General features: G+C 38.9%; 3 protein-coding genes and 2 long non-coding RNA genes across 12 annotated transcripts; 2 read left to right on the top strand and 3 right to left on the bottom strand.

The window, feature by feature from the left end:
- Positions 1-17213: 17213 nt before the first annotated feature.
- On the bottom strand, positions 17214-29835 carry GCNT1 (glucosaminyl (N-acetyl) transferase 1). Of its 4 annotated transcripts, XM_048930517.1 has the most exons (4): positions 29248-29366; positions 24049-24180; positions 20204-20344; positions 17214-19795 (listed from the first exon to the last, which is right to left on the bottom strand). In XM_048930517.1, exon 4 carries the CDS (start codon positions 19655-19657, stop codon positions 18377-18379), a length of 1281 nt encoding a protein of 426 aa, XP_048786474.1. In that variant the 5' UTR covers positions 19658-19795; positions 20204-20344; positions 24049-24180; positions 29248-29366; the 3' UTR covers positions 17214-18376. The 4 variants fall into 4 exon arrangements, with proteins under 4 accessions (XP_048786474.1, XP_048786476.1, XP_048786473.1 ...); XM_048930519.1 differs by lacking the exons at positions 24049-24180; positions 29248-29366 and adding an exon at positions 29494-29835; XM_048930516.1 differs by lacking the exon at positions 24049-24180.
- Positions 29836-51474: 21639 nt separating this feature from the next.
- RFK (riboflavin kinase) lies at positions 51475-57421 on the top strand. The gene is made up of 4 exons (XM_048930520.1): positions 51475-52059; positions 53277-53428; positions 54495-54597; positions 55155-57421. Exons 1-4 carry the CDS (start codon positions 51954-51956, stop codon positions 55271-55273), a joined length of 480 nt encoding a protein of 159 aa, XP_048786477.1. The 5' UTR covers positions 51475-51953; the 3' UTR covers positions 55274-57421.
- A 2497-nt stretch (positions 57422-59918) lies between these two features.
- Positions 59919-65604, top strand: LOC125686492 (uncharacterized). 2 transcript variants are annotated; one of them, XR_007373810.1, is made up of 4 exons: positions 59919-62033; positions 63074-63142; positions 64308-64430; positions 64902-65604. It is a non-coding gene; the product is annotated as an uncharacterized LOC125686492 (long non-coding RNA). The 2 variants fall into 2 exon arrangements; XR_007373809.1 differs by having other exon boundaries at positions 64308-65604.
- Positions 65605-65769: 165 nt separating this feature from the next.
- Positions 65770-330723, bottom strand: PCSK5 (proprotein convertase subtilisin/kexin type 5). 4 transcript variants are annotated; one of them, XM_048930511.1, is made up of 37 exons: positions 330081-330723; positions 303206-303310; positions 283664-283777; positions 257519-257662; positions 255027-255103; positions 230131-230219; positions 224654-224826; positions 208216-208428; positions 191197-191297; positions 181013-181116; positions 167411-167528; positions 166155-166343; positions 155140-155276; positions 144696-144839; positions 142828-142930; positions 142088-142281; positions 140056-140140; positions 137337-137434; positions 136681-136810; positions 135131-135246; positions 120776-120878; positions 116879-117015; positions 114727-114924; positions 114307-114375; positions 98641-98683; positions 97156-97298; positions 95759-95959; positions 84314-84397; positions 83575-83770; positions 81119-81336; positions 79966-80202; positions 79269-79499; positions 77580-77757; positions 76171-76388; positions 74200-74315; positions 68355-68541; positions 65770-67624 (listed from the first exon to the last, which is right to left on the bottom strand). In XM_048930511.1, exons 1-37 carry the CDS (start codon positions 330276-330278, stop codon positions 67221-67223), a joined length of 5595 nt encoding a protein of 1864 aa, XP_048786468.1. In that variant the 5' UTR covers positions 330279-330723; the 3' UTR covers positions 65770-67220. The 4 variants fall into 4 exon arrangements, with proteins under 4 accessions (XP_048786468.1, XP_048786469.1, XP_048786470.1 ...); XM_048930512.1 differs by lacking the exon at positions 330081-330723 and adding an exon at positions 315175-315198 and having other exon boundaries at positions 65771-67624; XM_048930513.1 differs by lacking the exon at positions 330081-330723 and adding an exon at positions 316186-316244 and having other exon boundaries at positions 65772-67624.
- An 81471-nt stretch (positions 330724-412194) lies between these two features.
- On the bottom strand, positions 412195-416635 carry LOC125686885 (uncharacterized). The gene is made up of 3 exons (XR_007373930.1): positions 416600-416635; positions 414663-414759; positions 412195-414066 (listed from the first exon to the last, which is right to left on the bottom strand). It is a non-coding gene; the product is annotated as an uncharacterized LOC125686885 (long non-coding RNA).
- Positions 416636-503201: the final 86566 nt, after the last annotated feature.

The raw sequence follows: 503201 nt of genomic DNA, 5'->3' as shown, positions 1-503201 counted from the left end.
ACCACCCTTTGTGGAAAAACTTCCTCCTAATATCTAACCTAAACCTCCCTGTCTCAGTTTAAAACCATTCCCCTTGTCCTATCACTATCCAGCCTCATAAGCAGCCGTTCCCCTCCTGTTTATATGCTCCCTTTATACCGGTGAGTAGCAGCTGTCTGTCTGAATTCTACAGTGAGGCTCTGCTTCACAGTGTACTACACTGATCATGTTTGTAGTTCATTATTCAAATAATGAACAAATTTTAACCTGCAACCTCAATATCCATGAATATAATTTCATAAGTACTGAAATGGTCAATTTACAACATTTGAAGTTTCCTAAACAGCAGTGAATACAAGTGAAAATTTAAATCTATATGTGAATTTTAGTGTATAAATTTTGGTAAAGTTGTGCCTGTGGTTTTGTTCTTTGGTGTAAGTGGGATGTGGGTGGTACAAGTAGCGTGAAAACAAAGCCACACAAAACAGTTTAGGGATTCAGCACAGTCATGGGAGACTTTTTGCATGGGCTAAACAGTGTAAAAAGGTTCATGAAGATTAAGCGAGCATAGTATTGGCAAAGTATTAATATCCTCATGCTATGACGTACTATAAATTTCTTTTTTTAAAAAACAGCAGTACTGTGACAAGCACATGTGCTGGCATAGGATATAAGCTGTGGCAGGAGTGTGAGCCCTGGCAACCTGCTGCCCAGCACAGAGGCAGCCCAGGTGTCTGACATCTCAGAACATCCAGCCAGAAGGCCTTGGCGTGCAATTGTTTTCACTCACGTGAGCCAGTTTTCTCTGCAGAGATTTACTGTTTCTGCTTGCTGTTCTGTTAACCAAATTTGGAAAGTATTTCTTCAAATTGGCAGATGTAACATCTTCTGAACTCCTCTTCTGTTGTACTCACACCCAATCAATACACAGCACTAATCACAGACTGGCTACAGCCTCTGCCTGTATGTGAGCAGTCATAATGACTGCCTATTAGGAGTGCTCAGTTCTGGTGAGAGCACCTAATATTAATTTGGCTGAGTATCAATTTCAGCCTCTGCAGTCTCAAGCAGAGAATAAAAGCCTCATTCACTCACATGGTCTTATTTATTGGCCTCTTAGAAGTTTCCACAAGTATGCACTCAGGACTTTTCAACAGAACAGTTATTTTTATTCAGTTTTAGTCCTGTTCATATTTATTTAGAGAGGAGGAAAGTCTGTGTCATTATAGTCAGGCCTATCTAGCTGTTTTTATTTATTTCAGATATAAGTAAATAAAACTGACTTTAGGATCAAAACGTAGTCAGGTGGGACACTCTTTAAGTTTGATGAGTGCCCTTCAGGTGAATACAGATGAGACTCAGCTGGGCTAGAGATTCAAACATGGAAGTGTTGGGGAGCTCAACAGTGTTAAGCTCTGAAGCTGACTGACTCTTAAGAGGCAGACCAGAAACACTGGTGAAATTCCCAGATCTATGTGATGAGGGCTCTCTGCGGTTCTCTGCTCTTGTGCAGCTCGCTTCCTGTGGAGCAGGGTGTATTTCCAAGATAAGGTCATCTTTCTTCCTGAGGGGATGGGGTATGGAGAGCCTATATTTGTCTAAAACAAACAGAAAAGAAAGTTAACTATATGGTGTTTCCTCCGTTCAAACAGTAGCTCACATTTGTGTCACTCACACGTTTCCTTGAATTATTCACAATCACAGCATGTGGCAAGAGTCTGCAATGCTATGCCCAGAACAGCTTAGGAAACACGTGCAGCTTGATGACTCTGATGGAATGCCAAAAAGATTTAATATATCATATTAAATATATTAATATATCATATATTAAGATTTAATATATAATACAAATATATTATTAAATAAGAATAGAGTTGATGGCCGTTTTTTCCTTTGATTACTCCCTTTCAGGGGAAGTAGTCAGTAAAGCTGTATTTTCCCTCTGGGAAGTTACAGTTCATGAAAATAGACCTGACAAAATAATGGGCAGCCTAGGGCTTAAAACAAAATTAGGATAAGGTGCTCAGGAAAGTGTCTGCACAGATACAAGTTCAATTGTTCAGAAAGCAGAGAAAAAATCTTCAAGAGGCTCTGGAGACTCAGCAGGTGGTCCACAGAACTGTGGTTGTTCAAATATCTACATCCTTAAGGAGCACAGTGCTTGACTCTTGTTCAGTGTAATTGCAACAGAAACAGTTGCTAGTTGCTCTAAAACAGCTCTTTCTTGGCATGTTTGAAACCAGTACTGTAATACATTTTGTTGCGCGCAATTAATTTTAAAACCCATTTGAGACTTACTACTTGGTGCCTGTGTTATTCTGATTATAGGCAGACTCCAAGCATCATTTCACACTCAGGTTCAACTTTATGTCTTCCAGGACACCTGTGTTGCTGCTGCTGTTCCCCTCACCACTGGGAGAGCACCAGTGCTTGTCCAGCAGCACCAGCGCTGCTGATCCAGCTTGCCTGCTGTACCTGGCCTCAAGGCCTCACAGGGTCGGGCTGTGCTGACAGCAGCAGTGCCAACGGCTGGGGCAGCTGGAGGGCCTCAGGACAGAGGAGCCCGAGGGCAGACAAGGCTGTGCCCTGACACTGCTGTTTTCAGGACAGGAGGGGGAGTGCTGGGTGACCAGGGTTCACCATTAACCGTAATAAAAGGAAGGCATTGAGTGATCAGTGTGTGAGAACTCTATTTGACCTGTTCCTTAGGTGTGGTTGAAATAAAAACTGAGGAAGAGGACCATCCATTCCATTCAGATAATACACCTTCTTTGAACACGAGATTCTTGTCAGGAAGTGGACACCCATATCTAGCGCCTCTAACAGGGCTACTGTAGGATAACTTTTTGCATGTGTGTCTCTTTTGTTTTCCTTTTGTATGCCACTTTGTAATCAAGATGATGAAGTAAATTGCAGTGGCTTGCAACCGTGGCTGGCAAAACTCAGACCTGGTTGTACTTCAGCTAGCATGCTTTGCAGCATTCAGAAACATTAACTGCAGTGCTCAAGTATGGGATTAAATGATCTGTTAAAGATGGCCAGTGCTGAGATTAAGCCTATCACTAAAGCAATTGATTTTCCTTAGCAACATATATCAAGAATCACCTGAGAAAGACAGAAATTCCTGCATAAGAAGTTGCATCTACAAGATGTCTAAGAACACATGTTTTTCACACTGTTCTTCTGAAAATAAGAAATGAATGTTGATAAACGTGAAAAGTTACTATTAGTTACAATCCCATTCAAAGTCAGTGAAGTTAAAGCAAACACTGACCTTTCCTGTGTTGGTGGAACATCTGTGGAGCTGGAAGTTCCGTGTTTGGGCTTGCATTAAACTGAAACTGAAATTTACCAAATAGTTTTGCAGGGATTTTTTTTTTTTTTTCCCCTTCTCATTTTGTTTTCAAAATATTGTCTGGTACAATTACTCTAAACTTTTCATATACATAAGTATATATTTAATATTAGTAAGTTCTCAGCTTTCTTTGCCTATGTCTGTGCTAGCATGATCTTGAAAGAAGTGTGGTGACAGATTATGCTGTTGTAGCAGTTTGTCGTGCCAAGAGAAACAATTGTAACTCTCTTTCATTAATGAGGTTAAATACAGGAATTTGTTTAGACAAGTCCTTTTCTGTTTGTGGGTGAAACGGTAGTGTAACCCACGGCTTGCTGCAGAGTTACTTTCCCTTTAAAATGAAGTCAACAGTAGGGATTGATTTCAAGAGTGCTGCTATAAATCTCCTCAGGTTCTAAACGAAAATTAAATAATCAAAGAAAAAACAATATAAATGGGAAATAAGCCGTCTTTTAAAATACTGACTGTTCTTATATCAAAATGCTTTTTTTTTTTTTTTTTTTCAGCAAAGGAATTTCTACTTCAGCAAAGGAATTTCTACTTCAGCAAAGAAAGAGTCTACTAATGATAAGATTCCAGTCAAAAAGCCATGGAATAATGAAGTAAGAAGAATTTGTAAGAATTCTGGCTTTAGTTAACAAGCTTACACATCACGACTGCCCTTGATTTGTTTGTTTTAAATTAAACCAGTTGCATTGTCATTATTTTCTGCCACTGTGTTCAGTTCTGCCTCTTTTATTCTCATATGGATAATTCTCTGTTCATGAAGTGAGTAAACTCCAGAGAACGCAAAGAGATCTCTGACCTTCTGTACACTACCCAGCTGGAACCCGTGCAGGTACTGATTTCTTGTTCTCTGCAGGTGTATTTCTTCACCAAAGATTCAAAATAAGGTTGGGAATACTGAATGCTCCTGCAAAGAAGAGGAGGGGAATTCTTCACTGTTCAGCCTATTCCTGTGAGCATGAGATTTAGTGTTGAGCCCAGAAGGTCTTTGAACAAGTCATCTGTCATCATAACAAATTACAAGTGAGTAATATATTTGACTTAGGCTCCAAACGTCCCAAAGGTGTTGCAACTGCTGGTATGACTTCCCATCATTTATTACCAGATGGAGGGAGAATAGAAGCCAGCAAGAAGCAAAAAATTGAGGAAAAAGAAATAAAAAAGAAATTTAAAAAATTAAGCAACTGTGTAGTTTTCTCTGAGGCTGCCAACCAGTCCCCGTAAAGACAAGCAAGGAGTTGATACAAAGCCAAAGTACTGTGGAAACAAGTGGGGTTGAATTGTCACTACAGTAGCATCCAGACCAGGTTGGCATAAAACTGGTATGTTGCACTGTAACCAGTCACTGTGACTTTTGGAGACAAAAACAGTATCTCAGGTGTCCCCAGCCATCCTAATGAGGTGGTAGGTGAGATGCTGTCTGAGATCAGTTTGTTCCAGACAGCTTGTTCCTGCGTTCAGCACAAGGCTAATATATAAAGAACTGCAGAAATACAAAAGGAAAATGTGTTTGACTGAAGTCAATGGCAGCTGATTCAAAGTCAACTAGGAAAAAAGAAGTTGTCATGCTAGTGCTTTTAGGACAATGTTTCTCCAGAGGACCATCAATCTAATCTGGATTTAATTTCACAAATGATATGTCCAAGCAAAGCAGGGTGTAGACATGCTGTTGAATGACCCCTGAACTCCAACATGTTTCTTTTCATGACTGCGTCTCAAAAGGAAAATCCACTGCTCTGTTGCCACCTAAAACTACTCAAGCCTGAGCTGCCTAACATTTGTCTGTTTCTTGAATTCATCCGGGTTGCAAACAGGCAGACACAAATCCTAAGGATGGATGCTTTCTTTTAAGTTAATGTAAATGGACCTTATCAACATGCAAGATCTGTGAATAGAATATTCACCTACCAGCGTCCTTTTCAGGCTCTGAGTGTTCTGCTTCATGTGTGATAATATCTGGCATTTGAAGGATTGTCCTGCTTGGTGTAAAGTACAGCACAACACAGTGTTTCAGTTTTTGTGTTTGTATTTTTGAATGTTTTGTGTTTACACAGTTAGCCAGCTAAATAAACACATCCTTACAATGCATTTCTTCTCTTCCACTTCTCTGTCATGAAAACAGATTTGGTGATTGAATTTATAATGATCGAATTTATAATGATTCAAGTATATAAATGATTATGATCCTGAGATAAATTTATGATGATAGTATATCTAAAATATTTTCATCTGAGAGTGCATGTATTTTTAAATCACCTACACAAAGGCATAAAAAACATTCATTTTTTTTACATGTGAGAATAATTAATTATTGCATTTTAAAATATTAAACTTTTCATTGCTATGCGTGGGTCCTACCACAAAAAATGTACATATCCACAAGTGATGCTTAATGATTCTTCAAGGTTTGAGACAAAGATAAATGGAGGAATTTAAAAAATAAACTGTTGATGGAAGCATAGAGATGGGGCAGATGGGTGCTGTTAGCAAAAAGACTTCTGTTTAAAAGTTGCCTGGTACTGTTAGTCACACAGTATATCTGGTTCTGTACAAGTCAGTCAGCCCCCCACCTGCATTCCATCTTGTTTGACAGCTAGTGTGTTTGCTAAAGAAATAATCTGTGGTTTTAGCGTTTCCTTACCATGGTAAGAGGACTAAAGATAACGTTGTTCTATCTTCATGGCAGTGCTACTGAAAAAAGTGAGCAGCCGAAATGAAAGACAGTCATATTTTGTTATGTAAAACCAGTGGCTGACTCTACCAGTACTTGCTGCTGTTAAATTTTTCCATTTCCAATAAACACAAACCATTTAAACACATATGGTAATTCTCAAGCTATCTCGTACTCTCTGATATATAAGTCTGGCAAGTTGAGTGCCTTTTCAGAGTGGAGGGAGGGAGAAGTAGATTGTAACTGTAACACCAAGTATGGTGCAGCATTGTGGCAGGGAAAAGTGGAGGTGCCTTGTTTACTCACTCACGTACCCTCCTGCCTTGACTAATTAACAAGCATTGTACATCTCTATCTGCTTGTCCCTCCAACTGCCAACGTTTCTGTATGTTGTTCCATTGCTCACCAACCCCAGGTGGCCACCACTAATCTTGTGAAGGGCAAAGTGCTAGGGAGCAGCCCCACATCCAGAGCTGCATGAAGATGCCAGATCTGCAGAGCTGGCAAGAAGGCAAGGGTGCCCACCAGCCTGACTCAGCAATCTCTTGGCTATGGCAAAGTATTTTCTTACCTGTACTCAGAAGGAAGGGCTTCTGAGACCCGGAATCTATTGCACTGATGCAGATTTTTTTTTGATGCTGTTTTTTGTGCTCTTGTAATTCAACACTGATGGTCTGACACCTTAAGATCTCCTGGACACATAGAACAGTCATAGAATCATAAAATGGCTTATGTTAGAAGGTACCTTAAAGATCATCTGGCTCCAAACCCTACTGCCATGTGCAGGGCTGCCCTTGAACAACTCCAGGGATGGGACATGCACAGCTTCTACAGGCAGTCTGTTCCAGTGCTTCACCACACTCTGAGCAAATAATTGATTCTCAGCATCTAACCTAAATCTTCTTTCATTCAGTTTACAACCATTCCCCCTTGTCCTGTCACTACACTCCCCTCCCGTTTTGCTGTAGGCTCTATTTGGGTACTGGAAGGTTGCAAGTAAGTCCCCCCAAAGCTTCTCTTCTCCAAGCTGAACAAATCCAAGTCTTTCAGCCTCATTTTTTTCTCATTAGCTGTTTCTATCTTTCCAATTTTGGTGACCCTGAGATGATTTTCTTGAGTTGTGAGTACATAATATAATTTAAACTCTGTTTAGCATATATGAAGTGTCTGAAACGTTTTCTGATAATACTCATCCTGATGGTACTACACATGATAAAAAGCCTAGATTACAGTATCTCATAAATATCTAAAAACTAAAAACTCAATTTGTATTACATTTAAGCCTAAGGAATAGACTATGTAGACTAGATAGATCTCTGTTATATGATGGTCACTAGATGGCTTCCTGCTATGACTTTGGCAATTGCAAACGTTTGGATTTCGTGTTGAGGGACATGGTTTAGCGAGTGCTATTGGTGGTAGGTGGATGGTTGGGCTGGATGATCTTGTAGGTCTTTTTCAACCTTTGTGATTCTGTGATTCTGTCAAACCTTCTGGCAATTCCTGGCATCATTTACATCAAATGAAGTGTACTACTCTGCAGGCTGGAGATTATACAGAGGCTGCACCACAAGCAGTACCTCCTTCTTGATGTTAGCCTACAATATCAGAGATGGATTTTAGTGATATGACAGTAGGGGCTGAACCTTCTCAAGAGTATTCCATTATGTGTTGTTGCTGTGGAACAGATGGCAGCAGAGTGGCAGTCTGACAGAACAGTGTCAGACATGGAAGTATGTCTGAAGCAAAGGTGTGTCACTGAGTTCCTCCATGCAGAAAAAAATGACATCCATCAACACCTGCTGAACATTTCTGGAGATCAAAGAGTGGATGTGAGCACAGTGAGGTTGTGGGTGGTGTGTTTCAGCATTGGTGACAGAGACAGTGCAATAGCCAACAGTCTTTAGGAGCAGACTACAGCTCTTCTGATTCTGCAACCTGCTGCAGCTTGTCCTGTGGCTACGGGACAGCACAGGTCTGCACACACTTGAGTTAACTGAGTCACTGTCACCTTGATGTATGATGATCTCCCGACCAGGATCCATACAGCTCCTTGCTACCAAAAACTTGTAGTTTTCCCTGGATAATTCATCTGTAATAATGAGGCACGCCGGTGTACAGGACAGACAGAAATTGACAGAAAGAAAGGACAGCTTCTTAAAAACTCAGAACCTTATGTCGCCAGTTTCTTTCACCACATCCCACAATTTAACAGTTATACGCCCTTCTACTATTCCCCTTTTTCTGCTCTATTTTCCTGTCTCTAGTTCCAGTATATGTAATTTTACATTGTTTCCTCTTTTTACATGTCAGTGTAAAAAACAGTCTTTATCTCACTTACCTTTTAGTATTTTGTCTTATGATTTTTGTGTTGCTGGTTCTTCAGAAAAGGTGGTTGGTCATCCTATTTGCTTACACAGTACTTATTATGGTAGGGCATTTGGATAAAGTTACAATACAATCAATAAACCAGTGATACTTGCTGCCTTTCATTTCCTCTAGGCAAGTTAATCTTTAACTCTAGTAACAGCCATACTGCTAATATTCTCCCCCTCATGTGTGCACTGAGTAAAATACTGTGCCCAGACTGCAGAAAAAAATGAATGATATTTTCTTCTCTGTCCCACTGCATTCCAAAGTTTTTTGTGGGCTTCTCTAGACACTCTCTAACACCTGAAGAAGGGAAGTGCTCATGCAAGCAGGATCTCATTGATGGTTTTGCTTTTAATAGCTTGTTAAGACTTTTTTTTTTTTTTTGCTTTATTAATGTTCATGCAGAGAATTCCAATTTGCCTAGAGAAGTCTCTGTGCTTTCTAAGTTTTGCTGATGTTCTTTGACTGATAAAAAATGTACCACAGGAACATGCTTTTGCTTTGCTGTAGAGTACTGTAACTACGTCATAGAGTAAGCAGCTGGGCTCCTTATGGCAAGAGTAAACTGACTAAATGGGGCTGAGCCGCTCTGCAGCAAGAACGTGTGCATGAACTGCAGCTCTGGACTTGATTCAGAGAGAAAAGGTGCCAACAGTTTCTTGAAAATTACTTATGTAGTATTTTATTCAACAACATAAACCTTTCCAGCAGATTGCCACTGAACACTCAGACTCAGATATTTTTAATGTATCAGCCATCTTTTAAATACATTTTCCATCTGACAACAGACAAGAAGTAGAAAAGGCAGAGTAGTGTTTGGTTTTTTTTTTCCCTCAAGATGAGGATCGTTTGTCTAAGAATTCTGAGGGTGATACACTTTTTTTTCAGAAACTGCTCAGAGCTAAGAGAACCATAGTTCTTATTGCTTTGTTGTGCTTTCTCAAGGTTGCAAGAAACTTGAAATCAGGCAGATATCAGAGTGGTGTATTCTCCTTTGGTGTTTTGGAGGGCTGCTAGTCTTCAGTATCTGCACACTGTAAAAATCAGTGAAGGGGTACACATTGAGTTGCACTTACAGAAAGCACGCAATGTATTTTCTTCAAAAGGGCTTTGGAAGATCTTGCATGAGACTTGCAACATTCTGGCCTTTTGTTACTGAAACCAATCCCTTGTTCAGAGCTTGTGTGCTCCTTGGCAAGGATGAGCAAGAGGCACAGGTGATGATCAGCTTCATGGGGCAGGCCAATGCACAGCTGCCCAGAAAGGATTGTCTTCAACCAGCTTGTCCCTAGAAAGCTCTTCAGAGAAAAGAGCTGTTCATACAGAGATGTGCATTCCCCATTCTTTTTTTTTTTTTTTTTTTTTTTTTTTTTTTTTTTTTTTTAAGGAGTGTGTGGCTCTTGTAAGGCAAAGAGAGTGTAAGGGAAGGAAAGATTTTCCTACAGACATTTGTGCAGACTTAAAAATGAACAAGGCACCGAGCTTGGGCCAGTCCAGAAGGAAACATAGATTCACATCTTTGGGTGACACATGAACGATCAAAGATAAGAGCTTGGTGGAGTGGAGATCTTCTAACTTTATGTGCAGCTGGGCAAGGATGTCATGTGATCTTGGACAGAATTATTCAGGCTTCCACTTCAGGTGTTTGTTGTACTTTTTGAAAACAAAAACCAAAATACAAAATATATCATTGTAGTTTACTGCAGTTTAGACAGAATTACATACGAGAAAGAAAATTGGAGCTGGTGCTGTTAACTGAAAAAAGAAACCATTCCATGGTCACTTTTTGTTACTGTTATTTTTCCTTCCATTACTCTTGCCAACAAATGACACAGAGCACCCGGTAGAATGTGAAATCATTTTGATGGAATTATTTTCCCTTTTTTCCAGCAGTTAAACAGAGCAGCACTCAACAAACATTAACCACATACTGCCTTCTGCAAAAAAGCACTTATGCTACTATAATCACAATGCCCATATATAAAAACTAATAATTCCATTTATGTATTCTGATGTACCAATACTAAGAAAAGCATTTGCATAGGACTGTTAGATACATCTTAGCTACCAAATATCCACTAGAGGTCTACATTGGGTGGTTTCATTCTAAACTATTACAAGTTCTTCCTATAGTCCAAAGAGATGATCTCCATCTATCCACTCAGACACATACATACTTACACCAAACTTTTTTTCCAATACATTTTAAAGCATCACGCAAGCCCAGAAACATAGGCAACAGGCACATAGAATAGTTGATCCTCTGAAATACAACTATCTGTCATGGACAGGTGTCTTTACATCACATGTATTAAACAGCCTGCCCGTCTCAGCCTGCAATCTTTCTATTAATCTAAACAAACTTTTAACTTAAATTGCAGTTAGATGTAGCTGGTTCTTGTAAAGAAAGTGCTAACTTAAAAATAACACAATGGGTGAAAAAGGGGAACTACTTGGGGGTTAATTGGGGCTGGTATTTACAAAGGTTGCTAAGGGGATATGCCTAACAAGGAAGTGAGTTCAGCAATCCCCAGATACTATGTATTATTTAAAATATTTAATTCATAAGAAATTGGTTATGTGTCTCCAGAAATATTTTGTTTCATCTCTTATTCATTTGGAGTGATTTTATAAATGTACAACTTCTGGAGCAATAAAGAAAGTATTATTATCTGGTCAGGACCACAGGGGTCAGTCAGACCAAACCCCAGTGAAAGATATGCTGGCAGTAAAGACAGGCATGGCTGCTCAGGACTTTAGCTGGGGTTGAAACCTCCAAGGCAAAGATGGCACAGCCTCCCTGGGCAGCCTGTTCCAGTACTTAGTTATCTTGTCAGGGAAGATTTTCCCCTTCTCTTCATCTGGAAACTCCCCACTTTCAATTTGTGGCTACCACTGGCAAAAGTTATGGCACCAGGTAACCCCTTCAGCAGCACAGAAAACATTTCCAAAGTGCTCTTCCCCAGCCTGGCTCCCACAACTTCTCCTCACAGCATCTGTCAAAGCCTTGCTGGTACGCCTGTAGGCAGTGACATCCTTCTCATTCTCATCCAGAAATCTAGACCTTTTATCATGAAAGGCTGTATGGCCACTTAGCCATGATAAATCCATATTATTTGGTAAGTCCAAATGATTTAGCCTTGGTGAATCCTTCCTGACTATTTCTAGTCATCGTCTTTTGCCTCATAAACTTGCAGAATATGTGCTGCATCCACGGTTTTGCCAGAGGGCAAAGATGAGGACAACCAGGATGAAGTTTCCCAGATCATTCCTTTACCTTACTCTGAAGATGGGTGCAACATTTGCTATTCTCTGGTCATTGTGAACCACCTCTGATCTCCATGACCTGTCAGAGCTAATGGGCATTGATAGGAAATTGGCCAGCTCAGTACAATTGTGTGCAGCCCAGTTGCCCCCAGGGGTGTGGGTAAGTCAAGAGCACCAAAAAAAACTTCAACCTCTGTCATTAGATCATCCCTTCCACCATTCAGCAGCTGGCCCAGCTCTGCTGGCTGGAAGCATCTGATGACTAGTGCTGAACTACAGACTTCAGTCTCTCAGACAGAGCTACGTGAAATATTGTGACATGCTGAGTGTCATTCTGTTCTTCTCTGACTGTCACTTTCCACTATTTGTTGCTCATGAATATTTTCTGTTTTTTGAGGGAGTGTTTAAGCCTGCGTCATTCAACTTCAGTTTGATGAAAGACAACCTTGTGGAGGATTTTCCTTCTCATTTAAATAATGTTCATAAGTTACTGTTTTTAATGCTAGAAAGATGTTTAGTTAGTGGAAAATGGTGATAGTTTCATAAAAATGAATGAAGTACATGGACTACGCTGCAGAGCTGCCAGTCTAATGGACATCTTCTGAGCGTTATTCAGGTTACTGGTAAAAATTCAGTCTTTGGAAGATGGGAGAAAGCCTATCGTTGACAATAGATTTTGATATATTCACAATAATATGAGCTTGGAAAGAGATAAAGCCTCAGCTGTATCTTGTTCAATACCATTTTAGTTGAATTTGGTAAATACTGAGACAATGTGGACTTCAAGATTTTTGAGACCGCATGAAGATAGAACAGAGACATTTAGAAACCGCTGTTATTTCCCAGAGCATTTATTTCTGAGACTTCTAATGAAAAAGAACCTTGTAGTTGCAAAATGAGATTTTAATTTTAAAATAAAGCCACCAATTGTTTTCATTATTCTCTGCCAGATAAATGTCAGCCATGAAAAAGCTAATATTCTTAAGAGAGCTTGAGATTCTGAATTTCAAAAAATGTAAGGAACCAGCCAGCTGAAATCAATGTCACAGCTGAAATACATGATCCAATCCATTCTCTAGGTCCCATTTTCTCTTCACTAGTTTGGCTTCAATACCACATCCACCGAGAAATTAAAACCTGGATCAGGTAGAAACACAGAAATGATTCTGCCCATCCTTCCCCTAAATAAGCGATTGATTATGCCCCTCTGTTAAACAATAACGCAAAAGTGACTGTATTCAATTGAAAATATTCCTCTTTCTTTGCTTCTTATGGAAGATCCTACTGAACCTAGAAAATATGTTCAAAGTGTCATGTTAAAATAGTGAGAACTGTTTCTAAATGATAAAATATAATCTACATTCACAATTCAACTTGCTATTTTATCCTGAATGTCAGGTTATCAATATTAACATTAAGTAAATCTATCAAAAAACATGGTGTATGTAGTAGTTCTTATTTTGAATTCATAAAGGAAAGAATTGTATGTTTTCAAGTTTTGCTGATTTGGAGGAACTGAGAAAGATTTCAGCTGCTAGAAGAAAACATCTTTTATTTTCCCTGTGTGTCTGACTGCTGTAATTACTTTAATGGTTTATTTTTTTCTTGTTGTTTGTTTTGTTTTTTAATAAAAGATTCAGTGCATATTGCGAAATAAATTTTGACAGAAAATCCAGTAACAGATTCTTCTGACAGTATGTGGTTAAAAAGTACTTTGTATCTTATTTTCAATCTAGGTCCCCCTGTGACTTAAGGGATGGGAAGCTGGAGTTAAAAAAAAAACAAATCCCAATGCAGTAAGCCTCAAGTAGGCTCTGTAACCCCGTCTGAGCTTCACTTCTCCTTGTACCTTGTTCAGCTGTACCTGAGCTGTGCAGTCTGGATATTATATTTTTCTTTTTCTTTTTCTTTTTCTTTTTCTTTTTCTTTTTCTTTTTCTTTTTCTTTTTCTTTTTCTTTTTCTTTTTCTTTTTCTTTTTCTTTTTCTTTTTCTTTTTTCTGAATTCTTCCATTTTATGTGTTGTAGATTTGTTGTCCAGTTCTTGTGAAGGAGTGGCTATGGGGCCATGAGCACCAAAGAGATAATTAGTTCTGGTCTCAGCACCCCAAAGTAGGTTTGGGGTTTACTATGGTGTAGAAACAAACCTCCTCTGTAGCAATGGGAATTGAGTGTGTCAGGATGCAAGGACTATAAGAACGTGACATTATTTCTAACAAGCATCTCTTTGCTCTGCTCAAGCGCAATGCAGACATGCTGTGCAGGTAGCTTGGGCAGCACTGCCTGGTGCAGAACAGATGAGCTCACTGCCTCCTTTTGGGCTCAGAAGCCCCATGCAGGCAGGGGGGCAATTGGCCAGCAAGAGCTGGTGTATTGTCAGCAGCAGGTCTGCTGATTTTTGCAGAGGGTACAAACAGGCAAGAATAGTGGCTGGGATTTAACTCCAGGTTAAGGAGTTACACTCCTTCTTGTGGAGAAGGTATTACAACATCGTCCTGATAATCTAGTGGTTCTAACAGTTTATCAAGGTTTAAGAGCCTGGCACAGGTAGTGATCTAATTACTGTAACCCACTGTTTGAAAAGGTTAAGAGTATTACCTACACAGAGGTGGTGGGCAGTCCTATAGTGTTAGTCTTCCATGCCAAAGAAATGTCACATCAACACTGAGAAGTCTGTCTTTCCAGCACCACTAGTGCAATCCAGATAACCAGTGCCAAAATAAGAACTAACTTACAACCACTGATACTGAGCCACAGCTTTCCATTTCTATCAGACACCAGTCAGTAAAATACAGTAAAAAACTTAGAAGTCATATGGTAACCTCTGTTCCCCACCCAGACAAGCAGCAAAGTTGATTGAAAGGAAGGGAGATGAAAGGGATTGCTTCAGGCAAATTAATATCGGTGTCACTAGACAGACTGTAATAATTAAACATTTTCTTCTGCTATAATTTCTGAATTACTGCTTATCTTAACAAGAGAAAAAGCCTAAGGTCAGTACCTGATGTTATTACTAATGCATGACTGGATCTCCCAGTAGAACCTGGTTCACAGATCTAAAATAAATTACTTTAAGAAAGAATAATTAGATCAGTGTCTGTCAGAAGGAGTTCGAATATCCTGTCTCTTGGAGTATAGTACAGAGATTTTTAAGATAATATCTGCTTCTTGACATGCTGTTCCTAGCTGAATATTTTTCAGTATAATCTTTTTTTTTTTTTTTTTTTTTTTTTTTCCTTCACAACATGTGCTTGGGGAAAAAAAAAATTAGAATACCTCACCTGGACTTCAAGTGTTTGGTTGTGTTCTTAACTTCTTCATGTTAAGCTCTGTTAGCCAAATGAAAGGAATTTAATTTGAGAAGAAAATTAGCTACTAGATTTCTGAAATTTTAAGCTGAGAATGGCTGGTATTGCTAATTAGTGGAAAGCCATTCTACGTAATACAGTTTCTAATATTTCAACTGACTGAGGAGATCCTCACTACTACTTGGACTTCAGTGTATTCTATAAGTGACTAAGTAATGCACTACTAATTTTTTAAGATTAAAATAAACTATTATTAGGAAACTGTGAAATATTGCAAGGAAATCTTGAATCACGTTCATTATTTTTATTGTTGCCATTCTGAGCTTGTAGCAGCACTGCATCTAGAGGAAGGGATTATATCCTTATCAGCACAATGCAAGGGACATCCTCTTCTTTCTTTTTCATTTTCTAATGCATATGCATTGCAGTTGTACGTTATAGTCCAGGTAGCTATTGTTATTCGTCATGCCACTTAAAAATGCACCAAGTCATGGCAATCTGGTGGTTAATTTGATCATAACTGCACTGTTCAGCTCAAAGTTTTCCTGTCACCTTCTGATGTGCTAACTAGGCAGCAGTCAGGCAGCCAAACACATCCTTCCTGTCAAACCAAACATAACACAGGAAGGAGGTTTTGGATGAAAGCGTAAGTAATTATGTTTCTGGGACAAAATCAGCCTTTGAGCTTGAAAATTTTTGGCTTAGTGACTCCTAGGAATAAGGATACTTGGTTACCACAATTACTTAACTGTATGTGTAAAGCAACAAATTTGCTATTGATGAGGCCACCCAAAATGCTTAGGTAGAAATTTGGGACTGGGGCTTGTTTCATTTTTATGGCTGAACCAGAGCACTACCCCCAGTTCACTAAGCTGTTCTGGAAAAATCAGGAATGGAAAATTGAAAGACACAATAAGAGAATTTGAGAAAGGCATGTATTTCTTCAACGACTGTTCATCTGGGTACTCCTTACATCACCTAAAATCTACTAAATTGGAGCTTCCCTTCTACAGTTTAATTTGAGGGTGGTTGTTTTTGTGGTTTACGTTCCCCAGGAGAAAAAAAGAATTCTCTGTACTGGAGAATTCATGCTAAACACTGAGCAGTTCTTGCATTTTTCCTTCTGTATAGAACTGACCACCCCATGAGTATACACAGGATCTCTCTTGACTCTGTCCAAATAGTAAAACTTGGAGTACCTAATCAAGTACAATCTGCACCATCTATAGTAGCAGCATTGTTAGAAGATAGGCATTGTATTATACATGTTAGTATATGCAAAACACACTGCAACAAGTGAACAAGCTGATGTCTGGAGGATTTCAAGCAATTAAATACATCCATGCTGTGCTGGGAACTTCACTATCATCTTTTCCATCATTTTTGAACTATGAGCCACAGTGTCATAAAAGCTATTTATACAGTTTGTCTTTAGGTAGAAATTGTTAAAAAAAAATAAAATGAGTTGAAAATGAAATTTCCTGACATTTCCCATGACTGCACAGTGAAGTTCCTCCTTGCTGTAGCTTGTGCAAAGGTGGTGAAGTACTGCTGTCTGTTAAGACCATTCTTGTTTGAAAGCCAAAAGCTGGGGAAGACAATTTGGCTTACCACAGGGTATTTCCCTCCTGTGCTCATCTCCCAGGCCACAATTACATGCACCAGGTAATTATGCACCATCAGCGTCTCTGAACTCTTCCTGAACAGCTTTCAGGTGGTTTTAAAGATGGGGTTGAAAAGAAAAGGCCTCATTTAAGATTGAATCTGTAGCGCCCTTAAGAGCTTATATGATCAAAGGGTAAGTTGCTAAGCTGCTCATCGTGTTCGCACCTAAATATTTCCCAGAAGAAACTTCATGACAAACTACGTTTGTGAGAAACTTATACTGCCTTCACAGCAACCCAAGAAACACAAACAACAAAAAGATGCGGTGTCTGCTATGTCACTTGGTAGTGCTAATAATAAATTCCAGGATCAGATAGTATACCTGACAGTAATCATGCATGATGAACTAGAAGTCTATGGAAAGTAATAAGCAATAGTACCATTTCTCATGCTGTCCTGTTCACTGGTTGCCATGCCTCGGTACTGTTTGTAGTACTTGTGCCACATCTCAGTAGCTAAGCCCAGTAGGGAACTAATCTGAAGCTCTTACAGATTTCCTCCTTTCCACTCTACCAAAATAAATAAGTGAATTGGAAATAAATAAATAAGCAAGCAAACAAAAGAATATGTAACAGCTGCGCCAGATAAATTTATATAATCATGGATACATGAATGAATGGATGTGGGAAAGGTAGGAATTGCCTCCACTGCAGCTTATAGCAAAGATAACATAGCTCTTCATGATTAGAGTTTTCGGCAATGCTTTTTGCAGGAATTTACTTGTAGGAAGAGACAACATCATTCAGAAAAATAACTTTATTTTTTCACACCTAGTGTTAAAGTTGTCTGGAATGCAACTTGAAGTTAACAGAATGTAGAAATCAGCAGTTGAATCAGTAACATTTAGATATTGCTGCAATTCTTTTAAGTTTTTGAGAATGACTTTCTGAATCATTCTAGTTCCAAAAGCAAGGCTCGTGATACAGTAAGTGTAAAATTCCAACTCTTATCAGGCACAAAACTGAAGTTTCCCTGAGAAGATACAACAAGGAACTGATATATAAACTTCTTATCACATTACCAGGGAGGGCTTAAGAGTACAAAAGCAAGATCTTGTTACAAAAATAGAAATACAAGTCCTTAATTTTCTTGCTGAAGATTTCCAGAAGGACTCAAAATTACATATTGCAGAACTGCAGCATTCATATTTAAGTTAAATGATGACCTTTGGCTTTAGTATATCCCCTTTTGTTTAATTTTCAAATCAATTCATTGTTAAGTTCCTGAGATCTTCCAGCACTCAACATGAACTTCATGCAGGCCAGCTGCTGCTTTCCCCTATTTCTCCTCACTTCTCCTTTTCAGCGAGCATTACATTCTTGAGAAAACAAACAAACAAACAAACAACAGCAACAAAAAAGCAAAATACCAGCAACTCAGAAATAATCATGAACAACATTTTCCACACGTTCAACAAATAGTTTTACCCAGGAAGCCCAATAATTATACCATAACACATATTGAGATAATAAATATTCAAATTAGTTGAGCTTCCAAACACTACTGTCTGTGATTTTGTATCCAAGTTCCAAGCCCTAGCATGCAACACAAGGCATTCTCATCTTCATCTGAGGCTTCTGTCTTCTTTCCTCCTTGTCAGCACACAAAGAAGGGCCACATTATCACCATACCAATGTAGCAATAATCATCATTCCCATCATCACCACCACCACCATCACCACCAGCGTTGACTGCAAAAATTTACAGCTGTATGTTCTTTGGTCCTGCGTTTCACAACTGGAGCATGCAGCATTTCAGTTCTTTTGCAGATTCAAAGCTTTGTGTCGCAAATATTCTTCCAAACACTTCACCGCAAAAGGATCAACATCAGTATCAAACTTATTAGCAAAGAAGTGGTGGTTTCGCAGCATCCAGTTCAGGTCTCCTACACCAAACACACAGACAGAGCGAACATGAACTCCACTGCATGGTGGGTAGGGTGCACCTTTAGACACATCTCCTTCGAAGTACTGCCACTTGACAAACCTAGCCAGTGCATTCATATCAGAAACGTCATACTTCTCATTAGAAGAAACAGCGCCTGGGACGTCGGGGATTCTCTGAATCGTTGCCCATAGGTACTCATCAGGACTGTAAGTGTCTTTTGCCCACTCAATAAATTTGAGGATTTTGCTATTTTCTAATACGTATTCTACAAATCTTCTGCTAACTACAAAATAGGCACTACCAGAAAAAATTGGAGTATTGAGAGGTGGTAGTTGTTTGTCTATACCTGTGTTTTTCACTTTACCATCAACAATCTCATAGTGTTTTTTCCACCTTACTTCTTTATAAACAGGCATTTTTTCTGTTTCCAAGCTGTTTTCGCCTTTAAGGGCTTTTAATTTCTCTACTATTTCCTGGTTGGTCTTTATAGGAAAGTCCATGCCACAGAGGTTTATTAGATATTTCCAGTTTGAACTTCTTCTAAAGAGATCTTTCATGCAATTAATATCTGCCTGTACCCTGCTCCATGAAGCATATACAACACTCTCTAACTGGCTGGATATAAAGACGTTATCAAAACAGGAGACTATTCCTTTCACAGCTGTAAAAAAAGATTCTGGAGATTTTCTATCAACATGGATGCAGTAAAAATTCTGAGGAGCATAGATTGATCTCAGAAGTCTGTCAAGCATCTCTATTTTGTGATAAACCACTATTGAGTAAGCAATTGGAAATTCTGCTTCTTCATTGCTGAGAGGTTCCATAATGTATTTCCTCATCTTGATGAAAGAGGCACAGTCTGTTGTCATGTTAATATAGTCATTGGTAGTTAGTTTGGGACGTTTCTTAAATGACATTGATAAGGTCTCAAGCTTTACCTTCTGAATTTCTTCTACATCACCCTCCAGTACCTTGGTGCAGTTAATGTCGCCAATAGGGTCCTCCTTAGTCAGCTCAAGATGTCTTCGATTTAAGAAGTTTGTTTTCTGGTTAACTTTCAAAACCGAAATGATTACTAAAATCAGAGTCAGACCCAAGAGAAGTCTGAATCGTAAGTTGTGGAAAAAACGTAGTTTCCTTTTCAGCATTTCAAATACCAGGTGGCTTTGCAGAACTAAAAAAAATAGCCCTCCACTCTGCTTGTGTGAGCCTCAACAACGTCAGAAAAAACAGTTCATGGTTTTTGGGAACTTGGAGCATTTGTCAAGGAGATGGAAGGAAAAGTCCTAAAATAAAATGAAATATCATAATCACTGCCGTTGCTAAGATTTCTTTAGAAGACAAAGGGATAATAATGGCATTGCTACTAACAGACTGTAAAGAGCAAATATTTCCAATAAAAATATTTTGCTGAAAATGAGAATTTTTTTTTTTTTAATAAAAGTGGAAAAGAGGGAAAATACAGCTGGTAAGTTATTTTCTATCTTTTATCTGCTGTAGCACTAAGGATACAGACAAAAAGTTCTGATAGAGAACAGAAACATGTTTGACTTCATCTGAAAAAATTAAGGTCAGTAAGTCAGATTTGTTATTGGCATAGCAAGTACTTGATGTTAATTCATCTTCAGAATTAGACAAGAGCATTTTATATCTAGTTCAGCAGTGACACAGATTGCATCAGAACTTTAACTTACCACCAACTTCCTAGATGCTACTGAATGCTACTGATGATCCTTCTCCTCAGTGGGGAGACAGTCACAGAAGACTTTCAAGACTTTTACATGAGGTGCACTCTCTTCAACATCCTTAATCTTAGAAATGCTATTAGGAAAGAGCTGATGAAAAGAGGAGAAAGAAATTAATAAAGCAGAGCTCCTCACCTTTGTGAAAGGTGCTGTAGCTGAACTGCTGAAGCACTTTTTCAAGGTAAAAAGGCAGTAGTTACTGCTCATTCTAAAGCTGATTTGTGTTAAGCCCCTGCCTCTCTTAGTACTGCAGTACTGCATTACCATTGTCTAGACACTCTCCATTTTTACTATTCAGCTGTTGCTTTTGATGTTGAAACATACCACAAGGCTGAGTTGCATCAAGATTTATGACTTGCCAATCCTATCTTCATCTTCACTTAGAGACGATAAGTCATTTTTTTGGTCCTGCTTCTGTTCACACAGTGTTGAAATACTTTCATTCTGTCAGCATCTCTTGAAGGTTGCACTACTGCAATACTGAAGTGTTAAAGGACTAGAATTATTTGTTTTTCTAAGTATCACTTCAAAGACTGCTCAAAGCCAGGAAATTCTTAAACAATTTACACTGCTACACAAATGTCATTTCTGATTACAAATTCATTGTCTGAATAATCCAGTGCAGGTATGAATTTCAAACTAAGCTGTAGTTGCAAAAAACAGTATAACATATAGCAAACATCTTTCAACATTTTAGTCCGCAAGTCAGAGAGTTCACTACATCCCTGAATTGGAGAGACACATAGCTCCTTTCATTTTTATTACTTCCAGTACATTTTTTTGTGCTATGACTTTTTTGTCCAGCTCCAAGAGTAATCGCTTCCCAAAATAATTGATAAGAACATTTGTTTAAGAGTGAACTGTATGTCCTTCACAGCTTTACTATAGGTTCAGCATAAGATCTTTCTTTTTTTTCCTCTTTTCCTTATGGTACCTCAGTATTACTTTAGCTTTTAATTCTCAAACTATGGATCTCAATTTGATTTTAACTCAAAATGTGTAAAAATTTGAGATACGATATTATGAAGATTTTTGACAGCAATGATGCCACTGGGATGCACTATGTTTTGGGTCCACTGTTGTGCCCACTCTGCAAACTGACTGGGGGAATAAATCCAGGTGGAGAAGGTGGCTGGAGGGTGATGTCACTGCACAAATGTATAGCACAGCAGTAGGGATCAGCAAAATTTTCAGGCAGTACTATAACCAGAAAGGCAGATGTTTGTTCCAAGTCTGTCTTAGGTGCGTACTGATGTCAGGCTGGAAGAACTAAAATTTAAACTCTTAATGTAAGTAGCTAAGTAAACGTGTGTACAATTGCAGATGAAATTGTGCAATGGTACTGTCTAAGCAATTGATCTCACACTTCGAATTTTAATTAAACAAAAACAAGCAAAAAAAAAAAACAACAACAACCGGCTGTGGGGGGGAATTCCACAATTACCACATTTAAATTGTGATCTAGCATCAGGCAGTTTAGAGTAACTTTTAACGTGCCTTATAACCTCCTACATACTTGTTTCCTTGACATTCTTCCAGTTCTGACTGGTAGATCTGATCTAACAAAAGTTATATTGTAAACAAATGAAATTAATAAAGGAAGGAGACCAACTATGCTGTTGTCTTCATAATCTCTATCAAGTATGTATTTCCTTAAGGTGAAGCTTGTAATATTGGTTAGCCTTAAACTACTGTTCTACACTTACCAAGTTATAAAAATGCCTCATTTTTAACTGTGAATTTTTAGCTGTCAGAAGCTGGAATTTGTTTCTTTAGAATGAGAGTTAGTGTTGCTACTTTATTGTATTCTCGGTGTACGTAGGAACACGAGCATTATCAAGTAACATGGTCTATACGGTTTGCCCCTCCTCCCCAATTCTATACGATGCAGGGAGCCAGAGCCTTAACTGAAAGCTACCATTGTGGTCTCCACCTCCTAAGAACTTCTGAAGAATAAAGCTTACTATGAAAAGCTCCTTACACAACTGAATACAAGGTAAATAACCTGTTTCAGAATGGTCATCTATACCAAACTGGATGCAATTCCTCATTTGTTTTGAGCTCAAAATAATGGAAATCTGCATTTCTTTTACACCAGAGAGAGAGATCTGTAAATGTTTACAGACTAACTGAGCTCTTATTTTTAGGTGGAATTTTTCCCCTACAGTCAAATTTCTCTCACAGACACACTGCTGCCACAGAATAGACTTAACAATAAACTTTTTTTTTTGTTTATGCTTGCAATTCCTCACTAAATAGTACTAAACTCTGGCATATTCTTTGCAAATACTGACCTTTACAGGGTTAGGAAAGATTTGTGACCTGTCACCTAATTTATCACCTAAATCTATTTTAGAATTTTTTTGTTGTTGTTTTGCTTTTCTGTTTTAGAAAGATTCACAAGCCTAGAATACTCCCTAAACTGGTTTCAAACTACATTTGACAAATGTTTACCACCTTCTTCACTTCTCTGGACAGCTTTACTCTGCACAGTGAAGAACACATTGCCAGAGACACAACTTTGCACTGGAAAGAGCAGGAGGTTTGCAAAGCCACATATAAAAGGCTTCACACTGAAGCTTTGGGTGTGCTCTCACCCAGGATTTAGTCTCTCTTATGGACTTGACCCACTTCAATCTTCTACATTTACTCCTCATTAGAGAACACGTTTTTGATGTAGGCAGTCATTCAAAACAGAAACTTACAACAGTTGCTAGTGCTGGAGGAGTTGGTAGAAAGGTGTGGTTAGCTGCCTGCATCACTTCTTCCTGCCAAAGCTACTCTTCAGAGCCACAAAGAGAGAGTAGAATATGACTAAACAGAATGCACCAGGTATTTACAGCTTGATATTTAGTACAGACTATTGGACATCTACACAGGCATTTGGGAAGAGAGATTACTGTGCTTAGTTTTGATCTTCTGACACCTGTTCTGCGAGGGCACATACCTTGGATCAGCTGCATCTGCTCATCTGTGAAACAAGTACTCGTTCCCTGCCAGTCTGGGAGATATTTTGGGAAGAGTAAGTCTAGATCACATTTTTATATTACTGTAAAGATGCTACTGTAAAAAAAAAAATCTGGCTTTGTTAGTGATGTGTTTACCTGGTTACTATATAACTGCTAAGACAACCAGCATTACTGACTGAAACAAGTCAGAAAGAGACTGCATGGGTGTTTGTGCAAGTGAAAAGAACTGGGAATAACCCTCACTAAGGAAAGTCTGCAGCCACAGACAGGAGGGAACAGTGCTCTTTTAGCCCTACTCAGCAAGTGATTTCAGATAAGTATATCTTCACCCATCCTTAAAAGCAAACATAAAATCCAACAAGAAATGTAAGTCTTCAATAATAAAAAAAACCACCAACCCCACCCTTTCCCCTACATCTCAAGAACCAACCTAACCACCCTTAACAAGATTACAGCTCAGCTCTGAGGGACAACAGAAGCTCATTTGGACATTTTATGCAGACCGTTGGCTTGGATCTGCAGCAGGTAATGGCAGAACTGCCAGTATGACCATGGTACCCGCACTGTGCGGCAGCACTTGTGCAAGGGGCATTTTGTGGTGGTAAAGAGCACCGTGATGTTACATCAGCCCTGCCAGCAGCCCCGGAGAAGCCAAGTCTGAGTCCAGCAACAGCGATCCCAGCCCCTTGCTGCCAGCACAACAGACCCCTTTGGCTGTGGTCTCACAGTGGGAATCATCTGACATAAACTGCTTCTGGAGTAAGGAGCAGTTCCCTTCCTGCCTGTACTATACGGGCCACCCATACCCAGCAGCTCCTCACTCACCTTGATGTACAAGCAAGTTTCAGCTGCCTACTGGTGGGGCCCAACGATCTCGATAGCCCAGCCTGCCTCCACCTCAGGAGAACATCAATGCAGGGGGGAATAAAGAAGAAGAACCACACCTCAGCTGCACACCTGATGAAGTAACAAGTTTACTGTGAAACTGCATCCTTAAAAAGGAGGGAGGGAGTTAAGGAGGAGCAAAGACAACACAGTACACAAGACCTGGACAAGGATGTTTGGAAAAGCCTCCCTTAACAACAGGGTTTCAGAGATCTATATAATCACAACACCTGCAAACTCAGTCTCCTGGTTTGGCCTCGGGCTTCCATGTTTGGACTGATAATAAGACTGAGAGTAGGAGGCTTGTCTTTCCCTAAACTAGGTTAAAAGCAAGAGCTGCCTCTAATCACATTAGGCTGGTATCACCCTTGGGGAGTATTCATTTTGCCCAATTACTGTCCTTAAGCTCCTATCTTCATCATTTTTCTAACAGCAGTTACACACATTTAGTACTCTGGAAAACAAGCAAAATGCAGGTCCACACAAGGGCACCATTCTGCTTCCCCCCCCCCAAGGGAGTGTAAGAGTTTGTGTGGCTTTGTTAAGCACTGCATTGCTAAGCCTTGCTGCTGACCAACGACACAGCACACAGATTGTCAGTTCTCCTGCATCACACACAGGGCCTCCCTCTCCTCAACCAGTTTAATAAGGCTTAGAAAAGAAAGTGAAACCATATGCTAACTATATATATTTTTTATATTTAAGATATTAATACATATTTTTATGCTTATAATTATTACTGTTTTTTGCATTTTAAAAAAAGCAAGTAGGATTTGCTATGGAATGGTATACAGACCCTTCCCTTGATGACAGGGTTTGGTGGCACAGGGACAAAGAATTAAATGGCTTGTGACTTTGGCACTTCAGCCTTTGCTTACAGCAGTAGAGAAACTGTTGAAGCAAGATGCTAAACATCAACTAAGCAGTGAAACAGAAGGCTCCAAAACACACCATGAGCCAGTACCAGCACCAGAAGCTCAGGAAGGGTCTAAGGAGAGGGTAAGATTTTAGTTTGGGGTACTTGAAGTGTGACAGGAAGGACCTAAGATTTGGGTACCACAAACAGACCAAAATCAGCTACACGTAGGGCACACAAGACCTCGCTGGTGTTATGCATCCATCCATAAGGCCTTAGTGCCTGTCACTGCTTTCCCAGGCCACTGAGCTAGGATGTACCTCACTGCCCCTCTCCACTTCCCTGTTTTCCTTCCTCTAAAAACAGCCAGAGGAAGCAGACGTGAGTGCTTCCCCACCTGTAGTTGCTTCAGTGACATAGATTCAGTTGTTCCTGGCACACAGCTCTTTAGAGATCTCAGAAGCACAAACATGACACGTGCTTCTAGTTTATGTCCACAGATAGGTTAGCTTTCCATCCAAGCTTTACTTCAGGTGCTTGAAATCTTTCTGGCAGCTTCACTACAATCTTAAGTGCAGTCATAACAGTCTGGAGTTCTTATTTTTGTGGAAACCTATTGAAGTAAGCTGAGTGGAAAATGTAGTGCTGAGTACACCCATTTCTTAAGTGGTGGTTGGGATGGGCCACAAAACTAGTAATGCTTTTGATGGGTGGGGAAGTCAGGGGCAGAACTGACTAATTTTTTCCTTTTTTTTGCTTCAGTGGGAGGGGAAGGAGATACAAAGAGAAGTGAGTTGCCCATCGGAACAGTATGGAAGCAGTGTCATCCAGCCCTTCACTTCTCCCACTCAAGCTCCATCCAAGGTGGAGCACAATGATGATGGTTGGAAAAGACCTCAAAGGTCAGTCCAACAGAAACTATGCAAGTAGTCCGTGACACTTCAGCAGAAGGTTCTCCACTGGGCATGGACTTACTGAAAAGCCCTTGAGTTTTAACAGGGCATACCATCCATACCAAAGTATGCATGCCCTGCAAGCTGTTTTTCACAATTAACCTGCTTCCATTCAGACTCAGCTATGCAGAGCACTTGCTCTGAGGAGGAAGTGATTTTTAAAACGATGAACACCAACATGCACAAGCACAAAGACAGACTGTGTAGAGGTGGGGTTATTGGAAGAGATGTGCTACACACAGTGGAGATACAGTTTACTCAGCGTTTCCATTGTATCAAGCAGTGTGACCTTAAATGTACATATGCCCTTAAATTGAATGAACAGTTACATGTTTATTCCATTAGTTGTCAGTCTTATGGGCACTGGTCAGAAGCTGAGTGTTTGGGCCACTGTCAGACTGGGGGATAAGACCTGAAATCTGGAAGTCATGCCCAGACAGCAGTGGGGATGCATGTGGGTACAGAGTCTGCTCATTAACAACACTCCGCAAAACCAGGACTTTTTTTTCCAGAGATACTTGTAAGAAAAACAAAACAAAACAAAACCATTTCTTTTATTTAGAAAAAAACCTAGTGTTTTGTTAGCTTAGAAGGCAGCTTTACAGACATTGCTACGCCTACCCAGACACTGAATACTGAGAGTAAACAGAAGCAGAGAACTGCTTCCCAGGAAAATGAAATAATTTGAAAAAAAAAAAAATAGTGAAAATAAATTCAAAACCACAGTCACTTTGAGATTTTATGTTCAAATGTCAGGCACCTGGCACTGTAAAAATGTCCCCTTAAAATAAACAGAAAACAGTAAGACCCACACAAATAGACACTTAGTGTGTGAAATGGTGTAGAAAAAATGTAATTTTTGGTAAGCTTTCTATTAATCTCTCGTCATGTACATCTTGTCCAGAACTGAGTTCTAAGTCTGATTCCCATATGTGTTCACCGAGTAGAAATAAACAAAGGAAAGCCACTATCACAAAGACTTTTAGTGAGTTTAAGACTGTTAACACTGGAGACAAAAATATGTTTTGCCTCAAGGTAGCTGACATGGTACACTCACAAATCTCAACAAAAAACCATCAAAAATTTTTTAAAGTAATATTGCCCAGTTTAACACACTGTGGAACTGTGTTGTGCTCTGCACTGGCTGCCTTGAAGTGAATTGCATAGGTATATATTTTTCCATTTTTCACCTTGAAGCAGGAGCTATAATTTTACCAGCAGCTGAGCAGGTCTGCAGTCCTTGTGCCCAACTACAGTGCCTGCTAATGGCTGCCTTGTGAAAATGCTGCATTTCAGGATGGAGCAAACTGGCAGATGCAGTTACTGGGAAGGCATTACTACCTGTCAAACCTAGCCTGAATCTGAAAGGGGAGGGAAGAAGTTATCAAACTTCTGAGTACTTTCATCCTTCCTCAAAAACACCTCAAAATATAATTCAAAGGAGATTTTAGCTCTGTTCCAAAGGCATGCCTACAGTTAAATTTCACTAGCAGCACCAGAAACAACAGTGTCCCTTGATAATCTCTGATAGTTACAGCACTAACACGGACCAGCATCACGCTCTGGTACACAGGTTTGACTCTATTGTGCAAGTCAACGAAATAGCATTTCCTGGTTTTAGTCCACAACTATAAAAGTACTACATGCTTTTTCTTCTCCCACTGTTCACTTCAGGTGAGATGAGTTTAATCTGACCTGAACGAACTCTACACAAGAACACAGATAAAGAGTGCAATTCTTTTTTGTCAAAGACCAGATACTGGTCTTTGGACCAGACAGTAGACTCCATTGCAAGAACATACAAAAAGATAAAAACACAACAAACTATATTTTACAACGCTTTCTCAGGAAGTTCTGAACAAACTTAAGTGGAGAAATTACTACTTTGTGTTGGGCTTCAAAGGAAAGCCAGGAGAATATTATCAGCAAAACAGAAATAAATCTCTTCATAAAACTAGTAGCAGATTTTCCATGACAGCAAAAGACAGAGAGCAGAATTTTGCTCAGCAAATTGTTATATTTTCAGCAGAGCAGACTGTGGATCTTTACCATGTATATTCTCCTGTGCATTTCACTGAAGTTTAGAAAAAGAGTACAGACTTGGCAAAGCTATTCACATTTTTTAAGAAAGTTTTGGCTCTTATAGCTTCAGGAAAGAAGTACTGCCCCAGACAATTCAAATTCATATGGAAGAGATTAATGCAGCTTACTGATGTTTACTGTAGGCAGAGTTGTAAATCACAGGGAGGATCAAAAGAGTATTATTTTACAATGTATATACCTACAGCGTACCACTGTAACTGAGCTCCTAGCTGAGCTCCTAATACTGCATTATTTTTCTCAACAATTTTCAAGTTGAAGTCAAAAGACTGAAATGTTAGACTCCTCTTATCCTGACTCCCGAGGGCTGTCATCTGCCAGCTCTGAGGTCACCTACATCATAATCCGTGAAAAAAGAAATTTAAAAATTCAGGCTCCAAAATGGCAATTCCTTGCTGCTGCCACTCCTCCTCTTTCCCACAAAGAAGTCTACTTTTCTGAGCAGCACTGAAAGGGGCAAAATGCCAGACTCAACTGAGCCTCCTGTCAGACTTCTAAGCTCTCCCACCCAACCTGGATCACAGAAAACTATTTACAACCTTCTAAACAGATTTGCTGTTCTGAAATAAATAAATAAATCATGTTTCTTCAGAGTTTTCCTAGTTTCAGCAAATTAAGAAAAACCACATCTTAGGACTGCAACTCAAGAGCATGAGATGTGCCCTGTCCCCGGGAACAGATCTGATGCCAACCCAGCACTCCGAGGCCAGCAGCCTGGTTTGGGCTGCTCTGCATCCAATAGTGGGGCCAGCCTTGCATGCAACGCCAGGGGAAAAGGCAGAGGGGGGACGACAGAAATACCGAAAGAGGGAAGAGAAAAAAAAAAAAATGGCAGAAATGAAAGAAAATAACAGAGACGAGCAGAGGAGTCCAAAAAGAAGAGAGAAAGAAAGCAAGAAAGAGAGAGAAAGGAAGAAGTTAATGAAATAACAGAAAAAAGAAAAAAAAAAAAAAAAAAGAAAAAAGTAAAAGAAAAGAGAAAAAAAGGAAAAAGGAAAAAAAGTAGCCAGTGGAGAAGAAAAGAAACAAGAAGAGAAGAAAGAAAAATGAGGGGAAGAAAGGAGAGAGGAGCACAATGATGAGGAGTGCACACAGCAGCTGCGCCTCTCCTGCCCTCTAGAGCCGCACCTGCCCGGGTATCCCCGCACATCTCGGGGCTGCGAGCAGCGCCCTGGAACCGCCGGTTTCCTCTGCTCGCCCCGCGCCGCTGCCGCCCTCCCGCTCACCCACCTGCGCTGCTGCCGCCGCGCTCCAGGCGCGGCTCCGTGTCGTCCGTGAGCGGCGGCCCGACGGCGGTCCCGCAGCCCTGCGCTTGCCCAGCGGCCAGCAGCGGCCAGCAGCTCCGTGCCGCCCCGCACCGCCCCCTGCAACACCTCCCCTCACAACCGCTCGGCACGGCTCTCCATGACGCCCGCCCGCCCCCTGGCTGGCTCTCCCCCACGGTTGCGAGCTGCCCCCTCGCAGCCGATTTTGTACTTTTTACGCCGGGCTTCCCCTGCCCGTGTCGGCTCCACATTAGCAGTCTGTCGTCCGGTCGCGCCAGTAATGGCCTGCGGCTCCGGGGTCTGCGCTGGGTGCGGCTGCCGGCCACGTCCTGCCGTGCTGAGCGGGGCTCGGTCGGGACAGCCGGGGCGACGAGATCAGCGGGAGCGCGGTGCAGAGAGGGGAGTGGGGCTGGGATAGAAGGAGACCCGCCTGGCTGGGGTAGCCAGTTCCAAAACTGCAGCAAGCGTGTCTTGTCTAGACATGCTGTGTCTAGAGCAAGGAAAACTTGGATTAGTTTGTGCAGTCAGATGTCTGCCTGAAGATAAATGTATTTAACAGGGTTTGGAGAGCTGTGAAATATGAAGGTTGATTTCAGATTAAACTTCTTAATGCATCATAAGCCGTGCAAGGACTTCTTAATAAGAAAACAGGAAATTCAGTTACTTCTTCCCCACTAAAAAAAAAAAAAACAAACCCAAAGGCTGCATCCTGCAGCAGCTCACAGTGCAGTACTAAAGAATCCTAGGAATCTCTACAGATCAGCATTACCTGCAGAGCTCTGAGGCCTGGCAGATCGAGGCATGCCTGAAAGGTCTCTTTTGTCACATCTGCGCTGTAAGCAGGGTCAACTAACCAGAAACTGAGATTTGATTTCCAAGTTGGCAATAGGAAACAGCAACAGGTGAAGAGAAAATTGTTGCTGCAGATGGTTGGAGAGGTCAGAGGCCTGGGAACATGCTGCAAGGCCTAAAATCTGCCTCTTCGTCTTCTCAATAATTTTTTTGTTGTGTTTGTGCCACCTGGGTTGAGAAGTTGTGTGTAACTATGTGCTGATTTGGCAGTTCTTCCCTTCTCCTGACAGGTGGGGAAAAAAGGTTACCCTTCTAGTGTGTCTGTAATTGATGGACTTCTGATGGAGGGCAATGTTTACAGGTCTTATCTCAGGAAACCCAGTGGCTGGTGACAGAGATTCCCAAGGGAGTGAGAAATCTGGAGGTAAGGAGACAAGAGTCTTTTTTTTTTTCCCCAAGGACAGTAACAGTCTGTGATTACAGCTGATGACTCTCTTATCTTGTTGGTTCTGCATGCAGTTACTTAAGTTGGAGTAATGAGAGAAGCTATAGAGTAAATAAGTATTGGTCTTTTGTTCCAGCGTCTGCAAAGCAGCACTGCAGTGCTGCTGCAGTATGAGCAATTGAACTTTTAGATTCATGAGAGTGAACAGGTCTTGTTACAGGTAATCCTTGGAAGCAGAGGTTTTCATTCATCATTTTTCACTTCCTTTGCCTCATTACTCACACAAATGCAGAAGCAAAGAGGTGTGTAGGACCAAAATAAACGAGAGATTATATATATCATTGCTGTAACAGAAAGTACCTTCTGAAACAAACTTCTAATAGAAGGGAAGAAAGCATTTAAGTCGTTATTGAAAGCAGTTATTTAAGATAAATAGCTGAAGTTCAAAGCAGGTTATTCTCCAAGTTTTGCACAGATGGAGAGTAGACTGACATGTTTAGGAAAGCTAATCCTTAGCCATTCTGGCAGAGAGTCGTCATTTGTTTGTTGATGCTTTGTGAAATTGCAATGCATGTGTTTTGTTTATGGTTTCTTTCATGTACAGTTTCTGTCATCTGATCCTAAAATAAAATGGATGAAGTGTGTTTGCACCTGGTTTTTCAGGTTGGAATGCATGGTTGATGATGCACAAGACACACTCCTGCTATGGGATAGATTCCTGAGAGGTGTGATTCCATGGCAGCTGTGAAATAAAATAAAGTATAAGGAAGAAAGAGACGTAATTGGAATTTGTGGAACTATTCCTTAGGGAATTAAATGAAACAATGAAAAGGGTGACAAAATAAAAGCAAAAGTGGAAAAAAAAAAAAAAAAAAAAAAAACAACCAGGTCAAAAATGTGGGAATTAAAAATGTAACTTTTTGTTGTAGATCTTGACTTGTTTGCATTAATTCCATTTACATGTGAGTATTTGATAGCCATGGTAATATTTTGCTATTCAATGAGAACAAGGATATGAAAAATTAAGTTTCAAGAGCAGAGTTTTCTGTGCCTTGCTGAATTTTTGTAGTTATGGTTAAGGAGAGTATAGCTTAAATATGTATTTTCTAAGAGGACATCTGTCTCATAAGTATGAATACTCTAAATTGATATTAGTATCTCATCTGTCATTTGACAACTACCTCCAGGCTTATAGGTTTTTTTTTTTTTTCTTGGAATAAATTCCATAAAGAATATAAAATGTTGTCTTACAGGCTTTGTTTTTCTTCCATGCTCTGTCAAAAGTTTGAGCTGTAAAGTGTTTTTTAAAGCCTAGTGATTGCTGCTTATTCGTGTATTTTTTCCATTTCATCAGCTTTAAAGAAGTAGAACTTTCTAAAAAGTCAGACATCACTTTTAATTTTTGTAACAGTAATAGTTTCTCCTCCAGCATTTTCAAAAGACACTTGTCCAGATTTTTGTCTCTAATCAGTGTAATATCTATTTTATTTTATTTTATTTTATTTTATTTTATTTTATTTTATTTATTATTTTTTTTTTGTGTGTGGAAGTTCATATCTAACACTAGGAAGGCATCAGATCCTAGTGTCTTACCTCAGAAAGGTAGAGAATCCTAACCTCATTTTTCTAATCCTGCTTTAAAGGACATAAAAATTACTTTTACTGCGTTAATCTTCCACAAGGAAAGACTTGCTACTGTGCAGAAATTTGTGTTATCTTTTCTACTAGCATTCTACTCTGTCATAAAGTGTATGGGAGAAAACATACTTGCCTAGATTCTCTCCACTGTTTGCTGTGTGTCTGAGTGGGGGGAGGAGGAAGAACCTGATCTTCAATGTGAATAAAACCTCAAAAGCTGACCCGCTGTTAAGTCAAAGGAGTGGTGCCAGAAGTACCTGTGTGGGAATAAAAAGTCTGAAGAAGCTGACCATTCCTGCAAACAAAACAAAACAACAAACAAACAAACAAACAAACAAACAAAACCAAAAATGAATTAAAAAAAAATCCACTTTAACACAGCGTGCTGTGTGACAGAAGGAAGATCCCATTCTTACCACCCTTTAAAAAACACATCTGAAGCCCATTGTAGCAGCTCTCTATGGAACAAAGTGTCTTCTGGCATGGATGAGTGCTCATTTGCAGATACGAGTGTTGCTCGTGGCTAGAGGGTGGCTAAGAAGGGTAGGTCGTGTTCACTTCTTCTGAATTCCTGTGATACACGTTAGAAGTAATCTTTAAAATTACTTATCATGCTGTTTTCTGTTTGTTTGTTTGTTTGTTGAAAGTCATACTTTCTGAGATTCAACTTTACCAGGTGAGTGTAAAATAATTTTAATATGAGTAAACCAGGCCTGCACTGGTTGATCATTGCAGCCTAGAAAAAACTTCTCCCAAGACTGGCTAGCAGTTAGTACTAATTACAGAATCAAAAATAGGAATGGAGTGAATTGCTGCCTTGAGTTGCTGAAAATGGCTGTAGAATGGCTACGTTAGGTAATCAGGAGCCTCTTCTTGCAGCAGAGTGGTGGTACAACAAACAAGTGTCTCTCCTGTACCTCTCTCATCCTGGCAGGCTGCCAGTTTACCCAGCTACTCTCATTCTCCTCCTCAGCAGGGAGTGAAAATATGAGGGAAAGGCTTGTGGGCTGAGACACAGAGAGATCACATTCCAGTTGTCACCAAAGTGACCAAAACTCGCCCTGCTGGAAACAAGATGACTTATTCTACCCCTGTGACCAGTCAGTCTTACTGTGCACTACCTTTGTAAGAGTACCCTACATGCACATCTGAGAAACGGAATGAGACCTGAATACTGGAATTTTCCATTACTTCTCTGAGTTTTTTTCAGTAATAGACTAGATGCTCTATTCCCAAAGAAAATTGTTATGTGTTTATTTCCAAGATTGTATTTAGCTTGTATATTTAGCACACATGAACCTGTAATGAGAATTGTCCACCAGTGTGTGACCTCATTACAACCTGTGTGTGAGCTTACTGTAAGTTTAGATGTCACATATTCATATAAGCTGAATATGACCATATAAATAGCATCCAGTTTTTAAATATAACTGGATACTAGCTGTGGAATGGAAGTTGTTGGAGTCAGTATTTGTGTACTGTATTGCAAGGGTATATTTACATTCTTAATTTACTTTTACTTTTCAAATAATTTCATCTTTGTCCACTAGCTTTTGCCGATGACTTGATTTCCTGGAAATGTAGCATTTTTATCAGAAGGGTGGATACTTCTGGGATGTTTACTGCAAGTTTTGTATAGTCTTTCACAGTGTACTTTCCAAACTAATCCCATTGAATTTTGCAGGCATTTCCAAATCTGTCTTGATTGTTCTGTCCCTACGAGTTTGTGGTTTGGTCAGGTAGCCCATTATTATTCCGCCCTTGAGGGTAAATACAGGGTCCTGATTACAGGCTGGTCTATTTGCATTCTGCAGTTTACCACTCCTTTAATTTGTGTAAGTTTAAATCTGGGTTATACGTGAGTATTTTCTTCACATTTGAATGTCTCATGTCTGTCAGAGGCAGATGTTAATGAAGAATTTCCCCAAGACTTCTTTCTAGATTAAGAATACTTATTATTTTCCATAATACAGTTTGATAATGGTATAATGTCACTGCAGTTCACTTATATATCAATTACTGAAGTATCCAAAAGCAGGGAAAATAAACAATTTTTTTTTTTTCATTCATTTTCACCTGTTCCATTCATCCTTCCTGCAGAACAAAATTCCTGGCAGATTTCTGAACACTTTCGGTTCTTTATTTTCCTAAGTCCAGTCCTATTGTGTAGAGTTCACTGGCAGTAGTAGATAAGTATTTTAGAAAACAAAAGGTAGGAATTGTTTACTCTTGATAATGAGTTACAAGTATGAATCTTGTGAGAAAGAAAGCTTGGCCTGAATTCTCTGGCAAGACCTCACATAAGCACTTTTCTCTTAAAGGACTTTTAGCCCTCAGAAGAACAAAACATATGAAGAATGCCATGCCTTTTTAATGCAAGGAAGACCTTAGTACTGTAGACTACCTCTTGAAATAGTGAAAGAAATCTGCAACAGCAAGAAGTCTGTTAAAATATATGAACAAACATGAAAAGAAGCAAACAAGCCTGTTTTCCAAGGAAAATTTTGGGGTTTGCATCATGTTATAACAATTTATTAATGAGTAATATCATAAACAAATACTTTGGTATGGTTTTGTGTCCTAGCTTTCTGACACGTTCCTAAAACTCATCTCTGTAGCTCTGCTAGGAAGTAGGAGTATTGCCACCATGAAGAAAAGCAATTTGTAATGCATTCTCAGAAAGCCTACATTGTCCTGTTCAAAGGCTTTCATGCTGAAACATATTTTTATTTAATCCATATATCTGACATTCTGTTTACTCTTGGAGTATTTTGATCAGCTATTTGGCATCTGTCTATTAAGTAGGTCGGTGTTCACCAGAACACTTTAAGCCAGCACGGGAAATATGTGGACCTGGTTTTAATTTGCCAAGATTTCATCCAGTAGTCAGACATAGCATGTTCATCCCCACATTGTCTAAGTTACAGAAAATAAATATCATAATCAAGTGTGATGCTAAAAACATGTACTCAAATAAACAACAAGCCGTCATGATGCAAAGTGACACAACAAAGACATATTCACACATTTTTCATCCCGTTTCTCTTCTCTCCTAGAAACACACCGAAAAAAAAACTCAAAGCAAAGCCAAAAAAAAACAAAAAAAAAAAAAACAAAAAAAACAAAAAAAACACCTCTGTCCTGTCACAGCACAACATTGCATTGCACATCTGCTTCTGAAAAGGCATAAAATAAAGTGATAGATGTTGATCACATTAATTAATGCTGAACCTAACAAGTCTCTGATGATGAAGCTGGGTTACATCAAAGAATTTTTAATTTTTTTTTTTAAGTTAAACATGATTACTAAAAAATTCATTCAGGACTGAAAACTGATTGAATATCTGTATGTAGGCAATGCCAACTAAAATACAGGAAATTATTACCTTAGTATTTGAATTTCTGAAAATATATCAGTTAGATTTCTTTCTAATTTAGAATATAATCCACATACCTGGCAAACAAATACCTGGACATCTAGCCCACATAGGTAAGAATTCCTGGTGTTTCATTTCTCTGAGGAGAAAGGAAAAATAGAGATGTCATTCTTAGGAGAGTGAAGATGCTGTGAATGTGCTACAAAATCTGACATATTTTATGATTTTATCACAAAATGCAAATGATGAAGATGTCAGATACAAATACATCTAGCATGTGTACTTGCCGATAAAACGAAGGATGATCTTTATGTAACTGTCTAGTTTAGAAATATTCTAAGGACTGAGATGGAAGAGCCTTCAGTTCTATTGTGAAATTGACTTCATTTAATGTAGTCTTGAGATTTATTGAAAAATTACCCAACTGACATAAACAATTTGATACTACCTTCACAGAATTTTTAAGTGCTTAGGTAAACAGTTGGCTTTTGCTTGCCTTTAGTCTATTAATTCACTAATCCATGCACTTGGCACAAGCCTACAAGAAAGCTAAAACAAAAGCAGATAGAGTGGTTGATTAAATTCCTTCACAAAAAGGTCAAACTACAAGAATGTTGCACTGTTTTGAAAGAGCTACAGAGCTTTCTTGAGATTCCTATTTCAAGCTTGTGTACTTTCCATCTGGTTGAAATGAGAGTGAATGGGAGGTGCCAAATAAAATGATCTCATTTACACTGAACTAAATTAGACAAAACTCACACTACTGAGGGCTCTCACTGAATTGAGCGAGGCAATGAACTGTGAACCTCAATGTTGTGTTGTGAAGTTTTAGCGGAAATAAACAGGATGAAAGGAAACTAGATATGGTGACAGAAACAATCCCTTGAAGATACATTTGGGCTTTCTCCATAAGCACTGCCCTCAGTTTATTTGTTTGACTGATTGATTGATGGTTGATTTTTGAAGTGAAATGAAGGCTAGCAAAAGCAGAGTTACACTTCGTAGTTGGTAAGCATTATTCTCCAGCTGCTCCTCAAAAATTTGTCAAAGTATATGTAACTTCTGAGTTATTTGGTACCAAGTTCGTCCAATAGGCAGCAGATCTGGAAACTAAAATTTTAGTTGACAGATCTACTATAAACAGTAAAACTGTATTAAATATTTAGCATAAAGGCCAGAAAGATCTTCAAAACAGGCCTTTGCATAGGTTCTCTTCCATGGCTTGTTTACGCATTGCAAGAAGACAATGTGCATTTACTCATTTTGTTTATTTCTTTATGTACTTACTACGTGCTACTATACTGTAGAGTAAGACAAAACAGTTTGAATACTCTTGTGTGACTTCCTTCTACTATTTATTTCTTACCTCTAGAAATGAGTGTGCAAGTCAGTTGTCTGATATTAGAAAATGCCAATCAAAACATTAAACAGACAAGTTCTTCTCTTCTATTTAAGAAGAAAGTGAAAGATTTATATTCAAAGCATGATGCTCTTTTCCACCACCCAAAAGTAGATCACTGCATCATCTCAAAATATCTTTTCCAATTTACTGTATTCTAGTTGCCAAATACAAGTTTGCCAATTTTCTGATGGCCTTTACTGATGCCCTTCTTGCTAGTACTTTTTTTGCCAAAGCACGTTACATGAGGCCAAAATAAGCAATCCAAGGCTGCAGGTGGTGATGTTAACAATGTGGAAAAGTTGGTTAGAACATCTCCACACAATCTAGCAGGCCTGTTTCAAGCATTTGCAGGTTGGGGTGCCCTCTTGATAGTAAACAGAATACAAAATCTTCTGCAACTATACTGATTAGGATGCTGACGACAATTATTATTATTCATGAGGTGGGGAAGAAATCATTTTAACTGCCAAAGAGCAAAACAGTCACTATTTTCATTTCTAATGGATGCAGCTTAACTGGGAGATCTGAAGGAGAAGCACACAGTGCATCCATACTGTAATTAATTTATTAACAAACGTCATCAATTTCAGGATTTAAAATAAGGTATTTCTACTCAGGTGAGAAAATGATGTAGCAGCAGCTTGGAGAGCAGGTCTGTCAGATTTCACACATGGCTGTACAGGATCTGACTGGGATATTCACTTTCTCCACAGCAGCCCATGAAGTGTTGTGCTATGTTCTTGTAGCTAGAACACTATTGATATAGCGAGTGTTTTTTCTATTGCTGACCAGGGCTTCACAGCATCAAGATTCCCTGCAAGCCCTGCCAAAAATCAGTAGGCTGAGAGCGGGCAGGAAGGCTACAGGGCATGTTGTCTGGGTATCTAAACTAACTCAACCAAAGAGACATTGCATACTGTATGGTGTCACACTCAGCAGCAGAATCTGAGAAAGAGGAAGGACAAGGGGGCACACTGTTGTTAAAACACCTGACCGGAGTGATCACTATGCATATTAAATCTCCCTACACAAGCACACAAGATGTGGCTAGCTGTTGCTTATTGATGGAAGCAGAGAATAACTGTTTTTTCGCTCTTTTTTTTTTTTCTTTTTCTTGCTTGTTTTGTTTTATTTTCTTTTGTTCTTTTCTCATTTTCCATTAATTAAATTGTCCTTCTCACCACACAATTTTTTCCAACATTTTTTCTCCTCTCCATCATGCTTTCCTGAGAGGGAATGACACAGCAGTGTGATAGAGCTTAGCCATCTATTGGTGTGAAAACACCATGGTTTCATATGAATTAGCTTCTCATATTGCTTCCAACAGCCAGTTCCCATTGTCCATCAGGGAACCTGCTGGACACAAGCAGATTACATGCGGTGTGGAAGTCAAAGCAAAGGTCCATGCTGAAGGGAATCATGAAACACAAAGTGGTGATGCAAAAGGGAATCATCAACATCTTCAACAGTTCATAATCTTCATCAATGACCTTGCGGAGGGAATAGAAGCCACCCTCAGCAAGTTTGCTGATGATATGAAGCTGTGAGGATTGGCTGACACGCCTGAAGGCTGTGCTGCCGTTCAGCGAGACCTGGACAGGCTGGAGAGCTGGGCAGTGAGAAACCGGATGAGGTTCAACAAAAGCAAGTGTGGAGTCTTACACCTAGGGAGGAATAATTGCATGCACCAATGCAGGTTGGGGGATGAGCTGCTGGAGGGGAGCTGTGCAGACAGGGACCTGGGCGTCCTGGTGGATGACAGGTTGGCCATGAAGCAGCAGTGTGCCCTCGTGGCCAAAAAGGCCAGTGGCATTCCGGGGTGCATTAAAAAGAGCATGGCCAGCAGGTCGAGGGAGGTGATCCTCCCCCTCTACTCTGCCCTGGTGAGGCCTCATCTGGAGTATTGTGTCCAGTTCTGGGCTCCCCAGTACTAAAAAGACAGGGATCTCTTGGAAAGAGTCCAGCGGAGGGCCACAAAGATGGTGAAGAGCCTGGAGCATCTCTCCTATGAAGAAAGGCTGAGTGAACTGGGTCTGTTTAGCCTTGAGAAAAGAAGACTGAGAGAAGATCTAATCCAGGTTTATAAATATCTGAGATGTAGGGGCCATAGTGGTGAGGCCAGTCTCTTTTCAGTGGTATGTGGAGACAGGACAAGGGGAAACGGACACAAGCTGCAGCATAGGAAGTTCCACACAAATGTGGGCAAGAACTTCTTTACGGTGAGGGTGACGGAGCACTGGAACAGGCTGCCCAGGGGGGTTGTGGAGTCTCCTTCTCTGGAGATACTCAAGTCTCACCTGGATGCCTACCTGTGTGACCTGGTGTAGGGAACCTGCTTTGGCAGGGGGGTTGGTCTCGATGATCTCTAGAGGTCCCTTCCAACCCCTACAGTTCTGCGATTCTGTGATATTGCAGTCTATCCATGAGCGTGTGCCATCGTGACGTGATTTGTAGCTCACAAACCGCACAAAAGGCCCAGGAGAAGGATTTATGGGTGCACAGCCACAGCGGGTGCAGAGAGCACCGCCTCTCGTACAGCACGGTGTGCGTAGGGTGTGTGTGTGAAGGATGAACCTCGGAAAGGAGACACTGGGAACAGCGCGTGCTTCTGTGTTCTAATCTTTTATTGGAAACGCGTAAGCCCCGCTAGTGGCGACGGGGGTGCCGCCTCTTGCAGGGCGGAGGAGCGCGCTGGGCGCTGCCGGCCCTCCTCTTCGTGGGGCGCCGGGACCCCCCAGCCGAGCGCTTCCTGCGCCGGCCGTGAGCGGAGGGGCCGCGGCTGCGGCGCTGACCAGAGGGACCGGCTTCTTCGGGGCCCGGCTCCTCGCCGGGACCTGTGCCGAGGGCCCCGCTGGACGTGCCGGGGAGCTCCTCTGCGTCGGGACCCGCGGAGCTGCCGGAGGGCACGGCGCTGCGATCGATGGCATCTTGCGGGGAGGCGGCGGGACCGGACGGGGCCGCGGGGCCGTCCTGCTGCTCCTGGGCAGCGCTGGGATCTTCGACGCCCAGAAGCCTGCGGGCCCCCTGGCCGCACCGGCTCTCGATAGCGGTGATGAGGCCGTCGATGAGCGGTGCGGAGCTGGGTCCCAGGGCGTGCTCTGTGCACTCCACCAGGACGTCCCGGTCCGGCCCCACCTGGCACAGGAATGCCAGGATCATGCCTTTGAGCCAGTTGATTTTCCACCAACGCAGCTCCCCGTTGCGGCGCAATTCTTCCTCCAGCCAGGGCAGCACCGGGTCCAGGATGTCTCTTTGGTCCCTGAAAAGTGCCGCCCACTGCTCCGGCAGGAGGCCGCCCACTCGCTCCTGCTCCTCGGCCGTGGGCTCAGGGGACGGCGGTGGAAGGGGTGGCAGAAGTTCCTCCTCGCCGTCAGGGTCAGTGGCAGCGGTGGCGCCGAAGCCGGCGGGCACCGGCAGTGCGGGCGGGGAGACGATGCAGTCCACGAACTGATTGTCTCCCCGCACAGAGACCCGGATGGTCTGCATGGCCGAGCGGCAGAGCGGGCAGCTGTCCCTCAGCCTCGCCCACCGCTGGATGCAGCCAAGGCAGAAAGTGTGATTGCACGGAATCACACAGGCCGTGTCCCGCCGCACGTCGCGGCACACAGGACACGTCCATGCCTCTTCTGCAGCCATGGTCTTCTCGCTGCAGGGGCTGGGAGAACCGAGGATGACCAGCTGTTCTCCCTCAACGCAGCCGCAGAGGTGCTGTCTGCCCTGCAAGAGGAAGGAAGGTCACAGTCACTCGCCGTGCCAGGGTGTGCGAGTCCTCTGCACAAAGCCCTCCCAAGGCCACGACTGGGCCTTCTCGTGCTCCCCGCTGGCACAGGGCCAGGCTCCCCACGGCTGCCCTGAGGGACCCAGGTGTCCCCGCACCACTCACCTCCGCTGCTGCGGGTGCGCTCCGTAGGGGCCCGGCTGCCTGCACGAGGCAGGGCCGGGGAAACAGACGCGATGCTGCGGGGTCAGGCACTGAGATGCTGCGAGCAGCCCCAGGCACGACCCAGCACAGCACAGCCAAAACCTTGCTCGACCTCCAAGCCTCGCAGAGCTGCTCAGCACGGTCCAGGAACGAGCCAGACTGAGCCAGGCGCGGCCAGCACCCCACTATGAGCAGTGAGGGCAAGGCTGTCACAATCCGTCACCCGGCGACGTCACAGCCTGTTGCTCGGTGACATCACAGACTCATCCCGATTGGCAAAGACCTCCAAGATCATCAAGTCCAAACTCTAACCTAGCACTTCCAAATCTACCACTGAACTGTGTCCCTAAAGACCGCATCTCCACGTCCTTCAAGGTTGGGGACTCAATTTCCTACCTGTCCAGGAAGAAGAGACATAGTAAAATACCTTCTCCTGGAAGGCAAGCAAACTGTCATAGGCACGAATTGGCCAACAGCAGTCACCAGCACTGAGAGGAGAAATAAAGAATGTCATTTTAAAACAGACTTACAGGGCATGGTCTCCTACTGCATAATGCCAGCTCGATGTCAGTGTAGTCCCACTGTCCAGTCTCACAGCAGCTTTATTCCTGCACATACCAACTGTCTTACACATGCTGCACATTGCAGTTTCTCGAAGGTAGATGATGATACATATTAGTATAAGTGTTCAAGGAGCACAGTGGTGAAACGCTTTACACGATACAACATCAGATAACAATTGTCAGTTCCAGAAGGGTTATACACTGAGAGGCATTCGCTTAATTAGTTACATGTGCATGCATATGTAGCCTTCCGCATCATGCTGTGAGATGGATGCATCTGATGATCACTTATCGTGCACTTTGAGCAACGTGGTCCAAACATAAACATGTACTTTAGTGGGAAATTTAAATAGCACAGCTATCCTGTAGGCTTTGGTCATCCCACCTGTATAACTGCCCAAGCTGGGCAGTTTTATGGGGAATCAAAGCAAGCCTAGAGTTACTTAACTTTTGGAAATCTTGCCATAGCAACTTTAGGAGGAAAGAGGGAAAGGGGGAGGAATGGAGAGAGACTGCCAGTCCTGGATCCAGCATCTGACCTGCCAGTGGGGTGTCAGGCGTGGAGGGAAAGGGCCCCCCCTAGACTTGTACATGTGCTTACCTATAGGCCCCAGTACCCAGTACTTTTGGAGCCTTCTCTTGTCCCAGTTCCAGGACTGGTTGAGACATCTATCAGATCAAGAGGAACTGTCAGCTGGATTGGGCTACTAGGACTGAAGTTTCTCAGGAATGGCAACATAATGGTGAATTATCTTTGACTTGGTGGGCACATGAAATGGCTAGGAAGAGAAACAAAACAGACATGAACTCAGGACTGAAAAGTGGAGGTGAACATGAATGATATCCACCCTCAGCAACTTTGCTGATGATATGAAGCTGTGAGGATTGGCTGACACGCCTGAAGGCTGTGCTGGTAAGGCCTCATCTGGAGTACTGTGTCCTATTCTGGGCTCCCCAGTACAAAAAAGACAGGGATCTCTTGGAAAGAGTCCAGCAGAGGGCCACAAAGATGATGAAGGGCCTGGAGCATCTCCCCTACGAAGAAAGGCTGAGTGAACTGGGTCTATTTAGCCTTGAGAAAAGAAGACTGAGAGAGGATCTAATCCAGGTTCATAAATATCTGAGGTGTGGGGGCCACAGTGGTGAGGCCAGTCTCTTTTCAGTGGTATGTGGAGACAGGACAAGGGGACACGGACACAAGCTGCAGCATAGGAAGTTCCACACAAATGTGGGCAAGAACTTCTTTACGGTGAGGGTGACGGAGCACTGGAACAGGCTGCCCAGGGGGGTTGTGGAGTCTCCTTCTCTGGAGATACTCAAGTCTCACCTGGATGCCTACCTGTGTGACCTGGTGTAGGGAACCTGCTTTGGCAGGGGGGTTGGTCTCGATGATCTCTAGAGGTCCCTTCCAACCCCTACAGTTCTGCGATTCTGTGATATTGCAGTCTATCCATGAGCGTGTGCCATCGTGACGTGATTTGTAGCTCACAAACCGCACAAAAGGCCCAGGAGAAGGATTTATGGGTGCACAGCCACAGCGGGTGCAGAGAGCACCGCCTCTCGTACAGCACGGTGTGCGTAGGGTGTGTGTGTGAAGGATGAACCTCGGAAAGGACAGACACTGGGAACAGCGCGTGCTTCTGTGTTCTAATATTTATTGGAAACGCGTAAGCCCCGCTAGTGGCGACGGGGGCGCCGCCTCTTGCAGGGCGGAGGAGCGCGCTGGGCGCTGCCGGCCCTCCTCTTCGTGGGGCGCCGGGACCCCCCAGCCGAGCGCTTCCTGCGCCGGCCGTGAGCGGAGGGGCCGCGGCTGCGGCGCTGACCAGAGGGACCGGCTTCTTCGGGGCCCGGCTCCTCGCCAGGACCTGTGCCGAGGGCCCCGCTGGACGTGCCGGGGAGCTCCTCTGCGTCGGGACCCGCGGAGCTGCCGGAGGGCACGGCGCTGCGATCGATGGCATCTTGCGGGGAGGCGGCGGGACCGGACGGGGCCGCGGGGCCGTCCTGCTGCTCCTGGGCAGCGCTGGCATCTTCGACGCCCAGCAGCCTGCGGGCCCCCTGGCCGCACCGGCTCTCGATAGCGGTGATGAGGCCGTCGATGAGCGGCGCGGAGCTGGGTCCCAGGGCGTGCTCTGTGCACTCCACCAGGACGTCCCGGTCCGGCCCCACCTGGCACAGGAATGCCAGGATCATGCCTTTGAGCCAGTTGATTTTCCACCAACGCAGCTCCCCGTTGCGGCGCAATTCTTCCTCCAGCCAGGGCAGCACCGGGTCCAGGATGTCTCTTCGGTCCCTGAAAAGTGCCGCCCACTGCTCCGGCAGGAGGCCGCCCACTCGCTCCTGCTCCTCGGCCGTGGGCTCAGGGGACGGCGGTGGAAGGGGTGGCAGAAGTTCCTCCTCGCCGTCAGGGTCAGTGGCAGCGGTGGCGCCGAAGCCGGCGGGCACCGGCAGTGCGGGCGGGGAGACGATGCAGTCCACGAACTGATTGTCTCCCCGCACAGAGACCCGGATGGTCTGCATGGCCGAGCGGCAGAGCGGGCAGCTGTCCCTCAGCCTCGCCCACCGCTGGATGCAGCCAAGGCAGAAAGTGTGATTGCACGGAATCACACAGGCCGTGTCCCGCCGCACGTCGCGGCACACAGGACACGTCCATGCCTCTTCTGCAGCCATGGTCTTCTCGCTGCAGGGGCTGGGAGAACCGAGGATGACCAGCTGTTCTCCCTCAACGCAGCCGCAGAGGTGCTGTCTGCCCTGCAAGAGGAAGGAAGGTCACAGTCACTCGCCGTGCCAGGGTGTGCGAGTCCTCTGCACAAAGCCCTCCCAAGGCCACGACTGGGCCTTCTCGTGCTCCCCGCTGGCACAGGGCCAGGCTCCCCACGGCTGCCCTGAGGGACCCAGGTGTCCCCGCACCACTCACCTCCGCTGCTGCGGGTGCGCTCCGTAGGGGCCCGGCTGCCTGCACGAGGCAGGGCCGGGGAAACAGACGCGATGCTGCGGGGTCAGGCACTGAGATGCTGCGAGCAGCCCCAGGCACGACCCAGCACAGCACAGCCAAAACCTTGCTCGACCTCCAAGCCTCGCAGAGCTGCTCAGCACGGTCCAGGAACGAGCCAGACTGAGCCAGGCGCGGCCAGCACCCCACTATGAGCAGTGAGGGCAAGGCTGTCACAATCCGTCACCCGGCGACGTCACAGCCTGTTGCTCGGTGACATCACAGACTCATCCCGATTGGCAAAGACCTCCAAGATCATCAAGTCCAAACTCTAACCTAGCACTTCCAAATCTACCACTGAACTGTGTCCCTAAAGACCGCATCTCCACGTCCTTCAAGGTTGGGGACTCAATTTCCTACCTGTCCAGGAAGAAGAGACATAGTAAAATACCTTCTCCTGGAAGGCAAGCAAACTGTCATAGGCACGAATTGGCCAACAGCAGTCACCAGCACTGAGAGGAGAAATAAAGAATGTCATTTTAAAACAGACTTACAGGGCATGGTCTCCTACTGCATAATGCCAGCTCGATGTCAGTGTAGTCCCACTGTCCAGTCTCACAGCAGCTTTATTCCTGCACATACCAACTGTCTTACACATGCTGCACATTGCAGTTTCTCGAAGGTAGATGATGATACATATTAGTATAAGTGTTCAAGGAGCACAGTGGTGAAACGCTTTACACGATACAACATCAGATAACAATTGTCAGTTCCAGAAGGGTTATACACTGAGAGGCATTCGCTTAATTAGTTACATGTGCATGCATATGTAGCCTTCCGCATCATGCTGTGAGATGGATGCATCTGATGATCACTTATCGTGCACTTTGAGCAACGTGGTCCAAACATAAACATGTACTTTAGTGGGAAATTTAAATAGCACAGCTATCCTGTAGGCTTTGGTCATCCCACCTGTATAACTGCCCAAGCTGGGCAGTTTTATGGGGAATCAAAGCAAGCCTAGAGTTACTTAACTTTTGGAAATCTTGCCATAGCAACTTTAGGAGGAAAGAGGGAAAGGGGGAGGAATGGAGAGAGACTGCCAGTCCTGGATCCAGCGTCTGACCTGCCAGTGGGGTGTCAGGCGTGGAGGGAAAGGGCCCCCCCTAGACTTGTACATGTGCTTACCTATAGGCCCCAGTACCCAGTACTTTTGGAGCCTTCTCTTGTCCCAGTTCCAGGACTGGTTGAGACATCTATCAGATCAAGAGGAACTGTCAGCTGGATTGGGCTACTAGGACTGAAGTTTCTCAGGAATGGCAACATAATGGTGAATTATCTTTGACTTGGTGGGCACATGATACGGCTAGGAAGAGAAACAAAACAGACATGAACTCAGGACTGAAAAGTGGAGGTGAACATGAATGATATCCACCCTCAGCAACTTTGCTGATGATACGAAGCTGCGAGGATTGGCTGACACGCCTGAAGGCTGTGCTGGTAAGGCCTCATCTGGAGTACTGTGTCCTATTCTGGGCTCCCCAGTATAAAAAAGACAGGGATCTCTTGGAAAGAGTCCAGCAGAGGGCCACAAAGATGATGAAGGGCCTGGAGCATCTCCCCTACGAAGAAAGGCTGAGTGAACTGGGTCTATTTAGCCTTGAGAAAAGAAGACTGAGAGAGGATCTAATCCAGGTTCATAAATATCTGAGGTGTGGGGGCCATAGTGGTGAGGCCAGTCTCTTTTCAGTGGTACGTGGAGACAGGACAAGGGGAAACGGACACAAGCTGCAGCATAGGAAGTTCCACACAAATGTGGGCAAGAACTTCTTTACAGTGAGGGTGATGGAGCACTGGAACAGGCTGCCCAGGGTGTTGTGGAGTCTCCTTCTCTGGGGATACTCAAGTCTCACCTGGACGCCTACCTGTGCGACCTGGTGTAGGGAACCTGCTTTGGCAGGGGGTGGGGTGGACTTGATGATCTGTGGAGGTCCCTTCCAACCCCTACAATTCTGTGATTCTGTGATTCTGTGAATGGAATAAGGCTGATATCCCAGTTAGAATGCACAAACTTCTAGGTGTGGCTGTAACAGACTAGAATCAAAGATTGAGCCCAACTACTACATATTCTCTTCATTTGTAGCCCTGTGTTTGGCATTTCCCATGTCATCAAATCCAACATAAGCAATATTAACACACTAGGTTTTGCACCACTGAGTAAAATCTGGGACCACATGTACAATTGTTTTAATGCAGCCCTAAATGGAAAGTGGAGATTATGGCTAACTTTTCCCTCACTGTTGTGCAAATACTTCTTGTACTAAGACAACATGTGGTTGCAGACAAGTAGTGTGCACTGAGGAGGGTCTCTTTGCAGGGGCAGACACGAATGATTATTAGGGCTGCTTTTTAAAAGCAGGATGCAGACTGCTAAATGAAGAAGTGGTTGCCTTGTATAACTGACAGTACTATAACAAATGCAGGCACTGCCTTTGTAAACATGGAGCATATTATTGATGTCAGTAATATTATAAATTCTTGTTTCCATTAGAAATCAGTAATTACCACCGCAGTCTATCTTTTGTTGTTGCTGTTGTTTGTTTTGTTGTTGTTTGCTTGTTTGTTATTTGTTAGTGTGAGAATAAGCACAAGAAATGTAAGAGAATGATCTTAAAACTTGTTAATTAGCAAGAAGGAAGAAATACTTCAGGCATTTCCTTTATTTCCTCCTCCATGAAATGTATGTCACTAGAACTACTATTTTCATCATCTTCATGATACTATTGTACCTGTGGAAGGACTTTCTCCCTCGGAGCTTGAATATTAATAAGGCTTTCCAAAATAGAATAGAAAGCAGAGCCTATGCAGGATATTCTTGGACATAAAAAATGCAGATCTACCACTGGGGCAACATGACATTTTGAGAGGGGATCTGTTCTGCCCAGTGCTTCTATATAAAATCCGCAAATGACTCTAGTGGTCACTGATTCAGTTTTTTTAAACATTTGTTGTCATTGTGAAACATGTTCTTGTGGTGAAGACAATTTTGAAGATGTGCCTCTCTCTATTTTTTTTTTTGCAACGTGTTCCCAAACATCATGAAGTATTATCGTAAGCATAAAACAGTCTTTAATATCCATGCTCATTCACACTTAAGCTAATTTCCATTTAAGAAGCTCAGACCTTCTGCTTCTTGTCTCCCTTTCTTCCCCATGAAAAGAGTAAATTAAGAATCAAGTATTTTCCAAATCAGAAAAATGTATTAAAAACAAATATTTAGGAGGGTTTAGTTCTCTTTTTATTTCTTTCCTCTTCTTTTTGTTGTTGTTGTTCTAACTCATCAGACTCCCAAATGATCCAGCTTCACCAAAATTTGAGGTAGAGCTCCACTTTAGGATCAGTTTTCTTCACAGTTGTAAATGATCCTGATGCAGAACTGGAATGCATAATAAATGAGCTTGTGAATGACAATAAATTAGGGGGGACCTGTTGATTCCCTCCAGAGCAGTGAAGCTTTGCAGAGAGATTTTGACAAACTAAAGGTTGAGCAATCACCAACCGTACAAATTTAACATGACCAAGCATCAGATTCAGCGCCTGGGAAGGATCAGCCCCGGAGGGACAGTCGTACAGACTGTGGGATAAAAGCCTGGAGAGTAGTCACGTGGAAAGGGTTGATGCCAAGCTAAAGACAAGTTAAATGTGAGTCAGCAGAGTTTCCTCATGGCCAAAAAGGCCAAAGGTACATCAGGCTGCTAGCCAGTCAATGATAGGGATTGCCTGTTCTGTGCTGCACTGTGTGGCTTCACCTCCAGCACTGTGCCACAACAGAAGAAAGCAATATAAACATTAGAAAGCACCCAAAGGAGGGCTACAGAGAAGAGTGTAGAGGGCAGGATGCAAGAGAAGCAGCTGAGGTCCCTGGGTGCGTTCAGCCCACAGCAGGGCAGGCTGAGGAGAGGCCTGATGGCGGCTGCAGCTCCTCACAGGGAGCGGAGGGGCAGCGCTGAGCTCTGCTCTGTGTGACAGCGGCATGGAGCTGTGTGAGGGGAGGGCAGATGGGGATTGGGACAGGTTGTGCACCACAGCGTGCATGGAACAGCCTGCCCAGGGCAGCAGGCATGGCGTGACAGGGTTCAAGGAGTGTTCAGACAATGTTCTCAGACATAAGGTATGGGTTTGGGGTGGTACTGTGTGAAGCCATGACTTAGACTGGATGGGTGATTTTTGTGGGTCCCTTCCAACTCAGGATATTCTATGATTACGTCATTCTGTGAAGTTATTTCTGTTTTATTTTATTCTGTTTTCTTGATGGTTTTGTTGTTGTTGTTTGGTTGGTTTTATTACACTCAGTGAACTGGAAAAACCACAGCTTACGCAGCTGTATTTGTTTACCATTTTCTTAACACAGCTAACTTCTTCCTGTAACATGTTATTCCTTCTTACATTCCATTTTCACAGGAATACTGATCAGAAATAACTAACCTCCAAGTTGCCTCATATCTATTCATCCACAAAGTACTGCACAGCTCCTGACAACACAGGTCTCAAATGATTTCACAAACATGTGAATAATCTTGTTTTTCTACATTTGACTGTGGTAGCACTGTGTTGTTTGCTGAGAAATACAAAGTAATTTGGAATGCAGACCCTCAAAAATATAATAATCTTACTTCTATTTAGAACTGCAAGTTATGTAAGATACCTTGCTTTGTATGTCTATACTTCTGCTACTAAAGCCTCTGTGTGTAGGATTCCCTCTGAAGACTGCAACAAAATGTTACTCAGTCTGAATTATGTCTGAATTATTTAGAAATCTAAATAAAAGATTTAAATTGTTTTCATACATGTGTGCAAACTAGCTACAAACATGTTGATCTGGATCAGTGGTAGCTGAAAAAAAAAGTGATGTGCAAATGGCATTCACTGTGATGCAGGGCTAATTAGATCATAGTTGCTTAAATTGAGACACATATTAAACTGCTCTTGGAAGACAGACAAATAGGTCTGTGTAATTCATGTAAAGGCTGTGAATAAAACTTACGTTCTTCAGTAGCTTTAAAATGTACACAATTTTAAGTGCTAACCATGAAAAATGCTCATATGGCACAAGGCAGTGCTGTGTAGAGACCAGGGAAAGCAGGTAAGCCACTGAAAGTAGCACTGTGCATTTTTGATGCCAACTGAGGGCTCAGTGGAGAGAGCTAAGAATGAAAAAGCTGGGAGCAAATTTTGAACACGACAGACTTGTAAGCTAGATACAAAAAGCATCAGGACCTACATGTCTGCTACTTCTGGACTGCACCAGTAATGAATCAAACAAGCTTTGCCACTCACACACTGCTAGTAATACATAAGTTGTAGCTGCTGGAATTTTTTGCAATTGCCAGAAAGTGCACAGTAGATAATATCAACTATGCCTTATTTTGCTGACATTGACTGTACTTGCTCCTTCAGTGTCACGTAATACCAGCCACCACGTACATCTGCATCTTTTCTCTCTAGAAGAACGTGGTCTATTCAAACAGAATAAAAAACTTCATACTACAACAGAACAAATAAACAAAAACAATAAAACCTCCCATGTTTTGCTATTCCAGACAAAAACTCAGAAAAATAATTTTGAAGCAGGTGTGTTTATTAGACACTCTTGCAAGAGTGCTTTGTATATAACTTTGTACTCCAATTTCACCATCTGGTTTCAGCCCACTAAAAGTAAGGCATGCCAGTGTCCTTGGACTGAACTCCTGAATCAATGAGAGTTTTGTCATGCTGGGAATGGAAACTTCCAAGGAGCTGGTTAAAATGCTACTAGTTTTACTACAGTACTCTCTTTTCTCTGAGTCACCTCTTGGATATTTCAACAGAGCCCAGTGTAACCAGAATTTCCAGCTTGGCCAGAATGGTCCTGGAATATCACAGTATCCAGCAGTATTATACTGCTGTTTTCCCCAGCTTTACATAGAAGAAACAGGATATTCCTGCTTTCACCTTAAGCCATATCTAGGAAAATACCCTTTTGCAGTATTGCAGCAGGAAGCAGAGGCTCTGGCACAAGGTTGTGATGTGGTACAAGTCATGTGATCTATTATGAAATGATGAACAGAGCACATTCTGCATTGCATGAAATACTGCTTGGTACACTGAGTTCACAAAGCTTCTATTTGATCAGGTAACCTGACACAGCCCTATACAGATGACTTAACACGATTCTCTTTATTCCATTTTCTATGTTTGTATATATATACACTAGAAAAACTAGAAGAACTTTCCACAAACAACGATTGTTAAAGATAATCCAGCAAAAGCAAGGAAGTTCCTTTCTAACTGACTGGAATAGTGCCTTTCAGATCCCAGGCAGGAATGAGCTACTGAACTTGTCTTCTGGCAGTGCTAGCAGACATGATCACCACTAAAATTGTTTCACTTTTTTTTTTTTTTTTTCTTTTCTCTTTTTGGTGTGTGTGTGTGGAAAACCTCCACTAACTCTACTAAATTTCAATACAGGTAACTAAATACTAGTTACACAAGATTGCCCCCTCAAAAACTTGAACTAAATGCAATCAACAGCAAAATAAACACACATAGTGTCAGGGATGCCTTGGATTTTAGCTGGATCACAGCAGTTCACCACTAGAGAAAAGTGAACAGCAGTATCACTGTTCACAGAATGCATTTGATAAATAGGAGTCATCAGGCTTCTGCAAAAATACTAACCAAGTAGTTCTTAAATACTTTGTGGACTTGCTATTTTGCAAGGGTTTTTTTTTGTTGCTGAGAGAAAATCGTAAATGTTATGTTCAAACCTACAGATACGGAAAGAGACTGCATGCCATCTTGTGGATATCACAAGAACAGCAAAAATTGTTCTGAAAAGCAGTCGTCATTAAGGAAAAAAAAAAAAAAAAAAAAGAAAGAAAGAAAAAAAACACCACAAACAAACAAAAAACCAAGAACAGACAAACAAAAAAAACAAGCGTGAAGTACAACTCCTGGCTGGTGCACACAGCACCACCCGAAATTCAAGACTTATGTCTGTCCCAACGCCCCTGACCTCCGGCAGCTCAGGGCTGTGCCCGCTGCCCTGGGCAGTCTGTTCTGTGCCCACACCGCCCTCTCGTTCACAATGCGTTCCTCATATCACGCCTGACCCCCCAGCAGCGCTCCTTGCTGCTCCCTCGTTTCCTCTCAATACTGTGCTCAATATCCAAGATGCTTCTGCTATCAAGGAACGAACGGATGTGGCAGCAGCGCTTTTCTTCTTATATGCACTACCACCCCTCGGCGTTGAACAGCTGCGATTACAACAGTGAGAGTTTGTAAGTCAGCCAGAGCTCCTGACACTGAAGTAACGAGTGTCACAGACAAAACGCAACCAGCCACCGGCAGCGGCCGCGCTCCGGCTCTGACGGGAGAGCCAGCGCCCGGCTGTGGGCGAGCCCATCCGTGGGGGAGGCCGGCGCCTGGCAGAGCGTCCTTCGCCTCGAAAAAGGGGGCACTGCTCCTGCTCTCCCCTCCGCGTGGTAGTGCCCAGGACGAGGAAGAGGCGAGGGCCTGAGGCAACCGTCGGCGTCGAGCGGCTGGAAGGTGGACGCTGGTGGCGATGCGGGGCCGGTGTGCGGCCGCCATGAGGCACCTGCCGTACTTCTGCCGTGGGGAGGTGGTGAAGGGCTTCGGCAGGGGCTCCAGAGAGCTGGGCGTACCCACCGGTGAGCGGGACGGGGCCGGGCAGCGGGCGGCTGCGCTGGTGCGCGGCGTGAGGCGCATCGCGCTCCTTATCTGCAGCGGCTTCGGCCGCCGTCTGACAGCTTTTTTTTTTTGCTTTTTTTTTTTTTTTTTTCTTACGATGGCCGTGATGATTTGCGGGGTGCTGAACAGTGCTTACAATGCGGTGTGCGCGGAGCTGCGATGTGGCAGTTTGGTGCAAACCTGTTGGGCCAAGCTGGAGCGTGGAGATAGCTGTGAGAAACGTAAAGACGGTGATTCAGGGGTTGAAAAGCAGAGCAAACGGGTGTACCCTAAAGAGGGCCGTATGTTTCACATGGCTGCTCCCTTCTCGATCTAATTAACAGTGAAGATGTAAATGAAACGCATTTTGTTCTCTTCTAAAGAGGCGCTGAAGCAGCTGTGTGGTGCCCATCGCAGTAGACAAGAGAACCTGAAGGAGCAAGCCTGAAGTATCAGGCTTGCAACGGCATCAGTTAATAGAAACACGTTATTTTTCTTTTATTTGCATCAGTGCGAGTTAATGGAATTCTGGAGGGTGGTGTTCTGGAGTGAGGGAAGTTAGTGGCTGCTTGTGAACCAAAACAGATCACTAACTGAACGTTCTTTAGCATTGGCCTGAAACCCTGTGTGAAGAGCTCTGCGCAAAGTTCAGGAGGGCAGTGGTTTGGGGCTCATTCCCTTCACTCAGGCAGGAGTTTATTTCAGATTCGTAGTTTTCAAAGAAAATCCCGTAAATCCCCAGTTGTGGGTAACCTGAAAGGCAGTATGAAAACTCTGACAGGTGACTGAAATCACCATGTTTTCACATGTTTTATCTGCTGCAGGAAGTGTTACTAGCCCTTTGGTGCATAATTCTGCTGCCACTCAGAGATTTGATTTTTCTGTTCTTTGATCATATTGAAGCAGTGATGCTTCTAATAGTGAAATGCGGACATAATGGTTAGTTTATTATTTTTCATTGTAGAATAGGATGTGTGTTACTCTAAAATAGTATGCATAGGTGATAGGATGACTGGTATCATCACAGGACTACTTTTTACAAAGCTGTTTTCTTGTTTATACTTTGCAAATAGTATGTTGTATTGCTGTCATCATTATACATGCACAAAGAGCATGTAGGCAGAGCTTGCCTTGTAAGTATTTGAAAATTGTATTGTTATTGACTTACACAAATGTGCACTTTTTAAAATTTTTGCAGCTAACTTTTCTGAGCAAGTAGTCGAAAGCTTTCCATCCGATATCCCTACTGGTATATACTATGGATGGGCCTCTGTTGGAAATGGAGATGTTCATAAAATGGTTTTGAGCATAGGATGGAATCCTTTCTATAAGAATATTAAGAAATCAGTGGTAAGAACTTTGCTTTGTGTGGTACTTTGACTATAGTAAATGAGCAGGACATTGACTTTGAAAAAGATAAGCAGAATTTGGTCCATAAGTGATATTTAGAAATTCTGTCTGCTGTTAGAAATGTGTTCAGTGTACATGTGTTTGTAATCTGAAACTGTAACTGGACAGTGTGCAGCTGTATATAAATAAAGTTTAAGTAGAATTTTTTTCTTCCACCACCACTTAAATTCTTCTGGAGCATGTTTGTGTTTGTTGTTTTGACAGGTAGATAAACGTAACCATTAAATTCAAAACCTGTATTAAGCTTATGAGTTATGAGAGCCCTAGAATGAGGTAGAACATGCTAACCTTTTGCCCTCCATTATTCATACAGATTAAAAATAAGAAATTTGAGGACATTTTAATTACTAGTGGTTTTGCATTAATTTTACTCTTAAATGGTGTGTGGTTCTGTGACTTAATATGCAGATTCAAGATTCAAAAGTAAATAGTAACAGGATGGAGCTTAAATCCCAAACTGGCATCTTTATTTTTCTTAGTGTCATGTTTTTGTGCTTTTCTTGAGTCTTGCAGAACTTGGTTTTAATTGCTTATACCTGGAAGCAATTTTGTTTCACGATGAATCTCTGCTTTGAAGACAACTGCCTTCACTCCTTTGATAGTCTTAACATTTAGTTCCTCTGTGAACTAGCTGAGAAGGTTTTCTTAATATCATTGCAATCAAATTCATCACAGTTATTTGGAATGTAACGATCATATAAAATTTGGGATTTTATGCATCAAAAAATCTTACGTTTGAGATAAGGGGTGAAGTGTTTTTCCTGACTTTAACAGTCAGAATGTTCATAAGTGAACTTCTCTTAAATGCCTTACGAAGTGCAACTGCTGATGTTATCAAAGGCTCTATCATCTCAATCTTGTATCATACATGTTAGGCTAAGTATCTTAGTTTTTCTGATAATGCATAAGAGAGAATTTGAATTAAGTATGTTAACTGAACATCCTTGCAAGAAAGGAATTAAACTCAAAATTCACCATGACAACTGACAACTAATTTCTCTTCTAGGAAACACACATTATCAACACGTTCAAGGAAGACTTCTATGGAGAAATTCTTAGTATAGTCATTACTGGGTATATTCGATCAGAAAAAAACTTTAATTCTTTAGGTCAGTATTGCAGGTTTCTGTTAAACTAATCTTTTGTTTGTCATACTCTTTCACGTTGAAAGTTCTGAGTCATACCTTCTGTCTTCATAATTGGCTATGTTATGTTTTAACCTTTAACATTTCAGTAAAATGTTTTTATAAGTGCACCCATTAGTTGAATTAAAAAGGTAAAACCCCTCATCTTTTCAAGTATATCAGTACTTACTTAAGTCTAATAATTGTGTTTTCAGTAATTCTGTTCTGAGTGTCATAAAATCATTGGTCTAATCTTGCTACATTTTTAAAAAGAAATAGTATTGTTATAACTGAAGTTGTCCCAAAGATTCTGTAGACTTTTTTGCTAACGTGCCCGGAAGCAAGCAAAGGGTAATGCTGTAAGCACTGAAAAGTGCAATTCTGACATTAAAACCAAAGCATTTTAAAAACAAAGATAATGTCGCCTTCTCAACTTTGTAATAGAAATCGCATTCTGTGATGTGGTGGTGTGCCTTGCTTTATTCTGTATTCAGAATTCAGATGACCTTTTCAATACTGCTATTCTGCTTTTTATTTTTCAGAGACACTCATTTCGGCAATTCAGGAGGACATTGAAGAGGCAAAAAGACAACTAGATTTACCAGAGCACCTTAAACTCAAGGACAACTTCTTTCATCTACCGGAAGGGAAAAACCACTGAGCAAAAAAATTTTTTTTTTTTTTTCCCCTTGTTATAAACTATTCTTGGCCTAGTTACATATCATATATCGTTTGATACAACATAGACCTTGTGTGGTTGATCTGTGCGGAATTGAGTTAATTCTCTTCACAGCAGCTCGTATGGTGCTGTGTTTTAGATTTGTGACCGAGCATCCTAATGTTTTATCTGTACCCTAACAGTGTTTGCATAGCGTCAAAGCCTTTTCTATTTCTTGCTCTGATTCAAGTGCATCCATTTGGGCTTTGCAAGAGGTCAGGAGGGGACACAGACATGCAGATGACATGAACTAACTAAAGAGATGTTCTTTATCAGTGTCATGCTCTGCACTAAAATGGAAGGAGAGTGTGGTTCAGGTAGGTTAGCCATCTTCTCTTGGGTAGCAGCTGGGCAGTGGTCTACCCATGCAAGATGGTGAGTAACAAACATTTTTCTCTTATTACGCTTCTTTGCTTGTTAAATTATCTTGACTCATGAGTTTTCCTGCTTTTCCTTTCGTCTTTCCTTTCCCACTGGGAGTGAGCAGGACTGAGTGAGGGATGTTTATCTGCCCACCAGGGTTAACCCATAACTGCTTGTTTGTGTGTCTGTGATTGGAACTAAACGCTGAAGCCACACAATGTGATTTAAGTTTTCTTGTGTTGACTGGTCATGAAACAAGTCGTGCAGAAGGAGGAGAAAACTATTTTAGGTCCTTACAGATACAAATCTGTATCGTACTAATTGTTATAGAGATTTTAACACATGTGGAACATGACCAAAGTTAATTCTGACCTCTGCTTGCTCCGAGTGTAGACAGTTAAAACATAAATGAAGATTTTCAGTTTTTCACAGACAGAATATCATTCTAAACTGATTTCCCAGTTTTATGTCATCACATCTGACACATCAAGCAGCTTAGAATAAATGAGTCAGAAGTTGACTTGTCATGCAGGAAGCCAAAGATTGGATAACAGTATCAAGAATAATTCACTGTAGTTCTTAATTTTGATTGCAATTGTTTATTAGCCTTGATTGAAATTAAGGAAGTCTCTGTTAGTTACTGAATTACTGGAATAGGAATACTTCTGCCTAGTTGACTGCACATACTACAATGTGTAATGCAAACAGCTTCCTTCTGATGAAATGTTTCTCTAAAGTTCTGGAAATTAATGATGTGGAGAAAGCTAATGTCTGTCAAAGTTTTAGGATGAAAGGATAATGAACAAGTCTTAGCAATGTTTCTAAGGCAGAGAAGGTAACCAAAACAAATTTGCATTTCAGCTGCTGCTGCCTTAGATAAGAAGAAACTTTGGATTAACTATTATACTGACAGTGAAATGACTCAGTAAAATGTTGAATTTAGAATGTAAAGCACAAAAGTATCTTCATCTGCACAAAGTAGAAGTGTATTCCAGACTTTTCACTGTAGATCAGTGGAAGTCTTCAGAAATTTTTAGAATAATGTACCTTTAGTAAGTACTGAGTTTTTAATATAAAAGTTGCCTTTTCTGCGGCGTTCTCTACTCTGAAATGTTTACACAGGTAAGTGAAGGATGTACTGTCAAAATTCATTATATCTTGAGAAAAATCTGTTAAAATATAAATACAGGTGGTAGAGGACACTATATACTTGGAAGCCTGTGCTTATGAATCTACTCCCCCTGCTCTGTGACACAATTTTCTGACTTTCCTCCTACTTTCCTCCTATTTTATTTTTTTATTTCACTCTAGCAGTTTAGAGAGCTTGGACAAAAAAAAGCTTCATGAGAATTTCTTGAGGCAGTATCAGCATGCCAGGAGTTTAGTTCAACTCCTTTTATTTAAACTTCACACCATTACCATGGGATACTTTTGGAAAAGACATTGAACAAGGCAAGGAATCTTTATTGCTGCATAGAACTTTAGCAGAACTCACTGATAGGAATTGCTCATCATTCCTGTTGATGGCAAGAAAATGGAAGTACAGTTCTTGGGGGAGGAAAGAGTGATTTCTAAATAACAACTTACTGCACTAAAGTATGTTTTGGCCTGCATTGCTAGGGTTGTTTACAGATTTAACTCTCCAAAGACACTGACAGTTTTTCTTGTCTCTTATATGGATATTTTCAGCATGCTTTAATCTTCTTAGTAAGAAAACGTAAAAAAAAAATAAATATTTGCATGAAATAAAAAAAAACAAAAACAAAAAAACCAAAAACAAACAAACAAAAAAAAACAACAGTTTAATAGACTTTACTGGATTGCATATTGGAAATATATGGGAATTATCTTGAAAGTAGTAGCAGCTCTTTTTTTCCTCTCTAAAATAGAGAGATGATGAGGGGATATTTTCACTTTTTTTCTTCTTCTTTTTTTTTTTTTTTTCCTCCCTCCAATGGATTGCATTCTTGAGTTTGTAACAATGCCAAGTTCTTATTTCATATTTTATACTTCTGGAGGAATGACGGAAGCCATGCTTGTCAATGAAGTATGTTTTAAAAGTGTTTGAAGAATAAATCTTTATTCATTGTAGCATTATGTCTAAGCTCATTGTTTTGTTTTGGTTTTTTCTTTTGCCATGAACTTCCTGTGTCACTTGTGAAAACCATGGTGCCTTAAGCTGGTTGTCTCAGTAATGCTACTCTGTAACTGCTAGTGAATGTTACTGTACAAAAATCTGCTCATCACTGTTTTTGGAACAGCTTGATGATAGAAAGCAGTTGCAAAGGGGAAGTTTGAAAAACTTACTTTGCTCAGAGCTTTAACCTAAAGTGTGAAGAATATTAACAGTAAAACAATAGACTCTTTGTGTTTGTCTTCACATTAGAGGAAATGTAATTGCATTCACTTGGTTGAGTGTACCTATTTGTGCATTATTTAAAATCAGATATTTTATATAACTTTCTAAGTTCAATACATGATCCCTATTACAGTATAAATTTTATGATGTGTTCTATTTTTGTATTATGTGCAGATAACTTGAATTAGTTGTGGTACTGTACTATTAATAAGAGAATGTAATTAAAAAAATTGTAATGCTGCTTGCAGATTTTCTGATTGAGTTTTACTGTGTGTATAATCTGCATATTCTTTAGCACAGAATCATAGAATCACAAGGTTGGAAACGACCTACAAGATCATCCAGTCCAACCGTCCTCCCATCACCATTGCCACCACAAGCACTAAACCACATCATGCAGCACGTCATCCAGACGCCTCTTGAACACTGCCAGGGATGGCAACTCCACCACCTCCCTGGGCAGCCATTCCAGTGCCTGACCGCTCCCTGAGAGAAAAAGTTCTTCCTTATGTCCAATCTAAACGTCCTCTGACACAACTTGCGGCCATTACCCTGTGTCCTGCTCGTTGCCTGGGAGAAGAGGCCAAATCCCTCTTCACCACAACCTCCCTTCAGGAAGTTGTAGAGTGCAGTGAGGTCTCCCCTGAGCCTCCTCTTCTCCAAACTAAACAATCCCAGCTCCCTCAGCCGCTCCTCATAGGACCTGTGCTCCAGACCCCTCACCAGTTTCGTTGCCCTTCTCTGGACACACTCAAGGACCTCAACATCTTTCCTGTAGTGAGGAGCCCAAAACTGAACACAGTACTCGAGGTGCAGCCTCACCAGTGCTGAGTACAGGGGGATGATCACCTCCCTGCTCCTGCTGGCCATACTATTTCTAATGCAGGCCAGGATGCTGTTGGCCCTCTTGGCCACCTGGGCACACTGTTGGCTCATGTTCAGCCGAGCATCAACCAACACCCCCAGGTCCTTCTCTTCTTCACACTCATCCAGCCACTCATCCCCCAGCCTGTAACGCTGCATGGGGTTGTTGTGCCCAAAGTGCAGGACCCAGCACTTGGCCTTGTTGAACCTCATCCCATTCACCTCAGCCCAGCGGTCTGTCTTAATCCCTCCGAAGGGCCGCCCTACCGTCAGGCAGATCAACACTACCTCCCAGCTTGGTGTCATCTGCAAACTTACTGAGGGTGCACTCAATGCCCTCATCTAGGTCATCAGTAAAGATATTAAACAAGATGGGCCTTAGTACCGACCCCTGGGGGACACCACTTGAAACGGGTCGCCAGCTGGACTTCACTCCATTCACCACGACCCACTGGGCACGGCCCTCTAGCCAGTTCCTTACCAAAAGAAGGGTAGACCTGTTCAGACCACAGGCAGCCAGTTTCCCCAGAAGAAGCCTGTGAGGGACCGTGTCAAAGGCTTTGCTGAAGTCTAGGAAGACTACATCAACAGCCCTTCTCTCATCTGGCAGACTGGTCACCCAGTCATAGAAGGAGATGAGATTGGTCAAGCACGATCTGCCTTTCACAAACCCGTGCTGGCTGGGCCTGATCCCCTGGACACTGCGTACATGCTGTGCAATCTCATCCAAGATGATTTGCTCCATAACCTTCCCCGGTACTGAGGTCAGGCTGACAGGCCTGTAGTTCCCTGGATCCTCCTTATGGCCCTTCTTGAAGATGGGAGTCACATCAGCAAGCCTCCAATCCTCTGGGACCTCACCAGTTAACCAGGAACGCTGATAGATGGCTGAGAGGGGTTCAGCAATCACTCCTGCCAGCTCCCTCAGCACCTGAGGGTGCAGCCCATCCAGTCCCATGGAGGAGAAGCTCTCTGACTGTCTCCACCTGAATTGCTGGGGGCGATTCAGGCAATTCATATACTGAAAGGTACTGCAGAATTCTTCAGTTGTGCTGCTACTTTCAGTTTGAGGTGGCAAAACTCTTCATCTTGCTTAGAAATGTTGTAGCATAACATCTATGTTTCAGATGCTGCAGTGTTTTTTTTATAATTAAGGCACATATGAATGCCAAGTCAAGCATGAAGATCGTTCAAGTTGTTAGAGTTCAAGCAGTACAAGTATTACTGTAGTTTCAAGTACTTTTTGAAAATTAAGCTTGTGTTTTTTCATGCAATGCGCTTTTTGATTGACTGCCACCTCCCAGAGTCTATTACTCTTGTGGTAGATTAATCAGTGCGAGAAAGACAGTGTAAGAATTGTTTTGAATGCTAATGGTCTTGTTTGGATAACTGACCTTAATCTGTTTAAGTTCTGACGACCTGAAGAACTCATGCTTGGTAGCATATTAAAATGCAGCATGTTCAATATCTTCCAGCCCTGTTAAGTATTTTTATTGATGCTCTGGACGAGGGGTGAGTTTGCAGAAGGCATCAATGTGGGGGAACTATTGATCTGCCTGAGGGTAGAAAGGCTCTACAGAGGGATCTGGACAGGCTGAAATGATGGGCTGAAGCTGACCATATGAGGTTCAACAGGACCTGTGACTTTTGTTAGGGACCCTAAGCATTGCTATAGGTTTGGGGCAGAAAGTTGCACAGAGTAAAAGGACTTAAGGGTGTTGGTCAATGCTCAGCTGAAGATGAGCTAGAAATCTGTCCATCTGGCCAAAAAGGTCATCCAGACATCATCAGACATCAGAAATGACTCAGCCAGCAGGACCAGGGAAGTGATCGTTCCCCTTTAATCAGCTCTGGTGAGGCTGCACATTGAGTTCAGTTTTGTGCTCCTCAATACGAGAAAGACTTAGAGGCCTTGAAGAGTGTCCAAAGAAGGGCAATAAAACTGGTGAAGGGTTGGAGCACAAGTCTTATGATGAGCAGCTGAGGGAACTGGGGTTATTTAATTTGGAAAAGAGGTGGGTCTCTACAACTACCTGAAAGGTAGCTAGTGACAGATGAGAGGTAACAGCCTTAAGTTATGTCAGAGTAAGTTCATGTTGGGTCTTAGGAAAATATATTTCTCAGAAAGAGTGATCAGGCACTGAAACGGGCTGCCCAGGGAAGTGGTAAATTATGTATAATCACAAAACTTCTGTAGGTGAACTTAGCACTGAAAGACAAGATCTACTTTTATGTCTACAATACCAGATTTTGATAACTTTGGTTATTCTTTTAGATGGCTATTTCCTGAGCACTATATAGCAGAAAGCCTTTTGAATACTTATTCTGCTGTAGACCATCAAGAATTCTTGGAAATAGTTTATTTGACTTCTTATCTGTGAGAATGACTGCTTTGGTGTATAGTAGAAAGATTATTGCCAATACTGCTATTAAATACATTTTTATTTAAGGAGGGTTCTGACATTGATTTGGTCTAGCATGCTTAGCACAATTAGGTATCATAGTCCTCTGCAAATCTTTGTAAGGGTGATTGCCTAAAAGATTCTGGAAGGAAAAATGTTCAGAGGTTGTTTAAACTAGTTAAAATTAAACTGTTTCAAAAGTAACCCATCTGTTTATTTGCTTGTTTGTTTGTTGGCGCATGTGCAGTTTTTTATCTAGGACTTATAGGAGATATGCCCTCAGAATGTCATGACCTCCAACTGGATCTGTATTCTTTTTCAAAATCTAAAACTACTTTGTTCTCTTAGAAGTCAGATGGAAAGAGTTGCATCCTCTTCTTTCATTCTTGTTCACTTGTTTAAACATTCATCTAGGTCAGGTCAAAAGTCCATCTGCTACAACTGCAAACAAATCAAACCTGTATCTTGAAACACATTAATCTGTCCCTGGTCTCATAGGGGAAACTTTCTCTCACTCTTTCATGTTGTTTATATGTTGATCTTCATGTAACCTTTATGTGATATCCCTGAATTCCCACCATAAAAGAACGTAATAGACTGTGGTGATGTGGATATGCCATAAAGACTTCTTTTTTGTATTAGATGCAGTGGACTCTTCAGTGTACCTCAGAATTTGTCATGGATGAAGCTGTTCTACTAGCACTGACTACTGACTGTAAGTGTAGACATAAATGTTAAATCCTCAAGTACATAACGCTCAGGTTTTTTAATGGCTCATCACTGGGGCAAAGTATCAAAGTATCCAGTTGTTCTACTGTTTTTTTTTTTTTGTTTGTTTATTTGGTTTCTTTTGTTTGTTTTTTTTTCTTTTTTTTTTTTTTCCTGGAACTGATATGAGGTATTGAATACCAAATCGTACCAGAATTATTTTGTAATTAATATGGTCTATATAGGACTATATACTTTTTTCCTAATTTGCTTGTGTTTTTCTGAAATAAGAAAGACATAAAATAAACAAAAAGTTGTATTTCCTAGTACGATAGCTAGAAGAGTTACATTATCTACTGTTCCAGGGTATTATTTGGATATATGTGACCTCCTAGGATTTTTTTAATTGAGAAGAGTTTTATAAACATTGCTGACAATGGTAGTGACAGTACAACTAATTACATAGCTTAGGATACTGACTTCATGTATTGGTTATCTTGTATGGCAGAGAATTTATTTTGCTTTATTTTTTTCTGTCTCAGATACCCACATGCTGGGTGTCTTTTTCTGCAAAACTTTCGAGGTTTGTGGCCAGCTTGCTTATACATAGTATAAAATACTAAGTGATACAGTGCTTTTGAGCTGTTTGTAAACCATCCCCCTGTTCTTCATCAGGCTGTATGTCTTATTACTTGAAGTTCAGGCTTGAAATCACATGTACACATAAGATGCTGAGGGAAATTGAAAAATTCTATCATTAGTTCTAGTTTATTTTCTGGTGACCTAAGGATAATCAGATTTTTTCTATAGGTAAAATTTAAACTTGGAAATCTGATTGTAAATACATTTTTAAATGCAAAAATATGTATTTTTGGAGGATGGTTGGACTGAGTGCTCTTGTGGGAATTTTCCAACCTTGGTGATTCTATGATTCTATGATTTCTCTTGAAGCATGCATTATTTTTCATGAGAAAATCAAATGCCTCAATTTCCATTTGAAAGACTACTACATTAACTGTTTTAAACTTGTTTACCTTCCTATTTTAGTTTGAAACTCCTATCTACGTCTTCAGCCACTACTGCAGTCCTCATGCAAGACCAAGAAGCGAATACATGGTAAGCTGTGAAAGTGGTTTAAAGGTCACAGCTAGAGGGTGGTGCTCAATGGCTCTATGTCCAGATAGAGGCTGGTGATGAGAGGTGTCCCCAGGGGTCTGTCTTGGGACTGGTACTCATTAATTATCACTGACACAGACAGTGGTATCAACTGCATTCTCATAAGTTTGCTGATGATACCAAGCTGACTGGTGCAGTTGATATGGCAAAAGAAAGGGCTGCTATCTAGAGGTACATTGATAAACTCGAACAATGGGCCCCTGTGAACTTAAGGAGTCTCAACAAAGCAAAATGCAAGGTTTTGCACTTGGGTTGGGGTAATCCCAGGTATGTATACACACTGGGAGAAGAACTCCTTGAAAGTATCCCTGCTGAGAAGGACTTATGGGTCCTGGTAGATGAAAAACTTAACATGAGCCAGCAGTGTGTAGATGGCAAAGAAGGCCAACAGTATCCTGAGCTACGTCACAAGAGGGGTGGCCAGCAGGGTAGGGGAGTTGATTGTCCCCATCTACTCTGTCCTTGTGAGGCCCCTTCTGGAGTACTGCATCCAGGCCTGGGGCCCCCACTACAGGAAAGATGTGAACCTTTTGGAGAGGGTCCGGAGGAGGCTAGGAAGACGATCAGAGGGCTGGAACATCTCTTCTTTGAGGACAAGTTGAGGGAGTTGGGATTGTTTAGCTTGGAGAAGACTGTCGGGAGACCTCATTACTGCCTTCCAATATTTAAAGGAAGCTTATAAACAGGAAGGAAATCAACTTTTTGCATGGGTAGATAGTGAAAGGTCAAGGGGGAATGGTGTTAGCCTAAAGGAGAGGAGATTTAGATTAGATGTCAGAGAAGCGTTTCACTGAGAGGGTGGTGAGATGCTGGAGCAGGCTGCCCAGAGAGACCCTCTCTTGTGGAGACCCTGTCCCTGAAAGTGTTCAAGGTTGAATGGTATCCTGGGCAATCTAATCTAGTACATGATCTACTGATTGCCAACTCTGCCCACAGCAGAGGAGTTGGAATTTGATGATCCTTGAGGTCCCTTCCAACCCAAGCTGTTCTGTGATTCAACTAAAACGTAGTTTTGTCAGAAACAGCCCACAGATGAAGGAACCTTGGGTCTCAAGATACCTGAACAGTGGCTCCTTTAATCCACTTTCCTTCACTTCTTTTCTAGCAAAACTTCAGGGTGAAGTCATGGAAGACTAAAATTTTTCTATGTTCTCTGGAAAGAGGAAGGCTAAAGAACCCTGATAATCTACTCGTTCCTTTGAACAAATATACCTGAATTACATGAGAGGTAAGTGGTGGTAGACCTGCACAAAAGATGCAATTTTCACAAAATCTTTTTCAAAGAGCTTTACTACTAGTAACCAGAAATAGTTGCCTAGCAGAAAGGTGGATAAAATAAAAGTAATCTGAGAAGAATGAAGGTCTTTAGAAACTCCATGGATTAATAGGAATGGCAAGAAGATACAGAGTGAAGCCTGAGGGCAGGAGAAAACTGAGGGGCATTGATGTGAGGAAAAAAGACTCAGAAAACGAGAAAGCTGTCATGGTTTCATGGTTTTTGATTATCGGTATTCCACATCATAACATCATATAGTGCACTGGGAGTTAAAGAGTTACTGCTCCATGTCTGGATACTTGTTCCAGAAGAGAAAAAAACATTGCCCAGAAGACTATTTACTGTACTGTTATCATTTTTGCTCAGGGGGAACAGATACAAAGCCTTGGAAGTTCACCTGACATGCTCTTTTCCCTTTTTCAGCTCTCCTGCCTGCTGCTCGACCCAACTATGATGAGGCCTTTCCACCTTTTGAACATTCTCTCATTACATTTGATTTATTAACTTCAATTCTAATTATATTGTATTATAGTGTGTTATTTTGCATTCCAATACCATATTTAGAAAATTAGTTTGTTTCTCCTCAGATCATTGCCTCTGTTTTTAATTATTCAGGGTCTCCTGCTTCCCCTTTCTGGAGGCACGGATCTACAGATCCTCCACCCCACTAGTCATGGAACCAGGAATCAGCCCATAAACCATTGACAAAAGTGGGAGTTTACTGAAGATCAGAAGAATTCAGGCACATTAGAAAAAAAGAACTAGAGAACAGATAGTCAGATGCAAGAGTTTCTATAGCAGCCTTGTGTTTTTGAAATATACTAGCTCTCTTTGGAACATCTTACTATGGTGGGTGGAAGAGGAAGTAAGACAGAGAATTGGCTTTGTGGGTATACGCACACTTTGGCTTATTCAAAATACTTAACCATTGAGAGTACAGTAAAATTCAAGAAACTTCATTAAAATGATGGAAATGTTAGAGTGATTGCGTACACAAGGTACTCACTGCATTTGTCAAGTGATTTCTAAATGCTCAGGTGCAGCTAGGATTAAGCCTTTGAAATGTGATGAGGAGATTCCAGGTTTGCATAGCAAATTCTTACAATTGTTAAATACATCATTAACAGTGATGACAAAGCATGTTAATCCAAACAAGGTTAGGAGAGCAAAATAAGGCAGTCTTTCATTCAATATGACCTTTCATTCTGATTGTTCACTCTCCTTCCCCCCCCCTCCCCTTTTTTTTTTTTTTCAGAACTACTTCAGAGAAGAACTTGAAATAAAGTGCCAGGTAAGATGTATCTTTCCAGAGCACCTTCCTCTTGTGAAACTTTTGATAAATGTAGGTCTTTGCTTTGACTTTTTTGAACTCACATAATTTTGCATTCTTGTTTAAGATGTAACGATTTAAAGATTAAAATTCAAAGTGGAAACAATGGTCTTCTCCTTAGAACTTCTTTGAACATACAGATGGAAAGATCTGAAGGTATTTATAAACACTTTTTGCAAGAAATACCACTTAGGAATCGAGCTATAAAAATTAGATATTCTCACACACTTTCTTTGCAGCCATTAAATGTAGTTGATTTACAGGTCCACAGTTATTTCTAGTTACAAAGCTCCAAAGGAGCTGAAAAGTAAAGAGGAGAACTTGATAAATAATGACATTTTCAAAATGGTTTTGTGCAAAGAATTTATTCTTTCACAGTAAAGGGCCATAAGGAGCATCCTTTAGTACAATGAATTAAATTTTTTAATGTAGTAATACAAAAATCACATTACTGTGTTCCTTTAAATTACATTACTAAATAAATATTAGTTATCCCCTTTGCCATCCTCCAATAAACTTGAGGCATTTACATCAGAAATGTGAAACTTACTTGAACAAATGGTATTTAAATCATCTGTAGCTTGAGAAGCTAATTAGAAAGGAAAGGAGTGCTGTTTTGTGGCTGTATTTATAGACCATATTTCCCTTTGCAGTAAACCAAGAAGTCTGTGTGTGCAACAAAAGACTATCTAACAAGCTCTTGAATAAAGAGTAATCAGAAATTGCTACATAAAATATTTTCAATATTTTTCATACAAACCATGAGTACAGTGAAGCAATCTGGAGCAGTCACAATCTCAACTCTTAAAAATCATGTAATTAGTGCACAATTTCATTGGGAACTATGCCACAAGATTATAAGCAGAAATGCATTGGCTTTGAGGAGCATAGCTGCACCAGGTGACATCAACAAAGAAAATCTGGCTAGAATCAGAAACCTTGCCCGTGCTATTACAAAAGTCTATTTAACTATAATCACAATGTAGTAAACTACTGGAATGCTACTGCAGAGATATTTGTCACGTAGACAAATACAACAATCTTGTCTATATCTGCACCATTTTAAAAAAGAGTAGCAAAGTTTGCAGTAAGTACGTATGTACGGTTTGAATGGATGTTTGTGCTTATCACAGTGCATGTGCATACACATTGGGAAGGGATTTACTGCCCAAAGAAATGCATAGGAATGTATTCTTTTAAACAACATACATCTGGAGTGCAATTTAAAAGCCTAAGAGGGATTTATTTAAAGCTTCAGGAAGAAAATGTTTTTAGAAACCATTCTGCTCTCAAAATAAGTGTTAGTTAAAATCTTAAGTTCAGACTAAAAAGGAGCAAATAGACATACTTAACTAAATTGCTGCAATTTCATAGGAAAAGCAACAGAGCAGAAAACCCATAAGACAATAGAGTTATCTAAATGAATAACTTTCATCATCATATTCAAGCTCATCTTCTTCATCATCCTCCAAAAGTCCATACCTAAATTTACGATAGACTGTGCCATCCTGACCCATGTATACAATGTCATCTTCTTCATCATCATCTTCAATATCTCGATCTCTGTATTCAATCACTTGGTCTTCCTGATAGCTTGGGCTATCATGATAATTGCTCACATAGGAAGGAAGGGTTTTGGAGTCATTTGTCAGCTTCTCATACCTACCTTTACTGGCAGTGCGTGGTTTTGATTTTGATTTTCTCCAGATGACTACAATGGCTCCAATGACGAGGATAAGTAAAATACAGATAATGACAAAGAAAGCGCTCTTGTTTTTGCTCGCTGGTGGTAACGTGGTTCGTAACACACAGTCATCTGACAGCAACAATAAAATAAAATAAAATAAAATAAATTGTGTTTGTACATGAGAATTGCTGAGTTTGTTTTAAAAGGCTAAGAATGCTTTGAGTGTGACGGTGTAAATAAGCAACATTGTTGAGACAGCTTTGTTTCCTTATTAGACTGGCAGTAACCTGAAAGAAGCTGAGAAGCTAATAAGTAGACAAATACAGTCTTTCTAACTGAGAGTACGCAAGAAATGGACAATCTCTCCCCTTCCCAAGATGTACTTTTCACTATCAAGCACCTAGAAAGACTTGAAGACAGGTTGTGTGCCCTGAGCCTGTTTTTCGTAATTGTATCAGTTTGTCTATAAAAACATTTTTCTACCCTACAGATCATCAGTTGTATAAAACACTACAGCTGTTCTGAAGTTGACAGTATGATTTTGACTTAGGAGCTTAAAATTATGTGTTTCAAATTGCTATTTATTAAAGGAAGCACTTCCCAGTCAAGTGTTTTATGAAAAGCTTGGCAACTTGGCACAATAGATGGGAATGAGAGAGGGTGGCAACTCCTGCACTAATTGCAATTGCTGTTATTTGGGTAAAGTCCTTCCTATTCTAGTGATGGAGCAGTAAAAATACACCACATATTTGTAGCTCAGCAGTACATTTTTGCTGTTTTCTACTTTTCACCACTAAAAGTCAGCTTAGTCAGACATAACACCCACCAGCAGCATTGCTGCCCCTCAGGATGGTCATACCTTGTGTTTCATTGCAGTCACAGCACTCTGGGATGTCTGCTGGGTCAGTGTCACTGCAGCAGGGTAGGCAGCGGCCTTCTTCCAGATAGAGCTGCATGCCAGCTGGGCAGATGGTACAGTTGAGAGGTCCAGGCCCCTTGCACTCCGTGCATGTGCTGTCACATCTCTCACACTTTGTCTCATCCCCCTACAGACACAGAACAAACAATGCACCTTTCTTTTCATCTTCCTTGGCCCTAGATGTGACAGTGCTGCCCTAGATTCACTGAGTGGTCACATCTGGATGCCAAAGGTATCGATTTCAAAATACTGGAAGGAATAGGAAAACTGAAATTTTGTTAATACTTGTTAGGTTTGCACTGATCTACTTGTAGGAAGACGGATGAAGACTTGTATGAGCTTAGAGATCTGACTTAGCGAGACAGCTGGCTAGAACTCACTCCAAATATATGCTTTTTGTCCAAAAAATGTTCTTCTTTTGCTAGTCCTGTTGTAATAGATTTGGCTCTTTGGCACTAATGATGTCAAAGCAGCCTTCAAAAAGTGTATTCAAGAATATAATTGGAAGTACTGAGATGGGAGAAGCAAGTGAAAATACGTTGAGAGAAGAAAAATAAAAATAAAAAAATAATAAACAGAAAGGAAAAAAAAACTAGAGAATTCATTCCCTTTCAGATTAGGGAAGGTACAGAAATAAAGAGTAAAGCCGGCTGGAAATTTTGTAGCAATCTAAATTTTTTTTAGTTCTCATTGGTTCTATTTCACAGAAACACAGTGTCATGTGTGTCAATGGCTTGGGTTGGAAGGGAGGTTAAAGTTCACCTTGTTCCAACTCCCTGCCATGGGCAGGCCTGCCACCCACTAGATAAGGCTGCCCAGGTCTCCATCCATATTTGCCTTGAACATCTCCATAGATGAGGCATCCACATCTTCTCTGGGCAGCTTGTGCCAGAGCGTCTCTACCATCTGCATAAAAGATTTCCTCATAATGTCTAATCTAAATCTTCCATCTTTTAGTCCTGTCACTATCAGACTATGTGAAATGATGGTCTACTTCTTTAATATAAGCTTCCCTCAAATACTGAAAGTGTCCAGTGAGATTTCCTCAGAGCCTACTGAACAAGCCTAGCTCCTTCAGCCTTACTTCATAGGAGAGGTGCTCCAGCTCTCTGATGATCTTCCTAGCTGGACTTTCTCCAACAGCTCCTCACTTTTTCATGTACTGAGGGCACCAGACCTGGACACATTACTCACAATGGCAGAACAGAGAGGGACAATCACCTCCCTGTCCCTGCTGGCTACCCCTTTGTTGATGCAGCCTAAGGTACTGTTGTCCTCCTGGGCTGGAAGAAAATCTCCGTTTTTTCATCGACCAGATTATACCAGATTACCCAAGTCCTGTTCTGGATGGCTTTCAAATGCTTCCAATCTGTACACACACCTGGGATTACACCAGCCCAAATGCAGCACCTTGCACTTGGCCTTGTTGATTCTCCCTGTGTTCACACAGGCCCACTTTTCAAGTTTGTTCAGATCCCTTTTGATGGTATCCCTTCCTACTGCCATATCAGCTGCACCACTCAGCTCTGTCACTTGCAAACTTGCTGAAAGTGTACTCAATCTCACTGTCTAGACCATCAATAACGATATTGAAGAACACCGGTGCTCAGAGGACAGATTCAAAAACTTCTCAAATTCCAAATACTACTACTGGTGCTCATCACTGTCATACCTACTTTGCTGTATGTTGTGAGGCAATTCAGAGCTTCCAATGTTTGTATTTCCTGGACTAATGGGAAATATGAGCTATTTTTTCTGCCACAGGACCAAGATCAACAAACCCACTGTAACAATCTGAAATGCCAGAAATCTTTCACCACTCTTAATCTCAGACCTGCAGGGCTGCTTGTCCTGAATCTAAGAGGTTGGACAAAATATGGGGAGACAGCAGTAGATCTGGAGCTCTTAAAAAGAACTGTGCACCTCTGTGGTCCTCAGCTCCTAGGCTTTTTTTCAGGTTCACAGGTATGGAGCAGCACTTATATGGGAAATTTCAAGCCAGAGACTTCAGGTTATGCAACGCCATTTTTTTTCTTTTTTGTGAGGCACTCAGCTCTGGGGCACACATTCTGCACCAAAGCAGAGAACTGCCTCAATGGGCAAGGGACATCTCATTTCTGCTGGGTGCCATTGCCCTGCACTTAGAGGCAGATCTCTGATGTGTTGGGGGTGGTGCCAAGAACAGTGGGGCCACACATCAAGGTACAAAGGTGGCAACTAGGGAGCACAGAGAACAGGACGGGTGAACAGAGCGTGGTGTGGCAGTTTGCTCAGGACAGGCAAGCAGAGCATGTTGCTCCTTTCATTCAGGACCGCAAGAAGAGAGCTCTATTAACACCAACATGGTGTTCAACCGGCATGGCAGACAGGCTGAGGCAGAAAGGCAGATATGGGGCCCGCAGCTGCATGGGCTGGGGAGTGCTCTCAGACAGATCTCTCAGGGACCTTCTGCTGTGGGGAGTTACAGAATCTGGAATTTACTCTTTGGCCTGAGGGAGGAGGAGGGGATGGATATAATTGATATAGGTGTGCCCTGCTCGGTGAATTTCCTGAGCAGATGCCCAGGCTGGAGAAGAAATCAGCAGGCTGAGGCACCTGGGAATCAGAGAGGGGGACTTATGAGGAGGTCTGAACTGACACATGATGGCCTGCAGTCTTCTTGTAAGTCCCTGCCTGGGGAAGCAGCTAAACCAGCTTCCCAACTGGAGGCTAAAGAACAAGATAGCACCCAATACAAGGGGTATGGACCTTCATTTCTGCATGGAGCGGAAGGAGGTACCTTCCTCTTAACCTGACAGTCCCCCCCTGAGCAACAGGCACAAGACTTGGGTTGGAAACAAAAGTGTTTGAATGCCAGGCAGCCCAGGAAGCAGCAAGCATGTGGAGAGGGGCCAACCGAGGAATCTCCTTAGAACTAGGGCCACCAAAAAGAGGCAAAGAGTCTTAGTAGCTGGGGACTTCTTGCTGGGGGGCACTGAGGCCCCCATTTGCCACCCAGATAACCTCTCCAGAGACATTTGCTGTCTTGTAGGGCATGTGTCAGAGATGTTAAGAAGACTTTACCACTTCTGATAAAACAAGAAGACTATTACCCACTTGTTGTCATGCATGTCAGGTCATAGGATATTGTAACAAGGAAATTACAGAACATTAAAAGGATTTTGCATCCCTTGGAAAGGCATTAAAGGGACCGGAAGCACAAGCAGTGTTCTCCTCTGGGTTCCCATGGACTAAACTTTTAGAAGGTAGGGAGCTCTTTGAGAGTTGGTTGACACTTAAACATCACTTCTTCCAATCTCAAGATCAGTGCATCCCTAAGGGAAAAAAATTGGGGAAATTCAACAGGAGGCTTGCATGGATGAGCAAGGAACTCATAGATAAACTAAAGGGAAAGAAGGTCCATGAAATGTGAAAAAGGGGCCTGTCCACCTGGGAAGAGTATAGGAATGTTTTCAGGGCCTGTAGGGATACAACAAGGAAGACTAAGACTCTCTTTGAATTAAGCCTCGCAAAGGAGGTAAAGGAAAACAAGAAAGGTTTTTTTTTTGTTTGTTTTGTTTTGTTTTTAAATTATGTCAGCAGTAAAATGAAGATTAGAGAAAATGTGGGTCCCTTAATAAATGAGGTGAGTGCCATGGTAACAGAGGATGTGGAGAAAGCAAAGACTCTGAATGCTTTCTTTGCTCAGTCTTTAATGCTAAGGCTGGCTCTCAGGAATTCTAGACCCTGGAGGTAAGAGAGAAACTAATACTTGCTGTTGGTTGAGGAAGATCTGGTCAGAAAGTGTCTAGCTAAAATCAACACAAATACATGGGCCCTGATGAGATGCATCCACATGTGCTGAGAGTGCTGGCAGAGGTGATTGCTGAATCTCTTCCTATCATGTTCGAAGAGTCTTGGCAAATGGGAGAGGTGTGTGAAGACTGGAGGATAACCAATCTCAGTCACTCCAGTCTTCAGAAAGGGCAAGAACTACAGGCCAGTCAGCCTCAGCTCTGTCCCTGGAAAGGTGATGTAACAACTTGTTCTGGATACCCTCTCCAGGCAGTTAGAAGAGAAGAAGGTCATCAGGAGTAGTCAATATGGATTCACCAAGGGTAAAGCATGCTTGACTATCCTTCTATGCTGTAATCACTACCTGGGTAGATAGGAGGAGAACAATGGATGCTGTCTGCCTTGACTTCAGCGATGCATTTGACATCGTCTCCCACAGCATCATTGTAATGAAACTTAGAAAGTGTGGGATAGATAAGTAGATGGTGGGGTGGACTGGCTGACTGATAGAGCTCAGAGGGTTGTCATCAGTAGCACAGAGGCCAGTTAGAGGCCTGTAAATAGAGATGTTCCCCAGGGATTGGTGATGGGTCCAGTCTTGTTCAACATCTACATTAATGATCTGGATTAATGGATAGAGTCCACCCTCAGCAAGTTTGCTGATGCTGGGAGGAGTGGCTGATACATTGGAAGTCTGTGCTGCCAGTCAACAAGACCTGGACAGACTGGAGAGTTAGGCAGGGAGGAACCTGATGTGGTCTAACAAGAGCAAGTGTTAGGAGGAATAACCATGTGCAGCAGTGTAGGTTAGGGGATGAGCTGCTGGAGAGAAGCTCTGTAGAGAAGGACCTGGGTGTTCTGGTGGACGACAGGTTGACCATGAGCCAGCAGTGTGCCCTTGTGACCTGAGCTGCATTAAAAAGAGTATGGCCAGCCAGTCAAGGAAGGTGACCTGCCCCCTCTACTCTGCCCTGGTGAGGACACATTTAGAATTCTGTGTCCTGTTCTGGACTCACTCGTTCAAAGAAGACAGGGATTTCCTTGCAGAAATCCAGCAGAAGGCCATGAAGGTGGTAAAGGCCCTGGAGCATCTCCAGTGTGAGGAAGTACTGAGGAATCTGTGTCTGTTCAGCCTGGGAAAAAAGAAGACTGAGGGTGGATCTGATAAATGTTTATAAATATCTAAATGGAGGTGGGAGCAAATGGATGAGGCTAGGCTCTTGGTGGTGCATAGAAATAGAACAAGGAGTAATGAACTAAAACTTGAACATAGGAAATTTCATATTAACATGTTGAAGAACTTCTTTACAGTAAGAGTGACAGAGCACTGGAACAGGTTGTCCAGAGAAGTTATGGAGTCTCATTCCATGGAGACATCCAGACCTGTCTGGATGCCTACCTGTGTGACCAACCATACCTGCTTTGATGGGGAAGTTGGACTCGATTTCCTTTCCAACTTTTGCAGTTCTGTGATTGTGAGATTCTGTGATGTCCAGCCAGTTGTCTTACTTTGTTGCTATATTCTTGAACAAACGTCTTTGAAAGGCAGTTGGTGTAGAAACCCGGAAGCAGGCTAGCTGCACAGACCCAAACCTGATTGTGATCCTATTCTACTAAATATACAGCTTTAACTTCAGCTTCTCTTTTCACTAGACTTCTGCTAGCAGAACTGCCTATCAGGAATGTGATGTGATTTCTCAGATGCAGAAATCCCTACGGAAATCCAGTTAAACTAGGATAAACTAAATACTCTTTTACTAATATAATTGATTTTGTTCACATGAGTTTGGTATCATCTTTGACAGAGTAGTGTCTTTATATTTACTCTTAGAGAAATATTCTATAGTAGAAAAACCCAAAAGAAGAAACAATGCTTCCTTTGTCAAAAGAAGAAAAAAGTATACGTTTTTAAAGCCTTGAAAACTCAAAGAAGAACATTCTGTGTTTGTGTTGTGTTCAGAAGTTAAAATTCAGCATACTAATCACCGGACCAAATGCCTATGAATATTACCTCTTGTTCTGGTGCCTCCTGGACTTTGTAGTAACCTACAAAGCAGTCTGAGCTGCATATTCCGTTTAACAAACTGTAGCTCCATACACAAGATGTGCAGCTGAATCCTTCCTTTCCTAAAGAGGCAAATAAAACAACAATATTAAAACAACAATAAAACAACAATGTTAAAACTGTGAAAATTCTCATCTAACTTCATACTGATCACTACTACCAATGAAAAGGGATATTGTTAATTTCAAGCATCTTAAGTGGCAGCTCCAGCTTGAAGAAACTGGCATTAAAATGGTGTTAAGCAGCTTCTGCATGATGCTTGAGGTTTTGTGTGCCCCAAAACTGCATTTCTTAATTCATGAAAATATTCATGACAATGTGATTAGGGAACCCATTGTACAGGGTTGCATTCAGGAGGATCATTTAGAATGGTGAGTGTTTTGTGAGTCTTTTTAAAGGCAGATGCTGCCCACAGTGTTTCTGTGGAGCATTAAAGTGAGTGGTTTGTCCTCCAAGTTACGATATATCTGTCAGTTTCCCTGCAACTAGTTGTTTTCCTCCATCATCTAAAAGGAAAAAAACGTACTAATTAAATGTTAGCAAAAGTTAAACAGGTGAAGTTAGCAACTTTCTATGGCTCAGTTAGTTTACTCTGTCTTTTCTGGTCTTGAGAAAGAAGAGACTTCTTTTCCTGTGCATAAGCAGTGCAGATGCATTTCAAAGCAGCTACAGATTTGTTATTTAAGAGGATGAGCTTGTATTTTGTCTTAGTAGTTACTACAGCAGAAAATGTCTTCTGTAGTAATTTTATCATGAATAAAACAAAATTCATGATTAGAAATGGTCTATAAGTTAAATGACAACATCTTTGTCCCAAATCCAAAGTAAAATATTTGTTGTAATATTAATATATATACATGATAATATAATGCTGCTATGCGGTCACATTTTAATAGTTCTTGAAGGTTGCTTTACTCTTGGAAGCATTTCCACAATTTTAAATATTGTTATGTTGCAGTTAGCCATCTGTGCTATCCAGCATATCCACCATCCAACACAACTGCTGTACACTGCTTGGTGTAGTCTGAGCTGTGGAGCAGAAGCTGCCAGCTATCATCAGATGACATCCATTCCAAGTGGACTAATGCTGCCCCATTCCAAATTGCACACAGTATTATAAAGGAAAGTGAAGAAACTGAATATGTGAGGGTGTCATAGAAGAAAACATATCTCAAAATAAATGTGGTAAAAAACTTAACTGCATTATAAACAGCAGACATCACACTGGTGTTTTTTCCCCCACACTGAAGATATGCTTTATGGTCTTAAGTGCTGTTAGCAGTTGATTTTCTACTCTTTCCTTTGCTGACCACAAAGATCTGAGGTTAGATTTAAAACCCTTGGCTTTCACAGAGTAATACATAGTAAGTTAGCTCAGAGATGGAGATATTATTCAGTGTTTGTGCAAGAAGCAGAGTGTAGCTGTGAAGGCAATAGAGCTCTTTTATTTTGAAGTGGATGAGCATCTTTGTGTGAGGTCTGGCTGACTGAAAACTTAATTACCATCGTCAGTTTATTTCTTTTCTCTGGGAACTCACTCTTTGTGCTCCCCTCTATGGCTGGTCTGTGGTTAGTGCCTGCAGGCGGCCCCATGGGGAGCCTGCTGGGAATTCATATTCTTGCTTTGATCTTGGTTGATTGGTACTTTAAAGGCAAGGTGGCAACATGAAGCAGCCAGAAGAGTGAGAAACCTTGGGGTGCAGGAGAAGCTGGCAGCTGCTGGAGAGGCCTTGGCTGCCTGCTGTGGCCAGAGATCGTTGATGGCTGGCAGGGTTATGCACAGCACACCGTTTTGTTGTGTGCTTACAGATCTTGGAGCAGAGAGAGGTAAAGAAAGGAGACAGAAGTGGCTGGGTAATCTTGGCAGGTGTTTTGATAATCTCTTTTATGCCGCCAAAGCAGAGTGTATGCTTTTACCTTCACAAGTTCGGCAGAAAGGGTGGCATCTTTCACAGACATTGTCATCCTTGTTTTCATAGTAATATTCAGGACAAGAGCTAACACATTGGTTCTTGGAGTGCAGCAGGTAGAAGTATGTATCACAGAAAAGGCAGTCTGTTGGTTGAGGCCCCATGCACTCCTTACAGCCCTTGTGGCAGCGCTCGCATGACCCAGTGGAGTTTTGTGCAAAATAGCTGAAACAGATTTGATAGTTGTGGCTGTGCAACATGTCTAACAATGGCAGGAAAACCAGAACACCTTTCATCATGAGCAGTTTCTCTGATTACATGAATGTATAACAGTGATAATTATGTGATCACAGTAAATATTTGCAGTCCCAGTGGAAACAGAACAAATATTCTTGGCCATTGGAATTTAGCTATGAAACAAGTCTTTGTAAAATTGGAAGTATACAATGAAAGGCTTTCTAAAATTGTAGATGAGTTCAGGTACAAAATAAGTATGTAAATGGGCAGAAACATAAGTTCCATTTTGATTTTGCCAGAGATGTCTTGTGAGATATTGATTAAGCAATAAGAGTTTCTCACTACCCTGATGGCCCGTTGTCAGATGGAAATTCAGCAAATTCAAGAAATTCAAGAAATTCAAGAAATTCATGATTTCTTTCAATCCATAAGCAGGTTTAGTCAAAGGGTTCCAACAGAGGGACAATTGGTTCACCTAAGTTGTACAGTCAGAGGAAGAAGGGGAAGAGCTGCTTTGTGGCTGTGTTGAGACATGGCCATTACAGACTTCCAGTTTAATAGAATGATAACTGAATTTGAATGCCAGCATGACTGCATTACTGCAAAATCAAATGGACCTGAGCCACAAATAGTAAGTCCGATTTCCAGATTTAAATTTTTGTCACAAGAACTAATTGAATTCACATTTTGAAATTGAATGTACTCATATTAATGAAGTTGCTGTCCAGGAGTTTGACTACTCAGTTAAAACTTCTTTTAGTGGGTAGTTTTATTATGATTGGTTATAAATATTTGCTTAATGCAAAACAACAATCATCTCATCTAAATTTCAAGTTAGGCGGAGCCTGCAAGAGTGCTTGCTTCCTGTGCTGAAGATGATAACTTACAATATTTATTCTGCTCCACTCTTTTCTATACAAATATAACCTCAGAGCATCCTCAGAGAGTGAGAATGACCACATAATGTTAGATAGTCCCAGTTTGGGAGCAAACATTCTAGTTTTTATACAATAAGGTGAGGTTTTCCTCTGCCTCTGTATTGGAACAGCATAAGACATTTTTGCAATAAATGAAATATAATTCTGCCTGACTCTAAAATAAATAGGAGAGAAACAACCTAACATCTCAAAATGTTCTCTGTGCTGTAGCTCTCTCTTTGCTAAAGACCTTGGACCTTACCCTGTTGGACACTGGCTTACGCATCCTTTTCCTTGCCGATACAAGCCTGGTTTACAGGAAAGGCACTGCGAGCTGTGTTTTCCATTGCAGGTGGCACAGGTGATGTGGCATGGGGAACACCGTCCTTCATCACTGTCAGCGTAGTACCCAGCTGGGCATGTTTCAACACAGGTTGTATCTGCACAGAGAGCAATGAGGAATAGCATGTCATAGTATTTGCTGCTATAAGATAGCTCGCAAAATGCTCCTAGATTAGACTCTAACAGGAGATGCTATTAACACTTGTACCAGAGTAAGAAAAGGGAATGTTGGGATATTAACTTGGGATAGTAATTTCTTCTAAGCCTTTTCAGTTAAGTCGTCCTCATTTCTGTACTTCATGTACAATAGCATGATTTTCAGAGCAGATAATTTTTTTATCTTTAGAGAACATAAATGCATAGTACGTGATAATGAACAGCAGTGATTTCATTTAAAATACAAGAAAGAAGAAATAATAATGAAGAAGTTCTCTATAGGCATAAACATTTCCTATAGTTTTCACTCTTAAAAGTGTCGATCTCATTGCATTCTGTGTAAATCATGAATCTGAAATTTAGTGACTTTTATTTGCTGGTCTTTACCCCTGTACGTAGCTGATGCTTTGTGTTACGAGAATAAATGTCTACAATGCTACCAAATGTATCAGGTACATCACACTGATTGAAATATCAGGGGGTCGTTAGCAGGACAGGAATCAGAAACAAGAAACTAAGTGATTCAAATAACTGCAAGCTTGTCAAGATAAGAGAGCAGTGACCATCTAGCTAGTAGCTTAATACTTATTATCTCACTTGTTTTTCACATTTTGATGATTAAGATTGGGAAAATAAAGATACTTCCTTTTTTTTTTTTCACCAATGGTAATTGTGCAAAACAATTTAATGCGATGATATAAAACACAGATCTAATGCAAAGCATCCAAAATTTAAGAATGCAAAATCTGTATCAGATTAAACATAAACATCTTGGGGTCAGTTTCACCTTGGGCTTTCTTTATGTGTTTCTGGCATGAAAGATCATTTTAATCAGTTTCTCTCCAACTGATTTTCTAAATTTTGTCTTGAAAAAGTTACAAAGAATTGAAGTTTAAGATTTAATATTTTATACTCTTTATCAATTTGTTCCTGAGACAATAGACTTTTACACCAAGTCTCAAAAGTAAAGTAGTTTTACATCTCAGCCATCCACTTGAGAGTGGCATTGTGATCCAGGAATGATTTTTAACATTTCTACTTAAGTATTTATGGCTCATCAGATTTCTGCAGGAATTAAAAAGTCAGCCTGAAAATTGTAATTTCTTTGCGCTTACAAAAAAAAAAAAAAAAGATTGTCCCTCTCCTCTTCTTAAGGTCTTTATAGAAAGCAACAGTGACAGTAAATAGGAATTGAACTAAAAAAAAACAAACCATTTTGTTTAGCTATGGGATTTGTTGCTACTTAGAAGTCTGTGAGTGGCCAACCCCAAAGGATGATTTTGTTTCCAGGTAGCTTTGCAGAAAGTAGTTATCACTGAGCAAGTCTTCTACTTACCAGATATACATTGCAATATTTAGATAGTCTAAAGCAGTCCTAAATGTTTTATGAATGTCACATAAGCTGGTTTATTCCATGCTTTCAGTGTGGAATAAACAGGAGGAAGGCACTTACTGAAAAGATAGCGGTTATTTGCACAACTAATACACTGGTGTTCAGTTGGTCCTGAGCAGTGAAAACATTTCTTATGACAAGTTTTGCAGGTCTCAGTTTTGTCATCATAGTACTCGGTGCGAGAGCAGTGTCCAGATAGCATGCAGTGTCCATTACGATTCAGGATCAGGCCGTTTCTGCATGTAAGGCAGGCAGTGGATGAAGAACAAGTCTTGCATGTCCTATTGCATGCTGAAATGGAGAAACAGTAGGAATGTCACCATGCTACGTTTCATACGATTATTTCAATACAAATTTTGCAAGGAGCAGTTTCCATCTCAGAGTGAAAGGCTGAGAGAAACAGAGAAAAATCTCTGGTTCTGCGTAGTCAAACTATTCACTATTTTTGAGGTCATGCAGCCAGTTCCTTAGGTTTCCTTTTTCAATGACTGAGAAGTGATTTTCAACTTACTGTCTCCAGCAATGCTCAGTGTTTTACCAGAGTAGTTCAATAAACACATTCCAGTTTCGTTGCCTTCCTCTCTTGCACTTTCTCCAATTTTTGTAAACTGTGCTTGATATTTCTTCTGCCTTTGTTATCCCCTCCATTTCCAAAACATAGATGGACATAGTCAGGAAGGGCAGGTCTTTTTAGAATAGTGTTTTGCTAGTCTACTTCTATCTTACTGCCATTCTGGAGAAAACAGCAGCTACCAACCTTGACAGTCTTCAGTCTCATCTTCATAGTAAGTCCCTTCAGGGCACTCTTCAGAACACATGCCATCATATAGGACAAAGTAGCTGACTGCACACTCAGTACAGTCGTCTGAGTCTGGTCCGTTGCAGTTCTTGCAGTCTCCATGGCAGGGAAAGCAGTGATTGTCTTCAGCATAGAACTGGGTAGGGCAGTCCTCTACACATTTCCCTTCATGCAGGAAGAACCCATCCACACACTCTACAGAGAACAACAAACAGAGTAAGCAAAACTGCTTATGCTGACTTCAGTATGTGAGGGAGCAGTGCATGTCATAACAGGAGACAAGCAGATGGCTTGGAACGTATGTTCTCTTCTAACTTTTCCCCTCCAACTTGCCCATCATAGCCTAGCTCTCACTGAGCATTTCTGTTTCTTCTCAAGGGTCTGAGAAGTGAAATCAGCTATTCATTTTGTTATTGATGATAACCAAACAATTCTGCCACTGTATACTGGTGGACATAGTTGCTTATTTCTGAACTTCTGTTTGATTTGTTATTATATGAATCTGGTTGGAATATTTGGTCAGAATGTTTGGCTAGAGCTTGGATTCATCTGTTAACTTTCTTATGAGTACTTGGTTTAATAGTGTTGTTTGATTTTCTTTTTCCTCCATGTTTGTGTATAATTTGCTAAATATTAATTATCCTGAATATTCTGGTGTGCATTCAGACTCATGAGCACATTGAAGTTTTTCCCAAGTATGCATTACTAGATAATGTTTCATTACAAAGGTTTTATTCTCTGCTGTGAGTAGTATTGCAAAGAGACATAAAGTTTAATCAAACTAGGAAAGAAGCATTCTGTATTTCACAGTGGTGTGCATGTGTATTTAGGTATTTAGACATGAATACAATAAGCTGGCATCAAACCAATATAGATATCTGAAGAACAACAGGAACACACTAAGCAAGATGAAATCACTTTACAGGTGCCCAGTTTAGACTGAATCTCCTCATAAAGCACCATTTGCTTAGCCTCTGTCTTAGAGGAGTTTTTCCTTGGTTTGGTTTGGTTTGGTTTGCAGAATTTCTTTTCAGGTCTGTTATTCTGTCAGTCTGCTCCTAGACTGATCTAGACAGACTGTAGCCAAGTCACAAGCAGTTCTTTGTAATACCTTTGCACGTTTCACTGTGAATGCACTCCAGACACATAGCAGGGCAATGTTTACAGATTCCATCAAAGGCAAAATGTTTCTGTGAACAGGTAGGTTTACATTCCCACTGCTCCAGAAGCAAAGGACTTTTGCATGACTGGCATTTGGTAGCACTTCCCTCACATGTCTTACAGGAACCACTGCATTCCTTGCAAGTCCCAGAATCATTGAAGTATCCCCTATTGAGTAAAAATAAAACACAAAGCAAACTGTTGGTCAGCATATATTTACCACAGTCCAGTCCATTAAGAATTACGAGCATATGTGAGTCTATTGACTTTGCCAGTGCACTTATTTCATTGGATCTAAAGGGTTTCTCACACATTTAGTTACTTGTCCTCCACTCAATTTACACCTTCTGTGTCTGCAAGCAGAAAATGTACATGCCTAGTACCAAGAAGGGAATTTGGCCTTCTCTTATTTTTACACCTACACTAAGGCATATTGGACTTCCTTTCCCACCACTTTCTTGGTTTGCCACTTCCATAAAATAGGAGGGTCTATAGTATCTAGGAAAAGAAAGACTCTATACTCCCATGACCAACTCTCAGTGATGATGGCAGAGAAAGAATGAGACACATCACCTCATTAATCCCAGATGGAAGAAGGAAGAAGCCCACAAGCGTCAAAGCTAGGAAGAATAAGGAAAGGCTGGATTAAACGGGCAATAAACCCATAATGTTTAAGCAGCTGTGTGCAGTGACAGTAAGACAGGAAGGAGGAGCAAGTTTCACCAGCATCTATGGTGTGAAAGCTGCTGTAGGCAGCCCAGGTTGAGGCAATTAGTCATGAAGAAAACAACAAGAAAGTAGGCCTATGTTTTAGGAGAGGAGGGATGCAATCCAGTCTGCCTATACTCTCAAAATGAAAATGTTAGAAAATAGAGGGAAAAGCAACTCTCTATTTTCAGATGATTATTAATTTACATGTATGCAAACACGTATTTCACTTAAACAAATCTGGTAGCAGGATATGATTTCCTAGAGATTACATTTCCACAGAAGGTGAGGGGAGGTGTATTAGAAGCAAGGCTAGAGAAAAATTAAGAAGAGCTTTTCCTGTCATCTATTCTAATCTTCCTTCTTTATTTTTTTTTCCCCTAATCTTTATTCGTAATCCTGCATCTATTTCTGATAGTCCCTTTTTTAGTTCCAGTCTAGAGTGTTCTTCTAGCTCAGTATTTCAGTGTCCTCTGTCAGAAATTATAAAAAAATCTCTAAAAAATTCCCTTCCCTTCCCTTCCCTTCCCTTCCCTTCCCTTCCCTTCCCTTCCCTTCCCTTCCCTTCCCTTCCCTTCCCTTCCCTTCCCTTCCCTTCCCTTCCCTTCCCTTCCCTTCCCTTCCCTTCCCTTCCCTTCCCTTCCCTTCCCTTCCCTTCCCTTCCCTTCCCTTCCCTTCCCTTCCCTTCCTTTTCCTTTCACAGTTTTTGATTTCTTTTTCCTCCTGTAATGCAGCAGATACTTTGCATTTGTTCTGAACTATGCTAGTCAGAATCTGTTTCACTGCCCCTTGTCTACTTATATGACAAAGTTAGCGTGAAAATTCTGCCAAAGAATTTGTGCTAGTAATAAGAAAAGCAGAAGGTGGACATTTTTCTTAAAAGAAAGATTATTCAAGTGAGAGTTTCATATTACATAGCATAGGTTTTATACATATATATGTAGCTTTGATGAATACTAACAAAGAAAGCACAGAAAACAGGAATACCTGAGATAGTGAAGTTAATTCCATTTATTAGAGTAAAAATTAAATGTTGTAAGCCAAGAATAGAAAAACCTAACAGGCTACTTTATTTCCATATCAGATCTCTGAAACGTTCACTTTCTTGTTTCACAGAATCACAAAATCATTGGAAGGGACCTCTGGAGATCATTGACTTCAACCCTCTGCTAAAGCAGGTTCTCTAGTTTAGGTTGTACAGGAAAATGTCGAAATGCCCAGATGAGTTTTAAATACATCCAGAGATGGAAACTCTACAGCCTCTTTGAGCAGTTTGTTCTAGTGCTCGGTCATGCTCAAAGAAAAGAAGTTTTTCCACTTCCTTATAGATGGCATCCTAAATAAGTTGTTCACACCCTTACTCTCTACTACTCTGAGTAAAGGACAGGTTACGAGAAGGACTAGACACTTACTGTCATTCCCCATGAAGAACATCCTGAAACACTGTAGTCCTTTTGAAGACAATGGGAGCAGTAAAATCTGTCATAGCATTACATATCTAGTTACACTTTCGATTTTTCACTTCTTCTCTAAATCATAGAAAATTTTATTTACTCAGGCCATCTGAAAATGACTTTTACCTTGTGGTATTTTTTAATACCCAAGTTACATTTACCTTTCTTTTAAAAAGCCAAAATTAAGGATTTAGATTACAAAAAGAGAAGGAGCTCAGTGAGGAATGTAACAGGGGCTACTTACTCAGGGCATTCCTGTAAGCATCTGCCATTGTGGAGGAAGAAAGACTGTCCTTGGTCAGCCTGACACTTCTGGCAGTGCCAGGGATCGGAGCAGACCTCACAATTGTCCATGCACATTTCACACTTCCCACTTCCAACGTCGGCAAAAGTTTGTTGTGGGCACTGAGAGACACATGTACTGTGGGCAAGAAATTTTCCTAGCAAAACAGAAACCCAAGTGGCAATAAACACCAATTAGAAATATATCCAAAAGATTTGCCTTTGGTGGCTACAAAAATGCTTTCATCTTCATGGAAGTCTGACTTTCTGATGCCTGAAAGCATGAATAAAACATTCTTTAAACATTTTCTTGAAGTAGCTGGGAAATGTAGTAATTCAAAAACTTCACTAAAATTTAAGGTTAGAAAGAATCATCAGGTTTATTTAGTACATCTCTCTGAATAAAGCCCTCTTCAGTAATACCTTCATCATGTCTACAAATTTTGATTGAAGAGAAATAAAAGGAGCAAAACCCACCCTTATTTATAAGGGTATGTGATTAGATCCTAGCTGATGTCTCTCTTCAGCTGTTGATTTACCAGACTGTGCCTTAAGCTGCTAATGGACTTTCTAGTTCATTGTGCCTTAAGCTGCTAATGGACTTTCTAGTGATCATGATTGCAAATATTCCATTGAAGTATGTAACACACAGTATATTTTGTCTTTTGCAAATCTTACTCAAAGAAGCTTAAGTCTCTCACCTTCTGGACATGAAGTGCACCTGTCAGCAGATTTGTCACAGGTTCTACATGAAGGATCACATGGTTGCAACTGTTTTTTTGCAGCTGGAATTAAAAGAAAATACAAGCCTGTTTTAGACTGTTTTGCTCATTTCACCTCACTCTGGGAAGATTGTTCCCTCTGGCTTTTTCTTAAGCTGTTGTTAGAGTGTCTCCTTGGATTTTTGGAATTAGAGCTTGAAGCTGGAAAAGTTGATTACTGTGTTCAACTCCACGCTCTTAAATTAAGAACAGTAATAAAGGAAAATAGAAAAATTATCCTGAGAGTCACTAAAGCACAATTCTAGACTTCTTATCACAAATGAGGACAGTTTAGCCAAATAGTTTTAGTTTCAGAGCAGTGCTCCAAATCCAAATTCCAATCTGTACTCCTGAAAGATTACAAACAAGAGGAAGAGGAAGGTACGTCAATTTGGGGGACTTGATGCAGTGAGGTAGTTTTGTTGAGCTTTTGTACTAGCTGCCTGTCAGACCATTACCTTGTATCTAAGGGAGAAATCTCTGAGAAGGAAAGGGAAACGTCTGGAAAGATGATAGGTAAACTAATTCTCCCCAGTGTTATTGCCTGCTATTTCCCTCCAAAAAAAAGCATCTGGATGTATTTCAAATTGAATTTTTATGCCTTCAGGAAGCTAAGACCTTAGTTATGCTTTGCATAGGCTCAGTGCCAAAGATATTCAAGGATTGTACTAAAAGCAAATAAATTCTGTTGCCTCAGTGTGTGAGACTGCATGTTGAGCCAAGCAATTATAACAAAGGGATAATGAAAATGTGATGAGGAAGTAATAATGAGCAGAAGACAGTAGTCTTTTAATGACAGAAGACAGTAGTCTTTTAATTTTTCTGGAAACCTAAAATAAAGAATGAAGCAACGGACACAGACAACTTAGTACCTCAGCACATCCAACTCGTTCTACCAATTAAATGTGTTTGGCTTGTATAAGTTGAGGGACTGACTAACACTATCTACTACCATCTAAATGGTGTTCATACACTTTTTTTTTCTGCCCGTTACAGAAAAAATTATTTTGGAAGCTGATATTTTGAATGAAAAACAGAAGAAAAAGCTTTGATTAAAAGGAGGAAATAGAAGAGCTGGATTGTATATACAGCTGCTTCCCACAAGGAAAAATGGTAGGAATTTTACACAACGGAGAGACTATTAGTAGAAATATAGTATATGTGTAAATAAATTTGAACAAGAGAATGAATGCCTGTAGTGTTATAAATCTTGATGACTGGCACAATACTGAAGAACTGTGGATATGGTAGGAAATTACTAAGGCGTTATCATCATTCTGGCTGTAGCATCTCTGCTCTCTCTGAACAAAGGTCTAAGAGAATTTCAGGGTCTAGGGACAGGCCAGAGATCTGCAGTAAAATGTACATATAAGAATAAAGCAGCACGTTATCAGGGCTGGGACTCTCCGTAGTCAGATTAATGCTGTTGGAGTTAGATTCACAGTTAAAGAGAGATTTCTTGAAAAACCCTGATTTGGCTCTGTCCCTTGTGTTACCTATGCACAAGCTGTATATTTACATATGGATTAACAGCCATGTGGTTAAGAAAGTAAAGTACTAGAGCTGCAAGTTAATTTTAAAATAATGGTTTTAGTTGCCTATAAATTTCATCCTTCTTGAAAAGAATGAACATGTAAGTTTGCTTTTCTTAGCCCTTTAAATTAGGAAGGTGTGGTTGTCTTGTGAGGCTTTCTGCAGTGGCATTTCCTGTGAATGTATATCCTTGCCTTCACTTGTCAATGTATTGATGTATTTTCTATGGCTTTTTCCTCTGCTGAAGTCCTTTTTTTTTTCTTTCTTTTTCTTTTTTTTTTCTATTTCAGGTTACAGTATGCTCTTTCAGCAGATTAAAGTGTGTTTAAATGCCCTTGAGTGTTGAGGCAGTCCAAGCCTCTGCCAGATCTGCAGATGCACCTAACCTTACTAGCATGCTAATGCTTTCACTTTTCTTATCTAAATAATACTCAAAGAAACCTTCCAGTTGATCATTGCTCATTCTGTGAGATGCAAAAATTACTGACAGATTTTTTTCAAGGCATTATTTCCTAGCTATATATAGTTGTCCTTACTTAATTATTGAAAAAAATCCTTACTGAATTCTTGTCACCTCTAAGAATATAAGGAATACTGTGAGAAATCTAAATTTTCTTAATTTTACTGAATTGAACAGCACTCAGGTTTTTTATTCTCTTGTTGTGGATCATAAAATCATAAGATCATTGAATCATAGAATAGCTTGGATAAGAAGAGACCTTGAAGATCTAGAAGTTCCAGCTCCCTGCTGTGGTCAGGGTTGCTAACCCCCAGATCAGGCTGTTGAGAGACCCATCCAACCTGGACTTGAACATCTCCAGGGATGGGCATTCACAGCTTCTCTGGGCAGCCTATGCCAGTGCCTCATCACTCTCTGAGTGAAAAATTTCCCAATTACATTTAATATAAATCTCCCCTCTTCTAGTTTAAAAGCATTCCCACGTGCCCTGTAACTATCTGCCCAGGTAAAAAGTTGATCTCCTTCCTGACTATAAATTCTCTTTAAGTACTGAAATGCTGCAGTGAGGTCTCCCTCAAGCCTTCTCTTCTTCAAGCTGACCAAGCCCAACTCCCTCAGCCCTTCTTCATATGAGAGTTATTCCACCCCTCTGATCATCCTTCTGGACTCCTGTGTACTTGCTACAACAGCTCTGTATCCTTCTTGTACTAAGGGCTCGAGACCTGGATGCAGTACTCCAGATGGAGCCTCACTAGGGCAGAGTGAGGGAGAGGATGTCCTCCCTGTCCCTGCTGGCCACATCTCTTTCTGTCCCAGGATACTGTTGTCCCTCTGGGCTGCAAGCACACTCTGCACGCTCGATTCTAGCTTTTTGTTCACCAGATTTACTAAGTCCTTTTTAGCAGTTTTTTTAGATCTAAATGAGTTGTTTTTTCAGACTGTAATTGTGTCTGCCCCAGTTGAAGCACCTTGCACTTAAATTTGTTGAGCCTCATTAGGTTTACATGGGCCCACTTTTCAAGTTTGTCCAGGTCCCTTTTGATGGCATCCCTTCTTTCTGTCCTATCAGCTACACTACTGAGGTTGGTATGCAAGCCACAGTCCCCACTGGCCTGTAACATCCTCAGTTCCTTCATCAGTTATTTGATAAGCTTTCAGGATTTTTCCATTCACTGATCTTTTATAAATATGCATAAACAAAAAAAATATGAAAAACAATTTTTCATTTCCCTTCTCAACAGCTTTTCATCTAGCTACTTTTCTCTGCCTTAAAAGTTTTATTTTGTTTCTTTGAAAATCCCTACTGGGCAGTTTTAGGTACTGTAATTTAATGCCATTTGTGTGTGGGAAGAAGCAGCTCAGAAATACTGCTGAAGTATGTATTGCCAAAGAAAAAGAACCTTTATCTTGGCAAAAGAGCTGGTGCAATATAGAAAATACATAGCAGTAATATAAAGTTAAGCAGACAAGTTAACTACTGCTGAAGAATGTTTAAATGAGTTCACAGTTTCAAAATATTTCAACCCTTACAATTGAAAAATAAGGGTTTTTTTTTTTTTTTTTTTTTTTTTTTTTTTTTTTTTAAAAAAAAAAAAAGAATTATTTCCAGTTAATCTTACCCGGTTTGGCACAACTTACTGCTTTCTGCAGTGTGTGCTAGTTACCACCAGAGGGGAATGTACACAAGCAGTTGTGCTTCTGTTACTTGGCTTAGGTCTACCTTTTCAGCCAAGTATAAGCACTCAAATGTCTCAGCTGGGGACTGTTAGGAGAAATATGAAAAACTTAAAATTTATTGATCTACTTAGGAAAATAATAATCTGGAAAGTTAAAATGAGTTTTTCCTCTGATAGAACTCTTACTGACTTTAAACAGGATTTCATTCACTGAAAAACACCACAAAAATGCAAGTTCAGAATAAAGAGAACTTATTAAATGTAACTTTCCTGCAGAGAAAATGTTTCCAAAATGGGTAAATATGATGCAAAATATTTTGCTACAGAAACCTGTGCATATTACTTCAAAGAACAAAGTTTCCCAAGAACAGCCCTACAAAACCATCAAGAAAATTTGTCACGCAAATCATATTTCTTCGGCCTTTGGAATAACGATAAATGAAAACTTTAACTCGCAGTTGTTAGCTATTAAAAAGTCTTCAACTCACCAGTGAAAACTTCACTCAGCACGCTATGACAAGTGAGGCTACTAATATACTGGAAAAACTAATTAAATTACAAATAACAAAGTTGTCTGTCCTTAAGGGAAGAGTTTGGTGGCCATCAGAAAGAATTGCCAGCTCAGACATATCGTATGTCCTTACCCAAATGCAAGTCTTGTGTAAGGACAAAGCTCATGGCGCACCGTGATCTGCTTTGTTGGGTTTTGCCTTCCTCATGACCCCTAAAGGCTACCATTATGTACTTGTGAGTTCTACAAGATCTCCATTAACTTTTTTCTTATGGTTGTGAACAAAACTTTTAAATGTAGAAGCTGTAAGTCTGTGATGTAGAATGGCTAACCATCCATACTCTAAAAATGGAATGTAGAACCTGAAAAAACACTATATTCTATTATTACCCTTGTTCTGCTCTACTCTTTTTTAAGGCCAAAATGTATGACCTTTTCAGATCTACTGAGCTGTTTTTATCCTTATGCTAATATTCCTTTTTGGGTTTTCAACCCAAAACATCTTCTATTTAAAAATACTCAAGCCAGAATTTGACTAAATGTCACATTGATTCTTGTCTCTTTGTCAGAATCAGTAACAACTTTGACATATGCAGCTCAGCCTCCCCAGTTAAATAAAGGCATGCCATGCCTTTATTTGAGCTAAGCCTCACTGCAGCTCTGCAGCTACCAAGTACTCTGCCTATTCAGTCTGTTTGAGGGCTTATCAAATTCAAAGATTGAGGTTTTGTCTTGGTTTGGTTGAGGTAATTTTCTTCATAGTAGCTCCCATAATGCCATGTTTTGGATTTGTGATGAAAACTGTAGTTCATTTAGTTGCTGAAGAGCAGTGTTTTTGCAGTGCCGAGGAGTCTTCTATTTCACACAGTGCTGTGCCAGGCTGGGTAGGGCAGCTGACTCCACTCTCCAAAAGAGAAACTCTCAATTTCTCGCTATGTTCAGCAACAAAAGCCAGGGTTGAGTTGGCTGTCCGGTCTTCCATTACTCAAGGGTTGTCTGTGCATCAGTCATCTTGTGGTGAACAATTGTGTTGTTTATCAATTGCTTTTTTTCCCCCTTGTTGAGTTTTTCTTTTTCTTTTCTTTTATTCCCATTTCCTTTTCTTCTTCTGTTCTTTCTTTTTCTTATTAAAGTCCATTTATCTCTACCCATGACTCATTTTAGCTTTCTGATCTTCTCCTCTACCAACTGTGAGGGGTGAGCGAGTGGCTGTGTGGGGCTCAGCTGCTTGTGTTAAACTACAACAGTTTTCTTTCCTCATTTGAGCTTGTGAATGAGACATAAATGAGACAATGGCAGAGTTTCTTTAAACCTAATGCTGTAAGATTTTACCTCTGATCTCCAAACAGAATTAATGAAAAAAAACCTCTATCATCTCATTTAAGACAAGGAATCCATATTTCTCTTTCATTTTACTTAAGTATTTTTTTTAACTGTCTCCCCCAGTTTTTCTATTTGATTTGAGTGAAAGATTAAATGAGTTCTCAAAAGTATTCAGGGTGAAAAATTTAGGTCTTTGGGGAAACAAGTGTGATCGTCTTCACATGCTTACTGCTTGTTGTGGAAAATGAAAGTCCTACTAAAAATAAACTTCAACACAAAAAAGCCCTCCAAAATCTCAAGGCATATGAGCTGAGAAATGGCCATATCTTAAAAGATTTAGCTTTGAATGTAATGGCATTTGAAACAGCTTATGGTCCATGCTTTAATTTGTCTTAAGTCATAACTGCAGTATAACAGTTCTTGCTTGTATATACTCATGTTCTCTGCTGTCCATCTTGCTCTCTCTATCCACTCATAATGGACAATGGACTTAATAAGTAATGCAAGCAATAAGTGTTCAGGCAGATAATAGCTGGCTTATTTTCTCTAGTTTCAGATTCTTTTATTCATGATTTTCTCTAAACAAAAGGGAGGCCTAACAAAAAATTTTTACTTCAAAGTTGCTATCAAAATTGCTACTGGTACACATTTCTAGTTCTGGTTCACAATGGTTCACACTTCCTTAGCTTATAGCTTAAAAGACAGAGTTCTATGAAGAAGAGTACTTTTGCAAGTTATTTCACTGTTGGATCATGGCACAGTTCTAGAAGGGAAGAATACATAAAGAAACATGCGCACGTATTTTTGCACTGTGTAGTGGGATGTGATTTGAATATAATCCAGCTGAGATGCTACCTAGTTTGTCAGGTTTTATGCTGTACATGGAACCGGCTTAGCAAAATTGATACGATCAGGGAAAAAAGACAAAAAACAGGTTACATATCTCCTTGAGGTAATTACAATTGCATACATACATAAAACATAATGAAAACAATATATTTCTGTAATAAAATACTAGACCTATCCCATTTCAAAGACTTATATGAACTGTAAATCTAAGGGAATTTTAGGAGTGCTGAAAAGTAAATTACAGTCTGCAACAACCATTAATTCTGAGTCTGGTTATCTTTAAACAACCATACCAGTACTTTACAAATAGCTAGAATATGAAATCAACATGCCTCAGAATGTATGGGATAGTGAATCATTTTTATTTGTGTCTCTAGCACCTCAAATTTTCACATCTGGATGATGCTTAAAAAGGCCTCCTAACTCTTTCCATGATGTTCTGATTCTATACGCTAAATGTCATAACATTTTCTCATTTGGGTAACTGTGATCTCTTCTTTCCTGCTGCTGATTTCCCTACAGTCTTCTGCTCATCTCATTCCACTTTTTTTCTTTCCTTCTCTGTTCTGAGACCTCTGCATGTATATCTGCATAGCTTCACAGCTGCATTAAGGTGAGACAAAAATAATAATTCTTTTAAAGCCCAAGTTATTGTTTTCTCTCAATCAGAACTCTTCTGGTGCAATGCATTTTTACTGGTTTTGTTTTATTCTGTAATTAGGAAAAGGAAAGTACACAAGATGGATGCAGTTAGTCACTGACTGTTTGTAGGAGATTGCTCTCATTGGGACTGGTATGCAATAGAAAACAGAACCAACTGCTATTTTGCTGCATAATTTATTACAGCATGTATAATCTACACGTAAAGAAATATATATTCCATTTTGTGTTTGCATCAAGAACAGATCTCATTACACATCTTTTTTTTTCCTTTTGTAATTTTCAGAAAAATGTGGTAAATGAATGAATGAATTTTCAAGATGCTGTATTTACAGTATACAGGTAAAATGAAGACCTGATGTACAAAACTTCTAATCTAGTTGAAACAGTGTGTGTTCAGTTGGTGAATCAAGTTTACACTGGTATATCTCCTGATTTCCAAAGTCATTTTATCATCTGGTACATGAGATAAAATACAGATGTTTTATACTACAAACACAAGCTCAATTTCTTTTGCTTTTTTTTCTCCCTTCTTGGCTGACCCTGTCTTTTTGAAAGCCAGGATACCAGACAAGGTCTGTTTCACTATTTCAGACCTTTATGTGACTTCTTAAAGATTCTTAATATGAATTGGACTGTTTGCCCAGCAGAATATGCTCTCAAAATAAATATAATTTTAGAAAACTGTTTTTTATAGAATGTTTTGGGTTTTGGAGTTTGTGCTCATAAATATTCATAAGATTGACCCATTATTTATCCTTGCTTAAAAAAAATATATAAGTGAAAGCTTACAAGTTGTGGTGGAGGGAAAAGAGTATTTCATATTCACAAAGGTTTTAATCCTTTCTTAGATGGACCAGTCTCTCAGTTGACAAACTCTGTGTTGGTTTCACTGTGGCAGGCTGACATGCTGCCCTTCAGTTTATGTTCGCCTAAGAGCCAAATAAAGCAGTAGTCTTTGTTTCCAGAACCTCATTTTGTCCCATATGGTAGGTCAACACAGTCACTAAAACCACAGTGAAGCCCACTGAATCCATGTGGCTGGATGAGCCAAAGGAAAATGGATTCATTCTTTGTAAATACAGTTCAAGGTTTAATACCTCAACTTTCTCTTGTAACATTTCTGAAGAAAAAGAGTAAATAGAAGACTAACATGGTAAAAACTGACGTAAACTACTGGATTTGGAAATTTTGGCTGTCTTCCTAGTTGCGTTGTCTTCCTGTGTTGTCTGGAGCAGCGTATGTGCTGAGGATGAGCTTGGTGCAATTTCATCCGTGCTCCCATGACAGGGGCGAGGTTGTTTATTTCATACTTGTCCCCCCACACCCAGGTCAGTCCCCTACAGTGTGAGGACTAATAATCTTCTGGCCTACATTATTTAATTAGATCAGCTCATTGGGTCACTAAAGCTCAGAGGTAGCTCTGCCATGGTGCTGTGCTGGAGTAAATGTATTGAGGAGTAGGAGCATCCAGTGGAAAAAGCACATTTTGATAAACAAGCAGAGAGAGCCAAAATCCAACTTGCAGCATCAGATTTGCCCACACTGGACTGGTTAACAAACATGGAATTACTTTAATATCCTCTGAAGAACCCACACTGCATGACAAGTTCCCCTTTGAAAGTGAGTTTGACAATGGATGGGATGGAAGAACCCAATATTTTACCAAGATGAAATCACCCTGGAGACAATCAAAGTATCTGTAAAAAAATCCTGAAGAACAAAAATGTAAATTGTGATAAAGTGTTTGGTGATCTATCCTGGGGAAGCAGTGGAAAACTTTGGAAGCTGCCATGAACTGGCAACCATGTGGGGAAAAAAATAATCCTTAGTTCCCATAATCTCCTTTCAAATACACAATGGAAAAGAAGAGGCCCTACAGAAATGTTTAAGAAGATCTGTAGATGGCCTGTTACTCCTATCAGTCTAGAGAAGAGCAGGTAGATTTTAATTTTGCTCATTTTTATGCTTTATAGACTACGGAATATTGTTGAACACTGCAGTGAAAGACAGTGGCTGCTTCATCTATATTTTATTGGTTTTCAGAAATCTTATGACAATTAAAAAAGTCATTGTAACAGATATTGAAACTGTTTTTATTTTTGTATTTGTTTTGTTTTTCTATGCTTTATTTTCTTTTTAAAATTATACAGGTGATTTGAACCCTCCTTTGGGTGTGAATTGTGTTGCAATTTCTATCTAGCAACAATGTTGGTGTGTGGAGTATTCATGGAGTGTGGAGCAAGAGTTTCAAATATAAATGACACAGTTGGAAATCTAGATTCAACTGGTATCTTCTTGAATGCATCAGCAAAATAAATGAATGATATGAAAAAAATTCAACTATTTATATTTTATTGCTAATTAGCAAATGAAAATATTTTTTTTTTTCAAGAGCCAGATAATCCAACAGTATCTGAGCAAGAAAATTCATAGACTGTTGGTAATGTAATTATCCAGAGTGTAACTTCAGTAAAGATAGGGACGATATCGTTAACATTTCTACTTGAAAAGTATTACTATTTGGAAAAATGATCCAGTGGGGCTCACAGCATCACCAAGTTCATTGTCACTATCTCAGCAGCTACACACCGCTGCTGCTGCCACATACCAGCAAGTCTATTTGAGAAGGGGGAGAACCTCCAGTCAGGTTTCATGGTCCCCTGTCACACTGCACAGCGGGAATTGTTTGGCTTTAGAACAGTTGCCAATGCTTAAGCCAATACAGCTCAGGGAGAGATGTGTCTTGAAGAAAAGTCGCTAAGCAAGGAAGGAGATACAGAAGGCAATGTGGAGAAAAACAGTTTCCACAGCACAGTAAGGCTGATGCATAGAGACCTACATCAGGTGCCTGCTCAAAAGAAAAAGGCTAACATTTGACTGTAGAAGTAGGTAACTAATAGATAGACCAAACTACAGATGTCCTTGCCCAGCACAGAGTGGGAAAATTGGGAAAATACTCATCTGGATGAAATACAATGAAATGCATGGAGACCAACTTTCTGCTATTATCTCTCCTTTATAGATCTCTCTGATGTTTTTCTAATGTGAAGAATCTTTCTTTTTGATACAGCATTTCTTCCTAAATAGGTAATGACTAGAAATGGTCAATATTTTTTCTGAAAATATTTTTGCTATATTTTAATTTTTAATGCAAGAGATCCAAGGAGAGTTGTTCTTTGAAGTATTTGAGAAAATAAAGACATAGAAATCAGAAAAAAGTTGTGCTTGATAGAAAAAGAACTTGAAGGGACCATAAATAATCCAGTCTCACACTCTCCTTAATAACCACTCCTGTCAGATGTCTTTTATGCATTATCAAAGACTTCTACTGATGCAAATTACAAATGATTCTCAGAGAGTCTATTAGTCTATTATTCCATTTGAAAGTGTCTTTTTCCCATGTCAAATCTCGTATTTTTTTCTGCATTTTAAGTTCTGTTTGACTGCACGTAAAGAAACCTGATGTGCTCCATTCTTTGTGATTGTGTTTCTCTTGTGACTTTCTCATTCAGACCCAAGACCCTAATTTGTCCCAGTCTTTAACTGTTAATATTTTCTTCTCTGTCGATTTCTGAGCATCTTCACTGTTTCCTGTCTAACTGACCCACTTCTTTATACACTGCACCCCAACTGAGTCTGTTATTCCAGGTGATGCCTCTAACTCTAAGTGAAAAGATTGTATTAGTCACTCTTCTCTTTGTTTACAGTGACCAGCTATGCAGGTATTGAAACTCTAGAGGAAATCCTACTCTGTTTTGGAAGGCATGGTGTGCATACTGTTTAAAAGCACCAATTGCAAGCCTTGCTGTCTAGATTCATTGCACTCACAAGTCAGTGCAGCTTTACATTCTGTGTTCACTCCTTTGGACAACAGTGCATGTGTAATGTGGAGTGCATTTCCTCTTGATTGGGAGAGGAGGAGAAAGAAGAAATGTTGCTGTTAAGTAAACCACAAACATACATTTGGTTCTTTTTTGTTTCCTCCAACTTATATTCACCAATCTGTAGGGAATCAATAGCCAAAGTTCTGGTCTCAAATATAGCCTGAAGGGCTCCCAGGGACTCCCTGATCATCAACTGTTTTCTTTTTTATCTTTTTTAATGGGAGGGGAGAAAAAATAAAAATTTAAACCTTCATATATTTAGATAAAATAACACTCAGTATTTCAGATAAGGCATATTAAAATGTCATGCTATTTGCAAGGAGATGGATTTCTGTTTGTGATGAAAGCAATGTTTTTAGTCAGTATATTTTTTTAAATGATAGTGTGTTGAACTGTAGTTTTACTCAGATTGCATGATGCTGATGTTCTCTTTTTGAAGCTTTTAGTATTTTCAAAGAAAAGATAAAGGGGTCTGTTGCAACTTACCACTCCAGAATTGCCCACTGGGTGGATAATTTCTTGGATTCAGACACTGTCCATGAGAAAGCTGGAAATCTTTTGGGCATGCAGTGCAATTCTCATAGCTGTATCCAACACATGTTGTGCAGCTCTTGTGACAAGGTTCACATTCTCTAGACATGTCATCAGTGAAGAAGCCATCTCCACACTCAGTCACGCATGTGCCACCTGCAGCAGAAACAGAGCCCAGCACTGGGTTGTCAACTGACCCCAGCCAATCAGGACAAGAAGACACCTCATCTAGAGCACATATCTGCCTCCAACAATAAACAGATTAAGACAAACAAGCAATATATATTGAAGTAGTGAACATTTTGGTAGATATAGAAACTAAATTTGGTGAATCCTCAACTCAGTTCAGCTGCTTCTACAAAATTTGAGGAACTTTGAATCACCTGCACTGAAATCAATATGCAGGTGGGTTTTCATCCATATCTTAAATCCTGTATATACACATCTAACACAAATCTTAGTGTGAATCTAAGTTCTGTGATTAAATACAATTTTTTTTTCTATTGACTCTATAAAATCTAAATGTAGAATTCCCTAAAATTGTTTGATGTATACATATTTTGAGGATTAGATGAATCTCCAGTTTCTAGTGAATTCAAAGCTTAACTCAGATGAGTCTGATTCAGCTCAGGTGTTTGAATGCTTTTGCAAATCCTTTGAAGTTGTTGCAAGGATAATTTTTCAGTTAAAAGAAAAATAGGCCACTATGCTACTTCATGTTGTGACCACAGTGTTCTGTAAATGTGGTGCATTTTTTAGCTCACTTTTGGGCATGCACAGAAGACAACGCATGAAAACATCATAACCTCAATATTTCCTGACTTTCATATTTGGCACTATGTCTGAACTAGACCTGACTGATTCATATTTTCCTAACAAAGTCATCAGATTCAGAGTCTTGTGTGAATCTGATGTGAAACTTTGTAACTGAACAGAAGTCTTCTGACAGTGTTTAAGAATCATTACTTTAAGTGGACCTTAAAGTCCACAGTAAGGAAATGTTTCTGTGTATGTCTTTCTGTGAGTGGAAAGCCTCTCCTTTCACACAGACTGAATTAAACAGATTTGAGTTGATATGTATGTATATATACATATGCATCATATATATATATGTAATACATATATATATACACATATTAAAAAAAAGGGAAAAAATCCCCACCCCCCAGCATTGGCTATTTGTTGTCAAATATTTGGAGTTGTATCTTTTATGTATATATACATATACATCCCTGGCCTCTACTCTGTGCCATAGGAGAGATCTTTGAACTCACAAAGTTGAATACAGGCTCTTTCACTAAGGAAAACCTCTGATATGCTTTCATGTATATGCCACATATTATTTTGCTTACCTGAGAGATAAAAGCCTTCCTTACAAAAGTCACATTTGTTCTTGTCACAGCTATCACAGTTGCTAGGACACTCTTTACATTGCAGGGAAGTTTCATCACTGTAGGTATTGTCTGGACAGTGTTTATAACAACTCTGTTTATACCTATAACGTAAAGTAAAATTTGAGGTTATTTAGTTTCTTCGATTTCTATGTACAGTAATGGAAGGCTCTATTATCATTCTCATAAACAGAAAATATTCCTCTAATGAAGGATTCAGAATGTGTTTGTTGTTATCTCTTCAGCCTTAACAAGTAATTAGCATTTTTAAATACAAATAATTCAATTTTTTAGAAATGTTTACACAAAAAAATGCATGCATACTTAGACATTACATATTTCATGGCTATAAAGAATCATAGAATCTTAGAATCATGGAATGTCCTGGGTTGAAAAGGACCACAGTGATCATTGAGTTTCAACATCCCTGCTATATGCAGGATTGCCAACCAGCAGACCAGGCTGCCCAGAGCCACATCCAGCCTGGCCTTGAATGCCTTCAGGGATGGGGCATCCACAACCTCCTTGGGCAACCTGTTCCAGTGTGTCACCACCCTCTGAGTGAAAAGCTTCCTCCTAATATCTAACCTAAACCTCCCCTGTTTCAGTTTAAAACCATTCCTCCTTGTCCTATCACTGTTCAGCCTGGTAAACAGCCATTCCACCTCTTGTTTATATTTTCCCTTTAAGTAGGGAAGGGAAATGATGTTTCCTGGGAACCTTCTCTTCTCCAAGCTAAACGAGCACAGTTCTCTCAACCTTTCCTCATAGGAGAGGTGCTCCAACCCTCTGATCATCTTAGTTGCCCTCCTCTGGGCCTGCTCCAAGAGCTCCATGTCCTTCCTATACTGGGGGCCCCAGGCTTGGATGCAGTACTCCAGATGGGGCCTCACAAGAGTGGATTAGAGGGGGATTATCACCTCTTTCTCTCAAAACCACTGCTTACAGTGAGATTAGATAGCTTTTTCGTAGTAGCTTAGACACCTTTTTCATTTTTTGTCGTAGTAATGGTTGCAGAGATCTCCTGTACATCTTTTTCAAAAACTGTTACATACTTATTTCCCTTCAGTTAAAGTTTCAGTTTCACTACTTTCTCTTTCCTTGCTAAACATTTTTACATTTTTAAGTTCCTGCTTTAGTAACACACACAACACAATAAGTGCACACTAGTTCTACACCCAGAAAAAGTAATTTACTTGTCTACACTTTCTGTTCATTGCTCTTCGTCTATACAAAGATCAATCAATACCTGAGTTGTAGAGCTGTAAATGGTCTTGACTGTGTACGATTGGTTAGTTTTTCAGCATTTCTCAAGCTTTTTTCACAGTTACTGTTCTTGGATAGGCAATACTTGGTAGGAGTTGGACAAGATACATGTCATTTTTGTACTGATTTATGTGGTATATGTAGTTAAGCACATATTTTTGCATGGAAGGCTATACTCACATGTAGTAGTTCGGAACACATGTCTTGCAGATTCTTGGGTCATCTGAAATTAAAAATGTGAAATTATGTAAATAAAATCCAGAGTCAATGCCAGAATGCCAAAACTTTGCATTATTTTTATATTAAGATTCCTTATACTGAAATAACAGTCATATCTTCTTATATCTAGAACATTTTTCTCTCAGGATCCCTGCTTACACTTTTTAGAGATATTGTCTTCCATAATTAATTCCTTGACTGTGTTTTTTTCCAATGATTGGTAATGTTTTTGTCCTCAACACAAAGCACTTAGAAAGTGATGAATAATTGGGAAGTGATTTTCTGAAGTGGAGAACCGTTTCAGGAGTTCAAGCTGGGCAAAACGAATCTTAAAAGGAGAAACTGAAGTATTCAAATCTGTAGTTTCAATATATTTATTTGTTTATTGGCACTTCTAAAAGCAAGCTTTTCTGGAAAAAAAAAAATGTAAGTAATCATTTAATCTTAAAAAATCTGAACTAGAGAAACACTTTTCTTTATTCTGTGGAAACAAGAAATTTGGGTGAACATTCTCATCAGAAAATTAATTTTTGCCTTCAGAAATTTTGATGAATGAACAAAAAATACTATAAAACTCTTTAAATCTTTTACGATGAATGACATAGCTTTGTGCTTGCATGAAGGGAAGACTGTATTCTATAACCTTTCATTATCTGGTGTTAGCTTCCAATTTCTTTTACCTTACTCAAGTATCCCTAAGGGAACAGAGTGGAAGGAAATGCAACAACCTAGGCAAATGTATTTATAAACTCTTCAACCATGAAATACCTATAAATCATTTTTGATATTATTAGTACTCATAGGGCAAAACATTCACTGAATCTCTTTGAGTTGTGTCTACAATAAATCACACTTTACACATGCAAACTTATTAGGCAACATGCATTTGGTTTTGTAAGTAGTTCTAGCAATTTATTTATGAGGTGTAAACTTTTTCACAGAAATGTTTCAGATTTATGACAATATTCTTGTTACTGTTTAGGGCACAATCAGAAACAGTAATCACCGAATCTAGTGTTTCTTGAATTAGATGTTATGTTAAGGAAGGAAATGTCCTTTAAAGATTAAAATATTTTCTATGAAGTCCTCTTTTACCCTTTTACTTCCAGATAAAATACATGTTGTTTGTCCAGAGATTTTTTTTTGTGGAAAAATATTCTTTTTTTTACAATACTTACAGAGATATTTGTTTTCCTTTCTCCCCCACCTCCTTGTAGTATGTTCTACTCTTGGGAGCCATGCTTATGATTACTCAGATAACTGAGTAATTATAAGCAAGAGATCAGTGTAGAGCAAAGTGCATCAGTGTCCTAACTACCTTCTGAAAATTATTCTTGCACATGCAGTTCTTATGGTATATTCATGGAAAGAACGGAGTATGTATTAAAGAGACTTTGTTAAAATTCCTGGAATCATTTAGTTTTATTAACTAACTCCATTAACTTTCTAGCTTTCATGAAGAAATGACTCTCTCCCCTTTTGCCTATGGCAGATTCTGATGACCCTATTATTTCCTCCTTTACTGTCAGTTTTTGCCCATACTGTTGAGTACATATTGCGACAGATTTCGCCTGTGACTGCAAATTAAGGCACAATGTTCAGGTGTCCTGTGGAAAGAGTTTGGAAAATGTATTATTAAGAGATCTTTAAGCAAAGCCCCTTGTGTTTGGAATCATTGAATCATAGACTGGCTTGATTTGGAAGTGATCTTAAAGATCATCCAGTCCCAACTGCCTTCTGTGGGCAGTGCTGCCACCCATAAGATCAGACTGCCTGGGGCCCCATCCAGTCTGGTATTGAATACCTCCAGGATGGGTCATCCACAATTTCTCTGGGCATCCTTTGCCAGTGCCTCACCACTTTGACTGAAAAATTTCCTCCTAACATCTAACCTAAATCTTCCCTTTTTTAGTTTAGGGCCCTTCCCCCTTGTCCTGTCACTATCAGAATGTGTAAAAAGTCCCCCTCCCATTTACAAGCTCCCTTCAGGTATTGGAAAGCTGCAGTCAGGTCTCCTTGGAGCCTTCTCCATGCTGAATAAGCTCATCTCCCTCAACTTTTCTTCATAGGATATGTGCTCCAGCCTTCTGAACGTCTTCCTGGTCTCTGGACCTGTTCCAAAAGCTCCACATCCTTCTTGAGCTGAGGGCTCCCAGTCTGGATGCAGTACTCCAGGTGGGGTCTCATGAGGGCAGAGCAGATGGGGACAGTCTCCTCCCTCCCTTCTTGCTGGCCACCCCTCATTTGATGCAGCCCAGGAAATAATTTACTTTTTTTAGTCTCAAGTGTATACTGCAAGCTCATATCTAGCTTCTCATCCACCAGAATCCTCAAGTCCTTCTTGGCAGGGCTTCTCTCAAGTGAGTTCTTCTCCATTCTGTACATACATAGGTTATCTGAACCAAGGTGCTGTGCCTTTCTTAAAAACTAATTTTAAACTGGTTTAGAATCTAAGAGAAAATATCTATGAATGAATAAAAATAGCTTGTTAAGACTGTAGACTGGGTTCCATGTTTATGAGAGGGCAAAATAACCAAAAAAGTATCACAGATATCTTGGTGTCTAATCACTCACCACCTTCTTGTACTCCGCTGCCCACATACAAATTTAGAAAAAAGTTCTGATGGCAAATATCATATTAGATAGCCAAAGATGTCATGAGAACAGCTTGATGACTGCACTTCATCTGAGAATGAGTTTTTCTTCAAACCCTAGGCTTTGGAGAATATCCAAATTCCTTAATGATTTTGCAATGTGAAAACTTCATAAAATTGTGTGTAGTAAAACTAAAATGATGAAAATTTTATCTCATTTAAGTTTACTGTAGAAATAGAATAGATTTTCTGTTGAATTTTGTGATCACAAAATAAAGGGGACTCTGAATTTCCTAGTTTGTTTCTGGTTCAATTACCTTGTAACCCACAAACATCATGTATGGTAGGCTCTTCAGAGGGAGAAGTGGCACTCACCGAGTGCTATTGCCAGTGTAAAATGTGGCAGGTATCAGGAATTTGTTTGCTTACTGCTGCTGACAGCTCTGTATAAAGTTATACATGCATCTCTTTTCTGATTCCAACACGTAGTCAGGCTGACTGAAAAACTTTTAGTTTCTGATTTATTATTCAATAACATTTTAAAACAGAGGTTGATTGCAGGGGGCATACATCTGGCTTTCTGATTATAAACTGTGATCCTTCTGAAAATACATAGGCTTTAAGAAATATTTTTTCTCTGTCATTCATACTGCAATTGAGGTTACAGTGTCAGGGGACTCCTATTCTTGCTGTGTCTCTCTTAATGTCTCTCTTACCTATGTAAAGGCCATCCTAGAATTTAATTAGGTCTATATGATGTCATTGGGATTGGCCTAAGGCCATCTGTGAATTTGTCTACTGTATTATTTATCATCCCTTATTGTTTTTTCTCTTATAGACATATCCTTTAAATGGAAGCTTTTATGTTTGATCTTAGTTTGTTAACTGTTGGGGAATAATGAACACAGCTTAGAAGGGAATGTAAGGAAGTAAACTGCCTGATAGCAAGATAGCAATCTTGGAAACAAATTTTAAGAGCAAATATAGGGAACTTTCAGGTTATTTCCATGTGGTTCTTCAACAGTGGCTCCTTTAAAATCTGCCAGTTTAAAATCTGCTAGTCAGTTCTTGGACTAGCAGTGATAAGTGCTTGCTGGGGCTGAAGTCAGTGTGTTCATCCTATATTCACTCAGAACTCACTTGTTCATGAAATGAATAAGTTTCTGTGACAAGAAGTGGGCTGTTTAGTATGTTAGGCTCCAAAAGACTTCTTGCCATGAGAACTGCTAATATTTTATCTATGTTTAATAGTTCTCATTTGCATTGATTTTCACTGCATTAGTCTGAGCAACTTTTAGAAGAATGAAGTGATCTCAATAGCACTAGAAACAGAATTCAATCTCTTTTAAAATGAATGGCCTTCGATTCAACAAAACTGCTTGGTGACTTTCTGCTTTTATTACAGTTTTCTTAGATAAGGAAAGACCATCTGGAGTTCATACAGAAAGTAATTTGATTCCTTTTCTTTTCTGTAAGAAAGTGATAGCCCTGTTCCCTTCTCTGCATCCCACCCTTCTCCAGTGCAATACATTTGAATGTGCAAAGTTTAAATACTGGTTAAAAACAAAGATTCTTGCTTTCTGTTGAAAGGAGTTAGTACTGTGTGCTTTTTACCTTCTCTACGAGGGAGTATGGGCATTTTAACATTACAAGCCAGGCATTGTGCTAGAAGGATGTTTCACTTTGAATATATGGAGGAACACTACAGGTGATTGCTGCTGTATTACCTCAGAGGCTTAGTGAAATATTTACTACATAATCCATCCTAAAAATGAGCTCCAGAGCATTTTGAAAATCCCTGACGCTGTTTCACTGTATCTGAGTATTCACAACATTTAGACAGATGCAAATTTTGGAAACTTTACATAGCTAGCCTATTGTACTTCAGAGTAGCCCTTACCCAAAGTATCTCGTATAATTAGACCCAGATCTTTCAAGGACTGGTATGTTTGCTTAACTTTATCAAATATATGCAATAAAGCTGAGAGTTGAAGCTAAGTGCATTGGTACATTTAACAGAATCTGTATTTAGACTGTAACTTTTATTTTTCTCCCTTAATCATTTTTTAAATTTTTTTTTTTAATATTAAATTTCTTGAAGTATTTATTGGATCAATCATGAGCCTAACATACAGACAATACACTCAGCTACTTTTGCTCTCAGGAAAATTTGAGGATATTACGTGTATGGAACTTAATGTCTGGTTTAATTTTCTTTTCCAGATTAATTAAATATAATGACCGCAAATGATTTTACATTACAATGCAGTTTTCCTTTAAGGGCCAGTCTGCAGTAATTGTTTGATTTCAACAGTTACTGTTAGATTTTATTTGCCTTTTACATTCCTATGAACAATAATTTACAATAATGTAAAAAAAACCTAAGCCTACAAGTAGTAATACATCACCAAGTGTTATTATATATTTTAACTACCTTTAGACCATTCTTGTTTTAGTTTTATGGTTACTCAATTAAAATAACTGCAATGTACAGTCCAGCCACAGTGGGATTTCAACTAGACATGGGCCCAGATGAAATTTTTTTATTTCATCAAACCTTGAAAATGAAGGAGATTTCATCTGTTCTGGAGCCCAGAACTGTGGTTTGAATCTTTCAGTTTATGTGAAAAGCTATTTGTTGACCTATTTCTTTCTTTCTGTTTTTGTTTTTTTCTTTTTATCTATAGGGTTTTTGTCAGCAATTCTGCTTTGTCTTCTCAATTCTAACCTGTTTTTGACAAGTTATATCACCAAGAGGGAGGAAGAAGATAATGGGTATTTTAACCAAGGAAAAACTGAATTCTTATGTCAGTTAGATTTAAAGGGGTGAAAAGTAGTTTCTTAGGCCAGAAAACATAACTGTGATTTAATAAATTGAAAATACATTCATTCTTAAAGCAAAAAGGAAAAACTAAAAAAAACCAAACAAACACAAAAACCCAAAATACTTTCACTAGACTTTCCTCTATTTTTGGTAAATTTTTGTTTTAATTTAAAGCTACTTTTAATTGGTATCCAAATGAAGAAAAACAAAATCAGATCGTCCTGAGTAACTAGCTGTAAAGCTGACTAAATGAAATAGTCACACAGCTCTAAACTCAATTATCTTACTGTAAAAGAGAAATATTTGCTTTTACTGTATTTCACTGACAAATCAAAGGAAAAGAGGCATATCTTCCTGTCCAAAAGAAAATTTTAATATGTTGTAGTTAAAAGTAGGAATGACCTCCAGATAAAATGAAGTGAAACCAAATATCAGCATTATAACACGGATTCCACAAAACAGCTCCATGGTTCATATGACTGAGTTAAAATGTTGATAAATATGTCAACATTTGTACATATGTTTGTTGATACACGCATAATGTTTTGGAAGAAATTTCCAAGAATAGCTTAAGCAACTGAAAATATTTTTAAAAAAATTGTATGTGTGGTTGCAGTGCCCTACTTCTCCACTAAATGTTGTGGATCAATACTGTTGTGAGACTTACACCTCAAGTGAATGTCCAAATTGTGATACCAGAGATGTTATTTTTTACATAGCTTCAGGGAAGAACTAGTGTTTTATTCTCACTCTTAATAAAATAAAACATAAGTGGATTTCAACAGAAATGAAATTTGAACATCAACAATAGTACTATCTAACAGTTAAGTGAGGATGTTCAGTGTAGCTGTTTAGAGATTAGTCTGTTGTTCAGCTGATGTGTTATCTTCTGTTGTTATTCTATTGGCTGTTTTCTCCACCTGCGATGTGATGATTGCAAGCGGTATGAAAGCTTTGTGTTAAAAGCCACGAACCAAAAAAGTGGACATCCTGTGCATTGAGCAGCATTGTCAGAACCAACTGAGATGGTCACTAATCTTCAAATAGTTTCTTACTGGGGAGGTAATTCCTCTGGGTGAGTAGCATTACCCAAAGAGTGCTCTCCTACCAGTAGAAAAGCCAGACATCCTAAGTTTGCAAAATGGACATCAATACAAATTAGTTTTGGTATTGATTTGAACATCTGAATGCCACAGACCCCCTATTAACAAGAAAAATAGTACTCAGGCTATAATCATGTGGGTAACATCTCATTGTGAGGATAATCAAAGATTTGCTTTGCTCCAGTGAATAAATTGTTCCCTAAATAGAATTCCTAACTTGAAAGATCAGAACACAGAGCTTTAGCCCTGTGCAAACCCAAATAATTGAAACAAGAACATATTAAAGTGAATTTGCTTAAATTATTTGATTTTATTTATTTTAATTTCAATTTAACTCAAGGAATTGGAGGGGGGAGGGGAGAGAAATTTGCCAACAAACAAGACAATCATTCACAGAATTATGGATTCACAGAATTGTAGGGGTTGGAAAGGACCTCTAGAGATCATTAAGTCCAACTCCCAAAGCAAGCTCCCTTCAGCAGGCTGTGCGGGTAGGCATCCAGAGAAGGACCCTGCATAATGTCTCTGGGCAGACCATTCCAGTGCTCCATCACTCTTACTGTGAAGAAGTTCTTTCACATTTGGTGTGGAACCTCCTATACTTCGGTTTATGGCCATTTCCCCTTGTCCTATACCCACTGGAAAGAGGTTGTCCTCTTTTTGTCTCCTACATATAAGCTATTTATTAACGTTAGTTAGATCACCTCTCAGTCTTCTTTTCTCATGGTTGAACAGACCCATTTCACTCAGCCTTTCCTCACAGGGAAGATGCTCCAGGACCTTTATCATCTTTGTGGCTCTGCTGGACTCTTCCCAGGAGATCCCTGTCTTTTTTGTACCACAGACCCCAGACCTGAATACAGTACTCCAAGTGAGGCCTGATCAGCGCTGACTAGAAGGGGAGGATCACCTCCTGTGACCTGCTGGCCACGCTCCTTTTAATGCACTGCAGGATCCCATTGGCCTTCTTGGCAACCAGGGCACACTGATGGTTCATGGCCAACCTTTCTTCCACCAGGACCTCCAGCTCCCTCTCTGCAGAGCTCCTTTCCAGCAGATCGTCCCCCAGCCTGTATTGATACAGGCAATTATTCCTTCCCAGGTGCAAGACTCTACACTTGCTTTTGTGGAACTTCATCCGGTTTCTTACAGCCCAGAATTTGTACTACTGCCCTGACTGTACTACTCATAGGGGCATCTGTGCAATTTCAGCAGATTGTATGCTCATACTTGTAAAAGTCATAGCTCAATCTTATATATGGATTTTTTCCACTGATCCCCAAGTCTGGATTTTGCAAAAGACATTTCCTTTCTCAGATAAATAAGATTTTCAAAGACATATGTATATACATCTTATACCTTCAGGGTGCAAATGAACCTTCTGCCTGTAGATGGGAAAGACAAATTTCTAATGTGATTTTCTGCCTTTTCTGAAATGTCAATACCGATAATCAAAGAAGTGTTCAAAATATTGTTGGGCATTCTTTTTGTACAGATTGCATATTCTCACACCAGAAGTCTGTGGAAATGAGTCCTATTATCTGCAAATCTAAAACCCATCCTGCAAGATTGACCTCTTGAGGAAGATTTACTCTTGGACAAAAAAGAAATCTTTATCATAATTTTTTCTGGTATTCTGAAAGCTGGTCTCCAGTCATCATTAGGGAAGATTTGAAGAAATGAAGATTTCCTGTGTGCCACTTATGTTTCTATGGGAACCAAACTATTATTAATCATGGACACAGCTGCCAGAACCCCAGTCTGTACATGTGAACTTGAATCTATTCACAGTGCTACACTTGAGCTATCTCATATATTCTTTAAATTTTCTCCAGTTATGGTTTTTCTCTCAAATGCTACCTTAAATTTCATATTTTTTCTCCCATCTTGAAATGTATTTTTATAGATCTTGTGGAATAATTTACTCAGTTTCACTTCCTGCCTTTATGGCTGTATGTTTGTTACCTTGTACCCCAGACTAAACAAAGTAGTTTGGTTCTGGAAGACCTTTGAGAGTTGCTGAGGCTTTATCTTGCTAAAGAGAAGAGTCGCATTGGAGCCTAAATGCCTACTTTGAGGACTTTTAATCTCAGGGTTCTTGTGGTTTCACAAGCTTCAGTGTTAATATTTTTTTGTAAGATATCTTGAAAAGAGAAAAGCATGATGACTATTCTGAAAATCTTTATCTGCACCACTCTATGCCCAAACTAAGGAGCATTTTATTCTCAGTGTTAGCCTTTGAAAACAATCCTGCTGTAAATGTTGCAAGAGCCATGTTGTGCTGTTCTCTGCAAAAACCTGGACAGATCAGAAGGAATGGAATACGTGGTATTTTATTACACAGAGATGAGGTAATCTCTGGGAAACCTTGAGAAGCATTCATATTGTAACATGTCATACTTTCAAATGTCTGGTGAGTTGAGTGGAATTGAATCAGACAGAAGCTGAACAGGAATTGGATAGGGAATATGTCACCCTATGGGAGGGCACTGTCAGAAATGCAAACAAATTGAGACAAAGCTTGAATTTCAAAGTCCCCTTTGAGAGGAAGAATTATCATAGAATCACAGAATCAAAGAACCATAAAATGCTTTGGGTTGGAAGGGACCCCAAGGATCATCAAGTTCTAATTCCCCTGCCTCAGACAGAACCACCAACCTCCAGTTCTGTACAAGACCAGGCTGCCCAGGGCCCCATCCAACATGGTCTTGAGCACCTTAGGGACAGAGCATCCACAACCTGCCATGAATTTATGAGTGATATTGTTGAGCTTTGTGTGTTGAAAATATTTATCTCCACAATGAACTAGATGCTCATACTTAGCATTGTTACTTGTGTGTCTGTTTCTGCTTTTGAAGTGTACATACACAAGTCAGTAGATATTTCATATCAAGGAAGTTTGTCACTTGTCTTCATAGGTATTTGTACTGCGTGTCTGCATGCTGTGCAGATGCAAAAAGGTAAGTAGAATTCAAATGATTAGAAAGAGATCTGAAAGAAGTTGAGAAAACACTTTGCTCCATACACTGTATTTTAGGCACAGCTAATAACAACCAGGGCTTTTATGCTCTTCTACTGTGTTGTCTTTGCAATTCTCTTAAAATATTTATATTAAATGGCTTAGTAATCTGCAGTTTTAAGTTAGTGATATTCTCTTGTCCTGAATGGGCCTATTGGTGACTGTTTTTTAAAATGGTAGAGCTGACTCTGAAAAAATTCCAAACACTCATTAAGTTTTAAGAGTCTGAAGAAGGTATTGGCAACATTCTGAAGTGATCTAAAGCTTGGAGTGGGAATAACTGTGCTGAAGGGTGGAGTGCAGCTGCTGCAGCAGCACGTTGTGAGCCCTACTTAATCACATTGTCTCAGATGAACTTTCTCTTTCAAATGATGACTCTGTTGAGGAAACTGGATGTAATTTTTGAGAACTCAAGGTGGTTTCTGGTGCCCATCAGAAGACAAGTCGTTCATATTTAATCATGGCCTGATGATCCTGTCAGATGAAGACGCAGTTCCTTTGGATCTATCTGAATGAGGGGGAGCAATAACTCACTACAGGTCTAGACAGTAGGCTCAGAGTCCCCCCTGATTGGGATATAAAACTGATACCCAAGCCATAAGCATCATAATATTAAAATGTATTCAGCACACTTTCTGAGGCTCATTTTTCATGTACTCACTTGCGAAGCAGTAGGAATGTATTTGAATGCAGATTGCACAAATTTAGGTTAAAACATAATAAAGTCACCTTAAAACTTCATTTGTTGTTAGTGTCTTAGTGTCTTACTTCCAATTACAATGCATGTACAAAAGCCTGCATTTCAAATCTCATGGGATGTGGTCTGCATGTTAGTTCAGTTAGCATGGCAGAAAGTATGGTGAGATGCTTTCAGGAAAATGTGGACAGAAGAAGGGAACCCTACTGTGCACAGCCACTGCTTTGGCAGTTGCTTTGTGCATACAAAGCCATAGGTCCTTACAAAATTAGTGCAGTTTAAGGCAATTTTCTAGTAACGTACTTTTCCAGGACTTGACAGTGTCTGTAGGAAGAATGGTGTCTGCCACAGAATCAGACAGTTTCTTCCCACCCAACTCGCCAGCCTGTCCAGGTCTCACTGAATGGCAGTAGAGCTTTCTGGTGTGTCAGCCACACTTCCTGGAGTTTATCACCAGCAAACTTATTGAGGTTGCATTCTATTCCTTCATCCAAGTCAATCCAGATAATTGGTGAAAATAGATATTGAACAAGACCAGACCCAACTGTATCAGGAATGGTGTCATGAGCAGGACTAGGGAAATCATTCTGCCCCTGTACTAGGCATTGATGAGGCCCCACCTTGAGTACTGTGTTCATTTCTAGGCACCTCAGTACAGACAGGACATTGAGGTACTGGAGTCGGTCCAAAGAAGGGCAACCAGTCTTGTGAAGGGTGTGGAGAATATGCCCTACGAGGAGTGATTGAAGAAACTGGGGGGCTGTTTAGTCTGGGGAAAAGGAGGCCGAGGGGAAACCTTAGTGCTCTCTTCCAACACTTGAAAGGTGATTGCAGAAAGAGCAGGGCTGGTCTCAGAGGTGACAGGTGACTGGATAAGGTAAATGGCCTCGTGTTGCTCCAGAGGAGGTTCAGGTTGGATACCAGGAAAACTTCTTTACAGAAAGGGTTGATAAGCACTGGAATAGACTCTCCACAGAGGTGGTTGAGTCACCATCTCTGAATGTGTTTAAAAACTTTTTGGATGTGGTGTTCAGGTGGGTTGTTAGAGCTAGGGTAATATGGTTAGGTCATGGTTGGGCTTGATGATCTTTAATGTCTTTTCCAACTGAGCACTTTTATGATTCTGTGTCTCCTGAGGATCACCACTAGTTACAGGCTTCTAAAAAGTCTCTGTTGATAATCACAAAGCACTGAGCTCTGACAAACAGCCGGCCCAGTTCTCAGTTCACCTCACTGTTCATCCACCCATCCTACACTTCCTAAGCTTACCTACAAAGATGTTATGAGAGACATTGTAAAAAGCCTTGGTGAAGTCAAGGTTGGCAGAACTTACTGCTCCTCCTTGTCTATCCGTCTGGTCAAGACCTCATGTAGGCAATTAGATTGGTCAAGCATGATTTCCCCTTGGTGAATCCATGTTGACCAATCCTGATATCCCTCTTTTCATCCATTGCTTTGAGATGACATCCAGAGTAAGCTCTTTCATCACCTTTCCAGGGACAGAGGTGAGGCTGAACAGCCTGTAGTTTCCCAGATCCTCCTTCTTGCCCTATTTGAAGATTAGAGTGACACTGGCTTTCCTCCAGTCCTCAGGAATTTCTCCCATTTTCCAAGATCCTTTAAAGATTCTTTATCTCCTAAAGATTTGAGTAGCCCCCAAATTAATGGAGTGAATTAGAGAGAGAAGTATCCTCCAAAGAAAACATGAGAAAACATAATCTATGTAAAGCAACAAAGACTATACCTGTCCTAGAGTTTGTCACTCTAAATGTCCCTTAGACTTACAGTCTTAGTCTAGATACAGAAAAGATGTATAGCTCTGAAAACAAACAAACAAAAAAACAAAACAAAAACAAACAAACAAAAAAAACCAAAACCCAAAAACCACCAACAAACAAACTTGGAGGAAAATGAATAGTTTTTACATTGTTTTCTGAGGATCTGAGACAATATTATAGATACTGTTTATCTTCTCCAGCATCTTTAATGCTGGTGAGCTTGACTAGCAGTGTAACTTAAATGGTAAGTTTTGCATACTTCTGTGAAATATATGGCACAGGATATAAAGTATTAAAGTGATCTAGAAGTATAGTACCTATGTCTTTATCTATCCATAGGGTTGCTATTGATCAAGGCTTCTCATACTACACATCTCCATTGTTTGCTCTGTCTGCAAAAGTTATCAGCATGATAAAACAGAGTAGATCTTACTCAGCTGTTAGTACAAAGCTGGACAATTGCCCCAAAATGATAGGCACTGTTGAAAATGAAGGCAGTGATTCAATCTTTTTTTCTGGTGCTACATGAAAAATAAAAGAAACAAAAAGGCCAAAAATTAATTGTCATTTGGCCTACTGAAGGCAGCTCTGTTCTGAGACAGCATAGCTATCTCTTCTGGTCTGATATCCCTTTTTTAGTTCATACAGTTTCTGTAAGTGATCCTATGCTTATAAATACATAAAAGGATCTCAATTAATTAAATTGACATGCATTTGTATATGAAAAACTAATCTTCAATGTGTAAACTATATAATTTTGATTCCAAATGTGTGTGATTATTATATTTTTCCTTTCCTTCCTTCCTTCCTTCCTTCCTTCCTTCCTTCCTTCCTTCCTTCCTTCCTTCCTTCCTTCCTTCCTTCCTTCCTTCCTTCCTTCCTTCCTTCCTTCCTTCCTTCCTTCCTTCCTTCCTTCCTTCCTTCCTTCCTTCCTTCCTTCCTTCCTTCCTTCCTTCCTTCCTTCCCTCCTTCCTTCCCTCCTTCCCTCCTTCCCTCCTTCCCTCCTTCCCTCCTTCCCTCCTTCCCTCCTTCCCTCCTTCCCTCCTTCCCCCCTTCCTTATCTCCTTCCTTCCTTCCCCCCTTCCTTCCCCCCTTCCTTCCCACCTTCCTCCCTTCCTCCCTTCCTCCCTATCTCTTCCTTTCTCTTCCTTTCTCTTCCTTTCTCTTCCTTTCTCTTTCCTTCACTTCATTTCTTTTACTTTTTAGTATTATTTTTTTTTGCAATGGAATTTCTTCACAGTTTTCAAATTTAAACATTTTTTTTCCTAAGAGAAAGGCAGCTCAGATGTTTCTTTTTACAGGTGTCTCTAAATGTATCAAGTTTCTTATGAGACATGAGAAAGCTATTACTGTCCTTATCTTATCTGTGAATTGTTACTGATATGCCAGAAATCACATTAATATTAAGAGCAGAAACACAAACAACATCTCTACCTGATTTGTTTTAAGCCTGAAGTTTATAGGTCATGCTTTATTTCAGGAACACATGGTAATTTGCAAAATCTGTTTGGCATCCTGGTTTTATATCACTGCTGTGTTTCTGTTCCAAATACAGCTAACATTAAACCAACCTATATAAACTCTCAGTAATATATACATCATAACTGCCAAGAAGTTTTCTTAATAGCATGCCCTTACCAGACTCTGGCATTCTAACCCTTCTGACTTCACTTAGCAGTGGAAGCTAACTTACTAAGTCTTTATTTTACTTACATCCATTCTGTTGATCTTTTAAGTTTTTGAAAAGAACTTTTTCAAATCAGAGGTTTGAATGTAAAACCTGGAGTAAATATGTAACAAATATTATGACTGGAGATGATTTGGGATAGGCATGTTCAACCTGTGGCCTGTGGGTTAAACACATCCTGGGACAGCTACTAATTAGCTCCACCCCCTGCCCTGCACCATCATGACAGCAGGTTTTCCCCACTGAGTGGCCCAGCTTGGCCCAGGCACATACCCATTACTCAGCAACAACTGAGTGAGCAACAACTGAAGCACTGGTGCAAGACAATCCTTCTCCATTTAATGTGGGCCAGGAAAGCCAAAATAGTGGATATTCATGGTTTAGGAGATGATCTCATGAGGACAGAGATAAATTAGAACACGGAGAAGGTGAAATTACTGAATGTTTTCTTTGTTTCTGCTAAGAGCGGAAGTCAGGAATCCCAGACTCAGGTGATAAGAAAGAGAGCCTGGGAAAAAGAAGACATTCTCTTGATAAAGGAAGATCTGGTCAGATATCATCTAGGCAAACTCAACGCACACAGATCCATGGGCCACAATGGGATGCACATGTGAGTTCTGAGGGAGCTGGCAAAAGTGGCTGTCAGGTTGATCTCTATCATCTTTGAAAAGTCATGTAGAACAGGAGAGCAACAAAGAAAGTACAGGTACAGTCAGAGGAAGATGTTAGGCTGACAGAACTTTTGTGAAATGCCTGGTGACAAGGGTTGTCAAACATTTTATCGTATGAGTTACCAGACCAGAAGTCCAGTAGAAAAAGATAAGCTGTGAACTTTAACAGCTAAACTAATACAAAGTCTTATTTAAGCTGGTGATAGAATTTAGAATTGATATAAAAAAAAATAAATATACTGGAAAAATAAGCAGTTTAGTTGGTAAGAGAATGCAATGGTGTCTAGTTCTTTGTGGACTAAAGGCAACCAGGCTGGCAGCCAGTCACTATTGGGATGCATTTTGAGGCCAGTTCTCTTTAGTGCTCTTTTAAAATGACCTAGATACAGTACTTGAAGGTATTCTGGATAAGTCTGAAGAAAACATTACATGTGGAAGAGCTCCCTCAAGAGCAGAGAGGCCTTGCAGAGAGATCTTCGCAAATTAAAGGTCTGTGCAATCACCAATCAGATGAAGATTAATAAGAGCAAGTACCATATTCTGCACCTGAAACATGTCAACTCCGGATATATGTACAGAGTGGGAGAAAAGAGGCTGGATAGCAGCCCTGTGGAACGGGGATCTGGGAGCTGTGGTGACAGCAAGAGGAACATGAGCCGGCAGTGTGCCTTGGCAGCCCAAAGGGCAACCGTACCTGGGGTGCAGCAGGCCCTGCACTGCCAGCGGGCGAGGGGAGGGGCTGTCTGCTCTGCTCTGTGCTGTGCAGCCTCACCTACAGCACTGGGTGCAGCACCGGGCTTCACGATGTAAGAGGAACATAAAACCATTAGAGAGCATCCATAGGAAGGTTTCAAAAGAGGGCAAGGTGTATGAAGAGTAGCTGAGGTCCTTTGGTTTCTTGATCCCAGAGTAGAGGAGGCTGAGGCCTGATGGCGGCTGCAGCTCCTCGCAGGGAGCGGAGGGGCAGCGCTGAGCTCTGCTCTGTGTGACAGCGGCAGGGAACAGTGGAGAGTCGAGTTGAATATCAGGAAAAGGTTCTTCACCAGCGAGTGGAGGACATGGAACAAGCTCGCCAGGGCAGTGCTAATGGTCCCAAGCTGCCAGAGTTCAAGAAGTGTTTGGACAAATTTTGGGTTGTCCTGTGTGGAGCCAGGGTTGGACTCAATGATCTCTGAGGGTCCTTTCATTCTTGAGATATTCTATGATTCTGTAGCTACCTTAAGAATAAGAATTGTTTGTAATGAGACTACATACCCAATTGACAGTTCTGACATCCTTCTGAACAAGGCACACAGTCTTCAGTATCAGGATCTTCCAATTCACCTGAATTTTGAAAGAAACAAATTTTTTGTTAATACTGGTAATGAAAGGCCACTGTGTGTGAGCACTCAGCAAGGCTCTTGGAAACAGATTTTATACAAATCCAAAAATCAGAAAGATGTGCAGGAATTTATTTTCTCACTTTTTCTTTTGTAAGAAAAAAAAAAAAGTTTTCCTACTCAATTTGAAGAAAAGATTTCAATTTTTCATTTGCACAGATTTAGAAGAGATTCAGAACAGGAGTTAAGGAGCTCAGGATCAGATGTGATTGTGCATTTCAAAGCAGGAATCAAAAACTGTATTTCTGTAACAGTTTGAAATGAGTATTTTTCCCTTCTACTGGAGGATGCTTACCTTCTCTACAGCTATGCTTCTGACATATATTTTGGTTAAGATAGTATCCTCTGGTACATCTTTTGCAGTGTCTACTATTCAGGCACACTTCACAGTGACTAGAGCAGGGCACACAGGTGTGCTCTGAATGGTAGTGACCTGGGGGACAACTTTCTCTGCACTCCCCACGGTACAGAAAACGCTCCATCCCTCGTCTATCTGTGCCACAAAGAAACAGAGAAGATGTCAGCAACACAGGACATTTGACAGTAGAAGCAGTATTAAGCCACCAGTGCTTTGGGTGATGGTGAATTAGTATTGAAGACTCCATGATGTGTTCAATTTTACACGAGATGAACTAAAATTTACAAAACTTTCAGGATCTCAGATATTGCACACTCTTGGAGATCTGTGACATAAAAATGTTATTCTAGTGAATCATCGCTGTTTACATCCTCCAATCTAATCAAATAAGGATCAAGAGATTTCCAATACTTGGTTCCCAAAATTCCTCTGCAGCAAACATAGTAGAAGGATTTGTACTATATTGCACAAGTAGATGTAAAATCACCATTATGAAAGCAAATCTGCCCACTTCACCTTTCAAAAGGATCAGTCTGTTTCCATAGTAGATTAAAATGTAATCCTCATCCTAGTCACAGCTAAGCTCTGGAAATGTTTTGATTTTAATCGGAGTAGCAAGTGTGCATCTGTTTGCTATCAGAGAAACAGAAATTTCTACTGCATGGGAACTCAGCAAAGTCTGTGGAAGCACCTGTAGCTCGATGTGCCATGTACTGCAACATGCAAAGATCTACTCTAGAGTAAAAATTGCATATATAATTGTGCTAAGTGTATTTTATTACTTATGTATAAAGTCGCCTAGGTATTCACTTGTCATTATTTATTTTTGATGCTTCAGAGAAAGGAATTGCAATAGGGAATAGTTATTGTACCACACAAGAACGACACAGACTGTGTCCCTTTTACATTTCAGGTACAAATATCCACAGTAATCTTTCTAGCTTCTTCAGAGTGTGAATTTCTTTGAGATCTTCACTTCTTGACACAGAAATACAGAAATTATATTACTGTTCACCACAGGCTTAGACTTGGGGAAGAATAATAGAAACTGCTCTGTCATGCAGAAGAATTGTTTGAAAACACGGTCTATTCACTTATAGGTGCAGTTCCCCAAGCAAGAGCATCAATCTCATCAGTATGTCTAATTAGTACCAATTATGCTAGTGTTTTCTCATATCCTGGGCACTTATTACCAAACAAATCCTGGGGCATTAAGGACTCACAGTGTACTTCAAGAAGCAGCAAAAAAGGAAAAAAGGAGGTGAATTCCAAGTCATCCCGAAATTACAAATTTCTTTTTCCTAAATGAATTGGAGGTTAAATTCCCAATACTCATCTCCAGGAGTTTCTTGCTATTTGCATATAGCCTCAAGTTCTTTACCCATCAGGCATTAGAGAGGTGACAGGGAATACTCATTTTTATACTGTAGACAATATTGGATCTTCACAAGGAGAAGAGTAGCTTTTTAGAACAACTACATAGTTAATTACATTACTTTCTGCCTCAACTTAAGCTCTGTAGAACTGTCAAAAAGACAAATTACTGTGTGTGTCAGTGGCTTTTTTCTAGGCCCTATTTCTGTAGCTGTAGAGACACAGTAGTAGAATTCGCCATGATGGTTTCCTGGCCTTCTCCAAAACATGTTTTGGAAAGCACCTCATCTCTCTGCATGATTGTGCAACAGGTTTGCCCTATTTCAGTGAAGCACATGCTTTGTAGAGGCTGGGAGAGGTTTCCTCATTTTGTAGAAGCAACTTATGTAGGGCTTCTGTCCCTTTTTCAGTTGTTAATACTTTGAATTCTGTTACCACAGATCCTATTCAAAACATACAGAGGGGACTGAGTAAGGATGTAAGTACAATGCAGAGATGTGTTTTCTTACATTCTTTAAAAAGCAAACAAAGAAACAAACAACCAAAAAAGCTTTTAAGCTCCAGCACTCATCAGTGTTAATACATGATAATGATGCAGACCAGTAGAAAAGTGATGTTTATTTCACTGGCTTTAACGACTGGCTCTGACAGCAGAGGGGAAAGGAAACCTGAATGCCAAGCAAAGGGAAAAAAAAAGGCAAGATATCTTTCTCACCTGTTCCACAAGCAGTGCATTTGTTAGGTTCACTTCCACTGCAGTCCTGGCAGGTATGATGGCACAAATGACATTGCTTTTTGAATTCAAACTTTCCCCTGGGGCATTGCATAACACAACGACCGTTGTCAAAGAATCTTTTGAGGAACAGAGAGGCATAATTAAAATTCAGCTGCAACTTTTTCTTTACGTTTAAAACAAAATTACAAGAAAAACAAGATATTCTTCCTTTATTCTATTATAGGTGTCTTCACGTCACTCCTTCATTTTCCCAGTCGTATTCACGGTACTTGCTGAGGAAAAGGTCAATCAAATTTGGACTTCAGGAGTGAGTTGGAATATTTTCCTAGAAAAATTAGCCTTTGGTCTTAGACCTAAACGTCATTCTACCACAATCTCTGAAGTGGTCACTTACGTCTGTGGAAATTAAGACTAACTAGGTCTTTCTCTGTGAAGGAATGATCTATCATCTGTTGAAGTTTCCTATTAGTTTTGCTTTGAAGGCTTGTTGCGAACTGAACTGTGGCTTCAGTACATTGACTTTGCATATGAAATCAAGTGAGACCTAGCAGTTAGGAGATGTTTTTTTTTACTTGCATGTCTGCAGATATTTAGTGGTTTTGCTACTAAATGTCCTGCTGCATAACAAAATATCTGCTGCAGTATTCTTTTTTGTGATAAAAATTTCTAGTCCATTTTTAACACTATTCAGTTTCTTCTGGTTTTATTTCGAGTGAAATGAAGAAAAACATCAATGCCAACATAACTATTAAAAGACTGTAAAACAAGTAGGCTAGAATTTGAAAGTGCTTTCAGAATTGAAAAAATTAGAGAGAAGAGAACTCTCCCATTCTCAACTGCTTTTGCCCTTGATTAGTTTGCTTTTGAGGGCTTGGGACTCAATTTCCAGAGAAACTGAGAATAGTTCAGGATCTCAGAACAAATACTGAATCCATCTGTCTTTCTGTACACTTGCAGGAACTCTCCATAAGATGTTACATACTTCCTAGGAGCTAGGCAGTGTCACTGAAAATGTCTGTAATACACCTTCATGGATTTGAATTGCTACGGTCAATGTAAGACTTAATCTGGAAGAAGAGGAGAAAAACATCAATACTGTCAAATCATTTTTTAAACTGTTTTGGATTTACCATGACTGGAAATGCCCAGGCTTATGAAATGTGAATTTAGAAGAATATCTCATCCTGCATAAAACATTCCTAAAAAGCATGAGGCTTGTCAGTATCTGAGAGAACTACAGAACTGATTAAATAGACTTGTGAGGCAGAAGGCAGGCTGCTGCACAGAAACAGGGAGAAGTTCTTATGGATGTACAGAATATTCTGCAAAGATATCACTCTGCTCTGGGGTCTGATGGGCAGAAAGTCCTGTGCAGGCTGTAGTACACAGAGGTCTATTGGCGCTGTTGAAGATGGGTATTCAGATCTTGAAGTGGATTGCATTCTACATTGCTTGTTTTCTGTGCAAATGGGGTGACATGACAGAAGCACAGGAGGTAGCTGGGCTATGTCACCTTGATCATGTGTTCTAATGGTGGCACCAGAATCTTGAGTCCTGGGTGCTTGGGGGGGAGCTAAGGATTTTTGCAAACTGTACGCTGGGGCTTGTGCTGCTATATACAGGAAGGAAACCTGCTTTTTACACAAGTGATAGGACATAGTAGGAGATGGTTTTAAATTAAAGAGGGGAGATTTAGATTAGATATCTCAGGGAAGTTTCTCACTTGAGAGAGTGGTAAGGTGCTGGAAAGGGTTGACTAGAGAACTTGTGTGGTGTGAGACTTGAGTTCCTTTCCAACCCAAGTTATTCTATGGTTCTACAGTTTTTACCCCACACCAGGCTGCCTGTGCTCTGGTCAGGACTTTTCTGGAGGCAGCCCAGGTCACTGGTAATCCCAGCACCTGCAGGGTTCATGCCTGGAGTTAAATCCTTTAGTTTAGACATGCTTTGGACCTGTTAATTCCCTCCAAAGCCTTAGTTTGACCCCAGTTTGGCTGTGTTCTTGAAAAGCAAATCCATGCTCCTATGGAGAAAGTGGGGTGCTGGGGTCTGTAGCAGAGGTGGCTTGTCTTTCCAGGATGGGGCTTAGAGATGTCCCAGAGATATTTGAGATCAGGCTGGACCTGAGCACCCTGATCTAGCTGTTGATGTCCCTGTTTGCTGTAGGGAAGTTGAACCAGGTGACCTTTAAGGATCCCTTGCAACTCAGATGATTGTATGATTCTATGACATGTAAGTACTACAGTGTTTTCTCACATAGTCTGGTTTTAAGGATAACATGTTCACAAAATAAAAGAAAAGGTACATTTTTCTTGCTTTTTGCTATATTGTTTCTAGGGACAAACACCAAACGGTGAGAGCTTGTCACTAACCTTTGTAACTGAAACAAATATGCAGGAAGAGGAGGAATTTTATGAAGATACTTTTTTTGTGTGGACAAAAGATGCAATAGAACTATCGCATAATTTTTGAAAAGAGGTAATAGCATTATGAATTTTCAGACAAGAAAATGATCTAACAGTGATTTTTAATATGAAATAATATGATAACTCCAGCTGAAATTTCAGTAATTACTCCCTACCCCCTTTTTTTTTTTCAAAGAGGACAGGATTTTAGTCTGTATTATCTAATGGCCTCTCATTACTATTTTCAATAGGCACTATTGAAGGCTGTAAAGAGCTACAAGATTTACAGTGCTGTTTCAGTTCAACTGGTCTATTTCAAGTAACTAACAAATAATGTTCATTGGAAGGATCTTTTCTTTAGCTTCTGGTTCCATCCCATAATGATTTCCCATCATTGTTCTTTCTTTTAATAGTGTCTGTCCAGCACAACTTCTAACGGCTTATGGTAATGTGCAGAAGGAACGCAGGGAGCCCTTGAAAACCTTAAGTAAAAAGATTGAAATCTGCTGGAACAGCAGTATCCCTCCAAAAGGCCATAGAGACCTTTTTTTCTTTGCTTCAACATCTTTACCTAATGGCATTTCAACTAGTTTGTTCTGCACCTTCTTTGTTTTACAGATATCTCTGAGTAAAACTCACAAATGACACTGTAGGAATTGCAAGGAAACAAAGACAGTCTACTTTAATGCATTTGGAAAAATCCAATCCTGGGTCCAAAATTGTGCCCCAAATCCTATTATAATTCCATGTCTGAATTAATACAAATTAAATTCACACTGCTTCCTCAGTGATGAATTTGTTTGGACTTCACTGTTTTCTTATGGCCTTAGCATAGACAATTGTACTGCATATCGTAGCATTGTTGAGGACAATTTTCCTGTGCCTTACAGGGCCAGATTCTGATTTCCTACTAATTCAATATCAGCTGACTGTAGTGCAAGGGAGCCAGAGTCACTGATGTGAGGTCAGAGCTATTGACAGAAAATGAGTATGAAAACAGGAGGCTCCTGTTCTTCAGGAAAAGCTTTGTTCTAGATCTACTCACTCCTCATGAGAAGTTATAAAAGTAAGCACCAGGGACATATGTTCGAGTGCTACGAGCATCTCCTAGATTTATTGATTGATAGCTTCAATGCCCATGTTTCACTCCTTGTTCCAATCCAGTAGGTATGCAAAACTGCAGATCCCCCAGACTTTTGCTGGTTAGCTTGTCATTCTTATGATTACCACAGCTACAATTTTGAATGGATGGCAATTAAAAGAAGACTGTTTCATGTTAAAATATTTTTTTTTTTGTCAGTGGGAATAATCTGGTTCAACAAGGAACGCCTTGTGTAGCCAGCTGTCTTGTTTACATAATACTTGTCTTCTCAGCTTCTAGGCTTGGTTGTTTACCACGATCATCATGCTTTTTCTGCAGGCCAGTGCTGATGTGAGCTCTTTGTGTTGCACGCTGTTAGGTGACACATACCTTGTTCTAGGGCAGCTGATGCAGTCATCCACCTCAGGTCCAGTGCACTTCTGACAGGATGCTTCACACAACTGACATTCCTGAGAATCATCAAGATATTCGTCTGGTGGAAAAAGAGATTGTTTATTTCAAACCCATATCTTTCATTTTAAAAGAAAGCAAAATAACAAACTACCAATCCATGCTGGTAAACTTCATGACTAAAAGAAATTAGATCCCCTTCGAATTACTGAAATGAGCAAATTTCCCTTCAGTATCAGAAAAACAAATATTATTTGTTTTATTTGTTTTACCCTTATTTATTTGTTGGTTTGGTTTGTTGGTTTTTTGGTTTGGTTTTTTGTTTTTTGGTTTGTTTTTTTTTGGGGGGGGGAGGGTGTGAGGTTGGTTTTACTTTTATTTTTATTTTCCATATCAACCTGACAGAGAGCGATTCTTCAGGTTGACACTATTACTTTAGCACTAATAACAGTGCTACATAGGAGCATTCATTACCTAATTTTCGTTTGTGTAGCTCCAATGTGCTCCTGATTGTGAGTTGAGACATAAACAGTGTATTCTCATGCATGTGAGGTATGTTATATGTGGAGAAAGACTTGAATATACTACATTAGTCAGACATGCTGGTGCTACCCAATCTCTAGCTATAGCACCTTTGTTTCCCTCTCATACCACTGTTCCAATACTCAGCTCCGAAAGACAAGGCTCTTCTTCAAATTGAAAATTTGGTGCCCAAGTGCACACCTGGGCTCGAGGAAAACAAACAAACAAACAAACAAATAAATACAGTATGAATGGTTGCCTAAAAACTGAGATTTAGATAAAAACCACTTCAGGAACATGAATACCATGATATTACTTAGAGAGCTGAGGTGAAAAGTCTGTCTTTTATTTAGTGTATATTCTTTGAAGAATTGTTACTAACTAGTAAGCTATACTTTCCATAAATCTCACAGTAGAGATATTCATTTCTTTCAACCCAAGCCATTCTATGATTCTATGATTTGGTAATTGACACGAATACTAGATCTGCATATAACATAATGTGGGGACTGCAAATGGGTTCATCAAGAAGCTTAAAAAAACCACAAGATTGGGTGTTTTATGTCAGTCTCTTGTAGGAAAATTTATTCTAATTGAGCCTGTATGTTGGGTAGAACTGGTTGTCCCTGCATTCTTAAATAATGGAAAAGTTTGTACAGAGTCCTGTATAATACATAAATCTTGCTATTTCTGTGTCTACTTTAATATTGAGAAATTCTTCACTTGCACTGCACTTGGAAACACAGATTTGCTATAAACTATGAATTGTAGGAGTCAAAATACAAATGTGTAGTGAGTTGGCTTGAGTTGTCAAGTTGCAACGTGTTCCTTGTATTGAAAAACAACAGCACTGTCTGAGCAAATATTGCTGGATAAAACAACATAGGAAAGAAGTAATTTATAACAAACTGTTGGCTATTCTCTCTGTCCCTTGCCTTTTCTACTTCATGTTAATCTGCATTAACAAAATTTATAATAGTTGATATCCCTGATACCAGATTTAAGCTGGGATAGTAATCATCATGCTTATGAAGACAGGAATGGTATAATTATGAAAGAAAATCATGCCAAAAACTGAAACAAAATGCGCCAACGCTGACGTACCCAAACTGTAGATACAGATGTAATTTTGATTTTGTAAAGGTTTATACATCTTCCTGGAGAAATGAATAAGGCAAAAAAATGAGCCAAAAGCCAGTGATAGATAATGTACAACAAGAATATGGTGTTCCATAGAAGCTGGTCTGTGAAGTTTGGAGCTGGGAGCAAATGAACAGGCTTTTGAGATGACATAAACAAGTCTCTGTATTTTTTACATGTAAATGTGAGCATCAGACAAACATAGAACCTATATTATTTCTGCTGCTAATAGAAGCCGCCCACACTGCAAATTTGGTTACTCCTGCCAGAAGAGTAATAATACAACATGTTAGAAAGAGACTGACAGTGAGAGGGGTCTTGTGCTACCACAGCATACAGGCTGCAGCCTGCTGCCTAGTAGATCTTCAGGTCTCTGACAGCTTTCCTTGGCGAAGGTCTCTTGACGCTTAGTGATTTGTATTTAGAATCCCATGATCTCAAGCATCTTTATGAGATTTTAAAATATAATATGATGCTTATTGCAACAGAATGATAATCGACTTCTTCAGATATTTTCTTGCAAGCTTTTTGCTAGACAGTGCACAAACATGAAAAAATGTAGTATCTGCAAAATATTCCTCTTGCGTGTCTGGTGGCTCAGTGCTTGATACTACTGACTTTAGGTAGCTAGGAAATCTCTCTGTGCAATGCTTTTAAGTAATTTCTTATTCCATATTGTTTTCTGATTCATGTTAGAAAGGCATCTTGTTTCTTCAGTCTCGACTGCCTTCAGTTTATTTGCCCTTGCTGCCCTTATGTTTATCTGTGGGACCTGAGACACTAATTCACACACCTTGACTATGCCTTGTTCAGCACTGGCTATATCCCTCCCATATGGTAAAAGCACGCTGAGTTTTAAAAGGCTTCTGCTATTTATTTGTTTCTTCTTTCACTGGAAGTTCTGTAATTCATTTTATCTGCCCTGGAATAGTGCCAGGAAGATAATTTCTCTGCTGAATTAATTTGTTTTTTAATTGAAGCATTTCAAAGCATGTGATTATAAGAATGTGCATCACACGTTGCTTACACATTAGATACTCTGAACAGCAATTCACATCTAGAACAGCATGTCTGCCACTGAATGCTAAAATAATATTTTAATGAATGTGTTTTTATATAATGTATCTGTATAAATATATATTTTAATAAATATATTTTAAATAATATATTTTAAAAAATATATAATTATTCAAGGTGTTAGACAGACAGAAGGGTGTAAGACAGACAAGGTGTAAGACAGAAGGGCAACCTTGGAGAAGAATTTTAAACCACTCCACAGGGCAGTTTAACTGCCAGATTTCATTACAGATCTTGCTAGATAATACCACTTAATGAAGTCTTGTCACTTATTTTTCTTTCTTTCTTCTGTATTATTTCTTTTTTATCCCTCCAATGTATGCATTGGAGAAATACCACTGGCAAAGCATCCCATCTGTGCCTTAATTCAAGCAATAGTATTCAGCTACTTAACATCTTCCTAGATTTAGTTTTCATTTGTTTGTCAGTTCCTTGTCACATTGTTTAAAAATATTTATCACCTTTTTTAAAAGAAGGAAACTGAAAGTATTACAGGAATAAAGTTACGTTAACAGAAACAATGCCTCAAAACTGGAAGACTTCTGTGTAGAATTTCACGTATCTGTAGTTATAGTTGTCAGTTTATTGGAATGATGACAGATTTTAGGCTGTGCCTTAACAGCATACTTACATGAAATTCCTGTCAGGTGGTACAGTGCATTTTAAAATGAGGTAAAAATGATTATCTCCCATTCTGGAGGCACAAACACTGAATTGCAGCAAAGCTCATCAAGTTAGGTTAAGAATGTAGTAGCAAACCAGAGCCTGTCTCTCCTGAGTCCCAGATTAAAGCAAAGTCACTATTTCCAGGCTATTGCTACTTCTTTGCTTCAGTACACAGCTCTTGTCTAGTCATTATTTCCCTCTCACTTTCCAAAATCTACCATATGTTGGCAACACATGGAGAATAATTGGGTGAGGGTGTGAATATCCTTGTTGCATGTTAATCACCGTTCCTAAATAAAAAATTGCTGTATTGTCAGTGACCTTTCTTTATAACGAACTCATAAGCAACCCTGTTTTGTCCTTTTCTTGGTTACTTATATGGAAATCTGTACAAATATTTTGTTACTGGGCTTTTGTATGCAGTCTTAAGGGTTAAAAATGTCCCACTAAGCAAATAAAGACATACTGATTTGCATTAATTTTGACAAATTGGTAGGGAGAAGCTAGAGAATTCAGTCATTAGAAAAGTTTTGCTCTTCCTGTGTTTACCTTGACACTTTTTGTTTTGGCTGGCAGATACGACCAACTTCTTGAGTTTTGTTAAAGAAAAGTTTATGCATTAAACTTAATACCATGAGGGACTAAGACTAAACCGTTCGCATGAAGCCATTAAAATCCATCTGGATGATTCCTCTTAGAGTTATCCCTCACCTTCCAAACCCTTAACACTGGATAGGTTACTGCTACCTGAAAGAAATCCGAACTTCATCTTGAAAGTGTTATGCCACAGATCCTGTGACATTTAATTTCCTCTCCAGATTTTCGTTAGTCCTACAAAGCTTGAGCCTCATTTCCAGTTCTGATACTTTGGACTTCAGCTTTCAGCCTCCTGCTACTTAGTATTCTCCAATCATTTTTCACAATGACCACATTTCCATCTTCTTGTCTGAGTGAGCAGAAGGGACAAGAGAGAGATCTTTTAGGAACAGAACTTTTGGGTTATATGATCTGAGGCACTGAAAGGGGTTTGGAAGCCTTCAATAAGGATGCACATGGAGGTGGGGATGCTGGTTGTTCAGCCATTGCTGCCCCTTGCTGCCAAGGGATGAGGCAGGATCCTGGAAAGGGTTCAGGAATCTCTTCCCTGAACAGTGTGTGGAGCTGAGTGTGATATCATGGTTTTCATATGAAAGGCCTTTTTGTTTTCTGATTAGCTGATATCACAGAGAGCCTCAGGTTAGCTTTAATCATGATAGGCAGGAGTGAAGCAACTGGCATTATCAACTATCCTATCTCGCATAGCTCTCTCTTTTTCCCAGCTGAATAAAAATATTTAAATCAGCCAAAGCTGCCTCTTTAACTGACACAAAGGGATTTATTCCTTCTTTTTGTATGCATTAGTTTGTGCCTGTGCATGTGTGTATTTCTTACCTCATTTCTATGTATTATACAATGGTTGTTAGAAGCCCATTGAGGAGCCAAAGCTGTCAGGTATATTAAGAAGGCCTAAGTACGCACCAGAAGGATATTTTCTGTATTTTAAAAACCAGCTCTAAATGCCTGTTGGTGCTAGTAATAATGTGGATGCCTGGACATGAAAGCTGATGAGGGTTTCTCCCTTGACTTGTGTAAGCATAAACATGGGAGCCTGGCACGGTTTTCTGCTACTCACCTGCAACGTGGAATTTGACAACCCCTTGAAAAAATGGGAAGGGAATGAGTTACAAAATCATAGAAGACAGAATCACAGAATAGCTTTGTTTAGAAGGGACCTTAAAGATTATCCTGTCCCAACCCCCTGCCATGTGCAGGGCTGCCACCCACCAGCTCAGGCTGCCCATGGCCCCATCCAGCCAGGCTTTGAACACCTCCAGGGATGGGGCAGACACAGATTTTCTGGCAGCCTGTGCCAGTGCCTCACTGCCCTGAGTGAAAATTTCCCTCCTAACCCCTAACTTAAATTTCCCCTCTTTTAGTTTAAAGCCATTCCTTCCTTGTCTTATCACTATCAGAATGTGTAAACAATCGGTCCCTCCCCTGCTTGTAAGCTCCCTTCAAGTACTAGAAGAGGGGAATTTTTTTACTAAGGGAGCAGTGATGTTCTGGAATAGGTTGCCCAGAAAGGCTGTGAATGCCCCATCTCTGGAGGTGTTTAAGGCCGGGTTGGATGGTGCTCTATGCAATCTGACATAGTACTTGATCTAGCAGCTGGCAACCATACCTCTGGCAGGAGGGTTGAAATGTAATGATTCTTTTGGTCCTTTCCAGCCCAAGCCAATCTATGATTCTACAGTTCAGTGTCTGGAAGGCTGCAGTGAGGTCTCCCTAGAGCATTCTGGGAATGGAGCAATCCCAGTCTGCATTGCCAATGCTTTGCTCTGTACCTTCTCATTTCTTCAAGGAGGGGAAATGCTAGGTCTTGCTATCTAAACTAGAAAATGAAATTGGTAAAATCCTGTTTATCCTCTCCATTTCCGGACATTCCTAACTGCAGATTTCTCTGCCTGGTCTTGTCAAGTTTTCTGTGTTTTTTTTTTGTTTGTCTGTTTGGTTTTTTTTTTTTTTTTTTTTTTTTTTTGGTGAAGCTCAGTAGCTGGGAAATTCTGGAAGGGCAGTGGAATGGTGACACTTGAATGTCACTGGAATTTATTGCATATTGCTGATTGCGCTGTGTCCAGTAAACCAGATAATGTTCCATGAAATATGCAAAAGAAAGGTAGAAGCTGATTGCCTTCCTTGAATAACAATGGTGTAAGCATATCATGCTCCAGAGGCAGCAATTGCAGCATGTCTATCTCTTACGTTAGACAGTGTGCAATATGCAATTCATATAAGCAAAGCCCTTTCTGTCCATAGGATTTCTGCAGAGATACATAAGGCTGTGGTAAGACGAGCAGCATCTCTCAGAACAGTATTTCATTGGTGGCATCTGTCTTACACTTAGTGATGCCTGCTATAATTTGTATGGAAGATCCTAAATTTAATCAGTGCAGATCTCCTAAAATAACCTGGCAGATTTTAGTAGGCAAACTGCTGCCCTAAAAAGATATAACAACATAGGGTCAGATTACTGATCAAATGTAGTATGTTTGACATGTAGAGATGAATATATTAAAACTTAAAAGATATCAGTCAAAAAGATAAAGTTTATTTTCTTCAAAATAAAGAGCAGATGAAATTAAGTCATTTTAATGAAAGATATAAAGGACTGAGTTTTATTCTTGTCTCTACGACTTCAACCAGTTCAGTAACCTTACATCGGTGATCTCTCCCTGCTTACAGTCTCTCCAAACACTTCAGGAATAGCCAAGGCAACTACTTTGGATGATTTCTCAAGCAAACATGATTCAGAACATTCCCTGAGTATACTGAAATGGGCAAACAATGCATCCCCTCTGATTTGGGTACTGCTGGAGAAAGGCTTTGCAGCACTATTTGGCCATAGGAGCTCTCCGAGTCCCTGGGAACTGAATGTGTTCAGAAGGCTGAGCTGGAGGCAAGCCAGCAAGACTAGTACCTTTGTGCCTTTGGTATAGCCTTGCTCCTGGAGTAAGAAAAGGGCCTTTATTTTCTTAACGAATATTTTGAACTTGTAGCAATGCACACAATTGGCACAATCGTTGGTGCTGAGAGCAGTGTAATGCGCGGGTACTTGGAGACCCACAGGTTAGTGTGCACGCAACCACCAGGAGCAGGGCAGAGGGCATGGACAATTCTAGATGGAGGAAGTGTGAGTTACTATCTCAACTGTAACTCACACTCGTCAAGCTTCAGTGAGCATTCCGTGCTTTTACAGAGTTTGCAGGATGGTGCTGTTAATTCTTTCTTGGTTAAGAAAATATTCCCATCCTGTCAATGCTCAGGTTTCTCCACCCTGGGCTGATTGACAGAATGGGTACTTTATCAGCTTATTTCATAACACCACAAAGCAAAGATAATAGAATCACAGAATGGCCTGGGTTGAAAAGGAACCTTAAAGATCATCTATTTTCAACCCCCCTGCCATGGGCAGGGTTGCCAACCACTAGATCAGGCTGCCCAGAGCCACATCCAGCCTGGCCTTGAATGCCTCCAGGGATGGGGCATAAAGATGTCTACAGTGCTTTGTGATCAGATGGCATTTGTGCTTTGGAAAGTCATATTGCTGTCTCAGAGGACCTTCAACAAATCCATCCCTAGACACTGAGAAACAGAGATAAATAAAGCACTATATAAAGGGCATTCTTCTAAGCTGTGCCTTGCCCATCTTTGGCAACAAATACACAAGTGACTCAGAAAATAAGATGTAACAAAAAGCAGCCTTTGGTGTGGCACTGACAGGCTGCATTTGTTGCTTCCTGGAAATATCATGACTGATTGTAATGCATGATCAGATAATCAGTTTAATCAAAGCTGGAATCTCCCATAACGATTTAAGACAATAAAAAATTATGCCAAGCGAATAACTTTTTCCCTCTCTTAAACAACTTGTTCATCAAAATTCTTTCTCAACCTTCTGTTTTTAAATATTGAAACCACAGATTCTGAAAAATTTCATGCAAGTTCTTGCTGGGGTGTTTCTTTCTGATGCAAATTTGACTAGGACATTTATTTGTATGTTGGAAAACTTTTTTAATGCTCGCTTAAAATATTTTGCACAAACATTTAATAACAGAACTTTTCTTGATTTGTTCTTTACCAATGACATGACAATGGCATATGCAATATAAATATAAGGCATGGCAATGGATCAAAGACAATTTACTGTTCTGTGAATTGCACTACAGATTGAAAACACTGAGTCATACAAGCTGTCACTTAAATGTCTTTACAGGAATCTTGAATTTATAACAGGTCTTGTTACAGTCATCCAATCCATTAAAAAGAAGTCTTTAAAAGTAGCACATAGTTACCTAAAGTGGACACTGATACAGGTAATATTCAGGTTGTTTGTGGTGTGGCTGCTAAAAGGATTAACTTGTTCATCACTGGCTGCAAGATCTATTTAGTCATTACAGCTATAGCATCTCTTCATACAGATTTACTCAAAGGATCATAGTGTAATAACTCTTAAAATGTCTCAAGGTGGAACAAACAGCAGCCTTGATACTGTACTACATATTCAATATGAGATGTTGCTCAGAATTTCTCAGGACATTGGAAACTTCCAGTCCAAATAGGAACAGTGATAATTTTTCAGGTCTCATAGGGAAGATTTTAGTACAATACTATGTTTGCTGCATGGATGTAGCTGCAAAGCTTCCCAGAAAAAGACAGGATGTACCAGTGTGTGCAGGTAGGCAGAGAGTAAGCCAAGAGCCACAAGAGCTACTGGGCAGGAGTGTGTGGCTTCCACTGGTTTCCACTGACAGAATTTGGTGTGTCTCTAGTTTGCTGATCTCAGCCATACGCCACCTAGGGTTGAGGTGGATAGCAGCAGGTAGGTAGAAAAGCAGTAAGGCCTGATTACAGAAATGCATCCTCCACTTACAAAACTGTGCATTCACACAACAGGCTTCTGCAGATGGTATAATTGTCTAGGCACACTAACCTTCTTTCTGGTTACAAATAATGTTAGTTGAAGTAGGAAATTTTCTATGGTCCGCACTGTCACATTCTGAAGACTTACAGCAGGCATGTAGTCTAGCTGGCTGTTCAGTTTGCATTTAATTCAATGACTGCTTAAAGATTCTCCTGAACAGATATGAAGATAGATAGCTTACCATGGAAGTGATATGCCTTAACTAAGAAAGTGTCTGTAAAATTTTCTTTTTTTTTTTTTTTTTTTACTTACAAGCAAGGCAGTAACTGATGAACAGATTTGGACTGACATCAACCAGAGTCCTTCCATACAGGAAGAAAAGAATCATTTTCTGCAAGTTCAGTAGCTTCTGGTCTTTCTAAAGTGCTCCGTATCTGTTTTGCATGCTGACAACAAGGTATAAAATACTGAATACTTCAAACAGCTTTGATACTTTATCAGAAAGGGAGGATCACAACCATTCTGCACTGGGAAACAAACTAGCATCCTTCAATTGCAATCCCACTGCTGATAGAAGGACTAAATACAGTGCTGTCTGCTAATTCTGCTTATATCTGGCCACCACTGTCAAGGCATCAGCAAGCAACAATCTTCAGAGAATCTGACAGCAGACAGCAGGAAGTCTTGGTTTTCAATCAAAAACTCCACTGTAGGCTTGCTTCTCCATGAGACTTTACAGCCCAACATTTACAGATGCACCCTCTAGGGCAAACTAGAGCCAGAGCTGTAATGAAATTATTATCCTTCACCCAAGGAAACCATAGATGAAACCATAGAAATCAGTATAATTGACAGAATTTCTCAAGCCAGTTAAAAAATGATGGTGGGGTGGGACCTGAAAGAAGCAGTTCTTTGTAGAGTATAGGTGTAAGGATTAGGCTAACCTTTTTCCATGGTGTGGCTTAATGAAACTATTGCTGAGCATGTGCTGTCCTCTATACACTTACTTGAAGAACTGACAGGAAAACTGGGGACTGATGACCTAACTCCTCATTTTGAAACACAGTTGGTGACAATGAAACATTTGAGGCTGAAAGCCGATGACTGAAAAGCGTTCTTTTTCTTCCAGGAACTTCTTTACACAGCTTCAGTGAACAAGCTTTAAGCTTCATCTGAATATACAAGCTGTGTGAATGAGTTGCCACTTTGGCCTCCGTTCAGGCTGGGGACTAAGTGGGAAATGAATGAAAGCATCAACTAATGCCAGTGGAAGCTCTGATCCTGCAATCACCACAGCTGAGTGTATATGTGGTCTTCTCCATTTAATGGGAATGAGAAACAGCCTGCTGTTTTTAAGTGGCTGTCCAGGATTGTGACCTGAGGTGTACTGAATATGAGCACCAGCACGTGAACAGTACTGCACTGTGCAAATGGCCAGGAACGACTGAAAAACCACCAACCCCCTCTTCAACTGTCTAAGTAAAAATGTATTTATGCATGCAACTTTTTCATTAAGCTTGCAAGAGAAAAGCTGTCCTGGGTGGAAGAAAGCCAGCACCATTGCTCACCAGGGTGCAGACATAGCTGTACTGCTAGTACACAAAAGGTGTCCTCCATAGAAACCATTTCTGATTACATCAATTTCATTGTCAATTCCATCACTTAAATCCACACACACATACACACACACACACACAAAGTTAAACATCTCTACCCTTCCAGTTTGTTTCAATGACTTGCATATAGAATCTATATCATAAAGCTACCTGTGCCCTTCAACAGAGATATTTTACATATAGATTATCAACATGTTTTTCCAGACCAAAGGAACAAGAAGTTAGGTTAATTTAATAGAAAAAATAAAATATGGAATAACATTGATTTTGGCCAATATCAATTACAACAAAACTACCCTATTTTACAAATAACAACTGAACATTTTACACATGTACAGTATTTTTTCACTAAAAATGAATTTGGATTAACAACGTGTCAGGTTTTTTTTTTTTTTTTTTTTTTTTTTAAAGAAAACAAAGATATTAAGTTTTTCTCTATAATAGTGTTAGAGGCATTTGTAAGTACCCAAACAAACTCTTTACAATCTATTACATAATTAAATCTCAATTATGAATATATATTTATATAATATATATATAATATTAACTTAAACTTTGAAAGCATTATGTTCTAGTTAAAATTGTTATATTGAGAAATGAGGCAGAAACAGACTAGTAGTTAAACTAGCACAAATTAAATTCTCGTAACTTTTCATGTTTAGCAAGAAATCTGTAATGGGCACCAGAGGAGCTTCACAGGCCTCGTCTACAGAACCAGACATGGGTTGTAATATCTATCTGCTCTCTAGCAAAGTGGGCATAGGTCTATATTATTAATTCATTTGCAAAATTTCAACGATAATTTTTGTATTTAAAAAGGAGGTTCTCTTTGTTTTCTAACATTTACATGCTTAAACACCTGCAATACATTTTCTACTTGTGTGTCCTAGAGCAATAACAGAGTGACTTTGCACGTTTTAAGTATTTGTCCCACAAAACTTCTTTGTAGTTCAGTTTACTGTTTTCTGCTAAAATGAATGGTTTCCAAACAGCATGCTAGGTGAAACTGATGAATATATATCAAACAACTGTGTACCTGGGTATAGAGACAAGACAGAGACCTGCCTCTCTCACCACTCCAGGGTGGTTTTGCAGTGAGGTAACTTCATAGGCCTCAACAGCATTGTTCCTGCTGAAACTTGTATTAGGAGCAGTTAGAAGCAGATTCAGGCCCATCAAGACAAGATTGTTATATCAAGAAAACAGTTGATTTATTGCCCTATATGGTAATACTCCTGGAGATGTATTTGGCACAGTGTTACAAGCTCAATTATAAATCCAGTCCTGTAAACACATTCTGTCACATACAGTCACACTGGCATTTCTGTATGGGCACTATAAAATATCCCCACATACTTGCATGATAATATCCCCTTTTTGGTGAACGTTACAAGACAACAATAATTTATGAATACTCCTTACATGTTAGCAACTTTTCAATTTCCACGTATACATTACTCTTGCTTATGCAAACCAAGAGTAGTATCTTCTAAACTTGTTCACAACAGGAACAATGTTTTTGTGGTTTTTTTTTTTAATTTTTTTCAGTTTATTTGAAATAGCTTTTACAATTTAAAAAAATAAAATAAAAATCCTAGCGTATCTGTTAATAAGCTAGCTGTCTAAAAATGAGATCTATATGACAAAAAAAAAAAACACTTTGGGCAAAACATATATACACACTGCATGTGATACAAAAAAACAGCACACAGCAGAGGAAGTAGGAAAGAATTGTGTGCAGAAATGATCATTTTTCTTTTTTAAATACTGGTACAAAAAGGACAGAACTTGGTCCTGCAGATGACAATGTTTCTGATTCCCTTAGGGACTCATTTCCTGAAGTTCCCCATCAATTCACAAAAAAGACTAATGCAAACTTTTTTGTATTGTTTAGTTTTAATCCATGTAAACGTGTGTGTATTCTTGAAACACTCTTTGAATATCCTGAGGGGGAAACAAACAGGAAAAAAAGGGAAAGATAAAGACCTTCAAAAAACAGAAATAATCCTAAAGTTGACAGGAAATCAAATCATGAATTAAACGTTAATTTTGGCATCAAATGCTTTGGTCACACAATACTGACTCTGTGATTCTGGATGCTCAGCTCTAAACACCCAGTTATGAAAGGTAGGCGTGTTGTAGGTTTTCCATCTAAGTTCCAACAAACAGTTCACCATCTCCCCAGACAAACAGGGGGGAGAGAGAGAGAGGTGGCTTTTTTTTTTTTTTCCTTTTCAATAATACGTGTTAATCTATAAGTCTACAGGAGCAGGAGGACTCTGGGAGGTGTGAGTTCACCCCTTGTGCGTACATGTTCTGCAACACAGTTGCTGGAGCACTTTCCGCTGGCAGAGATTGTTCTTTTTCACCAGCATACAGAATCCTCCCTCGGCCCAGGACTCTTCCGTGGCTTCCGGAGGGCAGCAGCAAGAGAAGAAGGGGGAGTTGAAGGTTTGGAGAGCATGGTGTTTACCATGGAGGGAGGTTTAATTGGTCAGATAGGTAGATTTGGTTGAAGAGACCATTCAGGAGCAGGTAGCAAGTAGGAAATTTGGTCCATCAGAAGGAATTTCAGTCAACAGCATTTTATTTTTCAGGAAGAGATTTTGTGTGGTCCGACAGGGAATGATTGGTATCCATTTGTGAAAAAGAAAAAAAGATTAGAAAGAGAATAATTAGAAAACAGTGATACTTACAGCAAAGGAATTTGTTCTTGATTTTCATGAATCAAAAGAATAAAATAGACAAACCATGAAAAAGGAATAAACATTCTCAACAGATATTCAAATCCTACATAGTAACACATACCCAGTGTTTGACTGTCAGGTGGTGGAATGAGAGCCTCCACACTAGGTAACTTAACAGAGGAAAGACTTCTGTCCCTTCCTTGGCTAACCTACACTGTTGAGGGAACATGCCATGCAGTAGGATCCCATTGCATGCCACTGCAATTGCCTCATGGCCCATGTGATGCTCTGCAACTGCACTCTCAAGAACAGGGCAGATGAGACGGAGGAAAAGTGTCCTCAGTTCTGGGCAACTGCATGTATACCTAGATGAAGCTGCGTGTGGACAACTAATCAGCCCTACCATAATGAAGACCAAACTGATGTATACATATAGGCATGTAAGATTGTATTTTATAGTGGGAATCTTTCATACTGCTTAATGCAGGGCTTTATTTCAGTATGATCTTCCTCTTGGACAGCAATTCTTGAGCTGTTATCTACAAGTAATTAACATAGTAACATTTTCATAGAAGAGTAACATTATCTCAAAGTCTCTGTAATTGAGATTCGTGAAAGGAATGAATATTAGTGAATAATTAAGCCAATCATATGCAATATGAATGATATCTTTGTTTACTCAGAGTACCTGGAGGAAGTTTAAGTCTCCATAACAAATTGAGTGCCCTCTATTCTTTTCTTTCCTCATTACCTTCTCACGTAATTCAAGTAATACTGCAATTACTGAACATCCTTTTTACTTACCAGCATTTCCACGGTTTAAAGTGGTGAAACACATACACGCAATTCTACTGACAATACACTAGGGTCCTCTTATAAAAATCTTTTCAAAGCAATGATTTTTGAAAAACAGGTAAGGAAGCAAAAGTAGGCTGCTGCAGGTAGGGGGGAAACTATTTTAGGAAAATTCAGTTGTATATGTGACTAATTCCATTAATACACTACTTGTGTCGTTTTCTCCTTTTCATAAATCTGAAAAACGTACGAAATAATGTAGCCCTAAAATAGAGAATATAACAAAAGAAAAGAAACCAAACCAAACTAATACATGTAAGAAAAACTGCCAGAAGGGGTAAAAAAGATCTTTTCAGGAAACTGCACTCACCATCTTTGCAGACTGTTCCCACTACGCAGACACCAGAGTCTAGGTTATATCCACTTGGGCAGATGGTACAGTTTCTGTCTCCTTGACCACTGCAATCCAAACAGCTGGCATCACATCTGAAAGACAGTGGTTGGGTTTGGCCTTATGGCCTCACCAAATGCGAGAGCACCCAGGAGAAACCTTCTGAATTGTAAATTGTAAATTGTTTGCTGTTTCCAGAGGTATCAGCTCCTCTAGCAATTACAATAATTTAAAATGTAACCTCCCCTACAACTCAGTCCTGCTTTTTTTCCTCCAATCACTCTTTGTGAATATATTTTTTTAGTAAATAACTGCATATATATAGTTCTTTGGAACTACATAGAAGTAATAAACAGAAGTATTAAACAGACAGTGCATCCATGTGCCATTAAGGGATGGGCTCAAAGCCGTGTGATGGAAAAGATTGACCTGTGCCTGGTGATTTCATCACCTTTCTGACCTCATTAGATTTCGACTGTATATTCATCTATTTTATTTTATTTCATTTCATTTATTCATTTATTTATTTTTGAGTGGAAAACTGGAAAACTGTAACACACTGCAAGATGGGGCTGTTCAGCCTGGAGAAGGCTCTGGGATGACCTGATATTGGCCTTTCAATATCTTAAGGAGAATTGTAACAATGAAGAAGACAGACTTTTGAGTAGTGCCTGCTGTGAAAGGATGAGGGAAAATAGTTTCAAGCTAAAAGAGGGGAGATTTAGATTGGATATAAGGAAGAAGTTTCTTTATTATAAGAGTGGTGAGGCACCTGTGCAGACTGCCCAGAGAAGTAGTGGATACTCCAGCCTTGAAGACATTCCAGGTCAGGCTGGATGGGGCTCTGAGCAATCTGACTGAGCTGTAGGTGCCCCTGTTCACTGTCGGGGAGTTGGATTAGATTACCGTTAGAGGTTCCTTCCAACTCAAATGACTCTTTGATTCTGTGATTCCCTTCCTGCCCTGAATTCAGCGTGAGTCGATAATGAATTATTCCCAAGGGCAAGTGGTATTTATTTAACAAAGGAAGGAATAAAAAATTACTTCCCTCCTTTGCGAAGCACAGTCTTTTTGAGGGCTCATTCACCCACTGGTACATTCAGATGAGCTATGCTAGACAGCAAATCTTGTAATATGTCTACGCCGTGTTTCTGTCTGCAGCTGAAGAACTGAAATGGTCCTCATGAACAATAATTAACTTACTATTAAAAAGATTCCACTTTGCCTTTTTTTGATTTGTTATTGAGAAACAGATCCTCTGCCAGGTTTGTATATTCTGCATTTCTATGCTTACTTACAGGCTCTCACTACAGGCTCTTTAAAGTCAAAGACATACGTGCGGAAGAAAAACACTTTCAGAATTTCCATTTAATGTAATTCAAAATTCAAAAAAACACTTCTTACTTCATTTGTTTGGCATATTTCTTTTTTTTTTTTTTTTTTCTCTTTTCATAAATATTATCTTTCTCAACACAGTAATTCCTAACATACTGCTAATTGTTAGAAACGTATATTACCACACATCATACCTTTTGCAGCTTTTGTATCCACTTTCAGTAGAGTGATCAAGGTAGTAACCAGTACTGCAGGATTGCACACACCTTCCATCTTCCATAAAATAGCCCTGTGTGCAGTTTATACATGCATCTACTCCACCACCTTAAAACAGAGAGAATATACACTCTATTATTGGCTAGTTCCCCCCACCTACTGCCTAACAAACACCATATCTCTAGCTGTAGCAAAATCTTACTGCCATTTTAGAGACAATATTTAGCCTTACTTACCTTCTTTCAAAGAGTAACATCAAATTATAAAGGTGTACATTTATAAGAAACCATATTGCATAGTTTCACTATCTTTTTTCTGAAAGAAATAGGTGTTGGTAGTTCTGCAAGTGCCACAGAATATACAAATCGTTCTTACAATCCAGATAGAAAATGGAAGGCATTGCAGGAAATTAGAAAGAGCATTATAAAAGGAAAAAAAAAAAAAAGAGCATTCACACTTTCAATTATATTTTTATATTAGCTGACAGAGTTTGGCCATACATATAATATGTTAGATAACTATCAAAAGAATTCAGAGATTACATGTCAGCAGTCACATTATGATACAGTAAAATAATATAAGAGCTAAAAATAGAGAGTAAAGGAAATAATGCAAATAAATGTCAGTGAGATACCTGCACATGTTGCACATGAACGGTGACATGGTTCACATTCCCTGCCATTATGGTATTTTCCATCTTCACAGCGGATAGCACATTTTGTGCCATGCAAACTATTATAAAAAGGAAAAAAAGCACAGTGGTCAGGTAGATAACAGCAACAACATACAAGCTCATTCACAAATCAGTAGTTCCCTTTAAAAAAACAGCAACTCGTACATCAGGATTCACTGGCTTCCTTCGTAGGTCATATTTTATAAATGACAGCAAATGACTTCAAGAGGGAATTAAATACATTTTCATCTATAGTGAAAAACAGGAGCTGTTTACAAACTACTGTAAATACTAGCAAGTAGGAGAGGACAGAAAAAAACGAACAATGTCATTATCCTAAAAATTCAGGCATGTAAAATACAATTACCCATGAGGAATTTGGCACAGGGTCAACACCACTGCATTTAAAAAAATACACAGGACCTCATGCTTCATGTGAAAGACCAGCAGCATTTCCTGATACTGCTCTACAGCACAGGTCAAGAGCAGACTGACAAGGAAGGAAGCTGCCACCCTTTTCTGACACAGCAGTTTTCTTTGAAATCTCCAATTCTGCATGGTGTGGGAGATTTGTCTAGATTACAGCTAAAGATATTCTGCCCGCAGGCACTTTTGAGCAGGAGCGTAAGGTACTGACTAGCAGAGGAAAAAGGAATAGCATAAAGAGACACATCTCCATACCTACGCTCTAAGCAGCGTTCATGCTTTCATTTTTAAATGCTGAAGTAGGGCTTTTTTTTTTTTTTTTTTTTTAAAGTTAGGACTTCTCTGCCATGCCTACCATCTTAAATAGAATCTCAGCTTTCACCTGACTGAACTCTTTCTCAAAAAATGCTCTTCAGCTACAGGGATTATCGCATAAAGCAAGAGCTAAAGCCGTTTTGCAAACTGAAACCAAAAAAGTTTTGCATGCTCAGCACCACTGGGAATTCTGAAGAGTAGATACGGTCCCAGGTTAGCAAAAACAAAAAAAAAGAAAAATTCAACAGATGTGAGAGTACCTACTTTTGCTCAGCAACAACCTCAAAGTGCTTTGTGAGTCAGGTAGCATTATCATGTTTTTAGAAATGGGAGAATTAGTCATTTGCTTGAGTTTAGTTAATAGGCCAGTAGCAGGATCAGAACTTGGATACAGGCCTCCCGAGTCCCACCCAAACTCCTGTCTACTGATCTAACAAGACCAGAAAATGCATTTTCTTGACAAGAATATGCGCTAATCTTTGGATCATTAGGGAATGCAAAATGCATGTCCTGGAGATGATAATGATTTCTGATTTGTCATATCCATGCAGATGATGTTCCTTGAAAACATTACCAAAAACCAGTCTCAGCTGGCTAATATTATCCAAGTAAACGTTAGATATAAGTGACTTTTTAGACATTTGTTTCTCCTTCTTTTTCTCACAGATTACACTTGTCTTTCTCCAGTGGTCAGGTTCATGCTCCTGAGAAATACAGGAAATGTGGACATAGCTGTGACAGAGACTGTGTCCTATAAGGTCACAAATATGCAGTCTTGGGTATTCTGACATATATGCCAACTGTTGGAACTTCTGAACTGCTACCCTGTTAAATTGATTTCACAGATACATAGAAAGCCATGCTGAGTATGTTAAAATTCTCCAAATCTCTAACTGGGATTGAAAATTTAATTACATTTTAAAAGGAAAGCAGATACTCATATTTCACAGAAACTGTAAACAGACCACATTCAATCCTATGCTTTCCTTCCCATTAGATCACACTTCCTCTTCAAAGGGTCTCTTTTCTTGTTTTTTAATTATTATTATTTTTTTTTTTAAGAAAATATGTATTTGTAATAAAAACTGTGCAGGCACTTGAAAAATAGAAATGCAATGTATTGATATGAAAAATCCTTTACAAAACGTGAGAATCTAGTTCTTCATGTTCTGTAAACAAACACCTTTAAGCTTTTACTGTCTGAAATAAAAAATTCCACTTAGACAAAAAGTAAAAGCTCAATGTCAAAACATTTGCAGAACACTGTACTCTGAAAGAAGAACCCCTACAGTTACTGAATACCAAGTTGATATTTTTTATGGCATGAAGCCAGCATACACTCCTTCACAGACTTTTTAAGATTTTTGACCTTAGCTGCTTATATCAAAAAGGTCATTCATTCATAAAGGAGCCTGGAATACATACTGATGCTTTGTGGGCCTTACCTATCAGTTTCAGGAATGATTAAGTCCTCCTATGAAATAAAAATATCCACTGCTGCTTAAAATAATGTGCACACTGTATCATAACAGAAAGGAGCCTGAGGTACTTGAGATAAGTGAATGACTGATGTATGAAGAAACACAATAAAGATAAGAAAATAGTTCCTAACTATCACAGGAATGAATCAGAGATTAATATGACTCATCAGCTCAACCTCTAAAATAATCCTTGATTGCCACACTGGAGGTCAAAGAAGTGCAGAAGTCAGTTTTCCACATAAGTTTGGCTTGCACTATACCTGAAATGAAAGGTCTTTTAAAAACCCTTTGTTGGCCAAACTGGCACAATAAAATACTATATTAGAACCTAAACATCAATGGAAAACATGAAACGGTGGCAATTCAAGGTTGAATAGCTATCTAGTATTCTTCACTGTACATCCAGTCTCATTAGCCTCTTTGTGTACTGCTTTTAGAGACAGCTGTCTTTTCCTTACCTTAGCCCATGTTTGCATTCTGTGCAGATTTGGAATTCAATGCATGTCTTACAGTTTTCACTGCATTTTCGGCAAACAATCTTATCTACAAAGAAAAAAAGAAAACAGCCCAGAAAACCTTGGTCAGTTATATTTTATAAAACTGTCTGGAAATATTATTATGTGTCTTACAGTTTTCTAGCTTGAAACCAGAAAGACAGACGAAAATGTCTAAATTCTGTCATTAGGTTTTTCCTTCAGCAGATCTATCCATAAACACTATCTTCATCATATTATATCTGAAGCCTCTGCAGAAATATCATGTTCTGAGGTTGTTCAAAAATCTTTGTAAACGCTTTATATTTAAACTATTTACAATATGGACTTACACTGGCTTTTCATACAGCAGGTCAAGCACTAATGGCTGCCATATGTTCCAGGAATTATCCTGCAATTTACTTTTTATACCTTACATGCAAATAGTCTGTCCTATCTTACATGTATTGCTGTTCAAAGAAACAATTTCGATCTTAACAAAGATGAGACATAATTTACCTAACATCTGCCTTCTCATCTCATGAGCTCCCTACTTCAAGAGAAGTCTCTGAGATGTGGTGCCATGTAACTCTCTGAGAAGAAAAACCTTGTGGTCCCATTTTCGTAAATTTTCATTTACACATCTTGGTTGGGTGGAAGGGAAATCCCTTCACTGTAGTTCTCATACAGTGGCAAATGGAAAAATTAGAGTAGTACCTGAATTTACTAATCCTCAAAAATGAACAGACAGCTTCATGGCACAGAGAGTAAAAGGTTAGGTAGATCACTCCGAAAGTAATGCCTCCTATTTATTTCCATGGAAACTACAACAGATACAAAGAGCAAATAACACTATTTGATAGAGAAAATTCTCAGCTACAAAATAGTATTTTTCAACACAGTCTCTACCATTAGCTGATTCATACAGATGAGCTCGTCGAGATGCTCTTCATTTCATGGCATGGATGCTTGGCTATCCAGAACGTCGCCTGTCTTTCACATTGCTGTTGCCACTGCTGAAATGTACCACCCACCACCTCACTGTGCTCACATCTACTGTTCGGTTTCTATAAACATTCAGCAAGTACCGATAAATGTCAGTTGGTGTAACTTTTTCTGCATGGAGAAATTCAATTCTACCCTTTTGCTTCATTCTCAGTTCTGTGTCAGATGCCATTTTGTCAGACTGCCCCTCTATTGCCATCTGTCTCACAACAACAAAATGTAATGGAATATTGGTGGGAATGTTCAGACTACCAACATCTTCTGCCTCTGACATTGTGGGTCAACGTAACAGAAAAGGAGGCATTACTTTCGGAGCAACCCTTGCTCAGGTCTTGCAGTTGAATCAAGTGCTTTGAGCACGTTTGTATTTTAAACACGTGTCTAAAGCTAACTGAAGTCCATGTAGTTTAAGCATATGTTTTAATATATGTCCATTTTTGTTACACAAAGTTGGAAATAAAGTGGGCAATCTCAGGAGGAAATGGAAGCCCTGCATCTCATGTGGCAGAGAATTACTGCTCTTGAGTTATCTCATCATCACAGGTCAGAAACCTGCCTGAAACATTAACTGCAACCACCTTTTCCACCTGAGGAGCCTAATTTTCTCAGAGATCCAGTTCAGCAACCATGGTCAGTTTCTCAGCCCTCTTCTACAGCATTCTCACAGCATGGGAGACTGGGGAACTGGAATGCTTCGTGCTCACAATCTGGACTTTCCCTTCTGGAGTGGCAGTAACCTGCTCTGTCCTGCAGCTGACTGCGGACTACATTCATTCTGCTGGTTACTCCCATTCACAACCACAAATGAAATCCTGCCTCTAAGCATGATTTTTAAAATGAAGAAAGGTTAATTTCTGAGTAGATTCTTGATCACACTTAGCAACAATGTAATAAGAGGAGTAGGATAAGAGATAGATGCATTCAACATACTTTTCCTGCTTATCAGTATTCCATCAGCCTCCCCAGATCAAATTCTGTAGCCCAAAATAAAGAAACAGTAAGTAATACTAACTCTTATCCAGGTAAAACCCATCGGGGCAGGTGGTAATACAGCTATTGGTTACTTCATTCAGGTAGTAGCCAGATTTACAGGTCATGCACTGGTCACTATGGCCTCCAACACAGGTTTCACAATTGGGTGAGCATTTTTTACAGCGTTTCTTGTCTGCATTGTAGTGACCAGGTGGGCAGGTCGAAACACAGATCCTGCAGACAGCAGGGAAGAGAAGGCAGAGTCGTTAATGAAATAACCTGCCACCACATTCCTGGACCATGACTGCAAAGCAGAAGTATTTCTCAGCATTGCTGCTTTTGTAATGACCATGTGTTTTCTAATGATCATGTAACCCTCCACAGCATTGCATCAGGCTGTTTCTGCTTTTTTTTTTTTTTTTTCCTACAGCACATGCTATCTCACTGGCAAACACCTCGACAGACAGTCACACTGTACAATTTTTGACCATCTACATCTTTTCCTATCTTATTCAAATACAGTCACTGAAGTTGTAGTTGCTATCACAGTTACACACAAATAACCTCTCACAGAAAAAATGAGGAAATAATCAGGGAAGTGTGTTTGAGTGCTGTACTTGAAATTCTGAAACAGTTGGGTTTTTTTTAACTCCTAAGAAAATTTGTCAAAATTCGAGGAAAATAAATAATCCATGACTGCAGCAAAGAGAAGAGAAAAGGAAGTTAAGATACACACTAAGGAATCTACGAAGCAAAGATTTTTTTAAATTTTGGTCTTACCGTGTGTTGTTCTTGGATTTGTAGTAGTAGTGAAGACAGTCAGTACAATGATCTGGTCCTGGCCCATCACACCCTACTTTACTGCATTCTGCATTGCACGGACCTGTATGAAAAGCAAAATACAGGAAAGGAATTAAAACTTCTCCTTTGGTACTTAGCACCCCTCAAAATATACTATTTTAACACAGAATACAATTACTGTGTTTTTGTGTATTTGAGCTTATGTCCAAACTGTAATTTGACCACAGTGAAAGGAGAAATTTTTTAATATTTGAAGGTCTTTGCAGACTCTGGCCTCAGTATGTGTTCATATTGATACATAATTTTTAACAGCCATGGCATCTTCTGTGTAATCTATCAGAATCCAAACAGCCTACTTTCTAACGACTAACAAATCAATCTAAATTTTATCTAGAAACATGCAAAGGCTTCTGAAATTCATAATATGAAATGATCAGCAATGCTGCTTATCACAAGCAGGCCAACATAATCACCAGCTACTCTAGTCAACAAAGGGGCAGGTGGTCCGAGTGGCTACCACAGCAGAAGTGATCCAACCCCCAGTGGCCAGACTCACCTCCCTCTGTGCTGCTATATGCTGCAAAAGCCTCGACTAACTTTTGCTTATTAGCAAGTCCTTCATCTCATCCAGAGTCATGTTTACATTTTCCAAACAGTTCCAAGCAGCTAGGGAATGAGAGAGCCATCATTTCCTGCCTTTATGTAGGGTACAAGGATATGTGTGAACTCTCAACTGTGTCAGGATCATTGCTCCATAGTAAATGAAACTTCTAAGCTTTCCAGGCACCTTTACATGGCTCTTAATATCAAGTAAACTTGAACGAAAGCAAGTTCATACAACAGAAGCTTAGTGACCTTTACAGCAGAGACAGCAGTGTTTCGTCATCTATCAAAACAAGGGGTTGAACAATTCTCCAGCAAAAATAGGGACTGCGTGTCTGACACACTATGACAGGAGACTGTAATAACAAACTTCTGAATTGAACACTGTGCTGTTAGCTTGCAGGAGTTATGCTTAAGATTCATCAGCACTGAACACCTAGGTAAAGGTACTGACACTGTCAGAATACATGTAGGAATACTGCCAGCTTGACTTATTCTGCAGCACAAAAAATCTAACGCTTTTGAAGCCTAATGAAAACACTGAAAAATTTCTATGGGGATAAACAAGAAACAACGTACGTAGATGTAGAAAATAATATTCTTCACATATACGTTTGTGCACACATATATTAAATATTTATGAAAAGTAGTGCATTCTACATAGAATGTTAACCATAGCTTAAAAATAAGAAACTGTCTAAAAACTCATATGTTATGAAACAAATTGTTCTGAACTCCCACTACTTCCAAACCTAGAATATCCTTATGAAACTGTTTTTGCAAAGTCATTCTGTCAACACTGTGTTCTAGCTTCAGTACGTTGATTTTTCCACTTACAAATATCATGAATCCTGCATAATTGTTATCAATTTTGCCGCTGCACTTCTAACTAATCAGATGAAATATAAATACAACCTTACTGCTCTAGTCAGAGGAAATTCATGAAAAGCTCAGTTTATTAAACATATTTCTGTTTGGCTATTTTTGTTTTTGTTTCTGGAAACTTTCAGTACTGCCTAATTCCCAGGCACTGAAGGCCACAAATCCTACAGTGGCATCAGAATCCTAGTCTTGAACTAATGCAAAAGATCTAGGAGACACAAAACATGGAAGAAAACAGATACTAAGTAAGCAAGCCAGGAGTCTTCACAATGTATGACCATATTTTGACAATACGAAGTCCAACATTTTATATATGCAGAGTCTCAGGGCAGTAAATGCACGGACTAAATTAATGTACGCACCTGAATAATCTTCTGTTCCATAATCTTCTGTAGGATCTTCAACTGGGCTGGAGCGTACTCTTTCCACTTTTGGAAAATCATTTCTTGGTGAATATGGCTGGATGGATGTTCCATACAGTACTAAGGACCACTCTTTCAATTTGCCTAAAAGTATTAAAAATCTAGTTTTATACATCATTTCATATTTTCTCTGTCTTACAAAATATATCACTGTGAACAGGAACTCTAAGTAGGCATGAAAGACTTTGCTTAGTTTAATATTGAAAGTACAATCTGTGTTGCACTGTAAACTGAGAAAGCATAATTTTTTCAACCAGATTTTACACAGTATTTTTTGCACTCCCTCCTCTTGTAAGTCTAATTAAAGTCTGTACGGGGGAACTCAATATAAACCATAACCAAAAACCTTAGGCCATATAGTTATTTGGAAAACTTATACTGATATTCATCAAGGAGCTTTTACTATAGATTTTGCTTTTCCTCAGAAAGTGAATCGTCCAGTTATTATTATATCTCTCAACTAACTAGCTGTATTCAGAATTCTGACTTCAGAACAGGGTTATATTTTGTCAATTATTACTCATGAGTGCATTTCATAGCTTTATGGAATACATCTCAATGAAGAGGAAACAAACGCTTTTAAAGTCTCTATAGTAGAATATCAATGTGCCTTTCCTTCTTATTTTTTTTGGCCTAGTTATTTTACAGATACGTCACTTCACTGTCTGACCAATATTTTACGCTCTCAGTATCTAAGTGATAGAAGAAAATAAGTGTTTTTCAGCCTGAAGTATTTAAGTACTTTTATGTAAGTTCTGTGTTGTGTTTTTTTTCAAGTTGTGAGTCCAAGCTGTCAAAATGTAAATATTCAGACTTCGCCTCCCTGTCCACACTCACCACTAAATTAATTCCACGAAAAGTGAAAAAGACTCAGGTCTGAAATAACATTTCAAGCAGTGACGGATAAAAAATTATATCCTGGCTTGAAAACATGGTAATTAGGTTTGGTCTTAACATAGCCTCTTGATTACATTTACCTATGTTGAAGCAGCAGGTTGTGAAATGTACAGTTCTTTTTTACATCTGTTCTGTTTACAGCTCTTCTTAATAGCCAGACCAGTTATCCTCTGGGCTTTTTATGCCCTGATCTGGAAGTCTGGGACACTGCTTAGAATATGCCCCCAGCGATTCAGGTGCAGACAGTCAGAGAGCTCCTCCTCTGTCTGAACTGTCACAAGTCCATGGGACTGGATGGGCTGCACCCTCGGGTGCTGAGGGAGCTGGCGGGGGTGATTGCTGAACCCCTCTCAGCCATCTATCAGTGTTCCTGGTTAACTGGTGAGGTCCCAGAGGATTGGAGGCTTGCTGATGTGACTCCCATCTTCAAGAAGGGCCATAAGGAGGATCCGGGGAACTATAGGCCTGTTAGCCTGACCTCAGTACCAGAGAAGGTTAGGGAGCAAATCATCTTGGGTGAGATTGCACAGCATGTACGCAGTGTCCAGGGGATCAGGCCCAGCCAGCACGGGTTTGTGAAAGGCAGGTTGTGCTTGACCAACCTCATCTCCTTCTATGACTGGGTGACCCGTCTGCCAGATGAGGGAAGGGCTGTTGATGTAGTCTTCCTAGACTTCAGCAAAGCCTTTGACACGGTCCCTCACAGGCTTCTTCTGGGGAAACTGGCTGCCTGTGGTCTGAACAGGTCTACCCTTCTTTTGGTAAGGAACTGGATAGAGGGCCGTGCCCAGTAGGTCATGGTGAATGGAGTGAAGTCCAGCTGGTGACCCGTTTCAGGTGGTGTCCCCCAGGGGTCGGTACTGAGGCCCATCTTGTTTAATATCTTTACTGATGACCTAGATGAGGGGATTGACTGCACCCTCAGTAAGTCTGCAGATGACACCAAGCTGGGAGGTAGTGTTGACCACCCTGAGGGTAGGGCGGCCCTTCGGAGGCATTTAGACAGGCTGGACCACTGGGCTGAGGTGAATGGGATGAGGTTCAACAAGGCCAAGTGCCGGGTCCTGCACTTTGGGCACAACAACCCCATGCAGCGTTACAGGCTGGGGGATGAGTGACTGGATGAGTGTGAAGAAGAGAAGGACCTGGGGGTGTTGGTTGATGCTTGGCTGAACATGAGCCAACAGTGTGCCCAGGTGGCCAAGAGGGCCAACAGCATCCTGGCCTGCATTAGAAATAGTGTGGCCAGCAGGAGCAGGGAGGTGATCATCCCCCTCTACTCAGCACTGGTGAGGCCGCACCTCGAGTACTGTGTTCAGTTTTGGGCTCCTCACTACAGGAAAGATGTTGAGGTCCTGGAGCGTGTCCAGAGAAGGGCAACGAAACTGGTGAGGGGTCTGGAGCACAGGTCCTATGAGGAGCGGCTGAGGGAGCTGGGAATGTTCAGTCTGGAGAAGAGGAGGCTCAGGGGAGACCTCATTGCACTCTACAACTTCCTGAAGGGAGGTTGTGGTGAAGAGGGATTTGGTCTCTTCTCCCAGGCAATGAGCAGGACATGGGGTAATGGCCGCAAGTTGTGTCAGAGGACGTTTAGATTTGACATAAGGAAGAACTTTTTCTCTCAGGGAGCGGTCAGGCACTGGAATGGCTGCCCAGGGAGGTGGTGGACTCACCATCCCTGGCAGTGTTCAAGAGGCGTCTGGATGACGTGCTGCATGATGTGGTTTAGTGCTTGTGGTGGCAATGGTGATGAGGAGACGGTTAGACTAGATGATCTTATAGGTCGTTTCCAACCTTGTGATTCTATGATTCTCATCAGAAGATTAAAGAGAAAATGAATCTGAATTTGAAAGATTCTATTTTGGGATGCCATCATGAGGCCTCCCCTCAGCCTGCTCTTCTCTCAGCTGAGCAAATGAAGAGACCACAGCTGCTCCTCACACATTCTGCCTTCCAGACAATTCACCATCTTTGCAGCTCTCCTTTGGATGCTCCCTCATAGCTTTATGTCCTTCTGTTGTGGCACCCAGTGCTGTAGGTGAGGCTGCACAGCACAGAGCAGAGCAGACAGCCCTTCCCCTCGCCCGCTGGCAGTGCAGGGCCTGCTGCACCCCAGGTACGGTTGCTCTTTGGGCTGCCTGGGCACACTGCCGGCTCATGTTCCTCTTGCTGTCACCACAGCTCCCAGATCCCCGTTCCACAGGGCTGCTCTCCAGCCTCTTTTCCCTCACTCTGCATATATCCAGAATTGACAAATTCCAGGTGCAAAATCTGGCACCTGCTCTTGTTAAACTTCATCTGATGGGTAACTGTCCAGCTCTGTAAGTCTCGCTAAGCTGAGGAATCTCCTATTGCCAAAGAATGATCACTATCTGACAGATACTAACACAGCTCTCTTAAATGATTTGTCTTGGAGTGAATATAGCTTCACCATGTATGCTCTCTGTCCTTTCTGCATTTCAACTCACTTTCACAGCACACTGATTATAATATATTGAAAGCAGCTGAAAACTGTTTGCGTTGCTTTGTTACTCTAAATTTTTTCTCCTTGCCTTTACTGTGCTCCAATGATCACTAAAGTTTCAAAGTGTTGATTTTATATGTCTTCCAGAACACTGGTAAAAGTACTGAATACTACAAAAAAATATTTGCAAGGACCCACTAAAAATAACCACAGGCACTGATGCTTCTTGGGCACAGAATATTGTTGTGTCCAGACTTACTGGAAGGGTTTGTACTAACATACTGGCAGTAAGGTTTGGGGCTTTGACCTCATACCTAATGCAAAAGAGCAGCAAGAGTAATAATGTAGGGTCTGTCAAGAGATTAGCTGCCTTTTAAGAACTATTCAGTAAATAAAGAAGGAAAAAATTCATGTGACTTGCCAGCAAATAAATGAAGCCCGCCTCAAGGCAGGTTTAATTTGTACAATGAAAATATTTCAATAAACAATTATATGTACATATACTCTCTTTAATAATGAATAGACAAAGTGCGCATGTTTATGCCAAAATCTTTCTTTTCCCATTTTTGGCTGCTTCCATCATTTTGGTTGGCTGTAATAATCCCTTACCCTGCTTGTATTTAGTACATAGCAGAGGTCCCATGTTATATGTGCAAAAGAAAGGGTATAGCACAGTGTTTCACAGAAAGCACAAGTCCGTTTCCATAAATTCTACAGAATTAATTGCAGAAGTCTCATGCACTGCTTTATGAACTGGACCCTGCCATTCTTTACAGGCAACAGATGTGGCATTGCCTTGCCAGGGCAGGGATATGATGGCATGTTGGGTTTTTGTTCTCAATTTGATTACAGGAAAACTTCAGCTCTTAATTATAAGACCTTTCAATACTTAAACAAACACATGCACACAAAGAAACAAGCATGATGGTGATATCAGCCTGATGAACTGCAGGCTACACAGGCACCATAAATTGCATGGAAGTACCTTCTGTTCACATCCTGTTCAGTGTATAGACTAACTCTAACATGACTAAACAGCTGAATATATGGCATCCACTTTCACAACTTTCTGAACTGACGTGTTACTAGACAAATTTCATTAAGAGGTAAGAATAAGTCTAGAAAGCTGAGGGATGTATTACTAAATACTGTTCAATGAACCAGGATTAAAACTCACCACCAGACCACAGCCTGTGAAATCTAAATGCATATAAACACCTAAGATCCAAAGAAGTGATTTACATTGTGGTAAGAAGAAACTAAAGAGTATCCCGTATGATTCCTTGAGCATATGAGCTTTCTTCCTCAGCTCAGCTGAGGAGGTTTACTTTTCTCCACATCCTCTCCTCTTCCAGAGGCTGACGCAAAAAATGATCAGCTCCATATAACTAGCCACCATACAACTGAGAAAATTATATACAAAGAATAGAAATGAACAGATTATTAAGACCTATACAGTGAATCATATGAAAGAGAAGCATGTAGGAATAGTATAAAGCTGGAAATGTATGTGGTGATTTGGTGACATAAAAGGGCTATGAAAGATGTGTGGTGGATAGCCCAGATGAAGAGTTTTCAAAAGGCTCTGTTCTAGGTTTCGGTGTAGGGAGCATGCCAGGGCACAGAAAAGAGGGCAACAGCTGAAGCGTGTTGCTCTTTGGCTCTCCTTCATGCCTACTGGATGAGCCACTGGGTTCCGCAGTTGCATAAACGTCTATCCTAACTTGTCCTTTAGGCTGCAGAGATTCCAGCTGCTCTAGGATTACTAAGTGCAAGACTGAGTTGAAAAAAACTGATTTTTGTCTGTTTTCCGTTTAGTAAATTATGACAATCAAATTATGCTGTTTCTTCTATCAAATTCAAAAGCACTTAAAATTATCTGGATGTACAAAAAAATCAGTATAGTTTTGTTCTATGTAGTCTATGACTATTTTGCCAGATACCTTTTTTGAATGACACTTTGCTAAGGACATTTCATCAACGTAAAGCCATGGTGAAGAAAGAGTGACGCAGATAAAATGAAGCTAGTATTGCAGAACTGACAATGTTATTTCCTTTCAGAGCTCTGAAGGATGATAATCAGGATTTTTTAAAACTCTGTGCTTACAGTTAACCACTTGAATATATAATGCTAACCACCTTAGAGACCTCATTAACTTTAATAAGAAGTTGTTTGCTGTTGAACAATCTTGACAATAACAATGACTATGTTGGTCTTCAGAATAGGCTGCTGCTCACTACATTACATACCAGGTTTCACAAAAAAAATGAGTTGAGATTGCTAGTTTAGCATGCGGAAAAAAATCAGGATATGCAGACAACGGAGAAAAGCAACAAGAGAGCTTGATTTGGTGGCCAGACAGGCAAAAAGACTTTTTAAAAAGCAGAGATTGCCTCTCTGTCCATCTGCTGCACTAAACAGAACACAATTCAGCTAATGAAGAGCAGAACTAAAAAACTAAAATTCTCATTCAGTTCCATCTGTTTCAACTGCAGTTGTGTGAAGCTGATCTATGTTTCAGATAGAAAATCAGCACTTCCATTTTGTCATAATATTGAAATGAGAAGGTTTACTTATGTACAAAGAAAACCGTAAAAACCCAGCTGAGTTTGGCCTGTTATCCACTTGGAATAGTAAGGAGACTGGACAAAACTGTGTTCTCACATTAGAATTCCTCTTGTGCCCTAGCTTTTTCCAAGTCACAGTGGAAATAGACACACTGAGTTTGCAAGCTGCAGGAGAGCCTGGATGAGCTGCCCTCCCGGCATGACTGTCTCCTCTGAGAGAGACATGTTTACCTTGAGCAGGTGAACTGCACATAGCCTTCTGACCAATGTGAATAATTCAACAAAACAAAAGAAAATGTATTCCATCTTCCTATCTAGTTGCAGAAGTAATGATTTCTTGGACAAAGCTGAACTGACACAATATTACTTAATCTTCCATATTTTAAAGCATGGAGATTTTAAGAATTTCACATTTTAATCACTGTTTCCTTACTTATATAGACAAAGATATATTTTTATGGCTTCAAGTTAGCATCTATTTCTCGGAATTCAGAATGCATTTTCAGCAAATAAAATAAAAATAATCCTGTCTGCCTTTTGAGTCTACATAGCTGAAATGTAAAGTATCTTGTAGTTCACTGAATTATAACTTAATTCTACTGCTAATGTCATTGTTTTCCTAAATACGTTATTTTATAGCAGAATTCTAGTAATTAATTTTAAGATATCAGAAAGCAGCAATGAACTAGATTTGTCACTTCCAAAATAATATGATTACATTTTGACTTGCTGTTCAGAGTAAGCGTTAGTATGAAGTAAGAGACAAATTCCAATATATCAGTTGTATATACCTCTCTTACCTTTGTTTTATTCATATCTTTACTTGTTTAAGTGATATTTTCCCTTTGATTGTTTTTACTAAAGGCTTTCTACTTACTTGGATGTGAAGCTCTGAAGGAAAGACTACGATCAGTATACATGCAGAAACTGCTACTTTTGTCTGCAGACAAAGTATGTATTTCAAAATGGCTTTTAAGGCTGAAATTTCTGGTAGGCCCATGGGAACTATACATTCATCTCTCAAAACCAGCAAACAAAAGTAAGCATTTACTCCTGCAAGTCTCTTTGAAAACTCCTACCTCAATCTCCATGTCTTCCAAAACAGTTATACTGAAGTTGGTGAATGAAGCTGAACAGCACAAGGGACATTAAAAGCAGAAGAGTGTTTCAAAATGTCAAAAAATGTCAAATTCTTTGTAAGAGTAGTTTGTAAGCAGACAACTGTGAGATCTCAGCATTTTGCCTACACGCATGATGCATGATGCAACCTACCAGTGCAGCAAGCCATGAGGTTTTTTCTGCTGTATAGTGAGATTTTCAATTTATATAAACATTGATAAATGCTACTCTTTTTCTTATGAGTAGGATATCAAATACAAAGCAAAGAAAAGCAACATGGAAATAAATACTTGGATTCTGTCTCAGCTATGAGAGAAACCGGAAATTTCACTCTGGGCTGTTCTAGCTTATGTGGAAGAACTGTCTGAAAAAACTGTAATCAACAACCAGGAAAACAAATGCCTGCATTGGAAATACCATAACTTCTTTCCAATGTGTCACTTGCAGTTTCCATTTTTTATCTTTATTCTTGAAAATTGAATCTAGTAATATTAGCTTTTCATTAAAGCACTGACTCTCTTATCTTGTCAGAAGTAACAGTAGTCCTATCTGGTATGATCTAATTCTAAATGGCCAAAGACCATATTTACGCTTTGAGGCAACAGATCTGAAGGCTAAAAAGCAGCCATTTACCCTTTAGAAAGTGAAATTCTTCTTGGAAATCAGACTAAAGTTCAGAATAAGAGACAACCATATCTTAAATAGCAAATAACAGCAACATAAAAATGAAGAGCATATCAATAAATTAAATTAAGAATAATGCTTTTTATCAAGCAGAGGAGGCAGAAAATTGGCAAGGTTGAGCTGTTGGTTAAACTGAAAATAAGAAGGAAATGCACAGGCGATGAAAGCAGGGATGTGCAGCCTGGGAAGAATACATGCATGCCATCTGGATGTGCAGAGATGGGATAAGGAAAGCCAAGGCACAAACGGAACTGAACTTTATGGGAGATGTAAAAAACAACAAGAAGTGATTGTTCAAACACATTGGTCAAAAGAGACAAGCCAAAGCGAGTGCACTCCCTCTGAAAAATATGAAGGGAAAAAATGGCAAAAATGAACATCAACAAGGCTGAAGTACTCAGCAAGTTCTTTGTCTCAGTACTCAGTGCCTGTCAGACATCTCTCATGTCCCTGAACATCTAAGCAAGGTTTGGGGGACCAAAATTCCTCCTATTGTAAGAGAAGAGCAACCTCTTGAAACTGAACACATAGCAGACTATGGCCCTCGTAGGACATGGCATCCCGGAGTCCTGAGGGAACTAGCTGATGTTGTTGCCAAGCCACTCTCTGTTGTATTCAGAAAGTTCTCGGTGGCTGGAAAAAGGGAAACCACTCCCATTTTTAAGAAGGAAATCCAAAGGAAGATCAGGGAAGGTACAGGCCAGCAGCCTCACCTCTCTGCCTGGGAGATCACAGAACAGTTCCTTTTGGAAGACAGGTTCAGATACATGCAAGATGAAGAAGCAATATGAGTGAGGCTTCACCAAAGGCAGATCATACCTGGCCAATCTGGTGGCCTTCTATGATGGAGCGATGGTTTCAGTGGACAAAGGAAGGACAACTGATGTCATCTACCTGGACTTCTGCAAGGCCTTTGATAAGGTCCTATATCACATTCTTATTTCTAAATTGGAAAAAATATGGTTTCTATGCTTAGATTATTCAGGGGATAAGGAATTGGTTGTAATGTCACAACCAGAGGTCTGTAGTTGATGGTTTTATGCCCAGGTGGAAGCTAGTGATGAATGGTTTACTTCAGAGAGAAGAGCTCATTGAGAGCAGCACGGTGAAGAAGAATTTAGGGGTTCTGGTGGATGAAAAGCTTGATGTAAGCCATCTGTGTGAACTTGCAGCCTAGAAAGCCAAATCTAACCTGGGTGCTTCAAAAAGAAGGGTGGTCAGCCAGGCAAGGGAGAAGACTGGCTTCTTCTGTTCAGCCCTTCTGTAGCCCCACCTCCAGTACTGTGCTCAGATGGAGGGTCTCCACATCCAAGAAAGATGTGAAGCTGTTAGAGCAGGTCCACAGGAGGCCAAAAAGATGATCAGTGGGCTGGAGCATCTCTCCTGTGGTACTCCCCGCAGAGTGTACCTGTTCAAGCCATGGGCTGCCTCCTTCTCCAAGAGAATATAGTGTCAAAAGACACCATGTCAAAAGATTTGCTGAAGTCTACGTAGACTACATCAGCAGCCTTCCCTCATCCACCAGGCAGGCTACTTGATCATAGGAGATCAGGTTCATCAAGCAGGACCTGACTTTTGTGAACATGTCATCTCACATGTCATGTGATCTCCCTCAAGATTATCTGTTCCATAACCTTTCCTGGCACTGAGGTCATGCTCATGGGCCTGCAGTTCCCTGGATCTTCCTTATGACCCTTCCTGTTGATGGCAGTTACACTGGCAAACCTCCAATCTTCTGAGACCTCTCCAGCAATCACCTCCACCAGTTCCCTCAACACCCTTGGGTGGATTCCATCTGGCCCCATGCACTTGTGACAGTGGAGTAGTGGAGTAGGTGGAGTAGTAGGTCTCTGTCTCTACCTGCATCATGGGGTGTTTATTCTGCTCCCCATCTGAGACTTACAGGTCTGACTTTTAAAGACAGATGTAAAGAAGGCATTGAGAACCTCTGCCCTTTCCTTATCCTTAGTAGTCATTTCCCTGCATCTAGTAAAGGATTGATATTCTCCTTAGCTCTCCTCTTGCTGTTAATATATTTGTAAAAACATTTTTTGTTCTCTTTTACTCCAGTGGCCAAGCTGAGTTCAAATTGGGCTTTTGCCTTTCTAATTTTCTCCCTGCGTATCCTAACAATTTCTTTGTACTCTCTCCAAGTTGCTCGTTCTTTGATCCACAAAAGGTAGATTCTCTTTCTCCCGGAGCCTCAGGAGAAGCTTCCTGTTTACCTACGCTGGTCTTCTTCCCCCTGGTTCATCTTAAGGCACAGGGGGATAGCCTGCTCCTATGCCTTTAAGACTTCCTTCTTAAGGACTGGTCAGCCTTCCTGGACCCCTTTACCCTTTAAGACTGAATCCCAAGGGACCCTCCTTACCAGTGTTCAGAATAGTTCCAAGTCTGCCCTCCTGAAGACCTAGATAGTGGTTGGCAACCATTGCCATGGCAAGAGGCTGCAACTGGATGATCTTTAAGGTCCCTCTTAACCCAAGCCATTTTATGAATCTATTATTCTCTTCAAAGTCCTGCCTTCACTCTCATCTTCACACTATTAGATATTGCAGGCATATATAAATGATGGAAAACAGTCAAGGCTTTATTAACAACTGCAAACATCCTTCTAAATTCATTGAGCCCCAAAAAAGGTCAGATTCATACCTGGAGTCTTGAAATTTCTCAGCTGAGATGGCGTGTCACAGATTTCCAAGATCCAATCACCTGCTGCTTTTTCACTCCAGCAGTGAGTAGTCATAAACTCCCAGTTTTTGAATCCTTCCATGGAATGATCAAATAGCCTGCAATAAATCACGACATTATATTAAGTGAACTATAATATTCAAGGAGTCCAACTATGCAGACTACTGAATGACATGCTAGTAAGCCAGATAATTCATCTGTGCCTATACATAATGTTATTCAAGATGGTCTTCCCACATATCTTTGAAGTATATTCAAGAGTTTCCTTACTTTTTTGGTGGAGGAGGTTCTTTACATGTAATCATTTATCATGACATGAAAGAATGGAAAGAGATTTCACTACAAAAAAAATCATTACTTCAGTTTAATATGATCCTTGTCTCCTGGGAAAAGTGCATAACATACAGCACGAGGTGAAAACAAACTTGTACACTGGAAAATTTCTGTAACACTCATTTTTCACTTTGGATTGGAATACATAAAAGGGAATTAAAAAAATAAAAATGACGGAGTGAACAAGACAGTATTACAGATCAATATATGCAACTCCTTATAGAAAATCAAATGTAACAGAAACATTGGTCTCCAATCTTAAATGATCAAATTATCACTCTATACTTGACAGGCTACATGAGAGCTGCTCTGAAAGTAATACATCCTATCCTGTTATGCTGACCCAGAACACCAGTGGCTGATGTTGGTGGTATTGCAGCAGAGGTTGAACCTTCCTAACAATATTCTATTACATTTTGTTCCTATGAGACAGATGGCAGTAGAGGGGCAGTATAATAGAATGGTGTTTGACATGGAAGTGCAGGTGAAGCAAACTTGTATCACTGAATTTCTCCATGCGGAAAAGATTGCGCCCACTGACATTCATTAACACTTCCTAGTCATTTATGGACATCAAACAGTGGATGTCAGCACAGTGAGGCAGTGGATGGTGCATTATGGCAGTGATGATGGTGACAGTAGGTCGCCTTCAGTGGTGCAGATTTTTACAATAGCAATGTGCAGGCTCTTGTTCGCAAAAATGCACAGCTAACTGTGATGGCTATGTTGAAAAATAGTCTTCAGTAGCTGAGAATTTCCTCTATCAAACATTATTGTTTTCTTTGTATCTGTTGTAATTTCCAAGGAGATAAAATGGGGGCATTACTTTTGGAATGATCTAAGTAATTTGAGTAAAAATTGAAAGACTAATGTCATCTGATGGTTTTTTCTAACTAACATTACTGTAATTACTGAGATCTTGGGTGAAGAGTTTGAAACTCAGGCCTGGATTATAACAGATCCTTGTACAGTGGCCCATTTCAGAATCTGCAAAATGGTGCTAATCTGATGAGGGAAGGAGAGAGTGGATTGGCCATATTTTGTTACCTAAAACTGGAATTAATAAAAGTATGGAAAGTCACAAGAGAATTTGGACTTCTATTCAGTGCTCAAAGTGTTTTGTCTGGTATTCCAAAGATTTGGATGGAAGGTAAGATCTAATCGCAGCTCAGCACTGAAAAAAATAAATATACATATATGTGCATATATGTATTTATGTATTTTTCATTATTTTACCTTGGTTCTTACTGTGAAAGTCTTACTGTTGAAAGCAATGTTTAAACATTTCTGATAAAAAATGCTCCCTACAGTAGAAATTCCAGTCAATTGAAAACCTCCTTTCAATGGAAATGAAGAAAAATCCAGACTCATAAAATCACAGAATCACCAAGGTTGGTAAAGAGCTCCAAGATCATCTAGTCCAACTAGACACCTATCACCAATATTTCCCTACTAAAGAGTAAAGATGTAAAAGTGTACAAAAGTACACAATATATTACAATAACTTGATTCCTTACTGTTAATTTCTAAGTACATCTCAAGCTCTAGTCTCAGAAGACTGTGTAAGTGAACAAGCAAACAATGGGAAAGGAAAGTAGTTTAAAAGCACTGTATATGTCAGTTTCTTGTAAAAACACTCAATCTGGATGTCAATAAATTTTGATATCTCTTACTGAAAACCAGTCAATCAAAGGAATGGGGCCAGATTTGCTGTGGGCCTACAGACACAGTCCTCACTTGAATATCCCTTGTATGGAACTGTATGCACGGAGCACCTTATATACACACTCAGTACACATCTGATTTTCACTTTCACGTATACAACCCTTTTCCAGTTTAAATGAATGCTTACAACAGTACTCCTTAAATTGAAATAGATATATATCTTTAAAACTAGACTTCATTTTCACTGATAAATGGTTGAAATTTTCTTCTCACAATCCAGTATAAACATATATAAATATATATACATATATACATTCTGCCATCAGAAATTAGCCTGTTCCATGTCACTGTTAATTCAGTTGTTTGAATACAGCAAATTTCACAAACATATGGCACACGTCATTTACTGAAAGGGTAGAAATTATTATTCAGTCACTACCCAGTGTTTGCATGTGGCTGTGTTTAAATTAAATCATTATGTAGGTTATTTCCAACAGTCAAATTGTCATATGGCATTTCGCTGACAGCTAATATACTAATTTCTGAATATGCTAACAATCAGTCAAAGCAGCAATATTCCTCCTTGACAATATGACAGCTAAATTACGTAGTATATTATATCAATTCTGTACAATTATATTGTAGGCTCTATGAGGGCTGCTCTAAAAGTAATGCTTCCTATTTTATTATATTGACCCACAGCTCCAGAGGCAGATGTTGGTAGTATGACAGTAGAGGCTGAATTCCTCCATGCAGAAGTGACATTCATTGACACATGCTGAACATTTATGGAGATCAAACAGTGAATGTGTGCACAATAAGGCAATGAGTGGTGTTTTTCAGCAGTGGTTTATGATGTAAGATTTAAAATATCATATTTTAACGTATGAGTTTTGCTTCTGGAAATGAGTTAAAAAGCTACAGACATAAAAAAATGAGTTAAAATTAGTAGCAAGATAGGAGTCTAAGGCTATCTGCAAGTTATATCAACTCACAGGTCCAAGTATTTTTGTGTTGCTCTGTTTATGCATGAAACTCTCAGAAAAAACATAGTAAAATTTCCCCTTCAGAGAAGTTAACGAAAGGATGAAATCACTGAAGTACTTACAAAACTGTCAGGTGCATTTTTGTGGATTAAAAAAAGAAAACGTATCAGACAGCTTATTTTAAGGAGTCTGAAGTCTGGAGCCAGTCCAGATTGTTAACTGATTTTGTTATTTGTTAGACTGATGCCTAGTCAAAACTCAGCAAGGAAATACACATAGTTGATCGTGAACAAGTGAATTATTAATATGTGGCATGATTAATTATTGTTTTAGTTAACAAGATACTTGAAACAATCCAGTGACTGCAACACTTACACTTATGTATGCAACACACTTATAAGTACGAAACAGAGACAGCATTTGATTCTTCATAACTTATTGACAAAGAATCATAGAATCACTCAGGTTGGAAAAGACTTAAAGAACATTGAGTCTAACCATGACCTAACCATACCACCGTAGCTCTAATAAAGCTCTGCTAAATCACATCCCTGAGTACCACATCCAAACAGTTTTTAAACACATTCAGGGATGGTGACTCAACCACCTCCATGGGGAGCCTATTCCAGTGCTTAACAACCCTTTCAACTGGCCAACTGGCCTCACCAGTATTGAGTACAAGGGTAGGATTACTTCCTTAGTCCTGCTCACCACACCGTTCCTGAAGCCAGGCTGCCATTGGCCTTCTTGGCCACCTGGGCACGCTGCTGGCTCATATTCAACTGACTGCCCATCAGTACACCAAGGTCCCTTTCTGTCAGGCAGCTTTCCAGCCACTCCTCCCCAAGCCTGTTGGGTTGCCTGTTGTTGTTGTGACCAAAATGCAGGACCCAACACTTGGCCCTATTGAAACTCATACAGTTAACCTTGGCGCATCGATCCAGTCTATCCAGGCACCTCTGCAGTGCCCTCCTCCCCTCTGGCAGATCAACACTCCCTCCCAACTTGGTGTCACCTGCAAACTTACTGCACTCAATCCCCTCATCAAGATCATTAATAAAGATGTTAAATAGAAGCGGCTCCAGTACTGAGCCCTGGGGGACACCTCTCATGACCAGCTGCCAACTGGATTTAGCTCCACTGACCACAACTCTTTGGGCCCAGCCATCCAGCCAGTGTTTCACCCAGTGGAGTGTATGCCCATCCAAACCCATCGTCTTTTAGACAGTGTTGTAGGGGACAGTGTCAAAAGCTTTACTGAAGTCCAGGTAGACCACATCAACTGCCTTACCTTCATCCACTAAGTGGGTCACCTTGTCATAGAATGAAATCAGGTTTGTCAGACACAATCACAACAGTACACCAGAACTGCTCTGGTGACCTTTCTTGGTAAAGCAATTCAAGCTAAAGAGGATGTGCTTTTATGACCATCTATATTCAGAGAAATTAATTTTGGGCTGCTGATACGGTGAATAGCATTGCATTTAAAGATAATGACTTTTATCAGAAATAATTTAATATACTCTGTACGCACCATATGTAGGTCTGTATGAGAACATAAAGTTTACAGGGCGTAGAGTAAATTACTTGTTTCTTTAAAATAAATTAAGAGTCTTGGCTTCTTTCACTACCATCCACTCAGCCTAGAAATTACATTGCCTTTCTGCTTAAGAAAGTAACTTCAAACAGAAATATTCATTTGTAAGCCAATTTTCACACGAGTGACAATTAGTCGCTTTAAAGAGACTCCAAAATTGAGAACATGCAAGTCTCTGAGCTAAATGTACAAGAGTTAAAAAAAAAAAAGTTTAAATTATTATCAGAAAATTTCCAAGATACAAAATGCACAAAAAGTAGATTTTTTTTTAATTAGTGAAGCAAATTGGTTTTGTATGAGAAAAGGCAGTTAGGGTGGGGATCTATTTGGTGATACCACAATCCTTCATCACAACAGTAAGAGGTAAACACATAAAAGTCTGTTTTTAATATCCAGGTCTATTTCTCATCCCAGAAACTGCAGCTGCATCCGACTGATGTGACTGACAGCCGTGCTGTATATATTCAGTTGATGACACTGAGAGCCAGGAAACATACACCCTGCACAGGCTGGTGGCTGGGTCTGCAAGCAGTGCAGTAGCTGGCAAAATAAGGCTATTTTCTCCTCTGTTACAGCAGTCTGTATTTATGACGGGCTCCAGCCTACTAAATTGGCAGCCTGACAGGCAAGCTGTCCTTGCCTACTGGTCTGATTGGCCACAAGACTTAAAGTGAACTTATATCTTGAAAAGAGTACAGAGTTGTGCAATTTCAAATGCTTTGGTCAACTATTCTCTTCAAAATGGCTCTTCTACGCTGGGTTCAACCACCTGTCCCCCTGGGAGTTCTAGCCCCTAAAGAGCCACAGACAGCCCAAACTGATTTAAACAGATTAACTCTCAGTAGGGCAATACTGCCCTCCTGCATTTAAGTACTCAGAAAAAAAGAAATGATTGGAGGGCGCACAGGCATTTAAGAAACTTTCTCATATACTTATGTCAGGGAAGATCACTTAAAACCTCTGGATGTGAGATCTAAGGATTTATTTAAAGAGTACATGTTTCCCCTTATATCTATACTCCATATTTGTTATTGCAGTTAAATTTATGGAGCAATGAAGAAATCTTTTGAGCTGTCATGAAAAATTTGTTTAGAGAAGAGCAGCGTGAACAACAGGGTACAGTACCTGCCAGTCTGAGGTAGTGGAGAATACAGCAAACATCATCTTTAACTGTGGAGAACAAGTCCCCCAGGGCTATACGTATCAGCACAAAACTTTCTGTCATGACTAAAATATCTATCAGGCTGCTGAATTCCATGTGCTGCGCTGCTCAGCCAGCTGTGTGGCTGATTCTATGGATGACTTGTAAAAGAATCTGTGTGCTCTTCAAATCACACATATATCTTCAGAAACTTCACTCTAAACAGATTTTCATATCCTGATTGGTCAAGTATGTTTGAAAAGTGATAACTGACTAGGCTCAGACTGGCTGTCTGTCATACAATTCAATTCATTCAAAGTGAAACATGATGCTGATATGGTAAGATTGAGGTGAGCCAAATCTACATACGGCTAGGAAAAGATTCATTCATTCTCACCATAGTTGTTGGTGCAAATGTATGTAGGTTGCTCTGAAACTAATGCCTCCAATTTATTTCCTTGGAAACTACCACAGATCCAAAGAGAACAAAACCACTATTTCATAGAGCAAATTCTCAGCTATAAACCATTGCATTTTTCAACACACTCACTACTATTAGCTACATATCTCACCAGCACTGAAGAAGAGGCTGCATGCCACACTTCTAAAAATTGGCACCAGCAGAGGTGACCCAAGTGTTGCTGTCATCACTGCTGAAACACACCACCCACCATCTTACTGTGCTCACATTCACTGTTGAGTCTCCATAAATGTTCAGCAAGTGTCGAGAAATGTCAATGGGTACAATTTTTTTTGCATGGAGGATTTCAGTTCCACCCATACCTTTACCTCATACTCACTTCTATGTCAGGCACCATTTTGTCACAGAATCATAGAATCAAATAATCATTTTAGTTGGAAGAGACTTTAGTTGGAAGGTCATTTAGTCCAACTCTTCTGCAGTGAACAAGAACATCTGCAGGTAGATCAGATTGCTCAGAGCCCCATCCAGCCTGAACTTGAATGTGTTCAGGAAATCCACCACATCTCTGGGCTACCTGTTCTGCACCTTGCACCCTCATTGTAAAAAAACACTTCTTCTTAATATCCAGTCTAAATCTATATCCCCTCTTTTAGTTTGAAAGCATTTTCCCTTGTCTTATCACAGCAGACTCTGCTAAAGAGTCTGTCCCTTTCTTTCTTATAGCTCCTCTTTAGATACTGAAAGGCTGCTATTATGTGTCCCCAGAGCCTTCTCTTCTCCAGGCTGAACCTGGAGCCCCAGCTCTCTCAGCCTATCCTCACAGCAGACAAGTGCCATCCCTCAGATCATTTTGTGGCCCTCTTCAGGACACACTCTATCAGGTCTACGTCTCTCCTGTACTGAGGACTCCACGTCTGGACACAGTACCCTAGGTGAGGTAAGTAGAGGAAAGGGGCAGGATCACCTCCCTCACTTCTTTAGATGAAGACCAGGGTACGGTTGGCTTTCTAGGCTACAAGAGTACACTGTTGGCTCATGCCCAGCTTGCCATGCACCAGTACCCCTAAGTTCTTTTCAGCAGGCTTGTACTCTATCCTTACATCCCCTGTTTGTACTGATAGCAGCATCTGTCCTTTGGGTGTGTTGGCTACACCACATGTAAATCCTAGGCATTCTTCCTCTTGTCTGTCTTTTTTTTTTTTTTTTTTTTTTTTTCTTTTTTTGTTTTTGTTTAATACAACACTAAAACGTTTAGCTGCATTCTAAACATGTGCTTACCCATTTGTCTTCACTTCCAGTTCTACTATGGAAAATAAATTTGAAATTTTAATTATAGATTCTAATTTGTTACTGAAACTGAAATAGAAATATTGAGTACTATAATCCCACACATGCCTATGGTGCAGATCCCTCTGATTAATGATTTGCTCCTCTCACTTATGAAAGAAAGGCACGTGTCATTCTAAATCTCAGATATATTGCACTTCATTCTTCCACATCTATCTTTGAGCATGTTCCAGGATGGATTTTAAAGTTTCATGGAAGATGGTGTCACTTACATGCATTCATTTACTCTTTTGCATATAAATACCATCAGCCTTTGCTGCAGAAGTGGGCAGATCAACAGTAGTAAAAAAAACCTTTACCTTTTAAATTTATTTATTCATGTTGGGTCTCTACTGGTCTCTATTACTCTCAGAACTCTTTGCCTGATCTAATGCTAATGATGACAGAGTATAACAAAAGTAGTACTTGGATAATTTTCAGATGCATAGACATTACAATTGCAGGGTTTCAAAGAAAGGCTGTGAATGTCTAACCAAAACTAAACTAAAAGACATAGGCAATATTAATGAAATAAAATAGACCACATAAGAATTGCAACAAACAGTTTTCTTAGAACTGCTTCATCCTGTAGATACAGTATACTGTTAATGTCAGTGCCATATAAGCATAGGAAGCTAGTGGCCTGGAAACTTGCCACCACGTGGCTAAAAATTTCAGTTACGCAGTTCGAATGGCAGCAGCTGCTTTAAATTTAAAGGGCAAGAATTAAACAAACCGTGACTTCAGTAGGAGACAAATGAGCCCCAAGTTTGCTTCTTCTATCCTTTTTCTATTCAGCTTTTCCTGCATGGCTCCCTGTACTGAGTTTCTGTTCTTACAGATCTTAATGTGCCTCAAAACCACTCAGAAAATGATGCTGCCAAATCCAATGGCCAATTGTTTTCAGAAAGGGGATATTGTTCCCCTTTGGACATAACTGTAGCCTTATCCTCACTGCAGCCAGCACTTTCCAAGCCTGTATTTTGCTCTGTTGCAGTACATCCAATGTAATCATGTTTAGTACTTTCCAAACAACAAAGCAGATGTTCCCTGTAATGCAGTTTTTGAAGAATGCACAAGAGGCTCAAGCCAGTGACAGTGTAATCCACCAAATGCCTGCAGAGGAATCCACATTGCCTCTGACTAACAAGTTTTCTTACTGAAGTCATTTTAGGGGATGCCAACATTAAGGATAAAATATGCAGAAAAAAAGGCCAGATACTGCCTTGAGGGACCTGTTTGTCAATGCACCAGAAAATACTCAATGACTTCTCCCAGAATTGGTGGAGAAGAAGTGCACATGTGTAAAATATACCTTTTGCACTTTAAGACATTTTACCAGCAAACTGTTTCAAATTAAACTCAGATGAGTAATGGTAAAGCAATGAGGTTTTCCTTGGGTTCAGTAAAAACAGCTGGTATTGCTGCTATTAATCATGTATGTGTGCATTAAAAGCTCTTGTGTGTCTGAGAAAAGCGTCTCGGTCAGGTAGTAGCCATGTACAGCAGCCTTTGGGACCTCTGCCTATAGAAAAAAAAAAACACACCAGACTGTTTTCTGCCATTGTATCCCTGCATGTTACTTCTATTAGAGTACCTTTATCCTGATGGCGTCATGATTAATACTTTAACAGTTAAATGCCCCCCAAGTAAATATATTCTTATATTCGTGAATAACAGAACTTCATGATGCATAGATGTTCATCCAGCAGCACTCAGTATGCTATCTGCAAGACCAGTAAGCTATAAGAGTTCTTGCAGCAGCTCCAAATAAAGCAAACCTTAAAACATCATTCTGAAAAGTACTGTGTGCATATCCACCACTTTACGATAAGAAATGGCTTGTGAGGACTCTAGGAATTTCAGACCCAGAGTTTGCAAAATACATTTATTCCTTAATACTAATAACCCGGAGCTGTGAGTTTGTTTCAACCAGATGTGACTGACAAGTCAGCATAGCCTACATGGGAAAGTCATGAAACCTACATGGGAAAGTCATTTCTGATGTGACTGTACAAGTATTTGCTCTCTCATTAATAATTTATTTTTGCAAAAAGGAAAACATTAAAATGCCTTTCACATTTATTTTCTGCTTAGCCTTCCGATAATGTATTTTAAGAAAAAGCTGAAAATCACTGTTTTTTTAACTTCTGTATTCTCTCTCTACCATGTGTACAAAAAATCATGTTCTAAGGTATACGAGTTACAAAGAGGCTGCATGAATTAAACTTTGTACCTCTCCCACATATCAATCATCACCAGAGGTGAACTGCGAATACTAGAATTTATAGTCTTTATCTCCCACTTGCTGTGAGTCAACTGCTTGGAGCCAAACGTTAGCTGTGTTACAACCACTGGGTTTACACAACGTTGTTTTGTTTGTATAGCTAGGTGGAGGAGTTTCAGACTTTCTCATTTTGAAGCATGAAAGAATGGCTGCATGAAAATGGAATAGAAAAGTGTAATTTTTTTCACAGAGAATACAAAAGGCTGATTCACAACTGCTCAGAGTGGTTAGCCTTGCCATGGTTAGCAAAGGGCAAGTTCTTCATTCAGTGTAGCACAGTGAAGATACACAGATGTGCACACCCATGTGTTTTATCAGCAAGGAACTGATGGCACTCACGATGACACACAGGAGATATTCTAGAGGGCCTCAAAATTCCAGTACTACTTGCTCTCCATTTGATGCATGAATGTCTCTACATTGAAGAATATTTTTATTACATCTTTTCTTTTAGATTAAGCTCTAATTAATATGTGGGTTTACATCTCAATTTACATCTCAATCAGAACCAAATACTTTTGAGCTCTGTCTCCAAAACAACTCCTTCCTTGCAAGAGGAAAGATATGTCATTCTGCCTATCACTGAAGGCCAGGAAGGCATGCAATTCCTCATGTCTTAATAGCCACTGTATTAGCAAAACTGGGTGGGATTATTTAGATGTGGATCAGTCTGGAAAGCAAGCAAGTCTACATTCATTAATAATCCTGAAGAGTAGGACGCAAATTGCTAACACCATAAGTCATAATCACATTCATAAAGCTTAAAGACAATGGTAGTAGAGAATTACTATTCTGTCTGATTTTTATTGCTAGTGAAGAAAGGATAATAATATAGGAGAGAGATGAAAAATAAATGCAAATAGTATCTAGAAACACATTTTCTTTCAGCTTGTTTCCTTCTGTAACACTGAGCCTGTTACTTTTCACTTCAAATTTTCCAGCCAGCTAATAATTGCTGAACTACACAAGACTATTAAAATCAACTAACTTCTGTTTTAAAGATGATTTACAGTCTACTATTCTACAGATAAAGTCTGAGTTTGACATCTCAGAATTCATTTCCACTTAATTTTCTCCATTTCTCTCCCAAAAAAATGATTAGCTTGTGTCTGTTAGCAAAGCTACTGTAATGACTTGACTGATCTTCTCTGATGCTGCAATCTTACTGCAGTTCCTGCAGGCTGACTGGACTGTGAAATTGCATTGTCATACTATACCTGTTGGCCAAGAGCTGTGATCTGGTTCCAGAAGGAGAGGTTAGGTAAATTGCCAGGTCTCCACGTCGAGGGTGAGTAATAGTGATGCGCACAACAACGTGCTCCAAGTAGATCACGTGGTGATTAGGATTATCAGAACAGCCTGTGGCTTTGTAAATTGAACGGACGACACTGTCAGGTCTTATTGTTCTACAATGTAAGCATATAAAACAACATCAGCACTTCTTCCCTATCCTGTAAAATAAGACAACCCAATCATTTCAGCTTAGTACCGAATGTCCTTAGTTTTAGCACTTACTTCCTAGCTGAAACTGTCACTACGGGGTAATTATTTTACTGCAGCTACTGGCAACTGCCATGCTTTCTGTTGAAGGCTACATTGATACGACCACATGCTGAAAGAGAGCTGTGAATAACCTGTAATGGAATAAGTCTCTGGGACAGAGCATTTTTGCAGATTAGTGGCCAGCTGAGAATTGTTGGGATTGTCATGGGATCACAGCTGCTTCTTAAGCCCCAGGAAATGCCTGGCATAGACACAGTCCTTGCTTACGTAATAGCAAATATTACATGTTAACTGTAGCAAATATTGGGCAACCAGTATCTGAATCAGCTAGTTAAAACTGGCATGGCATCCTTGCAGACTATACCAGTTATGGGTCAAGTCTGTCAAACATACCTATTAAACAAAGTATCTTCAATGACCTTAATGCACTGGAAATGAACCACTAGACTGGATATAGCCACAGAACGCACATACTGAATTTTGCTCTTAAGCCTGGTTCTATACACACCCTATCCTAGAAAGAAAGGGCAGTTTGGTCTTATCCTCTGAGACAGACTCTCCTGAGACTGTTTGAGAGAGATACTATCAGGTAATTTATTAATGAGAAGAGTATCTTCCTGCCAGACCTTGACTGATAAGTTTGCACTCATCTTACAAAAATGAATGCAGTTGACTCAAGTGAACATTCTTCCCCTTACATATTCTTCTACTTCTGTAACAGCATTGATCACCATCAAATCTGGCTTGTTTTGTACCTTCAACCTCTGGGACATTCTTTAAATTAAGGCCTTCATCCAGTCATTAGAGGAAGCAACCTTTAGAGGCAAATGACTTGATATCTTAGAAGGTGACAGAGATCCCAAGTGTAGCTTTCAAAATGACAAATTAAACACAGTGCAAGGCAGGGTAAATTATACCCAACTTATTTCCACAAGTTTATGCCAGCAAGAGTTTTGGCAGCGGGTATTACTTGATTTGCCGATCCGTGTTCTCTACACACACATGCTGTGGAGGGACTGTTGTCCACTTTTCTGCCTCTATCACCATTGCTTCAGCATCCATCAGTCCAAATCCATAGAGGTGGCTCACTGCAAGACACAAACAGAGCAGTTGCAATTATAGCACAAAATCTTGATATTCATCATAGACTAATTCAAGAGGGTCAAATCCTAAGAGGAACTGCTTGTTTTCCATTTTCACTGCTTTGACAAAAAGCTCAAAAATCTTTTTGCCAGGAACAATAATGGCTATGTCTAATCTGTTGAATCTGTTCGTAACAAATGACCAACATGAATTATACTGCCTTACCATGACCAAAAGCCCAAACTACAGAATGCCAGTAATACAACTGGCTTAGACTACCCTTGGTCCAAGTGTCTTAATTTAGCCCAGGCCTCTTATACAATCTTATGTTAAAAGATGTAAAGAACCAGAGGAATGTTATTTCTGTTATTCAATTACCTAGCACATACGTGCACATAAATATTGAAGGTAAATAGACGACAGATTTAAGAAGGAAAAGGCTGCATTTTATTCTGTAGAATGCTCTTAGCTTCCTCAATTTTAAGCAGTATGTGGATGCTATTCTACTCCTGTATGAAGTATGAACCCTGCTGTACAGCCAATCAGATCCAGCCTCTCCCTAAAGTTGCCTGCATGAAAGGGGTAAAAAGCATGACCTAAAGTCCAGTACTTTAAAGGTAATCTGGTTCTCATGTAAAGTCTGTGTCAGGAGGATTCCTTCTTCTGCCTCTTTTTTACGTCTGCAGATAAAGGACAGTGAAGTTACTGCTGGAAAGAACTGTTAACATTGCTGCTGACCTCTGATACTAGCTACTGCATATACTGCACACGCAGTGGTGTTGAGCAGTAATGCCTGAAGGTTAGCGCTCTGTCAATGCTCATACCTGTATGCTACCTCAACTTTCGTGCTAGGGAGAGCCAACAATGATTCTACTGCAAGAAACTCAATGCCTTTTATGCCTGAATACCTTCTACTAAAAGAAGTAGAAAGTCTTTAAAGCACCAGCTTTCTAGGATATGAAGGATTGAAATTTCAAATGTCCGGCATCCAGACAAGATATTTCCTGCAGACTTGCATCAATTCCTTACTTCTTGCTAATTTTAAGAATATTTAATTTTACATGACTGTTTCAAGCATTCTATTGGCTTACAAAGTCTGAGAAGTTACATTTACTGAATCAGTTGTGTGTTTGGTTTGTTTGTATTTATTGTTGTTGCGGGTACAATCAAAACAGAAGTTCAAAAATGTATGCTGATGAATTAGAAAGAGCTGCCAAACATGTTGATTTACTGTGACAAATCAGTGGTCTTAACAAAATCCTGAGAGGAGGTGGTGAAAGAAAAAAGCTATGAGAAGGAAGAGTTTAGATCACAAGTAGCACTGTATTAACACACCAGTTTTACTTGTTACCACAGGCAGAGCTACCAGAAAACCCCTTAGAAAAACATAAGCACTATTTTAATCGGTGATGTGACAAGGCATGGTGTAAGTATTTCCAACTGCACTTTGCAGAGGGTTTGTGAAAGCAGCCTCCATTCACTGCCAAACCAGAATTCAGAGGAGTCTGTCCAAGAACACCCCAACCTTGTCAAAAAAGCAACAGTTCAAAGCATAAAAATAATCAGTGGTTAAGGATCCCATCTTCCAAATATGGCAGTATCTAATACTGTCTGGAACTGCCAGTCGAAGAGGGCTCCTCAATGGAAAATCCTGCAAAGCTGTGTAATGAACTGCTCTTTTTTTTTCACATCTTCTTTCCACTCAACCCCTCACTGAAGTGCAAACAGAAAGGAAATCTTAATTTGGAGAGAACTAAACATAGTTTTTCTGCCAAATGAGGCAGGTACCATTTTCAGAAATGAAACACAAGTACTAAAATATATGCAAATAATTAAACTCAGCCTTCATTCATTCTTCTGAATTCTCTTTAATATTTTTCACAAACAAACTGACAGGGAAGGGGATGTCCTATTTTTATTCTGGGTGGACACATCCCGAAAAAGGGCAAAGAAGGAAGGCTTAAATGGAGAAACTCTGTACTGTGAATAGGGTTTTTGAGATGCCATTCTCCTTGTTCACAGAAATCATCTTGCCAAAACAGCATCTGCTGATCAAAGCATGCTTATCTATGAAGTCATTTATCTGTTTATACACTGTATCCATTGTTCTGCTATTCAAAGTTTTAATTAATAATCACTGTCTTCTCAGAAGAGCAGCAAAAGGAATAAGAATGTTAACTCATGGCCCGTAGACAGTTACTCCATATTAGCACCACAGTGCAGGATTAAATTTTAATGAACGGAAGCATCTTTTGAACTAATGTGTGGAAAATGCATGTTTAATTTCTGAAAGAAAACAACCTGACTGGGTAAGTGCTCAGGATGTCCAACTATAAAACAAAGTGTGTTCCACCATCTGTAGGTCTGAAAAGACAGATTTCTCCTCAACTCACCACTGCTTATTCAGAAATGTGGGCAGAGGAGCAGCCTATATTGGCAGGCAGCCTGCTTCTGACTGAAATTTAAAAGTGAAACTGAAATTTCTCATTCCTTGCCCTCACATGCAAATTTAATAACAAAAAACAAAATCGTGAGAGTGAACCTTTTACCTTCTACATTTACCTTCTAGAGCATGAAATTGTTACCTGAATTACTTCCAAGATAATAGTCTTCATTTTTTTTTCATTTCTTTCCATTTCATTTCATTTAGGATTGTCATGATTCTATGATTAAAATTTACCACCCAAAGTTACAGGGTGGTACATTATTCAATGCCATTCAGTGCTTAAACTCTCTTGCATGAGACCAGAGTTGGGAGTACAAAGTTCTGCACCCGATGGCTTTTTTTTTCACAGTTGAAACAGAAGAACACTTTTTCCCTGAAAAGCTTTCCCATTCAAATCAAAACATCCTGACAGTCAGGGGTGCTTCTAAAGCCTTCCATAGAGGAAGATTCCAGACAGCTGACATTTGGCTGTCTGCGATGTTTGCACTTCAAAGCCCTTGATGCAATGGGTTGGTTAGCAGCTGCAGGTACCATGAGAGGCCCATCATTTTCAAAGACTAAATAACAGCAATTTTGAAACCATCACAGACTTAACAAAAACAGTAGATTCCTCATGTCTCAGAAAAAAATAAAAAAAGGAAAAACATTTTGTCTCCTACTGGCTTCAAATTGTATCCCTTCATCTGTGTGCGTGTGCTGGTATTGCCATGAACTCAGTATCAGGATGCTTCCTCCATTAGGACTGACCTTGATTGTCCATCCACACAGGGTCATAAATTTCTTCTGGGAAGCATCCAGAGCTCCCGTTTGTATGCAAATGGTACTGAGTTCACTTCTGTATTTGAAAAGTACTGATGACTGCAGAATGAGATAAGGTGACTGCAAAAGAAAAATGCTCCAGGACCTTAGACTTAAGCGCTCTACATTATCACTGCTGTGATTTAGTACTGGACTTGATTATTGCTTGAGTCACTGAGGTGTTAGAAAGGGCACAGGGCTGCTCTGTACAAAAACATTTTCCTTTCAGAGATTATACAGGAACATAAAACTGGTGCAGAGTAAGCTGCTGGTTAAGAAACAATTCGTTGCTCTTGCTGAGGTGGAGGGCTGAGAACTGATGTGGTGCTTGAGGTGTCAGTGGGCAGAAATGTCACTGAATCCTCTCCCAACTCATGCAGCAATGTAAACTGACCCTATGAAATTTCCATTTTTGAAAAATCACAGACATACACAGATGTGGGGCAAGTTTCAGACAAAACTTGCCTCCTGAAACACAAAGTAAATATTGAGCTTTAGCTGATCTCTTTACTCTTCTTATCACTGCAGAAAATGAAGTCCATTTATTTATCCCTGAAGCAGTTCCTCTATTAGTGCATCATGAAATCCAGGTCTGTTAGATAGGCTTCCCCAGCTTGTTCACAATCCCTTTGTTTTTGTCTGAATCTGCCATTGAAAATTCAATAACTTTCTTATTTATATACCAAGAAGATAGAAAGCTACCTCAAATCTAAAGGCAGAATTATATGTCCTGCCTGACTTGACTAAGAGAAAAAAGAATGGCTGGATCTGATAAATCCAAACTCAGCATCATGCAAGCTTCAGGAAACCTCGGCCAAGACACTGAAAATACAGTATTTCCTGTTCTTCAGTGCAGCTACACTGGATTTGTTAGGCTGCAGTTTTGTTGTCTGTCATCAATGTATCTCCTCAGCTTACATGCTAAACCTCACTTGATATTTTGTTCATCTGATGAGAAACAACACAGAATGTTTTCTCACTGCTCTATTTTTGGCCTTATAAAAAATATGAATATTTTTTACACAAATATAAAGTACTTAACCATTGTGAGAGAAATGTCAATGATTTCAGATTTTCAAATGAGGAATTTTCAAATGAGCTGCCCTAAACAAGATTTAGCTCTTTGCCATGCATATTACTGTGATTTGTTCATTTACGCTACCTTAGGATCCTGCTTTCAAAACAAGATCAGAAAAGTAAGTGTCTCAAATGCTGTTTATACTTTCCCAGCGAGAACAGAAGTTTGATAGTTCACTGCAAATGTAACACTATAAGTCTGTATTTCAGTAAGTTTCTGCCACTTGCTTAGTTTATTAGAATGCTTCAAATTGCAAGCAGAAAAGATAATGTGAAGAAAGCAAAGGGACAAAAAAGGAAAAATGCAACAATTGCACACTGCTTAAATTACTATTACTATATTACTATTAAATTACTATTTTCACAATTACACTATTTTCATTTTGTTTTGTCTTAACTAAGATAGCATTGATCGTGTATGAGAATCCATCTTGTTTCAGCCATAACCCCAGCTCAAAATTCCCTGTTTTGTGTCAATTTATGACCAGTAATGTATGATAATTGGATGTGATTTCTGAAACACGTAACAGCTTTACAAGCCAATAATGCAACTGTGCGACAATATTCTTTTTTATTCTTTGTTGTGAACAAACTCCCACGTGCTCTTTTACATTAAGCACAAGAATTAGAATTTTCTATTTTGCATGGAAAGAAACCTCACAGACAAAACAAATAACAAACTCAGTCCTCCCCTCCTATATGGTTCCCTTAAATCCAGATATCCTTAAAGACTCAGCAGGGACAGAAGAAAATTGAGTTCTTAATCTCACCATCACACTAGAGGAGGATTTAAAGGACAGAAAGCTGCCCAATAAATTTGTCTTAAAAGTGGCTTCTACAAAGATGTACAATGAGAACTTGAGGGCCTCTGTATCCAGAAAGCTGATAGGAGAATATTTTTATTAAGCTTCCAGTTGTGTTTATGTCAGTTACTGAGGTACAGTATCTGTACAAATATTTTCTCCAACAATATACTAATTGTGGAATGTCTCAACAAAGGATTTGACAAAAGTAAAAACCAAAACAAAACAGAACAAAACGCAGCCCTGTAGTTTGTACAGTTCTCCTGCCTGACTGAAGGCTCCTCGTCCTTAATGAAATAAAATACGGACTTCCCAGGAAGACCAGTGGAACAGCTAGTAGAAGCCACACCCCCAGCAGCAGTGTACCTTTGTTAATAGTTTCTGCATGCAAATCTGACACCAGCTGAGACACTACAAACACTTAATAAACGACTCTAGAACACACAACCATAAAACAATAAGGAATTAAATCCAAGATCAAATTTGCATTCACTTTCTGGCAGTATTTACCTGTTTCAGGAATTTAAAACATGTATGGTTATTAAGCCTGGCCACTGGCTGACAAACAGGATTTTTGATTTGATTTTGACAAACAGGAGCAAAAGGGATTTTTGGAGCACCACAATCAGGCCCTGTAAAGAATGACAGCAAGTACCACCCAAATGCTTTCTTCTCTCATGAGTGTTAGCAATTTCAAAGCAGAGGTCACTGCTCTTGGCATGCAGCCATCTCAAAGTCAGTGGTCAGCACTGAGCTCCCGCCTGTGCGTACTGAGCACGGCCATGCCAATTTCAGCAGAGTGAGCAGGAGGACTGATTTACTTCTTTGCCACCTAAGAAGCAGGGCTGTGACAGAAACTGAAAAACTGACTACTGCTGGATGGTGCTCTAAGACAGACAAGCTGCTGCTTCTCCAAGGCAGGATCTGGCCATAAATCATAGAGCATCTACTGGAGACATTTCTTTATATTGCTTAAAATGAGCCAGCTTATGTGAATGGAATAAATGTAAGAATTATCTGCATTTAGAAGGGGAAAAAAAGTTTGCCAAAATAAAGCTGGCTAATGAGCATCCACAGTCATTTAAGCAGTATTTTTTTTAACTCAGAGATAGACTTTTTTATGTTGTGTTTTTCTGAAAAGTGCCAAGATCCATTTGCAAAACATGGCAGCTTACGAATTTTCTTTAAAGAAAACAAGTTGGTTTGTGACTGCACCGTGGTAGAGTTTTTAAGAACATATATTCATTTCCTCTATTAGAGCAAATTTATCCTCAGAGGTACATTTAGGATTCCCCAGTAACTTAATAAAAACAGCCAGATGTCATTTCACCCCATGAAACAATAAAAACACCTTCTGGTGAGAGCCTCTGTGCTAGGCTGCCTCTCAGAACAGATGATGACAGATGAGGTAAAGGCACGGCAAGAGGAAATGCTGACAGACTGTTAGCAGCAGGCACAAAGACAGCATTTCTGTGCTGTCAGGTGCATCAAACACAAGTGCAGAACATCCTTCTCATTCCGTCTTTTGCAGAACTGTCAGTGCTCCAGAGAGATATTTACACTCAAACCAATTCCTGACTGAGCATAGAGCTGAAGCAGATTTAAGCAAAAGCTTTAATGAAGTGTTATGCAAATTATTTAATAACAGCGATGGTGACTTTTATAACTAGATCTACACCAGACCCCAAAGCAAAGAAAATGCTGATCTAGTAAGAAGACTTCACACTGTCCCAACAGAGCTATGTAGCAAATTCTGAGCAATAATCTGAAGCAAAAGGAAGTTGAACAATAAGATAAGTTTGTGCAAGCGGATGGATGAATAGCGCTGTTAACAGATCTTGTAGCTGAATTTCTGCATCCCCTCATTTAAAAGCAACACCCCAATGAGTTCATTTTTCCAGAGGGAAATAGCACAACAGTCAGGCGGTTTCAGGCACCTAACTGATCTGAATTGTCCTACGGCGGCACTTAGCTTTCCCTACTACAACTAGATGTTCTAGATACTGCTGAAATGTTCTAAATGCTTGAAAGACTGCGTAGCAGATGGCATGAACTGCTTCCTAATTGGCTGCATCCTAGGCCCACTAAAGCAGTAGACACACTGATCATAAGTAACTGCCAGTTTTATAGTTACTGCAGTGCACTATAGCAATGCAACAACAAAGAGCCTCTCAACAGCAGGTGTTTGTTGTTTTTAGTGAAAATAGTTTAAACCATTAAACTACCGCTATTAAAAGACGTTCACGATCACCATGGATGTAATACAAGGACAGCTGCATATTTGGCTAGAATATTTACAAAATATCCTGCTTCAACAATTGGCAAATGAAAGGTTCATGAAACTGCATATAATAATCTTGAGAGGTCTTCATTGTCTGCAAATAAAGAATCCTGCTTTGGAGAACTGTATCAATTTATCCCTCATTTCTTAAATTCATTGATTGTGGCTCTTCTTAATAGCACAAAATGGAAATCTACATTTCAAATTAATCAGTAGACTTAGATTCTTAGGTTATGACCTCTTGGGGAAGACTTTGTTACATCATTCTCCCCTTTCTCCCTGTTGGCCTAATCCTTTGCAGAGTTTTGCTGAAGGTTAGAGTTGGGCTTTCTGAAATGTTATGAAGTCAAAGGTTTTAGTCTGTATATTGAAGTATTGTCAGTCCACCTTGCAATGTTGAGAGTACTAGGAGTTGCAGAGTATAGTAATGGTTCACAGCTTCATTTCTGGGACAGAAAGACATCAAATCTGTCAGTTGTGCAGCAGAGGCAATACTTTCTAAAATTCTTGGTCTACTGAGCTGATAATGTCTTGGTGACAAGTCAGAGTTCTAATATAATACAAATTTAAAGTGCAAATTTGTCTTTTGTCTGCTGTTACTCTGGTTTTAGAACCATATAATTTACACTTTCAAACAGATGTAAATTGGACTCATGATATAAGATTCCAGGAAAGCAACAAACTGTGACAGAACATGTCAGTCTCTTTTTTCGTTATGTAACCCAGCACAGACCTGAAGTTTCTGCTTATACTCTATTTTAAATTCACAATTTCTTTCCTTGCTTTTCAGAGCCATAGGGATCAGAGTGCTTCAGAGTGGATGAGTAATGAGAAGCTTTAACAATGAAGAGTGTGAAGCCGGAAGAAGAAATGACATCCCTCTGGCTTCTGTGAGAGACTCCCTCTCTTGCTTTGTACATCTCCATCTCTGAAATTATACAGATGCATTCCTGTTCTTACATGCCTTTCAACTGAAAATAACATAGTAGGGATCTCAATTTTTCCTGAAAACATATATCCAACAACCTTGATCAAGGCTGCAAAATGCAATATATTTTCAAGCTACCTTCCCCAAATCCCAAAGAGATCCTTCAGGTTTCACTCAAACCCAGAATAGTTCAGATACGTAGCTATTTGTTTGGATTTAATATATAAAATACTCAAGTTCCTAATCTAATTTTAATAATATCCTTAAAAAACATTCATAGCTGCCAGCTGAGCTGTTGGATGTGGAAAGGAAACAAGAGCCATCTTTAAAGGTTGCAGTGACCATAAAATAAAAAGTCAGAATCATGTTAAACATGCTAATCAAGAAATACAGACTGCATTGCATTTGCACAAGTTCAGCAAGTAACTTTCTGGCAGCATTCTACGCTGTCTACCTGAACACATCAGTACTATCTTTCAAAAGATAAAGCTATCAAAAAATCATTAATCTAGCTTGCATTGTATAGAGCATTCTTCATGCCTGCAAACTAAAACTAATGCTGTTCTATGTGTTTGGTGTCAGATTCACAAACTACTCCAAAGTAGGATTTTAAAACAGACAAATTCAAGGCCCATGTTCCACACCCCATGCAGCACACATGTGGGCGCTAGGGCTGGGTAAAACCTGATACTGGCTGATGACGCCATATTCAAATATCAATAGAAGCTGTAAAACTGAAGGGTTTTGTTAGATTAACTGCTTCATTTGGCTGACATAATAGTTCACAAATTTCTTGCTATTTTTCAAAAGTCACATGTCTGCTTCTAACAAGGATTTCAAAACATGATTTTAGAATTAGTTAAAATAATCAGCAGGATGTTTATGAACAGCTTGTCTTCTCTGAAATGTGTATGCTGTTGTAAAGACTTTCTTGCTCAAATCTAAATTTGAGCCTGGCTACTCATGTCCCTAAAGAAATTTAAATATGGATAGTCACGTGAACACAGATAATCTTATCACTTCCTCATTTACAGAACTGGTAACACTCTGCTCATAACAAGAATGATTGAAAATTAAAATTAAATTATTAACATATTTTATAACAGTAACAGTAATAATATTATTATTATTGATAATAATAATACTAAAAGTTCATAAACTAATAAGTGACCACTTTTTTCCTGAAGCAGCAGATACTTTTTTAAAATCTAAATGGAAGAGACTTGACTCTGCTACTGGCACAGGAGATAACTCTCAGTTTCTGCAGAAGAAATAACTCTGCAGGGTGGAGAAATGGTCTGAAGTGAAAAAGAAGAGGCCTAAAGTTTTTACTTCCCTTTATCTTTCAGTTGCATTTTATTTCACTGCACTGAAGTGTTATTATATACACTGTAGAGCCAGGAAGCGTGAAGGATGTTCTCTAAAAATCTCCCCACGAGTTAATAGCATTCCTTCACTCTAAATGGCCTGTTTCCACAGAGACAATATTTAATAGTATTTGGAGCTTGACTTACATATAAAAAATTGTTCAGATGATTTGATCACTGTTCTTGAAATCTCAATGTTTTATTCTGCATTTTTTAACCTAGAGACAAGTTGACATTAACATAGCATTCCATTTTTTTGAATGCATTCTCATGCTCTCTTGTTGACCAAACAGTAGACATAACAAGGAGCCTTTGCATACCAATCTGCCATAGAAAAAGCAGACCAAATATTCTGATATCTTCACAAAAACAGATGTTCTCTAGTATTTCTCCTCATACTAAGTTAATTATCTTCTTTAGTTATATAAAAATATGTATCTGTCTAATGACGAATAATGTAAAGCTGACGGGACCAGAAAATATTCTAAAATACATATTCAAGTCTTCTTTTTTGAGACTAGATAGGTAATCAGCTCCTGCTAGGTAATAAGATGCATGTTGGCTAGCAGCAAAACAATAATAAAGAATTACCAAGAAAAAATTCTTACCCTTGCCTGGCTTAACTATTGACATGCATTTAATGAATGCTGTTTACTTGCCAGAAAATTAAACAAATAATGGGCATTGCTTTAGCAAATCACTGGCTGGCTCAAGTGCTTTTCATGAATTAATCTTTCTTTTTATGAATGTAAGATAGAAAAAAAAGGGAAATCTTTCAACCAATAATGACGTCTGTGAACTCCTTCTGTGTGTTCTGTGCAGGGTAGAAATGCAAGTGACTAAAGCGAGGGACAGTGTTGCCATGCAGCTCAGCCAAACAACCCACTAAAAAGGCATGCCGACCCACTTTCAACTACCAGCTACTGCTGACCCTTTGTTGAGTGAGAGGTTCTTCCAAGTTTTCAGTTTTTTTCACCCTTTCGCTCTTACTTTTAAAGCAGCGAGCCTGTCTCTCTTTTTATCCTAATTTTTTTCTTTCTTCCCCAGCATGCGTGGAAGAAAGGAAGATTGTTTCTTGCGACTGCCTTTGCTGTAGTTAATTTAGAAAGAAATCTTTCACCCCTTCCCTTGTTAAGAGCATGCTCTGGAAGAAATACGGATCTTGCCATCAACAAAATTATGATACAATTCCTTAAGGAACTCAGTCTGATCAGAGTAATTCATCTACGAAAGACCATACTTTAATTGTTACTCTTGGCAATAGTGAAGGATAATAGTGTAATATTATACTAAATATTGCCACGTGCAATAGTAAAAAATTGTTCCAGCCTTGCCAGCAGCGGTGTGCAAACCCCCTTTTGAGTTCAGGTTTGGATGTTGAGATTTAATCTAAATCTTTTGCTTCTCCTTCTTCCAAAACCAACAGAGGTTTAAAGAGAGCTGGATTTTTATTGGAACCATTTGCTCAGCCTAAGTTGCCAAAATAATTTAGTTAAAACTAGTGCTTTTATTTGGGTTAAAGTTGATTCCTGAGCTCTACAGAGGTTGAAGCTCATAGTTTGTCTTCCTCTGTTTCAATTCCACCAGAATCTACTGCAGAACTCTGCCAGGTCAAGTTGTACTTCCTGTGTCCAGTCACCCAGTTGAGCTTATCTGTATGTTCCTGATTTTGCAAAAGAGGAGAAGAAAACTTTCTGAGCCCTTTTCCTCACTGTTTATCCATTGCAACACATAGAAAAAAATGTGTGGCTCTGGTGGTGTAAGAGTGCAAATCCTGCTGCCCATGCTGCTACTGCTGGTGTATTAGTGTGACTTATCCTTTGCTAATGAGTGACAGCTGCTCTGAAATGCCTTACACGGTGTTTGGCTCTGTTGAGCAACAATTGGAAAAACATAAAAATACAGAATTTTGGAAGTGAGCTGGGGGAAAAAACACTTAGTTTTATGCTACTTGAAAAGCATTGTTTGAATTTCAGATAGTTCCAACAAAATGATAATACAGTCACAATCTTCTGCCAAAACTTTTTAAATCCTGAGATATGTTTCACAATAACAAAAACTGTAATGTTATTGCAATTCAAGAGGTATAAATTCTTACTGTATTTGTTTTTCTTCGTGTGGGCACATGCTTGTTGTAAATGGGACAAAAGCAGTCTCTTGAATGTTAGAGCCTTCGGATGGTGAAGGGGTAGGAGTCAACTATTTGTTTCTAAATCTATTCTCTGTATTTAGTCTGATTTGGATCCAACAGTGAAAGGCTATGATTTTACTTATTTATTTATTTATTTATTTATTTCTACATTTTGGTTGGTATCATTCAGTTGCAGAAGAAGTATCATGGGTTGGAATGATATATTAAAGATGTTCTATTGTAGCAGTGCCTTGGTCTGGAATAGATTAATACCAGGCTTCAGAAAACAGTGTAAAGATCTGATGGTTCTTGTTCATTACTTTGTTCTCCCAGGAGATCTTAGCACAAAATAGTTCCAATCTCAAGACTTAAACTCATCTTAAAAGAAGTACTTCAGTACCGAGCAGAATTCTTATGTGAAGAGAAAGAGAAATAAGCCACTCTGTTGTTTTGTTTTTGTTATTGTTTTTCTTAAAGCAATCCAGACTGAATTTAGTGAATGAAAGTCAGAAACTAGCCCTTGCTGAATATAGCATTGGATGGACTCAAGGTCCAGTTTTAATCTATCTTATTTGCCTCTTTTAGTGGTGCAAATGATTCCCTCCGCTTGCATTATAAAAGAATAAAAAATAAAACAGACAAAAAAGACATAACTATGATACAGAATTACTAGACTGTACAGAAGTTCTGAAAACTCTGGGACAACCTAGAAATCCAACTGTGTCCTGGTTGGTCCGCACCAAAAGAAGTGTGGCCAGCAGGTCAATCAGAGGTTGATTCTTCACCTCTGCCCTTTTGAGACCCCATCTGCTGTGATCATCTCTGGAACTCCCAGTATAAGAAGGATGTGCACCTGGAAGATCAGGTCCAGAGAAGGGGCATAAATATGATCGAAGGGCTGGAGTACCTTTTCTGTGAAAAGAGTCTGCAAGAGCTGTATTCGACTTAAGGAAGAAATTCTTCACTATGAGGACTGTTACATACTGGTTGCCCAGAGAAGTTGAGGATTTCTGTCATCTCTGAGATCTTCAAGATTAGGTTGGATGGGGCCTTGGGCAATGTAATCTAGTGGAAGGTTAGAACTAGATGACTGGCACTGTAAGGTGCCTTCTAGCCCAAATCATTCTATGATTCTATGACTGTACAACTGAAGACCATGATTTCTTTCCCATTAAACGTAATAATAGCTTCACATTTTATTTTATCCTCAATCAGACAGAAATTTTATATATAAATATAAAAGAAACACAAAAATACTGTTCTGTAATTTTAAATGACAATTGACAACAATCGAGAATGAGACCATGGTCAGCCTTCAGTAACTGCTGTATCTTCAGCTCCAGGTTATTTTATCAGAATACTCGCTACATGAGGGAGATTCAAAAGCACTAGGTTTACTAAGTTCTCTGCCAACAATGTGCCAAATAGGGCTGTAAAGGACTAACAGGATCCGGACAATGCATTTTGTAGCTGCCACTTTTGATTTTAGTAATTCTAAGAGCTTGTCTTTATGGAAGACAGGGCCCTTAAGTATGAGCCTGGAAAGTCTCCAAACTATGTACAGCACAGGGCCATACAAATTACCTGAGACTGTTTCTTCTTCATAAATGTGAAAATACGACATTGTCTCTAACAGAAAGAAGAAAGGAAGCTCTCACCCTTATAACCAGCTGCATTGGTTTTCCAGTCATTAGCATTCAGATGTCCAGCACGAGAAGTCCTGACAATAATGTGTTGTATGTCTCTCCATGTCAGAAATGGACTAGAAAGAAAGGAGAAACATGAAGTCATAGATTATATATATTTTATTAGAACGGAGAGATACAAGGTTATGTATGCTAAAAACATATTCAAGTTAAAAACAACACAACTCTCATTTCTATTCCCTTCTCTACTTTGCTCACCTCAAAACATCATGACCTCACCTTACAGAATTTCGACATGAAATAATTTACACAGCTAGGAGATTTGCATTAAGGAGACTTTAAAAACGTGTAGTACTCCACTGTATAAATTTTAGTGTTTGCTAAGGGGAGATGAAGAAGTGCCTTTCACCCAGACCTAATTCATATGGCCACAAACAACTATATGATGCTATCTGCTTTGACCAGTGTAAAGGAAAAAAGAAAACAAAATGTTGGCTCACTGAAAAGCTGTAATAAATCTTAATAACACTGTGCTAAAGCTGACAATCCCTTCCAACTTGCAGCTCCCACTGAAGCCATCGGTACTGGAAGTCATAGGTGTTCTGTTGTTTTTCATCTGTTTGTTATTCCTGGTCTTGGAATTCAGAGGGGCTCCATAAGTATTCTTCAAAGAAGACCAAACAAACAGCACAGTCTCTTTATAATTATAGAGCAAGTGTGTGAGGAGTGAGGAGTATTTCTTTAACAGATTTCTGATAATCTGTCCTCTGCAACAGTGAAGCAGACTGCTTCAGATTGCTTGCATCCTCACTATGAAAGTAATACTCGTCTACTTTGTAGGCATGGAAGACGACTATAGGCAGTGTTTGTCTAGATCCATCTCAAGGAAATTTGTTTTCTTAGGTGATCACATCAAACTATGGTGGTGCTATTTTTGTTTTTTTTCTTCTAATTTCTCAGTTTTTCTATCATTCATAATCATAATAAGAGTATGCAATTTAAAACTGCAGTTCAGTAGAGGAAAGGACAAAGTCACTTCACTAAATAATGAAGAGAAAAACATCAGACAAGAATCACAAGGGTCGTTGTCATAGTATCATTATTGAATGACACAAATCAATGCAGGTGTAATGATGAAGATAAACCACAACAATGTTAATGAGACCCAGCACTGCCTGTCTATAATGTCAAGTACTAGGCAATCACTGAAAACCTGGGAAACCTCAGTTCCTTAACACACCTTCTGTATTCCCTGAACCAAGATTTCCCTTGGGCTGGCAAACAGGTGACTTACTCCAAAATAAAGAACAAAAACAGGAACAAAATAATTTTAAATAATCTGAAGAAAGAAGATGATTTTAAGATCCTGCTGATTGCAGATTTTTATTTTTTTATTTTTTTTTTGGTAGTTTCTTCAAAATTGTACCATTTCATCATGATTTCATTTTTCCTCACTGTTGTTTTTTGTTTTTTTTTGTTTTCTTTTCATACAAGATACAAGGGTTTTCCAGTGACGCTAATGCATTCTGGCCATTAGCATTTATTAAAGCATTACTGTGCTCATACATGCAGTTTTTCTCTTTTAGTGGGATTTCTCACACAAGACAGTTGGACTAGAATGGCCATAGTTGTTTATTCAGCTGAACTGGTAAAAATGAATGCAAAAAAAATTGTCAGGGAATGTTACAAGCATTCAGGGTTCGTAAGATAGGGTATGCTTGGACAGTCACGTAACATGCTTCAAGAAAAAAAGTCTATATGACTTTATACTAGCTCAGGAATTTCACTAGGAGCCTGTGTAAAGTCTTAGAAAAACATACTTCAGGCCTTCAGGAAGACCTCCAGGAATCCCATGAGCTGCATTCTTTATAATCTGGAATCTAAACAATCTTCCATGAAGCAAACTGTCCATGCTACCGGTGGAAAATAAGGCACTGAAACACTTCTCTCATCTTTAAGATGAGATATTCAAGACAGAGCAGACTCAACTGATTATTTAAAGAGGAATGGTGGCACTGGTAGGCTCCATCTACCTTCAGACAAAGGATTTGAGGCTTTGCCTTGAGGATACGGGCCTCCCATAAACTGGGCTTGATTGCTGAATCAGAAAATGAGACTCTCAAAATTAGGGTTTGCTTTTAAGAACAAAAATAATAGCATATTGCAAAAACTGAGCTACTAACTGTTGTATCTACCATCTTTATCTAAATGCAATAATTAATGTAACAGTCTGTGGCAGAAAACTTCTTTTACCAAAGTTCCAATTTCCAGGATACAGGTATACCACGAAATCAGTCTGTCTTTTATATAGTTTTCTTTTAAGTTTGCTAACTGTAGCAGTCAAAATGTTTTATGTTTTCTTCTCAATCAATGACAGATCGGGCATATTTGTATCAAAGAGATTTAACAGCATCAGAACAATGTTAAAATCAATTTCTGTAGCCAACTATAGGACCTTCATGATACTAAAAATTGAGTTATTAACAGTTTGAAATTTTCTTTCTACAATAGATACCCCATTTGAAAAAAAAAGAGGTCTGCCATTGTTTGCCCATACATATTTATTTTTCAGAAACTTCAGAAAAAAGGAAGAAAGAAATTGGAATGATGTCAAAATCACAGTTCATTTGGAGAAAGAAGGACTTTTTTCCTTTTGTTTTTTAGGCAAAACAGCCTAGAAATCAATTTTAAAGCATCTGGAAAAATCACAGACTTGGTTAAATATTTGTAAAACATGTAAAAATTTGAAGTTAAGTGAGTAAACAGTTGCTTGCAAGCCACTTGGGCCTTAGATCTAGACAAGATGTCACTAATGTTAACTGATTTACCACTTGATTTATCTCACAAAAATTAAAGATTAAACATCTTGAAATGAACAAATACACGAACAAGAACAGTACTTAATCTGCTTGATAATGGATTGATTTCCAAAAACAAGCAAATTCCATCCAGAAAAAAAAAAAATCATGTCTCATCTGAAATTGCCTTGGGATTACGCATACCAGACAATACTCAAAATCAAACCAGAATAAGCAGAAGTGAGAACAATTACATACAAAGTGCTTGTCCAGCAGCCAAAAAATAAATGTTGTGACCTTAATTGACTATTTATACTCTAAGGTACGGTGCTCTTCTTTCAGGTTTCTCAAAATCTTTATGAAACAAATGAGAAAAACATGAAAGAGGACAAGTATATTAAATTGTATTACAGTAATATTCACTTGAGATTTAACTGTATCTTTAAACAAGAACAAATATCATTACTGAAGCTGCTTAGAAATAGTAGGTCATCATTTTTGGATAAATTTGATTTCTTCATTCCACAAGTAGTCTCCCTAGTGACAACTGGACTAATATTGAAAAAAAATAAAATATTCAGGCTCTATTCTTTTGCATAATAATAGTGCCAAAAATAACAATTCAGAATAAGTAAGTGGTGCAAATGGACAATTAGTAAAAAAATATAACTCAAAATAATGATTATACACATAGGGTGCAGTTTGCCTTTTTAGAAAAATGTTATGGTTACCAAGATGAATAATGACTGCTGCATTATTTTAATAAAGAGCAATTTCAGTTTGACAAAGGTGGCCTATCCAAAAAGGTATTTCTTGTCAAAAGAGCAAAGGCTTATGCAAATTGCTGGAAGAATACTTTTACTTCCCCAAAGAATCATGGAAAAAACACAGTATCATAGGGTGCATTAAGATCATATTTCATTTTATAGTATCAAACAATCTGCTTTGGAAATCTTGGCTATGATAGAACTGACACAGATAATTACTGCTATGAAATATCTAAAAACGACTCCCTGTCCTAGACATCTTGTAGAGCTGTAGGAGATCATTTTTTCATGGATATTTGCATAATGCCAGCCTTAAGGATGTTATGATGAATCTATAAACAAAACGTAATAGTTGCTTAGTTTATTCACATGTTGCTATTACTTACAAATCAGCCAAAGTGTCCCATGATACCTACAACCCTATTACCTGTCCTAATGATTCCTGCTTATACCCCATGGACAGGAATATTAGGTATAGTAATGGGAGTCATTTCTCTTTTCCAGGCCACACAAAGAGTCAGTGTGAAGACATCTCTTGCAACGCAGAACTTTAACATAGGTGAGAAATGAAGACAGCTCCTAAATGTGACATTTACCCTATGCTTACATGTCTATATGATGATTAAATAGCCATTTAATTCATAAAAACCTGGAGGTTAAAAAATGGAGCTCAGTATTTAACATCTGAGTCACGCATATATATGGACACACAAAGTATGCACTTTGGACATATCTGACACTCTTATGAGTTCTAATTATCATGAACTCTGCAAATAATTCTATCAACTCCTTGCAGGAAAAGCAAAGAATATCATCTGCTTGCTGATCAGCGAGTATCTTGTAAATACAAGTGTTTTTTTACCCTACTGATTTCTTCTTTATCTGACCTGGAGAACTATGGTTCATTTAACCAGTAGATCAAACAAAATTCTCCTTTATTTGCTTGCTGCATAGTTAGTTGTAAGTTCTCTGCTTACAGTAGTTTTCTGGTTCCCAGAAATATTAGAAATATCTATATCAGGTACTTATCCTATAATTTTACCCAATGAAAACCCTTTGAAAGAAAGACAGAACAAACTCAAGCCTGACTAAAGATGAGACTGTCATAAAAAAAAGCTAATGGCAACTGAGAATACCAGGTCGAATGTCAATTACTGGTTGCACCAATTAAGTCTCTGTAAAAAACAATGTACAATTGCTGAAGTATGGGGAAAGTGCCTTTCCAGGACCAAACTGCATCTCTTAAGACAGCCAAGAAACTGCAGTCCTGCAAATCTGCTGTTCTCGCATCTTCCACATTTTCCTTTTTCTGTAAGGACACAGGCAGAGAAAAACAGAAGGGCTCCCTGCTCTCAGGTCAAAGTCTGGATGGGCAGTGGCAACTCAAAGAGCAACTTTAGAGACTGCCTTAAGTAGCCACTAAAAGCCAAGGCTGGGGAACATTTAGTCAACTAAGAAACTTCAGGGAATAGAGCTGCCAAACTCTTAAAGCTCTCAACAGAGCACATGCCAACTGAGATTTTTCAAAAACTTATAAAAGCAAAGGCATTGCCTTGACACCAGAATAATGGCTAACCACTCATTCTATTTCTAGCTGTTGCTGCAAAGCGCAGACACAGTAAAACTCAATGAAAGGTTAAAAATGATTATAACATTTTGTTTTTAAATCTAGGTTCAGTTTAAGAAATATCTGGAAGGAATTTTCTTAAAACCTTTTTAAAGCAAGTTACATGGAAAATTTCAGACCAAATGATTATTCTTTGGCAAAATTATATATAACTGAAAACAAGACCTTAAAAATGCGAAACACGAGCAATCTGAACTCAGGAAAATACTTTCAATTCAATCTCAACATAATAATTAAAATTCCAAAAGTGACACATGTATTTAAAGCTCAAGAGAAACACATACAAGTTCTGATCTCAGCATTTATTTGTGTTTACATTTTTCAAATACTTCACTGTTAAGAGTGCTGCTTCAAGTTGACTTGAAAAAAAGTGAAAATTCACGAAAGGATTTCTTAGACACTCTAACATCCCCTTTTGTGACAGTCAGTCAATCAGTGGAGCTGAGGCTGCTGCACTTAATTGATAACTTCTCCTTCTCTTACATGGGAATGCTGCATACAGAGGTCACTCGGCAGTACTTCCACACTTTGCCTCAATTGTCTGAATCACTTATGGTCTCTGACTTATGAAAAAATAAGACCTCAGTAACTTCAGTGGTACAGAACAAGTTCTCTGTATTCAGAATTGCTCCTCATCAAACAGTACACTGTTGTTTTTTTTTCCTCTGTTAATGGAGTTTGAAATAAAATCCATCAATATGGGAAGTACCGCAAGCATCTGATCAGCTTTAAGAAATCCGAAGTCTCTTCCTCTAACACTCCCAATCACCTGCAACGTGAGCCCAGTTTTCTTTCCTTCTCAGCGATTATACTCAGTGTTACCCAACTTTTAGAATAAAGCTATGCATTGTCCATATTCTGAATAAATTAGTGGTATCAGAATTCACTGAAATTCTTTATCTTTTTCCAGCATTAACTTGTTCTAGCCCTGGGTTTGTATAACCAAAGACAAATAGAGTATACAGTGCATATGAAGAGAATCATGGGAGGAGGTACAGAATCTCCAGGTCTACAGCACTGATAAAACGTGGAAATATGATAGACTGATTCTTCAATTTCAGGTGCTATTTCTTATTCACTTAACTAAGGTTTATACATCATGGACTGGAAATGATACAAGGCTTTTAACAGTAGCACGTGCAGTTTACTTGGGGATGTATAATGTATTTTTTTGGCAGTGCTGAAGCAACACAATATTTTTTTTTTATTTGGCTTTTCCATAGGAAGGTGGCACTATGCCCACTGGAATCAATGCAGCATACTGTTTCTCCTGGCTGATTCACCCAAATATCAAATTCGAACCTTTGATCAGTGGGAGTGTTTTTCTGATATCAACAGTAGATGGTACTATGCAACACAAATAGTTTATTTTTAGGAATAAGATTACTATCGCTGTTGACTATTTGACCATTACACTTTCTCCCCTAACTGCTCATTTACAAATAGCAAAATTCAGCATTGCATACTGACTATGAAATGCAACATAGAACCAAGCATTTATTCACAGAATCTGAACAGGATACTAGATGCACTGGGAACCCATCAGATAAAACTGCTGTAAGAAAACCGTAGAGAACTACAAGAAGGTCATGGAATATAGAGACTAAAAGTTAGCTTTCTTTTTTGTGTCATGATTTCCCATGAGAATTCCAATCAAACACTCTCAAACTCAATTACCAATCTTAGGCTCCTGAAGGCAGATGTGCCAGTTGGTATTCATATACTGGGCTGAAACAACAACTCCTAAGAATGATGTGTTCACATCATTTTAAATTGGGGTAGTCAATGGGCAGCCCTCACAAAACTCTTTGTTGTCAGGATTTTGGAACCAGATTCCAGTTGGAATGCCATCTAAGTGGATCATTCAAATCAGTAAGCAGGTAAGAGCTATTTGCCAATCTTACTTACCATATGGGGCTTATCAAAGAAAGAAGTGGCAGCTGGGAACAGAAATCTGCCTTGCTCATTTTGCACTGTTTTAATGTACCTTTGCGTGTGAGCTGAAGCAACTTGGCTGTTCTATCTCATATAAAGGCCAGACTAGCACTCCAGTTGACTCCTGATGTCTCTCAAGAACAGAACTTGGCTTCTGCGAGAAAACAACTTTTTTGGCTTCAAAGTCTTCCATGGTATATTCTGTGGTGTTTTCCAGCACAAAATGGAATAAAACTATACATTATTACAGACATATTTGAGAAGCGTTCAGAACTAAGTGCTCCAATTTTTGTGCAGTTCACTGTATGAAGAATATAATTAACCTTGGAAAACCCCTTTCCAACTAATCTTTTTTTATATATCTCACATGAACACTTCTGCTTTTAACACAGGCACTAATGTGGAATTTAAGGAAGAATCTATGCGACAACTTTGTCTGAATGCAGACTGGTCCCAGTAAGTCCTTCTGCTAAGACACAACATCACGTGTAGAGGCTGAACCTGCCCACCAGTATTCCATTATATGTTGCCGCCATGTGACAGATGGCAGCAGAGGGGCAGCCTGACAGAACGGTGTCTGACATGGTAGTGTGTATGGAACAATGGTGTGGAATTGAATTCCTCCAGGTGGAAAAAATTGTACCCACTGACATTCATCAATAGGTGCTGAACAAGCTTATAAACAGAAGGTAGACCAACTTTGTACGTGGTACAATAGTGATAGGGGAAGTGGGGATGGCTTTAAACTAGAAAAGGAGAGATTTAAGTTAGGTGTTAAGTGGAAGCTCTCTTTACTCAGAGGGCGGTGAGGCATGGTGCAGGCTGCCCAGAGAAGCTGTGGATGCTCCATCCCTGAGGGCATTCAAGGCCAGGTTGGATGGGGCCCTGGGCAGCCAAGCTGGTGGGGGGCAGCCTTGCTCATGGCAGGGGGTTGGAATTGGGTGATCTTTAAGGTCCCTTTTATCCTAAGGCATCCTGTGATTCAGAAACTATTGAAAATAATCAAAGTTGATTTCATATACACACCTCTTAGACATTAAAACTGAGTATGTTATGACATGATCTTCTTGCAGTATTTAAGGTCTTCACTTACTTCACAAGATTAAATGTTCCTCCAAACCTAGATGTGGATTTTGAATATTTTATGGGAGAAAACAGCAAGGGAATGCTGGAAAAAGTTTTCCTCCTGTGTTTCACTCCCTTGGCTCCATTTCTGTTGTAAGTACTCTTAAGAGAGAAAAGTTAGTGAACGGAACACAAATGAGGAAATTACATTTATGCTGTTATTAGTGTAAATCCTTTATGTCAAGTTAAACAACCAAGATAAGAGTTAGAAATAAGTGGGAAGCCTCCATATAATGAAACTGGACAGAATCGAAAAAGATAGAAAATCAATACATTATTTTTTCCTCAAATCTTATTAGCACTATGCAACAAATTACTGCAAATACAGAAAAAGTGACTGGCACTTTCTGTTTTCACCACACATAGATACTGTACACTCTTGCCCTTCTTCCTAACATACCTGTTATCACAGAAATTATTAATTTGGGTCAAAACACACTAGTCTGAAGGCAGTAACATGGATTACCCTTCGTCATGTTATCACCAAAGTACACAGAAAAATAAAACACGAAGAGTTTTCAGTTTGTGATAGGACACCACAATAAACAATAGCTCAATTGTAGGTATTATGTGATATTAATTGCCTATGACCTTTAATTACAGTGATTTGTCAAAAAAAATGAACTCAAAAATATTATAAAAAATGCAAGCTGTGAATTACATGGTATGCTAATTCATTAAGAAGCAATTAACAATAACTTTCATCAGAAAGAAGTTTTTTGTACATGCATCTTTATCTGCATGTGCAGATTGTTTAGAAGAAAATTTAAGGGCTTTAAAACTGAGATTAAGAAGAGATTGAGAAGAATGTTCTTTTTTTCAGAAATAGTAACATTTTATTAACTTTTCAAAATAGCTTTGTTTCTAATGACTGAATTAAGAAAATGTAATTATAATGATATTAGTTCTGCACTACTTAAGATTATATCAGGTTTTCAATCACAAACTCTAATTTTCATGACCATAACTCAATAGCAGTGACATGCTCTATGTTGAGTACTGGCTCATGGTTTCTTCAAAAAAGCAACATTAAAAATAGAAACACAACCCTGCTGCTATGAGTTATACACCATTTGAAATGACTACTGTAGGCATAGCTTTTAATTCATTCAAAGGGACTGCCACTAAAGGAAACTGGTTTCCTTCATAATCTAATAGAATAAATCTCATAGCACTTAGAACCATTTGATTTCAAACAAGATTTGGGGTGGAACATTAGAGCTTATTCATGCAAATACTATACAACAGGGTGCAAACTAATGCAAGATGTTTTGAAACACAGTTCTGAATGATAAATCTCCAGTCTCCACCTTTTCATAAAGCAGATTAAAGATATATATTGAAGACAAGGAACAAATGCCTGCTATTGAGAAAAGGTCTAAAGAATTGAAAGTTTTCTGAGCTAAATGTAGAAGGACTGTGGAACTACACTATCCATGATTTTAACAGCTATAGAACTTCATCAAAAAAGACAGGCTTTTTTTTTAGCACACAGAAGTTGAGAATTTTTGTTTTTCCTACAGTGCTATTTTCTACACATGGTAGTTTAACATCTTCTCATTACTCTCCTTGACATTCAAGAACAGACACTGAAAAGAGGAATATGAGGACTACAGAAGGCCTGCAGAGTACAGTGGATCTGAGCAGCACTACGAGGCAACCAAAAGGCACTGTGATCACTTAGTGGAAGCTACCTGTGCATTTCAACACCCTGTTTAGCCTGTCATTAATTTCCATAGTGCTACTGTTCCTGCATATGAAATTGCCATGCTGATCTTCCCCGCTGCTGGAATGGTACTGTGAATTACCACATCGGAGTTTCTAAAGCACTTTGAGATCCCTGAATATAGGTGCCATGTGAGTGTAAAAGATCAGACTGCATGTTTATTATTATTATTATTATTATTATTATTATTATTTTTCAGAGTATAACTCAGATCTTACTTTGCTTCCAGTGCCAGTGCAATGATGCCTGCAGCCATTGGTGCAGAGGCTGACGTTCCAGTATGGCTGTCTGTGCAACGCTGCCTCAGGTCTGTGGTGATCTGGAAGAAATTGAATGTGTGAAATTTAGAACACAGCTTCAGGAATCAGAACAGGTTTCATTCAATCAAATGAGTTACACATGTGGAGGGTATTCACTTCTTTCATTGCAAAGGAAAAAAAAGCTTGTCTGAATACATGATGTCAACATTCTACTCTGATCTCTAAGTCCTTTGTGAACTTGAAGATTGTACTGCACTGAAAACATAAGTTAGTATCCATTTTTTTTCACAGCATGATCAACAAAAAGACTGGTAAATTAAAAAATCCATGGGGTTTTATAACAGCACAGTTAGAACTCTGCCCTATCATTTGCACTTTGCACCATCCAAGAACCTCAAAGTGCTTTACAAATAAAAATGAAGTTCACAATGTTCGCATCATAGAGTGATCAGGTGCATTTTAGATACAGTAAAACCAAGATACAGCGATGTTAACTAAGTTGCTTTTTGTTACGCTTCAAGTATGATGGTATATGTTTCTGCTCATGCAAACTTCTGTGTTTAACAAATGGGCCTTTTTTATTGTTTATGCAATAATTTACATGAAATTAAGCAGGAATAGATCTGAAAAGCCTGTTGTCATAAATTCGTCCTAGAAACCAACTGCCAATTAGTTATTTACAAGTTCTTTACAGAGAGAGTGGTGAGGTGCTGAAACAGGCTTCCCAGAGAGGTTGTGGATGCCCCATCCCTAGAGGCGTTCAAGGCCAGGTTGGATGGGGCTCTGAGCAGCCTGGTCTAGTATTAAATGCAGAGATTGGTGGCCCTGCTTGTGGCAGGGGGGTTGGAGATTCATGATTCTTGAGGGCCATTCTGTGATTCTGTGATATTTGAAGCTTTAAATTGTTGTATGTGCTGGACAATGTGCTGCTACATACTTGTAACATGGAACCCAAGTGGATGTATAAAACTATATAAATCAGGCACGTCCAACCCATAGCCCACAGTCCACATGGGGCCTGGCACAGCCCATCCTGTGGCTACCCGCTGCCCTGTGCCATCATGATTGCAACTCTGCCTGCTGAATGGCCCTAGCTATCCCCAGGCACACACCCAGTGCTCAAAGCCACCAAACACTGCTGCATGAGCATCAATGCCTGGACTGAAACCAGGGCATGGGGAAGGCACAGTGCAGTGCTAACTCAAATGATGGCAAATAATTGTATGCATTTTGACACAGCCCTGTGAACAGCAAAAAAAATAAGCATCCATGCTTCCCATTGTGATCAAGGACTTTGAGAACAGGTTTCAAGACTGAAAAAAAATAAAAAAAATAAAAAAAATCACTTTTATGGTTTATTAGCAACTCAATTTTAAGTCAACATAAGTACACTGCCTGCAAACTTTTGAATAGAATGTATAGAGTTGCAATCAGAAATTCAACTCAAAGAAAAATCTCATCATGTCTCTCTATAGGACTTTTATAAGCCCTCTCTTATCAGAGAAAAATATCCCTTACTTCACAATCACACTTTATTCACATCAGTGCTTTTTGGCAGTATGCGCATTTGTGAACAACTGTTTTCAAGGATGAAGCACAAGAAGAGTAAAATTTCTCCAAAAATCTCCAGTGAACACCCTGACAGCTCTCAAAGAATTGCTGCCACTGCCACTGAATCAGACTGATGCATTAGTGTCACGGAGTTATTTCTAGATCTGACTCTGTGACAGGGGTACAAGCCCAGAAGTAGGCAAAAGAGAGAGGGGGAAAAAAAACTACCCCACTACCACAGTGCAGCTGGCCCTGGCCTGTGACTGATGAGGCAAGGCACTTGCAGGCCTTATGCTCCAGGAGAGGGGGAGAGGTGGAAGGGTAGGGAGATAGCAGATGGGCTTAAAAAAGAACAACGGCAGCAATTTGAGGAGGAATGGTAATTTACTAAATCCAACAAAATCAAACACAATGAGAGAGAAAAGAGTGTCAAAATACGAGGTCTTACACTAGCAGACTGTAAGGGAAGCATGTGCTCTTCTCCATGGCAAACTGAGAGAGAGAGTCAGCGAGAGGGAGAGCAGCCGATGTCCTGCCAGGAGCTCCATCTTTCTATCTCTGCATGCATTCCCTCCTCCCCTCCCCTCTGAGAACCCAAAATGCCCAAAAAAAGGCAGTCCATGGAACAAGAACTTTAACTCTTCTACTCCTGCTGTTTTACATGATGTTCCGATGTGGAATACCAACAAGAAAAATCACAAAACAACAACATTCCACCCCTTATTCCACATCACTACATCATGCTTAACTTACATCTATGTACAGACAAAACAGTAATGAACATGCATTACATACACACATATCTATATACATGGAGTCACTGACTGTACTCCCCCAGCATCAAATTCCCTTGTAGTACACACTGGATGTCCCCATTTTTCTCCATCACCCACCAAGTGCACTGAGGCACTTGTGTAAAAACAGTTCCAAAGATAGGTCTGCCCTTCCCAGAAGCTGGAAGGACCCAAACTGCTTTTCCCAACATGCTTTTTATATGTACCACAGGGACCTTATCTTCTTCTACAGTATGTAGGGAGCTGGACTGCATAAGACCATCTCGACTGACTAATCCTCTAGTGTTGACCAGCCAGGTGGCTTCTGCCAAATACTTCTCCCAGTGTTCTCCCCTGTTCTGCCAGTCCAAGTCTATTTGAGCCACCTCAATTCTGTCAGCTCGATCTACCTAATGGTATTTTGCTGTGCTTCAGTAGTGCTACTCTTAGGCAAATGGCCATCTACGTGACACCCCTTTATAACTATATTTTTTGTTCAGGCAGCAATGTTTTTCCACAGTTCAGCAGCCCAAATAGGTTTACCCCTTCATTTCCAGTTGTTTTGTTCCCACTGCTGTAATCACCCACTTGAGGGCATCAGAGTGTACTGGGCACTGGTGTCCAGCAGTGTTTTATATTCCTGTGGTTCTGACATGCCAGGCCATTGAATCCACATAGTCCAGTACACCTTATTATCCCTTTCCCCCTTCTGACTGAGGGCAGGGCCCCGCTACTTTTACCTGCAGTAATGGGAGCAATTTCGGTAGCTGATCTGTCTTGTAATTCTCTCACCTAGTGCTCATAGTGCAGGAATGGGTTGGTGGTGCCACTTCTTCATGTCCTCTCCATGCTCACGTAAGTAGCTCCACAGGGCAGCACGAGACATAAATTTACTGTGGTCCTTTGCTCAAACAGGGTGGTGTTTGCCTTTGATAGCTGAGACTTTAATCAGTTCAATCAGCTCCTTCAGCAGACTATTGATCATCCTGGTCTTCCTCAGGTGTTTCTGATACAGCCATGGTTCACTGTGATTAATCACTACGGACAATTCCTCCAACAGTGGAATTCCTCCAACAGTGCCTGTTTCTTATCCATTTTATCTATTCTCTTATCCACTTTATCTAGTCTATTACTTTGGAGATGGCTGAAATGGAAGCATGGGATGGAGGTAGTTTTTGTTCAAAGTTTTGAAGTGTAAGAATCAGTTCAAAAACTGGGGGTCTTCTGCCCTTGAATCTATTGAACATTACTACCAGTGTACTGGCGTACCTTTCTGGCGCTGTTCTTGTGAACTTCCACCATATTTCAGATGTACTCCTTACCCTCCAGAACCATGGCTCTGGCGTAGATCATTAGGAACAAATGTGAGATCATACAGCATTCCCACCATGGCTGTTTCGCTCAAATATTGGATACCATACTCAACAGTATTCCACTTTCTCATCTCAGGCTCCAGATTGTCTTTGAAGGGATGTCTTTCCTTCACAGCTAATAACATTCATTCCCAGAGGGTGTTGACTCTGTCCAGACATCTATTAATCCATCTGTTAATAGCTGAGTCTCTGGCAATGCCTCCTAATTGGCAAGCTTCATTACTATATAGGGACATGCTACTGGCCTCGTTGTTCCAACACTGAAGAAATCAGGCATCAATAAAGTAGGCATCAAAAGTTCTTTTTTGTGCCTTGGATTTCAGTCATTTTGAGGGGTCGACAAACTGTGGTAATGGTGACTCCCTCCTCATCACTCTCCTCTCCATGTCTCTTACTTTTCTCAGTTGCCTTTCTTGGTGACAGTGGTTTTGGGGAGGGCCCCTCACCTGGATCTTCCTCTTCTTCTTCTTCTTTGCATGGACACCAGTTTCTATTTCTGCCCCTCCACAGGGGCAACTGACACTGATACTGGTTCTTCCTGTGATCGGTTGGGTTTGACTTGGAGGTTTTTCCCTTTGGTTTGGATCTCAATTTGGAAACGCTCTCTCTCCAGAACAGTATGATATAGAGCTTGGTAAGCCAAGCCCCAGATAAGTCGTTCCTCCTCAGATCTTTCTGAGCTGCACTATCACTTACTCAAACGCTCGCTTAGTTTCTAAGGATTCCACAGGTGTTCAAGAGTGAAATCCCATGACACTGGGGGTCTCAATGCTTCTAATCTCTTTCCTAAAACCATATTCCCTGCCACTTAACATTCTCTGGTTCAGGGAAAAGCTTCCTCCACATAATGTAAAATACTATTGTAGAGAATACATTCAGAGAGACCGATAGCACGTCCATAAGCCAGCATCCCAAACATGCATAAGGAACTGAGAAAAGCACCTGGAAACCAGTCCAAACATCATATCGTCTGTTATATTAGCTAGGATGTATAGGAGCCAGGCAGGTATCTCCATCAGTACTCTTAATTGGTTATATGTATATATGCAACTCTGACTCTGAACATGATGAACTTAAATTAATATGTTCCAAGGAACATAATGGTCGTTAGTCCTCTATACAATGCTCTTAAAATGAAGTTAGAGATTCATAGCTTCTGCCTGCATTCTCCAGCAATAACTGTCATGGAGTTATCTCTAGATCTGCATCTGTGACAGGGGCACGAGCCCAGAAGGAGACCAGAAAAGAGAGAGGGGGGGAAAAAAATCACCCCACCTTCTGCAGTGTGGCAGTCAGCCCCAGTCTGTGACTCATGAGGCAAGGCACTTGTGGACCATGCCGGAGATGGGGGGAGGGGGAAGGGTAGGGAGATAGCAGATGGGTCTAAAAAAACAGATGGCAACGATCTGAGGAAGAACGGTAATTTACTAAATCCAACAAAATCAAACAAAATGAGAGAGAAAAGAGTGTTCAAATATGAGGTCTTATGCAAGCAGACTGCAAGGGAAGCACGCACTTTTCTCCATGGCAAACCAAGAGAGAGCAAGTCAGTAAGAGGGACAGCGGCTGGTGTCCTGCCAGGAGCTCCATCTTTCTTCCTCTGTGCGCCAAGTCCTCCAGGAGTGCCACTCCTCCCCTCCCTTCTGAGAACCCAAAATGCCCAAAAAAGGCAGTCCACGGAACCATAATATTAACTCTATAACTCCTACTGTTTTACATGATGTTCTGATGTGGAATATCGACAATAAAAATAAGAAAACCACAATAATTAGTCTCACGCAAGCAAGGTCAGATGTCCCACTAGGCTTATGTTAATTCTGCTATTTTTATGTTAGAAACGATATTTAAAGCAATGTGTTACATTAACTATATTACGTATTTCATTTGAGGACCAAGACAATTTCTCTTCACATGGCCAAGCAAGCCAAAAGGTTGGATGTCCATGACATAAAGTGTAATGTGCAATACCAATTAAATACTTAGTACTGGAATGTTCTCATCTCATAATAGATTTTCTTGCAATATTTTCTGTAAGATAATAAATCATACACAAAGATTTACTATTCTAAATCTTCTTTCAGGCAATATTAATCTGAATATATAGTCTCTGATCTATTGTCTTTTTTGTTTTTTTCTTTTTTTTTTTTTTTTGAAGAAATATGTCCTAGAAAGTGTCAGGCAGTAGAAGAAATCACTACTATCTAAGAGAAGCTTAAGGAAAATGCACATGGAGTTGCGACCAGTTGCTAGTGAACAGCAGTTCACAGGACAGAAACTTTTCATGAAGGTAGAAAACCTAATGACATGTGAAGTCAAAACTTAATTCTCAAAACTTCAATTGATCCTTAAGATTCAGATCCGTCACTAATAATATATCCACCTGAGAGCCAAAGTTGCTAACACATTTTCTCACCGAAGAACAGAGAATTCTTGTGTCTCCATCTCATGTAACTCACTAGCAGTGTACTTCATCCCCAAAGTGGATGTGCACAAAGATAAGTGAATGAGAGGATCAGAGGATCAAAATATCATGAAGAAGTACAGGACATACAAGAATGTCTGTCTAGTTTTGATACTGGAAGAAATGTAAAATATAACCTGAAAAAACAGACACATTGTTCTAGGTACAGTAAAACAATTACATGTATGAGGTATAGGTTTCACACATTTACATTAGCAATATTCAGTTTTATGTGTACTGCATAAAATACATAAAGATACTAAATGTTTTCATGGGTAAACATACACAAGCAGACACAAAAGACTTATAATAGTTGAGATGAAGCTAGCAGGACCTACGAGTCACTGTTGAAATCAAGCAATCAGCAAATGAAACAAAATGGAAGATTCTAGAAATTGAAAAAGACAGATTAAATCATTTATAATGTCATATCCTTAGATCAGTGAACTCATCAAAGGTCAGAATCAAGAACAATGGAGTCAAGAAGGAATCTTTTTTGTCCTAATAATATCTTTCATAAAAGTACAGACACTTTTGAAATTCTCCTACTATCAGCTAAAAGCTGAGCCATATAAATAAGATTTCTTTGTCTCTTACCTTCTCTCATATTAACTGTGCATTAATTTATACAATGACAATCAAGAGCAGTGGAAAACCAGCATAAACAGAGATTCCATAAATGTCCTGACAGTATTAAGAAAAGAAACTGTAGCAGGAACAAACCTAACACCACACTACCTATCCTTGTAAAAAAAAGATGTGATTTTGCAGCTGAGATTAACATGACTAAGGACTATGGGTTGACTTACAAGCTTCATGTACGCTTTTCACAAGAACTACTCTCAATGTAGTGGCAGGGAGTGTAAGAGAGGCCAGGAACATTGCAGAAAAAGACTGAGTAGTACATTATTGTCTTTTCTGCATTCTCTGTGGCAGGGGCTGGGTACCCTCTTCCCCTGCAAAAACTGTGCAGCAGGCTTGTTCCTCAGGAGACAGAAGAGACAAAGCCTATAGGAGCTCAGGCAGGGAGCTATCACAACTACTTTGCCTTAAGGGACAGCCTCTCAATACAGTGAAAATTGTGCTATCTTTGTTTCTGATCCTCTGGAATAACATGCTTCCAGAGCATTTTATTGTCCTGTAGCTATAGATATCAAGCATAATAAAACCATAACATCTCTTTATTCAGCAGTGTTGTCTCTCAAGCTGCAAGCAGATGTTGTGGCAGCAGCTTGAACTACAATCCCTTATCTCTTCCTTTCACAGAGTAAATATTTCAGCAGAAAATGTGTAAAGAAAGCTCCTTAAGTGGAAATCCCATTTGAGCTATTTCAAAGGGAAGTTACTGACAGGAGCTGAGATGTTTAGGTGTAAATTACCTTCATGATCTAAGGCATATTTTTCAGCACAATGGGTTCACTGTTAGAGAAGTATTGTATCTACCTTGAGAAAAAGAGTACAGGACCGCCAGCAAGTGAGAAACCTTCAAGAAGAAAAACAGTGCTCCAAATTCCTGAACCACATGAGGGCAACATCATTAATCACAATAAAGGGATACAGTATTTGACAGCATGTGAAGCTTCCATTAGCATATATTAGCTGTTATTGTCTTCAACAGAATGGAGACAAACAGGAATTTTTGAATCTGTCATTCAGTACAACATTTATTTGCTTCAACAATCATCATAACAATTGCTGACTTACGAAAAGGCTGGTGACACTATCCAAGATAAGCCCACACAGCACTTTTTTGGGATCTTAAGGTATATCTACTTCTAGCTCTTCTTAAACAACTAGATTTAATGGAAAACAATGAATTTGATGGAAGACAATGATTGTGGTACTGACCTAGTTAAATGAACTCAAAATTAACAATCTAGAACAGACCCTACTGAAAGGCAGGCAGAACTTCTAACAATCGCAATTTAACACAGTAGTGTTAGCTGCCATATATACAAGTCCAACAGCTTTCAGAAAAGGCACAGATTCTTCAAAGAACATACTCTAGGCACACAGTAATAATTTTATAAAAGCAACTTGTCCTGAAGAGACAAGGAGATGCCATTTCTGTACAGTCATTATTAAGACTGCAACATCAATCTTCCCAAAGTTCTACCAGCTGAGAGGTTAACGCCTAAGGTCTAAAATGGGATGTTCCCAGTAAAGAAATTGCTCACTCTTCCTAAGTCTCTTTATTTCTTGTTATTTCAAATTTCAGGACACGAGCTATCTGAATTGACTGAAATGCTTTTTACCTTCTGCTACAATTCCTCAAGATGAGTTGGTTTCTATGAACCTGTGTTCCTAGAAGTAACAAGCATTTAACAAAAATCTTCAGTTCCCTTTGTACAGCTGTACCTACTCAAAGTAAATGGTGTCCTGTTGTGTCTTAATACTCTGTAAGAGTTTCTGAACAAGAGCAGGTTTTTATTTGTGTTTAAGGAATGACAGTTTTTTGTTTGTTTCAACTTCTGCTTAAGGCAAAAGCAAGTCATCAAGGCAGAAGTACGCCTTCAGAAAAGAAAATCAGGAGATGACAAGGCATTTTTTACAAAATAAAGTAGGAGAAACAGAAATACAGAATTTAATTTCAGAAGGTAAGTCATGTAATATGTTTGCAAGTAATATTAGTGTTTTAGTTTCAGTTGGGACAGAGTTGCTTTTCTTCATGCTGTGTCTGATACACTGCTATGTTTTGGTTTTAGGAGAAAAACAGTGTTGGTAACACAGTGACCTCTTACTTGTTGTTGAACAGTGCTGCACAGAGAGAAGGTTTTAGTTTTCTCAGCATCTCCTATTTTCCAGCATGGGGGATGGAGGGACACAAGGAACTGATAAGAGAGGAGAGGACAGAGTCAAGGCAGCTGACCCTAAATAGCCAAAGGGATATTTCAAATCATGTGCCATTATGTGGAAAGAAAGGTAGAAAAAAGAGGGAGTTTGCCATTGTTTAGGAACTGGCTGGGCATCGGTTGGTGGATGGTGAGCAGCTGGTTGTGCATTGCTTGTTGCAAATACATGTATGTATAATTATCATAAATATTATTGTTCTTTCCTCTTCCTTTTCTCTATCTTAGTAAATACTTTTTATTTCAACCCATGAGTTCTACTTTGTGGGTTTTTTTGGGTGTGCAAAGGACCGTGTGGTGTAAAGCTGCCTGTAGGGTTGAACCACAGCAGTGAGGAACTTCCACATATTAACAATGCTTTAAGATGTCATTTAGAAAAAAACAAACTAGCAAATGTGATTCATTTGTGCAACATGTCTGGTAAATGAAAGGCCCATACGGATAATCATACTTAAATAGTACTAGACATACTAGGTACGTGGTCCAGAGCTGAGAAGCCATCTCCCCAGTGTTGTTCCCAATGTTGTTGCATTCAAAATAGCAGAGACAAGAATAATAGAAAAAATACTTTTACAGCTGTATATTGCTGTTACTAATGCTGCACTGTCTCTGTTATGAGGAATAACTGCTACATGGAAGTAGATTTTCAGGGACTTTACCTTCTGTTCATTTGCCTTTGTCCCGGAGTGTGAACTTCTACACCTGCGGCTGTGCCTTTACTTTGCAGCTGCTCCTGAATACACCAAAAATTAATTCTAGTCCTTTTCTCTAAGAGTCTCTAAAATACATACACCAAATCTGCATCTGTGACATATTTGTAATATATGTATCTGTTTGTATGCTGTAGGAATGTTAATAAACGTTGTCCTTAATGGGCTAAAATATAATGTAATACAAATTTGGTGCACCATGAAATCAAGCACATTTTGATTCTTTCCTGAGCAACGAGGAATTCATAAAAGATGCTAATATCATTGTGTTTGACAGCATCTATTAGCTCAAATAATTTCATACCAGAATGTGCTGCCATTTACGTTAGTTCTGTCAATAAAAGTCAGAAAAAAAAACTCCACTTCTGAGTTATATGACAATAAATAAGAATGGGTTATATAAATTTTGATAGTAAATCCAATGTTGAGTGAATTCTTCTGATTAACTTCAGTATTATGTACTTTTCTCCTGTTTTAGATACAAGAGTCTCACTCTCACAAACCAACCAAATGTTCCTTGATCAAACACTGCTGTTCTTTCTGTGTAAAGGCATGAAGGTGAGCTCTGAATGGCTAATTTGTTCACTGATTTTGCATGAATGACTTTGGAGAATTATATCTAGCAATAATATTTCTATTATCCTTTTTTCTTCTATTTTTCACTTCAAGCTTTAAGCATTTTGCACTAAAGTATTAAGATAATCTCTGACAGAAAGAGCAACAGCCCAAACAAAATGTACGATGCAGTGGGAAGGAGCAAGAGAAACACACAGGTGAGAGCAAAGCTCATGTATCCATGAGGGTGCATATTGAAAAAATTGCTCAATATTCTTGATTAGAAGGGTTTCCTCCACAATTTCATGTCTTTTCTGACTTGGCAGTTATGTAACAGAAGCACACAGTCATTATCTTTATAGGTTTAGACACAACACAAGTTGTTTAAATGCATACTCCAGGCAGCCCTGCTTTGCCACTGAAAAGGTAATGAAGACAAATAGGCTTGCCTAGCTTTGAATGCCAAGCACTAGCAGTAAAATGTCCTCAGATGGGACTTTCGTGTGTTTAAGAAGTTAACAGACAATACAGTATTGGAAAAAGAGCCTTGGACGGAATACGTGCAGTCTAATATTCAAGCATTTGAGGTCAGCTAAGATTATGGCACACAACACAAGGTAGCTTTACACAACAGTAGTCAGGGTGCAAGTTAAGTTCCAGTAAACAAAGGATCAACAGACTTAGGTTAATTCTTATGGCTGCTCAGCATGCTTATGCTTTAACCTGCACTGTGCACGATGACATGCTTTGTAGTAACAGTCAAAACTTGGTATATGTAACTGAATTTATCCCAAAAGAACGGAGGATGTGATTAGAAAAAGTACCTAAAGAAGTGATGATTTCAATTAAAAGTTAATAGCAATGTAAAGTAAATGGATAGTTCATTGAATGTTCCCCTCTCAGTAAAATAATCTAAATGAAGTTTTCAGCGTATACAAGAATGATGAATTGTCTTCCTATTCATAGCTATTTCAAATAGCAAGTTTAAATCAGAAGTTTGGAAGCACTAAAGAGTTTTACGAGAGCTGGAAAGGCAACATGTAATATTGTATTGTTTGATTTTACTAAGTCTTTGAACTCTGGAGACGTTCCAGAAGATTGAAGGAAAACCAGAACTGTGTCAATATTTTGAAAGAGTGAGCAGTATTGCCCTAAAAATTCCATCTTCTTGCCAAGTTTTATCTGGTGTAAAATAACTGATGCAAGATTTAAGCTAATGGTTAATTAATTCACTCAATAATAAAATGTTTAATAGTGAATGACTTAGGCTGCTGGAAAAAAAAGGTTGCCCAATCACTGCACTTATTTTGTTCTGGTCAGCACATCTTTTGAAGGTAGAATAGTCAGGATTCTGCAAGGCATATAATGTGATACTACACATCAAAACAATTCTGAAAATGATTTAAATTTAAGAGATGATACATAGATTTAACACAAAATAATTACCAGGTCTCAAAAAATATATATGCATGCTTAAAAGCACATATTCTAAGTTGTTTCTTATCTGGCCTGCTAAGATTTAGTTCTTCTGCTTACAATGACATAAAGCTTGGTGAAAACCCCAACATCATCTGAGGGATGCTGCATCGATACAAACATCAGAGAAAGTGATGATGAGGACTAAGTCTGGAATGAGTCTAAACTAGTACCACCAGAGTCAAGTAGTGTAAGAAGGCCCTCCCACTTGTGCCCTATGCAGCAACTCTGAAAAAGAGAGGCAGCAGCTCTGAAAGTGACTTAGGTTCACACAGTGATGGACATGTAATGTTAACAATGAGGTTTATAGGTCCCAGTGAGACTTACTGTATAAATACAATGGAACTGAGGTGGCAATCACAGATGCACATTTCCAAGCGCATCTGTGCATCTAGCAAAGGCAGGGGAATGTCTGGAGGAGCTCTGTAGTGGTCCTACTGTAGACATTAGTTGTCCGGTCTGGGTACAGGGGCAAAAGACTAATTGAACCAGTGGCTGGTTTTCTCCAAAGTTTTCAGTTTCCCTGAGGATAGCTGGCATAGAAGCACAGAATCATAGAATGATTTGGGTGGGGAGGGATCTTCAAGGTCATGTAGTTCCAACTCCCAGCTACAGGCAAGGACACCTCCCACTAGACCAGGTTGCTCAAAGCCCCATCCAGCCTGGCCTTGAACGCCTTCAGGGAGGGGGCATCCACAACCTCACTGGGATACATGTTCCACTGTCTCACTACCCTCACATTAAAGAATTTCTTCCTAATATCTAAATCTACCCTCTTCCAGTTTAAAGCCATTTCCCCACATCTTGTCATTACATGCCCTTATAAACAGTCCCTCCCCAGCTTTCCTGTAGGCCCCCTACAGACATAGGCGGTGCTAGGAAGGCCATCCCAAGGTCCCCCCAAGAGCCTTTTTTTCTCCAGGCTGAAGAGTGCAGCTCTCTCAGCTTGTTTTCGCAGGGGAGGTGCTCCAACCCTCTGATCCTGTTTGGGCCCTCCTGCTCCAACAGCTTCATATTCTTCTTGTGTTGAGGGTCCCATAACTGGACACAGTACTCCAGGTGGAGTCTCATGAGTGCAGAGTAGGGGGACAGAATCACCTCCCTCGACCTGCTGGTCATGCTTCTCTTGATGCAACCCAGAATATGATTGGCCTTCTGGGCTGCAACAGCATACTGCCAGCTCATTCTGAATCTCTCATCAATCAGCACTCCCAAATCCGTCTCCTCAGGGTTGCTTTCAAGCCATTCTTTGCCCAATGGCAGGGCAGTTTTGTCCAGTAAAGTGAACGACCAGGGGTCTTGAAGCTGAAACGATCTCAACCTATTCTCAAGCTTTCAGTGGGTAAGACACTCAGCTCACTGATGTGGAGCTAGGCCATGGAATGCGAGTGCTCAGTAAGCCACTTTTGGTATGCAGGACTGATGCTATGGAATGAACTGAATGCCAGTTTAAGGTGCTCCATGCTAATGCTCATCAGAGCCCAGAAAAGGTGTTGGTTCACCTAGACAGTCACAGGACAATGACCACAGAAGTCATAACTTGCTAAGGAGTTTATATCAACTCACCTGTCCAGTCAAATAGCCCTGAAAATGGTTGGTGCCACTGCTGGTGGTGTGGAGCCATGAAGGCTACACTGTGACTAGTAGGAGGATTGTTTGGTGGCCTAGAAGTCTGGGGCATCAGCCCTGGTGAAGCCACCACTAGTGCATATCTTGGTGTCAGTAGCAACTATTCAAACAAACTATTAAAGGCCAAAGTGGAGGACAGTTCCATATGAATAGCAGTTGAAGTGGCTCCTGTGCAAAGGGCAGGAACTGGTCCAAAGGTGATGGCCTCTGTTTCCCTCAGCCAACCAAAAGGAAATCGGATTCAGATCTCCCAGACTGGAGTAGGAGAGACAGGTGGCCAGAGTTGCCCAAGCTATCCTGGAGATGCTACTGATAGCCATGGGAAGAGCTCTCTTTTCTTTTCTTTTTTTTTTTTTTTTTTTTTTTTTTTTTTTTGCAAAGGGCTGGACATCCTGGAATATGTTTGTCGCAGTGAGGCGTCCATGCCTTGGACAGCATTGCAAGAAAAAAAAAAGCCAATAAAATATTATTTTGGATGATGATACAAAGCTGGAAGGAGCAGCTGACACATCAGAAGGCTGTGCTGCCATTCAGCAAGACAGGCTGAAAAGTTGAGCACAGAGAAACTTTACGAGATTCATCGAGGGCGTACAGTCCTATACCTGGGCAGTAATAACCACACGAATATGTAAAGATAGGGGCTGACCTGACCTACCAGAAAGGACAAGGACCTGGGTGTCCCGGTGAATATCAGGCTGACCAAGAAGGCACAAGAGTATAAACAGCATGTTGAGGGAGGTTATCCTCCCCTGCTACTTTGCCCTTTGGGAGGGCTATATCTGAAGTACTGTGTCCAGTTCTGGGATCTTCAGTTCAAGAAAGACTGGGAACTACTGGGGAGATACCGGTCAAGGCCTACAGGGATGATTAGGGGCCTAGAAGAGTATCTCTTATATGAAAAAAGGCTCAGACCTGGGAGAATTCAGCCTGGAGAAGAGAAGACTGAGAGGGGATTTTGGCAATGCTTACAGGAATCTTAAAGGCAGGTGTCAGATGGATGGGATCAGGGTCTTCAGTGGTGCCCAATAACAGGACAAGGGACAACAGGCACAAACTGAAACACAGGAAGTTTTGATGAACATGAAGAAAAACTTCTTTACTGTAAAGTTGACGGAGCACTGGAATGAACTGCCCAGAGAGGTTGTGGAATCTCCTTCTTTGGGGAGAAAACCTGCTGGTGCTTTCCTGTGCAACAAATTGTAGGAACATGCTTTAACAGAGGCACTGAACTAGATGATCTCCACAGGTCCCTTCCAAGACCTACAATTCTTTGATTCTGTGATTCTGTTCCTAAGAAAACATGCTTTGCACAGAATGATGCAAGAAGCTTAACTTCATTTATAAAAACAGAACTGATTGTGCTATTCAGTCTGAAAGAAGGATGTCAAACGCCTGGAAATTGAAGCTAGCTAGAGATCAGACAGCAAAGTTTTTAAACGATTATGCATAATTAGGACTACTTACTCTAGACCTGACTGGATATTTTGTACTTTAAGGAAAGATTAAGCATATTTGTAAAAATTACTGATCAACTGACCATAACTACTGCATTTGAAGGAATCAGGGAAGTTCTACAGACTTGGCTATGCAAGAAGTCAGACTTGGAGAGTCACAATGGTTTCTGTTGACTTTACATAATATTAGTCTCACTTACAAGTACATAAGTTGGTGAAGGTCTTTTAAGGGACAGTAAAAGGAATTTAGTCACAGAAGTGAGGACTGCTAGGAAACTGAGTAATTCTTTTATTATTTATCAAGTAGAAAAAGAAACATGCCAGGAACAGAAGATAAGGTTTCTGTGGAGAGAAGTGAGTAAAGAACAGAAAAATTACTGGAACGAAGAGGTACCTCAGAATAAGTTTAAGACAAAAATTAGATCATCTGAAAATAAGGAAGAATCCAAGAAAGCATGGCCAGCATCCCAGAATCCTGAAAGACAAAGCAGACACTAATAAAAAAATAGCTGCAAGAATTTTAACTCTTCACTGACACTGAGAGGTATTTGCAAACAACCAAAAGAAGGTAATGTTAGACCAACACTTCAGACAACATCTGAGGGGAAAAAGAAAAAACAAAAAAAAGTCCACCTCATTTTATAGGTATAAAGAAATGAAAATGTACACTATTCACTGTAATTAATAAGCTAGGAAGAAGACAATACCCAAAAAACTAATTAATAGTTAGATAAGTATATTGAAGACGCTGAATTTGAAAAAGCAGGTAATATTAACAAACCTGGTTAATAGTAATACAAGGGTTTAAAAGTCTGAAAGGAGCAATATACTGATCACTGAAAAGTATATCTAATGCATTCAATATTTAAAATGCAAATTTATCATACTGTACAAATTCTGATGTTATCGATAGTACATCAAACAAAATTAAAACAACTTCTGAGTTTCCATCCAAGACTAGAACATAACTGAAAATGGATGCACAGCCCGTGCAGGAATGGGATGACAAGCAGCACAGGAAAGAAGAGCAATCTTGCTCACAATATACCAGCTACTAGGAATAGGTAGCAATTTGAACAACCTATGTGCAGTCTTCAGTTTTCATACAATAATAAGCACATAAAGCTATCAGTACTCCCTAACAGCAACCAAAGGAGGTTTATGAAGAGGGTGAAGGGTCTAGAGGACAAGATGTACAAGGCTCAAGTTCTGGGTGTGTTCAGCCCAGAGCAGGGCAGGCTGAGGGGAGGCCTGATGGCTGCTCCCTGTGAGGACAGGGAGTGGAGGGGCAGCGCTGAGCTCTGCTCTGTGTGACAGCAACAGAGCCCGAGGAAACGGCATGGAGCTGCATCAGGGCAGGAGCAGCTGTGGGTTAGGGACAGGTTCTGCACCACAGGCTGGCCAAACATTGGTACAGACTTCCGAAGGCTGTAGTCATGGCACCAAGCTGCAGGTGTTCAAGAAGTTCTTAGACAGTGCTCTCAGAAACATGGTTTGATTTTGGATGGTCCTTGTGGAAACAGGATCTGCAGTTGATATTTGTGGGTCCCTTACAACTCAGGTCATTCTACAACTCTGTGGTTCTATACTTCTAATAATTGAGTGTCCATGAAAGTAAAAGAGGAATGATGCTGTATCCAAAGAAATCTGAGAAAACAGGCAGGCAGGTAAGAATACCTACGAATAATATGTATGTTATACATATGTATGTATCCACATGAGATTGAAAAACTAATGATAAATGGATTAAAAAGAAAAAGAAAGGAGGGTGTGTTCTCAGGCCTATTGAACTTCTAGATATTAGTAATGAAACAAATTATTTTGGTGGCAATGGCAATAGGATTCTTGAAAGCACCACTGAGAGCTGGCAGCAAATAACTGAGTGGAAAAGTCTACTATGAACCAGATATACCTGCACTGCTTCAGGCTGCAACTTACTGCTTGCTTTCAAACAACCAGATATGGAACTGAAAGTATGGTGACAGTCACCACCTAAAGTACTGGATGAAGTCAGATTTTCCACATGTATTTTTTTCCTAAAGCAACCTATTATTTAGTGTAAATCAGCTACTTCTCTTTCCCTTCCTACAAAGTCACCACGCAACATATAGATCAGTATGCAACAAAACAAAAATAAAAGACGTACTATTTTCCTGTCGTAGGATTCTCCACTGCTGTATGTTGTAGCTAGTGTGGAGGCACATTCTTCCAGGTACCATGGCTTCTTCCCGCTTTCAGCTGTGCTGCTTATGGAGATAGTGTAGATGCTATTGGTGTAGCCATCACAGGAGCAGTGGTCTCGACTCCTTCCACCATTTCCAGATGCCCAAACAAAAACTGAGCCTAATCCTCTTCGTCCCTGTTTGGAAAGAACACAACAGATTCGAATAATAATTCTTCCCCCTCACGCGTTTAATAAGCAAGCATTTGTACACAAAATCTACCTGATATGAGAAAGACAATAAAACAAGCTTTCTCACTGAGACAAACCTGAAATAAGAACATGATTTAGCAGAGTTTGGAATTAGACATAAATATAATTCAGAAAATGAGTAGGATGTACACAGCTTTAGAAACATTTCTACAGTGCCTATTTGTTGCTCCACATGTATTTTGTCCTGCCTTACTAAGAAAGACATGCTGCAAACTCAGAGAAAACATTGACATATGCTGAGTTGAAACAGGAAAAGAAATAGCATACTTGTAAGTAAAACTCTTCGTAATTCACGCTACTTTTGGTCTATTAACTCTTCTACCTTTTTCTGTCTTCCTGGATTGCCAGAGGCATTAAATACTATTTGTGTAGCACTCGATACTGGCAAACCACAGTTTCATGGTTTCATAGACACTCTAAATCATGACACTCTAAATCACAGAATCACAGAACTTATGAAGTGGGAAAGGACCTCAGGTCATTTAGTCCAATTAATCTAGTCCACTGTAAATACTAAGTGCAAAACACAGTATTTGAACAAAAACTGACAAGAAGATCTGTACAAATCAAACACTAATGCATTAGCTCAGTGAGATATTTTATGCATATGAATAGTTAAACAACTACTTAGGAATATTTGTAATTTGAAATGAGGGCTTAATGTAGGTAACCTCATATTGACATTTTATTAATATGGCAAAGTTATGTAGGGTCCAAATGAATCAAAGCATATTTTCAGTGATGCTGGCAATCTTAAATAGGCATTGATGTTAAAAGTGCAAATAGTAATCTACTTTGCTGATTCATGGCAACTGAAAATTCCCATGACTGACACAGGTCATGTAAATTGAAATTTTCCTGGTTTATATTTGTACATTTTATGCTGGTGAATTAAATTCAGATTCATGCAACTTTATGATCTCCTTTAATTATCAGCAGCCACTGTCTGGAAGCATAAAATTCAGGTAGGAATGCTCAACAAAGTTTTAACTTGTCTTTGATTAGGCTACATACTGCCACCTTCTTTCATAGGACATTCTCTCAAACAAAGGAATATCCTTCTAAGTAATAATTAAAGTAACATTTTCATTTATGCTTCATTTCTCTTAACATACCACGTAATATCTACCTGCGTTCTGTAAGAGCTAGGCCCATCTCTGTGCATGATATTTATGGCATAAAACATCACTTCTTGTGCAAGAATTAATCACTTGGTCATGTAAGGAGCATTCATTTGTTTTTCTAGACAGAGTGCAATTGCTTACCACAAATAACATAAAGACAGGTGTAGGACATCTACGAGATCAACCTTAAACAATCAACAATTCAGAGATTCATTTAATCCAGATTCACAGAGGGGTTTCATTATGGCATTTTGTGTTGAGAACCTACATCAGTGTAAGACAAAACCCCCTCACAGTTCACACCATCCGAGCTTGAGTTCTCAACTGTTGATGAATTCCATTTTGTGAGTTTAATAAAAGTAAAGTACCTGGAAAGACTCTTCTCTCTAGCAAAATATGTTAAATATCAAATTCTCCTGGCTAGTGTTTACATAAAGTTATGTCTCTAAAATGCAACTTCTCATTAAAAAAACATTTCAAGCAGAGAAAAAAATTCCAGGGTGCCAAGTTAAATGTATTATGAAATCCACATTCTCTAGACAATATCAGCCTGACCAGCTGAGAAGTGTAACTATTTCAACTTCTTTCTTTTCCTTTAGTTGATCCTAGCTACTACACAAATAAAATGATGCAAAATAGCACCATTTTTATTGTTTTAATGAGAAGTTTCCTAAAGTGTTCTATTCCTATAGCTCCGTTTTCCCACATTATGAACCCTTGACAAATCAAAACCCATTTTGGTTTGGGGTTCTTGTTCTGACTCCACTTTTTAGACGGAAGATTTTGATTCAAAACTATCCAAAGTCAGTGGTATGTGCTTTGCAACTTCACAGGGCAGGAACCAGTTTACTGGTTCTTTCTCTTTCATTCTGCTGTCTAGTCATCTCCCTTTTTATATCTTTACTTCATTTAATCTGACAAAACAGAATATGACGAGGAAGTGCTTATGAAGCAAAGACATCACAGAATTCCTCACCAGTGTGGAAAAAATTGCACCCATTGCTATTCACTGCCATTTGGTGAATGTTTCTGGAGACTAAACAGTGGATGTGAGCATGATAAGGTGGTGGGTGGTGCGTTTCAGCAGTAGTGACAGTGACAGTGCATCACATCTACAGTGCAGATCTTTGCAAGTACAGAATGCAGGCTCCTGTTCATCGCTGTTAAGAATGCATGGCTAATGGTGGTGACTGTGTTGAAAACTAGTGTTTTGTAGCTGCAGATTTGCTCTATCAAACACTATTATTGTGCTCTTTGTATTTGTTGCAATTTCCATGGAAATAAAACAGGAGGCAATACTTCTGGAGCAACCTACGTATTATCACAGCAGGTCAGGGAGACAGAAATTAGGGCCCTCTGTGTATCTGTGGAGAATGGAAAGGAGGGTTTTACTACAGATACGCTGCTGTTTCTCTACACTTTTATCTGTTCCTTCTTGATTTTTACTGGTTTGCTTCAGATTGCTCCCATCGTCTCTTGCAATTAGCTAACACTTTCCAGCAGTATTTTATTATTTGCTTTCATCTTGTCACTTCAACAGTAATTCTGGCTCGTCTGTCAATTGTGACATTCATTCTGGGGGTCATATAAAGATTCTTGTCTTGACCTATGCTGCTCTTAAAAACCAACTTCTGTCTTGTACAAACCAGTGATGTAATACATGGACAAGCAGGCAGAGTAGATACTGCAAAGCATATCACACAGACACACAGGACTAGTCAAAACATTTCATCAAAATGTTCTGGTGAATTTTTTTTGTCTCCTGAAGAATTTTACATTGTCTCTTTCTTATGCTTTTCCTTTTAACACAGTATTATGCAGCTATGTTTGGCCTACTTGGTACCCCACTGGCAGCACACAGTAAACCACCAGTATGACCAGTGAAGAAATGAGAGCTGGAAGCTATTTTCTTATTTTCTCTAAAAGTCTATCTCACACATTTTGTAAAAAATAATATAAGATACAAAAATGAATACATTTATGCATAGAAGGAGAAGACAAAAAATCTACCAATAATAGTCCACCTTTTTTTTTCTTTTTCTTTTTTTTTTTTCTTTCTTTCCCCCATCAAAGTCATCTGTTCTGGCTGATAAGTCTGTAGACAAAAGTATAACATGACTTGTCCTTCTCATGCAAAGAAAACCATTTCACAGCAGGGTAGGGCTGCAGTTTGTGTGAATTTTGCAGAAGCTGAGTTATTAGCTTCTCCAAACAGAGAATGTGTCCATACTTCTTTAGACACATACTTCTGCTACTGTACTTATCATGAAAAATGAGCTGCAGAAAATGATACACAAGTACATTTTGGGGAACAAAATATAGCCTCATTGCTATATGATGTTAGAAATTCTGCAATGCAGTATTTAAAAATAATATACACTTGTTTTTTTGAACAACTGATAACATGTATTTCTTACACACAAATGTCTCCTGTGAACATATTAGGTATCAACATCTCTGTCATTGCCATAAAAAGTAAGTACCAGGTTCACTGACTAATGGAAAAGAGTATTTACTAACACACAGAAAGAAAGAATCATCATTCCCTAGCACACTGCAATACTGAACATCTTTTCACAGAAAACAGCATTACCTACAACGTAGAAAACATGCAAAATATCTTGCTCCTACAAGGCATTTGGCAAAGCGAACGGCAACCTCCTCAAATCTAAATTTGACCTGACCAAAATAATACATCAAGTAAATAAGTTCTGGTTTACATTTACTGTCTATTGTTAAGCTGCAATTGGTTTCCTCCTTCTCCATGTTTCTAAATACCCCACTTTAATTCAATAGACCCAGTCATGCTCAGGAAATTATAAACTTCCTACTAACTACACCAAACAAGTAATTAGAGCAACAACATCAGCTGTCCTACTGTATGTGAATGCATTTCCCAATTGGTCTCCTTTCGATACATGAAGTTAAATAACATTTGGACTGTGTTACAAAGTTAAGATAAACATACATGCAAGGCACTCTGCAGCTTTTACTGTTTATCTAAATCTATCATCTGTCATCTGCCAGATGCCCAAGGGTGTCAAGATGAAAAGTCAAGCCTTAAGCTGCCAAAGAAGCCATGTGTCATTTATTACTGAAAAGCAAAGGTGCATTTACAGACCATATGGGTACAACTTGGATGAAACTAATACAGTTAGAGAGTTACGGCAGAGGTATGGACGAGGGTGGAAAGGGTGCAGAGCAAAACACACTCAGTGCTTCTCCCATGTTGTTAAAAACCGCCTCTCCCCTTAAGCCATGTTGTGTCTGCTCTGTAATTTGCAGTGGTAGCTACCAACTCCCTCCTACAGACTCTGCAAGGTCTGTAACTGCACTTTTGCATTTCAGTGAACCAGACCATTATGAAATGGTCTCCTTTTGTTTTGTCTGCTCTCTTACATTGCTTAAAATGCCAGATGACTAAAAAAAATAAAAATAAAAATCACATGCTCCATTTTGAAATGAAGTGTTTCACTGACATCTAAGACTTGCTACTGACCTACTGACTCAGTCCAATTTTCTAGTACATTTCTTGGGCAATGTTAGTGTTCTCCACACGCAGCTGACTGTAAATGAAATGGACTCATGTCATTGATAAAAAGAGCCCAAGGCAAAGACTGCACCTGTAAAAGCACAGCCCAAGAACCGTGGGGCATTCCCATTTTTTTTCTGCTAGTACCTCCTTTTCCTTGGTCAGCAAGCTGCAAGGGGGGTAAAGTGATACAAAAGCTTTTTTTTTCTTTTTTTCTTTTTTTTTTTCTTTTTTTCTTTTTTTTCCAATTCAACAGCATGGAAGGGTTAGTCTGCCAAGAACCAGAGCCAGTATGAACATTTTTGTAATGACATCTGCAGAATTTCCTAACACTATTAAAAGAACATCCACCGCTCCAAGTGCATGTGTTAGTATATGTATGTGTGTATACCTATAAAACACATCTCTCTGACTGAATGCCTTACTGGTCCTGGCATGTACCACTGCAAGATAGAGGCCTTCACACTTCAGTCTAAGGACAACCAGCAGGCCACATATTTGCAAGTTGCTTCCAGCACGCTTCCATCTAATAAAAACAGTTTCCATCTACAAGCTGCAGTTTCAGCCAGTAGAGCAAGATTTATTCACACTGTTTTACAGAGTTTAGACTGGCCATTCATTCACTACTTTACAAGTCAAGCTGCCTTAATCCAGCTTTCAGAATCTGATGTTTTCCTGCCCACGATGTAGGACACGAACCCCATCAGCCCTCCCTGTTATACGGTAAGTTTTGCAGTCTTTGTGGAAGTGATCTAATTTACCAGTGCAGAAGAAGGTAAGTCAAAAGGAGCGGGAAATGCATAGGACAGAACTGCTGAACTCAGAGTAATCAGAGGCACAGGGGCTGCAGCCAGTGAGAGGTAAATTGGCAGCAGTATGCTAGAAATCCCACATTCACAAGCACAAAACACATAATGGAAATAAAAAATGAAGAGAACCTTATCCACGGCTAGCGTCTAAACATTTAATTTCCTCTGTTCTCAGTAATATTGTTCTACAATTACTTAATGCTTCCAATAACAAAAAACTACTGCTGGGAAGTGAGATTGATCCTGATGTGGGAGCACAAAGAAGTAAGCCCACAGTAAGAACTCTTCCTTAAAGATGAATTCCTTAAGTGGAAATGCTTGTAACTGAAGTTCTAGAACACAGGTCAATTCTCTGAGGACCTGAAAAATCCAAGTATGCATGCATGGTTTTGAGTGCAGTCACTATAGGGATAGGCACCACAGAACACGGCATCCTGAGAAATGCCTTGTAAGAGACAGTATTTCTTTGCTGCCAGCTTCCACGGGTTTCTGCACAGTCTGGGAGCTGGATGCCACTGCCCTGCGTAGAGTCAAAGTACTGCCAATCTGCTGAGTGGCAACATTTTTCTGTTGAGAAGCTGCATCTCCCAGCTCCCGCTGAGTTTCTACCAGCACACTTAACCTCTAATTTGGAAATGAAAAATACAGTCTGGCACACCACACTTAAAAACTATCTGGCTCTTCTGTAGTCTGCAAAGCACTCTCACTCTGAAGCAGGCATCTCTCCAATGGAGATAACAGCAAGCTGAGAGCCCTAGGCAAAAACTTTGAAGTCCTATCAAAAGACAATCAAACAGACTATTTCTTATTCCTTTTATTTGATAGCCTCTCTGGCTATCAAGAAGAAGAAAAAAAAAAAAACAGCAAACAAACCATAAACAAAAGGAGAAAAATTGGAGGCCGTGAATTCTGCTAACGTATGCATACTTTCAGGAAAATTCACATTTGGATATCAGTTCATTAAAAATGTATTCCTATAATCTCTATGACAGTATGAGTGGTAAACCTAACAGGTGTACATAAATAAAAATGCACATTTGAGGAAATGCTTAAAAGCTAAGTCCCATGTTTGTGTACTAGCATTCCTGTTTTTATTGTTTGAGAAACTAGAAAGCTGGGGAAGAATTTCCTAGTGCTGGAACAAGTGCTACATATACCATGCAAAAGTCTATCACTTAAAAAAAGAAGCAATTAACTTGTTGAAAAGGTAAGTTGTTGCTAGTGCAATTAAACCTGTTGAATACTTCTAAACCAACTTTTTTATATAGAAAAGAAAAAAAATAGTCACAACAAAATGTATTTTGTTAGCTAACATGATTTGACACTTTTACGATGCTGAAGCACAAAAATACTTCAATGTGTGCACTAAAGGAGAATGTACTGAATAACCTCAAGCATCTAAGCAATAACACAGTAATTATTGGGATATATCAGTGGTACATTGCAACATGTATCCTTGCATGTCATGGATTTTTTATTTTACTCTTCACTAGAACAACAGCTTAAACAGCTCCAAGTTATTCCCCACAGAGCTATAATTAGTGCTTAAAGTGCAACCAAAAGAAGTGTTGGCTGAAACCTGAAATCTGAACCTGTGGAATGTTGGAATGAATTTCCCATTTTCCTAAACAAAATAGAGCCAGCTACAAGGCTGCATGAATCACAGTCCTGGTTTAAGCTATCTCTCCTTATCATTATTACTATTATTGTTGCTGATACTGTTACTGAGGTAAAGCAGATTGCATACTGTAAACACCTGTGATCAAACGAGCTACGTTTTCCAGAATTTCTGTTACATGGGGAGTCTCTAGTTAATGACAGGGAGAATTGTTTCTACATGTAAAGCCAAAGAATAGGCACCATGTAAGAAAGGTACCTGTGTTAGGACTGGATAAGGGATAGATCTCACAGGCAAACACTCAATCATGGAGACAGCTCAGGCAGTTCTTGCTACCTTTACACCGCCATGTGATTACACTCTCTAGAGAGGAGGCTATGCTTATCAAATCCACATAACTGTTGTTTCAATTATTACTTCAGCTTTCCCTTATAGAAGATTTCAGGCTATCAAGACATCTACTGAACTTTCAAGGCATTTTCTGGAAATATAGTTCTTTTAAATAGGTGAACAGAAAATAAAGCTGTATCATGCCTACCTCTGTAGTCTGAGGACTGTAGGATTTGGGCAGTTTCCTTCCTAGTAGCATTTCTTTAGAAAGAAGAAAGAAACTCAGTGCATAGTTATTGCCCTTATGATTTTGTGCCTTAAACTTATGTCAAATTCTACACACACACACACAAAATATGTATGTTTTCCCACATGACTCACAGAATTGCATAGATTTTGCTGTTGTTCAAGTCTTCAGAAGTAGGTTAGGGAAAGGAATAAGCCATCTGCTCACATAAGATAACTAGTTTAACATTTCACAACGCATGAAATTTCATGTGCACTCTTTGAAATGCACATACTTCAAGTGTATGGAAAGAGATTCATTTTGCCAAAGCTGCTCTTGAGTATTGGCATTCAAACCATGATTTATCTCACACTGTGAATGGTGTGGGTTTTTATGTTCAGCTGCATCACCTGTTTCAGGTAGAGCATGCAAACCAGAGGCCACTTTGCACAACTAGTCCAAAAGCAGTAATGCTGTTCTGGCTTGCTACAACAGTTTCCATACATGTGTGAGAATGGATGAGGTAACTAAACAGTTTTGGTTTCCAGTACACTTTGTGACATTGTAAGGAAACTGGACATTTTGAGGTATATTTTCCTGTAACTTTCATTCCAAATTTTCCTGCCCTTTAGGACATGCATATTCCAGTGAATGTAATGTAAGAACATTCCTGGTACATTATTTCTTTTTTTGCATATTCTTTTTTCATACTACACACACTGACTATCTGTAAGAAACCTACTTCCTATGCAAAGCAAAGGAGAGGAATTTTAAGATTAGTTTTGTTTGTGTACTTCTAAATGAAAATAAAATGCATAATCTCATAATTCACCCAGGTATTACTGAGCACAAACTGTTTAATTTACTGGAAAGCAGTATCACTAACTCTGCATTGACTGAATGCTGGAAGTTGCCAACTAGGTGCAAAGTAGCTAGTTCAAAGAATTATAATTGGCTTAATGATGTGCTGAGCTTGTCACTTAACCTGATTTTGCTGGGTAATCTCAGTTTGGAGAAAACTAAATCACATCAAGTATGAGCACTCCTTGCAAAAGCACTGAAGTATACTAATGTATACACATGAGCCACATGTAATGAAATGAAGTCTGTAGGTAACACATAGACGATGAACAAATTCTTGGAAAGCAGTGACTCTGAAAGGGAGCTTAGGGTCATGGCAGATAACCAATTGGCTTTGAGTTTCCCTAAAACTTATTCTGATTGTTGGATCTCTAAGCAGAATGAATATGAATACGTGAAGGAAACAGGGAAACCATATATCCCTGTGCAGAAAGAGCTACAACTTCTGTTTCTCCTTTCTGGTAATCCACACTTTAAAAAGATATGCTGGGAAGTAGGAAGAGTTTCAGAAAAGAACTATACGGATGAACCGTGGTTTGGAAATCCTGAATAAAAGAAGGAAACTGAATATATGAAATATTATTGGTCAAAGATTATGAAGAACAGAGTCAATGGAAGTGAGTGAAAATGAAATGTTCTCTTAGTTTAGAAATCCAGATATATTTGTTAACCTGATTTATGCAGATAAACGAATTAGAACCAGTCTATCTGGTTTCTACAAAACATGTAATGGACCATCAAAAATACAATAATGAAATAAAAGAAAATGAAGGTTAATGTGACAGCAAGGTTGAGCTGGGAATGGCTGCACTGAATGGGCTGTGCTGCAGGGCTCATGGGGGTTGAGGAAGTTATGTGAGTAGAATATTCTAATACTGTAACAAAGATATTAGGTAATTTGGAGATTAATAAAAAATGCTAATGAATCTACTATTACTGTTGTCTGCATTCAAGAAAAGAATTCAAGTGGAAGTATGTGTGGATTATCACTATGATAATCAGGGAGATGGACATTTTAGATTTTAAAAGTAAGAGAGATTTGAGTAGCACAGCAAAATGAAGGCTGAGAGAGGATATGACTGTGGTCTATAAATATATCATATGAAAAAAAAAAGGTATGAGAAAAGCTATGTAAGCTGAAGCACAGTTTTGGCACGGCAACAAAGGGGCAAATACTGCATGTGAGTAAATCTGGATTAACTTAGACTACATAATAACTAAGAAAAAAAGTCTCTAAAAGATAGATTAGTCATGGCTGTGAAAAAGATTTCCCCCAGCAGAAATAGGGGAATCTTTTTTTCTAATTCATTTTAAGATAGAAATTGCTGAATATGTTTACAAGACAAGATGCCTGCGATAACAGAGAACTGCATTGGATGACTTACTTGGTCATTTCCTGCCTTGTGTCCCTATGCTCCAACTTAATTTATTTGCGAGGTCACTTGGCCAAAATCTATAATTATTTACAGGTGGAGATTTTTAACACCATAAGATGCACAATAAGTATAGCACAAATGCGATTGTGCACTGGAAAGGAAACTAACAAACTTAAATGAGCAAGAAGTTACTGAGTTTTAATAGTGAAGGTAGTTAGTGATTTCCACAGCTGTGGATGTACCAGGTTTCAGACAAGGCAAGCACACAAAATGCCTCAAATAAAAGATGAATCAATCAATAATTTGACGAAATTTTGCTGATCTGCCTTTACTATGAAGGCTAGGACTTGTAACTGCCTTTTCTGTAGTTAGAAATATGAATATTTCTAGCCAACAGTACCATGTTTCACGATGTCAGAAAGCAGAATTACAGTATTAAAGCTCAACTCCACTTTTCCAATTTTCCTATGCAGTCAATCCCCACCTACAATATAAAGGCACCCAAAGTTTAACTTCACTTGTTAAAGTAAACACAGTATCACATAAAGCATCACAGATACTATAGCCATACACAGCACATATATGCATAGTATATATGCAGTACACATAATTGATGAATGCCAGGACCCAACTTCAGGTTATTTAAGTACAGTGAACACATCTCCTGTGTCCCTAACCCAAGCACAGTATTAATTCTGATTTAGTCTTCAGCAAGTAGGCTTTGGCCAACTGATAAGAACTGTGCAGGAGGTCTTATGCATGCACAAGTAATCTGTGTGTGATCTGAGTTTATGTTAAAACGTGTTCATGTTACGTGTTCGTTCAGTCACAAACTACAGACATACAGGGTTACCAAACACAATTCGTTGTTTAAAAAATATGCTATTAGCCTCTGTGTAGCACAGTATTTTAGCATAGAAAATGACAACCACTTGGTAATTATTTTGGGACATTTGACTGGAATTTTCTTTGCAGAAATTACTATCTTTGATTTTTACCATTCAGTGCTCTTACAAATCTGAATGGAATAACTCCTCTTTGCATGTACAATGCGTCCTATTGAGAATGATGCAGAGATATAAAACAGGAGAAACCAATGGCATTTTCAGATAAATTTAAGAGAAAAATATACGTGGCACAGCACAGGCAGCAAACCTTGTCCTGGACACTTGCAATTGTGAGCAACCTTTTTCAATTTTGGAGTAAAAGCATTTAGTAGTCACAACAATAATATTAAAAATGTGAACTTTTTTTTTTTCTTTTTTTCTTTTGCTTCTCCTTCTGTTCCATTTTCTTCACTTGTTCTCCCTTGCATCAGGGTAGGAGGCTTGCTTACCAATTGTAAAAGAGCCTTCTGCTCTCTGAAAACACTTTGAATACAATCTGCAGCTGAAGTTGGTGAAGCGAGAGAGATAAGAAGGGGCACTGATGATGGGAGGGAAGGCACCAAGCCGAGTTCTCACAAGAGGTTCAGCCACACAGCATCTGATCATTAATGTCCATCAAACGTTTTGGCTTGTGTCCAGCTTGCTAAACAGAATAGTGTCATGGCAATAAGATGAAGGCCCCTGTGCTGACGCAGGCAGAAAGCCAAAATTTCCCATGTAGATTTCAGTGCCTGTCTGCCCTCGTAGGCTGTATTAAGGATGCCCTGCCACTGAATTGGACTACCTTGTGAGTTCTGCACAAAAAATAACACTAAACATGCAGTTGGTGAGCTGATGGGAGAACAGCTCCTCATAAACATAAGGATTGCATTTTCCGGAAACTTGACTATGAAGTCTTCATCAAACAGCAGTGAGAGAACCAGCCAGAATAGCTGAAATGTATTATTCTCTCAATGATGTTGAGACTGATTTAAATGAGAAGGCTTTTTTATATGAACACAAATGAACTAGTTCTAATTCTGTATTCCAGAGTCATGCATCAGAACATGTCCCTACAGTGCTTACAGCACTGTGCTTATAGAGTGTAATTTTCAGGCAGATGTCTTAAAAGTCACAGTTATTTTGCTTTCATCTTTTTGAATCAAGAGAGAACTTTTGTATTCTCCCTTTTGTCCCAGAACCAACAAAATCTTGTTACACGATTTGGCCACAATCATGTTTTGCCATGCTGTGCCTGTTTGTTCTTAACACAGGGTAAGATCTGACACTGTCTACCTAATTTTTTCTTGAATATGTTATTTTGGACATACTGCTCTTCATTCTGCTGCTCTGCATGTTTATCATAAAATTGTTTTTGAAATTATTACATCTACAACTTCTAATGCATAGCATCCAGAAATTTCTGCCCTTATGAGTACACCATTTCCAAGAGAAGAACCTTGTCAACTGGAAGCATAATACAAAGGAAGCTTTCATATTTGCATAAAAATTGCTTGATAGCAAAGTCTCCAAGGTGTGTCTTTGAACCAGTGTATGCAAATTTGATATAATAAAACAAAATACTCTAAAGATGACAGAAAATAATGGTACTCAAGACAGGTTTAAAAATTGGCTTCCTCTTCTTTTACCCGGATTCTAGAAAGAATTTTGAAAGTATATTCTATTTGTGGTTTAAATTTTCATTTCATAAACTCAGTTACTGCTCAGCATCCTTTCTTTAAATAGATTTGTATATTTTAATTTATGGCATGTGCTGTCCCTGTGGAACTTTACAGAAAAACTGTACAGTCATTTATCTTTGTTATTTTGTGACGTATTTGGAAGAAGTAAGCATACTAGCTCAGCAGATTTAAAAATAATAGTAGTTCTAAAACACCTTACATCAGCTATTAATTGGAATAACATGTGCTAAAGACAAATTATACATTTTTTTTAAGGATCCCAATCTGTCAACAAATAGTAAGAAGCCGTGGCAGTTTCATCCATTTTTGTTTTAATTGCTTCATACAATTAAAAAATCATTCAGTTTAATTGTATTCTGATCAAAGTTATTATCCAGCATCATCTTTAATTTTCGTAATTAAATAAATTAAAATTCTTTTTAAAAATCCTGATCTCTTTTTTATTTTTACAATAATATCCAGTCTGAGAAAAGATCCTGACAATTTCTTCTGTAACAGCGTTACTTTACAGCAGAGACACTGCATGTAAGACTGTTACCTCATTCAATATATCCAAAGGAGAAAGGTCAAAAAACAGTACACAGTGCATTTTTGTCTGCTTCTTTCTATTTGCACACTTATTGTGACTGTTTAGGGAAATGTGTGTTTGGCAGAGTATCTAGTCATTACCTTGGATAATGATCTGATTTTAGGAATATTCAGGCAAAGGGATAATTTGTCCTATCTGCCCATTTGCGTCGTTGTTTAAAATGACACATCTTAGAACTGTGTAAAGAAATATAGAAACTGAAAAGCATGCTTGTGGAAGAGAATAGGAACAGGCTAATCCTGATGTTATTTTTGATAAGCCTATTAAGGAATTGAAATTTGCAACCTTTCAGTCTGTATTACATTTTAAAGAACGAAAATTGAAGACTAATCTTAAGCATTTTATTTTCCTATCACTATGATTTTCAAAAAAATCTGAGTTTTGTTTAAGTTTTAAAGATAATATTTATTTCAATTGAAGAGATGAAAAGGATTTCACAAACAGAACTATAAAAAATTTCCATATTCATGGAAATACTTAAGTCTTTTCTGGATGACAAGTTGAGTGGTGAGTTGACACATGGGAGGAAAGGAACGCCATCCTGAGCAAACAGGACTGAAAGATGGGACCCTATGAACTTCATGAAGTTCAGCAAGGCCAAGTGCAAAGTGCTGCACCTGGGTCAGATAGACCACAGACACAAATACAGACGGAGCGCTCAGTGGGGAGACAGCAGCCTCCAGGAGCAGAACTTGGGAGTACTGGTGGATGAAACACTGAAAAGAAGCCAGCAGTATACACTTAGAACTCAGAAAGCCAATCATGTCCTGGACTGCCTCAAAAGAGGGGTGGCCAGTAGGGCAAGGGAAGTGATAACAACCCCGTGCTCTGCCTTTTCGAGGCCTCAATTGGAGTACTACATCCAACACAAAACATGGACCTGCTAGAGCTCTTCCAGAAAAAGGCCATGTGTATGAGCAGAGGGCTGGAGCATCTCTCCTGTGAAAACAGGTTGACAAGTTATTCAACTAGAAGAAGAGATGGCTCTGGGGAGACGCTATTGCAGCCTTCCAGTATCCAGAGGCCTACAGGAAAGCTGGAGAGGGACTCTTCCTCAGAGAATGTAGCGATGACAGTTTTAAACTAAAAAACAGTAGGTTTATATCAGATTATGTTGGAGGAAATTCTTCACTTAAAGGATGATGAGGCACTAGAACAGTTTGCCTAGAGAATCTGCAGATGCCCCATTCCTGGATGCGTTCAAGGCCAGGTTGGATGGGGTTTTGAACAACCTGGTCTCATGGAAGGTGTTCTTGTCCATTAGCAGTGGGAGTTGGAACTAGATGGACTTTAAGATCTCTTCCAACCCATTCAACTATTCAACGAGTCTATGCTTCTGTTCAGCTATGAATGAGCAACTCTGGGCAGAAGAAGAAGTTAATAATATGAAATAGAAGCAAAACCATAAAAAGTCCTCTGGGTACAGAAATTTTGGTTAAACTTCCCATGGTTGTGTTACCTTCATGAAATATATTTAAACTAACACATGCCTGTTTAGACATAAAACTTATTTTACTTATTGTGCTTGAGCAATTCAACAATATATTTCTTCAATTTCCCCCTGCATACTGCCACAGTTTCTTTAGTCTCCCTTCATTACTTCATTGTTTTTCTTCTCAGTGGTCATTGTCAAACAGTAATAAACTGCAATGGAGTGATAGGGAGAACTGACACTCCAGCTGAGAGGAGGATTGATGATGTGTGGGAAGTAGTAACGGAGAGGTATTCGGACTTCTCACATTCTTGTTATATTGCTCTAAAAGCATTTCAATAACTGTTCTGATAATGATATGAAATACAGCAGAGCTCTCTGGAGACAGATTTTGCCAGTGTCCTTAAATGTATTTAACTGCTAACTCCCTAAAATTTCTTACAAAGTCAATTACTTGCATGAGTATTTTGCTTTACTAAGCTTTATACAGTATAAGCAGCATACAGTACCAGTAAAAGCATGACTCTGTAGCTCCACACTGATCACCATATAACCCAGAGAAAGGAAGGAGGTAGTATGTTGTTGCATGGTTAATATTTATGGTACTGAGCTTTCTGAGAGATATTTTTAATATTATGTACCACAGGAAGTATTCTGTCTCTGTCATTAGTTTAGTGTTTCAGTAATTGCTCTTCATAGCTTATCTGCTAGGTAGCTGAGCATGTATTATTCACACTTGGAGCAGGAGAGGGCAGGGACCTAGGTCTATATACTGAAAAGTCTTGGAAATTTAAATAACAGCGAAAGTTTCCAATGTTGTTGCAAAGAGTTAGCATGTTCCATTAACCATGTTCCAGTTCTCCCTTGAGCCAACAGTTTCATGCTTTTTAAACAGATGTTCCCCAGATCCTAGATTTACTCATCTTTGAATCAGCTAATCTACTGCTGCACTCAAAATAATGCTCAGACATTCAAGTTCAAAGCTTTAGAATAATTTCCATCCAGTCCTATATAGATAGGAATTATCTGTACTTGCTTATTACAGAAATTTGAAAAGGTCTGAAATTTTAAAAAGGTGTATATATTTAGGGATAGGGATATTGAGGTGTTTGGGATTTTGAAAACTGAGAGCTGTATCACTGTAATATTACAAACTAGTAGAGAAATGTATACATAAGTTATAAAAATGAGCGTGAGTTCTCTGACACAAGACACGAGGTCTGACTCCTGACCCCCTGTTAAAGCAATCAAACTTCAATTAAGAAATCATGGAAAACAAAATAACAAAATAAAGGTAGAAGGAAAAACAAAAGCTTTTGCTTTAAAAGTTAATTGTAGTTTAGACTTGATGACTTAGCAATGCTGTTGAAAAATAGCTTTTTTCAGTTTCTCTTTTTTTTCTTGCAGAATTACATCATTACCTCTGGGTAGTTTTAAAGGACACAGAAGATGATGTATTTCAGTTGACAATGAATACAGCTATTTGATACGTCAGGAAGTAGTGACTGTCAGGTCACGACACAACGAAACTGTATTTTTAGATTTATGTAAAATAAGCTTTTCTTCTTTCCTTTAGAATCCTCCTTTCTTTTCCCCTATGCTGACCACTCGCACATACTAACATACTAACCTTCCACTTTCACATAATAACAAATCCAGGAGATAGACTTTGATATCAACCTACCATTCGGATGCCATTCTCAAAGGCCTGACGTGCTAGAGAAGCAGGTCCATCTACAGTTTTGCCGTCGTCATCAGGCCCCCAGCTAGCACTGTAGATGTGGATGTGCTGGGGATTAAGGCTCAGAGACTTTGCTTCTACCATGTCTGTGACATCTCCATCCAGCATCCTGACACCTTTGGGATGAAAAATACAATCAACATGACAACCAAACACAAAAAGATTCTTTCTTCTTTTTCTTTTTTCACAGATAATGACTGTGTGGGGCACTGGATTAAGATTTCTAATGTAGAAAACAGAATCTCTTTGGATATGTGTTTCTCCAACAACAAAATTTTCCATATGAAAATACTGTGAGGGAGTAGTATTATGGTCTTCAAGTTTTGAGAACCGTCTTCAAGTCATTTAGCCACCGTATAACCTTTGAACTTTAACAACAAGTTTCTATTCTGAAACAAATTAAAAAATAACTTGAATATTGTTATTGAAATGTTTGTTTATTTCATTTGAAGACAGTATACGCTTCTCACTCTTCTTTCATACTGCAGTGAAACTGCAGAACTTAATTGAAGACATTCACAGTCCTAAGAATGCTGACAAATATAGAAACAGGATATCCACTGTCAGGTAAACATGGGAATATTCCTTCACTGTATCAGATGGCCAGGAATAAGGCAAAGGGAAAGCTTGTATGTACAGATAATCATGTAGCAGCATGGCAACTATAGGAAGCCACTAGCAAATACTATTTACTACACACTTCTGAAGTGAATGGCATCATGGTACTTTAAGATCACTAGACTAAGTAAGGTAAGTTTAAATTTGGAAGCTGAAAAGATCCTTCAGGTTTTTCTTTTGACTAAGATTTTGATCGAAGTTAAATTCTGTCTGAGAAAACCACCAGTATCAGTTTTAACCTACACAGGAAAGAGGACCTTCATACAGTTAGTGTAATGTTTGATCAAAGGGATATTAAATATTGCATCATAATTAGTATGTAACCGTAGAGAGTAATGATCACTTCCAAAATTAAATGGTTTGAGGCTTATTTCCCTTTAAAAGTCCACTGCTATTTATAAGCCAAATTTACATATTTTAATTACAGACACATTGCACTTTGCTCATGAGTTCAGACTGCAGTAACTTGAGTGTTTACAAAGACCCTGACTTTCAATTAACAAAAAAGTATAGAGGCTGCTTTGTTGATAGAGGGTCTTTTTTTTCTTCATTCTAATTGACTCAAAAATGAAAAGTGATCATATTTCTAAGTTCACACAAAAGCTGCCTATGTTTTGTGAGATAATAAACTTATCCAAACAGTGATCTCACTATGAACTTTACTGTATAAAAAAGCCATTAAAACAACTTTGGGAATCTCAGGTTTTATTTTAATTCCTAAGCATAATCTTAGAAAACTAATGATGGTTGGAAGCTACGTTCTCATTTCTTGCAAGCATATTCAAAATAAAGAGACTGAAAGGAACAATGCATTCAAAAGAAAGAAGATAAAGCTTCTCTTTATGTTTCTGTGACTGTGTAGCAAACCTAAGTCATACAGCGTTTACCCAGTGAACAATAATACCAGACGCTGCCATGGCATCTAAGTAATTCACACCAGGTTTTTTAGTTGATGGTGAAGTGGTCAAATCTAAAACAAGATGGACAAGGCTGTGCCTTAGGTGCAGCTCTGTTCTGCCCACAACTGGCAGACATGCTTCAAGTGTAACTTTGATCAAGGATATCTCAGTGGCTTTTTACAAAGCACAAAAGAACACACTCCTTTCTTTCCCTCTCTCTCTCCCCTTCTTTTATTTATTTATTTTTTTTTCCAAATGTCTGGAAGAGTTAATTTTGCTGATCACAGAACCTCCAAACTCCATTTGGCATGTGGTGATAGCACAACAAAAGCTGTCCAGAAGGCAATTAGCAGACTGTGTTTCCAGACTGTTCCACCTAAGACTTTGGAGCTCTGTAAACTTTTTCCAATATCTACAGTAAGTGCCAAAATGTAAGTGGCATTTTAGTCAGAACAAACTTTCAGCAAATCACAGGAAACATGCAAAACTAAGCTGAAAGAAGGTTTTCTTTTAAAATGTTTGTCTTTAATCAGCATCTGACTTAAGCTTAAAGAAACAGCTGAACTAATTCCTCGTCAGCTGAAGACAATCTACATCTGTTGTGCCATAACTCAGTGTAACTGTTTTCCTGTCAGGACTCCAGCCCAGCCAAGTAACTAAGCACCCAAATCCCTGCAGAGGCTTTGCAACTTCCACAACCAGTCTGCAGCAATAACAACAGCCTAACCATCCTTTCCTATGCAAAGTCTCACAAACTCCTTAGGTGGTAACTTGCTATATATGACTTCCATGGAGGGTCACACACTAAAGAAACTACCCCTTTTTTGCAAGGCATTGTGTTTTAATAAAAGGGGCCTGTATCTGAGCTAAGCACAAACTACAGGCATATTGCTTAATTTTTTTTACAAGAAATATCCCACAAGCTATAAAAGAAATGAAGGTCCAGATTGCATTTTTTACTGATTTTTATATCTGCAGATTAAGTCTTGATTCAAAGTATTGCAGAAGGCTTGGACTTTTTGAAGAACTTGTGGTTAGAGGCTTCTGCATATGTGAAAATGATCGCAGAATATGACCATATTTAGAAGAAAAGTGGTGGATCTACTTGTTAACAATCTTCCATCACAACGATCACTAATCAGACTTGCTTAAAGAATCACAGAATGGCCCAAGTAGGAAGGGACCTTAAGGATCATGAATCTCCAACCCACTGCCACATGCAGGGCCACCAACCTCCACATTTAATACTAGACCAGGTTGCCCAGGGCTCCATCCAACCTGGCCTTGAAAACCTCCAGGGATGGGTCATCCAGAACCTCTCTGGGCAGTCTGTTCCAGCACCTCACCACTCTCACAGTAAAGAAACCTGACATCCAACCTATATCTCCCCTCTCTCAAAGCCATTTCCCCTTGTCCTGCAGTTATCCACTCTTTCAAAGAGTAGACTCCCCTCCTTTATATATGCTCCCTTTAGGTACTGAAAGGCTGCAGTGAGGTCACCCTGCAGCCTTCTTTTCTCCAGGCTGAACAATCCCAGCTCCCTCAGCCTGTCATTGTAGGAGAGGTGCTCCAGCCCCCTGATATCTCTGTGGCTCTCCCCTGGACCTTCTCCAACAGCTCTCTGTCTGCTCAGCTGATGGTATTTGATGTAATGTTGGTGGGAAGGATTTATTTTTCCTTTTGCTTTATTTCCTTGCTATCCCTAATGTGTACAGAGATATAGCAACTCCCACTTTGATTTAAAGTAAAGAATACTCATCTCATGCCATGAGATTTCTCATGGCAGAGAAAATTCAACACCACTGTTGGCAGGTGTTCCTCTTAATAAGGAAAGTGTAAGTGCTTTACCTTCACTCTACTTTTTCTCCAAAATAGCGAAAGGAGGGTCTTTAAATCTGTGGGAAATAAGTGGGCTGAATACTAGTTCAGTATAATATGATTCAACGTTTTTACATAATATCTGGCCTGTGGAGAGGGAACACAACCACTGCATACTCACATGTGTAGGTTATGGCTTTTCTGAGTGAAGGGAGGGAGCCATGCCAAATACAGGTCAGCAGCGAAATTCCTACATGAGAGCACCTAGTAGAAGGGAAAATAACAACCCCCTTTTCCACTATCTCTGAGCTCTCTTTGGTCTCTCACTTTCTGTGGATTGTCTGTTGAGGTCCTATTTTCAAATACCAGTAATGTTAAGAGGTGGTACATGGTCATGCTGCCACTCTAGTATTTTCCAGCTCTCTTTAAATAACGGTGATGCTGATGGTCCACCAGAGTTATTGTGCTGAATAGAGAGGATAATTATTTACTTAAACTAGAACAGTGAAAATTCTTGAAAGCTGTTATATTCTTAGAACAAAATAAATAAACATTATGCAAAAGGCACACATATGCTGCCTTTGCTTTTAACGAAAATTGTGTCCATACCATGTCCATCTGAATCAGTTTTCACATTATATTTAGAAAAAAACAGTGATTCTGCTAGTATGCCTGTTGTTCTGTTGTGTTTTGTTTTTGTTTTTTTTCTTCAAAAATATTGTTACTGCAGATTCCTGGTGCCAAATAAATAATAACCTATTAGGAAGCTATTGTTAATAATGAAGAGCTTCACAAGCACATGCCTAGGCTTTTACACGTCATATCAATATCCAACCGGGAAATGAAAATTTAATTCCAGAAGTCACCTTTTATTTATATCATTGCAATAACTCTTTTCAGATGCTAGTTTGAAGCAGTAAATATGTTCATAGCTGCTGGTACATGATCAAATGCCCTGCCCACATGAGACAATCTGTTCATCTGCCACAAGCTCACTTGGCCAGCTTAAATATTTTAAAGCCTTCTGACACAGGAATTTTGTGCAGGCAGGCTCTTTGCCTGAAGTAAAATTGTTTATCTGCATCACTCTAGCCTTATGATGGAACAGATACTGTCTTGAAGCTAGTAGGAAAACAGAACTATCTCTCTGCTTTGGCTAATTTGAAACATAGTTGTGTTCACATTTGATTTGGATCAAACTTGTACTGATCCAGTAGGGAAAAAATACAGTAGTGTTAATTGTGTTAACAGCCCCAGTCCTGCCTGCTCATATTTTTGAACCATCTTCTGTGATATATATGTGTAAATATATTTCTGTTTTCATAAATAGGTTTCATTTTAGAACAGAAAACTGACAGCTAATGAATTTGAGCTACAGATATTTTACTGAATGCCAACATACCAATCCCATAATTCCATCAAAAATGGAACAAGGTAAAACTTCAGTTGAAGCATTAAAATGTGGCACAGGCAGGCTACAGCTTAGAAGAAATGTATTTGACATCTTTACAGTCATTTCCAAGACCAACTGCCAAAAGTCTTGAGCTGCTATTGGCTAAGAACTGATAGAAATCACCTGGAGCCTCTTGGCTGAACAGAGCATGGACACATTACTGAATCTCATACTTTAGGCAATAGTCCAATCACATCCAGGGATTAAAAGATACTCTTCAATCATGGCCAAACAACACAACAAAGTTTTCACAGTGTTCTTCTTGAGATCGATACGCAAGGCAATATTCCTTATGTTTACATTTACTTCTGATTTCTCCAAGCTCATTACTTACAGCTCTGGATCTCTAAGAAAACGCAGATGGTGTAGTTCTGGGTTCTTTGTTTTCACTGAACATCTCACTTTCTATGTTACTGTGTTTACTGACAGGCAGTGTTCCCAGGAGCACTGGAGAAGTGTCACTGAAGGACAAACTCCTTCAGTACTGGTCTTCAACCATCACTCTACTACTGAGTTAACGCAGCAATTACCTGTATAAACCTCTTCCTCTTGTTGAGAAAGATGAGAATGTAGCATTAAGCACAAATGTCTCTTTGATTTCTTTTTTTGTGGTGGGAGACTGTTTCACATACCTCCAATCTTGGCATTAAAGGCGATTCCCACTGTGCAGTGTGAGTTGTTTGCAGTGGCTGCCACTTCTCCAGCACAACGGGTTCCATGCCTAGAGTCAGACAAACATTTTTTCAAGTAAGCACAGACCGCTGGGATTTACAGGCATCGGCTTTGCTTATCCTCAGGTGCTAAAGGCACAACTATCCACAATGTCCTGCACTATTTAAAGCCCCACAGTAATTTATACCCACATTGCAATATTCCTTTGAACATATTTTAACATCATTATCACTGTTAACTTAACCTGTTCATGGCAGGCTTCCTAGCTACTGGAAACACATGTAACAAAGGCATACAAAGATGATACATGATCCCACCAACAGAAGGAAGACTTGGGCATCAATTCTTCATTTTGAAGCAGTTCCTAGGTTATGCACAAATTGCTGTACTGCATTCTCCCATAATATCCACATGTTGCTAGCATACACATCTCCATTCAGTGAGTACCCTAGGCAGCCACAAGACCTGCCACACTTCCCATGAAGATGAGACTGTGCTCTGCTGTGCACTGCTGTTCACAGGCATGCCTACAACTGGCTGCGAGCCAGGTGTAATCAAAGCTGCCGTAAAGGCATGTCATAGTCATGTCTTGGGCTAACCCTACAAACCTGCTGTCTTTCCAGGAGCAGAAAAAACAGCTGGAGTCTAGTTTCACATCAGCATTATGGCCTGCGCCTGGGATTTGGGCTGCAAATGTATGATCTTGAGAAGCAGCTGAAAGAGAATGCAAAATCTCCAGTAGTTGCTTAAACTCTTCTGTGCAGTACAAGGCCAGAATAGGATACCTCACCTAGCCCTGATCCATGCCCTCTACAGCTGTAATCACTATGGTAGGAAAGCTGTCCCTGGTTCCTGTGATTCTTGTCCGCAATACAAACTTCCCACAGTGATTTCCATCAGTAAATTTTGCCCTCATCCTTGTGCAGCTATGCAGCTCCACTGCAGAAATGTGACATAACTAACAAGAAGCAGACAGGGAAATTCATATTGTTGCCACAGAGAAGAGCTATGGAGTTTCAATCCAGAAAGGAAAAGAGATCCAAAGTTGATGAGATGAAGATAGAAAGACAATGTGGGGCTTGGCTAGCCACAAAGAAAGAACTTAAAAATTGAAGGCTAAAAGTAGATAATGAACATGGCAAGCAGTTTAGGTGAGGTCAGTTGTGTACACAAGCACTCTTCCACTGGTGATGGCTGACAGACTGCTTACATAGACATCTGGAGAACACGGGTGTTTTTGAACTAAGGTTGACGCCCACATTACAGACAAGAATCACAGTTGCCTTCTCTTGGTACAAGTTGTTTTGGATAAAGTCACTCCTTATTTCCATATTATTAGTCCAATTTTTTCCCCTTAACCTTCTGAGACACTTTGATGAGAAATGTTACGACAACATGTAATGTAAAACATGAACAACATGACTAGGAAAAAAAGAGGAAAAAAACAAGGAATAAAGTGATTGGAGTTAACCTGTTAGAATTTTGAATGAGACAATTAAATTTATCAGGTAAGCTAGAAATATGTTCCCTGAAAAAGTGTGATCTTTACTAACAAAACCAAAGTGATGATATGGATGCTGATGAACTCTAAAACTGGATTAAAGTTTCACAGTTACATATGTAGCTTCTTGCATCACTTCCTATTATCTGTTCACAGTTCATCATTCAATTGCCAAACTTGATCAGAGATTTTTTCAAGACTTAAAGTTTACCTTTCATAGGAAGCTGAATTTTCAAGCCAAATTTTCTTAATTTGGAGAAAACTAGTCTAGTTGAAATCGATACAGCAATACCCTTCTATTGAATTACTTTCCAAAGCCTGAAGTGCATCGTTCAGAAATCACAAAGCATAGATTACTACAGCCTTTAAAACTACACATAACACCCCAGTGCATGAATTTCAGTAATAAACCATTTCCTGCATGGTGAAATACATATGGATGAGGTGCAGCTTCCCAGAGGGAGACCGTGTTGGTGAGGAACCCCTCCTAGGTACACAACTTAAAAAGAGCATCAGATGAGAGTGAACAAGGTTTTTTCAGCAGAGAAAAGAAACAGATAAAATCCACATCTGGAAGACTAAGGTTGCCTGAAGAAGAATGGAAGAAACATCTGCAGTTTTTCTGGAGTTCACAGCACCTAAGCACCAAAGGTTAGGGTTCCACCAGATCACCAACCGGACCCCAGGATCAATGTTATGTTTATACACGGCAAACAGACGATGTGTAGCGAGGGCCTGCATGGGATTCAATGCAACCTGAAACTGTACCCCAAATTCTACCTGAAATGGAAGTAGCTGCATGCCAGATGTACTTCTAGTATCAGTAAGAAACAGCCAAAAGTGACATGGAGGTACGATAACGTGTACTCACTGAATTGAAGAACAGTATGAAATTTCATGTGAATTTCAGATACAAAAAGGAAAAAAAAAAAAAGCCTATTCTAGATCTTTGGACAGTTTTGTGATATGCAGGTTAAATTAACTTTGCTGAATATTTCACTAATCTTCCTGCATTGGAAAATCCTTTTTATCATCTTTAGTGCAGTAATGTCATAAATTTATTTTGTTAGCAGATTTTTATGTTAGACTGTTGCTTCTCTGCCAAGATTATTGCTAATTGCATTCCACATTTATATGGGAAATGACAAAATTAAAAGTTGTTTTATTCATTTCAATGTCATATGTATAAAACTGCACATCTCACAATCAGCTTCTCACTGTGAGAATTAATCATATATGCAACTCAATTTGTTTTAATATGTTATCTTTTATGGGTCCTTTAAGTAATATTTCAATTATGTTGTGAAAGGAAAGACTTCATAAAATCTTGCATATAAAACATAATGTTCTTTCTACACTGCTTTTCATTTTCTCTGTCCTACATTTTTCTTGATGTCTACAGTTTCAAAGAGACTCTGAATCCTGCAAGTGAAATTAGAAATGCCTCCTCGTTAATCACTACTATGATTACTAACTATTTAAACAAATATGATGAAATTGATGCTTGAGATTGATTAGGTTTGCTTTTGAGCTATGAGAACTTCCATGGAGAATGAAATCCTCAAAATTCCAAATTACAGTTTATGGAGACATATTATAGGACTTCACTACTAATAGGAGGAAAAGCATGTAAGGTGCTTTCAAACTAACATTTTTTGTGAATGAATATATTTCAAAACACAACAATCTCCTATATTGGTAGGATGCTTGCATCACACCAACTTGTTTAAAAAAGATAGTGCAGTCCTAGAACAAAGCATGACTGCCTTTCTACAAAGGCCTATCTTGATAAACTTCAAGGGTCAATGCTTCGTTCCACTGTATCCCTTGCCAGCATATACTGGTGGGAAGTAAGTTCCCAGACTACTAAATAGCACTTTGAAGAGACACTCAGCTAAAAGGCACAGCACTTGTCCTTCATGTTCATGTCAGTGTGATACAGTACTACAGAACAGAAACACAAAAGAATGTTTGGCTATGAGATATTGAGCTTATCCACGAATGGGTCCTCTACCTGACGTCTGAAAGAAAGAAAAGGAATGGAAAGAAGAAAAGCTTTCTTTTGTTGAGATTCAGAAGGAAAGACACACAGAAAAAATTGCCGTTCAAAATGATATCCAAAGTTTTGGGCTCGAGATGCTACCAGGTAAAAGAAAGATGTCATATCCATTATCTTAAAATTGTTGTATTTAGACACTTATGAAATTGGCTAACAATTTCTACCATAAAATTTACTTCTCAAACGATTCTGATTATCTTCAACTACTGCAGCTAATTTTTTCATTCAGACAACTATGCAAACCTTTTTTAGGAATGTATTTATTTTCATTTTTGTCCATGTGATAGAAAGAACACACACACACAAAGAGAAAATGGAATTCAGATTGATTTTCATCTCTCCGTATAAAGTTCATCAGTATGTCACTAACAACAAGCCAGTAAGTTGACAAAGACCTACATTAGAAGACCTTAGTAAAGATGAATTCTCTGCCTTATGGTGCCTCTGTCATTAGAGGGATAAATTCAAACAAATTGTCAAAGAAATATGCCTCTTGTCTGAATAGATGTATGCCACCTTTTGTGTGCATGAAAAGTGCTTGAGCACCTGGACAGTAAAGGATCTTTTGATGGCTCCCTGAGAATAAGATAAGCAAGAGAAATGTAAGAGCTGCACTCTTCTGTTATACAACGTGCCTTTTTTCAGTAATAGATTTTACTAGATTTTCTCTAGAACAGGAATGGGTCAATACTTTAGGCAGGGGATGGAAAGGGATAGAAACGTGCATGTTCTGTGTTTAACTATCACTCTCCATCGCAGCAACAAATAATTTAAACATACGGCATCTATCTTTCAATGATCAGTCTTGATGTGACTTTCAGAAGAGGAGGAAGGTATAAGGAACCAGGTAAGATTAAAGTTAATTGCTTCAGAGCTTGCCTCTGAACGTTTGGAGTAAGAAAATGTTCAGTTAAGGAAGAAAGCTGCCAGTATTTTTAAAATCCCCTTCCACATAAATTGGCTCTGCTTTTCAGAGTCTCCATCTCTGACAACTATTCACTGAACCCAGCAAACACTCTGAACACACACTTCTTTGCAGTATTTTGTTCTTTGGAACTCACCAAGTATTTCTGAACACAAAAAGCTCAGGAGACCGGAGGATTTAAAGCCCTACAGCTTTTCATGACACTAACATTACAGTCCAACCCACTTCAACCTGTCACCACAGAGTCTTTTCAGACTAGGAACTTAAGGAAAAAGAGTTTCAGAGTATTTCAATGCAAGCCCATCACAAATGTCTCTGGTCATACCAGTAATTTTCTGAGGTTTTCTAAGAGATACTCAGCACAGAAATGAGCTTGTGTAAAGAACAAAGAAAACAGAAGCTTGTTTGTTTGTTTTCATCGGGGGAAATACTGACAGAAAACTTCACATCCTTTGCAAATTCTGTACTGCACACGTTGTGAGTGGATATCAAATAACTGTAAAAAGATAGAAAAGATAGTCTAAAAGTTCGCATAAAGTTACATTCATGTTAATAGGCTACGCTTGAACAGCTGCTCCTTCCTCAACAAAACCACATAATAAACACATTAAGCTATGCATAAAAACAATGCATTGATATAAGGGTAAAGAAAAAAAAAAGTGTTTACTACAAATTACAGTAGAATCCCAGTGCTGGAAAATGTAACGTGAACTAATCTGGATTTCCATGAACCACTAACCAGTCAGTTACTTTCTCTTCTACCTAACAAAATTACAAATTTTACATTGAATATATTTTACAGAAAACTAAAAATTACAGATTTAAATGAGCTTTATAGGTTCTGCTTTATCCAAATCCAAAATTTTGATCAGCAAAGTTCTGATTCTGTTGCCGCAGAGAGATACTGCTGCTATTAGTCAGGGGACAAACCTGAAAAACTAGTTTACACATGGTAACAGGGGCTGAAAATTAACTACCACTGCCTATCAGTATGAACTATATGACTGCCACCATTGTTTCATTTATCCAAGTATGGTTCACCTGTATCATTCTGAAATCCAAACATCCACAGTTACATTTGCATCACTGACAAGTGAATAACAAATGTTAAATAGTTTTTCATACCTCTGCGTGGAAGAAGAATGGAATTTTAGACAGCTATTCTTATGTGGAAGAAAATAAATCAGTTGTCATTTGTTTTTTCAAAAACTCTTCCTCACCTGAAGTTTGAAGTGTTCTCAAATATCTCTCTTATACTGGAATATATTTGTAAGTAGGTAACTGTGATATCTGAGGCACTTCAGTGTAATAACTGCTGGGGAAAATATGTACTTTAACAGCAATCATCAGAAATGCATTTTGTCAGAAATGAATTTCACTGCATTCTTGAATAATGCCTTACGTAATGCAGAAAGAATTACATCTTAGACCTGTTCACATGTAAATGGTCTTTAATCTGGAGGATGAAAAAAATTTTCTAAACTGGCCCTAGGGTGGGATGTTATTCTTGCAGTATCTGAAAAATGGCATTCAAAGGAATTCACAGAAGTTGAAAGTATAGGCGCAAGGGAAAAAATATGTTGCCTTTAAAACACAATCTGCTCCTAATGAAAAATAATAAGAATAAAGCTATTTCATGAAGGGGAGATATCTGGAAATTAACAGTGGAGAAAGAAATGACAGAGTAAATATGAAAAACAAGTTACACAAATCTTCAATGTGAGATATCAGGAGAAATGCCAAAGACTTGGGTGTTGCATAGCACAGACAGGATCCTGTTTGTGAGCATCAAGTAGTGTTGTAATGTGGTTACAGCACAGGACTGAAAGCTGGCTTGAGTCAGGTTCCCCAAGGCTAATGACTTTTTGCATGATTATGGGAAGTTACTTAAAGAATAACTTGAAAACAACTCATCTGTTCCTCACAAAAAATATCAACAATGACAGCATTAAAACAACCACATGGAACACTTCACATCCCAGACATTTTAAATTTAACAGTATGGGTAACAGTGATCCTGCCATGCCATTCCTTATAAATTCATTTTCTATTAGTAGCAGGCAGCTAATTTGTCGCAAGTATGAAGTTCTGATGCAAACACAGCAAAGGAACGTGGTCCCACAAAATAACCATTTGGCAGTTTGTTTGTGTGAGTGTGTAAATTAATTGCAATGTTTAAAACAAATTGGACTTTTCCTGTGTTTTCTACCAAAGAGAAAACAAACAATGAATAATAGGATTGAGGGAACTACTGTATCATGATATGGAATGAAAAATAGGCAAACAAAATCAGCAACTAATCTATTTAGCCATGTAAGTAGTTTTATGTATTCTATATATATTAATGCACACACACACACTTACAGATGATATTCTAGCCCAGGGTTAAAATTTTAATTCAGATAGCTTTCTGCAGGGAAAAAGGTGTTGGTGGATAGAAACAAAATAGCTTAAAAGATACCAAACAGCAAAACAGGTGAGTTGTGTTGTTTTTTGTTTTTTTTTTTTTAAACAGCCTCTCATATTCCTTCTAAAGTCAGGAAAACCAATTATTTTTCATTAAACCAAATCACAAGTATAAACACTTCAGTTACTATGCAGTGGAATTAAAGCTGTTTAATTAAAGCACAGCACTTCGGCCAACGCTATCTTAGAAGAAGCTTGCTATATCTAATCAAAAGGACAATTACGTTTGCTTTGGAAAGAGAATAATTATGAGGCAGTTTTTACTTCCAGATGTTTCCCCTGACACATAAGCAAAATAATCCTTTTTTCACCTAATTCAAGTTGTTGAAGATGCTGTATGAGAGATGGAAAGTCACAGAATGAGGAAGACATGCCCCATGCAATTTTATCTTCTTAAGCATCTGAGGTTGATTGAGCCCTCTTTGTGTGCAGCCCAAGGAACAGAGGAGCGTATACACTTAGAAGGTGCTACATATCTGTCTATACTTCTCACATCCTTAAATTGAGACATGATGTTTCATCTGTTCTCTCAAGACACACAGGGAAGAGGACAAATGAAAGCCCAAATTCAAATCTCATACATATGGAACCTGGTGAACAAAAGTGGTATAGGAACAACTGTATTATACATCTTAACAAGGAAAAAAGATGTGCAAAACCATTTTTTTTACAATAAGAATTCTTGTAATCACCTTACAAAAATGGCCAATGTAGTTATTTTTTTACACTTGGACATTGTGGTTCAATATAGTAATTAAACTGGTCCTCCCATGTCTGAAACAGTGTCAGGGAACAGAACAGATAATCAGTTAAACCACAGATCATAACTCTGCATCATCCCAATAACTTTGGCTTTTAGTAATGGTTAGATAACATTCTACTCTCGCATAAAGAAAGGAATCTTTGTGATTTTGCTAAAAATACAAAATGGAATTAAGGAATCATAGAATCACCAAGACTGGAAAAGACCTCCAAGATCACCTAGCCCAACTGTCCAACTGCCACCAGTATTTTCTCACTAAACTAAACTACGTGCTTTAGTACAACATCTAAGCATTTCCTGAACACCCCCAGGGCTGGTGACTCCACCTCCCTGGGCAGCCCATTCCTGTGTCTGACCACCTCTTGGGGGAAGAAATTTCTCCTAAGCTACTCCCAGTATCATCTCCTTCTTGGTTCAGATACAATCTTGCTCACAGATATTGTCAGCAGATGACAACAGTAAATAATTTACATAAGATCATTCAGTGTTTCAGGTATCTCTGGTGGAAGACCACTTTTTCTCCACAATGTTGAAACAGCTTGTTTCTTTCGGAAGAAGCAAGAATACATGCAGGTCTGTGGCTGCCTCTTCATGCTTCCTATGTGAGCAGGGCTGGCACACACAGGTAATCTATGAAGGAGCAGCTCACAGCAGCTTCTAGAGATACATCTCATTTTTCAGTTCCATTTCAGCATATGGATAATGCAAGCAGCATATCAAATGAAACTGAAGATAATTTTCTTTCTCAGAAAAGTGCTAATATCCAGCCACAACTAAAGTGCCTATTGTTTGCCACCAAATTACCTGCTTCAACATGACTACTCTGCTGAGAAATTGCACTTTTGAACCTTCACTATCTGAACACAAGCATGCTGGCTTTATGCATGACTATGGAGGATTATTTGTCCCTTACTTCAGTTGTTACTACAGTCTTATGATTTGGAAACTTATGAAATGTATTTGAAATGCAAAGCATTGGACACATTACGCTTTCATATCAATGTGACTCTAATTCTGAGACAGAGCAGATAGATGGTAGATAAGGAAGTGCTAGAAAGCTGAGGGCGAGGATACAGGACAAACATGGAACACACAGTCTTCATGCCTCCTCTGTCTTACATCACACTGCCTCTCACAGAAGCACCTGTAAGATGATGAATCCCTGAGTTTAATTGTAGAGAATAATACCTGGGGAGCAAACAAACTGCCTACAGAAAAATAAGATAAATCCTGAAGAAGAAAGCTGCAGAGGAATTAAAATCTCTAACAGTTTGTATTCTCATTCCACAGACAATGCACTGTCCTCTAAAATAAAGCTTTATTCAAGTTGAAGCTTGTAAAAGCTGGCTTAAGCCAAAGCAACACTGTGTATCTAAACTAAACAGATGACTAGAAAATAACCTTGGCAAGTGCCTCACAGGCACTTTCTCTCTTTCCACTTCTTATTTCTGTGCAAAAGACTGTGAGATCCATGCAAAAAAATTAACTTACAACATGATGATAATCTTGGAATTTTCAAAGCCAGCGTACTACACAGGCGTGTGATTGCAAATCCAAAAATCCCTACATAATCAAGCAAACAAGCAAAATTGAAAACATCCCTACCTCAGCATAAAAAGTGACCAGAAAGAAATGTGTATCAATAGCAAACTTCAGAAAACTACTAGATATGTTTCTAGATGTTGTTATCACTGCTTCATCAACACATATTCTACTAAAAAGCTGCACTGATTTAAGTGCAAAGATTTTAAATTAAACATGGTTAAACAAACAAGTAAAAATCTTTGCTGCTAGATTCCTTTAGGATTTTAAAAGATGTGTTAATTACAAGAATCAAAAATTCAAATTAACATAAATGTATTTAACAGATGAAATTTCTAAACAACTCCTTATTTTTATCATGCAACTACATGGCTAATGAGCATAGTGTAAAGTTCGGCTAGTGTTTTTTTAATTTAGAATCAATCCTAATTTGGGAATAAGGCCTCAGATTGCAAAGAAAGTTAGTGTAATTCCCAATATTACTTCACACAAATTAGAAACTCTTGGTATGCCTTATGAATGATTCCTATTTACCAAAACTGTGGGTTTATTTAGTAAGCTTCATTAATGAACTGCTACTAATTTTTATGGTTATATGGCTTCATAAAGTTGACAACATATTTATAATTTTCAATGGTTTTAAAATGCTGGAATACTGACACAACAACTATTTTCGGTAAATCCATTTGTATCATAGAATCATAGAATCACAGAATGGTTTGGCTTGGAGTTTGGTTTGCCAGTATGAGACTATAAGAAACACCTCTACTAGAAGAAACACAGCTTAATAATTACAATTTTCAGATTGAAATGTAAATTTGATATCATTCCCTTAGCTTTCTCTAAGTGCTGCATCTGTAAATAATGCAAAATTAAAAGCTGGGAATATCTCAGTCTTTCTGCATAACTTAGCAAACTCTGTAAAGCCAGTCAGAGGCAGGAGTGTTTTGCTTCACCTCTGTACTGAGCAGAAATCCACCCTGTTATTTAAAAGAATTTACACTGCAACCAAATGATGCATAGAGATACCTAGAACAAGGCATTTGGATCATTCTGTGGTAGTATACTGTTCTCTCATTGTTGCAGTGTTCATTTCTTTTTCCTTAAATTATCTGCATTTCAGACAATTACATGTTCATGTCTGTATGTGCAAAGAAGGGTATACGAAAGAGATACTGAGGGACATCCAAGGAAATTTTTGTGCTCATTAGGAAGATTACTTTCTATTTCTAAATGAGAATGTTCTGTTACTTTGTAGATCTCTATTTTAAAAATCCTTTCTAGACAGAACAATGCATGTAGGGGTACAGGTAAAAATATCTTCCATTAAAACATCTGCAAATTGGGTTGACCCCAACAGGCAGCTAAGCCCTTTTTCTGGTTCCTTCCTTACTCCCCCACACTGGGATGCAGAAGAGAAACAGAAGGGTCAAAGCATGAAAACTTTTGAGTTGAAATAAAGATGGCTTAATAGAGAGAGAAAAAAAAGTGATAAAAAGGAAATTGCTCACCACATCCCATGTGTAGACAGATGTCTAGTTCACAGTCTGAGCAGCAGCAAGTTTGGAAAAATACTCCCTTTCCACCCATTTTATTGCTGAGCACAATATTGCATGTCATGGACTAACCATTTGGTCATCTGGGGTCAGTGATCCTGACTCTGCCCTCTTTCAGTTCCTTGCTCAAAGAGCAGTCATAAATATGACACTGATGATACATAATGATGACACTGAACAGGCAGTGCTCAGCAACAACTGAAACACAGGTGAGTTATCAACACCATTTTGGTCACGGATTTAAAGCACAATACAATACGAGCTGCTGTGGAGAAAATTAACTCTGACCCATCCAGATCCTGTACAATCTGGTGTAACTATGAAAAACAAGACATAAATATGAGATAGCAAACACTTTCTCAGGACTACCACATTCCAAGACTGCCATGTCTAAAACAAAGTAATGCTAATGCCTATTTATCACCTTATATTTGAGCTGTGAGCGTTTTGTGTTATACATACTTAATACCCTTAGATATTTTACATTCTGTTCCATATGTTCTGCTTCACAAGATCTTGTATGATCACAGAATCATAGAATTATAGAATGGTTTGGGTTAGAAGAGACCTTTAAGATCACCTAGTTTCATCCCCCCGCTATAGCGAGAGGTACCTCCTTCTACAATAGGTTGCTCAAAGCCCCACCAGCCTGGCCTTGAACACCTCCAGTGAGGGGGCATCCACAACCTCTGTGGGCAACCTGCTCCAGTGCCTCATCACCCTTACAGTAAAGAATTTCTTCTGAATCTAGTCTGAATCTACCCTCTCCCAGTTTAAAGCCATTTCCCCTTGCTCTGTTGTTACATGCCTTTATAAACAGTCCCTCCCCAGCTTTCCTGTAGGCCCTCTTCAAGTGCTAGAAGGATGCTTTTCTAAGCTGAAGAGCCCCAATTCTCTCAGTCTGTTCTCACAGGGAGGGTGCTCCAGCTCTCTGATCATCTTTGTGGCCCTCCTCTGGACTTGCTCCAACAATTCTATGTCCTTGTGCTGGGGCTTCCGAACTGGACACAATACTCCAGGTAGGTCTCTCAGGAGCAGAGTAGAGGGGCAGAATCACCTCCCTCAACAGCTAGGCTATGAATCTGTGGATGCAACTCAGGATATGACTGGCCTTCTTGGCTGCAAGTGCATGTTGCTGGCTCATGCTGAATCTTTCATTAGCCAACACTCCTAAATCCTTCTCCTCAGAGCCACTCTCAAGCCATTCACCAGCCAGCCTGTATCTGTGTCTGGGATTACTCTGACCCAGGTGCAGGACCTTGCCTTTGGCCTTGTTGAACTTCACGACATTGGCATGGGCCCACCTCTCCAGCCTGTCCAGGTCCCTCTGGATGGCATCCCTTCCCTCTAGAGTGTCAATTGCATCACTCAGCTTGGTGTCATCTGATAACTTGCTGAGGGTGCACTTTATCCTACTGTAATCAGCCACTGTATCAGTCACTGTTTAATCTAACTCATTATTTTCATCCTTCTGAGATCCCATCTGGAGTATTTTGTTCAGCTCTGAGGCCTGCAGCATAAGGACCCAGACATATTCAAGTGAGTTCAAGACAAAGATGCTCAGAGGGCTGAGAACCTCTTCTGTGAAAACACAGCCTGGAGAAGAGAAGATTCTGAGATCTCATTGCAGCCTTCCAGTACCTAAATAATATAAAAATATAATAAATAAAAAAATAGGACCTACAGGAGTACTGGAAAGGATCTGTATTGCTGGAGTGTACAAGGGGTAATTACTTTAAACTGAAAGTGGCTATGTTTAGATTAGAAATTAGGAAGAAATCTTCTACTCGGGGGGTGGTGAGGCACTAGAACATGTTGCCCAGAGAAGCTGCATACCCCATCCCTGGAGGTGTTCAAGGCAGGGTCATATGGAACAAACTAATTTAGTGGATGGAGATCTTCTTCATGGGGGCAAGTGGGTTGGACTAAGCGGTCTTTAAGATTCCTTCCAACCTAAAATATTCCTGATTCTATTATTCTATGGCTCAATTGATAGGTAAATAGCAGCTGTATATATATCAAGTACTTGATATATCTCCTTTTACCTAAAATTCTCTACAGTAAGCCCTATAATTTCTGTGTAATCAGAAATGAAATGGAAAAATTACAAGCTTCTAAAAATATGTAGCAGCTGAAATCTTTCTACTGAAAGCACAGATAAGCAGAACTAAAGCACATCATACCGATACAAAAAAGCAGATCTATACTTTCACGTCTAGATGTGCTTCGCAGCAAAAGCAGTCCACTGTACCAAACCGAAACACGGACAATACTTGTGGTGGGAAAGGTGTATTTGTTGCTTCATACAAGGAAGACATTGACAGCTGTGAAAATCCTTGGGTTGTATTTTCACAGAGGAGTGGCAATACAGCGAAAGGCAGGCAGACCATGGATAGCTCTTTAGCCATTACCTACTCTGCATACTCCACTGGTAGCAGCGTATGACTGCTTTTGCAGTGTGGCAACGCTTTGAACAAAGAAATATTTTATAACTCCGAATCTTCACCAAGTTCTAGCTTAAAAAAATATTACCTACCTGTTTTGAATACTACAATTTCAATGAGACATTCACTGTGCTTAATCCTAAATTCCATTTAGAGTGAAATAGAAGTAGCTATTCTGTAAAGATGCCTTTATGAGAGCACAAGAGCTCTTTGCCCCCCAGCACAGGAAAACAGGCAGATGAGACAGGAAACCTGAATGGCTGCCCAAAGACCTGGTGAAACTGGCAGATAAGAGGGACATGTACAAGAAGTGGAGGCAGGGAAGAATAGAGGACTACTGTCCAGATATGCAGAGATGCAATTCAGAAAATCAAGGTGCAGGTGGAACTGCATTTGGTGGCAAATTTCCTGGGTTTTTTTTTTTTTTTTTTTAAATTAAGTACGTGCAGGAGGTGAGGCAGTTATCATTTACAGGCACTGCACTTTAAAGCTGAAACATGGCTTTACACACAGATTCACTATAAACGTGACAGTGACAATGGTGATTTTCCTTCCATTTCAATTACATCACTTTTATTTTCTATTCTTTCACATTGATAAAAAGCCCTCACAATAAGGTTGTGAGTTTCTCTGTCTTTTCCTGTTTGCTTCAGTCTTCACTGGCAGTCAGGCTTTCCATGCCTCTTTCCTGAGCCTCCAGGCAAGGGCTGAAGGAGCAAAATCCCTCCCATTGTAAGAGAAGAGCAAGTCTGAGCCTGCCCAATGAGACTGGATGTGTACAAGTCTATGGGGCCCAATGACATAAATCCCAGGGCCCTGAAGGAACTGACTGGAGCCACTCTCCACCACATTTGAAAATACATGGCTGTCAAGTAAAGTCCTCAGTGACTGGTAAAAGAGAAACACTGATCCCATTTTCAAGAAGAGGAGAAAGGAAGACCCAGGGAACTACAGGCCAGTGAGCTTCACCTCTGTACCTGGGAAGATCATGAGCAGACTGTCCTACAAGACACGCTGAGACAAGGAGGTGAGGCAAGGAGGTGATCTGAGGCAGCCAGAAAAACTTCACCAAAGGCAGATTGTGCCTAATCGGTCTGGTGGTGATCTTCTATGATGGAGTGATGGCATTGGTGGACAAAGGAAGTGCAACTGATGTTGTCCATGTGGACTTGCAGGGCCTCTGACATGATCCCAAACCACATCCTTATCTCTAGATTGGAGAAGATATGGATTTAAAAGGTGGACTGTTCAGTGGATAAAGAATTGGGTGGAAGGTCACAGCCAGAGGGCTGCAGTCAATGGCTCCCCAGGTGGAGGCCAGTGACATGTGGTGCCCCCAGAGGTCCAGTATTCTTTAACATCGTCATCAATGACACAGATGAGAGGGTTTGAGTGCACCCTCAGGGACTCTGTGGACAACACCGAGTGATGCAGTTGATAAAACACAGTAAAGGGATGATGCTGAAAGGGTTCTGAACAAGCTCAAAAGGTGGGCCCATGCCCACTAATGAGGTTCATCAAGGCCAGGTACAAAGTGTTACACTTGGGTCAAGGCAATCCTAGACATACGTATAGACTGAGGGAAAAAGAACTCCTTGATAGCAGACCTTCCAATGAGGACTTGGGATCCTGGTTGATGAAGAATTTTAAATGAGCTAGCAGTGTGCACTTGCAGCTCAGAAGGCTAAAAGTATCCTACCCACAGAATGAGGGATTTTGAGATTCTCTGATTTTTTGTTGTGCACTAAAATGACAAGCCATTTCTCTTCAGGGCTATCTCCATGTCAAAGTTCAGTGACGTAATTGTCAAAATAAGTTCAAATCATACTCTTAGTGTGAGGTTTTTTTGTGTGTGTTTTTTTTCTTTTTTTGTTAGTTTTAGTTTGCTTTTTTTTAAGGAGACATATTACTGATTGAGCATGAGCAAAGTTTCCTCATGCTTTCTGGTTAACAGGAATTAGTGTAAAATAGTTAATTCTCACACACTCATTAGGATTAGAAACAGATTAGCAGCAGTTCATTTGCTGTTTATGGAGTGTTAAGAAGCCTAATGCAGGGAAATAAGTAAGATGCAGGGAAAGAAGTATTCTTATTATTATTTACTGTCTTATTATTTACTGTTGGGTACTTTTTGGTCTCATCTATCAGACTTGCTATCCTACATGTTTGAGAAATAAATAGATCACAGCCTCTAAATAAGTTTGCTAAAATCAGGAATTTGATGATTTTTTAGGCCTCCATAGCAAAACAGTTCATTTTCAAAGCAGGTTAAAATTCTGTAGTATATAACACAGCAGCACAATATACATTTATGATGGATACTCATTTCTTCACTTCATCTGAAATTCCCTACCTTGATTGCTTTCCTTCAGGAAAAAAACAGTAACTTGCCTTCAAGAGAGAGATCTCATTTTGCTTTAAGTGTCAAATGAAGTAATTTGACTGTGTATCTTTAAGATAAATTACAAAATCAAACAAATGTAAAACAAAGCTTGAAATAAAAAACCCACCTACAGCAATAAATCTACACAGATGCACATTTTTTCATTTGCAAAAAAAAAAAAAAAAAAAAAAAGCTATACCTGAAAGTTTTATCCTGAAAATGTCTTAGAAAAACATCTATTAAATTCATTAGAACATTTGCTTACAGCATAACTGCAGAACTTGCCTGTTAAAAACATGTTTTATAGAAAAAAAAGCTAAAAAAAAAGAGGCTTTTGACACTGGATTTACAATTGCTTTTTTGAAACTTGTAATTAGAGGTTTGCTTTTACTGCCACAAGTAATAAAGGGGGAATCAATCCTACACTTCGTACACGCTGTCTGAGAAGTCTCAGTGAACCACATTTTGCACTGCATCTGACTGAGTTGACTACTGTGAACTCAGCTGGCAAAACCAATTACCACAAACAAAACACAGATTAACTCATCTACTTTCTCTAATACCTACAGTGTGAAAAAGGAATAAAATAGAAAAATGGGGTTTTGCTCTCAAATTCCGCTTGGCTGTAGACCTATATGTCTAAATGTGTGGAACCTGAAACTAGTCCACCATTGTAGCAAATCAAAACTTCTGTACAGTAGTGATAGATTCTCTCCTGCTAAGTTCAAAACCTCAAAATAAAGATTCATACTTAGAGGAAAAACCTACTTCAGGAAAAAGACATTCTGAAGAAAAAAAAAAAAAAGAAAAACAACAACATAATACACAACCAAACCACCAAAACAAACCACTTCCATTTCTAACTTCAGAAAAGTGAACATCAAAAATATAATAACTGTGCAAGCTCACATCCCTTCTGTTGTTGATTTTGAAAAGAAAGGGAAGATCTGACTCATTGTTATCAATAATTTACATAAAAGAACTAGAAGCAATTGCATAATGTTTCAGAATGTCATTTTACTTGTGAGCTCATTGTCTGATACTTCAATAATCAGAAACAGGAAAGAGTCTTTCCTGTAGCGTTGTGGTTGTACATTTGAGATTTTGAGAGCCTTATGAAATTGGAAAAGGAAAAGCACTGCACATCAAACAACAGTAACACACTGAAAAAATCGCTCAACAACTTATACCAATGTATTGAGAAAGACATTGAGAAAGTTTTCTTCTGTGAGCAACTGGAATTCCAACTCAAATTTGTTTTTCACTCTGTTTGATTCAGTTTCAATGATACTCTAAGCAATGTCTTTCCCTTGGCTCTCAGAAAATTCTAACTCAAATCATTTGAGCACTTCACAAGGGATTATGTAATGCAGTGTGGTAATGAGGAGATTAGACAACTTTACTAAAAAAAGGCAATTTTTGTCAGTTTGACAAATCTATATTAGGGTAATCTCTACTTTTTAAGTTGGAACCCAGATTAAAAAAGCTACTGAATCAACACTGTAGTCTCATGATTTAGTCATTATTTGGTTAGAATGAAATGTTCTTCAAAGTGACTAACCATGGAGACCAGCAATGAAGATACTTGTTGTGCATGAATGGATCAGACTAATAGGGGCTGCTTCCACTCCATCACAGCCAGAAGTCCTCAGCTACTAGTGATTGAGGTGTCTACCTTACTACTTCTTGGAATCCTTGATGAACATGTTTTACATTGGAGCAAGAAAGTACAAGAATGTCCACACTTTGCTTCCTTTCTGTCCTAACGTTACCTGTGGATGTTACCTCTTTTCCTAGAGTAATGTCTGTTTCAGATTAAAATGAAAACATAATCAAGCGCGTTAAGTGGCGACGATTCTTGTCCCATGTTCTTAAAATATTTTTCTTTCAAGGAATACATTTTTTCCCTTCCAGAAAGGTTACAGACATACATCTAATCCTTATCTGAATGAAACAACACATGGATGAGGATTACCACTGGGCTATGGCCATGTAAAGGACGGGTATGTTCACTGAATAACAGTGTATGTGGACTCAAAAGAACAGTTAAAATGGGAAGGAAGAAAAATAGTCTCCAAACTAATCTGTAGAGTTAGACTACTTCAGCAAAGCACAATTTTGCAAGCTGAGCTTTAAGACAATATTCACCTTCCTAATTCTCATAGTTACTATACTGGGACCATTAGCAACACAAATCTAATATTTCATAATCTCCACACTGCATCATGTCCCTAAGCACTTGGTTTGGTGATTAGATCATGACTTTGAAGCTAGCTGACGAATCACAACAACTGCCCCTTGTAAAATGTGTCAGAGCTCACTATAAGCTGACAGATCTTGAACCCTAGTTCATTATTCATATCTGCTAAAACTGCAGTGCAATAAGATATTGGTCATAAGGGCAGCAAGTTTAAATTCAGAATAGAACCAAAATATGATAAAGCAGAACTGCAGTCTCTGACTGTAGCTTCTATACCATCAGTCTCTGTGTTATTTCGTTGTTCGGTTTAGACCAGATATGTCCAGTCTGCTGCCCACAGGCTGCATGTGGCCCTAGACAGCTAGTAATTACCCCTATCCCTGCCCCACACCATCATAGTGGTGGCTCTTCCCCACCGAGGGCCCTGCCTTGGAACTAGGCATGTGCTCATCACCTCAGCAATAACCAAAACATTGGCCAAGGACAATTTCTCTTCATTCATGTGGCCCAGGGAAGCCAAAATGTTGGACAGCCATAGTTTAGAATTGGTTTTCAGAAGTGAATACTTCGTCAATTCTTGAAGAATAGAATCTAAAATCTACAGTTTCCTGATAGCCCTCACTAAAATCCTGCATACATGGAGGAATGCATTGATTTTTTCTCTGTTGACGACAACAGGACCTGAAGAAACAGCATGGAGCTGAATCAGCAGAGGGTCAGGATGGGGCTCAGGAACAGGTTTTTCACCAAGAGCACAGGCGGGCTCTTGGAACGTGGAACCCAAGTGATCATGGCACCAAACCTTCTGGAGCTCAAGAAGCCTTCGGACAAAGCTCTCAGACACATGAGCCTGTGTGGAGACAGGAGCTGGGCTCAACGATTCTTGTTGTTCCCTGACACACTCATTGTAAGCATACAATCTATTGGTCTGAACTACATATATCAATAAGTTAATTCTCTACTTTAAATCACCTCCTTATTAAAGAACATTTATCTGTTTTAAGAGAAGATTTGCTAGCACTGGATAGAAGACACTGCAAGATTGCACCATTACTGAATTCTTCAGCTTTTCAGCCTCTAGGTGCTGGAAGAATTACATTACAAACCAAGAACAGACACCAAGAATACAGACGCCCTCTGAAAAATACTTTATCTTAAAAGTTGATACCTTGCTCCAAGTTATCTCCATAGCTCTCTCGACAGCTTAAGCGTTAGCTTACCGAGGCCCTCCCTGTAGATGCAAACTTTGTGATCCACAGCTCAGTGCAGCTGGAAAATCTTGAGCAGGCATAGCAGAAAAGAAGCGACTAGTTTATAACTTCACTGAACTTTTTTTTGTGTGTTTTCATGACTAGCCATCTGACAGCAACCTTGTTTTTTCACACGTGATACAGAACTAGATGGTGTAGCAGTGCTCCTCAGTACAGCTTATCTTCCCCTAAGTTCTGTCTTCAACATATGACACAGTCAATGGCAAAACAATAGCAACAGCTGCATACTACTAATCAAGCCAGGAATGTGCTCTTGCAGTCCAGAAAGCCAACTGTATACTGGGCTGCATCAAAAATGTCCAGCAGTTCACAGAAGGTGAATCTGTCCCTCTACTCTGTGCTGCTGAGGACTCACCAGGAGTACTGTGTCCAGATGGAGAGTCTTCAGTGCAGAAGAGACACAGACCTGTTGGAGTGCATGGAGTGGGGACAGACTGTTTCACAAGGTCAGTTGTGACTAGACATGGGGAAATGGCTTCAAACCGAAAGAGGGGATATAAATTTAGACTGCATATAAAGAAAAAGTGTTTTACAATAAGGGTGAAGAGGCATTGGAACAGGTTGTCCAGAGATGTAGTGGTTGCCCCATCCCCGGACACATTCAAGGTAAGGCTGGACAGGGCTCTGAGCAATCTGATCAATTCTATGATTCTGTGAAATATATAAACTCTACAGACAGCCAACTCCACTTGTCAGCAACTCCTTCTATCGCAATGCTATAATGGAACCTTTTTTAAATGATCATTCTAGGCAGCAGTGACAGACTTCATGCTTCCTGTGTTTGACTGTGCTCAGTTTCTCAGACACCTGTACTGAATAGTGTCACAGCAGTCCATAAAGCTTTTTACTTCTAGCTTATTGACCATCAAGGAGACAACAGAAGGTGATCTCCCTCTCAAATATTTGATGTCCATTCTGATTAAATGGCTTAGGACATACTAGAGGACTCTGACGTAAGTAGCTGGTACAAACTAGCAGCATGCCACTGTTGGAAAAAAATTAAGCCTGTGGCGTTTTATTGTGCAACTACATCCATTGATGTGACTGGCAAAAGAAAAGTAACAACGAATTGGAATGGATGTATTCGTCTGCCACTGAAAAATAATGCCAAGATGCTGAATCAAGCAGGACTGAAACTTACTAAATCATTAACTTTTTTGTTATTGTATGGTAAGACGTAAGGCTGTCCAGGTTCTGCAAACTTTGAAAGTGAAGAAATCAAGGAGTAGGTACAATTTTTATGGCTTTTGAAAAGCAAAACTTATTGTCTCCCAGATGTCTCATTAAAAGATAACTGAGAAGGTTTTTTAAACAACTTCTTTATGTAAAGGGATGCATTACTGAAAAATGTTGAAGAGGCATTCAAAACAGTCAGCTGGTATATACAAAACAGGAATGATGGCTTACTTTTAATTTTTCCTACCCAAGCTTAATAAAAACAGCATCAAAATCAAGAGTTATTTAAAAGAGTTTTTTTAAAGGTTCTGTTTAAAAAAAAAAACCTGCCTGCAGAATCAGATTTAAGCTCTGAATTACCATCATGAGAAATTTCTCATGGAAAACGCATTCTAGTTTGGCCAAAATAACAAAGCAAATACATACATACATACATACCCATATATATATACATATATATATATACACACATATAGATAAATAGGTATTTAATTTATGTAGCTATATAATGAGCAGAATACATTTAAGTGAGTCCATCTGCTTTCTGATCAAGGACCTGTGATTAGCAATGCACAATTATTTACAGGTATCTGTAGAATAACAGAAAAAGAATTAAGCAGCAGTGCTCAGCAGTATATCAAAACAAGATGCTTTGCATAGCAGTAACAACTTCATCCACAGCTGACTGCTGTCTCTAGCCTCTGAGCAAAAGGAAGTTCTAGTATAGGCCTGTACTATTTACAAGCTTTGTGATTTGCTGCCAATTTGTAGAAACCAAAGTAAACCTCTGGCAGGACTCCTACATACCATAGTAGTTAAAGAAACTATCAACCCACCCTGATTTTGACTACAAGCCTTGAGAGACTAATCTAATGTTTCTTTCTAGTCTCCTATTCTCTTTAGCTAATAGAAAGATTTAATTTAAATCTTAAAGAAAATCATTCTGGAAAGCACTACTCTGTTTATCAACAGCCTCTTCACAAGGCCTCAGTTTTTTTTCTTATACTCTCTCCACCATTAATAAGCAACAGAAAGTGTTCACCACTTATTAAAAGTGAAAAGCTAACAAACAGACCTTGATATTTTACAGATGCATCCAAAGCAGTCCAGAGACACCTGTTTTTTTCTTACAGCATTTCTTTTCTAATCCTTATCATTCCATCCTTTAAAGTGTTGTTACAACATGAAACAGAGTACACTAGATCATTTCATGAAATTAGTCCATTTTTACATTCCAATATTTACTGGATGACACAATCGGCCATTACGTAATATTATCCAGTTTCTATAGCAGGATGTGCTAATCAACTGAACTGATCATGCACATTGCTAAATCTTTGCAAAATATGGTTTTCAGAATGCTCCCTGGTTGTGGTTAGCTCACCTTCCAGGCAGAACTTGAGGTGTGCCAAATGACCACATGCATTGGATAATCAGAATTCCCGTCCTGAATTCAGATATCTAAAAATATGGAGTCCTAGATGGGCTCTGATAGAGCTCTAGATATCAGTGCCTATGTCAATATGTAATTCTTGTTGAGTCCAAAGAGAATTAGGGAAGGAATTGAAGGTACTTAGGTACTGTTTTCCAGGCTAAGTGTATCTGCTAATCGGAAATACTGAGCACCTAAGCAGAGCACTCACAGCACTGAAAAGACTTAAAATTCTGACAGTGCACCTAAACTGGGAGGCCTCTGAGCATGCCATCACTGTGTCCCAGCTCCAAGGACAGAAGCATCATCATTTACAGGGTGAGTCCCCAAAGTGTGTTTTTAGGGAATGAGGGCAGCAGGACAGAGGATATGATGCAAACTGGCAGCTCAGCTGTGAGATAGGCTGACTGTCACATCTTTCCTCAGAATTCCTTGGAAATTATTGCTGACAACATTACTCTCAGTTTTGTAGACAGTAGTCATGGGTGCTTGGGGCGTTGTCACCTTATCTCAGTGAAACTGGTCATACCAGTGAGAGGTGTGGGTCATCCTTCATTCTCCCCACTCACGTCTGTCTAGCTCTCTTCTGACCTCGGGATGAGCTGAATAAAGAAACTGGCTGAAAATGAAATTAGTTGTTGATGTTCTGGTAGCACGGTTCACAGCCTGATTAATTCTTTACTCTGGTAAATTGCACAATGGCTTGAGAAAGGGAGGAGTAATGAAAAACATGGGATAAGAAGTGGAGGTCACCATTTTCACTCTTCCAAGCTCAGTATGGGTATAAAATGTAAGCATCTAGTTCAAAGCGCATCTGAAGTAGTTAGCCATACAAATTAGTTGTTGTAGCATGCTGACTGGCAATGCCTACAGGCTCCAGGCTAAAAACAATTTATGGTGGTATGTTACTATTCCATTTGAAAATGACTAACGCTTTCAGAAATCTAGACTGCAGTTCTAAGATTTATCATATGCCAAAACAAAGATTTCTTTTATTATCCACCAAAAATTTATAGCACATTTGCTGATTCTAGCCTTTTGGCACTCATGGCAAGTCACCTCCTAAGCTAAAATAATAACAGCACATGAAATTCTTCAGCTGTGCGGAAAAAAAAAAAACAACACATAAACCAAAAGAACTTGGAAAGATTAGGAATTGATATTCTTTTTTTTTTTCATTCCTCTTTTTCAATGAACGTTTGTCTTGAGGATATCTCCTAAAAACTTCAGTGTAGTATTAGCATTTTCATTACAAGCATCTGGTTCTGAAATTCTTGGCTTGCCACTAAGTGAGTCAATACAGCCACTGGGTCTTTCTACCATTTGTTCCGCATCAACATTTTCTTCCTTGTATAAACTTAAACTAGTCAGCACGTGCAGCATGTTTACATATTTGAAAGCAAAGGGTGTTACTGAATTTATCTATTTATACTCTTGTGGTACTCTTGCTCCAGGAGATGTCTAGTGAAAAAGAGATAGATATGATTCAGTAATCTGAGATTCTATGTGAAAATAGGATGAGAAAGACATGCCTAATGGGCAAAAGGGGAAGAAACAATTCTTGTATGTACTTGTTCCTAAATAAAAAAAAATTGGCAATAAACAGAATCAAATAACTGAGTGAGAACATATGCTGATTGAAGCCACCAACAAATAAACTCTTATTATGATTCAAATTAACACCATCATAATACTTTTTATGCTAAACAGGATTTCTAGTCATGCATATATGAATATTTATTTCCATGCTTTTTTTTTTTTGCTTTTTTTTTTAAGAGCTAAATTCTTATGTATTTCACATCTCAGCCAACTGGTAAGGATCATGCTGACTGAGCAAACAAATATTCATCAGGAATAACATGAAGTTTTTGTGGTTATTTCATCTTAAGAAAGTACCTACAGTAGCTCCTTGAGATTTGCTCTAAGATTAGTCTGTCTGTACGTAACAGGTAGCTACAAACATTAGGGTCCTGTTCTTCACCATATTTATGTATTTTCCCTTCTATATTGAGAAGATGGGCATTCTCCCACCCAAGTGTGATCCAAGATTGCTCTAATTGGTTCCTGCAGTCATATTAATGCTAAATGTTCTGTTGACTCTCAGTGAGTTACCTAATACCTGCTACATTCTTCTGGAGAAAGTTTATGGAATTGCAGGGGGAAAAAAAGGAAAAAAAAAAAAAGGAAAAAAAAAAAAAGTGAAAAAAACCACACACAAATTCAAAAGTATTTGTGTAAAAGACAAAGTTTCACCTTTTGCATTCAGTTTTTTGCAAGCAAGTAGCATTAACTGCTTTCCAGAACTAAGAAACACCTAAATCTCAGAAAACAATATGCTCAGACAGCATTTTGACAGCTACCAGGATTTCTCTAATACATGTGATTCCACATAAAGGTATTTTTTTTATGCCAGATACACAGTTAAAATAAAACTGCCCTCAAATACCCGTTGGGTCAGAAAGGAAGCCTGCCACCTGAGGGTGAGGTGTCCCTGCCAACTTCCCTCCTAGCCTTCAAAATCTGAAGAGCAGAGTTAGAATGACAAATACCAGGAAGCTAAGTTCTGAAGGAGAAATGCATCGCTCATGCAGATATATTCAGCCAGTCATATAACACTGATATTACAGCTAGCCAGAATTGCTATTAGTGCTATATATAGTTTCTAGCAAACTTTTACACGTAAAATCTCCATGAGGTTAAAAGACTGATTATATTAGAAAGTAAAATCTTACTAACTTACGTATTCTTTCAAAACAGAAAGTCTCTGAAGTCTAAGGAAGTCAGAAGCCAAGACAGTTATCACACACAACAACCTGCCAATAACTCAGAGAGATGGAATATAAGAATGCTAAGAGTCACTGCTTATATTTTGTATCCCAAAAGGATTGAAAATTGTTCATTTCACACACACAGAATTCTCAAACTATTTTTAATGTGTTTTTGGATTGCTCCAAATGCATTCAAAGAGCAAGTGTCATGCAGTGTGAAAGGAAGAGAAATAAATACATATTTCACAAATATTTAAATGCAAATCACGCTGCTTTATTAGGGTTCAAGTTTCCTTGGCTTCTGGAGCAAAACTGGTATTCTTTCTTTGATGAACAGAACTGAAAATGTCTAAGTGTCATAGTGCCTTACTTGTTCTCGTTGCTGGCATCGTATCGAGGCATAGGGTCAAAATCATTTCCATTGACATCAAAACTGGCTTGCGAATCCTGTAGCCAACAGGAGAAAGAAAACCATTTTCTCATTAATTAGCCATTGAGTCATGTGGCCTATAAATTCTTCAGCAGGTTTCTACAAGAGAGTAATTAGGTTAACTAACATTCCTGTGGTTCTATGACGATCACTTTTTTTTTTTTAAAGGAAAGGATTATATATTTAATAATTACACCATTTACAGACTTTATTTTTAGAAAAGGGAAGAATATGAATGCTCTGAAAACATGTAGTTCTGTTTGTAGAGAAGAAAGCGTCATTTCATTAAGCAAAAAGACTATACTCCTTCTAAGAATCTTTTGGAACTTGAGAGAGTTCATTCTAAAAGTTCAGATTTTGCTAAACATTTCACAATTCAATAAAAATTCTTTGCAAGGTAATGACCAAAATTTCAGTCATAGTTTCAGGGAACAACGTAAGTTTCTTAAGGATATTGTTATAAAAAGTACAGCTTAATATGTGACTTAGATTGCATTCCCATTTGTCTGGGACTGTAACTGTTTCAATTACAGCTACAATATCTGCACACTTTTGCTCCAAATTTTACCAAGATTATTCCAGCTGAAAATAGTTTATAGAGTACATAGCTGCTGGTTTGTATGGCTCCCATTAATCTCTGTGGAAGCATGCAGTGTGTTGACATGGTTAGCAGTTCTTTCTAATCTCTTCTTTTTTCAAAACCAGTTACCACATCCACCTCAAATATTCCTGTTTGCAGTCACACCAGCTATAACCTGACATATAGAAGGCATCTGTCATCAAACAAGCAATGTGTACTGCTTTAGGGGAATTCCTTCTTGGCAAGAGGAAAAGGAGAGAGGAGGGAATAAATAGATGCTTTAAATTCAGTGGAAGGACAGTACTAGGATGAAATGAGACATGATACAATCTAGGTCATTCAGTGAAGGGATAAAGTTATGCTTGGTTTGTTTAAACAACTTTAGAGATTAAAGGGAAAGATGTGACATGCATTAGGATCAACTATATACTGACAAATAGGGCAAAGGGCTCTCATTTTTGTTTATGCAGTCCTACCCAAGTATTTCAGATCTGAGCTCCACATGCAATGTAAGGAAGGATACACATGTAAGTACTGCTAATTTAAAATAAATGGATTTAAACTATGAACATGGTTGTAGATTGGTTGTTAAAGATGTAATTGTCATGTTTATCTCGTCAGTGTTTTTCAAGATGGTATGCTTCTTGGGAAAAAAAGGCTCGGGTTGGAAGGAACCTTAATGATCATCTTGTTCCAACCCCCTGCCATAGGCAGGTCTGCCACCTGATCAGGGCCCCATCCAACCTGACCTTGAACATCTCCAGGAATAGGACATCCATGGCTTCTCTGCACAGCCTGTGCCAGTGCCTTACCACCCTACTTGCTTTGCAATAGTCATCTTCAACAACTGTACTTAACCCAACTACATTTTCTTTTTCTTATTTCGTGTGAACATACTGTTCATGCACTTCTTTTGAGAGAAATAATAAGGTTGCTAAGGTCAAGTGCTTTCAGGTAAATGCCTATTTCTGAAGCTCAGGAAAAACCATTCCAGCAAAGCATGGCCCTGACACACTGAGCAGCTTTAAACTCTGAGGGTAACAAAAGAAGTCCACACTGAAGAACCAGCTTCTCCTAGCATTATGCAACCCTTCCGAAATATATCAAAACAATCATTAAGTATGATGAACCATAACCAAACAGAAATCTTCTGATGTGACACAAAATATCTGACATAGTTTAAAAAAAAAAAAAAGAATAAAAATAAAAGCACACAGATCTTCTCCTATAGCAAACTGGGAGAAGGCTCACTGAGATTTAGAGGGATTTACTATAAAGACTCCAAAATATTCTACACCTGTTTTTAATTGAGTGAGTCATATCCTTTTCCTTTAATATTATTTCTAGCAGTAAGATAAATAGCTTTGAAAATAAATACATGGAAGGATTCGCCTAACATTACAGCCTTTGAAAGAGCTACTGTCTTCCTAGCTAAATGAATTGGTCAAGAATGGACTTCAGCTGCTCATGTTAACTGGGGAAAGCAGTTATTCTGATCCTAAGTTCTGAGTGTATTAAGATATTTGATAAAATTATTATAGAAGAGAAAAAAACATCTGATTATTAACTCCAATCCTTCAGAAATGTAGCACTAAGTTACAAGGTGCATTCAGATACTAAAGACGTTCAGACTCAATAAACTTTCAAACTAAAGGAATACAAATTACCAAAATTCATCTTTTTTCCTCCTAATGGTGTTATCATATCAAGAGGAAACCCTCTTATGAGATGTTTTCCTTCTTTCCTCCTTCCCTCCCTCTCGCCCTCCCTTGTTCCCTCCACCTTTCTAGTAATTTAACCAAATTTACTTCAAGTTAACAATAAAGCAGCAAATCAAACTGCAGACACTCACATAATTTTGCATCAAGTCTGGATGGTTTCTTTCAATGCCGTCATCCAAGATGGTCACCACAACATTCTTTCCAGTGTAACCTCTCTTCCAAGCACCTACGATATTCATATCTGATTGGCAATGGTGAGTGTTATCACTGCAGTGCTGGAGAGAGAAGAAATAAAAATGTTGGTTGCTGCAGATTAGTGAGCAGCATGAGGTTGAGATATTATCCCACTCACATTAACATTATCATTTAAATTAGCTCAAGCATATGACTTGAATAACAAATCTACAGGATCAATACCTTTATTTATAAAGAAACAATTATGAAATAAATGCCAAATTTTATGAAAAAATAAGCCTGTTTACTTTTTTTTTCAAACTATTCTTCATGTTAAGCAACAGCAAAAGGAAGCACCTAGCCACACTGAACCACAGAGATCTGTGTGTAAAATAAAGCAACTATTCTCATCTTTTAAGCATGCTCATTTGAAATTACATTTGAATTATTCCAGTTTTTTTCAGAGAAACAAACCATATGCAGATAAAAGGAGAGAAAAGCCTGTATTGGAATGGCCATGGAAACAAAAGCTGCTTTCTGTGCTGTATAATTTCTTGACAGAATGTCTGGAAAGTAATCCAGATTCAACTCCATCTACAAAAGAAGGCTTTTGGCAGGTTTTGTGTAGTATCAGCAGGAGATGAGCAGCAGTTAAGAACCTGTAATCAAACACTCTGAAAAACTTGCAGCTGAAAGTGTCTGAAGAATTGCAGATAGCACGACTGAGAACAGCCTGGGATACAGCATTCAGTGCACTAAGTCTGGTATAGTAGACAAAGAAAGTTTATTGTAATTAAAACTAGAAGCCTCTCCCTCAAAAGAAATGCATCCTGTTCATGTGGCTTGCCATGACAGTAAGATACAACCCATGGCCATTTGCCTGTCTCACGGGTGGTTCCAACCCACAGGCAGAGCTGTCGCCAGGGACACAGGTTCAACAGCCCGTCATTGGCACTGCCTTCCTCCAGCCCCTCTAAGGTCAGTCAGAGCTTCAGGAGTGTAAGAGGAGAAAAGCAGACAGTGGGATGAAGGAGAAACAAATGAAAACAGACCAGTCTTGGAGCCTGCATTGTAACAAGTGTCCACAAGAGCATGCATTGGCACTCGCTTTCTGCCCCGTGGCCCTGTACCTCCATCTGGCATTCCTCAAGTCACAGGCAGTACAAAAATATTCAGAGTGATGCACTTCACCTTGACTTGGCCCAACTCATTCCTCCATAGCGTCAATGCACTGAATGCTAATGTGCAAGAAGACACCAGGTTGCTGTCACATTCTCCTCATTTTTCTCCCATTCATCAACATGCCTGCACTTTCAGACACAAACCAGTGGATTTAAGAGTGGACATTTGCTTTTACTAAACAAAAACTACATTATTTAGTACTAGGATACATAGCATGCAAGTCTCCCTTGATGTTTTCCCTTTGTGGCTGCAGTTATCCACCTGCCAGCCTGTCTGCCTTTCCATTCCCCTGTGAAGGCACTTGAAGTCTCTCAAGGCCCATTTCCAAGTAATCTACAGATCTGGCTTAAAGCTTCTACTCTATGTATTGCTTGGAAATGTTCACACCGCTGCATTTATGAAATTAACTACAGCCTAAACTAACCATCTGTACAGTGAATGTAATGACTGTACACAACAGACTTTCTAATATATGAACAGCGGGATTAGAAGTATGTGATGCTTCCAGGGCTTTTGCATACTTCAAAAGCATTAATGAACTAAACATTGGAAAATGCCTACAAAAGGAACAAGTATCATTGGTCACATTCTACTGGTGTGAAGACAGATAAAAAGTGGAAGCACGTGCCCCCAGCCAGAGGGCAAACCCACAAGAGTGGTAATGCACAACCAAGATTTGTAGCCACGACCCTGTATTAAAATTAATTACCCTGCTCCTCCATCCTGCTCTCTGAAACGCTGAGCAATCCTCTGGCTGTTTTGCTGCCTATCTTATTCTATCTTCATGGGAGAAGGAGGTCACTGGTTTGCTTCCCACCTTGTCAAACCACACAGGCTGAACAAAACATTGTTAATGCCTTTCAAGCTCTCTCCTCTCCTCCAAAAGATGACTGTTTCTTCCCTTAATGATGCTAGCACAATCAGCTGCCCCCACTTACCTCACCTGAAGTGCTGCTTGGTGATCATGGTAAAAAGGGACTAATTAATCAGCTGTTTTTGTATACTTATGTAGTCAAATAAAAGGGACATCGGTTGCTTTACCATGTGCTGTGTTAGTTCATGCAAGAGATGTGCCAGATCAAATTGATATTCAGATTATCTTACTCTGCTCTAAGACCGGACACAAAGCTAGTAAAAACAGAATCCTTCTGCACGAAAGAAATTCCTGGGGGTAAAGCAGGGGTAATGGCATTCCCACTTACAATGCTAGATTACAGAATATATATGTTCTGTATATATATATATATATATATACATATGGATAGAGATCACAAAAGCAGTGAAGATGCATCCAAACAGGAATAGTTGAATAGCAGATGGTGAGGTCAGTCCTTACAGTTACAACATATTACTTACCCTCAAGTCTTTTTAAAAATAGCATCTATTCCTTACTATTCTTTGTCCTCTCACCTCCTTTTTATCTGTGCCCTTTTCTCTCTGTTTATATTCTCTTCGAATACTATCTTATCAATGAAAATCCTGTTTTGTTTGATTCAACATCTGATCTCAGCTTCCTAAATTTTAATCCCTCGGGATTAGGCGCATTTCTTTCAAAGATTTGGCTTTTATCAGAAATGTTTTAAATATTAGCGGCAGATTACTCTTCAAACACTACATAATACAGTATATGTCACCATTCCATATTCAATAGCATATAACATGCCATCTATTACTTGGTTTCTGTGCATTCTTCCCTGTCACTTTAAATTCCTCTTACCTTCAGAAACATTTATTGTAAGGAATTTTCCACTGCTGGGTTTCATTCTGTTATTTTTCTTTAATCATGTGCTGCTTCTTTACTACTTATCCAAATTACATTATCAGCTGCTTAGCAGAGAAATGTTTTCAAATGAATTTGGAAGCACCATTTCAGTTTTCAGTGTTAGCCAAATGAAAAAAACAAAACAGTGTCACAATAATGAAAATTATGTGCGTCACAGTGATTGGATTTTACATCAGTGGGCAAATTTTCAATGTATTTTTCCAGTCCTTTCTTTTTAGAATCAAAAACACACTCTCTCACATTAATGTACAAAAGCTGTGGGTTTGCAAGATTTTTACTAGGCTAATCTTTGAACCATTGTTTTTGAATTTTAAGAAGAATAGTATGCACTATATTTGGAATACAGAATTATGGAATAAAATATTTTATGGAATTCTCCCCCAGTTCCAGCACATCAAGTAATTTAGAAATTTGCCATTGGTATCATATTGCAGTAAGCTAGCATCATTTCAGCATACATTGGTTTCGTCTATTGCCTAGAGGTTACCGTCAAAATGAATAAACAACCTCTTACCCAGCTACTATTAGTAATCTGATTGAGATTTTTAAAAGACACTCTGATTATGGTGCTTGTCATCAGACTTTTTAATTGGAAAATGTGAATGATACCACTCATTGTTTAATAGAAACACTTTACAGGGTTGAAAGATGGCTGAAGGACACACAGAAAGGGAAAGGGCTATATTAGGGAAAATGCGTAATACAGAACCTTTCTCATACTTGAAATTCAATTATTATGAGTGAAAAAAGACAAAAGAATAAGGCATCTTTGGATAGACAATTTGGAAGCCTGACTGCAATTAGCAAGTAGACACAACATTAGAAGTGTTTTCTGTTTTGCATGGTGCTTTCAATGTCAGCCATATGTCTGGAATCTCTTAACTATACTGTGAAATTTGCTCTGAAAACTAGCTTATAGTCATTACGACTATTTTAACGTCAGCTGTTTGCTGCTCTAATTTTGGTAGCCTTGGTGATCAACTAGGGATCAATAGCAAAACTGAATGGGAAAGTGAGTAATGAAGAATCATACCGGCCAAAACCTTTTAGAATTTCAGAACTTAAATTCAACTTAAAAGAACAGTGACTATGAAACTCTATTCTTTCTTTTGCCAAGCCTATTAGTGTAAAAAACAGAGTAGAAATAAGTATTTGATTTTGTTACATAGTTTCTCAAAGATGATCCTCCAAAAGTCTTCATAAGGAATTGCTTTCTTGCGTTTTGGAGTTTCCATGACTTCTCTGACAAGATCTTATCAATGTATGAGGAAGAACAGAGAAACAAAAAATGATAAACAGAATGAGACAATTTTAACAAACAATCTTGAGGTGGCAGATCTTGAATCTACTTTAGTGATATGTTATGCATGTTTCTGATCTTGCATACTAGTTGCCTGAAAGAGGTTAGAAGAGATGGACCATTTCAATATTTAAAACATAAAAAAGTGAAATAATAGGATAAGAATAGTAAACATTAATAGTGAAGAAATAAGTAAAATAATACAATTTTCTTTTTTGTTTCACCTTTAAACGATTTCTCAGTACAGTATTGCACACAGTATTTTAAAGATCTAGGAGGAGCAGGCAGATAATATAAGATCTGTTTCATCCCAAGCAGATTTTTTTTTTCATTAAATAATAACTCTTCTGAAGTCATGCATGCCTCACTGAATTGTTGCCTTTTTTTTCTATATCTGTCTCTGTATCAACAGAAATATTCCAAGAGTATACCATATTAAATATTTAACACCAATTTTATCACTAGTGCAACTTTAGATGGCATAGTTCATTTACTTCAGCAATGAATTTGGTTCGTAAGCTTTACCAATTCCTCAAGTAAACAAACAAAAGTACAATTAGAGACCACTATGAACAATTGCAAGCATACATTATTTTATGCCTGTTTACGCAATGAAGGAGAAAAAGAAATCAATACAGAAGAGTTTGTTGTATTCATTGGATTAACCAAAGGCTATGGTCAGACAAGAATCATTTACAAAGCTATATTGATGGGTTTTTTTCAGTGAAAGATGTAACGCTCATAACTCTTATTCTTTGTGATTACATCACTATTCTTTCCAAAAATAGAATGATTCATAATGCATTAGATTTATTTTCAAGACAACTCCATTGCTTATCCAACACAGGTACTTTCTGAAGTTAGTTGGTTTCTTCCGTAACCCATGTACTGGCTCAAACACAAGTTAATACAGGAAAGCCCTGCATGTTCATATTCCATAAGCTGCCAGATTGATGACAGGTTTTAGGAGTGGGAAAATTCTCCTATTTCTGTCTTCACAGATGGCAGAATTTCTGTCCCTACTGCAAATTCTGTAACCTGTAGAGGCACAGAAACAGCGTGCCTCTTTGTTCCACATGGGTCACAAGTTGTCATTCCACAATTCAAGATGCTTGACTAGTCCTATTTTGTTCCCGAGAGGAGACAATAGGAGCAACTCCTTCAAGGCCAACACAGAGAAGAAACTAAAACTGCCCTCAGGCCATTGTACATGTCCTGCCATCTCCACTAAACAAATATGAAAAAAGCCTTCATAGAAATGGCATAAAAGTCCACCATGTCCTCCACCAAAGACTAAAGCCACATATACATACAGAAAGAGAAGAAAGGTTAAATAAATAAATAAATAAATAAATAAATAAATCTGTGAATTCAGACAGCTGGAACATGTTCATTTTACTCTGGATACACCAATCATCTATTGAATGGCATATCAAAGATCTGGTGCACCTGATGTGTCATTGAAACAGTGCTCATATGCTGTGAGATTTGTGTCAACATACAGAGAGATTCCTGTCTGGAAAGCATTGGAAAAAATACAGGAACCTGATGCAAAACATCTTTGGAAGTCAGCAAAGGACAGATAAAAGAGGAGAGAAATAATTTCCATAGGCTGTGGGTCCTGTTTAATGCATGAAGAGAAGAAGCATTCATGGAAATATCTCTGTCTCTACAGCAGTACTGTCTCAAGATGCCTGTATGATGCCTGTTACTACTACTACTGCTCCTGTGGCCAGCACTTATAATAATACTAGTATATAAATAGCTGACTTAGCAATAAAAGATCAGAAAGTGAACCAAAAGTTAAGGCGTTTTTACCTGCCTAAAATCCTATCTGAAAAAGAAAAATAAATAAATAAAGAAACAAAGCACAAAACAAAACAAAGACAATAACAGCAAGAAAAGAGAGAATGGCAATTCTTTCATTATTTGGAGGGAACATATTAAAAGTACAGCTGCTCCCTTGCCCCAGCTGTGCAGCATCAACCCTGGGGATCCGGTTTTCATGAAGGATGAATAATTCCTCAGAGAGACAATTCTTTCCATCCTGCCATTTTTTGTGGCCTTTGCCTCATACTTTTATTTGACCTCCTCAAAGTCCCAAAAAAGAAAGGAAAATAGGGCAGTTTTACAGAGGGTCCCAACATGCTTCTTTATTTCTTTTAATGCATCATTTCATGGAGTCTATATGACTGCATGACTGAAACCCTGAGTGCTCATGCTTTTTTAAGATTATTTTTTATTCCTATTGGATGTGAACACTACAGTCTCAGATCACAAAAGACTTTTTTTTTTTTTTCCTAAGCTCTTGATTTTATATGCAAATTCAAGACTATATTCTGGACATATCTTATGAGCTTTCAGTGCTACAGACTGGTAATTTCTCCTTAACTCCCTAGCTTCCTTTACAACCTGCACGTTCTCAATCAGAGCCATAGATTTTGTTTATCACCAGAGTAATATAAACTGAAAATGTATAAACAGCGACATGAATCAGTGTATCAGCATCCAGGTTAAAGTTTTGTTTTGGATTTCTGAGTTTTCTTGCTTTTATGTTCTACAGCCAGCCTGGAACCTGTCTCATTTCCAGATTTGTGAATACAGAATGAGCTAGAAAAAAGCCTGATGGGCAACAGAATTCTTAGAGAATTCTGTTTATTCAGTGTACGTACTGCAAGACTTTGACAAGTGGTAAAACAGCAGCATTGTAACAGCGTTGAAAGAATTAAAAGAAAACTAACTACAGACAATCAAAAGGAGTTTCTAGCCATCTTCTAAAGATGTTTTTCTAGTTTTACTATTATCTGCTTTCAGTGACTAGTTTACAACTTTTCATAAAAAAATCCGTGTTCTCAATTTTTCAGTCAAAGCACAAGAGTAAAAATCAATCTAAAGATAGCTTACAGTCATCTAGTAGACCAAGCTCCCCTCTTCAGTAATTAAGGCTTGGTGTTTTGGTTATTCCTAAAACAACTATTAAACAGAGAGATGGTAAGGCTTACTTTAAAATAGCTTTTTCATAGCTTTCTAGGGATTCTCACTAAGATATGAAAGACACATTCTTCACAACTTCCTTTTATGCTATTTATAAGTCAAAGACTATTACTCCTGTATCATGTTGGTAAGAAGCATAGGAGAGGGAAAGGGTTTTTATTTAGACTTTGTGTGAACATATGTGACAGAACCAAACTCACTACACAGAGGGAAGACTCTGAACAGATGGCTCTAATTAATCATCAACCTTCCCACAGACTGATGAGAGCAGGAGGAGCCTGCAGCTTATACAAACCCACTTTGTTCCCCTTCCTCTCTCTTTTTATTCTACGGTGATACAAGGAAACAGTTTAAGAAGGCTTTGCTGCTATACAACTGTTGGAGTAAAGGAGGTCTGATTGAGAAGGACATAAAAAAATTAGTTTTTCTAATAATGCTTTGAACTTGTATGGATGAGAGGACTCATGAGGAAAAAGATGAAGAGATGTTGGTTCTGAATGCTCAGATGCAACTTTGTGAGGACTGTTGCGCTACTGCAATCCCTTTTTCTCTATTTTACATTGTGGTCAGATCTCTTTGATCCATGAGGCAATAGCCTGGTGACATCTGGTGTTAATGGTAGCAGGATGTTGTGCAGGAGAAGGAGGGAGAGAGGGACAATGACGGGGAGGGATATGAGACAACAGGACTTATTCAGGAGTCTGAGGGAAAGATGCATGTCTCCTTTTTTTTCCTTGAGGGATAAAAGAGGGAGCAGAAGCGAGGCATATGTCCTTCAGAATATAGAAACAGTCTCACATTCTGTTCTAAGTAACAGAGAAACAGTTTTTCCTCTTCCTCCTGTGGGCATATGAAGTTCTTGGGGCTCCAGCTGTATCACAGTGCCTTTGCTACTCAATACCTTACAAGCCTTTTCCCTAAGAGCCATAAAGAGCCATCAGCTTATTGTACCCTGGGTTCCATTATTTGCTTGGGTTGACATGTCAGAGGAGATTATAACTTGTCAGAGGACAAACTTTAAGCCTAGTAAACAGTTCTTCTGAGACAGAAGTATAAAAATCACTCCATACCCTCTTTAGATAGCCTTATAGAAATATTTAATTTAACACTAAAATGCATGCTGTGAAAATTCATTAACAGTAGAGGATAATACTAAGATAAATGGCTGCTATTTTAGTTTGCCTATAGGGAAGTAAGTATCCTAGGTACCAATGGGCTGTTCACCATTTGAATGTACTTTGGTTGATGAATGCAAGGCCTTCTGTGTATTATAAGAGAAATCTGGGAAGATAAGGCCAAACCACTAGAGGGAGTGGCTAGTTATATTTTGCAGATGATATCAACTGGCAGAAATCTGAGAATTAGTCCTGAGAAATCTAAGGAGGCCCAAGAAGAACTATTCAGAAAACAAAAGTTTTGCATAAATTAAAAAGCACCACAGAGTTACTCCTTCTACTGTCTCAGAAAATTTATCTCTGCTGATTAAGCATTAAAGTGCTTCTGAAATGCTGGAGGAACGCAGGACTGTGCTAAGAATAGAATACTGTGCAAAATAGAGAATGTAAAATTGCTGTGAAAATTGCAGAAAGTATTAAAAGAAATGTCAGCAGTGTCAGGATTCCACCTGTATCAGAAAATACAAAAAATATATTGGAGAATACAAAGGAGAATACAAATAATGATCTGGAGAACTGTATTATATTAGTAAACACTGATTTCATGGAGAATTGGGCACAGACCAATTGTCTAGACCAACATTACTTTCTAGTTATAAGACTGTAAGCATCTTTAAGAGTTGCTGTTAAATTAAACCCCATCTTTACTACTAAAGCCCAATAAAAATAGAATTGAGAATAGTTTTGAACTGATACTGGAGGAATCACAGAATGGCTTGAGTTGGAAGGGACCTTAAAGACTGCCTAGTTCAAACTCCCCTGCCATGGGAGGACTACAGTCCCACTACACTCCCACTACATCAGATAGCCCAGTGCCCCATCCAATCTGACACTGAACACTTCCAGGGATGGGGCATCCACAGATTCTCTGGGCAATCTGGGTCACCACCTCAGCACTCTTTATCTAAAGCATCTAACTTAAATCTCCCCTCTCTTTGCTTAAAGCCACTCTTCCTTGTCCTATCACTATTAGACCACAAAAAATGTTGGTCTCTCTCCTAAGTTCCCCTTAAGTATTAGAAGGCGACAACGGTTTCATACACAAATAGATCACTCTATCCCACTGTCTATGTCATTGATAAAGATGCTGAAGAGCACCAGTCACACAGATAACCCCAAGGGGACACCACTCATCACTGGCCTGGACATAATTCCATTGAATTATTATCACAGCTCTCTGGCTGTGACCTTCCACTCTTTATCTACTCAACAGTCCACCTTTTAAATCCACACTTCTCCAATCTAGAGATAAGGATGTGGTGTGGCATCATATTGTGGGGGGCAGAATGGCGAGGACGGACTCTTTTCAGTGGTGAGTGGAGAAGGACAAGGGGAAACGGCTGGAAACTGGAGCATAGGAAGTTCCGCACAAATGTGCGCAAGAACTTCTTTACAGTGAGGTGACGGAGCACTGGAACAGGCTGCCCAGGGAGGTGGTGGAGTCTCCTTCTCTGGAGATGTTCAAGACCTGCCTGGATGCCTACCTGTGCAACCTGCTGTAGGGAACCTGCTTTGGCAGGGGGGTTGCACTCGATGATCTCTGGAGGTCCCTTCCAACCCCTACAGTTCTGTGATTCTGTGATTCTGTGATTCTGTGATTCTGTGATATCAAAGGCCCTGCAAGTCCACGTAGACAACATCAGCTGCATTTTCCTTTGTCCACCAATGCCATCACTTTCATCACAGAAGCCACACCAGGCACAGTCTGCCTTTGGTGAAGTTGTTCTGGCTGCCTCAGATCACCTCCTTGCCTCACCTCCTTGTCTCAGCGTGTCTTGTAGGACAGTCTGCTCATGATCTTCCCAGGTACAGAGGTGAAGCTCACTGGCCTGTAGTTCCCTGGGTCTTCCTTTCTCCTCTTCTTGAAAATGGGATCAGTGTTTCTCTTTTACCAGTCACTGAGGACTTTACTTGACAGCCATGTATTTTCAAATGTGGTGGAGAGTGGCTCCAGTCAGTTCCTTCAGGGCCCTGGGATTTATGTCATTGGGCCCCATAGACTTGTACACATCCAGTCTCATTGGGCAGGCTCAGACTTGCTCTTCTCTTACAATGGGAGGGATTTTGCTCCTCCAGCCCTTGCCTAGAGGCTCAGGAAAGAGGCATGGAAAGCCTGACTGCCAGTGAAGACTGAAGCAAACAGGAAAAGACAGAGAAACTCACAACCTTATTGTGAGGGCTTTTTATCAATGTGAAAGAATAGAAAATAAAAGTGATGTAATTGAAATGGAAGGAAAATCACCATTGTCGCTGTCAGGTTTATACTGAATCTGTGTGTAAAGCCATGTTTCAGCTTTAAAGTGCAGTGCCTGTAAATGATAACTGCCTCACCTCCTGCACGTACTTAATTTAAAAAAAAAAACAAAAAAAAACCCAGGAAATTTGCAGCTGACAAATACAGAGAAAGCACTAAAGAAAGTTGTGGTAAGTGCATTGTAAGAATGAAAGATGATAAGCAACAATAACTAAAGATAAAAGTTCTTAATTTTGTGATGGTTGACAATTCTTCTGCATCCTCCACTTTTCCTAGTATTGTAGCAAAGAAACACACTTTGGGCTCCTCTTCTCTACATTTTGCATTCTTTCTTGCCATTCCTAGTATATCTGTTAAACTCTTCTGTGATTCCTGCCAGCTGAATCTTCTGAATCTCACCTGTAAATGCATCTTCCTCTCATTATTGTTTCATTTCTCCTACTGGCTCTTCTGTATAACTGAAAATACTATTTTGACATGAACAGGTGCCAAAAATACTTCAGAAGGCTTAAAGGGTCTTTAAGTAAAACAGGGAATCCTCGTGGAAATATAATATACCTCCAATCTAACAATCTACTGGGTTTTTTTTAAGCTGTCATGTTCTATCATGTAAATGCACGAGGAAGTTACAAAAATACTTTTATATACTTGAAAATGTAATGAGATCTTTGAATCCAATAGAGAAATAAAACAAATCTGTAAGTATTTAATAACACAGCCGCTCATAAGGAAGTTTGCAGAGGGCTTGATATGTCTGTCTGTACTTTGAAGCCTTTATGATGAATTAACAGATATTGCTAACTCATTCTGTTTAAGAAATCATTAGCCACCATGTGCAATTATTAAGTCTTAAATTTTGAGAGGCTAGCAGCTTTCTATTAATATGGGAAACTGAAGTTACATTCTCTTACAGCATGCTCTCAAATACGATGACACAAACAAATGGAGTGGGAAATAATTACAGCAGTAGAGACAGTGCTAGGGACTACTTGTGAATGTGAACCTATTTAAACAGTGTGCTTGCAGTATAATTTTATATATATAAAATCATAAAATTATGCAAGACTAAGACTGCAAGTCATAAAATGAAAGTGTCCAGAAACAGAGTAATAGTGAAAAGGATTTAAGGGGCAAGGTAGAAAGTCACCTGTAAATTCAAAATGTTCTATAAAACCATATTTGTCTTTCGATAGGTAAGCAGTGGGTTAAGAAGAAAAGTGGGTTAAGATACTTCTTAAAACGATAGTAAGGACACTTTCTGGATTGATGTGCATACGTCTAGTACTGAAGTTTCAAAAATGATGCTCTTGGAAAAGGAACAATGAGTCCTTGCCACTTGTTTTCAGAACCAAGAGCTGGAAAAACAATTTAAAATGATTCTTAACAAGCTCAATGTATTTATTTCATCTGAGTGTGAAGACATGACTCAAATGCAGCATGCAAGTAACTTGAAGGAATTTTTGAAGATGGAAGATTCTTTAAACTGTTAGGGAGAAGAGCCTAACAAAAGTACAAAACAAGACAAATATGCAACTACATGGTGTAAGTTAATTTACGTTAATTATTAAAACAATGTTCTTATTCCTTCCCAGACATGATCTTTTACCTAATGTTTATGTCTTACAGGAAGCTTACTGCACTTTAATTAGAAATTCTGGGCTTGAGAATGTAGATTACCAGTTGTAGTGACTGTTGATCAAACTAAATGAACATGACAATTCTCTCTCATACCTGGGAAATGAATGAACCAAAGTTCAGATCCTGATGCAGGCTGCTATGAGACACTATGAGCGGTGTGTTAGACTCCACAAAACACTCAGTACAAAGTAGAGTCTGGAAGAAATGAACCTTTTCCTGCCATAAAACTGCTCTCAAATGCCTGGAAAGACAGTCTTGGTGTCTGAAGTTAGGTGCTGCTTTATGCATATCCTGTACAATGTTAACTACTCTCAGAAATATTAACTAATGTGAATAGAATGATCTGTGAAATTCAATTAAATATACAAAACAATACTGTCAAAGGAGAATTAACGTGACACATTCTATTGAGATGATGTTTCTTTTTTTTTTCTATCTCCTTTAACCTTTATGAGTAGGTGACAAATACTTGGTAAAAAAAACTGTAATACTTCTGGAGAAAACTTTAGAAATTTTAATCCAACAGCATCTCTGTGAATAGATACTGACTGTTCTAAAAAAAAAAAAAAAATCCATGTATGCAACTGCTCTGTTATTCATAGTGAAAGACAAAGACTTTTCCAGGCAAAAAGGTTTCTAAACAGGGCAGGGCAAAACTTGGTAATCACAATAGAAGGTATATTTCAGCACAGAGTTTTGGGCAGCAGGAAGTTAATGAATGTTGTCCCAGGTGGACAACTAAAGCTGGTAACAATGGACAAGGAGAAGTCTGAAGTACTCGACAACCTTTTTGCCTCGGTCTTTTCTGATAAATGCTCATCACACAGCCCTCAAACATTTGATTTGGAATGAAGGGTCTGGGGAAGAAGTGTCCCTCTCACTGAAAGCGAGGATCGGGTTCCTGACCACCAGAGGCACCTGAACATCTACAAGTCCGTGAGTTCCAATGAGATGCATCCCAGAGTCCTGAGGGAATTAGCTGATGTAGTTGCCAAGCCATTCTCAATGATATTTGAAAAGTAGTGGCAATCAGGTGAAGGCTCTGGTGACTGGAAAAAAAGAAAAGTCACATCCATTTTTATGAAGGGTCAGAGGTGGGCCACAAAAACGATCCAACGGTAGAACCTTTATCCTACGAGGACAGGCTGAAAGAGCTGGGGCTGTTCAGCCTGGAGAAGAGAAGGCACTAGGGAGACCTGATAGTAGCCATTCAGTATCTAAAGGTGAGCTACCAGAAGGGAACAGACTCTAACAGGGTTTATGGTGACAGGACAGGGAGAAACGGTTTCAAGTAGGGAAGGTAGATTTAGGCTGGATATAAGAAAAAAGTCTTTCACAGTGAAAGTGGAGAGGCACTGGAACAGGTTGCCCAGGGATGTGGTGGGTGCCCCATCCCGGGAAACTTTCAAAGCCAGACTGGGCAGGACTCTGGGCAACTTGATCTAGCGCTGGAAACCCCTGTTTGTTGCAGAGGAGATGGTCTAGATGACATTTAAAGGACCCTTCCACTCTGAAGATTATATAATTCTGTGATTTCATCATCACTCTAGAGTGGGAGCATGTAGAAACTGCAGGAGACTACTTTAAAAGCAGGGAAACTATATGACAAATGCAAATTTATCTAATAATGAAATCAAAACCAAGCATGTCACAATCATCAGGAAGGTTGAAAGAATCTAATCTCTTACTGGTGTTAGAAATGATACTCTCTCACCCTCAGTTTCTTTCTTCTCTACTATGTTGCTTCCCCTGGGTATGTTCAGTTAGTCATATGCGATGATGGAAGAGAACGGGACAGGATTGGAGGTGAAGAGAATATACAGAGTAGGCTGTGAGATAATGAGTCTCTAGGATATCTTGGAAAACGTCCTCATTAGAAGATGTCACTGAGGAAGTTTTCTGAGGCATGGAGTACTTGGGGTACAAGAATTCAGGATGTTCTTCTAGAATCCCATTTTCTGTATGTGTACTGATTCCTTTGCAAATTCTAAGGGCTATTGGACTATTTAAGTTGGCTGTATTAATTCCTTTGTCTGTATTTCAATTCACCTAAATTAGGCTTTAGTTAATCAAGAATAGATGGATTTCACTGTTGCAGTAGCTGGGATCACTCATTCAAAGTGGGTCTGTTCATTCAGACACTGTTTCTGAACTCTTACATTGGCTTATTTGAGCCCAGACCATAAGACAGAAGGAAAAACATCTGATTCAATATAAAATGTGGAGGAGCACATGGGAGTTGAACAAAAAGGAAGTTATTCAACGTCTTCATAAATTTAGAAACTCTTTTTCTTTGCTTAATATTGTCTCTATTTTTTTGTAAGTGGGTTTTCTGGCTTCCAAATATAATCTTGTAGCCATGAACTAATATTATAAAACAGCATCTTCCAAGAATAGTTTACCATTCATTAATACTCTATCTTGTCCTAAAGACACACAAGAGGAAAACCTCAATGCATATTTAATGTGTAGTCTCTTATGTATATTTAGATTTGTCTCTCCCTAGGCCTTTACGCTTATGCTATTTGAACTTAAAGTAGTTTTGAATTGCTTTCAAAACTGAAAATAACCTTCTTGTTCTTTTAGAAATTCACATAAAAATAGATAAAGACAGGGCAATTGCATGTTCAAAATGACACGCTCGTTCATGGATTAGTGGATTCTAATAGAATAGAAAGGGCAAGACAAAAGTACTGTCAACAGTGTAAAAGACTCACATTCGAATCTCTTGGGCCTGTATGAGGGTCTTCCCTCCTGCACATTTCCTTCCTCTCTCTGACTGGCATGCATTTCTGCTGTTTGCTAGAAATAAACTTATTTTGAAACAGCCAGTGTTTAAGCTTTCACAGAATTTATAACCTCTGTAGCAAAAGAGCAAGCACAGTTATTGCCCACATTGCTCCTCCCCTCAGTATTGGTATTTCTTTCTAAAAGCAACAACCTGTTTAAGGAGGCCTTGGATTTTGTGCTGACAGACTCCTCTGTGTTCTGAGTCTCAGCTCAAAGTGATCGCCTCATTTACGTTAAATTTCACCAGATTTGTATTTAAAAGACAGCAAGGACCTTTCCGATGTGAATGTGAACACACTTAGTGGACTTCTCACCGACATGACACGGATGGAGTTTGCTGTACTTTTACTCTTCTATTCTACTCTTAAGTAGCTGGAGCAGTAGCAGCTGGAACTCATAGCACAGATTTTATGGCATTAGAAGTACCATAAATAATGTCAATGCTCTACTGAAGGTTCTCTCCTCACTAAATTTTCTTATTTTTTTAAACATGGTCTAGGGAAGCCTTAGGGTCAGCAAGGATTGTGATCTTGGCACACTTATAACCTTAGCTACAGTGCTTTCTTGTGAGATACAGGGGAAGAGAGCATAACTGCACAAATGTAGGAATCAGGAAAGCTAGAGTTTTGATACCTCAATTCTCATGATAGCCTGAGTCATACATCATTTGTCATCAGTAAAAGAAAAAGATAATTTTTAAAAATGGTCTGATACCTAACATCTTAGATCTAAATTGTGCTACTCTCATCTCTATTTTGCAAAGAACACTTTATAGATCAGGCTTGCTTGGGTACAGAGTACTCAGAAATTTGTTTCTTGTTTAAGTGCTCCCAGACAAAAAACCTAAAATACATTAAATGTATTATTGAACGTATACAGTATAGAACATTTTGTAGTTAATCTAAGCAGTTTTCTGTCTGATTATATTCCAAATCTATTGTTAGCTGTTTATTTTGAACTGAAGATAAATGGAGATATTTGTTATAGCTCATTAGAAATTCAGCATAGATTTTGTGGTACTTTAATTGCAGAAACTAGCCAGTAAAATTCAGTTGAAAAAAACTGTAACTTTATACACAGTATTTCATAGAACAAGATGGCACAGAAGAGTACCAATTTCTTAATGTGGCTTAGCTCTTACTATGAAAAAATTCACATTTTAAATATTTTTTTAAAGTTAAAAAAAGAAGAGGATACTCTCCCTCTGAAGACTGGTAGAGGAATATGAGTTAATGCTGTATGATTTATTACCAAATCTTTGACACCCAGAGAAGCTCTTCCAAATGAGTATGAAAATTATTTCACTGTTGCTGCTTTGAGGTTCAGTGAAAATGCTGGTGCGATTTGTGAACATTGCTGGCTTCCACTTTGTGTTTTCTGTAAACTTCCAGGGATGCTGACCTGTAAACCATAATGGAATGTCCCACAGGAAAACATCAAGTAGCCTATCTGGACTTTAAACCTGCTAATCCTGCTACAGTAGTTGCATTAACAGTCTCTTTTCAGTAGATAAGGTTAAAACTACTAATATTGTCTTTTTGATTACCTAAAGTACGTTGCTGTTTTCCAGTCTTGAATGAATTCAGGGCAAATTGTGCATTTCATGACTTTATGTTTCTAGTTCTACCTTGTCCACAGAGAACAACAGCTATGTTTCCCAGCTACAGTTTTGCAAAGTGATATTTTGACAGGCAGTTTGATTCTTCCTAGTGGTACTTCCACAGAAGTCATAGATTGTATCCTTTCTGAGAAACTAAGGGCTCAATCTTCATGTGCAAGAAAAACCACAAATGCAAAAAGCGTATGCAAAAAGCAATCCAAGTTTCAAAATATGCAAAACACTTAGAAATATGTCATGCCACCTCAGGAGGAACAATGATTTGGCTTTAGCTATGTAGACAGAGAGAAAGAGAGAAAAATTATTTTGAGAACAGTAAGAAGAAATTGAGCTTTTTCTTTAGCTACTAATGTCTGACACAGGTGGGCTTGAAGTAAACTGCTAAGCAGTAGTAAAGATGGTAAATATTAATTTGTGGCAGGTGAAAATCTGTTCCAGATTCTGTTTTCTCTGTGCTTGGGCTTAAAACGGGACCTCTTCTCTCCCCTCAGCCTCCCTCACCCCATTCCATCAGGCTTCTTCATTCCTTCTTTTGTACTCCTCGGTTTCCTTCCTCAGTCCCACTCACCTTAGCTGACCAGGGTCCTAAAATCCTTCAGCTCTGCCATGCACATTTGGAGTTGCAAGGGAGGCATAAGACAACTCCACACAGACATCAGCAGCAGCACAGGGGAAACAATTGGCTTGTATTACTTTTTACCTCCACCATATTTCAGGCCAACAGAAGCCTAGGAGGCTCACATTACTCACTGCTGGGAAAGTCTTATTAGCCGTACTGTGGCGGCCCTTGAGTATAAAATATACAGCACCAGAGCAGGAGTATTCTTTTCTGTGAATGCTAGTACAGCTCACCTAAGGGCTCACAAATAAACTATCGGTCTGCTGCTGTACAGCACACTAGAGAAGAAGATCCTTCACCAAAGCTCAAAGCAATGCTCACATCAGAGTTCATGTAGAAAGCGAAAAGTAAGCAACATTTCCTGAGTTTTGGTTTCATCATCAGAACTGACGACAGCCAGCCCTATATGCAACTACTCCAACTACTTCAGAGCTCCTCAGGCTGTAGAGCTTTCAGTTGTGGTGTAAATGACACTGCATATGTCTGTACCAGAAATCTAATTGGACAATTGTGAGGGTTCCAAAAGTAATACCTCCTATTTTATTGTGTTGGCTCACAATGTCGGAGACAGATGTTGGTGGTATGGCAGTAGAGGCTGAACCTTCCCAACAATATTACATTTTGTTGCCATGTGACAGATGGCAGCAGAAGGGCGTCTGACATGGAAGTGTGTATGAAGCAAAGGGGTGTGATTGAATTCCACCTCCACGAGGAAAAAATGGCACCCAGTGACATTCATCAACACTTGCTGTACATTTCTGGAAACAAAACAGCTGATGTGAGCACAGTGAGGTGGTGGGTGGTGCGTTTCAGCAGTGAAAACATGAAACACAAGCCATGTTCTGGACAGCCAAGCACAGCTGTCACATCACAAAATGAAGAGAGTCTTGCTCAGCTGATCCATGTGATGCAGCAGATTAAGATGAGGGAACTGTGTATGGGCTGAATATTGGCTTCAGTGTGTTAGAAACTATGTCAGTAGTGTTGAATATCAAAAAGTTTGCAGCACATGGGTCCCGCAGGACATGTTCTGTTCTCTGGCTCACCAGTAACAGAGTGAAAACTATACGTAAGTTTGTCAGAAACTACTGAAACAATATGAGGCTGAAATTGACAGTTTCCTGGATTGCATCATTGCTGGTGACCAGATATGTTGTCATCACTATGAGCCAGAGTCAGAACAGCAGTCCATGGAGTGGTGACATGTTAATAATCAAAGCAAATGTTCAAGATGTGGCTCTTGGCAGGTAAAGTGATGCACTGTTTTTTGAGATAAGAGGTGATCGTTATGGATTGCTGGGAACCTGGACTAGCTATGAATTCTAACTTCTACACTGTGATGCTGATTGAGCTAAAGGCTCAAACTTCCAGAGTCAGCCCAGAGAAGAAGACAGCCTTTCACTTGGAATATGATAAAACCAGGCCCCATATCAGTTTGAAGACCATGGAGCACATTGCCAATCTTTGCTGGACTGTCCTACCACACCCACCATGTAGTCCAGATTTGGTACCCTCTGACTCCCATCTGTTCAAGCCAATGGAAGATAGGCTGCTTGGGCAAAACTTTCTTAGCAACAATGTCATCATAGTCGGTGTGAAACAATGGGCCACCTCCACTAGTGCAGTTTTTTCTGCATGTGGCATTCAGGTTCTTCTGGCAAAAATTCATAGCCAATGGTGGTGACAGTGTTGAAAAACAGTGTTACTGAAAATTTCCTCTATCAAATAGTGTTATTGTGTTATTTCTATCTGTGTAGTTTCCACAGAAAGAAATAGGAGGCATTACTTTCAGAACGACCTATGCATGAGAGAAAAACTGATAAATACTGGCTGGTAAGTAAAAGTAATTCAATGTGCTGATCAACACTCAGTTCTAGCCTGATGCTTCCTTTGTAATCTTATTTTGGTGCTAGACAACCAGCCACGTGACCATATGCTGTTTCATTTTATATGCCAACTATTTCATTCACAATAAAATTTGGGCATCTGCTTTTCAATTCAGTTTTGAAAAGTAGGAATACCAGATGAGACAGTGATCTGAGATATCCAGCACAGCTTCACCAAGGGCAGATGGTACCTGAGCAGTCTGGCCTTCTATGATGGAGTGATGGCAACAGTGGACAAAGGAAGGGCAACTGATGTTGTCTACCTGGACTCATCGGACCTTTGACATGGTCCCACACCACATAATTACCTCTTATGTCTAATCTAAATCTCCCCTGGTGCAACTTGCAACCATTTCCTTGGGTCCTGTCTGTTGCCTGGGAGAAGAGGCCAAATCCCTCTTCACCACAACCTCCCTTCAGGAATTGGAGAAATATGATTTCTAAAGGTGGACTATTCTGTGGATAAAAACTTGGTTGGAAAGTTGCAGCCAGAGGGTTGTGGTCAATGGCTCTATGTCCAGGTGGAGGCCAGGGACACGTGGTGCCCCCCACAGGATTGTCTTGGGGCCAGCATTTTTTAACATCTTTATCATGACATAGATGAGGAGATCCCACAAACGCTCAGCTAGTTTGTGAACAACACCATGCTAAGTGATTCAACTGATAAGACAGAATGAAGGAATGCCATCCAAAGAGATTTGAACAAGTTCCATGTGAATCAAATGGGGTTCAACAAGGCCAAGTGCAAGGTGTTGCACTTGGGTCAGGGAAATCCCAGACATATGTACAGACTGGAAGAAGAACTCATTGTAAGCAGCCCTTCCAAGAAGGACTAGGGGATACTGTTAGATGAAAAGCTTAACATGAGTCAGCAGTGTGCACTTGTGGCCTAGAAGGCCAACAGTGTCCTGGGGTGCATATGCAAGCACATGAAAAGCATGTCATGCTTGATCTGCTTTAGGGCCCCTCACTACAAAAAAGATATTGAGGCCCTGGAACGTGTCCAGGGAAGGGCAATGAAACTGGTGAGGGGTCTGGAGCACAGGTCTTATGAGAGCGGCTGAGGAGCTGGGATTGTTCAGTCTGGAGGAGGCTCAGGGGAGACCTCATTGCACTCTACAACTTCCTGAAGGGAGGTTGTGGTGAAGAGGGATTTGGCCTCTTCTCCCAAGCAACAGACAGGACCCAAGGAAATGGTTGCAAGTTGCACCAGGGGAGATTTAGATTAGACATAAGGAAGAACTTTTTCTCTCAGAGAATGGTCAGGCACTGGAATGGCTGCCCAGGGAGGTCGTGGAGTCGCCGTCCCTGGCAGTGTTCAAGAGGCGTCTGGATGACGTGCTGCATGATGTGGTTTAGTGCTTGTGGTAGCAATGGTGATGGGAGGATGGTTGGACTAGATGATCTTGCAGTTCCTTTCAACCTTATCATTCTGTGATTCTATGAAAGGTGGTAGCAGGGAGATGGAGGTGATTGTCCCCCTTTCATGAGATCCCTTCTGGAGTGCTGTGTCCAGTTTTGGGGCCCCAGCACAAGAGAGTTGTGCAGCTGTTGTAGAGAATTCAAAGGGAGGTCACAAAGATTATCAGAACTGGAGCACCCTTCCTATGATGAAAGGTTGAGGTAGCTGGGCTTGTTCAGCTTGGACAAGAGAATACTCCAGGGAGACCTCACTGCCGCCTTCCAGCACTTAAGGGTAGCTTATAAACAGAAGGGACACTGATTTTTTTAATAATCTAATAGTGATAGGGGAACAATTTTTAACTACAAGAGGGAAGATTTAGATTAGATAAAAGGAGGACATTTTTTATGCAGAGGGCTGTGAGGCAGAGGCATGGGTTGCCCAGAGAAGTTGTAGATTCCCCGTCCCTGGAAGTGTTCGAGACCAAATCCCTGAGGAACATGATGTAATGGCTGATCTAGTGGGTGGCAGCCCTACCCATGGCAGGAGGACTGGAACTAGGAGATCTTTAACATGCTTTCTAACCCAAGCCATTCTATGATTCTGTGATTCTGTGATTCTGCAATTTCTGTTTACATATTTTTTTGAGAGTATTTTTTTCAGAGATTTTGCAATTTGATTTTTTTCTGCAACCGAAGTGCAGCATATTTACTTAATGTTTTTCTTGTATAAAAAAAGGCCAGGTAGATTATAATGTTCAGTAGTCTTTTTGCACTGTATTGTTACCTCACTGTGAGAAAACAAGATTAATGAGATGTACAATGTAGCTTTACAAAATTTTTTCTTGTGGGTTTCAAACAAATGGTTGTAAAGTGTCTGCTTTTAGTACTCCTCCAAATGCACTTTGTGTTCCACCTACTTTGTCAAAGCATGGTTTATGTCTAGAATGAAGGAACAATGAGGAATGAATGGAAAGAGCAAACAAAAGTAGAGGTAAATAAATATTCAGAAAAAAAAAATAGAGAAAGGATTTAGTTTGGAGAGAATAATAGCATAATTGGACCTTAAAAGGATTAATTAAGAAGGTGAGTTAACGCCAGTGTGGACCTAAGATACATGTAAAGCAAAATGGAAACTTTACTTCAATAATGCTTTGAATTATGCTTAATTTTAGTTTGGAATGCAAAAACAATAAAAATATGTTTTATTTGATTTATATTACCTAATAAGTAGAATTCTTCTTCCATTCCAATGAGCTTATGAACGCTTTGCTCATTTTCTATCTGAAAAGTCAAGAGGCTTGTTCGCATGTTCCACTTATTTCTGTGGCTTACAGCCTTAAGATTCACTGCTATATAAATTTTCATGATGATTCTCAAGCATGCATTTCAGAGACTGTCTAGCGTCTTCTCTGAGCAGAACACCATTTTTAAAGTTATATTATTCAATTCTGTGGGTAGCTCAGTTATTTTATGCTGTAGCTTCTCAGAGGAATACATTCTCACTCTATTGGTATACATTGCTATGGCCAAATTGCGAATGGCAGTTTCGCCATGCTTCTCTCTGACAGTGCCATGCCTTCTCCAGCTGCAGGGAGTTATCTCTGGACACCCCTTTCCTCTTTGCTCATGCAGTAGCATCCAACATAAGAAAACATTTGGCTGATACACTTTAAGTATTGTATTTATTCTTATGTGCTCTACCGAACAGTGCCTCTCCCTCCAGCCTCACAATTCAAAACACTGTACTTCCAGTAAATTCTTAGTTTTACAACAATATCTTCTTATATATTCACTTCTTGTGTAGGTAACTAGGCCATGCAGAACAGGATGAGCCTAATAAGAAATGGAAACTTTTTCTCCGAATTAGAGAGTCCTGTCAGCAATAGCGATTATTATTAACAATAGCATGGATGATAACAGTACTGAAGAGGATTAAACTCGATCCATGTTGAAAAAGACTTTTTCCCGAGCTGACTGCAAAGACAGTCTGTGTCTTTGTAGACTAATTATGGCTTGTTAAAAAATGATCAATGGTAAATTAATTTATTCTAGTTATGTTCTATTTTACAAAACTATGCAATGAGAGCCTGCATAACAGCAGAGCAAGACTGCAGTTGCAGAAGGTAGCACTTGTGTGCCTATCACTCCAGCTTTTCCTGACGGTAACGAAGGTATTCTGAAGCAGTGGGAAAGAAGAGTCAGAAAAGAGTACTGTGACTGTAATCTAGTAAATTTATTTAAAAGCGAGTCATAGTGGTCGTATTCACCACATCTTCCCATATATTTGCAATTTTTTTTCCAGTCACTTGTATTTATTATGACCATTTTTTCCAAGAGAAGAAAACTCATTAAAACAAGTGTCAGGAACAGTGAAATCAGTTAGGCACAAAGTTCCCCTTAAGTCATTCCAAACACGCTGTTTGTTGTTACTACAAGTTAAGTAAAACAGTTTCAGATAGCAGTAGGATTTTAGGGTTGACTTCGACCTCTTTCAGTTACACAAGCAGATTATATATTGTTCATCCAGTTATTGACAAACAGGTTATTTGGTCAACACCAATGGAAGAGAAGAAATTTAACAGAAGGAACATAATAATAGAAAACTAGCTGAGCTCTGGGTGTGGCATGCAGGACTTAGCTTCCTCCTGACTCAATACTTGGAAAGACATTTTAACTAGGAACCATCCTTCCTTTTGATTTTACTTGTTTGGTATCATTCTAAGCAAGTTTGACCAAGTCTGTAGGTCATTTTCAAACAGTAGCTGTACAGAGACTGTCACGTGAAGTTTTGTGTGTTTCTTGATCTATGAAAAGGTTCTATTTTACCCTTAACACAGATACCTAAATATCAAAGGTCATGATCAAGTAGATGTTTTTTCCCCAGCTTTCATTGCTCCGAGTGAGGCAAGACAAAATATGTTTCCCTTGACGTAAGTGTTAGAAAGCAATGAAAGAAGTTATTTCTCAGTACCTAACCCTGTAGCAATGAAAAAGTACCGGCATACTTCTTTAGCTGATGAGTGGCTCTGGATGTTCTATCTGCTTTGGGATCCTATGAACTGTAAGCTGCTAACTATCTACATTTCTAATTTCTCTACACTTTCTATGAATGTTTCTAGACTAAATTGAGAAAAATAGAGCTATAAAAAGAAAACCTTACAATTAGCTTATGAAAAAGTTCTTGAGAGATACTTTTAACCTTTGCAATGACTCAAAACAGGCTTGAATTCTCTTTGTAAGTTCTTGTCATTGACTTCACACAAACAAAAATGCATTATTTCTAGTCTCAACTATTGAAATTACAAGGGAGATCAATGTGAAGAAAAATTGGACAAGAAAAATATTAATTATGTTTTATTTGATGAAGTCTTTGAATAAAAGTTCTTATGTCAACAAATGTGAACTATATTTATGGCCCTGTTGGAGATTTCACCAGTTCAACGGCCAAAGGTATCAATCTTAACCACAAGGAAGTTACTTATTAATCAAAATGCAAACCTGTACATGATAATACTTTATTACTTTCTCAATAACACATCTGCAGCCAGCAACCTAAAATCCTCTTTCTGGCACAGCAATGACTGACATCATTAACTAACCTCCAATTCCTTTATTTTCTCTTTAACTAATAAAGATAACCAGATTAACAAAAGTAGCTATGGTTACGATCACAAATACAGTCATATGAGGATATCTGTAATGAACCATGTCAGTCCTGAAGACAACTCATTCGCATATTTTTAACTATTCTCTCAGTTCCAACACTGCACTTGCTAATACTTTACTGGTTGCTCTCAACAAAATGTCATCACACCACTAACATTAAAGATACTGCAAATACAAGAGTTATTCAGTGGAGGCAAATGCAATCAGTCAGGGGCAGTCCTTCCTCAGAGTGTTTTCAAGTAAGGTTCTTCTTATACAGGTACAAAAATGAAAGTACTCTGAAAGTTGTACACAACAAACACCAAACTTTCTTTGTTGCCCTAATGAGTTTATGAAACAATGTGGCCAGGCAACACAACTGACTTACAAACAGGAGACTGATGTCTTCCTGAATAAAACTATAGGTAACTGTTATAACTGCCTCTTATCGATTTGAAACAAAACAAAACAAGAAAAATATGAATCCAATTCCACCAGAAAGCCATGGTGACACACAAAAAAACTTGCATGCAAAGCTAGGAATGCAAAGGAGATATTACAAGAGCTAACATTAACCATACTAGCAGGCTTTTGACTCACTGCTATTATTTCCTTCAAATTTGTACTTCCTCTTTCATTTAAAGACAGAGCTGAAACTTCTGGTTGGTGACATACTCATATGTGTTATATAATGAAGATGAGGAGTTCTGACTATTTGTGTTTATTAACAACAATTGGTTTTCAAATTACTTCAAGCTTACATTATATTCTTGTTTCTTTTTCAGTCCATGCAACAACAAAACTACAAGCCAGAACGAAATGAATGTTAAAAAGAAACATTTTTTAAAAATGTAATGCTTTCTTAGAACAATCTTGCTCATTCACATGAAATAATACACTAGTGTTTTGAAATTAACAAAATACCTGAAAAGACATTGTCTATCTACAGCAAAATTGTTGCCAAAAAGGCATAATTTCCTCACTGTCTGAAGCAATTCCTTCTATCAAGCTGAACATTCTGAGAGTCCTGCTGCCAGTGACGAAGTTGACATAGTGAAAAAACAAGATGCAAATACTTAGAACTATGACAGCAGAATAGCAGGGAAAGTTTTCAAGTCTGTAGTATCCATCATGGAGAGGTGGATTCCATTGCCTAACTTGTTACTTCTCAGTTTCTATAACCAAAGGTATGAATTTTTTATTTGTACCTTCATAGGTGCAATGAGGATAATATGGTCACTAAGGAGTTCCACTCCAGGCTTTAACTGTGAGTACCAAGCAAAGATGAAAAAATAAGTTTGCTCAGAAAACACAGAATTCTTGTCAGACGGGAAGCAGTATAAACAATCCATTGACTTTAACAATGGAATTGTTCATTACTAAAGAGAATGTAATTACAACATTGAGCAGATAGTGTTTGGGGCTCTTTTCTCCTCTTTCAGGACACATTTGTACCACATTAATGTCTGAGACAGTGAATTAGACACATTGAAAACAAGTGGTTTCACTGCTCCCACAGATTGCAGCCAAGTTCCTTCCTTCTCACTGCTGAAAGTTTATCCTCTAATAAATAATTCCCAAGACATCTTGCAATAGGAAGCATTCATGAATGAATGCATTAATAAATGTTTCCTATTGCAGAGCTCCCTGGGATTTCTTGTAATACCTGCAAGGAGTTTACAGACCCTCATTAGTTACATTAAAAAAAGGAAATTTGCTACTTCTGAACACACTATTTTGCCCTGTTTCAAAACATCATAGCAGACAACTAAATGCTGGCATGAAACAAAGCCAATGACCCGTTATGTACTTACCATGTACCACATGCTTGGCCACTTGGGATCATTGAAATAAGTGGATTGGGTACCTCCAGGTTTATAATCCCTCTTTATCCTTCTTTTAACCACCTGCTGTTGTATCCACTCCACCTGCCAACCAGGAAAACATTTGGTAAGTGTTAGGGTTTCGTAGAGATTATCAAGAAATGTGTGAAATCTTGGGAAGTTTTCCATTACCATACTCAAAGACATATTTCATGTTAAGGAGTTCATTTTGGCAGTCGAAATGCACAGCTCACCTTGGCATATGGTTCACTAGGGAATAAGCCCAATTCTGTTAGTGCTACAAATCTCCCTGAACAACTACTTATATCTCCTGCTAGAAGAATTTCATTTGCGATCATCTTTTGAATGCTGTTATTTTTTTTTCATTATTAGAATTGAACTATTTTTCAAATTTGTAAAACTAGTTTTATAAAGTGCAACAGTAGATCACAAGCAGAAATAAATTATACTTCTGACTGTTCTTTGTTTTAAGTCTGTTTCTGAGAACAAAAGCTTTCAGTAAAATATTAAAATATTCTGCTTAACCAATATCTAAATCATCTTCACTGCTTGGAGTGAATACAACAGAATTAAAATATATATTTTAGTAGAGTAACTCTGCGTCAAGATTCTCTCTGCCAGGCGCTCCAGAACATAATTTAGTGCAAAGTACTAGTACAGGGAGAAAAAGACCGATATTGAGCAAAAGGTCAAATTATAACAACATCAAAAAGAACTTGAAACATCAAAGTTAAGGGTTAAAAGCAGAGTTCTTAAAATCAGATTATTTTCTGTCAGATACCTCTTCGTAGATTCACAACACACTCAGAAAGAGCAAGACTGAAAGTGACATCAGCCTTAGAGCAGACAGGACTGCAGGCATTTTGGCACTGGCTAGTCTAAGTGGGAGCTAGTTTCTATGAATGTGAACAGCATAACTATCCACATAGAAAGAAAGAGATTATATTTACACATCTATCTCACTTAAACTTCATATTTTTCCTGAATTGTTTCATGGGATATAACTATAAAAATTGAATTCACCTCTTCCCAAGCAAGACAGCTATTTCCTCTGAGCAGCCAACTCTTCACCTTTTATTTCTGCTGTTCATGAATATCTGTGTATGCACACACACACATATATATATAGAATAAGTTTACTTTCAGCTCACATGTTTCTCTTTGTCACTTGTCAGAGACAGTATTGACATTTTTCCATGGCAGGATAATTTCTACTGTATCTGCAATTCAGCTTCAAATCATGAGGTCCTTAGAGAGACTTGTCCACTGACATCGGTGGAAGTTCTGCTTGAGATCCATACTACCTCTACCTTTACCATTGCTACTACATGGTTTCCATGGCTTCTTTTAGAAAATGGAATTGTGTTTTTCCCTTTCTTAAGAATCAACTTCAGGGTTAAGAGTATTCTACTAGTGAAGAAATCGTCTGGTTTAAGAAGACAAGACTATGAGGTAATGTTCATGCAAAAATCCATTTCTCTGTTCTTCTATTAACCACTGTAAATCCTTTTCAGCTTCAGAGAAAATTGAGGTATTTGATAGAGCGCCTTTTCCTCATGATTACTCTGCTCCTCTTCTGGACCAAGCTGCAATCCATCGTGGTAGACACTCTCTTGATGATCTGACAGCTGGCTGCCCTTCAGATCTTATGAGATCCAGAGATCCCATCAAGTGGACACCCACTCAGCCTTCTGTATGTCATGCAGTGGACTCTGGAGGGAATGTGAGATGCAGAGTGTATCTGGCCAGAGGCAACAACAGGGAGAGCCAAAAGACTGAAGATGTCTGCAGTGTCATGCAGTGGACTCTGGAGGGAATGTGAGATGTAGAGTGTATCTGGCCAGAGGCAACAAGAGGGAGAGCCAAAAGACTGAAGAGGCTGCTCTAAAGTGTGATCAACATCCCTCTTAAATGGATCTCTCCTCCATGACAAAGACTGATTTATAATTAACATTTAATGAACCCTATCTCCTTGTCACCTCCTGCCAATATATGGTCTCTTTTTCAGACCCTCAGAACAGCTTTTTTTTTCTTTAAAGTTTAATCCCTTGCCGGTGGCCCAGCCCTCCCATCACATCTGAAGCCGGATGAAAGGCTGTATACCACTTGATCTCAGTAGCTGCCTGGATTGCCTCAAACCATGGACCACAATTCCACCAATTTATGCTAGTATTTAGAAACTAATAACAAAAAAGATTCAATGTGTCTGAACAATCAAATATGATTTTCAAGGCTTATACAGTTCCACCTTCTAAATCTTATTATGAGATATATGTAAGAAGGAGAGGGGTTTTCCTCACAAGACAAACTGCAAAACTCTTTAGCAGTAACTGTGAAAATATGTTTTCTCCATTTATTTACTCCCTATTCAGCTGCAAATATCTACTGATTGTTAAAAAGATAAACAGTAGAGGCATCATAGTACTTGCTGAGAGTGAACATCCATACACTTATGCCTCAAAAAACCCCCAACAATTAATTCATTCTCTCTTTTCCTGTTATGCCAGATGACATTACTGAGAACATTTATCAGACAGCCCTTTAGTTTAAACAATCACCAATATTGTCTCAGTGTGCCATTCCAGCTAATATGAACAATAATAAGACAAATAAACAATTCTGTATATGCATATACATAAATATTTTTGTACAAGCATGTGTTTGTACAGGAGCTTGGATCATCTGATTTAATATTCAATAATATGCAATCCAGCATAGCTGATGGTTAAGATTTTAGTGATGTACAGATAGATATATACCACCTTTTAACAAAAAAAATGAAGTGACTGTTCTACAGATTGTGTATTTGTCAGAGAGCCTGCCCCTAAAACATGCTAGATGTTGCCTATAATTTCTGTTTCCTCAGCTCCTAGAAAAGTTAGGGGAAACATATGAAAGAGTAATTCTGCAGAAGGACTGTACAGCATGCACAATCAGACCCAATGCCAGAAAAAGAAATGTAACTCTTCCCATAAAGCCTAATGACAATTTCATGTACACGTAAAATTACTATAAATAAAATAGCTGTTTGGTCTCATTCAAATATAGATTTATGCAAATAAAATATTTGCATAAGAACACATATGGGAAGATAGCACGGGCAGCTCCATAATCATAGATACGATGTACACTAGGAGGACTCACCTTAGGCACCTGCAGATATCCAATTAAATAGAAGGGGAAGAGGGAGTCAAAATGACCTTTAAGATACAGTGACTGTGTACTGTGTTGAGAGAGACAGTGCAGGATGCTAGCCAGAGTAAATCTAAGCAATACAGCAGGCTTGATCACAATCCTGGGTATAGCCTTCTCTGCAAGATTTTTATCAAACAGCTTCAGTCAGGATCTGCTTAGTAACTATTTTTATACTGAGGATGTGCTGATACACCCATCTAGGATGTAATTTAAAACATTCCAGGAAACCCATTTTCTCATTTGAGAAGTCAGTGCATAAAGCTTAGTTTATAGAAAATATCACTGCTACAGAAATAGAACACTCTACTGAATACTAAGGCTGGTTTATTTTCTTTTAAAATTGAAGAGAAAAACTTGCCAGTAGTCTTTAGTCTAAGTTACACTATACAATTACTGGGATATATCAATGAAGACTAGGACAAGACTCAGCAGTTATTTTAGTATTTCCTTTGAGTATTTTATGGGTATTCATGCACGTGTCACTGTCAAATGCCTGGTACATCTTGAATTTGTTTGATTCAGTATGAAAAGAGCTCATTTGTATAAAAATATTTTCTTTTAAGAAGTTTCTACACTTCCTAAACTATAGTCCTTGAAGGAAAATCTCTGAAGTAATTGATTATACAGATTCCCATCTCTTGCCAAAAGGAGACTCTATGCGAACAATGAGGTGCATTTTAACATTTCCATAAAGTCACACTTGCTGAGGGGGAACAGTGCACATTTTCCCATTGACTTCAGCTTTGAAAGTTCCATTTCCTGAATGTCTAGAAATCAAAGCCAAGCCAGATTGGAGACCAAACCATTCCAAAAAAAAAAAAAAAAATCATCATTTCCAGTCTCCTCACTCATAGGCTTGTTCTATACACAACACTGCTCTTCTTCACAAACCTGCATGAAACAACGCTATGGAATAAAAGTTGCTCCGAGCTTATTCTAGTACATCATGCTTTCATTCTCTGTAGGCATAAAGAATATAATGAAATGTTATCTCTACGTGAAACAGAACTGCTTTCTACAACCTTCGTTCTCATTTATTTAACAGAACTCATGAAAAAGCAGCCCCGTGTATGCATGCAACAGTAAGAACTCTACTGCAATAAATTGCGAAAAAAACTTTGAAAAACAAATGGGAAAACTTAAAAAGCTGAAAAAAAGAAAAATCCACCTATTATCAAATCAGGGTGTTTTTTAAAATACAAACACGAGATAACCTTGTGAAACAGCACTTACTTCGTTTTTCAAATATGTCATGAGGAGGTCTGCTTGAATAAATATTTTCAAATTGATTAAAAATGTGTCAAGTTAAGCATGTGAAAATGTTACCATTAAAAAGAAGGTATGAAAGCAAGTTGGAGGCATATACCTTTCCATTTTGAGGAAAGAATGCAGAGGGAAGGAACACCCTAACTCTGAGTAATGTATGCATTTCACATCAAAATCTATTATTTTTATGTTGCAGAACTAAAAAAAAAAAAAAAAGATGTGAGTATTCAGTTTATGAAAAGGAATTGCTTAAGGCGCCACTCTCAAACATAATCACAGCATCATTCACTTCAGTCTGTCCTGCACCTCTAAGAAATTACAAATTCCTGCTCAGCTAAAATGAAAGCAAGTGTCAGATGAACACTGTAAAGAGAAAGAAAGGACAGAAAACTCAGAGCACATGGAAAGTATCACCAAGCTAGCAGTGAATCTGTATGGAGTCAGGCTGAATGAGCAAAAGGGGCAACATTAAACCATGCGACAACCTGCTCTCTGCTGGGATGGCTTCACACTGCACCTGCTGCACCTCAGCCTTCACTCCTAAACACTGAGTGCTGACATTTATGTGAGACCCAGGCTGAAGGAAAGGACAGGAGAGAGGGTGGTACTTCCAGAGAAAGAAACCAAGACAGTGCCTGGCCCATTGTGGGATATAAAAGAAAAATGGTTCTGACTGCTTATGGTAGCAGAAACAGTCAGTTATGAGTTGTTACCATCATCAAACTTTCTGTGACAGGCTCTACTTAGCACACAATCTGACAACACTCTCCACTTGTATTTCACATTCTTATGAAAACAAAAAGTAAAAAAATTCAGGACTTAAGGAGTGTAGGAGGATATGCCAATCTCCAAGTAACACAACCTGGCTGTGGAAGAGCTGAGACTGAAGCCATCACTCAGCAATGCAGGAGGGCTGGGGAGGCCACTGGCATACCTCCCGTTGCTGACGGGCAGCCACAGAAGTGAGACTCCTAAAGCTGGATTGCTCCGCTTAAGAGGAATTGCATGTTTTTTAAATAATTGAACAGTAGGCTGCTTTCCTAACCTATCAGTATGCTCTGACTCATAGTAGCAGCAGTCAATTTGCACATAAAAATAGATGAAGACAGTTGGATAAAGAAGCTGTTGACATAGGTCAAGAGCTTGGAAAATTATTGCGGATGCCATTTCACAAACTGCAGGGGTCTAAAGTTGGATAAAAAGTCAATGAATCCAGCAGTGCTAAGTGATGCATTCTCGCTGATTGACCATGTTCTTCTTCAGCAAGGGTCAAAGACAATCCACGATCAAAGCAGTTGTCATAATTATGCTACACTTAATCTGAATAAAAGCAACATATAAAAAAAAAAAGATTTTAAGACAGGCTAAGTAGAGAAAGAAAAGCAGAAAAGGAAAGAAGGCTGCAGAGAACGCTTGAAATTACTACTTTTGCCCAAAGAAACACGTCTTGCACAACTGCAGAGAAAGCTACAGCAGCCCGACCTATGGAACAAAGCTGAAATTCAATGCATATTTTTCCATCTCATGACCACAGAAAAGCCAGCAGCCCTGATATGAATTAAGTTGTTTCTACCTATTCTGCTACACAAAAGTAACCCATTACAGCACTCAGGCATACTTCCACATACTTGAGGTACCCCTATCCACAGCTGTGCTTGCAAACAGATCTGAAACTCCATCTGTCTTCCCTTCTTACCCTCTCCATCTCCAGATCTCACAACTCTTCACAAGCATCAACACAATTCCGCCTCCAGCTGTGTGTGGCAGTGAAGTCTCTTGCATTAAGAGCAAGACTTGGGAGGAGTAAGTAGGAAAGGAACACAAGAAAAAAGTGCACAGCCCAGGCAGGGGCAGCAATACACCTTCCCTGTCTCACGAGAGTTCATTGCCAGTTTATTATGCTAGGAAAGGCAGGCATCACATTGAAATTCTGAAGGAGTTCAGAATGTCCACTGCCAGACACGATGTATATCCTACTGGAAAGGCAGGAAAAAATTTTGCTGTACCAGCTTGAAAGTAACTCTCTTATTTATACAATGCACTTTAACATTTGCCACCTTGGTTCACACAGTTCCCCTCATAACAACTCATGAATTACATGGAAACACAATTTTTAAAAACAAAGCAAAACCTCTATAACTGGTATCTTCTTACCTTGTCACACATAATGTAAGTATATCTGGTCTTGGGACAGTATAATAATCTGGAATTCCAATGACTGTGAGAATTACTACTAAAATCACTCCGAATGCATACTGATATATCACGACTTCATCTAGCCTAGGTCTACAGTCACAACTTCTTAATAAAAGGCTGATACTAAATGCAGCATCTACAAGAGAATAAAACTTTAAACTCTCTAAACTTACTTAGCTTTGGAGTCTAATATTTTGCAGTTGATATATCTTGAGGCTTATGCTTGTATTACTGTTATGACAATGATATATATGAATAAAAAGCGGTAGAAATTTCTGATGGATTTTTCCTTTTCTCAGAGTAGTCCTTGCAACTCTTAACACAAATGATGAACTTCAGACATCTGTACATGCTAATTTCAGTTGTCCCTAAGTAACTTACAAAATGAATTCTTAGGAATACAAACTTGGGTCAAACATACCAGAGCAATTCCAAAGGTGCAAATCAGTCCACAGTTTGCTGTGGCTTCTACCACCATAGATATCCACTTCAAGTTACCAAATACAGTGAGAATTGCTGAGGTAGTAGAATTATTTCAGAATTAAGTGGTATGTAATATACAAAAGTGTTCTACCAGTCTCAACCAAAGCAAACACAGGATGCTATTCCAGAGTAGTCTCCTCACTAGCCAAAATCTCCTTGAAATCATCCCTATACAATAGTGCTTCTCTCTACAAAAGGAAAAGCTATCATCTACTATTCAGTTTATTTCCTGTACGTTGGCTCAGCATCTTTGCCCACATAGAATGCTTCGACACATGTCCTCTATGGAAAATCTCCATCACAAAGCATATAGTAAATACCAAGCCAAGCAGTTTTTTGTTCTGAGAGTACTCTAAGCCACATGAAAAGCTGATTATATTTGTAGGTTTTCTATTGTCTTGGTATTGCTACTGTAAGTATATTCTTTATCATAAGAAGAGCATGTTTTATTAGGTTTTTTTTTTTCCTGAACCCACCCTATTCCTAATGTGTAATAAAAAGTGTATGTTTAGAATTCAAAATTGGGTCAAAAGTACTTAACTCAAGACTCAGTTTCAGAGTTGCAAAATATTAAAGATAATTGGGTTTTGTTCTTTATGGAAATATCAGTGACATATCTACATATTTCATACCACGTCAAAAGCTCTTTGGCATTTCAGATGCCTTTGTGGCACAACTTGAGGACTTCTCCTACTTCTTTCATGGCCAGCCTCTGTATGTATATCCTCTTACCCATCCATCTCTTCCAATCAGGAGAGAAGAGTCTTTAACATCATCTCTCCAGCATAAAGCAAAAAAAATAAAAATAAAAAAAATAAAAAATAAAAAAAAAGAAGAGGAAAATTCCTGTGTCCTTCAAGACATTGCTGGTTTAATCTCTCTTCTCCTCTATTTGTAGCTCAAGCTCCAGTGCAACTCTTTCAGTCTTGAACTCTTCCAGCTTGTAGTGGGCAGTGAATTTGGGTTCTACGAAAACAGTGATTGCTGGATCTCTTAAACATCATCATCACCTTCTGAAATAATCTGCAGAGCAACTTATGAAAGACACCTGCAGCCAGCCTGAGGAAACAGTGCAGTCCAGACCCCCAGGCAAATGAAAAAGGACTGAAGTTTCCTTTCCTACATCCAGTAGGCTGAAGGAAAACAAATGTTTTTTCAACTGAAGTACTATTCCCACACCTCAAGAACTGCTGACAGTGGTTCCAGTGAGGTGGTATCTCTCAGTTTCTTCAAGTCAGACCACATAAAAGCAAGAGTGATACTTGATTAATGAACTTGCTGCTTACTGCTCTTCTTTATTTTAAAGCCTTGAGTGAAACAAGGGCAGTATCTTGGCTTTGCAACTCCCTGACAGTCCCTGCGCACATTCTGACATGAGAAACATGCCCAGAGCAGTCACTCAATTAGGGCTTTATCTCTCAATGCTCATAATTCGCAGCACTCTTCAAACTACAAATTGAGAAAAAGAAAATGAAAAGCCTTTTTTTCCACGGCTCTTATTTATGGGACAGAATTTTCAATTGTATATATACTAAAGCTTTTCAATCTTCAGTCAGACTGGTCACATGAATTTGCAGTATGGTTTGTAAGTCTTGCCAAAATTTCTGTTATCTATGTGTACATCATTCGAAAGCTCATAAAGCTCACTGCTTTATGAGTTATATCTACTTGGACTTCTGCTGGGACTATAAAATGATCTATCATAAATGTGATTTTTCATGATGGCTATGAATACTCACAAGTGTGCAAACATGCATCTTTTGAAATGAGCTTTTGCCACAGCAGACATTTTGCAGATAGAAGTGTCAGGAACTTCAGATGATGCCTCCTCCAGATTAGCTTAGCAAACTGTTTTTGGGTGAGACAAGCAAGGTTGTCCTACATGTGTACTGAGCAGGGTGACAAATCTCACTGCTGGCTTCCTGCATTCAAGGCAAGGGATGCATGCTTACTACATGTAAGTACAGCATGTACTCCAGAAAGCAGCGCAGAAATGATTAACAGAAAAACAGACATGGAAGGAAATGTTTCTCAAGGTGTTCCTCCAACATGCGGAAAGGGAAACTTAACAAATGTTCAGACTACAGCATCCAAAATGTATGCAGGCTGCCAACCTGTTGCAAAGGAACAAGCAATGGGAAACAGCTAGAGGTTGAAGCTAGATAACATCAGATAAAGGAAAAATGGAACAACTGAAAGACTTTCGGAAACTCCACTGTTGGTAACAGTGCTTTGCTGTAATGTTTTCATTAAAATTGGAAGATTTCTAAAAGCTACATTCTGCTTCAAACAGAATTCAGTTCCAGGGAGCCACATGACATCTGGTCAAAGATGGTTTGACAGGATGACCACAATGTTTCCTTTTGGTCTTACAGACTTTGAGTCTGTTGGCAGCTGTATTTTGGAGAAACAGTTTCTTAGGAACACCCTGGAAAACAGAAACTTGTCTAAAATGCAAAAATTCTGGCTTTATTATATTATCATATACAGTTATTGTAACTGTTATTGAGAAGAGTGGACTAATGCTGGGTTTGGGAAAAGTACTTAAAAATAAATTTTTCATCTGGATCTTTCACAAATACAAAGATAAACTTATATTCTGGTCCCCACATTTGTTTAGAATTTCAGTTAATAAGAGTGATGGAATTTACTCCCCCTCAAAAAAATGGAAAACAATAATCTAGGTTAAATACAGCTTATACAAGCAACAGTCAACACATCAATAGATATGACTGCTTAAAGTGGATTATAGGGAAAGGATTTAGAGTGAGAGTGTTTTATTTTACTAAAATATTGTCTGCATTCATACAGTGCTCTGTGTGACACCAAGATCAAAACATTGCCCCAGAAACACATCCAGAGTGCTCACTACACATGTGACACTTGCAGAAGTGTGTGCTCCCCTGTCAGCATGATCCTGCTTGCATGCAGAATGAGGAGGCTTGATGATGGCCACATACATCCAAGCTCCAGGGCTTCACATAGGGCACAGCTCCTCTAAAATTGCAGCACAAGCTGGATTAAGGATCTGCTGATGTGAAATACAACATCCAGCCAAGGAAAATGACCAGTTTCCAGAGACTGTCCTTTCAAAACGATCCAATAAGAACACAGGTTGTTATATGCACAGAGTTTGGGGTAGGATAATTCTTTTTTCTCTGTCTTGGAGGAAGTTGTCTTTCCAGCTCCCTGTACTGCTCTTTATTTTCTGCTTATTACTCTTGATATGATAAATGATATGTGGGTATCATCTTTACTTGCTGTACACAATTTATAATATCTGGGTGAGGTAACTGCCACTGGAATTGAGTGTGGTTGCCCTGTCTGACAGAAGCAGGCAGAGAGATGCATAAAAATGTTGATGCGCTACATCAGGATCATATATTGCTGCCAGAAAGTCTTCCAAATGCATGAGAAAAAAAGAAAACAAAACACAACTTTAATCCATTTTCTATGAATATCCTGCACTATAACCAATCTCATCAGTATCGGATGAAGCTGGATTCCCTCAGGAAATGGTGTGTAAAGGCTGCTCTGTCACATTCCTAGACAGTCTGTTCTGAGATGCTCTTGACCATAATGTTTTATTTCAATCCCTCTCTTTCTCTGATCTGGCATTCTGGCATTTGGGCCTGCAGGATCAACTTGTTCCAGAACCATGTGTATTTCTCAGGTTCAAAACTAGTATCTCTGCACTTCCTCCTCTTCCGACTCTTTCTGCAGCTTTATACTCCAGCAGCCAGAACAGTAATTTGCTATCTCTCTGCCACTAGCAATGCGAACTGTCTCTAACAACAGCAAAAGCACACTTTGTATAACATGAGACCATTGTAGCTGTCAGAGATGCTGTTCTCCCTGGCGAGCTACTAGAACCAAGATTAGAAATGAACGCATTAATTCTCTGTGCTTCTTTTGAAACGTTTAGTTGCTCTATCATTTTTTACCCATTTTGTTGTTAAAAAAAAATGGAGGAACATTCCTTCCATTGAAACTACAAAGAAATTCAAATGTTATTAACACTTAACAGCACATACAGACTACAGATTAACAAACATTTTCCTTTATGATCTTCTGCTCTTGCACGACTATAACTACTGTGAGGAAATAGTCTCCTTATAGGCTTAAATTGCTCACATATAAATTCATGAAGAGTGATGTTGTAATCATTAAAGCTGACCAAAATCCTTTAGCAGTTCCTAAATTTTGGGAATGTAACATGCTTTTCTTTTCTAGGCTTTTTTCTTTCTTAGCATAACGTTTACACTTACAAAAACAGAGCCACACAAGTCTGTGTGATCCTGCTGTATATGCACAGCACACCCCTCATTAAAGGTCTGTCTCACTTTGAATGGGGCTGAGCACTCCAGCTCATATTGGGAGAGCTGACCAGATAGAGGTGTGGTTATGCAAGAAAGCAACAGTCATGTGCTTAGAAACTCTAGCAGAGGGATGGTCAGACAATCTATCCCTGAATGCAAAGATTTTAGAAAGCATTTATATAATTAAGGCACACAAGAGAATTTAATGATGCCAGTTAAGCTAGCTGCACAGCACACAGTGTGTACCTTCTACTGTCTCAGCAAAAGTGGGACTTCTAGTCTCTGCCCAAGCCAAATGAAGACTACCCCACATGATGCACCATACTGCAGGGCATGCTGCCCTAGTTGCTTCCTCAGCCTTTGCCCATGATTTGAAACTGTCACGCCCCTAATGTCAAAGGGTCTTCTGACAAAGCAGAGAAATGGAACCTTACCCTCTTTGCTTTTGTTGTTTTGTTATCATGCATTCAGCTTCACAATTACGGTATTGTGAAAGGTTGTAATACCTTAAGACTGTAAAGTAGGAACCAGCATAAGTATTCACAAAAAAATATTTAGGTCCTAAGTACTTTAAAATTCCAAAGAAATGCTAAATGTTAATGCCAGCATAAAATTTCAAATTAGGTATAGTATGCACTGGACTTTTTCCTGAATTCACCCATTGGGACAGCACTGCAGTTCCAGTAAAGGCAAATGGAAATTGTGACCACTGTCACAGGGACACAGGTTAGATCTAGGTTTTAAGATACCAGAAGGCAGTCTTCCATTGAACTTCTACAGGTAACAATGAAAAAATGTATAAAACCATTTTCCCTGATTTTTCCTCAAATTCTAGAAACTTAAGAGGAATATTTAATTTTTAATCTTAAATCTAACCAGTAATAAATGTTGCACTGCTTAACAGCCATTTCAGAAATATTTATTCCCTATACAGCATAGGGAAAGACTGAAAGAACACCTGCTATACAGCAAGCATCCCCTGAGCAGAGTTTTCCTTCTAATGAACACTTCTGTGTTAATTTAAAAGGTCATAAACGAAATTCTGTAACATGATCTAGATTGTAGTCACAAATACTGCCACTGATCCTAACTTTTGCTTCACATATTTACTGAAAATATATTTTTACAGCCTAACACATGCCTTGAAGTAAAAGCAAAGGAGTCCAGTTGGCATGCCCCTCAAGTTCATCAAGTGCAGAGTGGTCAAAGAACAGAATTTCTGAAAAGTCAACAGTATTTTTAAACAGCTCTGAGCTAAAATCCAGCTAATTTTAAAAGTCATTAATACTTATGTTTAAGACACACACTGCTTTGAAAATTTCAGAATAGTTTGTGCATTTTTTCTTAATAGAGTGCATCTCTTGCAAAGCTCTAGTATTTTTTTAATATTTAATTTTGTGTTTTGAATTTTCCAAAACCAGAAGGTCCAAAGCTGACAGACTTGAGAGACCAACATGATCTGCCTCATTTTGAATATTCTTGTCTCAGGAGAGTTTAGCTACTTCTTTTAGAGATGGCTGAGCCACTGCCTACCTCTTTAGGGTCTGACACCATTTTTTTCATTGACAATGAAGCACAGCGACTGCAACAGCAGCTCTACCACAATCTCTGTAAACTATTTAATGATGGAATGGGATATTTGCTGCCTGGTCTCATGCATTAGGCTTTGATAGCACACTACTGGTTAAAATTACAACCCTACACCTTCCCACTTTCAAACTAGTCTTCCAGTTTCCCAGCCCAACTCAACATCAGTTTAAGAAAATAACTACGAAAATAGCAAGAGAACACCATTCTGCTGAATTTACTTTTCATTCCTCAAACCATTTGCTACACTAATTAGGAATTGAGCCAGATAAAACCTCTAGACTAATCTCTAACTCTTGCCCAACAGCTAACAGTGAGATTGACATTGCCAGAGAGTTCTATAAAATGACTTTGTCAACAGAAAATTAGTATATTCTGAAATCTAATATTTCTTTCTAATATACAAGCAGTTAGGGAGCAGAGGGAACAAAACCCCTTTGAGGCAGCTGCAGTAATTAAGACAAAACTGAAGTAAGTATAGGTAATGAAACAATCTATGTTAAAAAACACTTCAATATTATTTGAGTGGTTATTTTCATTTTTCTTTCCTAAAACTATATTACACAAAATTCATATTGGCCTTTTTTCTGCTTTTAGTAGAAAACATCAAAGGGTAATTTCATTGTGTAGCTGCCATGATTATTTCTTAATCAGGGTTTCTTAAGTGCTAATAAAAAAAGTCCGCTATCACATGAATATTGTAGTAGAATCAGACATTAACAGATTTCACAAATAAGCCTCAATCCCTTTAGCATTATGATTAACATTAATTAAATAATTCTTCTTATTGCAGATAAATGAAGAAAAATCACTGTTACTCAACCAAATTTTCTAATTGAAGAGCCATCAACTCCTGCTAGAGCAGTAATGGATTTGGCCTGCACAGTACATGGGGACAGCCACATATGCAATATATTCACTTGATACTATGTGAATGTGCTCTGGATTAAGCCTTTCATCTTTAGGTTTCTGCCACACAATGTTTAGCTTTGAGATGGGTTTGCATTATCCACAGGCCAAACATGCCCCCTATGCTGAAAAGGAACGCTGCTGTTTAGGTTGCTATTCCCTAGATACGGCTGGCCTGAAGAGGTCAGTTTGTCAGTGTCAGTTTGTCACTAGACAATCTTTAAACATCCCTTATAGCTGAACTATTTTGTTCTGTTTCATTCCTCAGAAAAAACAAGGTGTTTCACCCCACCCTCATCAATACTTCTGGTGTTGTTTTGGTGCAGGCAAGGAAGAAACTCACTTTATGACATGGCTATTGCTTGACTCTAGTACTCTCGACACTGCTGTTTGTCACCATGCTTTTCTCTTCTAGGTCTAGTGACATTGCTAATGGCAGTCCATGCTGGCTCATCAATGAAAATCAGTCTGATTTTCATTTCACTGTAGCCTCAGTGGAGTACAAGGCATTGATTCCCACTGAAGAAACCTTCCCAAAGACTTTTGCAGGTGGAGAACATGGTAATGTAATGCTAACATAAAGGCATAGACTTCAGTAACTATTACACTAACAAAATACCAACTGTCTCATGCAAACTTTAGAGCAACATGATGAGCTTAGATCAGTGCTAATTATAGAAGGATTTGATTCAGTGAACAGTGACCCTTGTATCTCAAAAAGTACCACAAAAAGATCCAAGCTGCAGGTCTATTTACTCACGTTTACACAAAACTTTCTAACACTTTGGAGAAAGGTACCAAAGGGAGATGTTCCTGTGCCTTCTCACACACTGTAATTCTGTTCATGCTCTAACTTACTGGCAACTGGCTTCTTGAAACACTAAGTTTGATTCTTGATTTTGACTAAGCTAAAGCCTTATTCACATAAAAGCTCTTTGAGGAAATTAAATAAAGAGTCCACAGTGGTATATACTGCATTACTTACCAACTAACTTAAATTCCCCAGCTAAACTCTACATGTGGAAGTCATCATGACTCCCTATTATTTCACTACCATGACGTATTGATTCTTTGACCTGTGAGCGCTAATGCAGATTGCAACTACGCAGGCAGACATCAGTAACTCACCTGGTCCCAGTGTTTAATACTACTGTTGCTCTGTTTGTCTAACAAAATCTTTTAGTTTGCTAATGAGGTAGCACTTAGCAGTGCAGAATAAAACACAACCTTTCCCGTTAACAGCTTCTTATCAAGAGCTTCTCTAAGATTTCAGTCCAATAAGTCTGCTTATTAAAACTGGGATTTTAGTATGATAATAAACTTCTTCATTCCTGCTGAAGTTTGTGTCTTCCACATCAAGCACAAATAATTTTTTTTTCTTAGACAGCCTCACACTCCAATCTCAGCACATTTAGACTCATGAACAACTGGAAAACACAATTTGATGATGCATATTGAAAATTTTGACCCTCATCTCTATTTGCAATAAACATTCTAATCCAGTGATCAAATGTGTTGCTGTCCAAGACGGGCTCCACAAGCAGTGGCATATTCTTTACCAACACAAGATCATAACCTTGTGGTGAAATCTATCCTTTCTCCACCTCTTTAAACATCAATCTCCTGCACCAAATCATGGTATTATTTAGCAGAGTGAACTGGCACAACCCTCGCTACACAGCCACATGGTGAAACATTTACTCCTGGCTTCTCCCACTGTGCTCCCCTCTGCCCTCTCATGAATACCCGTAATATTCCACCAGTATTAGAGGAAGGATTCTGCTGTTACTGTTTATCCTCTGAGGGCTGCCCAGACAGCTTGTTTCTGGCTCCTCAGAGATGTGCCTGCTAATGTTTCATGTGCTGCTGCCACCAATCCTACTAAGCTCATGATGGCAGAGGTAGAACACTCTGAATGCTTCGTGTCACCAGGTCATACTGCACTGGAACAGGCTGCCCAGGGAGGTGGTGGAGTCTCCTTCTCTGGAGATGTTCAAGACCTGCCTGGATGCCTACCTGTGCTACCTGGTGTAGGGAACTTGCTTTGGCAGGGGGGTTGGACTCGATGATCTCTGGAGGTCCCTTCCAACCCCTACAATTCTGTGATTCTGTGATTCTGTGATACAGAACTGCTCTGTGTATGGCTAGGTGAGACCAGGAGAAATGTAGATATCTGCAGCAATGTTTCCACCAAGTACTCTGATCATGGAGCAGAGGTGACAAAGGCATTACACTTCTGCACAATACATTTTAGCCACGGTAATTGAAATTAGGTAGCTTTACTGCTTATTGAAATGCTTATTCTCAATGAAAGTGAGACTGGACATCCTTCACTTTCAAGTGATGAGGGAATCTGCATCAGCAGCTAGGAGTTCAAACTCAAAATAAACCTACCTGAAATAATTTTTTTAAAAAAAGAAAGATGTCATCTTGGTTCATACTGACAAACACTAATGCTGTAATGATTTCCCTATTAGTAAATGTGGTATTTTACTAGAAGTTGAATTATTATTTTTAGACTTTGCAGCATTCTTATTCACCACATTTTTTGTTAAATTTCTGTTATGATGCAAAGCATTGTGGGAACCTCATAAGCAAAGTGGAAAAAACTTGAGTTTGTATGTACATAGATTTGAACATTTTATCAATCTTAAAACAGCATTTCATCCACTTAAAAATTTTATTTTTCTAGATTATTGCTTTGCCATTCATTCAGTACTTGATTCCATGGGACATTTTCCTCCATACAAGTCACAAATTTTATTATCACAGCCCTTCACTACAAACTCTTCACCTCACATAATAGTTTCTTGTACGAAAAGACAACCTTCACATTTATACTGTCCATTTAACTTCCACATACTATCGTTATGTGCAAGGTGCTTCAACTATACTATTTCATCAGAACTGTAATTTCTTCAGTGACAGAAGAATTCCACTGGAGTTTCTACATGTTTTGTATTGATATACAGCTTGATTTACACAGCAAGGTTGCAATCCTCCTTTCATACCTCCATTTGACTTAGTGTATCATTACTTCACCACTAGTGCACCACATTTTTTCATTCCTTCCCTTGGAAATGCTCAATTAGTTTGATTCCAGGGGAAAGTTTGCCAGCAATAAACTCATCTATTCCATATCTGAATTAGAGCTTCATGATACTTTTCAGTTATGCACCGACTCTGTCCGTCTTCTCCACTCATTTTTCATTCCTGCTCCCTTTGTTTCACAAGTAACCAAAACAACATTACTGAGCAAACTCTATGGAGCTAAAAAAGGCTCTCAATTCATTGCATGGTGCTTTCAGTGACCCCTGCCAAATGCCAACCACAGATATCACATCAGCTGGAGGGACCAGAATCTGGTCTCTGCAGTAGATTTCATTGAGTGCTTAGCTTAGCTTTGACAAATGGTACTAATCTTTGTCCTGACACAGACTACTTTTTGCTTTTCTAACAGCATGTAGAAAACACCATGCAATTACATCAATGAATACAAAAGGTGCTGTGGAGATAGTTATGTTTCAAATTTTCTACATGATGATATATGTTATGAACATTAAAACCCCACTAATACATTTCTTCTTAAAACTATCTGATCCATTTCACCTCCGAGTGACAACCTGCAGTATTTCTAGGCAAAGATATGTATGATAGCAGTCAAAATCACGTTACACTGCACATCCTTTATCTTTTCATCTAAATGCCAAGTAATGTTCACTTAATGCTGAGACAATTGACAAAATGTGTAATATACACATCTTCCATTTATGTTCCCTGTTGAACATATTCATACAGTTTTTAATAGTGTCAAGATTCCTTTCTAGAAGAAAGACCAAGCCAAAGATCATCAAAGCAATTCATTAAATGAAATCTGTAACAGCAGCATTTTACATTACCTGTATATATTACCAGTATATCCTATATATCTATTTATCTTCCCTCTTATGGCCAGACAGTGAAATCGAATACAATCCACATAAGTAGTTTAGAAATGCCAAATATCAAAATCCACTCCTACAGGTAACTCAAGCAAGGAATTTCCCCTCAATAAAAACTCCATCATTTGAAATTTCATAAAGCAGCAAATTAGTGACTCACATCTAAAGCAAGCACAGATCAAGCAATTGTGTGTACATATTACACAGAGAGGATTTTAGGCATTAAGTAAACTATCATTAAAATGATTTGGAAAGTACACAAACCTTAGTGTTTCCTTATTCACAAATACGCATGCCATCTAATCTGCTGCAAATATTGGCATTAGATACAGTGAGAATCATAAATATAATGATGTATAATACCAGTCCTTTAACATTCTCAAAGCCATGTGATGTGGCTTTTTTAAGATTAAAACTTTCGTTTTTAAAAGGTCCAGCTTATGCAGTGTAATTGAATTTCCAATCCACTTCAATAATCCTGAAATGTTATATGCACAAACTGGCTTTAGGTACACAGATACATGTCCATATTTTGACATGTCTATGGCTGCACAATAATTTCCAAGCACGAATTCAGTGGAGCAATGAAGAGGTGAATACCAAACATGTTACTAGATCATGGTATTAGACTGTCAGCTTCTTTTTGGTTATAGAATACAGGGCTGACTACCCTGCACAGCCCTCACTAGGGTTTCTCAGTATTGCAGTGATATTTAAAAACAATTCAGAAATTGGACAGAAAGACCCCTGTACATGCGGCAGCACAGAATACAGAATATGGGACAAGATGTAAATGCTGAAGCATGGAACATGCTGGAAAATAAATTATGGCCATATTTCTGTGCTGCTCTGTGCCACAGAATTCCTCTCAGTTTTGGCCACAGTAAACAGGGCTGGGTGCCATTGGCACAGAGGAGTGTAACAGCAAGAAGTCGTGGTGGTACATGCATGTGAACCTGTACGTATGTAAACCGCTGAACCTTTGGGAGCATGGGAAACAGCATGGGCTGATGAAAATGTGAACACTTTCCCTTCCTTTTGCAGCATCACTAGTTGTAAGTGCAGTGCTGTTGGAAGGATGAGTCAGTCTTGGCACTCACAGGAACAGATACATACAGCAGTCAAACAGTCTTTTACTTTTCTTATTTTTTAAATAAATCAAGCAGATCTTAAAATTATGATTCGAACTACTGGAAAAGACCACAGAAAAGATTTTTCTTATATTAACCCCTCATACTGAAGAAAAAAAGCAGGAAAAAATTGACAAACTTTCTTCCAAGCATTGACACCATCCTATATTGCTCACCTTCACTTCAAATTGGTTTACAGAGTTACACATGTGCTTCTGCAAAAAAGCAAAGCACAGTGACCAGTACATTAAGAAAATTCCTATACTGCTCCATAAATATGCTGGACATTATCATCCAAGAATAGCACACTCTTGATAGCATGGTATTGTCTTCACTACATTTTAATTGGAAGCAGAACCTTAGCAAACAGATTATGTGTCAGTTCTTGTAATGCTATATACCATTCAGGTAAGCATCTCATGGTATGATATTTCATATAAAATATGCAAAGGCTTTTGCCTCCAACACATAGGTGGATATTCTTACCTTTGGTTCCATTGAAATGAAGCTGTGGGTACCTCTACTCGAGAGAACTGACCTTTTAATTGTTTTACTATGGTAAAAGTGGTAGTAATCCTTCAGTGTTCCAATCTGTAAGGGGAGAGATGAAAAAAAGAGAAGGAGATTTAATTTATGGAAAGCGGTTTTCTGTTTTTCATTTTTAAAGTCTATAAATTATGCAATTTCCTGCCATGCTGAAATGTTACTTGAACCCAGTGATCATCTTTCAAAAGAAGGACATATGATATGAAATGGATGGAGTGTCCTTGAGGCATTAACTGCATAACCAAAGATTATAATTGAGCTGCTTAGTCTGTCTGTATCTACCTTCTTAATGTTTAATTTATATGCAGTACTTAAAGTAATTCTGTATCAATCTATATCCAAACTGTCTTCAAACGGCAAGTATAAAAGTCATCAAATGACTATACAGCCATTAAAAAGCATTCCATTTAGTTTGCTTCAGTAGCTGTACTATAAAATGCACTAAATTTGGCTATTTATATAATTAACTTACAAAAAGCATGTTCACAGCATCAGACTATACAACAAGCATGGGCTCCTCTCTTGGCCAAAGGTGATCAAAGAAGTAGAATAAAGAAAGGTGAAAATGTTAACCTCTTAAGATAGAAACTAGTTTGAAGTACAAAATCAAATTAGGCAAAGTTGTACATTTCACAAAAGTACACTATTTTTTATGCATCCTGTCATCACACAGTAACAATACAGGTGTTAAGTGGAGACAGACTGCAAAATTTGAAAAAGAAATTTCCTCACTAGTCTCACCAACATAAAAGAAATTCTTAACGTGAAACTTTAGTTTCACAGACCTATAAACAAACATTCAGCATACATCACTCTGAAAGTAATGCCTCCTGTTTATTTCCATGGAAACTACAACAGATACGAGAACAATCGCACAAGAACGAATTCTCACATACAACGCAGTAGTTTTCAACATAGTCACCACCATTCTATGTGCTTTTACCAGCCATGAACAAGAGAACACATGATGCACTCATAAATATCTGCACTGGTGGAAATGACCACTGTTTCACAGCTATTACGACAACATCATTGCTATGAAAATGTTGCCCATTCAGACAAACTTCCACTGCGCTCACATCCACTGTGTGGTCCCCAGAGATGTTCAGCAAGCATTGATAAATGTCAGTGGGAGCCATTTTTCCTGCACGGAGGAATGACACATCTACATCTCCATACATCCATGTCCATGCTTCCATGTCAGGCATCATTTTGTCATACTGCCCCTCTACTGCCATCTGCCACATGGCAAAAAATATAACAGAATACTGGTGGAAAGGTTCAATTTCTACTGCCGTGCCACCAACATCCACTTCTGATAATGTGGGCCAAGATAATAAAATAGGAGGCATTACTTTAGGAGCAACCCTGTTATTGAGGGAGAACATTTCATCAAGTTGTGAAATTTCAGTAAATCTTGTAAGACGCGTAATAATTTAGACAAAGCTTCTTTAATGGTGAACAAAAAATGGACAACAGAGCTTACTGTTATTTCAAGTTAAAAGATGAAGCAATTTTGGCAAACTGTCTTGGTTTTACAAATGAACATCAAAAAAGATGGAGCAACAAAGATCCCATATTTTAAATTTGTATCTGTAAGAATACACATCCAGCAAATTTGGTTGCTTAACATTAAATGTTCAAGGAGAACCGGAAACAAGCCACTGAACTCCAAAAATACGCTTTTAGAGTGCTAGAAAACAAAAATCTTGAGAAAATCAAAGTAAAGCTAAGAAATACTGACAGATCTTTTTTGTTGTCACAAAGCACTTGTACATTTTATCTTGAAGATGTAAGTGGAACTGGGAATGAAAGGAAAATTTTTTACAAAAAGAAAAAAAAAATCCATCTACCGTACAAAGAGTCCATCTATTGGGAAAAATAACATCAGGGTCATACTCATCACTGTTCAGTTCATACAACAGTATCTCCCTTTCAGGAAGAATCTTTTTTTTTTTTTTTTTTTTTTTTTTTTTTTTTTTTTTTTTTTTAAAGTACAATATCAAAAACTTCAGTCAATACAAGTTGGTTTATCACAAATTAAATATGAATTGGTTTGACTAAGCCTAAGTTAAATATACTAGCACTGGAATACTAATCTCCATGCTGTCTTCTGTCTGAAAAGGCAATTCAAGCTTAAGTGGTGTCAATCTGTCTCATGGAAAAGCCTGGTCTCATATCTACATGGGCATAACTGTGAATAAAGCTGCTTAAAACATACATGTGGAAGCTTTCTCATGGACAGCTCAAAGAGCAGAAGCATCCCAGGACTTCTGAGGTCACCCACACATGGTCCGCTGTGGACTGAAGTCTGTTACCTGTGCCACAGCAAATAGAAGTTCTCTGTTCACAGACCAGCATATTCCTCTGGTGACATAAGGAGCCACACAGCCCAAGTTGCAGAAGGTAAAGGTAGTGATTGGAAGAATGAAGAACCATTCACTACAGAAGATAATCAGTTTCAAGACCATCTAAAGAAGCTGAATGCGCACAGGTCCATCTGAACTGATAAGATACATTTGAGTGTCCTGAGAGAACTCGTGAATGAAGTTGCTAAGCCACTATCCATCATTTTTGAGAAGTTGTGGCAGTCCAGTGAAGCCCTCACTGACTGGAAAAGGGGAAACAATCTCAGTTTTCACAAACACAAAAAAGAAGGCACCAGGGAACTACGGTCCAATTAGCCTCACCTCTACATCCAGCAGGATAGTAGATCCTCTTCAAAACAATGCTAAAGCATGAGGAAAATAGAGAGGTGATTGATGACAGCCAACATGGCTCCACTAAGGACAAATTGTGCCTCACAAATGTGGAGTTACAGTGTTGTCGGAAAAGGGAAGATCAACTGAGGTCAGCTGCCTGGACACAGTCTGTATGACATCCTTGTCTCTAAGTTGAGGAGACAAAGGTTTAACAGACGGTCTGTTTGGTGGATAAGAAATAGGCTGGATGGTTGCACTCAGGAAGTTGTAGCCAACAGTTTGACATCTAAGTGGAGACCAGAGACAAGCGGCATTTCTCAGGGGTCATTTCTGGGACCAGCACTCTGTAACATGAGAGCTGAATCAAGTACAATCTCCAGAAATTTCATAAAATCATCACAGAATCACAGAATGGCTTGAGTTGAAAAGGACCTAAGAGATCATCTAGTTTCGACCCCCCTGCTATCTGCAGAATTGCCAGCCACTAGAACCACTAGACCAGGCTGCCCAGAGCCACATCTAGTCTTGCCTTGAATACCTCCAGGGATGGGGCACCCACAACCTTCTTGGCAAACCTGTTCCAGTGTCTTATCACCACCTATTTGTCATGGATACCAAAGCTGGGTAGTGCAGTTGACATGTTGGAGGGATGTCATTCACAGGGACCTTGAGATGCTTCAGAGGTGGGCATATGGGAATCTCATGAAGTTCAATAACGCCGAGTAAAAGGTGCTGCACAAATACAGGCTGGGCGATGAGTGGATTTAGAGAATGACTTAGTGGTGCTGGTTGATAAGAAGCTCAACATGATCCAGAAATGTGTGCTTTCAGCCCAGAAAGCCAACCATATCCAGGGCTGAATCAAAAGAATTGTGATCAGCACATCACTCCACTCTCATGGAACCCCAGCTGGAGTAACTACTCTGGGGCCCGCAGTATAAGAAAGACACAGATCTGTTGGAGTGAGTGCGAAGGCCACAGGAATGATTAGAAGGCTGAAGCACCTCTCCTATGAAAACTGGCTGACACAGTTGGGTTTCTTTAGCCTGGAGAACAGAATATTCTAGGGAAGATCATAGCAGAATTGCAGTACATAAAGGAGGCCTACAAAAAAGCTGGAGCCTGCAAAACAAATCTCTTTTTTAGGAAATGTAGTGATGCAGCAAGGGATAGTGGCTTTAAACTAAAAGAGGATAGATTAAGCTTAGATATAAGGAAGAAATTCTCCACGGTGAGGGTGGAGATGGAATATGTTGTCCAGAGAACTTGTAGATGCCCCCAACACTGGAAGTGCACAAAGCCAGATGAATGAGTCTTTTAAGTAATTTGGTCTATCAGAAAAAGTCTCTGCTCAAGGCAGGAAGGCTGGAACTAGACAATACTTCAGGTCCCTTCAATCAAAACCATTCCATGATTTTGTGATTCTATGATTCTATTATACACAGTCTCAGACAGAACAAAAAGCGGCTTTGATGCTGATTTTAGTCCCAAGGAAAATAATGGACATTCCTGTACACAGTTATGCTGCTGCATAACTTGTGACTGCACTAACAAGGGTTTATTCTCAGTTTAACAGCCTGTAGGACATTGAACAACTCTTAGCATCAGGCCACATATCTGAATTATTATTATTTGTATCAGTTGCTGAAATTTGATGCCAGAGTTAGAACCAATATGGGTGACGAACTCTCACAAGTCAAAAGTAGTCTGATGAGCCAGTTCCTGAATGTTACTGGGACTCACTGACATAAGGCTGAGATACTAACTGCTGGGAAGTGATGCTCCACAAACAGTGAGGTACATATTCATTGTACCAGAATACTCTTGTAATGGGTACATATCTTTTCAGGACTTTGCTGTCACCACCATGAATTACTACTATGTGCACAGAATAGTATTTGTGCCTGTGCACAAGAATACGCATTATTGAAGAAATATACCTCAAGTGGGTAATTGTATTTTATGACTGCACAAAACTGCATAAACAGAAACTTTCTGCATTTTAAGGAAAATAACCTTTCATCTGCTTTCATGCTACACAGATCTCAACATCACTCGTTCTGTGTGCTTTGTTTTACACTTGCTTGGAGAGCTGGGTTTGTCTGGGTGGTTTTTTTTTTGATGATAAACTGTAGCTCGAGGATATCCACCACAGCAGAAAGATGTGCGGCCTTACTGCACTCCTACAACTTAGATATACTAGCCACTCAGAATAGACTGAAGGAATATACAGGCTCTACATTCCAACAAAAGGAGAAAAGTCTGTTGCTGTCTAATGCTCAATGGCTGCACTTCCTCGGACACCTTGTACTTAAGAGATAGAACTAAACCCACTGAATTAAGCTTCAAAATTATAATGCAGCATGACCAAGCATGACCAATTCTCATATAATAATAATTATTAATAATAACAGTAATAACAATAAGAAAGGCAATATAATAATGAGAGCTACAGCTTTACTTTACAACTGTCAATTAAATAAAGAGATCTCTAACCTTTTAAATGGAATTTAATTCATACTCACTAACTGCCAGTGCCTCCCACAGTAAGGTAACACCAGTGTTATTAAAAATTTTATTGCCCTCTTTCCCCTTAATGGGAATTTACTTAGACCTTCCAAATCCTTGGACTACTTGGAGAATGGTTTAACTATGGAAATATAGCACAATAAAACTTATCATTATGGATGTTCTTGTTAAATTGTTTTTTATAATTTAACTACCAGGTCTTACAGGCACTCTCAGAGGAAAAGAAATGTAAAGAAAGAAAGACCAGACTGCACAGCTAACCTCTTTAGAGACTGATGGCAATTTAGCTGTTATATTCTTGGGAAATCTTTGTAATCTCCTTTTTGAGCTGGGAGACATGATCTCTTTAAAACAAGACTGAGGAACATTCCTGATGAATTGCCAGGTGAAAAGCAAGGAGAATAGGTGACGGGGCAGGGGAGACCTACTCTCTTTATAAGTAATCTTTAACACTGAAAATTTTAAATGGATATCTACATAAATTTTAACAGTAGTGTGCTACATTTATTCAAGGATAAAATAATTCATGGAAATAACTGTCCTACAGTATCACAGTGGAATCCCAAAAAGCCAAAGCATCCACACACACACATCAGTTTAACATTTAGTAGGCCTTATTTTCTTTTCCTCAGCTGCAAAGATGGATATATTGGAACAAGGGCCAAGCTTTCTAGGCTTTGTCCTTGGATTGTATTTCTCCCATCTGCAATTTCATATTCCAAAGTGGTATTAAGAAAATTTAGGACATAATTGCTAAGTGAATTCATCTACATTCATATGTGAATGTCCTCATAAACTCTGTGAGGAAACAGAAACGCTAAAGTTGCCAGTTAAATGTACATTAAGTATCTATTTATGATCACCAAACTGACAGATATGATTAAGCTCTAAAACTACAACTGAAACTTCCATGCAGCAGAATATGAGCAGATGAGTTCTTCAAACTAATGGAAAGGAGCAGAAGAGATACTTTTCCAACAATTTCTTATTTAGTGAAATATATAACTGTTTTTTTTTTAGCGTTTTATGTGTCACAGAAGAAAGTGCAGAGGAAATGATGTTTCAGAGAAAAAATTAACACATTTCAGTCTGAGAAGGTTGAAACAATGTGTTGATATTACCTCTGATTTTTTCCTTGCATCACATACCAGTGAAGCCAACAGAGTATCAAAAAGCATTTTAATAGAACAAAACATTGACACGGATTACAATACTGTTTATGCTTCTTTGGTGCACATGGAAGGTGTGTAGCCACAGCTCTAAATTCTGTTTTCTCTTTGCTCATTTTTATCCACAGATTGAAACAGGTTTATTGCTACTGAAGGAAACTTCTTTTCATTCTTTTGTCTCTACACAGTTAAGAAGTACCACTTATTTCATAACCAGGGTTCTAATCACAATGTTCAGAGGGCAGTGCAAATGCTATTAGTTATTCATAGACCTACTCAAACTAAAACATTCATACCTGTAAAGGGCATGTTCACCCAAGGCCTGGAACCTTGTGCTCCAAGAGCTGCATACTGTACACTGTTTTTCATTTGTTTTCTCCTGTAAAATACTGCACTACAGCAACCACACTTTACTAACCTTCTTCTCTCTTGCCCAGAGTACCCCTGCTGAGACAGCACTGACAAATCTCTGCCAAGCTGAGGCTGGAAGAAAAATTATCAAAAGGGTGTCTCAAAGCTGCTCTCTCCTCTGGCCTGCAGACTGAGATGGGGGCTTTTATCTCAAAATTATAACCTCTAATTTTTTTATTATTATTATTTTTTTTTTTTTTTGGTCATCAGAATAGTGAATTTAACATTATATGTGATATAGAAGAAACAATGGCAAGGTTTGCCCACATATGCTACACCACAGTGAGGTGGACAACTGGCTCCCTTTCAATTCAGAACAATATAGGGCAATACAGAGCAATATATGCAATATTTTGGAGAGAAACACGGGCTATCAGGAACTAACTCAACCTAGAAGCTAAAATTCTAACCTGTAAGGTCTCTGTCCAAATATTTATGCTGTTAGATAGTTTCCATACAGGAGATATGCCCATACAGGAGATAGTGAAGGAGTAATACCCTTCACTATCCCGCATGAGTTGAAACATCTTAAACACTAGCAAAAAGCAAGCAAAAGCCACCAACAGTGCTGAAAACTATGGTCTTAACTTGAGCTGTAGAAGCAAGATAATACTACTCTGAGGACAAGTACGAAGGGCAAAAATAATAATACTGAGTTTCTGCATAAGAGATAATCCGCACATTACACGAATCTACTGGATGGGAGAAAATAAAGGGCATTTGCAGTGATTCCAAACTTTATGAACAAGAAGAGTTTCAAGTAGTATAAGAAGCAAGGTGATGTTGGTATGAACACACAGTATCACCTCAGACTTCACTCAGACTACGCCAAAAGCCTAGCTATGCTCCAGCTCTGTATACGGTTGAGGTAGGAATAACCTGGGAAAGTCACTTCAAAAGTAATGCCTCCTATTTATATATTTGGAAATTGTGACAAATACAGAGAGCACAATGACACAGTTTAATAAAGCAAATTGTCAGCTATAAAACACAAGTTTTCAAAACACTCTATTTTTTAACATAGCCATCACTGTGAGCTGTGCATTTTCACCAGCCACGAACAAGAGCCTGCACACCATGCTCATAAAAGTCTGCACCAGTGAAAGGGAACCACTGTCACTGTCGCCACAGCTGAAATATACCATCTACCACCTCACTGGGCTCACATCTGCTGTTTGGTCTCCATCAACATTCAGTGAGTGTTGATGAATGGCAATGGGCGCCATTTTTTCCCCACGGAGGAATTCAGTGATGCACCTCTATCTACTTCATATGCACTTCCATGGTAGACACCATTTTGTCAGACTGTCCCTCTGCTGCCATCTGCTCCAGAGTAACAACATGTAACGGAATACTGTCAGGAAAGTTCAACCTGTACCGCTATCCCACCAACACCCATGCCTGACACTGTGAGACAACATAAAATAGGAGGCATTACTTCTGGAGCAGCCCTCCTCACTTGCCATTTTGTATCTGCACTCCTCCCATGTTCCCTTTTGTATTTTCCCTTTTTATGGCTGCAAAGGGAACTGCTACAAAGTGAACTGCAAATTCATTTTGCCATTTCAGAGCAATGCCACCCATCTCAAGCTGGACTTGACCTGATGTTTACCCCTCCTGTGCTACTCCTGCCTTCTGGAAACATTTTTCAGGTCTCCAAGATGGAAGTTCAGATACAATGAAACACTAACCAACATCAATTCCATGAAAAAAAAAAAAGCTACACAGTAATCAACAGCGCTTGCTTGGTTTCGTAAGATCTTCTTCCTGGAAGACAGAGAAGTTCAGCAAGAAAAATGAAAATCCCTCCTGAACCATCAGCATATGATCAACAAACAAAACTCAACACGGGCAAATAAACTAAACCACATTACCGTTATAACAGAAACATCATGTTTTCCATATAAATAAATCAAGTTGTATCTTTCCATATGCTAGGAATGTACTAGGACTTTACCCTCTCCTTCTGTTCGAATTAGGAGAAAAATGCACAACTTCACTGAATTAACAGATGCCATTCTTGACTTCTGTGTTTCTCCTTTGTGTTTCTGCTACTCTTACTTGTCTGGGCATTTGTGAACTAGAAAAGTACAGTTGAATTTCTAAACAGTCAATATCAAAAATGAATACCAAAGCCACCAAAATAAAGTAGCTCTGAATTATGCTCTTTTAGTTAAGAATGCTACTGCCCTTCCTTACATTCTGTTGCCACACTAAAACTTCCACTGGAAGAAGCAAAATAAAGCAATATGCATGCTACTCCAAAAGTAATGTCTACTGTTTTGGCTTGAGACACCAAAAGGTGGATGTGGGTGGAATGGCAGTAGGTGTTGAATCTTTTCATTATATTTCATTATATATTGTTGCTGTGTGACAGATGGCAGCAGAGGAGCAGTCTGACAGAATGGCATCTGACATGAAAGAGCATATGGAGCAAAGGTGTGTCACTGAATTCCCCCATGCAGAAAAAATGGAAGCCACTGGCATTCATCAACACTTTCTGAACATTTGTGAAGACCAAACACTGGATGTGTGCATAGTGAGGTGGTGGATGGTGAGTATCAGTAGTTGTAGCAGTGACAGTGGGAAATCTTTGCTGATGCAGATTTTTATGAGCGTGGCAGGCAGGCTCAAGTTCTTTGCTGATGAAAATGGACAGCTAACTGTGGTGACAGTGTTGAAAACCAGTACTCTGTAGTTCTGAATTCACTCTATCAATTAGTGTCACTGTACTCTATGAATCTGTTGTTGTTTCCATGGAAATAAACAGAAGGCATTACTTTTGGAGCAACCCACCTATTTTAACTTTTCAGGTGATTTGATTAGTAGGATAAAAAAATAAAGTAATGATAATTAAAAAAAAAACGCAGTTCTATTTTAATTCCTGATATCATTCTAAACCTGTATCAAAGCTGAGTTTTTTTCTAAGTCTTTTTGAAAATTTTAATACCAGTTTGAGTCCTGATGTACATGTTAGAAAGCTTTAACGTTCTCAGGGAGAAAAAAAAAAAAAAAAGACTGTAGCCAAACATATTCCAATGTGGATTACTGCTACAAAAATACTCATTTTTTAATAGGTTTTCTTTTCAAAGCTTTCTGTTGGGTTCTAGAACATAGCCTAAATGTATTTAAAGTATTAATTCTAAGCCATAATTAAATTGTAGCTCAAATTACAATTTAAATTTAAATGTATGTATGTCACTCCAGAAGTACTGCTGCCTTTTTAGTTCTACAGAAACTACAAGATCCACCTCCAACATCATGGGCCAACATAACAAAGCAGCAGACATTATTTTTCTAGTTGCTCCCACAGAATTCTAAATTAGTTGTCGTACTCTAAACTGTTTTTTACAATTCCAACATTCCACTTCTGTAAATAGAGAAACGTTCAACTCTAAATATATTTAGAAATGTACTTAGCAGTGCCAAGCACAATAATTTTCCTTTGCAATTAGTAATTGATTAATAACTTCTCTGAATTTTGGGTACACTGCACAAAACCCCATAAATCATACTTTCTGCATACAGGTTACTTTGTACAGCTGTATGATAAAGTAAATAATGCCAAAAGAAATTTAGCTTTGGGGGATTTCAATACTTCAATTATCTCTTGATAACTTTATTTAGCTTATTCCTGAGGGAAACAGAAAAGTAAAAAAAAAAACTTTAAAGAAAAAAAGCAATAGAAAATGTTTTGCTTCATCAAAAAATAAATATTTTGACTTGCAACACAACCAAGTTTTAGTACAGCTATCTTTGCAAGAATAGGAGAGTATCAAGGTATAGGAAGGTCGCTGGTCTTGGGAATTAATATGAACACATAAAATAACTTCTGATATTAAAAAGATAAAAATCAGAACAGTATCAATAGCTTTATTCTAATACACACTCAATCACACTAAGAATTACTGATTTAATCTACCCTGCTAAACAGGATGAAAAATCCTTCCAAAGAGGATTGTGGCAGCTTTTTTGGATTATACATTCATTCAAATCCTGTAGATTTTAGAACGAAGACCTTCCTGTCTTACCAATGGAGTTATGAAAGGAGAGAGTGGTTAGCTGATTTTCTTTAAAATAAAACTCCTTACACATTTGATCACATTTAATTATAAACAATGCTACTACTCTACCACTAAAAACAGAAAACTGTGCACCCTCTGATCCTTGCTGCACAATACCTCCTCCTCAGAGACAAGGACACAAACATGTGCCCTTAGTGTTAAGCAAAGAAAGAATAAGATGCAGCAGCTGGTAGATATCAGGACTCTACACTGACTATTCAACTCCAAATCAGCAGAATTTTCACCACAGTAGTTGCAATGTCAGTAAAGGTTAAATGTATCTCCTGTCTAGGACTGACCAGAAGGTTTTGACTAGAAGAATAATGTTCAAATAAGTAGCTAAAAATTTATGAACGCAGAGCTCTGTTTTTGCTTTTTGTTTTGTGAGAGTGGGATTGAATTGCATGTTTGGTCTTACAAGGGAGGCGTTAGTCTGAAGTAGCTGGTGAGAGATGGGGAAGGAAGCCATTTCCACATCTGTCATGAAATTTTACAATCCAAGTACAACTATGGGCTTTTAAAAATTGCAATCCCAGTGCCTCTGAGAGCTCTAAGGAGGCATCACAGCAACTGGCAAGTTCACGTCCCTATCAAATAAAGCAAAACAAGGTTGCTCAGCAACCTGTGATCATTGGTTTTCAGTTCCAGGGCAACATTAAGCATTTCATGAAAATTCTCAAAAGGAAATCAATTACTGACTCCTTTCCCATTAATCTTTTCTATTGTTTCTTTACAAAACACAAAGCAGTGCAATGTAAACTGATAGTTCATGCCCTTTTGTAAAGCCCAATGAGTCACTGCCTCATTTCTGTAAGTTAAAATGAGTGCAAGAAGCAGTGTATATATTTTCTTCTGTAAGAACAAGTTTAACCTTTCCAGCATTTAAAGAGACTACACCACAGCTATAAACCCTCATCCATTATAAGTTCAAACTATGACAAATGTTGTTTGTATTTGCAAAGCTGTTAGGCGATATGGTAATGTTTGTTTCACTAAACAGCCCCCATGAGCATATATGAATAGGAAACAAATACCTTTAGCATTCTGAGAGGTCCACTGTGTTCTGAATTTTTTTCTCCTTTACTAACTCAGTACTCTGTAACATAAAATAACTAAATGATATATACTGCATTGCCTGAAACAGGCTTTGCCGTTATTTTATTGACTTCCAATTCTACTTCATGTTGTTTTACTGAACAAACATAAAAATGACAATGAGAGAAAGAAGACAGATACTCATGCCACACCGTGAATGTTTATTTAAATAGCAAACTGAACTCTATCTTATTAGCTACTCTGAACTGTATTACTGGTTTCCTCTAATCTATACTCTCTGATATGCAATTACAACAGAATAACGTAGTTTGACAAAGTTCTGACACCACTACTCCAGACATGAAATGAAAAGTATAGTTAATAAATAGGTGGGTTTTTTTTTCCTAACAAAATACCACAGCAAGAGAAGTTTCACAGCAAAGAATGTTCATATTCCTTTTAAATCCTGATCATAAAATATTTAATAACCATTGTCCTTGTCCTGAAACTTGTAAACACCTGACCAGTCCTGGTAGGATCAAGTGCCTTCTCATTTACAAAACTGTAAATCAGAAATAACTCTGTTGAAGCTAATGGAATTTAAGAGGCATAAATCAAGGGAAATCAAATCCAATGGGAATACTTTTATGTGTAAAAGATTTAAAAACTGGGCACCATGTTAGATGCTCTCTTATATCTCTATCCAGTTGTTTAAACATCAGTATAAAACTCTTAAGCACATTAATAGCAAGAGAGTTTATAACATTCAAAATGACTAATGCATTGACCTACAGTAGTCTTACTGTTTCCAGTGAACATTTATATTGCCAGCAATAAACCTTTTCACACTGTACTTTGTCTTACAAATCTGAATTCAGGTCTCACTGGTCCTAGTAAGTACAATGTTTTCATTTAACTGACTTTCTCATGAGACTCGATTTAAGTAATTTCCTCCTCTATCACCAATATAATTTACAGAAGAGTAATAAAGAAGTGACTCACGGGAATACCTAGGACTGAGTCGAGTTCATCTATGTGGTATGTGTAGGCACTAAATCCAATGCTCTTTTACAGCAAACCTACAGCATACTTCTTCAACTTTGTACTGTAACAAAGTCTGATGACCTACCACTCTGTACAGCAGGCTTAACCAAACACAGATAAACACACAATCTGTACAGAACCAGGCACAAGACTGATACATTCACCAATCTTTTTTCATCAGTGCTGGTGCTATACAAAATTTATACTGTTTTGTATAAGAATGAGTTGCCAGTAACTGTCAATAATATAAGCAAACTCCACATTCACGTGTAACCTCATTGATTTTGATAAGACATCTTGAACAACAATTATTCATATGAGTGACATTTTCTGAAGGGGATTTTTTTCATTTCTGAGGTTTAATAATTCAGAAAAATTTCTCTTTGACAAGATCTACAAGCACATGTAAAGAAAAAGCAAATAACAAATCAAAAACAATCACCAAAATCAATGTGTCACGTAGCATTCAAAATGTGTATGAAATAAAACATCATCACAACTAGTTTAGTGAGGGTTTCTAAAAAAAAAAAAAAAAGATTACTTCTGTTAACTCTGTCCATAGTCAGGTATGATTCTACTGAGAGTGGCAATCTCCATCCAATCACAACAGAAAAAACACAGTGCATTAATTTAGAAATATACAGGTCTCTCCTGCTCTATGTTCTATGCTCTATGTTCTATGCTCTATGTAAGCTTCCATGTTGGGTGAAAAAGCTATTAATGTTAAGTTCAGCTTTGACTGGAATACGTGGAATCTTCCACTGTGTTTACTGGGAGCTGCAATAAGCGCTTAATTAACAAACTCAACTGTCTTGAATCCAGACATCAATGAGGAATAAGGTTTAAATGTTAGGTTAAGTTATCATCCTAGTGCCTAAGCTCCCATACCAGCTTTAAACTAAAGTTCAGATAAAAGTCAAGTAGAACTGAGAGCCAACTGTACCTCATGATGAAGTATCTAAATTTGTGAAAATCAATGACAAGCTTCAGGTCAAAGCTTTCATATAACATTCATTTTGCACATTCAAGCATTAATCCTTGGTGGCTTTCCTGTTTGGAGAGCAGAATCAGAATATCCAAGGGCTGGGTGAAGGCTCAGCTACATTTCTCAGTGAAAGGAAAAACATCCCCATTGCACATCTGTCATATTGGTGCCAAATTCCCTGAAACAGGGAAAAGTTCATCAGCTAGAATGGTAGTAATGAATTAGATAAAGCTATGTATTCTCTTTTTTATAAATACATTTATGTTTCCATTTTGAAATGTTGGTTTCTGTGCCACACCAGTCCTATAAGGTCAGAAACATTAAGAAATCAACACAAATTTAATTCCATTATAATAACCATTAGAACTGCTCACTGTGTAGTTAAATGTGTCAGACTAATATTCCCAGTTCCCAGACATCATTCGGATTTCACAAGATGGAAATGGTATTTCTGCCTAACAGAGCTTCCAAAAGAGCAGCCTGTTGCAATGGTATAACCATTTATTGATAAGATGTGTATAGTTGCCTCTGCCAGAGTTCACTGTCTCATGTCTTCAAGAAGACATGAGACAGTTAACTCTTTTAGAAAACAAGTCTCAGCAACCCTGCTTTCTTTCAATTATCATTTTTTCCCAGGCGATGGTTTTGTGACTTTTCCGCTGGGCACCAGCACCACATACTGGCCTAAGAACTATCAGGAGGGGTCTGTCAATGATGAAGGATATTTAAACTCCCCTAGTTGAAGGTCTGCTTGCTCAGAGAGGCAGAAAGGCGGAGTGGCAGTAATGCTAAGATGGGTGTGTGACAGAGAATCAAGGAATTCACATGAATTCTGTCATTCCGTCTCTGCAAATTACTTGTATTTCAAATAAAAGCAGTGAACAAAATTATCCTAACATTGTGCTTTATGGCCAAAGGAGGTGAAAAATTTGGCTGAGAATGTAGTAAAATGGAATATCTCAAGAAGAAAACAGTGTCAAATTTAATACTGCAGTGCTAGCTGGGGCTGGAGCTGAGTGGCAGTGACAGGATAACTATCAGACACTGATACAATGAAAGGACTTGCAAGTACATTTCTAATATTCATGCTAAAAGGCAGTTGAGACCTTTACACATTGCAATAAAATCCCTTGCTGAGCTAAATTTCAGACACTATCAGAGGTCCATTGAGAGAAGTGTTTTCCTTCAACAGCAGAAAAATCTAATCTGAGCTGTAATACCAGGTATCTGTGCTGGCTCCTCTCTACTCCCCACTGGCAAAACTACTGCTCTGTGCACAGGATGGTGGTTGGCTGGCTGAGAGAACACAGAGCTCATTCCATAGCCCGTTCCTGCAGGGAAACTCAGTTACTCACTCCCAAGAGAGGCAGGAGAACTTCTGTACCTTAAAACCCTGCCACTGCTATTCATTCACACGTGGCTCACTGGATGGAGTCCACTATACTCACAGAACATCAAAGATTTCTCAAAGTTTAGCATCAGATTGATTTACTTACTTTGGTTCAGATGAGATGAGCTACTTGGGGCATGGCACTCCAAATATCTTACAATTCAGAGTTCGGAAGGATTAAAGATGATACAGCAGTAATTAGAAATAACTGAAAACTATAACAGCAGTGGCATGAAATTTCTCCCTTAAAAATCGTTTTTACATTTCAGGGCAACTGAATGACCAATTAAAGTCAATTCTGAATAGCAATCTGAAGCACTTGGGACTTGCAAGTCACTAAGAAGTGAATGAGAAGGAATGGTAACAGAAGAATTAATGGACATTTGGATTAAAATTTATCCTTTCAAAAAGAGTCTGACAAAGGCAAATTCTGCCATACAAACAATTAACATTCTTTGAACAGGTCAAGTGTGCTGATAAGATGGCCGGAGAATTCTCTCTGGACTTCCAAAAGGCATTGACAAAATTTTTCACAAAAAGTTTTTTGGAAATTAAGTGCCATAATGTCCCTGCAAAACTAAACAATTGGTTAGAGTATTGAAAATATATGTTAGGAGTAATTCATTCTTTATTAAAAAAATTAACTTTGTACAGTGGAAGCAGTTCCTGCTAGAGTTCCTCTGGGGTCTGTGCAAGAACATTTTCTAGTCTATTTCATGAAAAATGACAGGGAAAAGGAAGTGAGCAATGAGATGTAGATGTCAGCTATTGTCAACAATCACAGAAAGACTATAGCTGCTTCACATGAGTTGCAGAAGGATCCTGTAAATTTCAGTGACAGCAACAGACAGCAAATTAAATCCAGTGTGTACACATGTAGATTTATCTGATGTATACATCTAAAATCACATTAATACGTAGTATTCTGAGCTACCCAGTACCATCAAAGATTCTGACACTTTGAGTAGTGTCTGCAGTTCTGGTCCTTTCTATTCAAAGATGTCTGATGGCAGAGTTACCAAAGTTTCCAAGTGGGAGATAAGGGATACTAAACACCTTATATGTGGGGAATAAGTAAGATTCCTCATTGTAGAGAAGGGATAATTAAGGGAGAAATGTCAGAAATCCAAAAAACTATGTACAGCTTAAGAAGAGTGAACAGAGATCAACTTTCACTGCCTCTTTTAATAGCCATCAAACAAAGCTAACAGGAGTCAGGTCCAAAGCGAGCAGAAAAGAAGTGGTTCTTCAAACAGTGAAAGAGCAAATAAAATACTTCATAAATAATATTATGGATGCTGACAGTTTACTTTTATTTCAGAAACTGGACAAGCATCTGGATAAAAAGAAAAAATCAAGGATTTCTAAGTACACAGAAATCACATCCACATTAGGTTCCTGAGCTGAAAACAATCAAGGGACTATGATTAGGTGCTTTATTCCTCCTCTCCCACAAACATTAATTTAACACTATTGCCATAGACAATCAGGCTAGATGGGTCTTCTGACTGACCCAAAATGGCCTTGTGTCCCTACAAGTCTTCGAATAAAGGCTGTTTACATGAACAAAAATGTTATACAAAATACTTTCCTATGTCCTAGATGTCATACTATTGGCTTCAAAGGTGTAGCAACACGGTGTGCATTTTCTTTGCTGTGTGTTTTCAAGACATCAGGTTACTGTGTTAACATGCTTTATAAAGAACAAAATCTGTAAAAGTAAAAATTTATTCTCCTGGTTTATCCAGAGGGAAGGCTATATGCTACTGTTGATAAAGCTAAATGTTTTTTTAAAAAAGAACATTCTCCAGTTGTAAGCTTGAATTTCAACCATACAGCACTAGTCAGTAACATATTCACTGCCTACTAAGCACTCACTCTTGTATAAAGCTTGGCGTTTCTATTTCAGGTAGAACAAAACAGAGTACCAGAACGTATCAAAAGTTCTAAACATGACTTGAAACATCTCTGTAACTTCAGTTTGGACCTGGAAGCCTTGAAATAAAAACACCTGAGGCCTATTCCAAACTGACACAAAAACATCTCTGAAAAAGAAAGAGAAGAGAGAAAAGCCTTAACTTGATGAAAAACAGCCTTTTGCTGATGGAAATTCCTCACTTGCTCATAAACATATGCTATCACCCAGGGAGCAGAATCCTCCTAAGTGGAAGGGTCTGCATGGACAATTCTTTCTTTCCTGACTGGTTTGGTCCTGCATAATCCATGATTGCGCCTGGCTAATGTGCATTTTACAATCTTATCTCCATCTTGCACCATCATGTAATCTGCAAGAATTTCCACAACCTATTCTGGCGAGATTTCATGGCGTAGCTCTGATACCCTTCTACTCTTGCCGTATCTGCTTACAGTTTCATTCTAAAGAGTTTTTCACTGAGCAAATACCAATCAAACTGGGTCTAACATGTTGCCAAATAATCATTTACTGGCGTAAGCCATACAACTCTGGAAAGTAGGTTTCTATTTACCATACATTTTCCTGTGTCTGGCAGGTGACAAGGAACACCACAGCTTCTCAGTAAGGGTCAGAAGATTTATTCAGCTCCACGGCTGACATATGTATCTCTATACTTTAGAATTCATCATTTGGAAAGGAAGACAGACTGGTTAAATACAGAACCAGAGAACACAGCTGCAAAACATGCAAATGCAATGCTGGCATTATCTTGTCTGACAAAGTTATGAGAATTATTTATGACCCTGTACAAAGCAGTGGGGAGGCTGTGAACAAACTGGCCACCTTTTCTGGTCAAGGCAAACACATTTCAATTAAAATACTTTTAATAGGCTGGCCATGGGAACTGGAAACCAATCTTCTAAAAGGAAATCAGAAGCTAGTAGCAAAAACAAAGGCTGGTTCCCCCTGCCAATGTGCTCAAGAAACAGACAAAGTACTTAACTACTTAAGCACGTGAACACACAGAAGTATATTGGCCATGTCTTAGAAAAAGAATGACAGAAATAGAAGAAAGGAGGAAGGGATGAAGGGACAAAGGGACAAAGCTTTCTAGACTGAGGACAAGTAACATAACCATTTAGAAAACTTACTAGTTCTAGACTTGTTTAAAAACCATGGGGGAAAAAAAAATCTATGGATCTTTTAAGGTTTATAATAGGAATGATTGATGGTACAGTTCCATCCAATATTCCTTCTATTTTCATAATAATGTTGAGTTTTGCAAAAGGCAAACTGTGGCTATCTTCAAGGACTACTTGATTAACAAAGTCAACATACAGAAAAGAAGTGGGTTACACAAAACTCAGTGCTGTCCCTCAGACTCCTGAAGGAATCCTTATGCTTTACTCCTCTGCAAAGTTGTAGCAATTCCTTTCTCAGAAAGATGCAGTTCACTTAAAAAGACAAGACTCAGAAAGACCAAGCAGCAAGACTAATCAGTGAAACCATGACCTATGTGAAACAAACGTAAGAACTGGGCTTGGATGAAAAAAAAAGACAAAAATAGGTGGCAGAAAAAATTGAACACTGTGACTTTTCTGATATGCTTCCCTTTACATTTGAGACAGGCTTTGAGCTCAAGGAAGACAACTGTAGCTTAGACTTCAGAGAAGTGAAGAGTATAATGAGCTACTATAAGCAGCTGTGCCCTGGCACTATGGAACTTCTTCATTGGAGACATTTGAAAACTGGCTAAGTATCTGCCACAAAAGACACAGACATAGCTGGCTCTCCTGGAGGACAAGGAAATGGACAAGCTGATCTCTAGAGATCTCCCTCAGGAGCCCTTCATTTCTACAGCTGTCAGCCATTAAGTACCAGATGTATGATATACTGCTCATTTTCATTAAATATTTTACAGATTTCTTCCTCCATTTTCATCTAGCCTGGTCCGCTTACTTATACATTTTGTTGGAAAGGAGTTCCCACAAACATTGCCATCTGAAAATTGGGTTTGCAACTAATTGTTATTCTCAAAAGTATAATTTAGTGTGTGTTTGCCTAGGGGCTTTAAATAAAAAATCATCACATAATTTGTAGCCTGACTACTATGCTGTAAAACCAGATTCTCATCTTCTCTCATTTTACAACAGCATATGAAGGCTATTAGATTGCCTCCATAACCAGAACCCATTTAGCACATCTTATTCTTCATCCAGCTCTTAATGAAAGCTCACATTTAGCAGTAGGATGCTCTGCTCTCTCTCCCTTCTCTTTCTCATTTTTAACTGCACTGACAAGAGAACAACTGCTAAGTATGAAGTAATTAGACATGGCATACCCTTTGTATTCTCCAGTACATACTGGCATTATGTTTTTGTGTCATGTGAGCATACTGTCTTTGTGCTTATATTTTCCAAACATTTGTCTAACTGGTGGTTATTCTCTATGAGTCCCTAGATTTACTTTTTGTTGCCGCAAGTAGGAGAGAATTAAATTTTCTCTGCTGTATCTCTGCAACCCCACTCTATATGCATGTGTATATAGTCTGGAGTACACCCACCTCTGTTGTTTTTTTTTAATACACTAGGTCCTGGCACTTGTAACAATGGTTCTAAAGACTTCATTGAACTTATTGCAGCTGTTAACTTGTGTTAAGAGTGCGTTCTGTTTCAATGTCATGACTACAGAGGCTTTTCTCTTAAGTGTCTAGATTACTACTGCTCAGTAGCTGCAATTCTTTGCACATAGAAGCCTATCACAGTCTTTTGAGTCATCTATGTGATATGGTGGAAATCATGGTAGAAAATTCTAACCCTTGCTGAACAGAATAACCTTATTTTAGGTTCTACATCTTAGCATAAGATTGTTTTCACTCTGCTGAATACATTCCTAGTCTAACAAGTTCTGCTATTTATTCGCAAAATTTCCTTTTGCTTCACATCAGGAACAGATTTGGAAAAATGGAAAATAGCCTATTCTTGCTGATCAATTGATCTTCTTACATAATATCTTCTCTCTGCCACCACTGGAACTTCAAGTTTGTACAGAGCTAATATTTATTAGCAATTTGTTTGATTTGCTGTCATTCAGTTTGGAAACTCCCAACAAAAAATACCATTCAGCAAATCACATTTGCATTATCTAAAAAATAAAACTGTGTTATCTAACAGTGGCTTCTGGGCCATCCCTCAACACAGCATGCTCAGGAATCTTTTTCTGTAAATGTATTCCTCTCAGGCAGGGAAATGGAAGAAAAGGGTAGTCTGTCACCTGTAAGAAGGGAGTAGGCCACTCTAACCTGGAAAGATCAGAAAAGAAAGATTACAGAAGGGGAAAGGTATGCTTTGGAAAAGTGCTGTCTCATCCTCATCCACTGCCTAGATTTAAGGAAGAAAAAGAAATAGAAGGAGATGTATTCCTATAGTAATTAACACAGCATTTCACTCCCTTTTTGGAGGCACAGATGAGTTATCATGACCTCTTCCATTCTTCTATCTCCTTCAGGCTACCAGATCTTTGTTTCTCATTCTCTATTGCACCTTTAAGAGAATTAAAGAAACAACAATTTATAGAAAAGCACAAATCCAGAAAACATCAGTTATTTTGAAGCCCACATGTTTCAAATGACAAGAGACCCACATGCCCAGTCTCCTGCAGATCCTCTTCTTTTATCTATATAAATAAAGTAGTCAAGAGAAAAACATGATGTCAATAGTTCAAGAGCACAAAAGCCTTCAGCATCATAGCAAAGAGTAGCAATCCCAGCTTCTCAGATGCTTTGGAAGACAACCACAAGCTGATGCTCTTTTCCTCAGGCTATCAATAATATCTTAGCACACAAACAAATTTAAATCCAGTGAGAAGCTCTGTTTATAAAAAATGAGGAAAACCAAGGGAAGTGAGATGAAAGATAAGTATACCTTAATTTTCATAGCTGTATCAAAAGAAAGCTTCTTTCTTTCACTGTATAGTAACAAATCTCCATGCTACCCTCACAGTCATAATATTTATGCCAATTCTACAAAATGCTACATATACTGTATGCTTTAATATATATAACACTCAGCAGCTACCAACAGTGGAAGAAGAAACTTTCTCAAATGGCAGAGACTGACGCTTTGCTCCAAAACAAACGTCTGCTCAGTACAGCCACTGCAAGACAGAAGTGTAAAATATGTCAGTAAGCAACTGCTAGGGGACAGGGTGTATCCCAAATTGCTCCATCCAGCATGTAACTTACAACTCCTTGGCTGCTTTGCATTACACTACCTTATCACAGTCCCAGAGGGACTGCCAGCCCAGCCTGCTTTCTTGAAAGACTAATGCAAAGGGAGCAGTGACTTTTTTTTACATAAGACAAGGATTTGTTCGCTGGAAAAACTACAAATCACACCACAAGGGTAGATCAGAAATGTCTGCAACAGGCAGTAAAAGGAAAAAAAAAAAAAAAGCAAAACAAATACCTTATCTACGCATGTAAATCACGATGTTACATGCCTGTGCTATTCTAAAGCTGAGCGAGACACAGGAGGCCTTTGGATCAACCGTTCTGTAGTTTATACTGATGCTTCACTGTATCTGCCTTATTGACCTTAATGCAGTTGTAGTTGTCACAGGAATGATAATAACAGTAAGCAAGTCTGAAGTCTGAAGTCACAGGATGGATCTGACAGGAAGGCCTACTGATATGAATATCAGCTCAAGGAGGAGCTGATGGTGGCACTAACTATAACAATTAAAATCACTGTCTTCCAGGAAAGGTATCCTGGCCACTCTTCTCAGTGGTCACTTCAGCAAGTGGTTTTACTGCATGTTTTCCTGATATTTAACCTGCATCCAGTGGAAGTGGGAACAGAGTTCCAAAAGAAGCCAAGTATCAGTTAATACAGTAAGTGTACATTGCTGCTCTGTGGCTTTTCAAAACATAAATGAAAAAAGTTAACTTACTAGTTTACTAGAGCCTTACAAGTTTCACTGTAGGAATTCAGGTATCTTGGAGAAGCTATACCTACTGCCAATTTCACACTGGTAGTACTAAGGAAAATGCAGAATAAATGAGCAGTTCAGTGAGCAATTTGCAGGAAAATAAGAACCAGAACAGGCAGCCTGGAAAACTACAGTCTTCCAGGAGTTAATGGAAAACCCCTTCTCCATAAGCAAAGAAGGTGAAGCTTCAAATTTCTTTCACAAGAAATGCAGACCACAAGAAAAGTTTGAAAGCAAGGGATGTACAGAAGCTGTGAGCTACAGTTCTCCACTGCTTACCAGCAGATCTCAAGGCTTTTTCTAATATACTTCTCGTCCATCAGTTTCTGAGTGACTTGCCCAATCATTCAAACAGACTTCATAGTTTTTCTGTCATCACTAAGGCAGTGAAAATGACCTTAGGAGGTGTTTCAAGACTCACTCAACTGGATACTCTCCAAATCACATAAGCACCAAAAAAAGGAGCCATAAATTATGTTTCTTACCAACAGAATGCACCAAGTAGCAAGAGGGAGATGTTGTCTAATGCTTATGACTTCTGGGTCTACAATCTGGTTCACACTGACCAACTTAAGGCAACTTTCCATGTTAAATCTCAACAAAACACAGCGCAAATGTTGCATCCTTTTAACTGTGTTACTGCTAATCTACCCTAAACTCTCTCTCTCCCATAGCATCTCACATCTGCAATCACCCAAAATTCAGAGGGTAGCTGGGAAAAATAACACTTCCAAAAACATTCTTCTGCTTTCCACTACTCCCTTCAGCTTTAATCATGCAATTAAGCATTGTCAGAATGTTCCCGGTTTGCAGCTGTCTCTGCTCAACTCTCATTTCTGTATGCAATTTCACTACCTCTTCTTTGGGTTCTTTCTACTAATCCAGTTTTTTGGACCAGCCTGATTTAGATCTTGGACTTAGCTTTTTGAACTTCTTTTCTTCAAGGTGAGCTCTCAAAGTTAATTAAACCAGAAATATTTTTACTGCATATTACACTTGTTTTTTCATCCATTTCAGATTATTTATGGATGTGTATTTTTATGAGACTCATAGTTAACTTCTTCAAGCAAAATTAAACAGCTTGCTGACACATTCAGCTTTAATCACAATGTTCCAGTTTATCTAAAAGGGATGTTATCTTCAAAACCAAAGTTTAATTGCCTGGCCTGAACTGCCACAGTATACAGACAAGGACCATGGGAAGTCCTGTCTCTTATATAGAACCATGCTCACTGTTTGTCTCTCTTCATGCATTGGGGTAGAGAATTCAGTTAAGGGTATGTCTTTTAACATCTTACTCCAAATGCTTAAAAACCTTCCAAGTTTTTTTAAATTAATTGCAATTGTCTCTCAGTAGTAGATAAAAGATCCTTACTCCTTCTCATCTATTCTTTCACATTTCCTGTAATATGCAAAACAATTTCCCGCTTTTCCAAACACCTGCATAAAGCCTGCTACCACCAAACACCACTCATAAATTCAGTCTATTCCTGACTTCTATTTATAAAAAGAAACTATCTTACTCACTTTATATACAGCTATATATATACATATATATATAAACTGTCTTATTCCCCTGTCTATAAGTGATTGACAACCCTCACAGAAAATGATCTACATTTCTTCTTTTTTTTTTAAAAAGTAGTAATAAAAAAGGGCTGCTCCAAAAGTAATACCTTTAATTTTATTACGTTGGCCCATGTGTCAGAGGTGGATGTTGGTGGGACAGCAGTAGAGGTTGCACCTTCCTGACAATATCCCTTACATGTTGTTGCCATTTGACAGATGGCAGCAGAAGGACACTCTGACAAAACAGCATCTGACATGGAAGTGTGAATGAAGCAAAGACGTGTCACTGAAGTCCGCCATGTGGAAAAAATGGCACCCACTGGCATTCATTGATTCTTGCTGAACATTTATAAAGACCCAAAAGTAAATATGAGCACAGTGAGGCAGTGGGTGATACGTTTCACCAGTGGTGTCAGTGGTTCACCTCCACTGGTACAGATTTTCACAAGCTCACCCACTCAGGGTCTTGTTCATCGCTGACAAAAATGCAGAGCTCTTGGTGATGTGTTTTGTAGCTGTGAATTTGCCCCACTGTTAAAGTGTTTTTGCCATTCAGACGGAAATAAACAGGAGTCATTATTTTTGGAGCCACTTACGTAACTATCTTACACAGACTTTGAACCACACTTTTATATGTTAAGATACAAGTGGTCAAACGACAGTCATTTCAATTACTTCATGAACTCTGAGTTCTCCAAGTATCCATCCTATCTAGCAACCAGGTCAATATAAATTAAATTGTACAAGGCCCAGCTGTGAACTAAAGGAAGTATAGATTTACTGCAGACTGACCACCAGTACAGCAATGGCCATGCTACCATGGAAATACATTTTGCATGATATATTTGCAGGAGATAATTTTGCACGTAATTACCAGAAACTTAGAACTGCCCATAATGAAAAGATAGTCATGAAAGGAAATTTTGTCTAAGACTGTGAATGCATAAGACTTCTTTGGACGCAGACTGTACAATAGTAGAACGCTGAGCTCTTCAATGTGGTGTAACAACAAAAATACATACAGGTTATATTTCTTTCCACATGCCTAGCATCTTGCACTTGAAGGCTTGCTACAGCCAGAAGACAAAGAATCACCAATCAGTCTGGCTTACAATGTTGCTGATGTTTTCTTTCTCATATACACATCATTCAACTTTCCTGTATTACTCCTCTACTGGCAGCTGCCCTGTCTACACAACAAAATAACTAAAGATTCCCTTCACATAAGCTCTTTTTTATCTGCATATCCAGTGATGTATTTTCCAGTTATTCATTATTTATAGTCTCTATTTTCTCTCCTTCCTATCTGTACACCTGATCAGTAATGTATGTATTATTAATATATATAGGTGTGTGCATGGCACCTCCCTGAAGCATAAGAAGGCCAAGGGTGCTTACCGGGTCCTTTCCTTCACTCAGTGGGAGGTTCAGACATGCCAGGTACAAAAAGGCAGTCCTGAGCCCCCCAGATGAGGTGAGGGAAGGCAGAAGGGGGAAGGAGGAACTCTGCAGCTTGCTGTCATTTGCTGCAGTGCTACAAAGGCCGAAATAGGAATATACAAATGTTATTCATGCATTCCTGTATTTTATATTCATATTCATGCATATCCTGTATTGTATGCGTAAAAACGCATTCAATTTTGACACAAAAACTTCCTTGAGAATTTTTGTGCCTTTGAATGGAAGCAGTATTTCCTACCTGCCCGCATGCATCACATGGGAAGCTGGCACCGCCTGCCCAAGCACATGCATAGCTGATTTCAAGCGTTCTGTGCTGCCTATACCACTTATCAGCTTTTTGTATGCAAAATATTTACCTTGTGAACAGCAGGACCACCTCATCCAGGATTGCAATGATGGAGAATGGCTGAGATGCAGACTCCAAACTCTTGTGGTCAATGGTACAGCATGTGGGAACTCCTTTCACCACACAAACAGAACCAGTGCCACCCTGATCTCCCTGAAGCCAAAGGCCTACTGTGTTAACACAGTAGTGTTAACAATAGTATTCTTACAACTAACTCATTGTGAGAGGAAAGCTTCCATACCTGTAAATGATCACTTCTAAACTTCTGACTCACGTGGTGAGTCTAGATGCAGAGACGTTCACACACACGGTGCAGCAGCACTGGATGTTGTTCAAGCACTATGCACTGCGATGGTGACTCACATTTTGAGGCTGTCAGAGAGCCGTAAATATCGGCCACGACCTCTGTCAGAGAAAGCGACCTCAGGACACGCTACCCCCCAAGCCGTGCTTGCTGCGGCAGCGAGGGCGCACGCCACCACACGCGGGTGTTCCCCCCTCGCAGCCCCTAGATCTGCGTGATCCGAGAGCTTTCCCGCGGGAGACCCCAGCTCCGGCCGGCTTCAGGTGCGTTTCGGCTGAACATCCGCGGGCTGCACACAGCCTCGCTCCAGCAGCGCCGGCAGCCGGGAGCCGACTCATCGGGGAGCCGGCAGCGAGGCTGCGGACCGAGCAGTGGGCAGGCGGTCCGGCCCGGCCAGCTCCCGCCCGGGGCACCGCGGCGCCTTTCCGGACAGAGGCGCGGGACCACCCTGTCACCTCTCCCCGCCTCGCCTGCCGACTCGGGGAGGGCCGGGACGCCCCCGGCGGCGGCGGCTGCCACGTCCTGGCTGCTGGGGACAGGCGCGCTCGCCGTGGGACGCGCCGCTCTCTTCGGATTTTTTTCGGCGGAGGAGGGGCGGGGAGCGCGAAGTTCGGCGCGGAGGCAGCGCGATGGAGGGCAGAGCCCCGCCGCGGCCCCACGCCCGCGGCTCCTCGCCCGCGGGAGGCTCCGCGTAGCGCGGCCCCGCTCCGCACCTGGCCGCGGAGGGGGCGCTGCGCACCGCCCGCGCGGCTCCGGCCCCGCGCGGCTCTGCCTACCTGCCCCGCGCATCACCTCCGCCGGCCGCGGGAGGCCGGGGTGGCGCGGGGCCCGCGGCGGGGCCGGAGCCGGCCGTCCCTCACCCGCCCGCCCGCTCGCTCGGAAGTAGTTGTAAGGAGGGTTACCTGTCCTATATTGACGTATCCGTATTTGCTAGCTATCCGGTTGGCCTCCGGCAGCCCCCCAGCTATCCGCACAGCCCAGTGGTTGGTGTAGAGGCGCGTCCTGCAGGCGGGCAGCAGGAACCCCAACACCAGGGTTAGCCGGCAGAGAAGGTCCCCGCCGCCTCCGCCTCCCCAGAAGCAGCGGCGTTTCCAGCCCATCTTCTGCTCCTCCGCGCGCAGCCCCCGCAAAACTTCTCCTTCCTTCTTCCGAGGCTCTCCGCCTTACCTCCGGGCGACAGCGGCGGCGCGTCCTCCGAAGTTAGCCCGAGGAGGAAACTAAAAAGAGCCTGGAATAGTGCATTGAACTGCCCGCGGTCGAGCGATGAGGGGCTGGGAATAGTGACTACGATCGGCAACAGAGCTCGGTGCCGTCCCCTCCTCCCGCTGCTCTTCAGGGATTAAGTAACTTGCTCGGAGAGCTTCTCGCACAGTTCCGGAGCGCCAGCCTTCTCCCGCTGTCTCCCGCTACATGGAAGTCCTTTGGCCACGGGGAGGAGGTTCCTTCTCCCGTTTCCCTCCGCTCTGACTTCCCCCGCCTATGCTCCTCTGCCTTCCCTTCCCCTCTTGCCCGGAGCCCGGGAGCAGCGCGGCGGCGGCGGCAGGCGGTGTGTGAGTGTTGGCAGCTGAGCGCCTCAGTTCACTCCGGCTCGGCCACCTCCCTCTCCCCTCCCTCCGTCCTCCTCCCTCTCCTCCTCCTCCTCCTCCCGCCCTCGCTCCCGCCCGCCCGGCAGCTCCGAGGGCCAGGGGAAATGGCAGCCGCGCCGGCCCCGCGCCCCGCCGCCCCCCGGCCGCGCAGCCGGGTCCGCGGTTGCCGGCCCCGCCACCCCCGCGCCTCCCTCCCTTCGGGTCCGGAGGCCGCCTCTCCGCCGGCCGGGCCGCGGGAACCGCCGAGAGGTGCGAGGCCTGCGGCAAGGCCTCGTGTCTGGCGGCAGCCGTGGCTCCCCAGCCGTATCCCCGTAGGGGCCGGGGGCGAGGAGGGGCCCGCGGGGGAGCCGGGCCCGGCGCGTGAAGCCGCGGCAGCGGGCCAGGATGGGCAACAGGACGCGGGCAGCGCGGGAACTGCCTCTCCCGCCTGCAGCGGCGGCGCCTCCTGGCCCCTCACGAGGGTCTGCCTGCCTGCCTGCGGCAGCCGGCCCCGGCTCAATGCACATCGTTTGACGTTATTCGGTGTTAAAACGTCCCGCGAGGGGTCACTGCGGTCCGGCAGGGAAGCCGGACAGGGGAGCTCGTCGGGAGAGCCCTGCGGGAGGGAACGGCGGAGCGGGCCGTATGGCGGGGTGCGAGAAGCAGCCACGTCTGCAGCGGGCTGGGGGCTGGTGTTGGGCTGCCGGCTGTCCCCATTCAGGTCCTCGCTTCGTTACAGGAAAGTTAGGAGCGGTCCGTGAAACTCAGTTGTGATACACCCGCCGTGAGGATCCTCTGCTGCCTGTGGAGGAGTTGCGCGTGAGGACTGCTAGCAGTTTGAAGTGTCAGTGGTGGGTTTTGTTTGTTTCTGAGGAGCCTGTGGTGTCCTGTAAGGCCGGGCAGCTGTCCTCCTTATCTCAAGGATCTGATATAGGAGAAGTTTAGTGGTTACAGACAATGGTACAGTAACCTGATGTGCCTTTTCCTCTCCTGAAGACCTGAGCTCCAAAGCTGTTGTTTGGAAAAAAAAAATGCACACAATCGACATGCTGCCTTCCATTTTAAACTGTTCCCTGCCCTAAGTCCATTCATTTTTCCCCCAAACATCGTTATATAAATACATAACGTCCTCCTATGACTTCTGATGGCTTTTAAAGGGGAGAAAATGGGCAAATCCATTCTCTACTTACTTATTTTAATTGCAAAAAATAATGGGGTAGTGGTTACCTGTTCCCTGTCAGTATTATTTTCCCTGTGGTGTGCAGTATCATTTGCTTGGTATATTACAACACAAAATTTTTTGACATTTGTAGTTTGAAGTCTGACTGTGGGTTACTTTCCCCAGGATTCTACGGGTAATGGCTCGCTGTTAACAAATAATTCTTCTACTGAAACCTCAGTCCAACACTAATTGGGTGCAGGAGCAACAGCATTAGACCCAGTCAGTTACTTCTTGCTGCAAATATAAGTATGCATTCATTGAATATACCATTAAATATTCTCTATCAGTTAGCACTCCTTATTGACTGGTTCAAAGGAAATTACACAAGTCAGCTGTCTTCTTTATCTCGAGTGTTTTAAGTATGTTTAATCATGAGTGGCCACCATATTGAAGTACGTAGCAATCAATCGGTCACAAAATCTGAAGTTTGAGTTTATTTAGAGAGGATAAATTAAAAATGTGTTTTCTGATCTTGGTGAATTTTGGTGTTATGTTGACTTTCTTGTTTTCTGCCATAGATCTACGTGGTTTTTTTTTGCTTCCACAAAAGGCACAAGTTATGTATAAAAAAAATAAAGCTGCTCTGTCATTTCAGTATCTTCTTCCAGCTTTGGTTATGTGAAAAGTATTTCATATATAGGAACCAAAGACACGAGGAGTAGACTTTATAAAAACTGTTTTCCTGTTCACTGTGAACAAATGAACCCAAGTGTCTTTTTGTAATGCTGCATTGTATGGTATAGCTTAACAACAAACTTACCTTAAAGCAGCCTTTGAAAAAAGGGAGTTACAGTCCTCAGATACATGTTGTGTATGAGCAGAGTCCTGTTTGCTGAGCCCATAGAGGCAGCTGGCTGAAAAAGGTCATAATGCAGAGTGTATGAAACCACTTCAATGTGAACCCCAAGCTGTGCAGTTTTGCAGAATGCTCATCATAGCCCAGTCCATAGTGGGGGCTGCACTTCTTTCCCAATATGAAGTGAGAATGCTGGCAGTCCTAAGCTGTGCCACGTCCTGATAAAATATGGTTCTTTTCAACAGGGCTAGGAGATGCGAGTGGTGAGACCCCCGAGGGGATGACCAGCAGTGTTGTAGTTCAGTTCAGCATACCTGCTGTGTGTGTGCCACACATAGTTTGTAGCTGAGCTTGCTTCTGTGCTTTGTGAGAGGCTTGGATAGCTTCTCTGTGTACTCCACACCAGGGATTTTTCACCTCCAAGCGAGTGCAGAGGAGAATTGATCCTTTTCATCACTATCATCACAACTCGTTCCTTTTATCTCATTCTTTTTCTACTTTTTTATCCCTCTGCTATGATCAAAATCAATATCTGACTGTTCAAAATGCAAGTTTCCATGTATTTCTATCTTGTCCCTTACTTATTGATACTAATCCCTAAATGCCTCCTCTACCGTTAGTTCCAAATAGTTGTGATCCAGGATGAGACCTCTGTCTCTGTTCACATCTGATCTAATTGCCTCTGTTCTCACTATTTTGCCCATCTAGTCCTGAAACTCTTCTCCCCTTTGAAGTCCTTCTCCAGCTCTGAAAATCCCTCTGGCTCACTAGCCCTTTGCAGCCCAGACTCTACTTGATTTTAGCATCCCAGCACTTTTCCATTTGAGTTTAGTAGATCAGTGCTCCAGAGATGTGTTATTCACCTTCAGGTCATAATTAAGGAGGAAACCACTATTCAGTGTAAGCAACAGCCCAAGAATAAGTCCTGCAAATAGATACACTGGGCCATGAACACCTTCTAGAACAGAGAACTATTTCAGAAGGAGCTAGTGGCATGTGTTCATCAAATTTCCGAATGAGAGGTTCTGGAGTGCAGATTAAATAGCATTCTTCAGGGAAGAGGAGAGAAAGCTTCAGTGAGTGAAGGTTGTATCAGGGAGTGATTGAGAGTTTGCCTTAAAAAGATGGATAATTTTGGAATCCAAGGTAGCATCAACATATCTTGGTTTCCAACCGTAGCTGCTTCTTACAAGCAGTGCAGGTGGGTCACTTGACAGCAGCCATCATATGAGCCAATTTGGTGGTATGCAGTCCTTTCATCTGCCATTTTCCACGCTTCAGGGTTATTCCTCAGTTTTGTTTACCTTTAATTTCATCCGGTTTTAAAAGACCAAGGTTTGGGGGACCCGTTTATCTATCTATCTATCTATCTATCTATCTATCTATCTATCTATCTATCTATCTATCTATCTATTTATCTATTTCTACATAAAACACTGTTTTTACACAGTTTTTATTAACAGCTTTACTTGGCAAATTCCCCTTATTCACTGAAAAAGCATGCGATCCTGTTTTGAGTTCATCACTGTTCTCATGAAAAGCCGTAAATGCTTGTCCAAATGTCAAGGAACATTTTCCACCTGTACATTAGATACCTTTCTGAGTTCAGAGGGACTTTTCAGTATCCTTTCCATGTCTAAAGGGGAACTACCAGGAAGAGGGAGTCATACTCTTTAAAAGGGACTGTGGTTATAGGACAAGGTAAAATGGTTTCAAACTTAAAAGGGATAGATTTAGGGTTGATACAGGGAGGAAGTCTTCTACAGTGAGGATGGTGAGGCACTGTAATAGATTGCCCAGATATGTAGGTGCCCCATCCCTGGAGACTTTCAAGACCAGGCTGGATGGGGTTCTGGGCAACCTGGTCTAGCTGTAGTTGTCCCTGTTCATTGCAGTGGAGTTGGACTAGGTGGTCTTTAAAGATCTCTTCCAATCTAAAGATTCTGTGATTCTATGACTTTCTGAAGATTATCACCCACACTGTTCCTAGTGTGTTGTCTGTGGAGTCCGTGCCCTATTCCTATGCAGTCCGTGCCCTATTCCTATGCAGTCCAGAGCAAAGCAAGAATTTTATGTAAGAATTTCTGTTTCCACTTCTTGTTGGTCAATGTGGGAGTGAGTACAATAACAGACAGCAGTCTTTATTGAGTCTTATGACAGTGCAGAGGAGGAAAGTCTCCTGCCCTGGATGAAGACAAGAAACAGAGGGGAAAAAGAGTTTGGGACAGGAAAAGGAAACAGAAAGAAACTGGGATGGGGATGTATCATAGCAACTGTATTCAGATTGTGCTCAACTCAAGCCTTACGTTTTTCTAAGGAATGTAATGAAATGTGCAGTGATACATGTAAGGAAACAAAGGCTAGCCATGGTTCTGGCTGGGGATGTGAGTGAAATTTCTGTTGATAGTGAGAAAAGAGAATTTGGGTCTGCACACTAGAATAGATATGAGTCTGGGCTTTTGCTGATCAGTGATTGTTTGACCCAAGGCCTTCCTCATTCATTTATCATGAGGATTTTATTTTGTGCTTATGAATAAGACAGTATTGCATATTTTTCCATTCTGTTAACATTGTATTTTCTCACACCATTCCTTCTTCAATCATCTTTATCGTCTTTTTGAAGGCATGGCTCCCTGCTCATTCTAGTTTTGACCTACTATCGGGCATAATTTAAAAAGATACCGATCTTAATCTGAAGGGACTTGAATTGCCTTCTTTGCCAGCTTGTTCATGTTTGCCATTTCCCATATGTACTAATCCATCTCTTTAGTCTAAAAACTGTGTCATTAAATCATGTTAACAAAGCATATATCTTTCTTTTTTCCTTTTTCTCCTTTTTTTTTTTTTCTGTCATTCTTAATATAATTTCAGACTGCTTTAGTAGCAAAACACAATATGCAGCCACAATAAACGGCTAAGGCATGATTGGAAAGGAAGGGTGCTCAAAGGAGGGAGTCTTTTTTAGATGGCTTCGTTGCCATCCTATAACTCCAGATCCTGAAGGCTTTTTTCAGAAGAACTGCATTTTCCCTTTCCAGCTTCTCTCTGGATTGTGAAGTTTCAAGAATATGATCTTAAGCTCATGTAGAGAATGGATGTCTAAATAGTGTTCCTAAGTGTGAATGGTAGCTGTGAATGGTACCTGTGGAAATTATCTTGGGCCCCTTTAATTTGATGGTGGAGCAATAGTTTACCTGAAATGACTCATCCATGTGAATTCGTCTACATGGAAGATGTTTGTTGGTTTTTGTTCTTCTTTATCACAAGTTCAGTTGAGTTAACATTCCAGAAAGCTCATTTCTCAATCGTCTTCTGAGTCAGAATTATGGCTACACTTTTCTGTTTAACTGACTCAGCTGTACTGTAAGCAGATATAGGAGTTTCCTCTTATTGTATCATAGAAACCAGTGAATGAAAAAGTACTAATTATTTCACTATTCTTTTCTTAGGCCAATACACTGTTGTCATTGTATGTCTGAGATCAAATTCCTGTTAAAAAGATAGAGGCAAGTGAGGATCTACTCTACTGTTCCAGTTAGAAGCATTACCAGAAATAAAAGCAAAAAAAAGAAGGAAAAAAAAATAAAAAAAGAAAACAAAAGAAAACAAACAAACAAACCCTGTAGCTATTTCTCTTTACCTGAAGAGAAAAAAATGTCATACTTCCTGTGTCCTACCATCATTTTCAGAGCCCTCGTTGTTTTTCAGGCTCAGTTGTGTCTAAACCCCATTCAAACTATCACAGATCCCTCTGTAGGAGAGCTGGTTCTTCACAGCAATGTTTGGTACCTCCTTTCTCTATGGGATTGTCTTCTCAGACAATCTTTGTCTTGGTTCATGGCTTCCATGAGACTTGTCATGATGTTCATGTATATGCTTTAATGCCTAAGTAGAAAGAATGATAATGTTTAATCTTCATTGCCCTCTTCTTGTTGCCTGAGGAGGTGGAAGTCATGCATTTAACATGTAAAATAATTTAAGCACTTTTTTCACTAATATATGGAAATAATAGTTCTAGAACATTGTTTTCAACTCGAGGCTCTTTCCTAATCCCAGTAAAACTGCTATGAATTATATTCTTGCCATTTCTTTGCATAGTACTTGTTCAGTGCAATTATTGTGCCTTGAAATAAAAAGAGCTTCTTCACTAAAGCCTCTGCCTAACAAGAGATACAACCTCGAAGTGCTGAATTTATTAGTGTAGAAGGAAACTGAAAGAGCACCAACCTCTAATTTTGAGATATGGCAAGTTTTTGCACATTCTGTGTTTCAGACAAGAAAGAAGCTGGGGACAAGTTTTTTAATACATATAACCTTGAGTTGCTGGTGGTTGAGCAAGAAATAGTCCTATAATAATTCTGTTGCTAGGAAGTAGAAGGTCACAGCTGTGAAACATCCTTATCTCCTAAGATGCCATTCACAAACTTTCTTGACTTGAACAGTGAGTAAACCAGAGGGTTTACCAAATAGAAGGGCAGTGTGACCACACGTAGAACTGAATAAATAAGCTCTTCCCTGTTGCATAGTAGTAATTAAGTCAATGCCAAGAATGCAAAAATGAGGCTAGCCATTTGTTATTTTTAAACAAAATCGGAAAAAGATTCATCTATCTCTGGCATGTCATGGCAGATTTGAAGTCTGGAGAAAGACATGTTGAACAGAAAATGCAGACTTCTGTACAAATGGCCCAGCCACAAAGGGAAGTCACTGTGAGTGCAAAGTATTTTTCTCAAGTTGATGAAATGCATCATCTACCTCAGAAAATCATTTTGCTGTATGGGTTCCTTAAGGAGCCGGTTCTGGCACTTCTGTCATAATGGATGCAAAAGATGCACAACTCACAGTCACTTCTGTGGTCTGTGCACTGAAAAGAAGGGGTGCACTGACAGTTTCTGTCAGAGTCTCTTTGGTGTTTTTTTATTTGATAGAAATGACAGAAAAATGCATCAGAGAGGGTTCTTTCCCAAATTCTCTCTGTCATATTTTTTTATTTAAATAGTCTTTACTGCTTTAAGGCCCATCTGCCTTTCCTTCTCTTCTTGTCTCACCACTGCTGTGAAGATCTTCTCTCTCAATCTTTGCCCAGTTTATCATTTCCTCAGTGCATTTGCATCAGGAGAGCTCCTCCCTACATCTTCACTCACATAGCTATTCTCTATGTCCTCCTGGGATGTTGTTCTCTGTGCACCTGTTTATCAGGAAGAACAAGGGCTTTATCTGAAAGTTTTCATGACTTATAATTATCATGATGATCTAGTGTGTCTAGTACAGCGCTGCTGAGAGACACTCTCTAAATTATTTTACCTTTGGGATAGATAATAGCCTAATGATCTGTAACAGGTAGTCCATGTTCAAAGTGCAGTGTCTGCAGCACTCATAAATGGCAACTCTGAATCAGAAGTTATAGCAGTGATGAGTCTTCAACACAGTGATTTGTAAACCAGCACTGAAGGAAACTACCTCTGAGGAAAGAACAAGGATCTTGATGTGTTTACTGCTCACTAATTCAGACAGCTTATTTCTCTCAGAAAGTTCTAAGAATGTTGCATTTTCTTGTAAACCTCCTACATGTCTGGTACCCTCATCAGTGCATTTACAGTCTAAACAATGGTTGCTGGGGAATTATGATAACTGATAAATGAAATAAATACACTTAGAGATGCAAGCATCATCAGAGTCTTAAGTTTAACTAGGTTCTTAAATATTTACCTTCAAATGGACTTTAATGGACATAAGATTCTGTTACATTTTGTTCTATACCAAGAGCAAGGAAGAAAGGAAAAGTAAAGAAAAAAAAAAAAGCAAGCAAAAAATGGAAGAAGGAATTAATAAAATAAAATAATTAATTACCAATATGAGAGTTAGAAAAGTTAAGCCCCTGGTCAGAGTTAAGTCTAAAATAGGCATTTTATTATAACTGATAAGAATAGTATGCAAGTTTACTACGTGGGCAATATATGATTTACGATCTCTCTCAGTATTCATTTCCTTGCTGTTAAGTGCCCCAGCTTTGTAAATGATGTGATGCTGACAATAAAGTACATTTTCTTGGGGACTTAACTGTTTTTTAAAATGAAAGTGATTTTGGTTGGGATTTATATTGTGAGTGACACAAAAGACAGTTTTTGCCACCTTTCTCTTCTGTTAGGAAATTAAACTCCCACAGTTCAGGAGGAAATTAGATTGCTCCCAGAAAGATTTCACTCATTCTGGAAGAAATATAAAACACTGGTTCTAAATTACGTCAAGTTCTACTCCCATTAGCACTCTTTATTCCTTTCTTTGTCAGCCTTCAGTCTGCTCTTTGTTGCCTCCTCATCTGGATAATCAGAGCCAAATATTTGTGTTTTTAAATTTTTCCTTCAGTAACTGAGCATTTACAGGGCAAACAAAGAAAGTGAGAACATTTGCCAACATACCTGTTAAAAGTCTGGCACTTTCCTGTGTCCCTTTTATTTACACTGGTTTTCCTTATTCTTTAAAATGCAGATTACTTCATGAAATAAATGAGATGTGGGGACCTGTTTACAGAATGCATTTGTGATTCTCATGGTTAAAACAAAACAAAGCAAAAAATATTGCTGAAATCATCGTTGGAAAGAGCACTTATGCAGAGATAGTGATGTAGGAAGTGTTTCTGGTCAGACAGTTTTATCCTTGTATTCTGGAGAATTGCTTCCTCCGTGAGATGTATGTAATCACTATGATTTGCTGAAGGGCAATAAAGTATTTATTTTTGTCAGTTCTGTGGGTCAGTAGCCATAAACTTCAATATTCACAATGTAAAAAGTGTATCTACAGCAATTATCATTTAGGTCTGTCCACCAGATCGTTCTCTTTTGTGAACCTTTTATGAGAGTCTCATGAATGCAACAAAATCGTTCTCACAGATATACATAAAATATGACTGTGATGTTTAAAAGTTACATTTAGAAGCTCTACCCAGAAAGTAAATCTTTTAATCATCTTTTTTTTTTTTTTTCCTGCAAACAGTACCTTGGTCAAGGCCTGTGTGACCCAGAGAGAAAACAGCTCAAAATGTTCATGCTAGCACTCCTTGAGAGGGAAAAAAGTCTGGGCTCTCTCAGGATCTCCCTCTGACCAGCAGAGTCATGTGCACAGAAACAGTACCCTCTGATTTATGTGGTCAGTTACAGCTTGACAGCATGGATGGATTTTGGTATATCCTGTGTCAGTTCACTGTTTTACTTCATCTACCCATCCACAAAGTAAACAAAAATAGAGAGAATTTAATCATCCCCAACACTAAATTAATGGATAAAGACTGACATTTTTGGTGAAGTTTCAATAAAAAGGAAAGGGACTGAATCCTCTATCATATTACTTCCAGTGGAGCAGAGGAATCCAGCAACATGCAGCAGGCTCTTAAGGGCAGTGTCCTGTGCTTGCTTAGGCAATTATAATCTGAATTACTTGTTCAGCTCTCATTCAGGCCTGTTTTCTGATCAATTCCACAGCTGTATATCACTCTTTGTTGCCATCAGAAGAAATGTTCCAGCTTTGCGTTGGTGTAATGGAGAACTGGATCTGGCTCACTGAGTCAGCATGGTATGTGTCCAGCTTATTAGTGAGAGGGCACTGATTCAGGTCATGTAACTGCACAATCACCACCGAATATCTCTGGGCTGGGTCCCAGTGTATATTATTTATTCCCCTGAAGTGCAGACGAACTTTGTTAACTTGGCTGTGAGATGGTCTCAAGATGACAAGGATGATGCAACCCTTTCTGAGTAATATTGTTAATGTTACTTCAGCTACAGGAAATGATGCTTGAATGCTGCTGCATGCATTAGGAGAACACGAATTCCTTCTCCAACAGAACACACTTTGTTCAGCGCCAGTAATATCACAGGTGAGGACCGAACAGAAAACCTTTTAACATAAAGAAAACAATATAACACAACTGGCAAGCTTTTCATCTCTAGTGTCACAGGGAGACGCTGTCAGGATGAGAAGTTAACACATGGGAGCCAGCTGTAGCAACTAAATGTCTCAAGGAAACTTGTTCTTACATAATGAAATCCATTCACAAGGAGTATCACAGAAAGTTGGAGTGACCTGATAAAACTCTGAGGAGATTACCAGATTTATTCTTGGAAAGGCAAGAAAGTGAAACTCAAAGCCTCACAGATTTTGAAAATGATGAAAATGTGACTGTTAATTCAAAAGTTTTATTTCCAGATGTTCAGAGAACTGATTTTTTTAAAGATAGCATGTTGCATAATATGTTGGAAAACCACCTGTGAGTGTTTGTAAAACAAACTAAGACCAAATCAGAAAAACAGCTATGTCTAGAAATGTAGCAGGATATACCATGAAAAACTGCTAAAATTACTGGGGCAGAATTCTGGAATTATAGCTTTGCCATAAGCTCATTACTAAAAAACCATGCTGCTCTGCTGCCCTGGAGCAGCCAGGGAAAGTAATTTAAGAAAACAGTGACTTGCAGAATGAGGTCACTACACTGAGCTATACCAAGTGTACAGTACCTCAACACAGCAGTGCAGGTATGTGTAAGACATACCTGATATGTGATACGACAGTGCTCCTTGCCCTTTCCTGCTGGTGTGCACAGGGAGGAGACCGTGGTCACAGCAAGGGACAATGCCGAGTCATCTTCTGACCTGCTGTTTATTAGAGGAGCAAGTCTCTCAATACCTGCCAGGCTTGCCTGTGTGATTCTCGGTATTGCAAACATAACTAAGATTTTCCTGCTGCTGCAGACCCTCTGGTCATTATAGCATGCAGGAAGCTCCAGGTACTGTTATTCATTTCATTCATCTGAATAAACACAAGCTAGAAGTAGATGAAGTACTTATTGTACTTTAGAAATGGCAAGATAAATGCTTACACTACACTTCCAAACATTTACAGTACACTGATGTCCTTAATTGGATATCAAAGTAGCTTAAATGTTTAAATCATTTAAAGTCTAATTAAAGGTAATATCATTGTTCTGTGCATTTCTTTTGCTATGGATCAAGTAAAATCCAGATTTGAACTCCAACTTTTAGGAAGCCATTAATAAAACGAGTCTCATTAATGTCAAACTGCTTGATTAAGGACCTGATTAAAAACCATTTGACATTAATGAGACTCATTTTATTAAAGGCTTTTAAAATCAGACACATTCACAGATGGAGGCTGAGTTAAGAAAGTGTGTACATGTGTACAATGTATTTGTCTATGAATCCATTGCAGGATGGTCTGCATAGCTCACAGAAGAACGAGACACTAAAGAAGGCTTACAGGTGACCTTTAAACTTCATTGATTGTACTGCAAACCTTGTTAATGTTTTTATTTGTCTTATGTTAGTTATGTTATACTAGTTGCAAATTCTCTCCAAGTTAATATGCAGGTCCCCAGGTTGTGAAGATGTGCATTTCTCACTACGGTAATCGTAAGGAGAATGAGCAGTGAAATTTGAACTCTCTTGGATCTGTTTCTTCCAGCGAGACAACAGAAAAGGGCTGTACTGTTCTGGAATTCTGACAGTGTGAGTGCAGCGGTTCTTTGTCAGACCTTTGTAATTAGAATAGTTTTGTCACATTTGGATGTGAATGTATTCCCTTGTGACCAAGGGAAAAAAACTTGTTTGCAAATGGAAGAAACATATGTTTTACACTCTGATAAATAATAAATGAATATGATCTGCTTAACCTTATCTGTATCTTCACCTTCTACTAATGTCTGCAGGCAAAAATCCACATCTTTAAGAGGGAAATTTTTCAAAGTTTTGCTTTTATTATAGCAAACGGTTGTTTAAAATATTTTGGAAACATCTGTAAAATGTTTGCTGCTAATCAAGCTCTCACATGAAACCAAGTAGTCCCCAGGGAAGAGGAGATATCTGTATCATGATGCTTGCTTAAAGAAGATGTTTAGTTTGTTTTGAGCTTGGCTGGAATTAAAAAATATAGTTGATAAACCAACAGTTATTTGTCATGTTACTGCACAACAGTATGAGTTTGTCAGGGGTGGTCAGTTGTCTGATTCAATTTTGTTTTTGTGTTTAGAAGATGTCACACAGTAAATCATTTGTTTGTGAATCTATCTGTATGGTTTTGAAGCCTGAGCATAATAGTTTTATTTGCTTTACAGACAACTTGAAGTATTTCTTTGATAGCAAATCAGAGAAAGCAGGAATAGAAAGGCCTTGTTTACCAGTCAGTAAATCATCTTACAGATAGCTGACTGTCAATCTCTTTGATTTTCTTCCAGTTAAGTATTTAGGAGCACTTGTCAGATTTTTAGGCATCTAAGTGTTTCTAGATCTGTAGGACAAGAATGATGCTCACAGCTCTGCCCTGCAGGACAGCAGTTTCTTATATCATTCACACCATGCTTTGATGGTCTGAATCTGTAGAGGTGTCTGGTGTGACTGAGGATAGATTTCTGAAAGGTGTCCTGCAAGTCTGCAGTCAATACTGAAGCTGATGTGCTCTTTCAGCAAGGAAACCAGATGATATCATGCTGCCTGTTCTAATTAGTGACCTGTTTTTAATTTCTGAGGTGAGAGTAGATAAACAGGTGCTGAGATAAAGAACTTGTTCCTTCTGCAACTTCTACAATGCAAGCTGCTCTATATTATTCTTTGTGTTGGTTCTGCTCGGCTTCATCGCTGGGCTGTTTTCCACTCTAAGCCACTCTTCAGAGAGGAGAGGTGTATCAGTATTTGCCGAGTGTGCCATCCCCTTCTGCCTGAGAAGCAGGAACAGAGCACGGGATGCCGTTGTGATGATGACCTTTGCAAAGCTGAGATGCAAAGCACCCAGCAGGAATTTCCTCCAGCACAAAGGTACTTAACAGATTCTCCAATTCCATGGTGAGACCTAGTTAGTAAGTGGTCCACTTGTCTGTCTGTCTGCTTATCCTCCTCTTTTGCTTAGAGAATCTACAGTAAAAGCAGGGGGGAAAAATACCACCACTACCACCATCAATAAAAAGTAGCTATTAAACTGGAAAGACATGTGATCTGCATAATTGCTCTAATTGCATCTAGATCAGCAATGAATAGCCCTGCTGTCAAATTCAACAACTATTCAGGGGAAAATATATCTTTGAATTCTTTACTGTAACATGAGAGACATGAAGAAACTCTTATGATCATTGCCTTTAAGTTTAACGGACCAGTGACTAATTAAAGGGGAGGGGAAGCAGCACCATTGTTGAATTATTAAATAAAGGATTAAATTGGCAAGCACAAATAAACAAAATTAAACTATGCACCTCTCTAGCCATTTTGAGGGGCACAAATTGGTATATCAATCATGCATGACAGAGACAATGGCTCATGAGTAGCAGGGATTTTTAACAAAATTGTAGCAAATGGTATTTCAAATGTAGAGTGCTCTAAATGCTCTGCTGTTGAGGACTCCCGAAGAAATAAAGAAGACTACCTGGGCTGTTGCCAGAATGTCATCCACAAGGCAGGGTAAGAAGGAGGAAAGCCAGCCAGCCCTAACTCTGACACCAGCTTTCTGCAGCCTGGCACTGGTCGCTCTGTGTCTCTTGATTGCTATTGCTTTGTCTTTAAAATAGAGTACAATTACCTGCCTCATTCTAGTGCTGCAAACTTAGTGTTAGTATGTGAGAAGTCCAGTTTTACAGTATAGAAAAACAGTCAGGATATCCAAATCTGGTGCCCAAAAACAAAGAAATGGCTCCTGAGGCAAATGTTTGTTATATGCATAACATGCTGTAGAATTAGCACAGAAATAATGTTCATTTCTTCCTTTTGAAAAGCTATATACTTTCCTGATGTGCTGAGTTGACCCTGGCCAACAATAAAGCACTCACCCCCTACCTGTGCACTTTCTGCATCTGGATGGGGGAGAGACTTAGGAAGCTGCATGTAAGGATTTCGTAGGTCAAGATAATGTCAGTTTAATAAATAAAGGGAGAAAAAGAAGATGGTGATCAGTCACTACCTGCCACAAGCAGGCCAAAGCCCAGCCAGCTCTGAGCAATGACTGCGTTGGAACAACAGCACACTTCTGATATCACTGAGCATTACCTTAACTGGCAGGGGATCCCACTGTTGTCATCTGCCTCCTCCCATCTCCTTGCCCATGGGGCAGAGAAGAGCAGAGGAGACCTGTGCTAAGCAGGCACTGCTCTGCAGCAGCTAAACAGCTGAGTTATCAACACTGCTTTGGTCTCAGATCTAAAATACAACTCTGTGCGGGCTGCTGTGAAGAAAATTTACTACATCCCAGCCAGAGCCCATACACTGTTGCACTGTTGCAAAAAGTGATTTTTGTTGTTGTTGTTTTTTTCCCTGGTGTTTGGACTCTTTATAACTTTCTAATGTTTTGTTCTTATTTGTATGCATGTGTTGGACTGAGATGTCTTTAAGCCTAGTTTCAGATACACTTCAGACTTTGAAATATGAATGACATTCAGACCAGAGGTTATTTGCATCCAGCCTGAACAAAATCCTTAGATTTGAACATGCCCAAAGTTAGAAAAGATAAGATTTGTATATGAGTTCTGTGCTTGATCACTATCTTCTGGTGTAAGGGAGAGTAAAGGAAAACAAATTGAAATAAAGTCAAGCTCTTTCCAAGTGCAGTGGGACCAGTTCTTTTTAAATGGTTGAAAACAATGTGCAAATTATTTTTCATGACTTTGTTTTTGTGCAACTTTGTACTTCCTTGTTTTTTCCATGACAGAAAGCTAAAGAGCCTGATCTGGTGAAATATCTGGTGAAATATCCTGACTGGAAGCAGGAAGTACTGTAAATGGCATAAGAAAGCATATTCTCATGACATTTCCTGTCCAATTTTGCTGACTGGATATTCAAATGAAATTGTATTCAAAGTGACAACTGATTTTGCCTTTTTCCATGCTTCTCATCATATCCTTTTTCACATCCTTTATCTTCTGCTCCCTCTCTGTAGAATACATCTTGGTGCCTTCTCACACAAACAGTATTCTTTGGTGTAGAATAAATTTTTCTTCAGAATTATTGAGCAGGATAGCTCTGAACAGTGGCTACTGATATAGGTTCATTTTAGTATAAGAGCTAATGTGGAAAAGGCTGGCTATTCTCAGGTATTGTTTTCTCTGACACTATTTGGTGCTGTGCAATATGAGTTAGCTTTCCTTCTATACTGCTGGCACTAACCAGTGCCCCAGCGGCAGTCTGAGCTAAATGGGTTTGGTTTGGTGATGGGCACCCACTCCTTACTTATGGCATCTTTCCTCAACTCCAAGACTTTGCATAATCAAAAACATAAACCCAAAAATGTTGCTACCGCTGGGAAGCTCTGTTGTTCCTACTAGCACGTCAGGGAACTTAGGGTAGTTTTTCAAAGTTGAATTGCTAGGATGAAAGTCTGCGCTCATGCTTCCAGCTAAAAGTCAGCAAACAAGCAATTAAAGAAAAAAAAAATCACCACCACCAAACAAACAAATAAACAAAACAAAAAACAACCAAGCAAACAAACAAAAAATCTGGAGTTCTGTGAGCCTTTCCTGGAAAATCTGAACATGATGGAAGCCGCAAACTCTGACAGTCAGTTTAGTTGTGGCAAATTTTCCATCAGAGCTTGTTGGATCAGTGTGAGTGGGATAAAAGAGCTTTGGAGTAAGATACTCTCTGTTGCTTCTGTATCTTTTGGATGCATTTAGACTGTATCTTTATTCTGAACTGAGCACTTTTCCACCCATGCCACATCACCTTCCCCTTCCCATCATCCTTGCACCAGCTCCAACACCACACACCTAAGGCGTGCAGCCTGCTGAGAAGATGGGACCACTGAAGTGACCTGGTTTGTGCCATGGCCATACACTCATGAGATTCATCAGAAGACATGGGCGAATACAGTGCCACCATATATGATGGCATACCACCAAACCAACAGATTGGATTGAACAAAACATCAAACAGCATCTTCTAGTATTTTAATTCCACGAATAAATTAAGCTGATATGACACAGCACGACTGTAAAAAAGAGGCTGCCCTCTTCAAATTTGGGCTATTTAGTTCTTCTCATCTTCCTCTTCCACTACTTCCCTTTTTTGATTCTTTTTCTTTCTTACTTTTTTCGACATTTTTTGTTTTCTTCTTTCCTCTTTTCCTTCACTCTTTTTTCTTTCTCTTCTCTCTCTCTCTCTCTCCTCCCACTTTCTTTCTTTTTCATTTTTTTTTACCCTACATTATTGAATTAATTTTAACCTGGATCAGTTTCCCAATTCATTGCGCTGCACAGCCATACAAGTGCTGTCAGGACCAATTTGGGAGCATTAATATTGGATTATGCTGACATCAACTACATAACTGAGATAATAATTGCATACCTATCTCAGCCAGGGACAGAGAGAGGAAAAGAAGCACCTTCACTCACTGGTAATTAAGACGCTCATCTTAAAATGGTCTCTGTTTCTCACAGATAGGCAGATAGGTTGTTTTCAGATAACCTGATGCACAGATAGTGTAAGTGCCTGGATCGAACCGTAAACTTAACTGACTGCAGTATGCAACTGTAAACTATCGTGTAGACTACTGAGTTTGCATGTTTATGAGGTTGATATAAATCTGTCTGTTTTGTTTATTTTGTACTTTTTTAAACGTTATTCTTCGAGCTCTGAGAGGAGGCTGAGGCAATGAGAACTGTGCCTTTAAGGGCTGAAGTTCCCAGGCAGAAGCTGTGGGCAGAGGGTTGCGAAGACCTTTTGTTATTATGCACAGCCAATTAAAACCAAATAGAAGATAAAGCAGATTCTTTGCAAGAACCTTAAGCCCTTGAATGATCGCTGCAGGTGTCATCCATCATTTTCTAAAGAGCCTGTAGCATTAGGAGCAGGCAGGAGGCACGAGAAGGGGACAGAGTAAGCACATTAGTTTACAAAATAGGACCGAGCTGTGACACAGTGCAGAGCAGAAACGTTTTCTAAGTTGCTTGAGCTCAACTCCATGCTTTATGGATTGAATTTACTCTGGCAAGTTATCTTTCCTCAGCACGCTTGTCTGGAAATGTCTTTATAGTGATGGCTGCGACAAGCAGCTGCATCAAGGCATCATCGGTCCAGCTCCTGGCCCATCTCTTTGTTCCATTAGTCACTTTTGTTCTGCTTCTCCTTTTGTCCCTTTAAAGACAGATGCTGTGTGTGTGAGTATGCTGTGTCCTCCCCGGATTTTCCAATGGATGTGAATAGCAGTGTGTGACCTCCTTGAAAGCAGAGCGTCTTTGGGAGGTTTTCGTTCTTTGTAATAGAAAAGGTATGGGGAAAAAGAAACAGAGATTTAAGAGCAATCCAGTGAGTTTAGCTGACATGTTGGAGGGCCAATGAATTGTTTCCTCCATGTCTGGAAACCAGATCAGAAGTTGATGGACTGAAATAAACTCTGCTAATTTGATTTCAAGTATTTTCTCCCTTGGCATTCATGTATGGCTATCAATGGAGACAAGATGAGTAGGCTGCCCAACTTGATCTCCACCATGCTTGGGAGATATGAGGCTTTGGAGTATAAATCCTGAGTAATTCACCCATATGTTGGTGGACTAATGCAGCGCCTAGAGGACCAGAAATGCACTGGATTGGTAGGAGCACACTGCAGGTATGTCAGCTGGGAGGGATAGGTTTGTGGGGCCAACTCTGTCTCCATCCACACACCACAGATTTTGCTGCCCCAATGGCTGCTGCTGTTTGCACTACACCTGTGCTATTCTGTGTGCTTCCTATTTCTCTTACTTGTACTGGGGCTCTAACAATTAATGCAGCTGGTCATCCAAAATACCTGCCCTCAATGCTAGTAAGACAAACTGCAGACCAGAACTGCCTCTAATAACAAACATTACTTAGGTGGCCCAAATATCTTCTCTCCCTAATTAGAAATCTGAGTGCATAGGAAATAGAGGATATGTTCTTGTTTTGTGTTGCTAATTCTGTTATTTACCTCTGGAAACTGCATAAATTTCAAGGTTGCCAGATGTACTCCTTTTTCTGACCTTCTGGTTTCAAGAAAAATGAGAAAAGAATAAACACAGTGGAGACCACAATTTTTTTTCTTCGATTATATGCATAAATTTGGTGCAATGTACCTGCAGATTGAAGATGAGAAATAGAAAGGCTATTGCAAATAAACACTGAATCTGCAAATCAGGATAGTAGAAACAGATAGAAGCTGGAATTATAGTATGAATCTGTTCTGTCTTCTAGTGGCAAGAAGTTTCGTGCATGCCTAAGTATAGAGGTAAAATATTTTAAGAAAGAGGCAACAACATTAAGTTGTAGTCTGTTTAACAACAGTAACCACTGTAACTTAACAATTGTTCAGTTCTTTCAGCAAGATAAGGTACATGAGAAAGCTGGCTGTCAAAGTTGTGATGTTCAAACTTTTTTGCAGTCATCTACCTTGAAGTCACTTGGGATCAACATTAGACTTAAGGAGGTGAACCAAAGTCCACACAAGCCTCATTTAACACGCACACCCATGATACGTATCAGCTCAAAGTTTGTGCTTGCCTAGAATTGTCAGATTGGACAGGCTAATGTTTCAGCTGTTCTGCCTTCATCAGGATGTGTCTTGAACCATTAGCTGCTATTTGGAATGGATTTTCACATGTTGAATTAGTTAGAAGTGCTTTGGCAGTCGTGTCATGCTTCTTGTTATGATGGCTTTTTACTGTGCTTTTTTGTTTGTTTGGTTGGTTAGTCTTGAGTAGGTCACTACCATGTAAACGAAATGTTATCTTCAAAAAAGGAATTTGTCTGATTGTTTTCCCATTATCTCTTCAGCTTAAAAATTTCTATTGGTATTAGTCTATCAATTACTTTATTATTCAAATAAAAATAAAAGATAGATGGGAAAGGGATAAAGAGGGAGATTGTGTGTGAATTTCACCAGTCTGTCTCAAAGATCAGATAGTAATACTGAATGAATCTTTTCTCTTGATATAGAGGAAAAAAAAAATCCTGTGGCAAGGTAGCTTTACAATACATGACACTCTTACAGAGACTGACAGTGTGTCACCACTGCATATTTCTGTCATTTCAGATATATCTGAGATTGCAGGAAAGACTGAGACAATATCCCAGGACCAAGCATTCCAAAAAATTGTGATACTCCAGCTTTAGATAGGAGCCTGATTTTTCAACTCATCTCCAAAATGTTTGTCCCAGGAAACATAAATCACAGAGCACAGATCAGCTTAGCCCTGACAGTAATAATAGCACAGCTATCTGCCAAAGGCCATCACATTCTGAAGAAATATTCAAAGTGCTTGAAATGTAAATCTCATCCTTGAACTGTTTTTTTTTATGATGTATCTAGCTACTGCCTTTAAAGAACCAAGTCTTTCTTCATTCTTTACTTCAGGAAATCTCTTACCTAGTTATTTAAATGTATCTTTTCCAGAAGTTCACTGGTCTGAGGAAGGAGATAAAGCAGCAGTTTCCATCCCACAGATGCCATCTTTACCCTTTGTGAATGATCCAGAGAGATCTCAGAGCTTTTAGTGTGGCTCTGTGGTGCTCAGGAACCACAGCATTCTTAGATTCCCTGAGGAGCATTAGGCATTCAGCACTTTCCAAGATCAGACTCAAATCAAATAGGGAAGACAGCAAAGAATATAGAAGTATTTATTTCAGTTTTCTTTGGGAATAGCCCTCACATCTGTTTTAGATATAATTTTTCTCTATTTTCAGAAGCATTTTGGAGTCTTTCGCTTAATAGTTTATGGTCAAACACTAAACATGCAGGGCTCTTTTGATCCTTGCATCCCATGACAAGTGAGCCAGAAAGCTTACACAGATTGAGAATGGAAACTACTGAGGGAGCATGCCTCCTCCCAAGAGTGTCTCCCTCAAGTTTCACAGACTATTCACAGTCTGAGCAGATACAGGATGAGCCAAGGATGTGTCAGAGCTTCTCCTGCTGACAATGTTGGAGGCTTCTACCACAGGGGAACTGTCCAGCAGAACCACACCACAGTTACAGAAGAAAAATTGTACCATTTCCTAGAAGGAAATAAGTAAAATGCTGGTTGCACTGAAAAGCAGCGATGCTCAAGGACCAAATTTTTCTCCTCTTTTTCTAATGGAATTTCTGGAAACAGTAAGTGGATAAGAGCTAGAAGGCACAGATACTCCATGCAGGAATAAGCAGTCCTTGCTCTGGATGTTTTTCATTGCAAACTGAATGAACAAAGTAGTGGAGTTGTAGTGCAGAAGCGTTTACCGTAGGTTGCTTCTGGCAGAGCATCAAATTTGTGCTTTTGCCTTTTTTTTTTTCTTTTTTTCTGTAACAGAATAAAGGAGGGAAGAAACTGTGCTTTTCATACAACATTTAGTGCATCTCTTTAAGCAGAACCTGTGAACAAGCCATAATGAATCTTAATATAGCAAAATAATTGTTTTTTTTTTAATAACAATTTTTATTGCTTGCACTCCAATTGACTTATGAGCCACAGAAGGAAGGAGATATAATGACTGACAGTTCCACATATATTTCTGTGATATCCCATTGTATAATCTTAAAAACTTGAATAGTAAATTTTTATTATCTATCACTGCAGTGAACATCTGTAGTTTCTTTATAAGTATCAATTTTTTTCTTTCAGCCTTGCTTTCAGAACTCTGCTTTGAAATTTCTTCTGTACTGAGATGTGATAGGCACTGAAAATTCTTTTGCAGCAAATACCGTTTTCAGTTACCATGCATTTTGTTTTTAAGATGTTTTTAAGATGCATATACATTCCAACAACATCAACAAAAAAGGCATTAAATGTCTTACAGATTACTTCAGTTGTTTTTGTATCTTCCCAGGAGCAATATTTCAAAGAAAACATGTCATCCTCATAACGTGTGTATGTGAGCAGGTACTATTTTTACATTTAATTCATAAATGTTTAAAATCATAAACAGAACATAATTCCAGACAGCTCTGGGTTTCCATTAATTTCTGAAACGTGCATTTGATTTATAAGTGAGATAACCAACTACAAGTAGTTGGACAATTTTAGAAGGAATTGATAAAGTTAAAGTTGACTTCTGGTTTTGAAGCATTTCACACTATTACAAGTTGCTCAAGCAGTAACACAACATATGTGTGTAGATGGGATCCATCATCTCTAATTCTTCCTTCTGATGATATCCTCTGCCCTTCTTTTGATTCTCCTTTCTATTTCTTCAGTAATCCTGGCTCTCCCTCTATCCTCAATTCTCCAGTCTGCCTGAGGGAACTGTAGCTTCCACAATGAGGGCCCTTTGTCATACCAGCTGCCCTTGTTCCACTTATAACCTTCATTTCAATCTCCTAGGGTCATCTTTTACACTGACTTTCGTCATAGTCTTAGTCAGGTTCTGAGCTTTCTGCCTACTGCAACCATTCACTGGCATTCTTTATTTTGTCTCTCTTTACTTGTTTTCATTCATTTTGTTAGCTAATCATGACTTTCCTTTCCGATCTTCACCCCTTCTTGGTTTCTTTTTTGCTTCCTTGGGGTCTATTTAAAAGACATTCTTTTTGTATCTTTTTCTTATTCCATCTTTCATAGTAATTTTGCCCTACTTTAGTATCGCCATGCTTTGCTGAAGATACTGTGAGTTTTCACTTCCACAAAAGATCTTTTCTTATCTATTTTTTTCTGTCCCTTGACCAATAAACTTTATTTTTGTTCTCCCTTAGACCAGCATGACCTTTGTCCCTACAGTTCTTTGCTATTTCCGAGTTTCCTCTAAAACCTCCTGCTCCATTCCCAATATTTTCTGCCAAAAAAATTTTCAAGTTTTTCAAGATGGAAAAAAATCATTGCTTTCACTCCAGAACCTTTCCCTTTGCTCTACCTGGCAGTCTCTCATTTTTTTCTTATTTGGTCTTTCTTCCTTTCATCTTAAAGAATTCTTTCTCAGAGTCTTCTTTCATCTGTATTCTCCGTTATACTTTTCATTTCATTTTTCATGTTCACGTTTCTTTGTCCTGAAGAAGACTCACTTTTCCTTCCTATTCTTTGGGTTTGGTTTTTTTTTTTTTTTTCCTCTTTATTTTAAAGTTCCAGCTTAAGTGGACCACTTCTATTTCCATAATTTCCTTACATGCACCTTTTTATGACTCAGTGGAGCCGAATTTTGCTTTTACAGTACAGAAGTTCTGCATTTTACTCTTCACTACTTCATTGGTGTTTCCAATTTTCCTGTCTTTTTTTTTTTAATATTACTGAACTCATACTTTACCTGTATGGTTATCTTTCTTGTTACATGATTATTCAGTTATCAGAATAAGAAAGCTTTTCATTTTCCCCTATGTCCTTGATTGTGGAAGCCAAAGAAACTATTTTGGATACTATTTGGAAGGTATTACAATTTTTATTTGTACAACCAATTATAGAAGGTTTTCTATAAATCATAAAGTTGCCATTCCATCTCCAAAACTGAGTTTGTCCAGTGCATCAAAATCTTTCCAACATGGGAAAAAAATATTTTGGAAATAAGTCAAAAGGCTTATGCTTCTGGGAGTGACTCAGTAACTGAAAGAATGGTGAAGCTAACAAGGATGAGTGTACTCTCTGTCCTGTTTGTCATAATGCTCTCACTACCATCCATTTGTTAGATTTTAATAAATAATTTTCTGACTGTTGATATTGTTAAATGATCATAGATATTTTTACTTCATTTGATTATATTGCATTGCTTATGGAAATCAATCAAAATATAAAAATGTTATCACCCTTTCAAAATTGGATAGTATCTTCTCTGTTGCTGATATTTGAAATGAATGCACTTAAGTCTTCTTCTGTGGAAATGAGAATTTAATACCCATTAGCTTAGTTAGATGGATGACACTGATTCAACCTTTTTCCCATAGTGGTTGCCTAAGATGTAAATTTGTAATGGTACCCCAGGGAGGTCGTACTGAGTTACACCCTAGTCTCATGCAAACACAAATCCTGAATCAGTGGAGTCAGAACACATCACTGTGTGGGACTGTCAAATACCCTTTCTTTTCAATAAGGCTGGCCTTTGCATACAAAGAAAAAGAGTAGGAAATGTCAGTAAGGCAGGGCCAGGACAGAAATGCAAATGCAATTGCTTTGATGGAAAAGCAGTACAGTTAAACTGGATACCTGATCTTGCAAGCCTTTAAACCTAAGAAATATCTCTGAGCAGGGACTAAGCTTGTGAAGAATTTGCAAGATTCAGCCCTGTGATTTGAACTTAATGTGAAGAATCTTTGCCCAGGCACTGCCATTTAAATATTGAGACAGCATTATAGGTTACTGGCGCTAAAAGTCACAGTGGGAAACATTCTACGAATTTTAATGGAAGTCAGGGCAAGAGGAGTTTATTTAGAAGGAAAGCTTAGATAAAGATAGAGACATCTAAATAATGGAGAAGTGGAAGTAATGCATGTACTGTATATTGAATAGGTATGAATCAAGAATCATAGAATCACAGAATCATTAGGGTCAAAAGGACCCTTAGAAGACATCTAGTCCAACTCACCTGCAATGAGTAGGGGCACCTACAGCTAGATCAGCCTGTTCCAGTCTGACCTTGAGTATTTCCAAGAATAAGGCATCCACCACCTCTCTGGACAACCTGCTCCAGTGTGTCAATACCCTGAAAGAAAGGAAGGAGGAAAGGGGAGGGAAGAGGAGGAGGAGAGAGGAAGAGAGGAGGGAGGGAAAGGAGGGGAAAGTGGGAAGGGCAGAGGAAGATGGGAAGGAAAAGGGAAAGGGGAAGGGAGAGGAGAAAAGGGAGGGAGAGACGAAGGAAGAGGGAGGGGGATAGAAGGGGAAAGAAGGGGAGGGAAGGGGAACGGAACAGAGGGAGAAGGGGAGAAGGAAGGGGAATGTGAAGGGGAATGGGAAGGGGAAAGGACGGGAAGGGGAAGGGGAAGGGGAAGAGGAAGGGGAAGGGGAAAGGGAAGGGGAAGGGGAAGGGGAAGGGGAAGGGGAAGGGGAAGGGAAAAGGAAAGGGAAAGGGAAAGGGAAAGGGAAAGGGAAAGGGAAAGGGAAAGGGAAAGGGAAAGGGAAAGGGAAAGGGAAAGGGAAAGGGAAAGGGAAAGGGAAAGGGAAGAAGGAGTGTAGGAGGAAGGCAGAAAGATAGGGAAAAGGGAAGGAAGGCAGGGAGGAAGAAAGGAGGGAAGGAGAGAGGGAAGGAAGGAAAGAGGGAAGGAAGGGTGGGAGGGAAGTAGGGTGGAAGAGAGGAAGAGAGGAAGGAAGAAACTCGCTTTTGGAGGGGATAATGTGAATCCTCATAAAAAGGAGAGAGTTTAAGTGAATTAGTGTGGCTGTGTAATGGCCAGAGCAGAACTGACTATTTCTCTTTTCCTGTCCTTTCACTTGCTGATTGGCATGCTATTTTCTTCTGCAGTTAGGTTCCTGCTTTCACACTCCACTGTTGACTATCTCAGAAACATGCATACACAGAGCGTTAGAAATATATCATGACATTTTTTATATCTAAGGAATACATGAAAAGATCAAGATGAGATTACCAAAATAATTTGCAAATATGAAACTTAGTTTGCATCTCTTCCTTTAGTATGCTGTTGTAACACAAATTATCCTACTGTGAACATGCAATCATGTTAAAAGATGTCTTCTAAAAATTTGGCTTTTATTCCATTTCCATTCCTTCCCCTCCCCTCCCCTCCCCTCCCCTCCCCTCCCCTCCCCTCCCCTCCCCTCCCCTCCCCTCCCCTCCCCTCTCCTCTCCTCCCCTCTCCTCTCCTCTCCTCTCCTCTCCTCTCTCCCCTCTCCTCTCCTCTCCTCTCCTCTCCTCTCCTCTCCTCTCCTCTCCTCTCCTCTCCTCTCCTCTCCTCTCCTCTCCTCTCCTCTCCTCTCCTCTCCTCTCCTCTCCTCTCCTCTCCTCTCCTCTCCTCTCCTCTCCTCTCCTCTCCTCTCCTCTCCTCTCCTCTCCTCTCCTTTTTTAAATTTCAAATTGTGTTTATTAGAAGAGAGATATGTGCCATGTTTATGACAGCTCTGGCAGCGGAAGTGTTCAAAAGTACAAACTGTTGTACCTCTGTAACTTGCTTGTTTTTTCTATAGATTTTTTTTTTGTGGGGCTAATAGCCACGGGGTTGAGGATAATATGTAGTTTCTGTTCCAGAAGCATGACCTAGCAGAGCAGTTCCAGTGAAGCAATCCTTATATATAAGAACATGCCTACAAATCATAATTGTATATACAGATAACAGCAATGACTTAGGCTACCTGAAAGCTGAAAAGTAGGCTAAGACCTTACAAGCTTTCCATCTTCTAACTTTTCCCAGATTACCTGTCAACAGGGCCAGTGCAGTTTGCATTAGGTACCAGGTCTTAGAGATATAATGGCCTCTGCGGGAAAGATGGAGACCACAGAACCATTCCTTTTAAAACATTACTCATGTTCGGGTCAAATGACATCCAGGCAGAAGAGGCAAAATCTCTGACAGTAAGGAATGGAATAAAACATTTGAGGAAGATATTTACCCTCTATTCAACTTCTCTTCACCTATTCTAGAGAAGGAAGGCTGGAGAGAGAATTTAACTGCTGTCAGTTCATGAACAAGATTTTTACACTCCATAACATGTCACACTTGATGGCTTTGTATGACTAACCTGACTGATAGATGGCAGTTACATCTGCTGCTTTCAAAGAAGCTGAATCCAGCATAACTGTAGTTGCTCAGTATCCACAGTATCCTCAGTATTTAGCAAGCTTTGCTCTTCCAATCATAGCATTTTACTTATGTTTAAAGGAAATGAGTGACAAGAACGATAATGAGATTGGCCCTTCTAATGACTAATGTGCATTGTCCATATGATTGTCCTTCCACTCAATGCTGCCCCTCTTACCTCATCCCTTATCCCATTTGGGGTGAGAGAAACCCTTTCATTGTTTTGTTCTTGTTTTAAAAGTTGTGAGGATTCCTGTAGTAGTTTTTTTGTTTGTCTGCTCTATTCTATGTTTACTAACCAGACATAGTAACCCTGGGTGAGGTCCACTGTATTGGCAGTTTTTACTCGAAAATAAAGTACCTTGTTTTCCTTAAGAATCAGTGGACTGGGTTCTTGTTAAGCACAATCCAGGATTTATGTCTGCTCCTCGGGGACTAGAAATGAGCAGAGAATACTAGAAATCTGAGCAAAGAGAAAAATTAACTTCCAAAGAAATTCAGAAAGGATGAGAACTCCTTTCTTATCTCTAGAAGCAGCAGTCCTTCTTTCCTTTAAGGGTGATGAGTGGTTTCTTTGCTTTTAAAATGTCTGTTTGCTAACCATTTCTATCTTCATTCCCCTCCTCCAAAAGTACCTGACAAATCTGCAGAAGCGAGACCTATCTATTCTTTACTCTCTGCTGCTTGACTTGTGTGGAGCTGAGGACGGTATAAATAGTTTCCATGACAGATAGGATATGATATTATGAAAAGAAATGGTTCATTTCCCTTTGAAGAATCTATCTGAACCCTGATCTTAACATCTCACTAGGCCACAAAGGCAATGTTCTGCCCTTCAGTGAGCTCCTAAACAAATATCACTGAACTACTGCGGGATGCGTAGGACTCTATAAGCTGTACATGACCCATAAAGGCAGCATGGATTGCAGCTGGCTTTGGCTTCCTGCAACTTTATGTCATTTTGAATTATAGGATTTGGCTTCCTAGTGTATGCAAAACACTTTGTGATCAGCAGATGGAAGGACAATGATGGTACTTTGCACTTGTATTAGTTTGTATTAAAATTGTAACTGGAATCTGGTTTTAATGGTGATGATTAATATAATGATATAAACTTCTTGCAATGTAAGCCACATTTTCACAGCCATGTCTGATTTCATCTGATGGTGAAATGACTGCTTCCCTGATAAAAGTCTTGGCAGAAGCCCTTCATTTTCTTCTGAGTATCTGAACTGGTTTCAACAATAGAGTGAAAAATAGGGAAGGGCTATTTTGCACATTTTTTTCTACGGTGATTTTTAATATGGGAGCCTAGTTATAAAATGAAAGGCAAGAAATTGGCTCCACGTTCCTGTTTGACTTATTTGCCATCCCGATTTTGCATTCTAGCATTTAACCCAGCTATACCATGATTTTCTCTTTTGCTTTGGAGCAATAAAATGGTGTAAGCTGTAATCAATTGCCTCCAAGTCAGTTATAAAATCTTACCAATCAAGGGAAAACACCACTTTTATAATTGAAAGAAAAGGTGTGTATGTGATATTATTTCTACCCAGAAGGGATGTTTTGAAAGTAAAAGTATACAGCATGGGACAGTTTATTGCCTGTGTTAGATGGCAGTTGCAGAGATGGACTTGAGCCAAAGTCTCAGTATATAAATGCATGGTTTCTAGAGGTGGGGAAATGTAAATTCTTCCAGTGGCTCAGTGTATAGATAGTTGACCCAGAAATTTGGAAACAAATGCTCCTGCACATTGGGTGTTTGAAATGTTCTGTATCCTTTCTCTTGAGCTCAGCAGTAACTCAGCGGTGTCAGGAATGAAATAGAAAAAGTACTGTGTAAGAAGACTGAGTAAGGATCTTGTATATGGATGAAAGCGCTCTATCATTACTGCACAACTCATGAATAATCAGTGGCTATAGTACTATTTTTAAAGTATTTTTAAGTCAATTGTCTTGTTTTGCACAGTCAGCAATCATTTCTGAGCAATATTAAAATCAATTTAATAAGAATTTTTAATTTGATTTTCTATTAAAATAATTCCAGTCCATTTCCATTTTCCATCCATCAGCCAATTCTCACCAAACTGGTAATGCTGCTGAATATCTCAAGGCATTTGCTGGCTTAACAAAGAAGAGAAATCCACAATTACTTCCCTGGACAATCAGTGTGTTCATAACATTTTCAACAACTCCTGAGCACTCTTTTGCCTAGTAATTTAAGAGAGTGGAGAACTGTGGGTAGACAAAAGGTCTAGGAACACGTAGAAAGTGCAGCCTCCAAGAACTGAAAATAAAAGATATATTTACTTGACTATGTCCTCTTTGGGAAAGACAGACAAGCAAGGAGATACAGTGGAGTTGCTCCTTCTGTGAGAGATCTAAGTGTTCAGATCTACCTAAATGATGAATTAGAGAACTTGTGGGTGAGAATTAAGGGGCAGGCTACTGTAAATGACACTGTTGTGGGTATGTACTACTGATCAGGATGAGGAAGTTGATGAGGCTTTCTACAAACAGCTGGAAACAGCCTTCTGATCCTTGGCACTGATTCTCATGGGGGACTTTAACCATCCTGCTACTTACTGGATAAGCAACATGGTCAGGCACACATAGTCCAGGTGGTTTCTGCAGTGTGTTGAAGATAACTTTCTGAGGCAGCTGGTGGAGGAGCTGACAAGGAGGGTCTTGCTACTTGATCTTGTTCTCACTAACAAGGAAGGACTGGTTGGGGATGTGAAGGTTGCAGACAGCTTTGGATGCAGTGATCATGAGATGGTGGAATTCAAGATCTTGTGTGGAAGAAGCACAGCAATTAGCAGGATTGCCATTCCGGACTTCAGGAGAGCCAACTTTGACCTCTTCAGAGACCTGCTTGGAGGTATCGCATGGGGTAGAGTGTTAGAAGGTAAGGAGCCCCATGAGACTTAGTTGACACTTAAACATCACTTCTTCCAGTCTCAAGATCAGTGCATCACTAAGAGTAAGAAATCAAGCAAAGGTGGCAGGAGGTCTGTGTGGATGAGCAAGGAATTCATGGATAAACTAAACTAAACTAAAAGGAAAGAATAAGGTCTGTGAAAAGTGGGAAAAAAGCCTATCCACCTGGGAGGAATATAGGAATGTTGTCAGGGCCTGTACGGATATCACAGGGAAGGTCAAAGTCCTCTTGGAATTAAGCATTGTGAAGGAGTAAAGAATAACAATAAAGGGGTTTTTAAGTATGTCAACAGAAAAAGGATGTCTAAAGTTTTGCACCTGGGGAGGAATAGCTGCATGCATCAATACAAGTTAGGAGACGACCTGCTGGAGAAGGATATAGATGTCTTGGTGAAGAACAGGTTGGCCATGAGCCAGCAGTGTGCCCTTGTGGCCAAGAATGCCAGTGGTATCATAGGGTACATTCAAAAGAGTGTGGCCGAAAGTTCAAGGGATGTGATCCTGTCTCTCTGCTCTGATGAGGCCACACTGAGAGTACTGAGTCCAGTTCTGGACTCCCCAGTTCAAATTAGACAGGGATCTCCTAGAAGGAGCCCAGCAGAAGGCCACAAAGATGGCAAAAGCCCCAGAGCATCTTCTGTATCAGGAAAGACTGAAGAACCTGAGTCTGCTCTGCCTAGGGAAAAGAGGACTGAGGTCAGATCTGATTACTGTTTGTAAATATCTAAAGTGAGGTTGGAGGCAAATGGATGAAGCCAGGCTTTCTTCGGTGTTATGCAGCAACAGCACAAGGAGCGATAGCCCCAGATATGTACATAGGAAGGTCCACGCAGACATGTGGAAGAACTTTATGGTAAAGGTAATGGAGCACTGGAACAGGTTGCCCAGAGAGGTTGTTGAGTCTTCTTCTATGGAGATATTCAAGACCTGTCTGGATGCCTACCTGTGCAACCTATTGTTGGATACCTGTAAGGGGGCTGGAGTTGGAGATCTTTTGGGGTCACATCCAACCCCTACATTTCTGTGATTTAGATTTATTACTCAGAAAAATGAGTGGGCAGAAAAAACAAAAGTAGCAAGCTTAGACGTTATGCCTTTCCATGTTACTTCAGCACGAGGAGGATCAGTTTAAATCAGGACTAAATTGTAATGATGCACTTTGTCTTGACTCACTATGCAGTTCTGTCCCTGTGTCTTGTGCTAGGTTTTGTAACCATGAAGCCTTCCCATGAAGTGGGAAGAATTCAGTGTTTCTGATTATTTTCATGAATAGGTATTTTTCAGCATTTGTAAATCTATTAATGGAGTAAGTGCAAGTGGCAATGGAACACAGTTAGGAACTGTGGAAGAAGGAAGAGGTGAGAAAGATTTCAGTGAGTTTGGGCTGCTTGCATAAATTCCGTCCCTCAAGTTATATGTCACTGCAATCTTGTTCACAACAGGGCTAAGATTCCTGAGTTGTAATGACTATGAATTATAATCACTTTAACAGATACATTAGCTCACTCAGGTGCAATCATGTGATGGTGGCAGACTGTGCCATCTAACCAGCTGCTGCAGAAGTCAGCAATGTTTCAAGGTGCTGTTGAACAAGCAGATAAAAACAATTTGTCACTGTTACAGAAAAACTGCATTCACTGTACCATCTAAGCACTCTTCACCTCTTTGTTCTTCTGTTTTCTTAATGAACCAGTCTTCTTCTCCAGTCACTGAACCACAGAATGTCTTAGGTTGGAATAAACCTTAAAGCCCATCTGTCCAGTCACCTGTGGTGGACAGGGCTGCCACCCACCAGCTCAGTTGACGGGGGCCTTGAGTGCCTCCAGAGATGGGGCGTTTGCAGCCTCTCTGTGCAGCCTATGCCTAGGGCATTACCACACTTTGAGTAAAAATTTCTTTCTAATATCTCCCCTCTTTTAAAGCCATCATCACTTGCCCTATCAATAAAGTCCCTAATAAACAGGCCCTCTCCAGTGTTCTTGTAGGTTCCCTTTACAGAATCATAGAATAGAATTATAGAATAGCTCAGGTTGGAAAAGACCTTAAAGATCATCAAGTCCAACCTCAACCTAACCATACTACCCTAACCCTAACAACCCACTGCTAAATCATGTCCCTAAGCACCATATCCAAACAGTTTTTAAACACCTTCAGGGATGGTGACTCAACCCCAGAAGGCCACTAGAAGGTCTCACCAGACCTTCTAGATATAACTTGAAAGGAATTTCTTAAAGACTTGTGGAATTACTTACTAGTAATATGGTGAGGCAGTAAATATCTCCCTGAGTAGCCTGGATAATTCCTTCACTTGAGGTATAGCAGAGTATCATTGTGGGGTTAGTTTGTACTAGTGCTACATCTGTTTCATGTCACTTTCTCTGCCAATTACCCACGTTAAAAATGTAAGCACAGATTGAACAGATATGAAACAAACAAGATGAGTAAAAAAGAGCGTTTTCAAGGGTAGACATATAATCTTGTACAAAGCGAAAGACAGAAGATATATCCTATCAACTACTTGACCCATGGGGCAGGATTAAATTCACACAATTTGTGTTTTATGCATATGACCGTAGTAAAAATATAAAAATAATAAATAAATAATAAATAAATAATAAATAAAATATAACTAATAAATAAAAAAAATTAATAAATAATGATGACAACAATAACAGTAATGACAATAATAAAGACATCAGCCTATAAATGCAGTTATGACCAAGCCTAGTTGAGAAAAGCAGCAAATTGCATAGTGCAAGACTAATTCTCAGTGTTCAAATGCTTTGCAATGCACATATCACAATTGCTATTTGCACCATTTGGCTTAAATCATGCCAATTCCTGTGCTAGTAGTAACCTTTTCTTCTCTAACTGGTGATCCTGATCCCTAGCACCTTCCATGACAAAAAATCTTTGAGACCTTTCAAAGTTATATTGACTCCCTTGTTTGCAGCAGGTGTTTGAAAGGTGGCAAAGTGAAGCATCCGAGGGCTAAATAAATTGATTTTTCTTTTTCTTCTTCTTTTTTTTTTTCCACAGTATTCATTTCAACAGCAACATGAGAACTAAAAAAAAAAATTATATGAATTGATACGCTGTTAAATTAAAGAGCAGAGAGTGAATAGCAACAGCTGTATCACTGCTTTTCATGTCCAACACAGAAAAAGGAATTGTCTTTAATCTCTCTATATTTTCCACAGAGCTTTATTTCACTGCTTTGTACTGTCCCAGCAGTACAAAGTCTTGCTGTAGACTAAAACTGCAAATGCTGTGCCAGCACAGGTGACAAATTCATAAAGTGTACTCAACACTCAATAAAGCTTACATTGTACAGTGCTTCTTATGGGCTTTCCTTCTGCATCATTTGGCCTCAAATCCTCAGTACTGAGGACTTCAGCATGACCTAGTTAGATAAGGGCAAGGTAATAAACTGTCATAATAATAAATAACTATGAGTACTCTGGGCAATATGAGCACTTTGGTGACACCCATGTGAGCAATGTAAGTTGTTTATTTCCTTGATATAAGAATGGTTTCTCAATAACTGAAATAACTGAAGTAAACCCTACAGGTGCCGGTCAGGGGAAGAGCTTCCTATTTCTGTTTTATTCTGCACCAGCTAAATATGAGGTCTATTTCTGTTTCATGGCACGGTGCAAAATTATTTGGGCTCCTCAACCTTCCCAAAGAAGAGCATGGAGCAGTTAAGAGATATGTCCTGATCAGACAGCTGAGGGAATGAGGGAGTGTTATCTACACTACAGCAAGATATAGGTTTTCTTATAGTGTAAGATTCAAGTTTTTTTCATTTGCTGAAGTAGGCATCTTTATTAAGCTGCAACTAATAAAACAAGAATAGGCTGTATTTAAAAAGAAAAATAAAAAGGAAACAAGGAAGAGGAAAGTGAAGATGCCTTCAGAAGCCAAACATTGGCACAAGTGTCACATCAGTCATCATCACAGTCATCTATGGCCTCATCATCAGTTGCACCTGAGACACACTTTGGCAGCCCTCCAGGGTGCACATCATGAGCAAAGACGCTGCAGTTAACTTTGATTGATGTCAGTATTTCATTGTTTCTGCCAGCAAACTCCTTCATTGTTCAGTGGCAGCGTTATCCTCAGCACTAAATTTCCTGGAACTATAATAGATGACTTTGCAGAATGTCAGCACGAGAATTCTGTTTTCAGGCCTCTACTTGAAAGAAATAAATCTTTTCACTCATTTATCCCATGATCTTAATTTATTATCTTTTCCACCCCCCCCCACACCCCTCCTTGCATTTCTTAATGTTTTTTTGGATTGCTCATGATAGCAAAAGACTAACAGTACTTATTGTAGGTAGGAATCATAAAGCAGGTAAGTGTGTTATTTCTGTGTGTCATTTTGTTGACAAACCTCAGAAAAGATGCATGCCTCTTATACCAGTAGTATAAGACTAGGCTTTTGTGAGAAGTTAACTGACTTCCTTGAAAAGAGGAAACTGAAGTTCTAAGGGACACAAATCCTAAAATATAGCATAATCAAGCACAATTTCCCAAATAGATAGTTTTGGTGTGTTTACAGTCATAGTATATTATTCCTTCTGTGTATGACATTTCAGGTTTCATGATTTTTCAGTCACAGTACAGCAGTGCTCTACAGTAGTAGAGCAGCAGGAACAGCGTGTTTGTTTGGTCTCATGCTATCTTCCTCATAAGGAAGAACGAAATCCAGAAAAATTAGTTAGATGCTTAAATCCCTTTCTTGTCAGTGAAAAGCTGACATAATGATTAAATTTTCATAACACTTCTGTTCATTGGTACTCCATTATTTACACTCTTAAGAGATTTTAAATTACCATTTTCATATATATAATTTTAATTTTATGACAGTATGAGAATAATGACTTATGCTGAATCGCCTTCCAGCCCCAAACATGTTTTAATGAGAATATTAAGGCTTTATTTTCACCCTAAATGATAATTCTCCACCAACAAGAAATGTTAGAATTGAAGTTTCTTTTTAACCAAACTTACAAATTGCATGTTTTAGTGAGTGTCTATAAGTCAAGGACAAGACAAGTGGACTCTGTATAGCATCTGTATACATCAGTATTACTTAATTTATAACCTGGAGGCTGTTCAGAACAAGAGGCAAGCTTTCACATTGTATTCTTTCACGTTGGAAAGAGGAAGAACACATCTCTCCTAAGTTACTTTCCTCTATTGGCAAGTTACCACTATAACTATTATCTGTTTTAAATACTGGTACCCTCTAGTGTTCACTTACAGTAAAACTTGCAAAATTCTTTAGTGGTAGCAGATTTCTTTACTCTACATGACCAAGTACTCTGGTGCAATCTGTAGACGTATCAAAATTTCCCTTTCCAGAAAATATGACTTACTTATCTCTGTTGGAGACTTCCCACTTAATTTCTTCATCCATGTATTACAGACACAAAGATACAGACACAAAGGATTGCAGCACTGACTGCTCGTCTCTGCTGGAATATGAATAGAATTAAATGCTGATTATGTTTCATTCTTCTTTTGAACTGTGATCGAAAGCAGGTGCATGTACTTTCCTGGTGGACATACCCACATTCATGGAAGCATAGTGAAGGTTGTTATACAGACCTGGTTCAAACTGTCACTCCTTGACTGTGGTAAACCAGCAACAGGAAAACCCAGATTTATTCAGTAATGACAGGTCAAGAGAATTATTTAAATGCTGTTGCTTGTAACCACAGAAAATTGTTGGCTGATGTACTTACATTCACTTCATCACTTGCCCTCTATTAACTACAAAGGCTTTCCAGGCATACTTATCAGTGAGTGTGTTCCTAGATATTCAATAACTGCTCTCTTCATAAGTCACATCTAAACAGCATCTGAAATTAATTGTCAATAATATCAAAGTAGAAGACAGAGAAGTTGGTTGTTCTGTGCTGCTCATCACAAGAGGTGGGTTTAGTTAGTTACTTGCTTTATGACAGCAAACTCTGGGAGGGAAAAGTCTCATAGCTCTACACTAGTGACATCCAATTGCTCTGAGTAAGAAGACTATCAGCAGAGAAACTGGTGTGAATTATGACACCTTTGTAAGATGAAGTAAAAGTGTAGAGTGGTGAACAGCAGTAATGTAAATATTTGTGTGGAAGAAGTAGAGAAGTGATGTGAGGAGTAAATATTAAAATTCAAAGAGAAGTTAATACAAATAATTAAATTATATACAATTGGTATAGTTTGAAGTATATGAAGTGTTTCTCAGTAGAAAGCCATTGTCCGGCTGTGAACTTCTCCCTTTATGTTCATAGAATCATTAAATTTGGAAAAGATCACAAAGATCATCTAGTCCAACCATCAAACCATCAACATCATGTCCACTAAATCATATCCCTCAGTGCCACATCTGTATGTCTCATGAACTCCTCCTGGGAGGTGACTCCATCACCTCCGAGGACATTCCATTCTGGTGCCCAACAACTCTTCCTGAGAAGGAATTCTTCATAACATCCAACTTGAACCTCCTCTGGTGCTAAATAAAGCCGTTCTCTCTCATCCTATCACTGTTATCTGGGAGAAGAGACCAACTTCCATCTCGCCACAATCTCCTTTCAGGTCCTTTCAGTTGCAGAAAGAGAAGGTCACCCCTGAGATTCATCTTCACCAGACTAAACAAACAGTGTTCCCTGAGCCACTTCTCATGAGGCTTGGGCTCCAGACCCCTCACCAACTTCATGCCCTCCTCTTAACACGCTTCAGGACCTCAATAGCAAGAAGCCCAAAACTGAACACAGTACTCAAGGTGCGGCCTCACCAGTGCTGAGTACAGGGGGACAATCACCTCCCTTCCCTTGCTGACTACAGCAAGTTCTCTCTCTGATGGATTTCTGAAGTTAATGTTTAGTGAAGTCTTAAAGTGTCAGCTGCAGAAAAGATCACAATGTACTCATTAAATGTTGGTCTGGTATTTAAATGACAATTTCAAATGTTATCTCTGTTGTGGTTACTGATTTTCTTTCTGCAGAAAATGAGTTGCATTGAGTTGCTGCATTCTCATCTCTGCTTATGGACTGGACAGATGCCACAGGCTAAGGCTTCCTGAGTTGCGTTTTGAGGCTTACGATTGTTTCTGGAACCATTTGGACTGCTGTAGGTATTTGCATTTTGTGAGGGCATTAATACAGTGTGATTTTAAACCTGTAGCATCCAGGTGCCTCTATTAGAGCAACAGGGATGTTCTTTAATCAACAGGCTACTGAAATGTCCAAGTAAGGTGTCTAAATTGTCCCTTCAACACACGGAGAAAAAAACTTACAAGAGAAGAAAAGCCTTAGCATTGGAAGGCTATAAGTGCATTTAACTTTTGAAGCATTCAACCTATGACACATTTAAATTAGTATTTTGATAGTTTACATTCCTTTCAATAGATCTTCAGACAGATTTTTCTTCTGTCCTTCAAAGGATTTTTTTCTGTGTTTCTGAAGGACTCAGTGAGTACCCATAGTGAAAAAAGCAAACCAAAGAAGTCCAACAACAGCAACAAAACAACCAACCAAATAAAGCACCAAAAACAAGCAAGCAAACAAATAAAACCAAGAAAACAAACAAACACTTCTTGTTACCAGTGTACTTTTCTGTTTGAAGTTAGGTGTGATTCAGCAACCATTCCCTTTATTATCAATAATATTGTTGTATGCTTTTCAGTTTGAGAAAGACTGATAGTGACATAGCTCCTTTTGAAGACTGGAAACCAAGGGAAGAAGAGATGAAGTCTTTTAATCAATGAGATTCAATAAAATGGGAAATGAATTTTTATTGCCAATAATAAATTTCTCCTTAGCGATTCCCAACTAAAGCCAATGTGAATCTTGGAAATATATATCTATGTACAATTGCACTCTACAAATCATGCATAAATTCTCTTCCTTCTTTCCTTGCCTAGTGGCAAAAGTTACAGTATTTTAGAATAAAGTGTTAAAATGTAAAGTGAACAGAGTAGATGAATATTACTTGTACAGCTCAATTTGTAGCACAGTTCATGTGACAAATGTATCTATTTCTAGCACCTAGTAAATCCTTTGGTGCGCCGATACACTGCAGTTCTACCCAGAAAATCTACTTGTTATTCAAATATATTTTATTAATATTTGAGAGATTTCTTAAAACACATGGTGTTTTTTATTGTCAAAATCTTCACTGCAAAAGAAGTGGGTTTTTTCTTACCAATTTCCTGAATTCACAGAACCATAGAAACATCTGAGTTGGAAGGTACCTCTAATGGTCATCCAGTCCAACTCCCCTGCAATGAACAGGGTCACCTACAGCTCGATCAGGTTGCTCAGAGCCCTATCCAGCTTGCCCTTGAATCTCTTTATGCATGGTGCATCTACCACCTCTCTGGGCAACAGGTTTCAATGCCTCACACCTTTAATGTAAAACATTTCTTCCTCATATCCAATCTAAATCTCCCATCTTTTAGTTTGAAACCAATTCCCCTTTGTCCTATCACAACAGACCCTAGTAAAGACTCTGTCCCCTTCTTTCTGACAGCCCTCATTAAGGTACTGAAAGGCAGTTATCAGGACTTCTCCCACCTTCTCTTCTCCAGCCTGAACAGCCCCAGCTCATTCAGCCTGTCATATGGAATAGAAGAGTAAAATTCAGACTCTGGATCAAGATGGCCACATTTTCCTGCAGCATATGGAGATATTTATTTATAGAGATGTAACCTGTGCTCCAACCAGGCAAAAACTTCATAGCAGTCATATTCTCCATAAAATCACTAAAATTCTTCAATTTGTCCACTTCTATTGTTATGTGAACTTTTCACTAGCAAGCAACTGTCTTTGCTGAGAGCTTCAGAAAACATCATCTTTCATTAATTACTAGATCTCTGGCTGGAATGCAAGAAACCATTATATCTTCTTTGCATCAGGAGACCTATGTGTCATTAACGCTCTGTTCAGAACAGTGAACCTACAAAACTGTAATCGCCTTCTATTCCTACTGAGCCTGAGACAGTGGATCTGCCCCTTCAACTACCTAATGTAATGCAGCATTCAGCACACTGGTGTTTGAATCAGCAGTGCCTATGGCACAATAAGCAATAGCTCGTTCGTTTGCGTACTGCAGAAGGATGTACTCATCTCTGTCATGGTTGTATTTATGTGCATACTCAGTGAATTTGTACACACTCTCCTTACTGGAAAGAAAGTCTGCCTTTCTATAGCCTTTATAGAAGAATTAATGCAATATAATATTTTCCAAAGCTCTTGGCAAAGAGGGCTTTCTATTAGTGAAAAGTTCACATGATAATGGAAGTGGAAAATTTAAAGACTTTAGTGATTGTATAGAGACTAGTGACTGCTATGAAATTTTGTCCTGCTTGGAGTACAAGATGCATCCCTATAAATTACTATGTGTTCCAGGAAAATATGATCATCTTTTGTCCAGAGTTGGCCTACTGATGTATTTGTAGATCTGTTTACAGTGCAATCTGGAGGAGTCAAACAACAGATATCACATAGCAATACAGTGTGCAAGATCATCTGTTGTGGGTCAGAAATCCACTGATCCACTGTTGACTGGTTATTCTGGAGACAAGAGGCCCTACAATAACTGGAGTTTTATCACACTTGGATGTTTTAGATGAGGACATAAAAGAAATCATAAGGTTATCAGAAATATAATTGTGCATCCATTTGTTTTAGGAAACCTACTTTTTTTTGCTGACTTACCCAAAGTCTCAATATCAGAAAGATACACTGTGGTTTTTTTTCTCCAAATTATGCCAAGAGAACATCTTGACCCAGAGCAGATTGTAGTGTTTTACTGGGTGATGTACAAAGGTTGAGACTGTGATTCAGTAAAGAGACGTGAATTGGTCTTGTTCCAGCATCTGAACTGGCAGACCAGAATGGTAGCCAAACCCGAAAATGTCATTCCAGATCTCCTCTGCAGCTCATTTTTCATGACTTTTTTGTTTCTCTGAAATCCTACCTGCACGTCCTGCCCTTCCAAAGAGGGCTCAGCTCCACAGCATCCAGGAAAACATTAATTACAGACTTGAGAAATTTAAAGTTGCTCCTTTTTAATTTTTTCAATTAGAGCAGAAGAAAATTTATTTTTCATTCTCTCTGCAGTCTTCATTCTCCCTTATCTCTGTTTTGCTCATGTTGTACTACAGCAACTTTTCACTTACACAAAGAGATTTTTTTGTGATTCAAATCGCATATAAAAATCCTTTCTACTGAAATTTAATTTGTTATATGTCTAATGCATGTAGATATGATAGTACAACTGATAGTTTTAAAGATGGCTTTCATTTTGAAGGACTGGAAAGTACAGGAAAATATGCTGTGAGGCCAGAGGAGGAGCTCTGGCTGAAACAATACAGCTGGAGCATGGAGCTGCCTCATCATCAGTGCAATAGTCATAGAATCACATGGGTTGAAAGACACCTCTAAAGGTCACCTAGTCAAACCTCCTGCTACAGCAGGTTCCCTAGAGTAGCATCCAGGTGGGTTACTGGTCAAAGCAGGCTGTCGTGGTTTAATGGGTTTTCATCAGTATTTCACATCATAATATCATGCAGTGCACTAGGAGTTAAAGACTTAATGCTGCAGTTCTGCGGATTGTCAGTGTATTTCATGAGTTCTAATCTCCTGGCCTCAGAAGAGAAGAATGAACTACAACTTTCAGAAAACTCTGTTTTTCCATTTTCTGTTTTCTGTTTGTAGGGAAAGTCAAAAGGGACAGGGATTCATAAGACTTGCTCTCTTTCTTTGTTCCCTGACTGCTTCGCCTACAGAATTAGATGAAGGACTTCAGTTTTGGGAAGTCTTTCTCATTTTATTTATTATCTTCAATTCCAATCACGCTGTGTTACATTTTATTATCTCATATTCTGCTACTGCATTTAGTAAACTAATGTTTTTTTTCCCTTAGCTCATTGCCACCGTCTTCCTTTGTCCAGTCCAATTTCCCTACCATTTGCCTTTTCCCCCAGTTCTTTCCCCAGAGTGTGGATCCATGGGTTTCTTCAACCTCTTGTCATGGAAACCAGACCTAACTGTGACACAGGCAAGCAAACCAAAATGGCAGCAAGGAGCGCAAGTCATTTTTGCCAGAAGAAGTGACAGACTATTTGTAGTGTTAATTGCATAACAAGCTTTCCAAGATCTGTAGTGGTCTAAAATTTAAGTTACTAAAAAGGTACGCTTCAACTACAATGCAGCAGTATGAAGTACTGCCATTTTGATCTGTACAAACCACAGTGTCCTTCCAGCAGAGGTAGCTCAATACCAGATCTTCACTTCTGTTACCTTAGAAAAGTGTCAAGATTTTATAACTCTATGGGTATGAAAGTGGGTTTCTCATTGATATAAAAACTAGAAAAACTGCAGTGTTTTGGAAATTTATAGCATATTATTGTTCTTGTCCTAGATGTGGATAGCACAACTGATTTGTGTGTTATATAGATTAAGTGGCATGAAAAGAGCAGGTAGGACACATATATGACTGAAATTGGCATCTTGGTTTCCACATATCATAGACACATTGGAGCTGCTGCCTAAGGATGTTATGGGCACAAGGAGTTCACCTGCATTCCACAAGAGGCTAGATGGGCACTCCAGAAGGAGACTCAGAAGGGATTTGATAAAAAGTTAAACCACATTTGATAAAAAGTTAATTTGCTTTGTTCCCTGAACTGGCTAATGTAAGAGAAGAGAGTAAATGAGAAAGATGCTGGCCCCCTTCTTACTCCATATATCACTGCTGTTGGAAAAAGTCTGTTGGGCTAGATAGATCTTGATCTGAACCAATTCAGCTGTTCTTACATCTCAATAGGCTTCATTACACAGCTAAAATCAGCCTCGGCCATCTGATAAAAGACGTTTGACTGGCAGAGAAAGGAAAACAAATTTTACATGCCACCAGTGGTAAAAATAGTTATAAAACTGAAAGTCCAGCAAGTAATGCATGCTGCAGTTGTAAAGATTAGTGCAAAACAACAGTGATGTTAGTGAACTGATAAAACAACAAAATGTCCTTAGGCATATGCTGGTCTTCCTGTTCCATTCTTCTGTTTCTTCTCAGTCTGTTCAATGGGAAAAAGTTGATTACTGTCAACTTTCAGCCACCTCACTCCCTCATTTTCCTCATGATTTTCTTTCTGTGTAAATGTAGTTTTTGCCACACTGGGATTGATTTTCCAATTTCCAAATCAAAAAGAAAAAGAGCTTTTCTGCTTTCAGGCTTAACTGACCATAATTTTCAGCTGTAATATCCAGTAGTCTGAAGTTTATTTGAGCTGGCTATGACCATGAAAAGGTTTTTACTCCAGTAATTAGTTTTTTAAAAGCCTGAAGAATAACCTACAACTTCTTTTTCCACATTTTTCTTATAGAATCATATGAGAGTGGGAACGGACCTCTAAAGGCCATGTAATCCTACTCCCCTGCAATAAACAGGGACATCCACAGCTAGATCAGGTTGCCCAGGGACTTATGCAGCTTCGTCTTTAGAGTCTCCAGGGATGGGGCATCCATCACACTAGGTAACCTGTTCAGTGTCTCACCACCCTCACTGTAAATGATTTTTTCCTTATATCTAACCTAAATCTACTCTCTCTGTTTTTGAAGCCATTTTTCCTTGTTCTGTTGCCACAGACTCACAGATAAAGAATCTGTCCCCTTCTTTCCTTTAGCTTCCCTTTAAATACTGAAAGGCCGCTATCAGTTGACCTCGCAGAGAGCCCCAGCTCTCTGTCCTCGTAGGAGAGGTGCTCCATTCCATGGACCATTTTTATGGCTTTTCTCTGGATGCACTCCAACAGGTTCACATCTCTCTTGTACTGAGGACTCCACATCTGGATGCAGTACTCCAGGTGAGTCCCACCAGCACAGTGTAGAGGGGCAAGATCATCCCCCTTGATCTGCTGGCCATGCTTCTTTTGATGCAGCCCAGGATATTGTTGCTTTCTGGGCTGCAAGGGCATATTGCTGGCTCATGTCCAGCTTCCCATCCACCAGTACCCCTATCATGCAGTACTTGACAGTAGGGTCAAGCGCATCCTCAGCAAGCTTGCTGATGACACCAAGCTGTGGGGTGCAGTTGACACACCAGAGGGATGGAATGCCATTCAGAGGGACCTAGACAGGACTGAGCAGTGGGCTCACTGTCAATGTCACTTGTGAAGATATTAGAGAGTATCAGCCTCAGCACTGACTCCTAGGGGACAACACTCGTCACCAGTCTCCATCCAGACATGCAGCCACTGACCACCACTCTCTGGACTCAATCCTGCAGCCAGTTCTTCACCCATTAAAGAGTCCACCCATCAAATCCAGATCTTTCCAATTTGGAGAGAAGGGTGTTTGGGGGTACCATGTCAAAGGCCTTCATGAAGTAGATATAGATGACAACAGTGGCTCTTCCTTGTCCACTGATGCAGTGACACCATCATAAAAGACCACCAGGTTGGTCAAACAGGATTTGCTCTTGGTGAAACCATGCTGGTTCTTATGTATCAGCTCCCTGCCTTTCTGGTGCCTTAGCAGAGCTTCCAGGAGAATCTATGTACCGTGATTTTTCTATTTCTTACTATTCTACTACTTAGACCTTGGATGTCATAGCAAATACTATCCCAGCACTGCACTTCTCAAGGACTTCTGCTTTGGGTTTTCTGTGCAGTGTACTTTGAGTTCCTTGCCAAATAAAATTTAAGGCTATTCTGAGTGAATACTTCAGACTTAAAAGCTAGTTACTTCCACATCAGACCTACTCTGTCAAATAAACTAAATGGATCAGAGCTAACTCTTGTTAGAAACAAAATTTATCTCAACTTTACTTTCTATTACGCTGGTGAATCTTATCGATATAGAAGTTAAGGAATACTGTATCCATTCTCTAGCTATGTTTAGTGTTTTAAGAATTTCAGTTCAGATAAAACTTAGAGAAGATCTGTTTGATTGTTTTTTCTCATTCGAGTTATTTTCCTAGTTTGCACTTTCCTGGTAACTTGTGGTTTTACCTAATGGAGTCTCATTTTATGAAATGTTTCCTAATAGAACTTTTTTAACCATTAGAGGTTTCTCATTGCTGTGCTGGCCAGATCTAACAGGCTGGGTTGATGAAGCAGACAGACATGCTGTTGTTGTCAAGATCATGTTATCTAGATGTTATCAAGACATTTCATTCTAAATAAAAGCTTGAAATTTGAGGGGGGGGGCGTCGGGGGGGGGAGGGGAAGGAAAGCCGCCCCTCCCCTCACACAGCTCCATGCCGTTCCCTCGGCCCTGCCGCTGTCACACAGAGCAGAGCTCAGCGCTGCCCCTCCGCTCCCTGTGAGGAGCAGCAGCCGCCATCTGGCCTCCCCTCAGCCTGCTCTGCTATGGGCTGGAAGCACCCAGGGACCTCAGCCTTCTTTCACACTCCTACAGGGGAACCACAGCTAGGCGTTTATCTGGGACAAATTTAATGTAGCAGAAATTGATTGCGTATTTCCTTCTTCTGTTTCATAGTAAATTATCAGGTTAGTTAGACACTGTAAGAGATTGAAGGAAAAGATGTAGAGCAAAGTGGGTAAACAAACTACAGAGACCCAAAACTGATGAAATCGGGGAAACTGCCACTTTATCCAGCACGGGTTCATTAGTACCAATCTCTTCAGCAATCTCCTCAGCTTGATCCTCACTTGAACTTTCTGTAAGATGTGCAGTAAATTACCATGTCTTGCTTTAGTAATGAGATTGACTTACTGCCATGCTGTAAAGATCAAATCATGCACAGTTTTTTGAGGGCCAGTTCATAGTTTTTTGTGGAATTGCATATTTGCTACTTTTAGTTTTGCAATACTTACAGTTTCTACTTAGAACTGTATATTCTTTAAGAATCTTACTTATTTATGTATATTATATATGTGATTAGTGTGTGAATAGTTACTGAAATACTCCAAAAATAAGAATTATTATTGTGCAGCCTAGACATATCAGAAAATATTTAATGTTTGAGTTTGTATGGCTAATTACGAGTTACAGTACAAGAGAATGCAACCGTGTAGTGTGGAGCACTAAAAATCTTGATTCACAGAACAGTCTCCAGCTTTGTTGTGCATACTCACATAAAAGAAGAGAGTGAAGGTGGTAGGCCACAAATGATTTGGGAAAAGAAAAGAAAAGAAAAGAAAAGAAAAGAAAAGAAAAGAAAAGAAAAGAAAAGAAAAGAAAAGAAAAGAAAAGAAAAGAAAAGAAAAGAAAAGAAAAGAAAAAAAGAAAAGAAAAGAAAAGAAAAGAAAAGAAAAGAAAAGAAAAGAAAAAAAGAAAAGAAAAGAAAAGAAAAGAAAAGAAAAGAAAAGAAAAGAAAAGAAAAGAAAAGAAAAGAAAAGAAAAGAAAAGAAAAGAAAAGAAAAGAAAAGAAAAGAAAAGAAAAGAAAAGAAAAGAAAAGAAAAGAAAAGAAAAGAAAAGAAAAGAAAAGAAAAGAAAAGAAAAGAAAAGAAAAGAAGGGAAGCTAACTCTTTGAAGTGGCTGACAAGAGTTACTACCACTCCAGAATCCTTTGGAAAGGAACATGTTCAGTATTATGCAGAAAAGAATACTATGCAATAGTATCCTTTCTGCACAGAAGGACACGAACAAAAGATGAAGTGGAAATCACTCTGGCAAGCTGATATAGTTTCTGCTGTAAATAGTAATAGAAAAGACAGCTTTTGCTTTATACCACAATGTGTGCCTGCTGTCAGAAAACAAATGTATAACTATAAATAACTGCAACAAGAGAGAATGTATTTACTTGTCATTACAGGCATTCTTCTAACAAATCTTGGTTGTTCTGTGATGGAAAAAGTATTATGAAGGCTATGTGACTGGCTGATTGCAAATAGCACAGAGAGGAAATGCACAGAAGCTGACAAATATTAGGAAAGTGTTTCATTGCAATATTCTTTTCAAACCACATTGTCAGTGTGTAGTGGGGAAATGTTTATTTAGTGTAATTCTGTTGTCAACAGATTACCTGCTTTGAGATGTAGAGAGTGTATTAGGTGTCAGCTTGTCATGCATGACCATCAGTAGGGTAGTGAATTGCTTAACTGACAGCCTTACTCAGTGAAGAGTTAAATACAGATGTCTGAAATGTGAGAACTCTCTTATACCATTTTAAACAGAGGGCGGTCTACAGGAGATTCAAATTGATGTTTGGTGTTTGTAACATTTTAAGACACCAGCGCTCCTTTAATTTTGTTGAGCACTATGCTAGTTCATTCAACTTATTTTAATCAGATGTCTGGCATGTATGCACCTGTGGTATTAGTTGTGGATGGAATTGTAAATGAACACATTCAGGACCCTCTGTTTATCTTTGGAGGGTCAGAGGCTTAAGCAAATCTATGTAATTATCAAGATTGAAGTACCTCCACTATGAGTGCATTCTTTCTCACATTTGTTTCTTAAGGAACTTGGACTGGTTTTACTTGCAGCACAAAGCAACTCTCAGTGTTCACAACTACTTTTGGAACAATAGATCTGATCATCTCACTTTTAAAATTCAAGTCCATGATCACAGGAGCAGACCCGCATGTAACAATGATGTGAGTATCCAAAGGAAAATAATGAGTTTCCCAGCTGGGAACAAAGTAGGGATTAGGTAGAAAAGGATCTACCATAGGATTTATGTGAAAACATTTCATTAATGCCTTAATCTACATCGATTTCTGGTATTTCCAAACTAAAGTTTAAGCCTTATCGCTTCTTTTAAAATGTATTTTCCTAGGATATTAAGCTGAGTGTGACTTGTAATAATACAGCAACTAGATCTTACCCTGATCTTTACTAAATGTCAAGTTTATTTGTGGAATTGTGAACACAGTTATCCAAAGCTCCCTTGTGAGATGGGTTTGAGTGTTCTTCTGATCTTGTTTATGCTAGTGTAAATCTGGAAAGACCTAATTTACAGGCATAGCCAATGCTATTTCAGTGATGCAAACCTACTAAGATTAACTGCAGCATCAGTCAGATCTGGTAGAAGACCCTTTTTCTCACTGAATTTCCAGATTTCTGAAGACTGGCACCAAATAGTTCTCAGCAACCTTTTTTCTGCCCTGTCCCGAGCCTGGCAGGGAACCAATGCTATCATCAGGCAGGCTGATTGTCTGAGTCTTGATGACTCTGATGGGTACAATGTAGATGGATAAGTTTGGATGGATGCTCAGTCAGGAGAATAGTGCAGGCTGCCTATTGAAATATCTGGCCAGTTTCCAATGATCCAACAGGAGGACTTGAGGGAGTAACTTGTTTAGAAAACTGTGGTATTCTAAAGAATCAGGGGTTATAGGAAATTAGTTTGTTCTTATGTTTGGCTGAGGCAAGGACTGATAATCTCAGATGAGATGAAAAGAACACTAGGGACTATGGAAGAAGAAACTGTATTTCTAGTATTACCTGCAGACCGTAGCAGACTCTCAGAACAAAGTGCAGTCCAAATAAATGCTGACTAAAGAGACTTTTTAAAGCACTGATACTGCTCCTATGGTCTTCAGTGGGAGCTGAAAAACAAAATTTTGATCTTAATATAAGTTATTTCTGCAGTTTGCTAGTAAATATTACAAAGTTTCCCATCTTTTGCTAACATCTTTGCCAGTTGAAATGCGATGAAGATAAATACAACTATGTTTTAATAAGAAAATTTTATCTTTTTTTAGCTGCGGGGCTCTCAGAATACAAAAACTAGCTTTTAAAGCAGGATAAAAACTCATCCTCAACATACCTTGCAGGCAATAAGACTTTTTTTTGTGTAAGATTGTCTTCTCAGCTAAATGCTAGTTTAGCAGGAATTAATTTTGCTCATATAGTATGATACTGAATTCACAAATCAGCAAAAGCAGGCATAATTTCAAAGCTTCATTTTAAAACTAAAATGCTGTTAGCTGCCTTTATTTGACTTTCCAGAAACCTAGAAGCAGAGACTACCTCAGAGTAACCACACAGCTCCACTCCTGCCAGAGACCAAAATACACAGGGCTCTCTTTCTCATTAAAAATCTAGTTCCCATATGGACATTTTATTAAGATATTCATTGAACTGGTAGCTATATATTAATTCATGCTAATTGTCATTCTCATAAACCAAAAGGCTGGGGAGCAAGGAGAAGGCAGAATGGCAGAAAGGTAAAAAGGAATGCGAAAAAATAGCCTGCAGGGCATCCTGTGCATTGTCTGATTTGCTCTGTGCTTTTTTCCAGAGTAGATGCCTACCAGTGTTTTTTCCTGGTAAGATATTTGTTTTACCCCTAACAGGCAGTACCTTATTAGTCTTGTACTCTGAGGTTCGACTCCTGATTCTTACAAAACTGACTGGTTTGAAATTCAGGTTATGCTTTCAGGCCCCTGAAAGTCACCTACTTTATGAACAGCAGATTAAGGTAATTGTTCTTATTCTTGTGTCCATGAATAGGATTCCACAAAACAAACTTATCAAGACTGTGATTACAGAGTCTCTCTTTTCTTTCTTTTTCAGTTGCAGGAAAGAAAATGAAAGACACAAGTGGACTGCAGATGTTGATTTGCATGTTAAAGAATACAAATCTGGTGAAAATTGCACATACTGCATCACAGAGAACAGACTCTACAGACAGATCTGTACTTTTGTGATAAAACTGATCAAAAAGGAAGAAATAAAAATAATCTGTCTGAGGTGTGCTGTGATTCTCAACCTTGCTTCTTAAGGGGAGCTCCTGGGGAGTGCCCACATGCACCTGACCCTGGCTTTGCTGTCTGCTATAGGAACGTACAAAACCACAGGGTTTGTCTTGTGTCCTCTGAGGGGCCCACAGAGAGGTAAGTGGACCTCTGGTGAGGAAATCAGTAAGAAAGCTTACTGCTGAAAATTTGAAAGAAAATTGCTGATGTTGTTCCCATCTTGGTCAACTTCAAAGCTCTACAATTTAAATCTAGAAAGCTCTCCTTTTTTCCCCAGTATATGGTAATATAGTGGCTCTATAGTTACTTAAATAAAAACCCTTTTGATTCTTTTTTCTGTATGCATTTTTCAGAAACTCATTCTTTCTAACATTTACTGCTTCTCTCTGTAGAAGGGATAATAACCTCAGTACTGGGAATTTTGAGGACACAGTATTTTTAGAGTCATGAGATTTTGGAAATAAAGGGACCTGTCACTTTTCAAGAACTGTTGAAGCATTTTTGTCACCTCATGACTAGATAAAAAGGTCATTTTTTTCATACTTAGAAACAAATTATACCTCTTTCAGAGCAACATTATCCAATGGATAATTCAGTCCTTAGCAGAGAGTTACAGATCTTTTGAGCTGTTTTGTATGTGACAATTTCCTTTTTATGCTGCTATTTTTATTATAAAGATGACTTTTGAAGGTACAGCAGAGACCTTACGTATTGCCTTTTATATGCAGTGGTTATCTTTCCAGTCAGTGGCAGAAATAGAGTTTCAGGGATGTAGCTTATTTCACTGACGTATTTTTGGCACGTGGGCTTCGACAAAAATCAATCAATTAAATAAAATAAATGAAAGAGAGACTTTGTTACTGGAGGCAGAGGGAGAGATCTTAGAAGTATCTGCCAGTGTTGAATATCCTGGTTTCAATTGCTCGCTCTCGCCATCCAGAAGGAAGTGTGGCAGGCTGTGGCAGAGAAGAGTATTCATAGTATCTAAATTTATGTTATCTAAAATAGAAGTCAGTGAATGAGGCAGGCTCCAAAATTGTCACCTTTTTTCTCTGACTCTATAGTCAGATATATGCTGTGCATTGTCTTCAGATCTCCAATAATCACTTTATGAAATTTTTAATAGAGATCCTACTATGCCTTTTCTCCAATGTAATTACCTCCTCTGCTTTTCTTCCAGTTATTCTTCTGAACTTGGAAAGAAGATATCTATCTCTCTTTCATAGAAACATGCAGAGAACTTAGATGCATGCTATAAATATTTGGTCCTTTATTTTTGCAGTGGATCTGCCTGGCGTCTGCAGTAACTGAAAGGAAGAAGCTAACATACTTATTTCAGTTTCTTCACATTGCGGGGCAGAATGTGTGTCTGCCTTTGCTTTATATCCTTTCTTGTTCTCTGCACAAATTACACATCCTATATCCATACTGTATTGTGTGGAAGTTAGGATTCAGTATTTCCAGTCCTCCCTGAAATGTAAGTGGTGCTCCTTCATGCTGAAAACTTTTCAGCAAGAGGCAAAGGAACACTGAATATTTCAAAATTCAGTCACTCAGTTCCCTGTTATTCCTCACACTCTGAAATAAAGATGATTCATCTACAAGAAATGGTCTGTGGACCCCTGTTTTCCCCTTAAATCAAACTATGACCCATTGATGCTCGACCCTGATGACATTCATGATGGGCTGTGGTAGTGGGACACTGTCTTCAGTGATTCTGTCCCATGTGGTATAAATTGAGACATAAGCTGTGCTCCAGCTGTCACGAAGGAATTGTGCACATTTGTTCATGAAGATAACATTGTAAAGATGTTATCTTTTTCCTCCTTGCCACCTTCCAAGCAGAAAGCAGAGTCTGATATTAGTTGTTGTGTGCCCAGAGTATAAAGTCAGTCTCGATCTATATGAATAGGAAAAAAATCAGAGGCTGTGTTTCATTGTGCACTGGGTTGGTTGTTCTACTGATATCTCATCCCTTTTTTGTGTTCTGGAAGCTCTAGGGAGTAGGAGTCAGTTAATAACTTCATGTTTGGACTGAGCTTACATACTAAACCTCTGTCCTTTTGTTGCAGACCTACATATTACAGTGATATAAATCTAATAAAGATGTAGTCAGCAGTGGCCAACCTCTACTCAAGCCTTCAAATCCAGGCAATCAGATTCAGAGCTGCACTGTGGTTCTTCTTAGTCCTTTTAGTTAGCTATTCCAGGATTTTTTGAGTGATTTATCTTGTGACAATTTTCAGTACTCTTTTCACAGAAGTAATGAAAAATAGAGTGCAGCAATCAATCCAAAAGATCCAACTGAGAAAATCATGGTGTATTTATTATCTGAATATGGTCATGAAAAAATAAACCAAAACATCTCCAAAATTCAAGATATTTTTCTTTCTAGGTGCATTTGATAGCTCTACCTATTACTTTTGGATGCTTCTCCAAATAAAGATCCCTTTTCTGGCTGCTTCAAAATCTGTTAGATTTTAATTATTTGGACTTATATTTTCCATGTATGATTCTGACTCACAGAATCACAGCATGGCTGAGGCTGGAAGGGACAACATGTGTGTCCAGAGGTCCAATGCCTCTGCTCAATTCTCATGTCCAGCCAGCTTTTACAGACCTCAAAAGAGAGGACTCCACAACCTCTCTGAGCATCCTGTGTCACTGTTCCCTTACCTGGACAGCACAGAAGTGCTTCATGACTTTTAGATTAAACCTTGTGTTGCTGTTTGTGCCCATTGTCTCTTTTCCTGTCACTGTGCAGTACTGAAAAAAGCCTGGCTGTGTCTTCTTTGCATCCTCCCTTTAGGCGTTTATAGGCATGGATAAGATCCCCCTGAGTCTCCCCTTCTTCAGGCTGAACAGTCTCAGACATAGTCTCTTTGTAAAATTTGAGTTAAAATGGTTCAGAACTATCAGAGAAGAGGATTAAAGCAAAATGTATTGTTTCAGCCATGCTAAAAAAAAAAAAAAAAAAAAAAAAAGGAGAGAGAAATTCTTGCAGTGTTTGCTGAGAAGTGCTAGCATTGCAATGTTTTGGCAGAGGAACTTGAAATTAGGCAAGTGGGTTGCCTTGGTGACAGGAATGTGCTTTTTCATCTCTATGAAAAACTGCCTAAATTTGGCCAAGTTATAAGCCTTTGAAAGATCTCTTATTCACATATTCAGTAGAGACTTGTTAAAGTTTTGCAGCCAGTTCTCCAAAGACTCCATCTGCGCTGAACACACGGGCTGCTGGACCGATAGCATCTGAACAGGGCTTCACCCCCAGTCACAGCTCCCATGGGTGCTGGGTCACGATGCTCCTGAGCTTTCTGACTGCCATTTGGGAGGCAGACTGCAGGGAGGAGGCTGGGATTTGCTGACTAACAAGGCTGGATACAGGATTCAAAAAGTGGAGGATGGGAGAAAGAAGATCGCCTGGGTACAGCATGAGATTACAGGAATAGAGCAGGAGTGGTGGAGCATGTAGCACTGCAGGTGAATCCTGTATCTGCTGGCTCTGAGCCCAGAAGTCCTCCAGTCTCCAAATATTGCAGAAGAGCCTTAAAATGGATGAGTCGTGCAAAAACTAAATGAATAATTCTATCTTCAGAGTGCTGTTATGAATAATGTAGAGTAAATAAAGCAAGTGCTACAGTAAATTAAGAGAATCGTGAAAGAATAATGGATACCTGTCATTCAGTGAGGTCACTCCATCCTGTGCACAGAATGAGACTGAAGTTCCTGTGGCAAAATAGCACGTGGTAATTAAACTAAAGACAGTGCATGAGCACAAGGGGGCAGAATTTATGCTCTGAAACTTCAATCCAGAGCTAAGTTAGGAAGGTTAACCTCACGTCTTGAAAAACCTGTGGTTTGAGGCATGGTATAGATAAAAGGTACAATGAAGCAGCAGTTTCCTTCCATCCTACAATAGCAAATAACCAGCCAGAAAGAAAATCTGAATACAGAAAAACACAAAGAGAAGCCTTTACAAAGTCCTCTTTCTCTGTGCATCACTACAGCATGTCCTGAATGCTATTGACCTGAGGATGTTTGGAAAGAGAGGAGGTGGTTCCCACCTCTGTGGACTCTTCACACCAAAATGCCTTGCTGAAAACTCATTGAGGAAAGCAGGCTCCAGCCCAAGCGCCTTTGCCGAATACAACTGCAGTAGTATAGCATGAGGAAAAAGGCAGCCTTTTAAGTACACATGTCCAAACCACTGAATTTTTAAATACATCCTTAGGAAACTTGTAAAACATGGATTATTGGCCTGACAGGCTAAACTATTAGACTCAGATATGTAAACATATCACTGAGGATAGGATGAATTGCTTATTGCCTTTCATTTGCTTGGTTTTAAATGACGGAGAAAGAACTTGAATGACTACAGCAAGAGCACAGGCTCTGTTTTGAAATTAAAAAAAAAAAGCAGAAAACTAGGACACTCTAGTGACCTCTTCTAGGGTCACAAAAAATGCAAAGAAAAAGAAAGAAAAATTAAATAATTAAGGAAACATTTATGTCAGTGCTGCTCCTGCCAGCTTCTGACTCAACAGCAACACAGGGATATTTCTTGGAGTCAAGGATTTCTTTCCAGTAATGCAGTGTTTTGAATTAGTTTATCATAAAACACTGAACGAGTGTCATTAACATTCACTTTGAGGAAAAGAACAGCTTTTATAGTGGTTGTGCTCCTTTGATTTGTTCCTTCATGCCAAACACTATTTATCACAGTGAATGCTCGCTCCACTGACTGTTTGTTCCTGGTAAACACAAAGCAAATTCTTTTTGGCAAAACCATATGGCTTGAACAAACAAGCTGGAGTTATAAAACCCCAAAAAGGCCAAATGAAACCCCAACAAGCCCCAAACTGAACCTGTTCTTTTTGACTGAAAAAATGAAAAATGAGGTTATTTGAGTTTTCCCCATAGAAGTTCCTTGGACATCACAAAAGTGATTATGTTGCCATCTTCCTGGAACTCATTTCAGAGTTAGGTCAGCTCTGTGCTCATCCTGGAATGAAATTAACCCATTTTCTCCTATCTACCCACACTCCAAAAGAGAAAGAAAAGATCAGCTCAAGCAGAAATGAAAGGATGTGGAGATTAAGTGCTCATCTGGAAGGTCAAGAAAAGTCAAGCAGGAAAAAGCAAGAGGGGAAACACAATACAAAGAGTCACCAAGCAGTAATGTTCCACAATCATCAATGCAGTCTGGTTCTCTTGCAGGTGTGTATCTTTTGTCACCTGAGTATTGTGTAAAGTTATTTTGCTCACCAGAATTGTATAATGGGAATTTGACAAAAAGATCAGACTTAGAAGTATTAGAGAAAAAGCATCGTGCAAGGAAGAGTAGAATATGTTGTTTTCATAGATCTGTAACTGCATTTTCCACTGGTAAGTCCCTTCACTGAACTCTGCAGAGTCCTGGCAAAAGAAAACTCAGATATATGAAATGCAGAGAAGGCATAGCAGATTCCAAGGTTTCTGGTTTTGACTGCATTGACTGAAAATGTGAATTGACCTCAGTGAGATCAGTAGAACCAGATTTAGCCTCCTTGTGCCCTTTTGGAAAGTGATTTGTCAAACTGATAAATTGCTCTCAGAGATGTCAGTACTGTGAAGCAGGTTGGCACAAGCCCTGAAATGGTTTCACTGCTTGCAGAGATGTCACTCAGTCTCTCCTTTGCTGCTGAGATAGCAGTTCCATAGGGTTTTACCTGTCCAGGTCATGCATGGGGGGAGGTGGAAAGTTAAAATAAAAGAGAGAAGTACTGCATTCCTGCATGCATGCATGCTCTCCAGTATCTTGCCAACATTTCTCTTGGGGAAACTCAAGCAGTCTGTACGGTCTCCAGCTGGATGTGATATAATGCTGTACAGTATTCTTCAAAGTATTACCCTCCCCCTTCCTTAAAAGTCACTACATTCAAGGAGAGATTTGCTGTTTAACAATAGTATTCACAAATAATAATGTAATAGCATTCTTCAGCAGAGCAGCAAAGGCCCTGGAAACGGTATCGCTTTTGGAGCTTTATGGAGACACAGTGGTGTGAAGGCTCCCAGGGTCTGACTGCCAAGTCACATTTTATGGTATAGTCTCTCCCCTCCTTGTAACAATAAGTGTTAATAACTTCAAGGAAATGCCTGACCCTGCTTCCTTCTTTCCTCTGTGGTACAAGATGAACTGTCCTGGGATTGTTTCTGCTCATAAGAACATTTTTGAATTTGATCAGCAAAATGTAACTATGCTTTATATTAACACTTCCTTGAGTGACCAGGTTTATCATCAGCAGAAAATACAGTCACCAAAAAGGAAAAGGCTCTTATGTGCATACAGTATTGAATACTACTTAACCGAAATAGTGGGGGTGGGAAGGCATCTTGATTATTTTTCCCCGTAGGTATTTACATGCACCTTTAATCGTGGGCTATAAAACAGTAGACTTTGATCGTAGAGATAATTCTACAAAGATTTGGACCTTGGTAATTTCAGTCCAAAGACTTGTTTTATGATGTCACACAGAAATGAAAAAGACATTTAGCGAATTTAAAAGGGAAGATGGTATCAATATTTGAACTGAAGGGAATCTGAGCTCACATTTTAAGCTTTTCTCCTTCATGTTATGAATTACTTGCTGAGACTGCTGTTCTTGTGAGCAATATGTAAAATAAATTTGCACAGATACTTTGAAAAGGTGAAGGGTCAATAATGATTATCCTGTGGAAATAAATTTACTTTTATCAGTAAAAAGCAACAGATTTTAATTTAAAATAGACTTTTTGTCTTTCTCATCTTGCCCAGCAGTTTTTAAACTCCATGGGGATGTTTTCAGAAAATAAAATGTTCAGCAGCAATGAACTGTCTGTTTCTCTTGCGGTATATCATAGACATAATAAGTATTGTTTGATCTTAATGTACCCACTCTATATCCTTCTGGCAAGAAATACCTCCTTTTCTTTACGTTATCTTCTATTCCTTTGAAATGTTTGGCTGGGCTGTCTCAGTTGTACAAATATACAATATTACACATGCAGGCAGCCAAGCAATATCTGCTATATCATGCCCATATCCTGTAGTAATTTAATTGGATTATTTGCAAGTTTCATACCAGAAACTACTAACAATATTGATAACAGCAATCAAAACTTGACACAAGGTTCAATTTCCTGGCCATTTCTCAAGATTATTGCCTCTCCTAGGTGCACACATAGGGATTAATTCAACAGATAAACTGAAGTACACTGCTCTGTATTAGAAAGATTCCAAACTAAATTAATTAGAAAATCATTCGTGAGCATTAATGAAATGTTTCCTATTAATGGAATGCAGAAGTTAAGTTGATGGCACCAGAGAGTATAATCTTCCTGGCATGGATCACGTTATGTCCCTTGCTGGTTTTCAAAAAGGATTTAGTTATAATGAGGTATTAAAGTGTGTAGAAGGGGGTGCAGTAGTTTTTCATGAAGATGGCTTCTGAATACTACTACTATTCAGACCTTGACTGGTCGTAGCACTGATATTATATTCAAAGAAATATTACTTTCCAAATATAACCAAATTTGCAGTATTCTCAGTGTTTTAACACATTCAGACATTAGATTTTTCTTTAACAATCTCTTTAGCACTAAAAGAACTAAAACTCCTCTTTATGAATGTTGCAAAGTCTGTAGTCTTAGGGGGAAAAAATCTCTTTCATCTCCCTATAGTCCAATCTAATATTTAGCTTTTGACTAATTGGGCAAAAAGGAATAGGGAATACATAGTACTCCAGTATTTGGCATAATTCAGTGATAACTGATATAGTACTATTTGTAGAATATTCTGAAGAAAGTGACAATGTGAAGACTCCATTTCATACTCACATTTCCGTACACACATATAGAACCTAACACAGACCTTACATCAGGCTTTCCAAGTTACCTTTTTCAGTTATTAGGAAATGAGTTTATGGACCATTGTTCACAGCTGCTTCAGCAGTACCTATAATATGAATAAACAAAGGCCTTACATTTCTACCACTGCTAGAGGTGAAAGGCCAGAGTTTGGTCCATTAAGCTGTCCAAATCACAGTTATCACTCAACTTTCAATTTTGGATGAATAGCCTTGGGAAAATTGTCCTTCCTCAGGCAAGTCATAAGAGAAAAAAAAAATCTTTTTTTTTTTTTTGTTCTCCCCAGCAAAAGAAAATAAATAAGACAATGTGGAACGAATGCAAGGAAAACCAGATAAAGAGAACTCCATTGTAAGGCTTAGGGGATAAGTTTTGTGCCCTATTCATGAATAGGCCCAGTTGTCTTTATTCACAGCAGGATGTGTAGGAAGTGTTTCTTTATAATGATGTATAGTAAAACTCAATCTCTCCTTTAGAAGACCAAGGAATGCAAAGAATCTAATGTCAGAATGGAGGTAAATCCACTGACTTCAATGGGATTGCCAGAGACGAATTTGTTTTACCAGGATTACTCACATGAATGACATGAAAAGAAGTAATTAATACAGGAAAAATGTCTGGAAACGTGGTTTGTTATTTAAATTCAGGGTGAATATCATTGAATATTTCCAACAAGCTTATCTAAAGAAGTTGCAAAAAATATCCAGAAAAACAGCAGAAATAATAGAAAAATAATAAACACTTCAGATCAGTAAATCACTGTTATTATTGCATAAATAGCAAATCAACAGAATCCTGCCAGAATCCATGGGATTTTTCCAGTGTGCCTGAGAGCAGACATGGAGCCTTAGCATCAGTATAAAAAGCCACACATAGTAGTAGCAATGTTAATAAGTTATTTTACTTCTGATAATCAATGTTCAACAATTCTATAAAAGAAGATTATTCTTAACTTTAAAAAATATTACAATGAATTTAGATAAATGTACAGGATTTTTTGTTTACTTGGCTGATTTGACTTCTACCTGGCATTTCCAGTTCTAAATCAACATATAATTGGTGAAATTTTTGCCTAAGACTGTTCTAGCACATGGTACAATACAACACGGGATTCATAGTGGGGAAAATTTATTTTTTACTTTATTTTTTACTGCAAATATATCTAGAAACTTTTAATTCTTTAAATGATGTAGTATGTCTTATAAATGAAGGAAAATGGAACTGGCTGTAACCAGGGAGATGGGAGATATTTGGAGGTCAGTACCATTTTTACTATTAATTTCAGACCCGCACGTTTCTTAATTACAGGGACAGGTTCTGCAGGCAACTTCACTGCAAAATCTTCTTTTTTGGGGAATCACCTAAGAATTGATTCTAGGAGCCAGAATGCTGGACGGATGCAATATTGGCATATGTTCATCTTAGAAAAAATTTCTTCAGCCGCACCTTTCTTAATGCCTCTCAGCTGTCCTTTTGTGCATGAAAGATGGCCTTCTGTGGAAACTCTGGAAGGATGTCATTGACATCTTTTAACACAAGTTCATGTGCCTAGTTGCTCTTTGATTGTTTGGCAGTGAAAGATTTTGGATACTAGCAAAAAGGTGATGACCTTAAAGACATCTCTTCTGTTTCAAGCACCAAACAAACAAAAAAAAAGTTGTAAACCCTAGGCTGGTACAGACTGACTCTCCTCTCTCCTCCAGTGAAAAGTTTGTTTTCTTTTCATGCATACACTTTCATCTGACAACCCTGTTGTGAAACTGATGAACTCTATGTGTAGCTGCATGATTTAGTTATATGCTGTTGGATGTACTGAAAAGACAAGGTCTTTGTACAAGATCATGCGCACTGGGGCACTGAGCACAACTGAGAAAGCTGAGACCTTATGCAACATAAGTTACTGCCAAATGATTAGGTCAGCAACTGCCATGCAAGAAAAAAATATCAGCAACATAATGTATTTGCACTATATAAAAAAGCATGTCTCAAGACTGTGTTGTACTATAGTATGTGTTACTATTAAAAAGCTGTTTGTAGTTGGAGGACTCCAATCCTTCCATCTCACTGTATTATAATTTCATAACTCTACAGCTCCAGGATGACAGGAGACACACAGTTTTCAGCTATTTATTGTATTAAACAGTAGGAAGAAAACTCTGAAACCCACCATTTTGTTTTTTCATTGTTAAATAGCAGACTGCAAAGATTAGTCTGGCACCCTGGAGAAAAAAAGTCTTCCAGTCAGCCGAAAGTACTTCTTAGCTAGAAGCTCTTTGTCTGGCCAAGTCAAACTTGCACACCGACATTTTTATTCCCTGATTTTTTGAGCTTTCCTGAGAGGAGAAAGAGTTGAATTGCAGTTTAAGGCTCAAATACAGCGTTTCAAAACACCTGTGGGCAGAGCAGTAGCTGATCCTGGGAACTGGCTGAGTACAGCTGCAGCTCAGCCTTCTGCTCAGCTGCAGGATCCTGGAGGAGCAAAGTCTCAGATCATCTTCTTGTAGATGTATGGTTCTTTACTAGCTTGATGCCCAATTCTGCCACATGCTAGCATTCCTAAGGCACATCAGCCCACAGGCAAATGTTGTTTCTTTCTCATCCTGTTATTAATAGATGTGCCAGAAATTGCTGCAATATGCACAAATTCTTGATTGGTGTTATTATTTGTGCTTTCTTTTTTTCCATAAATTGGGAATTTTGCCCATGATACCTAGCTACTTTCAGATATGCCAAATCCCTGTTACATGACAGATTTTCTTGTTTTTCTGTGGTACACCAATCAGCCCTTTTAGTGTTCTGGCGTGGTCTTAAAACGTTTTTTTCAGAGGTGAAGAGCTCTTGGTAAGGGAGGCAAAACATAGTAAGAGCCATAAATTCTGACACTTTTATCACTCCTGTGCTTTTACAGAACAAATTCTCTTTATATCAAGGACATAAAACCTTTCCAAATGAACAAAAACTTTTGTTTTTAACATGAACGTATCCCCAGGTATCCTTTCACCGAGTTTAATTCCATTGTAAGGCTACTAATTGAATCAAAAAATAAAATAAAAACCAGAACTGTGATGCTGAACAATAACAAGAAGTATTTTTATTTTCTATGTGGCATTCTGTGCACGCATTCCTCTTATGTGACTTATGTGATCTTAAAATGTGGAAGCATACAGAAGGCCCTATTGCTTTCAAGAGGAATATTTAGAAAGTTACTGTTAAGTATGAATATAATTAGAGGACTACAGCCCCAAGAAATAAAAAGTCTTACTAGAGTTTAGGAAATGCTGTTCAAATACTAAGAAAGAAAAATCTAACTTTCACTTGTTCATAAGAGGTTTTGGACTCAAGAGTTTGCTCTTCTCTGCTTGCAAAGATTGACTGTAAACCTCTGTCCTGTCTCCTGCTGGAGCTTATCCCAAGCCTGATAAGAAAGAAAAACTTTTTGCAACCTAAGTGGCTTTTGGAACTATTCCAGGGCTCTGAATTATTTAAATAATTTTCTCCACTACATGTCATGTGATACCTCATGAGGGTTCCTGAACAAACTACTTGCTCTGTTCAGAGATAGTGTGCTGAAAAAAGAAAAAAAAATATTTCTGTTCATGTAAGGACGAAGAAGTTTTTCAGCTGAGATGAAAGACCTACAAGGACTTAGCATCATCTGTCTTCGTAAGAACTAAAATAATAGTGGTAACCTAAGAAACACTTTGCCTTAGTAAGAAAGGATACATTTGTATGGTGAAATAAGTTTTCCCTGTGTTCTGACTTTCAATGGGAGAAGTGTTAAATTCAGCTGTGCTTTTGCTCTCCTTGGTAGTGCAGAATGGTAGTTGCCAGATTATGGAAGTCTGGCAAGAATGATAGTCTCCTGGTCAGCTGAAGCCAACTGAGTTGCCTGGGAACTGTGAGATGGCCAGGTAGGTTTTGAGTAATAACAGATGTTCTAATAATGGAAGTCTTTGTAGAAAGCAGGCCAGAAAACAGTGCTAAGTTCACTGGATGTCTTGTCTACAAATAATTTGGTGGATTCTAGTAGTGTTTGATGATGTTGATATAAAGTGTAGGGAGCTTGCTACAGAAGCAAGACAGTGCTTGATCTTTTTGCTGCAGTGCTTGATGCTGGAAATAATGATAAGTGCTCGGTGACTTACGATAATGCTTTATATTGTTATGTCACATAAAAACAAAATAGCAAAAATTTATATCAATCTTACTTTGAATCCAAAAAACTCATTCTAGCTGATTCAAAATCAAGACATGAATTGTGGCTTATCAACCCATTCCACTAATCAATCTTCAAAGATGCCTTTACTGATTGTTTCCATTTACAATTGACTTTGCTGTTGATTCTAATGCAATTATGGAAACATGAAAATACAGGAGATGTGGCGAGAGATAAAAAGTGTGTTTGCATTGCTGTAGGAGAGGAAAAATTGCATTTAGATTACTGCTGATAGATCTGGGGTGCTTCTGTAGGATTTGCCACTGTGAAAACTGCCAGCGATTTCCATTTTAAGGCTGACAGTAAAGGTGAAAAGCCTGAAGCTGTTATCGGGAGAGGAAGAGTTCGCATAACCTCTTCATAAACTGAATCATCAGAAAACTGCTGTGCATCTCACTGAATAATAATGAAGCTTTTAACGACACTCATCTGATACTCTTTGGTACCTTATGAGATGTACACAGCCTTACAGATGCGCTCAGGACAAGTAGGAGTTCATCACTCCACCTCTGCCTGACTTGGTGTAATTGCTAACCATAAAAGAGATTCCTTGCTTCTCTCCATATGCATTTACTCCACTTAGAACTATTTCTGTCTACAAAAAAAGTCTTAATAACGGTCACGTCTTCTTTCTCTGTGACCTTGATTAGCCCATAGCAATGTAAATAACTGAAAATTTCGCATGCAAAAGGCAGTCTTTTTGCTCTAATACTCAGCTGTGTAGATAAGTCCAACTCACTAGCAAGGTTGGGCAGAAAGGCCAAGAACCAAGGGAGTACCTTAGTCTGAGTTACACCTCACAAGAAAAACACAGAGGCCATCTTGGAGAGGTGCAGGATATGTGCAGGCAAAAGAAAAGCATCTCAGAGGGAGCAGGGGTTAGGCAGGGGCTTCCTGCTCTCAATTTTCAGGCTTTATGCCAGGTAAGATCTGCCATAGCATCTTAATGACAGCATATACCTTGTGACACCTCCCCAGAGAGCCAGGGGCAAGGTGAGTCACTTCTAAGTACAATTCTAGTTTGAGTCTAGCTGGTATAATCTGAGCTGGAAAAAATGATGTATCTTGCACTAGGTAGTATAATGCTGGGTCAGATAGGCTTTTTCCTGGCTGCTAAATTCTGTTGCATGGTTTTCACCAGACTGTAAGGTGAAAACCATTTCCTCATTTCAGTAAGAAAAAACATTCCTTATCCTTTGTGTGTGTTTAACTTACTCCCAAGGAGTGCTAGGAATATTTTTTAGAGTTCAAAATGTCGATCTAAATTACAAATTAACTCTGTCACTTGATTACATGAAAATATCAGTTATTAATAACTTTTTCTCTACTTTGTACACAAGTCCCTGCTTTATACTATGTGCTAAAAATGAAAATATTTTTCTATCACTATTCTTGAGACAAGTCATGGAGTAGTCTTTTTTCATGTCACTGGGATTTAATAAATTTTATAAACTTAGGACTTGGAACTGATACATAATTAGAAAAGAATAAATTTTCCAACCAGATGATGACTCTAATTTTTTAATTATTATTTTTAAAAATGTAATCCTTTATCTCCTTAGAGCGTTTTATTTTCACCACTCAAATAATAAAAACTTCTTTAACACTATACCACCCTTTTGCATCTCTGGTGACTTGTGAATGGATACATATTTACTTAAACTGCTTCTTACAGAAGTCAAGGGGGAACAAGAATAAACCACTGAAATGCAGAGACTCCTGTCTTGTAAGAGCAATGCCAACCTTTTCAGAATAGTAAACAACTCTGTTCTTCACATCTCTTGTTCAGAACTTAGATGACAGAAGAAGTAACCTGCAGTGGAACATAATTCTTCTTTCATGGAAAAGACAGTGGGAAACTACTTCAGTAGTGATTCTTTTGTAAAGGAGTTCACTAGGGCTCTTCATAATCTGTTAGAACAGTCCTTTTTTTCTTTCTTTCTTTCCATCTGCAGCAGAGTCCATGTGATAGATCAAAACAGCATTTCTACCTTTTCCTAGTACATGAAACTGGTGTATTTCTGTTGTAGATGACATTACTTGTCTCTCACAGCTTACTGACTTGAGTGGTTGCACAGAGGGGTTGATTTCTCCGGGCTCATGGCATCCTATCCTCCACCAGGGATTGTGACCGCATACCACTTAGTATGAGCAAGGAGATGCTGTAAAGTTTTCAAAGTACTTGCTGGCTTCAATGAGATTTACTTGTGTTCACAAGTTTCCCTACAGGTTCGAACCCAAGGATTTGAATGTATTTCATTAAAATCCTTCTTTTTCACATCTGAAGTACTTAACAAAGCAATTTTCTGCTGTGGAAATTTTAAAACAGAATAAGGAACTTCTGCCATGCTTCTTACTTGCTCTTTGAATAAAATTAACTTTGTTTTAGAAAAGTTGACTGCCAACTACCAGGCAACTCTATCTTAGATTTTGTTAATTCTGCCTTACTATTTCTCTCCTCAGACTATTAATATAGTTAATATAGTGGCCACATACAGCCTGCCCCAACCTAGATATATAAAAACAGTGTGTGGTGCCAAGGACTGCATGTTGTTTCTTCATTGCATGAAAGAAGTATGTGTGCTTTAATACCAGTAGCGCTTCGCAGAGGTTTCCCACAAGGTTCTTTACATGAATATGCGTAATTATGCACAGATTCTCAACTTTTTAAATGGTATTGAATTTCAGAAGTTGCACTGATGCCTGTAAGTGAACTATCTCTTCCAATTTTGTATCTCCTTTGGGATTTTTTCATTACTGCGGACATAATGTGCTTATTTGATTGAAGCACTTCTTCCTCCATAACATTAGCCTAAAACTAGACATGTTGGATATTCCTGACAAGATCTCTGGACAAATAAAATAATAACACTGCTTCTGTTTGATAGTCAATTGTGAGTTTTCTCACATTGCAGAAATTTCTCCCATTCTTAAATTTCATTAAAAAACAGAACAAAACCACACAGAAATTTACCATGAATCATCCTCCAATTGCAAGAACTAGCTAGTTTGCCATCTATGAGAAAAGTGCTTTTCCATTTTTATTTTCTTGGTCTACTGTAGCATTTATGTGCACATATTCTTGTGGCATCTGTAACACTGCTGCAGAATTGGCTGAGAGCTTGATGATAATTCAGTTATACTTCTATAACTTTCTGCAACAAATGAAATTCATATGTAGAAATATGCTGTCCTGGAATGATGATGTCTTTTTTTCTAAAGTAATCTTATTGGTAGTAACTAAATTTCATACAAAAAGGGTAATGTGGAAGTGGTGCAGAGGACATAGTGTATGTTACTGAGGTTGGAAATATCTGAAAGGGTGTGGGTATATGTGGGTTTTTGACTTTTTTTTTTTTTTTGAGAGAAGATATATTCTATGGGGCTCTGTGTTTGGAAAGTTTGAAACTATGATTTTGTAGAGGATGGTGAAGTCTCTGGGAAGAATTGAAATAGTGAAACAAAATGTTGGCAGGTAGGTGGATGAAATTATGATGAATTTTCTACCAGAAAATTTAAATTGAATTTGAGTCCTTGTTTCACTTATGTTTCCTTCAAGCTCTCTGGACAAATTATACTTTAATCTGCATATGCAGGGACCTTTATTAATTTATTCTTTATTTTTTTTAATTCATTTTAGTCTTGAGAAGAAATGGTTCTGAAAAGTTTTTGTTCAGAAGTCCTTTTGTGACCTCTAAAACTCACAGAGAAACATAGATAGAATATTAATCCCCAAAATGCTGCAGTAGTCTTTGAATGTGGGGTTTGTTTTATCCAGAATGTGACTTTTTTTTTTTTTTTTTTTCACTGCTGATGCTTTAAGCTTTCCTCAGAAAATAATTGATGTCTTATGCTCTATCTGAACTGGCTGTTCTTACAAAGACATATAATGTATTTGCCAAAATGGAGTAACAGTCCAATATATTGTTCCATTTGATTGTGTAGATACAGTGAATATGTAGCTGAAGGGTTTTTTAAAATTCTTTTCTTAGATGCTATTCATTCTTTGAGGCATTTCAGTACTTAGACGATAATCTAGAGAATCATCACCATACAGAGTCTGGGGAAGCACTGAGAAGGGAAAGTTAGTAGTTGAAAAAATGCCATACATACTGATGCTATTCAAAACAAGGGTCTGTTAGATCATGTAGGAAATAGACAGCAGGAAAAAAATTAAGTAAGCCTCAGATCTTCGAAGAAAGAATCATATCTACCTCTACTTGTCCCCAGTGAACCACTTCTTTATTCTGCTCATCAAGGGATCATGAAGGAGCAGTTTCTTATTTGGGTCTTGGAATTGCTTCAAATTTAACAGGAACTTCAACTGAAAATATTTCAGAATATCAGCAGAAAAATACTACCTCCCTAAAGAGATGTTTTTCATTTGGACTATCCACTTGTTTTTCATTGCTGTAAAAAAGCCTGATCTTTAAAAGGAGTTTAAAAGGAGGATTAGAGGAAAAGGCAAGTGAAAAAGACTTTAACTTTTAAAAAATTAATTTGGAAGACTGGAGAAAAAAAAGATAAGTACTAAGCACATTATGGAGAGTGTATGTTTTCTTGAATGTTCAAACTGTCTTCCAAAAAGAAGTCCTCAGGAGGCAATTATGCTTGCAAGTGAGGAGCAACATCTGGATCTGGCTACTCCCACAGCAAAGCTTCACCTTTAGGACTGCTACAGGGATGAGGGTAGGTGAAGGGAGATGCAGTCTAACAGGGCCTCCTGAGTAACCTTGGAAACAGACTGTGAACCTATCTGTTCCTTATAAATCCTTAGTGTACTTGAACCTGGTGTAGTATATTTCAGTTTTCTTGGGCTGCTGGAATGACAGCTTAAAGGAGATGTTTCTAGGCAATAGGTTTGACTCAGGCAAACCTGCAGCTTTTTATCAGGATCTCATCCTTGTCTGGGAAGAAACTTAATTTCTGCTGAAGCATGTGGGAAAAGCAACGGTGGTACTTCACTGCAAATCACAAATGCTGGGTCCAGCATTTGTGGTGGCTTTTCTGCTCCAGTTCATAGCAAACTGGCAGGTTTGTGAAAAGCCCTTCAGCTTTAGGAAGATACAGTATGTGTACCAGAAAAAGTCCTGTGCAGAAGAGCCTATCCTGCCACTAGGACAGAAGAAAGTGTTGCTCTGTGGGGCATCAGCCCCCTTGTTTTTTTCGCAGCACTGTCCATACCAGTTTTCCATGCTCAGTTTTTCCCTTCTGTACAAGGGGCTTCATTTTAGAGTAACAATTAGCCCTTGCTGATGATTCTTGTGTTCAACAGGAAGAGATGACATTTGATATTACAATAACTAAATCATTCCTTTTTGCATTCAGATTTATTAATTTTACATGGAAATGGGAACACACTCATTAAAATTCCTCTGTCAAATGTGAAAATTTGTCATGATTACAGCTAGTGCGTGGAATTTGTAATTAACAAGACATCACTGAAACAATATAGTCAAGAGACTGTTTATTAGGACACAACCTGAATACATTGCAAGTCACGGATAAAGGTTTCAAACATAAAAGCAGACTTGTATTTTTGTTTTTAAATATTTAAAGTGAGGGGTTTTGTTGTTTTTTTTTAAAGTGTTTTCATGGAAGAACTGTCATTTTTTTACATCACAATTTCTCTCTCTACTATATTATGCATGACTTTGAATATGATATTGTGTATTTTGTCTTGAGCTGATTTTAACAATCTAGTGTTACAATACCATTATGTAGAGGAGTCTCCATCCACATTTCATCAAAGGAGAAAACTGAAAAAAATCCCAAGCAACAGCAACAAAAAAATGTTTTCTGCCAGGTTAGCAACTTCAGTTAGGTTAGTTACAACTTCGGAGCTGGTGCAAAAGTGCAGATAGGACTGCCTGTCCAAAGGTAAAGATAGAAAAAACTCTAGTTTTTATGTTTGTTTTTCTTTCTTGTTTCTCTCAACCAAAGTATATGATTACTCTTCCCTCACAGCCACAGATCCATAACATTCAAAGAGAAAGTGCACACCTTTGAGTATCACAGATAGCATGAGAGTTGCCTAAAACAGATCTACAGAATGTAGACGCACTCATAGCTATACATAAACGTTTGTCTACAATATTCGTAGAAGGTGACTGTACTAACACTGAGCAGACATGAAACTTTTTGCATAGTGAATTACAAAGCTTTCTTGCACTCTTCACCAATGACCCTACTTGTTAATTCTAATAACGTACCTTTTACATAAACACTCAGAATTAAAAATGCTTGCAATTTTACTTTTAGGTTTGTGATATTTACTTTTCTTCCCACTGCCCCAAATGTATATGAATCTTATCCTTCCTTTGATGATAAGAAAGTTCTGGTAATGTGAAGCTTTGAAAAAGCTTAACACAATGAACAAAAGGAAAATGTCTTGCCATTTATCATCCTAGAAAATCTTTTCATTCCAGGACATTTGGCATGATTTATTGCCTAAATCAGGTGACAGTGGTAAGATTCCCTCACCAAGGGAGCACAAGATGAAACATGCAAGGGAGTTGTGAATCTTATCCTTAAAAAACAGAGTTCCATTATGGCATGTGGCTGCCTGGATAAAGATTACGTTTTTAGAAGAGCTGTGAGATCATAAGGACTCTCTTTTGCCACTGGTCTGAAATGACCAATATGAGAATGCTATCTGAAACAATTCCACATTTTCCGTACTAGTTGCTGGACCTGATCTATTTTGTCTTCTTTTCATATGTTCTGTCCTAGAGGGTTTTTCCCATTTCTTATCCTCTACTCCAACTTAGGACACACAATCACCTCTAGTCAATCAGGCAGATATATCTTAGCAATGCCAGTGGATTTCTTGTCTTTGGTGTTTCAGTGCGCTCTTTCCCACTGGAAATGTCCATAAGGTTCTCACCTGTGGACACAAATTATTTCAGCATATTCATGTGTGTGGTCATTTACTTGGTACTGCCTAATACACTATAGAAAAAAAAAAAAAAAAAAAAGCACCTGTAGAGTAACCTAGAATACGAAAGATTAATAAAGAGAACATCTGAAGAGAGAAAGTGGGAAATACAAGACAAAATTTGTCAAAATGTTGCTTATTTCCTGTTGACTCATGCATAGTACTAAAAATCACGTATGTTGCAGTAATAAAATATGTGCCTGAACTCTGCAGCATTTGCACTGAAGTAGAAGTTGAGCTGCAATCAAGATGTTTAAATAAATTATTGAATATGTTCAATATATCTGGTGTATTGTTGCTGTGTTTTCACTGTGTTTTTTTTTTCGAAAAATATTACTACAGTAGCCATTTTCTTAACTTGTCAGTAAATATAGGTGGTAGAATTGTAATTTCCCTATTATATGGACTATGCTTATGTAAAAAGCAGAGACCTTCTATGAGAACATCTTGTCTTCCAACTTCTTATTTGCTCTTTTTTCTTTAATTTATGCAACGAGCTAGTAATGGACTGTGGTGTTTACCAACACATTAACAGTAGTTCCAAAAGGCCTTAAATGACTTAGCAGTGAGTCTTCTCACAGATAGGAAGAGGTTCCTATGGGTTTACTTTCATCAATTTAATTCTGTTCCTAATAAGCTTCTGTAAATGCTTTAGGAGAGGGGGTGCCAAATTGTCCTTCTCACATTACTAGATGCTTTGCAAAAGGAAAAAAATAACATTTCTGGAGGGAAGAAAAAAAAAAAGAAAGAGTAATTCAGGACTTGTGTTGAAGTTCTCTGAAGTCACTATGCATGGTCTGCCTGTTTTATGAATTAACTGCAGGGAGCTACAGGAGAGACTCTTCTTGTTAAAAGAGAATTAAAGCTTTTTCTGATAAATTGTTTTATGATCATAAAGATCTTCAGCTGGTTCCAGAGGGTATTGTGCTTTTTTTAGTCACTACAGATGCACTCGTTTGTAACAGTCTGTGATATGATACTTTTCAGTTTAAGAACCCGGATATTAAGAGCTCATGAACACCACCAGCTGTGCTATTTAGATTTTACACCTCAACTGTATATCAATAGTGATATTTCAGTGATGGCAAACAGGGCTTTGCTCAAATGGATTGTTGATTTCAAAGATAAATACCAAATGCTTTGGATGCACTTGCTTAATTAATAAACAGTGTGTGTATCAGACTAGAATTTGGGATTGCACTGCACAAGCATTTTGTGTTTTGATTTCTTTAATCTTGTATGTTCAAGGAGAAGTAAAATAAGGTTTTCACAACTCACGTCTATTCACACACAGCTTGAAAAGGCTGCTAGAGTGGAAAATGCACCTTTCTCTTTTAGAAGGCTTACTGTATCTGTTCAATCAAAAAGTTTAATATATTAATTTTGTCAAAATATTTGATGTACACAATTGTTACTTATAACAAGCAAAGATTAAGTGGAGTTGTCAGGAAAAAAAATTATCAGATTTTCTGCCAATAATTAGTAGTTATTCCAGCCAGCTAAGTGACTCTCTGTGCGCTTATATATGGACTCCTCCAAAGTTTACTCAAAGACCTATCTTCTTATTCTACAAAATTTGAAATATTCTGAAAGACATTCTGTTCCTTGCTTTCCAAGCATCATTTGCTGCCTTCTTTCCTTGGCAGTGTAGACTTCTTATTGAGTGGAATATCTTCTTGCTCATGAGCTAAGGATTGGAACAAGATCCTGAGCACAAATTCTGTGCTCAGGGGGAAGTCTGACTAAAAGCATTTGGTCCAGAGGGATTAAATGTTTGAGCCAGGACCTGGGGTAGTCTGATGGCAGCAACCCAATAGTCCTTTTCCCTCCTTGCAAATAGGACGCGCTGCTATAGATTTCCCTATCTGAGTTCCTTCTGCCTGTTCTCAAACTTGCAGTTAATTATTATATTTCCCTTAAGACACAATGTGTGTGTATGTAGTCCGTACACAGTGTCTTTGCTGTAGCAATATTCCATCTCCTGTCAAAGCATGACCTAGATCTTGGATGTCTGCCTCTGGGCTCTGTCATGCTTGTTCCCCTGAGCCCAGCTAAGGGTTGTGTGAACTGAAAGACAGTGATATTAGCTTGGCCTGACCCAGAAGAACAAGCAGGCTTAACTTCCTTCCCAAGTCAGGATCGATTCCTGAAAAAGCAAAGGTCTTGGCAATTAGGACTTACCTGGCAAAGCACTCTCTGAATTGAAGTAGTAGTAATACCACCTGGACAGAGAATTCCAATCATGTACCCAAGCTGCTCACGTGTGTAATATTTTCGGACAGATTTTCTGAATCCTGATCAGTATATCTATTGGGTGCTCCCCAGGCAGGAACATTGTGCTGTGATGGCTTTTGTGTGATGCATGCACCTCTGAATTGCAGCAAATTAGCTCTGCACATGCCAAATCACATGGAAAAGCCTTGATTTCAAATGAGGTGTGCCCATGTCAGGGTGGAGGCCAGTCACAAGCAGTGTCCCTCAGGGATCTGTCTTGGGACAGGTGCTCTTCAACATCTTCATCAATGACATAGACGATGGCATCAAGTGCATCCTCAGCAAGTTTGCAAAAGACACCAAGCTGAGCAGTGCAGTCGATACACTGGAGAGAAGGGAAGCCATTCAAAGGGACTTGGACAGGCTGGAGAAGTGGGCTCATGAAAACCTAATGAGGTTCAATAAGGCTGAGTGCAGGTTGCTGCACTTGGTTGGGGCAATCCCAGGTATTTATACAGACTGAGAGAAGATCTCTTTGAGAGCAGCCCTGTAGAGAAGGACCTGGGGGTTCTGGTAGACGAAAAGCTGGACATGAGCCAGCAGAGTGTGCAGCCCTGAAGACCAACTCTGTTCTGGGCTGCATTAAAAAAGGGGTGGCCGGCAGGGAGAGGGAGGGGATTGTCCCCCTCTACTCAGATCTTGTGAGCCCTGAGTCTCTAGGTCTCTAGGGCCTGGGCCCTTGTACAAGAAAGACACAGAGCTCTTGGAGCAGGTCCAGAGGAGGGCCACTAAGATGATCAGAGGTCTGGAGCACCTCTCCTGTGCGGAAAGGTTGAGGGAACTGGGCTTGTTTAGCTTGGAGAAGAGAAGGCTCCAGGGAGACCTCATTGCAGCCTGCCAGTACTTGAAGGTGGCATATAGACAGGAGGGGGAATGACTGTTTGTGAGGGTGGATAGTGATAGGACAAGGGGGAATGGTTTTAACCTGAGACAGCAGGAGTTTAGGAAGTTTAGATATTAGGAGGAAGTTTTTCACAAAGGGTGGTGAGGCACTGGAACAGGTTGCCCAAGGAGGTTGTGGATGCCCCATCCCTGGAGGCATTCAAGGCCAGGCTGGATGTGGCTCTGGCAGCCTGGTCTGGTGATTGGCAACCCTGCATACAGCAGGAGGGTTAGAACTAGATGATCACTGTGGTCCTTTTCAACCCAGGCCATTCTATGATTCTACGATTCTGTATGTCTGGCCATACTATAGCATCTTCTCTCCCTTGAAGTTGCACGCAACCTTATACTTGCACGGATTTTTGTTAGCAGCAATATTCTGCAAATAAATGCTTACTGTTAAAGTAAGAATCCTTATTTTGATTTGTGGTGGCAAACTCAAAGGCTGGCAAATGAAGACTTGAAAGAATTCTAACATTCTCTTTACCACCACCATAACTGTTCCAACAGCCTGCTCTCAGGTTTTGGCTGAGTTGGGGTCTAGTCTTGTCATCAGCAAATTGTAATCATGAAGTTTAAAACTACCTGGAGGAGATGTGAGAAATGGAGGGTCTTGAGTAGCCAAGAGAGAAACAATGAAGTTTATGCTAAGCACAAATTTTTCCAGTTACGTGGGACATGAAATTCTAATGTTTGCACTTTTAGAAATCACTGGAGATACTGAAAAAGAAAAAGAAAAAGAAAAAGAAAAAGAAAAAGAAAAAGAAAAAGAAAAAGAAAAAGAAAAAGAAAAAGAAAAAGAAAAAGAAAAAAGAAAAGAAAGAAAAGAAAGAAAAGAAAGAAAAGAAAAAGAAAAAGAGGGAAGAAAGAAACAGTGAAAAAAATGTGGAGATTTTCTAAAAATCTGACCTTGTCCTCTCGTGATTACATGCTGCAGATAAGTGGGCTCTGACAGAGGTGTCATCTTTGTAAATCACTAATTTGAAGCCTTCTTTCACTCTACCACAGTGAGCAAGGCATGCAATTCATTCTTTTGTTTGGACAGTTGGTCTTCTAATTAAGAAGCAGGTGACTGTTTCTGCACCAAATGGTTCCTCTTTTGTTTATCTTTCTACTCCCTGTGAGGTCAATACATATTGAAATGGGATATGTCTGTGCCCAAGTAGGAGGGCAAGTAACACCGGAAGCAAGGGAACAGTGAAGGGAAATAGAGCAATTGGCAAACAAGCTCATTCTTAGTGTCTATAATATGCATAAAGATACAACAAACTGTATTTTACCCCTACGGCTGAGCTGCTGACCACTACAATCCAGATGACTTTTGGCATTGGTCTTATTTTTCTTCATGAACATGAACATATATTATTTGTATAAATGGACTTACAGCAGAGATCAAAACAAATGTAATGAGAGTTCACAAATAATGCATTCCAATCTTACTGAAGGCAGTAGCATGCTGTGCCATATTAATTGTTCCACAGTTATGAAGTGATGCTGTATGGGTATTCTTGCTGGAAAATGGTTATATGATAGGGAGATAATGAGATCTTTGGAAATGGCTACTGTAAATATGCTGCAAATAAACATATTCTCTATATATTTTAATGCTAAATACTCAAAATCCTCTAATGATTGTCAGATTGCAAGAGGTCAAAGTATGTCAGTAAGATATTCTTGCTTTTAAGAAAAAGCTGTTTTCCAGAGATACTTTTTGGCTTGCTTATGAGCAACTGGAAGAGCTTGGGCAGGGTAAACCACCTTTCCTTTAGAGAAATGTGTTATTTCAGCCAGCTTAGTGATCAGGGATCAGTTTCACTGCACCTGCATCCAAGAGATATGAATTCACACATGAAAGATGTAAACATGCAACAGCATCTTGTCTGTATGTGTGCTGGTCCTGCTCACTGAAGGCACATTTCTCTCTTCTCCCCCACAGTTCGGGTATACAAAAATATCCATTGTGTTCTCGTCATAAATCAACACAGGTTATATTAAAGAGCCGTGCCAGGGGGAAAGCTTTACTCTCATGCTTAATACCATTCATTAAAACCCCTCTGTAATTCGTTGTTTTCCTTTGTTTGTTATTGTCTTTCACCCCCATTTGTTTTACATGAATGCTGTTTAACGTGGTAATGCTTTCTTGTGAGTAGTGGAAGGGTATCACCTAGTCTGGGATACAGATTCCAGAATTACTGAGAATTCATAGGGTGTGTCATCACAGAAAAATATGGGCCCTACTAAACTAGCAAGCGGATCACCTCTGCCTCTTGGCACTGTATGTTCAAGTAAGCAACCTGAATTAAATTTGAAAGTGGTGGAGCAGGAGGAGAGAAATGTAGTGTTTGGGGCAGATGTGTGGCGAGTATGTGAAAGTCCTCTTTCTGCAGAAACATTTCAACAATGTATCGAGGGCAAATTACCTGCAGGCATAGGTAAAACACAACATTATTTGAAACTATTTTTTGGTGACTTAATTTTATGACTTCTTGTTTCTTCTTTGAGGAATATTAACAGACTAGAATGCTCACAGAATTCTCTATTCTGTGAATTCTTCTAGAAGAATAGGGCAGATGCAGTATGGACTGCTGGAGATGGTTTTTAGTTGTTGTATTTGTACAAGCAAACTTAGTACAAAATGCAGTATCTTCTCCAGCTCTCTATATATTCTAATACAGCAGTCAAGTTTCAGAAGCAACATCCCTTCTTTAAATAAGAATTCTTGAAATTCAGGTCCAAAAGGAGATTTTAAAAAAATTGTGCATTATATAAAGATAAATCGAATTTTGGAATGACAGTAGCAAACTATTAAAAGTGCATCAACTTTAATAAAAATTAAAATAGAGTTGGGAGGAAGTTCTAACATGAGTTTCTGACTCTCTGTGAACACCAATATTTCCATCCGTTCTCTTATCACCCATCCCTTACTCACTATGACCACTTGGCCAAGAAGGCATGAAGTGTTTCTCACCATAGAAGAAACTGACAGCTTCCAGACCGTCAGGTTTTATTCCACACAGGGAGACTTGACAGACCTCTAAGTGCAGGGATGCAGGGATGTTCAAGAGATATTTTCAAATCCCCTGCTGATCTCTTTATCTCTTTAGTAATCTGTACAGCGAAGGAAAAATGGCAACATAAAATAAGTTATGAGATAGTTAGTCTGAAACTGACTGTAACCAAATTGAAATCAGGTGATCTTAATAGTCTTGAAAAGAAGGAATGTCATCCTTCCTTTTAGACGCTTCCAAAGATGTACATTTCTCCATCTTGTTGGCTTCAGTTCTGCACTGAAAAAGCAGTAAGAAGGCTTGCATTCTTCACTCTCACCTGATGGCTAAAGTGTGCATTGGGATGGAAAGATCTAGCTAGCAGCAGCAAAGGGAGACCTGCCGGCCACAAGTTCTAGATGCTGCTCTAAAATAACAGTGAATAGCAGGAATCAGAACTAGGGATGAGGATGTACTCCTTATTAGACTGAAAATACATTATACAGATTACATGTAAGACTTAAAAATAGAAGAAAGAAATAAAACAATAAGATTAACAAGCTGAAAGAGAAGGCACAGAAACCAAGATAAGCATGCAACAGGCAGATTCAGTGAAAAGTCAGAAGTGAAACAATATCAGCCTTTCTAGGTTTAAGTTAAACTACCAAAAGTAACCCAAAGCTCAAAGATTCGGTGATAAGCTGCTGAGGTCAGGTTCACATTTTTACTGTAGTTTTTGGAGTGCATTAGTGAAGCAATATAAACTCACATGTATCCTTAGAGCCAACTGTTTCCTTGGCTGCAGAAGCAAAACAGGCTCACACAAAAAAGTGTGTTCTTTGAGAGGACTATTTGGGGGATGTGTTTCTGTCTTTCCTCAGTACACACTGAACCAGGTCTCCATGCCTCTCGTAACAATTTACTGATGTGATCATAATCTGTTGTTCCTTTAAAATAAGTGATTCTGAAAGACACTTAGAAGCATTTGAAGTAACTAAACCCACAAGATTGCTAATACTGCTTACCAGTGCTTATTTTCAATTGCCTGCAATTTATTCAGGGCAAGAAAAATAATGTTGAGGAATTAGAGCTTTCATTAAGACCAAGTGTTGAAGACACTTTTAAAAACCATACAAGTTTGTAGTGAAAGTATGTTCATTAATTCTTAATTTTGATTGCAGTTACCATCCTACCATATTACAACATCAAGCATTGTTTCATTTCATTAAGCTACTTCAAGATATAATTGCCAAGATTAGAAATAAGCAGCTCTAACACAACGGAAATCGCTGTGTTTTGCCTCTGCTTAGTGATTTCCTTTCTACTGCATTTCCTCCAGAAACAGATTTTTCCACCAAAATGAACACTCACTCATTTTCCAAACATAGTTTCAGTCAGATATTTGTTGTGCAGATTTTTGCCTGGTTTTCTTTTTAGCCATTGCTGCAGACTTCTACTTGTTTTACGTCAGCTGAGTTCCTTCATCAGTGAGTTTTCAATAGCTCCATTGAATGTAGCTGAAAAATCCATGCAAAACAATAACCCAGTCCAGAGTCCTTACAAGTCCAGCAGCTTGCCTACAAATCCAGCTAGTGCAAATGAAATTCAGAGATAAACAGCAAAAAAAAATATAGTGGATCGTACTTACTCATCCTTTGACCAGGTTTCCTGGGTACAAAAATAGTCAAGGAGAAGTCGAGTCTTCTGTACTGATTTCAGAAAAACAATAGCTGTTCACTCACCTACTGATCAAACTACCCTGCCCCTTGATTTATGTTTTGTGGGATATTCTCTGTCCTGGCCACCAGCTGTTACTGTCATCAGCTACTTCAGTGGTGTACTTTTTGGAAAGCTAAATGAATACAATTTGGTTTCCAGATAGCCACAGAAGCTGAATATGGAACTGGGGTGGCTGCACCTTTTTATCTTTCTACTGAGTGTGCTTTTGTTGTTTCTTTATGCTAACTATTTACAAACAACAACAGCCTCTGTGGCTTATTTGCAGTGCTTTAAGAAATGAACAGTTTGCTTGATGAACATGTCCATTGCATCTGTGAAATTAATGCAAGCCTCAGACTGCTACACTGACTACTGACCTCAGCCCTGTTGTAGGGCAGGAGGTGAGGGATGAGCTGGCAGGTGAGCAGCACATGGCAAGAGCAAAGGCTCTGAGGTGCAGGTGACTTCCTCATCTGCTTCAGCACTCAGAATGAGCTTCAGTAGAGTTACTGGGGACTCTAGTACATTCAGTCCTATGAAGAAGCCCCAGAGTCGAGGGCTTCTGTTTTTATCCCACTCAAGGGATGAAGGGACAGAGTGCCACCTACTGAGATGCTGCTGCTGAGCAGAGCTGTTCAGAGACTGGGAGGCTAGGACTGATGTAGAAACTGGAGAAGTGAAAAGATCCTCCTAGACGCTCTTACATTTGTAGTATTTGAAGGGAGAAATGTTGCACCAGCTATAACAAAGAAGACATCAGCATATTAATTGATCAAAAATGAGCACTGGAAACAAATGGTACTTTAGAGAAGACAAACTGGCCCCTGTGATATCACCTCATAAAGAAAATCAGTTCTGATATTTTGTAATAAATGTATTTACATATATTAAAAATTAAGCACTAGGTTTTGATGATACTGGTGATTATTCTGCCTTCAGATAATGGGCTATGCCATTTGGGCAGCAGTTTGATGGGCTCCTGTGCAAAGATAAGCGAAGCAGCCAAATTGAAGCACGAAAAGTTAGTTGTAGCACAGTGAGTCAGGGGCATCACTGGTCCTGGGGGTAGCTTGCAGTGAGAGCGTGCATGAGAAGAGGTAAACAGCACGGAAATATTGATTGCTGGCAAAAGAATGAGCTTGTGAAATTCATAAGCTGTGCAGTATTGTTCCCAGGAAATCAGAATTTGTCAAGGTCTAGTCAGTCCCCTCCATTATTTGAAAGGAAAAGAATGAGCTAAATTTAATTTTAAACTTGTTTAACCAAACACTTGTTGTGCCTTGATATTACTGTACAATTGACTAATATTATTGTATCATACAGTTCAGCAAATATTTAATTTTGTTCTTATAGTAAAGATACTGAAACATTCAGAAAGAGAATTCACAGGGTATAGCAAAACAAAGTAAATGAATCCAGCCAAACTTTTCAAAATGAAGTAATGTCTGTTAAATGTTTTACCTACCCCTCAGACTCCCTTACTAGTTTATGTGAACCTAAACACATCTTACTGTACCTTACCTGCAAGTATCTAGCACAGCTACACCTATCTTATCTTGCTTCTCTTTGATCATACTTTCTTGAGTAAGATCTCAGCTGTCTTTGCTATTGCCTTTTGATTAATTGGTAGAAGATGACCTCTTTGACTTGTTTTCATTATATTTGGTGCTATGCAATGAATGAAAAGAGAGTACATATTTTTATTCAGAATATATGGCAGCCAGCGAAGTAGATAAGGATGGAAAGAAGAGAGTGAAACGTGGGGCAGTGGATACATACTGTAGAATACATAATGACATGAAGCTTGAGGAAATTCTTTTAAGATGCAGAGGATTCAAACAGAGGGCAGAAATAGTAATTTAAGCATCAATCATTTTTCTTTTTTTTTTTTTACTTCATTTACTATTATCAAAATAATCTAATGTATCCTTATTCCGTATATTTATTGCACTCATAAATACTAATTGGAATCTTGGAACCATTACTGGAAGTGTAGTTTCTTATAGCAGACTGAACACAGAGGCCTTTTAAAGCAGTGACAAGAAGCATATAGGCACAGACACAGCTTTCAGACTGAGGTTAAACATAAATTACAAAGTGCTCAGTCCTTTATCTCTTGAAGTTTTGGAGGATTTTCACCATCGGTTGTATTGACAGCAGAGCTGCCTAGAAAACTTTGGCACTACTAAATATTTGCTTCTGATATTTATTAATTCTTCTGCATTTTTTTACTTGAGAGGATACCATGAAAAACATCCCATGAAACATATATAGTTAGGGTTGTATCTCTAACCAGAGTGATTTGATCAGTTATGGAGACAGTATCTTACAAACCCAAGCTTTTAGATCAATTGCAGTATGATTTTTATTTCACCAGTTGCTCTCATTAATCATCAATATTTAATACATAAGTTTATAGATATGGATTTATGTAGGTCATTTACTATCTAGTGAGCAACATTCCATCCAAGAATGGTTGGCTTGTCTGTACCTTGAAATGTATTGCCTGCCACTTGGTAGAATATTTGACACTTGCTTTGCAGGAGATGACAAAAACTGAATGAAAATGATAAAGACTTCACCGAGTGTGAAACCACACACCTGCAGCATCTGTTTGGAGGCACTTCTTTTGTTTTACCTTTTATAGAATGTCCATAAATGTAAGAGTGGTGAGGACTACATCCTGGTTTTTCCCCTTATTAGCTGCATTCAATAAATTCCTTGTAACAGTGACTCAGTGCCACATCGATCACAGCTGACCTTTAATCCAGCTGCTCAGCAGGCAGATAGATAAGTATCTCTTGAGAGGGCCAAATGGCAAGCTACTCTTGTATTAGGGCATGTTTTCCTTATCTGCTATGTCCTTTTATAGAGAATCATTACAGTGATAAGGAACAAGGTTCCCAACTAATTCTCTTGTCTTCCAAATAAATGAGACTAATTAACATATGGGATGAATTTTCCAACCTTACCACAAGCACAAATGTTTTTACTGTTATCTGTATAGTGACTATGCTATTAGAGTATAAGTTCTGTGTCTTCTGGGGGAATAGAATATGGATATGCTAACCAGTGGATTACTTTGTTTGAAAGATATGAGTTTAATGTTACATTATTAACAAGTAGATGAGCTCCTGAAATAGCCTGAGAAATGCAGGTCTCCAAAGGATTTCATCCCTACATTAGCATGGGAGGATTTTGCCCCACTAGCTTTAATGCTTCGTAAAGGTTTTATTTAATGGACCTTGAGCACATTCATGGAAAACTATGATCTTATGAGGCAGTGTCTGCACACCTGACAAGGCTGTTACCAGCTTTCTCTTGCCTGCCTCTTTCAGTCATCAGAGACCCCATCAGTCCAAATACAAGTATATTCTCATTCATTCAGTATGCCATAAAATTGAGAAGGGAAGAAGGCTTAGTTCGTCCTTTCTGCTAATACACTACGATTTATTCTGTACTTATCAAGTTTTCTCCAAAACTTCAACTGAATTAAAACAAGCTCGTTTAAACCAAGGCTGGACAAGAACTGTATGGATTTCTTTTATTTTTATTATTGTACAAGATACAATCTCAAATATACACATCTTCTATCTGCAAATGATCAGGCAAATAATGTTTAATAGCCAAAATGCTCATAGGGAAAGGTAAAAGCTGAAAAAATCGATTGGCCCATTGCTATCTCATCAGTAACTAGAAAGATGTGGGCTCAGACCCTCGAAATACATGTTATCAAAAACCTAGTAAGAATGCATTCACCCACTTGAATAAAAAGTACATGTGGTGATTTATGTGATCATCTAGAATGTGCCAATTCTGACTAAGCATTTTATAGTTAAGTATTTAAAGCTCCTATCAGATTGTGCTTATTTCAAACCTTGAAAAAGATTTTTTTTTTTGTGAAGCCAAATATGTATGTGTAAAATGTTTAAAAAATGGTCCTTATCTAAGTAGAATAGTGGCTTAATTCATAAATTTGTGAGATGTAGGTGTTGAACTCCACTTAAAATGGTGCCTAAACAGATCTTCAGACCATAACATTAGAAATAGTAGTACTATGAAAATGGCAGTGGGAAGAAGTCCATTAAGAATATGCCTCCCAGTTTTCTGATGGTTCATTCAAGGCCCTGGCTATAACAATAATGTCTGTGTTTGTGCATTTACTTCTAGCAGTCGTAAGGAAAATATGTAACCATTTTTACAGGCTCTTTGAAGCCTCCTAAAAATCAGCAGTATAGCAGTACAGCAGTCTAGCAGTCTAGCAACCAAGGTTAGTAATGGTTGAGCTCTACATACCTAGCATTTTTTCTGTTGGCATCTTTGGATTTTTCTTTGGTCTTTCTCCCGTGGATATTGTGACAGAGGTATATCTGAATCTGTTCATGATGACTGTGTACCCACCTCCTGTGGGATCCACATGATAGAGCCAGAAAGAGGTCTGCTCTATTGAAGCACAGAGGGACCCTTGCCTACATGCAGCCTTGCAGAGGCACTGCTGCTGCCTCAGCGCTGCTGCATGTGATCTGGCTCTGTCCTTCTTCCTGGGAGGCTGCAGAGATGCCCCAGCCTCTCGCAGCTGGAATGGGGTTTCAGCACTCACAGCCACATTGTCTCACCATCTTTGGTTTATGTGTCAGCTTGATGCTCCCAAAAGGACTGATGGAAAATGGCCTTCATGTCTTTAAGGAGACAGCTGAGAATGAATGCCTGGCTTTCTGCTCAAATTAGCCCATGGATATTTGAAATTTAGGTAGCCTGAGTATTTTAGCTGGGTTTAAATTAGTTTTTCCGTATCTCGGATTAGAAAGACTTTAATCTAGTCTGTAGAATCAAGCCTTTGTTCCTTGCTGATGAGAAACAAAATCTTTCAAGGGCTATTAAATCCTGCTTTTCTTTCTTTATATTGTGTTTGAACAAGGTGTTACTGTAACTCTGGCTCACTGGGGGAGGAAAAGGAAATTGGTGTTTTTAGCACTCTGTGTCCTGTCTCTGAGGTGTTGGTGGAGGTGTCATGTTGGTATGCTTGCTGGTAACACAATGCATAAAGGTACCGGACGTTCATACAGCTGTAACCTTCTGTTTAGGATTTCCCTTGTCGCTGGGGTTTCACTAACCCTAATAGGCAATGCCAAGCCCAAATGTAACAATAAAATCAAAAACAAACAAGCAAACCAACTCAAAAGCAAACAAACAAACAAAAAAGAAGCAAAACCAAACTGATTCCATTGGGACATTCTTGGCATGTCCTTGATCACCCTGTGCTAAGCAGAGTTGTTGGCGGTCAGCAAACAAGCGAGAGCCTCCACGTCAAGGGGACAGCTTCCTTTCATTGTGACTCAGAGCACTATGAGACAGATGAAACTAGGCAGTGATGGTTTCTGGGGCAGCTTCTGGGTGAAGCTGCTCTGAATGTGTAACATTACTGAACCATTAGCCAGGGACTGCTGCGCTGGCAGCGCGCTGTGTACATTTCTCATAGGGCACAGAAGTTATTTCCCTAGAAATGCTAAATTCTTCAGTATTGAAGCTGCATGGGAGAAGCAGGCTGTGGATGTGCACTGAGAACACTCTCTTACGCTTTTTTGCAGCATCAGAAAGATTTCCTGTGGTGAACTTGAGTCAGACTGTGATTTGCATTCTCTTCAAAGCAGTTTAACTTTTTTTATACAACATTTAATATTTTCATTATTTCTGGTGGATGAAGGGAAAGTTTACTATGAAAAAACTGATAATGTGTAACTTCTCTCCAAGTCAGCTCTTCAAAAAATGAATGGCTCTGATATCTTCAGAGACCAGATTTTTGTATTTGTTTGCAGAAGAATGGAAAGTACATTTTTAATAAAGATCCTGTGATGAATAGGTGGCTCAAAAATAGCAGTCTAAAGCATGCTTCTGTGCTGTCAGAGCAGAGTGTGCCAAGTAATTTGCCTATATAAACAGCGTAAGAGAAAAAGACCTATTGTAAAACTGATATTATTTTTAGAGGTAGATGATATTATTCTCTCTAACTTCCTTTCCCACCAGCAACTTGCTTTCACCACAAAACAAGATTGTGACAGTAAACACATACCATCTGATGCCAAATAGCTCCAGACTTGATACCCTATGATTCCCAACACTATTCCCCCAGAACATGTGTTTTGTGCTGGAATTTGATCTGTGAAGGCTTCAGCATTGTCCCTCACTTGCAGTACCCCAACACAATCACATTATTATGAAGCACAGAAACGCACAGCTGGATTTTGCCCTGATATTGAACTCTGTATGTCCCTACTGATGTAAGGGGATTTATTTGTGTGGGAGTTAGGGCACGGTAGGATATTTGGTACTGAAAGTGGTCTATAGTCCTGTACTCCACGCACTCACTCCTCCATCACAATAACAAAGCAGATCTACACCACGGATGCAGGAATGTGGAAAAATGCCTTCTCTACACTTTCAGTTAAACTAGAAATTCATTTTTTTTTCATAGCTGAAGCAAAACAAACAGGTTTTATGCTGAACTTTTCCATAAAACCTAGGAGCCTTTCCCTTTATCCATTACAGGTTTGCATTTGGTCCACACCGCCATTGGCTGCTATGAACACCTTCTGTGCCCAAATATTTCTGCGGCTTTAGGAGCTTCCTGTGGGTCTCCAGAGAAAGGACACACCAGCTAATTTCCACTTTCACAACCTCCTTTTGCTGGTATGTTTTCAAAGATTTTGGACACTGTATCATATGACTTCTAGTAATTCACTTCCCTTCAACACCTGTGGATGGGAGTCAACTATAATTAAGGAAGTCATGACACTAAAACACAAAGGAGTGCTCCTTGATCTGCCTGCTTTGCAGAGGAGGGGAAGGAGGATTGCAACTGTGATACTTTCTTTCCACTTCTACAGTCATCTCTTTCCTACCGTTCCAACATTTCTGGTTCAGGATTTTACATGCAATGTATTTCCTTCCATGCAGCACACTTCTGTTTCCAAACGACAGGCCTATATGGGCAGAAACTATGCAAATACATTCACCAGGTCTGTTTCAGAAAGAGAGAAATCACATAAAATCTAGTAATCTAATATGATGAAGCATACAGCTTTTTAAATTTCCCTTTACTGAGAAATTCATTGTTGTTTCAGCATAAGCATTCCTACTGCATTCAATAACAAATGGCATTAAAATACTTTTCTAGTTCTGAATATAGGGCTTTTTACATGGCTCCTATGAATATTTTTTTGCCACAATTCCTTTTACCTTGTAATAAGTTTATTGTACTAGTTTTGTAAAACTAATCATTCTTATATCAAAATTGGTGTAGGTGACTTAATCAGCTCATGCCAGATGTGTGACATATATCCCAGTACATCAAATTACAGCACTTCATTCCAAATAACTGCAAGTAAACAAATCCAATTCACCTCTGGAGGCTTCCTGGAAAATCTTATTCTGGTGTCATTTCATTTATTTCAGCAATTTCCAATACTTATCCAGCTAAAATAATGAAGAAAATCAGTGAAATTGTTACATTAAAAAAACAAACAAACAATCAAATATCTTGTTTTGCTCTTTAACACATTATTTTAGTCCATGACTTTTCTTCCTCATTTTTTTTATTTCTTTAAGTTTATTCTTTTTACTTCCATTATGTGCCCCTCATTTCATACGCAATCATTCTGAACAATATTTAGGAAATTTTCACTGCTATCTAGTAAATTCTTTTGAAGCATACCTCTTCCTAGATGGTGTTTGGAGGAAATATTGCTGCTCCAAAAGAAGTTTATATTGATACAAACTCCTGAATGAAATTGATAAGCAAGTTTATAAGTTTAAAATGTATAAAAATAAAAGCTGAAAGATAATTTCATTAGACATAACCCATTACCTGGTCTAGAAGGAGATGTCTCTGCCTACAGCATGGGGTTGAAACTAGAAGATCTTAAAGATCCCTTCTAACCAAACCATTCTATGACTCTATGATCTACATGACTGTCACAGCTGTTATTGAAAAATATGCATGCCAGATAATCTCGGACCAGTCTTAATACATATCTTTCAGTGTTTTCTCTATAAAATATATTTATTTTTACATTAATATACTTAGAAAACTTTCTATTCTATTCGTTAAATTAAAATCTGACATCAGAATTTTTTTTTTTAAATGCTTTGGGAAATCACTAGTTGTATTAGAAACCCAAAGTTTCATTGTAATTGATTATTCATTCTTGGTATCAGTGCAGTGAGTTACAACTTCTTGCAAGCCCATTGGCTGAATCATAGTACATATTTTTAATCCTACATGAAGGAAGGAAATCCCTCCATACAACAGGAAACTATGCCATAAAGTTATACTATTCATGGAGAACTGCTGCCAATCACATGTAGGGAGTTCTGCTGTGAGCTAATTTTACTGAGGAGCACCCAAAGGGGATAGAAAATCCTTTGCGGTGGTTTGAACTGTACAGGAGAAAAAATATAATGTATTTTTAATATTTGCTAATGTGAGCAAGAAAGTGTTGGCAAACTAAATTAAAGCCATGGGATGAAACGTGACAGTACTGCTGCTATAGAGCCAGGTAGCTAATATTATGCAAATAAAAATATCCACAGTTTGGCTGCTGAGATCTTTGTGCAAATCTCAGCTGGGGGCTGCTCTAGTAACTGAAGAATTATGGGCTTGAATTAGTATCTTGTACTCAGCTGAATAAACAACTATCCCCTTGATATTCTGGGCCACAAAAGCTTCTGCTTTAGTTCTGAAATCTTCCAAATCCTCAATGGACAAGTGTCTTCATTGTGTCTCTGAAGTTCATTATCAGAAAGTTTGTCTTGTTTCTTCATACTTATCTACATATTTACTTACCATAATGAGAATCTTTTGATTTTTTGCTGTCTTTCAAAGCCAAATATTTGAAAAGACAAAAACCAAAAACTAACAAACACAAACAACACCTGTGATTGAAGTATATTTCATAGAATATTGACTGACAGGTCTAATAGATATTACCATTAACATGGCATGGCCTCGTGGAAAAATACTCTCTTCCTTCTGGACAATAGGCTTACAGCCTTGCGGAATCAGTTTCAAAAGGATCCAGGAGACTTGTGATAGGCCATCCTCTTGTAAAGTGGATAAAGAGGTGATGATTAAGTGAGAAATTGTCAGTCTGTGGACACAGAAAATAACAAAGCTAGTCAAAACAACAATAAGCGGAAAAATTCAAACCGACCAACTGGCCAATCACAAACACCACGACTAAAACAAAAGCAAACAAACAACAAAGCAAAAGAAAACAAAACCAGCAATAAGTAAATAAATAAAATTACTGGATGTTTGTGTGGGAAGAAAGAAGAGTGATTAAGAACCAAAGTGATTAAGGAAGAGATCTGTTTCATATGAAGAGAGCATTCATTCATCCTTAGTGAAATACAAATGGTATTGCAGGAAACAGTAGATATAGCATGGGACTAAGTTCTTCAGCACTGAAGATGTTGTGACACAATGCTGTTAATAAATAGACCTGTTTATGTTGGTGACCTGCAGCATTCATGATTTCTAATTTTGAGTTCATTCTGAAATAAAGCAAGCGCCTTCATGAAGGTGCAGTGGAGTGCAGGGCATTTTAATGGGATCTCACAAGAATTTGAGTACCTATATAGACGAACTCATACAAAGTAAAAACAAAAAACATCTACCATGTCATTTACAATGATCAGAACAACTCAGATACGAACACAGAGAGATTTCAGTGCATTTCCTTACAATTTTCCCTTCTATCTTCCTTTGAGCAGCAATGCCTGGTCCTGTGTTGAAACTGTAGATAATCCATCTTCCAGCACTTCTCCAGGGAGACCATTATCTACCAGAGGAGAATAGCAGTGGCAAAATCAGAGTGCTGCTCCTGGGGGCAGAGGCAAGAAGAATTTGGGTAGCTGTTGCCTGTGCCGCAATCACACCAGCTGCTGCTTGCCACCTCAGCTGTTGTTGACATCTCCACCCAGTTGCCTCCACATGTGCCATCCCTGGGTATGGCTTGCAGAAACAGCTTCGTATCAAGTTTGGGAGAGCATGAAAACTTCCACTGACCACATGAGAATAGGATGCAGCTCTATGTCCATGCTTGGTATTGTTTCCTGGGCCTGTTACACATTAATCCCAGAGGAAAATCAGCTGCTTTAAATGCCATTCCCTGTCAGATTTCTTCAAAGCAGAGATCTCTGAACATAAGGGGCCACCAGTGTTGCTACATCACAATTAGTTCTTATATTTTATTTTATTTTTTTTTGTTAGTGGTGAGGGAAAGAAAGGGAATAAAAAAATTAATTAATATACACTCTTATGCTGATGGATTTTGGAGGAATGGCTACTTCAAAATGATCACTTGGAGTCCCCTTTTTCAGTGTTTCATTATTAGTCAAGTAGCAAACAAAGCCTTCCAAGACAGGATCACATTTTTGCACTGACTGATTTTGAAAGACATTGTGCAACAAGAATGTATGACACTTCTGTGCATGTGACACTGGCATTAAGTCTGGCTGTGAGTGCAGCCTGCCTGGAAAGAACATACAGGAAAGCATAAAAAACAACACTGATGTCTTCTGCTCTAGGGAAATCCAAAGTGGTTTTGGTGCAAGCCTCCGAAGTGAAGGTGAGCTTGCCTTATGTCTATTATCTTAATGAGATTTTGTACATCTAATGAGAGCAAGAGAAAAGTTCCTGATACTGAAAACATTTTCCATAATATCAATTTTAAGTATCTAATGCTAGTTACTCACAGGCTAAGGATAGGTTATACAGTGTATTGTTGCAGGGGCAAAAACTCAACTTTTGCATATCTGGTAGTGACTTTAAAGAGTGATTATAGACTAAATAATTTCTCTGGGCACTGTACCTGACTGTAATAATCCAAACTGCCTGTGACTTACAATTATATTTGGCAACAATCACCAGTTCCCACTGTAGTGTGAAATTAACACCACACACTATAGCTGCAGCATTTATTGAACACAGGGGAAATGATTATCACTCTATAAACTCAAAGACATCCTCTGCTATTACTTAATTAGCATTGGTATCTGTACATAAATTAGAACAGCATTTGCAGCCAGCTCCCCCACTAAAAGCCTAACAGCCTTCCCTCAGCCATCCGTAATTTAAATGATAACTGAGTCTTTGAGGGATATGCCAGTAAAAAATAAGTTTGACTTGCAACCCAGCGGAGTGCATTACAGGATTTTTTTCGAGGTTATTAATATTGGCCCAGCATACATTCTTTTGGGGCTTTCCTGAAATAAGTTTTTCTAAAACTAAAGATATATAAAACTTAAAATTTAATTTTGTTGATTCCTGTTCTCTTCCCAGACCCAGACCCCCCCCTCACCAGGAAAAAGCTTTTTCCCACCTTCTAGTGCAATAGTTTTTGTATGTAGACAGTCATTTTACTCTACCAGAATGGAAACATTCTTCTGTTTGTTTCTTTTGAGAAAGCTTTTCACAAAGTGCCTGTATTTACTTTGTGACTTGATAGAAGGCACTACAGAAACTAACCTGATTTGACTCAAATGTTTGTCCATTTACAACAGGAATTTAGCTAGTAACCTGTATACGCAAAGAATATAAGGATGCTATAATCACAAAATAAACAAGAGAGTTAGGCAAAGTAGACTATGATAACAAAAGAGAATAAATAGAAGGCTTACCCCTACCCTGGGCTCACCCACAAAACACCAGCAGAGGGGATCTCTAGAAGAGATCCTTCCCCACTGGCAGCCAGCTCTTAAATAGGTCTTCCAGCAGCACAGGTGAATTGCCTTCACCTGTGCTCCTCTGGCTGACTCATAGCTCGCCTCAGGTGATCAATCAGAGGTTCAAGCTGTGACTCAGTAGCTCCCACACACAACCAAACGTGGGCTAAAATGACTTGGTTGGATTTGCCTAAGAATTGCTTCATTCAGGATCTGCTGAGCACTGAACTGGGGACAGTGACATCCATCTGATGGCAGTTGGAGAGAAGGAGAGTCATAGAATGTGCCAGTCAAAGAACAGCTTGAGAGGGAGGCTGAGAGAAAAAGTAAGTTAAAGTAAATTGTTCCCAGGGAGTTTGTTATGCATAACTACTTACCACTTCTTCTATATAAAGTTTTTTATACTAGAAAGATACAATCTTCCATTGCTTGACCCTGAGGATGTTTTTAGACACAGCAAGAAAAGTAGCACTGTCAAAGCACATAAGCTCTTTGGTGAATGTATCCATGCTGTAAACGTACTACATGTTGAAAAAAATGATTTGTATTGCCTGGTCCATGTTGCTCATACACAATCATTTACTATTCTTTTAAGGAGGAGTAGATAAATATTGTATCAGTGAGTTTGGTACATTCTTTGTTCTAAGAAACATTAGCATTCCGGGTTCTCCTTCCAGTAGAGCTAAAATAGCATTTCTGCTGCATTGCTAAAACAGAGGAATCTGAATGAAATTTTCCATCTTTAATTCCCTTAACATTAATTGAAATTACTTTTGGAACATAACTTCCAGAAAGGTTTTTATATGTATTAAGAAATATTTCTTACTCTCCTCAGTCATGCTTCTAAATCTCCCCTACATGCAGGAAAAAGATGCAATTTATTATCATGATGAATTTACAAGACTTTTATAGAAAAATATAATAGATGTACAAAAATTAAACATCAAGAAACAGTGGGGGAATAATTGGCTAAGAGTACCCTGGGATAATCACTTAGCCAATTCTATTAATAACAAACAAGAAAATGTGTTTGTATCTTTTGAGTACATTTTTCTTTAAAAAATTGCTTTTTCAAAATAATTTTGTGCATGATGATTCCACATTTTGAAGAAAAAGAAATCAAAATACTTATGTTTTTCTCCACTTTTTTATTCTTGCCAATAACTCAAGAAATTTTGGCTCCAGTTCCTGGTTCTCCTCCTGTGCCTGACAGACATTGATTCATACCAATAAGCAACGTCAACCTGAAGTTAAGTTCCTCCCCATGAACATCAGTTGGAGACATAGTTCTCCTCCCAAAACCATGGAAATTTTACTTGTCCTTCTCCGAGTCAGTCACTAGAGCTGTCCCCTGATTTCTGAAGGAATTAGAAGGGAGAGGGAAAGGGGAAGGGAAAGGGGAAGGGAAAGGTGAAAGGGAAGGAACGTGTTCCTGAAAAAAACACTAAATTACATCTTTGTCACTACTCTAAAGTTTCTTCGCACCTTGTTTCTGGTTTTCATGTTAATCCGGTAGAAAGAATAACTCTGCCTTGCTAAGATTGGCTGCATTTTATACCATCCTTTTTAGTGTAGAAAGTTTTACTTAATTAGTCTTGTGATCTCACTGTGTTTCTGTCCAATATTAAACTGTAAACTGTAGACAGATTTTATTCATTTAGCCTTTCATGATTTGGTCAATATTAGGTAATTTTTATTTTAAAATACTTCTGGATAGTTACAGCAGAATTTGAGGTTGCATTTCCAAAACAATCAAAGGACCAGAAATTTTGTCTTCCTTATTTAGAAAATGAACTGGACATTTAACTTTTCTCCTTTTTTTTTTTTTCCTAAGTTAGTGTGCTGAATTATCTAAGCCAAGGAAACATAGTAAAATTAGTCATACAACATTTCAACAGTAATGGAAGGGACCATTCAGCACCTTAACTGGTAATGTAGGGAGTAATAGATTATAAATTTCATAGAAAAGGTGTAAAGGAGCAGCAGTGTCATAGGATATAATCATGGTAGCACTGTGTAGCCTTGTGTTATTATTTGGACTTTAGTATGTCTGTGCTGTGTCCTGCCAATATACCTCTACTGTTTAGGAAAAGATGCAATTTTCATATTTTATCAAGACTTTCTGAAGATGGGGTTAGTGCAAATTCTGCATAACAGAGCATATGGACATTTTCCCTTCTAAAGCACTGGTAGTTAATCCTGTCTATGCAAGAAGGAGACATACTTTGTGTTTGTGGTTTGATGGCTTTGGGTCATGATTATGGGTAGCTTTGCAATATGCTCTGATCCCTGTTGTCCTGGTCATGACTCCCGTGGTAAACTCCAAAAGCTAAGGGTGAATGGAGGACGGATGACATTTACTTAAGAGAGTGTGTTGCTATGACATATTTCTGCTCTCTTTTCACAAAAACAGAGTGACTGAAACATTCCAAAAAAAGCTGTGACCTGAGTAACCTAGATAAAGGTAATCAGAGAAAAGCAATAGATGACAGACTTAATGGATTGTCTTTAATCTGTGCTCCTTTATATAATGTCCCCTGGTGTTCCATATATTGTTTCCTTCTGGTTAAGACTAAACAAGAGGAAACAAAGAGAAGCAGTCTTCCTTTCTTTTACACAAGTATTTCTAACCCTTTCAGGTGGCTTTAGAGAGCCTGTCCCAGATATGATCCCTCAGTACCATATGCATTAAAAAGTAGCTGACTGTCTTGGAAGAGCTGATCTGCAAACCCAGATATATTTTCTCCCAGTTACAAAGGAGGACTGATGCTTACAAGGAAGTATTTTCTCCTCAGATGTTGCATAGCAACATCTGGCCATACAAGATGAAGAATCTAGTTTGCTGAGAAGAAGATAAGTAAGATCTATTTCACTGCTGAACTTCTGCCCTCATCGTACAGGAAACTTGGTTTTTAATAGTTGCTGCCTAAAAGCAGACCTTTCTTTCTTTTTCAAGTAAGTGGCAAATAGATTAATAATCTATTGTCTGTACATTTTCCCCACCTCTCTTTTCCATCTCTGCATTTCTAAGCAGAGTTTATCCGTACCAGTCATGCCAATTCCATGCAATCTCTCTGATTCTACTGCATGTAAAGGGGAAGATGATTCTTTATTAATAAACAACTGGATAATTTCTTCCTGTTCATAGTGATTAATGCCACTTGTAATTATGGACATAGAATGGATTAGCTTCTTTGAGGATTGATTTCTACATCACCAGGGAGCTGGAAAATCTGTGCAGAGCAAAAGTCCATAATAAATAGTTTTGGGAGGGTTGAGATGGAGAACACGTTCTGTAAGCACTGCTCATCTGAATGTTCATGTAGTCATATCTACAACGCAAGCACTCGAATGGGTGCTCTAAACATGGTAACAACAAATAAGAATAAGAATTTGCTACTTTATTTCACATGGGAATCAACAACAATAGAAATTGTTGAAGGTTTATATGAAAATATACTGTATTTAGGATCTAGGAAATAACATTTTTTTATTTAAGCTTGTTTTTTCATGTGTTACTTTATTATGCGGGCTCCTTTTTTTCCAGTTTTATTTTACTGTTACAGGAAATAATGCCATTTCATTTACCCAAGAGAGACACCAAGAAGGGCTATAGTAAGTAATAGACCGCTAAATAAATCAAGTTCAATCTGTCTTTTGCATATATTTGCCATGTTTTAGTCTGTCCATGTTTCTGCTTTTCATCTACTGCTGACGAAAGCTCCCACAGGTGTAATGCAAGATGTCCACAGGTATTATAAATATCCCTTCATAGATCCCTGCTGAAGGATAAAATATGGGGTCAACTCAAAGTCAGCCCTAAATTATTAATGCAAACAAGTATATTATTTGCATAGGAGAATGTTAGTTTGTCCCTTACTTAAAGAAAGATTTATAAAGATCTTAACACCAGAAGAAATGTATAAAACAAAACAATGGCTTTATTTATCAGAAAAAAAAGTATTTGTGATCTCCAGAAAATATGTCTTACATTGGTGAAGAGAGAAGAACATGAGGAGAATGTGGGGTGCACAGGAAATACTCTGCAGATTCCTTACACAAAATATATCACAGTAGTAAAGTTCGTTGGATGCCCTGTACCACCTTAGTAAAGAAAAATGATGTAAGAAGGAAAACAATTTTAACTTCAGCTTATGTACATTAAGTGGGAAATTAAAATGTTTCTTTTTCATTTATCTGTATGTAAAGAGTGCAGTCCTGCCTTTTGCTCTAATCAAACACAGCTTATACAGCTTATCTGTAAATGGCATCCGTAAGAGGGAATGCAAAATAATTTTTTCTCAAATGCTACCATAAGGAAAAAATTCAATACCGTTGTGGGGGTGCCAGCTGGAGGACTCTGACACTGCACAAAACACAATTATGAAGACTGATGCCTCTGATAAACTGAGATGAGATGCTGGCCAGAAGGCTAAATTAGAATCTAACTTCACAGACAGCAGCCACATGTACTGAAGTTTGGGGAAGGAGAACATTATTAGCTAAGAATAATGATTTTCTTCATATCCAAGCTGATATCTGCTTTCATTAATTTTAAATGCCTGTAAAGATGTCTTTATGCATTATGTGGTTTGCATTTTTCATTGATCATGAAAACTCTCTTTTCATCTCCGTCAGATCTTTGTTAATGTGACTCCACCATTAAAAGCAAAAGGATAATGGGACTCTGGATTCTGCTTTCACTTACTCTGTTGGAAGTATGGAATTAAAAACTGATTTCTGTGGATATATTCCATGTTTCTCTAAAATCACAATCTGCCTCTGGTGTTGCCTTCAGTACTGGAAGTGCAGTTCGGGTCTGCAGATTTGGCCTGGTGAGAAGGAAAACATCATAACAGGATTAGGATGAAGGCATACAAGAATAAATCTTTGCAGTGCATAATTATGCAGTTAGACTTAAAAGTGTGGGGACATCATACATTAACTAATGACAGCTTCTGGGATAAACAAATCTTCACTTGGTATAATTTAAGAAGTCAGCCTTTCTGGTAAAATGTTCTGATGGCAAATGCAGATGTGTGTGCTTCCTTGTCTTTAGCTAAAGACAGTCTTTAGTTATGTAATATATACTATTATGAACAAAAATTTGTAGAATTGTTTTTGTTATTGCCTTGTTGTAGTTTTCCATTTACACTCATGGAAATGTGATTTGAATAAAATAGACTCTTCCTTAAGTATTCCTAGAGGAATTTGCTTTTCTAATCCAAGTGTTTTTAATAACTATTTTTCAGACTCTTAATATTTTTTGGGGATTCTTGGTTATAACATCAGTACAGCAAGAAGTTCAAAACAGATATGATGAAGAAAAGCGTGGCTTGCAATACATTTGTGTTTGAGAAACATTTAGATGTTGTACTTAGGGACATGCTTTAGTGGGAAATATTGGTGATAGATGAGTGGTTTGACTGAACGATCTTGGAGATCTCTTCCAACCTTGGTGATTCTATCATTCTATTCTAATTTTGTGAAACACTGAAAGTGTCTCCTTTCCAGCAAAAAGAAATGTGAATGTTGGCTATCTTGGAATGAAACTCTTTCAAAAGTGCTTTCACTACGGCTGTGTTAGCTGCTTTCACACATGTTTTTATCTATGAGAAAAATGTATTACCTCACCTGGTTCCTTGCTGCACACAGCAAGATGCTAAAATCATCAATTTCTCTTCATTCCTTATCATGAGGAAAGATGCTTTATTTTTCAGCTTTAGGGCATGCTGAATATTTTCTTTCTCCATTCAGGCAGTGAAGAGGCTATTAGCAACTTTGCCCCTTTTTTATTCTCTCTATACAGCTCATCTGAAAATATGTAATTCATATTTCAGTGGCACAGTTTCTTGCAGTCTAGTTATTGATGGCACAGTGTATCTCCCCATCCCTCAGCCCCTTTCCACTCCTGGCTGTATCATCTTCTGTTACAGGTTATCCTAAAGGATTTCTTTCCAAGTAATGGGGACAAAGAGATTACAGTTCAACAAATTCAATGATGGCTCTTGATGCAAAACTTTCAGGATGAATCAGAGACCCCAAATTACATCCCTGTTTTCTTCAGGATAGTTTCTAAACACTAGTTAGTTCCCAAGACAATCATATGGAGTGAAAAAAAATTGTTCTATAAATTTGTTTCTCTAAAGATGTGCTGGTGAAAAAACTCAGTATTTTACTTTGCAGTGAAACCAAAATTGCAGTAATTCTGAATTCATCCTCTGGATGGGGGGGTGGAGGGGGGGGAGGGGGAAGGGAGGAGGAACAAAAAACAAAACTCATTGAGCTTTGGGAAGTGTAAACGGATTGCATCTGTTTACATGTCTGATAGATTACATCCATCAGAATTTTTCTGGATGCTTCTGATTATGTGGTGAATGATTACTCCCAAGCTTTGTTTCTGCATGTGGATTTTCCCCTCCTTTTTGAAGAAATGCTTAGCTGTCTTCCAGATAGACCTATTACCTGCTTAAGGCTAAGAAAGTAAATGCATCTTTATAAAGCACTACCAGTACAAATGATCTTCCAAATTGCTTGAATGACCACCTGAAAATAGCTTAAATAGCTTAATTGGCCTTGGTTTTTACGATCTGAGCTCTTGGTAATTTTTAAAAAACAAGACTGCTTCATAGTAGAGAGATCATATACAAGTGCTCTGACAGCCTTTATCTTTGTTGTGCAAATGTGTGGGGTAGGTCCTCATTCAGGACGAATTCAGCATGAAATTTTACCAGTGCAAGTCTCAGTGGACACTGAGGTGAGCAGAAGGAGCAGAGCATGTGGCTAAATAACTGTCTTCTTGGAACTGAGTCTTTTTTTGATAACATTTTGTCACATTACACTTTCTGACATTAAAAAGCTTTCCCAGGACAGTAATTCTGTTATTTTCAATAATACTGTGTTTTCAAGGGTACTCTATACCCATCCTTATGTACCCATCCCCTTCTTTACTTGAGCATTTTAAAGGCATTATCAATATGAGAAAAAACTGTTGGGGAAAAAAAAAAAAAGGAATTGCATATTTTATTGCTGTCAGTGATCATCTGCTCAGACAAACATCCTTGCAAAGAACATAACTAGTGGACAATGCTCATAACTCATTTTATGGAATCTATGGCCTAGATGGTGCAAGACATTTCCAGCATGATATTCATTTTGTGAAAGAAAGACAGTTCCAGTTTAAATCACTTACTCACCGAAAATCATTCTGATAGAGTGACTCCTGAGACCCAAAACAGAACTAATTTGGTAGTTACTGGCAATTCTTTCATAATTATTAAGCATCTGGGTCCAAATTCATCTCTGATAAATCAAAGTGAAATAAATGGGATTGCACTGGAGTATCTTACATTCTATTACCGCTGACCCATCTCTGTGAAAAGGAAAAATCTTAACAGCATGAGACTCAGAGAATGCACCCACAGTTCCTATTCAAATCTATGCAATCTACATCCTCTTGAACAACAGTTTAAACTCTTTGTATGGCTGAATAGTCTTATCAATAATGTGTACACACATCTACACAGTTTTCTTACCTCACAAGTATTCAACCAGTAACTTAAATCACTTAATGAAATGCAGACTACATAAGTCTAGAATATATTTGCAAGAAAGAAAAGACAAACTTTGCAGTGTAAAAAGTATTTTCAGTTAATAAATATGTAAGTATAGTCGATGACAAATTAAATGTATCTTAAGATGTCATTTTTTCCATAATTTTCTGTATGATTTTGATGGTTGATGTTTGTACTTGACAGTATTTAGCACACTGGAGCAGGTCTGTAATGCTGATAAATGCTTAGTGACAGTTTCAGTTTAAATCTTTGCTTGGGGAGGGAAAGAGACTATGAGTCCTTCTCAGAGGTTGATGAAGTGAAGATAAGCAAGGATTGTACTGTACTTCTCTGCTTATAAGAAAAAGCAAAACTGATTTTTTTTTGTTATGCTTATTTGAGAAATCACTTGCATGTTGGCTACAACTCATACTAAACTTCAGCATTGATTTTCTCCCTTATTCTTTTCTGTTTGCCTAGAAAATAATCTCCTAAGAAGTAGCTATCTATATTATAATGTAAGTTTGAGCCATTGCTGGTCTTAGGCTTTCTCTGGACAGAACTTGCACAACAGTAGTCTCAAGTAACTAGCAATAGGTATGCAAAATACATGCATGACAGTGCTTCTTTGTGAGGTAGCACAGCTCTTCAACCAAGATTGATATCCTGTTCCTTAATAAAAATCTCAGAGTCTCTATTCTGGAGTGCATTAATGCTGACTTCTGTGCCTAGGAAATTATATCTACCAGTTGGTTAAACCACTGTACTGTATAGCACCTTACACAACAAAAATACTGAGCTATATTTCCAGCCAGGAATACTGTCTAATCAAGCTGGAAAGCTTCCTTGAAAGCTCTTGCTCCATAGGCTCCAGAGTTATTGACCCAAGCAGGAGTCATAACACATGTAGGTCTATGCAACTATTTATATTGCCTATTACTCATAGTATCAAGTTGATCGAAGAGCAGGCAATTTATACAGTTCCCAAGTAAAAATAAGTAATATATAAGATCCAGAATTAATCCGTTCTTCAAACTCTTCAGAACACAAGTTTCAGGAGGTTTTAGGTTCTCCTCATATCATGCTCAGTGTAGATCATATTAGGCATACAAACAATTTTGAATAACTGATTTTTCCCTCAGGGTATGGGCAGATGATTCTTAGAACCACCACTGTGTAAGAATTATTAGCTTCCCTTTATGCTCATTTTCTAGGATTGACATTTTTAACATCCTGCATTTTGTACCAAATGTGATATAATTGGCATTACACTTCCAAAAAATTGCTAGTACCAGTAAAATATTAGCAGCTAAATTAAAGTTCAGGAAGTTCAGATGATAAATCTAAAGAAGACCACCCAAAGGCAGCTGATTTTATCAATATTTTTGGGGGGTAGAATCAGTTACTTTTGTGTGGTTGCATTAGTTTAGACTACTCCAAGAAATGGAGATCCAGAGAGATCTGAGTAAACTAAATATACTTAATAATAAGAATTTTTTTCCAAAAAAAAAGTTTTCCTGAAGTTTCATCACATCCAGAATGAAGGTAGTATTGGAGAACTGTGTCCTGTCTTTATTTTAAAAGCGTGATGTTACTGTTTGATAACGAATAAATACAGTATGCCAGAATATTTATTAATACATATTCTGTAATCAAAATTAGTTAAAGGTAGTTGTCCTAAAGGTTCTGTCCACTGACTAGGCAGGGACATACAGAAGCTGGGTAGGAGGTCTCTGTAGATGACTGATTTATTGTCCAGCATATACAAAAGCATATTGGATCTGTGGTCCAGTGTGGCCTATCACCTGAGATACTAGTTGCATTCCCTTTGCTTCTTACGACTGGTATGTTTGTATGTTTGCATGCTGCAGCATTGTATTTGTCTGATACCTTTCTGCTCCAGCTCAAAGAAGGTGGCTTGTAAGCAGGAAGACAGAGTGCTGCAGCTTACTGAACACTGACCTTATATAACCTCAACCTTTTCCAGTTGGGTGCATTAATTATTAATCTTAAATCCTCAGTTTTCAGCTGGCAGGTGTCTGTGCATTTGAAAGGAAAACTTTGAATGGGCTATCAAACTGGCTATTTGAGTTTCTCTAGTCAGTAAAACACAAGAGGGAAAAATCAAGCTTTTTTTCTCAAATTGTACAGTTCTCTTCTTCTGTCACTCTGTTTAAAGAAATTGTGAATAATAATTGCGAGGATGTTTATTTTCATGCTAAGTTTCTGTAAGACCATTACATCTTACTGCCTCGTGTCATTAGCAGTAATGTACTGAGGCTGATAAGGAAGTCTAAAGAATGAATTACTAATTTTAACTGTTCGTGGGTCTGAACAGTGAAAATATACATACAAGCTATAATGGGGAAAATTCTGATCTCTCGTCAACTTGTTAAATACTAGTACAGCACTTGTATCAGAAAACATCAGCAGGTGTGCTTTTAGTTTCTGCCTGAAACGTGTTAGTCTATGCATCCTTCTGCTGTAAGCAGCTGACCTAGCTGCTGTTCCTGTTTGCTGGAAGCTTGATTAATCAGGATGCCTGATATCAAATGCAGGCAATCTGAATACCATCATTACTTTTCAGCTTTCTTATACGACAAAAAGACCAGTTCTTGAAATGCTGAACCATTTAAAATTCTTCATTGTAAAACCTTTCAGAGTTCCCAAGTAGATAATATAGGAAGACTGCATATTTATTCCATAATTTCAGTTTTCCAGAATTTAAATATTAATTATATGAGGCTTAGAGTTTCATTTCAGACCCACAGTTTGGCCACAGCTTTCATAGAGCCTGGCAAATTAGTAGGTAGCTGTTAATCCAATATTTGTAAGTTCTGCTTCTCTAATTTCTGTTTAAGATTATTCTAGATCCAACTGAGTCAGTTCCCAGAAATTTCCCAGAAATTTCCCAAAAGTGTTAGGTGAAGTTTCCTGTGACACCATTATGCAGTTTCCTAATTTGCAGATGAACTGCTGTCTCAGCTCATATGGAGAGAAATAGTTCCTACAGCCTATGTGGAAATCTTCCTGCAGAAACCTTATATACCATGGAAGATTTTACAATTTCATTAAAGGCTCAGCAGGATTTGCTTTAGCACATATTGCATTCTGTGAGCCAGCAAGGCATCTTTCCAGCTGATTTGCATTACAGAAAGATTATATAAACTGGCAACCTGCAAACAGTTCTTCAGGAAAGAGTTCCCTAGTTTGTGAATGTCCTGTTTTTCCTTCACACGGGTCAGGCAGTCTGACCCCTTCGGTGCTTATCTACAGATCACTAACATTAGCCACCCAATTCAACCAGTCTGGTATCACAATTCCAGTGTTTCTTTTTGTCTGATGATTTCCTGAGGCCCCTGGAAATGATGGTCTGAATAAACAAAGAGGTACCATGAGCACCACATGTGGTCTCTGCCTGTCTTCTGCTTGCTGCTGCTATCCTGTCAGAAGCTGTCTGGCTGCATCCACAGATCACAGAGATCAGGCAACAGTGCGAGATGCTTTCTTTCACTGCCCTTGCATTGCGGTGATCTTCACCCCAGTTGGCCAAACATTCCTTAGATGCAAGTCTAAAACCCCTGTAGCCATCTGCTGTCTGCATGGGGGCGTGTTAAACATCTTTACAGCTCAGGCCATCTATTGCAGAGCATTTGTAAATTTGCCAAAGATGACCTGCATTCTTCCCAATCTTCTATTGGTTTGTGAGTGCAGCAGTGGCTCAAGAACTGGAAAAGAAAGAGCAAAATTGCCTGAAAATGGTGGCATTTTGAACATGTGTACTATTTTGCAAACTTAGGTACCAATGTACTTTTATAGCCTTCAAACCAGAAGTAAGTTACCTTTCAAATGCTTATGAAGGCTTTCCTCCTCTCAAGATTTTTTCCAAGGAAGTTTTTAACTGTGTCTTCTGTATGCTCTCCATGAACAAACATAACTTAGCTATTAAGCTGATGAACATTTTTATGCAATTTCCATCACTATACAATTGTGTTCTTATAGCCTTTAATAAATAGTCATTTGCCATTTAAAATAATTGGCAAAAGAAATCAGAAGGAAATGTTCAATTTCATTAGATTACTGTGCTTATATATATCTATGTATCTATGTATCTAAGTGTATGAATGCTGTTCCAAAAGTAATGCCTCCTCTTTTATTAGGTTAATCCTCAATGTCAAAGACAGACATTGGTGGTATGGCAGTAGAGGCTGAATCTTCCCACCAGCACTCCTTTAAATGTTGTTGCTGTGTGACAGATGGCAGCAGAAGGGTACTCTGACAGAATGGTGTCTGACATGGGAGTGCTTATGAAACCAAGGTGTGTCACTGAATTCCCTCATGCAGAAAACAGTGGCACCTACTGACATTCATTTGTGCTTGCTGAATGTTTATGGAGACCAAACAGTGGATGTGAACGCACTGATGTAGTGGGTGGTGCGTTTCAGCAGTGGTAACAGTGGGTCACCTCTATTAGTGCAGATTGTTATGAGCTCAGCATGCAAGTTCCTGTTAATTGCTGGTAAAATTCATAGCTAATGGTGGTGACTGTTGCAAAAGATTGCTTTGTAGCTAAGAATTTACTCTATTAAATGGTGTTATTGTGCTCTTTGCATCTGCTGTATTTTCCATGGAAATAAATAGGAAGCAGTACTACTCTCAGAGCATCCAACATATGCATGTATGTATTAACGTACCCTGAAGTGTATATATACACATCTATATATGTACAATTTTGTATACATATAGTGCCTATAATAATTCCTACTGACAATTCATTTTGCATGATTTCTGCACAGAAATGCAGAAATTTCCTTTATGTTCACTCACTTGTGACAACTGTATCAGAAATCCAGTGCCTTGACTGTGTCCCTTAGAATAACATTTCTCTCACTGATGAAGGCAGTGGCAGTTCCTGACATGTTATCTAGTCCTGTGGCCCTTTGCTTTAAAGAAGCTGGAATCACTTAAGGTGTAAATAGACCCACAGAGAAAAGCTTCTGCAATTCTCGATGGAAAGTATGCAATTAGGAAGAAATATAGCATCAGATTTAATTTGTTAGTAATTTTCTTGGAACTTCTCAATAAACAAGAAAAATCTTGTTTTTCAGAAGTTCAGAATGTTTCAGTGGAAATGCTAATCTCTTAAGACTTTCACACTTCATTTTTTTTAATACTTATATTCCAGATCTCAATTTTTTCAGTTAGCTTCTGCATAAAAAGGAAGTAAATAATTTTGATTCTCTGGCATGGAAATTCTTCCATCTGTTTATTTGCTGGGAAGGAATTCAGAAATTCATTCAAAGTGATCACAGAAACATTGAGCTCATATTGACGTTTCGTCTTTTGTCCACAGTTTAAAGTTCATCTTAAAAACATTGTGCAATAATCAAACAACTTGTTCATCTCTGATATGACAACATTTTTTTTCCTGACACTTTTCCTCTATGCTTTCAGACTTTTTTTTTCTAGATTCTTTTTATTTGCATTCCATAAACAATACGTGAAGAAAGCTATATTGGTTAAAAAATAACAATAAAACAATAGTACTAATAAACTTATGTGGCTAGACTTGTTTTCAAAATGTGAACAAATCCATTTATGTCTTCAATTAAGCAGAATTGCATTTAATTACTCCTCATGTTTTTAGGAATTTTTATAGCATACTCAAGCTATATTAGTAGATTATAATGGGAACATAATTTTGCTACTCTGGTTTGCTTTTCCACCCAGAGGAAGAAGTGTTGAATATTCAGAATTGAGCTGCCACCTTTCTCCAAATAAGAACCATTCAGAAAAGATGTGTTTGGAAGAGGCAATGTCTTCAAACTGTTTTTGACACACCTTTCGATTGTTCCCTGCCTGTACAGTCACAGGTAGTTCCCCCACAGCCTCTTATCAGACACCTCCTCAAAGGTGTTGTTATTCCTGTCCTGTGCAGCACACAGTTCTGGTTTTCCTTAAAACAAAACCTCATCTGTTATTTTTTTTTTTCTCTTTTCCTTTGTCTCTGATGTGGGGCAACATATGCTAGATAAATTGCAGGTGTGTATAACAGCATCCCTTTGACTATTTGCTAGGAAAATGGAATTTGCCTAACTGTTGGGCACTTAACAGATCTAATTAAATGAGTAAATGGGGCTTGAGTCAGCTTGATAAATGGCAAGCTATGACTTTAAGAAGGCTGTAAAATTTGTAGAAGAGTGGTGTTTATTGCTGTTGTGAAGTTCTTTCATCTTAAGACCAAAAACAACCTGCATTTCAAAAATGACCAGGACAGTTACTTCATGTGATGGTAAGTGGAATTACAGGTAAGCCCTTTATACCACTGATGTACTGAGCTGGGAGTTTGAAATGTAGCTGAAGAGAGGCTAAGGAAGCCAGCTGTGCTTGTAGATACCAGCTACTATACAAAATTGGTACAATTCTCTATTTTTCCAACTTGAGAATACCTTGTCACTGCTCACAGGATAAGCCTAAAACCAGTACATGAAGGCAGAGCTGAAGTGAATGTCTACCATGCTTGTGTTTGCAAGCTTAATTTTGGAACAAATATAGTGAGATTACTTTCTGTCTTTCTGCTCTGCACACCTATTTCTGTGAGTAGCATAATTATGGAACAAGAATGTTCTGATGAGATCAGCACATATTGCATCCATAAACAGATTTGTGATAAAGCATTTTGCTTGAGAAGTCTCCTGAATGTAGCACCCAAACTACTAACAAAAGCACTATCAAAGTACTAAAGCCTTGAGGCAGATGTTCTTTGGACATGTTACCAACCAGCATTAGTATTTTTTGGTGGTTATACCAATCACTACAAACTTATGTTAATGATAAAACAAATCCAGATAATATCCATGATTTAGAGTAATTGATGGGGAAAAGGACAAGATCTCGTTGTCCTGTGCAAAAATCAAAGTAAATTTATTCCTCTCTGGTTTGAAAAATCCAAGCAGCTTTCTCCTTGTAAAACTGACATCCCACTCTTGGTTCAATCTGCTGAAATTCTGAGGTCTCTATCTCGGGTGGACACAGATCTCCTAGAATCTCTGAAAAAGTAAACTCAGCTTGACAGCAATGTTAAGAGAGTCTTTGTGGAGTAATGCACCTGCTTCTCAGCAAGTCTGGCAGCTGTATTCCCTGCCTGTGCTGCTTGTAGCTAATGTTAATTCTCTTCACTCCATCTGACACTGGTATACTGTTGAACACTGCCATGGATCTGTGGTGCCTACGTCACGAACAGGCTGAACATAATAGCTATAAAGTCCAACAAACTCTTGCATATAACTACAGATCTACAAATCCTAACTGTACAATGTATTATTTACTCCTACAAAAACAAAACAAACAAACCTGATAATTATTCATAGAGAGCAAAATAATTACTTGGAAAAATTTTAAAGTAATTAGAACAGCTGATTTTTGCCAGGGAGGCTATCAAAGAATAGCGATGCAAAATAATTGATTAACCTAGCATTGCCTCTTTACTCAATTAAACGTTTATTTTCTCAAGTACTTCTTATTCTAACAGCAGAGTATGAAATAGTTCCACGTGGAATATGCTATGATTTTTTGTAAGCACTCCTAAGGAGATAAGACTCAAATGCTACGTAAAATGTATCTGAATCTGTTTCCAGTATTTTGCCTCACTCTTTCCCTTTGCATAACAAAGCAGTGGAAACATATATTTTTGACATATATTAATCTGTCCATTTAAAATGTATATGTATGTTTCAAGAACCAAGTTGATAGTGGAAGTATTTATCACAAAAAATGTTCATTATCAATGTTTATAATCAAAATATTTATCATCAAAATGGCTAGCAAATGTGAAAGAGCTAAATACCATTTTTTTTCTTTAATCAACAGCCTGTCGCTTTCTAGAAGAGATTTCAACTTTGTTTTCATTTATCAGCTGTATAGATAAATGGAAAGTTAAGACTATTTACAACACAAGATAACAGGAAAAATAAAAGAAAAATTATGTACTAAAATCTATTGAACAATGTGTTTGCTAAGTTTCTAAGATGGCAGTTTGAAACTAGATGAAGACTGAGAAAGAAGGAGAATATTCTCTGCTGCTACCTAGTAAATAATTGGGAAAGGTCCCTATATTTTTACAAGAATGACTTTAAGTTTTTGCTACATGTGTAAATTTCTATCAGTTCTTCAGGTATGTGATTTTAGAGCATTCCCAAATTTGAGATGGCATTGGTCCTCCTCCACTCTGGTGGCTTTTATTCATCTGATTTCTGAGAGAAAAGTCTTTTGGTTTTAGTGTATGTATTTCTTGAATGAGGTACCAGATCTGATTCTCCCTTCTAGTTTGCAAGGAAAGTGGAACCAGAAGGTTGAAGTCACTCAATAGGGTAAAAACTTTTCATTATTTTTCTGTTAATCAAATTCTTTCTCAATTTTTTTAAGTGATGCATTTGCAGTTACTGTTCTAGAGTCCTTGAAATGAAACAGAATCTTCTGCATTGCCTGTGACTGCAAGCCTACTCTATGAGAGAAAGCAAGGTGTAGAAAATGGAAGGAAATGCATCTAGAAGTGCTTTATTCAGTAAAGCATCCCCCTATTTCACACTACAACAAACAGCCATTAGTGGTTATCTTACAGTCATCTGGCAGGGCCCAAGGTTTTGCCCTCCTGTCTCTCCTGGGTATGAACAAGCCACAGCAACCAGAGATAGTAAAAGAATTTCTCTTTGTTCTTCCAAAGCTCTTGCCATCTGTCCTGCTATTCCTATGAGCTTTACACAGCACACAATAGGTAAGCACAATGCTGTAAAATAGCTAACCCAAGCCTGGGCTCCTCATTACCTCATCAGAGAGATGTTTCACTACTAAGTCACAGCTGGTCAAACATTAGCTGAAAAAAAAATAAATCAGTTAAGGTTTCAGTTCAATGGATTTCTAAATTAGAAGTGTGAAATCAATGCAGTGCAATGAAATCAACGTAGAGGAGGCACAAGGACTCAGATTTGACACTGGCTGTGATAGCTTGCTTGTATGGCAGAGGTGAAGCAAGTCTTATGAAGCATGTGTCTCACTCTTTAATCAGGTTAACTATGATGATATCACCCAAGTGTCTGCAGCCTACCATAGAAGCCTGTAACTCAGCTGAGAGATACCCATGATTGCTGAGAGCACTCTGTATCTGGCCAAGACAGAGGCAATGGCAATTAAGGCTTAGGAGTTACGACAACAGAGCCAATACAAAGACACCACGCCACAATAGAAAAGTCTTCTGTGAGCTCCTGAGCCTCAAAACCCTTCATAGGGGCAGATATTACTTCCAGGATGGATTGCTTCCTCAAACTCCCAAAGCTGAACTGAGGAAAAGAGAAAGCAGATGCACGTTTAAAAGCTGGCAACAACTTTTGTCTTAAAGTTCGAGGGCATTCTCCTGCTGGTCATTTATGCCTCTCCATTTGTCACCTTCTCAATCAGTTTTGTGTTGAGCTTGCCTGTGAATATTTTCCCTGCCCTGAAGTTCCTCCTGCACTAGCAGTCCTGCCATGTTCACAGCATGACCCTCTGCCACCATACATTGTTCTACTCACAATCTCAGATGCTGTGTGCAACGGCCATTCATCCTCATCCCTGCTGAGAATTTCTAATGAAGTCAGTTTTTATCCACTGTAACAATTTTTCCTTATTTACTTTCCTCTTCTATGTGTCTGAGTCCTGCACAAGGAGACGTGTCAATGCAGATGTCACTTATGTACAACAGTGACCAACCTTGGATCTGTGCAGCTGCTGTTACTGCTCATAGTGAAGGTGAGAATGGCGTGTTTGTTAAAAACATGGCAGGATGATTACAGGAACACAGAACAGAATGTTTGAGGTTGAAGAGTATGCTTGGTATCATCTAGCTCAAACTCTCTGGTCAACCAGAGTGCCCCATAGCATATTACCCAGGGTTGCATTCAGCAGGCTTTTGAATATCTCCAGAGATAACCATATACTCCCTAGCCTCTCAATAGCTTATCCTTGTTCCAGTGTTCTGTTATCTCCACAGTAAATAAGTTTATCCTCATGTTCAGTGAGAGCATCATGTGTTTCAGTCTGTGCCATTGTGTCTCTACTGCTGAGAACAGTCTAGCCCCATTCATTTGGTAGCAGCCCTTCAAATACCTTAACAAACGGATCAGACTTACCTGAGACTTCTTTTCTCCAGAATGAACAGACCCAGCTCAGGCAGCCTTTGCTCATATGAAAGATGTTCCATTCCTTTAATCATTTTAGGGCCCTTTGCTCAAATCACTCCAGGAACTCCGTATCTCTCTCATAACGAAGAGCCTGGTACTGGACACATCACTTCAGGTGAGATGTCACCAGAACTGAGTAGAAAGGGTCTGCTGACAGTACTATTCCTGAGGTATTTGTCTTTGCTGAATTTCAAGACATTCCTCTCTGCCCATCTCTCCAGTCTGTTGAGATCCTTCAGAACGTCAGCATAGCACCCTTGGGTACCAGCCTCTAGTCCTAGTTTTGTATCGTCAATAAACTTGCTGTGAAGGCAGCCTGTCCCTTCATCTGAGCCACTGATGAGTAAGTTAAAAAATACTGAAAACAATATTTCCCATTGTAGGACCTGGCTAGCTACAGAAATTCAGCTAGATTCTGTGTCACTGGTCACAACCTCAGACCTGCCATTCAGCCAGTTCTCACCATCCACTTCTCCAGATCATGCTTTCTGAGCAGGCCTAGGAGGATATCATGCCAGACAAAGTCAAAAGTCTGGATAATGCTTCTCAGAAGGCCGTTTCTCAAGCTGGTAGATGAACACACAAAGAAAAGATCCAGCTTCAGTCTCTGTGCGCAAACATCCCTGCAGCGCAATTGCTAATCAGCACAGAAGTGCATACAAAGCAATCTCAGACAACAGTTGACACGCTCAGTGTACATACTAGCTAAACAATACAGTCTTGAGCTAAATTTGACAGTTCCATGTAAAAAAGCAGTAATGTACTGCAGAGTTAGTCTGGCTGAAGTCTGTTTTGCCAGGTAGTCTGGCTGGGTACAATATTAATGATCACAGACTGGCCTTCTGCAGATCAGTGAGGATTTTTACAGAATAAATTGTTGCCCTTAAGCCTCACAAAACCTTCTGAAGGATTGCCATTATTGCTTTTGCACTCTTCAGTCCCTTAGCACTCCACAACCTGTGAATAAGCTGCTGGGTACTGAGTCTGGCTGGCTTTAATACTTGCAGTAAGAACTGGTATCAGTCATAACGGTCTGCCTGGCCTCGCTCTGCATCAAAACAGTAGAAGGGAAATGCTCCCTGAAATACTGCCAAACCCTGCTGTCTCAATCTTTTAAAAGACACCACTAAGATTCAGAAAGTTGTTCCACTTAGTGAAATACTCAACTGTGAAATCAGTATAAAGGCTATATGTATTCTTTATTCTGCCTGAGAGTTGGAACAAGATCCCTAAACTAACAGCCGGATTAATCCCGATGTGAGACAGCATGAATGAAAAGTGGCCAAACATGTCTGAAATCTAGAATATGCACTTTTTTCTTCAGCTGGATCTGTGCTTTGAAACTTATACCAAAAACAAATTAGGATTTGCTCCATTTTCTCTAGCCATAAATATTTTGGAAAATGAATATATAGATTTGACTGGCAGGCAAACTTGCTTAATTTATTTTATTTACTTAAAACACTGGAAAATGATACAATCCCTGTTAAAATGATGAACTGTCATCAGGGTGAAATGGATGAAAATAAAGACTGCTTCAGATCCTGTGCTACAGGATTCTTCCAGGACTGGATTTTCTTTCCTGGTTTCTTCAATTACCAAGAAATTCTTCTGATACCTCATTACATTTCTTTGCTAGCTTTTTCAGTAAGTCCAGTGAAGAAAATAATAGGAATTAGAAATGATTTTTGGTGATTCTTAGCTATTGGAATAGGCAGGAAGCTCCTCTTAAAAAACTTACTATAACCCGTAACAAAATCTGGGTCAGCCCTCAATCTCATCAAAGCTGACAGTTCCTCATAGAGAAAATAAAGGAATCATTTTCTCAAAGTTAAGGCCTGTCCTATGCGCAACTGAGTCTAACTCAAGAAATTCATTTCTTTCCAGTTTCAAGTATATCATGACACTTGGTACCATAGCATCTTAGTCAATGCCTATTGCTTATGGCAAATAGATAAATATTCTGAAATGAATTCTATACTGTGAGGTCTAGGAACTGCTTGTGGGTTTTTTGAACTTGATTTCGTTCTCCATTTCTAATCCTGCATGTGAGTGATGCAAAGCAAAAGAATGGCATACTCAGCAGCAAATATATTACATTTTACTGTACATATCTCTCTGCTGAAGTGTATTTGAATTTGAAATAGCTTTAGTCACTCTGAAACAGTTTTTCTGCTGCCTGTAAGATTCCACATATAAAATAGTCTTGGTTAAACTCAAAAATAATGAAGCGATGGGCCAGTACAGAGGCATGATGCTCCTTGGAAATATGAGACAAATATTTTCAGAACTGAATCAAAATTAAGTTTTGTCTTTAAACCTTTATTTTTTGGTCCTCGTATTTAGGACCTCTAAAATTTAGGATTCTCTAAGGACAGAAGTGGAAGTTCTTCACTATTAAACATTGCTTTTCTGCTCATTTTCGGGAAGTAGAAATCTCCCGATGTTAAGAAAATTAAGTAATAATAATTGTACAATGACAGTATGCCTGTTCCTTTTGTGTACAGTTCCATTGTTTTTCAGTGGGGATTCAGAAGCACCTCCCAGCTGAAAACAGTATAGAAGCACAGGATAGCTAGATTTCTCTCTGATGTGGATGCTTCACAGCCAGTCTTGCAAATTCTTTCTTCTGTTTCACTTTACAGAAATTTTCTATGATTTGACCATTATTTTCCATTATAAAAACATAAATTTCTGGCTTTGCCTTTGAGCAGTAGCAAAACAATTATTTTTTTTTTCCAACAGTTATAGTAAAAAAATGCAATCCCAAACCCATACACATTTATCCTTTGAAGAAACACTACTATCATGACACTGGAAGCAGAGGAAAAGGAGAAAGTGGGTGTGTAATGAAGTTTGTTGTAAACTACAAAGGTCAATAGGACTGCAGTTTGCTGTCTTAAGTAACTGTACTGTACTAAGCAATAACATAATCAATGGGGAATATTAAAAAAAATGTAAATACATATACAAAAATATATTTAAGTGTATAACATTTAAATACAACATGGTTAAGGATCTTCACTAAATCAAGTTAGTGAATTAGATTGAATTATTTTGTGAAAGGCAGGAGAGCAGTCTTCAGGGTGATGCAACCATACTGCCAGTACTCTGTAGGTTGCATTATCTCTACAAGTTGCTGGCCTAAGCCTATTCCTAGGAGAATGTGGGTCTTCTTAGCTGAAGAGGTTTGAGTTTTTATTTCCTTTATTTGATTGTTATTGATGTTTTCTTCTGTTCTCCGTTGCTAATAGAAATATGGTCTTTTTTTTTCTTTTTTTTTTCATCATTTTTCCTTAATGTTGATGATGTACATAGAGAGGAAAAAACTTACTAATATTTTGACTTTAGCTCAAAGCTAAATACTTCCACCCAGAATAGTATTTGATAGATTTCAATTTTAAACTAAATCAGTGTTTCATTTTTCAATTTTTGCTGGAGTTTTCAAGCTGTCTACGGACAAAAAGAACATTCTGTGCACCGAAGCAGTCAATCTGTTTTAGCTAGATGCATATTTTTATTTCTGCCAAAAAGACCTGTGAAGTCCAAGAGAAGCCTAATATTCTGTTATCTTCAATGCATATTGCTACCAAGAATCCTCCACTTATAAGCAAAACCTGTGGATAGAGATTGTATATCCATTTAATTTCTATAAATTGCTTATTTCCTCAATTCAGATAATAAAAAAACCAACTGTCTGTAAAAATGATTTTGAATGAATTATAAGATGCCTTTCAATGAAAGCCATGAGACTGAGAAGACTAATACTAACTCCAATCAGTCAACAGCACAAAGTTGCGCAACTTCAATCAAGATTTCCTGCTGATAGCAGTGCCAGTTGACTGAGGAAAATGCTGGAGAATATTTATTCCTCCAAAATGTCTTTGTCAGATGAATGGGAAATGAGAGAAAGAGGGATAATATGCCTTTTGCTGAATTGATTTAGCAGAATTTATTATAGTTTCAGCTATATTTTTTATATTACATATATAATTTATATTATATATTTCAGCTATATTTTATATTACAGTTTCAGTTTTATTTTAGATTTTATCTTCTCTAGAAAGGTAGTTCTGTTGTTAGCTTCCTTTGCAAAAAGGAAAGGTCAGTGTGAACTCTGTTTTCATAAGAACAGGAATAAACACAAGGGTAATAAAACTTAAATTTATTTCCATCCCAGTAATAACAGCATTCCTTTTTGTTTCAACAGTTACTATGGTTTGGCTCTATTTTTAAGGCTTTCTAATCTCTGGAATTTTTCTGTCACTGTTCTGCAATTTTCTCCCACATATTTCAGCCTTCTTCAGAGCAGGCAAAAGAGGAGCTCCTTCATCACTTTATTTCTATCTACAGAGAAGTCATGATATCAAGTTGTCAGTCATCTGTCTCCCTTTCTGGGCTCTATTTGTTTGTTCAGAGGTTCACTGTTATCTGAGGACTTCCTTGCACCCACAGCTTTGTGTTTGGTTTTCTAAATTTTCCTGTGTAACCTTTCAGGATTCTGAACATTACTCAGAATACGGCATTAACAGTTCTAGGCCTTCTTGGAGATTACATTTCCAATGCAAGTGTTATTGCACCTGACAGGAGGTATCTTAAGATTCAATCTAATTTTAGAAGATAAAGATTAATGGTTCAATTCTGGTGATTAATTAATCACTGTTGCTTAGGAACCAGCAACAGTGACCTATTACATCTTTTATAGGCAAATTGAGGGCAATCTCAAACAGTGAGAAACATCAGGTGTACATTATTTGCCAAAACAGAGAAAAATTGGATGAAGCTGATTTGAAGGGCAAATGAAAATGGAATAATGAAACCGAGAGAGACATTCTTCAAGAGATCATTAGAGGAACAGCTGGCACAAATTGCACACTCAAAAAGGAATATCTTAAATAAAAGCAGTGCAAAGTATCAAAGGAAGAGAAAAAGTGAGGAAAGAAATGAATGTGATATGTAAGAGGGTAAGGATAATTAGTGAACTCGAAACCCCAGTGGATTTAATAATGAATTGAAGGCATATGTTGAACAAAAAATGATAGCTAACATGAATAACCAAAATTAATTAACATGTATATGTGCCTTAGGCTTATCTTTTTTTCTAAGGCATGTAATTTTTTCTATGAATACCAAAAAGATTTATATGTAGCTAGGAGTTTAAGAACTAAAAACAATTTAATAAGAAAAGGCTAAAGCCAGATTAGTACTTATAAGAAATTTCTAATCCTGAAGATCACTACAAACTGAAGGTGAACAGCCCTATAACAAACTACCAGGAAAAGCAAAATATATGTGAAGCATGAGAAGAGAAATGATGTTCAAAATAAATGTCTGAAGCAAATCATGTCAAGATAGGTTCAGAAACAAGTGGACAACATCTGAATGATTATAAGAAGAAAGAACAATGCAGAAATAGAGTGAGAAATATCTGAAAACATGAACATTTCATGGAAGACATGAAAGACTTTACTCCCTTGTTTTTGGTGTGTTCAACCCATAGCTTTCACTTTTGTCTATGAAAACACTCTCTTCAGCACTATCATGGTTTTATGATTTTTGTTATGGGTATTCCACATCATGTAGTGCACTGGAAGTTAAGGAGTTAATGCTCCAGTTCTGTGGATAGTTGATTTTTTCCAGGTATATTGTTCTCAGAAGTGAAGAACTACATTTCCTGGGAGACTTTCACTGTTTCATTTTCATTTCCTGTTTAGAGGGAAAGATCAAACTTTTCGCAAGTCCTGAGATACCCCATCTTTTACTGCTTGTCACTGCGGTGTGTGCTCCCTAGCCATCTTGCCTTCAGCATTAAAGTAAGGCCTTTGGTTTTGGACACTCTCATTTTATTTGATTTATTAGCCTCAATTCCAATTATATTGTATTATATTGTGTTATCTTGCATTCCAATATCATATTTAGTAAATTAGTTTTTCCCCCTTAGCTTATTGCCACTGTTTTTTTTTTTAGGCCCACCTCCCTGTCTTTTACCATTTTCTCCATTCTCCATTTCCCAGGACATGGGTCTGTGAGTCATTCTATTCCACTAATCATGAAACCAGGCTGAACTGGCCCCAGAATTGTTGATGAGCACATACCTTCTTTGCTGAGCATCTGTACATACTGGAAAACAATGATTTTTCCTTTTTAGGGGGTATGGACGCCACAAGTAAGGCAAAGGTGGGAACGGTGATGTTTTACATTTTAAGGAGGAGAAATTGACTAGCTGGCTGCAAAAGGATTTTATGCATCCACTGGAATTAGAGAATGGTTTGGCCACTGGCTGGCGAAGAATTTAAGGGAACACAAATTGTTGTGCTTTTCTCCATTGGACCCAATGATCACTTGCAACTTTTTTTGCAGTTGTCATCAAATGCATCACTTGCTCTTGCTGTATATAAGCAAGATATAACAAGATAACTTGTGTAACAGTGGGACTCTGTTGTGTCCAAATGGTTTTATGGCAGTATTAGCTTAGCATAACTTCTCTGAAATTAGAAGACTAGCTCTTCACTACCAGCTGGTGTTCCTCACTCTTTTGATGATAAGGATCAGTCTCATTGTAGGTAGCTTGTTGGTAGAAATCCAACACAGAGACAAAGGATTTCTAATGTAAAGCATTTGCAAATTAATAATTATCTAAATCTAAATTTTTCACAATCTTTTTTCGGTAAGAAGTGCTGGCCAAGGTCACTAGTCTAATAGATTAGAAATGTCATCAACATGTGTGCAAATCAAATATCATGGAGTATCAGGATGTCTCCGTGATATTCATCAATCTCTACAACACACCACGTAATACAGGGCTCAGCATACCTGCAGTGAGTGGTAGGCTGACAGTGGAATGCTGCTCAGTGAGATTTCTGTTTCTATGGTCACTACAATCACTTGTTAGGAGACAATAGTAGATTTTTTTCTCTCCCTCTTGAACTAGCTTATATTCCCACTGGTATAAGATGGAAGCTTTTAAAGTTATGATACAAGATTAACACTGTGTCTATCTTATTTAAGGTCTTGGGACTCAAGGGTCATAGATGTGATTTCAGTTTACATGTGGGATACCTGAAGATTTTGGCAGTTCATTTTTCATAATCCTTCTCCTTGTTGAGTTTATCTTTGTCATGAATTGTGCCTACTGCCATGTTTGTTGTTTACAGAAAGCTCACTGGTGTTGTCTGTAAAATTTATTTTCACAATAATTTCCTTTTAAAATTTGTTTATTCTTGAAACATCTTATATTCCATGTCCAACTGTACTAGACCATAGTTTTATTTTCTTGTACCCCTCAATTCAGAACATTAAGTTCTGGACACTGGGTCCAGAATTCTGATTGTCTGTGAATGCTTTGGAAACTGGGCTTTCTCTCAAGAAACTGCTAAAGACAGTGGCTGCTCTCAGGCCACAGTGAGCTTTTGGGCTCACAGGAAATAAGAGTGATGGCTGCTGTTCCCCAGTAAAATGGAGGCAGGAAGAGAGGATCTGGGATGGAGCATGGCAGTAGGCTGATCATTCCCCGCAAAAGCCATATTTTTTGCTCTCTCTCTTCCCTTCCTTTGCTCTTCCTTTTCCAAGTAGTCACAGAAGCATCAAACCCATTCCTATTTCCCCTAGTCCCAGGTTCTTTCCTGTTCCAGATTTTCTGACCTCAATTTCACCTGCAGCTCTGTCTCAGCTTTCTCTGTTCCGCATGTCCTTTTCCAGCCCCTTTACCAGATTTGGATCACTTCTGTTCGTGTTATTCACTGCACCACCAATTACACTTCTTTGAGACTTCAGTGTGATTCAAAATCCTGCGGAAGGAGAGAGTGTTGTTTGTTTGCTTGGATTTATCATGGCAAATCAGGTCAACTCAAATAGTGGATAGCAAACAAGAATTATCAAAATAGTTTTTGCTATATATTTGGTATTTTTCTCTCTATATTCTCCAAAAAGTTCTAAGCCAGGATTAGTTATAATAAGAATTTCCTCAATAAATTATTTTAAATATTTGCATTTAAGAAGAAATGCACTCAAGTGTAATTGTGACATGCAAGAGTGTGTGAAGGAACAGGCAAGAAGTTTGTACTTATCTGAATGAGTGTTCACTGCATGCTATCTTTGCCTTCCCTTCTAAAGCTTTTATGAAAATTCAAGTCAGTCAGTCCTTTTGTAATTTCTTCTCTTTAGATTCTGCACTGAAAAAATAAAAACTCAGATCATTTTATTATTTTTTATAAAATGCTGAGATTTTTTTTTTTCAAATTGAGTAATCACTTATGTTTTTTATGTTTTGATTCAATGGATTTTTGATTTATTAATCACTAATATAATCTCCAAATGTAATCACCAATATAATCTTAATATAATCTCCTAATTCTGCCCTTTGGCCCTGAATTTTTTATTCTTGCTCCTGACTTCTGGAGCAAATTAATAAAAACTATGCTATAAGTAACAATAATGAAGAGCAGTATCATATGTAATGTTACAAAACACAGAAAGACATTGAAGTAACTATTTCAACTTTATTTGAACTTTAAGTTTACATTGTCCAAATTGATGAAACTACCATAGAATATCAGAGAGTTTGCTATGTGGAGAACTAAAAATCCATATGGAGTCCATTGAAAGTTAGCACAGATTGGTTTATTTGGGGTTTTGTTTTTGTGTGGTTGGGGTTTTTTTTTGGTTTTTTTTTTTTGGTTTTTTTTTTTTCCTTATTTTGTTTTGTTGTTGTTGTTAAATAATTTAGGAGCAAAATAAAATCATTTACTTCTTGCTGCTCACATCTTTTGTTTTTCCGTCTTCCTCCTCTTCCTTTCATTTTCATTATGATCTGGGTAAATGTTTCAGGTTTGCTTGCCAAGTTGTAAGGTATAATGAATTGTTATCCACAAAAGCTCTAAAAAGACCATCTGGATAATAACAGTTACTGTGAGGCAGTCAATTCTAACAGCTGGTCCACATACACAACCCTTTTGTCTTTTTACTTATTTTTTACATCACCTTTTTGCTTTCAAAATATGCTACTGTTCCCTTAAATTAGTTACTAACTTTTAACTCTAAGAAATGTGCCAGTTTGGTTCTCTTCAATTACTTAGAAAGATGCTGTTTCTTTTTTTTTCTCAGTGTTTACCTGGAGCGTGTTTCAGCACATGAAAAACTACACCAAGTTATTTCAGTTTGTTTGTTTTATTATTGAAATGGGTGGACCCTGATATGAAATGAATTTTTGCACATCATATGCACTTCATGCTCATGTGGTTTACGTGGTCCCATTTGTTGGTGTAGTACTGGGATCTTATTGAAAAAAAGCACTACCTGTCACAACACTACACCACCTTCACCCCTGAAAGAAAGAAAGAAAGAAAGAAAGAAGAAGAAAGAAGAAGAAAGAAAGAAGAAGAAAGAAAGAAAGAAAAGAAAGAAAGAAAGAAAGAAAGAAAGAAAGAAAGAAAGAAAGAAAGAAAGAAAGAAAGAAAGAAAGAAAGAAGAAAGAAAGAAAGAAAGAAAGAAAGAAAGAAAGAAAGAAAGAAGAAAGAAAGAAAGAAAGAAAGAAAGAAAAGAAAAGAAAGAAAAAGAAAAGAAAGAAAGAAAGGAAAGAAAGAAAGGAAAAGAAAGGAAAGAAAGGAAAGAAAGAAAGAAAGAAAGAAAGAAAGAAAGAAAGAAAGAAAGAAAGAAAAAGAAGAAAGAAAGAAAGAAAGAAAAGAAGAGAAGAAGAAAGAAAGAAAGAAAGAAGAAAGAAAGAAAGAAAGAAAGAAAGAAAGAAAGAAAGAAGAAAGAAAGAAAGAAAGAAAGAGAAGAAGAGAAAGAAAGAAGAGAAAGAGAGAGAAAGAGAGAAAGAGAGAAAGAGAGAAAGAGAGAAAAGAGAGGGAGGGAGGGAGGGAGGGAGGGAGGGAGGGAGGGGAAGGAAGGAAGGAAGGAAGGAAGGAAGGAAGGAAGGAAGGAAGGAAGGAAGGAAGGAAGGAAGGAAGGAAGGAAGGAAGGAAGGAAGGAAGGAAGGAAGGAAGGAAGGAAGGAAGGAAGGAAGGAAGGAAGGAAGGAAGGAAGGAAGGAAGGAAGGAAGGAAGGAAGGAAGGAAAATGGGGTTATGTCCTAAATCTGGGCTGGAGTACTTCCATGGAGTAGCATAGGATGGGTACCAACTAGCTAGAAACTAGCTCTGTGAAAATGATCCACAGTGTCCTGTGTGTTTCAGGTGTGTATCCTCAGAGAGCTTGAAAGCCAGCTGCATCCTGTTCTATGTAGGCACAAGCAAACTAAAAAGGAGAGAAAGGAGTTGGATTTTTTCCTATTTCATGTCTGGAGCACAGTTTTATTTTGTGTTTCCACTACCAGAAGAGCACTGATATACTAGTAAAAATTCAACAGAGAGCCACTGTGATACTTACCGGTTTAGGTTTAGGACACATAGCATGAGGATAAACTACGAGAACGTTTGTTCTATCTTCAGAAGAAAATGTTGAGGTGACTATATAGTTTATCTCATTCCACAACTGGTGTTAAAAAAAAAGGCAAATTCAGACTCCTCTTAGATGTATAGGGGCAAAGAGACGGGACAAGCAGAAGAGCTGGGTCTTTCCAAGAAAAATTCCAGTTGGATACTTGATATTGGAATATTGTCACAAAGCAGTTAGTCAGATACTATACTGGGTTGGCCAGAGATGTTGTGAATTCTTCATCCTTGGAAATAAAGAAAATTGACCTGAGCTGTGAAAATTGACACTCAGAAACCTGCTTTAATATCTAGCACATGGATGAGCTGGTTTCCAGAGATCCCTGGCAACCTCAGATATTCTGTGATTCTGTAATCCAGAGCCAAGAATGAGGACCTGATAAGAGTCTTTCAAATAACTTTCAAATTCACATTTAGTACCATTTAGTACACATATACCAAGTGGAACTCAGGTATGCAGCAAGTGCCACATATAAAGCAAATATGTTTGTGTTCTTATATTTTTGATACTTCATGCACTTTACGTAGTAGCTCTTTTCTATGCCTCATTTTCTCTTGTTGAAATTACTTTCTTCATCCTCTTAATGATGAAGGAATAGCAGATGACTCAGGACAAACGAATGGCTTATAATCCTGATTGGATACACATGACACATTATATAGACTTCCCTCTCTATGTTATTAATGAGCTAACTACGTGGGAACTGATTATGATATCTACTAGCAAAAAATGAGCATCCCTTTGAATAATGTTTTACACTTTAATGTCTAGATGGTTATGTGAGCAATCATAGATACTCATGGAGCACTGTGTTAATCTATGCAAATGATTTCTTACTTTACAAATCTTTGAAAACCAATGGACAGCTATCCAGCTACTGGGTTATGTAATTCCAGATGTTCACAGCAGATGCATCTTACTTCATTTATTTTTCAGTGATGTCACATTGCCTTTAAGTTCCTTCCTTTTCGATTCTTATCTGGTTTATTTTACAAGGACAAGCAGTTCACAAAACATGTGCTAGTAGCTGCGGAATATAAAACTATGCATTTCTGAGAGAAAACACTATTTTAAAAACTGTGATAGCATCTGACACCATCTATGGTTTCTAAATAAACCTTAAAGCCATTTGATGAGATGAGAAACTGTGTTGATCATCAGAAGCAGACAGCAATGAGCTTGTAAAACAGTTCAAGCAAACGTGCAGTCTGAGCATTAGCTAATAATATTATTCTTTGTAAGGAAAATTAATCCACAGATCAATGGGTGATGTTTGCAAAATGAGTTACTGGTGATTCATCACAAAGTTTGAGGGAACATTTTACTTGCTTGGGCTATTTCCACACTTGGAGCTGTCTGCTTGTAAGTCTTTAGAAAAAGAAACAAAAATCTATTCAGTTCTTGAAGTAGGTTATTACTCCCAGAGGAAAAAGGAAAGCCAGTCCTATGGAAATACACATAAATTCTATTCTCTGTGTACATTTGCAAATGCATGTTTATTGTATAATATAACAAAGTTCTGTTATTAGTAGAAGGTCTCTATATATTTTCTGGTGTGTAAATACAAGTTCTGCGTAAACATCTGTTTAGAATTTATGTTTTTTTGTTTTGGTTTGGTTTTTTTTTATCAGTTTTCTGACTTTGTCTTTTCAGCTGAACTGTCCTTTATTACCTATTCCTATCACAGATCTCTCTTTTTCATGATACTTTAGCAATAAAACATCTGCGTACTAAGTACTAGGTCAGTATCATAGTATCTTGGTATTCATCCTTAAAAACTGAATGTTTTGGAAGAATGAAGAAAAACTGAACTGTTTATAGTTTGCATCCTTGTCTTTGCACCATAACTTTTAGCTTGGAACACCTGCTCCCTGGAAAAGCACATGCAGAATTTCACAATAGATATACAAGTTCTGTGAGACTCTCTTCTTTTTGATCCAGGTTGTTATTCTTTTTTCAGACAGATACACTGTACTGAGCCAACTGCAGGAGTGAACCTCTTCAGAACCTCTTCAGAACTGCCTCTGTTATATTGCAATATATAAACATGTTTTGTGTTGGGTAATGAGCAGCTGAAGTATTGAGCAAAGTCATGCACAGAAATGGTGAGGCTGCAGAAAGTTATCTGCTTCATGTAGGCTATATGAAAACTATTTTGTTTTCAGGCTGACACTGTGTCAGTGAGATTTAAAAAATATACTAGCATTATAATATAATAGCAAACATAACGTTTTGCTACTTACTGAAATGATTTGTCCACAGCTGTGCAAACATGAGTCAGTATTTCTAATTGTCATCTCTGAGATCTTCTTAGTTGTTAGGAATTCAAGACCATGTGTATTGTTCAGAAGGTAATTCCTATGAATGGTTGTTTTTTGGTTGCTCTCTTGGCTATTAAGATAAGACTCCTGTAGGGGCACTTGAAGCATACATAAAAATGTATAAGCAAGTTGTAAATGAAACATTTTGCAGGGATGAGGAAAATGAGAGATTGTTAATTTTGCTCTTGCAATGCACAAGACAATTTACAAGTAATTTTTTTTTTTGTTTTTTTGTAGCAAAATCCAATACCAATGGAGAGAGTTCTGACCCCTACACTAACCCCTGTAATAGTATTAAGTTAAGCATATAATATGGCTGCAAATTAACCACCAGGGACTGAGGAAAGATTGAGTCTCTTAGCAGTACAGACGTGATCTAACTGCTAAAGAAAATGGTCACCAATTGTTGTGACTAAGGCGTATGCCCAAGGTAGTTTACAGGCTTAGTGTGGATTAGTGTACACTGTTTTGAAGAATCTTACATCACCTCAACTAACTAAATCCTGAGTTAAGAAGTATGGCATCTTTTTCAAGAGAAAATGCAGTAAATAAATCTGATTTCACCATGCCCAGAGATTCCCACCAATTGAGTTCATTGACTTCACTAGATAATATTTGTTGGTTCTATTAATTTAATTCTATTTTCAGGGCTTACCAAAGTTTTATTTCAAAATATCAAAGTGACAAAGTTAAAATAAACAGGAATTCTGTGCTTCACAAGTCTTGAATTCCTTTTTTTTCTTTTTTCTTTTTTTTTTTTCCCCTGGTATTCCAGAATTTGTTTTGCTATTTTCTAGCTCTAACTACTTATAAACCACTATGCCTATAGATGTCATGGTGTACTAGAGGTTATTGGATTAGTTTTCAAAACAGCATATGGTGTTTCTGAAGAACTGTTCTAGAAGATGTGTACCTGCATTCTTGCTGCATTTTACATATGAACCTTATGTTTTCATCAAAATAGAATATATTAAGGATATATTAAGGCAAATGCATATTTCTTCAAACTTAAATATCATCTGAGAATACTGTATGACTCACAAAAGGAAGATTAATTTCAATTGCAGTTTCTTACTTCAGGGAAAACACTTCTCCTTTGTTAATCAAGGCCTCTTGATTAACTTGCTTCTGTTTGCTCCTGAGGGATTAATGCCAACCTCCACTTGTAGCACTGTAAATAGCTTCTAATAGCTACATGGGGATGTGAAGGATCCCTCTTCACTAAACTCCTTTAACAAATGCTGAATATCTGTCACATTTTTAAAACCCTATGTGTGAGGATGTAATCTTCACAGCCCAGTCTTTGGAGAGTTTTTCTGTAGGAAACTGGGGAAGTGGGTCACCCCAAAGACAATGCACAGACTGTGGCATTCCAGTAGGTAAGATTGCATGACACAGGGCACAAAAAGCCTAAAGCTGTGCATCATCCTACAACATCCATCTTAGACTAGGAACTTATGTTAGTAATGAGAGGTTGGTTAATGGAATGTAAGGAAAAGGCTTTCTGAGCAAAGTGTTCTTAAAAAAATCCTCAATTTTGGACATTCTTGGGACTAATTTACAATGAAGATAGTAATGGAATCAGGTCAACGGGAGAGTAAGGGTTGTAAGGAGAACATCTTTCCTGTCCTCTAACAAGAAAAGTTCAGTCTACAATGACTCCTTTCAGCAAAAGTGAAATGTGAATAATGTGAGGAATAGTATGTAAGTATCCTCCTGTCTTGCAATGGGCAAAACATCAAGCAGAAATACTAGTCTACTTCTCCATCAGCTGACTCTCTGAGGAGATAAAAAGTCCTTATTCCTCAAGCTTGGGAAGAATTCTGTACTATGAAGGAGTGGAAACCTTACTTTATTTCACTGTTGACTGTGAGATGAAATGTGGTGATGTTAAAATCAAAAGAAGCAAAAAGGGAAGATGATTTGCTGACTGTGGTACTTTGGCCTTGGCAGGTCTTTGTACTTCGCCATTTCTTAGCTGCTCATTGTAGAGAAGACATGAGGGTGGACTTACGTTGCATTTGGTGACACTTCCAAGCTGCTGGGATATAAGCTTGTGTCATGGGAGCGTTTTCAAGTGTGCTCTAGGGCATGACAGAAGAGAAAGCACAAGCCAGAGCCTTGCCTCTTGAAGAGTCTAGACTAAAAAGGCAAAGGCAGAGGATGTTCTTTTGCCACATCTCTAGTCTGTTTTCTAAACAAGTGACATCAGGACCAAATGTACTTCAGTTCAAAGTTTATGGAATGGGAACAAAGCATTCTTGTGGGACATTTGTAATTAAAAAGATACTCAAATTTGTAACTGTTTCATTCTAAAGCAGCTGTTTAAAATGAGGCTAGATAAGGCCCTCAGTAACCTGATCTAGCTGTGGTGTCCCTGTACTTGCAGGGTAGTTGGACTAGATGGCCCTCAAGATGTCCCAACTCTAAGAATTCTACGATTCTATGATTCTATGTTTCTTGCATATTTCTTTGTGGCTTCTAACAGTGATAGTCATGGAAGTGAGGAAGAAAGTAAATGCAATTGGTCTTCAAAGTGGCAAGGCTGAGAATCTGTTAGTTTTTATAACCTACATAGAAGAGTTTATTATAAGAAAAGTTGCTGTCAGAGTATGAAAACCTATGTTCATACACAAAAAATATATAACCTGTATTAATGCTGTATTAATGGAGGGATGGGACTTTGCAGTTCATTCATGCATTCCAGTAGTTACAGGTGGTTACACTGTGGGTGTTCAAGTGTTGTTTTCCTCTAACTCTTATGTGGCAGGGGTGAGTACTAAGAGGTCCAGGAAAGCCCATCTGATAAATACTTGGCTGAGAACCACAGCAGGAAGGTCAACTTTTTCAACCACAGGGTAGTTTGCTCAACATCTGGCCTGATGGTTGCAGATGCACAGGGCTTTAAACTACGTATGAAGGGGAAAGGAGATAAAATGAGGCTCACTCAAGATGTATTTGAGGGAATAATATCAGGGGTAGATGTGAAGTCAGCAGCTGAGATGAAATGCATCTACATCAGTGCATGTGGCATAGACAACTAAAAGGAGGAGCTGGAAGCAATGGTGCAGCAAGCAAACTATGATGTACTTGCCATTACTGAAATATTCTCACAACTGGAGTGCTGCAATGGATGGCTATAAGCACAAAGGATAGGCTAAAAAGGAAATCTTGCACCCCTCTAGGGATACCTGCATACTCTGTTTCCCTAAAGCACCTCTATACTGATGCACATAGCATGGGAAATAAGAAAAAACAGAGATCTGTCACAGGGCCATGATGTCATTGCTAACATGGAGACTTAGAGGAACAGCTCATATTACTGGACTGCTGTCACAAATTCATGAATGGCTGTGTCTTTTTTAAGAAATACAGGCCATTAAGGTGAGGTGGTGGAGTTGTTCATTATGTGAGAGAGCAATGAGAGGCTAATATGTGTGACACAGTTGTGAGTGTGTACTAAAGGCCACCAAATCAGAAGGAGAAAGTTTATGAGGTCTTCTACAAACACCTGGAAGTAGCCTCTTGATCCTGGGCACTGATTCTTATGGGGAACTTCAATCACCCTGATATTTGCTGGGTAAGCAATAATGTCAGGCATGCATGGTCCAGGAGGTTCCTGCAATGTGTTGAAAATAACTTTCTGATGCAGGTGACGGAAGAGCCAGCAAGGAGGGATGTGTTGCTGGACCTTGTTCTTACTAACAAGAAAGGACTGGCTGGGGATGTGAAGGTTTCAGATAGCTTGGGATGTAGTGGTCATCCCAATGGTGAGATGGTAAAGTTCATGAACTTGTGTGGAAGAAGCAAAGCAATGAGTAAGATTGCTGCCATGGACTTTAGGAGATATGGCTTTGATCTCTTCAAAGACCTATTTGTAGGTATCTCTAGGGTTAGAGTGTTGAAAGGTAAGGGAGCTGATCAACACTTAAACATCAGTTCTTTCAAGTACAATACCAGTGCATCTCTAAGAGTATGAATTCAGGGAAGAGTGGCGGGAGACGTGCATGGATGATCAAGGAGCTCATGCATAAACTCAAAGTGAAGAAGAAGTTCGATAAAATGTGGAAAGAGGGCCTGTCCACTTGGAAAGAATAAGGTCCTGTAGGGATACAACAAGGAAGGCTAAGGCCCTCTTGGAATTAAATCTAGCAGAGCAGGTCAAGGAAACAAAAGCTTTTTTAAGTGTGTTAATGGTAAAAGGAAGATTAGAGATTATGTGGTTCCATTACTGAAGAAACGGGTGCCCTGGTAACAGGGGACACTGAGGAGGCATCTGAATGCTTTAGTCTTTGCTACTAAGACTGCCCCTTGGGAATTCTGGAATATATTGGAGGTAAGATGGAGTATCTGGTGTGTGGAATATATCACCATGTTTGAAGTGGACAAGATCAGAGAGAATTTAGCTAAAATCAACACACACAAATCCATGGAATGCACCCACATGTGCTGAGGTAGCTGGCAGAAGTGATTATCGAACTACTCTCTATTGTCTTTGACAGGTCTTGCAGAATGGCAGAGGTCCCTTAAGACTGACTGTTAGCAAACATCACACCAGTCTTCAAAAAGGGGAAGATGATAGAAGCGGGAAACTACAAGCCAGTCAGACTCACCTTTGTGTCTGGAAAAGTCATGGAATAACTTCTTCTGGGTGCCATCTCCAAGTAATTGGAAGAGAAGACGATTATTGGGGTAGTCAACATAGATTCACCAAGGGGAAATCATGCTTGACCAATAATGTAGCTTTCTATGATGTCATCACTGACTGGGTAGATGAGAGGGAGAACAGTGGATATTTGGTACTTCAGCAAGGCATTTGACAGTGTATCCCACAACATCCTTGTAAGTTTGGGATAGATGAATGATCAGTGGAGTGGATTGAGAACTATCTGATTGGCAGAGCTTTTATGCTTGTGATCAGTGTCAAGAATCCAGTTGTAGGCCTGAAACTAATGGTGTTTCCCAGGGTCTGGTGCTAGATCCAGTCTTGTGCAAAGAATCATAGAATCATCAGGGTTGGTAAAGACTTCTAAGATCATCCAGTCCCACTGTTCACCTATTACCTGTTTTTCACACTAAACCGTATCCTTCAGTACAACATTTAATGTTTCTTGAACACCTTCAGGGACAGTGATTTCACCACCTCCATGGGCAGCCTGTTCCAGCACCTGACAACTCTCTCAGTGAAGATTTTCCTAATGTCCAACCTGAATCTTTAAGATATTTGCAAAGCTGTTGTTTGGCTGTTAATATCTGAAAATGGATGCCTGAGTGACCAGTGGAAATGTTTTTGTGGTGAAGCATCCAATCAATTGGCCTCCATCAACATTTAGTGTCTCAGAATTAACAGGAAATATTTAAGGTTGACATTGAGACTGGATTTCTTCCATAGGATGAGCTGCTTGAAAGCTTCTGTTCCTAATCTTGCCATTCTGGAGAGGTTATGAATATGGTGTCTCCTTTGTTTGCATAATTTCTTTAGATTTTTAGGAGTGTTAAAGATACAGCAGAAAGACCTAAATCTGACATTTATAATTTTCACCTATTTAGAAGTACAAGCATAACTAAGGAACATGTGCCTAGGTGATATAACTTTATTTAGGAGTCACGAGTGTGTAATGTTCTTGGCAATGTCTACACAAGTACTCAGAATTTAGACACTGCGTTATGTATATGAGTATGATATATGTAATAGCATAGTTTTACCAGTATATTTCAGTATGGAATGAAAAACTTTTTTCCTATTCCTTAAAGCCTAGAAGTGTGTAGAAGAAATAGAGCAAGGATCATGCCACAGCTGCAGAACACACTGTTCTAAGAAAGGATTTTAACAATGAGATTTGTGTAAGCTCTATATGTGTATTATTCTTTAAAAATAGTCCATCCTTTTGTCTATTTTAAATGGCTATCAGAGGTGCAATGTGCACTGAACCTAGCAGGATGGATTGAGATGGGAAGAAAGGATCTAAGACACCACCTAACGCAGAACCTGCTGTGAATTGTACCATGAAAACATGCTAGAAATAACTGAAAGCTGAGGGTTTTTCTCAATACTTCAAAATTGTCTGACTAAAGTACATCTGTGGATATGCACTACTTGACCTCTATCAGCTCTTAGCACTGTTAAAAAGGCTAATTACTTGTAAGCCATTTGATAGCATAATTAGAGGACCTTCATATGGAGAATGGTTTATTTATCAGTTATGTTCAGGAGTGAAAAACTGATTATCTGTCTATTTTTTGAATAGGTTGTAATGGCTTCATAAAGAAAAATATTTTGTTTTACTCACATGTTGTAAGGAAGCTAAAGAGAAGTAATTCACTTAATTTGCTAAAGCTGTGAAGTTTTATGCTGGAACAATTTGGTTTAACAGATTGAAGGTACAACTAGAATAGGGTACTGGAGGAAATAAAATGATTTTGATTGAGTGCAATTAGCCTTGAGTGACAATTATAAAGAAATGGATTAAAATTATTTACTCAGAGACAGAGAAAAGCTTAATCTGAGTTTGGAGCAAGAAAAAATGGTATTTCCTTGTTTATAATCTTGATTTGAGAAAAAGCATAAAAGCACTGGCTTGCAATAATGTGTTAGTTTTCTTTGGGTGAAACCTGCTTGTCTATTCAGTTTTGTTCTAATCATGGGGTAACAGTTTTGTGATGACAAGATGCCATTAGTACTAAAGTAGAGAAATAGAGTTAGAAAATGGGATGTCTTTGGGAAGGAAATAAACTTTAGTCTGAACAATTAGTCTATGCAAAGCGGAAAAGTAAAGCAGCACTTCCTCTCAAGAGAAGTGAAGTCTCAGAAGATAATTCACTAATAAATGAGATAAGGGAACTGGAGGCCAACACTGATTAAATTAAAGGTTTGAATTCAGAAATTAACAGTAAAGCAAGATGTCCAGTGAGAAAACTTATACCAGATAGGGTGTGTTGCATAGGGCATTATTCACTCTGCCTGGGAAGGAACTAACATGGGTGACCCTATGGTGGGATCTGAATCCCAGAAAGAACTTCATTATTATGCAAGGAAATCACTGGAGAGAAAAGACGACCCTATCTAATTTGAGAGAAGTGGCCTATATTTATAATCTAACCTCAAAGTAGCACACCACAATAGATAACTTAGATTGACAGGAGCATAAAATGTAGTGTTTTCTAAAAACTTTCAAGGACAGAAGAATGATTTGTGATTTGAAGTCACTGGATGAGGGAAAATCTGGAGATACTCCCCTCAGAGCTTCTGGGAAAAAAAAATAGTAATAATAAAAAATATATATCTATATATATTTGACCTTCAAAATACCAGCAGATTCAAATCTTTGGACAGGATTAGCAGAAAATAAGTTTAAACAATAACCTGTGACATTTTGACCGCTCTTCTTCTGGACAGTCTAGACAAATTCAGAACCTTAATGAGTGGTTGATGTTGTTACAGTCCCAGTAAGAGTTGAGGATCTTGTTAACTTTGCTGCACACAACAGCTTAATAAAATCAAATGTTATTGAAAGTAGGCAATAGCAACTGCTCTTACAATTGGAGAATATGTTATGCACTTTCTGATCATACGGAACAGATTTATGTGTTCCATTCACTCAATCTTCTTGTTACATTTAAACTCCTGATGTTGCTTTAGCATATTAGAACCTGGTAATTCAGATATACTGATACATGAGTTTTCTATTTGCTCCCTATCAGATCTTCACATTAGATGATCACCAATGGCATTATTATTGTGTTTCAGAAAAGGGGGAAAATTATACTAGTAGTCCTTCTGTATTATGGGTTTGATATTGACATTGAAGTACAATGTTGATGTCATTGCAGAAAATTTACCTTCCAATGACAAGGCAGAAGGAAGCAAAGTTTGCAAAGAACTTACCTATCTTTCAGGTATTCTCAAGACTCCTCAGCTGAGTCCTGAAAATGGAAAAGAAGGCTTAAGGTCTCCTATAGGGGTAAATCTCCATACTCAGAGCCAATAAGTGCAATGTGATAGATCATTTAGAGATCATTTAGATATATTTTCATTAAACTAACTGGATATCCAGAATCATTAGGACAGTATGTTTCCATTTTTCATGTTATGCTGATGTAGTATTAAATCAGAGGATTATTGGTTTGTTCTTCGCCTCCCTCCCACCTTGGTTTGCATTGTTTTCACTGATTTAAAGCACCAGGATATTATGGAATTAAATGGCTCATTTAAAATAAATAGAAATATTCTGTCACTTAGTATGAATATCACTAGAAATACTGTACAGTAGTGTTGTAATTTCATAGTTTATGATGTTCTTAGTAGATCAGGTGCCTTGGTATTATTATTATCTTTTCCTTTTTTTCTCTTTATGATTTTTTACAATAATCACATCATATGTGTTTACCTGAAGAGTCTTACAACACCACTCCTTCTCCAACGGCTACCATGATAATTTTTTCTCATTCTGGATACCTGGAATTTTTTAGCATTAAGTCAGCTGCCAGCAACTGGTTCACAAAGATCTGGAAAGGACATACCCAGAGTGATGATAGCTGTAACAACACACATATAACTCCGATCCTTTTAACCAAACTGAAATCTTTGCTCATAATTCAACTTTTCACACATCTACTTAAGCTTCTTTCCTTCTTACTGATGGAAGTAGGTGGGTGGCAATCTTCAGAGTCTGTTGTCCAATGTATAGTGTTTTAAGAAAGGGTGAGGAAGGATGAAAGATATATAACATAAAGAATAAAAGAAAAAAAAGTTCATTTTGAGTCTTACACAGTGTAAGCTCTGTTGTAATACCTCTTATTTTTAATGACAGTTATTCTAACAGATGGGCTACGGCTAGCAGTTAGAATAGTAGAATTCAATGGAACAAAAACGATGCTGGGAAATGATTATTAATAATTAGTTATTCATTATAATTAATATGGGAAAATAGCATTGCTTGGGAAGGACTCAATGAAAGTCCCACTTTCTGTCATATCTTAAGCTGTAAACAAATTAGTTTGTTTCTGGAAACAAACATTGGACTGGAATCATTTGTTTAGCTAATGAGGTATGACTTCATGATGTCATAGTATGCTTAATAGTGAGGGCTCTGTTACTGAGACATGGGCTTTGGGTAAAACAAAAAGACTTAAAAGGTCATTCTTGGATGCTCAGTAAGCCACCAGCCCAAAGCCATGTTGGAATAACATACCTCAATAAAGTAAGCAAATATGTTGGCCTTTCTTCTCTAAAAATTGTTTCAGTTCATTATCGTCCATTTTCAGTTCCATCCAGGCAAGAAAAGAAAAATAATAATCTCTTCCAGTTTCCCAAGGAAATGTATTTTATTAATACCAAGACCTTTCTTCGCACTTTCCCATGGTCTACTCTCTACATGCTTAGTTTAAAAGTATGATAACACAGAGAAAAAAAAGTTCTTCCACTGAAAGAATTTATCACACAGGAAAAAAAAAAAAAAAGAAAGAAGAAGAAGAAGAAGATTAACATCAGATTCCTCTTAGATATCTTTCTTCCAGAGGTAACCAGTTCAGCTGCGGTCTCTGACTTTCTTCAGAGAAGAAAACTTCAGATCATTTCAAGATTGCTTTCACACTGAGCTCAGTATGTCTACTGTTACTCTTGACTTCGGAGACTAAGTAAACTCTGGAAGCAAGCATTTTTTGCAGTTGTCAGTTGAAAAGATGCTGTCATAGTTGCTGGGTTTTTTTAATACTAGTATAAAATTGAAAAATCTTTTTAAAATATTCCTCTTTAAAATAATTCTCCTTAGGTTTACACAACTGAAACCCGATTCCTAACTGAAATACTCTTATCTGAAATGAATAGAAACAGAATAGGTATTTCTCTACAACTGTCTGCTCATGAGTACAACCTTACTGCCATAAGTTTTATCTTTTATGAAGGGTGGAAGGAAAGCATGTTTCTTATGATTTAAAAAATATTGAAACTACATCTAAGTCATCACATTATGTCACTGTTTATAGTCAAGTTATTTAACCTAATAAGGAAAGTAAATTTAATTTAACTTTGTTGCATGTATAAAACTGCTCACCTTAAAGATTTCTGATGAAGCACATTTTAAAAATGTAACTGTAACATGAAATATCCAAGCCATGCAGCCTGAAATCAAACAAAAATTCACCAGAGGTTTGTTATGTATATATACTACCTCACCTGAATCATACATTTCCTATGGATTCCTCTACGGTATTTTACGTCTCTATTCTTCCTTCTTCTTTTTAAATCTTCACATTTTTGGAACAAGTGGCACATGTAAAATCTAATGAAGGTTTCAATGGAGTGCACAACCTGTTGTATGTTATCAAGCATATTCATTACTTCATGTATTAGGACACAGGACGTCGCAAAGCCCTGCTGGATTGATGAGCTTATGGCCAGGCACAGTTATAGGATTATTAGCAACAGAATTAAAATTATATTGAGAGACTTAGGATAGATGAAGAATCTGTTGTGTGAGGCCACACATTAGCATTGATTCTGAGGAACGTTGATTTGTGTTGACATCAGGATTTTATCTCTGGTAATACAAAAAGAGTAAGCCATTTTCTCAAGGTCACAAAGCAGTTCAATACTTAAAACTCAGCTATAATCTGGATCTTCTGTATTTCTGCTTGACTGTCTTACCATACTGCATTTTCTGTTTTAATCTGTTAATTCTAGAATTCCCGAAATGCAAAGAAAATAAGAGGCCTTTTCTGCTTCTTTCTGTGTATACAACTCCTTATCCTTCATTGTTTGCAAGGCTGTAGCGCAACACCCCTCTGGCCTTTTCTTCTCAGATGCAGTTAAAGGAAGGACAGAGTAGTCTGCAGTGCACAAGAAAAATCTAGTTTCCCTTTCCCTCAAATGGTATTGCAGATGCATAACCCAGGAGACAGTGAGGCTAAGAAGGTCCATGCAAAATTTTCTTGAAAGGTATTCATATGTCATCTTACAAAAATTCATGAAGTTCTGAAATATTTTCAGATTTTTTTGTCCATGATCCTGGTGAGAGCTGGATTTGAATCTACAGGTAAACTGTAGGAGAGGACTGCAGTATTTCTGAGTGATTTGATACAAGTACACTGATACATTTGTGTGTCAGTTGGAATATTTGACAAAATTATGCATAGCCTATCAAGGATATAAATTTGAATGGTAAACTAATCTGAACTTATTATATTCTCCCAGAACAATCAAATGTAACAAACATTGCTCCATAGATTCATTTAATAAGTAGTAGACAGCCCTTAGCAGCAATATTATTATGTGAATTAGCAACCAGACATGAAAAAATGGCAAAAGCACTCAACAGTTTGCTTATTCTGACAGTACCAACAGGCGTACCATATGGGAGAAGAACATAACATGATCTAGTATGAGATATGGAGGTTGGCAGTCCTCCCTATGGCTGATGGAGCTTGATGATCCTTGAAGTCCCTCCTAACTCAAGCCATTCTATGATTCCATAATTCTATGATTCTTTGTAATCTACAGCTGTAAAACCTAAGTACATAGTAACAACACAGGCATACAATGTATACCTTCATTTAATCAGCTATCTGATAATCCATGCAGTAATTTGCCCTCTAATGAAAGAATGTGAACACAGGAGCGTAAAAAATGAATTAAATTTGAACATCAAACAAGCCAGCAATGATACAAAATGAGAATAAACATTACACAGAATAGAATTACTTCAGAATGTAATTTCTCAGCTATGTTGTCTCAGTTAACATACACAAGGTTTGTAGCATCGTGCATCATTAATATTGCAGAACATCTTGAATTGCTTATACCTTTGCCAAAATATAACATTAGATTGAAGTTTTACCTGGGATATCTACACTGTCTAATTTTTTAAATATTAGTCAAACAACTTCAGTTGTATTCAAGGTCGAGAACGAAGAGAAAAGCTGTTATATTTCAAAGAAAAAAAGAGGAATTATGTGAGAAAAACTAGTAAAGTTGTTTGATTCTACTGAATGTTTGTTCATTAATGAACTGGGTTCCAGTATTTCTGGAGACAACAATATTAGTCCTGCAGACATGTCATCAGTGTCTTACATACAGTTTCACAGAATCACAGAATTGCATTTGTTGGAAAGGATCTCAAGATATCACTGAGTCTAATTCCCCTGCTAAAGCAGATTCCTTACAATAGTTCCCACAAGTAGGCATTTGGATGAGTCCCCTCTACAGAAGGAGACCCCACAACCTCTCTGGGCAACATGTTCCATTGCTCTGTCACCCTTACAATTTGATTGTCTTTTGCAAACTGGGAAATTGACAGTAAAACTGGAGGTCTGAAGGAAAACAGAAAAAAACATAGCAAATCATTTTAACATTTTCCAGATACTCTGAGCAGCTTCACCCATTGTAAAATTTGAGGTACTAATCAGTAGTACAGACTAGAGTTGAAATATAGCTATTACTTAATCTTAGTAGCATTTTTCACACAGTGATGAATGAATGAGACAACTGCTCAGAAAATGTTTTACACACTTATAATTAAAGCAATCAGACACAGTGAAAGGTAATAAGATAAAGATGGCCAAATCCTGTGTTCTTTCAAAGACAGCTATAGGTGATCCTCAGTCTTCTGTCCTGCTTCTGATCTCAAGAATGTTTTACACAGAATCACAGAATGGCCCGGGTTGGAAGGGACCTCGAGGATCATGAAGCTTCAACCCCCCTGCCATATGCAGGGCCTCCAACCTCCCCATTTAATATTAGACCAGTCTGCCCAGGGCCCCATCCAATCTGGCCTTGAACACCTCCAGGGACTTTGCAGAAGAGTGTCAGAAAGAAAAGTAAGTCGCTTACAGCATGGATGTTTTGGACTTTTAAATATCCAAACGTGTCTCCTTCCTCAAGACTCAAAGCTAGCTGTTGGAAAGAATTTTATTGACTTTGCTGCCGAGTTATAGTGACCCTGAAATCTCCTAGTCATTGGTTCTTTATTCAGACTTGAGAGTGAAAATGCTCCTGCTATTCAACAGTTCCTGTGCCAAAGCAAATCTTCAAATCTTTCTCCCATAATTTTGTCTCTTATTCCTTTACTACCTTTGCCTCTTTTTTCTCTTTTTCAGTATTTTTGATGCATTGTAATTGTGTTAACACTCTGGAAATTGTTTTGTACAAAATGATCTAGGAATCCAGTCTAATTAAGAAAGATGCAAAAATTGATTTTTACAAGAGTCATTTTGGCCAGTGGGTGTTGAAGACAAAAATTCCATTTCTTAATTGATGTCATGGGTAACCTGCTTCGTTTCTCTGTGTTATCCTAGCTCTCTCCCAATTTTTTTTTGTCTTCTTCTCAGACAGTAACATTTATGTTCGTATCCATTACTTGGTACGATGGGACCATGATTTTTAGATTGTATGATTACTTTCTTTATTTTTGTACTGGCTGAGAGGACAGTCACCAATTTGGGAAGTCATAATATTACACAAAATAGTGTATAACTATGTGATGTCGTTGACATACCTGAGGGATAAGTTGCTATCCAGAGAGATGTAGAGCCTCATGAGATTCAGCAAAGCCAAGTGCAAGGTCTTGCAGCTGTGACACAGCACTACCAGTAAAATTTGAGGGACAAAAGGATAGAGCACAGCCCTGCTGAACAGGATTGGGGTATGGGTGAATGGCAAACTGGACATAAGCGAGGAACATGCTATCTCACTTACAGTACTGCATCCAGATGTGAAGTTCTCAGTACAGGAGATAAATTGTCCTGCTAAAGCATGTTCAGAGGAAGGCCACAAAAGTGATCTGGGGGATGGAACACCATCCCTACAAGGACAACTGAGAGAGCTGGAGTTGTTCAGCCCAGAGAAGAGAGGTTCCAAGGACACCTGATAGTGGCCTGTCAGTATCTGAAGGGGGCTATAAGAAAGAAGAGGATGGACTCTCTAGCAGGGATTGTTGTGATAAGAAAAGGGAAATGATTTCAAGCTAAAAGAAGGGAGATTTAGGTTAGACTGTAGGAAGAAATTCTTTACTCAGAGCATGCTAAGGCACTGGAGCAAATTGGCAAGAGAAGCTGTGAAGGCCCAATCTCTATTGGAATTCAAGACCAAGTTGAATTGAGCCTTGGGCAAATGGACCTAGTGGTTGACAACTCTGCCCACTGCAGGAGAGTTGGAAATGGATGATCTTTAAGTTCCTTTCCAACCTTATATCCAATCAGATTGGATATAAGGAAATTTTTTTCACAAGAGGATGAAGCATTGGAACAGGTTGCTGAGAAATGTGGTGGGTGCCCCATCCTTGAAGACTTTCTGGGTGAACCAGAGTCTGACCAACTTGATCTAGCTATAGGTGTCTCTGTTTATTGCAGGAATTGGACTAGATACCATGAAAGGTCCCTTCCAACACAGACAATTCTGTTATTTAGGAGAATACAAAAGAAGATACTGTTCTTTTTGATTTCAGGAAGTGTTACATATGGCAATGAGCTGATCTTATGCCTATGCAGAAAAACCAACATCACTACATTCTGGCCTGTAGCTTTAACTTAGAATTGAAAATTAGACTCGAAAATTAGACTCTATCAGTAACTTTTGTCTGGGTTTTTTTTTAAGATTGTCAGAGGAATTTTTAGTAACATATTACATACTCTAATATATTTAGCATTGTTCTATTAGGTGAAGATTACCACAGAATTGCAGAATCATAAGTGTTGGAAGAGACCTCAAGAGATCACTGAGTTCAGTCCCCTGGCTAAACCAGGTACTCTACAATTGGTCACACAAGTGCGCATCCAGGCAAGTCCTGCATGTCTCCATAGAAGGAGATTCCACAGCCTCTGGGCAATCTGTTCCAATGCTCCGCCATCCTTACCATAAAGAAGTTCTTCCACATATTACTATCAAACTTCCTATTTACAAGTTTTAGGCCATTACGTCTTGTCCTATTACTACATATTACTGAGAAGAGCCTTGTCTCCAACCTCCCTTTTGACATTCATAAACATTTATCAAATCCATTCTCAATATTCTTTCCTAGGGATCAACAGCCCAAAATTACTCTGTCTTTCCTCATTTGTCTTTCCACAATTGTCTTTCCTCCACATCCTTTAACATCTTTGTCCATCCACTGAACTCCTTCTAGGAGGTTCTTGTCTTTTTTGAACTGGGGAGCCCATAATTGGATTCAGCAGTCTAAATGTGACCTTACCAAGGCAGAGTAGAGAGGCAGGATCATCTTCCTTGACCTGCTGGTTGCACTCTTTTTAATGCACTCCATTGGCCTTCTTGGCCACACACTGCTGGTTCACAGCCAACCTGTTGTTCACTAGGACCCACAGGTCATTCTCTACAGAGCTTTTTTCTGCAGGTCATTCCCTAAACTTACTGATGCATGCAGTCATTCCTCCTCAGGTGCAAAACTCAACCTTAGTTTTTGTTAAACCTCATCAGATTTCTCCCTGCCCAACTCTCCAATCTGTCCAGATGTTGTACAGTAGCACAAACTTCTGGGCTGTCAGTCACTCCTCCCAGCTTTATATCATCAGCAAACTCACTGAGGATTGACTTTATCCCTTCATCCAGGTTGTTGACGAAGATTTTGAACGAGACGGGATCCAGCAACGAGCACATTATGTGCTCGTGTAACAGAAAAAAAAAAGAAAAAAGAATCCCAATATTATGAGGAAACTATAACACGTAAGTAAAAGACAAAGACCTTTCATATCTCCTTTTGTTTTCTACAGAACTCAGGAGTCCAGATGTAATTCCTTGTTCAGAATCATTCCCAGAACCTACAGGTGTACCGGAGGTAAGTGCAGACATGGGTGAGCTGGTGAGCTGGTGCTGAGGTCTGATTCTCAGTCCCATCTTTATTCAGTTTTCTAAGAATAGAGAATTTTCATCCCAGGTTCTTAGGGAAAATTGCTTCCTTCCCTCGTATGGCTACACGCTAGGATAATAGACTTCAGAACAGATTATAATGTGTTGTAGTAATCTCAGTTTACAGAGCACTCCAGAGAGTCAGCTTGATTTAGTAAACAGGTTTTGAGGTTAAAAAAAAAAAAAAAAAAAAAAAAAAAAATGTCCTGCCACTTATAAATACGCCATGCAGAGCCTTACCCCTGCTCACGAAAGTTCTGCAGTGGGCAACAATCTGGCCTTTCACACGTTTTACTGTCTTAATTTATATCCTTGAAGAGAAATGCTGTGGAATGTTTCTGGTTTGGGATTTCCATTCTGGGTAACATACACAATACATATGTTAAAGAAATAAATTTAAAGTAAATAAATATTTGTGTAAACTATGTTATTCCTCTTTCTTCACCCCCAGACGTCATGCACCAAAATTTGAACCTCAGCATCACATTTTCTCCAACTCGTTATCATCCAGCTACCTGAAACTTCTCAAGCTAGATTCTACATGAAATCTTGGCATATCTTTCTCACACACACCAAGCAGCTGCACATGAAGAGTGGTGATATGCACTCTACAATCTCTGATTATTGATGGAACAAATAACTGTTTCCTAAGAAAAGGAGATTAAGAGGGAGGCTGAGATTCTGTCAGTCCACTGCTAATACTTTCTCATCAGTCCAAATGGGAGATGGGAGAAATAGGTGGGAGACACAAGTCCTCCAGTTTGAGATGAGAGGAAATTGTAATCTTTGTCTTCTGTTTCACAGTATTCTAAATAACAGGATATTGCTTGAGGAGCACTGCCCCTTGCATCTAAGTTTAGATAAGGTTTACAGCTGCAAATCTCATCTGTGGGAGGTGCCTCCCTGCAACCATGATAATTGTTAACAGTTCAGGGAGGTTGACAGAAATGACTTTGGATGAGTATCTTTCTTTCTATTAAGGGTGCCTCTGACCCAGAAACAAGAAGAAAAGATCAAGTTATCTGTTGAAATAGGAAATGAAATGTATGTTCTCTGAAAAGGGCAAAGGAATTAATAATAAGAACACAGCAAGGTCTTATTAATTACTTTCCAGACCGTCCACTCTTCAAGGTCTGGGAAAGTGTCCTCTTATTAAACTACTTGTATTCATAGCTTAATATGTCAGAGTTTTCTGGGTACTTGTGGCCCACTCCTGCTTCAGTAAAAGTGAGTAACCAAAGTCGGTAGGACCTAGAAGAATTAACGCTGTCAAGAGCTGAAGAAATCTTGCAAAATGCTGTAATGCCGAGATTCTTGCAGAAACTAAGGAAATAAAATTTTGATTTTGCAACAATTGCATTGCCACTTCAGGTTTCTTGAAACCATAACCTTTAACTGCAAGTCCTGTGGGCCTGTTTGGTTTTTGGTTTTGGTTTTGGTTTTTTTTTGATTGAACAACTGTGCAAACAAATGAGAGAACAATGTGGATCATGGAAGAAATTCTAGAAGGCAGTATATAAAATACAGAATCAGGATGGCTTTCTTAATTCACTCTTAAGAACAGTGATTTGGCTAATTTACAAAAGTACTATGGAGATGGCAGGAGAACTAGGTCTTCTATTTGCTGCAGTGTCAGAATTCTGAAAAAAATATATATAAGCAAAAATCTTTCCTTTTCCCTTTCTTGGCTGCTTCTTCTCAGAAATATTCAGTCTGTAATCCCCAACTCCCATCCTTTTGCTTGACAGTGCACATATTTTGCAAAGCTGCAAGGCAGGCAACCTTGACACAGAGAGACCTTTGCGAAGAGGTATGGAAAATTCCTTTGTCTATTTTCCCAGTTGCTCTCAAATATCACATTTATATATTTCATTTCAAAACAGATTAGACCATTCCTTCCCAAGGCCAGCTTATAGATGTAATTTTCATTTTTATGCATGAAAGTTCACACATGCATGAAGACAGACAACTCAAATTCCATCAAGTAGACAAAGCCAATCTCTTAGGTATAGATGTATAAGGAAATAATATAAAGAGAAAGAGAAGAAGAAAGGGAAACAATTTTGGAAGACACATATTTACTAGCTGGATCTCAAATTCCTTTCCCCTATAACAATTTTGAAGGAAGTGTTTTTCAAGAAGACCTGATTCTTGCCCAGTTCTTCTGGAAACAGTCCTTTCTGTGTGTGACCCAGCCCTCAGCCTCTCTTTTCCAACATTAAAAGATATTTTCTCTTGAAAAATAGTTACTGAGGACTCTGATCAGGCAGTGCTTGAGAAATATTTGAACAAAACATTTTAAATATTAGTCTGGGCTCAACCCTTCAGAGGCCAACTTGATGGCCACATGAGTTGATCATGTTCATTTTATCTGTGATGGTCTTGTGCACTTAGCAGCAATGGATACTTTTTGGGAAAAAACAAACAAACAAACAAACCGTTATTGCTTTCTCCATTATTATTTTCTATCATTTTATACAGCATAATACATTATATTATTTAATAAATTCATAGAATCATAGAGCCATAGGATGGTTTGGGCTGGAAGGGACATTTAAGATCATCTAGTTCCAACCTCTGCTATAGGCAGGGAGACCTTCCTCCATAGGCAGGGATACCTCTGTCTACATTCCTAGACACCATCAAAATTTCAATGGTATGAAAGTACGGGAAACTGAAGGCAAGCTTCTGAACACACCCAGGCAAACCTGTTTCTTTCCTTTCTAGCTTTCTCTCTGCTCTTCTTATTTATGTTCAGTACCGATAAGAGTTTCTTCTGCTAATTAACTGATAATTAAAAACTTAAGTAACATTTCTTAGTAGTGTTCCAATATACCTGAAATATTTAAAAAATGTTTACATTTGCTGTGCTGTGAAAATTCAGTATCAGTTGTAGCAGATTAATATGGCAAAAAAAAAAAAGTAGAAATAAATCTGTAGTAACATAGTTGCATGGAATTTTTTCAGTAGTGATGCTGCTTACTATGTTGAGATACAGAAGTTTATAGATTAATGGTTGCAGCTGATCTTCCAGATAACAAGCAAAATCACTGAATTTAGTTTCCAAATTTTGGTCCCTTTGGTGTAATACTTTCCATATATGGTGCTACATTTATACAGATTTCCTTTCCTTTACTTAAAAATCAAGAGTTTATCATCCTCTACCCTATGTGACATTACTATTCTTAATTTCTTAATAGAAGCAAACTTCCTTAGGTCTATTATGTGAGCCTGTGTACAAACATGCCACAAGATAACCCTGTTTAAGGTTGCTTGTCATATCCTATGTGTATAATCTGAACCAAATATACATTTAGGAAGAAGGGCAATGTCTGTTGAGGTAGGGGATATAGTTTAAAAAAATCTTAATTTATAACAGAACAATGCAGTTGAATAAATACCAAGTAGAAAAATGCTCAGATTCACGTCACAAATATCAAAATAGTAAATTTGTCTATGACCATCATCCCAGTTATTAGTGCTTTGTTTTTCTGCCTGTGTACTGAGTACTGTGCAAAAATGCAAGAACAGTAGTTAGATTTCATGCAAATTCAAGCATTAGTTATGGCAAATCCTTGTGTAAGTCATTCTAGAATATGTACAGGACACATGTCAGAACAAAAATCTTTACTGTCAGAACATTTCAAGTTGTATTTTGTATTCTCAGCTTGACCAGCTCAGTGACTTTGTTGCCATAAATCAGTGTACATACTTTGAGAGAAAGAAATACTAAAACAGACTTATGAAATATTCTTGAGGAATGACTTAAAAGCACTTTGAACACAAAAAAATTATCACTCAATTAAGTTCTGATACGTTTTAGTGTTGAGAAAATACATTATTGTAATTTTACCAAAGATTAGGATTTTTATTTTGACTGAGTTTCCATGACCCAAAATGCTGTCAGAGATCAGATTTTAAAGACCTGTTAATTCTATATACGGGAAAAACTGCTGGTCACTCTTCTTTAACACTGGCTATTGATCCTGTGGCTTGAGCAGATTACATCTCAGGGCAATCTGTTGCCACCTTGCATTAACAGCTCTAAGAAGCCAATGTGGGTTACACTGGAATGATGATACCTCAGCATGCTTATGCCTGATGGCACAGCCATGCCCCAGATTGCAGCACTGCCTTTCACAGTACCATAGAATCACAAAGTTTGGAAAAGACCTTCAAGATCATCTAGTCCAATTGTCCACCCATCACCAATATTTCCCACTAAGTCGTGTCTCTTAACATCTAAACATTTCTTGAACACCTCCAGTAACATTGACTCCACCATGTCCTTAATGTCCCTATGGGAGAGGGGCAGAACTGCACGCTGGCTCTCATGCCACATGGCTGCTCAAGGATCCAGTATAGACTCAGCACCACATTAAGGGATTGTTCTGTGGAAATCCTCTTCATCACACTCTGTGCGAAGTGAAAATCAGTCCAGCGACACCTGCTGCTTTCCCCTTTCCCACAGGCTGAGTTCATTCAATTCACCAATATAGGTAAGGATGTCTCAGCCTAGAAATTTCAAACTCTCAGACCCAAGAACAGCAAATGAATCATGCCACAAACAGCAGAATCCAACAAAATGAAACCTTGTGCCAGGATGCTACAATTTTTTGTCTGTTTTCTAAGAATGTATTTCATGCATATAGTATTTTATAGTAGCTCCATCTCTTTTTCTTTATGAGACAGCATTTTACTCCCAGGAATTTATCGTACAAATAGAAGGGAGAATTGGACAGTTAAAATTACCATAACACCAGCTGTGAGGATGGGTTCAATGTGTAAGCCTGGGGCAGCAGCTTGCCTGGCTTTATCCAAGTCCTCAGGTTCACTCATGCAAAAGTACCTTAGTTTAGACAATGCAATGAGCATGAGTACAGGTAGAGACTGCTGGAAAGGCCACACCATTGCAGCATGGGTAGCTGGAAAGATGCAGCACCAAATTGGAATGCAGCCAGGATCCTTCATTTCACAGCAACTGACCTGTGGTGCTTCTGGGTGCCTCAGTTCCCCACCTGTCAAATAGGATGATACCTATCAGGTAGGTTAGTGCTGTTAGGAGGATGTGCATTTCTCCTGAAGTTCACACAATGCCCAGAGCCTGGGAAGAACACTGGCAAGAAATAGATGCTAAATTTGCAAAAAAATTCAGCTTCCTTTGTTAATCACACCATGCATATTCCTAATGCAGGTAGCACGCGCACACACACACACACAAAGAAAAAAAGAAAAAAACCAAAGTGCACTGTTCTGCACTCAGCTTTTTACTGGTAAAGGAAGAAACTGCACCCACTCTGCCTCCCTGGCTGCTCAGGGCATTTAGATGACCAGAAACTCATAGAATGAGAGTGCTCACAAATTGAGTTCTGGCAGAACTCATCTGTAAAAAGAATCATTAAATATATCATAAATGTATCTCATTTTTATGAGATATACATAACATTTCATATATAATTGCGCAAAGAAGAAAATACTTGGCAGGAATTTGCCTTGCATGCTGTAGCCACTTCAGGAAGAAGAAAAATATGACTCCATGGAGGAATCTTCAAAATTATGAGCAGTTCAGTAAGCATCCTGGGGATGGCATATTCAGTACATTGCACATAGGTCAGCACACTGCTCCAAAACATCATAAAATTTTCAGTTTGAAGCTTCACAGTCTAATAAAAATAAAAAAAAATAAAGTATCAAGTTAATGATGCTTTAGTATTTTTCATTACCACTGGTTTTGAACCCTCAGAGTGAGAAAGAACAACTTAAACTTGTCACAATCAACTGATAAACTAAGGGGAAACAGTGAACTGTTTCAAATTTGTAGGGAGTGTTTTGATCTGGATTTGTGATTAGATGAGAGCCACTGCAGATGGGACAGTTTACCTAAACAGGAGGCAGGCTCTCAGACTCTTAGTAGGCTGGGGACAAATAGCAAAAAGCTGAATTAATACAGCATACAAAGGAATTTGCAGTGAACAAAACACTACTTTGGTTATGACTTTGTTAAAGAAAGTATACACAGAACAATCTTTAGGTTGGTAGAGTTTCTCGTATATTTCTGAAGGCAGAATCATTGCATGATGAGTATTCTCTTATGCAGAACATTAAATTTCTGTCTTTGCTTTGATGATATCTTACCCATGGGATGTACAAGGGACAGTAGCATATTTATAGATTACCCAGTATAACTTTCTATTTCTTGATAACGTGCTTATACAATAAGTTGAAATTTTCAGTTATCATCTCAGAAATAATTTATGTGCATAAACTATGAGAAATCTCTTATACTCATAAGTTTTTACATTACAAAAACATCAGGCCAATATTTTAATTTTCTTAATGAAGCTGTTCTGATAGAAGTCTCTAGCACTACAGTTCTGATTTTCAAATCACAGACCATTTCAATTAAGAAAAAATATTTTAAGTATTTTGTGGGTTTTGAGATATCTAAAAGGTATCAAAGAGCAGTTATGAAGACAGTGAACCTACTAAATATTTTTAATAACTGACTGTTCAGGAAAAATATAGTGAAAAATAAGTTCAGTAGCTCTGAATATGTGAAATTTGAGGGCTTCTTTTTTAAAGGATTTGCTGCATACAACAGGCATTCCTTCAGTGTAACCAGCTGACAGCCTGCATATGCAGGGGGAGAGCACAGATAGAGCTGGAAATGGGCTAATGCGTCACTAGCTGTGAGTAAACAAGCAGTTAGAAGCAGCTGGTAAAACAAGTTTTGAAGAAGGCCGGTTTTGAGATTAATGTGGTTCTTGTAATACGATGTGATAAGCAGGGAAGATTGAAGGAGCATGAGGAGGCACCTTCTCCTTTCTCAAACATGGGGTCTATGGGGTGACAGGCAGAGACAGAGATGAACCTAGATAATTTTTTGTTACTTCTAAAGTCAAAAAAGTCCTGCAACTCCAAGGAAAACTGAAGAAACTGCCCAAGTTGCCTAACACCTCTGTGAGAAAAATCAGTGGTCAGACCTTGAGGTTTTTGCTCAAGCGTTGAAGCACTTGTATAAGAACTATGCAAAAAATCCTCAGTACAGTTATGAACTGAATGAATAGCATAACTTGGTTATGAGGAGTTACTTCTGCCTATTATGGCCCAAAATTGGGTTTTAATTCTTCTTTTCCTTTCTCTGACTTGAATGTCATGTATCCAGTCTATCAGTCTCAAACAACACAGCCGAAACAGATCTCCCTTTCGGGTATAATGACATCTTTGAAATATCATGATTTGCTGTGATATATTCCTCTAGTGAGATTTGAGCTCAGCACAAGCAGATTTTTTGTATCTTTTATACATACTTCTGTTTTCTTCCAAACAAAGCATAAAAAGTGTGTTGCAGTTCAGCAAAAATCTGCTCATATTAATTCAATGCTTCTTATTTAAAAATATAAAATAATATAAATAAATAATAAAAAATAAAATAATATAACTTAATCACTGTTACCACTACCTTTATTTATATCACACTGCCAACAATTACTGCCTGTTCTGTTATTAGTACTAAAAATTACAGCTGGCTGCAATCTGATGTTCCTTCTGATCACCCTGAACTATTTGATCATGGCTAGCAGTTAACTGGTGGACAGGGCTGTGGGGTACACAGAGTTAACACAGGAGATGCAGAATGGATGAAAAGGAAGTCATAAATCCTCACTGCAGATTGCTTTATGCTTAGGCACTGAGCCAGGGAGGAGCATTATCTCAGAATGCTAATATGTTCCAGGTCATTTAAGGATGCCATCAATGACAGTGATGTGTTGGCCAAGACATGGATTAAATGTCCTACTAAGACTCTTTGATGTCTGGATTCTCTAAATCAACAAAAGCTCTAGTAACGTCCTAACATGGTTTAAAAATGCCCTCTGATAATGGAGTTTATTAAAAACCTTAGCAGGTTTTGGGACCTGTACTGGCCTGGACCAGGCCAGGATGACAGTTGTCTTGAGAACAAGGTAGATGTGGGCACTGAAGATGTGTGCCTGGTTGTTTCCAGCTGACAAAAGAGGCTTTCTGTTCTTCGTACTTAGTAAGAGAGATGAAGGAGTGCAACAATCTGTTGGGTGAGATGCTGTGAACACACTGCAAGGCTAAACAATGCTTCTGTTTGTTTGAACTTAGAGACCTCCAGGAGACATAGAAAAAACAGAGAACCAATCTAGCACATGCAACCAGGCCTTCTAATCGGCTTGACCAATATATAGTGTGTTGAGTATTCATGCCCAAATTTTCATATAAACTTAAACTCAACCCTGAGGCAGAAAATGGGAGATTAAATATTAATATCATTATTTAACTTTATCTGTAGTTGTAATATTAAAATCCAGTAAGGAGCAGCATGTTTTCCCATAGGTTTTGTTCACCTACAACAACTTGAAGAAATACAGCTGGAGTACTGTTACTTGTACCAGTGGAATTGTACCAGTTATACCAATGGAACTGTACCACAAAATTTATCTTCTGCAGACACTGACTCACTTTATTTCTGTTATAGCATACATTACCTATATTTACAGTCTTTCTGCCTTTGTGGATTAAACAAGATAAAAACTGATCCACAGCATTAGATTTTGTATGGAAAGATTCAGATGTAAATCCTACTGAATACCAGTTCCTTCGTGTGTTGGGAGCATAGATGAGCCACTCTCCTGGCCAAGCTTAAAAATGAAGGAATTGAAAAATAAAAAGATTGTATTTCCTTCTCATCCAAGTATATACCATGTAATTAAGAAACTATGTAAAAAGTTTTTTGCTAGATTAATAGCTATTTTAAAACACTGAGAATGTATCTGTCTCTTTTATAATAGACATTTTTCTCAATGCAGCCAAAAAGAAGCTCACATCTGCAGGGGTTGAGGTCAAGGGATTTCTTTGCAGGATGCTGCTCCCTAGTGAGTAATTAAAACTCTCAAAGAAATCTACCTAAACAAACAATAGTTCTGTTATGACAAGAGTTGCCAGATGGTGTTTGGTCATGCAGGTTTACACGTTGTTTTTGTTTTTTAGCATGTAAGCGAACTTCCTTTGAAGTAAATTTCTGTTTCTGTAAGTGGATTTATGCAGATTAAAAAAAAAAAAAAAAAGATAGAAGGCGACTTTGATTTTTCATTTATTTTCTCAGTATTTATTTAGCATGGAGGATAAGAAAGCTGCCCTTACTCCAGCTGAGAGTTTCTGGGAGCAAGTTGGGGTCAGTATCACTCCTACAGTGCTTGCTGCCCCTCACCCAGTTATACAGCTGCCCACAGACCAGTGCTGCTGCAGAACCATCTGGTGTGACACCCACGTCATTTGGGACTCTTTTGTTTTGGATAATCATTGCAGGTCCTTGTTATCTGGCTGTACTCAAGAAAGACATGCCAAGCGCATCTCCTAAGATGTTTTGAGTTCAAAAAAGGCTTTTCTTTCAAAAAGAAAATGTGTACTTAAAAACTTGGGAAGTCCCAGCCAAAACCTAGCCACTTTCTCTTTGAAATGCCTATTGGGGACAGCAAAACAACTCACTTCAGGGGATACTGCCAGTGTAGACTGCCCAATTCATCAGCACCAGCCAAGGCAGTGCAGTCTTCAGTGCACAGCTCAGCATGGGACTCTTGTAGCTCCCCATTCCTTTTCCATGGGGTCTTTCCCTCTTGCATTTTTTATTCCTTGTTTTTTGAAGAATGCCAGACCTAATCTGAATAAAAATTTTGCACTTTCATTATCCCTCTTCAAAAAAATGATGTGCTTAATACTTTCAATAAACAGATCAGTACGTCTCTGCCCTGCAGGAGGGAAAGTAAACCACAAGAAAAAAGGTTTCTCTGAGTTTGTACAGAATATAATTGCTAAATTGAGAATAGTGGCTTAGTCCCTCAACTTTCTTCAGCTGCTGCACAAGGAAACATATTCTGGTTTTATTGCAGAGATTGCAAAATCAAAAACTGTGTCAAAGTGTTTCCCAATCCAGAAAGATTAACTTAGTTCTGTGATGCTAAATCCTCATTCATCTCAAAACTTCTGCTTACAGAAAAAGTTAACAGTGCATGCTACACATTTGGGTTGTTTTAAGAAGTGTGAGATATCTAGATGTGGAGGGAAACATGGGCTGGAGATATAGTTGGTCTGCACTGTGTTAATTGCTAACCCATTGATAAGTAACATCTTTGAAGGTTGTCATTTATACTGGACTCAGATCTGTCACTGACTGTAACCAAACTATTCTATAAACACAGCCGTGGTAAAATATTTGGGTCAAATGTTTGACATGATGGTGAGGTACATGGTGATCATGTGGTATCACCTCATTAAACTACTGTTCTGTGATCAGCTCCATCTGCCTGTCACAATGGTGTTTCCTATCACAAGCAGTTCATTTTTAAGCTGTATTTTTCTGATGTGGCCATTCTAATTCAGCCCCGAGTGAATTTAAAGATCAACCCATTTAAGGTCAATGTGCAAATCTCCACTGACTTGTCATTTGCTATATATATACCAAGACGACTGTTAATTTTACTAAACACTAAAAAAAATATTTGTTCACTTTATGGGCTTAGGGAATGAGGGTGCTTGTGGAGCTCAAGGATGCCATTACATCTGAAGAAGAATATTTGTTTCCCATTGCTTTTTGGGTGCCCTAGATCACCAGATGCTGCTATACTGAAGGACAAACCCACATATGTTCACTTCTCAACTGTCATTCCAAATGTAAAACATTTATTAATATGGCTGTATGATTGAGAATTATAGAAACAAAACATATATTTCCCTTGCAACAATGGGTGAAAGGCACATGAAGAAATAATAACGGAATAAAAATGTGAAAATAACACAATGCAAAACTGTTAGGTACAATAAACGGTACATAGCAGAGGTAATTAGAGACAGGTTGACATGGCTCTGTTACCTCAGGAGGAAGGCATTCCATAGTGTCTCCCACACAGACTGTTACTATACAGTCTTTGTGGTTTCTGTTTCTTCTTGCATGGAATCACAGAATCACAGGTGTTGTAAGGGACCTCTGAATGTCATCAAGTCCAACACTCTGCTAAAACATCCTGGCAAGTTTTGGATATCTCCAGAGGTGACTCCATAACATCTCTGGGCAGCATGTTCCAGTTCTGACACTGAAGATGTTCTTCACTGCAATAATATGAAACTTCCTATGTTCCCATTTCTGCCCATTGCTCTCTGTCCTGTCACTGAACACCACTGATAAGAGCCTGAGTCTATCCGCTTGACACTTCTCTTTAGATATTTTTAAGCATTGATGAGATCTCCTCTCAGACTTCTCCAGGCTAAACAGTCCCAGGTCTCTTAGCCTCTCCTCACAAGGGGGACGCTCCAGGACCATCAACATCTTTGTCATTTTCAAATGGAGTCTCTCTGGGAGAACTCTGTCTTTTTTGAACTGAGGGGCCCAGAACTGGACACAGTATTCCAGATGTGTCCTCACCATGGCAATGTCAAGGCCAGCCTCTACCTGCTGGCCATACTCTCTTTAATGCACCCCAGAACAGCGCTGACATTCTTGGTCATAAAGGCATACTGCTGGTTCACAGTCAAGCTGTTGTTCTCCAGTACACTCAAGTCCTCAAGTCCTTTTCTGCAGAACTCCTCTCAAGCAGGTCAGCCCCTAACCTGTACAGAAGCATGCAGTTATTTCTCCCTGGATGTGCAACAGTACAGCTGTCCTTGTTGAATCTCATCATGCTCTTGTCTGCCCAGCCTCTGTCCAGATCTTTTTGAATGGCAACCCAGCTTTCTGGTGTGGCAGACACTCCTCTCATCTTTGTATCAACAGCAAACTTGCTGAGAGCGCTCTCTATCCCTTCACAGAGTTAACATGAATATATTACACAAGATCAGACTTACTTCTGACCCCTGGGGAACACTGTTAGCAGCAGGTCCCTAGCTAGACTCTGCCTCACTGATCACAACAATCTGAGCCCTTCTGGTCAGAGAGTTCTCAATCCACCTCACTGTTCACTCACCCAGCCCACACCTCCTAAGCCTACCTACAAGGATGTTATGGGAGACAATGTCAAATGTCTTGCTAAAATCAAGGTACACAACATCCTCTGTTCTCCCCACATCCACTCAATTAATAATGACATCCTAAAAGGCCACCTGATTGGTCAAACATGATTTTTTCACCTTAGTGAATCCATATTAACTACTCTTGATATCCTTATTTTCTTCCACTTGCTCGAAGGTGACATTTAGAACTAGCTGTTCTATTGCCTTCCCATGGACGGAGGTGAAGCTGACTGGCCTGCAGTTTCCTGGATTCTCCTTCTTACACTGTTTGAAGACTGGAGTGACATTTGCTTTCCTTCAGTCTTCAGGCACCTCTTCTGTTTTTTTTGGTTCAGCAACCATTTCTGTCAGCTCCCTTGGTACTCTTGGTGCATTCTGTCAGGGACCGTGGATTTGTGTGCATATCGTTTGCTTAGATGGTCTCTGAACAGATTCTCCTTCACCAAGGTGAAGTCTTCCTTTCTCCAAATTCTCTTTTACCTCAAGGGTTTGGGATTCCTTAGGGACAGTCTTAGCAGTAAAGACTGAAGTAAAGAAGGTATTCAGTAATTCTGCCTTTTCAGTGTCTTCCATTATCAGAGTATTCACCTCATTCAGCAGTGGGCCTACATTTCTCCTAGTCATCCTATTGCTATTGACATCTTAAGCCTTTTCTGTTGTCCTTGACCTCTCAATGGTAGATTTAATTCCACGTGGGCTTTAGCCTTCCTTGTTGCATCCCTGCATTTGCTGACATTGTTCCTATATCCTTTCCAAATATCCAAATTCTTTTTACCACATTCTGTAATCCATTTGAGTTTTTCCATGAGCTCCTTGCTCATGTATACAGGTTTCCTCCATCTTCACCTGATTTCTTACTCCTAGAGGTGCATTATTCTGTAGATTGAAGGAAGTGGAGCTTGAATGTCAACCAACCCTCTCTGGACCTCCTCAACTTACACCTCCAAGAAGGTTCTTGAAAAGATAAAAATTTGCTCTTTTAAAGTCCAGGGTGGCAATTCTACTTGTCCTGTTTCTTCCAGGAAGAAGTTAAGGAAGATCCTTAACTTAGCTACCTCATGGTTCCTATATACAAGGTTGTTCCCAGCCTTCACATCCCCAGGCCAGCCCTTCCTTGTTAGTAAGAACAAGGTCCAGCAGAACATCACTCCTCATTTGTTTCTCCACTACCTGCATCAGAAAATTATGTTTAGTGCAATGCAGAAACCAACAGACTATGTGTGCCTGGTGGTGTTGCTTTTGCAGCAAGTCCCCCATGAGAACCAACGTCAGTGATTACAAGGCTATTTCCAGCTGTTTGTAGAAGGCCTCATCAACTTTTTCCTCTAGATAAGAAGGTCTGTTCTGCACACCCACAATGATGTCACCAATTAGGCTATTCATTCTCATTCATCCCCAGGAAGAGCTTTCTTCATTCTAGTTGCTGTCTCACATGAACAACTCCACTGTTTTGTCTTGCAGGTCTGCCTTTGCTAAAAATACATAGCCTTTCTTATACTGGACAGTACACGAAGCTGTCCCACCATGTCTCTGTGACTGCAATAAAATCATGGATCTGTGACTGCACATAGATCTCTAATTTCTCCTGTTTATTCCCCATGCTGTATGCATTAGCATACAGGCACTTCAGGGAAGTAAAGAAAGAAGGGGATGGAGGTTTGCCTAGAGGGATGCGAGAAGATCTCCAACATCTACACACATATTTGAGGAGGCTGGCCTTTTGGCTTGTGTTAAGGGAGGCATCTAAGGAACATTAATTGCCATTCTGGTTGTCCTGGTTCATTCCCCTGTCAATTCACGTTTGACCTTGTACTCTGAGTCCTTCAGTTAAAAGCCCGCCTCACTGGGTTGATCAGCCTGCTGTCAAAGACTGGCCTTCCTCTTCTGGATAAGTGGATCCCATTCCTCCCTAGCAGGTTATATAATCTTCGTAGAAAGATTCATTGTCATAAAAACCAAAACCCTCATGCCCAGAGTTCGGCTGCCCTCCCAGCCTATAGCCAGAAGTTGATTTGTATTATACATCTATTTCTCGCTGATCTCCTTCCTCAAACAGACGACAATGAGGAAAAGATAATTTGGGCAATGTTTTTCACTTGTGCACCCAAGGCTTTGCAGTTTTCTTCTATTCTGCCCGTGTTCCAGCTTCCAGTATCATGCTCGCAGAAAAGAGCAAGAAATCTCTGCAGCATAGCTGATATGTAACTAATTAATGAATGGAGGCATAGTGCAAGGTTTAGAATTTGCAGGTAGACATTCCATGGGACTCAGGAACAGTGAGACAGATTATCCTTTGGGCCAGCTGATGTGGAGCAGAGGCTGTCCAGCAATCCTGCTGTGGTTCCACATCTCTGTCTGCCTCTGTAAGGAGTCTAGTAATGTGAAGCAGAGGTAGGCATAAATATGCTTGCAGCAGCACAGAGCTACAATAACAGTGACATATACAAGAGTAGCTGGAGCTTCACAGTCTCTGAAAGAAAACTGACAAAGGGATGGCTTTGCAGCGTGAACATAACAAAGAGATGCTGAAAATGCTGGTGTCCCTCACTAACTGGGCAAACTGTGAAAAAGGAGGTAAAGAACAGACACTCCCATGAACACTGCTGTGGCTGTGGGTAGGATTATGGGGCATGGAGAGTTGCTGTACCTCTAAACACCCTCTCAAGTCATCTGCTGTTACTGGCTTTCAGCAACAAATCTCCAGAGGACAAAATGAGCAAAAATGCAGTCACAGCATACTAGCAGCTATGGCTGTAGTGGCTTAGCAGGGAGATGAAGGGTAAAGCACAAGTGTTTCAGTCCGACCAAGGATCATGAGGAACAATGAGCAGAGAGAATCAGTCAGCAGAAAACTGAGAGAGTTCAGCTGCACAGAGATAAGAGGAGGAATCAGATCTGAGTCAGGCCTTGAAACAAAGCATTTCTCTTCATTTCTTTGACTCCTTGGCATATCTTGTCCAGCCCACATTATGGTGATTGGCAGCACACATGCAGACAACATAAAGGAAATGTAACTTGAATTCTTCCATGTATGACATCTTAATTTTCACTTATGGTCTGAGAGTCATCTCAAGATAGTTATGTGTGTGTTTTATGAACACAGTATTTGTAATGCCGAAAAATAAGCTGTGCTATTCATGAAATGAGGGAAGAATAGGTCATGCTTTGTTTGAGCTGGACATGTTACTTCATCAGTTGTTGGTTTTGCTTATTGATTTAGCAATATCAAACAATGTGTTTCCCACAATCCCTAAGGGAAGGAACTTGATGGATATATGTGAACAGTCTCCATGTTACTACTTTGAAGCAAACCTGCTAGACTTTCATCCTTTGAATCAGCTCTGTGTCTTTGTCATGATATTTCTTGACGTTTAGACAATAAATGCCAGGCTCCAGAAGTCCCAAGGAGTTCATGTTCTTTTCAAACTAAACTGTATGTTCTTAACTACATTAAAATAGTAATAATAATAACACTTCTATATATCCTCCTTTAAAAGTAAATTGCTGTTATTTCTTTTCACTCCTCATCTGCCTGTCTGAGACTTGAAACTCTTCAGTCCAAAAAGCATGTCCAGGATTACAAATGGTTGCATGAACACTATCATCCTGATTCCAGTCTATGGCACTTGCACACCATAAAGAAATACAAATTCCAATAATCATAACAGATGTATATGGGATAGATAACCTTCAGTATTGTCGGGGAAACAAAGGGGTTTGAAGTGAGCTTATCTTTGCTCTGAAGGGGATGAAGCATTTTTTCAATGCCAGCAACATGGTGCCTTTCCACAGATGCTTCTGCAGCAGCAGAAGGAGGATCCAAAAGCAGACTGGGGCTAGCTGGCTGAAAAACTGTTTCTGTCTTTCCTGCAGGAGCAATCCGAAGGAAATAATGCAGTGGCACAGAACCGACTGTCTATCAAGCAGAAGTTTTGTTTTCATAGGCTCCTAATTTTTGTTCTTTAAAAAACTGCAGAATGAAATCACACTGTTCAAGCACAGAAATAACTACATTTAATGTGCTGTAGGAGCCACTGGAGTGCTCAGACGGATGATACATTCTTTTGCATGCGGCCTTAGCTAACCTGCTTGCCAGCAGTGAACAGGAGGGAGGCATTTTTCTCTTTGCTAATGGTCTGAGTGGAGAACTTTTTCATATTTTATGTGGCACTGAGCTAAAGGCAACACTTTACCTCTCTTCCCTGGGCTGATAGCCTCAGCTGTAATTCACTTTTGTCTCAAATTTCACTTAAACTCAGCTCAATAGGATGCCTTTTCTACTATTATTGTTATTATTAGTGTTCTTTAAGCATATGTGGCTCCTTTTAGCTCAGGGCTGTAGTGTCAATGGGAATCCATTTCCCTTGGCACAAAATATTTGAATGTCAGTGCATTAAGTCTTATCCCAATCCAATAATAAAATGTACAATTAAGAAATTATGGCATTGCTTAAGCGTCCCCAGTTCTTTGATCAAAAAGTCTAATTTAATCTGAAAACATGTGGCTGTGCTAATGTCTGGGCCAGTCAGTCTAGACTTGAGCAATGTGTGTGGGCCAGATGCAAAGCTTGGCTGCTCTCTTTGCTGAAGTCACAACTCTCCTTTTAAAATTCTTGAAGTGCTGGAAGTGCATGTGTGGGAGGTGTTTTGATTTCATTTATTTGCATTAGACTGAAGACGGCAGCCAGCTTACCTCTGCTTGTGGGACTCAGTCAGCTTTTGTCTACTTTATCTGCTAGTACAATACAAGCTTTGAGAAACACTCTCCTCCTCAAAAGCAATGAGGCTTCGCCCCTCTGATGTGAGCACTTGGCACTGCAGAGGTTCTGTACAGCCTGGTGTGCCCTGAGATGTGCTGGGTGCATGGGATGGGGATTCCAGGAAGCCCTCATGAGTGCCAGTGGCTTCCCTTCCTGCCACAAGGCTGGTCCCACTACCTCACACTTGTCACGCAAACCACAGTGCAGGAACAGGAGCAGTGAAGCTGTCTCATATTTTTTTCACTTACCTGTTTTGTGTGGGTCCCAGCCTCCAGGAGTAAAACCTGGAGCCTTGCTCAGGTCACAGTGGTGTACTGGTAGGTGGCACAGGGCCTTCTGAAGACTGTGACTTCATAGAGCACATTCATCACAATGGTTTCTGATAGAGAAATGAAGCACCCTTCTCCGAGCTGTTTTCAGGAAGGCACAGGATTATTATATTCACATTCCAATAAATGAGTTACGCCCATAGATGTGCCAATAACTGGCCTGTACTCCAACTGTGTTACATGCTCTGGCCCATCCTGCTCATGGATATCCCTTTTCACTTCAGCTTTCTTTCTCCTCTGGATATGGAGAAGAAGGTATTTAAAAGAAACTCATATAGGAGAGAAAATGCAGAGTGTTTGTTTTCGGCTTATTTCTAATAATAGTAAAATTGAGTGGTAGCTGTGTCGATATGAAATATCAGAATACCAGCTTGGAATCTGCTTTATTAAATAGCTTGTGTGGGCACAGTGTGTGTAATTTTTAGTGTTTTTTAATAATTCACTTTTTATTAAATTTTTCAGGAACAACAAAATATGTCATGATGTTATCATTTTCAGATAACGATTGCTTGTTTCCACTGGGAATTTGTGGTTTACAAAGCCAAGGGATAACACTTGTTAAATTTTTGTAATTATGGGCCCTAACCCATTTTTCTTTGATATTCCCAATTTCTGTTATCATTAGGGGGACTTCTAGAAAAACAGGCAATCTGCAGCATAACCCTTAACAGCAAAAAGAAAAGAAAAAAAAAAAAGAGCTAATCTTCTCTTATCTACAGCTGTATACACAAGTGAAATCAAGTCTCCAAGATGCACTTAATATCTGATCATATGTTTAGTGAGTATAGGAGAAGACTGTTTGCTTAAGTTAAAGATAGACCAGTAAACAAACAAGAGGAATAAAAATACTTCATGAGTAGTTGAAACATCTTGCAGTATACTGCCTTAATAAATACCTCTCAGCTTGAGTGTACCAGGTGGCTGTACCAATCTCTTTTAGAGCCCATTGCATTGATTTGTGACAGAGATTTTTACCTTTTGAACCCAAGCTTTCTATCATCAACTTAACTCCTGAAAATGTACCAAGGTGCACCTTCTGTATATAATGTTCCATGTCCTTTGATTTAGAAGTTAAAATCTCAGGGTTTAAATCTCAGCACATTTATTCAAAGCCACAGTGTTATTGAGGCGAAGCCTAAATCTATTCCGATCTTAATCCACATTGGCAAGATTGGGTTTACGTTGTAACTGTGGACAAGAGGACACTTCAGCCAAACCTGTAGAGAGCAACACCATGAAATCCATCCTCACACAGAAACTGTCAGGGATAGAGCAAATTAGCCAGTAAAGACTTATCTGAAATCTCTCAAGACATTTCTGGTTCTAGAAGATAACAACATGCAGACACTGGCTGATTACTCATTCTTCTTACCACAAGACTTTGGCCTATTCCTCTTCACAGAAATTGCAAAGAGAAACAAGGCTGTACAAATTGAAATAATTCCAGCTTTTTTCTCATGTTTTCCAGAAGATGGTTGTATGATGGTTTTATTATTCCTAATATATCTTTATACAATCATGAGTGTTGTAAGCTAGAGAAGTACTATTCTTTGTATTATGTTCAGCTAACCTTTAGACATATTGAATTCCTTCTTGTCCCTTTTACAGACAGGTGTTTGAACTGCTTGAAAAGGTGATTGGCATGACAACACATAACTTGAAAAGACTCAAATACATAAAACTGTTGCAGATCACAGCTTTCATTCTGCAGTGGCAGATATTGTGATATTGTGCAAGTTTGCATTCACTAAAGTCAACAAGATTTTCCTTATGAACAGTGCGTGTTCTGTAATATAACACAGTTAGGTGAAAATACTTCTTCAGTTTGTGAGATGGAAAGTGAAACCTGAAACCAGCGCAGTGTCTTTAAACAGAACTAGAAGGACGATTTCCTTTCTGTTGCTTGGAGGTGAGCCACAGCTCCTGACCACTTTTCTGACGGGCACAGTTGCTCACACTGTGTTTACAAGTGAAGCTTCTCAGATGGTGCCTGGGGTTTTCTGAATAGTGGCAGTGATGAAAAATATCCAACAGTTGGCAACCTCTGAACTGTCTAGTTTATTTAGAACGCAGTGGTGCTGATCTTAAACTTGTGTCCAAACTGGTAATATGCTCCATCCAAAAAATCCTCTGTTGTAGCAAAACCTGTATTGGCTCATGTGACAGTGAGCCACATGAAGGAAAATTTGTAAGTCATCTTCCTAATAGAACCGGCTGTGCTGCCTGGGCTGGACAGGGATGGTGTTTCTCAGGAAATAAGATTCACAGTCCAAGGAACCTGCCTGTACAGCAGTACTTCTCCTGTGCCCATTATGTCCTTTCCCCTGTAGACTCAGCACCTCCAGTCTCTTCTAGACACAACTGTAGTTTCCTCACTGAAGCACCCTGAGCAGCTGAGGAGGTAAGGAGGAGGACAAAGACACCACTAGGACGAAAGCAAAAATTGCCAGATACAGAGAGAAGAGAGGGAACATGGTTGGCCCCAGTGCTGGGAATGACTCCTGTAGCTCTGCATACACCCAACATACATGTCTGTGTGTGAAAGAACCAGAATTACCAAAGATGACTGAGACGTCTTGGTGGTTAAGGCATTCATTTCAGTTAGGAAGTGGCCCAGAGTGAGTGCCAAGCCAATGGGAAACTTGGCATGACTGCATTGAAAACTTGAGCTTTCTCTTCCAAGGTAACTCCTAAAATTCCCCAGAAGAAAAGCTTTTTATTTCCAGTCATACTGAACACCTGTTTCAACATAAAACACATTTCTCCTTTATCTTCTCATTTGTCCAGGTGAAAAAAAATCTATGTAGATGTTGAGTTTTCCTTATTTTTCTCCTTATATTCAGTTTTTAAACAAAATCAGTGGTTTTTTCACAAATGTATAGACAAGTGTAGGAACTTTGCCATGCCCTAATGTTCCTTGTGGAGAGGACAAACTTTTTTTTTGTTCTTTTAATTCCTCTTATTATTTTATTTAACAACAGTAGTGCTCAAGATACATTTTTACAGCCAAATGAGCTGAGCAGACTCCTAAAAGACAACCTTCAATTATACGATGAACATAATGCTGATCGGTTTGAGTATTTCACTGCTGCTGAACTGAAATAAGTAATTGATTCTGAGCAACAGAGGAAGACAAAATTACAAGCAGAGGACACAGCTCTAAAAATAGTAATAAAGTTGTGATAACAAACCTATATTATCATTGACTAGGCATGTTTTACAAGAGTCTGGGAACATGCTAATGATGCTTCCAGTGTCACAGAGTTTAGATACCACTGGTTTTTAAATAAAAGTCACTAATGGCGTCTCTTCCAAAGTCAGAACAGATATGTGAAAAACATCCCTAAGAATTCATAGTTATTGGCTTATTAGAAAAAGCTGTAATTCAAGCCAGAGGCAATACTAGCTAGTATTATCAACTATGAGAGCACAATACAGGGAACTACAAAAGGTAAATCACAAGAAAGATCCCTGAGAGTGCATTTTAGTTTTTTCTTTCAGTTGAGAGCAAAGATTATTATTACTGCATCAACATTTTGAGGAAATCATAAAGCAAGGATAGAGTATTGCATGGGGAGATAAAAGAGACAATGGCTTGAAAGGTGTAGAGATGACAAATCTAGATTACAAGGAAAAAATCAAATTCTTGGACACTGATGGAAAATGAATGCACCACAGTTATTCTGCTGTTGTTTTCTCTGCAATTAAAGCTGTTACATTTTCATTCATCATTTTTAGATCATGGATCATATTTTGTTGCTGTTTATGAGAAGGCAAATCTGGACCATCCAGATGAAAAAAAAAAAAAAAAAAAAACAGCTAAAGGCAAGCATTTTGGCAGTTTCTACTGAAATCAGAATTTCACCATTTTTGCAGATTAGAGGACTGGATGCCAACTAGGAATATAAACTGGGTTCCCTGTGCTAATATAGAGACTAACTAAATCATGGATCAGCAAAAACATTAAGAGACCCATTGCACAACCCACAGACTGCCAATAGTTCATCTACCATAACATTTTAAAAGAATACTCCTTCAAATATTTTATTGGATAGTAAGATGTTGGGAGACTGTGCCTCTAACCCAATAGCTTATGTTTTCTCTAGCTGACCTTGAGCTATAGCTCCAGTTGTATATGCCAGCATGACAGAAGTACTTGAGGTAGGTGTAATTATCTCAAGTTCTGTAGTTGACCATCTAAATATGATGGATGATATTTTCCTTATCTATGCTAACATTGAGGGCATTGTTTCTTTCTCTCTTTTTCCTTCCTTCCTTCCCTAGTTTCTCTGTGTTAACTATTTCACAAGAAAAAAATGAAACATATTCACGCTACACAGTAATTGTTCTCAATATGTAGATCCTTTGAGGACAGGTTCCTCAGGTGTTAAGCTTTGGTAAATCTGATTTGTCTGTGTTTAAAGGAGTGGGTCTATTTCAAAGTGACCCATCATTAATGATGAAAATTGTTCATATTCTTAGTGCCAGTTTTTCTGCTACAAGATTACATGCATTTTCTGGCTCATTTACAACAGGATTAAAAGATCTTCTTGATAATGTATGTATACCATATACAAAGCCCTAGAGTTTCTTTTGCTCTTATTTATAAGGAGAGATGAAAGCAAATACAAAGATGAAATACAGTCTGCTCTCTCTGACATGTATCTCCCATTTGCCATGCCAGGAATTGGTGTACAAATTGCATTACTGGAATGCCCTATTATCAACTTCATATTATGCAGCCCCTTTGACATGGGTAACGATGTGCAGGGCAAGCCAAGCAGCTAGCTATCCTGGAAAGAAGAGAAGAGATTCTCCATGTGACCAGACATGGCACTTTTGGTCCTGAGATTTAAGACTATTATATTTAAATTTTCTGTATATGCATTGGAATTACAGCATTTGTAAACATAACAGACAGTTAAGTAGCCCACATTTACAGATGTTTTACTTCAGAATGTATCACAAATTCTTCTCAGTTGTCTGACACAGTAAACTGTTTCTTTACTCTCGTCTTTAAAACAGGAAGTTTATGTATGTTTATCTCACTACTGATTTTAAGAGATGCTCTGATTTGAATGCAAACCAAGAAAAGTTGAAGAATTGAGTCTCATGTCTCTAGACTGCCTTCCTAAACCTAGGCTGGCTGGACAGCAATTAAAAATTACTTCTGCTTGGTACTCCACACAGTTTTGCAGGAAACTCTTACATTTTACAGGGCAGTACACTGCCCTCTGGGCAGATGGCATAGTGGACAACTTGCATAGTGAGGCCAGGAGATGAAGGAGGAAGCATCATTTCTGCAGGTCAGAACTGAGAACCATTTGACATTTGCTGTGCCTATTCCTTGTCATTTCCAGACAGGACATGCATTTTCTTTATGGCTTTTTCAAGTGATTTCTACTCTACTCTCCTCACTCATGCCACAAAGATTATTTCTTGCCCAGGATTATTTCATACCCAGAACGCTGGGTTCTGAATTCAAAACAAAAGGAATCAGTTATGACATGAGATTTATGTCCAAACAAAAAAGATTTAATTTAAGAGCTTTACCAAACCAGATGTAATGAGGTTCCTGTTCCTGTTAGAGACCAACAGAATTAGACAACTGTCTCGCTGCAGTCAGAAGACTACTTTACTCAATTCCAAGCTACAACAACATGATCAAAGTGTGTGAGCTGGGACAGTGCAGCTAAATGCCAAGGCATCTAGACAATGTAAAATCAACTGCTTTATTGAACTAGTACTTTATAAGTGTGTCAACACTTCCTTGTTCTGCAGAGTGATGTTATAGGTTAACATGACTGGAGGATGCTGTTGGCTAGCTCAAAGTCATGGAGGAAAGATCTAGAGAAAACAGTTCAAAGGAAAAAAGATAAGTTTTAACCAGAAAGTTTTGAAGATCAGTCACCAAAGAGCATTCCAGTATTCTCCTGGGACCAGGCCTTCATCAAATTCCTCTGCTTGCCTGTTCGATTCCTCTATCTTCCTGGGACCAAATCAAACCCGTTCTGGAATGGGAGGAATGCTGTTGGCAGTTTCTTGTAGGAGAGTAACAAATGCATCACTGACTGAGGCCAATAGCTATTATTTGCATTTTCTTTCATCCACAAAAATTTTTTGGATTATGGAAGAAAATTATAACTATTTTCTAAAATACGCTTTGTGGTGGGATTATATCTTTATACAAGCATTCCAGCTGAAGATTAGTATTTCCATATGAGGTACACTTCAGATAGCACTACCAGACCATTAACATGTTGTCATGTTAAACTGAAAGCAAGTGGTTTTTTTTTTTTTTTGTTTTTTCTACTGAGTTATACCCAGTGATTTCACAAACTCCACTTAATACAGTCTGACTGTGTGAGAGGGGCAGAAAGACAAGGGACTCTTCTTTGTTCATCGCCCTGTTGACCCTTGGACAATTGCAGCTGTTCATCGTATTCAGTAGCATCAATTCAGATACTGCTGTCTATTTCAGACTGAGAATCAGAAGAATAGGTGATCAACATTTTTGAGCACTAGAGAGATGAAGGTGAAAATGATTTACATTGTTGTTGCTGACTTTTTATTACTAAAACAGATGTTGGAGTTTTACTGACTGAAATAATCAGCCACAGAACTGGTAGGTCATCAGCCCTACTTTCCCCATCCAGCGCTACAACTGTAAAACAAAATGTACATTCCAGAAATTACAAGTTTTATTGGATATGCCAAAAATAGCATCTAGAGAATAAGTGTATAAATGGGGGAGTGGAAAAAATCATGATAGCTTTGCATGATGTTGCTTAGAACACTACTTTTTGTAAATCTACTTGCTTCATCCAAAATACAGAGTCTTTCTCACTGGGGAAGAAAAATTGGAAAGGAGGGATGAGGTTTTGTAATAAAATAATGGATGTGGCACAGTGTGTAGCAGTACTTAACTGCCTTCAAAATACTTCGCAATTTTTGTCTTTTACAATGTATTAATTGACTATTCTTCCTTGTATTGCAGAAATTGAAAAGCAGAAATGTAAAAGAGATGTTAAAGATGAAGTAAGGAAATCAAAGAAAAAAATAGGATTAGCTAGCTGCTACTGTTTTCCTACTCTTAGATTATGTATTTCTCCACATGGAAAATTCTTACTTGTGAGGTACCATCAAAAAAAATTTAATCTATTGGTTCAGACCACTTGGGATTTTTTGTTTCTGTATTTCAGAAATACTGAAATGTGGTTGACAGCTAAGGAGTATGAAGGCACCTACTGAGATAAGTGGAGAGAAGTAAATGAAGGGCAGATTGCAACTGTGAAATACAAAAGTTCAGTTAGTGCAGTTGTAGCTGCCTACTTTGGAGAAACCAATGGAATTAAAATTAGTTTATCTAACAGGTGATATATAGCTTGTAAATGCAGTTGAAAGTAGGAAGTATGACAAACAAAAATGAGGTTAGGCAAAATTTTCTAATGTGAATATAGGGCCTGATGTCCTACTGACCACTAAGGGGATTTAGATGCACAAATGCTTAAAGATCCTTTTATTTTAATTGTTACTTTCTCAAGAATAGAAAAATGAGAGCTGAAATGCCCTGAAATCCTCTGTAAGTTCAGCTTCAAACCATTCACACCAAAAATTCACCCAAATACTGTATGGGCCTGCAACTGACAATTCACATGTAGTTGCAGTGCATATGTAGCATGTACAATGCAGATTGGAATGAACAGGATGATGTATGAAACTTACCCCTAATGACTGTCTTCGCTTGGAGGAAATGAGCAGGTTTTTTTGCAAGAGGCACTGAGCCAGAAGAAATAGTTTGGTAATGAAAGGTTATGAGCAGTCTTCAGAAAGGAGAGAGGTCAAACTATTTCCCAGTTATTGTTCTTCTAATTTCCTGATCATGCAAGAAACTGTGTTTGTTTGAGACAAAGAAGTTTGTGTGCAGGTTTATGGCACAGTTCATAGCCGCATTTCTCCCCCTGCGGGTTTAAGGCTACGAAAGCTTTTATGACTGTCTTGGGTAAGAAAAATCTGCACCATATTCCCTTTGGGAGTGCAAAACCCACACTGAATATCATCTTTCCTATCATCCCCTGAGGAAAACTTCAAGAGCTTCAGTTACCATCTTGCAATTAAAATCCTGGCCTTGATGTGGTCAGAGCACTTGTCGCAATTGCGAACACAATCACTTTTGAAGCAGTCAGATTGCACCTGTTGGAGCTAAGATTGAATGGAAGTTCACTGGCACCCAACAGAGTATAATTATAAACAGCTACAATATTGCTGTCTTTGCATTTAAATGGAAGGTAGCAAGTTCAAGTGGCTGATGAATTTTCTGGACTCAAGCAGCAACCATAAATTTCCATTGACAGGGTGGAAATAAACTTAAACATCACTAAGTAATACTTCCACTTCTTGTGTCCTCTCCTGTTACTTTCTGCCATCTAGATTTTATAGGATCACTAAGGTCGGAGAAGACCACCAGTCCAACCATCAACTTATCCCCACCATGTCCCTCAGTGCCACATTTTCAAGTTTATTGACTATCTCCAGGGACAGTGACTCCACTACCTCTCTGAGCAGCCTGTTCCAATGCATTATTACTCTTTCTGAGAAGGAATTTTTCTTAATATTCAACCTGAACTTGCCCTGGCACAACTTAAAGCCATTACCTCTTGTCCAATCCCTGACCAAAACCTGGGAGAAGAAGCTGATCCCCACCTTGATGCAACCTCCCTTCAGGTAGTCACGAGGAGTGGCAAGATCTCCCCTGAGCCTCCTTTTCTCCAGACTAAATAATTCCAGTTCCCTCAGCTGCTCCTCATTTGTTTGGACATCCCTACTGAACTAGTAATAGAAATGAGATGAGAGAGAAAGAAAGTTCCTGTTGTAACAAGCCCACCTTAATCACCAAACATCTAAAAGAAGACTTTATGGAATAGTGTGACACATCATAGGGTTTCCTTCACCTGTCCTCTTCCACTGTGGGTCATAAAGGCATGAAACAGCTACAGCTTATGCTCAGAGAGGTTTCCCATGATTTGAGAGTCTCATAAGGAATTGATGTTATTACCTAATCAACAGAAATATGCTCTGTCTGTTGCTACTGATGTACGTGACATCTCTCAGAGAAACACAACTTAGGGAAGTCTTTAGGAGGAAGGTAAAACATATCTTCACTGAGCAACATAGAGGTAAATCTTAGACAGGAACGTGACTTATGACTAGCATGTTAGGAGAGGGCTGACAAATTGGTTTGTTTTCTGAAATGTATGGTTACTGTGCACTGTGCATGATTCTTCACCACCTTCTTGAACTGATATGACCGTATGCTGACAGTGGTTGGCTATAACCCATAAAGGGGTTTAGGTTTCTGCAGTTAAATCTTACCTGAAGTTTAGATTATTTAAGGAAAAAGATTTAATATTTTTACTCAACAATTTAAGGAGTTTCTGTACACTATTTCTTGTTACACACTTGTGTGCTAATGCCTGTTTCAGTACAATTTGAATGTTGATCACAAACGCAGTACTAAAGTTCTTGTTAGAGGATCTTTCAGTGTGTTTCCCTGTGTCTATTCAATGTAACTTGGGCTAGTTTGTTGGTTTTTTTTTTTCCTTTCAAGAAACTTTGAGATTGTTTCCAGCAGATCCTGCAGAGGTGAAAGGGTCATGGCAGAGGAAAACATGCAGGTGAGGTCCCTGCTCTTGTGGAGTTCCTTAATGCCTACAGGGAGAGCCAGGGCTGTCAAAGCCGAGTGAGAAACAGGGCTAACCTGCCAAAGAGATCTGTAATGGAATTTACACATGTTAGTGGCAGTTTGGAGTAACTCAGCAAAGCTTAGAAAGCCTACTAATGCCTTCTTTATTTGTTTTTCTGTGAAAAAGGGAAAAAAAACCCACAACATAAATGTCTGCTGTGGGTATTCAGCAGTCTACATTTGGTAGCTGAAAATCCAGATGTTAAATTGAAGGCAGACCTATGTGTGATGATATGATTTCAGTACACTCTGAAGAAGTCTCTGTAAACAAAATGCATGCTACACCATGGCTTTATGTGGCCTACATGGCTACATTGAAAGCAGTGGGAAATACCACCTGAGGGGAATCTTCAAAGTTCTACTTTGCTTCCTGAAATAAATTTCATGCAGATTTTTACTAGTATAAAGCTACAGATACTAACATTGGGCCCAGATGAATCTCTGAGGTTCAGCAAATCCAAGTGCGAAGTCTTGCATCTGGGTCAAGGCAACCCCCATTACCAATATAAGCTGAGGCCTGAAAAGGTTGAGTGTAGCCCTGTCAAAAAGGACCTGGGGGAACATGTGGATGGCAAGCTGGACATGAACCAGTAATGTGCCCTCACAGCCCAGAATGCCAACAGTATCCTGGATCGTATCAAAAAGATGTCCAGCTGGTCAAAGGAGGTGACCCTGCCCTGGTGAGACCTCACATGGAGAACTGCATCCAGATGTGTAGGATCCTGTGTGATGGCTCTCCTGGGCTGTCTGCCACAGACAGAGGCAAGAGGAGAAGGCTGAGCTCACAACATTGCACTTCCTTCTGCGCAGTGTATTTTGCCTGATAAGCCATCGTAGGAGTACCGATTACACTAGGATGAAATTTATGTTATAAAATGTAAAAAGCAATCTCTAAACAAATAAAAGTAATTTTTTTCTTTGCGTACTGTCAAGTATGACTCCTGTGCTTAACTTTTAGAAGAATACATATTGTTATGTTCTTAATAGAGAAAAAAATATCTGAAATTGAGACCGAAATTTCAGTTATACAGGAATGTGTATTCTTGTACAAAATTGGGATTGCTTATGTTATTGTTTACAGTTGGTGATAGAACTTAAATACAGAACTAAACATTAAACTTTATTTAAACAAAACTATTTTCTTAAGGAAGACAGTAGAAACAAGAACTTTCCGTCAAAAAAACGTTCTTAGATTTGTCTCTGTTGTTTTTTCTGTGCCAAATATGGAAACTGTGGTCAGCTTAAATCAAAGATCAGAGATCAGGCTTCCCACATCTTGGCTAAGTATGTTGTCAACCTCTTTTATCTGTATGAAAGAGTGTTCTGAAGTCTGTCTGCAAGAATAATTCAGACTAAAGACAATCTTTGTTTTCATTCTTATTGGATGGTTTTCTTATAAACTCCACTTAGGATCCCAGTATGTCTAGTGATCTTCTTGCACTGATGCCCAACCATACTTTTTGTTATGAGAATTGGGCTGTAGCCTTATCATTATGAAGCATTGTAGTTCATACTGAATATCTTCTGAATACATTTAGCAAAATTTCATCTGACAAATCCTTAGAAGACTGACCTTGAGATGGAAACACTAAAAATGTGTTACTCCTTGTATTTTTAAGGATCCCAATTTTTTTTAGACTTTGATACAGAGCAATAATTTTAATCAAAAGAAAGTTCATGTAGCAGCCTATTGTTGGAGAGGTAGGAAGTAACTACTCTTGAGGAAAGATTTGTAGTTTTCCTTACCCATTTTCATCTGAAGCTCATTTACAAAGACTTGAAATCTCTACAGTGTGCACGACCTCCAAAGACAGAACTCCATTGCCTCTGACAATTCACAACTTCAAAAGATCACACTGGGCCAGCTACATTTTTTTTCTTTCTAACACTAATTCAAGTAAACTGAAGGAGAAAATAGTTGTAACGCTACACGGCCATCTACTGATGGAAAACTGTATGGCTTCTAAAAGGAATGCAGCTAGAAGGGAAGCAATGTAGATTTCAGACTTGGTTAATATGCTTCTCTAAAAATGCCATCCTTCATAGGATAAATTGCACAAATAGCTAATAATATTTAATGAAGACACCTACACTTAAAAGCAGACATAAAAAATGGATAGAAGATTCCTAGTTACAATTTGTCCTCCTAGGAAAAATTACTGGTAGAACTAAATCAGTGTAAATCATCCTGTGCATAATCACTCATTGATATATGTGTGCATGCATAAATTTCACTGCTCTTGCTTTATACAAGTAATTATACCTTCAAGTCCTCAGTGGGAACATGACCTTAGCACGTAACTAGAGTAACTATGATATTAAAATACTCCATCATTCCTTCTTCTTCTTTTCCTTATGTTAGAAGTGAAAATGTATACATGTTGTGGCTATGAAGGTAGTTACACATCCTGAGAATTAAAAACTTCTAAGTAATGTATCACTGATACTCTCAAGGAAATAAAGACCTTCATTTAAATATAGAGCATTTCTGAATTACAATTCTGTAAATACATCTGAGCATGGCGTTGGGTATTTATACTCTGCATTGGTAGAACTGATATGGGAAACATTTGAGTGAATGGATACCGTGAGAAACAAAACTGTGTCAGTTTTAATAGGGTTACCTATCAGATTTGTTTGTGACTTGTCCTGTGTGGCCCTTCTGAACCCTTCCAGCGTTGCTGTGATTTAAATTCCAACAGAGTAACTTGGAAACTTCCAAGACAATTCACTTCTGACAGCTCTGTGAGTGCACTTTTCTTTGTGAGGATGTGTAGAAACCAATTAATAGTTCTTTCATGAGCTGTTCTGCAGAATAGTCCTTGCACATAAGAATCAAGTGTGATATTGGATGCAGTCATTTCAGACAAGGTGAAGTACCATCTCAGGGGCAGATTATACCAGTTAAAGCAGGCATTTAGAGATCAATCTTCAATGCTATTAAGAGAAGGACAGGGTTCTTCAGAAAGGAATTCACCTCTACTCCCTGCTCTGTATGAATATGAAAATTATTTGAAAAGAAGGGGGGATCACAGAAGCAGAACGAATTTAAATGCTAAGCAGAAAGTAATAATAATAATAATAATAAGCAATGTATGACAGAAGTGAGAATATGCTACAACAGTCTGAGGCAAGAAAACAGTAGCTTTCAACAAGAATTAACTCATTCCCCAAAGATTGGAACAATGAAGTTTAACTTTCCCCATGGAAGTCATGTGATAAAATCAATTTGATCCCATGTAAGAACTGCGCACTAATGGGTGATTTCTTATGTGTATATTTGTTTGTTTTACTCTGTGTGCATATACCTGTCCAGGTTCCTTGCTAGTATGATCATGTGGACAGTTTCTGAAATACTAGTATGTTGCAAAAATCATCTTGCCTGCATCTCCTGCTACTGCTATGTCCTGACATGTCCCTCAAGATACTTCAATTAATTTAGGAACAGAAGTAATTTCAGGGAGACATGAGTGTATCTGCACACATATGTATATTCAGTCATGTGCTCAGAAAGCATACTGGCAGTTGTCATAAAATCATAGAATTGCAGAATGGCAATGGGATGGAATGGATGGAACAGTTCTTCAGAGACTGTCTAGTAAAAAACAAACAAACAAGCAAAAAAAACCTTTTTCTCTTACTTTCCTGCAGACTCCTTTCCTTGTAGACAAGCACTTTAGTCTTCCTAAGAGATTGATGTTATTTTACAGAAACAAAATAAAATTTTTGTTATGATTCAATTCACAGGACAAAGTCCTGTTGGTGTCATTACTTCCTCTGACACGAGAATATTTCTCTTGGCTCCCTGCAGTGGGAGGCAGCTGACTTGTCATGAGAAATAAATTAAAACACTCCACAAAGTTACACCTTTCAGTTTGTCCAGACCTTTCCTTTCTACTGAGCACAATTATCTTGTTACGTCTAGTACTGCTCTCAATCTAAGCCGTTTTCCAGTTGTCTTGAATTTTGTATGACCCAAGATCTGCTCTGTGATGACTTATTGCAGGCAGCGAACTAACTAGACTGGAGAGGGAAATTTGTCCTCAGTGACTGACCTAGATATAATATTCAATTCACAGTAACCTAGTTGTTTGTTTTTCCAAGGTTTTTCATTCCGCACTGCTAATTTCTGGTGGCAACGTTTGGTCCAAGCAGACAGATCTTCCACCATGTTGCTTTTTGCTTTGCAGGTGAATACAGGGTTGGTGCCACATGGCTTGCAGGTAAGAATTTAAATCAATTCATAGAAATTCTAAAAAATAGATATAAAAAATATATTGTCTGTCTTGACTGACATAGAGAGGTTTCTTCTGAGATTAGAAAGAGAGGGCTTTAGTTAAATTCTGGCTGGCTTGAGTCAAACTCAAAATTTGCATAGCCAAAGATAAAACCACTGCTAGGAATATTTGTTTAAGCAGGGCCATGTACCCTTGCTGTTCTTACACTAAGCCTCCACAAATTTCAAGTCTGTAGGGAAAATATTAATTAGTCATCTCGGCACAGTTACAAATAAAATCCTCCCGCAAACCTAAAACTGCTAAATCTCTCTGTACTCAGGTAGCTTGTGCAATTGGCTGGATTCCAGAAAGGACAGAATGATGCTCAGCCCATGGGCACAGGAAGGATCCAAGGGCATTAATTGGGAAGTAAATGTCAGCCTTTTACTGACAGTTCACTAGTACAGAGGCAGCAGTTGCCATGACACTTCTCAAGAAAGGTCTCCTGTAATATTAAAGTTCCGTGTGTTTCTTCTTCAGGAGAGTAATGATATTACAAAAGCTCTTATATGAAAATCTTTGAAACACCAAGATATGAAGTGCTTTGAATTGAATATTTTCCAGCATAATATGAAATTAAACTGCTAAATATGAAGCAGTTGGCATAAGTCCCTTCTCACAGTTTGATAGAAGACTGAAACCATGGATACTTCTGAAATTCCAAGGCTGCAAAAATGGATATGGTATGGATATGGCTGATCACGCTGGAGCAAGACGCTATCACACAGGAAGGGATCAAATGTGTGCTGAAGATTTCCAGGGAATAATGGTGAATAGAATCTATAAGACCACGTTTCAGTGAAATGGAGAATGCATTACAACCACTGTCTAATTCTGACTAGGTGTTACAGAAAATCTGCTAGTGAGGCTTTCTTACTCACAGATTCACCAGAAGATTTGGAGAACACATTTGTTTTAATAGTAGTATTTTAAGATTGAGTTTAATAGGTGTTATTATTACGTTTAAAAATTAGTAATTTTTAAGCATAAAAGAAATCAGAATTGAGATTTGAAAGATATAGTGGATTAAGGTAGCATTTTTGTCTGCTGTGCCTTGGTTTCCAGAAACTTGGTGCCAGAAACTTTAAGCTCACTCAGTACTGAAACTTCGGATCCCTAGTATATCTATATCTATATCTAAAGTACATCCATCAATTTCAATGTGTATATATGTGCAATGGAAAGAGAGGCACTTTGTGAAGTATGGTACAGTTACTACCTAGAGATTGAAATGTATCTTATTACAGAAAGTAAATTATCTGCCAATTCCATAATTTGCTATTTCTCAGAATTCAGGTTACTAGGCTTTTTCATATAAAAAGAATATAATCACCTTAAGTGAACACAAGACTGTTTTCTTTCTCCCAAAGGTTGGTGGTGGACTGATGGTATTTTAAGTCAGCTTCGCCATATAATAAGGATATCTCTCACTGATTGTGATTTATATTTTCAATATTGTGTTTTAGAAAATGAATATATTCATTGGTCTTATTATTTTGCCAGATAAGCTTTTGCAATAAATTTGTGGTCAATGCATGTGCAAAAATGTACACACAATCTGTGCAGTGTTACATGCTGTAGCACATAGTATTCCAGCTTTTAAAGAGGATAATTATATCCTAAAGACCTGGAGGTGCTATTCCATTTTTTCCCTTTTTCTTTTTTTCCTTTCAGGAAAGGGAAATTGAGTGTTATTTCTTAATAAGAAGTAAAAGCTATACAGGCATACTTTGAGACTAAATCTGATGTAAATCTGTATGTGAGGACTGAGCTGTGTGGAACATGTTAAAGTTAAAATATATCAATATATCAATACCTCATTTTTCATAAAATGATCAACTGATCTCCTGTAAAGACCATTGGTACTACATTTGGTTAGTTACACGGTGTCAGATATTGTGCCTTGAGAGGAGGACCAGATGCTTCCTAAACTTCAAGACTACTGATATATTCCCAGATAAATGGGGTTCACATTTCATCTTAAATATAAGGTCAGCTTCATACATGAGCATTCAAGACACCCAATACTTTGGTTTCTTTTTGTCTGCTTTTGATATAGTTGTGTGATTAAGTCTGTACAAGCTGAAAGAGTGTATGTTTGAGTGCACTGGTACGAGTCACACAGTGAAAAGACAGAAAAGACTTAAAAACAAAGAGCAGAAGATTATCATCAAGATTATCTAAGAGGTTTTTTGTTTTTTTAATGGAACTGCTACAATTGAGAGGAAGATCAAAATAGAGATGGTTTATAAGTGAAGTGACAACATATTCATGTCAAGTGTGGCATAATTATGTAAAATAGAGGTTTTCTTTGTATCACAGTCATGTACCATGTGACTTCCACAGGATTATTACTTGTACTGCATGTATTTCAGGATGAAATGCATTTAGTAGAGAACAGATCATAAACAGCATCAGCATCTTAGTACTATGAAAGGAATCTGTTCTAATGAGACTCTTTGACCATTCCTTGGTGCCTACAATAAGTGTGGGGTTTTTTGGGGTCATACACTGAAACAAATCAGGCAGCGGGGAAATATCTCTGCTTCTTTCCCAGTTTTTGAACAGAAATAACGTTTCTTTGCAATGCTCTCCTACCAATAAGAACTCTGATGGCTGGTGAGCAGGAGCAGGAGGGACAGATAAGACTAGAAATTAGTCTGCACAAAACGTCAAATGTTCAAGCAACATATCTCAAGATTCAAAACACAGAGTAATTGCTGTAGAACAAGTAGTGAGGAGAAGATAATGCACAGCTGATGGCAATAAATACTCACTTCTAGTGAAATATACTCAGATAAAGCAGATTTAAAAACAAGACAGTCTAATGTATAGGAAGAAATGGGTAAGTTTTGTTTCAGAGAGCTTTCTGAGGACTTACTCTGTACAGCACACAGTCTGCTCTTTCTCCTAGTCCTGCATGTCCACTGTCCTCAAACATAAAATCAGACAAGTAGATTTTTTTTTTAATGACTACACTAAATTATTATAGTACAAACGTACAAAAGCTACTACATTTTAACTTATTCTTGCTATCGTCTTAAGATTAAGATTGTGATCAACACAGATTGACTTTTTATCTGAAGCTCAGCCTCAACTCAGTCATGTTAATGTCTAGTTTCATGAAGGGAAATATTTCCATTTTTGCAGTGAGGTAGGAATGACATTGGTTCCATGTATTTCATCTTTAAACCTTGATTCTCTCAAATTCTTAAAACACCAGACAGATCATTAACCCAAGGCTCATGAAGCACTCACAATTCTAGTGAATCTTTTATAGCCAGTGCCATATCAACTTTAAACCTTAAAACTGAATTCAGATTTCTAGAAAATTCAGCAATGAAGGAATTTGGTTTTTGTTGTTGTTATTGGTTTTGTTTTTCAAGACATTTAGGTGAATCACTTTCAAGTATTTGGTACAATGCATTCAACAAATAATGTCATTATTTAAGAGAAAATACGCATCGACAGAATCTTTTCTTTTTTCTTCTTTCTACAACAGGTTTTTAGACAAGTTACCATTACATTATTAAATAGCTGCTATAACTTCCACTGAATACGCTCACACCAGAAAATTCCAGAAATATTTGCTCCCACTTTAAACTGTGTCATAAGCTATTGGCATGTTGTGAAAGAGTTGTTTGGCCTCTATCAACTTTAAAGCAAGCAATCAGACAATATTCTCCTAATGTATGGAAATATCTAATTGCTGTAAAATGCTTAAGATTCTTTCAGTTGCAGGATACAGTAAAAACAATGTGGTGGAGATAAGGATCAATACAGTCATATTTTTCAGGCTAACAAACTGGTCTCTCTCTTTTGAAAAACTCTACTGTCTCACCTGAAAGTGGTTGAAGATGTTTCATACACATGCTGTAGCACAAAATTTTGACTTACCTATTAAGTAATTTGCATTTTAAAGAATTGCATCTAGTCATTTACTTGGAAGGAAATACCTCTTTTCATGTCCCATGAATCTTGTTATTTTTAAAATAACCATTTCTCAATTAGCATGTGAAAAAATGAAACAATTATAGATGTTTGGAGCTGCTATACTACACTAACTAAAAAGTCAAAGAGTGAAAAGAATTGTACTGTAGATTATAAAGAAAATATAGGTAGACATATTTCAGGCATTTTTCTAAGCAGCTTCTTTTCAATGACCATTAATTCTCTCTGAATAGATTGAAAAATTAGTATTAAAATGATTGCTGATATTACATGAGTCTTTGTTTTTTGCCTGTCTAGTATGATGGGAGAAAAAGTTAGGCTTGTTCCATTATTCTTAAGGAATTTAGCAGCATATGGTCAGGAGATAAATTCTAGAAAAAAAATGAAGTGCCCACACAAATGCCGGCAGTGCAAAGAGCTCTAGGAAAAGGGGTGAAACTGAGGTGTGCAAGGGTACTGACTCCTTTATCTCTGCTGGAATTTTGCTCAGGCTTTGCAGAAAAAAAGTTACTTCTGGAAGTCTGTTTTCCTCCTAAGTGGCTGTATTTGTAAGGCTTTTCAGACTCCAGACAGCTGTTAGTACAGGGTCTTCAAATATACGTGGAAACAGCAGAGTCAACCTCTATCCCCTCTGGGATACATTTAATTAACTGTACATTTAAATAATTTAATTAACATGATGTGCTGGGGAAATCAAAAGAACAACAAAAGAAGTCAAAAATGAAAGAATCAGTGTCCTTCAGTGACGGCAGGAAACTTCTTAGCACCTGTACTGAAAAAGAGAAGTAGGTGATAGGGAGCAAACAGGCAGGCAGGAAAGAGGACTACCCATCCAGGTATAAACAAGTATGCTAGCCATGGAGGTCTAAGCATGTGAAAATCAGGAATCCGGCAGAATTGTCTCTGCTGGATTGCCAGCAGATTAAAAGAGTGTGAAAACTCAGTAGGAAAATGAGAGAAATTGCAATTTTCCTCCTGCCAAACATGGTGAGGGTAAGCAGAGTTGGAGATTGTCTTGAAAGGAAGTCAAAGTCAGTGTGAAGTGAATCATGGAAGTTCTGTGTGTGTCAGAGTCCTGTCAGGCAGATGGGTCATTTGGCTGTACGTCTTGTCAGAAAGTCTCAGAGTGTCAGAGCAGTGAAAGAAGTAGCTTCAGCAGAAATTTTGCCATTGACACAAGGCAAATGCAAGCTGTGTCCCCAGGCAGCCGTCAGGTTTTTCAGCAGGGCAGCACCATGTCGTTAGCTCTGCCATCACCAGTAGTGACTTCAGCCTAGGTTCAAGCTGGGCCTCCACGGCACTGTGAATCTGGGGAAGGTCTGGCTGACCGTGCCCACTGCCTTCAGGTGGGGGTACACATGCATCAACTGGAAAGCAGCATTGCCTGCCAAGGGCGTTCTTTTGACAAAAAAAAGGGCTCCTCAGAGCAGCTGTTGAACTGTATGAAATGCAGAGGCGAGGCCATTTCCCCCAGGCCCTCCTCTCTACCAGCACAGGTGCAAATACTGTGTATTAACATTATTTATCCATCTTGTGTGAGAAAGATCCAGGAATGTAAATATAAATTCACTCACCGTAGCTGAGTGCTGGTAAGGTGAATTGATTTTCCATTCGCTGTCTCTCAGAGCTTATTTCCTTGAAAAGAGACAAGTCTGGATGCAACCTTGGTGAACAGTAAATCAAAAAGGCCTTTATTTCTTGCCATGGAGTTGGATCAGTTTCAGTGACCGTTGCTCTTGCTTTTCCTCATATTTTTAATATTCTTCATAAAAGTATGTAGCCTAATGTCACCCCAGGGATGCTGGGAAAAGCCAGCAAGGTTAAGAGCCCTGATATTCATTGAATAAGATCATGCTCTATAGCTTAGACTTCACTTTTGACCAAAAGTAATTTTTTATTACTTTTAATAGTCCATAAATTCTCCTGATTCTGAAAGCTAGGCTCTTTAAGGACTCTTTTTCAGGCTGATTTTTTTTTTTTTTTTAATTTCCAAAGTGTTTAGAAATTGCAGCCAGTGCAATAAAAGTTCAATTATCATTTCCTGCTCTACCTATCTCGCTAGTCACACAACATCAAGTTCTGACTCAACCTGTTTATGGTCCAGTCCACACTTAGCGAAGATGGATTGCAAGGAATAGCAGAATTAAGAGAATCTCAGGATGCACCAAAGTGCATCAACATATGCGTCAAAGCATATTTCATTCATTTTTGAATGAGAGTAGTGTTGCCTGTGTACATGGGCTTTGCTCCAATAAGACAGTTACAACACCAATAAAGCAGATGCTGGCAAAGGATAGGACTTGGTGTCACACAGGAGGGCCAGTAGATTGAAATCTGATTCTCTAAAAGCCTGCAGCAGCTCTGCTGCTCATCCAGAGAGCTCAGAAAGTTGAATGCAGACAGTCAGGGGACATGATCCAGGAAATGCATGGGTTCACCACAACATGTCTGCTGCCCAGTGCTGCTGCAAATTGAGGACAAAGGATGTGTGGCTCCTCAGACCCTATGGCATCTCACCTGACTCAGCTGCCAAGCAGTCACAGTCCTCTCGAATAAAGCTCTGTCATTGCCAATGAAATGCTGCATGGTGTCAGGCACCCTTAACATTCCTGAATCTTCTTTTAGTTTTATTCCTCCTAAACTTTGCTCTTACACACTGAAATGCTGTCAGCCACTTGGAGATGCAGTCACATGCACATGCTGAGAGAGACAGGAGAGGCAGCTTGCAGCTTTGTGTCTAGTGCTCTTTCTTCAGAGTGGGGACCTTATTCTCATACCACTTGCAGTATAAAGACAGAGGGAAGAGTTGTTTATCTCCTATTTCTTTTCCTTTTTCTTTATTTTTCCATTTCAAAAACACATTTCTTTTCTGCATGTCTGTTCCTGGCACTTTGTTAAGTAAGTTCAATCTTTTGCTGGTCTCCCAGGAAAATGTGATATGTTGCCTTATTACAGGTGTTGCAGTAAGAGAAATGACAAATCAAAGGCCATTAAAATTGCAGTGAATTAGATCTGTTCACCATATTATCTTATCTAGGATGCTTGTGACTTTTTTTCACTACAGCGTTTGAACAATCTGGCTTAATAAGATGGGGGCATTCCTGCTAACAGATTAATATAAATTGTATCTTGTAAAATGGAGTGTTGTGAAAATAGAATGCTGTATGCAAATCAGAATATTTCTTGAAGACAAATCAGTTTTGACAAGCTCATGCCCTCTAATTACAAGTGCACAGGTGCTACTGCTGATGTCAGGATAGTTAGAAAAGCAGTCACAGAAAAGCAGTCACCTTCACTTTTGGAATACCAGTTATGTACAAAATACTTCAGGGTGGTGGACCTCCAGATTACAGCTACCTGACGTTAACTGTTCACTCAATACACTCCCTAGCAGAACAAGATGAAGTTCTTGACGCTCCTTCTCATTGTGTCGGGAGGCACAAATATGGTCTCAAAAATCTGTGCAAAAGAGTACATTAAAAGAAAAAAAAAAGTGACTTTCACCTTATGAAACTGAAAAAGAACAACAGGTACACCTAGATATCTTATTACTGTAACTTCTCAGAGGTGGTTCAGTCTATTCGGGGCTTTGTCCAAAGGTAGTTACTAGAGCAAGGGTCTAGGGATTCTATTGCCTTTTATAGATAGGCAACTGTAAAGATTGAAAAGACTGTCATGATTCTGCCAGAAGGGAGCTCAGAGTGAAGGACACAGTACGTATCTCTGACACATGACTGGCTATCTGGGGTCCATTCCTGTACACAGTGTCACAGTCAAAAAAATGATAATTGTTGAAGAGGAGAGGAGAGCAGACATCTCTCACCTCACAAAGACAACCTAGCTATCAGGTATGTTAGGTACTCAGAGGACAAATGAGACTGACAATAAATGAAGAAACACAGCATGGTTGCTGTAACCCTTTACAAAATGGTGAAGTTTACAGCATCAGGAAACTGGGTCAGTGAGTTATGATTCCAACTAGTTAGATAAACAGGAAAATGTATTTAAAGTATGTTAAAAGTTATGTCAAAAGAAAATATTTAGAATCTAGCATTGACTTTATTTCCTGAATCAAATACAGGATCTTCCACCAGATTAAAACAAAAGCATGATGTAGAAAATATAAAGGATGAAACTGGCATCTGATCTTCACTTGGATTTGCTTCAATGGGACATTTCTGTCAAATCACCAAGTTACTGACACTGATTATCATGCGCTGAAAAGCTGAGGCCCAAATTGGAACAAAAGATAAAAGCAATTTCTGTGCTCGGTTCCATTTGCTTCAAGGATTTACTGCTCAAGTCCAAAACATGCAGCATGCTTAGCTCATGGACTTCCCTGAGATGCTCACAGGAAATGTTGCTTGAATAATTTAGAAATTTCTACAGGAAGGTACATAGAAAGCTATCTCAACTATTAACCTCCAGGTGTGCGAAAGCTTGCTGAAGGATGACATCCCTAAGACATCTGGTGAGGGAATACAAACACTGAATTTTTCTAGGAGTATAAAGACTTCAGTTCCATTTACACAGAAGGAGGTGATTAAGGTAATAAATAAGTATGTAAATAGATAAATTAGGAGGACTTCCAAAATGTATTTTAGTTGCCTTTTATGCCTCTATGAATTTTCTTATCTCAGAATGATCTGTAATACTAATAAAGTCACTACAGCAGAAACAGACGTATCAGAGCAGGTCTGCAAGCTCTAATTGCATAGAAGAAATGGAAAGAACACTCACTGCTGTAAGTGAGCAGAAACTTGTACCTGGAAAAACAATAACACATCACCATAGAAAAATGTCATCTCTTAGTAAAACGCAAACAGCAGAGTTTTTCCCCTGAGGATTTATTTTCACGCAAGTATGAAACCTGCCATCAAACTGTCCAAATAGACTGTGGTATAAGAATGCCACTTACTAAATAGGTCTAAGTGACACTTAGTCTTATGGCCTTACAAACCAGGAAGAAAAATGTCAAAAGTTTGGGGGTGCTTTTTGGTTTGCTTTTTCCTTTTTTTTCCTTTTTTTCTTTTTTTTTTTTCTCTTAAGGCACCCCTTTCTTTTCTTTGTTCTCTTTTAATGCAGGTCAACCTGACTAACA

Source organism: Lagopus muta, chromosome Z, assembly GCF_023343835.1.
Source record: "Lagopus muta isolate bLagMut1 chromosome Z, bLagMut1 primary, whole genome shotgun sequence".
In the NCBI taxonomy this organism is placed as follows: domain Eukaryota; kingdom Metazoa; phylum Chordata; class Aves; order Galliformes; family Phasianidae; genus Lagopus; species Lagopus muta.
Note: the sequence above shows the minus strand (reverse complement) of the source record. Positions and strands in the feature narration are given on the sequence as shown.

What these genes read in the sequence shown, in the direction of transcription:
- GCNT1 (XM_048930519.1), bottom strand. Translation starts at nt 19,657, where the DNA reads ATGCTGAAAAGGAAACTACGTTTTTTCCACAACTTACGATTCAGACTT.
- PCSK5 (XM_048930511.1), bottom strand. Translation starts at nt 330,278, where the DNA reads ATGGGCTGGAAACGCCGCTGCTTCTGGGGAGGCGGAGGCGGCGGGGAC. An exon ending in CAGACTTGATGCAAAATTAT is followed by an intron (nt 255,104 to 257,518) that starts GTGAGTGTCTGC and finishes TGTTGGCTACAG; the next exon opens with GATTCGCAAGCCAGTTTTGA. An exon ending in TCACAGCTCTTGGCCAACAG is followed by an intron (nt 155,277 to 166,154) that starts GTATAGTATGAC and finishes GATTTATTGCAG; the next exon opens with GCTATTTGATCATTCCATGG.
- RFK (XM_048930520.1), top strand. Translation starts at nt 51,954, where the DNA reads ATGCGGGGCCGGTGTGCGGCCGCCATGAGGCACCTGCCGTACTTCTGC. An exon ending in AGAGCTGGGCGTACCCACCG is followed by an intron (nt 52,060 to 53,276) that starts GTGAGCGGGACG and finishes AAATTTTTGCAG; the next exon opens with CTAACTTTTCTGAGCAAGTA. An exon ending in AAAAAACTTTAATTCTTTAG is followed by an intron (nt 54,598 to 55,154) that starts GTCAGTATTGCA and finishes TTTATTTTTCAG; the next exon opens with AGACACTCATTTCGGCAATT.